Source organism: Trichosurus vulpecula, chromosome 4 (assembly GCF_011100635.1).
Source record: "Trichosurus vulpecula isolate mTriVul1 chromosome 4, mTriVul1.pri, whole genome shotgun sequence".
Lineage (NCBI taxonomy): Eukaryota > Metazoa > Chordata > Mammalia > Diprotodontia > Phalangeridae > Trichosurus > Trichosurus vulpecula.
Genome location: NC_050576.1, coordinates 62,432,098 through 62,917,123, shown reverse-complemented (window position 1 = coordinate 62,917,123; position 485,026 = coordinate 62,432,098). Strand labels below are relative to the sequence as shown.

General features: G+C 39.2%; 5 protein-coding genes and 1 pseudogene across 9 annotated transcripts; 4 read left to right on the top strand and 2 right to left on the bottom strand.

Annotated features, from left to right (window-relative positions):
• Nucleotides 1-34,642: 34,642 nt before the first annotated feature.
• SLC19A2 (solute carrier family 19 member 2) lies at nucleotides 34,643-66,966 on the top strand. 2 transcript variants are annotated; one of them, XM_036756996.1, is made up of 7 exons: nucleotides 34,652-35,082; nucleotides 43,218-43,817; nucleotides 53,178-53,219; nucleotides 60,718-60,940; nucleotides 62,533-62,725; nucleotides 63,705-63,846; nucleotides 64,838-66,966. In XM_036756996.1, the coding sequence occupies exons 1-7, from the start codon at nucleotides 34,870-34,872 to the stop codon at nucleotides 64,964-64,966; spliced, it is 1,542 nt and encodes a 513-aa protein (XP_036612891.1). In that variant the 5' UTR covers nucleotides 34,652-34,869; the 3' UTR covers nucleotides 64,967-66,966. The 2 variants fall into 2 exon arrangements, with proteins under 2 accessions (XP_036612893.1, XP_036612891.1); XM_036756998.1 differs by lacking the exon at nucleotides 53,178-53,219 and having other exon boundaries at nucleotides 34,643-35,082; nucleotides 64,838-66,113.
• Nucleotides 66,967-93,879: 26,913 nt separating this feature from the next.
• CCDC181 (coiled-coil domain containing 181) lies at nucleotides 93,880-129,115 on the top strand. Its single transcript, XM_036756301.1, has 5 exons — nucleotides 93,880-94,037; nucleotides 100,229-101,179; nucleotides 117,440-117,586; nucleotides 124,291-124,445; nucleotides 128,683-129,115. The coding sequence occupies exons 1-5, from the start codon at nucleotides 93,921-93,923 to the stop codon at nucleotides 128,843-128,845; spliced, it is 1,533 nt and encodes a 510-aa protein (XP_036612196.1). The 5' UTR covers nucleotides 93,880-93,920; the 3' UTR covers nucleotides 128,846-129,115.
• Nucleotides 129,116-136,390: 7,275 nt separating this feature from the next.
• BLZF1 (basic leucine zipper nuclear factor 1) lies at nucleotides 136,391-156,092 on the bottom strand. The gene is made up of 7 exons (XM_036758102.1): nucleotides 155,864-156,092; nucleotides 153,699-153,775; nucleotides 147,754-148,196; nucleotides 142,969-143,168; nucleotides 140,954-141,082; nucleotides 138,486-138,705; nucleotides 136,391-137,629 (listed from the first exon to the last, which is right to left on the bottom strand). Exons 2-7 carry the CDS (start codon nucleotides 153,727-153,729, stop codon nucleotides 137,447-137,449), a joined length of 1,206 nt encoding a protein of 401 aa, XP_036613997.1. The 5' UTR covers nucleotides 153,730-153,775; nucleotides 155,864-156,092; the 3' UTR covers nucleotides 136,391-137,446.
• A 201-nt stretch (nucleotides 156,093-156,293) lies between these two features.
• On the top strand, nucleotides 156,294-368,439 carry NME7 (NME/NM23 family member 7). 4 transcript variants are annotated; one of them, XM_036753523.1, is made up of 12 exons: nucleotides 156,294-156,460; nucleotides 200,965-201,072; nucleotides 202,113-202,279; nucleotides 207,715-207,825; nucleotides 210,389-210,439; nucleotides 212,446-212,653; nucleotides 213,645-213,750; nucleotides 247,306-247,370; nucleotides 249,889-249,957; nucleotides 256,885-256,986; nucleotides 276,568-276,675; nucleotides 340,146-340,291. In XM_036753523.1, exons 1-12 carry the CDS (start codon nucleotides 156,458-156,460, stop codon nucleotides 340,176-340,178), a joined length of 1,131 nt encoding a protein of 376 aa, XP_036609418.1. In that variant the 5' UTR covers nucleotides 156,294-156,457; the 3' UTR covers nucleotides 340,179-340,291. The 4 variants fall into 4 exon arrangements, with proteins under 4 accessions (XP_036609418.1, XP_036609419.1, XP_036609421.1 ...); XM_036753524.1 differs by lacking the exon at nucleotides 340,146-340,291 and adding an exon at nucleotides 367,885-368,439 and having other exon boundaries at nucleotides 156,383-156,460; XM_036753526.1 differs by having other exon boundaries at nucleotides 156,383-156,460; nucleotides 202,218-202,279.
• LOC118845558 lies at nucleotides 332,876-333,621 on the top strand (annotated as a pseudogene).
• On the bottom strand, nucleotides 340,243-366,187 carry ATP1B1 (ATPase Na+/K+ transporting subunit beta 1). Its single transcript, XM_036753527.1, has 6 exons — nucleotides 365,478-366,187; nucleotides 360,474-360,602; nucleotides 349,073-349,228; nucleotides 346,976-347,160; nucleotides 343,775-343,855; nucleotides 340,243-341,677 (listed from the first exon to the last, which is right to left on the bottom strand). The coding sequence occupies exons 1-6, from the start codon at nucleotides 365,572-365,574 to the stop codon at nucleotides 341,411-341,413; spliced, it is 915 nt and encodes a 304-aa protein (XP_036609422.1). The 5' UTR covers nucleotides 365,575-366,187; the 3' UTR covers nucleotides 340,243-341,410.
• Nucleotides 368,440-485,026: the final 116,587 nt, after the last annotated feature.

Here is a 485,026-nt window from a genome sequence, read left to right as displayed (position 1 = left end):
AGGAAGGAAAGAAGGAAGGGGAGAAGGGAGGGTGGAAGGGAGAAAAAGGTACTTACTAAGCATTTACTATGTGTCAAGCACTGTGCTAAATGATAGTCATATAAATATAAGAGCAAAGGTTGTCTGTGCTCCCAAGGAGCTTAACACTCTAATAGTGGGAGCCAGTCAGTGTTATGCTGGTAAAAGTTTAATAGCCAGCTCTTTTTTTAAAAAAAAAGTACATATCTTTAAATGTAATCTGTAATAGTAACATTTCTCCATTACTTTCTTTAGTTTAGATTCAGTGACAATCAACAAAACAAGAAATCAAGTTCTGATTTATAACAGCTGCCAATTTTTAATGTGTAAATGCTCACACAGAAAATTTAACAATCAGTCTGAGCTGGCTACAGCACAGCCCTGGAACATACATAAGGAAGTGGTGGCCAATGAAGGGTATTTTGTTTTGGAAAGTGACAGGGATGGCAAGTGGACAACCCCTAAGGACAACCCCTAAAATGACACAGCCTTTCTAGGAGCAATGACAGAATTGATTTGATTGATTACTGATGAACTGGGAGGAGGTGCAGAGCAGGAGAGATAAGGTAGTGGCAAGGCAATCAGTAGGAAGATGACCAAGGCTGAAGTGAAGTATGGTTGGAGCCAGGCCTTGGTATAGTGGGTAGCATGAGGCAACCCCCAATCAGGACAACTGGCCCCATGGTATCCATCAGTGAGCCCTGATCAAGCACCCACTCTGTCAAGCACTGGCCTAGGTGCTGGGGGTTGAAAGACAAAATGAAACAAGCCCTATCCTGGAACTTAGCAAAGAAGGAGATGAGTGGTGTAGATAAATACTGTAACAGGGCTGTCCAACCTTAGGTTATCTTAGGGCCACATTAAAATAAAATAATTATTCGAGGGCCACACCCAGAATAAAAAATACGGTACGCTAATAGAAAGTGGGGAGGGGCAGCTAGGTGGCGCAGTGAGTAGAGCACCGGCCCTGGAGTCGGGAGGACTTGAGTTCAAATCCAGCCTTAGACACTTGACGCACAACACACTTACTAGCTGTGTGACCTTGGGCAAGTTACTTAACCCCAATTGCCCTGCCTTCCCCCCTCAAAAAAATAGAAAGTGAGGGAACATATGTCATCAAGACGAAAGGCGAAGGTGTAAAGCATGAAAGCAAACACAAACCGGCAAAGCGATAACACAACAGTATAAAGTAGGTGCATACTGATTAGTCTGCATCTTATAGACAGAACACATCCCACAGAGAGACTACAAATTCCATGTGATATGTTCCATCTGTAATACTGCTTAAAAACACCAGAGAAAATTAACACCAACAAGATTATTTATTAGTAATGGAATTAAAAAATCTAATACGCATTCCATGCAAATTGTTATTTTATTTTTTCGCTCGTGAAAATTAAAACCCACAGGCGGGCTGCATAAAATTGCACTGCAAGCCATGTTCAGCCTGCAGGTCGTATTTTGGACAGCCCTGCACTATAACATGAGTTGGGGTTAATAGTAACATTTCCCATTTCAGAAAGAGTGAAGTTCCTACTTCAGGCCTAAAATTAGGGTTCACTAAAATGGAAGAAAGTTAAGTCTCTACCTTGTGCCCCGAAATAATTGAGTGAGGGAAGAAGTAATAATGAGTCATGAAAAGGACACCATAATTTCATAGAGAGAACCCCGGATTTAGAGCCAGAGGACCCAGGTTCAAATACTGTTATCTGTAAGACCTTGGGTAAATCACTAACCTCTCTAGGTCTCTGTATATTTGTAAAATGAGGGGGTCTGAACTAGATGTCTTCTAAAGTACCTTCTTCCTCTGAATACATTACCTTATGATCTTGACTCAGCCTCTTAGAACTAGTTTCTTTCAAAGCTCAGTTTAAACATAAGCCTCAAGCATGAGGCCCTTTCTGACCCTCCCCCAGCTGCTAGTGCCTTCCTACTCTTCCCTCCCTTCCCTCACTAACATGGATTTATTTTATATGTATTTGTATCTATAACATGCACATATGCATCTCCCCGATGGAATGTAAGCTTCTTGAGGGCACAGACTGTTTCGTTTTGTGTCTCTGTAACCCAGTGCCTAGCAAAGTGGCTGGAACACAGAAACTTCTTAATAAACATTTGGCGATTGCCAGCAGATCTTTGGAAGGATGAACAGAATCCAGTTCCACTGACTGACCTGTCATTCCCTCTCCAATTAATGATGCCCCTTCTCGACCTCTATCTCCAATTCCAAAATTGCCCAGTATAGTTTAGACCCTTCTCTTAGTCCTAAACTACAAATTTCATTTCCTCTTTGGTAAAAAAAAATAATAGGAATTAGTACTTGCAAAAAAAGTCCAAGAAAATGCTTGAATTAGGTGACATAGCAATAGTAATTAATAGTAATAATGATATAACAATAATAATGGCTAAAATTTATGTAGTGCTTTAAGGTTTGCAAAGTAACTTACATGTGTTAAATCAGTGTGTGTGATTCAAAATGCAGAGAGAGAAAAAGGCTTTTACAGTCATTTGGTGATTCATGTCCAGAGACTACAGATGTAGTGTTTGTAGGCAGCTGGTCTCCTCATCAGCTGTCTCTACCTATTCAAACCCTTAAGAAAGAGATGGCTTGGAATGGACCAAAGCTACTGAACTATTGCTCCAGGAGATCTGTGAAAATCAGTGAAGAGTTTTTAACTACCCTCTCCCTCTGCCTATAGAAGGCAAGCATTTGCTTCAAGATGTCTCTGTTCTTGAAGTGGTTCCTAATTTCCGAACTAGAATTTTACCTTAAAATTTGTTTTACTTGTCAGTGCTTTGTGACTTGTGAAGAAAATATCACAGATTGATAGAAATGAGGGGAGAGAGCACCCAGTTAAAGGAATAACATATACTCTGATCAATATCATGATCCAAGATAATTCCATCACTTTCCCAAGTCTAGAAAATCAACAGCAAAAAGAAATAAATAAATAAACCAGGCCCTGATTTGTAACTTTTGCTAATTTCTGAGATGTAAATGCTCACACTGAGAGTTTAACAATCAGCTCTCGGGAGCCGATTAGAGCTGGCTCCAGCACAACACTGACTACGCAAAATGCTAAATCAGCAGTCCCTTGGTGGATATGTTGTAGATAGAATTCTTGTTGCAGTCCAGGATGGAAGAGACAGTCCTAAAATCCCCTCTCACTCTGAGATTTGGTGAAAGTTCCTTATAAAAGACTGCATTACACAGATTATGTTCTCAGGTTCCATGTCCAAAGTCAGGATTAGTAAATTTGAATTGATGGTAGGAGGGAGATGGTTTCAAATCAATGAAACTTGAAGTTCATAGGAACCTGAAAGGTCATCTATTCCAGACCCCATTCACAATTTACTCCCTAAACCATGCAGGGGATGGAAGTAAACATTTGGGGAATTTGAAAGGTCTTTGAGCAGAGAGGGTGGACGGCTACTTGGAATGTTGAACAGCAGAGACTTGTCCAAGAAATGGGTTGGACTAGACTAGATTAGAACTTCTGAAGTGCCTGCTAGCTCTGCAGTTCTATTATCCTAGCCCCTAAGTGACAGGGATCTCACTATCTTATAGGCAGCTTGTTTCACTTTAAGAAAGCTCTAATTATTAGAGAATTCTTCATTATGTAAAGGCAGGGCTCCATCCCTATCCCAATTAAAATCAGAAGGTGCAACACCTTAATTGAATCAATAAAAATCATCAGTTAAGTATTTAAGGAATTTTCCTATAACCATTTCTCAATATGTGGACAGATCTAAAAAACTGGAAAAAATGTTAATTGTTCATGGGTAGGCTGAGCCAATATAATAAAAATGACAATTCTACCCAAATTAACATACTTATTCAGTGCCATACCAATCAAACTACCAAAAATTATTTCATAGAGCTAGGAAAAATGGTAACAAAATTCATCTGGAAATGAGGAAAATGTGAATGAGGAAAAAATGTGAAGGTGGCCTAGATATACCAGATCTCAAACTACATTACAAAACAGTAATCATCAAAACAATCTGGTGCTGACTAAGAAAAAGAGTGGTAGATCAGTAGAATAGATTTGGTACACAATACACAGCAGGGAATGGCCGTAATCTCATGTTTGATAAATACAAAGACCCAGACTTTGGCGACAAGAATGCACCGTGTGGCAAAAACTTCTGGAGAAACTGGAAAGCAGTTTGGCAGAAACTAGGATAGACCAAGACCTAAAACCATATACCAAGATAAGGTCAAAATGGGTATGTGATTTAGATATAAAAAGTGGTATCAGCAAATTAAGGGAGTGTGGAATAGTTTACTCGTCAGATCTATGGATAAGGGAAGAATTTGTTACCAAACAAGAGAGAACATTGCAGGATGTAAAATGAATAATTTTAATTACATTAAATTGAAAAGGTTTTGCACAAACAAAAGCCAGTACAGCCAAGATTAGAAGGAAAGTAGAAAACCAGGGAAAACATTTTTACAGCAAGTTTCTCTGATAAAAGCCTCATCTCTCAAATAGATAATTGAGTCAAATTTATAAGAATAAAAGTCATTCCCCAATTGATATATGGTCAAAGTATATGAACGGGCAGTTTTCAGTTGAAGAAATCAAAGCTATCTATAGTCATATGAAAAAATACTAAACCATTATTGTTTAGAGAAATGCAAAGTAAAGTAATTCTGAGGTGCCACCTCACACATATCAGAAGGAAAATTATAAATGTTGGAAGGGATGTGGGAAAATTGGGATACTAATATACTGTTGGTAGAATTGTGAATCCAACCATTTAGATCCAACTATTCTGGAGAGCAATTTGGAACTATGCCTGAAGGGCTATAAAACTGCATAACATTTGACCCAACAATACCACTACTGAGGTTGTATCCCAAAGAGATATTTTTTTCAAAAAGGAAAAAGGCTTATATGTACAAAAATATTTATAGCAGCTCTTTTTGTGGTAGCAAAGAATTGGAAATTGAAGGAATGGCTGAACAAGTTGTGGTATTTACTTGTAATGGAATACTATTGTGCTATAAGAAACAATGAGCAGGATTCTCTCAAAAACTCCAGAAAGTCTTACACGAACTGATACAAAGTGAAAGGAGCAGAACCAGAAGAACATTGTGTATGGTAACAGCTATATTGTACAGTGATCAACTATGAATGACTTAGCTATTCTCAGAAAGACAAAGACCCAAGGTGATTCTGAAGTACTTTTGATGAAAACGGCTATCCACTTCCAGAGAGAGAATTGATGGAATCTGAATTCAAATCAAAGTACATTGTTTGTTTGGTGGGGTTTTTTTACTTTCTTTACTTGAGATTTTTTTTGTCTGTTTTTTTTCACAACATAAATAATATGGAAATATGTTTTCCATGACTGTACATGTATACCCTTTATCAAATTGGTTGCCTTCTTAATGAGGGGGGGAGAAAGAAAATGAAAGAGAATTTGGAACTCAAAATTGTAAAATATGAAGGTTAAAAATTGTTTTAATGTATAATTAAAAAGCATTTTTTAAAGTGAGGGAAAGAAGGAAAGGGGGAAGAGAATAAGAATTTATATATTGCCTGCTATGTGCCAGGTATTTTGCTAAGTGCATGTACAAATTTTTAAAAATATCCTATTTAAAAAATCAAATTTTATATACACATATGTACACACACATACAGATATACAGATATGCACATATACATATAATACATATAAAGATATATACATATAATATGTGCATATGTAAACACATATACATATGCATATAAATACACATACATATATACAAGATACACACACATGTGTATATATGTATAATGCTTTGCAAACCTTAAAGTGCTATATTAATGCTAGTTGTTATTAATACTTACCTCTTCATCTCTATAACAACGGTATGAGATACTTTATCACAAACTTTTCTAAAACCTAGGAAAACTATATCCATAACATTTTTCTCATCTATGAATACATTTATCTTACCCAAGATGGAAATGAGAATTTTTTTAATGAAATAAGATTATTCTGACAGGATCTGTTCTCAATGAGCCCACGTTGGCTTTTTGTAATCACTGCTTGCCTTTCTAGATGTTTACCAACCATATCTTTAATGATCCATCCAGGAACCTTCCCAGGAATCAAAGTCAAGCTCTTGAGCCTATAGTTTGAAGGTTCTATTCTCTTTCTTTCTTTTTCGGAAATTTTTTTTAAAAAGTACTCCATTTGCTCTTCTCCAATTTGTGAGACCCCTCCTATTTGGCATGATCTCTTACATCTCACTGATGGTGGATCAACAATTACATCTGCCATTTCTTCAGGACCCGAAGATCTAGTTCATCTGGGCCAAGTTACTTGAATTCATCCGGGATAACTACGTGTGCTCTCTTCATTTACTTATCTTGGGCATCAGTGAGTCATTATGATTCTGTCAGTTCCAGTATATAGGTCATCCTTCTTTTCAGAGAAAACAAAGGAAACAAGAATTGAGATGCTCTGTTGTTGGTTAATATTATCCCATCCATCCCAAGGAAAGATCCTATATTTTCTTTGCTCCTCCTTATCTCCCAACATAACTTTTTAAAAACATTTTTGTTGTCCTCGGATTCCTTCACCAGCCTCAACTTGTAACACACATAAGCTTTCCTCGCACTATTAATACAGGATCTTGCCATGCCCTTACACTTATCTTCTGTTACCTAGACTTGCTTTCATCTTCTAAACTTGCTTCTAAATCTAAGTTGTTTGCTGACTTTTCTATACTTCCATATTGGTCTCTTCAGACAAAGTCCATTTTTCCTTCTCACTGGAAGTGTTCACTTTGAGTCTTCAAAATTTTGTTCTTGCGCATCTCCCATACCTAAAGGAATAACTTCACCTGGAGCATTTTAGTCTATGTGAGCCTACCTGTATTTCCTCTTAACTCTTTGAAATCTGCTTTCCTCAATTCTAGGGTACATATTAGACAATTCCCAGATTTCCTCTCTTTATCCCAAACTCTAGAATGAAATTTTCACTTCCCCCCAAAAATTCTTATTATTTCCACTTCAATATTCAATGCCTTCCTCCCTGACACTAAGAAACAGATCAAGAAGAGAATTTCCCTCCCTTTTTTCTGCTTCCTTTTGAAGGATGAAATTGTCACTAAGGCAAGTCAAGAAGTTGTTCACTGCTCTGCTTTTGTCCGAGAGAGAGCTCTAGAAGACGTCTGGATGACTTTAGTCCCCCATCACTACTATATCATGTCTCATGTCAAGAGTATGACCTATATCCCAAATTCCTCATCCATTTCCTCTTTATGTTCAGGTGGTCTGTAGTATTCCAATGACAACCAAAGAACAACAAAAGACAAACAAAAGGCTGTTTCTGAACACCCACAGCCTAGAAGGAGTTGTTATACCCTGTCCTCCCCACCCCACCTCACTACCTACCACCTATCACAGTATAAGAAAGACTGGACCAGTAGGAGATAATGTATCCAGCTAGGAGCACAGAGAGACATATTGAGGACAAACAAAAACAGGGATAGATACAGAAAGATAGTCACCAAAGGAAGGATGCACCTTGAAGAAGCCAACCCACAGGTGTCAGCTATGAACCATACAAAGTCACTAACTCTTAAAGCCCAGCAGAGAGCTGCAGCTCAAGGTAACCTGCTGAGGATTATACAAAGGGAGAAAAGGACCTCCACTCATCAGGAGCTCTGAGGTACCTCTTTGCCACGTGTTCCCTACTTATCTATCTTACTGCTGCTTTACTGCAAGTTTGAGCCACTCTCCCCTAAAGAAGACAGTGCACTCCTGGTTTGGGGATAATGTTTTGTATCAACTCTTCTTACTATATTTGCTTAGTAAATGTTCTTTGCTAAAAGTTGACTGAGGTTATTGGCTAATTATCAATGGAGAGTACACCAATAGAGGCTTAGGAATGACTAGAAACTCAGTCACTCATCATGTTGGGATATATATTAATCTTTTATTGGCTTACATAAAGTATTTTCAGGACAGCCCTAGTGGCAAACAGTATGAAGGGGATGATATGTACCTCACTCTATGTCCATATGGTTTTGATTTTTTACTAACTCTCTGTACATTTAACACTTTTCATTCTACATAATTTGGAGATAACAAGTATTTGGTACGGTGACATCTACTTAGACCATTCTTAAATTTTTATGGATCAATTGTTGCATCCAGGTAACTGTAGACAACAATTTTTATCTGTGATAATACTCTGGTGCCAATACAGTTTCTTTGCTGACCTCTCAGAAATTGGTTGTGTTCTATATTTATTGTACAGAGATTTGCCATGTTTTAGTTTATGAAGGATAATCAGCTATTGGTGTATAATTCTGTCCAGCCAACCGTGCCTTTCTAGTTATGTGCCAGGTGCTAAATTTCTGCAACTTGAACTGATAAGTTGCATACCTTCTACCAATTCCTCATACCATCTATGGTGATTAACGAGTCTGTTCTCTCAAATGATAAAACTTTCTGTAATATCTGGTACCAATGACCTCATCCTGAATTTCCATCATAAACCTCTCTGTTTCTATAAACAAATAAACTCAGCCACAAGTGTTCAAGCCTCCTCTGTTCATGAATTGTTGGGTAGATTGATATAGTTGATAATCACAGAGGGCTATTTGATTTCACACTTGGATTTTAGCCATACCATTGACCTAATCAGGAACAAAATTACATGTGGTTCCATTTGATAAATCAAGCGGCATATACCTATTGTCAGCCTTTATTATTGCTCAGCAAAGTAATGACTGTTTCCCAAGTATTTCCATAAACATTTTAACTATTTTATCCTATGATCTGAGAATCTTATCAGTCCTCTTCCTCCTTTTTGATGAAACAGTGTTCATCATGGGCCCTGTATTTCATTCAAATTGTATAAATCTTTGTTAGGATGTTATCATCCGTTTTACTGTTCCCAAACTGTATGTTAAGACTACTATTAGTTGTCAGATGTTAATTGTTTTACACCTGTTCTATGCTTTGAGCTTTGATTTCAGGGCACCCAATTTTCTGACCATACAGAGCCACCATTCTCTCTTTAAACGCTTTAAGATCTTTATCTGGTTCTTCTCTTCTGATTTAACACAATTTGGAAACAAAAAGGCCTGGAACAAATCAATATCTTGATGTTATTTGTTTATATTTGATGTTCAGAGGACTGTTCTACAGATAGGTAAAATCACTCTTTCTTTGTAATTAAATGAAAGTATTAAGATATAAGCTCACCATCTATAGATTTCAATAAGTTTCTATAGACTCACTGAAAACATACTCTGGACAAGCCCGATAGTAGACGGAGTGATCTGTTCCCACAAAATTAGAATTATTTTTGGTGAGGTCTCTATATTTTTGGAAGCATTTGCTTGATCGTAGCTTGAGGGTTATAATATTTGGTATGTGCAGAGGGACAGCTCTGAGAAAGTCCATTCTGGGATAAGATACAGGCCAGAGGCCTGTTCTTGCCCTTGCGCTGATAACTCAGCACGTGGGCTCTCCATTCTTCCCCCGGCATACACATGCTGCTCAGGATAATGAAGGCTCTTCAAGCCTTCTAGGTATACACATGCTCTCTCCAAAAACCCCATAGCACACACATGCTAAATGCCACCTGTGGGCTATTAACACAATATTGTTTATGGCAAAAGGGGAACAAAGGCACGAGGAAGTCATGCATTGCGCAAATGCCTTGCACATGGATTTGTTGATTCTGCTTGCCTAAAAGGGTATATAAGCCCTGTTCCTCTGCATAATAAATGGAGCTGTTTTTTACTCTTCTGCCTGGCCTGTTTCTTTTTACTCTGCATGGCATTAGGCCATCTCCCGCCATTTCACAGCCGCTGGCAGCAACTAGTGCCTGAACTAGGGAGGCAACTGGTGCCCGGCAGGTATGGTAACATCAATTTAAAATGTTCTTAAGTTCTTGTAAATCAATGTTCTCTTTAGAACACTGTGAGCAACTGTTGAATCTGTGATAATCTCATATCAATAAACTAAAGTTTATTACTCAAATTCTCAAAGATATTTTGAAGTCTGTATTTGTAATATGGGAATTTCTAATGCTAGACATCAAGTGTTCAATTTCTACAGACTGCCTTGATGCACTGCACAGTTTCAACCAGCTCATCCCATAATCTGTCTTTTATCACTAAGTTGAGGCTTCTCAAGGATAACCTTTCAGTGTTGTTAATAACAATAATACATAAGATTAATAATAATAAATATATTTCATGAAAAGAATAAAATTGACCTATTACCAGCTCATCAATTTAGAAGTTCTTGGTGCATATGTGAGTCTCTTTTCCAAATATGGTTGGACCAGATGGTCACCAAGGTTCCTTCCAAACCTAAAATTCTATGATTCAGTATACATCCAATGGAAGGAGAACTGCCTGTGTTATAGGATGTTTTGAAAAGAAAGAGAAAAGTGATATAGTTTATTATACTACTTATTCTTCTTTTTAAAATTCTGCAATCCTTCTTGCAAGTCTTCCCATATGCCTTTGTATTTTTCAGTTTGTGCTTTCATATAGAACAATAATTATCTATTATGTTTATATATCGCTACTCATTTGTTCTCAAATTGTTGAATATGTGGGTTGTTTCCAGGATTTTGTTTTTATTTTTTTTTTCTGATTACAGATAGTGCTGTTGTTTTCATATTTATTGGCCTTTGTATCTCTGTAAATAATGTTCTTCAGGTGTAGTACTACCAGTGGGATCACTGAGTCAAAGGGTATGAACACCTTTATTGCTCTTACTGTAACATCACATTATTATCCCAAAATGTTGCAACAATTCAATGTTTTACCAGAAGTGTAATATTATATTGGTTTTTCCATATTCCACCCTCCATTAATTTTTATCTTTTGTAATTTAATGGGTTTAAGTATTTCATTGTTCTTTTAATTGAATTGGCTTTTTATGGCTGCCATTTTCTCCTGTTTTAAAAGCATGTTTGATGGAAGCTCTCTGTTTCAATGCAACTATCCTGTCCCTAAAACCCCCACTCAACATTGTATGCTTACCAGAAGTTAAAACCAAACCAGTGGAGTAGAAAAGCATCCCAAACAGTAATTGAGTCTGACAGAGCGTTCAACATACCAGTCCTGTGGTATGCCATTTCTTAACAGACAGGATGCATGATTTAATAGCAGTCATCTGGAACTAACACTGCTATTGTTGCTTAGTATCATTTTCAAGTACGTTATTGTAGTCCTTATGCATAGTCTTCCGTTTCTTCTTTCTTTACTCTTGGTCAGTTCATACAAGTCTCCTCATGCTTCTCTGAATTCCTTATAGTTACCATTCCTTATGATACTATAAAATCCCATAACTCTAATATCCATAATCTACTTATCTATTACTCAATTTATGGGCATGTAGTTTCTTTACAAATTTTTTTCTACCACAAAAAAGTATTGCTATGAATATTTTGCTATTTATGGACCTTAATTTTTATCATTAAATCTCCTTGGTATATACACCAGTAGTAAGACCACTGTGTCTTTTTTTGCCTCAGTTTCCTCATCTATAAAATGGGGTTAATAGCACCTTACAGGACAGTCTTAAAGATCAAATATAAAGTACTTTGTAAACCTTAAAGCACTACATAAACGCTCGCTAAGATTTTATATATATATATATATATATATATTTGCTGAAATGTAGATAATTTGTACTTAGTAAAAAGTATTGCTATGAATATTTTTGTATTAATGGGACCTTAATTGTTGTTATTCATGTCTTTGGAGTATATACCTTAGTAGTAAGGAAACTATTTGGAATTACGTGAGAAAAAGCATTTAACTATTCATATAATTTAGCGGCTTTTCTTGCATAATTCCAAATGGTGTTCCAGAATGGCTGAACCAAATCACAGTTCCATTAACTGTATCAAAGTGTTCCTGTCTCACCGTAGCTCCTTCAACATTGAATATTTCCATCCTTTGCCACCTTTGCCAATTTGATGGGTGTGAGGTGATGGGTAAGAAATTTTCATTTGCATTTTTCTTGTTAGTGATTCAGAGCACTGATGATACCTTGCTTTTCTTCTTTGGAAAAGTTTTTGTCCATATCCTTTGACCTGGACTCTGGAGAGGAAACTGTGACCCTAGCACATGTGGCAAAACTAACATTAGTCCTTATACAACTTTCCATTTTCTTCCCAATAGCCTTTTAGAAAATACCTCTAAAAGTTCATTCAGAGCCCATACTAAGATAGCATCATCACCAACTGTACTATATCTCCAACCAGAAGCCTAATCTTTGCCTCCAGCCAGAGCAAGCAAGACTTCAATGGCACCTTATAGTCATGTAAAGACCTCAGAAAATACCCCTTTCTACTAATTCATGACAGCAATAAAATGCTATGTGATGTTATGTGGGGGGCGGGGCGGGAAGACGCTCATCATCAATTAGAAGAATCAGGAGGATTTCGTGGAGGAGGTGGTATTTGAGTTGGCTTTTGAAGGGTGAGTAGAAATTTAACAGATGAAGAGGGGAAGGGAAGGCATTCCAGGTATAGAAAACAGCATGAAGAAAAGCACGAACACAGGAAAGTGCAGAGTGTGTTCAGGTGACAACAAATAGTCCAATCTGATAAAAATATAGAGAACGTGAAGAACAACAACATAAGATAAGGTTGGAAAGATACGGAGGCACAAGACTGTGGAGGAATCTGGATGTCAGGCAAATGAATCTGAGTTTTCCTCAGTAGGTAACAGGTGGCCACTGGGAAATGATACGACAAGTTCTACGCATGAGGAAGAGCAGCGTGGTGGTTACAGTGACAGATAACTTGGAAAGGAGACAGAATTTGAAGAACCTTATACCTCCTCAAAGATAATTGCCAAAAATTAAATAATTACTTCTTTGGTATCTCTTATTATATAACTAGTACAGGATAAGTTATATGAATTCACTGAGGGCAGCTCAAGCTATTTTACTAATTTCTACTTATCTTGGCTTTCCATTCTCTGTTAATCATTTCTGTTCTACCTTCTCCAACTGGAAGATCATTCTCATTGATAGAGAAAACAAGTAACAAAGTCATTTCCAACCTTATTTTACACTGCTCTCTCATGAACATTATGTTTCAGCCAAACTAGCCAACTAGTAACTGCCTGAACTTGACTGGCCATCTCCTACCTCCATGCATTGCCATGTACTCCTTGACTTATCTCTGCTTCTCAATGATAATCTTTCTTAATGACTTGGCTCAGTTGCCACATCCACTGTGAAACCTTCCCTGATCCCTCTAGTTTTTAATGCTCTCTCCCTCTTTGTATTTCATAAGTGTACATATTCTTATCATTTCCCCCCTCCAATTAATTTTCAGTAAGTGTTGCAAGGTCTTGTGTGATCTTGACTGTAATTCTTTGTTGCTTGAATTTGTTCTTTCTGGATGTTTGTAGGGGATTTTAGCTATGACATTTCAGGGACTTTTGCTTTTGGTATTCCCTTAAAAAGATGATCAGTGGGTTCTTCCTGTCTTTACCTTCTGGTTCTAAGAGATATGGCCAGTTTTTATTTATGATTTCTTGAAATATAGTATCCAGACTTTTTTTAATCATGGTTTTCATGGAGTCCATTGATTCCTAAATTTATCTCCCCTTCACTGGTTTCTCAAGTCATTTGTATTTTATAGCTGATATCTTACATTTTCTTTTATTTTTTCAATCTTTTGAAGTTGTCCTACTATTTCTTGCTACTCATGGAATCACTTTTTGTTTGATCTATTCTAGTTTTCAGAGATTCCATTTCTTGGCTAAGTTTTATAAATTTCTCTTCAGAGTTATTTATTCTCCTTCCAATTTTTCTTTCTTGTACAACTTTTATTTTATGTTTTATCTCTTGTTTACTTTCTTCTACATATTTATAGAGTCCTTGTGGAAATTTTTTTCCCCTTTCAGTCCCTGCTCTGTTATGGAATTAAATTTACAGTATTTCTTTCAACCAACAAACATTTAAGTGTTTATCACACACCAAGAACTGTGCCAAAGGCTGCAGATACAAAGAAAGGCAAAAACCAAATTATGATAAGAAAGCTCACTTGGTATAGAATCAGAGAATAGGATTATTTGAAGCAAGATTTTCATCTGTTACATTAAATACAATAAACAATTCTCCTGCCAGGAATTTTATGCTGAAAGGCAAGGTATAGACTCATAGCTATCACCTCTCTGGGTCTAAGTACTCCTTCTCAGGCCAATGAATTGCAGTAACTTTTCACACTAGATGGAGTTTTCTTTGATTTATTCATCTCAGAGCCAGCTGTCCTCTGGCACCTAAGAACAGTGTTAGAAATCTCAGAGCCCTTGAGCCTGGGCCCTCTGAGTCTGAGACAGGCCCTCTGGTTCATTGGTTACTGCCTACCTTTAGCTTCCAAAGACCTTCGAGCATTCTGACCACCACGGTATTCTCAGGGGAGCCGTTTATTCTTATTGCCTCCAGACATAGAGTACTGCAGGCTACATATGTCCCTAGCTGTCTCTGATTATTTTAGGAGATCACCTTTCACTGGTGCTGATTTTGCTGGGTGAAGCTGTTGGGGCACTGTGCAGTTCTAGTGTAGAAGTCAATTACTATAGTTTCTCATTGATTATTATTTGATCGGTACAAACTTTAGGGTTTTGCTGTGGGATCTGGGCAGCCTGCCTCCAGTTCAGACAACTATCTTGGCCGTGTTACAGTCCTTTTAAAAATATGAGTTCATCCTTGAGCTCCTTGTATAGCCAAGTTTATCTCTTTGGACATTTCCCTCTTTTGTGGAAAAGGCACTGCCTTTGGTGTCAGAGGACTTGGAATTCTAACAATGACTTTGCTGTTTATTGCTCAGGTTACTTCACCTCTCTGTTCCTCAGTTTCCTCATTTGTAAAATAAGGGGTTGGACTTCCCACATGAACTAGAGAGAGAGAACGTGGGGAAAGTTGGAGTAGTTGCCACGTATGGGCTACATATATGAAACAATACAAAGTAAGCTCAAGAGGGATAGAGCATTAACAGCAGCTGGTACGTTGATGGAATCAGGAAAGACTCTTTTAGGAGGTGGTACCCAAATTGTTTTGAATAAAGCTGGGGGTTCTTCGAGGTAGGGTTCTTCTTTTGAATTTCTTTGAAATTAAAGTGTGAAAGAAATAGTCAAAAGGAAGGAATTCCTGCTCCTCTTCCAAGGTAGCAGAGAATGCTGGGATATGCCACATTTGGATATAAAGAAAGCCTTCAAGGGAAGAGGTAAAGCAAAATAGAAATTCCTCACTTTAGAAGTTTTTAGTAGAGTATGGATTTTTTTAAAGGCTGAAGAAGTTGGAGTAAAACTAGGGAAAATCAAAGACAAGTCAGTCTAGACAGAGTCAAGGTGATCAAGGAAGAAAAGCAGGTTAGGCAAGAATGAAAGTATTTCCTACAGACCTCCTAGAGTGTATAAGAAAAGGGATAATGTTAGACTTAAGAGAAAAATATTGCAACACTGTTGAAAGAGAAGCTGAGAATAATGGGAGTGCTTTATACAACTATTTCAAGGGCAAGAAAAAGTATAAGGAAAAAAGAAAGGATGTGAGTTTATGCAAAAGTACCAAAGGATTTTTTTTTTAAGTGAATCAGCAGCTAGCATCATAGGTCAGGAAGCAAGCATTACAATCAAGCTGGTGAAGAAGGAAAGTGTCCTTGGGTTTGATGGCCTCCTTGCTGAGTTCAAGACTTTCGGGAACATCCTAAGATCTTTAGCTACTATTTTCAATGTCACTATTTTCAATGTCACGAAGGAGGAAGAAGAAAAGGTTGGACCACTGAAGAACTTAATTTTTTTTTAAATTAAGATTTTTTATTTTTAGTTTACAACACTCAGTTCTGCATGGTTTTGAGTTGCAGATTTTCTTCTCCTCCCTCCCCTCCCCCCCCAAGATGGCAAGGAATCTGATATATCTTCTACACATACCTTTGCATTAAACTTATTTACACAATAGTCAAGTTGTAAATAAGAATTATGACCAATGGAAGGAATCATGAGGAAGCAAAGCAAAAAAAAGAGGAAAAAAAGGGAGCAAATAGTTTCTCTCAATCTGCATTCACACTCCATAGTTCTTTCTCTGGATGTAGATAGCTCTTTCCATCAGGAGTCCTTTGGAATTGTCTTTGAACCTTGTATTGCTAAGAAGAGCCAAGTCTATCAAAGTTAGTCATCATAGAATCAATATATCTGTGGTTGTGTACAATGTTCTCCTGGTTCTCCTCCTCTCACTCAGCATCTTATGATGGAGGCCTTTCCAGTTTATTATGAAGTCTGTATTTTCCCCATTTCTTATAGCACAATAGTATTCCATTACATTCATATACCACAACTTGTTTAGCCATTCCCCAATTGATGGGCATCCCCTTGATAGCCAATTCTTTGCTACCACGAAAAGAGCTTCTATAAATATTTTTGTACATATGGGTCCCTTTCCCACTTGTAGGATCTCTTTGGGATACAGCCCTAGAAGTGGTATTGCTGGGTCAAAGGGTATGCACATTTTTATAGCCCTTTGGCCATAGTTCCAAATTGCTCTCCAGAATGGCTGGATCAGTTCACAACTCTACCAACAATATAACAGTGTTCCAATTTTCCCACATCCTCTACAGGATTTATCATTTTCCTCTTTTCTCATTTTAGTCAATCTGACAGGAGAGATGTACTACCTAAGAGTTGTTTTGATTTTCATTTCTCTAATCAATAGTGATTTAGAGCATTTTTTCATATGCCTATAGATATCTTTAATTTCTTCCTCTGAAAACTGCCTATTCATATCCTTTGACCATTTCTCAATTGGGGAATGACTTGTATTCCTATAAATTGGCTCAATTGCCTGTATATTTTAGAGACGAGGCCTTTATCAGAGATACTGGTTGTAAAGATTTTCTCCCAGTTTTCTGCTTCCCTTCTAATCTTTGTCGCATTGGCTTTTTTATATAAAAGCTTTTCAACTTAACATAATCAAAATTATCCATTTTGCATTTTGTAATGCTCTCTCTTATAGTGTCATGAATTTTTTCCTTTCCCATAAATATGATAGGTAAACCATTCCTTGCTTTCCCAAATTGCTTGTAGTATCAGCCTTTATTCCAAAATCAGAAACCCATTTTGAATTTATTTTGGAATACAGTGTAAAATATTGTTCTATGCCCTGTTTCTGTCGTACCATTTTCCAATTTTCCCAGAAATTTTTGTGAAATAGTGAATTTTGAGCTCAGAAGCTGGATTCTTTGGGTTTATCAAAGAGTAGATTGCCTTTATCTGCCTTTATCAAAGAGTCATTGACTACTGTGTCTTGTGTACCTAACCTATTCCACTGATCTGCCATTCTGAACTTAGTATTTTTAAGGGTGGAAGGAGACCAGCTATTAGAAATCACAGACCACTAACATCACTAAACATGAACTGCATGAGTTTTGTAGGAATTCCTAGAATGATAAAAGAAAGGTACAATTCACAAAATGTAGTCACAAAGGTGTGGAAAAGCTGCTTGGTGTTGGGTAAACTTAAGAGAAACCAGTGGATATGTCAAAGGGAAGAGATGAGGTTAATTATGATGTTTGGAACACAAAAACAAACAAACAAACAAAAACACTTTACTAGAAGAACCATGATTTCTTCCTTAAAGCAGAAATATATTAGTCCACATAAGCTGCTGAAATATATGACATTCTAAACAGTATAGTAGAGAAAACTCCTCACTTGGAAGTTCCCTGTATCAATGAATATATCAGCATTATCAGGATTCCCCACATTTGGGTAAAGAAAGAAATTAAAGTGATAAGGGGAGTGACAGACAGTTGCCCATGCAGTCCCGTAAATGAAATGTGATCTTTTATGAATATCTGTATCCAATTTGTGAGAAACAGAGTATAAAACTGAAACAGGGATGGTAATCAGCTTTAGAAAAGTGACATCTCTGGGGCAGCTAGGTGGCGCAGTGAGTAGAGCACCGGCCCTGGAGTCAGGAGGACCTGAGTTCAAATACGGCCTCAGACACCTGACACATTTACTAGCTGTGTGACCTTGGGCAAGTCACTTAACCCTAATTGCCCTGCCTTCCCCCTTAATAATAAAAATAAAAAGATAGAGACTATTAAAAAAAAAGAAAAGTGATATCTCACTGACAACAGCAAAAGAAATGTCATGAGTGTTTAAACCACATAAAAAACACATCAAAGAAGGCAAAGCAAAAAGTCAATAACATTGCGTAAAGACATAGATAGGGAAAATGAGGGGAAATGCCAAAAGTATGAAGGTGGCTAGTGGACCACTGGGAATTCTTCACCTTTATAGCACCCTTTGGAAATCGTTATCCAGCCTTTCCTTACAGACCTCCAGTTGGGGGGACCCAATTACCTGTCAAGGCAGGCCATTCCGCCTTTGTATATGTAGTCCTAATTGTTTGGAATTCTTGCTTTACATTGAGCTAAAATGTACCTCCCTGAAACTTCCACCCATTTTTCCTGGTTCTTCTCTCTAAGGCCAAACAGCACAAGTCAAATCCCACTTCTATATGTAACTCCACTGTGTCCTTTCTTCTTCACACTAAATATCCATGGTTCCTTCAGCTGATCCTTAAACTGAGATTTAACTATCATTTCAACTCAAACAACTCCCAGATCTATATATGAGCCCCAGAGCTCTCCTGAGCTTCATTTCCACATCACCAATTGTCTGATTGGACGTGTTTGTCTCAGCAACAACTTAAAGCCAATATGTCCCAAACTAGATTCATTATCTATCCCTTTCCCAAACTCTCTCTTCTTCCAAACACCTCTATTTCTGTCAGAGATACCACCATCCTTTCAGTCTCCCAGATTCATAAACTCAGTATTGTCCTGGATTCTTCACTCTCCCTCACTCCACATACCCAATTAGTTGACAAATCTTGCCATTTCTACTTCCAACATAAATCCCTTCTCTCTACTCTAAAGAGGAGGATGAGGAGGAGGAGGAGGATCCTAACTTGGTCTTCCAGAGCATTACTTATCTCTTCTAGCTTTGTGTCATCTACAAATCTGTGCATGTCGATCAGATTTGCAAATTACAAAAAGCTCTTAATAGGCTAAGTAGCAGGAGGCCAAACTCAGATCCCTAGAAGAAGTACTGCACTAGAAACCTCCTTCCAGGTTGACCCAGAACCATTAACAACTACTCTTTGAGTCTAGTCATTTAATCAGTCCCAAATCCATCTAATAGTACTGTTGTTCTAGTCCAGGTGAACGAGAACAATCAAAGATAAAACTATAGCAAAAATCCTGGGAGACCAAATGAGTAATGGTGGCACACGCAGGAATAGTATAGTTGGAAGGATATCTGTAGGGGGATGATTGGGTAAAGGAGAATGAGCCCAGTTTGGGATAGGCTGTTTTTGATACTAGAGGGACATTTAGTCTGTGATGTATTGAAGGAAGTTAGATGCAGGTCTAAAGTCCGGAACAAAATTTGGACTGTGAATGGAGATTTGGGAATTCTCTGCCTAGGAGTGGTCATGGAAGCCCTGAAGGTACCTGAGATTACCAAGGGAGAGAGTATAAAGAAAGAGAAGTGAGTTAAGAATAGCCACAATATAGAGTGGAGAAAAGGATGAGGAATCAGTTCAAATCACACGAGGAATGAGACAAAGAAGTTATTAAAGAGACAGAAAAAGAAGAGAGAGAGAATGAAAATAAATATTAATGAGGTCTCTGGATCCCTGAGAAAGAGATGTAGAAAAACTACAGGGAGAGGGAGAGAAAGCCAAAGAAAAGCTGAGGCTGGGACTTCATTAACTTGACAATGCGTTCTCAGTTTGCCATTGGGATGGGGTTCTGGGTATATTCATGCTCACCTTCCTTTCCTCACTGAATTTTCCCCATCCTTTAAAAACCTCAATTTGCTCCTGCCATCCCCTCAAGTTATCATCCTATAACTTTCTTACTTTTCACACCCAAATTCCTAGAGAAGAAAATATCTATTTTTTCTGCCATGGTTCCTCATTCAGCTCCTTGCAATCTGCATTATGACCCTGTGACTTGACTGAAACTGTTCTCTTCAAGATTAATAATCACCTCATAATTGCTAGATCCAAAGGCCTTCTCTCGGTCCTCATCTTCCTTTATGTCTCTTACACTATTGACTATCCTCTCCTGCATAGGCTCTCCTCCTTTGGCTTCCTTGACAATGCTCTCCAAGGGTTCTCTATCTACCCATTGTTTCAACAATCCAGCTAGCAGCTGCTGTGGGGGTATAAAACCAACAACAACCAGCTTACAGAATGGTGCAAGCCCAGGTTGTTTTTCTTTTTTAATTCATTATTTATTTATTTAATTGATTTTAATATTTTTAGTTTTCAGCATTGATTTTCACAAGTTTGAATTACAAATTTTCTCCCCATTTCTACCCTCCCCCCTTATTCCAAGATGGCATATATTCTGATTGCCCCATTCCCCAGTCAGCCCTCCCTTCTGTCACCCCACTCCCCCCCCATCCCCTTTTCCCTTACTTTCTTGTAGGGCAAGATAGATTTCTATGCCCCATTGCCTGTATATCTTATTTCCTAGTTGCATGCAAAAACTTTTTTTTGAACATCTGCTTTAAAACCTTTGAGGAGAATTTTCCAAATTCTCTCCCCTGTTCCTTCCCCACCCACCCTCCCTAAGAAGGCAAGCAATTCAACATAGGCCACATGTGTATCATTATGCAAAGCCCTTCCACAATATTCATGTCGTGAAAGACTAACTATATTTTGTTCCTCCCTAGCCTATCCCCCTTTATTCAATTTTCTCCCTTGACCCTGTCCCTTTTCAAAAGTGTTTGCTTTTGATTACCTCCTCCCCCATCTGCCCTCCCTTCTATCGTCCCCCTGTTTTTTAATCTCCTTCCACCTTCTTTCCTGTGGGGTAAGATACCCAATTGAGTGTGTATGGTATTCCCTCCTCAGGACAAATCCAATGAGAGCAAGATTCACTCATTCCCCCTTACCTGCCCCCTCTTCCCTTCCTACAGAACTGCTTTTCTTGCCACTTTTATGTGAGATAGTTTACCCCATTCTATCTCTCCCTTTCTCCCTCTCTCAATATATTCTTCTCTCATCCCTTAATTTGATTTTATTTTTTTAGATATCATCCCTTCATATTCAACTCACCCTGTGCCCTCTGTCTATGTGTGTGTGTGTGTGTGTGTGTGTGTGTGTGTGTGTATTCCCTTCAGCTACCCTAATAATGAGGTCTCATGAATTATACACATCATCTTTCCATGTAGGAATGTAAACAAAGCAGTTCAACTTTAGTAAGTCCCTTATGATTTCTCTTTCTTGTTTACCTTTTCATGCTTTTCTTGATTCTTGTGTTTGAAAGTCAAATTTTCTATTCAGTTCTGGTCTTTTCACTGAGAAAGCTTGAAAGTCCTCTATTTTGTTGAAAATCCATATTTTGCCTTGAAGCATGGTACTCAGTTTTGCTGGGTAGGTGGTTCTTCATTTTAATCCTAGCTCCATTGACCTCCAGAATATCATATTCCAAGCCCTTCGATCCCTTAATGTAGAAGCTGCTACATCTTGTGTTATCTTGATTGTGTTTCCACAATACTCAAATTGTTTCTTTCTGGCTGCTTGCTGTATTTTCTCCTTGATCTGGGAGCTCTGGAATTTGGTGCCAATATTCCTAGGAGCTTTCTTTTTGGGGTCTTTTTCAGGAGGCAATGTGTGGATTCTTTCAATTTCTATTTTACCCTCTGGCTCTAGAATATCAGGGCAGTTCTCCTTGATAATTTCTTGAAAGATGATATCTAGGCTCTTTTTTTGATCATGGCTTTCAGGTAGTCCAATAATTTTTAAATGATCTCTCCTGGATCTATTTTCCAAGTCAGTGGTTTTTCCAACGAGATATTTCACATTGTCTTCCACTTTTTCATTCCTTTGGTTCTGTTTTATAATATTTTGATTTCTCATAAAGTCACTAGCTTCCACTTGCTCTAATCTAATTTTTAAGGTAATATTTTCTTCAGTGGTCTTTTGGACCTCCTTTTCCATTTAGCTAATTCTGCCTTTCAAGGCATTCTTCTCCTCATTGGCTTTTTGGAGCTCTTTTGCCATTTGAGTTAGTCTATTTTTTAAGGTGTTATTTTCTTCAGTATTTTTTGGGGTCTCCTTTAGCAAGTCATTGACTTGTTTTTCATGGTTTTCTGGGATCACTCTCATTTCTCTTCCCAAATTTCCCTCTACTTCTCTAACTTCCTTTTCCAAATCCTTTTTGAGCTCTTCCATGGCCTGGGACCAGTTCATGTTTTTCTTGGAGGCTTTTGACGTAGGCTCTTTGGCTTTGTTGACTTCTTTAGGCTGTATCTTTTGGTCTTCTTTGTCACAAAAGAAAGATTCCAAAGTCTGAGACTGAATCTGAGTGCGTTTTCGCTGCCTGGCCATGTTCCCAGTCAACTTACTTGACCCTTGAGTTTTTCGTCAGAGTATGACTGCTTGTAGAGTAGCCAGTACTTTGTTCCAAGCTTGAGTGGCTGAGCTGTTGTTTTCAGAGCTATTTCTACATGGCCAGCTCTGCCACGCCAGTGCTCCTCCTCCCCCAAGAACAGCCAACCATGGCCGACTCAGATCTTAAGCAGGCTCTGCCCTCCTGCTCTGATCCACCACTTAATTCCTTCCACCAGGTGGGCCTGGGGCCAGAAGCAACTGCAGCTGTAGTCCTCAGAGCTGCACCACCAGTTCAGCAGTGGCTAAACCACGAAGTCCTTTCATCCTGTCCCCACAGTTTTTCCCACTAACCTTCTCTGTTTTCTTTGATGTTTGTGGGTTGAGGAGTCTGGTAATTGCCACAGCTCACTGATTCAGTGCACTAGGGCCTGTTCTGCCTGGCTCCTGGTCTGGTTGGTCCGGGCATGGCCCACGCTGGGCTCCGCTCCACTCCACTCCCAGCTCCATGTGATAGACCTTACCCAGTGACCATCCAGGCTGTCCTGGGCTGGAGCCCTGCTTCCCTCTGCTATTTCATGGGTTCAAGCCCAGGTTCTTTTGATCTGCTTTACTAAGGAAAGCAATGGTAAGGGGTTAACAATCTTACTTTAATCCAGTATACAAAAATCATTCACTCAGCTCAGGGGAAAAGTCAGCCCCCTGAGCTTCAGAGAAAATACAAACAAATTACAAACATCAACAGACAGACCTTGTCTGATTCAAATTTCAATTCATAGTTACCAGAGTTTAACAAAGTCTGAACAGCCAGGTTCACAAGCTAGAGGGCTCTTAACTACAGCTACCCAGAATCTCCACAACAGCACACTGCCAAGAGTGAGAGTCCTAAGCAAATAGCTCTGTCTTCTCTTTTTACGCACTCTTTAGCTGTCATCAAATGTCATCTGAGTGACCAGAACTTAAGATCTTACTATTGGCTCTGGAGTTAGCAACTCCTTTTAGGACCCACATGACCTAAAATCATCACAAAAATGCAACTTAAGCCCATGTGGTCTAAAAGCCTCTGATGTCACAAACATGTCACTCAAACCCACATAAACTAGGCTTTCACTTGAGGCAAGGAGGTCATCCAGGACTCCTAATATAATCAAGTAAACAAAGGCCAAACTGTTCAAGGGCACTTGGTTGAATAAGTGCTAAGAGCCCATCTTGATTCCCAAAACACCCATATAAATGTTCCTTTCAGGTAACCTTGGCTGGATCCATATCTCACTTCCTGAGGACAAGTACTATCCAATTCTCCATCCTCAGTCTTATTTTTTTCCTCCCCCTCTTTACAGTCTTTCTCTTGATGATTGCATCAGTGCCTATCGATTCAGTTATCATCTTTATGCATCTGACTCCCAAATCTATACATTCCCCTCTAATATTTCTCTCAAACTCTAGCCCTGCATTGCAAACTATCTGATGGCTATCTCCACTTGGATGGCCTGTAAGCATCTTAAACTTAACAGGTCCAAAACAGAGATCACCATCTTCCCCCATCTTTGTAACTTCTGCTAACTTCCCTTTCTCTGCAGAGGGCACTACCAACCATATTTAATCACCCAGATTTACAAAGTTTGAGTCATCTTGACTTCTCTATGTACTTCACCTTCCACATCTAATCAGTTGTCAAGTCTTCCTTCAACAACATCTCTCACATATACATCCTTCTCCCTACTCATGTGGTTACCACCTTGGTTCAGATCTGCATCACCTCTTACCTGCACTTTTGCAAACCTCCACATTTTCAGTATCTCTATTGTCTAACTCATGCTTCGCACAGCTGTCAGAATAATTGTCTTAAAACAAATCAGACCAAGTCACTCCTCTGCTCAGAAAATTTTTAGTGGCTTCCTATTACCTCTAGGATAAAATATAAACTCCTCAGTCTGGTATTTAAGGGTCTCCACAATTTAACCCTAACCTACCTTTCTAGCCTCATTCCTTTTCATGCTTTCTGCATTCTGACCCAATTGGCCTACTAGCTGCTCCCTGAATTTCGTATTCTATCTCCCACCCCTTTGCATTTGCATAAGCCATCTTATTCCAAGAATGCATTCCCTCCTTATTTGTGACTCTCTCAGAATGCTCTTTTCCCTTCAGATTTCAGCTCAGGTACTACCTGAGCCATGAAGCTTTCTTGCTCTCTCTTCCTTCAAATCACCTTTTACCTGTGTAATGGTATCTCTCCCCAGCACAACATAAACCCCTTAAGGAAAAAACTCTGTCTCTCTGTCTCTTTCTGTCTCTCTGTCTCTGTCTCCCTTTGTCTCTCTCTCTCTCTCTCCTTTTTGTCATTACTAGTAGCTACTCAATGAATGTTTATTGTATTGAACTGTATCACATTTCAAATGTGGAAATGTCTCCTTCCTCCCCCTCCTTCCCAGTAGAAGGAAAGTGGAGAATAAGTCAGTAATGTATATTGCTATAGGTTCTAGAGGAATATATGAATGGGGATGCCCCCCTCCACCATGGATTTCCAATGTCTGACACTGAAGGAAAAGCCTGGATCTTTCTTTGGCAATGGCTATGACAGAATAGAGCAAACTGTAAAGCTTGGGGCTTCTCCCCTCCAGCTAATGATAATAACCAACCAATCAATCAATCATTTGATAAAAATTTATTAAGTTCCTACTATGTGTCAAGCACAGTGCTTAGCAATGGGGATACAAAAAGAGGCAAAAACCTTTGAGGAGCTCACAATCTAATGGGGAGACAACATGCAAACAAATATATACAAAGCAAGCTATATGCGGTATAAATAAGAAATAATTAACAGAGCAAAGGCATTGGAATTAAGGGGGGTTGAAAGAGACTTCCTGTAGAAGGTGGGATTTTAGACTGGGACTTAAAGGACTTTGGGGAGGTTAGTAATTCTAGCAGAGGAGGGAAGAACATTCTAGGCATGAGACACAGACACAGAAAATGACCAGAACCAAGAGACAGTGTATCTTGTTCATGGAACAGGCAGGAGACCAGAATCAGTGGATCAAAGAATATATGTCAAGAAGTAAGGTATAAGAAAACTGGAAATGTGGGAATGGGCTAGATGATGAATGGCTTTGAATACCAATTTGATCCTAGAGGCAATAGGAAGCCATTGGAGTTCACTGAGTGGGAGGTTGGAGGGGATTGACATAATTAGCCTGTGCTTTAGTAAAATCACTTTAGCATTGCTACTTGGGTGATTTTAAGAGATAAACAAAGGATTAATTAAGGGTTGGCAAGTTTTCCAAATATTCTTTTTTTTTCTTCTTAAAGTTACATGTGAATTCTTTCAAATGGTATTTCATTTTATGTGTTTAGAAGTTCTGGGCAGTTCTTTCGTATTATTTCCTGCATTATGATGTTAAGGTTTTTTGTCTTGTCTTCTGGGAGCACTTTTGATCCTTAGGTTGTTTTTAATGCATCCTATCTTTGAAATCAGGATTTTGCTTGCATCTTTTCTTCTATTATTATTGTTTTTTGCTTCTCCTCTTTTAAATTATCCTTTACTTCTATATATTTGCATTCCAGTCTATTGTTTTCTCCTTTCTTTGGTGAGACTTGTCATCACATATTCTAGTTTTCTATTGTGCCTATTATTTTTGCCGTGCAGTCCACAACGTCTACTCTTACAATTGTCATTTCTCTTTTGAACATCTCAGGAATAACATGTTGGTAACGTTCTCAAATTCCATAGTCCTCTGATCATTTTCCTTTGTTTTACAGTACTGATTCATAGATGACTAAACTTGTTTATTAGATCTGGAGGTCATATTTCTTTTTGTTTTTAATAGTTTCTCTTTTGATTTATTTGCCTATGTTCAAGGTCTTTGAGTTCTCTTCTTCCTGAGAACTTTGGTAATTTTTGTCTTTTTCCCCCTAATTTTCAACTATTAACTTTCTGACTCTGTCTCCTCTGATGGTGGTTTCCTTGGAGGCTGGATCTCAAGGAGAAGGTCTCAGCCTCCTCTCACACTGAGCAAGTCACAGTTCACCAACCTAGGTCCTTGCCCACAAGTAACTTTTGAGTGGTCAGCACTGGCCCCAGCTGGATACTGTGCTCCTTCCCTCGAGCTTAGTGTAGTACAGCACCCCCACATACACATACATACATATGCACACATGGTGTTATGTCCTGGTATTCTGTTCTACTCTCTTTGTTCTTTAGTTCACTGCCACAGTGGTGCTGTGGACCACAGTTCAGGGCTGCAGCTCTGGTGCTATAGGGTTGTGACCTGGGCAGGCTTTTGCTCTTGAAGAGCTGCAGCCACATTGGTTGTCTGTCTTGAGAAGGCAGACTTCCTGCAAACTTCTGCATCCTGGAGCCAGGGCACTATAGAGAGGGAGTGGGGGATCAAGGTATAGGGGTAGGTTTTGTTGTAAGCCTGTGTTGGGTCCTTGGATCTGCTGGTATAGGCTCGCTGCCAGTAGTAGGAGATGTAGGAGAAGGGTGCTGAGTGAGCTCGGGGTCAGAAAGCATCAGTTTGTGGGTTTTTTGTTTTTGTTTTTACCTTCTTTTGGATTCTGAGTGTCCTAGACCATGGAAACAGTTAAAGTTGCTTTATCTTTGACGTACAATTTCTGTTTTGGAGAGGTCTGAGAGATCATGGAGATCAGAGAAATGTCTAGTCCTTTATCTTATTGCTCATGTATTTTTTGCCACATAATCTTTCTTGGAAACTTCCAAAAAAGTACTTTTGTATTAAAAATCTTACAGGTAATAGGGGAAATGGGACATACACTGTGTGGACATATTACTCAATACTTGCATACCGGACCACGACTCCCAGGAGCTAGAGGGAGCCTCAGTGAGATACATTAAACAGTGAAGCCTCTTTGGGATAATGGTGAATCTGATTAAGACTCCCCAAGGGGGAAGTGCTGTAGAAGGAAAAAGAGTGGGATAGCCTTAGATGTCTACACAGAGATCAAAGCTATGGGGCCTTGATCAGTCCTGGTGATTTAGGGATAAGGGTGGATTTTTTCCCCCATAACTCTTATTAGGGACTAGGAAATTTTATTTAGACTGTCTGAAAGGATATTTTTTCTCTGAGCCCTCAATTACGTACACCATGCCCCACCTAGGCAAGAAAGGGATTGTTATATTAGTTCATGGGAAAAGTAGAGCTAGGGAGTAGGGAGCTTGTTGAATAAATGCATTAGATAAGTAGGACATGATCAGAGAAGAGTGCCATGGATTAGGATCATAAATATTTAATCTCAGCTTGGCTTTTTCTCAATGTTCGTGAGAATGTTAGAACCACAATTAAGACTTATCATCAAGGTCATTCATGTTACCACAAATGAGCATTTGATGAGAGAAATCAACACACCCTTAACTCAATTTCTTTATGGTTTCTAAACATGTGACTCACTCGTACATGAGCCTACATGGCTTGTTTGGACTTTGTCATCAGCAACTGTATTGAGCTATCACAAGGACATAAAAATATTTTAGGAAAAGCAACGAGGCATTAACATATGCTTTTATTATGGGTATATTTTGCCCATACATATGGGTATATGTGCTTTTATTGGGGGTGTATTTTACCCACAAAAGATTTTTATTTCCATTATATCATGAAGATACATATACCTATGAACAGGGACTTAGTACAGTGCCTGGCACATAATAGCCTTAATAAATGTTTATTGATAGATTGACTTGTGATTTCATTGGTATAGGGAAATGCTTCTACCACTGCAGACTGGCACCTTCAGTGTACCTCATAGTCTTACAGAGTTGCTTTGACTTTGTTGTGAATTCAAATAGAAACTATCCATGCTGGCTAGCTATTGATGTAAAATGTCACAAACTAACATTGTCTATGCTGTATTATGGAGTCAGGAAGATATGAATTCAAATAGGGCCTCAGACATTTACTAGCTGTGTGACCCTGGGCAAGTCATTTAACCTCTATTTACCTCAGTTCCTCATCTGTAAAATGGGGGCACAGTGGTAAATGAAATGGCAAACCACTCTAGTATCTCTGCCAAGAAACCCCCATGGACAAAGTCCATGTGGAGTCTGACATCACTGTACAATAACAATATGATGTACTGTATTTTTATTAATTTTGTTAAACATTTCTCAATTGCATTTTAATCTGGTTCAGGCAGCTCTCCCAGCAATTTTGCTAGTCATGAGTTTTACACCTCTGGGGTAGAGAAATGAGATGTTCAGGGGCTTGTCCAGAGTTATGGTCCCATACAGGGACACAATAATGTTAGACTACACCCAGAAGGTGAAAATATAGCTTCTACTGAGTCATAGGTAGGCCTGACTAACTAGCTGGGTGACTAGGCCGAAGTATCATGGTTGCCTGTCTGCTTTCTACATGCTCCAGATATCCTGGGAACCCTTGTGGGCAGGCCTTTCACTCAAAGCCACATTAATCCACAACAAAATCTTTTTTTTTACCTGAACAAGAGGGTTTTATTTATTTCTTTTTATTCTTTTCTTCAGTTACATGTAAACAAAAGTTTTTAACATTTGTTTTTTAAATTCTTTAGTTCCATATTCTCTCCCTCTCTCCCCTCCTTGAGAAGGCAACTAATTATGTATGACAAAATCTGATAGTACCTGCACCCCTGGAAAATTATATTCACATTACGAAGCCTTTCTCATGCAACACTCACTGCCTTCCCAGCACAACCAAGTCACATCACTTTTCATGGACCCTCCCCACCCCATTTCTGTCAAAGTGACACAGCTGTTTGTCCTAACCTGCTGGGATTACAGGAGGCAGATAGCACTGAGAGCACCAGATAGATGAGGTTGAGGCTCAGGCGGCACAGGGTAATGATTGCACTGTTCCTCCATCCACACCCACACAAGCACACACGTTCCTTTTTATTGACTGTCCCATGTGCCACACCCTGATGGCAGGAGTCAATGACCAAGGCCATTGGTGTTGGGAAAGGCCCAGCCATTTGACCACAACATTGAAATTTCCCCTTTCCAGTTTGCCTGGCGCTGTTTACTACTTTGGACAAACTCACTTAACTTTAACCTGTCTTAATTTCCTCATGTGTAATAAAAGTACATTGGACTCAATTCTAACATTTTGTTCTATCCTTCAGCCTGTTTTTACTAGTCGCCTGTAGTCTCTCAAATGAATCAAGTTAGAATCACATAATTTTACATCACTCCCAGTCGATCTATAGCATATAATCAGATATTACCCATTCAGTATATTCTCCAAGGTAAAAGCCATATATTTGATAGGTTGTACCTGACCATAGCTGGAGTCTCATTTGGCCCCTCTGCCTCCTTCGCCAGATTTGAGTTCAAACAACAACTGAATTTGGGGCCGGCATAGATTTGTTTTCCAAAGTTGAATTTATTTGCCCCACCAGACCCAAGCGATACGAATGTTTTGAGAAATCGGTGAGTAATACCTTTTCTCCCTGTCTTGCTAGAAGGAGAAGTAGGTTAGAGGAACGCCCTCTCCTATGTAGTATCAGGCACCTCCTCAGGGCACTTTCACAAAGGGTTATGTTGGTATGGCAACAACCTGACTGTTCAGTTGGGAATTCCCAAACTCCATCAGCTTAGAAGGCCAATGGAGGTGATGCCATGATGACTGCATGCTCTTTCAGGTCACATATTTGAGAAACAGGATGGAAAGTCACTTGTGGGCTGAGTTGGCCTTTTCAGAAATAATTTGAAATTCATATGGTAATTTTCCGATTGTAGGAACACAACTGGCTTATGTTTGAGAAATAGGTCATCTATTCAGAGCATTTTAGTGGTCACAGCTTGAATCAGAATCAATAGATTTGACTCCACCACTGACCAACCAAGAGGGTTGCATGAGAAAGTTTACATCAAATACAAGGATCGTGTCTATCTTCTCCCCCACAGCATCTATCACAGTGCCTTGCGCACTGAAAGATATTTGTCAGCCTGGTGAATGAATGTGACCTTGTGGGAGTAATATCTCCCTGTGTCTTTATTTTTTCAATCTGTAAACTGGCAAAATTTAATATGTGTCCTCAACCTACCTTATAAGGGGTGTTGTGAAGACTGGTGATATAATGGAAATTTCTAATTACATAAATGTGAAAGGTAGTGACCCGATTTGTAGAACTGTACATAGTGATAACGAAGATGACTAACAATAATGATGGCTAACATTTCCACAGCTCTTTAAGGTTCATAAAGTAGTTTACATGCATTATCTCATTTGATCCTTACAATAACTCTCGTGGAATAGGTGCTATTATCACCTCCATTTACAGACGAGGAGACTGGGACTGAGGGAGCTTACATGACTTGCCCAGGGTCACACAGCTAGAATCAAAGCAGGCTTCCCACTCCTATCTTCCTGAATCCACAGCTACCACTCTATTCCCTATGTAACAAGTCAATCTGATAAAATGCTCTAACTGCTTTTTATTCAGTCCTGTCATTTCCATATTTTATTCAACCTTGTCATGGACCAAAGTTCAAACTGGGCTGATGAAACACGATTCTAATTTCATCATGATAATCTGTAGGTGTCACTTAACCTTTCTGAAGAATCATTAACTTTGAATCCGTGTGTGTGTGTGTGTGTGTGTGTGTGTGTGTGTGTGTGAGAGAGAGAGAGAGAGAGAGAGAGAGAGAGAGAGAGACAAAGAGAGAGAAAAAGAGACAGAAGAGAGAGGAAAGAGGGAGACAGATGAAAGAGAAGAGAGGAAAAAAGAGAGAGGAGAGAGATGAGAAAGAGAGAAGAGAGAGATATGAAAGAGAGAGAGAGAGAGAGATTGATTTCGGGTTTTTTGGGAGGGAAGAGTGAAACTGTGGTCCAGAGGACAGTTTTCCTTGCTGAGCCTTTATTTCCTCACCTCAGAAACAGGTTATTGGAGGAGATGATCTGCTCTAAAATGACATGATTCTATGAAATTAGCAGCCTTTTTTTTCTAGTCATACAGTGTGAATTAGTATATGCAGTGGGCAAGTGAATGATCGTTATCTAGACTGATAGAAAATATTAAGATGAAAAACAGCTCCTGTTACAGAGAATATTCAGGAGTGCCATGCTACTCACTGCCATCTCTATCCATCATGCTTAGAAAAATGAAATCTATTCCTTGGTAGCCAGCTGGCTGAGATTCTTACAGTTTTCTTATTTATTTTTGCTGTAATTCTTTCGAGCAGAGAATACAAGTTTCTGGTGTGTTTGTTTGTTAATTACAAAAAAGGCATTCATGGTTGCCAACAATGACTTATCCAAGAAGTCGCAGAAAAAAAGATCATTTAGGAAATATATGATTAGATAAGGAGTTTGATGGGTTATGTAGTGAGAATAAGAGGACACATCGTGAATGGCCTAATACCTATGTCAGTACCCACAAAGGATAGTTTCTAGCATTTGAGGTAGATCCTCTATGGAGAACTTAAAGGAAGACTGGCACAGGATGAGAAGGCATGAATGGATTGCAACTAACGCCTTCAGAGCAAATCCCACAATAATATTGACATCTTGATGTATAATTACCTTCTATTATCCGATGGTTTGTCATGTGGAAGAGAGTTTTTAACACTAGACCTAGAATCAGTACACACATGTAAGGAAACAGATTTTAGTTCAACATAATGAGTTTTCTAATAATTATAACTGTCCAATGACAAATTGGTATCAACTTCCTACCACAAGACAAGAAAGAATTTCCTGCCTTCCCTATGATATATATTAGTTTATTATTATGTTTATTAATAATTTTTATTATATTTATTATTATATTATCTATCATTACTTTTATTAATTTGATATAATTACTATATGTTATAACGTTACATGATTGTATTATATAGTATTATCTTATTAATGTTATATATTATGACTATATGTTGTATATTATATTACACAATTTTATTATATATTACCTTATTAATGTTATATATTATTACTCTATGTTTTATATAGTACATAATTGTATTATAGCTTATTAATGTTATATATTGTTACTATATGTTATTACTATATGTCACTAACGTTACATGTTGGACAATCTGCTACATGTTTTTATTATTGCTGTTGATATTCTTCTTTGATGATGTCTACGTAAAATTTTGCTGGCTGCCAGAGATTGGAAATCGGACTATATGGATGACCTGAATGTTGTACTTCTCTCTGGCTGGCACATAACCTAACAGCCGATCCTGCAGCGCATATCTGCCTGAGATACTACTGCTGTTCAGCAGGCTCATCTTGGCAGCATTTCAGCCAGAGGCCTCAGTCGTGGTTCTGGGATTCTCAGCTTTCTCTTGCCTCATTTCTTGCCACTCCCTTCTGTGTGGACTACAACTGAACTAAATTAGTCATTCCCCTCTCCTCCAGACCCTTTTTCCAGTGATTTCCTGTCTCCTTGTCTTTACTCACATCGTTCTCTTTGCCAGAAATGCCCTCTCCTTTGAAATCTAACTGTAATTTATGACCCTGTTTAAATGAAAATTCAAGTGATTTCGCTGCCCCTACACACACACACACACACACACACACACACACACACACAGGTCCTAGTCACTAATAATATCAGAGTTCATAGCATTTAGAGCTGGAGGGGATCTTAGACATTATTTAGTACAACCCCCTCTTATACTGATGAGGAAACTGAGTCCCAAGGTCATACAGACAGTGGCAGAGCAGAGACTTGAACCCTGATTTCCTTCCTCCCAGTCACACCTGTTACGGTTCCTACGACCCTCTTCTCAGGAACCCTGTGTGATTTATCTTTATACCAGAGCACCCAGTCCAGTGCTCTGCACACTCAATAAAGGCTCATCAAAGTTTATTTGATGGATAGATGGTGGAAAGGTAGATGAGGCCCTCCCTAAGGTGAAGACTTAGTCATTCTGTCATTCACAAAAGCCACACTGAACTCAAGAGTGACTGAGGCCCAAGCTACTCTGGCACAGCCTGGTCTTTCCCATAAAGGTGACTGTGGCATAATGGAAGCAGCCCTACTCTGAAGGCAGAACTGCAGAATCCAGGCTCTGCCATTGCCCAGCTGCCTCATAGGGATGGCCCTGGACACAGATTTATTGAACACCTATTCTGTACCAGGCACTGTGCCAAGCACAACTGCTTCTACTAGGAGGTATCTGAGAGGTTAACTGCCTTCTCCAGGGGGCCCCAAAAAGGTGGAAGGGCAGGGGTGTTGGGGGGAAATCCACCACTCCAGGCTGCTTCTGCTCTGCCGGAAGACCTTCAGCAAATGTTGGACCTTTCTAAGCCTCCATTTCTTCATGTATGTGATGAGCTTAATCACAGCTGGACTATCTTACCGGACAGGTGGGCTGCTATCTCTAAAGAGACGATGGAGTATAAAGTGATCTATGTATACATCCATATAATGTACATGTCCACCTGTATTAAGTAATGTGTGTTTACAGGTCGCTAGGCGGCACAGTGGATAGAGTGCCCAGCCTGGGGTCAGAAAGACTTATCTGCCTGAGTTTAAATCTTGCCTCAGACACTAACTAGTTGTATGACCCTGGGCAAGTCACTTAATCCTGTTTGCCTTAGTTTCCTCAACTGTCAAATGAGTTGGAAGAGGAAATGGCAAACCACTCCAGCATCTCTGCAAGAAAACCCCAAATAGGGTCATGAAGAGTCAGACAGGACAGAAACGACTAAACCACCAAAATGTGTTTATATATCTGTACATATGCGTACACACATTTCTGTATTATACACATTAGGTGACATATGTGTGTCTACATACACGGGTGTGACCACAACATACACAGTGTACAAATACATTTGTATGTGCATACACAATATGTGTATATATACATTTGCATGCGCACAACCTATGTCGTCCATGTATACCTGTATATGTTGCCTATTCCGCAGCAATGTCCTCCAGGGAGTAGTAGCAAGAGGCAGCCCAGGACGCTAAGCCCAGTAATGGGAGACCTTATGCACTAGCCCCGGCAGGGTGCTGGGGAGCGGGTGCCCTGGCTCGGCTTCCTCTCTCACTCCCTCATCCCCCTGCCCCAGTATACAAAGTTCCAATAGATCTTCACTCTGGAGGGAAGACGTTATCCAGCCGCGCGGCATTCTCCCGCCTCTGATTGGCTGCTCGAAAAGTGGGCGTGCAGGCACAGACCAATAGGAAGACGAGTCGGAAGCCTTCGCCCGCACATGATTGGCTCCGAGGCGGCGGGGGGATGACTCCCTCCAGTCCGGTAGCCTGTGACACGTGGGGGCCTCGGCAAAGCGAGCCGAACGGAGCCAGGTGCTCTGGCCAGCTGGCTGAGGTCGAAGTTGTGGTGACCCCCGGGCGGCGGGGCCTGGGAGGAGGTGCGACCTTGGGTCCATGAGCCGCGGCTGAGCCTCCGTGGGACCGGAGGAGGAGCGGGAGCAGAAGCGGGAGGAGCAGGAAGGGGTCGGGCCCGAGTCCCCGCCCCGCTGCTCTGCGGATGGATGTGCCGGGGCCGGGGGCCCCCAGAGCAGCGGCGGCCACGGCCACGGCGGCCACTATGCTGCTGCGCACGGCCCGCGTGCCGCGCGAGTGCTGGTTCCTGCCCACCGCCCTGCTCTGCGCGTACGGCTTCTTTGCCAGCCTGCGGCCGTCCGAGCCCTTCCTGACCCCCTACCTGCTGGGAAGCGACAAGAATCTCACCGAGAAAGAGGTAGCGGCCCCGGGCGGGGCGGGGGCTGGGGAGCCGGGGGCGCTGCGTGGACGCCCCCCGCCGGGCTCAGGGAGCTGGAGCCGGCCGCCTGGTCCGGGGCCGGGGGTCCGTGTGCTCGGCCGCAGGGGCTTGCCGGGGGTGCGCCCCGCACTGGGGACACAAGGAAAGGCAAAAGCGGGGTCCTTGCCCTCGGGGGCTCACAGCCCAGCTGGGCCGGGGGCGCGGGGACGTGCGGACAGGATGGATGCAGCCTTGACCCGTCGAGTACAGAAGCATATTTTGATGAAAAGGTCAAAAGAACGGACTTTATTTCAAAACTTGTAGGGCTCACCCCAGTACCTCTGAAAGTAGTTTCCAACCGCCCCTACCATCTCTCTCCTTCCCAAGAGGAAAAAAAATGCTGACGCCCCTTTAGGCTTGCCCTGCCAGCAGCGATGGAGAAAGCCTAGATGTGGCCCGTGAAATGAGGACAAGCCTGAACTTGATTGAACTGCCTTATTAAGTGGGTTCCCAGGGACATCAAGATTTTTCCCTTTGAGGCCCAACCTCAAATCAAATATTTTCAATTATGCAATTAACTTGTCATTTAATTACATTTAATCTTTCTGTCCTTTAAGTTGTTTCAAGTGAATTAGTTTGGTCTCCCCAGTTAGCTTATTTATAAGCCCGTATGAAGTGTCGTGTTTTCTGCTCATGTGCCTCACCCCCAGCCCCTGTCTGAACACATGGTAGGCTTTGAAATAAGTGCCTTTCCATGAAGTTCTTTGATAGCTGTAGTCTGTGACCCAAAGTGCATTATCCTGAGACTGTTGCTTTGGTGTGGAGGAAAGACATTATAAATAGGGGCTGGGGAACCTGTGCTAGGTCTAGGTCCTCAAGTGCGACCCTTTGAACCCAAACTTCACAGAACAAGTCCCATTAATAAAAGGATTCGTCCTGTAAAATTTGGACTCAGTCAAAAGGCCTAGCCCAAGGACCCAGAAGGCCACATGTGGCCCTTGAGATCCCAGATTTCCTACCTCTGCTCTAAATTAACCCAACAATTAAATCCAAAGTGCTGTGGGAAGTCTAAAAGGTTAGAAGCAATGTACACAAAACTTGTAGTCAAGGCTGTGGATTCAAATTTTACCCAAGTGACCTTGAACTAGTCTACAACTCTTTGCCTCAGCTTCCTGCTCTGTAAAATGAAGGAGCTGGAATAGGATAGAAAGCCTCTGAAATCCCCTATAGTTCTAAGTCTATGATCAATTTAAAATTATTTATTATGGTACTGTTTTACTGGGGCACAGTTAATGGTGATGATGGTCTTGGAGGCTTTTCTCCTTCCCATCACCACCGGGTGAATAGTAGGGACTTAAGATCCCCCTCTCCCCTTTCCCTCATTCTGCTCTTCGCCCCCCCCCCCATCCTGGAATGCTATGTGATAATCCTCCCATTTAATCCTGCCTTTTCACCCATGGCTGGTCACCTCTTAACTAGAGATTCAGTCACCCAGCACAACAGGTCAGGTTAGGAGTGGCACAACTAGGGTAATTTATAAATCGACTGGGTGTAATTACTCCCGTTTGTCAGTGGCTGTAATTTTTTATCCATCACCGGAGTGGGTGTTTTGCTGTTTGGTTTTTGCTTTTTTCTTTCAGGTATGTTTGAGGAGAGGAACTTGAGAAGTTGAATACAACATTTTAGATAAGACTCAGTCGCTGCCTCTCACAGCCTGTTATTCCCCTGAAAAGAATCTGTAAAAGTCATTGCTTGTCTTAATGTTTAGAAAAAAAAAAATTACTGAGATGAAAGGTGCCCATAATGAGCTCGATAATGTATGTAAAACATTTTCAAACTTTAAGGCACTGTATAAATGTATTATTATTATTATTGAGATACTATGTAAGACAGTTGCAAATTTAAGGCACTATATAAATTTTATTATATCAATTGAGGATTCAGAATTTTTTGCCCAATATACTCATAACAACAGGAGTCCCAAGGCATAAGAAGCCTGTTTTGAGTCTTGTCCCAGTTGATGTAGAGGACATGGGATCGTAGATCTCCCTGGGACTCATTTCCTAGAGCCAGATAAAGTTTTAGGGTAGAAGGATCTTGGAGATCATTTAACCCAGTCTTCTAATTTTACAGGTGAGGAAACTGAGACCTTTGGAGGCAAAGTGAGCCTCTGAGGGAGCATTTGAACTGGTTCCATTGACTGTATTACAGGTTTTCTTTTCACTTTCCCTCATGTTGCTGGTCATTTCATAGAGCCACATTGCCATTTTAGGGTGGGAGGGGCCATGGAAATCACCTGCCCTCCCTTCATGTTTCTTTCAGGTGAAATGACTTAAGACTCAGAGAACAGTATTATTGGAGAGCAGCCATGGAATCAGCACCGTCCAGTGCACCTTCCATGACAGAGATACTCGGTGGGTTTGGGGAGGGGAAGTGTACAGCCCTTCAGTGTTGATGTTTGACAACTGATCTGTCGGAACACGTGTCCTGGACACGGGTTGTTCTTTGGTATGCCATCATGTGCCCAGTGTTGTCTCAGAGCTTCCTGGGGTGAGCAAGGCATGTTTGGAGTTGAGCCTTCAAAATAGACCTGGAGTGCTGAGCACGGTCAGTGTTTGCTTAATGTGTAATGAGAGCACACCACTCCTAGTGCAGTATGGATAAGGAAAGGAGGTGCTGGGTTTTAGGGCCAGATGTAGCTGGGGGAGGGACAAAGTGCCTGCCTAGTGAGGAAGATTTCTTGGATCATTGCATTGAGTCCCTTCTGTAATGACTGACACTGTGCTGCTCTGTGAGACTTTTCCCACCTGGGATTTTTGAATAGCTGTTAACTGAAATGAATATAGCAGTGCATCCTTCTTCCCTCCTTCTCCCCCCTCTCCCTGATATAATCGTTGGATATGGGCAACTAAACAAAAAAAAGTTACAGAATTCCTAAGTAAAAGCATTTGTCATCATTTGTAAAATCTTGGCAGTATCACCTTAAGAATTGAACCTTTTGTTTCTCCCAATTGATCACTCGAATGCCAAGGTGGATATTTTAAAATGGAACTATTGTTACTTTTGTCCCAAGGGGATAAAAAGATAGGATTTACCTGTCATTTCATTAACCTCCAAAAAGTGGCTTTTGGATGGTCAGACACCACCTGATCAGAACTGGTTCAAATCCAACATTCCAAATGAAATGGTGCTTATCAGCTGAAGGGGAGAGAGGACCCAGGTTCCGAAGTAGATTCGTAGTTTACTACCCACGTGATCACTTAATCCCGATGTGCCACTAGTTTCTCATGTGAAGAACAAGGAGGTTAAACTAGATGGCCTCAGGTCTCTTTCAGTTCTAAATCTGTGAACCTCTAGAGCAGGGTGAGGAACCTCGAGGCCACATGTGGTTCTCCATCTCTGCTCTAGAATATAAAGGATTAGTCACCTTTTAGAAAATGTTCAGTTTCAGATACTACTTTTAAAAAATAGACCTATAATTTCACTGGTGTAGGTGAGAAACTTTACCAAGGCAAACCAACAGTCTTAGCCAGCTGTCCAAGCCCAGAGAGTATAAGTTGTTTGCCCGGGATCACACAGCTAGAACATGTCTTCTTTCCAGGCGGACTCTATTCTCTAGGCCAGAATAACCTTTACTATCACACTTTTCTCATTTGGGCATTGGTTCCTAGTTTTGAGAGTTGGTTTGTTTTATTTTTCCTTTCCAAAAAGGCAGAACAGTATCCAAAAATGGACCCTAAAATGAAACAAAGATCCTAAAACTAATCATCAAGTTTGCCTTGTTGTGTCTAGCACCGGAGGGAGAAGGCAAGCTTAGATCCACAGGCTTGGTGCAGAGAAAGATAATTTCACTCGGCCTGGTAGATTTTACCAGAGATACTCAGGTAAGGGAAGTGGCCCATTAAAGAAGGAGCTAATACAATTTGTGCATTTTGCCTGGGGGGAAATTTCCCTCCCACACTTTTCCTGAGATTCTGGGTCATCTTCCAAAAGCAGTTCCTGGTGTGAAGTAATTTCTTCCTGGACCCTGAAGGGGAGGAACTTCTCTCGGCACTGAGCTGTAGCAAAGCAGTCATCATGGGCTCCAGAAGCCTTTTCCCCATCATTCTATGAATGTTCCCAGAATATTGCCTTACTTTTGAATTACAGAAAGAACTAAGTCAGGGAAATCCCTCTTGCCAAGAATGCCTTGGCAATTAATTAGTTTACTAGTGGTGGTCAGGGTAATTTAAGAGAGGCCAGTCTGATCATCCTTTGAGTGAGTTCTATTAAGCTTAGTGGTTGGTTACACAGATGGTTGATCTGTTGGTTTTAATCTGCCTTTGCTTTATTGCCAATCTATGGTTATGTATATGAGGATTAGGATAAGAAGCTGGTAAGTACAGAATTCAAAATGATAATGAGGACTCATTTATTCAGTCCACAATTGACCAGTTAAATCTTTGGGGATAGGTATTACTGTACATGATATCTAGGTCCTGAAGATAGTGTTGGGAGGGGAGGACATGAGAGGTTTGAGGTGAAGCAGAAGATCTTGAAAGGGAACAAACAAATACTAAAGGATATTTTCGAAAAGAACCCAACAGTGATCTGTGATGAAGAGAAAATCAAGTCCTTGAAGGTAAAGAAACAGTCAGATGAGAGGGGTTATAAACATGATACAATGTGAATTAAGTTCCAAGTCCAAAAACCTTCTTAACAGGAAAGGCTGGTGAAGCCACAGATCTAAACACCCACAAAAACTCGAGGGGCAGCTTTCATCTTCAGTGCTTTTACCTTCTTGGAGTGGTCCTGAGGTGACCCCTCCCTCTTTTATTTGATTCTTTGCATATTCTGGGGTGAGCAGCCTCCCAGTGTGGCATGATGAGATATTTGGTTCCCATCTGCTAACATTTCCCTGCTTTGGCCTGCAAATTGCAGAGGACTTGATAATTTTCTCATTTATTCTTCAGCAAGTTGTAAATCTGTGATTGACAAAACAGAGACAGGTTCAGTAGACTAAGGGTGGTTAACCTGCCCAACCTTTGCTGTTAAGCTCAGTTGCCAACGAAGTTTGGAATATAATATTTTTACAACTATATAGGATAATTATGCTTTTTTTTATACAGGCCATTTTTACAATCATTGGTTTTATTGTGCCTTGATCTGAGATATGGTTTAGTTCTGTTTTATAAGAGAACTGAGGCCCAGGATGGTTTAAATAAGAGAAATGATTAGACTGTTCAAAATTTCACTTCTCAAAAAGAGCCAAGATTCTTCTCATTGTCAGCACTATGTAGTGGAAGGGCTACTGGATCTGGTCCAAGAACCTGGGCTCTCATCTTGGCTTTGCCACCTCCTACTGCCACCTGTGTAATCTTGGGTGGGGCACCACTTCCTCTTCTGTAAAATGACGAGGTTGGACTGAATGGCCTCTGATGACCTTTTCGTTTTTTCACAGCTTTGACTAGGGGATTAATTCTTAACCAAGTAAGAGAGAGAGGTGATTACAAAGGATGAAATAAATAATTTGAGTTATTTTAAATTGAAAATTGAAAAGCTTGGCATGAACAAAATCAGTGCACCTAGGATGAGAAGGGAAGTGATTGACTGGGAAAAACATCTTTGAATCAGATACCATTGAATTTTATTGATGAGGGTCTGATATCCAAGTTACATATAGATAACTGACGTATATAAGACCAAAAGCCATTCCCTATTAGGTAACTACTAAAAGGATATGAACAGGAAAATGCTCAAAAGGAGAATTGTAAATTATTCACAAAAGCATGCTCCAAATCACTCATTGTAAGAAAAATTAAAATTAAAACAGCTCTAAGGTTTCACCTCTTACCCAGCAAGTTGGCCAAGTGACAAAAGAGGAAAATGTCACTGTTGGAAGAGTTGGGAAAAGATGGGCACCCTAATGTACTATTGGAACTATGAATCAGTCCACCCATTTTGGAAAGCAATTTGAAGTTTTGAGAATAACTAAAATTTCCAAACCCTTTGACCCAGAGACTTCACTGCTAAGTAAAAGCCATGGAGCAATGATTTTAAAAAGACACTACCCCTGTATACAAAAATATTTATAGGAGCCCTTTTTCTGGTAGCAAAGAACTAGATGTAAAGTTGATGCCCATCAATTGGGGAACGTCTTAATAAAATGATACATGAATGTAACAGATTATTACTGTGTTGTAAGAAACAATGAACATGATGAATGCAGAAAAGTATGGAAGGACTTACTTATGAAAAATGAAGTATGCAGAACCAGGAAAACATTATGCACAGTGATTATGACAATGGGAATGGAAAGAGCAGTGACAGGAAAACCAAACTACATGGAATGAAGTGATCATGACCGAGGTGGTTGGCCCCAGGGAAGAGGTGAAAAGTCACATGCTGTCCTTTGCAGAAGTGGCCTGGGAGGCTTGGAGCATTATGATAATAGACTTTTTCCTAGTGTAATATGTTGGTTAATTTTGCTGGGGGGTTATTCTCTTTTATATTCCTTGTTATAAGGGATATCTTTTTAAATAAATATCAATATCATTTTGTTGCCCCCCCCCCAAAAAAAACAGGTAACACCTATTTACCTATGCCCTGCTGGCTCCTACATAGCCTAGACCCCTGCCAGAAGTTGGTATGAGTACAAAGAAGCAAAAATAATACGGTGAAAATACAGTTGCTGGTTTGCATTTTGGGAAGCTGGGGACCATCCATTTGTAGTTAACTAAGAGCTAATTCATGTTTCACAGGTGGTCTACCTCTTACTGTCTTGTTCTCCCCCATTTTTAATCACTTGTAAGTGAAAGAAGTAGCCTGTCAGCAATGTAGGGCTGCTTAAGTGTACCAAGCCTTAACCCCTTTCTGCTTCTAAACCTCTTCCAGTCCTTCCCCACTACTTCCCTCCAGCAGCGCTAGGGCCAGAACAAAAAATTGCATTTAGGCGTTAACAGGGATGCGAGATTTTAGATCTTTTTAATTGATCAGGATTAACACAGCTTGTGTTATATTTACAGTATCCTGATAGGTTGCTTTAGGAATGAATGGATAATAACAGAATTATATTTAGTGTTAAAAGACCTTGAAACTCATCTAGTCCTACTGCCTTGTTTTACAGATGAGAAAACTGAAGCCTAGAGAAGTTAAGTCACTTGGCCAAGATCCTATAGTAGTACCAGGGGCAGGATTTGAACCCAAGTCCTCTGACTCCAAAGCTCTTTTTATCATATCACACTGACAGTGTAGTCTTCCTCTGATGCCTTATCCTTTCCTGAAGGTGACCCTGGGGTTCTCAAAGACTGTGCCAGTGGAACACAAGCTCTGCCACGTTCTCCCAAGCTAGAAAGTCTTGGTGGTGGGCAGTTATGTCTGCCCTTCATGAACCAGCCCATCACCAGTTTGAAGAAGCTCATCACTTTAGGGGGAGATCTTTTTTAAAGCATTTATTAAGCACCTACTATGTGCCAGGCACAGCGCCAAGTGCTTCTACAAATATCTCATTTGATTCTCATGACAACCTTGTGAGGCAGGTGTTATTGTTAAAGCTGAAGAAACTGAGGTCAAAGAGAATTTAAGTGACTCTTCCAGGGTCACACAGCTAGTAAGAATCTGAGGCCAGATTTGCACTTGATTTTTCCTGACTCCAGGCCCAGCACTCTGTCTACTGCCCCATCTAGCTGCCTCTGAATTCTTTTGTTATGGCAGCCCTTAAAAGTTACCTCTGCCATATTGTAGGAGACTGTAATATATGTTGGGGAGGGGAGAAGACCTACACTACAAATCATGGACCCCTAAGCTTAACCCCAAGAAGAGAGTTCTCCAAAAAAAAATGCTCTTTCCTTCATTTTTTGCAGAGGTGGGGGACTGTGATTATGGAATATTGCATATTCTAGCAGACCCAGTTAATATGTTGGTTAGTTTTACAAGCTACCTTTTGGGGGTCTTTTTCTCTTCTAATCTTTTTTTCAGGGAATGGCCCCAGGTAGAGAAAGAGTAGAAGGATACATCTGGAAATTAAGGTGATGTAAAAACATAAGATATTAAGGATTAAAAATAAGAGAGCATAATGGATTCCCGGGCGTATTGAAGTAATGATGAATAACCAAGGTCCTAGGATGATAACTGATTTCTTGCTGTTCTCCTATCAGGTCTTCAATGAAATTTACCCAGTCTGGACCTACTCCTATTTGGTGCTGCTGTTTCCCGTATTCCTTGCCACAGACTACCTCCGATACAAACCTGTTATCCTGCTGCAGGGATTCAGCCTTATTGTCACGTGGTTCATGCTCCTTTATGCCCAGGGACTGCTAGCCATTCAGTTTCTGGAATTCTTCTATGGCATCGCCACCGCCACGGAAATTGCCTATTACTCTTACATCTATAGTGTGGTAGACCTGGGAATGTACCAGAAAGTCACTAGCTACTGCAGAAGTGCCACCCTGGTGGGTTTCACTGTGGGCTCTGTCTTGGGCCAGATCCTGGTCTCTGTGGCGGGCTGGTCTCTATTCAGCTTAAATGTTATCTCTTTGACCTGTGTGTCAGTGGCTTTTGCGCTAGCCTGGTTTCTGCCCATGCCACAGAAAAGCCTCTTCTTCCATCATGTTGATTCAACCTGCCAAGGAGTGAATGGCATCAGAGTCCCTAATGGTAGCATCAGGAACACCCCAGCTTCCAGTCATCTTCCTGGTTGGGAGGACATGGAATCAAAGATCCCTTTAAACATGGAAGAGCCTTCTTCAGAAGAGCCGGTAGGTGGAGCCTGTATTTTCAGGGTGAATATGTGGGAGATATATCTGAGAAAAGCAAAGCTGGAAGTATTGTTTTGAGCATTTTTTCTTCTAGTTTTGTAAAATAATCACACACACCTTTGCCCACCTTCCCCTCCTTACTTCCTCTTACTTCAAACACTTTGAGTAAGGTTGATGTTTCTATGTCTGGGACAGGAGGTTGGGAGAAGATTTAGGAAGCCCCTTTAACCAGGCCTAATAAATTCCTTCTTGTGTAGCCCTTAAACACTTTCCCATGAGCCCCTCTGGGTATCCTAAATCTCTCCCCTCCTTCACTGCTAAACTTTCAGAAAAGTGGTAGGTGCTTCCTTCCTCCACCTGTTCATCAACCACTCTCCTTAATCTCTTGCCGCCTGGTTCCCACCATTCTGTCAATAACTGCCTTCTCCCAGGTCACCAGTGACCTCTTAATGGCTAAACCCCTATTTCGAGTCATCTTTTAAGGCTTCTCATGAGGCAATATTTGTCAAGTGTTTAGCACAGTGCCTGGTACATAGTAGGTGCTTACTAAATGCTTGTCTCCCCATCTCCTTTCCCATCTCTCTCTGTCCCTCTCTCCCTCTTCCTTCCCCTATCTGCCACCTGCACATTCATCCATTTGCCAGATGCTTTCGAGTCTGCTTCCATCATCTGTCATATTCTTCCTCTGTTCTTCCCCCATAGCTGCCAAAGGAATCATTCTACTTTGAAAGCCTACTCCCCAGAAAAGGAAAGGTATATGACCTGTAGGGAGGCCTGCTGTTGATGTCAGAATTGACATAAATGATCTAATTATAAGGGGCAGATTGAGTGAACAAAGAAAATAGCTTGGGTTTGTTTACTGCGCATGAGGCCTGGAGGAAAAGGGAAATGTTTCTCCCCTCTCCTATGGTACACCATGACTGTCTTTGCAGATGTGGAGTATTTAATAAAATGACAGAGCTGCATAACCAGTGTCGTGACGAGGAAGGTTGGGCCTGAGTCAGTCCCAGCTTTCTTTGTACAGAGCTGGGAAATAAGCCCATTTACATTGCATTTATTTAATTGGACTGTATTTACCTGCCAGAAAACACCTCCTGTCATGTCTCTGGGCTGCAGAGGAGCGGGGCTCCTGCTCTGGGTGCTCATCACAACAAGGTAGCCCAGGACTGTGAGCTGGAATTTGATTCGTTGCTTTATCCAGACCCTCCCCTTGCCCACTGCTGGTTCAGACTCCAACTGCAGTTGTCTGACACCTGCCCAACAGCCTGGGCCACATGAGATGGGTGAGTCTTAGTGACTCACACCCTGTGAGAATATTAGCACTAGGAGGGCACTTCAGGCTGAGGCCAGGTGAAGTGTTTTGTCCCGGTCATCATCTCATGATGCTTATGGTGAAACGCTACTGATGACTGGGCTGTGAACAGCTGCAGTCAGATTGACAGGGGTTTGAGTGACCAATGAAATTGAGACCTTCCTCATGTTTGGTGTAGAATTAAAGGTTGGGGCCAAAGGTGGAGAAGATAGTGGCTGGAAATAAATCCCACATTGTACTGGGGACAAAGACTTCCAGCTTGAGCTGTTTTTGGAATGTAGATGATAATTTGTAGGTACAAGGAGTTAAGCAAAATGTGAGTCTCATAGAAAGGGTACATTTTACATAGTGGGGCATTACTTGGGTATGTTGGGAAGGAAGTCTTTGTTTAAGTCTGAGTTGTACTGATCATGTCTGAGATCCCTGCCAACTTCCTGAGATTCTATGATTTGAAGTGTTGAGGGAAGCTAATAAGTAATTAGCAAAGGATGATTATAAATTTCTGTTGTTTGAATAAACATTACCTTATTTACCTATTAGGTGTGCTTTAAAAAAACCATACAAATGAATAAATAAATAGTGGGGCATTGGGCCCTGTCACAGGGGTTTGGAATGTATGGTTATAAAGGCACAGAATTACAATATAGTACCTGGTTAAGAATCATAGAATTAAGGTAGGAAAGACTTTAAAGGACCAAGAAAGGAAAAAACACTTGGGCTAGAGGCCAGAAACCTGAGTTCTGGTTTGAGTCTGCTGTTAAGTAGCTTATGACCTTGGGAAGGTCAGCTGATCTCTAGACTTCAAATTCCTCATCTGTAAAACATCAGGGGATGAATGAATGAAGTTTTCATTAAGCACCTACTATGTGCAAAGCTCTACGCTAAATGCTGGGGTTATAGTTAGATAAATAGGATAGCCCCTGCTCTCAAGGAACTCCCCTTCTGATGGAGGATGGACAGACCATATTGCAATGTTTCAGCATCAGAGAATGAGCAAGTGACTTTACCCAAAGTCTCACGGCTTGTAGGCTAAAAAAGTGAAAGGGAGTTCATCCAGTCCAATCCTCTCATTTTATAGAAGAAGAAACAGAGATTTAGAGAAATGAAGGGATTTGCCCAAGGTAGGATTTGAACCCAAGTCCTCTGACCCCCAAATTGAGCATTATTTCCACTTCTAGATAGGAGTCTTCCTCCTAAATAGACTACATTGATTACATGTGTACGCATATACACATGTGTTATATCATGTGTGCATACATACTTATATGTGCATATACACATGTAGCAGGTGTGTGTACATGCATATGCACACACACATACACACACACACACACACTTTAATAGCTTAAAACTGCTATGGCTTTTCCAACATCCCTTCTATAGTTTTCCAAAGCTGATGGCCAAGGAGTCATTTGAAGAAACATACATGACATATGTGCTTTTCTCCTTAGATCTGCTCCTTGACCTTTAGTTGTGGGGAGAAATGCTCAGCTGGCCCCTTCTGGCGTCAGGAGTGTACTGAACACAGTGCGATCTGCCCTTCAGCTCTGCTGTCTAGCCCAAGGCTTCAGACCAGGGCTGCAGTGAGTGTGAGGGACAGATGAGTCCTCAAGTATTGCTGGTCTTCTCTCAGGGTGTAAAGGGGATAATGCCATTTTAAGAAGACAAAGCCTAGGAATTGACATGGTTCCTTTTCATAACTCAAGTAGTGAATTTATCTCTGCTGAATAATTTGTAGTTGTTGTTCATCCATTTCAGTCATATCTGACTTTCCATGACCCGTATTTTAGGGTTTTCTTAGCAGAGTGGTTTGACATTTCCTTCTCCAGCTCATTTTACAGATGGGGAAACTGAGGCAAACAAGATTAAGTGACTTGTCCAGGGTCACACAGCTAGTAAGTGTCTGAGACTAATTTTGAACTCAGCTCCTCCTGAAAGTGAAGAGAAAAAGGAGATGGGTGGGTGGGGCAGGTATTATGATCAAGGGGCAAAGTCTCCCCCTCCTTTCCCCTCTCCCCTCATTGTGGGCGGAAGAAATTAAGACTCTAACTAGAGACTTAGTACTTGTGGGTTCTTTTCAGAAGGGACCTATTGCTTAGGGTCCATAAGTTTGCATTAAGGAGGTGGTTGTATGGAAGAGGGTCCCTCTGTTCACAGAGTATCCAACTTAGGCACTTTGTAGAACTGTGTCTGCTTCTTTTCAGTTGAATCCGAGAGTCATAGGATTTTAGGGTTGGAAGGTACTTTGGCAGATCTTCTAGAAATAACCTACAGTATTCCTATTTAGTAGTTTCTGTCTTAACACTTTTTAAAATGGAGAGCTCATTACCTTTCAAGGCAGCCCATCCCTTTTTTAGAAAGCTCTTGACAGTTGATAATTGTCTATATTGAGCTGAAATCTGTCCATGGACTTCTGCCCCTGGCCCTAGTTCCTCCCTCTGGAGCTACTCAGAATTAGGTTGATTTTTCTTTGGAGCAGGGGGTTTCTAATATTTGACGGGGGTGGTGGCAACCAATTTTTTTTCTCCCCTCATCCCTCATCTGTTCCTGTCAAGTCTTTTTTTGAGTCTAAACATCCTCAGTCCCGATCATTCCTCTTGTGAACAGATTTCAAGACCCCTCCCCATCCTGGTTGCTCTCCTTCCATTTTGTCAGTGTGCTCGTGACTGACCCCACCCCCGACAGGATTTGACCGATGTAGAGTATGTAGGACGCTGGCCGCTGCTTTCAGCTGCTTGCATTCTATTGATGCCGCCCAAGAATATATTACCTTTTTTCTTTTGATTGTGCTATCTCATTGTTGGATCACATTAGGCTTATAGGCAGCTTCAACACTGAAGTACTTTTCGTATGAATTAATGTTAAATCATTACTCTAATTCCGTATTTGTGTGGCTGACTTTTTTCTTAACTTTACTGTGGAGCTTGATTCCCAACTTTTACTTGTGTTTTCTCATCTTTAAAATGAGGTGGTTTGGACTAGATGGCCTGTAAGATGCCTTCCAGCTCTAGATTTTAGATCGTTATAAGGCAGTGATATTAGATTCCCCCCTCCCCAATTCCATTTTATTAGAACTGGTCCATTGCCTCAGGCTTATAAGACCTTTTTAGATCCCAAATGTATTATCCACTGTGTTAGCCATCCCTCTGTCATGTACAGATTTGAAAAGCACACCATTAAAGTCCTCATTGAAGTGATTAATAAAAATGGTAAACAGGGCCAAGGGCAGAGCCATATAGCAATGTCACTTAGAGATCTCCCTCCAGATTAACCTCAAGCTATTAAACAACATTTTAACATTTCATTTATTACTCCTGTTCTAAATTTACCTTGGGTGAAATATTCCTGCTCAATTATGGTAGGACAGGGCATGTTTGTGAATGTGTTCACTGTTGTTATACATAATGACAGCAATAAAATGTAGTTTGGAGGATTTCCCCCTGGGGAGAGGGGCCTAAGCAGGACTAGCCACTTATGACTTTGAGGTAAGGAAATGATTGGATCGCTGGCTAAGAACTAGTTTTAAAAAATAGTGTCCAGTCTCTGTTGGCTCATGAATATGACTGTTGGCTTAGCACAGCCATTTGAGTACTAGGGGCTGACCCACCTGGGAATATGGGGCTAAGAAAGCAAGTTTGCCTTTGAAGGTAATTAAGGCATAAATAAGAAACACCTCATAAGGGCCTGAAGCCTCTAAAGGACAGTTCTGGCCAGCCAGCTCCAGAGCCATGTGATTAGAACTGAGTTAGCACCAAGGCTTAGGCCAAGAATACATTTAGGCAGGAGAGACTCCAGAAAGGGGGAAGGAAGGCGGTAAGCATTTGTTCAGCACCTGCCATGTACTTTAGAAATATTATCTTGTTTGACCCCTGCAAGGACTAAGGAGGTAGGTGCTATTATTGTCCCATTTTACATTTGAAGAGCCCAAGGCAAACAGAGGTTAAGTGACTTGTCCAGGGTCACATAGCTACTAAGTGTCTGAGTCCAATTTGAATTCAGGTCTTCCTGATTGTAGGCTCAGCTTTCTCTCCATTATACCATCCGGCTACCTAGGTGGCAAATATGACTGGAAGATCAGAATTTTAAAATATCAAAACCTGATAGCATCTGAGAGTTGGAAGGAACCATGGTGAATATTCCTTACTGTTGTATGTTCTCCTGTGGTACTTCCTATTAAACACCTGAGAGGTAGATGTGCTGCTTGTCACATAGGCAGGGGAAGGAAGCTCAATGGCAAATGATAAATGAGTAATTCTTAAAGAACCTGAACATCAGCACTCACACAGTGTGCCACCAGGAGAGATGCAGTGATGTAGTGGAGAAAGCTCTTGCCTCGGAACCTTCAAGGCCTTGGGCTCAGGTTTCTCCTCTGTTCTGTATTGACTGGTGGCCCTGCTTAAGACCCTTGCCCTCCAGGTGCCCTGGACCCCTCTCTTAGGACTAAGTTGCAAAGAAGGTGTTCCTGTGTATTGGTAGAAGTTTTCTCACTTGGCAGTCCCCTGCCTGTACTAATGAAATCACAGGTCCATCCACTATTCCTACCAATATCTATTATGAATAAAGTTAGAGAGGCAAGAAAAATGAAAATGTTACTAAGTAAAAGTCAATGAAGTCAACCCAACTTAATCTAGTCAGAGCACCAGATCCCTAATATAGAAGAAGGCAGGGATGGCGTTCATCTCTCCAGTTTGGGTTTATCTCTAGTCGTGTTGTGTTATCAGAATTTTGAAAAATAGTTTAATGGGCCCAAAGGCATTTCTAAACCAAACAGTGATTTTAAAAAAAAAAGGTCTCAAATTTTAAAATTGAAAATGCAGTGAACCTAAACACTTCTCCAAAGTACCAATAAAATGAACCAAGTAAGGAAAAAGGGAAAGTCATTGCTGAGCATCTTCAGTGATGAACTTCCCTAGCCAACACTTTTCCTGGGTCTGAAACATGGAATTGATGCCAGGTGGTCATTTCCTTTCCACTGTCATTTCACAATGTTGATAGGCTTGGTTTTTCCTCCTGTTGGCTTCACCTGTTTGGCCACCATTGGCAGTATGCTTTTTTTTACATCCCTTTAAGAGCTCTAGCTTCAGATGGTTAAGGTGAAGGGTTCCCCATTGCTAAGGGTGTCAGAGCTGACTCTATAAGGGTGAGCCACATGGCTACTTTGGACATGAAGAAAGAGCTTCCGTCTTATTATTGATGCCTGGAGTCCCTTCTCCTGGGATTCAGCTTTGCCCCCCTCTGGTTCTTATTTTAGTGATACTGTTACTGAGTATGTTCTGTTAAAAACAGATTTAGAACACATTTTTATGTGCCTCTCTGTATCCCACAGAGGAAGTTAAAACATTCAAAAAAGTAGCACAGTCCAGACTCAAATAATTAAGTTAAATAGGGCATATTTAGGAAATGAAATGAGACTTTAGGGAGCTTGAGCCAGTCTTCTAATTGTGCCCAGTTTTGATAAGCATTTAAATAGATATAATTTTGGCACCATCTTATTCCCCGCCCCCCCCCACCCCCACCCCGGCCGTGAGTCATTAGAATGCTCCTGCTTTGGCCTTCCTTTTCAAAGGGAGATAGGATTAGGGAGAATGAAGGTGTGCTGTGTGATGAGAATTCCTTGTATCATTTGGAGGGAGTGGGAATGGGGGATTTTTGCCTAATGGAGACTTAAGGTGGATACAACTGCTCTTTTCAAGTACATTGAAGGACTTCTATGGAAAAGGCAAGCAAGGCCTCCTTGGTCCCAGAGGACATAACTTGGAGCAGTGAGTTTGCAATAGCAGGTTTCCAGAAAGATTTTCCTCATAATTAGAGCTCTTGAAAAGGGGCCTGGCCTTCTGTGGGTTAGGTAGTCTATTAGAGTGGAAGCTGCTTGGGAGTAGGGCTTGTTTCATTGTCTTTGTGTGTGTGCCTGGCATGTAGGAGAGACTTCAAAAATGCTTGTTGATAATGTGTTTTCCCTCGTTGGAGGTCCAGGTTAGAGGGAGGAAAGGCCTAGGTCTGGACAGCTTCACATGGTCACAGAATGAAAATATTCTGGAGACCTTGGAGATCATCTAATCTGAGCACCCATTTTACAGATGAAGAAACTTGAGCCCCCAACCGATAAATAAAGTGACTTGTTCCAGGTTATGTCATTATACTAATCTACTAATCTAGTACTGCTGTATCTCTTCACCATCCCATGCCTGTCTTCCTTTACTTGCTGTTCTCTGTTCCCCTCCCACTAGGAAGCCTTTCATCTCCCACCCAACTCATGCTGATTACTCCTGGTCCTGAGCTTTCTCATTACAAATGAACCCACCCAGTCATTTAAGGCACTGAAGTCCAGCCGCACGAGGCTTTCTCTGCCCTCATCTCTCTCCCCACCCCCACCATCATGATCAAGAAGGCTCATAAGATGGCTCTGGCCTCCTGTCTTCTGTCTCCATGTGGGGGAAAGGCGATTAGAATGGAGTTGCTAGATCCCTGGGCTGTGTGATCTCTGACTCTGAGATCTGTCGTCTGAGAGAGTTCAGGAGGCCAGATGACACGTTATTTAAAGCAGTCTGTAGTTTTGCATGAATTTAAAATATCTGCCCAAAAAGAGAAGAATGGGATTAATCTGAGCACTGAGAATTCTAATTTTACAGTAATTAAAATGCCTTATTATAGGGCCTTTGCACGGGAATTCCTCCTCTGGTGCTTCTGAAATTCAGTGGACTTTGACTGTTGGGTTAAGGACCTTGTCATTCAAAGTTGGAATTACTTGCTTTCCTGGTGAAAACCTTATTTCCCAATTCAGTCTCCCTATTGGGTACCCCTTGCTTCTTTCCTTCTCCTGCCATCTCCATTCTTACTGCATCTCCTCCAGGGATAAGGTGCTCAGACACCCTGAAAAAGTTCTTTATACCATTTAAAAGTTTTCTGTACACAGCCTTGAGCTCTCAGAAAATGGAGGGAATGAACATTGTACAGATATGCAGCAGATACCTTCTGGATTTTTTTTGAAGAAAGGGGAAAGGCCACGCATACCTAAGATCCCTAGAACTGAGACTAGCACCAATTAATTTGTTGTTGATTAATTAGCACCTTCTGTGGCAGACACTAGCACTTTAAAATCAGACCATGGTTCCTCAGTGACACAGTTTTTGTCTGTGATAAGCTTTCATTTTTTAGTTTTAAAAAGCTATTTTAAAGTTAGTGGGAAATCCTTCCATTCTGTATTTCAGCATGTGGTTTTCACATAAAAGACTGCTGCATTTTTATCAAACTTCTTTTCTCCCTCCGTTTTTATAATCTTCCTGTGATTTGATTTGTTACACTCATTATTTTACTAATATTGAACCGGACTTGTATTCTTGATATAAATATTACTTGGTCATATTCAGTTCAGTAAGAATGTATTCAACAAGCATTTGTTAAGAACTTCTTCTGTGCCAGGCACTGGGAAATATGCAAAGATAAAAACAAAATATCTACAGAGATAAATATGAAGTGAATGCCAAGTGATTTGTGGGTAGAACACTAACTAGTGGGAGTAATAATAAGGAGAGGTCTATCAAAGGAGGCAGCAACTGTAAGATGGAGAGCTGGTGAGGGAAGGTATGCCAGACATGGGCTGTAACCTGTGCAAAAGCTCTCAGGTGGGAGATGGAATTTTGTGTACTCAAGTGGGTCAGTGAGACAAAAACGTGGGATCCATGAGGAGGAGTAATGGGAAATCAGTCTTGAAAGATAGGAACCAGGTTGCTGAACAGGAGTTTGGGTTTTATCCTCCAGACAGTTGGGAGCCACCAGAGCTTCTTGTGGAGGAAATTGACATTGCAAGACCTGTGCCAAGAAAGGTCAGTATTGGTTATCTTATAAGAGGCTCTTCATTCTATTGTTTATCTTAAGAGGCGCTTCATTCCATTGTTCAACAAACTAAATTCAACTTAGCAAATTTATTATTAAGCAGTTACCTTGGTCCTCTATCTTCTTTTGCCGACATTTTATTCAATACTTTTTACAGTGTTATTCACTAATAATATTTACCTATATTTCTCTTTCTTTTTTTCTGTTCTTGCCAGGTTTGGGGATCAGAACGACGTTTGACTTCTAGAAAGAATGAGGTAGAATATTATCCCTCACCCTTTTTGAAATCAGTTTGTGTGGAATGGGGCTAACTCTTAGAATGTTAGAAGGAATTCATTTGTGCCGCAGTCTGGCCTTAGTTCCTTTTTACAGGGCTGTTCATTAATGAGCCATCTCATTTCTTTTTCTGAGAAGGACATATTTAGATTGTCTAAATCTTCTTTCAAAGCCTATGTTGACATTTTCTAGTTTTGTAAATATTTGTTGATTTCTTTTAGATCCTCAGTTTTGTTTTCCTATAAGTAGGACAATAGCACATAGGCTAACTAGGACTTAGGACACAGTCATGTGGTGCATAAGTTGGCATGGTGGAAAGAGCACTGAGCAGGAATTGCAGGACTCAAGATTGAATTCCAGCTTCTCATTGACTGTCTCAGTCCTTTCATCTCTCTGAGCCTCAGTTTCCTTATCTGTGAAGTCGGGGGTTATGTTATTATGGATGCTTAATGTTCCTGCCAGCTCCAGGTCTATGATCCTGTGGCCCCTTGATAGTTTTTATTTCTTTTGAATTTGTTGTGAACATCCACTCGTTTGTTTCTGTTTTGGGTAATTTGATTTGTTTCCATCTACTTTTGATGAAATAACTTTTAAAGTTTTCTGTTTTATTGACTTTTCAACCTACTTTTTAACCATTTCCTGCTTTGTGCTTGCTTTTGGTGTATTCAATTTGCTGATTTTTCTACTTTCTTTGAACTCAACTGACTGATTTTCACTTTATTTTTTTAATGTGTTCAAGGGTATGAATTTGCCTTATAAACATTGTTTTGACTGTATCCCATCCATTTTGGCAGGGAGATTTGAGAAAAGGAAACCACTGAGGAGAGAAATGAGAGGGTACAAGTAGTATTCATTAAGCATCTAAATGCTGTGTACCAGGCACTGGCTAAGCACTTTACAAATGTTATCTCATTTGATTCTCACAACACCCAGGGAGGTAGGCGTGATTATTGCCTTCATTTTACAGATGAGAAAACTGGCAGACAGAGATCAAATGACTTGCCCAGAGTCACGCAGCAAGTGTCTGAAGCTGAAAGTGCTCCCCCTGCCTTTGTTATATACGTATTATATACATGCTCAAAGATGTGCATGGTTCTCTCCATGATTGAGTGGAAGCTCCTCAAGGACAGATACTGCTTCATTATTTTTCTTAATCTTCAGTGCCTGGTATGGAGTCCGGAAGGAACTCAGTCAGGCCTTAATAAATGCTTGGTGATTGATTTATCTAGTCTAACCCATACGTGAAGAAGAATCCCCATCACACTGCCCTCAGCTAGCTGCCACCAAGCCTGTGCTTGGAGACATCTGGGGAAGAGAAATCCGCCCCTCCAAGGTCGCCCATGCCACTTTTGTACTGCCCTAGTTGTTAAAAAGCTTTCCTTGCATCGAGCCCAAATCATGGAAAATTACATTTTTTCTTTCTTAACCTCTAACTGAAATTTAGGATTTCTTTCAATTAGGAACATAGATAACAAGCCACAGTGGTATTCTTCTCCAGAGTGTCAGAGGGGTCCAAAGGAGGTTAAGAGATTTCGGTCTAAGTGATCCCTGAGCTTCCTTTTGCTTTTGACATTCTGTGACTTTAGGGAAAGATGCTCTCACCAGTCACTGGCTTATCTGAGCTTACTAGGAAACAGTTCAGTGAACCTTTTCTCCATTACTTTTGCCTTTAGACATGCCCTGATCCACAGCTGAGTCCCAATTAATATGAATGACAAATTCCCCAGAAGCGTCGCATGTATTTGAATTTGCACTATTTGAAGTCATAATTATATAAAATATGGTAACTGATGACAGTGCAGTGGAAATATGCAGTGAGAATTTGATTAGTGTAACCATTTCAAGACATTCGTTTCCATTAATTGGGACCTAGCTGCATAAAAATCTGAATCTACAAAATAGATAATTAATGGTGGAGGTGGTATTCACATTACAAAAGGATTTACCATAGGGTTTCTTCAAATACTGTTTTCCTAACAATTTTTTCAAAAAATGAATCTATCTCATAACATTGTAGAAATCTGTGTATGTGCTCCTCTCTTTTATGGGAGACAGTCTTCAGACTGAATGTGCCTTAAGGACCAGAAAAATTTTGTCTTTACTTGGGATTGGTTTAACTCTGATGCAGTAGGGGTGTTTTCAAGGTTCATCTGTCTAGCTAGGAACTGTTAAGGAAGGCCAAACAAATTCTTCGTGCTTGTGTGAGATTGTCTCTTGGAAAGGGGGTGGTAGATGGGTGGACATGATTGGGCACCTGTCATTTTGGATCAGTTAGTGTTTCATTCACGACCAGGAAATCTCTACTGTTTTTGTGACCCTTTCCTGCTTCTTACTTCCTAGATTGCTTTTGCTTGGAATACCTCTTAGTACATAAGTTTCATAGACTTTTTAGGTTTTTTTTTTTACTTCTTAAAGTTTCACTTAAATCCAGTGTCTTCAGGAAGTGTTTATGTTGTCTGCTTCCCAGATTGCACACAGGCCTGGAGTCATAACTTCTAAAAAATTAATGAAGTCAGCTTTGCAGTCCCCAAGAATGACACTGAAATAAACATCAGGAAGTTCACAAATGTGCTTTTTATGATGGTCTGGTTTTTTTCCATATGACTGTGGTTTGCACACACACTAAATTGGAAGCTGTGACCACGTATGTGGCTAGTTTGCCTATTGCTCTTATCAGAACTTTTAGAATAAACATTTTATTGATACTCTTTTTAAAACAGTGCCATTACTCCCCAGTGACCACAGAACCCTCTTTTGTAACAAAGAAGTACAGTTAAGTGAAACAAATCAACATGGCTTTCTGGTATTATAGATCTCATTCCACATTGATGGCCCCCTACCTCTTTTACAGTCTGTCCTATGAAGTCTTGACTGGATGGATCAGAACTCTTGTATCATTCAGTACTTCCTGTACATTTTTGTGCTTATTATGTAAATTATTCTGGTTTTGTAACTTTGTTTTACATCAGCTTGTACAAGTTTTCCCAAGTTCCCTTGAGTTCTTCATGTTTATTATTTCTTATAGTGCAACAATAGGGTACATTCATGTACCAGTACGTTCAGCCAGTTCACCATTTGATGGGCTTCTGCTTTGTTTCTACATAGACAAAAAATCCTGCTATAAATATTTTTGTACATATGGGACCTTTCCGCTCATTTGTCCTTTTGGCGTATGCTCAGTAGTGATCCCTGGGTCAAGGAGGTAGATACAGTTTTGTGACTTTCCTAGTATAATGCCAAATTGTTTTTCCAGACTTGTTGACCACCATTGCATTAATTGACCTTCTTCCTATAGCCTCTTTTAACACTTTTTTTTCCATCATGGCCAATCTGATCCATGTGAGGTGAAACCTTTAAGAGTCCGTTTGATTTTCACACATCTTACCATTTGGAAGATTCTTTCAAATGGTTGTTGATGATTTATTTGCATTTCTTCCTTTTGGAAACCGTCTATTCATATCTTTGACATTCTGTGATTTTAGTAATGGCTACAAATCTTATACTTGTAGGGTTCAAAAAGTCAGCTACAAAGTACTCTGAATGAGATGTACTCAGAAAGCAGTTTATACCAAAAGGGCCCCGCATTTTAGTGGACTACAATATATTACAGGACAGAATGTGACATTGGAGCTGACTGACCTTAGCTAAGGCAGCGAAGTAGTGTGACTATTACAATAAATGCAGGATTGGATATCTTCCAATCCTAGCATCACTTTGCTTTCTGATTCAACAACAGAAGGATCTTTTTGCCTTGTCTGCTTAGTTCCTGAGCTGTGAACAGGATGTAGGAAAATTTTGGTTTGTGGATAAGTGGAACAGCAAGATGAGTAAGTAGATGGCTTTTGTTCTTCTGTATTTGCATCAATTTCCTATACATCTTGGATATTAGACATTTATTAAATAAGTTTGCAAGATTTCTTTCTTAATTGATAGTTTCCTTTCTTATACTAGTTACATTCATTTTTGTGTAATTTAAAAAAAAAGTTTGTCTAATTAAAATGGTTTTATTTTGTTTTTGTAATAATCTCTGTCCTTGATTAAGAATTTTCCCATGCCATAGTTATACAAGATATGTTTTTCCCATCTCTTTCAATTTTTTTTTAGGATTTGACTTTTTTATGCTTGGGTCGCATACCATTTTCAATTTATTAGAATATTTGGTAAAAGATATTGACTTAAACCTTACGTTTTCTACCAAACTGCTTTCCTTTTCCTCCCTTAGTTTTGGGTAATAGAGGATTTTTACCCTAGTAGTTTGTATTCTTGGGTCCAATGACCATTGTTTTTTTCTACACCTATGCTCACATTTAATATGATTCATAATTATACAGCCATTCTCTGAGGGCCTACCTTATAGTATGTTCTGTAGGTAAAGAGAAGGAGCTGAGATAAAGTCAAGTTTGTATTTCTATCCAGTTCTACAGTAAAATGCCTTTATAAAAAACTAAATACTTATAAAAATAATGTAGGATTTAGAGCTGTAAAGGATGTTAAGTAGCTTAGACATCTAAGGATATCTTATGGACTGGATGTCATTTAGTCCAAAGGTGTCAAACATGTGGCTCTTTAATGGAGCTGGAGCCAGATTAAAATGTAATTGGCAAATATTTCATGAAATAAGTAAAAGTACGGTAAAACATAGTTAACATTACATTTTAAAACTAAGCCAGTATATACCTGCAGGGAACATTATGTGGTGATCCCTATTCCCAAAGCCCTTAAGAGCTGTTGCAAAATCCACTGGAAATTTCCTTAATAGTCCATTAGTTTGATTTGTTGATACTGTGGCAGATGGTAGTTAACCATTTTAAGAGAACAAATATTTATTGGGTGCCAGTTATATGCGAAGCATTGTGTTAGACACTGTGGCTACAAAGGACAAACAAAAACCATAAACTGCCTTGTCCTAGGGGAGCTTACATTCTGCTTGTAGGGATACATTTACACAGATATTTGAGGAGGCAGAGACCACTAGCAAGTAGAAGGATTTGAAAAGACTCTTATGGGGGAGGACACCTCACGTGGGGGAAGCCAGGGGTTCCAACAGGCAGAGGGGTTGTGTAGGAAGAGCCTATGCAAAATGGAATCCAGAGTTTGTGCCAAGCATAGAATGTGGGAAAGTGAGTTATGTTCAGTGAGAGTGCAAGGGTGGTCTGGAGCCAGACTGTGAGCAGCAATGTGGTGCCCTTATGCCTAGGGCACTGGAGTCAGGAAAGACCGGAGTTCAAATTCAACCTCTGACACTAGCTGCATGACCCTGGGGAAGTCACTGAGCACTTGTCTGCCTCAGTTTCCTCATCTGCAAAATGGAGACAATAATAACACCTACCTTCCAGGGTGGCTGTGAGAATAAAATGAGATTATATTTGTAAAGCACTTTGCCAACCTATTATTAAATAGGCACACACACAAGCAGGGTTTATCTGAAGCAGGCAGGACTGGCAATATGAAGGAAGCATTAAATCTGCTATGTACAAGGTACCAGGCTAGGTGCTGAAGGGCATATATGCAAAAAACAAACCAAAATATAGCTCCTGCCATCAAGGAACTTATCAGTTACTAGAACAGTTTCTACTACATACAGTAATAAGTATAGTCCAAGATATTGTATGATCAGGGCCTGGAACATATCGCTTTCAGTGAGGAGGAGGGGAGTAAAAAAGGCTTCAGGAAGGAGGTGGTGCCTGAGCAGGATTTCATCAGATAGAAATGAGGAGGAAGTTCATTCCAAGAATGTAGGGCAGCCTGCACAAATGCCCAAATACCTGGAGATGAGAAATGCAGGACCAGAGGAGGGAACAGCTGGAGTCCAGCTTGCCCTGAATGTAGCATGTGAACTGGGAGTAGAGTGAAATGAGTCAGAAAGTGGTGCCTTCACTTGCCAAATGTGGGCTGCTGCCCTTAAGCCCTTTTCTTTCTTAAGCTGATATCACCCACTCCCTCGGGTTCCTTTAAAGTCTGGTTCCACATCTCTATATAGATTATTCTGTGATTTAGAACTTTCAAGTTAGAAGGAACCTTCTAAATCTTCTTGTCTTAAAGGTTAAGAAATGGACTCAGGAAGGTTAAATAATTTGTCCAAGGTCACACAAGTAGTAAGTAGGAGAGCCAAGTTCCAAACTCGGGTACTCTAAGTCCAAATGCCTTATTCTTGATACGCACACTGTTGGGGCTCATGGGATCCACTCACCCTGCTGTTCCACTTAGCCACCAACCACCACTTTCCTACATCCTGTTCAAAGCTCAGGAACTAAGCAGACTAGGCAGGCCAGAGGGTCCTTCTGTCTTTGAATCAGAAAGCAAAGTGATGCTGGGAGTGGAAGACAGTCAATCCTGCAAATGTTACAATGTTGGCTCTGCCTCTCTGCCTTGGCTCGGGTCAGTTTGCTCCATCGGATCCATTAATAACGTCACAGAATGCAAGAAGTGGAAAGGACCTTATTAGAGACCATCTGATACTGAGGTTTTTAACCTTTTGTGTGTGTGTCATGGACCCCTTTGACTGTCTAGTGAAGACTAATACTACTGTGGTATGTTGCCTACATTCACATCTGAAGGAAATATGGAATTTTAGCCAGATGCTGACAGAAATAGGGTGATTATTGTCTCATGTGTGTTCACGATTTCCCTAAATAATATACCCCAGAGGTCCACAGACCCCAAGTTAAGGACTCCTGATCTAGCAGATGAGAAAATAGAGACAGATTGATTAAGTGTCTGGATTACAATAGCTTGATGCCGTAGACCTGATACTAGGACCCTCCTTGTGACTTGCAGCGCGATGCTTTCCCCACTGTGCTGCATTGCATCCCTGCTTTTACTGCACCTGCTGTTTTCTCACTTCTAAACAAACAGTTGTTCCCCTTCCCCCAGTAGAGGATATATAACAGGAAGAGCCTATTCTTGGAACTCTTTTTAACAATGAACCGATGATACTTTCCTAGTTAACGGGTGTGCTCCTCGTAAAGGACAGTGGGGACCATTACAGTCTCATTTAGGAGACAGGAATCACATGTGAAATGACTGCTATTTTAACGTTGTGGTTTTATGAATCAAAATGTCAAGATGTGCAGCCTTTGTTGACTAACATTGATGATGGTTAAATTGTAGGGAGTAGTACTTACGTTCTGACAAGATGATAGGGAGAACTTGTGTGTGTGTGTGTGTATGTATGTATGCATAGTATTTTATATATGTGCATTATATATGCATACACACATATGGCATGCTATATTTATTATCATAATTGAACTAATAGAATTAATCATATTATGGTGCTTCCAAGCACAGACTATTAGAAGGACGGGAGAGTGCAAAATGTTTATCAGTATAATTGTTAGCAAGTGCTTGTTTCAAAGAAATGGACACTTGGATTTTTCAAACCAACAAAAAGTTCAAGGGTATTAGAAAACTGGAAACTTTCACCGTCTGCTGCTGTGCCAGGCTCATCATGTTTATTCTTGTTTTCCTGTTCTCTAGAAATTGAAGCCAGACCGCCTTCTTGTGCTCAAGGTCTTGTGGAAAGATTTCCTGGTGTGCTATTCCTCCCATCCTCTGCTCTGTTGGTCGGTGTGGTGGGCCCTCTCTACCTGTGGCTATTTCCAAGTGGTGAACTACACACAGGGTCTGTGGGAGAAAGTGATGCCTTCTCGCAATGCTGCCATCTATAATGGTGGAGTGGAGGCAGTTTCAACACTGCTGGGTAAGTAAGTTCATCCAGTCCCACCTGGATTCTGCTACACCCTTATTTCCCATTCAGTTCCTACTGGTCTCTACTCTTTCTTTACAGATGCCATCTTAATTCCCATATTGAGGCTTTTGTTCATATTCCCTCTTCCTTCCCAACCAAACCTTGCCTGTCCTTCAGGGCTAAACCCAACTCCTTCCTCTTTGAAGCTCTCTCTCCTTGGCTGTTGTAGCTCGGGCTATTATTCCTTGGCCCCACCACAAAATTTCATGCTGAAGATAGCCTTGTGTTATTCATTAATGATTCATGTATGGATAATTTGTCTTTTCAATTAAAAACTTGAGGTCAAGAACTATCTTGTACAGACAGCAAGATGCTACAGTAGATAGAGCTAAACCTGGAGTCAGGAAAGTTTGAGTTCAAATCTTACCTTAGATACTTATTAGCTCTGTGACCATGGCCAAGTCACTTAAGTCCTATCTGCCTCAGTTTATTTATCTGTAAAATGGGGATAATAATAATATCTCTTAGGGTTGTTATGAGGATCAAATGAGATAATATTTGTTAAGTGCTTTGCAGATCTTAAAGCACTGTAGAAATGCTAGCTATTGTCGTACTTGCTTTGTACTCTCCACACCATAGTACCACATAGTTGGTGCTCATCGATCCATCTCTACAGTCTCTTCCACCTCTAAAATGTCATGGCGATAATGATATAATCATAACTTGCACTTACATGGCGCTTCCAGGTTTGTGGAGTTCTTTATAAGGGTTCTCTCTTTCTGTCCCCACATTGATCCAGGGAGATAAGTGCCATCAGAGTCCTTGTGCCATTTGTGTAGATGAGTAAAGAAAATGAACTCCCTGAGGTTGTTAACTTGCCCATGATTACACAGCTGGTTAAGTGTCAGAGATCTGAACCCAGGTCCCTCCTGACTCCAATCCAGCACTGTTTCCCCTATCTACTGCTGTACTTTGATAAGAGACAAATAGAATTTCTATATTTCATGAGTGACTATGATGTACTGAGATTTGCTGTAGTTCAGAAGGTTTCTTCCTGAGCAAAGTTTTGCATTAAATTCCTCTCCATGCTACTAGTCTAGTACATCTTCTACTAGAACCCATTTCCTTTAGTTAAATATTTTTCAAATATAAATTTATTTTTAAAAAATAATTATTGCATCTGACTAGGTGTGAATTGAAGTTTATGAAATGGTTTATGTATTTAGTAGGTTGCTGAAGGAGTTGGTAGTGTCTGTTTTTGTTTTGTTTTTACCAAACCTGTGGTTTGTTAGTCTGCAGATAAGGGTATAGATGTGCCTAGAAAGGGGTGCTGACGCTGGTCTCCACTTTATCCTCTGAGGAAGTCAGACCAGAGCTGGTACCATAGTGTGTGTCTACACCCCTTCCTAGATGTACCCATGGATGTAAGTAATATGTTTTTTTCTATTGATCACTAAGGCCCAAGATTATCCCAATTCATCCAAAACTATCATATGCCTCCTTTATCGATTTTACTCATTTGTGTTTTTAGATGAATTTCTAGGAATTGTAATTTTGTTTACTTAGGAAGGTGATCCAACTTGCTTTCCTGCCTTTGTTTTTAGGGGCTGTGGCAGTGTTTGCAGTTGGTTACATAAAAATATCCTGGTCTACGTGGGGCGAGATGACGCTGTCCCTCTTCTCCCTCCTGATCGCAGCGGCCGTGTATGTAATGGACAAAGTGAATAACATCTGGGTGTGCTACTCGTCCTATGTTGTCTTCAGAATCATCTACATGCTGCTTATCACCATAGCAACGTATGTATTCAGGTTCCCAGAAACCTGAAAAAAGGGCAGTGAGGCTTTGTGGGAGACAGGTTATAGAGAAAAAGCGCTTTTTGTTTTCTCCCAGTCAGTTTCTACCTATCAGTTTCTTCAAAAACTGGAAGGTAAATTTAATGTTCTACTTTCAAGACAAAAGAACAGTAACTTTTACATTATATGCAATATACATAGGCATCTTTATGTAAATATGCACACAACACACAAAATGTATGTTTGTGTGTATATATCCTCTCTAGATAGAACACACACTCTCTAGTGGAAGGAGCCCTGGACTTTGAGCCAGAATGCCTGGATCTGAGTCCTTGCTCTGCCCCTTTCGGACTACATGTGACCTTGGGCAAATAATTTAACCTTTTTTGAATCTGGTTCCTTGTCTACAAAATTTTCTCCCCTCCCAGGTTGTGAGAATAAAAAGACAAAATTTTAAAACAATTTTTAAAAGCTTAAAGAGATTTAGGTAGGGTAAACTTACACACACCCTTGTGATTTCGTCTGTGTGGGATATACCTTTCTTTTCCTGGTACAAATTGTTGACTTTTTTGTAAGCTAGTCTTGAGAGTCGGGAAGGGCACTGAGGTTAGGGCTTGTGGCCCTGACACAGAGCTATTATGGGGTAAAGGTAGGATTTAAGCCCAGTCTTCCTGAGGCCTTCCAAGGCTAACACTCTAGCCACTGTGCCAACACCACAGAGTGTCATGAGGAATGATTATATTATTACTATTATGGACACAAATGGAAAAGCATTGATGATGTACTTACTCAAGAATCCTTTATGAAGCTTTCATATGTACATTTGTATGTAAACCCACTTGTTTTTAGGTCTGTTCCTCTATGGCCACAAATGTTTTTAATTTGTTTGAGAGGAAAATTAAAGTGATAGTTAAAGTAAAAATTGTAACCAGCCAAGGAAATAGTCCTTGTGATTAAGAGTTTTTGTGCCCTGTTTCCTAAGGTTCCAGATTGCTACTAACCTCAGCATGGAGCGCTATGCCCTGGTGTTTGGTGTGAACACTTTCATTGCCTTGGCACTACAGACTCTGCTCACTCTGATTGTGGTGGACGCCAGTGGTCTTGGCTTGGAAATCACCACTCAGGTAAGACCTGTAGCTTCATTCGCGGCAGTGATGCTCCCATCTGGACAAATAGGGCTGCCAAAATGTCATACTGACACGTGGTTCTATCTGGAGCCCATTTTCTCTCAGATACTTATTTGATGTTAAGGCTCCACGATTCTATGTTGAGGTCCCAAGTCAGTGTTGTCTACGATGGGCCTTGGTGAAGAGGTTCGATGGTAGGGGCTGCCCTTCATTGATTGTTTCCAGTCCCAGTTTTGGTTTCTCCATATACTGCACCTCACACCCAGGAGGCTTTCTTACTTTGTCTGCTATTCCTGATCTCTCAGCCACTTCCTTTTAAAGTCCACTTGAAATCCTGTCTTCTTCAGGATGCCCTTTCTGACTTCTAGAAGACAAATGTGCAAACTATTCACTCCTCCATTTTGACTATATGAATCTCTTGAAAGGAGGAAAAAAGATCTGTGCAAATGCCTCTGGATAATAGAAACACTTTAATCCATTTGATGGTTGTCCTGCATACATAGCCCTCTGACTCCAAATCTATGGGTCTAATTATTACTCCACCAGCCTCCCCTGATTCGTTCAGGTCTGGAAGGGAACTCGGAGGACTGTTAGTCCAGTCCCCTCATTTTACAGATGAGGAAACTGAGGTCACACAGGTAGTCGGTTTCAGAACCACGATTTGGACCTCACAGTCCTCACTCCTTGTTTCCAGCGGAGCACATGGGGTGGATAAACGTTCCAGGGCCCGTGAGGGTTGTATGAACGCTGTAGTCCACAGAGTCCTCCCCCAGCCCCTTTGTGCATATGCAGGTACTCTGTTAACCTGACCAGATCCTGGTGATAATGTCCTTTTAGCATAGAGGTTGGCTTACACTTTACTGCCCTCTGTTGGAGAGACCTAGCCAGCTCCGATTCCATCTCTCATGGCACCTTCCTTGCTTTGAAATGAAGTCTGTTCACATGCTGTGTCTTCTTTTGTCACTGGGCTCTTTTGTTTCCCTCCTAGTTCCTGATCTATGCTGGTTACTTTGCACTCATAGCGATGATTTTCCTAATCAATGGTGCAGTCAGTGTTATAAAGAAGTACAGAAGGAGGCAAGATCCAGAAGCAAGCTCTCCAGTGACCACTGCATGATCCACAACTAAGGGGAGACTGACGCCTTAGAACCTGAGCGCTGCTTCCCACAACAACAGTGCCTGGACATAAAAGTTCATTGTGTTTTCCCTAAGTTATAAGCATATATTTATGACAGTGTTTGAATGTGCATTTTTCTGCTTCAGAGCAACCAGGTGTAATCTGTTTTCTTGGTGTTCCATAATTGATCCAAGAAGAAATGTTGATTTTTATAGATTATTTATGTGAGATAATTTAAGGATGACTTTTTTAGCCCTGCTTTAAACATCCACTTGCTAAAGTGAAAGCATGGGATCCAGGGAAAGGGGGACCAGAAGGGGAAGTTCTGCGTTTAATTTGAAAACAAAGTTAAGGTTTTTACAGGTCATTCCCATCCTGATGCCCTAGGATAGCATCATGGGCCCCATGGGCCATCGCTCCTCAGACAGGATGGAGGTGCCCGGCTGCAGTACTCACCTCTGTACCACTCATTACCACAGTTTCATGTGTCTTTGTCTACACATTCACTTATTTGTGTTAGTGTAAATGGTTGTTTCTATCACAAGTGAGCAATATTTGCTGTGGTTCTATTCCCTAAGGAATATACGTTGTGTGTTTATTTTAAATTATTGTTTTCACCTCAGTGTAAGTGTTCTCTCAGATGTGTGTGTACTTTGACCAGTACGTTGTACATTACTCATTATGCTTCCCAGAGAAGCTCATATAGGTACAAAGAATGGCGAACTTGAGGCCTGCTAATCTGCTAAACTGTTCATTGCTAAATGAATGGACCTTATCAGAAAATTTAAGGGATACTTAATTCTTTAGTATGAAGGACTCTGACTTTACGATGAAACCTAGAATGAATTATGGGCCGTGGCTACAACCAACCCATCTAGTGTTTGTTGTCCCTTTAAGCCCTAAATAAGAGGAAGATTTAAAAACACCTTCACTTCCTGATTTTTTGTTGTCTTTCTCTTATTCAAGATAAGATGGGCACCCAAGACTATTCCAAGGTGTTTTTTTTTTTTTTTGTTTTGCGCAAATGGGACCACGTAATTTGTAAGACAGGACTGGGATTGACTGTTGGGTTCTTTACCAGAAATCTGCCTTTAAGTTCAGAAGTGTATCATCTTAAAGATTTGATTAAAATTAGAAGTTGGTGGTGTTTTCTGTTTCCAAGTTACATGAAGGAAAACAAAATAGTTTCCACTTGATTTTGAAATGTCTCCGATGTGGCTGCCAGTGTGTGTGAAAAATATCTGTATTTATGTCACATTTTGAGAAACCAGTGAAGCTGAGATGGTGTTGCCTTATTCTCGCTACCTCTGAGTAGCTGCTTTTACCTGAGTTATGGTTTATTTTTGTTTTTTTTTTTCTAATTTGAGAAGGATATAACTAAGCCACATTAGCGATATGTAGGAGTGGGGGTGGAAGGGATAAGTGGCAGCTTTCCATCTGCTTTATTTAATGAGGATCATAGGTCATTCCTTATGCCTTCCTTTAAGATGAAGAGGATGGGCAGGAACAAGCTAGGAGAGAAGGGGGAAATGATTCCTTTGAAGTCAGAGCTTCTGGCTACTGGATTGGGGATTTTTTACATTATTTTCTCTTGGGATTGTTCATTCTAAAACAAGCCAGTTTGTTGTCACAAAGTGTTTTAGGTTATTTTTTTAATGATGAAATAGACTGACATAATCAAAATGTCTGGCTACCAAAGCATTAATTTCCCTATTCTCTGAATGTCAGGTAGACCACATAAACCTTTAGTTATATAAGAAAAGGAGGTCTTACCTGTGCAGTGAGTTTTTAGAAGAATCTAATTTGCACAGATGAACTTACTGTACATGGTTTTGCAAACAAGTGGAAAGAAATTTTCTGTTGTATGTTTTATTCAATTCTGTATAGATTATAAAATTATTTTTATCAAATAAATATTTTATAGTATGTTTTCCTTTTTTGATTTAAAAATATTTTAAAATCTAGTATATGGAAAATAACTTTGTAATCACTTCCTTAAATCTGTCGTCTCCAGTTTCTATTCAATACTACCCCTATTCTCTCCCGATTTTACTTTTAATTTTTTCTACCAGTTTCTAACTTAGGATCTTTACCTTTCACTGTGTCTCTCTAACTTAAATGTTTTTTCTCATTTTATCTAGCATTCCATTACACTATTTAGTATTATCCAGCTGTGTGTTGGTCTACTACTTCCACCTATACATTTTTTAAAATAACTAGTATTATTAATCTCATTATTAAGAATTCTCGGAGCCATAATCCTAAACCTGGTCTAGTCTTCTCTTCCCTGTGCTCATTAATACTTATCCCTTTCTAAAACCTAATTGATTAAATGCTTTTGTTGATTTATCATCACCAAAATTTGGTTAAAATTTGATCTGAACGATTATTCTTTGTTTTCTAGACCTGTGGTTTTTGTGTCCTTGTTCCCCTGCCCCATACACCCCCATTCTTTAATTATACAGCTCATAATAATGCCAATTATGAGTGCTAAAATTTAGATAAATGGTTTGTGTGTGGGATGAGTTCCATCTACTCCCCTTCCAGGACTACAACAAAAATGCCCATCATTTTTAGGAAGGGTCTTTGAGATACAAATTAAAATAATATACTAATGAACTCTATTCCAGTGGATGATTTATTCCAATAGAACCCCAAAACAGTGTGGTTTGTTGATTGGACTTTGGTGACAGCTCTTTATTACCTATTTTGGGGGACACAGTTTCAATGATGCAGCTTCATATTATTAACTCCCTAAGCCAGAATATCTGTGAGATTTTTTTCTTCAGACAAATACCCCAAATTTCTATTATATAAGCATTAAGTACCATTGTAAGGGTTTATGATGGGGTGATGAAGGGAATTGAAACATTTTCTTTTATTGGTTCGATAAAATAAGATGAAGACCAACAGGTTAAATTTTGTTCCTGACTGCATGCACAATGGGAAATCAGTGGGGTTGGAGAAAAAAAAATCCCTTTGTCTTTTAAGTTTGAGATGTTTCCTATCTCATAAAGTCTGAAGCTTGGTATATATGTAAAGAATCTGGATGTCCCAAGAGAAACATGATCCAAAGTCACTGAAAATAGCCAATGAAAATCTGAACAAACACCCGTAGGAGCCACTAACACTGTTATTCCAAATTCTAAGTCTTTTTTTACTTAAGTTTAAAGGATTCAGGTCTTCATCTTAATGGTCACACCTTCCACCATGGCAGATCTTCACTCTTCTTCACTGCAGTGGACAGCCTTAATTAAGTTCCCAAAAAAATCAAGTTGTGGCCAACCTGCTTGCCTTTCACTGATTGGACAGCTGATGTGCTGGCTCCCTATAACTGACTTGATACTTTCCAGCTTGGTAAGACCACTGCTGCCATAGTGAGAAACCAGGGTCACCTCCATGTCACCATGAGATACTGGCTTAAGACTAGAACGACAGTGAAGACAACAGCTACAAAATAATTCTTTAACCTGTTATAATTGTGGACACCTCTCTCCGTTGATACTGCATATAATTTTTTCCTGTACACATTAGAGGAGCAACATAGATAATTAGTGGATAGGGCGCTAGGGTTTGACTTGTCTGTGGGGTTACCTGTGTGACCCTGGGCAAGACATCTAGCCTTTCTGTATGCATGTTTCTTCGTCTGTAAAATGAAGGGGTTGGACTCCCTGGCCTCTGAGGTCTTTTCTAGATCTCAGTCTATTATCCTACAGCCTAATTGTTTTCACAAGTCTACATATTTGGAGGAGGTGTTTGTCTTTTTACTTGAATGTATTTCATTTCCAGGCTAAACAAATGTGAGAGGTTTAGTAGAACCTTTCTAATGGAGTGCTATTTTAATTAAAATAGGTAGAAATTATGAGCCATTTTCCATATGATAACCTCGTTAGACCTATACTCCAAAAATTTCAGAGGAGAAAAAGGACCCATGTGTACAAAGATATAGCAGCTCTTTTTGTAGTAGCAAAGAACCAGAAACGGGGGGGGGGGGGGGGGGGAGTGCCCATCAATTGGAGATTGGCCGAACAAATTGTGATATATGAATATAAAGGAAAGAAAGAAACAAGTATTTATTAAGTACTTACTCTATGTCAGGCACTTTGCTAAATTCTTTACAAATACATCATTGGATGCTAATAGCAATCCTGTGAGGTAGGTGCTATTATCTCCATTTTACAGCTTGGGAAACTGAGGCAGGCAGAGGTTGTGGCTTGCCTAGGACCACATAGCTGGGACATGTCTGAGGCTTGTTTTGAACATGTCTTCCTGACTGAGGCCCAGTGATCTACTATGCCACCTAGTAGAAGAAATGATTTAGTGAAATCTGAGAATACTTGCATGAACTGACAAAGAGTGGAGTGAACAGAACCAAGAGAACATTTGATATAATAACAACACTATGGAATAAAACAACTTTGAAAGACTAGAATGCTGATTAATGCAATTACCAAGGATGCTTCCTACCCACCTCTTGACTGAGAGTTGATGGACTCGGTGAAGGATGAGGCTTATATTTTTTGGATACCATCAATGTGGGAATTTGTTTTGCTTAACTATGCATATTTGTTAGAAGGATTTCCACACCACCTCCCTGGCCCCCAACAATTAGGGGTTGGGGTATGAGAGAGAAAATTGATTTTTGTTTGTTGAAAAAAATTAAATCAGGGATTTAAGAAACCAAAAAAAGGTGGATAGAAATTGCAAAGAGGCAAGCTTAGAGTTGATGTATGGAAAATCTTAGCAAAGACTAGAACTGTCCAAAGTGGGCTGCGTGGATAGGTAGTAGATTCCCTCTCACTGAAGGCTTTCAAGCCAAGGCTGGTTGAATTGTTGGCCATATTATAGAAGTGATTCTTGGTCAAGTATGGGTTGAATTCAGATTCTGTGACTGGAGTTGTAGGTGACATTCTCTGGAGGTGAATGAGAGGCAAATAGTGTTTTGGAGGTCACCAGTCATTTTGTTCACATTGCACAGAACTATATAACCTAAGCACAGACAGACAGTATCTACTATTTCTGAAGTTCGATGAAAAAAAGGCATTTCTCTGTGTATTCTTTACTAAAAAGGATATATACTTATCAGGGAAGAGACTTTCAAATTGAATTTCCTAAGAAGGTGTCCAGCCTAACGTGAATGAAGAGTTACACAGCTAGTCCTTAACTTCACAGGCTGGGGGAATCTGAACCTGAACACTTTAGCCAGGATATACTAGTTAAAATGGGCAGCTAGGTGGTGCAGTGGATAGAGTGTTGGGCCTGGAATTAGGAAGACATCTTCCTGAGTTCAAATCTGGCCTCAGATACTAGCTGTGTGACCCTGATGTTTGCCTCAGTTTCCTCATCTGTAAAGTGAGCTAGAGAAGGAAATGCCAAACCACTCCAGTACCTTAGCCAAGAAAATCCCAAATGGGGTCACAAGGAGTTGGACATGACTGAAAAACAAGAATAATAAAGTAGATGTAGGCTCTCACCAACCAGAGCAGGAGGTACACTAGAGTGCAGTCTTTTAATCCCATTGGGAGTGATGTCACTGGACTTAGACTATATTTTCTTAGGTTAGCATGAGAACTGTCACTGTCCATGGATTGATACACTTTTAGGAATGAGAAGTTGAAGGTAATGACACCACCTATAATATGTGAATAGACCGAGAAGTATGGCCAGTATCTGGAAAGTCAGTGGGAGAAATCTCAAATGAGGCTGGACCACCTCAGTTCATAACATCCAAAGCACTTACAAAAATTAGGACCTAGATAAAATGTGGGATAATGAAATTTAAAATTAATTTTAATTTAGCCATAAGTATGATATTTTCATGAAACCAATATGGAAATATATCAACAGACAGACCTGGTTAGATCACACAAAGGTACACTATAATGAATTGAATTATACTTGGGCTGGAGAAATCATACCAAAGATAACTTCTTTGATTCCAGTGCTTAGCACAGCGCCTGGTATGTAGTGGGTGCTTGATTAATGCTTGCTGAGTTCCCAACAGAAGAACTGCAAACTATTAAGAGCTATCATGAGATATGAATTTAAATCACTAATTATAAAAGAAATGCAAATCAAAATAATTCTGAAGTTTCCCTTCACACCTAGCAAATTTTCAAAGAAGTCAAAAGTTGAGAATAGTCAGTATTGGAGAGATTGTGGAAAGAGGCAAACTAATAACACATTGTTGGTGAAGAAATGAATTGGTCCAACCATTATGAAAAGCAATTTGCAGTGATGCTAAGGAAATGATAAAGATGCCCATACCCATTCAACAGAAAGATCTCACTGGTAGGCAAACACCCTGAGGAGGTCAAAGACAAAAAAATAAAAGTTCCCATATACATGTAGGCTCATAGATTTAGAACTGGAAGGAACTTCACTCATCATCAAATCCAATCCCTTCACTCAACAAATGAGGAAAGTCAGGCCCACAGAAACAAAGGGGTTTGCCCAAGCCCAAATGGCATTTCTTGACAGATGTGAGATTCAAACCCAGGTCCTCTTCTCTAAAGCCTATGTCCTTACCACTGTACATGGAACCTTTCACATATACATATATATATATATATATATATATATATATATATGTATATATTTATAGCAACACTTTTTGTAGCAACAAAGTAATAAATAATCAATACCCATTGGTTGGTGCCCACTGATTAGAGAATGGCTAAACAAATTATAGTGCATGAACGTAATGAAATATAGTAATATTGCCTTTGATCTTCTTGGGGTGTATGTCTACGCTGTAAGAAACGATGGATATGAAGCCTGCAGAGAAGCACAGGAAGATATATGTACTGATGCAAAGTAAAGTACGCAAAACCAGGAAAACAATATACATAATGACTACAATTATGTGAATGGAAAGAATAATCAAAAAATTGAAACTGAATGCTATGAAATTATAATGACCAAACTTGACCCTAAAGAAGAGATGAGAATGCAACTCTCTCCATTAATTGCAAAATTTGGGGGAGGAGAAGCAAGAGAGGGACTAAGGATGTAGAAGCTGCATATATGAGATTGGTTAGTTATGCTAATTTTTTCTCTTTTTTAACATTCCCATGGGTTAAAAAAAAGGTCCTGGAATAAGCCCTCACCCAAAGTGATTAAAGAAAGAGGAAAAAGAGTCATATATGCAAAAATATTTATAATAGCTCTCTTCATAGGAGTTAAAACTAGAAAATAAGAGGGTGCTCACCTATTGTGGAATAGCTAAACAAACTATGGCATACGAATACAATGAAATGTTATTGTGCCATAAAAAGAAGGAAATCTACATGTTTCAGAGGAAACTAGGAAGACCTCTATGAAATGATGCAGAGTGAAGTGAGTAGAACTAGGACAATTAATACAATGAAAACAATATTAGAAAGAAAAAAGACTGAAATACTTTAGAATTCTCATCAATGCAATGATAAACTGTGAGCCCAGAAGACAGAAGATGTGACACCTACCTCCTACCAGAAAGGTTAAGGAGAATGAGACATATGTTTTTGGAGATTGGCAATATAGAATTTATTTTGCTGGACTAAATATATTTCTTATAATGGTTTTTTTTTATTGTTCAATTGAGAAGCAGTGAAATGGAAAGATAAATACTTGTAAAAATTAATGAATTAAAGGAATCTATCACTCTAGATAAAGTGTTGGAATTCCAAAGGTTTCCATGCTGGAGTTTGATCAGAAGGCCATGGAACTATCTGATGTCATAGGGGTACTGGGGTTCCCTGGTTCTTCAGGATGTTACATCAGTTAACTTAGGTTGGTGAGTAATGGAAGATATGGCAGATCTTGTCTGGAGAAGCCTTCTTGGATCAGATTTGATTGCTGTGAAATGGATTCATTACTATTATTTAAGTTACTTGAAAAACTCAGCAAGACCTCAGCCAAACTTCACCTTCTATGATCCTTGAAGTAATTATTTTTTGAATAATGGAGATTTTGAAGCACTACAGAGTTTCCAGCATTTCAAGAGATTGAGATTATGACCCAATATGCTGCTAAGGACACATCAGTGAGTATTAAAGATATGCTCAAATACAACAGGAAAGTGTTGCCCCAAAGGTAGTGAGGGACCAGTAGGCTGATTCTTCAGTGTTTATAGAGAGGAGGCAACTTGAGATTCATACACCTTGGGAGATATATTGGTCAGCACTTGGGATCAAAAGGTTAAGAGTACAATTTTCTGAAGAGAAAATATCTAAGCCTGTTAGTTATTTGTGGGGAAAGAATGTAGATCTGGAGGATGAGTGAAGGAAAGGGAAGTCTAAATTGAGGCAAATGGGAAAAGAGGATCCATAGAATGTTGTTATACTAAATAGAGTGCTTCCTTTGTATTACACAAATCAATCAATTGATAGGCATTAATTAAGCACCTACTATTGTGCTAAGCAGTGGGGATACAAAAAGAGGCAAAAGATAGTTCCTGCCTTCAAGGAGCTTATTATCTAATGGAATTACCAAGACTGATAATTCCTTACGGGGTAATTAAATTTTTATGATAATTTTATCAAAAATGTTATAGAATTCAGAGAGGATGTAGCCAAGACTTACCATCTTATGGCTAAAAAAATTAAAGAGACTCTAACCTATCAAATTCTATAACTAGCCTAACATATGACAGTATCTATGCTGAATCTCAAGTCCTACTTTAAATTACCTTTTATTTTAAATTAAATGCCTGTTAAAAGACATTTTAAATTCCTTGAATTCTGTTGTCCAAAGCTGTTGGGGGCCAGAAATAGTTGGAGGATGAGAAGTGGTTTTAATCATTGCTAGCAGTAGAAGAATCTTTGGAAACTTGCTAAGTGTGTTCAAGGAAGAATCTTGGGTTTGAGTTAAATCTTTTCTAATCAGTTTGCAACTAAAGAGAATAATGGAATCTGATTATTTTTTCCTTAAAAGCCAAAAAATATTTGGTTTAGCAGAAAGGAACTGTGGATTAGGCTCTTCTCTCTTGGCATTTGAAAAAAATGTTTTTTTTTTTGTTTAATGTTGACTATTCCCATCCTAGCTATTTTAAAAAGCACGAATGAATGTCTCGAAATAATTCAAGTAAGATGAAGGGAGTGCTGACCATCTAATCTGTTTTTGCTACAGTATCTGAAGAACTGTCCAAATATTTGTAATTTTTCTTGCTCATTGTGGTCATGCTATATCTCTTAGGGACTGCAGGCTACACCTGCAGTTTCAATAAAACTCCCAAATGAGGAAACTTCCCGTACCAACGCAGGTTGGTATTTTCTCTTTAACTGATAGTGAGAGAGTGGCCTACATCACAGAGCAATTTAGTGACTTGGCCAGGGTCACACAGCTAATATGTTTCACAGGTCTATCCTGACTTTCCACCTCTCTATCCACTCTGCCACAGTTTCTCTTAACAGTTTTAATATATCACAGGAGTTAAGAGAACAGCCTTTAAGATATGTGAATAAAACTAGGACACATTCCCATAAAGTGTTATAACAGTCAGACGTTACACAATGGAGAACACATTTGCTTGAATTATCTGGCCCTAAAAAATTATAAGAGCACGAAGATTTTTTTGAAAGGTCAGGGTAACAAACTCTCTTCAGGAAATCCCAACTCCTAGTTCCATTGGGTGTGGAGATTTCAACAAATCTCATTTCCTATTGAGCTGGAGAACCACAGAAGTACCTGGTGTTACAGAGATTGATGAGGTCACCTCCTCCCCCGCAAGCTCTAGAACATTTCCTATAATGGCAAGAAATCCGGACTGTTCCATATTCTCAACAAGTTGCTCTCTTAAGGGGAGCTGGGTTTCATCATGATCCTTCATTCAGCTTTCCTGGTTATGAAAATTCAGAGGCCATTATGTAACTTATTTGTTCTATCATGCTGCTATTGATGAACTGTTAAGTAAGTGGTGGTATTTATGTCAAAGGGATGTACAGTATTCGTTAAAGTTGTATAGGGGTACAGTAGAAACATTTAAAAGGATGGGACAGATGACTAGAAATTGAGTAACATGCCAAGAACATGAAAAATGAAGATGGTTAAGGACTTTTTTTGCACCATTATAAACAGTCAGTGACCAAAAGTATAACTTATGAAGCTGAAAAGATCATCAGCAAAAGACTAGGAAGAGTTCCTCCTCCATCCCCCTACCCCTCCACCTCAAGAGAACATACACCACTAGCACTCACCAGTCACCAGGCCACGGTGACTCCACTGTCAATGCTGATTCTCCTGAAATTGTCACTAATAGGAGGTTGGCCATTCAAAGGTAAATCAATGAAGCAGGTATTGAGTATGCCAAATAGTAACATAAGCCAATATGGTATAGGGGAAAGAAGGTTTCACTGGCTCTGGAGTCAAAGGACCTGGATTCAAATCTTGCTTCTGATGTTTACAACTAGCGTGACTTTAGACAAGTCACTTAACCTGCAATTTTCTCATCTGGAACATGAGGGGTTAGATGAGATGGCTTCTGAGGTCTCTTCCAGCCCTAAATTTATGGCTCTATGATCCTTTGTTAAGAAACATTTCAATGACTCCTGGCCCAGTTGAAATCCATGATGGAAAATGGCCCTGGGCATTTCAGACACAGTTCACCCGGAGTGATGTCATTAGGTAATTATCTTCTCAACATTTTCCTGAGGTTTTGGATGAGTAACAAACAACTGGAGAGAAGATATAGAAGATTAAAAGTGGGAGGAGGGGAGAGAAAGCAGAAAGCCCAGGGACCAGTGAAATAAGAAATGTGCTAGACTGGTTCGTGGAGCCTGGGCCTAGAGTCGGGGAAGACCTAGGTTCAAACCCGACCTCAGACATTGATGTACTAGCTGTGACTTTGGGCAAGTAACTTAGCCTTTGTTTTTATGATTTCCTCAACTCAAAAGTGAGGGTAACAACAGCATCTCCATCTACCTCACAGGGTTGTGGTGAGGATCAAATGAGATCCTATAAAGCACTTAGCACAAAGTGGGGGCCATGCAAATGCTAACTATGTTTATCATTACTACTATTAGTCAAAAGGATTAATCTGTGGAAAGGTACACTTTACCTTTGGCCCAGTTAGGGGTTGACATGACCAACAGCTGGAGGAAGGAAAAAAGCTTTCACTAAGTGCTTACCATGTGCAAGAGATTGTATTGAGAGCTTTACAAAGATTACCACAACAACCTTGGGCGGCAGGTATTATCATCATCTCCGCTTTAGCGTTCAGGGAACTCAGGAAGCTAATTCTGGGTCTCACCTTCTTATCTGTAGAATATATAGGTTGTACTAAATAATATCTAAGGTCCCTTCCAGTCCTAAAAAACCTTTTTTTTCTAGGTGTTTCTGCACTTTGCTAGAATTTAGAGCCTGATAGGGCTGTGGCTTCATGAATTATATTAGGTAAAGAAAATATATGTAAAAATCAGCTGACAGCATGACATTAAATTAGAAGAATGAATTGGATGTGGCAGATGTGGTAGATTCCAAGACAGGAATTAACAAAATAGCCGCAGTGTAGCTCAATAAAAGCTTGCTGATTAATTTACTGCTTTTGAGAATTTGTAATTTTCTGGAAGTGTTTATTCCCTTCACCAATGCATATCACAGGCTTCCAATGACTTAGGAGGTGGTCTTTGAGGCAATTTTTTGGGATGCCACTTATCACTTATATAACCTTGAACCAGTCTGACAACATCCATGGACTCAGGTTCCTCATCTGCAAAATGAAAAGATTGGCTTTGATGACCTCTGAGGTCCCTTTCATAGCTAAAGCTATAGTGTGATATCACCTTCGGTGAGTACTCTGGGTGTTGAAAAACATTCATTATCCTGTAGCCAAGCTGGTGATGAGACTCTGAACTCAGCCTGATCCTCAGATAACATACTTTTACCTCAATACCGTGGCCCTGCAAGCCTTTCCAGCTTGGAAAGACATAGCAGGGCTTGTGCTCCATTAAGTAAAGCCAGGATAACTTCCATATCCTCATGCTACATTGAAGAGATCGCTTTCGTTAGCCTTTTCTTTTCTCCTTTGCCACTGGGCTATAGGATCCCCTCTTATGCTGCAAACAGAAGCAATGTTACTGATTCTTCAGACTCCTAACAATGGTACTGTTTACAACAGAAGAGAGGATCCTTTAGCTTGGTGTCAAAGAAGAGGGAGCTAATGAAAGTGGTATCTCTGACAAAGACTTTAAGAGACCAGAAGTGTGTCCCAAAGATGGGGAAGGAAAAGAGCAAAGGGAATCCAACATTACAAGGAGAACAAGTTATTCCACAGTTAAGAAGATGGGAGCCAGTGACTGTACAACTTTTTAGTATTCTTGATGATTTCATGGGAACATAATAATAACGTTGTTGTTGTTGAGTCATTTCAGTCATGTCTGACTCTTTGTGACCCATTTGGGGTTTTCTTGGCAAAGATATTGGAGTGGTTTGCCATTTCCTTCTCCAGCTCATTTTACAGTTGAGGAAACTAAGGCAAACAGAGATAAGTGACTTGCCCAGGGTAACACAGCTAGTAGGTGTCTGAGGCCCTATTTGAACTCAGGAAGATGAATCTTTCTGACTCCAGGTCTGGTACTCTATGCATGGTGCCATCTAGCTGCACTTTACTAATATTAGTGGGTGACAATGTTCTTGGCTAATGCTCATTTCATAGGATGAATCATCATCTTCATAGTATAACAGAGATAAGGACAGGTCTTGTGATTTCATGGGTGTAGGGAGCTCCTGGTGAAGCCAATTCCTCTACCAATGCCAGGTGGCACCTTCTTTGCCACTGAGAGTCATAGAATGTTGCACAGAGCACTAAGAGATTAAATAATGTGTTGCATCACATAGTATGTGTCAGAGACAGATGTTTAACTCACCCAGGTCTATCCTGGCTTTGAGGCCAGTACTCACACTCTCTCTCTCTCTCTCTCTCTCTCTCTCTCTCTCTCTCTCTCTCTCTCTCTCTCTTCCCCCCCCACCATGGAAACACTGTGGAAATTTTAATATTTATGTCCTTTAAGAACATTGCATAACATCGGCCTATGGATAATAGCTAGAGAGAAAGAAGAGAGTAAAAGAGGTGGAGAAACTACCAGGAAAATGGAGAGGAAACTTATTTGCAGATTTAGAAGTTAGTCTAGTAGAAGCTAAGCAGTTATCTTGATCACTTGGGACCTCTGCAGAAAATAGGAAAAGAGCAGTACAAGATACAAGTATACAAGATACAATAAAAACCTATAAACGTGTAAAAATGATTCTGTCCCCCTTCGACATAAAAATGGGTTTCACGGACATTATTTCACATTAACAAATATCGTCAAACTGTAGCTCTTACCCAGAGTTATAGCTCATAGAAAAATACTGACGCTTGAGGGCTCAAACAAATATAACCAAATGGTGTGCAACAGTGGTGTCATTAAAGTCTGAAGTCATAATTCTTTTGGGAACAATACCTATTTAATGTTTCTTTAATAATCTCTTTATAAAAGAGATTGGGTTTTTAAATAAAGTGGGAACCCCAAAAGAAAAAAAAATAACTCCTCAAAGTTGTTTTGCCTTGATTAGCATTCCTTATCATTGTATCACTTGATTTCGGTGGCCCCTCACCTTTCGCTTATTCCCTTTATCCAGCCTATTAATACTCTGTAACTACTATACTGGGGCTGGTAGATGGTAAAGTGGATTGAGTGCCAGGTTTGGAGTCAGAAAGACTCAATCTGGCCTCAGACACTTACTAGTCGTGTGACCCTGGGCAAGTCACTTAATCCTGTTTGCCTTAGTTTCCTCATCTGTAAAATGAGCTGGAGGAGGAAATGGCAAACTGTTCCAATATCTTTGCCCCTCAGAAAACCCAAATGGGGTCACAGAGAGTCAGAGATGTCTGAAAAGACTGAACACCTATATTGCTTCAAAACATGAATACCGAAAACATTAGCATTTATGACCAAGAAATAACTTGGAATACAGAAATAGAATACAGTAACTACAGGAAACCTGAATAAAACTTTTGATTATTATTATTATTTTGATCATTCCCTTCTTGCATTCTTTTAGTGCATATAAATTGCTCCATTTCATCTATTTCATCCTTTCCAACTCCCTCTTAACAGTTATGGAAGGTGGGGCACAGAAAGATTAAGTGATTTGTCAAAGGTCATACTGGGAGTAAATGGCAGAGCCTAGATTTGAACCTATGATTGACTTCTGACTGCAGACTCAGCACCGTTTCCATTATGTGTCCATATTACCAGCCAGACCTTCCCTGTCTCCAAACTTCCCTCTTTCTATTGAAGACACCATCATACCTTGGAATCTCCCTTGTAGAATCTCCCTTGACTTGACTCTTCCCCCTACCTCATCACCCTTCCCCAACCATATCACCCCTCATCTCCATATCCAATTGGTTGGCAAGAGCAGGGCAGAGTGGAAGGAACACTAAATTTGGAGTCAGAGGACTTGAATTCAAATCTCAGTCTGGCCACTGGCTTGTACATCTTTAGATAAGTCACAACTTCCCTTGACCTCAATTTCATGATCTTTAAAAGGAGGGTATTGTACTAGATGACCTCTAAGGTTTCTTCTAGTGCTAAAATTGTCATCCTATGATCCTATTATTACAAATATGTCCCCCTTCCATGTCTCTTAAAATATAATGATTTCACCTCCATAGCAGAAAGTTTCCACCTGTCCCCTTCTCTTTATTCACCTGGCCTTTACTGTTATACCCTCTCTAATTCACCCTCCACATGGCTGCCAACGGAATATTACCCTAAGTGTTAATCCGACCCTGCCATTCCCTTGCTTAATAAACTCCAACAGCTCCTGCCTCTGGGATAAAATATAAATTCCTCTATTTGACATTTAAAATTCTTCCAGCCTTTCCTTAGTGCTACTGTCCAGCCAAATTAATTTGTTCCTCCTTACACATAACACTCCCTTCTTGTCTTCCCCATGTCTTTATCCTGACCGTTGCCCCATGCTGCAGCTCATTCCCTCCTCCTCTTTGCTTTTTAAAACCTCTCATTTCCTTGAAGACTACTCAGGTACCAACTTCTACTTGAAGGCTTTCCTGATGGCCCAGGTCCTAGTGTTCTCCATTCAAAAACTGCCCTATATTCCTTTTTTCACTCAGGACTCACATGGAATGACTTCAGCCCTGAGAAATCCTGGTTCTCAAGAGATAGGATCAAGCTTGTTCTCATAATCTCTGATTTATTTCCACTGAGTGGGCTTCTTTTCTCTTCAGTTATCAACCATCTTTGACATGGCCCCAAGTGACAAGGACCATGGGGACCAATCAGGATGCTCTGATTGCAGGTATCCTTTATAGCAAGGGGCCCATTGGAAGAGACCAGTGGGTAGGACCAACCCCAATGCATGTTTCATGGCATGACCCTCACAGATGGCTGACCACCAAATGACAAGATTTTGTTCACTCATGGCAAATGATCAAAGTCTACTAAGATATGGAGGAATTATTATCTGCATTGGTGGGACACAGATCCACATAATTGAAATCTTAGAACCTTTATTGAAATAGAGCTAGTTCTAATTCATGGCCTTAGTACAGTATGTGTATCCATTTATTCTGTACAGATTATATATTCTTTGACCATAAAAGACATGCATGGTCATGTTTTTTTTTCTATTTTTCCATTCTTGAAACTTAACTGTTTATCTCATCTCTATGCTTAAGTGGTTTAAGTATTTACTTAACTTGAAATACCAATTAGCTATATATTTCATACTCTTCAAATCAAAGTATTCTTTTCTAATGTCTTTATACAACAGAAAAGACCTTATTTAATTTTGTGCAAATATTTTTCATTGTTCATATGTTTGCTTTTTCCTCTATACTTTAGTTACTGGACAATGGCAGTAATTGGAAGGAAATGTCTAACATCACACCTCTGAGGTGTCATTTGAGACCATATCAATTATTCAACAGTAATAGGGCTTGTGTGTGTATGTATGTGTGTGTATGTGTAAAAATGTATACAAAGAAAGATACAAACAGAAAAGAAGGTAGACTAGCTATGTGGTAAGATCAAGAGATTACCAATAAACAACCCACATATTTTAACTGGTATTCTTGCAATGTTGAATGTGAGAAAGGCCCCTGGCACACTGAGTGGACCTTCTTATGATCAACTTATGGGAGTTTATGGACACCCAGGATCTGCTTTGCTGTAGCTGAAACCTTCACAGATAACATCATAGATTATAATAGCATAGATCTAGGGTTGGAAGGGACCTTGTAGTCCATCTATTTCAATCCAGTCATTTTATAGATGAGGAAACTAAGGTTTCAGTGGATTGAGAGACCCACCCAAAGTCATAGAGGTAATAAGCATCAAAGGGAGGATCTAGTCCCAGACCCTCTTCCTCCAGAGCCAGTGATCATCCTTTGCATTGATCCAAAATCCGTTTGAGTAGGTAGATTTTTAAATCCAACTGAAATTCTGCCTGGGAATCAAGGAATCCCCTAAATCAAGGAGCAACAGGGGGAAACTATTCCCAGAAGAAACTAGTGATAACTAGTAAGCCTGAGCATAAAACAATCACAATCCTAGTTTCCAGCTAGGTGGAACAGTGGATGGAGTGCTGGGCCTGGAGTCAGGAAGATGAGTCTTCCTGAGTTCAGATCTGGCCTCAGATACTTAATAGTTGGGCAAGTCAATTAAACCTATTTGCCTCAGTTCCTCATCTGTAAAATGAGAAGGAAAGAGCAAACCATTCCAGTATCTTTGTCAAAAAAACAACACAACACCTAAATAGGTTCATGAGTTGGACATGACTGAAATAACTCAACAAAAACAATTATTAGTAATTTGGAGCATTTTTTTCATATGGCTAAGATTTCTTCTTCTGAAAAAGGCCTATTCTTATCCTTTGACTATTTGTCACCTGGCAAATGGCTTTTATTCCTAAAAATTTGAATCAGTTCCTATATATCTTGGAAATGAGACCTTTATCAGAGAAACTTGGAGCAAAGAATTAATACTTGTCCCTTCTAATTTGCTTACATATGGTATGTAAGTACATATATAATATACATATTTTTTTAAAGTTGATTTTTTTAAACATTAAGAAATGTAGCATAAAAGCATTATTATTACAAGAATATGTATTACCAGAAAAAGGAGTAAGACTGATTATATAGTAAGAGTGATAGTGGATATTTCATAAATGCCCACAAAATATTAAAAGAACTGAACCATAGGAAGTCCTTCAACTTACTAGGTGAGTCTTCTGTGGATGATTTAAGGAAAGACCTTAACAAAAATTACAGAGGATGAGAAGGTCTGGAGGAGTTGGAATCTGCTCTGGAGAGAAGGAACCCCCGTACTGATTAGATCTCTGATCATTGAAGTGTTCACGGACAAAAAGCAGAGGTAAAAAGTAAATAGATTGTACTTTTAAAAATATAATTTTCTGCTATAATTTATAATATGCATCATTTATGATGAATTGCTGAATGTTTCACAATTTTGACACAACATAGAAAAGAATGCTACTGATGCCCTTTGGTGTGAAATAATACCTTTTTATTCTGTCATAAACTGGCTGTATACATTTCTGTAGCTGGTTGTTATGCAACTATGGAAACTAGAGTTGCTTAATCAGAGATAGCCTGTATGATAGTTTCTATATGATAGTTTATTTTGTTTTTTGTCGACTATTTAATTGATTCAAAAGCATACATAATGCCTACCATTAGTTGGCATCATTGTAATAATGCAGAGAAATAAAATTTCAATGCGATAAAACTCATCTTTTTAAACCTTGACCTGTTCTTTTATCAACTTTTATGTGATAGAAATACACAATTCTCCAACTTTCTAGTCAAGATTATATAGACTTATTATTATTGATCCTTCTTCAGAGTCTATAATGATTATGAACATTAAACCACCAACAAACATTTACTTCCTATGATGTGCATAACTTCTCTCTAGGTACTATACAGAATATTGGTAACTGTCCTCGAGGCGCCTTTAGTCTAGTACTTTGCTTTCTGAGAGGTGCTTCTCCAAGAGCGATGTTCTCAGAGGTTACTGAGTGTTACATAGGATCGCTTGTTCTCAGACTAAACAGTCTAGGACTTTGGTGGGTCATGATTACTGTTTTATCCGTGGGAAGGCTGGCTTTGAACTCTGGTTCTCCTGACTCTCTAGGCCAGGGGTGGGGAACCTACCGACCTGGAAGCCCCACGTTGCCTTCTTTTTTGGGTCCCTGGGTACAAGCTTTTGATTGAGTCAAATTTCAAACATCATTTTCATTATTACACATTACTGAGCAATAAACTACGCTTCCCCAAAGGAAAAAAAGTCACACCAACGTGATAAATACAGGTATTTAGTTAATCTTAGGGTAAAGTACTATTTTTAAAATTTCTGACATTAAGACACTGACCAAAATAAAGACGCCCATAAAAATTTGCACCCCTCTTTGATAGATATTTTAATTAATTTTAGGGCAACGTATTCTATTTTTTTTTTAATTCTGACATTAACAGACAACCACTAAAACAAGAACTCCCATATAACACAGCAGAAGAAAGACGACTGCCGAGGAAATGAGAATCACTATTATGGGGGGCCAAACTGAGTAATTCTAATTATTATTTTTTAATCCTCTTAAGTTTTCACCCCTCCTATATTATATCCTAGCATCTGGAGAATATTTAATTTAAAAATTCTTAAACTCCCTAGAGGAAAAGTAATTATCTTAATAATTATTTTTAATAATAGGAGTGGTTTCCAAGCATCTCTTTGGGTGATGGGGGAGGGAAGATGGAAGGAGTTATTTCTTAACACATCTATGCGAGGCAGAAGTAAATTACGTGCATGTCACTCCTCGGCTCCAAAGGAAGGCACAATTTTGTGGAGGAAGTCATCACGTCCGACCCGATTTGAGCCCCTTTGGAGTTCTGATTAGGAAAAAAAAAATGGACTAAACCACGCCAAAAAACAGCCCCTCACTGGCATTCCCTTAGGTAAAAGACGGACCAACGTGTTCCTTCGACGGGTTGAGAACTTGAGGAGCGGCTTCCTGTGAGATCAATAACAAGAGCGAAAGCAGTCTGCCACGCCCCCAAGATGGCCGGCGACTAAATCCCGCCCCCACTGCGAATTAGAACTCGCTGTGGTGTTTCTCCGGCAGTCTCCATGGAAACAGTGTCTCAAAAGTTCCTTCCCGGTCTGAGGAACGAGTCGCTACAGCCGAGAGGAGGACGCGGCGGTGTGCGCCTGCGCTGTGCTGAGGGTGGGCGTCCCGGTCTGTGCAGGGGAAAAGCCCCGGATGGAAGAGGCGGGGTCCGGCCGTTGCCATGGCAGCCCGGTCCCAGCCACCGCCGCCTCAGCCCTCTCTGCCATCGCCTCCTCCCTTCGCCTCCGCCACTGCTGCGGGTGCAGTCTTGCCGTCTTTGCCTCACAGTCAGACCTCAGCCAAGAGGAAGAGAGGAGGATTTGTCACGCCCTCCGTCCATCCAGTTCCTTTTCAACTCAGTGACCCCAGCCGCTGCCGCCGTCCTCGACCTCCACAGGCAGGAGGGCACTCACGGGGAGGGGAAGGGGAGGTGGGCTGGACAGAAACAAGGGAACCTCCGAAGGGCAGCGCAGGGACGCGGCGGGGCGGACGGACTGGGGAGCCTTCCGCGGGACAGGTGTCCTGGACGCCGGGGCAGGGGACTGCTCAGAGTTGAGAATAGTCATCCTCGGCCCTGGCTATCAGTCATTTAGGACAATTTGAGTTTACATTAAAAAAACATGTCGTTTATGCGAACTTTGTGTGTTCAGCCCCTGCCTGAAAAGCAAGGATTCTCACGCCAAAGGGAGTGTTTGTAAAAATCATTAGTTGTCGTGGCACTGGCACAATTATGAGGGTTTTGCATAGTACAGTACGCCCAAGTGGAATGAGCCAAGTCTTGGACACCTTGCCTTCCTTCCTTCCTTCGTCTTTCTCTTTTTCTCTTCCTTCTCTCCCTCCTTTCCCCTTCCTTCCTTCCTTCCTTCCTTCCTTCCTTCCTTCCTTCCTTCCTTCCTTTCTTTCTTTCTTTCTCTCTTTCTCTCTTTCTTTCTTTCTTTCTTTCTTTCTTTCTTTCTTTCTTTCTTTCTTTCTTTCCTCTCATCCTCTCCTTCCTCCTTCCCTCACTCCCTTTCAAGTCTTCTCTCCCTCCCTTCCTTCCTTCCATTTATTTTACCCTACAACTTGATAATGATGGTCTTACTTAAAGAACTCCAGAGTTTCCCGTTAGAATTCTTGTGAGTTTCAGCTAGGGCATATGCTAGTGGCTGGATTCAGATTTTTATGAAAAATCAGAATCTTCAAAATAAAACCTTGTGAACACAGGTGTATATGTGATAATTCAGGCTCAAACTGGAAGATGTGTAGTTTCCTATCCACTAGGAGACTAGGGGATTTAGCAGACATCCATAGGGAGGGAATTAATTTTCTGTTCTAATTAAGAACTGTGTTGAAAAGGTTGGCTTGTCCAAGAAACTCACGTCTTTGTTTGCCAATTATAAACTCCATGAGATTGAGATGTGTTAAACTCACAGTAGACAAGTAAGACAGGAACATCATTATTAATGAATTTGGTCAAGGTGTTTCCTCTCTATCATGATGATTGTGTGCCATATGGATCTTACACTCTGGATGAAGATTAAGAGAGCTGAAGGGGGTTAAGTGTCCTGTGACGCATCTGTATAAGACATAAGGGATGTGCGTTCTGATCTGTTCTCAGTTTTTACTGAAGGGGCTAGAAGATGCTTTTTAAATTTGCTTGAAAATAATTGGGGCTAGAAGATACCTTTAAAATTTTCTTGAAAATAATTGTGCTTTTATAAATCTTTATGTTGGGATGGAATTTTTATTTGTTTCAATTGAGTTCAGTTCAGCTTTGTGTTTTAAAATTTATTATATTGCAATAGTATTAAAACATAAGTACTTGTGATGCAGAGTAGAGATTTTAGCTTGGTAATCTAGTTTTCACATTGGAAGGACCCTGTAAATAATAAAGAATATTTGGTATAACTTTCTGAACGACTTTATTTGCATATTCAGGATTAAGTTTATAATGCTTACATTTAGACATCAGTATTACCTACATTATTAGTCAACATCAGATGAGAGGTACCTAAATATTAATTTCTTAAACATTAATTGGATCATATATTTAGAGCTGGGAAGGACTTGAGGGACTAAGTGGTCCAACTTCTTCATTTTGCAGATGATGAGGTCCCCAGGGCAAATGACTTGCATTAAATCATATCACTAATAATAAATAGTATTCCAGATTTGAACCTAGATTCTCTAACCCCAGATGCTAAAGCCTTTCTATTACATGACACTTTTGTGTTTAGTTAGAAAGAACTAAAAATTTAACCTGGACTGCAAGCTCTTGAGGATAAGGATAGGTTTTATTTGGGTCTTTGTATCCTGGGTGCCTTGAATATTGCAGGTGCTTAATGAAGGTTTGTTGAATCGAATTTGTTGAGCTGAATGAATTTATTTAGTTTATCTCTTTGAAGAAAAACAGTGTCTAAATGAATACTAACTGTTTCTTTAGGTAGCCTCAAAGAAACCAACACTGATCTCAAAATAATACTGTCATGTATTTTTCAAATTACAAAGTTATTTAAACCCAACTTTGTCTCCTTGAATTTTGTGGTTCTTTTTCAAAAGAAAAGAAGACGTCAAAGATGATGATATAAAAAAGAAAATGACGACTAATTAATTCAGTAAAAATAAGAATATTTGTGGGAAAATACACTGATATGGGAGAAGAGTAATAAATAATGGGGGGGGGGTGACTAAACAGACAGTTTTGAAGTAGAGCAGGAAGATTTCTAAAGGAGATCATCAGAACTTACCATCTTCATTCAACTGTTCAATTGAGGAATTGATCATTAGCTTGTAGTTTGTCTTCCTTCCTTCCTTCCATCCTTCCTTTTTTTCTTCCTTCCTTCTTTTCTTTCTATCTTTCTTTCTTTTTTCCTTCCTTCCTTCCTTCCTTCCTTCCTTCCTTCCTTCCTTCCTTCCTTCCTTCCTTCCTTCCTTCCTTTACTTCTGTCTTCCTCGGTCTCTCTCCCTCTGTCTCCCTCGGTCTCTCTCTTTTGTTTTTTCCCTCTCTGCTGATGAAACTTTGGTATTTTACTTTTAATTAGCAGTTAGCTAGCTAATGTGGGGGAAAAACAGATGAAGAATGATAATGAATTTGCTTGATTAATAGGCCTGGTTAAAGAAAAAAAAAGATTTGGTGGGAAAGGAGTTTGAAACTAATAGCTAAAATTGTTTTTGTGTAACCAAAACACCATCAATTTCTTCTAGTGGTTTTGTAATTGTTAAATTCCACTACTCTGAAAGTGTACTTTTGTTTTTATATTTTTGGTATGGGTGAGAATATACTGGGTGTAAGAATATGGATAAATGATTATGAGTAAATGATATAATAATCCCACTAAAACACTGATAGCTCTGCTAGCCTGAAAGTCTACTGTTCTGATTTCTGTGACCATTTTTGGAATTAGGCTTTCAGGTTTGACAAACAGTGATCTATATTCCTTTGAGTAATGAAGAGGTGGAGATATTTTGAAGCTGAATAATAACAAAATATAACTGAAGAATTTTTATGAACTGGAAATACTCAAAACAGGAAATAACATTTTCAAAACTCATAAAATGAGCTGCAGTGCTGAACTAATTTTGTGTAGGAGGCACCAAATAAAGAACACAAATATTTGAAAAATACTACATAGAATTTATTGCTATATTTTCTAGCCTGGAATGTTCTTGACATTTAAGCCTACCTGAAAAGCCCTGTTAACCCCAGATTCTTGATTAATTATTGCATTAATTCAGTTCCATTACATTATCATTTCATTATTTCAGCCAGCAAATATTTTTGGGTGCCCACAGTGTGCAAAGTACTATGGTAGGCACTCGGAGATACAAAAAGAAGAAGATGTGGCCCTTCAAGGAACTTAGAATCTAACTTGAGAGCAAGTGGAAAAAACATTAGCCTAAAAAGTACAAAGCAGTTTATTTTAAAATTATACCCTACCACCAGTAAAAATTGTGTGTATTCCCAGTACATGTGTGTATATTATATATATATATGTGTGTGTATATTATATATATATATATATATTATATATGAGTACACATATACACACATTTTATATATATACATATACATAATATGAATGATATGAATGTACACACATATACACACATTTTATATACAAAGACACACACATACACATACATATCTCTCCTATCAATCTATTTGTCTATCTGTCTATCTGTCTATCTGTCTATCTATCTATCTATCTATCTCATGCCCCACAACCAATAAAAACTAGAGTGGTAATTATGTGTAGAGAGAAGGGAACAGATGGGAGAGATGTGGGAGTAGAAATAAGATTAGCAACTGATTAGCCCTGTGGGGTGAGGGATAGTTAAGAGTCTAGGATGGCACTATGTGAATCTGTGTGACTGAAGAATGGTGGTGGTGGTGCCCTTGATAGTAATAGGGAAGTTTGAAAAGAGGGGTGGGTTTGGAGGTGAAAGATAAAAGTAATGAGATTGGTAATCTCTGACAGCCCATTCGTTGTTGCTTGTCCCATGAAATTCCCTACCACCTAAAACAAAAAGAGAGAAGGTAGCATTCTTATTTCCTCTTCACTCCATTATATAGGGTCAGTATAAGGAAAAACTTCCTGGCAGTTAGAATTGTCTCAAAGTGGAATGAATTGTCTTCACTCAAAGTCTTCAAGCAAAGATCTACTGACTATTTTGTGGAAATGATGCATAGTGAAGGTGTCAAATTCATGGCCAAGGAGTCATGCAACCCCAAAAAACTCTTTAAGTGCAATCCAAGCCAGATTAAAATTAATTGCGAAATGTTTAACAAAAATAAAAAATAAAACAAAATATAATGTTAATTTGTGCTTTTCTAAGTCAATATGCAGCCCACAGGAATCTGTTTCTAATTGAATTTGATACAACTTATGTAGGGGGAATTCCTGTAAAGGTTAGTCTGAGGTCCCTTCTAACTTTGAGAGATTTTTTGATAAAATCTGATTCAACAGTTACAGACAGCTATGTGGTTATAAAATTAGGAGGGACTTCCTGGTAGTTTAGCAGTGTATCTCCTTTTTAGTTCTGTTACTGAGATGAGAGGCAGAGTCTTTCACACTAGTCTTGTGAATGTTGGCCAGCTGGTTGAATGGCTGTAACAAAAGAATAGTTATCAGTGATTCAGTTTCAACTTGGGAGGCCGTCTCCCTGTCTTTTCGGATTAGTGACTTGGGTAAAGACATAGGCAACATGTTTGTTCAGTGTGCAGATGACACAAAAGCTGATAGATGATAGATTACAGATTACAGGAGAGTCAGGATACAAGAAATAGTAATTGAAATAATAACTATAGGAAGAAAAGAATTCTGTTTATATAATCAGATATTCAGACATATTTGAACTGATGTCCTGTGGATAAGGAGAAGGGTTCAAATCTTAACAGGGAATCCTGGGAATTGTAGTTTTGTATAGACAGAAACTTTTTCCAACCTTCTTGCTAGGTTGTTGCTCTTTGGGAGAAAGTAGCTTCTGACTTTTTGTTTTGAAGAAGAGACAGCAGCAGTAGTGGTTGTGGTGGCATCCCCCAGAGCAAGAGATTGTTGCCCAGAGGGAAATGGGTTAAACAGCACTGGTGATTGCAAAAAAACTGGACATATCACAGCAGGCATGGTTTCTGTGACTTAGCCTCAGATCTTAAAGAAACTAGAGCTGTGTGGATAAATTATTTCTGTCCAGGAGATTGCAGGTCCCTGTACAATGTTTCAGCTTCCCCCTTTCTCTCCGGCTCCTCAGTTTCTCTTTATCTTTTTATAAATTTTGATTCCTTGACATACAAACTACTTGACATGACTTTTTGGTGATGTATCAGTATGTTAATTCTATGTCAGAGAAGGCAAAACTGAGCATGCCAGTGAAAAATTGGGGCAAATAGAATTTAAAAAAGGTCAGAGTGATGATTAGACTTTTGTTCTGGTGATCAAGATTTTCTCCCTTGACCTGTAGGGATTCCGTGAGTTGTATATATGAAAAGATCTTATGGTTATGATTTTATTAATAATTAACAATCTTTATGTGCTCCTAAAATAGAGAAAGGAAAGATGACTATATCATCTGGGACATAGAAATCTTTGCTATAACAATATGCAGGAGTGGATGCATCAACTGTGAAATGCCTCAGGCAAACTTCCCATTTCTGAGCAAAGAGATGGGGTGTGTGGACTAAGGGGAGACTTTGCTCTGGAGCTATCCAGTGGGATGAGAAAGAGTGGTTTGGTAAGAATCTCTCCTTTCCCTTTTCTATTAGGAGGAGAGTAAAAAAAGTGCCCTATTAAACCTTGCTCCACAGCAACACCTGCTGGTTATATTTATGTAGTGCTTTACAATTTACACAGAGGACTTTCCATAACACAGAGGACTTCAGAAAAGTCTTGCATAGGAGATACTGTAATTATCCCCATTTTTCAGATCAGGAAAATGAGGCTCAGATTGCTCAGAGTCATATAGTTCTTAAGTGTCTGGGGTAATTTTTAAAAATCCAGGCCAAATTCAGGGTTCTTTCCATTACCCCATGCTGCCTCTCCAAAAAGATTTCTGATGTAATAGAACATTGGGTCAAATCTAACAAGAAGAAATTTAATATAAATAAATGCAAAGTCTTAATGCTTGGATTTTTTAAGAAGTCAAGTACCTTACTTGAGAGACATAGTTAGCCATTTGTCTAAAAAATATTTTGGGATTTTAATGGACTGCAAGCTTAACAAGTCAGCAGTATGATTGATGTGGCAATTGAAAAAGAGAATGAGATCCTTAGCTTGCTGTGAGAGGGATAGGGTACAGAACTATACTCTAATGATTCGATCATATCTTGAGTATTGGGTTCCGATCAGGATACTGTGTTTTAGGAAAGTCACTGAAAAACTATAGAGCAGCTAGAAAGAACAACAGTGCTGTTCAAGGACCTTGAGGTCGTGCCATATGAAAATTTGTTGACGGAACTTGGAGTGCCTAGCCTGGAAAACAGAAGATTTTAGGGGGACATGGTAACTGACCTCAAGAATTTGAAAGGTTACTATGTGGAAGAGGATGTAATAGAACTACTGTTCTTGGCTCCAGAGGTCGGAACTAGGAACAACGGATGGAAGGTACAAAGAGGCAAAGTAAGATTTGAGGTATTGCAATTGAAATTAAGGTAAACTGAAGTACAAGTTTCCAAGCATGTTCAGTTTATTGGTAAAGCTAGCAGTTACCAATAAAATGCTTCTCTCAGCTCCTCATAAGGCTCTAAACGACTACTAGGTAGGGCTTACGAGCCTTCATCTATTTTGGGGAGGTACTAGGGAACAAAGAACAGGAAGCATCATAGACGGAAAACAGAATGATTGGTTACAAAGTCTGGAGCATCATAGAGGATGGAAAACAATATGATTGGATGGAAGTGTGGAATGCAGGGCTAGCAACAGCCCCTCCTTCTGTCTTGTTGCTAGGGAAAGCTCGTCGGTGGGGTCCACCTGCATGGCTAGTTAGTGTCACAGCAATACCAGATCAGACTTTCTTGAAACATAGCCAGTACTGCAGAGATAATAAACTAGACTTCCCTAGAATCCACCTGCACCTCTCAAGAATAATAGATTTTTTTTCTAATTGTACAAGGGCAGCTAATGGTACAGAGATAACAGCTTTCTTTCCATTAAAGCGATTTATAATATAAATATAACTTTTAAACTTAGAGCAGAAAACTGAACTTCTAGACTCACAAACTTCTGAACTGAACTCAGAGACAAAGAAACATGGCTCAGGCAGTTACAGAATAGAATCAATTACATAAAGGAATCAAATATAAAATATAAAATCAACATTTGATTTTCTCAGAGGTAAAGAAAAATTTCCTCTTATTAAAGCTGTCCAGAAGCAGAAATGGTTGTCTGGGGATGGAGTGGATTCTATTTATTAGATGTCTTCACATGAAAGATGCATGTATACTTGTTGGATACATTATATAGAGGACAGTTTTATATGTCTGGGTTGGCAGAGGTGGACTTTCTGAACTCTTTCACAATTCTAAGATTCTTCAATTCTTTTTCCATTCTATAGTCAATTGTCTTTGTTGAGAGGAAAGAATGAATCAGTTGTGTGTTTGAGGAAACCTAGAGTTAGAAGCCCTAGCCAGCACCCCTAGCAACTGGCTGTGTTTGACAGGGAAACACCTTGCCGAAGCAGTTCCGTTGCCATGATTGCAGTATCCAGGATCTCGTTCTTTGCTATAAGAGCCCCTTCACAACAGGAAGGGATCCTTAGGACTCTTGAGTGGGGATTTCCCCATTGTTGGTTTCTCGACAACCCTTTATCCTCCTATCAGTGAATGGAACTCCAAAAGGAAATTGCCCCTGCCTAACTCCACGAATTCCAAAATTAGAGGAGGGATAGGGAAGAGGGACTGAGAATTCACCTCCAAAATCTCAGGGCTTTTTCCTGAAACAGAAATACCTTGGAGATACTGCGGGTTCAGTTCCAGACCGTTGCAACAAAGCAATATTTTTGTCACACAAACTTTTTGGTTTCCCAGTGCATATACAAGTTATGCTACACTATACTGTAGCCTTTTAAGTGTGCAACAATGTCTAAAAAACAATGTAGACACCTTAGTTAAAAATACTTTATTGATAAAAAATGCTGTCATCTGAGCCATCAGTAAGTCATAATCTTTTTCCTGGTGGAGGGTTTTGCCTCAGCGTCGATGGCTGCAGATTGATCAGGGTGATAGCTGTTGAAGGTTGAGATGGCCGTGGCAATAAGACGACAATGAAGTTTGCCACACGGATTGACTCTTTCATTTGATTTCATTTCACGGAGACCATTGTAAATTTATTATTTGGCCTAATTTCAATATTGTTGTGTCTCAGGAAATAGGCTTGAGGAGAGGGAGAGAGATGGGAACGGCTTGCTGGTGGAGCGGTCCAAACACACACACTTATCGATTACATTTGCCATCATGCTGGCTGGCTGTTACATAAAGTGTACAAGGGATTCTCGTCCCAGTGTGGACTAATTCAGATGACCTTCCAATTCTCAGATTCTCTAATAATGTGAGGTTATTATTTAAAAGTAGTCTATCCAGGCGTCAATTCAGGGAATCGTATTAGAATCATGGCAGTAGGCAGTAGATCTGAAAGATATTAGAGCATCCAGTAATTTGCCAGATGCTCGCAAGTCAGACAAGAAGTTCTTACTATGTACCAGGACCTTTGTGAAGCGCTGGAGATAGAGAAACATTTAAGTAGTCCTTGATTTTAAGAACCTCGCAGTCCAGCAAGGGAGACAACATGTGAATGACAACGGCAGCAGCAGAAGTTGCCATCATATGTGGATATGGTTTATTATATGGTTAATATGGTGTAACAATTACAGTGATAGCATCAAAGGTCACTGATCGCAGATCACCATAACATCCATAATAGTGAAAAAGTCTGAAATATTGAAATATCATTTGAAATAATGACACATCACCAAAATGTGACAGAGACACACAGTGTGAGCGTGTGATATTAGAAAATGGCACAAACCTTCCATTTGTAAAAAGTGCAATATGTGTGAAGCACAATAAATCAAGATATGCTTGTATTCACTTTCTCATCTCTTGGCATGATAATTATAGGTCCATGTATCTGTGTGTTTATCAGAAGGAATTCTGACTAGGGTTCAGGAAGTTCTTTTGTCAGTTCAATATCCTTTGATTTACAAACCTTAACTAGTTTTTTTTTCTTTTACCCAAATCAATATATATTATATTCAGTATTACCTCCTTTGGAAATTGTAGATTTTTTCAGGATTCCTTTTCCTATGAGGGCATATGATCATGTCTTTTCATTTTGATCTTATAGAAATATTCTTCAACAAAGAAAAAATGAATGAAAAGATAGATGCTGATTTGATGGAAAGTGGAGAATATGAAGACGACTTTGAAAAGGACCTCGAGTGGTTAATTAATGAAGAAGAAAAAAATCATGTCGGCATGATTGAGGTATTTACTGTAGACAACAACCTTTTACAAATATGCCACTATATCAGTACTATTTCTTAATTTTCTTTCTCTCTCTCAGCACCTAGCACAATGTTTTGCACACAAGAAATGGTTTTTTAATGAGTCGTTGAGTTGAAATGTAGCTAAGCCCGTCAAAAAGAAAAGTGTAATACAGTGGATCTTGTATACAACATGGATTTCGATGTAACTTAGGTCAGATCATGAAATGATGTCCTCTTAAAAAATGAAACCACATGAGAAGACTGCATGGCCAAGGCCTGGCAGATAGTAGGTGCTTAATAAATGCTTGTTGACTTGACTTGGTATAATGGCATAAGCATTGCACTTGGAGCCAGAATATCGGCATGTGATTCCAAGCTCTTATTGCTGGCAAGAAAATTAGCTTCTCTTGAGTATCAGTTATTTCATCTGTAAAATGGGGATGATAATACTTGGACTACCTATCTCACAGGGTTGTTGTGGGGAAAATTCTTCGTAAAACTTAAAATGAATTGCCATTATAAAGGTGAGTGGTTGAGTTATTACATGCAGTAAAAAACCTGGTATTAACCTGGTATTATTAATGTATAATTTATAAACAAAGAAAGATGTTTTAGAGAGAAAGTGTGAGCTGAGAAAAATCCACGGATTGAATAGAAGGAGTTAATTGGGAACCTTGGATGACAGTTGTAAGGGACTGGTGATAACAAACCTGATTTGGGTGAGGGGGTGGGAAGGGTTAAGGAGAAGCTGGGAATGAAGAATAGAAGTTGGCAGGTATCAAGTGCCTGCCAATTAGTCAGGAACATTTGTTAAGTACTATGTGCCAGGCACTGTGCTGAGTGTTTGGGATAAAAAGAAACAAAAAACACAGTCCCATAGTGAAGAAGTTCACATTCTAATGGGGAATGCAACATATGAATAACAAAGTAAATAGAAGAAATACATAGTGTATGCAAAAATTGTACATTCAAGATACATACAGTGTAATGGTAAGTAATCTCAGTTGGGGGAGAGGGAATGGATAAGAGGGACTGGCAAAGGCCTTCTGTGGAAGATCAAGAAAGGCCAGGTAAGCCAGGAGTTTGAGTAAAAAGGGAGAGCATTCTCGGCTTAGGGGGATAGCTAGCTAGTAAAAGGTATTGAATCTGGAGATGGGAGTATCATGTGCAAAGAAGAGCAAGGAGACTCCCTGCAGTTTTTACAACTTGACACTGTAATATTCTTAAAATATTTTGTGCTCTGGGAAAAAAAAATAATCTGTGTAGCCAGATCTTAGAGTATATGGAGAGGAGTAAAGTGTAAGAAGACTGGAAAGGTAGGAATGGGCCAGGTTGTAAACGGTCTTTAAGAACCAACACCAGGATATTATATTTGATTCTGGAAGTAATAGGGAGCTTCTGGGATTTAATGAGGAAGGAGGTGATGTGAACAGACACTTGGAAGATCACTTGGCAGCTAAGTGGAGGATGGGCTGGAGTGAGGAGAGGGTGAAGACTGCTCCAGCAGTTTAGGGGTTATGTGGGGAGGGCCTGCGCTAGGCTGAGGGACTCTCTATGTGAGAAAAGAAAAGGAGATTTGGAGGAGGAGCCATTGTGAACGTAGCTGTGAAGGTGTAACCTGACAGCTCCTTGTCTTCGGGATGTGGCCATGAGAGGAAGAGCATTAATAGAATGGTGGTGAGAGAAGGCAGCAGGATCAGGTGAGATTTTGAGAAGGAATGACGGTGATAGCCGATATGTTTCATTTACGTATATGCTCTCATCCCCACAACATCCCGCCGTAAGATGACCATTATGAGCCTTATTAACTCCATTTTACAGATGAGGAAACTAATGTTTAAAGAGGTTAATTTCATATAGCCATGGCCACATCACTAATAAGCAGGGAACATAGTACAAGATTCCCACCCAGGTTGCTGTGGAATCCAGGGCCATCCTTCTTCCTGCTATACCACCCTCCTCAAAACGAGAGACTTCTGTGGCTTATGACAGTCAGTCAGTCAACAAGCACTTATTTACTGAGTGCCTAGACATGTGCCAGGTGTGGAGATGCAAAGACAAATGTAGGAACTGACATTCTGTCTGGGGCAACAATATGATCCTATGTTCATATGATATGATCACAAAATATGTATAGAATAAAAACAAAGCAATTTTCTGAGGAAAGATGGTACAGGTGGGGATCAGGACAGGCTTCTTACAGGAGGCAGTACTTGGGCTGAGCAAATTAGGCAGAAGGGAGGTTGGGAATGTATTCTAGGCTAGGAGACAACCAAGCAAAGGCAGAGAGCTGGGGGAAGGTGTCATGTGTGAGGAACAGCAAGAACACCAGTATAGCTGGACTGCAGAGTATAGGAAAAGGGAATATGTCTAACCATATTGAAAAGGTAGGTTGGGGTCCGGCTGTAAAGAGCTTTGGATGCCAAACAGGACTTTGTATGTGATTCTAGAGAGACTAGGGAGCCATTGAAGTTAAATGAACAAGGGAGAAAGGAACGTGGTCACACCTGTACTTTTTGAAACTCACACCATGGTGTGATGAAGGGAACACTTGAGTCAGGGAGACCAGTTCTCCAAGTTTTCCGTGTAGCTCAGGCAAGAGTGATGAGAGCCTGAATGAGGAGCATGTGGACAGACATAGAGAGAAAGGTGCAGATACTTGAGAGGTTGTGGAGGTAGACTTAAGTCTTAACAACTGATAGGTGGAGTGTGTGTGAGGAGTTAAAGGTGACTCCTAGGTTGCGAACCTGAGTGACTTCAAGGATGATGGTACCCATAACAAAAATGTGGACTGTACAAGAGAGGTATTTTTGAGGGGAAGATTATGAATTGTTTTGGACATGTTGAAATTGAGATGCCAATGGGACATCCAGTTCAAAAAATACAGTAGGCAGTTGGTTATGCAGTATTGGAATTCAGGAGAGAGCTTGGGGCTAGATAGTGTGGATTTGGGAGCCATATTCTTAGAGATGATTATTAAACCCATAGGAATAGATGATGTCATGAAAAGAGAGAGAGAGATGTAGGAAAGAGATAAGGGCCCCCAAAGAGCCTATACCAGTCAAACTATTAAGGAGTTACTTTGTCCCACCAGACAAAATAATAACAAAAATCATTTGGAGGAAAAAAGTCTACAATGTTAAAGGAAATAATGAAAAAATAGGGATAAGGAAGGGATAGCATTTCCAGATATGAAACTGTATGATAAAGCAGTAATCATACAAGAAACCCCAACAACATCTGGTTCAAACAGAGAAAAGTAGATCAGTGCAACAGTTTGGATAAGTAAGAATCCGAAACAGTAGCTTTAGTGTTCAGTTAAACCAACAATAATCTGTTGGGAGATGTACTCTCTATTTGACGGGAACTACTCAGAAAACTGGAAAGCCATTTAGCAGAAAGTAGATTTGAATCACAGATTCTACAATATGCTAAAATAAAGTTCCAGAAGAACAGGTGACCTATCTATAAAAGGTCACCTCTTTAAAAATTTAGACTAGAATGGTGGAGGAGGTACCTTTTACAACTATGGCCAGGAAGAGAAGTCTTAGCCAAATAAAGGACAGATGTGATCATAAAGGAGAAAACAGATATCTCAGCAACATAAAATTTTAAAGCTTTTACATGAACAAAATTGACATAGCTATGATAAGAAGGGAGATTTTTAATTAGGGGAAAAATCTTTACATCAGATATCTCAAATACAAGTCTGACCTCCGATGTATAATAAGGAAACATATAAGACCATAATCCTTCCCTAATAGTTGTCAAAAAAGGTGGTTTTCAAAAGAATTTCATGAAAAAGTATAAAAGATTTACATATGAAAGATTATTCCAAATCACTAGTAATAAGAGAAATGCAAATTAAAACGACTCCAGTTTCTCATCTTACATGCAGCAAATTTGCAAAGATGACAAAAATTGGAAATAAAAGTTGTCAAAGCTTTGTAAAGACAGATACATTAATACACCATAGGTGGGACTGTGAATTGGTCCAAATCTAGGAAATAATGTAGAACCATCTGAGGATGTCACTAAGCTGTTCATATCTGTTGACTCAAACAATCTCATTACTGGGAATATACTCCTGAGGGAGCAGGGAGAGTTAAAGACAGAAGTAAAGGCTATAGATACAGATATATATATGTGTATGTATGTATGTATTTATATACATATACACACATATATATATATTTAAATAAGAACATTATGGTAGCAAAAAACTGGCCACAAATTTGGTACCCATTGATTGAGAATGGCTGAATAAATTCTGCCATATGAATGCAATGAAATATTACTGTGATATAAGAAATTATATTAGTTCAGAGAAAAATGGGAAGACTTGTGTGAACTAATAATGATGCAGAGTGAAAAGCAGAGACAGGATAACAGTCTATACAGTGATTACAAAAGGAAGAGCTAGTGGAAAGAAAGACTGAAGATGTTAGCAAACCAGAGCATCAGGATTGAAGCAAGATTTTTTGGAATGTGAAGAGGGATGATATCCAAGTAGAGGTGAAGGGGGTTAGCTTCAGAGAACACTATTTCCTGTGAGAGCAGTGGGGAAAAAGCATGGAGGGATATATTGAGATGAAGAGGGGAGTGGACTTCATGCCAAATGCTCTTGATCTCAGTGAAATAAGGTGAGGTCATCAGATTTAATTGATGGGAATAGGGGCTTTAGGAGGTCTGAAGTAGCCTTCGGACAAATAAGGATTATAAAGCTAGGGACCAGATACTAATGGGATGCTTATAAACTGTAGTGTTCCAGGTTTATTTAATTATGATTTTTCCTTTGGAAGATCTGTGTAGCCAAGTTGCAGGAGTTAAGAAAGCAGATTGTAGGGGAAGTCTAGTGTTGGAGACAAGCAAGGATGACAGTTTGGAAAATAAGGGAAGTCTAGAGTGAAGGCAATTTGAAGTAGTTGAATGTGTTGTCTAGTATGCTAAATGTGTGTAAGTGAAATATATATGTATCTCTCTCTCTCTCTCTCTCTCTCTCTATATATATATATATATATATATATATACACATATACATACACATGAAGGAGAGAGAGGGAAGACTTAAATACTGAAATGTCCCATTAAGGACAGAGTGTACATTTGGTGAGTATTGGGGTGGTGGTGGAAAAAATGACATATAAGGAGATTTGGATGGAGACAAGAAGTACTCTGCTATTATGAGATTAAGTCAATGGTTCATATATAATGTGGATTTTAGATAGAGTCTAGAAGAGAAGAGAACTCTTGAGACTAAGGAGCCTGATGGCTAATCAACATGAAAAAGTGGAGAAGAAAGATAAGAGCCAGGTGTGGAAGTTGTCTAGAAGGGGAATCGATTCAGGGGGAGGGGGACAATAGAGAACAACATTGATTATTTGAAGATGATGGAATAGGGAACATGTAGTCAATGTGAACTTCAAACACTCAGAGAGAAGATGTCAGTAGAACTCATCAAATTCTTGATGACTCAGTTGTCTTGAAATGCACTGGTGAGCACAGTTCACTTAGCATTTGCTCTTCCTCCATAAGTTTAAATTAAAATCAACTCACATTAAGCACCTACTATATGCCCTATACTGTCTTAGGTTTGGGGACAAAAAGGAAAAAATTAAAAAGTTTTGTTTTCATGAGGTTACATTTTAATTATTTTTTAAGATTTCTTTTTTATTTTGAAGGGGAGAATCATGTGGAGGAAATATTTTTAAAAATCTCTTTTTAACCTGTAAATGGAGAGAAATATACAAATAAGAAATTCTCATTTAAAAATGACAACTGTGTAGTTAACCCCTGTATGTAGCAGAACAAATATATACATATATATATGTATACACATATATATATATATATATACATGTATACACATATACATGAAAGCATACTAATGCAGCCTTTAAGTGAAACCTTTTATAATACCAAGGTAAAATTCAGTAAAAATTTTCAAAGGGTTTTTCATATGTACATATATAAGTATTATTTATTGCAAGATATTTTATTATATAATTATACACTATAGAGTGTCACATCTGAATTGTCAATAAATAATACTTCCTCCCATAGAAAGTAAGTTGTATAAACTAAAAATTTCTCGCTGAGTTGAATTGTACAAATGAATACATTTGCATTCGATTTGGGGAACCTCAATTCTGAATCGTCTGACTGAAAGAGAACCTGGTTTCTTTTTAGATACCTAGTGAAAAGGAAGAAGTTTCTAACCAAGAACTGAATGAGGACGATGGAGGAGAGGATACAAAACAGCTTCCTGACCATGACAAAGTATCAAAGGATGAGATGTCACTGAGGCGAAATAACTTCATCTCTGTACCTAGCATTCAACCTTTGGATCCTGTATCTGATTCAGATAGTGAAAACTCATTCCAGGAGAGCAAGATGGAAAGCCAAAAGGATCTCGATGAGGAAGAGGATGAGGAAGTAAAGCGATACATTATGGAAAAGATTGTAATGGCTAACAAGATTCTGGAGACTCAAGAGCCTGTCAATGAAAAGAGAGAAAGAAAACTGAAATTCAAGGACAACTTAATAGATCTGGAAGTGCCCCCACTGGAAGATACGGAGAGTTACAGAAATGATTATGAAAATGAGAGAGATGTGTCTGGAAAACTGTCACAGCTACGTATTTCTGGTGACCTTAGACCAGAGAGTGTGCTCCTTTCACTGACTAATGGCAGTAGTGAGGACTATAAGGATGGAAAGATACTGGTGGAGAGAGATGGGAAGTTTGAGCTTCTGAGTTTACAAGACATTGAGAGCCAGGGCTTTTTGCCCCCCATTAATGTTAACATTACTGAGATTGAAAATCAGCAGTTATCACCTCGATCTTCTAACTCAGCTACCAATGGGATGATTGGGATTAAAAAGGAAGACATTCTAGTAAAGTCACACGTTATCCACACATCCACAGGTGAACCGCTGGTTTATTTTCCCCAACCTCCACCCAATCCCAAATACCGTCCAAGCTCAGCAGTTAACACACGAAGAAGCAAAGGGAGTGGAAAATCGAGCCGCAGAGTACAATCTGCAAATATATCACCAATAAACTCAACCTACTGTCTTTCACCTCGACAGAAAGAGCGACAAAAACAGATAGAACTGAGGAAAGAAAAACTAAAGAGAGAGGTGAGAACACGAATAAGAAAGACATTGGGTAGAGCAAGGTCTCATTTTGTCAATGTAACAAATTGAGATTGTTGCCCAAAGTGATTTTAAAATATTATTTTAGTGTCAGAATGACATTTAGAACTTATAATTATATGATAATCGTTATTTATGGTTTTCACTTAGTATTTGTAAAATACAGTAAATATGTAAGCTAAATTGTATAACTCTTTGAAGCTATTGAAATTCAGATGGCAGATGGCTCTGTCTAAAGGATGAACAACTAAGATCAAATTTATATTTCCTTTATCCTTTTCTGTAAATATCTTTAATATATAGAGTTCTCTAATGTTTGACATTTTGACAAGGTTGATGATTTGGTTTCAGGACCAAGGGAATTGTGTAGTTACTATTTTTATGTTACACATTTTCAATATGGTATATTCTTTTTTTTTTTTTTTTAACTGTTTTTTTTTCCTTTATTTATTTTTAGTTTACCACACACGGTTCTACATAGTTTTGAGTTCCAGTTTTTCTCCCCTCCCTCCCCCCTCCCTCCCCAAGACGGCATGAAGTCTCATATAACTGTCATGTATAACTTCGCATTGAATTAATTTATGCTCTAGTCAAGTCGTGGAGAAGAATTTTGACCAATGGAATGAATCATGAGAAAGAAGAAACAGAACCAAAAAAAAAAAACAAAAAAAAAACCCCAAAACCAAAAACAAAAGAGAAGCAGAAAAGGCGAGCATGTAGTGTGCCTCAGTCTGTATTCAAACTTCGCAGTTCTTTCTCTGAATGAAGATAGCATTCTCCATCGTGAGTCCCCTGGAGTTGTCCTTGCCCCTTTAGGTTGCTGAGAGAAGCGCAGTATGTCAGGGTTGGTCCTCACGGAATCCACATATCTGTGGCTGTGCACAACGTTCTCCTGGCTCTGCTCCGCTCACTCAGCATTATGTCGTGTAGGTTTTTCCAGGTTGTTATGAAGTCTGCATCATCCCCATTTCTTATGGCACAATAGTATTCCATCACCTTCATATACCACAGCTTGTTCAGCCATTCCCCAATTGATGGGCATCCCTTTGCTTTCCAATTCTTGGCTACCACAAAGAGAGCTGCTATAAATATTCTTGTACATATGGGTCCTTTTCCCGCTTGCGTGATTTCTTTGGGATACAACCCTAGAAGTGGTATTACTGGGTCAAAGGGTATGAACATTTCTATAGCCCTTTGGGCATAGTTCCACACTGCCCTCCAAAATGGCTGGATCAGCTCGCAACTCCACCAGCAATGCAACAATGTTCCAATTTCCCCACATCCTTTCCAGCATTTATCATTCTCCTGATTTGTTATTTTAGCCAATCTGACAGGAGAGATGTGGTATCTAAGAGTTGTTTTGATTTGCATTTCTCTAATCAGCAGCGATAATATGGTATATTCTAAGTTGATTTTTCAAGGGCTTGGATTATACTTTTAAATATTTTCCCCAGTATATTTTATGTTTTGAATATCTACAAGTACTGCAAGTGAAGCACTCAGATGGACTGAAAAGCCCTCTCTCCAGTTCTTGGTCCCATATGGATGCTAGTCTTGTTACAGCTGCAGCATAGGGCTGCTTAACTGCATATGGAAAAAGTCGATCCAAAGAGAGTTCCTCGGGCTAACAATAACATGAGCCTGGCTATCACCTCATGTCAATCACCTGGAGCAGGAATTGCTGGTTCGCTTCAGCAAAGAGAAGAGGGTAGTGGAAATAACTTTTATTAATAAACTTTTAGTATGCAGCCTACAATCAGAAAAGAATTCTGCAGATATTATCTTTTGTGTCCTTGTATTTGAGTAGGATTTTCTCCATTTACTTTTTATTTCCTTCACAGGAAGTTTTTCTACTTTATTATACTAGAATACTTTGAGCTCAGCTATTAATGGAAAATTAGGATATGAGCTTATATAATTCAAATCACAGAATCATGAAATTTTGGAGTTGGAATGGATGTTGTAGAGGGAACTTCATGCAACTAATTTTAGTAAATAGTTGAGACTTAGAGAGGTGAGATGATTTGCTCAGTCATTTAGCTGCCTGAAAGGTTAAGGACTAAAGCTTGATTCTCTCTCCTATTCTTACATTCTTTCTATCACATCACACTGTTTCTCTTCATTTCTATATCTTACAACTATAGTTAGGTTATTCAAGCACAAATAATCAACTTTTGTCTGATACTCAGCTCCTTCAGCGGATCTGTGATTTCATCGTTATGGTTGCATTCCAGCAATGCTGATCACAGCCCACTCATGCCTACTTAATTGTGTGTGACTCTTGTTTGTATCCTCCCATAAGGTCCCTATAGAGAGTACAACCAGTATTCTGGTAGCTCTCCTTGATTTCTCATGATATTTCAGGGCTATTAGTGGAGCACCTGGGCTGTCCAGTGCTTATCTCTTGCTCTTGCTATGGCGAGCCTATGTTTTTCAGTCGTGCATTTCTCTGGTGACATCCTTATTTGTCATTGATGACACCCCCTATAACATTGTAGTTCTGTGTTTGTTATGTAGCCTACTCATACCCTCCATTGTCCTCTTAAGTGATACTCATTTTTAATTGTTCAGAGACTTTAGTATTCCATGACTTGCCTCTATACTACAACATTGGTACAATTCTTTTATTGCTATTAAAATATGACCTTTTATTCTAGGTGGAGTTTGGGATCATTAAAGGAGTTTTGTAATTTCCCAAAGCAGTCCAACACACTCTCCTCCTCTTCCTGTTTCGGGCGTAACTTATTGTCCACGTGTTCTATCTACATATACATTCTACATGTGTGTATACACATGTTGAATATGCACATATATGTACATATACACATATGTGATTTATAGCCTTACAGTATTGCTTTCTGACTTCATCTCTCAACTCAAACTATTCCCCCGCCAATCTCCACTTATTTCTGAATTGCCTGCCACATAGGATAGTCATTTCTCAGTCCTTAGCCTTTTTAACCTCTCTTTAACACTTATAACTGTTGGCCATCCTCCTGCCTATCTGATTGTTCTTTTTTGGTTTCCTTTACTGGTTCATGATCCTTATCATACTCTGTAACTGTGGGTATACTCCAAATGATATGTTTTAGCCTTTTCTTTTTCTACTTTCTACCCTTTTTCTCGGTGACTGTATCAGCTCCCATGAGTTCAGTTCTCTTTATACTCCATATCTATCTATCTGTCTTTCTGTGTGTTTCTCTATCTATCTAGTGTGTAAACGTACATACCTCTCTTTCTGTGTATATAGGTCTATATACATATATGTATGTATGTATGTATGTTTCCCTCCTGTCTTTCATCTGAACTTCAGGCAGGCATCTTCAGCTGTTTGGTAAACATATAGAACTGGATATTTCACTGGCATTTCAAACAACACATCTGAAATAGAACTAATTATCTTTCACTTTAATCTGCTTTCATACTTCCTTATTTATGTCTAGAGTCCCACTATCCTTCCAGTCTATTTGCAGATTGTTTGTAACTCCAGCACTGGCCTTGACTCCTTACTCTCCTCTTACATATCCAGTCAGTTGCCAGGTCTTATAATTTCTATTTCCATTACATTTCTCACATCTTTCCCCTTCTCTTTACCCATAGGACTGCTATCGTTGTCTGGAAAATTGCAGTAGCCTCTTAATTAGCCTTTGCCTCAGGTCTCTCCATTTTCCAATTCATCTTATGTAATCCATAGAGCTACTAAAATAATTTTCTTAAAAGTACAAGTTTGACCATATCAGTTTTTCCCTTCAGTTAACTCCAGTGGCTTCCTGTTGCCTTTAGAATCACGTGTTAAATCTTCTTCTTACTCTTTAAAGTCCTCTACCCACATTCTTTGGTCAAGCCAAACCTATAATTTTGCTGTTCCTCACACACACAATACTTCATCTTCAGTCTCTGTGACTTTGCACTGGTTGTCCTTCATGCTAGGAATGACTCCCTTCTGTACTCCACCTTTTTAGGAATCCATTGTTTCCTTCAAAACTCAGCTTGAGTGCAGTTTTGTACATTAAGCGTTTCAAGATCCCCCAGTAACTAGTGTCCTCTCCTCAAAAATTATCGTGTATTTATTTTGTATGTATTTTGTTCCCCTGATAGAATGTAAGCTCTTTGAGGGCAAGGTTTGTTTCATTTTTATTTTCGTATACCATTGTCGCAAAGATTCTGATGCATCTGGCAACAATTGGACACCACACACCATTGCCTAGTACATAGTAAATATTTGCTGGCTGATTGATGAATTCCACAGTTAATACATCTATACAGAAGCACTTCTCATTCGTTGTGTTTTTCCTGTTGGGATGATTAGGCCAAACTCTCTTGAGTGGTTATAGATCTCTTCTAGGAGGCTCTGCAGTGTTCCAGAACTTAATGTAAGCCGCACAATGTCATTCCCAAACAAGAACATATGGAGGACCTAACTGTTCATAGAGAATCACTCCTCATGTTGGACTTGACTCTAGACCTCTTTTCTAGAACAGAGGTGAACACCTTTGGCAAGCATAAATCTCCATGGTTTATGCCTCATTTGGTATTAGCAGTCGTTAATCAAGGTTATCTCTGTTGTTATGCCTTTTGAGGTATGGGATAGGGATTAGATCTGTGATTTCATTGACATTACCAGTCAGTGTTAAAAGTGGAAATTGAACCCAGATCTTCCTGGCCTCGAGCCCAGCTCTCTATTGATTATGCCACATCTGTGGCTTTGTTGGTGAAGAGCCTGTAAAGTGGTGTTTTGCCTTCCTGCATAAAAATTGTGGTGTTGTTTTGTTGTAAATAATCAACAGTAAGCACAGTGAGCTCTTGTGCTTTCCAAATCTTTCAGTCAGTCGTGTAGAGGTAGAGATATCATCCACTGGGGAGTATCCTGCCTGTTTCTCACTAATATTCTTCCTGAGGATGCCATTGATGGTGCGTATAGAGTATGGTCATCACCTTTTTATATAGAGTTTGATGCTTTGGATATGATCATAGTTACCTTTTTTTGTCTTACATCAAGTCCTTTTTATACCCTTACAATTGTGTTGTATCCAGCATAGGTCTCTGCTGTGCATTCTTGGTCTAACTTGACTGTTTTGACAATGTTCACTCTTTAGTACCATTTCTACCTGTTCTATAAATGTACCCATGATGTTAAGGGTTTAAAGCACAGGAGCTCTGCTGTCCTTGATGATGAAAAACCTTGCTTATAAAAATCTTCACAAATATGTCCATTTCTTCTATTTGTTGCCCTCCCTCCACTTTCATCCTTAATGCCTGCAGGATGATTTTGCTTAATTGAATCTCTTGTCAGGGTTTCTTTGAACTGGTTTTGCCACTGCTTCATTCAGTATAGCGAGATGATACAGCTCTTAATCTTCTGTCATCCTTCTCACTGTTCTTTATTACTCCTTGTGTTTATTCTTATTGGCTGCTGTATTTCTCTACTTGGCAATTGCTGAAAAAAGTGCTTTTTAGTTTCTTTTGGTGGTACTAGTAATAGTGATAATAATGATAGCTAGCATTTGTCTAGTGCTTCAGGATTTGCAAAATGCCTTACGTATGTTAAAGCGTTTGATTCTCACAAAGGCACCATGAGGTAGGTGCTGTTATTATCCCTGTTTTTACAGGTGAGGAAACTGAAGCACAGATAGGTTAAGTGACTTGCCCGGGGTCATACAGCCAATAAGTGTCTGAGTCAGGATTAGAACTCAGGTCTTCCTGACCCAAAGTCCAATATTCTATCTACTGTGTTCTATACCTTGTTATGGTCATTGATTCATATCAGTAAAACTGAAGAGTGAAATTACATGTTATTCATTTCACCTCCGTCCTATTTTCATCACCAATAAGTTGCCCATTTAGTAATGCAGTTGTTTTAACTGCACATCATACATTTATTTTCCTGCTTCTAGTTCTGTACCATTTTGATTTTTTTGAAGTAGGTGGCCTGATGATACCTAGACAGCTGAATCAAGAATAACTATGACATCAGTAATGAGTCATTTCTTGTCTGTTTAAAATGTATGTTCAGTTTCATTTTTTGGGATGTTTTGTGCTCATCATGTCTTGCACCCTCCGTTTATTTTCTTGAAGTTATTCATGATGTAGAAACACAAGTCTTTTTTCTATTCTAAAGAGCCTTTGGCACTTCTCAGTCCTTATTCCTGATCTGTATTTTCCAATGCATTTCTCATTGTCTTCATCTATTCACACCTTTTGCATTGAGATTACTGAGTATTGATTGAAATCAATTGAAATATTGATTTATTTTGGAGAATTTTATTGAGTCCTCCACATGCTTTTTCTATGTCATCCTCTGCCGCAGATTTTTGGACACAAGCTGCAATTATTTTCATTTCATCTTTGCAAGTACTTATTCTGAGCACTACAATATGAAATGATCAAATGTCCCTTGAAACAATGCTTCCTGTGGGCTTTGGTTGCATAAGAAAACAAATTCCATTCACTCCTCTGCTTGTTAAAGGACAATTGTGAGCCACTCTTTTCTCCTTTGTATGGTTTCGTTTATAGTGAGAATGTCAAGAATGATGCTATTTAGTTTCTCCAGTAGAATGTACACACTCATTGGTTATTTGACAAGGGTCTCACATTTAGAGCACCAGCAGTTTAGTGGAGGTTCATAAGTGATCAAACTGTGTGATTTCTTTTTTTTAATGTTTTTTTATTTTTAGTTTTCAACGTTCACTTCCATAAGTTTTAAATATTCTCCCCTTCTTTCTCCTCCCCTCCCTGTGAGGGCATGCAATCTGATATAGGCTTTACATGTACATTTCTATTAAACGTATTTTCACATTCATCATGTTGCATAGAAGAATTAGAACGAAGGGGAAAAAAACAAAAAAAGAATATAATCTGCCTCACTCTGCATTCAGACTCCATAGTACTTTCTCTGGATGTGGATGGAATTTTCCATCATGGGTCTTTTGGAATTGTTTTAGCTCCTTGCAATGCTGAGAAGAGCTAAGTCTATGAAAGTCAGCCATCGCACACTGTGGCGGTTACTGTGTACAGTGTTCTCTTGGTTCTGCTCACTTCACTCAGCATCAGTTCATAGAAGTCTTTCAGAAAACCTGTGATTTCTTAATATCCTCCCTTTCCTTTACTGTCACTGTCACTGAAGAAGAGGAAGAGGGCCACACATGGGGAACCATTTCACACTTTCTTTGTTTCCTAGGTTGCTATAGCCAAAGGAGTCATCACCAAGAGATTGCCCTGCTAATGAGGATCCTCTCTATAGTTGGGTAGATTCTGGTCTTTGGAGAGCAAACTCTTTCCATTACTAGGATTCAGCATGGTCAAGTCCATCAGACCTTGCATTTTGCTGCCTTGGTCCACAAAAGTCTAGGATCACCCTTGTACCACAAATGAGGAATCAGAATAGGATTTTGTGGTTTTGTTTGAGCTAATCTGGATAATTCAGTTAAGGAACTCAGTTTAATCCAATAGTGAGCTAAAATAATTAAAGTATCTTCTGAGCCTAAAAGTCTATGAAACATTAGTGGACAATGGTAGGAATATTAAAGGACTATAAATGATACCCTAGAAAGTAAATGTTCTGTCTTTGCCTACAGCCAAAATAAGAGAAAGGCAGTACATTTAGGAAAGCTTGGAGGAGACATATCATGGAGGTTTAATATTTCAGTATCCCTTCTGCAATGCCCCCCATCAGATTTCTCCACTCCTGCTTCAAGGCTGCTGAGTGTCCCGGGAGGAAGAAATGAAACAATGTTAATTTCACCTGGTACAGATTCATTGCACATGACTTCAAGTGGACCGTTGCTCCTGATCAACAACCTTTCTATCTCTGTCCTTGCTGAGTTCTTATTCTTTTAAAGCACTTATTTTGGAATGTTTCTTCTCTCTTCCTAGGAATGCTGCCCTCACCATCCAACACTATTAATGAATGACCTAGCCTCCTACTTCATTGCGAAGGATAAGATCATGAAACATGAACTCACTCAGCTCACTTTAATTCTTTAAAACTTCTCATCTCCCCCTCTTTCGGTCACAAAGGAAATATTGGTACTCTTCTTCACAGGTTAATCCTGCTACTCCAATCCTTGATGCCACTTAATCCTATCTCTTCCAGCTCTTTCAGATCAATCCTACCTCTCTTAGCCAGCCTCCTTATTATGTATCTTAGTCTTTTCCTTGCCAGTTATCTGCTTACAAACACATCCAGGTTCCTGAAATCCTTTATTTAAAATAAAAAAAAAAATTAATGGTCTTTCTATCTCAGCCAGCTTCTATCTCATCTTCCTTCTATCTTTCACATTAAACTTTTAGGGAGAAATTCATATCAAATGCTTCCACCTTCTCACTACTCCCTTCTCAACCCAAGCAATATGGCATCTGTCAGATCACTCTTCAGAAATGGCCCCACCATATGGTTAGTTTTTATAATTAAAGCTAATGGCCTTTTATTTTCTCTTCTCATACTCTTGACCCCCCCAGCTTTTCTTCCTCCTCCTTTGGCCTTAGAAATATCACAGTCTCTTAATTTTTTTCCTACCTTTCTAGCTCTTCAATATTTCCTTCATGGGTTCCTTATTCTCCTTCTTACTCATAAATATAGGTATTCTGGCAGGGTGGTCTGTCCTTGATCAGAGGTACCTAGGTGGCATTGTGAATGGACTGCTGGTCCTAGAGTCAGGAAGACCTGAGTTCAAATGTGGCCTCAAGCACTTACTAGCTGTGTGACCCCAGGCAAGTCACTTAATCCTGTTTGCCTCAGTTTCCTCATCTATGAAATGAGGTGGAGAAGGAAATGGCAAACCACTGCAGGATCTTTGCCAAGAAAACCCCCAAAAGGGGTCAAGAAGAGTTGGGCATGACTGAAAACAAGTAAACAAGAACAATAGGGATCCAAAAACAAAAACGAAAACTATTCTCTGCTTTCAAGGACGCATACGTATTCAGCAGGTACAGCATGAACACAAATATTGTCATGGACAAGATGAAACAAATACCAGGTGATTTTGGATGGGTCAGGGGGTGGAGGGGAGAGAACCAACAACCGGGGGATCAAAAATGGCCTGTTGTATAGAAGATGGGACTTGAGCCTCAAAGGGAGACCTAATGCAGCCAAGAGGGAAAGATGAAGGGGGATCCATACGAGGCACAGACCGTGACAAAAGACCTCAGAGTTTCCAGGACATGGCTTGTTATATAGATACACTATGACAAAAGGCCGCCGAGTTCTGAGGAAATGGCACATCATAGAGAGGAAACAGAAAGTAGGCCAGTTTGATTGAAACATAGAGTTCACAATTAAGAACATGTGCAAAGAAGCTGGAAAAATAGGAACCAGATTATCAAAGGATTTCAAGTGATAGAGGAATCACTAGGGAGTCATTGATGCTTCTTGAACAAGGTTAGTGACATGATCAATCTTCATTTTGGATCAGTCTGTCAGCTATGTAGAAAGTGTTCTGGTGAAGGGAAATAACGGGAGGCTGGGAGATAATTAGGAAGTTACTGCAGCGGCCTAGGTGAGAGACAACGAAGGCCTGAGCTGGGGTAGATGCGGTGTGAGAGGTGAGAAGGGAGGAATGCAAAAGAGGATTGTGGAGGTAGAATTGACAGTGCCATCCACCTGGTTGCATATGGGGAAGAAGTGAGTGAGAATGAAGAGTTAAGGATGACTTCTAAGTTTGCTAACTTGGATAACTTGAAGGATAGCGATGCCTTCTTAACTTCTCTGCAGCCTTTGATACTGTTGATTTCCTTCTTGATACTCTCTGCTCTCTGGGTTTTTGTGACTTTGTTCTCTCCTATTTCTCTTCCAAACTGTCTGATGACTCCTTCTCAGTCTCCTTTGTTTGTGCCCTTTAACTGTGAGTGTTCCACCAGGCTCCGTCCTGGGCTGCCCTCTCTTCTATACTGTTTCATTTGGTGATGTCATCAGCTCCCTCGAGTTCACCTATCACCTCTATGCTGATGATTCTCAGACTTATTTGTCTGGCTCTGACTTTTCTGCCTCTGGTCTGTCATCTCCAGTTGCTTGCTGGGTATCTAGAACAGGATGTCTTGTAGACGTCTTAAACTCAACATGCCCCAAACTGAACTCATCATCTTTTACCTCAAATCTTTCCCTCTTCTTAACTTCCCTGTTACTGTGGAAGGCACTACAATCCTTCCATTCACCCAGGCTTAAAACTAGGTGTCATTCTCGCCTCCTCGATGTCTCTTAGTCCTCACCCCTCATCCAATCTGTTGCCAAGGCCTGTTGATTTTTACTTCCGTAACATCTCTGGTGTATACCCTTTTCTGTCCCTAGACATTGCCATCACCCTGGCGTGGATCTTTGTCACCTTATTCCTGGACTATTTCAGTAGCCTTTGGTTGACCTCTGTGCCTCAATTTTCCCCACCCCAGTCTATCCTCCACTCAGCCATCAATCTTCCTAAAGCATAAATCTGACCATGTCACCCTCTCCCCCCCCTCAAATCAACTCCAGGGGGTCCATGTTATTTTCAAGACCAAATATAAAGTCCTCTGCTTGGTGTTAAAGCCCTTCATAACCTTTTCCACTTTTCCATTCTTTTTACACCTTACTTCTTTCCATGTACGCTACATTCCATTGATACCAGTCTCCTTACACATGGCACTATGTCTCCTAACTCTCAGCATTTTCACTGGCTGCCCCTCATACCTGGAACTCACCCTCCTCCTCTCTCCCTTCTCACTTCCCTGTCTTCCTTCAAGCCTCAGCTAAAGCCCTACCTTCCCCAAGAAACCTTTTCCTGTCCTTAGGCTCAGTGCCTTCCTTTTGAGATTATTTTTTTCTTTTAAATTTATTTATTTAATATATTTAGTTTTCAGCATTGATTTTCACAAGAGTTTGAATTACAAATTTTCTCTCCATTTCTACCCTCCCCCCCACTCCAAGATGGCATATATTCTGGTTGCCCTTTTCCCCAGTCTGCCCTCCCTTCTGGCACCCCACTCCCCTCCCATCCCCTTTTCCCTTCCTTTCTTGTAGGGCTAGATAAATTTCTACACCCCATTGCCTGTGTATCTTATTTTCTAGTTGCATGCAAAAACTTTTTTTTTGTTTTTGAACATCTGTTTTTAAAACTTTGAGTTCCAAATTCTCTCCCCTCTTCCCTTCCCACCCACCCCCAAGTCAAGCAATTCAACATAGGCCACATGCATATCATTATGTATAACCCTTCCACAATACTCATGTTGTGAAAGACTAACTATATTTTGCCCCTTCCCAACCCATCCCCCTTTATTGAATTTTCTCCCTTGACCCTGTCCCCTTTCAAAAGTGATTGCTTTTGATTACCTCCACCCCCATCTGTCCTCCCCTCCACCATCCCCCCCTTTTTTATCTTCTTCCCTCTTCTTTCCTGTGGGGTAAGATACCCAATTGAATATGTATGGTATTCCCTCCTCAGGCCAAATCTGATGAGAATAAGATTCACTCATTCCCCCCTCACCTGCCCTCTCCCCTCCTCCCACAGAACTGCTTCCTCTTGCCACCTTTATGCGAGATAATCCACCCCATTCTATCTCTCCCTATCTCCCTCTCTCAATATATTCCTCTCTCATCCTTTAATTTGATTTTATTTCTTTTAGATATCTTCCCTTCATCTTCAACTCACCCTGTGTCCGCTCTCTCTCTCTCTCTCTCTCTCTCTCTCTCTCTCTCTATATATATATATATATATACACACACATACATATATACATACATACACATTCACTTATATATGTATACATAAACATATATATATATATATATATATATATATATATATATATATATATATATATATATATATATATATATGCATATTCCCTTCAGCTACCCTAATACTGAGGTCTCATGAATCATACACATCATCTTTCCATGTAGGAATGTAAACAAAACAGTTCAACTTTAGCAACTCCCTTATGATTTCTCTTTCTTGTTTACCTTTTCATGCTTCTCTTGATTCTTGTGTTTGAAAGTCAAATTTTCTATTCAGCTCTGGTCTTTTCACTGAGAAAGCTTGAAAGTCCTCTATTTTATTGAAACTCCATATTTTGCCTTGGAGCATGATACTCAGTTTTGCTGGGTAGGTGATTCTTCGTTTTAATCCTAGCTCCATTGACCTCCAGAATATTGTATTCCAAGCCCTTCGATCTCTTAATGTAGAAGCTGCCAGATCTTGGATAATTCTGATTTTGTTTCCACAATACTCAAATTGTTTCTTTCTGGCTGCTTGCAGTATTTTCTCCTTGACCTGGGAGCTCTGGAATTTGGCAACAGTATTCCTAGGAGATTTCTTTTTGGGATCTATTTGAGGAGGCGATTGATGGATTCTTTCAATTTCTATTTTGCCCTCTGGCTCTAGAATATCAGGGCAGTTCTCCTTGATAATTTCTTGAAAGATGATATCTAGGCTCTTTTTTTGATCATGGCTTTCAGGTAGTCCAATCATTTTTAAATTATCTCTCCTGGATCTATTTTCTAGGTCAGTGGTTTTTCCAATGAGATATTTCACATTGTCTTCCATTTTTTCATTCCTTTGGTTCTATTTTAGAATATCTTGATTTCTCATCAAGTCACTAGCTTCCACTTGCTCCAATCTAATTTTTAAGGTAGTATTTTCTTCAGTGGTCTTTTGGACCTCCTTTTCCATTTGGCTAATTCTGCCTTTCAAGGCATTCTTATCCTCATTGGCTTTTTGGAGCTCTTTGGCATTTGAGTTAGTCTATTTTTAAGGTGTTGTTCTCTTCAGTGTATTTTTCAGTATTTTTTTTGGGTCTCCTTTAGCAAGCCATTGACTTGTTTTTCACGGTTTTCTCTCATCCTTCTCATTTCTCTTCACAATTTTTTTCTCTACTTCTCTAACTTGCTTTTCCAAATCCTTTTTGAGCTCTTCCATGGCCTGGGACCAGTTCATGTTTTTCTTGGAGGCTTTTGTTGTAGGCGCTTTGACTTTGTTAACTTCTTATGTCTGCATGTTTTGGTCTTCTTTGTCACCAAAGAAAGAATCCAAAATCTGAGACTGAATCTGGGTGCATTTTCGCCGCCTGGCCATATTCCCAGCCAACTAACTTGACCCTTGAGTTTTTCAACGGGGTATGACTGCTTGTGGAGTTAAGAGAACTATGTTCCACGCTTGGGGGGATGCGCCAGCTCTGCCACACCAACACTCCTCCTTTCCCAAGAACCCCCAACCCGGACTGGGCTTAGATCTTCAGCAGGCTCTTCACTCCTGCTCTGATCCGCCACTTAATTCCTCCCACCAGGTGTGCCTGGGGCCAGAAGCAACTGCAGCTGTACTTCTGTAGCTGCCCCACCTCCGCTGCCCTTGGGGTGGTAGCTGAACCACGAACTCCTTCCACTCCCGCAGCTTTTCCCACTAACTTTCTCTGTTGTCTTTGGTGTTTGTGGGTTGAGAAGTCTGGTAACTGCCACAGCTCACTGATTCAGGGCGCTAGGGCATACTCCGCCTGGCTCCTGGTCTGGTTGGTCCGCGCCGCTCACAATGGGCTCTGCTCTGCTCACCTCCGCTCTGCTCCCAGCTCTGTGTGGGATAGACCTCACCCAGAGACCATCTGGGCTGTCCTGGGCTGGAGCCCTGCTTCCCTCTGCTGTTTTGTGGGTTCTGCAGTTCTAGAATTGGTTCAGAGCCATTTTTTATAGGTTTTTGGAGGGACTCGGCGGGGAGCTCACGCTAGTCCCTGCTTTCCAGCCGCCATCTTGGCTCTGCCCCCCAGCCTTCCCTTTTGAGATTATTACCATTTATCTTGTGCATATCCTTTTTGAGATGTTTGCATGTTGTCTCCTTGCATAGACTGAGTTCCTTGACAGCATGGACAGTGCTTGACGCAGCACCTGACACTTAGTAATAAATACTACTTGACTAACAGAAATAGGGGAGCTAAGAGAAGTGGTAAATTTAGGAGGAATGGGAATGAGTATTGCTTTGGACATATTGAGTTGAGCTGCCTTTGGATCATTCAGGTGGAGATGGTCAGGCATGCACTTGGAGGTGTGCACTTTCAGGTGAAAGATGAGGATTGACTATATAGATTTGAGTCTATACTGCATCTGTGTAGAGAAAATAGCTGAATCTGTAGAAGATAATGAGCTGACCAAGAGAGAGTGCAGAGAATAGAGAAAAGAGAAGAGAATGGAAGGGAAGAAGAGAGGAGAGAGACCTTGACAGAGCCCTAGAATGGGGCAGAGATGACGAGTTTGCAGAAGAGACCAAGAAAAACCAGTTTACCAGGTAAGAAGAAAAGCATGGCAGAACAGTATCACAAAAATCTAGGGATAAGAGGCTTTACAAGAGGAGAGAATACTCAACAGGATGAAATGCTACAGAGTGGACTAGAGGGATGTGGTCTGAGGAAAGACTATAGATCTAACAGTAAAGAGATCATTGGTGACATGGGAGAGAGCAGTTTCTAGCAAGTTGTGGGGTCAGAAGGACCGTAAGGTGTGGGGAAGTGAGAGGTGAGAAAGTAAATGTAATGAAAATAGACAGCTTCACAACAGCTCATTACCTTGCGCTGTAAATTTGCTCTTCCTTTTGATGTCATTATCCACCCAGTCACTCACCCACATTCATAATCTTGGGGTTATTTTTTTGTTTCTTCTTCCTCCTCAATTCTTTCATATTCGGTCAATTAATTACCAGGTCTTACTGAGTTCATCTCTTTAACATTCTTAAGTCTGCCTCCTCTATTCAAATTGCAAATTCCCTGGGAGAGGTCCTCATTGCCACATACCTGAACTATTGCAGTAGGCTCCTAACAGTATTTCCTGTGTCCACTTTCTCTCCTTTCCACTCTTTCCCACCTCTGCAAGAATGTTTCCTATGTTTAAGTCTGTTTACAATATTGACCTCTTTGCTCAAAAGATCTTCTGTGGCTCTCTGGTGCCTACTGAATAAAATCCTTGGCATTCTAGGTTTTCTACAACATGGTCCCATGTTAACATTCTAACCTTGCTACATGATTTCCCTCCTTACTTTTTTTTTTTTGCTGAAGACAATCAGGCTGACTCTTTCATTATACCCCTCCCCCTCCAACATGCTGTACTTATACATCTCTCTGCCTTTATGCATTCTTTATTCTGTATCTGGAATGTGCCCTCCTTCTCCATCTTCTGTTGAGTTCCTATTTGTCCTTTTAGTGCCTAATCTGGATGCTACCTCCTTGTGGTACCAAGAAGTGTTCTCTAATTTCCCTCAGTCATTAATGATCTTTTTTTTCTCAGACTTCACATAACACATTATGTTAAAACTCGCTAATGAGCTTATATAACATTATGTATCTATCTAGCCATATCTACACATATCTATTGATCTATGTATTTATGTATGTGTCTATACATATTTATATCTACACATAACTATCATCCATATGTATGTTGATCTGTCTATATACGTATATGTGTGCATACATCTTCCTGTCATCCATCCATCTATCCACCTAATAATATTTCTGTATATGTATATATCTGTATATATTTGTCATCTTTGGAGCTAGTTGTGTTGGGCTCCTATTCGCTACTGGGTCTGTAAGCCTGGATTTTGCATGTCCCCTTGGGGTATTATGCTTTGTACAAAACAGGTACTTAATAAACATTTGGGAAGAGATAATATGGTAGGATGGATTGATAGAGTGCATGGCTTGGGGTTAGGAAGATCTGAATGTCAATCTGTGATCATTTAACCTCTCTGAGCTTCAGTTTCTTATCTCTAAGGTGGATATAATAATAACTAGATTTCCTCTGTCCAAGAGTTGTTGTAAGGTTCAAATGATATTATGTATGTATAGCACTTTGAAAACTTTAAAGCGCTATATACATGCCAGTTATTTTTTCTTTGTATTGTTTCAAAAGGAAGTCCAAAGAGTTGGGAAAGGGTCAGGGTATGCTCCTAAGACCCTGTGACTTCTGACTAGTATGCATTTACTGTGGATGAAATTGTACTCTCTCAAAATTCTCTGCACAGCTAAATTTAGCTTTGCAGAGCTGGAAAATTCAAATGGAAGTTTTACTATTGCCTGAAGTAGCTAGCATCATCTTCAATATAATTTAGGACTCTCTAACCAAAGGAATCTCCCACGTTTGGTTGGCACTCCAGGTCTCTTGATGTCATGGGCCCCTTATTTGCAGGTCCTCCCCAAGAAAGTCTGGCTTTGAAAACATGGCACTTTGCTCTGAAAACACATACTTTTTATTCCCTCCCAAACAAAATTTACTCATTTCTTTATAATTGTTCTTACCAGGAAGAACAACGGAAAAGAGAAGAGGAGAAAGAAAAGAAACGAGAGAATGAGATGGTCTTTAAAGCTTGGTTGCAGAAGAAAAAGGAACACTTCATGGAAATGCGAAGAATTCAGAGGGCAAAGGAAATGGAAGACATGAATAGCAGAGTAAGTAAAACTTTTCTTATTGATAGGGAATGAACATGCATTGCCCAAAACTTGCCCACGTTTTCACCTGGAAATTAATGGAAAATGATTAAAATAATGTAGGTAAGTTAAACAAAGATATGGGTCTGCAAAAATGATATGATGACAAAAAGAGTAACTTGAATCTATGGGAAAGAGCTGAGTCACTTTCATTTTTTGTTAAAATTCATTAAGTTTCTCTTGGGTCTTATTTATCTTATTCAGGCCCATGGTCTTTTGGCTCCTAGGACCAAAGCATCATAGATCTAGAGTAGGAAGGAACCTCAAAAGCCATCTTGTCCAACCCCTTCATTTTACTAAAGAAGAAACTGAGACCTAGAGAGGTTAAGTGACTTGCTGAAGGTCATGTGGGTAGTAAGCGTCAAATTTAGGCTTTGAGCCCAAGTGCTCTCACTTCAGAGGCAGAGTATTCTCGCAGCTGTGCTGAATTGACACTTATTAATAGGTTCACATCACTGGAAGTTTCATTGATACTTTGATAGACAGAGATTTATATTTAGCCTTTGGTATTTCCATACTGCATCGTTAAAAAGTCAGTCTTGTCTCCTTTCATGTTAAGCTTTCAAAATCTTTAGTACTGAGTGAGGCTGGTAGGGAACAGAGTGTGTTTGGCTGATAGCAACTCTGAAATAGTTAAGAGACCCCTCCCAGTAGCCTGGGACTGGCAGCAAAGAGAAGAGTCCTTAGGTCAGTGAAGCTGTGGGATTAGTTTAGAGATAGTGAGGCGGTGACTTATGAGTAGTAGAGGATAACATCTGACATATGAGGAAGATGACATTACATCTTGTCTAATGTTAGCCCTCTTATTACAAAGACTCAACCACAATGTAGTTGCAATGTTGTGTATAATTCTTTTAAACTTTTTGGATGCATCATCTGATAACAACCCATCGTCATAGGTAGCTGAAGCAAGCGCTAGTTGAAGTTAATCTTTGCATCCATAAAAATGTTCCTCTGGCTACAGTATTTTGCATTGGCTCTGATCTATCTTTACATCACTACTAGCTTATTCTCATATCAATTGTCCCTTCTTGTTGTTCCCCACAGTACTAATGCAAAAGAACAGGAATGTTTGGCTAAAGTATATGTGATAAACAAATTTAATGGAATACTCCTAAAAAGATGAACAGAAGGGAGAGTCATATCTCATTAAATTTCTTTGGGACCTGTTGCTTTATTGCTAGTACTAAAGAAATATCTAAGGATGTTCATTTACCATTGCTATGAAATTTGCCCATTTCCTCTGGTTCCATGATGTAGATGTTTTTAGTTAAAAAAAAACTAAAGGTTGTATAGCTATGTATGCTTTGGCATTTTCAGAACAAATTGTGAAGGGGAAAAAGAAGAAAGACTGATAGCAAATATAATTTAGTTTCCTCTAAAGAAAATGAGGATTTCCTTTGTCTCTTTAAAGTGGCCCTTCTATACCAGGCATGGTGTCAAATGCCTATAATCCCTGCTGCTGGGATGCTTTAGGTTAATGGGTTGCTGAAGTTTGAGAGTTCTGAGCTTCAGTGTGCTAAGCTAATCAAGTGTCTGCACTTAGTCTAGCATCACCAATATGGTGAGCCTCCAGTAGTGGGGAACCACTAGGCTGCCTAAGGAGAGGTAAACTGGCCCAGGTTAGAAAGGGAACAGGTCAAACCTTCTGAGATGATCTGCAGTGGTATCAGGCCTTTGAGAGGCCACAGTACTTCAGCCTAAGTGAGATGGGGAGACCCAATTTAAAAAAATTTCTTTCTGAGTAGTTAGTAGCCTTTGTTAATGAACGTTCAATATAGCTCTAATAGCTACAATTAGCTATTACTTTGGTGATCTGTCTTATGCGCTTATGACCTTTCAGATTTTTTTGTGTCTCTGTTGGAGTTGATAATCTTTCCAAAGTCCAGTCATCAAGTGAATATAAATTGTACCTTATTAAAGAGTCACAAGGCCTGCACTGGGAGAAAGACTTCATTTAATCTCTCTCCTTGACTAATGAGTCACTCACTGCTGATAAGTGTAATGAGTATGCAAGTTTAATAATGGGGACATGGCTACAATCTCATCTTAGAATTCCTTTAGCTATACTATATTTTTGAGAATATCAATTATTCTTTATATCAAACTATTCAGGAAACACTAGAAACTCATTTTCTTCTATTTGCTTTTATTAAATTTTAGGCACAAACAGCTCAGATTCATTGTAGTTCTATTTTTAACTTTTTACTACCCATCTTTATTTGGCTTGTTATAAAGGAAAAGGGGGAAAAATTATTTTCTCCTCCAAGTAGTCTTATATCTATGCCTAATCAGGTTTTTCCCTACTCCCAAACTGAGTGGAAAAGTGAGGGCACTGATCTCAGTAATTCAAACAGAAGATGGTTAGACTATTACCCGAATGTGTATTGATATATTTAATACTATTTTAAATTTGCACTTTAAGTCTTTTATATTTTTCAATCTAACCTCATATGACACTGTTGGGATATTACTGTCCTCAGACAGAAGAGGAAGCTGGAGCTTAGACGGGTAAAATGATTTGCCTCAGGTTATCACAGTTGGTAGAATTAATTGGGGCCAGCCTCTCTCCTGATACACATTTCAGTACTGTATCCACCATATCACTTTGCCCACACAGACTGAATGGTTCTAATGTCTGTAGCAGAAGGAAATATAGTTGCATATACGTCTCTTGGGAAGCATAATCATTTGTTAGATGTGTTAGCTTAAATCGTGCTTTATGCCTTGCCTTCAGATGACCACACATTCAATTGTATATATGAGCCTTGAATATGAACTAATAAAAACCTCTTAAAGCTTTTAATAAAAAAAGTGTATAAAAACAAATATTTGGATTTCACAAGAGAGGTCTAAATATTACCCCAAAGAGTGTTATTTTCCCAATTATCTGGAATTGGTCTTTAGCCTTCACACACACACACACACACACACACACACACACACAAATACAAATTAGTTGATGTTTTATTAGGTGTGAGTTAAATATTTTATTCTCATGTGAATGAAGACACGTGTTTTATCTTTTAAGCCGAGGACACCAGGCAGTTCAGAAACTTCAAGAACAGATGATAAGCTAGTGACAGAATTAGTTTAAATCTCTATATGTTCCTAAAGCATCTTTTTTCTTAGTATTCTGACAGTTAGAGCTTAGGTTTCTTTTGCCAAAGTAAAGAACAAATGTTTGGATAAGGCTCCAAACATATTTATGCTTTGATCATTCCTTAAGAAGTATTTATTAAGCAGCTAATGTTTTCAAAGGCAGGTAGGTGGTGCAGTGGATAGAACACAGGCCTGGAGTCAGGAAGACCTGAGTTTAAATCTGACCTCAGACACTTACTAGCTGTGTGACCCTGGCAAGTCACTTAACCCTATTTGCCTCAGTTTCCTTATCTGTAAAATGAGCTAGAGAGGGAAATGGTAAGCCAGTATCTTTGCCAAGAAAACTCCAAAAGGAGTCACGAAGAGTTGGACCTGAAAATGACCAAGCAAATACGTCCAAGGACTTCATATGAACATAAGCCCTAAACTACTGCTAACTAGGAAGAATCTTTATAAAAAATGTAAGAGCAGAAGCTAAGGTCATAATACAAACTGAAGAAATGAAGAATTTTGCCATTATTTTTGGAAGGGACTTTTCCTGGCATTTAATATTAATTGGTGGTTAATTGTGGGTTAAGATGAAATGAATATTTTCCTGTCTTGAGAAGGAACTGTGGTAGAGCCATGATATTGATCTTTCTTATCAGTTCCAATGTCAGAGCCTGGCCACAAGTGATTTTTAAGAACAAGAGAGGGCAGAACCAAAAGAGCGCATATCACCTTTGGAATACAGTTACACTCACGGAGACACTAAGAGGGTCATAAGTTTCTCGGGGTTCCTCTGTGAGCATTCTTCCCCCTCCCCCTTGCTTCTGGCATCTAAGCAGCTGACATTCGTCCTCAGATTTTGTGGCCTGACCTGGGCTACTTGGTAGCCAGCCACCTGCAGAATGTAGCCTCAGCTTGTAGACCTCAGTCTTCAAGATGGCCTTCATCCTCAGGCTTTGTACTGCCCCTAACTGCTTAGCTTGCTAGTGTTAATTCCCACAAGCCCAATAAACCCTTTAAGTGTTAGACTTTTTTTCGTTGTGGCATTTCTAGGCTTATTTGATTGAAAAACTAACTCAGAAGCTAGAAATATGTGGATAGAGGGGCCGGTCAAATCAAAAGTGAGCAGTAAGAATAGGTGGGCTTCAATCGAGTACTAGGGCAAAGGTATCAGAGTGGGGAGTTCCTTATATACGTTCTGCCAGGGCAGGAACTAGTGACAAAGCATAGATGAGTGAGCCTGACACGGAAGAAAGGATGGAAGGAAGAAGAGAAGGATACAAAGGAGGAAAGAAAGCATTTATTTTATTTTTTGGCTGTAAATGTGTCTTTTAAAAAATCAATAGCTTTTGTTTTCAGATCACCTTGGTTTCCCAGAATATTCGCCACCTTCCACTGTCCCTTCACTTCCCAGCCAAACATTTAAAAAGAGGAAAAATAAGGCGATTCAGTGTAACATTTGCTACCCCCCCCCATTGCCTAGGAGGCCAAGTATATTATGTTCATATAGTCCCTGCTACGTGCCAGACACTGCGCCGAGCAGGTCACAGTCATTGTCTCTTTGGATCCTCACAACAGCCCTAGGCGGCAGGAAACTGAGGCAGAGTCTGCTTTCAGATCTGTCCTGCTTGTCTGTTTTATCTCCTGAGCTTCCTCCAGTTATTTTGTACTTTGACAGAAGCGCCTCCGTGATGCTCCTGCCTTCATTTCTGGCAGTCCTATTGCTAGCTCCTCGCTCTACTCCGGTTCCCCTAAACAAAAGAATCTCAAATAATCAAAGAAGCAAAACAAGTGTAGACATTACCGTGTCCAGAGATGTATGTCTAAGTCTGCCCGTTGAGTCCAGTCACCCCTTTGTCAGATCCTGGCCCGCTGCCTTGTCATCAGTCTTCCAGAAGTGTGACTGGTCACTGCATCGTTCAGTTTTTAAGTCTTTTGTAGGTGATTTTCTTCACAGGGCTGCTTTTACCTTCGTTCCCATGGGGTTAGTTCTCATCTCCATGCGGATGATTCCCAGGCCTATATATGCCACCTCGGTCTCTTTCCTGAGCTCTATTCGCACATCACTGACTCCCTTTAACATCTGCTGTAGATGCCTCAAGTTCACCACACCCGATGCGGAACTGCTGGGCTTTCCCCAAGCCCTCCTCTCTCTTCATTTTCCCTCTTACTGTTGATAGCGCTGCCATTGTCCCAGTCATCCAGGCTCACAATTTCAATGTCATCCTTGACTTCTTACTTGCACTTATTCCTTTGCGCATACAGCCACCATCTTGGTGCGGGTCATCCTTGCTGCACACCTGGACTGTTGCAATAGCATGCAGGTATGTCTCCCGGCCCCAAGTCTCTCCCCACTCTAGTCCATCCTCCACTCAGCTGCTGAAATAAATAAGCTTCCTAAAGTGCCAGCCTGACATGTCACCGTCCTGTTCAGTGAGTTTTCTGTTACCTTTGGGATCAAATATGAAACACTCTGTTTGGCGACACAGCTGCTTCCTACCTCTCCAGTCTTCTGATGCTTTACTTCCTCTCAATGTGCTCTGTGATCCAGGACTCTTAGCTACTCCAGTCCTTGGTAACGCTATCTCTTATTCTGTGCCTTTTCACCGGCTGTCCCACATTTCTGGAATGTCCCCCCTCTTCACTTCCGAGTTTTGCCTTCTCTGACCTCCTTCAAGACTCAGCTCAATTCCTCCCTTCTACAGAAGTCTTTTCCCAATTCTTTCCTACCTTCCCCTCTCCCCTCACTATTACTGTCTTCTTTCTGAGATTACCTTCCATTTATACCATATCTATCTTGTATGTACATAATTATTTGTATATTGTCTCCCTCAATAGGAATATAAGCTTTTGCCTTTCTTTGTATCCCCAATGTTTAGCCCAGTGCCTGGAAACTAGTAAGGGCTTTAAAACATTTCCTGACTGAGTGAGTGACTCTTGGTTTTGCTCACTTCACTTTTCATAAGTTTATACAAGTCTTCCCAGGTGTCTCTGAATCCATCCCTTTCATCATTTCTTATGGCTCAGAAATACTCCATTACATTCATATACCGTAATTTGTTTAGCTATCTCCCGACTGGTGGGTACTAACCTTCTTTGTTTTAAGTTCTTTGCTGCAACAAAAAAGCTGTCATAAATATTTTGTGCTTGTGAATTTTTTTCATCTTTCTTTGATCTCTTTGGGAAATGGGCCTACTATCACTGAGTATTCAGTGGGTATGAACAGTTTAGTGACTTTTGGGGCATAGTTCCAAAATGCCTGGACCAATTCACAGCTCTTTCCACAGTGCAACAATGTGCCTGTCTAATCATCATTTTCCTTTTTAATTATCTTTGTCAATATGACAGGTGTGAGTTAGAACATGAGAGTTGTTTTAATTTGTATTTCTCAAACTATTAGTGATTTCAGACACTTTTTCATATGACTGTTGGTATCTTAGGTTCTGTCTTTTGAGAACTGCCTGTTGACATCCTTTTAGTATCTGTCAGTTGGAAATGGCTGTCATTCTTATAGATGTGAATCAGATAAACATTTTCATTTGATAGACTTATTGAAATTTTTTTTCCCCAAACAGCAAGAAAACAGAGATCCCCAGCAAGCTTTCCGATTGTGGCTTAAAAAAAAGCATGAAGAACAGATTAAAGAAAGACAGATTGAAGAACTGAGGCGGCAGGAGGAGTGTTTGTTCTTTCTTCGAGGGGCAGAAGGCCGTGACAGGGCGTTTAAACAGTAAGTGGAAGGCAAGCTGTCTGTGTTGGCATCCTTATTGCTTTTGGTAAATTACTTCAGCAGTTTAAAGAATCTCTGATTTAATTAGTGTGGAAGCTCCTTGTTGTTGCATCTTATGTCTTTGACTTTAGCTAGGTAGGCCCTTTACATCTGACAGAGTCTTTGGGTCCTATAGTTGAAGACTTTCCAACTTGGTGTCTATTTCCAGAATTTAGTTTCTTACAGCATAGATTGAAGGACCTAGCATAATCTCCATGCCGTAAAGAATAAAGCTTCAGTGGGTTAAATAATATATAAAGTCTAAAAAATAGATTCATTTTGCCCCTTGCATTGTACATTTGAGTTTTCAGCCTAGTCTTATTTACATAAAGGATCATCTTAGATTGCTAGGTACTATATTAAAGTGAAGATCTACCGGATGCTAACCCTGGGGTTAACCAAAATGTGCCAAAAGTAACAGTCTTGTTTGGAAGGACCATGAGGTCATCTTCCTGTGATACTCTGGTTAGACCATCACCAGAGGACTGTTGGATTCTGACTTCCAAAACTAGAAGAAAAAGAGAAGATCTTGAAAAAGGTTCAAAGAGTCAGAAAGACAATTAGAGGGTTATGGGATGAGTCCTCCTTGGAGAGATTAAAGTACTTGGAATTCCTTAACCTGGAGAGAAGGCTGAAGGGAGAGTAATGGTTTAGAGCTGGGTGTTGCAGACTAATTTGACCATGGAATATTTGAGGCCTTGAAATACATTGATGAAACTCATATAAATACTGGTTCAAGAGACATTGAACTATAGAATAATTTCAGGATAAAGAGGTATGAAGGGGTAGTTTTATGCAAAGGAGGGGAAATGAAAGCATTTTTTTCATAATGAAAAGTTGTTAGACTGTAATTACTATCATTGTTATATTTGGTATTTTTGAAGGCAAATAGCATAAAAATTGTCTCACATAATCATTTTTCAGTAATGTGGAATGCAAGGGTTCCATGGTGCACCATTTAGAAAATGTTAGTGTTGATAAATGTGAATTTACTATATGTAATTTTGACTGAAGTCTAGCGTATCTCCTAAAATCTAGGTACACATTTTATATACCATAGTATTTGAGTTGAAGTGAGCCTAAGAGATCATTTAACTCTGCTCTCCATTTTACCTGTGAAGAAATTGAGACCCAGAGAGAAATAAATGACTGGCCTAGAATAATGAGTTTCTTTAATACTTTGGCAAAATAATAAGGCTTGGATTTAGGGTAGTAGAGCACAAAGCTGTAGGTAGTGTGGGCTTTTGGAGGTTAGGACAAATAGAAGTGGTGAAAATGTTCAATATTAAAATAGCTTAAAATTCAATTCAACGAGCATTTGTTAAGCACCTGATACATACCAGGAATTATGCTGCATGCTGGAGCCCTGCAAGCCTAGAGTAGTTTCTTCTCTCGAGGAGCTTCCACCCTCCTGGAGGGAAAGAACACATTCCCGGGTAAGTCAATACAAAATACATACAGAATGATTTCGGGGAGGGGAAAGAGCACTGACAGTGAGAGGGATCATGAAGGAACTTTTGTAGTCAGGCAGTGGCACCAAAACTGAGCCTTGGAGGAAGCTTGGGGCTTGAAGACGGGGAATGTAGGAGGGTAAACCTTCCAGGCAGGGAGGACAGGCTGTGTGAAGGCAGAGGAAGAGGAAAAAAACTGTTTGGAGCTCCATTGTGAAAGCCTCTAATTAATGAACCCAAAAGCATTTATGAAGTGTCTACCATAGGCTACATACTGTGCAGGGCATTAAAGATTCAAAGAATGCAACAATCCCTCCTCTCAAAGATCTTAGAGTTCTTCAGGGGTGACAGGTACATCGGTGGGTATATAAAAAATAGAGGAGTTAGGGAGGGAAGGAGGAAGCATTTAGGTGGGGGACGTCTAGAAAAACTTGAAAGGCTTCACATAGAAGGTGGTGCTTGAAGGATGATGGGTGTTCAGTGGAGTGGATGCAAGGGAGTAGGCGTGGGGGGGCATCTGCATTCCAGGCATAGAGGACAGCTGGTGCAGAGGCAGATGAAGGTAGGAGATGATGGAGTGCTGTGTATGGGGAACAGAGAGAAGACCAACTTTGCTGGACAGAGAATAATATATATTGAGGCTGGAAAAACAGGCTGGGGCCAGGTTATGAAGGGCTATAAAAGTCAAACGAGGAGTTTATAGTTTAGCCTGGAAGTAGTAGGCAGCAGCTGGAGTTTATTGAGAAGGGGAGTAACATGGTCAGACCTGAGCATAAGGAAACTCATTTTGACTCCTAAGTGGAGGATGGATAGGAGAAAGGAGAGGCTTGAGGCCAAGGGACCAGTTGGGACCCTATTACAGTAATGTTTCAGGTAGGAGATGAAGAATGCCTGAACTAGGGTGGGTGGTCATCAGTGGAGATGAAAGATTGAATGCAGGAGTTATTGTAAAGGAAGAATCGATAAGTCTTATTAACTAATTAGATATGGGATTGAATGCGTGGGAAAAGTCAAGTAAAATTCTAAAGTTGTAACTCCAAATGACTTGGAAGGATGGTGTGGATTTAACAGAAGTAGGGAATTTCTGAGGAGGAGGAGGAGGGGGAGGGGTAGGCTGAGGAGGAAAGATAATGAGTTTGAACCTGTTGTATAAGAGATGCCTATAGAAGTCAAAATAGATCTATAAACAGACAGTTTGTATTGCAAGACTGGAGTTCAACAGAGAGATAAGGAAGAGCGGGATGTGTAGACTTGATGGTCATCTGTGTAGAGATGGAAATTGAATCTATGGGAGCTGAAGAGATCACCAGGTGAGAGCATATGGAGAGTGAAAGAAATGGAGGCCCAGGACCGGACTTGGGGATTGTCCACACAGTGGGTGTGGGTGGGAGGAGAATATAAAAAAGACTGAGGAGTAATCACAAGAATAGGGGTAGCAGTGTTTGGGAGCAAAGGGAGAAGAAGTATGTCCAGAAGGAGAAGGTTGGATCCAAGAGATATTGTAAAGGAAGAATTGCCAAGACTTGTTAACAGATTAGATATGAGATTGAATGAGTGGGAAAAGTCGAGGAAACCTCCTTGGCTCTCCACTGTGAGGAGCTGCAGAGGAGATGAGCAGACTGAAGACTAAGAAAAGGCCTTGAGGTTTTATAGTTAAGAGACTAGCCTAGGATATAGCAGTTCTAGCCCAGGAGTGGGTTTGGAATCCACATTTCCAAAAGTGATGAAGAGAGGAGGTGAGGTTATAGAGGTATTGAGTATATGAAGGAATTTGGCTTTGAAAGGGAAAAAAAATAAGAAATGATCTGAGGCCTGAGGCACCTGCAGGGTCCAGTCAGAATTTAAAGGTGGCATTCAGAGAAGAGGCAGAGATTGGAAAGGACAATTTGCACAGTAAATGCAGATTTTGCCCTTCACTTCCCAGAGGTAGCATGATATAGTGGAGAGAACCCTGGATGTAGAGTCCAGAGACAGAGATTCTAACTTCAGCCCTACTTATAGTACCGCTGACTTTGGTTAAGTCACCTTCTGGCTTCAGTTTTCTTATTTGTAAATGAGTAGGTTGGATTGGATGATGTCTTAGGAGCATTTTAATTTAGCACATATCAGTATTTTAGTTTTTTTAGGCATTTAATATTTGAAAAAATGTCCAGTTTTTATTCACCTTCTTTGCTGATTTCCTAACTTGGCTACTTGAGTCTAAAGAATAGTTAGTTGCAAAAAACTAGTTATTTGATTATATAAGCTTAAACTTTTGGAGTCACTTCCACTCCCCCCCCCCCCACACCACACACACACACACACACACACACACACACACACACACCTGTGTGTGTGTATGCATATATGCATGTATATCATTGTATATACACACATGTGTATATATATATATATGTGTGTGTGTGTGTGTGTGTGTATAATAATGTGTGTGTCTATGTCTGTGTCTGTGTGTAGTTTCCCTACAGAAAGAAATCTATAAAGTCCTTTGCCCCTGTATAAAAACATTCCCTGGATTGACAGGGATAAACTATTTCTGAATGCTTGAATCCGGTGTAGACTATGGCAACAGTTGGTTTCCTTTCTGAGTAGATATTTGAGAAAATTAGAGCCTGTCACCTTCATACCTTCTCCTGGGACTATAGTTCTTGTTTGTTTTAGGTGAATGGCAGGTTCCTTCCATTTTGGGAGGGCTGGTGCATTTAACGTAGTCTTTTAGACACTCAGAGAATGTTTTTGTGTCTTTCCAGATGGCTAAAAAGAAAACGAATAGAAAAGCTGGTGGAGCAGCAGGCCGCCAAGGAGAGAGCCAGGCAGCTGCGTGTTGAAGCCCGGCGAGCCAAACAGCTACAGAACCTCCTTTACAACATTTCAGAAACCAAACCCTTTCGTTTCACCGACCATTACAGTTGAAGGTGTCTGTCTGCACCGGATCCTTACATCGGTAGCCAGTGTCCCCTCACAGCGGCAGATGTCATTCCTTGTTCTGGTCTGTGTGCTATGGTCATGTCCTAAATGATGGGAAAATATATTCACCCTTCAGTGACAGTGAATTTATCTATTTTTTTAAAATCCTAGAACTGAATAAATGCCTTTTATTTCACTGTTGTAAAGTATTCCACATGCATTGTTTCAAACAAATTAAATGGAACAAGATGAATAAAATCTGTTTTCACTAGTTTTAACTTACTGGACTAACATAGTGATTGGAAAAAAAACTCAAAATAATTTATTGCTTTGAAAATACTATAATGCCGTCTTAAGGCAACCTGGCTTAGTGGATAGAGAGCCGGCCTTGGAGTCAGGATGACCTGGATTCTAGTATTGCCTCTGGTGCAAACTGATTCATTGGTCCTGGGCAAGTCACTTAACCTCTCAATGCCCCAGGCAACTCTTTTAAGAATACAAGTTGCTGCTCTGCCTTGGTAGAAGGAGTTTTCTCACTGGGAGTGCCTTATATCAGTGAAATCATAGGTCTTCCCCCCAATTGCTACTTTATGACTTGTGTAGTAAAACATTTCATGAAGCAGATTGAGGGCTGTTTCATTATGCCACACCTATTAACAGTAGGTATTTCCCAATTCTCTGTCTTGGTCCCTCTTCTCTTTTCCCTCTGTTCAAGCTCACTTGGTTATTGTAGTTTCTTTGAGTTCGATGATCGTATCTGTGCAAATAATCCCCAAGTGTATCCAACACTAGTCATCTTACTGAGCTCTAGTTCTAAATCATCAACCTGTTTTTTGGCTATCTCAGTCTAGGTCATGTGACCAACATGATAGAGGACTAGACACTTTTCTTCAATCCTCCCAACCTCTCAAACCTCTCCAAAATAGGAATTATGTGCAAGAGATAAAGCATTTTTCACTTGCCTCCACTGTCTGAGACACGAAGAATCCTAGCAAGGTAACAATTGGATGAACTAACAGCAGAGAAACCTAATCCCTAATTCAGTCACTCAATATCCCCCGCCCCTAGTGACTATGACAGAACTGCACAGGCTGGTCCAGGCTTGCTATAGAACTCTGCCTCACCTCTACTCCTCTGTTGTGGAAAGCCATAAGCCAGAATATTGGTCTGGCATGAACTATACTGTAGCATGGTAGCATTCTGTGCTACACCAGAGCTCAGCTAGAGAGCTCGGGAGAGAGAGAAGTGAAGCAGGATGTCAACATGTGTGATATTCCACAACTCCTGAAGAACACTGGCATCCGCCTGCAATCATTCTGTCCCCTTGTAAGTCACCGAGAGGCAGAAAGTGAAGCTAATGACATATGAATTCTTCAATATGGAAGGAAGCTGAGAAATCTTTGAGATTCACGCCCCCTGGACAAACTGTCATCAGAGGGGACGGAGTCAGGAAGGGAGTAGTAAACAAAAGGAAAAAGCAGTAAAACAAAAGGAAAAGACACTGAAATCGCCAAATATCTTGAATAAGAAAACTCAATTAAAGACCTTGTGCATAAGTAGATGAGCCAACAAAAAAGATATCAATAACAGACGGGGATGACATCTATCAATAATTATTGCAAGATAAATGAAAATTAGCCAATGATGAGGTCAAGGACCCTGTGGATTCCCAAGAGAATGTGAAACGACAGAAGAATGTTCTTGAATAAAGTACAAATAAGAATTATTGGAACAGAACTCACAGCCTGCATAGCAGAATTAATTTACAGAAGAGAAATACTTGAGTCCATGGTGGCAAACCTCATCAAAGAGAGGACCTATTAGGAATGCAAATACATAGAAGAGAAGGCAGTCAGAAGAAGAGAAGCAAAAATATGATCTCTAGACAAGCAAAACATTGCATGCATAGAGACAATATAAGGATGATAGATCTCCTAGAATAACATAAGTCTTTAGACATGAACCCCATAATAGAAGAAATAATAAAAGGAAACTGCCCAGAACTTCTAAACACACAAAGTGCCAATGAAAAGGATCCACAGTTTTCTTTCAGGAAAACACACACTCACACCCACACACCCAAACCTATGCTTCGAACTCCAAGACACATATTGACTAATTCTAACGACGAGCAGAGATTCTGCAGGTGACTAGGAGAGAGACATTCAAATATAAAAGAAAGGGAAACTGAATGATAGGACTATTCTGCCCCTGACAGAAACTTCAGAAGGGAATGCAGTAGAATTACAAGGAGGAAAGGAACCCAAGATGCAACCCAAGTTGATATATCCTGCAAACTTGAGCTGACCATTAATGAAAAAAGATGGACATTCTTTTAAAAAGAGGCATTTGTAACTTTCCTATAAAGAAAACTAGACATGAGGAGATTATTTGCTTTGCAAACATCTCAGACAACAGAAATACTAGAAAGGTAAACAAACATAGAAACCAAGGGAGGAACAGATAACAAATTATCTGGAAAATGAGGGGAAAAAAACCTAGAAAGGAAAAGTCCCCTATGAGGTTAAACACAATAACAAAAACAAACAACAGGGGGACCATTAAGAGGTTGCTCTATTAAGGCACAGCAAGGAGAGAAGAGTGGAACTTAGATGAAGGAAGAGGCCTGAAATTCCATGGATTAAAACTCCTAACCCCTCACCTACAAGCAAATCTTTTTTTTTTCTTTTTAATGGGACTAACCTGCAGAGTGGGAGGGTGAATAAAAGGGGAAAGGGGAGGCAGAAGACAGAGGGAAATTTGTGATGGGCTTTGATCAAGTCTAAGGTTAACAGTGAAGAGAAGATAACTCCTGTAGTCTTTCAGAAAGAAGGCTACAAAAGAAAGGGTTGAGGAGGCAGAGGGAGAAAGCTTGTTTCAGTCATGAAAGGGTGTCCCACTGAGGAATGCTTATATAGTGGGGGAGAGAGAGATTGTATAATGGGAGATGAGGAAATTACAGTGGATATAATCTAAGGGATTTGGTGCTTAGATCACTCATCTTTGTCTCAGGAGAAGGGGAATCAGAAGTCCTATGGGCAACTAAACCCCCAAAGAGTGGGGGTGCATGGATCCTAGGTGGAGATTTCATGGCAAATGGGGGGAAAATTCATGGGGAGAGCTAAAGGTAATAATGAACTGCACAGTCAGGGATATGGGAAAACTCCTAGCAGAGGGTGATACTTCTGTCTTCTGTCTCACCTACAGCAAATGGTATTTCTGAGAGTGAGATGCAGTAGATAAAGGGGGTTAGGGAATAAGATCTTCAAGGCAACAAGAGAATGTTTAGAAGTGGGAACTCAAAATAGGTACTTCACACGGTTTAATTCCACAAGGAATATGGAGACTAAAGAAGGAACAAATAAGCATAAAAGCCATCGATAAAAGAATAAAAGTCAAGGATAGGAAACGAATATAAATAATGAATGAGGGAAACAAATATTTTTAGAAAAAGGTACAGAAAATGAGATTTCAAATTAGATAACTAGATAAATTTTTAATAATTTGATAAATTTAATTTTGATTAATCAAATTTGATAAATTTAATAATTTTATAAATGTTAAGAGTTAGATAAATAGATTAAAGGGAAAAAGAAATTAATAAGCAAAACTCTAAACTAAGGAAAGGGGTAACAAATTGGCAGGGAGGAGGGGTGGTTGAGAGTGAGGGGAAGAGGGGAATGGGATTGCCTTAAATTAAGAAAAAATGACTGAAGAGACAAAGTTCCATCTTTATAGAGAAAGAGGAACAAACCAATCCTAATTAAAAAAAAACTAATATCAAAGGCAAATGGAGGAAAATAGAGACCTGGCATAACTTTAAATGTGAACAGATTAAGCAATCCAATAAAATGAAAAAGTGGGAGATTGAATTAAAAAACACCGCAATTTGTTGCTTACAAGAAACTTTAAAAACAGACACAATAAAAATGAGATGCTGTAACAAAATTTACTATGCATCTGGTGAATCCAGAAAAGAGTAGGTTGTAAATCACAGTTAGACAAAACCAAACCAAAAATTCACAACATGCAAAAGATGAAGTACATTATGCTGAAAGGAATTGTAGATCCCATTATCAGTATTAATTGTACATTCCAAATACTTTAGCATCTAAATTAATGAAGGAAAATTAATTGAATTACAGTTAAAGACAGTTATACTATTGTCACAGATTTCAGTGTCCCTCACTTTTGGACTAATCTAACAAAGATAAGCAAAAAGGAAAATATAGATTTTGACAAATTTCTAGAGAAAGGAGAGCTAAACGACATATGACATCTTATGGGGCTGTAAAGAATATATACTTTTCTCAGGACCCTATAGAACTGTAACAAAAATTGCCCTTATAGGAGGGCACAGAAATATTGCAAATAAATAAAGACCATAGCATAATATGAATAGTAATCAATTTAAGGAATAAAAACAAAGGACATAGACTCAAATGAAGATGTAGCAATGAATCTTAAATAATGAGTGGGTCAAAGACGAATCATAGAAACAATAATTATTTCAAAGAAAATGATGATGAATTATCATATCAGAATTTCTGGGATGAAGCTAAACCAGTCCTAAAGGGGAAAATTATATCCCCAGAAACATAATAAATGAGAGGAGAATTAAGTAAGTGAACATACATTTAAAAATTTAGGAAGCGAAGAAATAAACCTAAAATAAAGCAAAGTAGATATAAAAATCAAAAAGGAAATAAATGAAAAACAAAAAACTATAGAAATGATAAACATAAAAGCTGGTTCTTTTATACTCAGAATTTCCATTTTTGTGGTCTCGTCTAAACAACTTGACCACTCTCTGGTCCTACCAAGTTTTTAGCTTTTATTCAGCTCTTTGTGGCCCTAAGGATTTAGTTTTTCAGATGGTTCACCTCTTAGCAGTCTTCTTGCTACCCAGTCTTCCTTGCCACCCACTAATGTCTCTACCAAATCTTTATATGGAGATCTTTAATCAAAAGATCTAGGTTTGAGTCTTTGGACATGTCATATCACATCTCTGACATTTATTTATTTGTAAAATTGAGAAAATCATATTAGTTACATCACAGGGTTGTTATGAGGAAGGTGCATTGTAAACCACAATGGTATGTCAATATGATTATTGATAATTTATCATGTGACCCTGTAGATTCTGCCTGGTCCTTCTGTTCATATTCTGTAGTTGCAAACTTGAGAGACAACATAGGGTAACGGATAATATCGTGCACTTGGGCATCAGGAAGACTTGGGTTCAAATTCTGCCTCAGACACTACCTGTTATTTTGGGCAAGTCACTTACCTGCTCATGGCTGCTGTTCCTCACCTGTACAATGAGGGGATTGGAGTAGATGGTTTCTAATGTTCCTTATGACTTTACATGTTTGGTCTTAGGATTCTCTTCTTCACTCTTCGTTGTGAATCCACCATTTTGATGTGATTATCGAAACTAGCAACGTGCAGTCGAACATTTCTGCCCTAATCTTCCGTGTACACCTGCCTCCTTGTTGGATTGTTGGTCAATGGTATGTGGCAATTTGACTCTTCTGGACAATTCTCTGGCCAAACCGTGGTCATATTCTGATACCTTCTTGATCACCAACCTGCAGGCGATATACGCATTTGCTTTGTGCGCAGTCTTTACCACACATTTGCATTTTATTAAAGTTCATGTCAAAGCCTATCACCTTAATTTCTGTAGCTGTTGCAGCTTTTCTTGGAGTTCCTGAATGACATTTTTAAAGAAAAAAAATCATCCTAAAATACATATCTTGATTGTTTTTCACCTTTTTTCCCAGGCTAATTTTTTAAAAAATTTTATTTACTTTTAGTTTTCAACATTCACTTCCATAAGATTTTGAGGTCCAAATTTTCTCCCCCTCCATCGCCTCTCCTACCCCAAGACAGCGTGCAATCTGGTATAGACTCTACGTATACATTTGTATTAAACATATTTTCACATTAGTCATGTTGTGAAGAAGAATTAGAACCAATGAGAAAAACTATAATAAAAAAATAAAAGAGAAAGCAAATAATATGCTTTGATCTGCATTTAGACTCCATAGTTGTTTTTCTGTATGTTGATAGCATTTTCCATCATGAGTCTTTTGGAGTTGTCTTAGATCTTTGCATTGCTAAGAGATAAGTCTATCAAAGTTAGTCTTTGCACAATGTTGCTGTTAACAGTGTACAATGTTCTCCTGGTTCTGCTCACTTCACTCAGCATCAGTTCATCTAAGTCTTTCTAGGTTTTTCTGAAATCCACCTGCTTATTATTTCTTATGGAACAATAACATGTCATTACAATCATATGCCATATGTTCAGCCCAATTGATGGGCATCCCCTCAGCTTCTGATTCTTGGCCACCACAAAAATAGCAATTACGTTTTCTTAATGGAGCTTCCAGAATGTCTCCAAAGCAGCCATAGTCAGGGGAAGCTATTTGTTCAGTCGTTTCAGTCATGTCTGTCTCTTCATGACTCTGTTTGGGGTTTTCTTGACAAAAATTCTAGAGTGGTTTGCCATTCCTTTTTCAGCTCATTTGACAGATGAGGAACTGAGGCAAAAAGGGCCAAGTGACTTGCCCAGGGTCACATAACTAACAAGTGTTTGAAACCAGATTTGAACTCAGGAAGATGAGTCTTCCTGACTCCAGGCCTAGCACTCTATCCGTTGTGCCACCTAGTTGCCTGGGGCTATCCACCCATATAAAATACTTCCATGGATGCTGCTTTGGCATGATTCCGTTAACTTGGAGGGTATAATCTCACCTAGTTTTCTAAAGATGACAACATATAATTGTATTTTGGCTTCAGAAATGATGGGAAAAATCTAGGCTTTTCACAAGATTTGGGAACCCGGATAAGCAGGCAGTTAGAAATCATCTAATTCTAATAAAATGGTAAATGAGTAATTTACAAAAGTGAAGATTATGTCTACAGCACTAATATAAAAGCCTCTAGTACTGAAGTGGTGAAATTAATGATAAACTGAAGCTTGAGTTAATTCATGAAAGATGCTCACTGCATACATTAAAAGTCATATTCAAAATTTTTAAAATGTTGGCATGAATTGGTCATACTATTTCTGGGACAGTACTACATATTTCAAAGTGACAGTCTTTACATATTTGCACCTAAGAAATAGATTACTTCTTGTATCTTGTACTTCGAGATACTTCTGGTTCTAAGAACGCTGTTATATAATCAAACTGATGTTTTAATCTAAGTTGAAAGTACCAAAAAAGGAGACCATGATTATGCAAACAGATGTTTACATAATCATGAAAAATAATTTTGCCTGTCAAAAATGACTAGTTTCTATCAGTTTTGTCATCTCTTGAATTATTTCTCTTATCCCACCTGTGGTGCGATTAGCTACACAGTTTAAACAACTATGAGTATATAAAGAGATGTTAAAAAATCACAGCTAAAAGGCTCTGAAGAGGATATAGCCAATTGGGGAGGTACCAGTCCTCATTCTGAGCTAGCTCAAACTTTGACTTAGAGCACCAACATCCATGGTAAACATTACATTAAAAATAAAGCAGCTTTACCACTGCAGAAGGTAAATACATTTATTGCCATCTGAAACAATAAATTAATCCAAACACTGTAGCCAGAAACAATTATTCAGTTGACAAGAACATACATATTCAATACATCATAATTATACCTGACCATTGAAGATTTCTCTTCTAAGAGGCACTTCTGTAACTCATCTGCATGATCTAGTATAATTACATAGGAGAATAATTTAATGAGTCCTGTCCTCTGGTATAAATGAGAACTGTTTTTAAGGGGTCAACCATTTGATACATAATAATAATACAATGTTGAAAACAAAGTTTCAACTGATGGGTTGATTTTCTTCTTTGGGTTTATAAAGATATCAATGGTCTGTTAAGTTACAATTTTTAAAAAAATACATGCTGCACAAAATCTTTTAAATTGAAAAGGTCTCTTAAAGTCCTATTACTCAGATCTGTACAAATCAAGACCAGAATATTTCTTTTAAAAAATAAGTAAAATATATGTTCAATATCACCACTATTGTGCATCGCATTTGCTACAATTCAGTTTAATGGTTAAAACTGTCTCTTCTTTCTCTTTACACAATAATCTGAAAAACTCCTAATATCATACGCACACTTCATGCTGAACGTTTTTTTACCAATTATTTATTCAGAACCACAGAGCTTATTACACTTTATTTTCTTCCCCCTTCCAGTAAGGTAAACACTTTTCAAGGCTGCCTACGGCATACTTTTTTGGGAACCTATAAATTGGTAAAAATCAATGTAGCCATTTTGGAGAGACTTTAAAATCCCAACTATGAAGAGAATTCCAAGATTGCAAACTTTAAAGAAAGCACGGTATGAAGCTTTGGAAAGCTTGTATTATTGGTGATTAATACTTTTAGAGTTTTGTGCTTTTTATACCCTGAGTAGATAACTATGAAAAAGATCTAAAGTTCAATACATGGAAGTTCTTTGGAGAAATCCAGTATATAAGTAGAGGGCTGTTACATGGTAGCCTAAGAAGATCCTGGCCTCAAAATAGATAACTCTAGTATGACAGAGATTCTAGGCCATTTTGAAGACATTGATTTGCCTGCTTTTAAAGGGCAATAAGTTCTCCCTGGCAGTGATTGCAGCAGTTGAAAGTTATATTTTCATATCTTGTATATGGATGGAATCGTCCAATATTTTTTTTTGTAGAAAGCAAAGTGGCTGGTGAAGACTCTGAAAACATTTCAGACGAGCTTTCTGTATAGGTGGCTGGATCTAAAATTCGCAGAATCTAAGGGAAATAAAAGCTATGATCAGATGCAAGCAAAAATGACACATTGCAAAGGAAGTGCTCTAAAAGTTCCTAGCCTCGTTACCATTATTATATAAATACTATTAACAATTTAGTGAACAAGATGAGTATATAGTGTTAGGTAAGAAGATTAAAAAGTTAAAAAAATTAACGATGCCTAGTTACAGTACTATGCACCTAGAGAATGTCTAATAAATAATGGTGAAATTAATGGATCCCCCCATCTTAAAACGAACACTCATATTTCATTGGGCACTGTGTTTGGGGGAGTGAGGAGGAATTTGAACAACAATAATAATAATTTTAAAAGTCATTTCTGAAGGGTTTTTTTTTACCCTATCTATAAAATCATTTTAAGTACAGTAGTTATTTTTTTTCACCCAACACTCAAAAAATGTTAGGCAAAAACTGGAGTGATTCACAGGTAAGCACAAAGACCTCAGAGATGAACATCCTCGCTCAGAGCATTCTTTCCCAGAAAAGAAATGGTATGTTCAGAGGCGTTAGTGAAGAACAGCAAAAAATTCTAGATGACCACACGCTATACATTTAGTTTCCATGTTATAACCAGAGAAGTTAAATGAGACATTTACATTCTCTCCAGGAATCCCTTTTCTTGGAGATTAGTGATAATTAATTCTACCCCTGCATATTTTATAGATGAGGAAAAAGTAGCCCAAAGAGTGCCTTGACTAAGTGCCTTGCCACTTGGTGGCACAGCCAGGTCTAGAACCCAGGGCTCTTGATTTCAAGTCTGGTATTTTCTCTTAACAACTACTGGCTCTCATAGGACCCCCTTCTCAAAGCTCAAAAGTTGATAGTTCTGAAAACTTACTGTTTCAGCCATTTTCTCTGCTGGAGTACTACAGAATTCAAATGGAGGGGAAGCCTTTTTTGGATTCTTGGTGCCAACATTTCCAAGGAGATGGGAATTCAGTGCTGTGGCCAGTCTGTGATTTGTTGATGCTAGCTCTGCAGTGCTGTGGGGCTGTTCACTAGGGTAGTAAGTCTGCTCTCTACCCCACTGCAAAGAAACCAAAAGCTCCTCTAATAATCTGCAACAGAAACATACACAGAACATTAATATGACAGCTAATTACAAGCCAGGTATATGATATAAATGGGAAACATTTATTTGGATTTGTATAATGCTGCCCCACTATAAAATTCAAATAAAGCATAAGAAAAATCCAGACAAAGCAGATAAATGGTGCCTGGTATTTATATGTAGGACCTCAAAGTTTTCAAGATGTATATACATTACTATGGAGTTATGTTATATGCACATTTAACTTATGCAAATTCAACCACATGACATTTTGGGGGAAAAGGCACAAAACAATTTGAATAGTGTGAGTAATTCTACCCATCTCATGGCATCCTCATGCCCAATGACTGTAAACTGGGCGAGCCTCTCACTATGTGAGCCCCTTGCTATGCTGAAGGTGATTTGGAACCTCTTCCTCCTCTCTGTAGACAGCCTCCCTGTTTTACTGAGATTGGTAGATCTGAGGAGAGGGTCGGCCTTACTTGGCTTTCCTGGACAGCTAGAACGCCCTTGCTATGAATGCTATCTTTGATTGAAGTCCACTCATACCTCATGGTGAAACAGGAAAAAATGGTTATGTGCTAGTGTGATCATCCTCTGTTAACACCATCTTTATGTGAGAAGCCTTTTCCCCTCTAAATACATGGCTTGGCTTGGTTTTCCCTTTGAGTAGATGTCTTGACTACATCTTTCCTGATCAAAAGCTCAAGTGGGTGTAGTGAAAAAATAAAACTGATATTCAGCTACTTCCACAGCAACTATCTCAGATCCATTTGAACTTTCTTTTAAAGAGACCATACCTCTTTCTAGCTATCACTGTTTAATGGCACATTATTATACTTGATGAGAAATCAAAAGGATGTTCAAGAATGATTTCAATTTAGGACTTTTACTATACACAGTTTCTCTAGACCCTAAAACACTTCCAACACCCCTGTGATGGATCATTTTCATTTTACACACAGATACACTGAAGCTCAGAGAGGTTTAATAACTTGACCATGGCCATACAGTTGTGTGGTTTGTCTTTCATTCTCAAAGAGGACCGTGACATCAGGGAGATGATGACATGACTTGCAATTGACTTTGATTTAAGTGAGGGAAGGCTGTGCAAAGTCACCGGCCTCACTTTCTCCTCCAGAGCCATTTGGGTCCAATGGTCAGATTTTGATCAGGACAACTGGGGCCCTATAGTAGGTAACTGGAAAAGGAAGAGTTTGAAACTAGGTCTTCCTGGCTCTATCACAACATGCTGTTTTCCCCATTACAATAGGTGGGACCTTCTGAATAATATATGTGCCTTCCATTAAAACTACCTAGTTGACATTTGGGGATCTAACCTGCAATAGATGGTATTTTCATAAAGTCACGGTATAAAATGGAACAGCATTATAAGATCTGGAATAAATCTTAGAAGTTTTCAATAACTGGTAGTGTCTCTATCCAACATATCCATCTCCTATCCTCTACCCACATGATCACAACCCTAGTTAAGGTTCTCATGCCTAAGGTTCTTGCCTCAACTATTACAATAGCCTAATTGGTCTATCTAGTCTCCTCTTTCCAACCTAACCTCCACACAGCTGCCAAACTTCAATTCATAAGTCTGATCGTATTCCTTAGAAGCTCCAGTGACTCTCTACTGAGTCTAGGGTAAACGACAAACTTAACTGTTCAGCATTTAAAGCCCTACACAATCAGGCTTTAGTCTATCTTTACGGACTGATTACATATTGTTCCCCCTAAATGAAAGTGAGTGAATTAAAACAGAAAACTGCTTGAGGTCTGAGACTTACTATTTTTGACTTTGTATCCCAAATATAATTATTAAACACACAGCAAGTACTTAATAAATGCTTGTTGAGCTGAATTAAATCTATAAAATCACACCAGACCTGTAACAATGTAAATTGGTAACTGGTAACAAAGTGCCCTGATGCCTGAAATTCTATATTTAGAAGCATGTAGGGAAGATTCCTTGTGATAGTCCTCTACATCATCTCAAAAGAGCTTTCTGGAGGAGGCAGGCCATCTTCCTCTCAAAGCACATTCCACATTTTTCCTCAAAGATTCCTCCCAACACAGATGGAGTCTTAAAATGCAACCTCCTGGGGGATGGAGAAGGCTTTTGATTTCTTAAGGAACCTTCAGCATAGTACAGCACAATACAAGTGAACAAATGTAGACAGAAGTCAAAAGAGAAGCCTGGATTTTGAGAGAAAACCCACTGATTACACAACACAATTATGGCTTACTTGTGAGTAGCAATCATTTCCTGCCGGAATTGTTCCCGTTCACTGAGGAGATCTTGAATAGCACTCTGGGCATCCCGGCTTTGACGCTGTAAAGATGCTCTGGCATTAGTTAACTCATCAGCCATAACCCTGCAAAAGATTATGTATCCCACAAATGAAATCTTTAAAAAAGCACAAAAAACCAAAATGACACTAACTTACTTTACAACTGACATAAAGAAATTTTAATATAGATGGAAATATCTTTAAAAATTTTGATTAAAAATGAAAGGCATCCAATTAAAGTTAGGAAAAAGACTACAAGGTAAGTATAATGACTCCTGCATGTAATGATTCCTGTACATATCTGTCATCCTTATTCTGAAATTATCAAGTCTCCTTCAGTTTGTGTCTGTGTACTACTTGAATTAAGGCCTCAGACTGGGCTTTTTCACTGAGACCAATGAATACTATAAAGTGAAAACTATATTGAAATTAAAGTCTTGTGCGGACTCAAAAATTTAAATATAAATGTTAACAAGGATTTGACAAGAGACAGCAATTCTTTTCAAATGCTATTAGAAGGTAAATAAAAAAAAAAACAAAAAATAAACCCCAAGTGTCATTATTCTTACAGCAACAAGTGTTTCAAGGGCTATAAATTAAGCATGAACAGGATTTTAAACTGCTCAATGAAAATCAATGAATGGTTAGTATTTTTATAAAATCAACTATATATATATATATATATATATATATATATATATATATATATATATATATATATATATATATATATATATATAAAACAACTACAAACAGCTTTTTTAAAAAAGTCATTCTGTTAGGACAATTAGAATATTACCCATTTTAAAGTCTTTGGTGAATGATCTTTCACAGACATGAAACACAGGATACTGTTTTTAAGCATTCATTCCATACTGTGTAGTGCTCAGTTATTTTTTTTTGGGGGGGAGGGAGGGGTACAAACTGGATCTATAATTTCATTGTATAGGGGACTTTGTAATGAAACTCCCCTTACTAATGCAGCTCAGCACCTGCTCTGCCCAGGGTCACACAGCCATTTGTGTCAGAGGCAGGACTTAAACCTGGGGATTCCTGATGATTAGGCCAGTTCTCCAGCCACAATTCCACATTCCTCCTCCTAGAGTTCTGCTTCAAGTGTTATCCAGGTTTCTCCAGATGACCCACAAGCCTAGTTTCTTGTGGAATTCTTTATAATGAGGAAGCCTCTATTTGTATTCTTAACATCATTATATTTTATTTGCAATATAAAAAAAATCTTAACATCTCATTAGTGTTCTCAAAAGCAGCAGCAACCAACGGCTCTACTAGTTTTCCTATTAAGTCTGCTAAGAGTCGTCCTCCCCCTGCAAGCCAAAGTCTAAGAGTAGGGGGTACAATGTTGTCTGTACACAAGTCATTCAGGATTCTTGATTCTGGTACAAGTCTATAGTTCACATTACTTCTCAACTGGATTTACTGACAGTTTAGCCACCTACAGAGGAAGTACTGGAAAGTCTTAAAGGACCTGCTTATTATTCCATCATCACATACACAGTGAGGCTCATTTCCCTTATCTGGGAATCTGTTCCCATCCTCATTTTTACAATGAAGATAATAAAACTTTCATTGCTAAACTCAGAAAATAAAACGAAAATGATAAATGGCTTGCAAGTGAATTGGATTTTTAAGTGAGGTAGGGCTGTGCAAAGTCACAAGCTTCACTTTCTCCTTCAGAGCCATCTGGGTCCAGTGGCAAGATAGATTAGGAGGCCTGGAGATGGCTCCCAGTCTGTAACTAGCAAAGTGATAAATAAATGTATATTATTAATGTAGGCGAAAGTACAACATGTAGCAGCTATAATGTGTTCCAACATCCCTACATTAAAGGTTTTAAGATAACATTCTTAAAAATCTTTAAATTCAAAGTTTCAATATTTCTTAATAATGAATTCTGCTTGAAATATGCACAGAACTAGTAAAATGACTGATTGTATGAAATAACATAATACCTGCTTGCTAGAAATTTACTTCGCCACACATCACACTGTATCGACATGCGTTCTAACTGTTCAGAAAGCTGAGCTGTGTTCCGGCCCAGGGCCTCATTTTCTAAAATAAGCTGATTTTTCTCACGAGCCAAACGTTCAAAGTGATACTGCAGATCATCTCCAACAGAAGCCACTAGCAACTTCTTTAATTCACGATTCACCTAGAAAAGAACATCAACTATAGTTCAGAGTAAAGACTAAATAGTGAAATAATTAAGAGAATTAACTTTAATGATGTAACATGGAATAGGGTACTAAGATGAAAGGTTCAGTTTGGAAATGTTACATAATATAGGTTTATGATCACAGGAACATCTTAGAATATCTTAATGTCTCTGAACTTCAAATCCAAGCCACATGACACTTCTATCTGTTCATCTAAGTTTTGGTAGAAATGTAAATTCAAGTAAAATGGCACAAATCATGAATTTTTGGAGGTCAGAGATGATGCCTTATTTTTCCCAGTGCCTAGTAAAGTACACACAGGGAGGTTTATTAAATGAAGAAAATCACTGCAACCACCCCACAAAGCTCTGGAGATGGTCTTGAAGAATTGCTCTGGCTGAAAAATCTGTTATCTCTTAGCCACCCTGGCAATGAATCTCCCTAAATTTAGTTACTCCCCTCTAAATAAGAACTACTGACTTTACATAATGGTTTACACAGTCTATTTTCTAGCCAGAAGGCTCATACTCTACTATCAACACAAGGGAAAGAATATATCTTTATTCAGTCACAAAGATTAAAACCATGCATGCACAACAGATGGCTCCTTCAACTTTCTTCTCTCCTAACTTCCTTACATCACAGGTATCACTATCTTTTGATCACAAGAGTTCATAGTCTGAGTCTTCTTTAGCTCCTCAGTCTTTCTCCCCAGGCCACAGTGAATCAGTCTCCCAGTCTGGCTGAGTCTTCCTTCACAACACCTCTTGCCTGCATCCATCCCCTTCTCTCTGCTTATATTGCCACCATCTTAAGTCAGGCCCTCATCACTTCTTACCTACTGCAACAGCCTCCTAATTGGTCTCCCTGTCTCTAATCTCTTTTCCTCTCCATGCTCCACACAGCTGCCAAAGTGATATTCCTAAAGCATAAGTCATCCCTCTCATCCAAAAGTTCCATGGCTCCCTGCTGCCTGGATGCCAATTCCAGATTGTCATTTGAAGCTCTTCACAATTTGCCTTTAATGTACTTTCCCAGGCTTCTTACACATTTCTGCCCCCTAGGAAGCCTGTGCTTCAGCAAGCCTGGCCTCCCTTTCCCTTGAGTGCAGCCTAGGCTTTTTCACACAGGCTCTTGGCTCCCACACCTGAAGTGTACCTTCCTCACCTCCTCAGCCCCCTGTCAAACTTTGGCTCCCATGCCTCCTGCCTCACTGGGTCTTTCCTGATGCCACTGGCTGTCACTATGTATAGACCTGGTATGTATTTCATATTTACTTGTATGTATGTGTTTGAGTAAACTGACTTCTATGTGCTATTCCTCAGATTAAAATCAACCTCCTCCAGGGCAGGGCCCATTCATTAGTCTTTGTGTATTCCACTGAGTAGTCATATGGTAGCATTTAATAAATGTCTGTTGCTTGATGGAAGGGACCTATAGCTTCCAACTGCTTCTGTCACTCCTGGCCGTTTTGTTAATTGCATTCTGATCTTGTTGATAGCCCCAGGCAGGGTTCTCCATCAGATGGATGTTGGAAATCTAACTAGGTTAACCAAAGTCTGGCAGCAGACCTGGAAACTGACACCAAACCCTGCATCTTTCAACAACTACAACAACATCTCACATTTTTAAAACACTTTTAAGTTTTGCCAAGTATTTCACATACATTATCTTATTTGATCTGCACAATTTTGTAAGGTAGGTACTTATTATCATCCCTACTTTTTGAGTAGCCATCAACTCAACCCCCCAAGAAACTGAATTTTCTGTCCTTAAATACGTGGGAAAAATGAAAGCTACACCAAATACTTCCAAAAGGCTGAGGTTCGTCGTCCTAAAGCATTCCTTTATTATTCATATTAGATGTCCAATATAGGAAGGCACTGATATGCTTTTGACATCATTGGCTAAAATGTCCTTCGACATCTTACTTAGTCTACAAAATAAACAAGTATTAATTACTGATGTGGCCGGTACTCTGGGTGGCCTGTTTTTTCCAGCCATCACCTTGAGATGCTATTGGTATGTGAATTTCTACGTGCACAGGGGCATTGATGTGATCAATCAATGGTTGTTGGTACGGTTATTGGTATTATTACTGTCTACTGTAACTACAACTGCAACACCCAATTTTTGGAGATTTCTTTCCTAAGCAGAAGACAGTTTTCCATTAAGTAGAGTCTGCTGTACTCTTTGGTTTTTTGCTTGCATGCTGAGTAAGTAATTTTCTTTGAAGCACTGCTGCTTGTAAATTTGCTTGTCAAAAGTACAAGCTTTTTTCCCCTTTCTAAAAAAGATTTTGCAAACAAATACTGTTGTTCTTCTCCTTTCTCCCCCCATCAAGATTGTATTTAGGATGTTTATTAGTATCCGAACAGTCAACTGACCACCCCAGATAACCACCACCTCCCAAACTCACTGGCCATATATCATCCTTAGGCTAATTAGGGTAATCAATCCATCATGGGTTTCCCTCAACAACAGAGGTCTACGCCTGAGGCCACTAAGGGTCAGAGACATATCAGAAGTACAGAAATCCATCAACTAGTGTCTAATGCTATGGCCAGTCAATACTCAGAAGAGCCTGTCTATGAGTTCAGACAAACACCATCTGACCAGTTAACACTCATAATTCTTTGAGAACACTTAAAGAGCAAAAGAAATTAAAAAAAAAATCTCCAAAAAGCAGAGCAGTTTTTGGTAAATGTGCAGGCGCAATCAATCCAGCCTTATATCACGCTGCTGCTGAAGACATCTTACCATCCTCACATGGACATGGGTACTTATATGTGTGTACAGAAGGCAGGTACAGGACCTGAAGAAACCTGGCAGGCCTGGAGGAGGGTGACTTTTTATCTGGAAGTATCCAAGGCTGCCAAGAGAAGTAGCTGCACTTTCTTCACTTGTTAGTCACCTGAGATCTGGCAGTCACACCAACCCTCCCTGCAAGCTGGGGATTGGCTTTGTTTTCCCCTTTTAGTGGTGTGGGAAGGTACTGAGAACCACATGACTACTCTTCAATCTGATCACCTCTTGAACTCTCATAATTAGCCTGATAAGCCTATAACACTGAACCACTACTTCAATTTAAATGAATAGTTAAAAATTATCTACTTCATACGAAGCACATATGAGACAGCACAGTGCAGTGGAGAGAGTGCTAGGCTTACTGTCAGGAGAATCTGAGTTAAAATCCTACCTTTACTACTTTATATGTGTTACCAAGGCCACATTCCTTAAGCTCTCTCAGCTTTGATCTATGTTCTAACATTTTAAGTTATAGAGAGGCTGCATCTTGGCAATGTGATATGAGGGGAGTCCTCATGCCAGCTAAATCACAGGTTCCTGAAGTAGATGTGTTTCACACGAGGCACTGGAGTTTTGGCACTCCAGCCTCCAACACACAGGGAACACCAACTATGTCAGTGGTTAGACAGAAGAACACACAGGAGGGCTGCTAGCAGGTGTTCTAGCACTAGCACAGGTTCAATCTTGATCTGGGCAGACAGGAAGACAGGAACTGAGTCATAATAAGGGGTTAAATAATAGATTACTTTATTCTAGTCTAGTCTTTTCAAGAGGGTTGCTCATAATGGGAACATCAATTCCTGCAGCTTCCCTAATCACCCTTCTCACAGGGGCGGGCAAGAAGAGGGACAGCTATCTGAAAGTCGATGGAGTCAGTCGAGACAGGCACAGTATTCCAGCTTGTGCACTTCCCTAAATACCCTCAAGCCTTGATGGGGGCAGATCAAGGCACGCACAGCATTACACTGTCATATTCCCCTATGGGTTCTCCACTTACCGACCAGTGCCCACTTGCTTTACAGGGCAGAAGACAAAGAAGGGACCTTGCCAACATTAAGCTCACAGGTTAACTTTAGCAATATCATCATTCAGCGCAAGGGCAGTAAAAAATCACATTATCTCACTGCACAAGAGTGGTGGAGATGTTTACAAGTCATGAGCCTGGGAAATATTATCTAACACCTGGAAATTAGAGATTGTTGTGGCCATGGATCCTTGAAAATACAATCTAAAAAGAATAACAAAATCCTCCTTACTTACAAGATGCATGTGCAAAGACTCTGCAAGGCACCAGATTTTACAAAGAAAGCCCTTGCCCTCAAGGACCTTAAAACTGAATGGGGAAAGAAGACCCATATAGAACTAGTATAACATAAAAGAGAATGCAATAAGTACAAAGAACAGTTCCAAAGTGCGGAGTAATTTGAGAGACATCATTTCTAGCTGGAGGGAATCAAGAAAACCCAAATTCTTGTCCCATTACCAGAAACTCGGAGCAGGTGTCAGATGCAGGAGATAATCTTTTAGGGCTCAGTAAGAAAGAGAGACAGAGAGAGAGAGAGAAAGAGAGAGAGAGAAAGAGAGAGAGAGAGAGAGGGAGAGAGAGAGAGAGAGAGAGGGAGAGAGAGATTGATTGTGTGTGTGTTTTGGAAATGGCAGAGGGCATTTCCAAATGTGCAGAAAGGAAACAATGTCCTGGAAACACACTTCGTGCAATGTCCAGACTTTGGAAGCTCCAGTGTAAAGAGTGCTATTACTTGAGGCTGTTCTCACCTCTGTCTGCACGCGGAGCTGGTTGGAAAGCCCTTCTTTGTCCTGCAGCAATCTCCTTTCAGAGTTCGTGAGGTTTTCCACTTTATTTTTTAGCTCTGCTATCTCTTTTCTGGGATCTACGACTCCATCTGATTGACCAACAAGTTCTCCTTTGTGATGTCCCAGAGATTTAACCAGTTTGGCATTTTTGGCAGGGATATCGTGGCTTATAGCAGCTTTGGGAACTAGTATTCGAACAGCTTCGACTTCTACTGCTTTGTCGGTGACAATCTTGCCCAGCTGGAGCACTCCTGGGCTCAGTGATGGAACAGGCTTCTTCCTCGGGCTTCGCAGGCTGTGGCAGCTCTGGGGATGGGCTCCAGAGGGAACTTCCACGGACTTAGGTGGCTGCTCAGTTTCCATTCCATCTCCGGCCCCACGGACTGGTACTGAATGAGGACTTACTATCATGTGGAAAACAAAGGACAAACATTTACTAATGAAATCGTTCTGCTTTGCTTTATAATTTAGAATTCAGTTAGCATTTGTACAGTGTTTTGAGGTTTTCAAAGTGCCTTACAAATATTACCTCATTTTGTCCTTAAAACAACCCTGGGAGGTAGGAGCTATTATTGCCCCCGTTTTACTGATGAGGAAACTGAGGCACAGAGAGATTAAGGGACCCAACTAGGAAGTGTCTGAGGCAGGAGTTGAAGTCTACCCGACTTCAAGTTAAGGGCTGTATCTACTGCTCCACCTAAAGGCAGTTGTCACATACATATATTTTGTCAAAGGACTGACAACTCACTTCATTAGATTTTTCACAAGTGAATAGTTTCCCCTCCTTTACCCATACCTGTAAATATTACACTAGCCATAGAAATACAAAGCAAAGTGTTAGCCTGCTTATCCCCAAATAGGATCACTTTATCTTTGGCAACTCCTGGCAGTTTTTGTTATTTTTTATTTTGGAGTATGTGAAGAATTCCGTGTAGGAGTAAACTCTATATGCCCAAATAATCATTTGCTGCATTATACAACTATGCTTAACTGTCACCACATCCTTAGACATTACTTTTATCACCTCAGTCCTCTATTCAAAACTTTAATGGTTTTCCCATTAGAAGAAGAAAAAGATATGAATCCCCAGAATGGTGGTCAAAGCTATCCTTCATCTGGCCCCATTCCATAATCTTGAAACAAAAACCTTCTCCATGAGTCGGTGACTTAAGGAAATATAAGATTCCTAATGTCTCCAAATGACTCAGACTGATGCCATTAAATTATGCAGCACTTAGTTACATGTAAATAAGACTGTAAGCATTTACTCAGTTTTCTTCTATTAAATAGGAAAAAAAGCTCAAGGTAATGACTGTTCTCCTTACTTTCAAAAACACCCCATGCTCACTTCTACCTGTATTAGTCATACCCTACTCTTCCTGGAATGGCCTCCCCTAGTTAATTCCTACTTGTACTTCTGGACTGAGTCCCATCTCCTCTATGCTAACACTTGACTGTTCCCGCCCATAGTGATCTCTGTCTTCTGAACTCCTAAAGGACAATGCTGGCTACACTGTTTTATTCCGGCACGTAAACTTAGGTTTTACCACCTTATAATTGTTTCATGTCTTTCCTTGAGTCTAAGCTCTCAAGGACAATAGGACTGTATCTTATGCTTCTTTAATATCCTGTATGATGCCTAATAGTTCTAAATTCATATTGTCTTTGGTAAGTACCAGTTGACTGAAACTGGCTTTCTCCTTATGTGTTAAAATTAGCACACAAAATAAAAACCATTCATAGTTCCTATTATTTCCTTCCACCTTGTCTTGAAGTGAATAAACTAGGAAAAGTTTGGCATTGTTATTCTCCTGAGGAAGAAATAGCATTGATTTACTGAATGCAGGCCTACCCTTGATTCTGGAGCTTAGCAAAATGGGATAAAATAGACTTAGAAATGCCTGGGCATTTTGAGTATGTAGTTCACATGTACATATTCAATAACATCCCACTTATCTACAGGTCAGATTTCTGGTAATGTCAGTCATTGTAAGCACAGCCAAAAAACTCCTCAAAACAAAAACAAAAACAAAAACCACAGAAGCAAAAACAGGAATCTGAAATAGCTGTCACAAGGACCCCACACTGAAACTAATAATGCATTTTGTTTTTTAGAAGATGACCTTTTACATCATCATTCAGAGTATTTTTTTTAAATTTTAAGTATACCTCTTAACAACTTAACTTATTTCCCAGGCCACTAAAGATTAGAAAAAAACATTACGAAGAAAAAAACTGCTGGAAGTACACATACTCGTGACCAGGAAGAGAGAGAAAAACTAACATATCACAGCACAATACAACAAATGATGTTCATAATGACCCTGATTCTTCATCATCACCATCACAACCAACTAGCATTTTTAAAGTACAAGATAAAACACCAGGGACACGAAGATGTATTAAGAAATAGACCTCGCGTTCAAGGTGTTTAAAATCTAGTTGGGAATACACAAGATATATATATGAACAATAATACAAAGTAGACCACAGATAACCAGGTGAATTGTACATACAGCAGTAGTTCCACAATGTACTACTGCCTACTCAATGTGTCTCTGGTGACTCTACCAGTCACTAAATGAATCTACTTATGTGAGTCAACCCAAAGTAAGTAACTCTCCATGGAACTTGAAGCAGAACTTCTTCTAAGCATAAAAAATACTTTGCAAAATGAGAGGCAGAATCACTGTCAAATACCAGCAAGTGCCCAAGAAACTCCAAACATGCAAACTATGGTAATGAGGTTTCACTGTAACTCCCATTTAATTTAGAGAATTCAATGGTGCTGTAGCAAAGTCCTTCCTAATCCCTACCCAATCTCAATGGAAGAGCCCTTGAACGGTTTTTGAAATGGAAAGCCATAATAATATAAGGCACTACTTAATCTTTAAAGATTCTAACATCTTTCCAAATGGAAAAAAAAGATTGTAATGCTGCCCTGCTTCCTGTATATCAAGTCCTAAAACTGGAATTTTTGAAATAGGCCAAAGAGAAGTTTTGAGCACTAGTTTAGGAAGGATGTTGGTACGCTGGGAGGGTGAAGCAGAGTGAAGAGTTTAGGAACAGCCTGAAGTTGCATATGTGGGAGACTGGTGATATGCTCAAATGAAAAAGGGAAGCTTGGAAGAGTGGTGAATTTAGGGGGAAGAGGGAAGATAAGTTCTGTTTTGAAAGTTGTGCAGTCTGAGAAGCCTTTGGGATATCTAGGCATAGAGATGTTTTTGAAGCAGATGGTGATGCCACATTGATGTCAGTTCAGAAGAAAGCTTAGGGAAGGACTTATAGATTTGGGAGTTATTTGCATTGGTTAGGTCATTGAAAGAGCGTAAAGAGGATTGACAGAGCCTTGGAGGATGTCTATAGTTAGGAAGTGAGAGAATAACGTAGCTGTTCAGTGTGTCTGACTCTTCGTGACCCTATAGGCCATAGCATGCCATGTCCTTTTCTATTCTTTACCATCTCACGAAGTCTGCCCAAGTTCATTTTGTTGCTTCCATGAAAACAATCCATCTCATCCTCTGCCATCTCCTTTTCCTTTTGCCTTCCATCCTTCCCAACATTAGAATCTTTTCCGATATGTCCTATTTTCTCATTATGTGGCCAAAGTATTTAAGCTTCAGTATTTGACCTTCCAGGGAATAGCCTGAATTAATTTTGTTAAGTATTGACTGATATGATCTCTGCTGTCCAGGGGACTCTCCAAAATCTTCTCCAGCTCCACAATTTGAAAAAGTTGATTATGTGGCACTCAGCTTTCCTTATAGTCCAACTCTCACAGAAATACTTTGCTAATGGAAAAACCATAGTTTGGACTATACAGAATATAGACCTTTGTCAGCAAGGTGATGCCTTTGCTTTTTAGTATGCCATCCAGATTTCTTAAAGCTTTGATTCCAAGGAGCAAGCATCTTTTACTTTCTTGGCTGCAGTCACTAGCTCCAGTGATCTTTGAGCCTAAGAAAGTAAAACCTGACAATGCTTCTATTTCTTCTCCCTTTATTTGCCAGTTGCCATGATCTTAGGATTTTTTTTTTAATATTAAGCTTCAAGCCAACTTTTACACTCTCCTCTTTCACCCTCATCAAGAGGTTTCTTAAATACTCTTCACTTTCTGCCATGAGTGTGGTGTTGTCTGCATATCTGAGATTGTTGATATTTTCCCTGGCAACCTTAATTCCAGCTTTGGAGTCACCCTGCCTGGCATTTCACATGCTGTTCTCTGCATATAAGTTAAATAAGGTAACAATATACAGCCTTGTCATACTCCTTTTCTGATCTTAAGCCAATCAGTTGTTCCATGTTCGGTTCTAATTGTTGCTTCTTGCCCCACATACAGGTTCCTTAGGAGACAAGTAAGACGATCTGGTCTCATCTCTTTGAGGACTTGCCACATTTTGTTGTGATCCACAGAGTGAAAGGCTTTAGTGTAGTCGATGAAGCAGGAGCAGATGTTTTTCTGGAACTCTCTTGCTTTCTCCATAATTTTGATCAAGCAAAAGAAACTGAAGGAACAGTCAGATAACTGGAGAAGAAGTAGAGAGCAGTATCAGGGGAAAAGAGAGTATCCTAAGATGATTGGTAAGATCAAGAGCTCAAGAAGAATGAGGACTGAGAAAATGCCAGTGGAATAGCAATAAAAAAGATTTTTGGTAATTTTGGAGAGAGCAGGTCTTGTAAAGTAGAGGATTCAGAAGTACGATTGCAAGGGAATGAGATGGGAGGAGGTAAAGGATGAGAGGACAGGAGATGCAGACAGCTCCTAGAAGTTTGGCTGTGAAACTGCTTGTAGGAGCAATATAGGGCAGATTACCTTTCCCTCCTAGTCTTTGAAACATCTTTCATTCCTTCCTTTAAGGACTGAGTAAAATTCTACCTTGTACTTGAGGTCTTGCCTGGATTGTTAAATATAAAGTACAAATGCACTGTGGGCATGATCTCTTCTGAACTAGGACCTGTTTTATCTAGTGTCCCTCAATTTTGAATATGTTTTGCTTTTTATTTTAATTCTGTGTGGAACTATCTTTAGATAGCTCCTTCCCTCTTCTTTTGTATCTCTGTCTATTGAAATCTAATTAATCTTTGAGGTTCAGTTTAAATATTTTTCCCTGAAGGAGCCTTCTTTGAGCTTTCCAATCGCCTTTCCTTTACCTGAACATCAAAAACACTTTGTGCCTTTCTTATGGAGATGAATACATTCAGCCTTGTAGTATATTTATTTGTGTACCTGCCTTAACTCCATGGTAGGCTATAAGCGCATTAAGGGCTGAAACTGTTACATTCCCCTCTTTATTTTCTTTAAAGCCTATCAAAGCACTTTTGAGAAGGTGTTCAAAAGATACCTGGTTGAATTTACATAATTAAGATGTTCCTAAAAAGTTACAGAGACATCTATATGCACATACATATAGAATTTCTGTAAATCAATTCACAATTTAAAGACATTAGGGAAGTATGCCACTCAAAGGGGAATCTTACTGCAAATCTTTCCATTGTCAAAAAGATCACCCCTTAACTTTTATTTAAAAGTAATTTTCATAGGTAGGATTTGCTTAAGTCAGGATATCTATATCTATCATGTACATATGTTACTTGTTATTTTTTTGCATACTTCATTTAGTCCACATCAATCTTCTAGGAGAGAAAAAGCACATCTGAAAAATGTGCTTTTATAGCACCTAACAAAACCATGATGATGCAGAAAAATACTACTTAATCATGGTAACATTTAATACTTTGTTGCCCAATCATCTAAATTACAAATGTTTTCTCATATGGACACACTGCTACAAGAAACTTAGTCCCTTACAGTTGTCTTCACACATGGAATGGAGCTGACTAGGTCTCAATCTTCTCCACACTGCTCTTAAATTCTACTTTTTTATTAAGCATTAAAACATACTTACCTTTGACTTCAGTGCTTTCAAGGGAAGTCATTTTTCTTTATCCAAAGGGCTTTACCTGAAGACTGCTGCTGAAAAATCTAGAAATGTTTAAATAAATGAACAAAATGTAAGTTAATTTGGCAACTGACTCCTCACCTGAAATATTCTCTCTCACCTGTTAATTGCTTCTGCAATGAGATTACATGTACTCCAGGTATCTCTGAAATTCACTACGTTATATGGTATAATCTCACGGATTATTTTGTAGCGCTGGTCGGACATCTGGGCTATTTTTTTCAATTCTGTACAGCACATTTAGGCAAAACATTAACAAACTGTTGGCTGGAGGCAACACGGTGTAATGAATAGCGAGCCAGAGTTGAAGCTAGGAAGACCTAGGTTCAAGTCTTACCTTTAACCGGTACCTGCTGTGTGACCCTGGGCAAGTCCCTTAACCTCTCAGTGCTCTAGCCAACTTCTGCAACTATGAGTTACAGAGAAGGGATAGGTTTGTGTTAGTAGAGGTAATTTCCTCCTTGGGGAGTTCCCTTTACCAATAAATAAAATAACAGTATCAGTTCTACCCGAATCTGGAGAAGAACTACTAGGTTAATAACAAATGCTTGAGAAAATTAAGGAGACAAAAGGCTTGGGAGAATATAATATTTATCCTCTAATATCTGAAGTATTGTCATTAAGAAGAAGGATAAAGTTTATTCTGCTTGGTTCTAGAGGACAGAATAAGGCCAAGCACTAAACATCACGGCATGGCAGATTTTTGTTCAGAATAAGTAAGAACCTCTTAACAATTAAGGCTGTCTGAAAACAGAATTAAGTTTCCACCACAGGGTATGGATTCTCTATCTTTGGGAAAACTGAAGTAGAGGCTTGAGCGCAACTCTTCTGGGATGCTCCAGAAAAGATTCATGCATCAGAAAGAGGGCTGGACCAGGGAACCACTATCTTTTTGAGATGGAAGGGACCTTAGAAAGCTCAATGCAGTCCTATAAAGCTGAGGATCAAAGAAGTTAAATTATTCATCCGAGGTGAATTACAGGTCAAGGAACTAAGACAAAATCTAGGTATTCTGACTCAATCCAATGTTTGTAAAACTATGCTAGTGGTTTTCAAATTCTTTCTAATACAAGAATTTCTCTTTTAATGTAAAAAAAAAAGATTTCACATACAGTAATTATAGTCTTACAAAATAATAAAAAGCACTAGAAATTAAATGCTACTTTCAGACATTTATATTTCTAAAAATCACAATCACGTTGATGTACATTTGAAATACAAAAAAATTGAGGAAACAGTGTTTACTTTACAGAAGGAGAGGTTATTTATGAATTATCTACATATAAGATTCGTTGGGGCTTACAGGTTGGGAATATACAATAGAATGGGCCTTTAAAGTATTTTCAACTCTGAAATTCTATGACCCAGAGAGATCATCAGCATGGAAAAAACAGTCTGATGCAACACTGTTACCATATTAATGTCAATGTAATGACTTCCAACAATGTCACCAATGTTGACACCAATTTGTCAGCGCTGCACCATTTCACAATTTATATCAGGATGGGGCTTCAATTGTGTCTTCTGCCGAGAATTAAAAAAAAAAATGGCTACTAATGATAACTGAATACTTAATTGTGACCATCTCTAATAGGATACATTGCAGAAGCACAGAAGTGAGTCAGTTATAATGAATGGCTCAGAACGGACGAGACATTGTCATCTAGTTTTGGGGTACGAGGGACACGACAAACATGTTCTCTTGTAAACGAAGGGTTCCCCACAAATCACAATCTCCCTTCAGTTCTAATCTATGGGGAAGGGTGTCTAAGATACACTTAGTTGTAATCTACGGGGAAGGGTGTCCAAGACCCTCCCTCCTCGGCAAAACACAGCTTGGAGCCCACTTGGCACCTTCTTTTCTAAACTTCCCGCGATAAAAGATGCCCACGACGACTACCAAAGAAACGAGGTGCGGAAAGCACGAAAAAGAACGAGGATCCTAATAGTCTTTCTTTGGCCCCGCAGATCAGGGAAACGGGATATCCGGGCTCAGCCCTGTCTACACTCCCCATTCAATCCTGATTGGTAACCCAGGACAATTTTCTCACTGCCCATCAACTTCTCCCATTCCCCGTATTGGAAGCCGTATCGGGGGCTGTTGACCTTACCGTGGATTCCACTGAGTTGTTTTCCCCACTTTTCCCAGCCTGGGATGCACAGCCGCCCGCGGCCGTACCCAGAAACCCAGCTTCTCTTTCTCCTCCGACTCCTTCCTGTTAGTAGGAGATTCGCTTCCGGGTTATCCCCGTCAGACCATCGTTCTGGGATGCTGTTCTAAGTGTATATTTAAACCAAATGACAATAGCATGGGGCATCAATCATGGAAACTAGAAGCAAATACCTCTCAAAAGTAATAGTGGCTCTAATATTTGTCTCTCCCGGCTCTTTAAGACCCTTCCCTTCCGGGTCAATCAGGTACAAGGAAGAAGCGAGGATGTTGGCGATTGGAGGTTGGTGTCACGTCGCCTAGAGCGACACCGTGGAAGGGGCGGGCAAATCAAAGGAAGGAGGCGGGACCTCGACCTGACTGACCGCTAAGAAGCCCCGCGAAGGGGCGGGGTGGAGGAAGGAGATGAAAGAGGATCTAGTAGAGGCTTGTGGGCGGGGCTTGGTTGCCACAGTAACTGGGAAACTTAGATTCCTAGAGAGCTTCCTGCGCGGTAACTGACAAGTAGGTTCCTGGTACTGGAGGCCTTGACGCCATGGTGAGTATGGGGAGAGCCAGCAGGCCTCGCCTTTTAGACTTCGGGCTGTTGCCACCCCCATCACTTCCAGGTTCCCCAAGGGCTTGGGACGGGTGGGAGGGAGCAGTCGCCCCGGTTCCACGCTCCTTCTGTCTTAGTCAGCTTCCTCTATGGCGCTTTCAGGCTCTCAAGGATCCCCCTTCTGCCGTGGAGGGGAGGAGGGAGTAGAAGAGAAGATGACGTCATGGGGAATTTCCTGGGGAACAGGCCTGTGCCCCCGGGACTTAGCCCTCATTTTCTGGGCTAACCTGCTTCTCCTGGGGTATGTTAAGTCATCTTTCCCCAGCCCGTGCCAGCATCAGGGATGCCATGCATGCCTCCTGTGGGTATCACCATCACTATTGCCATCCCTTGTTTAAGGCACATGATTCTAGGCACGTTACCTCCCCAGGAGTCTTCCTAATAGCTAACATTCATATAGTGCTCATCGGTAAAGCTCTTGGCAACCCTTATAAATAAATAAATAAATACTACCTATTATTAATTTTTAAAATTTTCAAAGCACTTTGCAAATATCCCATTTTATACTCACAACATCCCTGGGAGGTAGGTGTTGTTTTTTTTTTTATCATCCTCACTTTACACATGAGGAAACTGAGACACAGAGTTTTGGTGACTTGCAAGGGTCATAGGGCCAAAAAGTGTCCGAGGCTGGATTTGAACTTAGGTCTCCCTAACTACAACACTATCCACTGCACCACCTGGTTGCATGCAGTTCTATTCAGATGGGTAGCACCATGGTAGTCTTAACCATTCCAGACCCTGAGAGTATCTATATAATGAGATGAGAAACAGTATTTGTATCTGTGTAATGAGACATATGGTTGGGCCATATGATCTAATTGAAAGTCAGTGCTTATCTTAATTAAAAGGAAGAAGGTGGAAATTATTGTCATATCACTTTTTCTTGCATGTATTTTTAAATATCTGTTTTTCAACATTTTAAAGCCTGTTCTTTATAGATTAATGTAGTGGTTAATTACTGAATCCATGTCCTATTTCTTAATAGCTATACATTTATATATTGTTTTAAGGTTTGCAAAATGCTTTACATGTATCACATTTTATCCTCACAGTCCCTGGAGAGAGGTGCAATTACTACCCGTATTTTACAGATGAAGAAACTGAGGCCAGGATAGCTAACTAGCTGTAAAATTGTGGCCCATGCCACATGATTACTTTATGAGGTATGAACAAGTCCCTTGAGTGATTCAGAAAGGAAATAAGAGCATATGATGAAGAATGGTATCTTGCCCAGGGTCACACAGCTAATAGGTGTTTAAGCCTGGATTTGAATTTAGGTCTATTCTGGCTTCAGGACTGGCATTCTGTCCACTGTTTCAGCTGCCTTTTCTTACGTGTGTGTTTAGAAGCATAGCATCTCAGTCAAGCTTTGCAGTCAAGCCTTATGGAAAGGTAGTGAGGCTTTTAACAGAAAAGAAAACTGAAGGATATGCTTTATTGTAAAGATCGATGTTTGAGGTGTACATGGTGGTGAGGGTTGGAATTTTGTGCCTTGTTTTTTGATAATAACGAATAAACATTTTTCATCCACTTGGTTTTTAAAAGTTTATATAGCTAGGATAAACTCTTTTGAATGATAATGAAATTCATTCAGCAAGCTCTGAAATGGTCCAGACTTGATTTGGTTCATCGCAGTGTCATCTGAAAACGAGAGTCTTTGGAGGACTGTAGAAGGTGGTACAATGGAAGAGTGCTGAGTCAGGAAGACCCGAGTTCAATTGGAGCCTTAGATCTGTGACCCTGGGCAAGTCTTTTAACCTCTATTTGTCTCTATTTCCTCAACTGTAAGACGGGGATAATATGTATCACCTACCTCCCAGGGTTGTTGTGAGGAGGAAAAGATAATATTTGGAAAGTGCTTAGCATCGTGCTGGGCACAAAGTAGGTGCTTGATAAACATTAATTTCCTTCCTTCATATACCATCCTGGTGAAGGCCTTTCCCATTTGTTTTCTGCTCTGGACACTTCCCAAGACAGTGTGAAACACCTATTTTATAGCTCACTTAATATAATCGATTCTATTAAGTGTCAGGCACGTGCGAGGCTTGGTGTTTGGTCCTGGAGATATGACAAAACAAATAGACCCTTCTCTCAAGAAGCTTACATTTTGTTGGAGGAGGTAACACGTACACAGATAAGCAAACACAAAATATATTAAAAATCAATATATAAATACAACATAATCTGTTGAGATGAGACACTGACAGTTGGGGGCAGGTGGCGTCTGGGAAACAAAGCACGGTGGGAATTTAGCAAAGAGAGTACGCTATGTGGTTGTTACAAAGGAAGGACTTCATAATGGTTTCTAGGACTATGAAGTCACTACTGTGCTCAAACCTGAAATCCATGGCCTTTTGCAAACCTGGCTTCTGATGGTGGTATACTTTAAGACTTTTGCCTTTAAAATGTTTAAATGACATCGAAACTATTCAAACCTCTTTATCTTCTCTTACTTGCCTATAGTGTTTGTGTCCCTAGTGACCTTGACTGAATGCTTCCATTATGATCTCTCCTAACTCTTGCTCAGCCTTTTCTACATTCTTTATTTTAATGGATATTTTCATTGGCACTCAATGTTTAATGGCCCTAGTGTCCATTTATTCATATAATTTTAAAATGACAATTTGCTTATGGCATTAGTGATGCAGTGGAAAGGGCTCTGAATTTGGAATCAGAGGACCTGCCCCTATCACTTCCTAAATATGTGATATTTATTTTGTCTCCTGGGCTTTATTGTATTTGCTTGTGAAATGAGGGGATTGGACTAGATGCACTCTCACTTTTTGAGACAAGGTGCACCTCAATTTCGATTCATGGACATTTAAAACTGAATAGGATTCTAAACATACGCCATACTGCCCGGTAGGCACCTTCAATAAAGTGCTTTGAGTTCCCATAATCCCAGTCCTTGGTGGGGCGGCCTGACCTCAAGAGGCTCCCACCCTCCAGTTAGACTACAGGGACATTTTTAGAACAAAGTTTATGCATGTCATATCCAAGTTTTCTCCTGAACTGTATATAAGAGAGTCCCTTCTAGAAAAGGTGCTTAATATATAAGATACCAGGTATCAGACATCGGTTTATTCTTTCCCTGCAGAAACCGCACATGATGTAAGGGACTCGCAGGTCTGTATGAACAAATACAAGAAACCTAACATACTTACACATCTTCTTATGCTTTCCCTTGAAAGGGAAAACAATTTTGTAGACTGCCAAATTGATATTTTGAATTCATCTCAGACCTGTACTCTCCAAGAAACTCACAAAATCTGGCTCTCCTGGCCAGCCATGCATGGTTTATTTAGTTGCTCAGTTACACAATTGTCCTGGCATTGGTTTTCTTCTCCTCTGAGAAACAGCCTGTTAAGGAACTCTCCCATTAGGTTGGCACTGGACTTAGGAACTAGACAACTCTCAGACTCTCAAGGCTGGAAATGGCCATTTCTCAGGTTTGTGACCTGTCCTTAGAAAGGGGGGTGGAAAGGTAGAAAAAGACACTCGCAATTGGGAAATCTTGGTATTTGCAGTTGCAGGATGGGTACAAGCTAAAGGCATTTGTTTGCCTCACCATGTGCTTCTGCTGTAAGTAGCTATTTTCTTTTCAGCAGAAAATAAAAGTCCCCTTTTCCTCCTTATTGTGTTCTCTCTGGAAGAAAAAGGAAAAGGAAGCGTTTGAGCAGGATCCAAAAGAGACAGATGGATCCAATTCATCTCAGCTCCTCCTATAGACTCCAGATCGAGGAGATCCCTTTGATAAGTCTATCCCCCTTTATTTTCATTGGGCATTTATTTTGGGGATAGCTCCATTCACTGAGTACTAACCAGGAATGCCCTGGGAGGTAAGTAAGCCCTATAATCTCAGGAAAACACTTCTCTTAGAAAGGAACTAGAGCACATTTCTAATTCCATAAGATGGTCCATTAATTTGGGGGTTCTCCTGATCCTGTGCTATACGAATACTATTTTTATGTTTGATTTCTGTTCATGTACATGTATCTCTGTGTAAGGGAGTTTGTCTTTTTTAGACTTAATCAGAGAAAAAGGGACCCAATAAAAAGATGTTAAAGCTAACTATGAAGTTCTAGTTCTTCCAGGTGGTTGCCTTATGAGGTATTAGAAAGTCCCTTGAGTGATTCAGAAGAGAAACAGCATAATAGGATAAAGAATGATAGGCCATGCTTCTGGGTGATCTTCACAAGTCAATTCAGTGATTCTAGGAGAGAGACTCATCCTGACATGATACATATAGCTAAAGAAAGGGAAGCTATGAGAACTGGTGTGGAACATGCAGAGGCTACACCATCAAAATGGGCCATGTCCCTGGCAGCCAGGCTTCTTACACAGATTGGGCATAAGGAATATGGGAAGAAAAGTTGTGTTATTTCACTCATGATTTTACGGCAGTAATATTGTATTTCCTTTCTTTCCTTGGGCTTCATTGTAGTAGTCTCAAGGTTTTCCTCCAGGGCATAGGAAAGTCTGTATTTCTAAACAGTGTTGACCACAAGCTTTCACTAGATGGTCTATACTTTCTGGAGATAAGGGGGGAAAAGGAGCAAGGGGCCTCCTGAGAAAAGAGAAAGATTTAACACTAGGTTGTTTTTACCAGAGCTATCTTTCTGGTTGGGGGCTCGGAGCCACAACAGAAAGAATTGCTGATTCTTTGATCCAACTTACCAGAGCAGAAAAGAAGCATTTATGTTTGGACATTTAGATATGGGCAACAAGTCTGTAGCACAGTGTTAGAGACATAATTTTAGGTCCTGTACCCAATGTGAGCCTCCTTGAAGTGAGAGACTTTCACTTTTGTGTTTGTATTTACTTTGTTTAGCACAGTCTCTGCATTGTAAGTGTTTAAAAACAAGGTGCTTTTTCAAGCATTTATTCTCTTATTTCCTTCTCACAACAAAACTGTTACTCAAACTGAAAAAATAAAAAATGTCTTTCTATATTTATTTAGCTTGGATTTTTTTTGAAAATAAACAGTTATTTAGGGATTAATCACCTATCACTACTGTGTGGATTATTGAGACCTTTAATTTCTCTTGTCTATCCTTCATCTCCATTTTCTATCTGTTGCTTTCTGAATATTTTTCTGTCTCAGTTAGAATATGGGCAGGACAAATGAAAGAAATGAAATCCCAGTTAGAATTCTCATCTTTTTATTATTAAATTGGATTGCTCAATAAGAAGCTTTAACAATTATTGTGTTTTTGTTAGTATTGCACTTTTCGCTCTAGTTTCTAGTTCAATTAGACTCTGGTTGAACTTCCAGATACGACTATTAGAAGGAACTAACTCTGCACAACTGTCCATTTGCCTTTGCTCATACCTTGAAATTAAGGGAGGCCCTTTATTTGAACAGAAGGTATTGAGTTTATCAATTTTAATTCAATTTAAATTCCATACGTGGGTAAGCTATAAAAAACAAACATTGGCATTCATGTAGGTTTGCAAAACACTTTACAAATATGATCTAATTTGATCCACACAGTAACCCTGAGGGGTAAGTGCTATTATTATTGTCATTTTATAGATGAAGAAACTGAGGCCGACAGAGGTTAAATGACTTGCCTAGGGTCACATGGCTAATAAGTGTTTGAGGCTGGATTTGAACTCGGGTCTTTCTGTAATGGGAATTTGTATGCTGCTTCAGGATATAGTAGATTCCCCATCACTAGAGGTCTTTAAGCAAAGTCTGGATGACCAATTGTTGGACATGTTGAAGAAGGGATTCCTTTTCAAATACTGGTTGCATTGAATGGCTTCTGAGATTCTTGAGATTCTGTGCTTTGTTTTTGTTAGAGTTTTTTCTATCATTGGTATTTCTTGTTACCCCTACCAGTTCTGCTTCTTTGTACAAACTGATGCTGGGCAGTAGACATAGCTTCCTCTCAGTCGTTGCTGAATGCTTTCTAGCCCATTTTAATGTCACTGTAGTCACCCATTTACTCTAAGCCAGGAACTGTGCTAATCACTTAGGATACGAAGAAAAAGCAAAAACACTGTCTCTGTCCTCAAGCATCTCACATACTAATAGCATTTAAATAGTTGCTTACATATAAGATATATATATATATATATATGTATATATGCATATATATATGTATATGTATATAGGGTGGATGGAAAATAAACTGAAGAGGAAGACTATTAGCAGCTAAGCAGACCAGAGAAGGCCTCCTGCAGCAAGTGGGACTTGAACTGAGCCTTGAAAAGCCAGGGAACCTAAGATGCAGAGGTGAGAGGTGGAGCCAGTCCAAAGGTATGGAGTGAAGAGATGAGGAATGGTTGTGTGTGAAGAGCTGCAAGGAGCCTGAGGTTTCTGGAGAGTAGAATGCATGGAGGAGAGCAAAGTTCAGAAGAGGGAAAAGGTTAGGGGCCTTAAATGCCAACCAGAAGAACTTCCATTTGATCTTGGAAGTAATAGGTAGCTACTGAAACTCATAGACAATGGGAGGTGACATGGTGAGAGCTATGCTTTAGAAAAGTCCCCTTGGTGGTTGAGTGGAGGATGTATTAGAATAGGGAGAGACTTGAGGCAGGGAGCCTAGTTAGATGGCTGTTACAGCAGTCTAGGCAAGATGTAATGAGGCTTTGAACTAGGGCTGTGGTTATGTGGAATGAGGAGAACATCTCTCTCTCTCTCTGTCTCCCTCTCCTCTCTCTCCTTCTCTCTCTCATACATACATACATATATACATACATATATATGTATGAAAGATGTCAAAGTTGAAATGACAAGTTTATGCAATGGATTAGATCTGTGTGGCAAGTGAAAAGAGTTAAAATGACACTGAGGTTGTGAGTCTGGGTGATACACTTTAACAGGAAAGTCTAGGATGGGCTTTGGAAGGGGGAGGGGTGTGGGAGAGATAATGAGACCTGTTTTGGACATGTAGAATTTGAGATTCTATAAGATCCAGTTCAAGATGTCCTAGAGGTAGTTGGAGATATGTGACTTTAGTTCAGGAGAGATATTGAGGTGGGTAAATAGATGTGGGAATCATTAGCTTGGAGATTATAGTTGAACCTATGGGAGCTGATGAAATAGCAGGGAGTAAAGAGATGGAGGACGCCCAGGACAGAGCTTTGGAGACACCTATGGTTAGTAGCCATGGCATGGATGAAGAACCAGCAGAGGAGACTGAGAAGTGGTAGTTTGGCAGAATGAGGAGAACCAGGACAGTCCAGGGTCCAAAAAACTAGGGAGATGAGAGTATTAAGAAGATGATCAACAGCATCAAAGGCTGCAGAGAATTCAAGAATAAGCAAGATTGAGACAAAGCAATTTAATTTGGCAATTAAGAGATCACTGCATACTCTGGAGAGGGCAGTTTCAGTTGAATGATGGGGGTTAGAAGCAGTTGGAAGAAAGTTTAGAAGAAAGTGAGGGGAGAGGAAATGGAGGCGTTGATTGTAGATGCCATCTTAAGGAGTTTAGCTTAGAAGAGGAGGTGAGATATAGGACAGTGGCTAGTGAGGAATAGTCGAATCAAGTGAGAATTTTTAAAAGGATGAGTTAGAGAGTGATACAGGCATGTTTGTAGAAAGCAGGAAAGGAGCCAGTATTTTTGGAAAGATTGAAGATGAGAGACGGTGGGGGTGATATTGGAAACAATTTGCAGGAGTACTGGGAGGGATAGATCGGGTCCACATATAGAGGAGTTTGGCAAGGCACCTCTTCCTTCAAGACAGGAGTAAAAGAGGAGATAATTGGGAAAGATGCTTGAATGATATGAGATGAGTAAAAGGGGGAACAGGGATCTTTCTGATAATGGTCTTATTTTTTTTTGTAAAGTATGAAGCAAAGTCTTTGGCTGAGGCATGGGAATAAGGGATGCCATGGGAGGCTTCAGGAAACAAAGGAAAGCTTGAAATGATTGTATTAACATTTCTGGAAGTTGATTTTAGTCAACTCTGTGATTTGATTGCTTCTCTTTTGTGTAATTGTATTGCCGTTCAGAAGCGATGCTGATTTCTTTGGACTTATTTTATCTAGGATTTCCCTTGGCTGTGAAGTGCCTAAGTAGGGCCCAACATCATACCTATGCTCTAGGGAAAAGAGCGTGGCCTAGTAGAAAGGGCCAGTTAAGTGGGGATCAAGAAGCTTTGATTTTAGTTTCTGCTCTGCTCCTGACTGTGGGACTTTAAGAAAGCCAGGTAATGTTTCAGGGCCTTAGTTTCCTCATCTCTCAAATCAAAGGACCAAGATAAGTGATTGTTGTTGTTGGTTAGCCAGGTTTGACTCTTCACGACCCCATTTGGGGGGGGGGGGTTCTTTGCAAAGATGCTAGAGTGGTTTGCCATTTCCTTCTCCACTCGTTTTACAGATGATTTGCCTGGAGTCACACAGTTAGTAAGTGTCTGAGGCTGAATTTGAACTTAGGTCTTCCTCACTCCACGGCCTGGTGCTCAAGACACTGTGCCACCTGAAAATATGTTTAAAAGAAACACTTGAAACATAGAGATTCACATTGAGTTATAGTGAAGAGGTGGAGCAAATTCTAATATGTTTCAGCCAAACCAAAATAAATAAGAATAGCAATTTTGATTTCAGGTAAGGTGGTGGTAAATATGGGTAAGATAGAAAGATGTAAGTAGGGAAATTACATCATGTTTAAAGGCATCATAGGTAATGAATCTTTATTAAAATTAACATGTATGTAACTAATAGCATAGCCTCTAAATACTTAAAAGAAAATTTAATCAAATTAGAGGAAAAAATAGACAGTAAAACTATAATAGTCAGTGATTTTACTACCTTTCAAATCTACATAAATTAACCAAAAGATAAACAAGAAAGCTCATACTAGAGGATATTCCCAGAAACACCCTAACCTCTCAATTCCTCAACTTACTAATTTTCCACAGCCTACTCTTTTACCCTTACCTTACTACACGGAGATGGTAATACCTTTAATCTTGTCATCCTGTTCCCCAAATGTACCATCTCAATGTTCACCAATTCTGAAATTCTTTTATTTGATCACAAGTTGTCATTTCACTTCTGCCTTGCAATCCCAACCTATTGTCACCTCTAATCCCTTGACACCTTAGTTCTTTCCCAGGAAAGCCAGAGGGTGGGATGAGGAAGGAGAGCCTTTGAAGCATGGAAGATAACCAGTGAAAATGGTCAGTCAGGTGATGGAGTATCTTGTGCAAGAAATAAGCAAGGAGGCCAGCGTCACTCAGTTGCAATGTATATATTGGAAGTAAGGGAATGGGGTAGGATATGGTATAAGGTGTAAGAAATCTGAAAAGGAAGGGGGTTGTATATTATGAAAGGCTTTGAATGCCAAGTAGAAGATTTTATATTTGATCCTAGAGATGAAAAGGAGCCATCAGAAAGCAACATTGTCAGACCTGAGCTCTAGGAAGAACACGGACAGCTGAATGGAGGAAAGATGGATTGTAGTGGGGAGAGACTTGTGGCAGGGAGACCAACCAGCACGTTGTGGCACTAGTCCAGGAATGAAGCGATGAAGTGTGTACCAGGGTGGAGACAGTGTCAGAGGAAAGAAGGGAGTATAGGAGAGATTTTATGTAGGTAAAATTGACAAGCCTTGGCAACAGACTGGTTATGGGTATGTGGAGAGGGGCGGTTAGATAGAATGGGAAGTGAAAGATAACACGTAGGTTGGGAGCCTAGGTGAGTAGGAGGATGGTGGTACTCTCTACAATAAATAATGCAGTTGATGGGGGTAGAGTTTGGTGGAAGGATAATGAGTTCAATTTTGGATGTGTCAAGGTAAAGACGTCTATGGGACAAGCAGTTTGAGATTTCGGTCTTGTAGGCAGAGTTGTAAGACTGGAGGTCAGCAGAGGGTTTAGGGCTGTGTAAGTAGATTTGGGGCAGCTAGGTGGTACAGTGGACTTACGATCAGGAAGAGCTGAGTTCAAATCCAGCCTCAGACACTAATAGCTGTGTGACCCTGGGAGAGTCATTTAACCCCTGTTTGCCTCAGTTTCCTCATCTGTAAAATGAGCTGGAGAAGGAAATGGCAAACTGCTCCAATGCCTTTGCCAAGAAAACCCCAAATGGGGTCATGAAGAGTCAGACATGACTAAAGTGACTCAACAACAACAAAGGAGATTTGAAAATAATCAGCATAGAAAAGATGATTGAATCCATGGGGGCTGATGATATCACCAAGTGAATACTATAGAAGGAGAAGAAAAGAGAGCCCAGAACAGAGCTGTGGGACATTTGGACTTGTGCTGGAGGAAGGTCCGGCAATGAGAACTGAGAAGATCGGTAGAAGGACGAGGAGAGAGTAGGGTTATGAAAACCTCTCAGAGAAAAGAGAATCAAGAAAAAGGAGGAGTAAAAGGTTACAGACACGTCAGGAAGGATGAGGAAGAAGCAAAGGTCATTAGATTTGCAAATTAAGAGATTGTTATTAACATTGGAGGGAGCAGTTTCAATTGAATCTAGAAGCCAGATTGTAGAGAATTAGAAAGAGAATGAGAGGAAAGGAACTGTGGGCTTCTGTTGTAGATCTCCTTTTCAAGGAACTTAACCACAAAAGGGCAGAAAAAAGTGGGCCAGTGGCTAGCTGGGATGGATAGAGGGATAAATGAAGGCTTTTTGAGGATAGTGGAGACATGGGCATGTTTGTAGGTAATAGGGAGGCAGCTGATGAACAGAGAGAGATTGAGGACAAGTGAGAACCAGAGGAGAATGTAGAGGGGCCAGTTGGCAGGGACACAGAATGGGATGAGATCACTTGTGTATGCAGATGGCTTTGTCTTGGCTAGGAGAAGGGATGACTCTCCATGGGGGATGGAGGAAGGTGGATGTAGGAGTGGAAGGAAGTCTGGGGGACTTGTGTTGAAGAGGAGAGGAGAAGAGGAAGCTGTTGGCCATAGCTTCAAGGTTCTCAGGGAAAGAGGGAGCCATGGGAGGCTTGGGGAGAGATGGAGAAGTTCTAAACGCTGCCATGGTGGGGGAGATAGGGGTCAGTTAGGGGAGTGTAAAAGGATGCTTTGCTATGGTGAGGGCCCAGTTGAGGTTATATCACATAACTTTGTAGTGGATTCAACCAGCACCAGGTACTTACTGTTCCATGTATAAGACATCCTTTTCTGACTCCAGGCATATTCAGGCTTGAAACCTGCTTTCTCCTCATTCCACCCTCCTCAACTCCGGCTTTCCTGGCTCCAAAAGCTAGCTAAAAGCCCTTCTTCAGCAGGAAACTTTTCCTTTGTTGTTTGAGTCGTGTCTGCCTCTTCAGGACCCCGTTTGGGGTTTTCTTGGCAAAGATACAGGAGTGGTTTGCCATTTCCTTCTCTAGCTCATTTTATAGATGAGGAAATTGAGGCAAACAGAGATTAAATGACTTGCCCAGGGTCATGCAGTTATTGTGTCTGAGGCTGGATTTGAACTCAGGTCTTCCTGACTCTAGACCAAGTGCTCTATCCACTGTACCACCTAGCTGCCTTAGCATTTCCTCATCTCCTTTAATTCTGATGCCTTCCCTGTGTTGATTAGCTCTAATTCATCCTACATGTAGCTTGTTCATACCAAGTTGTTTGGGTGTCATCTCCGGCATTGTTTGTGAGCTCCTTGAGTTGCTTTTCTTTGTATCTCTGGTGCTTAGCTCAGTGCCTGGTACTGATGACTAACAAATGTTTATTAACTAGAAAAAAAGAGGTGCTAGACGTATGTTGATTACCGGATATGAATGGAAAATAATTTACATATCTGTCAGCTATAAATGGCATCTTTACAAAAAGCATTTTAGGAGGGAATAATGACATCACCAAAATATGGTTAAGCAGGAATCATAAACATATCATTTACTGATCACATTTTAACTGCGCCTCAATTTCATCATCTGTAAAATGCACATGTTGCACTGAATGGCTTCTAAGGCCCTTTCTACCTAGCAGCCGCAAGTTGGCACAGTGCAAATCTGGCCTCAAAGGCTTCCTAATTGTGGGACCCTTACCCTGGGTAAGTCAGTTTACCCCATACTGCCTCGGGTTTCTCATCTGTAAAATGAGGATAGCAATAGCACCCACCTCTCAGGGTTGTTGTGAAGTTTAAATGAGAGAATGTTTGTGACGCACTTAGCAAGTGTCCAGCACATAGTAGGTGCTTAATAAATGCTTGTTTCTTTCCTGATTCCCTTGTGCCATGTTATAAAATGCTCCATTAGCCTTTATAATTGACTCTTTGAACTTGATATTTTCTCCAGTAATGAAAATGATTCCAAGCTCATTGTAAATTGAGGTTGTTTAGAAGGTGATCCTAAATGGTCTTAGATCAGATAATTTTTAATACGTGTAAGTTTAAGGGCAGCTAGGTGGTACGGAGTCAGGAGGACCCGAGTTCAAATGCAGCCTCAGACACTTACTAGCTGTGTGACCCTAGCAAGTCACTTGATCCTGATTGCTTCCAAAAAAAGAAGAAAAAAGCATAAATTTAATGAGAAGGGGCCAGAGAATGCTGTCCGTGCACAAAAGGGTCTGTTAACTTTTTATTTTTTCTTAAGTCTTATAATCTTTATTCAGCACCAAGGGGAAATATTTGAAATCAAGAAATAAACTTGTGAATATTCCAAGAGGGACAATATAAAGACACTGTGAGGGGAAGCATTTTTAGCCAGAATCACTCCCCTTCTTTTCTGCCTTTTGTGTGTTTGTGCAAAGAACATGAAGACTGACATTTATGTTCCTGAGGTTCTCTTTGCTGTACTGAAGGACCTCCCTGAAAACAGTGGCAGTTATTTTTATAGTCTTCAGCTTCTAGCACATTTTGAGAAAGTTAGATTTCAGATTTTTGATATTGGGTATAGGCCTTTGCTGGTGAAATCTTTACCTATAACCTAGTTATGGAACTAAAATGAGCAGTAGCTGAATGCTGGTTATAAAAACGGAACAGCTTTTCAGCTGTCAAAATCCGTGTTGAACATTAGGTGGCACTCCTCGATTGTTGTTGATACAGAGGCTTCTCAAAAGATTTGCTTTAAATGCACTTAGGGCTTTTGTCAGTTGCTTAGTTTTGATAATAACAATTTTGAACTTCTATGATGCCAGTTATCCAGGGATCATGGAGTGTTTTGTAATAAAAATTAAATATTATTGACAAAGTTTTACCAAAAAAAGCAAGTAGAATTATCCTACTTTTAAGATGGAGAAACTGAAGCATAAAGAGAGAAGTCATTTAGATTTATGCTCTAATCAGAGCATTATATAGGAACCAATTTTTATCCAATCTGTCCTTCCCTTTGTTATATTGTCCTCTCTCAACATACATGTTAACTAGATTGGGCAAATAGATTTTTGGGAATTTAGTAGCCTGTGAAAATATTCATTAGTCTGTTAAAAATTAATTTGCTCTCATGAATGTCTAATCCTAAAACTCTTTAATTGTAGAGGATTATATGAGATAACATATATGAAAGCAGTTTAAAAAAATAAATATTACTGTAATAAAGAATAATCCTTGGGGCAGCTAGGTGGTGCAGTGAGTAGAGCACCGGCCCTGGAGTCAGGAGGACCTGAGTTCAAATCTTGTCTCAGATACTTGACACACTAGCTATGTGACCTTAGGCAAGTCACTTGACCCCAATTGCCCTGCCTTCCCCCATCAAAAAAAAAAAAGAATAATCCTTCTATTACCTGTTGTCTTATCACTACTCACATACCTTTTAATCCCTAATTAGGGATTAAGATTTCCTCTTCTAATCACTCTGGTTCATGGATGGATAGCAATATTTTCTAGACTCCCTCTCTTCCAAATGGCCCTCACCTAGGCAGCATGGCGCTCCAGAGCAAGACTTTTTCAGGATTTGCGGAGTAACTTGGAGGGGTTAGGTGTGTCTTTCTTATACTGTACCTCGTGAGCGCCTATCGAGTGTGTTCTCCCCAATATTGATCAACAGTGAATACTGTCCCAATACTTGGGTCTTTGCAATTGATCTCTCCTCAATATCAATGAACCATTTAATGTCAACTAGCTTTTACAAAGGATATTTACTGAGAAGATATAGCAAGAGCTGAAGTACCCAAGCCTCCTTCTCCTCTACTACCTCGGTCCCTGGGGATTGAACTCACACTCAAAGTGGTCCTTGCCATGATCAACATCCATTCAAATGAAACTGCTCTTTCCAAAGTTACCAGTCATCTCTTAATTGCCAAATGAAACAACCTTTTCTCAGTCTTCATCCTGTTGTAATTGTTAATCACTCTCTTCTCCTTGATACTCTCTTCTCTCTAAGGTTGTGTGACACTGCTCTTTCCTGCTGCTTCTAGTCTGCTTCTTGTCTGACTGTTCCTTCTCTGTGTCCTTTGCTAGACCATAGAGGTCACACTGGCTAACCATGGGTGTCCCAACGGACTCTGCCTTGGACTGTCTTCCCTTCTCTCTCTGTTCCGTTTCACTTGGTGATCTCATTAGCTGCCAAGAATTCATTTATTATCTCTCTGCTGACGATTCCCAGATCTACTTATCCAGTCCTAACCTTTCTCTTAACCTCAATTCTTGCCTCTCCAGCTACCTATTAGATATCTCAAACTGGATGTCCTATAGACATCTAAAACTCAACATACAAAAGCTGAACTCACTCTCTTTCCCTCCAAGGCCTCTGCTTGTCCTAACTTTCCTTTACTGCCAAGGGTGCTATAATCCTCCCCCTTCCTCAGGCTTACAACCTAGGTGTAATGATGATGATGATGATACCTATTTAGCATCTAAATGTGCCAAGCACTGTGCTAGGTGCTTTTAACAAATATTACCTTATTTTTATCCTTACAGCAATCCTGGGAGGTAGGTGCTATTATCACTCCCATTTTACAGTTGAGGAGACTGAGGCAGACAGTGGTAAAGTTACTTGTCCAGGGTCACACAGTAAGTGTCTGAGGTCAAATTTGAATTCAGGTCTTCTTGACTCCAGACCCAGCACTCTATCCGCTGCACCACCAGCTGCCTAGGTGCCAAGGTATTATCCTTGACTCTTTGTTCTCTCACTCCCCATATCCAAACAGTTTCCGAATCCTGTCAATTCTTCTTTCATAGTAGTTTTAGTACTCACCTTCTTCTCTCTTGACACTGCCACCCTTCTAGTGTAGGCCTTCATCACCTCATGCCTGAACTATTTCAATAGCCTGCTGGTGGGTCTGCCTGCCTCCAGTCTTCCCCCATTTCATTTCCTGTTCCGTTCAGGTGACAAATTGATCTTCCTAAAGCACACATCTGACCCTCCTCAGTAAACTCCAGTGGCTCCTTTTCATCTCTAGGATCAAATATAAAATTCTTAGGTATTCAAAGCCCTTCACAATCTGGGTACCTCCTACCATTCCAGTTTTCCTGCTCCTTATTTGGCTCCTTGTACTCTGCCATCCAGGAACACTAGTCTCCTTGCTGTTCCTTGCACAGGATGTTCCTTCTCCTGACTCCAGTCATTTTCATTGGCTGTCCTCCATACCTGGAGTATTCTCCCTCCTCATCTTGGTATCCTGGCTTCCTCTAAATCCCAGCTACAATTCCACTTCTACTGCAAGCCTTTCCTTATCCATCTTAATGCTGGTGCCTTGTCTCTGTGGATGATCTCCAGTTGATCCTGTTTGTATCTTGTTTGTGCATTGTTGTTTGCATATTGTCTCCCTCATTAGATTGTGGTTTCTTGAGAGCAGGGACTATTTTTTGTCTTGTTTTGTTTTTTTCTTTATGGCCTTTCTCTGTATCCCTGGTGCTTCTCATAGTGCCTGGTTCATGGTAGGTGCTTAATAAGATGCTTGTTAACTGACCGACTACCAACATTCAGTCATCTAGTTCACTTTGGAGTGTGATATAGCCAATAGATGATGCTTCCTTGCTTGCAGAACAGGGTGTCTAGGTTGTCAGGTGGGTCTGCTACTATGCTGAATTGATCAGGTCAGACTGCTCAGTCCTGGCTCCTCTTTGGGTGTGGCTGCTATGGCTATCCACAGACTTGGTGATGGACTCCAGTTCCTAGACCTTTGCTGGCTCTTCTGACTTTTTGAAGGTCACAAGGTCATAATCTGTTGTTTCATCTCAAATACTTATTCACCTAAGATCAGGAAAGATTAAATAGGATAGAGGCAGAAAACAGCAGCACCATGTGTTCATGGCCACATGGCAGCTGGGTGAGAGACGGAACTCAAGGTTCCTCTCCAGTCTGGAAGCCCACAGTAGTGCTTCTTCCTCTTGTCTCAAAACTTCTAGGAAAGCAAGTTTTTATTCCGAGTCTTTTGTAGGTATACTCAATTTGGGCTCATCAGCCAATTAAAAAGAGTTCTCATCACCATGAAGTAGGTGCTCTGAATCAAGGAGAGAAAAGGCCATGCATTTCAAGCTTCAGTATGGATATGCAGCAGGCAGAGAACACTAACAGGCTTCATAAACTGGGCCCTCATTGGTTACTCCCCCCATTAGATATGTATTAGAAAGGTAGACCTAATACCTTCCCTGGTTTCTTTGTGTGTTCTACAAGTACAGTAACCTTAGTCTCACATTTATCTACCTCACATTCATCTAATACTTTCACCTTGTCTTCTCCCCATCCCTGCACAAGGAGTAGGGATAAAGAGAGCTAATATTAAACAGCACCTGCAAAAAGTAGCTAAAATTGGACAGAATGCTAATGATCTTTGGCAACTTTATCACAGGACTTAAAAGTGGAAACAATATAAAATCAGGATTGTTTGTAAAAGAACCATCTTATTCCATAGAACTCTATAAATCCTTGGATATTGTTCCTTCTTCAAAACCCCAGCACTGAAGCTGATCGTCACTGACTCCTTCCCATCCCTACACTGCTCCAATTCTAGGAGAAGAAATGAGGCTGAATTTAAAATACCATTCCAATACTCTTCTGCACTAAGCAATAAGATAGATTTAAGTCTTTTAAACATCTAGCAGTATAGGATTATACTTCCTTCTCTGCATATTGAGTCTCTATCATCATTCAGTTTTTTAATCACCAAGGTTAATTTTTTTATTTGATTTTGACAGTTGAGCAAATGTTTATTCTCCTGTTTGTATTTGATCACTACAGTGCTTCCAAAGATCTGGGATTTTATTCATGTGAATACTGTCTCCATTGGTCCTGCCCACAACTTCTCCAAGCCTTAGTAGATAGCTTAGTATGAATTTTGTTTACAAGAATCTTCATTATGAGGAAACCAAACCTTTAACCCTTTTATGATGAGCGTCTTTGAAGTTACTTCAGCTAATACTCAGATGACAGACATTTAGTACATTGCCAGCCCATACTCAAAAGAGTTTTGCCAGTTTGGTATAGGACCTGCCAGAGCTTGTACTTCACTTGCATATACTTTCAGAACACACAGTCCTTCTAGAACACAGGAAGGCATCAGAGTAGGGTTTAGGTGGAGACTGTGTACGATCTGTCACACCCCAAGCCCTGGGTTTATGTGGGCCAGGTTCCATCTTGGGGTTAACATCCCAATCACTGTCTTTGAATCATGTTTCACCCATCACCCCCTCCTCAAAAGAGTAGCCTCTAGGGGCAGCTAGGTGGCGCAGTGAGTAGGGCACCGGGCCCTGGAGTCAGGAGGACCTGAGTTCAAATGTCGTCTTAGACACTTGACATGCTTACTAGCTGTGTGACCTTGGGCAAGTCACTTAACCCCAATTGCCCTGCCTTCCCCCCTGCAAAAAAAAGAGTAGCCTCTGGGAAATTTTAGAATATTTCTTGAATATATAGCTCATGTCAAGACCTCCACAGATGTGGATTAAATGGGTCCATAATTTTTGTAAAGAGTATTCAGCTAACAATACCTATGTTAGGTACAAGGTATTCTTTGTTTCATTCCACAGATTATTTGTAAACAACATGAAGAACTAACAATAACCCCTAAAAGGTATATACAGTTTTAATTCTTTGAATCCCACCTTTCTCCTTTGGCCTGTGCAGTACTTCCTCAGATTCCTAGCAGCACCATGAGGATTTCACCTTTTCTCAGAAAGGAAACAAACTTGGGGTTGCAAGCAGGGAAGGCTCTCCCCATCCCCGGCTTTCTGGTGTGTTTTACTTCCTCCCAGGGACCCATATCATCATTTAGTCTTTTCATACCACTCTGAAGGTTTTGTATTCTCCCAGAAGGGAAATGTAGTTGGGGCTGCTAGACAGGCAATCAGTCCCTTTCCTCTTGGACTTACACTATCTTAATTATACACAGTAATATCAGAGAGCAAAAGCCATGTCTTTTGCTTACCCATATCAAAGATTCATTGTCCTGCTGCTCCTTAGGCTACCATTTGAGGGGTGAAGGAGGAGAAGGGATAAGCACAATACTCTTTTTCCTCCAAGAGGCCAGAACCATCCAGGAATTCTCCTAATCCCTCCAGAAGGGTAAATCTCTGAACTCTCAAACTTGGGGTTCCTATAAAGAAAATCTCTAAGTCTCGGGAATTCTGCCTTATTTTGCTAAAAAGCTAGAAGGTACTGTCCAGGAAATTATTCCTTCCTCTCTATCATAAGGCTAAGTTTTAGGAGTTCTGTATTCCTCTCTAAATATGGCATTTAAGAATCTATCCAGTTCATCCACTGTAACCTTTGAAATGCTTGTTTCATGATGAACAGTCTTTCATCTTAAACCTCTTCCTTTCTCACTTCTCCCATCTTCTAGCCCTCACTGAGATTTGAATCCCCCTGACGACACCGTTTCTATTGTATTTCCTAACACTCTTTCTCTCATACCTTGACTCACTCGTCATGGGGGGAGCGTCAGAATGCCCCTTAATCCCCATTGCTACTGCCACTCTATATTTACCCCCTTCACTAAGTAGGCTTCCCTACCTGAAAGTTCTCACCATCTGAAATTATCACCAGTCCAGGTCCTTGTGGCATTATCTATTGACTTCCAGGACATGTTCCTTCCTTCTTCGATGAGTTCGGTGTGTGGCTTATAGTCATTCTCTCTTCCCCATCTCTCGCCTTGTACTGGGGAATTTACGCATATATACTGATGCTCCTTCAAATGCCCTAATTTTCCATTTTCTTAATTTATTCACCTCCTGTGACCCATTCCTCCACTCCAATTCAGCTACCCAGAGATGATCATATTCTTTATGTTGCCATCACCTACAAATGTCCCATTTCCTTGCTCATAAACTTCAATATTATCTGATAGTGATATCTTAACTTTCCATTTTCCCCTATACCTTCAGACCTGAAACCTGTCCTTCATCTTCACTACGACCTTCGTTCCCTCTATGTCTCTCCTCTTTCCCAGGACATCATCATTGAATTGGCTGCACACTCTTCCCTGCCCTGACCCTTTGGTGAACCAGCTCACCTTTACACTGTCCTCTACTCTGGAATCCCTTGCCCCCTGTCATATTGCCAAACACCAACCCCTAATTACTCTCGCCATCTTGCTGACACTCCACTGGTCCCTACGCCTGGAATAGTCTTTCTCATCTCCTCCTCCTGACTTCCCTGGAGTCCATCAAGCCTCAGTTAAAACCCTTCCTTCTTTCTCTCCTGATCCCCCTTAATGCTAGTGCCTTCCCTGTGAGATCAACTCCAGTTCATCCTGCATGTAGCTTGTTTACATATAGTTGTTTGCTCATTATCTCCTCATTATACTGTGAGCTCCTTGAAAGCAAGGCCTGGTTTTTTCTGTTTCTTTGTTTTTGTTTTGCTTTTCTTTCTGTTTTAGTATTTAATCCAGTGCCTGGCACATAGTGGAGTTAAGAAAACCACACCGATGGGGTCCACTACAATTTTATATTATCTGATCTCAGTTGCTCCTTTACTACAACAAGGCAAGCATTCTATTCTTCCCTAATTGATTCACTTTCCCATTTCCTACAGTGGTTATTCCAAACCTTCTCACCTCCTCTTATGCCCACCACAGCAGTTCTTTCCCACTTAGTCAAGGACCTTGCTTTTTTCATCACTAAAAATTGTTGAGGCCTTTGCTAAAAGTTCCCCCTTTTCCTTTCCTCATCTTTTGTCATTCTAACATCTTTTTCCACTATCTTCTTTATTCTAATGAAAATTCCTTTCTTCTCTTTGGCAAAGCTATTTTTTTTCTTTTATCCCATCTCCTCTGGACTTTTCCAGCAAATTAACCTTATTATCCTCCTTACTCTTTTCTTATCTTGAATTTCTTCTTATTTATGGGCTCATTCCCTGATCTCTACAAAATGCCTATATTATTTCTCCATCCTATAGGACCCTCCTTGACCATTCATATAACTAGACATTTTCCTAGTTAGCTCCCTTTCTTGGCTAAATTTCGTGAGAAATTTGCCTACACTAGGCGCTTCCACTCTTCCCGTCTCCTTGTCTCTGGCTTATGACTCCATCATTCAATTGAAACAACTCTCTCTGAGGTTAACCATTGATTTTTTTAAGTTGTCCAATCTAAAGCTCATTTCTCCATCCTGATCTCCCTGTAGCATTTGACATCTGTTCGCCCTCTCCTTCGGGAAACTTTTCTTTCTAAAATTTTGTGACCCTGCCCTCACCTGATTTTCTTCCTGTCTGTCCACCTGTTCCTTCTCAGTCTCTTTTGATGGTTCTTCATTAATGTTGAGCTCTGTGGAATCACAAGGAGTTGACTGAAATGCCCTTCTCAGTGGCAATATCAGTGTTGATTTAATTTTGGTACTCAGAGCAAGAGGTAGAAAGGGGCCGGAGATGTGCACCAGGAGCGAAATGGGAAGCATGCCCACTAGCTGTAATGGGCCAGAGTTTGTGTGTTAGAGTTCCAAAGCTATGTAGATTAAGGTTCCCAGTGCACGTTCCGAGTAGGTCTGGCGGACTGGAGGGTTCCACAGGCAGGCAGAGGCAAGAGCATGGCCAGAGTAGAATAGGAACCATTGACAGAGTGGGCCATCTTTCAGATGTGCACTCTCGAACTTCCCAGTCAGGATAGGGCCCCAGAATGGGTGTTCTCATGGTCCAGAATGACAATGTCCTCCCTATATCTGACTCTGAGCTGAGCTGCCCTGAAAACGCAGCTGAGGCGCCACCTCCCACCGTCTCTTTGCCGATCCCCCCCTCTCCCCAACCCCTGTTTAGTGCTTTTGCTTTCTTGATGTTACTTTGTATAGTTTCGTATGCACTTTGAGTTTACTTTTCTGTAGACATGTTCTTTCCCAGCAAAATGTAGGCTCCTTGACGTTAGGGCCACCTTAGTTTTTGCCTTTTGTATCCCTAATATCTTGTACCTTGGGTACTTAATGAATGCTTGTGAAATTGAATTGCCATTCAATTTCATATGCCCCAGCTTATTTGCCAAGGTAGGTAGTACCTTCTCTTTGTTCCTCACATGCAGTAGCCTGACTCCCATCTCATTGCCTTTGCACTGGCATCCCCACAGCTGGAATGCTGTCCCTCCTTACCTTCACCATAAAGAGTTCCCATCTTCCTTCATGACATAGCTCAAGTGCCATCTTCTGCACGAAGCCTTTCCTGATCCCTCAGCTGCTGGTGCCCTCCCTCCCAAACCAGCTATAGTCAGTGCCCTTGTCTTTGGTTGTATTTATTCACTTGACATTGATGCTGGATCTTTTTACAGATTCTGGCCTAGCTGCTCACACAGGAAAGCTGAAGCAGTTGAATAAAAGCACATACCACTACTGCTAGGTGACATTTCTATAGTTCTTTGTAGCACATTAGCTCATTTGATATAACAGCCCCGTGAGGCAGGTACTACAGATGTTGCTATCCACATTTGACAGATGAGGAAACTGAGACTCAGCAAGTTTAAGTGATTTTCCCCATGATCTCACAGCCAAGTCCCTCCTGATTCCAGGTCTAGACTGTTTTCATTACACTATAATGCTATGTAGATGATCTCTGTCATGTAAATTATAAGATAGTCTATCATGTGTTTTGCTCTTATAGGTAATTTACTTCTTATAAAATGTTAAAAATTTTCATTGTATCTTTTGTTTTTATATCACATTCATTCTTGAATATGTCCCTACCTCCCATCTGATGAGGGTTGGAGAGATACAGGAACCCCAAGACTGGAGTTCCCAGGCAGAGTTGTCTGGAATGAATTCATGGACTCAAGCATTCTTTAAGTCAAGGTGGCAGAGATTTATTGTTATGCTTTACAGTGAATAAGAATTCTTAGGGAGCCTATAACCTTAGAGGGGTACAGCTAAAGTTTATATAGGTTAAACTATAGTAAAACATGTGCCAAATATGCTAACTAGGCAATTCATGGTGGGATTAGGAAGTGGTTAAGGAGTGGTCAGTCCTTAAAGGAATATGCAATTTTTGTATCTTCTGTGCAAGTATTTTACCCAGAGTTCACTGGGAAATAGCCCAAAGAGGGGCTACAGAGAGGTGTGGTTTTAGGCCTGAAATGCTATTAACTAACGGTCAGGGCTGCTTGAGAAATACCCAGGCTACCCCCATCAATGTCTTGTTAGACAAGATAAATGTAAGGGAATATACATATATCTAAGTCTAGTATACACATAATGAGAAGTCTAGGATACATATGATAGTTCAGTGAGTAGTAAATGTCTCTATGAGCCAGTACACATCCAGTTCAAACTAATAAATTCTGTAGGTGCAGCTGGTTACTGTATCAGGAAGAGAGATAAATGTTTTGCTAGAGCATGCAGTCCTGTTTAGCTAGAGCATACTGTCCTTGGGCTGGAGAGAAACTGCCAGGGACAGTGTTTTGAGGCCAGGGAGAAATGTGATTTTGGAACTGGGGTCCAAGCACAGGCACCCAAGCACCCTATCACATCCTGTGGTCATTCCTCCTTATAACAAAGAATAAAAAGAAAGGGGAAAAGGAGCAGTTCAATAAAACTAATACATCAGTTGGGTCTGATGTTTATGCAATGTTCCACAGCTCCGCAAGGAAAGTAGTGCATCTTCTCTTCTCTTTTGGGCTTGGCCAGACTCTGTCATTACCAATTAATTAATTTTCCTCCAGAGAAATAAGAGAAAATTACTTCTTCCAGACTTTTATGGAAGAAAAATATATTTATTAACTGAATTTTTTTCAACAGCAACAAATTTTTTGGCACTTTCATTAAATCAAGCAATTATTAAATCACTTCATTTTGGAAGCATTTATTAAATGTTTCCTCTGAGGGTTCACCTCTGAGCTCTGGGTCCTCAGAGTATTGGACAAGCATCAGGAATGCCTCAATTCCAGGACTAATTCAGCCACTAAGTAACTAGCTCTGCTACTATTTTCTTGTCAACAAACCTATTCCATACCTACTCTCTTTTCAAGGTAGCCAGGGTGGGCCTGGGAGATTTAAAAACAAAAGTGAGATGGATCCTGTTCTTCTTGGCTACTGGTAGTGCTTGGGGTACATTATTTAAGGCTGCTCTGTTGTTACCTTCTTCTGGTTCTGAAAGGCAACATTATAAATTCTTTAGGAATTAAGTGTAAGGGAAATATCGTAGAGTAGGGTTAGGCCAGGAAAGTTTCATAGTTTTTAAAAATTAGTTTTTAGTTTATATTTTATTAAGTAACTGTTACTAAATTTTGTATTTTTAAGTTAGTATTTTAAAAAGAATGACAAGTGAGAAAATGCCAGCTTTACTTTTCAGAGAGAAGCTCGTTCCTGTTGGTAAGCATTTGTGGGGCCCTCCCCCTCAATGGCTCCATGAGGACCTAGGTTGATGGCAGTGCTTCTTGGACATAAACAAATTGTGCTTCCAGGGTAGGATAGAGCTGTGAAAAAATAAGTTTATGTAAATGTTAACCATATTGCAGTTGAGTAAATTTATGAGGCCTTGGTGAGGAACAGATTTGCTGTACAAGGCAAAGGCCAACAAGAATCCTGTCCCAGGTGGTGAGATTTCCAAAGTGTGAAGGGGAACAAACAAGTTTCCAGTGCTAGGCCTGAAGGAGGTCTCCATGCTGAGAAAGTATAAAGAGAGTCCCCAAAAAACTGAACTTTCACTTTGAGGGAGTCCCTTTTCCCTTAGACCTCACCTCTGCTCTAAAAACAGTCCTTTTTTTCAGTTTTTACTTTCCCCTTCAAGTTGCCCAGGGAGGTTGGTGCGGTGGATAAAGCCCTGGCCCTAGAGTTAGGAAGAATGGAGGTCAGATTCAGCCAGCTGTGTGACCCTGGTTACACCTCTGTTTGCCTCAGTTTACTCATCTGTAAAATGGGGCTAATGATAGCACCTACCTCTCAGGGTTGTTGTGAGGATCAAATGAGATAATATTTAAGGCCCTTAGCCCACTGCCCGGCACATAGTAAGCTCTATGTAAATGTCAAATGTTATTGTTATGAATTGAGTCAGATAGAGGTATGGAGGTATGTTCCTGAGCTGAAGCGTTAAGGACGAGGGGTAGAAGAAAAGGTGAGGAACCTCTTTCCTTCTTGGATCATGTCCTATGTTCTGCCACAGAGCATTTGTTCCATGCAGTATAAATGACACGTGTATCTCACTTTAGCATAGTCTCACAGGAGAACTTTAAAGAAAATCATACAAATAGAAATCATGGAATATGCAGTATACTTGGGAATTTTTCTTAGCCTCGTCCTTAGGTAAATTACATGCCATATTTTTTCAAAAGGAAAAGTACTCAGTTTTAAGGTGTAAGGGGAAAGCTATTTTTATTATGTCAGCTTAATTTAGGTCTTAGGGAATAGATGAACTTGATTAAGATTATTGACAGAATTAATTTTTTTCTTTTTTTTCTTCTTGATGTAATTTCCATATCTAAACTATGTCAGTGTAATAATGTGGAGATGGCATTTGTTGATCTTACTCTCCAGATGAAGACAAGGTTAGCTTTAACTACTTTCCAGCTGTTTTTATAGGGGATTTATGATAGAGCAATAGCCCTCTGAGGACAGTCTGTGCAGGTTAGAAACTGGTTTTGGCTGAGCCATAGCAAAGTTAATATTTGACACAATTCAAGTTAAGAGGATATTTGGTTTTGAAAAAACAACAGCAACGCATTGTACGGACAACTGTTTGGTTCATTGTCAGTACAAAAATAAATGGTTATTCACAATCCCACCTGTGAGAAAGAAGACAACATAGACCTTTGGGTAGCTTACTTTCAGTTTTGATCATTCCGTTCACCACAGCATCTTAGCAGTGCTAGAGGCATTTCAGTAGTTATTTGCTTACTATATTGGATAATAAATCTTTAATAGCCCATTACAGTCTCAGAATGTTCAATGTCATGTGAAGTGGATCCTTTGGAACTTTTTTACGAACTCCTTCTGTTACTGCTCCTTACCGGTAGCTGCTGGTTTAGGAGTGCAGTTATGCAGGATTAATGTTTCAAGATACTTTTGGTTTCTTTTAGAGTAGCATTTGAAGGGAGTTGTTGTTGTTCAGTCATTTAAGTTGTGTCCGACTCTTTGTGACCCCATTTGGGGTTTTCTTGGCAAGTGGTTTTGCTGTATCCTTCTTCCAGATGAGGAAACTGAGGCAAACAGGGTCACAAGGAAGTAAGCATGTGAGGCTGGATTTGTACTTTGGTCTTCCTAACTCTAGCCCTGGTGCTCTATCCACTGTACCACCTATCTGCTTGGAGGAGAGTATGGAACAGTATTACTAAAGGGAATATGGAACAGTATAGCTTACATTTTACCTCAGTATTCAAGGAAGACTGTATTTTAGAGCTCTGCGACAGTGTACATTTTGTTATTTAAATGTTATGCTCTTGGTTTTTAACTTATACTTTATTAAATAACACAAGAGGCAGAGAGTCACCCCAAGCCATGGAAGACATAGAATTCTAGAGTTGAAAGGAACCTTAGAAATCTAATCCATTTTCTCTCTTTTTCTATATAAGGAAGTTGAGGACCAGAGAGGTGAAGGGATTGCCCAAAGTCACAGTGCTTAGTGATAGAGCAAGCCTAGGTCTTCTGACTCTCAGGCCACATGACTTTCTGCCCACTTTTCTTAGCTGAAACGGTGTGGCCATTCTTTCCATCAGTGCAGCTGGCACTATTCCTCATCCCATGGGATTTTTACACACATCTTCCTGTAAATCTCTCCGCATTATTTGTTTCCTTTGTCTGTTGTCTGGGGGATCCCAGAATGATAAGATGTTGGGGCCTCAGAGCACCATAGGCAGTAATAGAGGGCCTGCTATAGAGGAGACTCCCATCTGCCGCAGGTCCTGGGGCTCAGGGTGCTGAAGGTGGCAGAGGACTTCTCTTTTTGTGCTTCCAGGACCTCAGATGGGGAGCCACGTGTGTGTTCCACATGGAGCTTGTCTCCTACATGTGTTTCATACCCTGTCATCTTGGGATGCTGCAGCTAGGTTGGCATCCAGAATTAGTTCATCCTTCCTTGGAGACTTTCGGAATACCAGGTATTTACCAACCCCTGTGTCTAGACAAAATCCCCTTTGCCTATACCTCTAGCTCCCCTGTGTCTAGAGGGCTGATGTGCTGCGGCCTGCCACTGTACATCTTTCATTGTCCTTTGGGCTCCTCTCAGTTTTTATTCTTCAGAGATCATGGTATCTCATGACTCTGCAACCATACAGCATCACCAGAAGAATATGGGCACTGAAAAGATGGGATTTTGTAGTAAGGAGCAGTGCTTTCCACACAGTCTTAACACGGAAAGTTCTATAATTTGTCCCATTGATTGCTCTCTGTGATGTATCCACGAAGAGTTGACAATTGAAGCAATGGAGTTTTCACAATTTGTTTTTGTTGCTTTGGAGTATAATGTCCTATAGATTACTCAACCCTAGTGGTGAAATTTTTATCGCTATAAGAACAGTATAGTTCACAGTTTACTTTAACATCAATTCTCATTAGATTTTTACCTCCTCCTCTCCACCCTTTTGTGAATTGCATTTTGTACAGGTATGGCACCTGTGTGTGGGTGTGTGAGTGGGTACACATGCTTGTGTATGTCCACGCACGTTTTTAGAAAGACTGAAATTTTTAAAAAGCAGACAGATTGAGAGGACTAATGATTTGTCACTTCAGATGTTGAGTTGGAGTCCCAGCTCCTCCAGGAACTTTGTGACCTCAGGCCCAAGTTATTTAACCTTATTATCTAGGCCTCAGCTACTTCAGACCTCAAGATGCTAGTCTTCTAAAGCCCTATGCAGGTCTTGTGTTCTATGATTCAAGATGTCCTTACCTTTCTTGAAATATCCTTTCCTACTTAAATTGGGTCAGGCATCTTCCCTCCCACCAGTAGAATAAAGTATACCACATCCATAGTTCTTAGCTGTGTCCCTCTCTTATCCATCAAGCCTCCATAGGTGATCTCCCCAACACATTGGGCCCTCCTTTGGCCTCCCTCAGCAGAGCACACTAATTATCCACCTCTTATCTCATACTTTGGCAACGTGACTTGTACTCCTCCTCTTCAAGGCATATATGTCGTGCATGACAATGGTTACCCTGCTTTTTATGCACAAGCCATCTTCAGTAATAATGCATCAGGCATCTCTCCATTGATTTTGAGTGAATCATTTAATTTTGAATCTTTAGAGATTATGGTATGAAATAATATCTAGCCATGTAGTAACATTGGAAATTATGTTCCAAAGTGAATTGCTATAAACTGTATTGCATTTTTTCATAGGTACACTACTATGATTGGAAAATTCATTTCCAACCAAGGATTTAGTATCAAAAAAAGATGCCTGTAACCAAAGATGTCATAAAAGAGGTCATAATTATAATCCGCTAACATTGGAAATAATTATTATGCCCAATGTCTTATGAAATGAGTATAGATGTGCTATATCATTTATTGTACAAGGCAAACTTCAACCCACTCTAAAGTGTATATAAAGTATATTAAGACAAAAGAGTGGAAACAGAAAAGTTTTCATCAAAAATACTGATATGCATCATGGTAATTAACAACTTCTTCCTCGGTTTGCTTAAGTTTTTATTTTAAAGAAAACTTGAAGATGTATATCTTATCTTGCATGGAGCAAGACTAATTTACACTGGTTGAAGTGCTTTTAATGAATCTATAGAGGGCAGTAAATATGTAATGATGACACTTTTGTTTATGTGCAAGTTGTACTTACACTCAACTTCATGATTAATCAAGAGTATTTTCTGCCCCTTAATGTTTAAATATATCTTATTGTGAGCGAAAGATTTGGGGTTGTTTGTCTTCTATAGAATGGAATTTGTTGTATTAGATGAAAACAATCATTCTTTCTTATTACAGTAACCATAGATGTTGGGACAATATAATGTTGATGACACTTTTCAATGCTGTTTAGATATTTATTGATATTAAAACAGACTTTCAGAGGTAAGCATATTTCAAACGAAAAATTACCTAACTTTTTCTCATTTAAAATAGTTGTTGACAATGACAGTAAGTAGTTGAACCTTTGAATTGCATAGTAAACTTTTGCATTATCTGAGATTTTTCATTATCTTAATGTCCTATGCTAACTTTACCCTTGCTGGCATGTTATTGTTTTCTAGTTGTAGAAACTGAAGAAAATTGTACAAGATCCCAATCTTTATTTGTTCCTAGGAAATTACAGTGATCAAAGAGAATGCTATTAGTTCACAGAGGATGCTTCAAGGAAGAAATTGCATTGTATTTTTTCCATGATTTTCCATTCCATTTTTGCCATGGGTAAATTTTATTATAGAATTGTTTCTAAAGTTCTCTGCCTAGGGCTCATCCATTCTAAGGGCTTCATCTCTAACCTCTAAGGTCATGATCTCTAGCCCTTTCTTCCCACCCAAACTATAATCTATGTATCCAAATCTCTAGCCCTTTCTTCCCACCCAAACTATAATCTATGTATCCAGCTGCCTATGGCACATGTCCACTTGCCTAACACCCTTCCCCAAATTCCCTGTCAGTGGCACCACCATTTTCCCAGTCACTTAGTATCAAGTCTTTGGAATGATCAAGAATCAGTATGGAGTTATGGGAAGAACACTGAACTAGGAATCAGGGGCACCTGAATTCTAGTCCTGGTTCTTCTTTTAACTGTGATCTAGGTAAGTTGCATAACCTCTTTTGGGGGCCGGTGTCTACTAATGTGTGCTTAACGCTTTATTGATGTGATCCCATTTGATGCTCACAACAGCCCTGTGAGGCAGGGGCTATTATTATCTCCATTCATTTTACACTTGAGGTTAAGTGACTTCCCTAGCTGGTAAGTGCCTGAGGCTGGATTGGAACTCATATCTTCTTGACTCTAGGTCCAGTGCTTTATCCATTGTGCCACCTAGCTACCCCATGTTTCTTTGAACGTTGATTTCCTTGTGCAAAAGGATGAGTTTGAATTAAGCGATGTCTAAGGTGTCTTTCATGTCTAAAATCTTGTGATTCTTGAAGGTGAGGTAATTAACTAATTCCTCCCCTTCATTATCTCTAACCAGCCCATCACCAAGATTTGTCGATTCTGCCTTGCAAATACTTTTATTTTCCACTTCCCCTCCCTTCTTGCTACCATAACCATAGTTCTAACTTTTATTACCTCCTGCTTGGATTATACCAACTATCTAGGTGATTTTTTAATCTCTCTTCACTCAGATCTTCTGTTCTATTCCTCCGTCTTAGACCCTACCTTCATGATGTCTCTCCTCAAGAATCAAAGAGATCTTGGCAGGTTTGAACACTGGGATGAATTTAATAAGATGAAATTTTAGATTCCTTATCTGTGAAATGAGGGAATTGGGTTCAGTGATGTCTTGGGTCCCATTGAGCTCTAAATCCATAATCTTGTGAAATTTAATAGTGGTGAATGTAAAGTTCTATACTTGGATTAACAAAAATTTGTAAATGCTTAATGGGAGAGGCAGGGCTATCATATGATACAATTTATAGTTCTTCATTACTTATGATCAATGTGATCAGTCTTTGTTGGTTGACTTAATTAGTTGACTGGGTTAATTGCACTTAAATATATTTGAAGGTGAAGGAGCACCACATTAAAGTACAGGGAATTTCAGTTGGTAATCTCTCTATGGAAACTTTTAATACTGAAAACTAATAGGCAGGATATGTCAATTCCATTTTTATGTATATTCATGTATCTGTATTTTGTTGTATTACTGTGTTTTTGTATTATTAAATTCTTTGATATTTCCTAACATAAAAGAACAAGTTATGACTTTAGATCTAAATTGAGTGCAAAGTACTTAATGATAGATAAAAAATGACGTAAAAGTTCATATGATTTATTACATGATTTCACTTGGAGCTAGCTAGCTAGCTAGATGAAGCATTTATTAAGCATTTACCATGTGCCAGAAATAACAGATATGGTCACTGTTTTCAGAGGAGGATCTTTCTTAGGTGAACTTGAGACAGAGCCTCTGAATGCTTCTCTTCCACTTATTTCCCTGAACATAAGTTACCAGTGTTGGGGGCCAACCTAGTGAGTTGGTTGTAGTCTAGGCATGAGCTGATGTGGGCCTGCACCAGGCTGGTAGCAGTGTCAGCAGAGGGAAGGTGGTGTATAAAATGAGAGTTACTAAGACAGAAATGACTGAGCTTCGTAACTGATTGGATGATGGAAGCAGGAAAAGATACTGAGTAGCTGAGCACAACACTTAGGGAATTTTCACTTTGTATCCTCAGAGCCTGTCACAGTAGGTGATTGATGAGTGCCCTCATACACGGCATTGTCTCTGTAGCAACAATTTTGGCTAGCAGCTGCTGTTGGGGTATAAGGCCCAACAAGACTAGCAACCAGAGCTGCCAGCGCAGGTTCTTTGATCTGCTTTACTAAGGAAAGTAACTTTAAGGGGTTAACAATCTCAGTTTAATCAAATATATATATATATATATATATACATATACACACACACATATACATGTATACACACATATATATACAAACTCACTTAGTTCAGGAGGAAAAGCCGGCAACCTGAACTTCAGAGCAAATACAAATAAATTACAAATATACACAGTATAAACAGACCAAATCACAATTCATAGTTACCAAAGAACCAATGGGTCTCGGTTAGCAAAACCTGGGGGCAGTTACAACAGCTTGCCCAGAGTCTCCACATCAACACTCTTCCATGAGTGAGCCCCAGACAAAATGCTAACCTTTGAGTTTTTATACTCTGTTCAGCACTGGAAGGATTTACACCTAATCAGCAAAAGGGTGTGAGCCTGGGGCTTAGAACCTAGTCAGCAAAAGGGTGTGGGCCTGGGGCTTTGCACCTAGTAAGACTTAATCAAAGGCATATGATTACTTTAGCATTCTAAAAGAGAAAATAGTAAAGAAGTCCCACCATAATTACCAATACAGCCTCCTCTGGCACTGCTATTTTCCCTGACTATGCTTCTTGAGCAACTCACCTGTGTGACCTCTGCTGCCCTCTGGGCTCCAGCTCAGCCCCAGAGTGCCTCTGCTCCCCAGGCTGCTCGCTTGGCCTCTCTTGCCTCTGTCTGCTTTCCCAAAGCATGGGCTCAGCCTGTCTGTCCCTTTTGCTGCTACTGCAGGGCAGCCCTGGAAAAGAGGTGGAGAGGGAGAGAGGGAAAGCAGCTTCTGCTAGCTCTCTGTGTCCCTGCAGGGATGCCTTGGGAGTTTATTTTCTTCTTGCATTCCCTCCAATTGTCTTCCACCCTGGAAGCCACAGTTCCCTCTTTGGAAACCACTGGTGTATCTGTACTCTCTGCCCTCTGTCTCCAGAGCTCTATTGTTACCTCTCTATTCCATATGGACAAAGTATTAGATCTAGATTTTTGCATGTATGAAAAAATTAAGAAAGAGTAGTGTTCTCATCATATCCTAGGTGCGGCAAAACAAACACAAAAAGATACAAAACAAATCAAGATTAATTTTTTTCCATTTTTATCCCAATTTTTTCACATTCTTTTCTTTAATGAATAGAAGGCAAAGTACTAAGCTGTGCTGAGCTTTGACCTTGTGGATTCAAGTCATGTAGGTATTTAAATCTTGTTGCTTAATTATTAAACAAATACTCCAGAAGTACTAATTTGTGTTGGCCAGCTGGAATGTAATTGCTTCTTCACAGTAAAAGGCAATGTTGCCTTCTTTGTCAGTTGTTCATTTGTTTCCTTCGAGGCCAACCCATCATGACCCCACTTGGGGTTTACTTGGCAAAGACACTGGAGTGGTTTGCTGTTTCCTTCTTCGGCTTATTTTACAGATGAGGAAACTGAGGTAAACAACATTAAGAGATTTGCCCAGGGCACAAAGCTGGTAAGTGTCTAAGGCCAGATTTGAATTCAGAAAGGTGAGTCTTTCTGACTCCAGGCCCAGCGCTCTATGAACTGTGGCGCCACCTAGCGGTCCAGCCGTTCGTTTGACCCCTACCATTCCTACAATCTATCACCCCTTTCACAGTCAGACTCCTAGAAAAAGCTCTCTATACCTAATGCCTCCATTCCCCCTCCTTTTACTGACTTCTTAAACCTTTGCAATCTGCCTTTCAGCTTAATCACTCAATGGAAACTGTTCTTTCTGAAGTACAGTTCTTATCTTTTGTTTTTGTGTTTTTTTTTTTGGCTGGGCAATTGGGGTTGTGACTTGTCCAAGGTCACACAGCTAGTACATGTGTCAAGTGTCTGAGGCCGGATTTGAACTCGGGTGCTCCCGACTCCAGGGCTGGTGCTCTATTCACTGCGCCATCTAGCTGCCCCTTATTCCTATCTCTTAATGACAAATCTGAGGGTCTTTTTCCAAACCTCATCCTTTATGGCCTCTCAGAAGTAATTATACCATTGATCACCCTCTTCTGCTCTCTCTCCTCCAGGTTTTCATGGCACATCTCCCCTGGTTCTCCTGTCTGTCCGACTGCTTCTTCTCAGATTTCTTTTCTGGCTCGTCCTGTATCTCAAGCCTACTACCTCTGAGTGTGACCCAAGGCTCGTCCTGAGCCTTCTTCCCTCTATGCAGTGTCTCTGAGGGATTTCCTTAGTTATTATCTCTATGAAGAAAACTCTCAGATCCACCTATCCAGGCCCAGCCTCTCTCCTGAGTCTTGGTTCTGTATCACCATCTGTCTATTGGACATTTCCAAATAGATGTCCCATAGCCTTCTCAAACCCAGCATGCGCAAAACAGAACTCATCTTCTGTTCTCACCCTCCCGTCTGAAATTCCTCCTTCTGTCAAGGGTACCAGCATCCTTTCCATCTCCCAGGTTTATTTCTCTCTCCCTCATTCCAGCCATCCTGCCAATAGCCTAAGCTTACTGTTTGTACCTCCTAGAATATCTCATACCTCTCCCCTTCTCCTTACTCACAAAGCATCGAGTTAGTGCAGTCCCTCACCACATCTGACCTGCATTGAATTCACCTCTTTGCCTGACTCCAGACCATCTTCCATACAGCTGCCAAGGCCATTTTCTTTCAGTGCTGGCCAGTGTCACTCCACTGCTTAAATACCAGTGGCTCCCTCCTGTCTCCAGGATCCAAGACCTGTTTTAGATTTGAATTCTATTCATATCCTGGTCCCAGCCACCTTTCTCATCTCATCTTCCTGCGTTCTCTATGTAGCAGCCCCTTGTAGAGTCTCATGCTAAGAGAGAAAGCCTTCTGAACTTTTAAAAAGCTGCTCTCCCAAATGCAGCATTTACCCAGCATTTTCTGGAGGTTTCTTTATCTGTAGAATGGGGGGGAGGACTAGATAATTTAAAATGCCTTCTAATTTCAAATCCAGTGAACTGTGTAGGAACCACTATTGAAGGTGGAAGATAAAAATCTGTCAGAAAAGGGGAAATACCTAACTTGGCTAATTTAAATGGATATGATTTGTAGGTGAGGAAGCTGTGGGTATCATTTAAAACAGCACAACTTCAAATAAAGAGAGATAAGATTTAAACTTATCAAAGCAAAAAGCAGTCAATAAGCAAAGAGGAACCCTGCTTTTAAAATCGTTTGTCTTATATAGGACAGCAAGGTGAAGCAGTGGATAGAGTGCCCAACCTAAAGTTGGGAAGAACTGAGTTCAAATCGCAGACACTTGCTAGCAGTATGACCCTGGGCAAGTCACTTAACCCTGTTTCTCTCAGGAGGAAATGGCAAACCACTCAAGTATTTTTGCCAAGAAAACCCCAATATGGGGTCATGAAGAGTTGGATGGAAATGACTGAGCAACAACAAAGGATCAAGTGAAGGGTTTTTTTTTGTTTTTAAGGATAGGGTAGATCTGGGAGTATTTTAAGGCAACCAGTAGAGAATGAAAGACTGAAGATTCCAAAGAGAAGGTATGATAGTGGAGGTAGACTTCTGGAGCAGAGTGGAAGGGTTGGAATCAAGTGTACATGTAGAGGGGTTGGCCTTGGCAAGGTGTATTCCCATTTCTTCTCAGAGAGTGGAGTTAAGGAAGAGATAATGGGAGATGGTGGCTGGAGGTTGTGAAATGAGAAGGGGAAAAGAAGGAAGTTGAAGTGAATGGCCCACAATCAGGGGTGGGGAGCCTGTGGCCTTGAGGCCACATGTGGCCCTCTAGGTCCTCAAGTACAGCCCTTTGACTGAATCCAAACGTCACAGAACAAATCCCCTGGGATGTTGTTTAAAAGCATGAATTAAGGTTTGCGGCTGAGAGGATGGGGAGAGGAGGTGTTATGGGAGTCTTGAAGAAAGAAGAGAAGGTATGGAGCAGCCACTGTGGTCAGTAGAATAGAGCAGCCCGAACCAGGTTAAAATGTAATTGGGAAATATTTAACAAAATAAAAGCATAATAAAAGATAGATAACATTTCATTTTAAAACCAAGTCAATATGTGGGTCACAAGGATCTTTATGTGTGGATTAGTGGATTGTTTCTGTTTGAGTCTGATACCACTGGGGTAGAGAATCAGTTAGGGAAGAGTAAAAGGATTACTATTCTGTGGTGAGTACTCAGTTGAGTTTAGATAACATACCTTGGTAATGGATCCAGTCAGCACTGTTTTGTGACTTTTTCCAAGGAGGAAGTAGGTGTTAGTAACCCAGGTTTTTGGGTTGGTAAGAGGATAACATAAAGCTGAAGCCATCAACCAAGGGGTGGAGATTAGGAAGGGAGGAAAGCTAAACCCAAATAGGTGTGATGGCCTGGGAAAGGACTGAGGGTAGAAGGGTTGGAGATTACAGTTTTCCCACATTGTCATTTTTATTTTGAAAGATCCATCAATTATATTCAGAAATCCTCTTGATATGCGACATTACCATTAATAGGTGTGCAAAATTTTAAATCCTCCATAACAGTTTTTGCAATGTATGTAGTCACAAGAGCAGTTTTAGCTGTGTCTCTTGTTTCATCTACTTGCAACACAGAATAGGAAAGTTCTAATTCTAGTGCCTCCTGGTTGTTATGTGAAGAAGGCACTCGATCTGTAGGCTCTGGGCATCTTCTCTGTCTATCCTGAATGCCTGGAACAGGCTGCTTCCTCTTTCCTCCACTCTGACTGCTGAGCTCCCTGGCTTCCTTCAAGTCACAACTAAAATCCCATCTTCTCTAGGAAGCCTTCCCCAATTCTTAATTCTAGTGCCTCCTTTCTGTTAATTATTTACTGTTTATCCTGTATATAGGTTGCTTTGTATATTTTTGTTGACATGTTGCCTCCCCTGTTAGATTGTTAGCTCTTTGAGGACAGGGACTATCTGTTGCCACTTTTTGTATCCCCAGCACTTAGGACAGTGCCTAGCACATAGTTGGTGCTTAATAAGTATTTATTGATTGATTGATTCTGGAGGTGTAGGAAGTCACTAGAGTTTATTGAGTAGGGGGATGGCATGGTTGGACTTGTGCTTTAGGAAAATCATTTTGGTGGTTGAATGGAATGGGAGAGACTTGAGGCAGAGAGAACTACCAACTGGCTATCACAGTAGTCCAGGTATGAGGTGATGAGGACCTGCATCAGAATGGTGGCAGTGTCAAAGGCCACTGAAATGGGAAGGGTGTTTTTTATAGCAAAGAGTAGTCCAGATATGGATGGAAACATTATTTATTGATTAAAATATTTAAATATTTAACATATATGTAGTACTTTGAAATATGTTCCAATTATTTTGAGTTGATTGTGCAGCTTTAACTGCAAAATATTAGGAAGTATATGTCATGGCCAATATTTCATGTCCAGAGATTTTCTTTTACAGTCAGCATCACACTTAAATCAATTTACTCATGACATTTCAGCTTCATGTAATAGGAAATAGAAGAATATCACATTAATTTCCTTAGACTGTGTTTGAAGAAGATGGTGAAAATGTTTTTCAAAATGAATGGAAAACTCTATATAAGCTGTGTCTTTCTCAAATTTAATCACATTGCACATACTATACACACACATACACATACATATATACACACACACATATAAATATATTATATATACATATATATAAATTTATGCTATTGAGAAGTGACTCATTGTTGAGGTTGTCTGACTAGATGGCCCTTTTAATATACTAAACTTTAAAAGGGACTTTTTTCTATTGTTGCCATGATTTTTATACAGATCTGGTGTTTAGGATGAAGCAAATTTAGGGTTAAGATGTGCACTTTGGAAACTTTGTGATCAATTGAAGAACTGTTCTCTGAAATCCTTAAGATATGTTATAAAAATACTTCATTGCAAAATTAGAGCAACCTTTTGATGAATAAAAAGTATAAAATAATTGCAGTTTTCGTTGTGACATCTGCTTTGTAAGCCCCTGTGACAAATTTTTGTCACTGAAATAGGTTGGATGTGTAAGGCATACCACCTGCCTAGAGCCTGGTTATTTCCCACTGAGACTCTGTCTGCAATGTGTTTCTTATTAAGTGTGTCGTGTGTGTGTGTGTGTGTGTGTGTGTGTGTGTGTGTGTGTGTGTGTGTGTGGTGGGGGGGGGGTGCCTCGACAAATCAGCCTCTGTAATAGTCTGTGGTTATCATCAGGCAGGTAAGATTAAGAACTCTTAAATAAAACAGCTATATGAATGTCAATTCAGCACTGCCTCTGTAAAATGAGAATGATAACATTTGTACCAACCACCTCCTAGGATTATTGTAGGGAAAGTGCTCTGACACCCTGTGTAAGTGGGAATTATCATTGCCCACCGTTAGTGTGAAATGGGAATAACTGAGTCAAGACAGAAAGTTTAAAATTCCCTAGGCATGATTGGTTTAACCACACTTTCGAATTACTCTTATCGAGTCACAATTCAAGTTGAGAGTCAGTGAGAGTGATATAATGGAAAGATGCCTGGATTAGGAGGTGGCAGACTTGGGTTTTGTCTCGGCTTTGCCAGTCAGTAGCCCAGTGAGTCAGGTGAGGTCACTTCCTTTCTTAGCTTCTTCATCTGTAAAATGAAGAGAATGTGTTAATATTGATCAAGGATTCCCAACTCCATGACGAGTGAAATATAATTTTGCCCTGCAGATCTACTTTGAATCCTTCCGAAACACATTTCTCCCCAGGCTACGTTTGCTTAAGATTCTGATTTGAGGGTCTACAGAGCAGCTGGACTTTGTACAATTTGTGTTTAAAGCCCCCTGCAGACATTTTCATCTAGCTTCTAGTCACGTCAGAGTGAGTCATCATGCTCACCTCCCAGATATGCCAGTGTGCCCTCCTAGAACTAGCTTCCAGTAGCAGCCGTCTGATCTTTTCACTGACAGGGTAGCCAAACCCCAACGCCTGCCTCTCTCTTCTTCTCTTGGAATCTTTCTTCTTCGCCTGTCTCTCTTTTATGCTTCAAAATTGCCCTAATGAAAAAATATGGCACACCCCTACTGAGTATCACACCTGTGACTCACTTTCTAATCTGAAGCCAAATTGGTCATACTTAAAAGCTGGGCAACAACATGGTCAGGATCTGTTTACTTCCCTTTAAAACGGACTCTTTGTGTGAAAGTTCTCTTACCATTTAATGAAGATGACTCATCTTACCTTTGTGGCTTTTGTGGTGTTTTTAAGACCTTACAGTTTGGCTTTGCTCCTAGAAGCTTTCTTATGCTGATTGTTCTTTGAAAGATCTTGGTGGTTGAGTTGTGTAATTCCACCAGGTTTGATGCTTGTTGAATATACCTTTCCTTTTTAGGCCTAGCACATTGTTGATGCTTAATGCATGTCCCTTGATGAAAATGAGATAATAAAAGCTACAAACCTTTTTTTCTAATGAACATTTTATTTTTTGAAATTTATTTAATATATTTAGTTTTCAGCATTGATTTTCACAAAAGTTTGAATTACAAATTTTTCCCCCATTTCTACCCTCCCCCCAGCTCCAAGATGGCATATATTCTGGTTGCCCCATTCCCCAGTCAGCTCTCTCATCTGTCACCCCACTCCCCTCCCATCCCCCTTTCCCTTCTTCTCTTGTAGGGCAAGATAAATTTCTATGCCCCATTGCCTGTGAATCTTATTTCCTAGTTGCATGAAAAAACTTTTTTTTTGTTGTTGTTGTTTTTGAACGTCTGTTTTTAAAACTTTGAGTTCCAAATTCTCTCCCCTCTTCCCTCCCTACCCACCCTCCCTAAGAAGGCAAGCAATTCAACATAGGCCACATGGGTATCATATGTAAAACCCTTCCACAATACTCATGTTGTGAAAGATTAACTATGTTTTGCTCCTTCCTAACCTATCCTCCTTTATTGAATTTTCTCCCTTGACCCTGACCCTTTTAGAAAGTGTTTGTTTTTGATTACCTCCTCCCCCCGTCTGCCCTCCCTTCTATCATCCCCCCTTTTTTATCCTCTTCCTCCTTCTTTCCTGTGAGTACCCAATTGAGTGTGTATGGTATTCCCTCCTCAGGTCAAATCCAATGAGAGCAAGATTTACTTATTCCCCCTCACCTGCCCCCTCTTCCCTTCCTACAGAACCACTTTTTCTTGCCACTTTTATGTGAGATAATTTACCCCATTCTATCTCTCCCTTTCTCCCTCTCTCAATATATTCCTCCCTTATCCCTTAAATTGATTTTATCTTTTTAGATATCATCCCTTCATATTCAACTCACCCTGTGCCCTTTGTGTGTGTGTGTGTGTGTATATATATATACACACCTACATATATACATACATAGACACACACATATATATATATGTACACACACACACACACACCCATATATATACACACATATATGCATATTCCTTTCAGCTACTATGATATTGAGGTCTCATGAATCATACACATCATCTTTCTATGTAGGAATGTAAACAAAACAGTTCAATTTTAGTAAGTCCCTTATGATTTCTCTTTCTTGTTTACCTTTTCATGCTTCTCTTGATTGTTGTGTTTGAAAGTCAGATTTTCTATTCAGCTCTGGTCTTTTCACTGAGAAAGCTTGAAAGTCCTCTATTTTATTGAAAGTCCATATTTTGCCTTGGAGCATGATACTCAGTTTTGCTCGGTAGGTGATTCTTCGTTTTAATCCTAGCTCATTGACCTCCGGAATATTGTATTCCAAGCCCTTCGGTCCCTTAATGTGGAAGCTGCCAGATCCTGTGTTATCCTGATTGTTTTTTCCACAATATTCAAATTGTTTCTTTCTGGCTGCTTGCAGTATTTTCTCCTTAACCTGGGAGCTCTGGAATTTGGCGACAATGTTCCTAGGAGTTTTCTTTTTGGGGTCTGTTTGAGGAGGTGATCTGTGGATTCTTTCAATTTCTATTTTACCCTCTGGCTCTAGAATATCAGGGCAATTCTCCTTGATAATTTCTTGAAAGATGATATCTAGGCTCTTTTTTTGATCATGGATTTCAGGTAGTCCAATAATTTTTAAATTATCTCTCCTGGATCTGTTTTCTAGGTCAGTGGTTTTTCCAGTGAGATATTTGACATTGTCTTCCATTTTTTCATTCCTTTGGTTCTGCTTTATAATATCTTGATTTTTCATCAAGTCACTAGCTTTCATTTGCTCCAGTCTAATTTTTAAGGTAGTGTTTTCTTCACTGGTCTTTTGGACCTCCTTTTCCATTTGGCTAATTCTGCCTTTCAAGGCATTCTTCTCCTCATTGGCTTTTTGGAGCTCTTTTGCCATTTGAGGTAGTCTATTTTTTAAAGTGTTGTTTTCTTCAATATTTTTTTCAGTATGTTTTTGGGTCTCCTTTAGCAAGTCATTGACTTGTTTTTCATGGTTTTCTTGCATCATTCTCATTTCTTGTCCCAATTTTTCCTCTACTTCTCTAACTTGCTTTTCCAACTCCTTTTTGAGCTCTTCCATGGCCTGAGACCAGTTCATGTTTTTCTTGGAGGCTTTTGGTGTAGGCTCTTTGACTTTGTTGACTTCTTCAGGCCGTATGTTTTGGTCTTCTTTGTCACCAAAGAAAGATTCCAAAGTCTGAGACTGAATCTGGGTGCGTTTTCGCTGCCTGGCCATGTTCCCAGCCAACTTACTTGACCCTTGAGTTTTTCGTCGGGATATGACTGCTTGTAGAGCAAAGGGTACTTTGTTCCAAGCTTGAGGGGATGGCTGTTGATTTCAGAGCTATTTCTATACAGCCAGCTCTGCCACCCCAGCACTCCTCCTTCCTCAAGAACCACCAACCCGGACCTGATGCAAATCTTCAGCAGGCTCTTCACTCCTGCTCTGATCCGCCACTTAATTCCTCCCACAGCGTGGGCCTGGGGCCGGAAGTAACTGCAGCTGTAGTTCTGTAGCTGTACCTCCCCTGCTGCCTCTGGGGCGGTGGCCGAACAGCAAACTCTGTCCCCGCAGCTTTTCCCACTAACCTCTGTTGTCTTTGGTGTTTGTGGGTTGAGAAGTCTGGTAACTGCCACAGCTCACTGATTCAGGGTGCTAGGGCCTGTTCTGCCCGGCTCCTGGTCTGGCTGGTCCTGCTGCCTCCCACTCTGAGCTCCTCTCCCCTCCACTCCATGTGCGATAGACCTCATCCAGCCACGATCCAGGCTGTCCTGGGCTGGATCCCTGCTTCCCTCTGCTATTTTGTGGGTTCTGCAGTTCTAGAATTTGTTCAGAGCCATTTTTTTATAGGTTTTTGGAGGGATGTGGTGGGGAGCTCACGCAAGTCCCTGCTTTCCAGCCGCCATCTTGGCTCCACCCCTGGAAGTCCCCTAATGAACATTTTAAAACTAATCTTGAACATGACTCTCTTTACCCCCAAAGACAGGGTTTAAATGTTCTGTCTTCTGTCCCTTGGTACCTTTGTGTGAGTTGTCCTCCATGTCTGGTATATAGTCCTTCCTCTTCACTTGCAGATACGCATATATACTTTTGTGTATGTATTCCCGTGCAGACACACACACACACACACACACACACACATCTCACAAACCTATGTGTGTATATGTCTATACACACACGTACATACATTTGTATTTATATGCATAAAATACAAAGGTGTATATATATATCAAAAGTGAGTATGTGTGTATATATACAAATGTGTACATGTATGATGTATGAAAAGTTTGAGAGACATAATTTCTGGGTAATTAATCATTTTATTAATTATGACTAGCAAATAATTAATAAAAGGATGGTCATTTGCTGTCTCTTGTAAACCAGAAATGGATCGTGGTGGCCTATTGAAGCTTATGTGCCCTTGGAAGAGTGAATGTGCCCTCTCCCCCCAGATAGCAACCAACTCTGATTGGTTAACAATTAAATGAAAAGAATGAAAATTATAATGAGAGGTGGACCTATTCTAATGAGGGTCTGAGAGATGGGACATTGATTCTGTCACTCTTACTCCCAGACCACCCCAAGACCAGGCAATCTAGACAAAGGATATACCCCCACCCAAGCCTGAGTAGAGCATAATGGGCTTTCCCAGTTGGGTGGAGTTGAACAAGATTGAGGAGAATGTTAAATTCAATCTCATTATCACCCCTATTCTTCAGGGACTGATTTGACCTAGTAGAGAATGAGGAAAGAGGAAATAAAAAAATCTTGTATCTCTCTAATAGTAATTGGTTATTAATATAAGAGAGAGATAATCATTTTTCTCATGTGTATATCCTACAAGTGATTTTAAATACATACATACATACATATATATATATATATACACATGTATATATATATATATATATAGGTATATAAATACAAATGTGTGCGTGTTTACATATGCATGGCCATGCATATACGTACATTTATTTATTTATACTTATCTTGTAGAATTTCTGGCTTCCTTCAGAAAATTACTTAGTGGCTATTTCCTATGGGAAACCTTTTCCAATTCCTTAGGATTATAAAGTCTAATAATATAATTGTGACCAACTGAGAGATACCAGATTGACAAGCAACACATGCAGTTGGCATCAACTCATGAAAAGGAAAATCCTTAGAGCTGTTGGAGCTTCTCAAAAAGGGGCCAAGAACAATTTAGGTTATGTTAAATGTATTAGAAGAAAACCAAAGGTATGGCAGCTTAGTGGACAAGTATACTATAATTTGCAGCCATGTAATGGACCTTTCAGATCTTGTCTTAATACTTTAAAAATATTACATAGGTCATTGTTAATTACTTAGAGTACAAATTCCAATCAACTGCAAATCATCTTTTTAGATTGTGTTTAGAGTAGAGAAAGGAAGAAGAAGAGAAAGATCCTGAAACGGATTCAAAAGAAGAGATTCATATGAATGTTTTGAAAGTCATCAGAGGAATGAGTATTGGATATTCTTTCTTCTTCCCAAAGAAATGGAAAACCTTGGAAATGAAATGGGAGCCTGAAAACATGCATTTCTTTCCATCTTAGCTGAGCATTCCCAGACCAAATCTTGAGCATGAACGATGATTCATTTGAGCCTCTCTGATACTTTTTTGGTCCCTGTACATATGAGTCAGATCTTTTCCCCTGCCTCTTTGATGATGGCTAGGAGTTCTGCATATTTACTTTGGGGCTACCTGGGTGTTCCCTGTACCTTGTGTGTAGCCTGGAGATGAAGGTACACAGCCATTGATCTGCGCTGCTACTGGGTGGAGAGGAAGAATGGATGTTCCCAGATGGCGTCAGGGAAGAGCATGAGGCTATTCAAGTTGGACTTGTAAGATATGCCCATGGATTCAAGTGGTTCCATGAACTTCTGTGGCTGTGAAACTCCTCCAGGAGTGAGACTATACTTCCATGTGGCCAAGTTCTTTCTCTGTGTCTTGTCTCCTTAGCAACTTTTTCCCTTATATTAAAACAAAATCTCTTTTCTTTTTATGACTTTGCCCACTGGTCCTAGTTCTGACTTTTAGGACCAGGTATAATAATCTCTCTTACCCATGATCTTTTAATACTCCAGTTCCAGTATGATCTCCTAGATGCGAGCATTCTCTTCAGCAACGCGTATTGCAACCCATCTGTAATGGTCAATCCTGTGACCTCCCATAACTGTTAAAAGAGATCCACTCAGCATATAGGGGGTGAGGGTGGTATAAGGCTTAGGGTGGCTTCCTGTTGTTGTATTCTTGGCATTTCATGGTTACCACGTGGACATGCAAACTGGTCATCATTTATTTTTCACTTGGTAAATCTGTGTGACTGGCTGGTCAACATGGTAACTTTTTAAATATATGAAGACAGGAATCATGTTTCTAATAATAGTTATAATAAAAGCTGGCATTTATATAGTACTTTAAGATTTGCAATGCACTTTTATTAATATTATTTCATTTTATCCTCACAACAACCCTGGGATATAAATGGTATTATTTATCCCTATTTTATAGTTGAGGAAACTGAGATGGAGAGAGGTTAAGTGATTTGTTCAGGGTCACACAGCTGGTGAGTGTCAGAGGCATTCAAACTAGGTTTTCCTGACCTTTGGGCCAGCCTCCCTCTCTTCACTGCAACACCTCGCTCTTAAATCTTCTCTTCTCTATGTATGCAGCTAGAATTCATATTGACATGTGGTAAGACAATAACATAAGGGAAAATAATAGTGCACATATTCATTAATTTTTTTGAGGGGGGAAGGCAGGGCAATTGGGGTTAAGTGACTTGCCCAAGGTCACACAGCTAGTAAGTGTGTCAGGTGTCTGAGGCCATATTTGAACTCAGGTCCTCCTGACTCCGGGGCTGGAATCTACTCACTGTGCCACCTAGCTGCCCCTGCACATATTCTTAATATTAATTTTTGTTTTTAAATAATTCAGTATAATTTTTTTAGTTCCAAATTCTCTCCCTTTCCTTTCTAGTAATTTTCTATAAAATCCATAATATCTGAATAATTTTACTAAACACACACATATACTCACACATGTGTCACCCATCATATCCTACCTACCATGACTGTTGTCTTTTCATATGTATGTGCACATATATATACGTACTGGCAAATGTATATGTACAGGCACATATATGTGCATATAAAACACATATACATACATATACATCTATAGCTATATCTCTCTATCTATACACACACAGACCAGCAAGGGCAGTTTGAACCTTTGGCTTTGAGCCCACCTGTAGGTGAAGTGCCATAATTACACACACACACACACACGATGCTTTGTTCCAAGGAGAAAAAGATCATCTCCAACTAGACTGATCAGTGGGCTTTTTAACTTGTGTTTTGAAAACATTTTCCACTTGATTGTGTTCCATGTGATGTAGTAAGCAATAGCACCTTTTAAAGTGAATATTAAAATTCGTAAATCATTCTTTTTCAGAATCTTGATGAGCGATATGTTTTTGTGGCAGAATGGTATGACCCGAATGCTTCCCTTCTGCGACGTTATGACCTTTTATATTACCCTGTAGATGGATCTGTTGAAATGGTAAATGTATCTTTTCTTTGTTTATAGTATAATGGAACGATTTTTATTTTATACATTAATCTATTTAATTTTCTCTCAGAAAAAAACTACATGTAAAAAACTCACTTTACAATGTAAACGAAGTCTAGTTTAATAAAAGTAAGCATACAAGAAGTTAATGTTGCCCCAACATCATAGTCCCTCCATAATATCCTCAATTTATATAATGATAAAAGCTAGCAAAGTGCCATATATAAAGGATCTCATTGGGTCCTCAAAAAGCCCTACGGCAGGTATTTTTTATTATTATACCTATATTTATATGTGAAGCAAATGAGGCTGACAAAGGTCAGGTCTAGTCAGCAAGTCAAGAAGCCTTTACTAAACGTCTGTCAGGCACTGTGCCAAACTCTGAGGACACAAAGAAAAGGAAAAGCCATGACTTGCCCAGAGTCACACAGCCAGAGTACATATTTGAGGCAGGATTTGAATTTAGGTCTTCTTGACTTTGAATCCAGCTACTTTGTGGTTTCTAACCAAATCCTTGTAACATCAAAACATGTCAGAATTCCTACGTACCAAACTCTTGAAGTTTCGTTTGGCTGATTTTCCAAGGGAACTAATTGCCCCCATGGTGGGTTTTTTTTTTTTCACTTAAAGTCATGTTTTCGAAGAACTAGTTAATGACATAAAGTGTGTGTGTGTGTGTGTGTGTGTGTGTGTGTGTGTGTGTGTAGGGAGCATATACCTGTAGAAAACAACAACAAAAAGAGTTTTATTTCATTAGAAAATGGTATGATTAAAAGGTTGAATTCACCACAAATAATTATTTCTACAAGAAACATTTCAATATTGTTGAAAAGTTTTATGCCTTTAGGAAAGTAAACAGAAGAACACTTCAGCTAAGAGAAATAACTTTGAGAAGCGACAGTAACATATTCTAACTGGATTTTATAATTTAAGCAAAAACATATAGCCTTTCTCAGAGAAAACAGAATTAATAATTTAATTGCCCTGTTATATGACATTTACTATTTGCTAACTAATTTTTTTTATCACAGTATGATGTAAAGAATCATCGCACCTTTCTGAAACGAACTGTGTATGATAGTGTGCGTCTACAGGATTTGTTTATTGGCAACAAAGTGACTATCTTTTCCCGACAGCTGCATCTTATCGACTATGGAGATCAATACACAGCCCGGCAGTTGTGCAGTAGAAAAGAAAAGTAAGAAAATAACTATGTATTTCTTTGTAATTCTTAAAAGCCCCTTAAGAACTCAGAAATTTATTTCTAGTTTCTCCTACTTCTCTTTGGTGTTTCTGAATTATATTGATTAATACCTTCCAGGGGCAATTTTGTGGACTTTTTCAGAAATTCGTGGAGCAGATTTTGTGATTCTACCTTTCCAGTCAGGTTAAGAAAGTGATTTTAGGCAATGCTTTTTTTTTAAATTTTAAGGGAAAAGGGAACAACTTTAAAGGAATTTAGGATTTAAAGCTGAAAAGTTACCTTAGAGATAACTCATCCAATTTCATTTTTAAGATGGGAATACTGAAGGCCAGAATGATGAGATGACTTTCTGTTACTTTATGTCACCCTACCCTCCTGATTGTAGCCAGGCTCGAATAATGCTTAGGAAGAAAAGTTCTTGTCTTTTATATTATCATGTCCCATAAAGAAAATGAAAAAAACACAACAGATTTAGGGTATTTCCTTTTCAGAACACTGCAAGTTTTAATGGTTTTTGCTGATTATTTATGGGTACCATTGTTTCAATGTTTGTACTAAAGGATTTTCAGGTTTTTCCAAATTCTCAACTCTGTTCTCCTCCTTGTTCTGATTCTTCAGTGCTTCAACACATTAACTTTGGGAGTAATGTTGTTGACAATAAACCTTTTGTCCAGGTTGATTAACTTATATTTCCTATCCAAGTTCTCTATACCTTATATATTCAACAGATGTTATTGGCTAATAATGAAAAATAATTTTAAAAATTAAAAAGATAAGATTATATGAAGAAATCAAAAGGCATGATTATCAATAAAAATACAAGTAACTGAATAGTTGGAGAAAGGTTTCCTAAGGTGGCAGACATCTTTGCCTGCCCTGTGTTACACAGAGCTCATCTGGTGTGATCGTAGAACAATTGCAAAGGCACTCCAACCTTGTGTGTCTTCTCTTTCACCTTCTCTGCCATACACTGTTCTACACCAATGCTATATCATGATGGATTTTGTCTTTTCTTTTCTTTTTAATAATTTCAGAGAGCCAGATTCGAAGATTAGATATACAGATAGTAGGGAAGTTTGACTTTGCCTTTTACCACAGCTATTGAAGGAGGGTCCAAGGACTTTTGATAGCTATAAATTCCATAGCATTTCAAGGTTTAAAGGATTTTGGCACTTAACTAGTTAAGACATAACCAAAAAGGAATTCTTACTACAGCCTAATTCATAATTGTTGTACCACCTTTGTGTGAAGACATGTGGTTATTAGGAAATTTTTCCTTATAGCAAGCCTAAATTTTTCTCTTTGCAACTTTGCACACAATAAGTCTTTATATGTTGGAAAATAGCTATTTACAAGTAGCTGTCTTCTATTTTCCAGGCTAAACATCTTTATTTCTTTCATTCGATCCTCATGTGGCATGGACTTGAGACCTTTCGCCATCCTGGCTGTGCTTCTCTGGCATCTTGCCACCTAATCAATACCTTTCCTAAGCTCTGGTGCCTTGTCTTAAACACAATATACCAAATGTGATCTTACCAGGGCAGAGTATACTTGGAAGTTGTGTATCTCTTAATATAGCCCCACATTACACTTTTTGGATGCCATATGACACTATTAACTCATATTGAGTTTGTAGCCAGCTAGGTACCTAGCTCTTTTTCAGGCAAATCATCCATCTATTGAAGCATCTCCTAAATTTTATTTATACGATTGATTTTTTAGTCCAAATATAAAACTTTACATTTATCTCTATCAAATTTCATAGTACATTTAGACAAGTGGTTTTAGCCTATGGAGATTTAGATCCTGACTTAGCCATCCTTCCCTGCTTTGGGTCTTTGGCAATTTTGATTGGGGTGGCATTTATGTCTTCATCTAAGGCATTAATACAAATTTTAAGTAGCACAGAGCCAAGTGCAGATCCCAGTGGAGCTTCATTGCAGACCTCCTTGTAACTTGTCAGGAACCATAAATGACTACTCTTAGAATTCCTCAACCCATTCAAAAGTTATTGTCCTCTGATGAAAAAGAGAGTCCTTCAGACTCCGTAGAGATTATAGACTACTACGATGGTTAAAAAGAATTATGAAGTTTTTAATAGGAGAAATAAGGAATAACTTTAGTTAGAAATCAGAGCTCTCAATTCAGAGTTAAAAAATAAAACAAAAGAAAACAGACCAGGAAAAATTAAACTCATGATGGAGAATCTCTACAAAGAAGTAGAAATTCTTTGAGATAGACTAACACTTCTGGAACATAAAAGATACTGAAGGGAAAGAAAATTTGCCAGAAGACAAATAAAAGGTAACAATGTTAAAAGATTACATACAAAAATTCTCTAAAAGCAAAAACACGACTCCATTCTGCACCTACTGCTCTGCTTGGTTTCAACTGCATGGAACAAGATACTCTTGCCAGGTCACCGCTAATGTACTTCCTGGCCCCTGTGCTTTCCTGCCTGCTTTTGTGTGTTGTTTCCCCCATTAGATTGTAAGCTCCTTAAGAGCAGAGACTGTCTTTCTTTTAAAATTTGTATCTCCCTGCTTAGCACAGTGCCTGGTACATAGTAGGTACTTAATAAATGGATTGAATTGGAAAAGCAACTGACATTGAAGTTAGGATGAGCAGATATAACTTAAGTATGAGAAATCTCTCTTAAAAGCATTGTCAGTTTAAAAAATGTTTCAATACCGTGCTGCAGGAGAATAATACTAAAAGTTAAACAAATTTTGAATATAGAATTAAAAATATTTGATAAGCCAAATCCACACTTTGTTGCCAGAAACACACACACACACACAAACACACACACGCACACGCGCACACACACACACACACACCCCACACCTCTCACTTCAAACTTTAAGGTGTGTAATGGTGAAATTTCACAACTTCAATCACAATTTTTTGTAAATATCAAGGATAATGATGTTCAAATGTGAAAGAAAAATAATAGTAATAAACTAGGATTATTCCAAAGTCGTAAGAAATTTAGAAGAGACAGAATAATAATATTCTAAAAAGTAAAGGCTTGCAAGTGTAAACCTGGGCCTAATCATCAGTGAAAGAGTATGTATTTTCAACAAAAGAGAAGCTTTTGAGGCATTCTCACAACAAACAAAGAAAGAAAACAAAGGGAACAGATTATTTTATTTAGGAACTTTTTAATATTTTAATTGATAACTGTTGTTTTAATATTAATTAACTTTCCAAAATAACACTCCTTTTCTATCCAGAGAGCTGTCCTTATAACAAAGAATAAAAAAGAAAAGAAATTCAACAAAACTAACCAACAGGTGATCAAGTCCAACAATATATTTCTATTCCATATTCGTAGTCCCCCACATTTGTAATGAAGAAGGCAGATTCTTTCTCATCTCTCTTCTTTGGGGTCAAGCTTGGTCATTTGAATATACAATATTTAGTTTCAACTTTTGTTGTTCTTTAATTTACATTATTATAGTAATTGTGTATATTGTTTTCCTGGTTCTGCTTAATTCATTTTGTATAATTAGTTTCTTACTTTCCTGTGTTCTCAATGTTAGTTGTTTCTTTAAACATATAATAATCTTTTGTATTCTTATAACAGTTTGTTTAGTCATTCCTCAATTTATGGGGATCAAAAAAAATCCTAGCTCTTTACTACTACCAAAACATTTTCTTTCTTTCTTTTTTTTTTTTTTTTTTTTACAAAAACACATTTTCTGTGAACGTTGGACCTTCCTTTAAATACATTTTTATTGATAGCTTTAAAAAAACCTACTACTCCTCTTTCTCTTTGGCTCCCAGAAACCTATCTAGTAATAAGAAAAAAAAACAAGAAAAAAGTTCATAAACTGTAGAACTTCATAGACCAACTTTGTCCATATATCCTGATCTAACTAAAATATTTTCAAGGCATGATGTTCCTTGTAGTGTCACATGATAATGTATTGAAAAGCTTAAATGAGTATATTTTGTTCTTTTTTGCCTTCCTATTTAGTCAGTAAGGAAACTTACATTTTGTACCAGCCATGGAAATAGTTTTCTGGGGAAAAAAACTTTTAAGGAATCATGCAGTAGGCATAATGAGATTTACATTATACTTCTTGTTTCTCCTTTATTGCTGTTTGGTTTCATTGAGAATTTTCTGTTTTTAAAGAGTGGAAAAACAATCTCCAAGGGTGCTTCCTCCTGAAGATAGCATGAACTTTTTCAAAAGACAATTTTGCTTTGAAGCTTATAGTGTTAGGCCCACTTCTGAGTTTTCTTTCCCCGTTTTCATTAAATGGTGGAGTGGAAAGGACACTACAATGGAGATCAAGATACCTGAGTTCTTGGTTTGGTTCTAACTAGAGATACAAATCACCTGACCTTTCAGAGCCTCTTTTCTTGTCTGTTCTCTATACGTGGTTTCTAGTGTTCAGCTCTGTGTTTCTAGAATTTCAGAGGAAGTGTCATAGTTTAATTAGGCTGGATAGCATGAAATATTGGTAGGTTATTCTCTGCCCACAAATGAAGAGTGCTGCATGTAAGCTCATATGTCTTCCATTGAAATAGCTGTATTTGTTAATGCAGAGTTAATGAAGCCGTTTAGCAATCCAATTTATAATGAAAATTTCCTTAGTTACAGTGAATTGGCTACATAGTTGTTGTTCATCCTTTGTGTTTGGCGAGGGCCAATGACGTCACATTGTATGATGGCTGATGTTTTGACTTGCTCATCAATTGATTGAAGTGAGGCAGTTGCATGAAGTCATCTTTTTCTGAGGTCATTGAAGTCTAGGGGCAAGACAGATAGAACTCGAGATGACTGGCTGGCAGTAGCCTGGGATGCAGTGGAGGACCTTGGTGTTTTCAACGTCTGACCAAGCTCTAGGCACTCTTTAGCCCTTGCTCCAGCCACCTTCATGGACGTTAGAACAGATCGCTCTCATCTGCCCCTTCTGCCAGGGGAAGTCCTCAGATGCTTCATGTAGACACTCCCCTAACTCACTGATGGGTTTGAGGCCTGTCAGTTACCCTCAGCCTGGTTTTACTGGGGTGTGGCTTCAGCACCAAGCATGTAAAAGCTACGTACTATGTATATACATTAAAACAAACAAGCCATACTCATGATGCAGTTAATAAGTTTTCTGTTCTACAATATATAATCCATGTTAAGCAGTGAGGACACGCTTCATGGACTAATGTTTTATAGTTTTGACTTTAGTACTTTTAAACATATGAATATTTCCTCAATATCTCCTCTTTTCATTTGTATGCAAAAAACCCCCGGCAACTTTGCCTATGGAGAACTTTTTTTTAATATACTTTAAAAATGTTGCTGAGTGAAATTCATTTTGTCGTTCAAATTGTAATAATCTAGAATTGTAGCCAAGATTATAAAGTATTTTTACATATGATTTGTAAATTTCCTTTTTGAGAATTGTCCTCTATTTCTTTTATAGAACCCTGGCATTACTTAAACCAGATGCTGTACGACATGCTGGAGAGATAATCAATATGATAAATGAAGCAGGATTTAAAATAAGCAAACTCAAGATGATGATGCTTTCAAGGTAATTTATTGGTTTTAAGGTTCAGGCTTCTTTTAAAAATGCACAGGTGGCTAAACTAACCCTATCCTGTTGAAGTGACTGAGGAGTCTAAGTTTATAGGAGAGAAATCACAAGGGAGACATGGGAGTTATTTTCAAATCCTGAAGGCTGGTTTCTGTTTTGCTTGGCCTGGCCCCAGAGGCCACAAAGAGGAGCAGTGGTTAGTGAAACCTGCAGCAGGCAGGTTGAGGATTGATGTAAGGAGGAAGAGCTTCCTGATCATTAGTGTTATCTAACAGCAGGCTGCCTGAGGAGGCTGTGGAGTCTTTTTCATTAGAAGTCTTCAAGGGAGTGCTGGATGACCCTTTACTAGATAAGGGCCAGACTAGTTGGTCTTGAGCTCTCCTCCAGTTCTGGGCGTTGCAAATCTGTGTTCATGCTCTATCCAGTTCAGACAGTAAGCTCCATCAAGGCAGAAATCATTTATTTGCACTTTATACCTCTACTAACCATCTCCAGGGGAGGGGAACCTGTGGCCCTCTAGGTCCTCAGGTGCAGCCCTTTGACTGAATCCTGTGAATTTTGGATTCAGTCAAAGGGCTGCACTTGAGGACCTAGAGGGCCACATGTGGCCTCGAGGCAGCAGGTTCTGTACCCTGAGCCCAGTGCCCTGCTCACAGTAGAGTCTTAAGTGTTCACTGGACTGAAGTCGCTCTAATTTTAATAATATTCTATCTTACATTGAGACAAAAGTTGCTTTCTTGTATCTTCTAACTTTTGGTCCTACTTTTTGGTCTGTGTTGATGGCCAGAGTAAGTCTGATCCCTGTTCCCCATGATGGCCCTTTAAATATTTAAGCAGCTGTTATGTTCTCTCTAGTTTTCTCCTTTTCAGTTCCATTCTTTGTGTCCTCAAATGACCTGGTTTCTCGTTTGCTCAAGATCTTGGTCACCTTCATCCGGATGTGCTCTGATTTGTTAGTGCTGCCAACAATAGGGAATGGGGCACCCAGAGCTAACTGGAACACCCCACATGTGCTCTAATCAGTGCTTCTGCAGTGGGGATAGAGCTGGGCCTGAGGTCAGGAAGAGCAGAGTTCAAATCTGGCCTCTAATACTTAGTAGCTGTATGAACCTGGGCAGGTCATTCAACCTCCACTTGCCTCAGTTTCCTCATCTGAAAAATGGGGATAATAATAGCACCTACCTCCCAGGGTTGTTGGGAGGATCAAAGGAAATGATAATTGTAAAGCATTTAGTGCAGTGCCTGGCACAGAGTAAGCACTATATAAATTTTATCAGCTATTATTATTATTTCCTGACTGTTAACCTTGTCTTAATATAGAGTAAGATTGCATTAGCTTTTTAAGCATTCACATCATACCATTGACTCATTGTCACAACTACTTTGTGGTTTAGGCAACAAATTTCCTTATAACAATTGTGTGAGGTAGATAGAGCAAATACTATTTTTATTTTGCAGATAAGGAACAGAGGTTTAGAGAAAGCAAGAAGCACACCCATACTCCTAGCCTTCGGGAGTCATGGAGCCAAGACTGCTACTGAGCTCTTCAGAGTCCAAATCCACTGAGCTTTCCATTACACCCAAGTAGTCGCCTAGGAAAGGCAGGTCTTTTTCGTGTGAACCACTGCCTCATCACATCTTCCCCAGTCTGTACTTGTCCAGTTGACTTTTCAAACCTTTCCTGCTCTTCTCAAGCTAATTTGTCTTTTCTTTCTCTTCTCTAAAAGCCACTGGGCATGGCCATCCATCATGCTTATTGGGGGCCCCTCCTCACCTCTGCCTTGTAGAATCTCTGTCTTCAAATTTGATCTCAGGCCATAACTCCTGCATGAGGCCTTTTCTGGTCCCACCTCCCCAACTCCCTCCAGCTGTTTGTGTCTCTGCGCTTGCCCTGAATTTGACTTTTATTCACTTTGTCCCCATTTTGTATATGCCTATATGTGTACAGATGGTCTCTTCTCATAGAAGGTGAGCTCCTTGCGGGCAGGGAATCAATTTTTGTCATTGTATCCCCAGAATCCAGTACATTGTCTGGCACGTAGTGCTTGCTTACTAAATGCTGGTTGGTTGATTTTAGAAGAGCACCACACAGATAGAGCTGTCAAAAGAGATTAGTATAATCTGTAGCTTTCAAAGAAGGCTTTGATAAAGAAGGTGACTTTGTCTTCCCCTGAAGTCATTTCTCTCTCCAATTCAGTGGCTCAGGTGAGCTCTTGAGAACAGATTATTATTGGTAAACAAACGTGAGACTTTTGTTTATGTGATGGTTTCTTTGATGATTTGAATCTTAAAGAGGAGGACTGAGGTTAACAGTGTCTAGAGATAAAAATAGCTCAGTACCATCAAGTTAATTTGTAATAGTGCTCACATATGGCTCAGAGGTTTGTGTTTGTTTATTGATGTGGAGAATTTTGAGAAAAGTCTCAAAGGTAGAGTATTATTAGATTGGATAAACATGAATGGAGAATGGTTGTCTAAATTTAATTGATAAAATGTAAAAAAATGACAAAATGCCACTTAACTGTTTGTTGTAATAACCATTATCTTTATTATATTACAGGAAAGAAGCAACAGATTTTTATGTCGATCATCTCTCAAAGCCATTCTATAAGTAGGTATAAAATAGGGAGCTGGCTGTGTATAAAGGGAGTTCTTTCTGTAGAGTTGTTTTATTTTAAAATTTTTGCATATTGCTTGTCTTTCATTTGTGTCATTTGAATAACTTGAAGAGAGTGCAGTTGCACTAACATAAAACTATTTTCTGAGATCATTTTTGTGTCCTTGAGTTAGATGAAAAAATGCAAGTCATTACACCCTACCTTTATTGTATATTCAGAAAAATGAGCTTTTTTTTGGAATGTATAGTCTTCATACCTATTGAGAATTCTTTGCTTCCAGAAGAATGAGATTTTATTTTGTATGTTTTCTTTTCATCTTAATCGACACTGTGTTTCTGGTCCCACCTCCCCAACTCCCTCCAGCTGCTTGTGTCTCTGCACTTGCCCTGAATTTGACTTTTATTCACTTTGTCCCCATTTTGTATATGCCTATATGTGTACAGATGGTCTCTTCTCATAGAAGGTGAGCTCCTTGTGGGCAGGGAATCAATACAAAGCAATACTTTTAAAGGATTTTTATATCCATTTAGTAGACAGCATCTGTTTTGGTGTTTTCACCCTCTCTGTTTAGATTCTGAATGTTTGACATGTAATTCAAACAAGACTCAGAACTAAGTGCTAATCAAAGGTCACCCAAATTCAGGATCTCATTACTTTTTGCCTGGATTATTCCCTTTGCTTTGACAATACCTCTTCTCTCCAATGGATCTTCCATTCACTTACCAAAAAAATCTTCTGATTATTTTGTTCTGATCTGATCATGCTGGCCTTGAAGCTAGGAAGACCTGATCAGGTTCAGTCTTGCCTACGGCTATGAGGCAGCAGGTGTGTCACTTAACCTTTTAGTGCTCGGAGCAAGCCTCTGAGATGATAAATGGCAAAGAATATGGGAGTTTCCTTGTCCTGGTATCCTGATACCAATGAAAACATAGTTCTAGTTCTCATCCCTATCCTAACCATATCATTTCCCTGATCAAAAGATTTCGGTGGTTTGCTGTTGCTTCTAACATAAAATACCCACTACTTAATCTGGGGGAGCAACCTACTGGTGGCCTACCAAATTTCTGATTTTACCCTAATTATCATTAGCTCTCTACAGTGTGTCCATGTCATTGGGGAATATAAGAGAACTTGGATCTTCGAATGGAAATGTGATCTACTTGGCTTCCTAGTTATAGCTGCCACTGTCTAGGACCAGGAGACAGTACTTTATGACGCCAGAACTCAGGATGGATCACTGAGCTCTTCAGGGTTGGGCTTTCTCAGTGTTCTAAATACTTAGCCAAAAAACCCGTAACCCCAAGGCTCTGAGGAAACAAGGGGAAGCTGAGAATAACCTGCTCTCAGTGGGATTCTTTGATGGACCTTATAGACAGATATCTAAGTGCCTGTTCTGCTGGCTGTGTCAGCATCATGGCTGACGGATTGGTCCAGACTGTGGTGGTAATCATGGCTGCTGGTAGGAGTGTTGGAGTGATAACTAGCGGTTTATGGAATCAGTATCATGGTAGGTATTTATATTTGTTTACATATATGCCATATCTCTGTGTAATCTCCCCGAGAGCAGAGACTGGGTAATTTTTTTATCTTTGTTTCTAACACTGCCATAGTTCTTTACGCATAGCAGTTTGGAATGAATAAATATTAGTTGAATTGAATTGATTAATATCTTAGGTTATTAGAGTCATTAAAGCCAAATCAGTTTATTGCCTTTTACAGCAAGGGAGACATCCGATGGTGACTTTTTACACAAATATATTATTATTATGGTGATTTTACTTCTGCCATTTAAATGGTCTGCCAATGCCAATAATATATGGTGAGCTAGGCTACCACACAATTACAGAATTATAAAATGCTACCATGGCCATGGTGAAATGATATTCAGTTCCTTTTTTATAGGTAATTTATCTTGCAGTATGCCTATAATCTAAAAGATTTTTCATGTTAAGATACATACACTGCTTAACATATATCCCCTCCCCAATTTATTTTGCAGTGAGCTTCTCCACTTTATTACAATTAGTCCTGTTATTGCCATGGAGATTTTAGGAGATGATGCTATCAATGAATGGAAGAAATTAATGGGGCCTGCAAACCCTGGTATGGCTCGTACAGATTTTCCTACGTCCATTAGAGCCAGATTTGGAACGGATAACATAAGAAATACAGTCCATGGTCCTGATTCTTTTGCTACGGCTGCCAAGGTAAGGCTGTTTAAAAAATATCTTTCAACATAACTATGCCTTTGATTATGGTGCTTATGCATTGTTAAAGAAAGCTTTTTATTTTTAAGACATATTAATAAACATGCTTATAAAAACCAAATTTTATAGGTAAGAAAGTCTATTTCTTAAAATATTGGCATATTTAGAGAAACTATTGAATTTTGCCCATTGGTCCTCTATAAATATTTCAGTACAGCAATGCGGAGGAAGTGAATGCGAGTTTTTTCCTTAGTAAATTTTTAAAAAAAAATAAAAAACAAGTAACTGCTATGAAAGGATTTCTGAAGATTAATTTCTTTTCTTCCACAGAATACCTAGATTTGCTTTAATTTTTTCAATGGATTCTGTTGATAGTCACACAGAAATTCCTACCTTCACACACATGTATTCTCCAAGGAGACTAGGAGCTTATGTTGATTTTTTTCTAAAATGCATTCTTTTCTTTAGTTTTGGGAGTTCCCCAGTGAAGAGACTCCATTACTATTTCAGATTAGTAACTGTTCATTTTTGAGTCTTAGAGAGTTGTTTGGGAACTAAAAGCTTAAATAATGTGGCTCAAAAGGCGTTGCTGCCCCCACGGCCAGGTCTCTATTCATGGTGACCTGCCACCTGTCCTTAAATGTATTATTTATAAAACATATCAGGTAAGATTCGCTACCCCTAAGTCACATTTTAGTCATATACCAAGTTAATTCAAATTCTTGTTAATTGATATTAACTTATAGACTCTGCTACATTTATTACTTTTTATAGACCCTGCTGCATTTATTACTTTTTATAGACTCTGCTGCATTTATTACTTGTAATTTGTTCAATTAATCTTTTTTAGTATCGTTGCTTATTTACTAGAATCCTTGAAGCGAATGCAATATTTTTAAAGGAATAAATTCATATTTATATCAAAAGATTATTGTGGATATTAGAGTTCATAGAGCACCTGTGACATCAGGAATCTTATTTTTATTTTTAGCAATTGGAATTGTTCTTTCCCTCAAGCGGAAGTGGTGGGCCAGTAAATACTGCCAAATTTACTAACTGTACTTGCTGCATTGTTAAACCTCATGCTATTAGTGAAGGTAAGTGTTGTGTTGAATTGACTAATAGACATAATTTCATCTTTAGAGGCATACTGGTTTGTTAAGTTTGTATTTGTTTTCCAAATAGAAATAATTTAGTATATGAGAAAGTTTCACTTTGGAAATTATATTTTCTTTCATATGCAAAAAGCACTTTATGTGACTACTACTTCTCATAATACTTATACTCATAAATTAAGACAGGTGAGGGGGCGGAGCCAAGATGGCAGCTGCAAAGCAGGGACTTGCGTGAGCTTCCCGCCAGGTCCCTCCAAAAACCTATAAAAATGGCTCTGAACAAATTCTAGAACTGCAGAACCCACAAAATAGCAGAGGGAAGTAGGGCTCCAGCCCAGGACAGCCTGGATGGTCGCTGGATGAGGTCTATCGCTCACGGAGCAGAGGGGAGCGGAGCCCAGCATGGGCTGCGCAGACCAGCCAGACCAGGAGCCAGGCGGAATGGGCCCTAGCACCCTGAATCAGTGAGCTGTGGCAGTTACCAGACTTCTCAACCCACGAACACCAAAGACAACAGAGAAGGTTAGTGGGAAAAGCTGTGGGGGACAGAGTGAAAAGAGTTCGTTTTAAGGTACTATTTTCTTCAGTGGTCTTTTGGACCTCCTTTTCCATTTGGGTAATTCTGCCTTTCAAGGCATTCTTCTCCTCATTGGCCACTGACCCAGGGGCAGCGGGGTGGGGGGGGGTGCAGCTACAGAACTACAGCTGCAGTTACTTCCAGCCCCTGGCCCACCTGGTGGGAGGAATTAAGTGGCGGATCAGAACAAGAGGGCAGAGCCTGCTTAAGATTTGCATCAGGTCCAGGTTGGTGGTTCTTGGGGCAGGAGGAGTGCTGGTGTGGCAGAGCTGGCTGTATAGAAATACCTCTGAAATCAATGGTGCATCCCCTCAAGCTTGGAACACAGTACTCTTTGCTCTACAAGCAGTCATACCCTGACGAAAAACTGAAGGGTCAAGTAAGTTGGCTGGGAACATGGCCAGGCAGCGAAAACGCACCCAGATTCAGTCTCAGACTTTGGAATCTTTCTTTGGTGACAAAGAAGACCAAAACATACAGCCAGAAGAAGTCAACAAAGTCAAAGAGCCTACATCAAAAGCCTCCAAGAAAAACATGAACTGGTCTCAGGCCATGGAAGAGCTCAAAAAGGATTTGGAAAAGCAAGTTAGAAAAGTAGAGGAAAAATTGGGAAGAGAAATGAGAATGATGCAAGAAAACCATGAAAAACAAGTCAATGACTTGCTAAAGGAGACCCCAAAAAATACTGAAAAAAAATATTGAAGAAAACAACACCTTAAAAAATAGACTACCTCAAATGGCAAAAGAGCTCCAGAAAGCCAATGAGGAGAAGAATGCCTTGAAAGGCAGAATTAGCCAAATGGAAAAGGAGGTCCAAAAGACCAGTGAAGAAAATACTACCTTAAAAATTGGATTGGAGCAAGTGGAAGCTAGTGACTTGATGAGAAATCAACATATTATAAAACAGAACCAAAAGAATGAAAAAGTTGAAGACAATGTGAAATATCCCATTGGAAAAACCATTGACCTGGAAAATAGATCCAGGAGAGATAATTTAAAAATTATTGGACTTCCTGAAAGCCATGATCAAAAAAAGAGCCTAGACATCACCTTTCAAGAAATTATCAAGGAGAACTTCCCTGATATTCTAGAGCCAGAGGGTAAAATAGAAATTGAAAGAATCCACAGATCACCTCCTCAAAAAGATCCCAAAAAGAAAACTCCTAGGAATATTGTGGCCAAATTCCAGAGCTCCCAGGTTAAGGAGAAAATACTGCAAGCAGCCAGAAAGAAACAATTTGAGTATTGTGGAAAAGCAATCAGGATAACACAGGATCTGGCAGCTTCCACATTAAGGGACCGAAGGGCTTGGAATATGATATTCCAGAGGTCAGTGGAGCTAGGATTAAAACCAAGATTCACCTACCCAGCAAAACTGAGTATCGTGCTCCAAGGCAAAATATGGATTTTGAATAAAATAGAGGACTTTCAAGCTTTCTCAATGAAAAGACCAGAGCTGAATAGAAAATTTGACTTTTAAACACAAGAATCAAGAGAAGCATGCAAAGGTAAACAAGAAAGAGAAATCATAAGGGACTTACTAAAGTTGAACTGTTTTGTTTACATTTCTACTTGGAAAGATGATGTGTATAATTCATGAGACCTCAATATCATAGTAGCTGAAAGGAATATGCATATATATGTGTGTATGTATATATATACATATGTGTGTGTCTATGTATTTGTGTATATATATATATGTGTGTGTATATATATAGACAGAGGGCACAGGGTGAGTTGAATATGAAGGGGTGATATCTAAAAAAAATAAAAATTAAGGGATAAGAGAGGAATATATTGAGAGAAGGAGAAAGGGAGAGATAGAATGGGGTAAAGTATCTCACATAAAAGTGGCAAGAAAAAGCGGTTCTGTAGGAAGGGAAGAGGGGGCAGGTGAGGAGGAATGAGTAAATCTTGCTCTCATCGGATTTGACCTGAGGAGCGAATACTATACACACTCAATTGGGTATCTTATCCCACAGGAAAGAAGGAGGAAGAAGATAAAAAAGGGGGGACGATAGAAGGGAGGGCAGACGGGGTGGAGGTAATCAAAAACAAACACTTTCAAAAGGGACGGGGTCGAGGGAGAAAATTCAATAAAGGGGGATAGGTTAGGAAGGAACAAAACATAGTTAACCTTTCGCAACATGAGTGTTATGGAAGGGTTTTACATAATGATACGCATGTGGCCTATATTGAATTGCTTGCCTTCTTAGGGAGGGTGGGTGGGGAGGGAAGAGGGTAGAGAATTTGGAACTCAAAGTTTTAAAACAGATGTTCAAAAACAAAAAAAAAGTTTTTTCATGCAACTAGGAAATAAGATACACAGGCAATGGGGCGTAGAAATTTATCTTGCCCTACAAGAGAAGAAGGGAAAGGGGCATGGGAGGGCTGACTGGGGAACGGGGCAACCAGCCATCTTGGAGTGGGTGGGAGGGTAGAAATGGGGAGAAAATTCATAATTCAAACTCTTGTGAAAATAAATTAAATAAAGTTTGCAGAAAAAGTAAAAAAAAAATAAAGACAGGTGATGAAAGCAGAGAGAAAAAAATCCACCTGTGAATTTTTGTATGTGTTTAATAGATGAATTCCTCCCCCTTGTGATCCTTCCTGTTGAGTGCCTTAATGGTTATAAGTGATAAAACCTAATACATTTTTGTCCCCAAGGAAGTTTTTAAAAAAAACTTTTGTTTGTTTTTTGGACTTGAGTGTGTTAATCAGGGTAAGAACACACAGCCCAATAAAACAATTTGAAATAACAAGTCAGTTAACGTTTATTCAGAGACACATAGCAGAAGAAAAGGGAGGACATCCTAGGATTGTCCCCTAGGAGACAAATAGCTTTGGGGAGGAATTTTCAGAAGAGTCCCCCTCAAACTAGAGCAGAGAGCAGACTTTAATACCCTAAGGGGAAAATGTTATTTTGAAATTGTCTATAATTCTTGTAGATAGGACAAAGCTATTTGTTTTTCCTAAGGTTAGCCTTATAAGGAGGGCAGAGTAGTTTGTTTCAGGTATGGTTATCTGGGACAAATTATCTTTCTTCATGCCTAGCCTTGGAAAGCAAACTGGAATAGGGGGAAACTCAAATGTTGGAGCTTATGCAATCTACACCGAGGTGGAAGCTTTCTCTAAAATGAAGTCACTCACATCAAGAGGGAGAAAATGCAGAGCTTCTATTTATTTGCCTCCACACTCTTCACTTTTGTGTTTTCAAGTGCAATAAAATGTGGATTAAAGAAATAGGGGAAACCTCCTTGAGTGAGTTTAGAGGTGAAAGCCAAAGAAAAGCAATTGAAGCTCCACTGGTATATAGTTACCAATTAATATGGACTGGAGTTTTCCTAGGAAGTTCTGGCTTTAAATTGATTCTGACTCTCTTTAATTAGTCTTTAGATGTAGGTGCAGCAAACAGGTTGACATTTACTTTCATTCATTATTTCTCACACTGAGATGTCTTATGTCCTTGGAATGGGCCATGGCCACTTGTATGTTCTAAGGGTGCTACTACTACCACCACCACCACCAGCACCACCACCACAATTACCACCACTACCACCACCACCACCACCACCACTACTACTACTACTACTACTACTACTACTGCTGCTGCTGCTGCTGCTGCTACCGCTACTACTACCACCACCACTACCACTACCATTACCACTCCTACTGTTTATATAGTGCTTTGAGGTTTGCAGAGTGTTTCACATATATGTGTGAGTGTGTATGCCTATAAATGAAGGACAAAACAACAACATGATAGACGTTCTTAGAATTTCAGTACAAGGCCTTGGTGTCTTCAGACTTGGTTCACGGACTATGGATCACCTGTGGTTTCTGTTTAATGACCTCTGAACACTACATCAGCATCTTTAAACATAAGAGATCACTATTGCATAAAACAATTAGGTAGAGGATTGATTCTTACAAAGGAATCTTCCATTCCTATATCCCCATCATTGTGGGTTTAAGGGATATGTTGAAACCCTGAAACTGACTACAAGGCATACATTAGTCAGAGGGATTTTCCAAGAGTGGGAAGAAGGGCTTTCCTGTAACACGTTAAATTTAGGTTAGGTCCAGGTCTCAGAGTTACAGGATGACCTGTCACAAGGCTGGTTGAAACAGATTTTTCTCAGTTCTTTTCAATCTCAGAGAATGGTCAGAAATTTTGGAATAGTTAATTCTCAGAACTTTACATTATTCAAAGGATATACTGGCTGGGTCCTTGCTCTAACTGAAGAGGCCTTCCCATTCAGAAGAACAGGAAAACAGTGGGACAGATAAATCAGCATGGGCTGCCATTCCCATGTCTCCAGCAATGTGTAATCCCCTAGAGCTGCTTTCGTGCTCTCTTGCTTGCCCAACTAATGTTTCTCCTTACATGATGGGTTGCTGATTCTTCACCCTCAACACACTGATCAAAGTGAGATCAAAGAAAATAGATCAAATGTGAAGTCCCAAAAGCTTCCAACTCATGTAGAAAATTTCATAGCTTACAATCAAAGCAAGGCACAGCCACATGCTTGCACAAAACGTCAGTGCCAGCAAGTTTACTGTTGTAACATAACACGTGATGATTATGAAAACATAGCCACCTTTTTTACTCATCAAATCTTCACGGAGTCTTTCTGAAACATGCAGCTCCTGTTCCTCTTTATCTTCCTTATCTGTGGGACCTCTCCTTCATGAGATATGCCGCATCCATTTCACAGAATGTTCCAAAGCAAACACCAGCTGTTAAAATTAACAGCCATACAAAGGAGACAATGAGATTGCGTTTATGTACCTAACAAGGTGTAAGGAGGGTGACCGCTGGAACACTCAGGCTCCTTGAGTGATGGGCGTGCCTCCTGTCAGGTGGTACAGTGAGCAGAGCACTGGATCTGGAGTCGGGAACACCTGAGTTCACATTTTGCCCTAAACACAAGATTATTGTGGATACTGGAGTTCTTGAAGTACCTGTGATGCCAGGAATCTTATTTTTGTTTTTTTAGGAATTGTTCTTTCTCTCCAGTGGAAGTGGTGCGCCAATCAATGTTGCAAAATTTGCTAACTGTCCTTGTACTATTGAGCAAGTCACTTAACTTCTGTTTGACTCAGTTTCCTCAACTGTGAGTTAAATAATAGGGGTAGGGATAGTAAAATAGAGATAACAATAGCACCTACCTCATAGGGTTGTTATGAGCATGAAGTGAGGTGATATTTGTAAAGTGCTTAGGGAGAACAAGGAATGGAATATCTTAGACATTATTCTTTCTGCCTAGACCTTGGGCCTAAGGGACTGACTAGGCTGCATGGCATTAATGATTGAAAGTGCCTGTGCCCACCTTAGTTACAGAGAGCAGGAAGGGGGATGGGCTTTATGCACAGAGCCCCAGGGTTTGGTGAATGCTCTAGAAACTAGTATTGAGAAGCACGCAGAGCTCTTTGGACCGGGTAGGTTCTGTTTCTCAGTGTGAGGTGCTGTTACTGGTGTGGGTGAGTGCTCTTGGATAGGGACTCAAGAATTTCAGCTGTTGGCATGTCATTATATAGATTTTACAAGTATTTGTTTTTTAGCATATGTGCATATGTGTATATACATATATCCATAACCATTTGCCTTAAATAACTCGCATATGTATACACATATATTTAAGATATATGTACACATATACATGCATACATATATATATATACATATAATCTATATATGTAGATATATGCATCCATATCTATATATGCATCTATATCTATATTATTGATTCAGTCTTTCCAAATCCTGACTTTGATCTCTCCCTTGGCCTCATTCCTCCTAAACTTATACTTTGCTATTTGACTCCATTATTTTCAGGTAATTTTCCTATATGATCTTTTGAAGGTATGCTATTTAAGTTTTCTTTATATTCTTTTCCTCTGGCAGACTTATCCTTTATCTTTTTACAACTTGGCTTCAGATTGAGGGTTTTTAATTTGTGTATCTCTCAGGTTGTTCTTTTTATCTTGCCTTTTGATTTTAATTTTAACGTTTAAATTTAATTGTCTTTATGCCTCCTCATTTTTGCTTTCCAGTTCTTTGTCTCTTACTCTAGGACTCTCTCTGTCTCTATCTCTGCTTCTGTCTCTGTCTGTTTCTCTGTCTTTTTGTCTCTCTGTCTCAGTCTATGTAGGCTTTTATAATTCTTCCTTAAGGGTTCTGATTTCTGTCCATATTTCTTTGATATTTTCACTTAATTCTCCAGAGGCTCTTGGAGTAATTCCATTGGCATTTCACAAGATCTTGCAAAATTTGTTCTAATACTTTACCTTTGTCAAGAGATTTTAAACTGAGTTTCCTTTTTTGTGAGAAGACTTTTCTTTGAATGTTCATTTTTCCTTCATCATTCAGCTTTTGTCTTTATGTTTCTCTAATGATTTTTTGGTGATGTCCTTGCTGCATATTCACTTCTTGCTATCAATTCTTTTCTGTCTTTAGGTCCCATGCAATTTTGCCTTTTTTCCAGTCCTTGCCACCTCTAATTTGTTTTCTCAGTCCCCCAGGTTGGCTAAGATGCATTGGTGTTAAGGGGGTGAAGGTGGTCTTTCAGGATTCAGCTCCAGGAGTGCATTGAGAATTAATCGGACCTATTCTTCAGTTTCTCTGTCCTCATTCTTCTTGGCTCCAGTACTCTCTGAAACTGAATTGGCTGTGTTGCTGGGCTGACAGAGATGGGAGTCAATTTAAGATAATTGAATATTATTGTGGTTGAAATAGCATGTTACCTGGGGTAAATCACTTATGTTCCCTGAACTTCACTATTCTCACCTGTGGGGGGCAGCATAGTACAGCATAAGAAGCCCTTGTCTTTGAGTCAGCTGACTGGGTTTCAGTCTGGCCCTGTCTGCCAATCACCATTTGTTATCACCAGTTTTTTTTTTTTGAGACTCAGTTTCCTTATCTATAAAATGAAGATAGTAACAACTACACCATATACTTTGCAGGGTTATTGTAAGGAAACCACTTTATAAATCTCAAAACATTATGTAAACATGAACAATAGTTATTGTTGTCATGGCCATTTAAATTGGGTTTTCCTTAACATACATTGTGAGTTGGAAATTATAACTAAGTTAGTGACTAGATAATTTTGGAACTCAGGATGTATAAAACCAGTCTTAATTTTACTATCCAACCAGCCCATCCAGTTTTTGGCACAGCCCTTACTGATCTCCTAGGACCAAAATAATCCATATGCAACTGCTTTGCATTTAGAACACTGATAACCTGGAGGGCCTCCGGAGGAGGTCAGTCAGCTTGATGAAGGGGCTGGGGATTACTCCACAGAATATAAATATGTTTTTCAAAGCTGTCTCAACACCTTTGCTAATGTTATTGGTTATTCCTGTACATATTTTGAATCACAGAATTAATCATTTGCAGATGTGTGTGTGGAACAAGAGAAAGGGGTTGGGTGACAATGTAAAATGTCTTACACCCAATCAGATATCTGTAAGATTTATTTCATAAAATATTTAGGATCATTTTTAGAGTTTAAATCTTTGTTTTATTTTATTTTATTTTCTTCTTTTTAAAAAAATTTTGGACCTTTCTGGTATCTTTCAAAATTCTTAAATTCTTTTCTTTCCTTTTCCACCTATTTATAATGGACCAATTATTGGTCTTTTCCTTATTTAAACATTTATTTTGTCATTCATCTCTGAGAGATTGCCTATAAAATAAAGTAGCAAAATTCCAATTAAGCTGTAAGGGTGGCATTTATTCATTGTACTGTTTTCTAACTTTGTTCACTATTTTTAAAACAATCATATCTGTCAGGACCAATGATACTTAGAAAACCCCCAACTTCCCTATCAGCTCAATGATAAAATGAATACTTTGTTCTTGTTGAACCAGGAACTTCTCCGGCAAACAAAACAACAATACGAATGACCCTGAATTCTGTCTTCTGGTTCTGGCCATTGGTGGTAGTGATGTCATGCTTCAAAACGTTGAATATTTTGAGTGAATGAATGGGGTAGCCTTGATCCTTTGTGTCAGGCTGCTAGGTTCAGATAACCGCCCATCGCCTAGCTATTAATCAAACTAAATGACCTGCTAACATGCTCGTTTTTATGTAGCTCCTCAATTTAAGTAAATTGTATTGACTAAGACAAACCTATCATAACTTCTTCGCGTCAGTTATGTGTTAAAGGTAACAGGGTTTGGGACTCTAGCCCATTTGTTTTGTTTCATGATGTCACAGAATGGAAACAAGATGATGGAAAGTGGATGTGTTGAGCACTTGTATAGAATCCCAGCATTTCATTCAGACTCAGAAGGAAGTTCCAGCCCCTCTGATAAGAAGGTGGCTCACCCACGTTTGCAAGCCTCCCCTCTTTCCTTCCTACGCCTTCCCCCACCTACTTCTACTTGGAGGTAAAACTGATTGTTGCTGAGTTCTTCCCTAGGTCAAACCTAGATCTGCCTCTGTACTTCCCACATTGTTTTGAGTTGGTTATGTCTTCTGACCAAAAGCAGACCAAGTCTAATCATCTCTTTAGCTTTAACTTTGGATCTAGATCTAGACAGGACCACCAGTCAAATACTTGGACACAATTGTCGTGTCCCTCCGAGTTGGCTTCTCTGAAGGCAAAACTTGCCTGAATTTGTGAACTGATGGGCTGACCCCTTGAACTTGAGGCCCTTGGCCTTTCTTGTCACTGTCCTCAGAGGTTCTTCACTTTTCCTGCCACAGATCCTTTGGACAGTCTGGTGAAGTCCCTGGATTCTTCAGAACAATGTTTTTAAATGTGTAAAATAAAGGGCAGAGGAAAGAAATAAGCATTTATAGAGCCTGCTATGAGTCAAGACTGCCTTAAGGACTTTACAAATATTATCTCATTTGATCCTTACAACCATCCTGGGAGGTAGTTCTTGTTGTTCAGTCTTTTTTCGGTTGTTTCCAACTCTTCGTGACGCCATTTGGGGTTTGCTTGGCAAAGATACTGGAATGGTTTGCCAATTCTTTTTCCAGCTCATTTTACATATGAGGAAACTGAGGCAAGCAGCATTAAGGGACGTGTCCAGGGTCACACAGCTAGGAAGTGTCTGAGGTCACATTTGAACTCAGGTCTTCCTGACTCTAGGCCCAGCACTATCCACTGTGCAATCTACCTGTCTAATGAAATATAATACATAAAATACAAAACAAAATTAAGCACATAAAATTATCAAAATGCAGTTATCAAAACCTTTTTTTGAAGTTCATGGACCCCAGGATTCTAGACTCTCTAGTTTGTCAACATCTTTCATAAAATGTGACTCCCAGAACTAAACATAATACTTACTAATTCTTTCAACAAAAATTCATTAAATACCACATTGTGTTAGATGTTGAACATACAGACCCCAAAATGAGATTACTCTTGCCATCAAGGAACTTTCAATCTTTTGTGTGTGGGGGTCGATGGAGAACAACACATGTATTTATAAGTAAATACTTTTCATTTCCTTTGTACATATTTTATTATTGCTGGGGAGGGAGCAATAGTAGCTGGAAAGATCCACAAAGGTCTTTGAAGGAGGTGGATCTTGGGCTGAGCCTGGCAAGCCTCAGGACTCTTAAGAGGCAGAGGTGAAGAGGGTGGGAAAAGGCCTGGGAAAAGGCACAAGGTTGGATAGTGGGATGTGGGGCCCAAGGAACAGCCAGAAACAGCAGAGCCAGTTTGGCTGTGATAATGTCTGATAAGCTTTGAAAAGTCAGCAGGAGCCAGATTGGAAAAGACCTTCAGCACCAGCCAGAGAAGTGTATCCTTGAGATGAGGAGGAGCCACTGGAGCTTTTTGAGCGAGTATATCGACTCCCAGAAGTTACGTTAGGGCGATTGCTTCCATTGCCCTGGAGAGTATGTAACTATTAACATAGCCCACTTTCCCATTAAGGTTTTTGTCTTTTGTGCTGTTAGATCCTGTCCAGCTAGAAGTTTGCTGATCCCTCAGATATGATCCCATCACATTGCCTTCCATCCATCCACAACTTCCCCCATCCTATACTTGGCAAGTTTTTTTTTTTTGAGCTCCTATGTAAGACTTTATATTTATCCCCATTATGATTTTTTAAAAATAAATTTACTTCTTTGTTTTAGCCTATTGATGTTTTTTGATCCTGACCATACCTTTTAGCATTCTCTCTGTTTCTCTTTGCCTCACATCATCAGCAAACCTGATAAATTTTGCCATTTCTTCCTTGATCCAAGTCATTGATAACAATGTTAAATCATACAAGACCTAGCACATGTCCCAGAAGCATTTCATTTAATTTAGTGGTCGAGTCTTTTTGTTGAAAAAATTAGAGTCATTTTGGAGATCCATAGGAAATAATTGAAAATGGCAGTTGATCAGTTTCCTCTATCTATATTGTTTCCTGTATTTGGTGGTATTTGTTTTCTCAATTAGTGATTTTGTGATAAACTAACTGAAGCACCTTGGTAAGAAAGAGACCATCAATACAGGATTTATATATCCTAATGATATGTTTATTGAGGGATGATCTTTATGGCCATCAGAGGCATCTGGAATGCTAGAAATGAGACAGGATGGCCTTAAGGTCTGTTTCTCAAATTATATATACCTCCACTACCGTCTGGTTACTTCAGGAGCCTATGGAAAGTATCTGCTCCTCACATGCCTGTTAGAGGATTGCAATATCATAAGTTGGGTGGCAGTATTAAAACTGTTTCTCCACTAACTATATTGAGGGATCAGGAACCTATGATGCCATTTTTCAAATGCTTCATGGAAAGGTAGGTGGTATCAAAGGTAGGGTGGCAGCACTCTGAATGGAGTGCCAGTTGTGCAGTAGAAAGAAAGCTAGATTTGTGGTCAGAGAAGCTGTGAATCCTGGCTCTGCTTGCACTTCGCACCTGTCTGGTGAGTAAGCTCTGGGCTCACTTTCCCAGAGTCATGCTGTTACATTTACGTGACATTCATCGGGTATCCTGAGGGGTTGAGGTACCTCTTTTCTCCTGCCCAACAGGTGTGTTTCCACCACCAGTCACTAATGACTAGCACCCCAGTTCCAGTTAACCATACCATTTAGCTTTCACAAAGGGATGTTTACTTTGAAGATAGGACAGGACCCAAAATGCACATGTTTCCCCCAAACATTTCAGAAGCATACTTACCTCTATAGCACCTTGGGCTCTGGGGACAGCGGGATCACTCTTAACATAGTTTCTACATAGCATTGGTCTCGCCAAGTTCGTGTTCCAGGTTGGATCCAGAGAGTTACTCGATGCATTGATGCTGACCTGGCTGCACTTCACAAATATTATTTTATTTGATTTTCACAAAAATCCTAGGCGGTAGGTATTGTTATTTCAGTTTTACAAGGAGAAAGCCAGGGCACAGGGAGGTTAAGTGATTAGCACAAGACAGCTGTTAAGTGTCTGAGACTGGATTTGAACTCTCTGACTCCTGGACTCCCAGGCTCATCGAGTCCTGGAAGTCTGCTCTCCTGAACTTCTAGAACCCACAAAATTGGAGCCCCTTCACATAAAATGAAAGAACAAATGGAGAGACAGTGGACCAATGCCTATTTTGATAGGCCACTTGTCAGCCTGAGAGGGAAAAAGGCCCAAGGCTAACCCTTCTAGCATTGTCTTGCTTTGGATGCCATCAGAGAAGCCAAATCAAGAGCAGAGATCCATCATGAGAGAAGAACCAAAGTGAACCAAAGCCCTGATCCGCTAGAGTTTCTTGAAGGAACTGCCATCTCTGGCTATGTAGCCAATCAAAGAGTTTTCTCCCAATCAGGGTATCCTAAGGAATTTTCTTTATCTTCTAGGTAGCTTTAGCCTTTGCCATGGAAAATGGCCTTGAGGCACGTTCCACGGTGAGGAAAAAATACCACTGTTGCTCAAAAGGGTTTATGTCTTCCTCTTCACATTCTGCATATAAATGTTAACCTTGATAGGACAGAGGAACTTCAAAAGGGTCCACATATATAAAAATGGGGCTTCAGCTTGCCAACATAGCTCTATAGACTTGTGAATATGCATGTATACATTGACCAGAATGCAGTAACAATTCATTTAATTAAGAGAACAACGATGGCACTAATTGTCACAAAATCCCTGATAGAAAACCTATTCCTATATACATTGTAAACAGTCATGTAGGGAATACAAAGCAGGTATTATGGAATGTATTGCAGCAGTCATAGTTTTGTTGGCACCAGAGTAACACTAGAGACTTCCTTACAAGTTGACATTAAGCTGTTAATCACTACTCTTTGGATCTGGGTTGATTCAACCAATTACAAATCAATTTAACTGTAATATGGGCTACCTCATATCTCTTCATCTCATGTACAAGAAGAGCATGAAAAACTTTGCCAAATGCTTTGCTAAAATCTAGATAAACAATATCTATAGAAATCTTCTGATCTAATAAGCCTGTCCAAAAAGGAAATTAGGTTAGTCTGGCATGATTGTTTGTGTTGAAACGATGCTGGCTCTTTGACTACTTCCTTTTCTAGATATCTACTAACCATCCCTTTAAAAAGCATATTCTAGTATTTCACCAGGAATCAAAGTCAAACTCACTGCCCTGTAATTTTCAAACTGTACACTGTTCCCCTTTTTGATAGTCAAGAAAACATCTGTTCTTTTGTACTCTTGTAGTGCATGGAGTGCATATTAGTGGAAATATCAGCAATGGTCCTTAGAGCAGTGGTCTTCACAGCAGCAGCAGCTTCAGGAACTCTCAGCCCAGAGATAGTAAAGGGATTGGACAACTGGTTAGAAAGAGATTACAGGGGACCTTGAGCTGACTCTGGGCACAAGACTGGGAGCTGTTTGACAACGGCATTGCCCATATGCAGTTCTGCCTAAAGTACCAAGGCTGACTGCAAGGGAGCTGGGGACCTGGTCATAGTTTCAGGGCCAAGAGAACTGCAAGTATTTATGGTTACAGAGGAACAGGGGCATTTCCTGGGTAAAAACCATAGCCCACACCAGGAGAGCAATGACTCCCTGAGATTAGTTATTGTTATAATTCTCCTAAGATAACACCACCTTGAAAGCACCAAAAACTTGCAGACCCCAGAACTAGCTCCAAAAATAGCGACACAAAAAAGCCTAAAGCTTGGCCCAGTGCCTCCCCACCCCCAGATGAGGAGATCCCAACTTTCATATAAAATTCAAAGTCAAGAAATAGGCTGTAAAAATGCACAAACAACAAAAAAGAACCTAATCACAAAAAGCTACTGTAGTAGTAGGGAAGATCAAGACCTATACTGAGAAGAAGACAACAAAAGGAAAACAGCTACAAGCAAAGTTCCTAAAGAAAAATGCAAATTGGACACACATTCAACAAGAATTCTAGGAAGGTTTCAAGAAAGAGATGAGTGGTAAAGGAGAAATTAGGAAAAGAAATGAGAGTAATGGGAAGACAATTAACAGCTTGGTAAAAGAGGAACAAAAATACTGAATAAAATAACACCTTAAACAGAATTGATCAAATGGTAGAAAGAGGCACAAAAATTCACTAAAAAACAGAATTGGCTGAATGGAAAGAGAGATACAAAAGCTCACTGAAGAAAATAATTCCTTAAATATTAGAACTAGGTAAGTGAAGCTAATGACTCCATAAGACATCAAGAAACAATAAAACAAAGTCAAAAGAATGAAAAAATAGAAGAAAATGTGAAATAGCTCATTGGAAAAACAACTAACCTGGAAAATAGATTGAGGAGAGATAATTTAAGAATTATTGGATTACCTGAAAGGCATATCCAAAAAAAGAGCCTAGGCATCATATTTCAAGACATTATAAAGGAAAAGTATCCTGATATTTTAGACCCAGAGTGTAAATAAAAACTGGAAGAATTCACTGATCACCTCCTGAAAGAGATCCCAAAATGAAAGCTCCTAGGAATATTATGGCCAAATTCCAGAGCTCCCAAGTCAAGGGGAAAATATTGCAAGGAGCCAGAAAGAAACCATTTCAAATATTGTGGAACCACAGTCAAGATCACACAAGATTTAGTGGCTTCCAAGTTAAAGGAGTGAAGGGCTTGGGATATGATATTCCAGAGGGCAAAGGAGCTAGGATTACAGCCAAGAATAACTTAACGAACAAACTGATTGTGATCTTTCAGGGGAAAAATGGACATTTAATGTAACTTTCAAGCATTCTTAATGAAAAGACCAGAGTTGAATACAAATTTTGACATTCAAACACAAGACTCAAGAGAAGCATATAAAGGTAAACATGAAAGAGAAATAGTAAGGGACTTAATAAGATTAAACTGCTTACATTTCTGTGTGAGAAGACATGTAACTCCTAAGAAAGTTGTCCTTATTAGGGTGGTTAGAAAGAGTCTATGTAGACACAGCATGAATGTGAGTTAGTTCTGTTGGAAAAATATAGAAAAATGAAGGGGTGAGGAGGGAAGAACTGGGAGAAGGGGGAAGGAGGAAGGTTTGTTGTTCAGTAATTTTCAGTCATGTCCAACTCTTTATGACTCTATTTGAGGTTTTCTTGGCAAAGATACTGGAGAGGTTTGCCATTTCCTTCATGAGTTCATTTTACAGATGAGGAAACTGAGGCAACAGGGTGAAGTGACTTGCCCAGGATCATACAGCTAGTAAGTGTGAGGTGATTATGTTGGGATGATCTAAAAAAAATGAAGGGGTGAGAAAGAGGGATGCACTGGAAGAAAGTGGGAAGGAAAAGAAGAACGGGGAAAATTATCTCACATAAAAGAGGCATGCAAGCAAATGTTTTTATAATGGAGGGGGAAATGCGGTGGTGGTGGTGGCACACATTGTTTAAACCTCACTCTCGTTGGAATTGGTTCAAAGAGGGAAGAATATATATTATATATATGTGTGTGCATATATATATGTGTGTGTGTGTGTGTGTGTATATGTATAGATGTGTGTATGTGTGTATATATACATATATATTTATGTAGCTGAGTATAGAAATTTATCTTAGCCAACAGGGAAGTAGAAGGCAAAGGAGATAAGAGAAAAGGGGGGGGGAATGTGATAAGGGGAGGGCAGATTAAGGGAGGCAGTGGTCAGAAGGAAAACATTTTTGAGGAGGGGCAGGGTAAAAGAGAGAAAAATAAACAGAAGAAAATAAGATGCAGGGAAATACATAGTAATCATAACTGAATGTGAATGGGATGATCTAATTTGTAAAAAGTAAATGGATTACGTAATGGATTACAAATAGAATGCAACAATATGTTGTTTACAAGAAATACACCTGAGACAGAAAGACACAAAAAGAGCTAAATTAAGAGACTGGAGCAGAATTTATTATGTTTCTGCTGAGGTAAAAAAGGCAGGTGTAGCAATCACTATCTCAGACAAAGCAAAAACAAAAGTAGACCTAATTAAAAGACATAATCTGGGAAACTACATGTTGCTAAAAGATATCATAGACAATAAAGTAATATTAAAAATTTTTACATCAAGTTTCTCTGATAAAAGCTTCTTCTCAAATACAAACTGAGCCAAATTTATAAAAATGAGAGCCGTTCTCCAGTTGACAAATGGTCAGAGGAAAGGAACAGATGTTTTTCAGAAGCAATCAAAGCTATCTATTTCACATGAAAAAAATGCTCTACATCGCTGTTGATTAGAGAAATGCAAATTTAAAAACAACTATGAGGTACCACATCACACCTATCAGATTGACTAACATGAATGAAAAAGGAAAATGACAAATGTTGGAAAGAATGTGGAAAAATAGACACACTAATGCACTGTTGGTGGAACTGTAAACTGGTCTAACCATTCTGCAGAACAATTTGGAATTATGCCAAAGGACTATAAATAACTGTGTGTACCTGTATTGGGAATCAAGATGGGCTCTTAGCACTTATTCAACCAAGTGCCCTTGAAGAGTTTGGCCTCTGTTTCCTTGATTAAATTAGAAGTCCTGGATGACCTCCTTGCCTCCAGGGAAAGCCTAGTTTACATGGGTTTGAGTGACATGTTTGTGACATCAGAGGCTTTTAGACCACGTGGGTATAAATCTCATTTTTGTGACGATTTTAGGTCACGTGGGTCCTAAGGGGAATTGCTAACTCCAGAGCCAATAGTAAGAGCTTAAGTTCTGGTCCCTCAGATGACATTTGATGATGGCTAAAGAGTGCATAAAAAGGGAAGACAGAGCTATTTGCTTAGGGCTCTCATTCTTGGTGGCGCATTGATGTGGAGACTCTGGACAGCTGTAAAGCCCTCCAGCTTGTAAACCCGGATGTCGGACTTTGTTAAACTCTGGTAACTATGCATTGAGATTTCAATCAGACAAGGTCTGTCTGTTGATGTTTGTAATTTGTATTTGCTCTGCAGTTCAGGGTGCTGGCTTTTTCCCCTGAATTAAGTGAATAATATTTGTATATTGGATTAAAGTAAGATTGTTAACCTCTTAATGTTGCTTTCCTTAGTAAAGTAGATCAAAAGAACTTGGGCTTGCAGCATTCTGTGAGCTGGTTGTTGTTGGTTTTTCATCCCCAAATCAGCTGCTAGCCGAATTATTACAACAATACCCTTTGACCAAGCACTACTAGTACTAGGTTTGAATCCCAAAGATATTGAAGAAAAAGGCAAAGGATCTATACATAGAAAAATATTTATAGCTTTTTCCTGTGGTGGCTAAGAGTTGGAAATTGAGAAATGCCCATCAGTTAGGGAATGGCTGAAGAAGTTGTGATATATGATTATTAGAATACTGTTGTGCTATAAAAATTGATGAGCATGATGGATTTAGAAAAATCTGGGAAGATTTATATGAATTGAAGCAAAGAGAAGTAAGCAGAACCAGGAGAACATCATATACAGTAACAGCAATATTGTAAGGATGATCAACTGTGAAAGACGTAGGTACTCTGATCAAGACTATGATCCAGGGCAGTTCCTGGGACTCATGATGAAAAGTGCTATCTACTTTGTGAGAGAGAACTGATGAACTCTAGTGCAAATTGAAGTACAAATTTTTCACTTTATTTTTCTTGCTTTTTTGAAATATGGCTAATATAGAAATATTTTGCATGATTTCACATATGCAATTGATAGTATATTGCTTGCCTTCTCAGTGGGTTGGGGAGGGCTTGAGGGAGAGAGAATTTGGACCTCAAAATTTTTTAAAAGAATGTTAAAAAATAATTTAAAAATAGAAAGTGTTGCAGTGTTTTGGGCAAAAGGTGGTGGCATTGTGAGTGGAGAAAAAGGGGCAGACATACTGGATGTGGGAAGGGATATGGAAGAGCCATGGATGACTAAGTTTGTGAACCTGGGTGGTAGAGAAAATGGTGGTGAATACAACCAAAAGTGGGAGATTTGGAGAAGGGACAGCTACTAGATTTTTATTTTTGGACATGGTAATCATGAGATACTCAAGGATATCCAGCTGGAGACAGGGATGTGGGATTACAGTTCTGCAAAGGGGGTGAAGCTCTACATAGGAGACGCTACATTGGAGCAATCTGCATATTCATGTTATTTGAATCCATTAGTGTGATCGAGATCTCTGAAGAATGGAGTGGAGAGAGAAAAGAACTGAGCAGAGAGGTAGGGGATAGATACTGTGGAAGAGCATTAGATTTGAAATCATAAGTCCCAGTACTGAAACTGACTGCTTCTGTCACTATGGGCAAGTCACTTCAACGTCCTGGGCCTCAGTTTTGTGTTGTATAAAAAAGATGTGGTTTGACTAGATAACTTCTGTCCTCCTTTCTAGCTCTAGAGCTACAATCCGATGTGTGACCTCGGTTGAAGTCCTGCCTCTGTTGTGCATATGCTTCCTCATATATAAAATGAGAGGATTGGACAAGATTGTCTCTACTATCCCTTGCAGCTCTAAAACAGTGATCTTTGTAAGCTACTGTGCCTTGGTGGTAGGAGATATAGAATGATCCCAGTGAAGGGAGTCATCCAGGAGAAGCTGGCAGTTGACTTTATTAAGAGCATCAGAGCGGCTGAGGAGTATAAGGTTGTAACTTGCACTAGGATTTATAACCTTAGAGAGCTTCCTGGAGTATGAGAAATTAAATCACTTGCCCATGCCTCTAGATTTGAACAGGTTTTCCTGACTCTGATAGCAGCTTTTTACATAGTGCTCCATGCTCCCTTTCTAAACATGAAATCCCTCTTCAAATAATTACAGGGTTCTCATATCAAAAGAAGACTAGGTTTGATCTGCTTATCCCTAAATACAGAAGAGGGTAAATTTAGTGGTAACTGCAATAAGACATTTTGGCTTAGCATGAGGAAAAAAATCCCAACAAAGTTGTCCAAAAATATAGTGGGAAGCTTTGGAATATAGAAGGCTTGGAATATTCATAGTACCCATAGAGTTGGATGTAAGACAAATTCCCTTGGTAATGCATTCCTGTAATAATTAGGAAGTTCTTGATAAAGCAAAGTTCCTATTGCTGTAATTCTCTTTTCGAAAACCTCCCTTCTCCTCCCTTCCTCTTCAGTCCTCAGGGGAAATATGGAACAACTCTGAGCTCTCACTCGCACTTATATTCATCCTTTCATATATCTGAAGACTTCGTTAAATTTCTACACAGCCATCCCTTCTGTAGATTGTACAGACCACATTTCATGAGTATTTCATTCATTCATTGACTCAACCATCATTTATTGATTCTTGTTTTGTGCTTTCATGCTGCTAAAAGAGTGTGAAGAAATAGAGAAGTGAGATATGGGCCCTCAATCAGTGCATGAATTAACAAATGAAAATGCATTTATTAAGTGCTTACTGTGTGTCTCAGACACAATGGTAAGCCAGTGTGGAGATACAAATACAAAAAAAGAAACAATCACTATTCTCCGAGAACTTATATTCTTACACTGGAATATAGTACACACAGGGGAATGGTGGATGAGAACTGCCAGTCAGCTGTTATGGAGGAGAAAGTAAGCTTGAGAACCCCAGCAACAGCAGGGCTCTTCCTGCCACATGCCACTCCTAGCCCACTCCAACAGCCATCACTCAAGGAAGTAACCCTTGTTGGGGATTCCACCTTGTACCTGTCTCTGCAAATGTCTCAGGTCCCATGACCTCAGCAGTCACATATAATAAAGACTTTCGAATAAAAGTTCTTGATGCTGAAGTCCTTGGCTGCATCGACAGATTTGGTTTTTATCTTTTTTATGAGTCCCTTAATCTCTATTGTATATCGCTTACCTTTCCTTCTAAATAGAGAATGAATTCAACATGTAACTTTGAAGCTGGTCTGTTTATCTAGGATTCCCTCTGTCCTTCCCTAAGTTCAATTCTATACATTTTTATTGATATCTTTTGTTTTTATGTTGCCTAAAATTTTCCCTCTATCCTTTCCTATAGGGCCATCTTTTTAATAAAATATTTTTTAAGAAGGAAGAGAAAAAATCAACAAAGGAGTAGGGGAAGGTATCTTCTTATATTTCTTTGTTAGGGGCCAAGCTTGTTCTTTATAATTTCACTCTAACCTTCAGTTTCAGTTGTTTTGTGCCTATCTTATATTCATTATTTCTTACACCAGAGTAATATCACATTATATTTATGACTGCAGTTTGATTAGCCATTCCTCAGCTGGTGAACATCTACATTGTATCCAGTTCTTTTTTTTTAATCACAAAAGTGCAGTTTACAAGTATTTTGGCATATTTGAGCCTGCCTTTTTGTTAACAACCTCTTTGGGATATATACCTAGCAATTCAATATCTAAATTGGAGGATATGTATATTTTAGCTACCTCCTCTGCGTAATTCCAAAATTGCTTTTCAGAATGGTTATACCAGTTTACACCTCCACCATATTTGTGTGTGTGTGTGTGTGTGTGTGTTTCCACATTCCTCTCAGACATTGACTATTCCCACATTTTGTCATCTTTGCCAGTTTTCTTGGTATGAAGTTGTTTTGGAAGCCTTTTGATTTACATTTCTGTGAATTATGCATTATTTAGGGGCATTCTTTTATATAGTTGTTAAGTTTGCAGTTCTTGTGAGTACTGTTTGCTCATATCCTTTGACTGCTATTGGAGAGTGTAGATTTTGGTCTAATATATTTCTGTAAAATGTTTATGTCTTAGATATCAAACATTTATCAAAGATATTTGATACAAATATTTTTCTTAACTGTTTCCCTTATGCAATATGTATTAAATTTAGCTTTGGCGCCCCCTGCCCCCCCAGTAACAAATGTTTTTTGAGTTAATTAATTGCTGGATTACTGAGTTAGATTATTTGTTATTTTTTTCTTATTCAGGTAGACAGGGCCTCAGGTGCACCTATCCTATGTCCCCTATCTTAAGGACTCTGGACTCAGAGGCCCTGCTTCAGGGATATGGGGAAAAATTGAAGAGGTGGGGGTGGAGAGGAGGAGCATGAGAAAGATTTCCAAATATAAGTGTGGGAGATACAAGGGAAATCTGAAGGATCTAAAGATCAAGAGAGAACTTGACAAAATAAAAAAACTCATTTCACAAGCAGATAAACCAGTTAAGAGGATCATAAAAACCAAAGGAAAAAAATTAACAATACCACAAAAAGAAATCAAATGATTATTTTTTGTCCAATTCTATCTAAATATTCTCTCCCTTCAGAGGGAGAAAGCGGACACAGGGTGAGTTGAAGATGAAGGGAAGATATCTAAAAGAAATAAAATCAAATTAAGGGATGAGAGAGTAACATACTGAGAGAGGGAGATAAGGAGAGATAGAATGGGATGGATTATCTCCCATAAAGGTGGCAAGAGGAAGCAGTTCTGTGGGAGGAGGGGAGAGGGCGGATGAGGGGGGAATGAGTGAACCTTGCTCTCATCAGATTTGGCCTAAGAAGGGAATACCATACATACCCAATTGGGAATCTTACCCCACAGCAAAGAAGATAAAAAAAATGGGGGGGATGATGGAGGGGCGGGCAGATGGGGGTGGAGGTAGTCAAAAACAAACACTTTCGAAAGGGGACAGGGACAAGGGGGAAAATTCAGTAAAGGGGGATGGGTTGGGAAGGAGCAAAATATAGTTAGTCTTTCACAACATGAGTATTGTGGAAGGGTTATACATAATGATACACATGTGGCCTAGGTTGAATTGCTTGACTTCTTAGGGAGGGTGGGTGGGAAGGGAAGAGGGGAGAGAATTTGGAACTCAAAGTTTTAAAAACAGATGTTCAAAAATAAACAAAAATGTTTTTGCATGCAACAAGAAAATAAGATACACATGCAATGGGGCGTAAAAATTTATCTTGCCCTACAAGAAAGGAAGGGAAAAGGGGATGGGAGGGGAGTGGGGTGACAGAAGGGAGCGCTGACTGGGGAACAGGGCAACCAGAATATACGCCATCTTGGAGTGGGGGGGAGGGTAGAAATGGGGAGAAAATTTGTAATCCAAACTCTTGTGAAAATCAATGCTGAAAACTAAATATGTTAAATAAATTTAAAAAAATTATGTCCAAAAAAATATTCTCTCCCTTCAATGATTTGATTAGACTTTCTAACCATTTTCTGAAGTTTGGGACTTATTACATAGCCATTACATTTGCCATTCCATGGGATGAGTTGGTTAGTTCTTCATTGCATTAGCAGGTTTTTGTTGCTTACTCATTTCTTCAGTCTTTGTGAGGACCTATGAAGATCTCTCATTCCTTTCCCCACTCTAATTTGTTCTCTTAGCCCTCAGCTAGTTGTTGTGATGTAATGAGTGGGAGCTGGACGTGGATGCACCCTCCCACACAGCCATCCTACCAAAAGGTCCTGTTTGGCTGGTATCCTTAAACTTTTTCATGTTCATTTCTAGAGCCCATATCTCACAGATGAGGGCTTTCAGGAGCAATTGGAAATCCTTTTTTAACCGGAAAAGTAGCATTCTCTCTCTCTCTCTCTCTCTCTCTCTCTCTCTCTCTCTCTCTCTCTCTCTCTCTCTCTTTCTGTCCCTCTCTCTCTCCTCTCTCTTTGTCTCTGTGTTTCTGTCTCTGTCTCTCTCTGTGTCTCCCTGTCTCTGCCTCTGTGTATCTCTCTCTGTCTGTCTCTGTCTCTCCCTGTTTCTCTGTTTGTTTCTGTATCTCTCTTTGTATCTCTGTCTCCCTTTCTGTGTGTCTCTGTCTGTCTCTGTGTATCTCTCTCTCGCTGCCATCTCTGTGTCTCTCTTTGTCTCTCTGTCTCTCTCACCGTAGTTTATTACAGGTTGCATTTCTTCTCATCAAGCAGTTGGTCAGTAGGTACCCTGCTCATGTCAGGACTTCTAATTGAATCTAGGAGCTTGCAAGGGAAGAAATGAGCCAATGTTATTCAGTAAAAGAAAGAATCTTGGGGATTCTGCAGTGAACATGGAAAATAGAAAGAAATTCTAAAATGGCTCAAAAAGGGAAATGAATCTCTTAAAAGAAGAAATTACAAATGAATTTAGGACAGAAATTAGAGCAATATAGAACCAATATAGAATTAGTAGGACAAGCAGCTGTGTAGCGTGAATTGAAGGCATGATGAAGAGTCACTCAAAATAAGAGGAAGCACAATAACCAAATATAATAATCAAGAAATGACTAAGTAATGAAATAAATTCTCTCATGTTTATAGGTTAATAGGGTTAGGGTTGTTGTAAGGCTTAGGGAATTATGTATTAATAAAAGATTATGGTTTTGATACTATTATTCTGCTTACCTTGTTGTGTGGCTGTGAATCATGGAACACAATAGTCTACAAAGAAATGAATAGGTACATTTTCAACAGAGGGCAATTTTCATAACATACTCAGATTTTTAAGACTCAGAGCCATTCTGCAATTGGTAAATGGTCTATAAATATGAAAGGTGGGTCTCAAGGGAAGAAGCTCAGTCTGTCTAAGCCAAATGAAAAAAAAATGCTACAAGAAAAATGCAAATTAAAGCATTTCTGAGGTGCCATCTCATACCCACCAGATTGGCAAGGATGACCCCTCCCCCTAAAAAAGAGAAAATGAAAACTGTTGGAGGGGGTAAGGGAAAACAGGCACATTGATGCGTTGTTGGTAGAGCTGTTAATGGGTCCAACGATTCTTGAAAACAATTTGGCGCAATACACAGAGTTACTAAACGGTTCGTGCTCTTTGACTCAACTGTAGTGTACTCCTACATCTGTATTCCAAAGAGATCAAGTAAAGAGAATAAGGTCCTATATGGTAAAAAGATCGTAACAGTTTTTTTCATAGTGGCAAAAAACTGGAAACTAGGGGGATATGTATCAGTTGGGGAAATGGATGAAGGAATTGTGGTATATGAATGTAACGAAATGCTATTGTGCTATTAAGAAATTAGGAAAAAGGTGATTTCAGAGAGACATGGAAAGACTTGTATGAGCTGATACAGGGTGAAATGAGCAGAACCAGAAGAAAAACTTGTATAGTAACATCAAAATTATAAAAGCAATTTTGTATGAACTGATGAAGAATGATATAAGTAGGACCAGAGCAATTTATAGAATAACAGGAACATACTAAAAACAAACAATTATGAAAACCCTAAGAATGTTGATCAATTCCATGTTTCTCTCATGCTCAAAAATCTCTCACTTGATCCCTGCTAATTATTGTCCTATCTTCTCTCCTCTCTTTAGTTGCTAAACACCTTGAAAAGGCCATCTACAATAGATATTTCCACTTCCCTTTATCTTACTGTCTTCTTACCTATTTGGATCTGGCGTCCAGCTTCATCATTCAACTGAAACTGTGCTCTGGAAAGTCACTAATGAGCTCTTAATGACAAAATGTTATGACCTTTTCTCATTCTTCATCCTTCTTGACCTCTCTGCAGTTCACTCTTCTTTATACTTTACTCTTTCTGTATTTTCTTGGTAGTACTTTCTCCTGGTTCTATATGACTGCTTCTGTTTCTTCTTTGCTGGATCTTTGTCCATGTCATATCTGTTAGCCACGGGTGTACAGCAGATCTCTTTTCCTGCTGTAATATTTCATTTGTTGAGCTCATCAGCCCCCATGCTTTCAGTTATTATCTCTAGGCTGACTACTCTCAGATCTACTTGTCCAGCCTTAAACTTTCCCCTTACTTCTAATCTCAGATCTCCAGTTGTCTATTAGATATCGTGAACTGGATGTTCCATAAGCATCTTAAACGTGACATGCCTGCTGTTGTATTTATTTTTTTCTTCAAGGCTTCCCCTCTCCCTGACTTTTTATTACTGTCCAATGCTCCCAGTTACTCAGGCCCACAATCTAGATGCCATCTTTATTAACTCCCCATTCTCTTCCTCCCCTTTTTCCTCCCCCCTCCCTATCTACTCATTTGTTAAGTCCTATCTTATATGTGCCCCTATACCCTTATCACCTCATGCCTGGACTATTGCAATAGCCTGCTTGTGGGTCTCGCTGCCTCCAGCCCATCCTCCACTTAGTTAACAAATTGATCTTCCTAAAGTGGAAGTCTGGCCATGTCGTCTCTAGCAGTTTCCTATCATCTCCAGCATCAAATATGAAATCCTCTGTTCGGCTTTTAAAGTCCTTTGGCATAATAACTTGGCCCCTTCCTACCTTTTCAGTCTTTTTATACATTGTTCCCTTTCAGGTATTCTTCAATTCAGAGATCATGACCTCCTTGCTGTTCCTCCCGTTAGACCCTCCGTCACCCAGCTTCAAGCATTTTCATAGGTCTTCCCTCATCCCTGGAATGCTCTTTTCCTTATCTCTGCCTCCTTGCTTCTCTGACCTTCTTCAAGTCCCAGTCCTTCTTAGAATGTCTCTGAGACTACACCTAATTTATCCTGTGTATGTCTTGTTTGTACATAATTATTTATGTGTTTGTCTTCTCTATTAAACTGTGAACTCCTTGAGATCAGGTACTGATCTTTGCCTTTCTTTATATCCCCAGCATGTAACACAAGTGCCTGACACATAATAGTTGTTTAATAAATGGCTTTCAATTGACTGACTGATTGATACAGTAGTAGCCTTTCATGATTTTAGGAGACCACTGTGAAACATGCTGTCCACTTCCTGACATAGAGATGATGGATTCAGGGTGCAGAATATGACATGTATTTTTTCGACATGTTCGATGAGGAATTCGGTTTCCCTTTACTTTTCATATTTGTTACAAGGAATTTTTCCCCCAATGGGGTGGAGTAGGATTAGAGGGATAAAAATAGATTTATGTTAAAAAATACAAAATTAATTTCAAATAGAAGGAAAAAAGGAGTGTCTCACAGATGTGAGAAAGCTGAATTATATAACAAATAAGTAACTTTCAAGAAAAGCTGGAGTTAGGACATTTTTGCTGAACTATGTAATGGAATATGCAGATTTGCTGGTCATATGGTGAGGGTGAAAGATAAGAGACAAGCAGCCTGAGTGCTCCTCTAGTATCGTTGCAGTGTCAGCAGAAAGCAATGGAGAACATGAGCAGGATGGGCAGGCAAGTGTGGTCCCCCATCTTCGTCGCTGGGAGCGTCCTGATTTATAAGATCATGGTTCTATTTGAGTATTTGTATAATAGTATTTATGTAGCAAAACTCTCTGTTTTTATAGGAGAATAATGAAAAAAGGGGTACATGTGTTGTTTGAGAACTGACACAAGTTGAGGAATGGAACTAATGCTCGATGTATTTATCTGTCCAGTGTAGTAAGCCTGTTGTTCATTTGTTTCATTCATGTCCAACTCTTTGTGACCCCATTTGGAGTGTCCTTAGCAGATACTGGAGTGGTTTGCCATTTCCTTCACTAGCTCATTCTACAGATGAGGAAACTGAGGCAAGCAGGGTTAAGTGATTTGTCCAGGGTCACATAGCTACCAAGTATTTGAGGCCTGAGTTGAACTCAGGTCTGTCTGACTTTAGGCCCCATGCTCTATCTGATATGCTACCTAGCTGCCCCTGTAGTGAGCCTGCTCACTGCTTTAGTAGTAGTAGCATAATAGATGGATTGGATGATAAGCACATAGGTTGATTTGTGCTCCACAGTTTAGCAACAGTTTTCAGAAGGCACTGTTTGGTCTCCACTTCATTTAATGTGATTTAGACTTGTTCTTATTTACAGAATGCAGTAAACCATAAGGGGAAAATGTAGCTGATAAGATGTAAGAGTCCATCCTTTCATCTGATTAAAAAATACTGAAAGATTATTAGTCAAGTAGCTTTGCCTAGCCCTAGTAACATAGTGCTGTCTAGGAGACAGAAAGCTTTTCCATCTAGTTCTTTTGCCTAAGATTATTTGTTATGCATATTTGGTAGGATTAGTATTAAATTCCTCCTGTTGAATTTACTAATGCTTGTGCTTTCTTTTGTACTTTGTTGTTGAAAATTAATCCTAACTTTCTCATAATCTCTGGTTTTGATTTGACTTACTTTACAGTAATCTCATTTGAAAGATTCATTGGCCCTTTTCTGAGAGTCATTAATGAAGCCCTTTCTTCTTTTCATTTATATTTTGAAATAAATCAACCTCCTTTAATTTGATTTAAATTGGTTATTAACATTATCAACTTTATCCATTTGTAATTTTGTCACTGTACTTATTCTCAGACATATTAGAGTTTTCTTATTTTTCTTGCATTGAATTCAATTTAATAGAAATGTAGATTTTGATGTAGAATCTGTATACTTTGTAATTCTAAACATAGCATTCATTTCTTTACCATTGACTTATTTAGATTTTGAAAATATAAATGCTTTAGATATCAAGAAAATCACTTAACTTTAATAAATATCCTAAGGTTTGTTTGTTTGTTTTGGCTGAATAACAGGCAAACCTACTAAAAATATCCTGTACATAGTCTTTTATAACAATTTTCACTGTTAATATGACTTCTCAAAAATTGTTTTCTGCCTGAATTTCCTCTGTTTTTTCTCTTGATTCCTCTAGATTATTTTTTGCTACCATCTATACCAAAACACGTTTTCTTGTAATGATTATTTTAAAGTTGCAAGGGATGGTTTTAGTGTTTGTTAATGTCAACAGTTAAGTTCAGTATTACCAGGTTGTATATTCCTGGTGGTTCTGAGGTCTAATGGGGAAACACTGAGGGTTTTGAGATATCAAGGAGAAATATCATGCTTTCGATGACAGAAAAAATTTAAATCAGAATGGGATATTGGGGGTAGGGAGAGAGGAGTTCACTTTTTGCCTTTATTTGAAGAAACCTGAGCAATATGTGATAAGATATCATTTTTCCACTTTGATAAATATTTATGTTCCCTCTTCATAAAATTATTTATTGGAGTTACTGTTTTGGGGGGAGGGTAGGGGGGAGAACTGAGGACCTGATTTTATCGGTGTGGTGAACTTCCTGCTTAGAATATCCTTCTGCCAATGCTGACCAATAGTTTTTATGCAATTTCGATAGTTACTTAGAGGACAGGTTAAGTGATTTGCTTCTGGTCCTACAGAAAGTATTGTCAGAGTCAGGACTTGACCATAGGTATTTCTGACTCCAAGAATGACTCTCTAATCATCACATACAGGTACTCATCAAAATTAATAACAAATAGTAAAATTGGCAGAGGTATTTATTTTCTTCTTCCTCTATTCTCCCATATTACTTTCGGCAGAGATGTATTAAGAGGGTTAAGTTCTGGCAGGGAGTCAGAAAATCTGAATTTAATGATCAGCTCTTCCACTAAATATCTATATAATTTTGGACAAGTTAGATGACTTTTCTGGGCCTCAGCTTCTTCATCTATAAAATAAGGAGGTTGGCCTAGATCAGTGGTGTCAAACTCAAATAGAAACCAGATCTTTGTGGGTCATATATTGACTTAGAAAGCCACAAATGAACATGACCTATATTGTATTGTATTTTGTTAAACATTTCCTAATTACATTTTATTCTGGTTCACCAGGTGGTCATAAGCTTGATACCTCTGGCCTAGTTAGTCTCTAACTTACCCTTTGTGTGTTGGGTATATACTATGATAAACATAAAAACTCCACAAGGAAAGTAGTAAAAGCAAGAAGGAATCAGGTATTTGAGTCATCAGCAAACTGAATAGGTTCTAAAGAGTTTGATGTTGACCATGCTGCTTCAAGTTCAATATAAAACAATCAGGAGATATAATGAGATTTGTTTTGTAGATATGAAACTTCCCTACTATGGGTACAGGAACCACCATCTTTCTAGTCATCCAGATTTACAGCCTCGGTGTACTCCTCATCCTCAGGTCCTCATACTTACCCACAGCATATATTCTGCTGCTGCTGTTCAGTCATCTCAGTCATGTCCTACTCTTTGTGACCCCATTTGGTCTTTTCGTGGCAAAGGTATTGGAGTGGTTTGCTGATCCAATCCCTTTCAAATCTTGTCCTTTCTATTTCCATGACATCTCTCATAGTCTTCTTCTTCTCTGCACTCACATAGGAAAGAGTGAAGGGGAGCATTTCTCTTTTCTTTCTTTTTTATTTTTTTTGGAGGGGGGAAGGCAGAGCAGTTGGGGTTAAGTGACTTACCCAAGGTCACGTAGCTAGTAAGTGTGTCATGTGTCTGAGGCAGGATTTGAACTCAGGTCCTCCTGACCCCAGGCCGGTGCTCTACTCCCTGTGCCACCTAGCTGCCCCAGAGCATTTATATGGGTCAGGCATTGTGAAAATGATTTATAGATATCAACTCATTTGATAATAATCACCACTCTACTTCATCCCCTCATGTCCTCTACCTAAATTATTGGGATAGGCTTCCACTTGATCTCTCTACCTCAAGTGTCTCCCCACTGCATCTCATCTTCCATTTAGCTGCCAGAATATTTTTTCTAAAGCTTGGGTCTGACTATGTCACCCCTTCCTTCTTAATAAGCTTCACTAGTTCTTTATTACTTCTAGGTTAAATATCACTCCTTTGTTTGGCAATACCCTGGCCCTTTCCAGTCTTACACTTGACTCTTCTCCATATATTCTACTTTTCAACTGGCCTGCTTGTTCTGGTACATGGCTTCATTTCCTCCCTCCACACCTTTGCATTGGTTGTTCCCCATGCTTGGAATTCCCTGCTTCTTACCTCTACCTCTTACTTTTCATGGCTTCCTTTAAAAGAATCAACTCAGATTTTACCTCCTGACAAGTCCTTTCCAGGTTCCTTAGCTTCTAGTGTCCTACCCTCTCAGATTACTTCCCACTGGTTTTATGTGTGTGTGTGTGCGTGTGTATATATCTATATCTGTATATCTATATATATATATGTATATACGTATACATACACATATATATGTGTATGTATATGTGTGTGTGTGTGTGTGTGTGTGTGTATATATATATATATATATATTTGCATAAATCATTTTTTCTGTGTTGTCTCCCTGTTAGAATGATTGCTAGTTGAGGGCAGGGACTTTTTGCTATTCTTTGTATCCCCAGCTCTTAGCATAGTGCCTGCACTTAATAAACACTTATTGACTGATTAACTATTTTCCAAAATCAGAAAAATAGCCTTGTTTTGTTAGTTCATTCAAACCCACATAGCTCAAAGTCTTCCCCAAAGACTAATGTGTCTCATTTAAGTTTGAATCTCTTCCTAGAAACTCACATGTGACTTCTTCATTAAAAGTAGTTATGGTAATGTACTAAAATCTTGTAAGCTTGCCTAGTTGCTTTCAAATTCATTTGTTAACTCAGTTTAATCACATATAATTTTCACAATGACCATCAAATGGTGATTTGATTATAGCACACAAAGTTTACATGAATTTTATTGTTTCATTAAAAATCTCATAATCTCATGAATAATTTTCTAAAGAAAAAAAAACTTTGTATTTTAAATTTGTGTGTGTGTGTGTGTGTGTGTGTGTGTGTGTGTGTAATAACAACTGAGGAACAGTAATATTCCTAGTTAGGAATTGGTAGCTATTGGTTGTACATTTCAGAGAGACATTTTAAGTCCTTTCTCCTGGTGAAAAAAGCGCCACTTCCTTTAAAAGGACTTTGCTGGGTCTTTTTCTGCTGCTCTTCCCTTCCCCTCAAAAGTTACCTTGCATCCAATGTGTGTTTATATTTTTTTATTTTTTATTTAATATATTTTATTTTCCCCCAATTGCATGTCAAAATAATTTTTAACATTTTAAGTTTTGAATTCCAAATTTGTCCCTGTGTATTTATATTTTTAAGATTTATTTTTGCAAGCATTTATTGTGTCTCTCATTCCTGCTATTCATTGAACGATTAAAAAATAAAAGCAAATCCCTCAAAACAAACATGCATAGTCCAGCAAAATTCTCTCATTGGCCATGTCCACAAATGTATGTCTCATTCTTCATTTTATGCCCAATATCCCTCTGGCAGAAGATGGATGGCATGTTTATCCTCAGTCCTCTGGAATTATGGTTGATCATTGCATGGATTGCAGTTCGTAAGTCTTTCAAAGTTGTTTTTTTTTTTGTTTTTTTTCAAAGTTGTTTTGTTTCTTTCAAAATTGTTTTATAATGTTGTCGTTGCATAAATTGTTTCCTAGGTCTGCTTGTTTTATTCTGCATCAGTTCATAAAGGTCTTCTTAGTTTCCTCTGAAAATGTCCATTTAATCATTTAATATTCCATAATATTTAACAATAAGATTCCATTATATTCATTGTTTTGGCTATTTCCTAATGAGCAGAGAAGGAAATGGTAAACCACTTTAATATCTCTGCCAAGATAACCCCAAATGGGGTCATGGAGAGTTGGACACAACTGAAAAACAACTTAACAATAAGTGGATACTCCCTCACTTTGCCATTTTTGGGTACTACAAAAAAAGGGCTAGAAATATTTTTGTATATATATAGGTCCTTTTTCTTTGATCACTCTGGGTTACAAATCTAGTAATGGTATAATTGTGTCAAAGGACACTGCATAGTTTAGCACTTTTGGGGCATAGTTACAAATCGTTTTCACAATGGCTAGACCAATTCAGAATTCTATTAAAATTGCCTCAATTTCCTTGTTTTCCAGAATCTTTTCCAACATTTGTCATTTCCCTCTTTTGTCATCTTGCCAATCTGATGGGTTTGAGGTTGAACCTCAGTTACTTTATTCACGAGGGATTTGGAGCATTTTTCCCTCATATGACTGCTGAGAACTTGAATTTCTTCTTTTTAAACTATTTATTCATATCCTTTGACCATTTATCTATTGGGGCCTGGATCTTAGTCTTATGAATTTGATTCAGTTCATCATATATCTTGAATTTGGGAACTTTATCAAAGAAATGTGCCCATTAGCTATTTCCTCTGATATTGTACAAAACCTTTACAATTTTATATAATCAAAATTATACATTATATCTTCTGTGATCCTCTCTGTTACTTGTTTGGTAATACACTCTTTCCCATCCATAAATCTGAAAGGTAATTTCTTTGTTTCTCTAATTTGTTTGTAGTGTCACCTTTTATGCCTAAGTCATGTATACATTTGGAATTTATCTTGGCAGATGTTTTTAGTTCTTGATCTGTACCTCATTTCTGCTGTACTGTTTTCAGTTTTTCCCAGCAGTCTTTTGTCACATAGTGAGTTCTTTCCCCAACAGGTTTATCAAATCCTGTGTTCATTTGTTTTTGTTTATCGTGTGCCTAAACTATTCCATTGAACAATTACTCTAATTCTTATCTAGTACCAAATTATTTTGATGATACAGCTATAGTTTCATGATACAGTATGGTTTGAGATCTGGTACTGCTAGGCCCCCTTCCTTCACATTTCTTAAATAAAATCTTTCAATAAAGATTCCCTTGATATTCTTGACCTTTTGTTCATCCAGATGAATTGTGTTACTATTTTTTCTAGGTTTATAAAGTAATCATTTGGTACATATTTTCTTCTAATTAATTAGGTGTATTTTTATTTATGCAAAAGGTGTTCTGTAGTTGGGTTCTTGTAGTTCCTGTGTGTGTTTTGGTAAATAGACTTCCAAATATTTTATACCTTCTATAGTTATTTTGAGTGGAATTTCCATTCTTTCCTGACTGGTTTTATTGTTAATACACAGGAATGCTTGTCGTTTATATGTATTATTTTGTCCTGATACTTTGATGAATTTATTGTTTCAATTAATTGTTGATTCTTTAGGAGTTTTTAAAGTAACTTATAATATTTTCTTTGTAGCCCCAGTATCTGGAACAGTGCCCTGTGTACAGATAGGCTCTTAGTAAATATTTATTGACTGATGGGATATTGAAGTGAATGGGATGTAAAAAAGGCATTAGTAAGATACATAATACAAATACATATTTGTATTGAACAAATTATGGGAAACTACTCTCATTTCATTTTTGGAAGGATTAATAGTACGTCACAGGAATGTCTGATGTATATGTATATAGATATAGATATGGATATGTAATATACATTACCTAGATTTTTAACCTAACATTTAAAAAGGTTCTCATCCTCTTCTTTTGGACAGGAAAGAAAGATATGGATTTGATATTAATATGGATTGATATCTTTGTTGTTGATTGAATAGCCAGACCCAAAGAATAGTTAGTAATGGTCTGATATCACCTTAGAAGAGCAAGGACCATTGTTAAATAATGCTGCCCACCACCTGACAGAGAGGTGGCAAGACTAAAGATACAGAATGAGACACACATTTTTGGGTATGACTCTATGGTAATTTGTTTTTTTGACTGTGCATATTTGTTACAAAAGTTTTTTTTTCTTTTTTCATTTCATTGGGAGGGGAAGGAAAAATATATGCTTGATAATTGGAAAGTTAATTAAAAAAAGAACCATACTGCTTTGTTATTTTGAATTTTCTTTGTATATATCTTGTTTCCACAACCAAATTATAATGAGGCTAAGGGCAGAAACCTCATGGTACACTTCTTTTGTGTCCCCTAAACTAACTAGCTTAGATCTATATACATGGCAGTCTATAAATACTTTATTGAAGACCTATGATGGGAATTGGGTAAATATATGCTGTAAAAGTATATGCTTTCAGAAGTATTGTGCAAGTTATTTGCTTTGATGTGGGAAAAAAATTCATCCTAAAATTCATCATTAATTTTATAATTTTGTGCCTGTTTTATTTTACATTTTCAGGGCTATTGGGAAAGATCCTAATTGCCATCCGAGATGCAGGCTTTGAAATTTCAGCTATGCAGATGGTAGGTATTTTGCAATGAACGATGACTTATTTAAAAATTATTTCCTTTCTTATTTTATTGAATTTTTGCATGGAACATTATTCATGTGGACAAGCACATTCGCTTCATTGAAAACAAATTGCATTACATGTAAAACGGGTTTTAGTTAGATATGTATGTTTCCTCATATGTCCTTTCACTGTCAGCAGCAAGTGTTACCTCAGACTTAAACAGTTGTTCTGCTTACAAAGTGTAGGTTCCATCCTAGGGGTGTTCCTCAGAAATCTCAGCTTAGCTTTTGCCCCTTGCCGGGAAAAATCCCCTGGAACCATCAGAGTTTTGATCACTTTTTCCCCCACCCAGGGTCTTCCCTGCGAATTTAGCTCATGTGTAGATCTTTACAGAAGGAGTCAAAGAATCTGTAACTCCCATGAAGAACTCAGGCTTGGTCCTGGAATTCCTATATTTGTCTAGTTTGTCAGTCTGCTATTGTTATTCCATTATAGATGGCTCATGCCCTGCTCCCTCCTCCCCAATCTCCCCTTTTACCCCGTGTCTCTCATTAAGAGGTGGTCCTTCTCCTTGTCAAGGTAAACTCCTTTACATGTGCAAGCTGATGACCACCTCTGTCATCTGTACTCTCTCACTGATCTTCAATCTCTCTCTGTCTACCAGCCCCTTCTCTCTGGTGCCTACAAACATATCCATGCTTTAAAAAGTTCTCATTTGATCCATCCATTTCCACTAGTTATGATCCTACCTCTCCCCTCCCTTTCATGGCTAAACTCCTTGAGAAAGCCATTTACAATTGCTGCTTCCTCTTCATCTTCTCCCAAAAATCTGGCTTCCAATCTCATCTTTTAATTGAAACTACTCTCTCCGAAATTATAAATGACCTCTTAATCACCAGATCGAGTGGCCTCTTCTCAACCTCTGTCCTTCTTGACCTTTCTGCTGCCTTTGACACAGGCAATCACTCTTCTCCTTGACAGACTCCTCTCTAGGTTTTACCAATACTGCTCTCTCCTGGTTCTCCGCCTACCTGCCTGGCTACTACTCCTTATTTTTTTTGCTTGATCTTCATCTAGGTTGCACCTGCTAAAAGATCTCTTCTCTTTGCCCTCTAAACTCTTTCATGTATTGATTTTATCATCTCCCAGGGATTCAATTTTTATTTCTGTGCAGCTGATTCTCAGCTCTGTTTATCCAGTGCTGATGTTTTTCCTGACCTTTAGTCTCACATCTCCAAATGTTCATTGGACATCTTGAACTAGATATTTTGTTGAAAACTTAAACTCAGAATGTACAGAGCTAAGCTCATTATATTCCTTACCCCCTCCCCCAACTCTCCCCTTTCCTGAACTTCCCTATTACTACTGAAGGCACCATCATCTTTCCAGTCATCTAGGCCGGCAGCCCTGGTGTCATACTCTGCTCCTTTCTCTCACTCACTTCATGCATCCAATCTGTTGCATGGTCTTTTTTTCTATCTTTGCAGTATCTGTAATATATGTCCCTCTCTCTCTTTTCACATAGCTACCGCCTTGGCGCACACCCCCATTACCTCATACATGGACCATTGCATGTAGCCTCCTTCTAAGTTCCCCTGCCTTCATTCTCTCTGCACTGAAGTCCGTCTTCTGCTTCACTGCCAAAGTGATTCACCTAAAGTGCAGGTCTGATTACATCCCCCTCAATAAACTCCAGTGGCTCCCTGTCACTTCCAGGATCCTTCTAAAACCTTTCATAACCAAATCCCTTCAATAAAATAGAGGACTAGATACTTTCTTCTATCCTCCTGAACTCTTAACCCTCTCCAAAATTATATGGAAGAGATAAAGTAATTTCAGCTGTTTCTACCAAGATACCAAGAACCCTAATGTGGTTAACAACCTGAGAAAGTACCAGCTGAGAAGGCTGATTCCTAACTCAATCATTCAGCACTGCCCCGCCCCCCCCCCCCCCCCCCCCCCCGCCCCCAGCACCACCATACCCTGGCTAAACTCCTCCCAAAGACAGGCCAACCACTGCCTGATTTCCGCTATTCTTCTGAGTTGAGATTTTCAGTCTTTTTTTTTTTAAAGCAAAACAATTTACACATGATTTGCTTAAAGTCATTTGTCCCAAACCACACAATGAGACAATGGCAGAGATAGGCTTATAACCTAGCCATCAAACTTCTAACCCAGTGCACTTCCTCTGACTCAAAAAGGTTAGGGTAGCTAGGGACTCTTCTTAAGGCTTAGGGTTCAAATAATGTTCTATCAGCCTCATGTATACCATTTTAGGAGTCAGTGTATTCACTCATTTGTACTTCTACCATTGTTGTTAATTTGGCAAATGAATGCTCCCCATGAAGTATATTTCTATCAGATATTACTTCCAAAGAGTATTTATTTTATTTAATTTTGAATTATGATTCAATTTGGTTTTAATATAAATAATATCTTAAAGGAAAATATTCCATCTTTCATAAAGTCAGAGTTTTAAGTTTGATATTTATTTTTAATTGGGTTTTCATTCTTAATTTTTTTCCTAGTACAATCTGGACCGAGTTAATGTTGAAGAGTTTTATGAAGTTTATAAAGGAGTAGTAGCTGAATTTAATGTAAGTATTAGAGCAAATATGAAATATTTGCCATAAACACACTGAAAATTTTGTGCATCTGTAGCCTGAGGGGGATTTCGTTGTGCTTTCAAAATAATAGTAACAGAATCCTATTGTTCCATAAGAAATGATGAGCAGGCAGACTTCAAAAAAACCTAGAAAGACTTCTGAGTGAGGGGAACAGAACCAGGAGAATATTCTACATAGTAACAGCAGCATTGTATGATAACTAACTTTGATAGATTTAGCTCTTCTCAGCAATGATCTAAAACAACTCCAAAAGACTCATGTGGAGTCTGGATGCAGATCAAAGCATACTATTTGTTCTTTTTTTGTTTCTTCTTTCTTGTGGTTCCTCCCATTGGTTCTAATTCTTCTTTACAACATGACTAATGTGAAAAAAATGTGCTTAATATGAAGGTATATCTAGAGCCTATATCAGATTGCATGGGATGGAGGGGAAGAAAATTTGGAACTCAAAATCTTATGGAAGTGAATGTTGAAAACTAGAAATAAATAAAAAATTAACATTTTAAAAAATAAAGGTCAAACAAGCTGGAAAAGGAAATGGTAAACCGCTCCAGTATCTCTGCCAAGAAAACCCCTATATTTTCTCCGTGTCATGAAGAGTTGGACTGATCTGAAATGGTCATATCCAACTCTTTCACGACCCCATGAACCCCTGTCCATGGGGTGCTATTTCCTTCTTCAGTGTCAAACAGAGTTTAAGTGACTTGCCCAGAGTCACACAGTTAGGAAGTGTCTGAGCCCAGATTTGAATTCAGGTCTATATACACAGAAACACCTAACTGCCTCTTAACAACAACAACAAACCATACCAAGTATGCATGATATTCAAGTTACATGAAAACAAGGAGCTTTCAAAATATAGAAACTTAGAGGAGAATAGAATCATATGGGACCAAGATGATGTACAAATCATCCCACTTGTCTCGTCTGCTATAGAAGTTGCAGTGAGGGTGCTTTCAGTGAGCCTACAGAGGTTGAGTTCATATCCTAATTTTTTCAATTATAAAAACAGTTATTTTATTCACTTGTAACATAGTTTGTGTATATACATGTCTGTCCGATGACCTTTTTTATCTGAATTCCATGGAAAAAGATGCGAAGAAATATGATGATGATGATAGATAGATAGATAACATCAAGTTTAATAGTCCATTGAAAAGCATATTGAATAGCTACTTCATCTCTTGGCAACTTTCCCCAATGATATCAAAATATCATTTTGACTCATGTGTAAAATTCTTTATGACCATGAAGGAAGAATAGACGATTTGAGCTTGAATCCAGAGATCCACATTGAATCAGTGAATGCAGTTAATACTTATCAGTAAACAGTCTCCTGGCAAGACTCAGCAAGGAGAAATCTAAGGCTATGTATGTGGAGATTAACTGGTATACATACTCAGATCTTGATAAAAAGAACAAATTTAAAGTGATTGACATCTACTCAATACCAATCTTAAATTATGTTTTTAACATTGAAGAAGTGGATGACAGTGGGTCTACAATGTGTGCAAACAAAACCTCAAAATAGCTTTAGAAAGATTTGTCAAAAGGAGGAAGAAAATCAATAAATGTTCTCAGAGAACATGACAAATATGTAAAAAAAAATTGTATAAAGACATTTGGAACAAATAGACTTCACTTCACAAAGCGATAGTAAAGGGAGACAGCAGGTATGTGCCACTGACTTATCGGCTGTAACCAAAAGTGATTTCTTTCCAGGCAGAGCCTATGAAATGGCGAAGATGCATGAATGGAATCAAAGGACAACATCCATATGAACAGAAGTAACCATACTTGAGTAAATGACAATCAAATGACTGGGCCATGTAGATTATTAGTAGAAATTAAGAGATTTATGGTAGCAATTCAGGATCAGTTCATCAGCACTTGAAATCACAGAATGTTAATCCTTATGAAGTTCGAACTTATTTATTGATGCAGATTATTTCATGAAATGATGGAAATTGTGTGACATATCACTGCAGGTTGAAATGTTTATCATCTGCCAGGTATTCTGAAAAACATGATCAGATGACTAGGGTTATACACCAGAAGATTGTTGTTCTTTTAAAAAAAACTGATAGAACTCCTCATACTAAAATTGCATCAACCGAACATGTAATTAAAAAAACAAATAGAAAACTAAAAAACAAGCAAACTCAAAATATATATAAAAGGATTTTTTGAGAATTAGATAAAATAGAAACACAGAAGTCCTTGAAACCAATAAAACTAAAAGCTAGTTCTTTGAAAAGATTAGTAGGATTGATAAATGTTTAACTAACCTAATTCAAAGGGGTAACATTAAATTTTTAAAAATGAACTAGGGGAACTTCAAACAAATAGAAATGCCTGCAAAGCTTAGAACTTAAAAGAAAAAAAGGATTATCTACAAAAATATAAAATATCCAAGTCAATTTATAACCGGAGATCTTAATGAATCTAATTTCAGAAAATGAAATTGAACTAGCAATAGACAAACTACCAAAGGGGATAAAAACTTACCCAGACAAGTTTGTTGTTGAATTCTATCAAATGTTTAAAGAATATATAATACCTGTCCTACACAAACAATTCTCAAAAATTTAGGAGGAAAATACTCTACCATACTCCTTTTATGAGCCACAATCTTAACATCTAAATTAGGAAAGGATAAAGTAACAAAAAGAGAACTCTAGGCTAATATCATAAATGTATATTGATTCAAAAAAATTTTTACATGACTACAAAATAACTACAGTAATTTATCACCCAAATCATTCATTAAGACCAAGTTAAATTTAAAATATGGCTGCAAGAATAGTTCATCATTATGAAAAATTAATATAACTAATTACATTAAAATGATCTAAAACCACAAGTGGATACAGGAAAAAAACCTGCTTTTGACAAAGTATAGTAATCATTAACATTCTATACCTTCAAAGCATAACCATACAAGAATTTTAATATGATCTAAAAAACAAAGTTAACATTTTATTCAATGGAAAACACTAGGAGATAGCCCAACAAATTCATCAGTAAGGCAAGGATATCTCTTTTCTTGCTTTTACTTAACATAGTTCTAGAAATGCCAACAAAATCGGTGAGATGGCGAAAAAAATTAAAGACATAATCATGGGGAAAGCAGAGATAAAATTACTCCCATGTGCTAATGACATCATGGTTTACTTAGAAAATCCTAGGGAATCAACGAAGAAAGTAATTGAGACAATTAACAGTTTTGTTAAAGTGACAGATTACAAAACAAAATCACAAAAATCAGCAGCATTTCTATATATTTCAGTAGTTGGTGAACTATGGTACATGAGTCAAACTTTGCTAGCTGCCTCTTAAAATCTATCTAAAATCACTTTTAGCTTGTGGACCATACAAAAACAGGAATTGGGACAGATTTGGGCAGTAGGCTGTATTTTACTGACTCATACCATATTTCAACAAAAATAAATCCAGGAAAGAGTAATAGAAAAGGAATTCCTATGGAAATAAATGGCAACTTAAATCACGAGAGATAATCAGTACTCATGATTAGACTATTTAAATAAAATAACAATACTACTGAAATTAATTTGTAGACTGTTGGGTTTATATCAACCAATACCAAGGAAATGCTTTCCAGAGATAGACTGAATGACAACAAAATTCATTTGAAATAAAAACAAATCTAGAATATTGAGAAAAAGAATGGAAAAAGTAGGCCAGAAATGGAAGAACACATCTATATTTCAAAGCATATTATAAAATAGTAACCATTAAAATGGATGCTAGTTTTAAAAATATTTAAAAAGGAAACTAATGGAACAGACTCAACAATGTAGAATCAGAAATAATTGAACTCTATAAACCAGAAACTCTATAAACAGAAAGCTCGAAGGTCAAAGTAGTTGGCTGGGAACATGAACAGGCAGTGAAAAAGGATGCAGACTCAGACTCTAGAATCTTTTTTTGGTGACAAAGAAGATCAAAACATACATCCAGAAGAAGTCAACAAAGTCAGAGAGCCTACATCAAAAGCCTCCAAGAAAAATATGAATTGACCTCAGGCCATGGAAGACCTCAAAAAAGGATTTGGAAAAGCAAGTAAGAGAAGTAGAGGAAAAATTGGGAAGAGAAATGAGAGTGATGCAAGAAAACCGTGAAAAACAAGTCAACGACTTACTAAAGGAGATCCCAAAAAAATACTAAAGAAAATAACACCTTAAGAATACACTAACTCAAATGGCAAAAGAGCTCCAAAAAGCTAATGAGGAGAAGAATGCCTTGAAAGACAGAATTAGCCAAATGGAAAAGGAGGTCCAAAAGACCACTGAAGAAAATACTACCTTAAAAATTAGATTAGAGCAAGTGGAAGCTAGTGACTTTATGAGAAATGAAGATATTATAAATCAGAACCAAAGGAATGAAAAATTGGAAGGCAATGTGAAATATCTCATTGGAAAAACCACTGACCTGGAAAATACATGCAGGAGAGATAATTTAAAAGCTCTTAGACTACCTGAATGCCACAATCAAAAAAAATTGCCTAGATATCATCTTTCAAGAAATGATCAAGGAAACCTGCCCTGATATTCTAGAACCAGAGGATAAAATAGAAATTGAAAGAATCCACCCATTGCCTTCTGAAAAAGATCCCAAAAAGAAAAATCCTAGGAATATTGTCACCAAATTCCAGAGCTCCCAGATCAAGGAGAAAATACTGCAGAGAAACAATTTGAATATTGTGGAAACACAATCAGAATAACACAGCATCTAGCAGCTTCTACATTAAGGGATCAAAGGCCTTGGAATATCATATTCCGGTGGTCAAAGGAGCTAGGACTAAAACCAAGAATCACCTGCCCAGCAAAACTGAGTATAATGCTCTAAAGCAAAATGTGGATTTTCAATAAAATAGAAGACTTTCAATCTTTCTTAGTGAAAAGACCAGAGCTGAATAGAAAATTTGACTTTCAAACACAAGAATCAAGAGAAGCATGAAAAGGTAAACAAGAAAGAGAAATAATAAGGGACTTACTAAAGCTGAACTGTTTTGTTTACATTCCCACATGGAAAGATGATGTGTGTAATTCATGAGACCTTTCTCAGTATTAGGGTAGTTGAAGGGATATATAAATATATATGTATGTATGTATATATATATATATATATACACACACACATATATATATATACACATACATATATATGTGTGTGTATACACACATATATATTATATATACATATATATTATATATACATATATGTATATGTGTGTGTATGTATATATATATATTTAGACAGAGGGCACAGGGTGAGTTGAATATTAAGGGATAATATCTAAAAAAATAAAACTAAATTAAGGGATGAGAGAGGAATAGAGAGAGGAAGAAAGGGAGAGATAGAATGGGGTAAATTATCTCACATAAAAGTGGCAAGAAAAAGCAGTTCTGTTGGAAGGGAAGAGGGGGCAGGTTAGGGGGAATGAATGAATCTTGCTCTCATCGGATTTGACCTGAGGAGGAAATAACATACACACTCAATTGAGTATCTTACCCCACAGGAAAGTAGTGGGAAGGGGATAAAAAAGGGGGGATGATAGAAGGGAGGGCAGATGGGGGAGGAAGCAATTAAAAGGAAACACTTTTGAAGAGGGACAGGATTAAGGGAGAAAATTGAATAAAGGGGGATGTGATAGGATGGAGGGAAATATAGTTAGTCTTTCACAACATGAGTATTGTGAAAGTGTTTTACATAATGATACATGTGTGGCCCATGTTGAATTGCTTGCCTTGTTAGGAAGGGTGGGTGGGAAGGGAAGAGGGGAGAGAATTTGAAACTCAAAGTTTTAAAATCAGATGCTCAAAAGAAAAAGTTGTTTTTCATGCAACTGAGAAATAAGATATATAGGGAATGGGGCATAGAAATCTATCCTGCCCTACAAGAAAGTAAGGGGAAAGTGGATTGGGCTGGGAGTGGGATTACAGAAGGGAGGGCTGACTGGGGAATGGGACAATCCGAATATATGCCATCTTGGAGTGGGGGGGAGGGTAGAAATGGGGAGAAAATTTGTAACTCAAAATGTTGTGGAAATCAATGTTGAAAACTAAACTGTTAAATAATAAAATAATTAAAATCTTATGTTTGTGAAAGAAAACATTGAACAACGAAACAATTGAAACCGAACACTGAGAAATTATGACCAGGGATGGCCTCAAAGTAAAAAAAAAAGAGAGAGAGAGAGAACATGTGTCTTCACTATTTTTTGGAGGTTTAGGGATGTGAGTGTGGTACACTGAATGTAATGTCAGGGCTTTTGATATGTTCATTAATTTTACTGAAGTTTTTTTTAACGTTTTTCTTCGTTGTAATGGCTGGCTTGAAGTGGGGATAAAGTATACATACATAACACAAATGTAGATGATGGCAAAAGTTTGATTAAAAAAATTGAAACACATTCCAAAATATCCTCGATTCTGATAGTCAAATGTGTGGAGGTAAGGCATTCCCGACATGCAGTATCACTCCTATAAAGGCACGTTTAAGGATATGCATAAATAGCACATTAGATTCTAGAAATAACTATTAGGTCTGTTTGCCTAGAATGTGGAATTTACCAATGGTAGTGATATGAAATAGGTCTAGAAAAGTAGTCTGATGCTAGATCATGGGGATTTAAAAGCAAAATATTTATATTTTATCATGGAATCAATAGGGATCCCCTGATTGTTTTTGAGTAAGGAATCAACAGTTGTGTCTTAGGAATATTAGTTTCCAAGACAGGATATGAAGAGCCAAGAACAGGGGGCATTAAATCATCTTTAGGTGACTACAAATGTTCAAGTCTAGGAGAATGGTGGTGCCATCAACAGAAGAAAAGTAATTTATGAAATTGACAATGATCCTTTTCTCTTTTAGGAGATGGTGACAGAACTGTATTCTGGTCCTTGTGTAGCATTAGAGATTCAACAGAATGATGCTACAAAGACATTCCGTGAATTCTGTGGGCCTGCTGATCCTGTAAGTTATTGTCTTAAGAAAAATTTGAAAAATTAAAAGTGAACATTCTTACTATTAAAATTATCATTGCAAATACAAAATCTTTTTGCCCTACTTTTTGGTATCTTGATGGAGCCATGTTTTGATTAGTGATACAGATTACAAACTCCTTTTCTTTTCATCTTGACCCATTCAGGTTCCTACCTTTAAGTGGATTCACTCAACACCTTGGAAGTCTTCCTGTTTTTCTTTTAATATCTTAGGGTTGCCATTTGGGATGTCCATTTAGTGTCTCTCATTCTGGCCACAAGGCTGATCTACCGACTTTTACAGTCATAAATATGTTCTTGGTAATATTTTTGAATAGTTCTTGTGTATGAGCTATCAGTGGTGACATGCTACAAACTATTAACACCCAGTATCCAGCTTACAAAATGGTGAGGCATGTGCTTACCCAACATGTTAACCAATACCATGGAATCGATGGTGAAGTTCTCCAAATGCTTCTATTCATATATCACGATGGGATAATTTCATCAAACCTCAGAAAGCTGAGAAATATCAAGATAAAAACTCTTAACAAAATCCACAACAAACTATCCAAATCAGAAAAAAATAGAGTAAGTGAACTCATTGACTAGACTAGAACATGAAGTTAAATAAGAAGCTTGTCAGTCCCTCAACATATAGCTTCTTTATAGAAGATGCAGATCAGTCGTGAGTCTGTTCATGAGCACTCAAATGGGCAGTAGCAAGAAACTGGCCTTGATTGAATTTGTCCAAATTCTGAATTGCTTTCATTGATCACAGATTGCTCACAAGTTCCCTTTATCAAAAATATTTTCTCACTGTCGCTGTTTGTCTGCTACAAGTAACCCAAAGGTCAATGGGTAAACTCATGGAAGATATTGGCAACAGTCTGCAAGAAAAAAAAGGAATCTTTTTTACATCTTATTACATAAATAAAAACAACATGTGAGAATGTTATTCAAAATGCAATGTTATTTTTACTTGTTTTCTTTCACAACCTGAGAATTATAGGTTTTTCATACTTTGATAGCACACAAATTGAAATTTGAAAAAAGATTTTTTTTCTTAAAGCATGAAGTTAGCAATTATCATATCTCTTTGCTAGCTCACCTACGTGAGTAAATTATACTAGCCTTGGAATCCAAAGTGATATGAATGCTTTCCTTTGTCATGGTACTGTCATAGAGGCAGCGTTTTTTAGACTGCAAAAAAGCAACAGCAAACAGATCCGGGACTAAAGCAAAATGATGTATTACTCCATTTTAAATCAAGAAAAAGGCCTCAGGTGAAATTTAATAATTTAACATTCTCTCTGATCTTTTTTTGTTAACTTCCTTTGGGTTTACTTTTCACAGTATTTTTTTTCTATAACTCTATGCTATGGGGAGATGCTTTTCTTCTCTTCGGATACAAAGGACAATAGAAAGAGGTAAAAATATTTAGGGATAAAGAATATACCATTAGCAAGTGAAAGTGTGGCCAATGAAAATTTGATGGGCTTGACTGAATGATAATCATGCAGCTCACATTCCTAGAGTGCTTTGACCTTTACAAAAAGCTCTCTAGAGGACAGGGGCAAGTCCCAGAGGTGGGACAGTGATCTCCATTTTAAAAATGAAAAGCTAAGGCTCAGAGAGCTTGAGATCATAAAGCTAGTAATTATCAAAGCTATGATTCAAACCCAGGTCTTCTGACTCTAAGACTAGTATTTTTGAATTTGGGGAGTGATACCAATTTCAGAAATGATGAAAGACTGATATAGTTTCCCTTTAGTTTTAGGTTTACTTGGTTTTCTTTGTTTTGATCTTACTTCAGAATAATCGCACTGTCTCTGTAGTTAGTCAATAATATTTGTTGGATACCATGGTGTACTATGTACCAAATGGATACCTTGTTTGGAGGTATGACTCTGTGTGTGTGTGGGGGGGGGGGTGTGTGCGCAACAATGAAAGAGTAATAACTAAGTAAATGAACAACACATCTCCAGTCCTCAGTACACTCTCAGTCTAGTTGGGAACTCACAATTTGTGAATATGAAAAATATTTTGAAATGCTGCCAAAATACCACTATGTCTAAGCTCATACGGTTCTCTCAGAATGTGTCAACGCTGAAAAGTAGTACTGAAAAGTACAGAGAACAGAGAACTCAAAATAGACTAAACGCAGCAAGATGATGGTACTGGAGATGCTGAGGGAATGGTGTGAACTTCTGGCCACTGTACAGTTTGCAATACTATTTATATTATGTTTTAGAAAAATGTAGAATTTCATTTTACTTTTTTAAAAGCTTATGTTGTTGATAGCCAGGGATTAGTCAGTTTGATATCCTCAAGGAAGTACCATTTGAGCTGAGGTGTGATGTAACACATAGAAGATAAGGAAGGACTTTGAGGTAAGAAAATAACATGAATAAAGGCAAAGATTAAAGATTATGCAAGTGGTATATAATAGACAGCAAACAGACTTACTTAGCTACAGGGGCAGAAAATAGTGGAAAGGGTGGTAAGGTAGATAATTTGAGGGGAACAAGCTGGGAGATGTTATTAGAAATAAGTTATGGAGATCTTTTAAGATCAGGAAAAATAATTTGGAATCTATATAGTAAGAAATAGGAAACTCTACTGTAGGTCTTTGAGCAAGAGCAGTATGACTAGAAAATCTATTAAGTTCTTTTTGGGACTTTGTATAGGATAAATTGGACTAAAAATGCTGGGGATGGTGGATTTTGCAGTATTGAAGCAGTGAGGGTCTAGATTAGAGTAGTCACTAGGGCAGTATAGCACCACCTCTGGGACCTCTTTCCCAACCTCTCCTAGAAGTAACAAACTGGATCTCTGGAGCTGGGCTACTGTGTCTCCTCAGGAACCTGGAAGGTTTTAGGGGTTGGTGGTGTTTTTCTAATGTTATGGCTCTCAAGCCCCTACCTGATAATCATCTCCTATGATTATCAGTTGATATCAATTAGTCAGTCATATCTAACTATGGTGGTATCATTGGTACAAAATACCATTGTGCACCAAAGTCTGACATACTGTCCCATGAGTTCATACAGAGAAAGTGAGCTCAAACTTAGCACATGTGGCAAAGAGATAACACAGTTCCTAAAAGTCTTTTTGCTGGAGTCCATAAGATGTTTCCATTAGGTTTGATATAGTTTTTTTTTGCCATGTAGAGCCATGATTATTTTGATAAACATTACTCTATGAAAGAATTATGTAATTATATATAATATGTAATAATATAAAATTATATAATTGTATTGTTACTTTTCTCCTGTCTTCTTGTAAATATGGTTTTTCACTGCTAATATCAGCGTGAATATCCTTTTAAAAAAAAGTTTTGTAAGGTAGTTCTTACAGTATGATTTAAGAGCTCATGTTTCTTTTATCCACATCTATCATAAATTTGTACATTTAATCTGATTGTCTCATATCAGGAAATTCAGGTGCTAAGAATGTTGATTGGGGAGGTCTAGTAGGTGTTGTGGTTTTCAGTCCAGGGGAGAGAGAGGGAGGGAGAGAGAGAGAGAGAGAAAGAGAGAGAGAGGTGAGGGAGAAGGAGAGGGAGAGGGAGAGGGAGAGGAAGAGCAAGTGAGAGCTCATTGCTGTGGGAACAACTGGGAAGAGGAAAAATTATTTATAATTACATGGGAAACTTAGGGATCCTGGAAGTAGGTAGACTGATGATATATAAAATGGATGGTAGAAGTGTTGAGCAACTTAATGTGGAAATAAGAATGGTATTAGTATACTGCTTTCCTAATTAGGAACTCTGATTTTATCCTACCTGATCACAACCTCCTATAATTCCTCTCTTCACTAGACTCTACCATCCTCTTAAGCTATCTTCCTATATATCTCCCCTTTTTCTTAGCCAAACTTCTTGGAAAAAGCTGTCTACATGTGCTGCCTCCAATTCCTCTCCTCTCACTGACTCCTCGGCCCTTTTCATTGTGGCTTCTGACCTCATCATTCAACTGAAACTTCTCTTTTCATGGTTGTCCCCAAGGTTCTGCCCTAGGCCCTCTTCTCTTCTTCTATATACTCTCTTGATAACCTCATTAGTTCTCATTAATTATCATCTTTATACAAATGACTTTCTGATATAGCTGTATATACATATGTATGTGTATACTTATGTTTATATTCCCAAGTCTCCCTGCCTAGGTTCATTCCTACAGCATCAGTTGCCTATTAAGCATTTGAAAGGGGATGTGATAGGGACATCTTAAACAAAACATATCAAAAGCTGAATATGTTACCTTTCTCCCCAAACATTCTCATCTAAGCTTCCTGATTTTTATTGAAGACACTGCTCTTCTTCCAGTCTCCCAGTTTCATAACCTTGGCATTAACCTCATCCCCTTAGTTTCTCTCAGCTCCTTGTCCAGTCATCTGTCCAAGCTTGCTGATTCTACCTTCACAACACCTTTCGCCCCCAGTCCCTTCTCTCTGCTGTCACAGCTCCCTGCTCAGTTCAAGCCCTCTTCACTTGTCACCGAGGTTACTATAACAGCCTCCTGTTTGGCCAGTCCCTGCTTGAGGCCATCCTAGACACTGCTACCACATTAATTTTCCCTATGTGTACATCTGACCAGGTGATTCCCCTATTTAATCAACCCCAGTGGTTTCTGATTGCCTCTAGCATCAGATATCAGCTCCTCTGTGTAGCTTTTAAAGCTGTGCACAGCCTTGCCCTAACCTACCTTTCTAGCCTCATTGGAGATTAATGTCCCACCTGCCCTCTGTGAATTAGCCAAATTGGCCTTTCTGTGTTCTTACACATGATTCTCTCCCTTTCCCTCTCCCTCTCCCTCTCCCTCTCCCTCTCCCTCCCTCCCTCCCTCCCTCCCTCCCTCCTCCTCCTCTCTCTCCTCTCCCTCTCTCTCTCTCTCTCTCTCTCTCTCTCTCTCTCTCTCTCTCTCTTCTTTCTCTTTCTTTCTCTTTCTCTCTCTCCCTCCCTCCCTCCCTCCCCCCCCCCCCCCTCTCTCTCTCTCTCTCTCTTTCTCTCTCTCTCTCTCTCTCATCTCCATGTCTTTATGCTGGCATTTCCATATACTTAGAATGCAATTCCTCCTTACTGTTCCAGAAAGTCCCTAATATAGCAACATCTCCATGAAGCCTTTCCTGATCCTCCAACTACTAATGCCTTTCCTCTTTATATTTAACTACTCTGTATATATTTGTATTGATTAATTTTATATTTATTTTGTATATACTTATGTACTTGCCTCCCCATTAGAATAAACTTCTTCTTGGGGTGAGTGGATATTGTTTCATTCGTGATATTTGTACCTTCAGTGCCTAGAACAGAACTTGGCATATGGTAGGTACTTAATTAATACTTGTTGATAGACTGATTAGACTGTGGTAGGAAAGTCCGCAGTTCTGATGAGCTTTTTATCACTTGGCCTGAGAAGAGTGAATGTTAGGAAGGACCATGAAAGTCTAGCGGACAGGGCCATGTTTGCACTGGGTCTCCTCTCCTGTCACCATTGTGAGGTGTGTGTTTTGGGGGTGTTAACAGGCATTTGTCCTAAACTTGGTCTGTGGCTTGATTGCTATAGGATCATCACACCGTATATATTAGTGCAAAAACAAGTAATTCCGATAGGTCTGAAGTAAAATTGGAATAACATATACTGAGCTCACTTTTATATCTTGTCTCTGAAGGAAAAAGAGTAGCCATTCAGACTCTCACCTCAGATTTTGGACCATTTTAGTTATCATTCTCTTAACTGTCTCGGATTTCATTATGTTTTTTTAATGTGGCAACCAGATTGCATATATTTCAGCCTCTTCTAACATCAGTATTCTTCTGGTTATACTGATGTTCTGCTAGTCATGGGATTCCACAGTGTTTGGCTTGAACTTGGCTTGGCAGTACTTGGAAAAGTCACACAATAGATCATCATCTGTACCATTAGAGAAAGTGTTGCTATTAATGAAATCCACTTGAAATATTAAATATGCATATGCACACAGGTGCACACATATACATGTACATATATAGAGAGATATGGGTGTGTTAATACATACATGTATATATACCTACATATGAGTATGCATATAGATAGAGAGATAGATACACACATATACATTTCTATCTAATCTTTCTGCCCCCATTTTGCTATGTGAATTTCCCTGTTTCCTCATAGGATTGAGGTGTATTGAGATAGTCATCCCTATAAATCAAATCAAAAAGGGATAGATGTGGAGTGAGGGAGGTGAGAGGAAGCTGACAGAAGAGCAACTACTGGCAAACAGTTGATTGATCATCCGTCTTCTGTGGAAAAGACAAAGTTCTCCTTTGAAAAGCTTCTCCAGGTACAAAGCAGAAAATATGTGTGGGTGTATTGGAGAAAATATTTTTCTTGGTTTGTTTTTTTTTCACCCTCAGCATGTACCCTGGTGGGAGATAGATGAAGTAAGAAAACGCATGAGAAAAACTTGTATGTTTCTTCTGTAGCATATTTTGCATCCATTAATCTCATATACCTTCTGGGAGCCAATGCTTCTTTTTAGGTAAGAGAACAATAAAGCATGCTTACTTGTTCAGTGAGAGGAAATCAAGAATATTTTTGCAAAATCCCAGTATGTTAATACTTTTATAAATGAACTAGTGCCAAGATTGATGGAAAACTTGGTAGGCCTTGCCAGAGCTCTTCCCTTAGGACTTTCTTGGTTTCAGCCTAGAAGGGGTCCACAGCCCCAGACTGTGCTAGAGTCTAGCTGGAGGGCCCAGGTGCATTGGCATCCTAAATATGGAGGACAACTAAAGTCTTTCAGTTACTTGTGGCTTCCGGGGGGAACTAATTGTCTTCCCAGTGCTTAGCATAGTGCTGGCACATAGTGGGCCCTAAATAAATGTTGATAGATTGATTTCATGAAACTCAGTATGCCTAAATGGAAGAATCAGTAGCATTGAACAATAGTGTTACATTTCCCCAACCTCTGTCTCTCTTTCAAGTTTCCTTGACTGTATAGGTTCTCAAGGTTCTCAGGCCTGGATTTCTGACCTAACATTTGTGTGTGTACTCCACTTCTCAACCTTTTCAACCTTTGTCAGTTCTCTTCCATAAGCCATCCCTGGGAAAGCTATCTAAATACATTGGAGGTCTACACCTGTTTTACTATTTTGTGCTTTCCAATGTGATATTCATACTATCTATCTGTTACTCTTTTCCCTTACTATATGACTCGTGCAGTTAATTTTCTGGACTGAGCTCCTGATATTTTCTTAGTGATATCCCCGAAAGTATTGTCATTGTGTTCAGATAATTTAAGGACTATTATATGGAGGAAAAAGTCTTATTTTACTTGTCTTCAAAGAAAAGAACTAGAACCAAAGAGAAGAAATCACGGGATGACAAATTTTAGCTCTGTGTGAGAAGTGTCCAATTATAGAATGTGCTTCCTTTAGAAACACTGATTTTCCCATCCTTGGAGGTGCTCAGGAAGAGCCCAGATGACCAACTTTTGAGTCATTTAGTCAGCAAACATTTATTGAGCACCTACTCAGTGCCAAGCACTGTGCTAAGCACTGGGCATACAAATAAGAAAATGAAAGATAGTTCATGTCCTCAAGGAGCTTACAATCTAACAAGGGAAGACAGCACATAAAAGGAACCTGAAAGGGCAGGGTGAGGGAGAGGCTGGAGAAGAAAGTGCCCAACTCAGAGGCCTGGTGGAGTCCAGTCCAAGATGTCTGGCTGGTGAGAAATGAAGAGTTAGCCGGCTAGGAACCCTCTTTAAATGGAGGCTTTGGGAGGAGTTCTATGCTCTACCTATCAGCCCTCCAATCAGAGGAGCAGAGGGTACCGATGACAATGTGGATGTGATTCCCAAGGCTGATTCAGCCTCTCAGGGTGATGAGTTTCCTGGTGGTGAGGTGTCCAGGGAGCATGCTTATGGTGGAGTCCAGTGCAAGTAGTGCATTTGGTGGGAAAAGGGGAAGATGTTGAAACAATTCCTCCTTGGGGCAGACTGTTAGCCTGGATCACTTCTAAGTTCCCACTCAACTCTTGAGAATTTCTTTTATAAGCCAGGAGAACAACTTATGCAGTGACAACATTATAAAGAAAAAAACTTTGAAAGATAAGATTTCTATTGGTTGATTTTTTGAAGGATTTACTCTTTCACAGTGAGGCTACCTGTAGCTAACTTTCAAGATTCCAGGAGTCTTCCTGAAGGACTGTGTGTCTTTTCTCTAATGCTATTAGCTTGAATTCTCAGTTCAGTGTTTTCCCCCCTCCACTATTAGCCATCAGGGATTTGAAGATATGATAACAGAAGTACCAGCATTCACACACACACACACACACACACACGGGGAGCACTCTCTCTCATACCACCTCTGACCATAGGGATTATGGGATCAGACCTAATGCAATTTCTACAAAGCATTGATCTTCGCCAAGTTCATGTCCAAATGTGACTTTGCTTTCGGACAAGTCCTAGTTTCAAAGTAATGATCCTAATGTACTCTCCTCTGCAGCATTATGTTTAGCTTATAGATGCCATAGCCACAAGAATGAACAGAATTCAATGGACTGCGCATTGCAGTCCAAATAATATTAAATGTCTATCACATGATAGGCCTTACAGAGTTACCAGTGGCCCCTGTGTATCCCCTTGAACCAAACTGACAAGCTGGACAGTGTCCAGAGGAGGGCATTTAGGCTAGTGAGGGAGTGTCAAGACTATGCTGTATCAAGATCCTTTGAAGAAAGCAGGCTCATTTAACTAGAGTAGGAAGGACATGATGAATGTTTTCAATTATTTGAAGATCTGCCAGATTCATATTCCTATAGCACAGGTATGTCATATCTTTACTCAAGTTGCTTCAGTGACTTCCTCTTTGCTTCTGGGATTAAGTGCCAACTCCTCTGTTTGGAATTTAAGGGCCTTCACAGTCCAGCTCCTGCTTGCCTTTCCAAGCTGATTACATAATTACTCTCTTTCTCATACATTATATTTCAGCCACACTGGTCTGTTTACTGCTCTCCCTATATGGCATATACCCTCCTCCTTTCCTGCTTCTGCACAGTCTGTCTGGTCCCCTCTCCCCTCTGAGTCCTGGCTCCCCAACTCCCTCTCCCTCCAATACTCTCCCTTCTTGATTCCCTGGTTGTTAGTTTCCCTCCCTCCACCCCATTGTTGACTCTGTTTATATCTTGTTTTTTATTAAGTTGTTTCATCATGTCTGACTCTACAAGATCCCTTTTAGGGTTTTCTTGGTAAAAATACTAGAGTGGTTTCCCATTTCCTTCTCCAGCTCATTTTACAGATGAAAAAACTGAGGCAAACAGGGTTAAGTGACTTGCTCAGGGTCACACAGCTAGTAAGTATCTGAGGCTAGATTTGAATTCCTGATGATGAGTCTTTCTGACTCCAAGCCCAGTGCTCTATCAACTGCCACCTATCTTCCTCCATTACTTTGCATTTGTTTTGTATTTACTTATCTGTGTACATACTGTATCCCTTCTGCCCATTCAAATATAATCTTCTTGAGGACTGGAACGTTCTCATTTTTGCCTTTGTATCTCCAAACACTTAGCACAATGGCTGGCTCGTAGGTCAGTACTTAATAAGTTCTTGTTGAATCAAAAAGGAATTAGACTTGTTCTTATTTCCAGTGGGCATGACAAGGTTAGAAGGGGCAGAGATACAGATTTAGGTTGGTTGTGAAGAAAATATACTAAAAATTGAAATCTTGTCTAAAAGTAGATTGAGTAGCACACTGCCCCTCTATAGAGGTCATCTGCAGAGGACTAGATTGCCACTTCTTGGGAACATGGTGGAGAGGATTCTTGTGGAAATAAAGGCTGGAGTCAGTGGGAACTTAGGTACAAGGAAGGGTACCAAGACTACTAATTGGTGAACCAAGTCCTAGAACAATAGTCCTATGGCTAAAGTCTAGACAAAGGCTAAAGTTACATCTTAATATGCCTTGGGGATTGAATTACCAGTCCTTTCATTATGTTTTTCTGAATATTGGAATAATTACTCAATGAAAATAATTTGTGATGGCTACTATTTAATGTTGATGCTGATGTGAGTTTCTAAATAATTACTATATAATTCATTGAGAATATCTTACCTCTCAACTTCCTGTGTACTGAAGACTGAAAACACTTCAAAGATAAACACATTTATTATTCATTTTCAGATTTGGTTTTCATAAATAAGATGGCATGATATAGTAGAAATCACACCAGACTGGGAGTCTGAAGACATGGGTTTTAGTCCCAGCTGTGCCTTTAAATCGCCAGGGCAAATCGCTGAATGTATATCAGTTTTTCATCTATAAAATTCAAAGGGTTTTGATCTAAGGGTCCCTAAATTTTCCTCCTGGGAGGGCAACCCATTTGTATAATGTAAAAATACCACAAGGCAACCCAGAAGAAAAAGATATAAGCATCATTAGTCCTATCAATTACAGGCTTTGAAAATTGTGTAAATAATGAGTTTATCCAATTTATAGATGATAGATCTGGGAGAAATAGCTACTAATATGCTGGTCAAGAGAGGATATAGAACTAGAATTTATCTAAGATGAAATGTAATGGGCATAAATGTGAAGTCCTACACTTGGATTAAAGAAAAGTCAACTTTTTAAGTATATAGTTGGGGAATCATGACAAGACAAACCCAGGGAACACTGTTCATCCCAGTTACGCAAGTTGACAATATTTAGGTGGATTGTGCGAAAAACATCCTGCAAATTGAGAGTTGTCTGAAATACATTGAGGAGCACAATCTCCCTCCGTAGAGGTCTTGCTGAGATCTTAGGTTGGCCTGATTGAGGTACACATGGAAGCATGGCAGAGCGGATAGAGAACTAGCTTCAAATTCAGGAAGACGTGGGTTCAAGATTCACTTCTGTGATTGTATGACCATGAGCAAATTACTTAACCTCTCGGTGCCCCGAATAATTCTCTATAATAAATCTCTATAAATTTCAAAACAATTGCAGATCTTTGTTGGTAGCTCTGCAATCTACCAGCCAATGGAAGTTACTGGTGAAGAACTTCCTATACCTGATGAAGTCTCAGGTCTAGTCATGGAAAAAAAGTTAAGATTGAGAGTCTAGAATGAGAGAGGGGTTACTGTGGCATACGTCTGCCTTGGTTAGACCATATCTAGCACATTATGAGTTTAATTGTGAGTGTCATATTACAGGAAGAATATTAATCAGCTAGAGGGAGATTGGTGAGAAGACTGAAGACTGATATATAAGGATCAGTTGAAGAAATTAAGGATATTTAGCCAGGAGAAGAGAATATGAGAAGGAATAGTCTCATTATCTTTAATTTTTTGAAGGACTGTCATTTCCAGATTCAGTTTACATTATGCAAATAGGGTATGCTGGGGTGTTGATGGTGGTAGGAGAACAAGGTGAATAGGTAGTAGTAGGTAAAGAAATAAATCTCTTCTTACTGCACCATAGCTGGTTGTGCTATTTGGAATTGGAGCAAAATTCCGTTTTTTCCTATTTCTGGTTTCAGGCTACATCATTTTATCATGGACCATGCCCTAAGTTCTGATGTCCTCAGCTAGTTGCTTGTGTTATATGTGGAAATGAGCCAGTCACAAATCAGTCTTCAACTCTATTACACATTACAAACTATGCAGATTCAAAAGATTCATTTGTTGAGTATTTACTATATATTGCCACTAACAGGCAGTGTTAATAATGCCCTGCTTTCCCATCAATAGCAGAAAAGACAGGACTGTATTGTTGAGATGTTTAATCTGAAACAGCATTTAATTATATCCTTCAGCTTTTATAAATGTACATTACAGCTAATTCTGACTTAATGGAAAATGAGATAGCAAACTTGTCAGAGTTTATAAGCCATGTTTCAATGATTCCTAATGAGATGTGTGTACTTCCTGTTAATTCTCCTATGTTTCATTCACTAGTGACCCTTTCAACTAACAAATGGTTGGTTGTTTATTTGTTTGTTTGGAGGGGGGCATTATTATTTAATCCTTTGAAGAGCTTCTGCAAGGATTCCTACACAGATTCCTCTAGAGCAGGGATTCTTAACTTTTTTTGTGTCATGGATCCCTTTGGTAGCCTGGTGAAGCATAGGAACCCCTTTTAAGAATAATCTTTGTTGCCTATATTAATAATTGAAGAAAATTTTAAACTTTGGCTAGACACAGGGGTAGGGAACCTAAGGCCTTGAGGCCACATGTGGCCCTCTAGGTCCTCAAGTGCAGCCCTTTGACTGAATCCAAACTTCGCCACCCCTGGGTTAGAAGATACTAAAAATGAAGATACTTTTCCACATCCAAAGTCATGGATCTTCTGAAATCTGTCCATGGATTCTTGGGGTCCATGGACCCAAGGTTGAGAATCTTTGCTTTAGGAGTACATCCTTCAGTATCTACTTCTTATTTTTTTATAATTAAGATTTTTTATTTTTAGTTTATAACACTCAGTTCCACATAATTTTGAGTTCCAGATTTTCTCTCCCCCTTCCCCCCCTTCCCCCCCTTCCCAAGACGGCTTGGAATCCAATATATCTTCTACATATAACTTCACATTGAACTTATTTACACAATAGTCAAGTTGTAAAGAAGAATTATGACCAATGGAATGAATCATGAGAAAGAATAAACAAAACCAAAAAAAAAAAACAAAAACAAAAAAGGAAAAAAAATACAAAGGGGGAAAAAAAGGAGAGCAAACAGTATGCCTCAATCAGCATTCAGACTCCATAGTTCTCTCTCTGAATGTAGATAGCTCTCTCCATCATGAGTCCCCTGCAGTTGTGTTTGCACCTTGCTGAGAAGAGCGAAGTCTTATCAGGGTTAGTCATCACAGAATCCATATATCTGTGGTTGTGTATAATGTTCTCTTTGTTCTGCTCCACTCGCTCAGCATTATATCGTGTGGGTTTTTCCAGGTTATTGTAAAGTCCGCTTCCCTATTTTTTATAGCACAATAGTATTCCATTACCTTCACATACCACAACATGTTCAGCCATTCCCCAATTGATGGGCATCCCCTTGATTTCCAATTCTTTGCTACTACAAAAAGAGCCGCTATAAATATTTTTGTATGTACGGGTCCTTTTCCCACTTGTGTGATCTCTTTGGGATACAACCCTAGAAGTGGTATTGCTGGGTCAAAGGAACATTTTTGTAGCCCTTTGGGCATAGTTCCAAATTGCTCTCCAGAATAGCTGGATCAGTTCACAACTCCACCAGCAGTGTAACATTATTCCAGTTTTCCCACATCCTCTCCAGCATTTATCATTTTCCTGTTTTGTCATTTTAGCCAATCTGACAGGAAAAATGTGGTACCTAAGAGTTGTTTTGATTTGCATTTCTCTAATCAGTAGTGATTTCAAGCATTTTTTCATATGCCTATAGATATCTTTAATTTCTTCCTCTGAAAACTGCCTGTTCATATCCTTTGACCATTTCTCAATTGGGGAATGACTTGTATTCCTGTAAATTTGTGTCAGTTCCCTGTATATTTTAGAAATGAGGACTTTATCAGAGACACTAGTTGTAAAGATTTTCTCCCAATTTTCTGCTTCCCTCCTAATCTTTGTTGCATTGGCTTTTTTATACAAAAATTTCAATTTAACATAATCGAAATTATCCATTTGCATTTTGTAATGCTCTCTATCTCTTGTTGCGTCATGAATTCTTTGCTTTACCGTAAATCTGATAGGTAAACTATTCCTTTCTTTCCCAAATTGCTTATAGTATCAGCCTTTATACCTAAATCATGAACCTATTTTGACTTTATTTTGGTATACAGTGTAAGATATTGGTCTATGCCCAGTTTTTGCCCTACCATTTTCCAGTTTTCCCAGCATTTTTTGTGAAACAGTGAATTCTTAGCCCAGAAGATGGATTCTTTGGGTTTATCAAAGAGTAGGTTGCTATAGTCATTGACCACTGCATCTTATGTACCTATCCTATTCCACTGACCCACATGTTTCTTAGACAGTACCAGGTAGTTTTGATGGCTGCTGCTTTGTAGTACTGTACTTCTTATTAATAGAATTAATTCATAAAGGAAGCCTGATAAACAAATGCTTATGTGTTGTGTGGATCATGATGTGGTTTCATCAATGAAGTGATTTAATGTTTAACAATTCACAGGTGTCTGAACGAGTAAACCTTTATAAGGGTAGTGGGTTTATTTTGGTGAAGTATTGGTAGAGTCAATGAGAACATTTAGCACTGTTCTTTTAGAATTAAGTGCTAAAATTTGGAGTTATTTTAAGAAAGTGACTAACGTGTCCACACTCTTTGACCAAGAAGAGATCCTGGCATATGCCCCAAGGAGGTCAATGATAAAAAGAAAAGTCCTAGATCCTCTTATAAAAGCAAGGAATTAGAAACAAAGTAGATGCCCCTCAATTGGGGAATAGCTAAAAATTGTGTTGTATGAGTGTAATGGAATGGTATTGCACTATAAGAAAAGAATATAATAAAGATCAAGAAGCACGGGATGCCACATGGACTGATATATAATTAAGAAAGCAGTCGGTCAGTAAGCATTTATTAAGTGCCTACTATACGCCAGGTTCTGTGCTAAGCCCTGGGAATTCAAAAAGAGGCCAAAGACTGGCCCTGCCCTCAAGAGTTCAAAAAATACATGATGACTACAATATTGTAAAAGAAAAAGAAGAGTGATAAAATAATCAAGGTTGAATGCTGCACAATTATACTAAGCTCTCCCTAAAGAAGAATTAAAAGCACTCACTTCTTTCCCTTCTTTGTAGAGGTGGAGAAGTGTGAATATGAAATACTGTAGGTAATATCTTGACTGATGGGTAAGTTAGTTTTACTGAAATGGTTTTTTTCTCTTCTTTTAAAAAATTCTTTGTTATAAAGGATAGTTGTCTGGGAAAGAATAGAGAGTGATATATTGGTAAATGAAGGTGATATAAAAAAGCTATCAATAAGAAAACGAAAAATAACTGTTAAGGTGTATGAAATATATAACTCCTGAGAGAGCACTATAGATATTTTCCTAAGCATATATTGTTTTTGTTGTAGGGTTTCACTCCTTGTGTGTTTGTTTAGTTCTCTTTGCTAGGCTCTGTATGGAAGTGTCAGTGATTATAAGCATAATTTCCTACTTGTTGCACATCGGCCCCAGGGACTGCTCATCCCAGACCACAAGAGTCACCTCTGGATCTCTTTTACTCAGAGGCAGAAGTTAATTCCTTCTGTCCAACGGGCAAATGTTGGACTATGACGTGGCCAGTTTGATCACTAAAAACTTTTTTTTTTAAAACTGGGAATTCTGTCTCAAGCCAAACTATTGGTTTCTTTTGTCTAGTTATATTCTACTCAGCATATGGCTGCAATTAATCAATTTGCCAAATGACTTACATATTTTTAATAGAATCAATAACCTTCCTAAATTTGGAAGCCTCTTGAGTGTATCCACTTTAAATGGGAAACACCTCTAAAACAGGGGCTGACTAGCAAATTCTGCTCACCTTCCTTTTTCTCCAGTGACCCTGGACAAGTTCCTCCTTTCTCTGGCCCTCAGTTCCCTCATCCAGTAAATTAAGAAGTTTTACTAAATATTCCCTAGGGTCCTTTCCAGCTCTAATGTTTTCTATATATCTTCTGTAAATGAAGGTTATCTGCATTCTCATTCTAATGTCCTCTGTTGTGGGTGAAAGATGAAATGACTGAGGAAAATAAAGTTTTGATCTTCTGATCATATCCATTTATTAAGCAACACATGGTAATTGCCCAACAAATCAGGACCAGACCTCCTCAGCTTAGGCCTAGACCTGGAATACAGGGGGAGACATACTTTTTTATACATTAAAAATAATTAATCAAGTAAGGCCAATTATTTAAAAGGAACCAATACAACATTAGGTAATCCAATTTCTAATTGGATGAAAGATTAGGGATTTTCCAAGTTGGGAGGGGCACAATGAACAGGTACAATTCCCTGAATTCAGAAAAGGAGGTGTCCCACTTCCTAAGTGTGTGTAAATAATCAAAGGAACATGGAAACAATAACTGACTGATTAGTAGCGGGCCAGTTTTCAGATAAGACATATGGATTGCTTGAGATGTATAATTGTAAGAAAACTCCTTGCATCAATCTTTGGATCTGACTTTCTAGTTAGTAACCTAGGTCCTTGGTTAAGGGTCTCTAAACAGCAGGGGGAGGTGGTCTAGTTTCCCAGCCACCCAGTGCTAGTTTTAAACAATGTAATAAGGTTTTCTTCCAATTCCCACAATTGAAAAAAGTTTTCTCACGGGACAGAAATTGGACTAGACCCATAATTGAATAGAAACTAAGCTTGCTCCAGAATTGAGTCACAAGACAAGATGGAGTCAGTGTGGTTCACTTGATTCCCACAATCAACCACTTGCTGTCCTAATCCCCTCAATTCCCTTTCTGTTGAGAACAGAGAAAAGTAACCATGATAGAAGTGGCTTTTCACATTCCAAACATGATGGGGCCTTAATTATCTACTGCTTTATTTTTGAAAATTACTGCTCTTGCTCCACTCATGTTAACGTAAGAAATTCCTAGTGCCATGGATAAAGAATCCATTGTTTTTATTATCAATAATACTTAGCCCTACACTCAAAGAAATAGAAATATAGGTTTAAATGTAGACCAGACTCTCATGAGCGTGAACAGGTAGTAAAGATGCAAGAAATTTTGCTGCAGTTGAGAGCAGCTACAGTAGGAGCTTTAATCTAGCAAATTTTCATTCTGATAACCCAATAACCAGGAAATAGTGCTAGTCTCTGTGATGTATTCAGCATGGGAATAATTAAGTAGGCTTTGCTGTGATCAGGTTGTTCACAGTGTCTTTGTAATCCTCATTCTATTTTATTTTCCCAGTTTGGATTTTGGAGGTCATTTTGGGTGCTGGCATTTGCCCTTCTACTGCAGGATTACCTGAGCAGAAGTTTTAGTGGTTTCTGTACTTATGGCAAGCTGCACAGTAACCAAACCTTTGTCTCAATTGGGGTTTGGGAGGAATGCGTCAGGAATTTGGGAGAGACTAAAAGGCTCTGCAGAGCCTCTGAAGGCAACAAGTCAACATTATGTGCCACCAGTTTCATTTTTCACATGACCTGGCTTTCTGAATTCTGCACTCATTACAACATTCGTGCAAGCACACATTCAGCATTCATGCAAAATTACACATACATTCACACCCACCTTTCTAACTGCTGGGACCTTAAGTGTTCTGATTGTCTTGTAATTATTATTATTTTCTTAAAGGGAATTATAAAACCTCGTTCCTCTGAATATCATAAAGATCATAATAGATATACATCATCTGAAAAAATTTATATCCAATCTGGCAGTAGGTGGGGAGAGACACTAAATGGAGCCTGAAGGTTTCTTATAGAGCTATATTTTTAGGATGCTAGGAATTCTGAATTTAACGAGTATACCTGATGCTTTAGAGATGAGAAAACATGAAGTCATTTTATCAATATATTTATAGAAGGAAATGATTGAACTAAAGTGAAAACTTTAATTTCTAAAGGAGATAAGAGGCATCTACTTAATATTTTATGGTTTTATAATTGATGATTCATCTTTGGAATAATAGAAGAATAAAAGTACTTCATCATATTTTAGCAGTAGATTATTTCTTCATGAATGATTTATGTATTCCAAAATTTCTGTTACTTGATTATTCTTTATCATTTTAATATAAAAATTTGAGAAAATTCTCTTAATATACATGTTTTAAAAACTGTTTTAAGGCAGAGGAGTTGTTTTAACCTTATTTAAATAAATCTTTCACGATTAATTTCAAGTGGTGAAATTTTATCTTGTTTTTGGAACTCCATGAATCCATTGCATTTTAAAAATGACTGCTGTGAATCTGCTGAGGGCTGGGAGATAGCAAGAATAAAATGGTTGCTGTCTTACTTTTGTGTGTGTGTGTGTGTGTGTGTGTGTGTGTGTGTGTGTGTGTGTGTGTTAGAGGAGGTAGAGAGATTATTGCTCAACTATAATGGAAAGATTCCTAGTCTTAGAAAAGAAAAACCTGTCTTTGAGGTCTTGCCCTGGTGCTTCTTAGCCATGTGACAGACATTGGGTAAGTCACTTAACTATTCTGAGCCTCACTATCTTCAGCAATAAAATGGAGTAATGTATATTCAATCAATAAACAAGCATTTCTTAAGCACTCTGGTGCCTTGCACTGTGCTAGGCGCCTAGGGATATATTTAGGAAGAATGAAACAACCCCTACTCTCGAGAAACTTCCATTCAAATAGGGGCGAAGACAAGTACATGGAATACACATAAATTCCAGATAGTTCAATACAAAATGACGAGGGAGAATGGACGGTAGTAGAATAGGGGATCAGGATGGGCTTAACGTAGAAGGTGGCATTTGAGCTATCTTGAAGGAAGAGTTTCTGTGAGGCCGTGGTGAGGAGAGAGGGCATTCCAGGCATGGGCAGTAGTCAGTGCAGTGGCAGAGTTGGGAGGTGGAGTGCAGAGTGTGAGGGACAGAGAGAAAGCTAGCTTGGCTAGATACCTATACTACCTATCTCTTAGAGTCTCTGAGGGACTAAAATAAGTAAATGATGTCTGTGAAAGTGCCAGCAACAAGAGCTAGTAGTGTCTCTGAGATAGTGTTCAAACATAAATCTTCCTGGCCCTGTGGCCAGCAGACTAAACACTGTACCTCTTAGATGTGGCAGGGAGATCAGGAAAGGATTCTCATAGAAGATGGCATTGGAACAGAGCTTTGAATAGAATAAGAGATTCTAAGAGGTAAAATGCAAGGGGCCACACAAATAGCAGCAAGGTTAGCTTGGTTGGATTGCAGAGTGGAGGGAGTGGAATATGTATAATAAGGTGAGCAAAGTAGATTGAGTCTAGGGTGGTGAAGAGCTTTAGGAGTCTAAAGGGGTCTTCAGAACAAAAAAGTTGGAGAACCCTGATTTAGCACCATGCTTTGAATACAATGGACATTTAATAAATGTTTCAGTTAAGTTGAGAATAATGTACAAATAGCTTTGCTATAAATGTGAGCTAATAAAATCATACAATTTATACTTTCTTATTAACCTGTTATTGGATGCCATTAAATCTGTTCTTTTTAATGAGTTGAGAGTTCCATTATTGATATAAAATATAGGATTATAATCATTATTGAACTAGGCATATAGTTTTATCTTAATAATCTTAACAGTAAAAAATTCCATTTTTTTTCCTCTCTGACAGTAGTTTAAACGTATGTTTGCAAAATTGGACAGCGAAAAAGCTTTACAAAAGTCTTAAAATATGGTTCCTTCTTTTCCTTTGGCACTAATTTATCAGAAATTATTATAAATAGATTTTCCATACAACATATATATATATATATGAATATACCTATACCTTTATTCACCTGTATATATGTCCTATGAAAAAAATCTGTATATTAAAGTCATGTATTAGGTTACATATATGTTAGGTTATATCAATATTGAGTTATTTAATAATATATTAGGTTATTTAAGAACTTCATGTCTTTGATAATTTTCTTCCTAATACCATACTGACTTTATTTTTATGTAAATATATTTCACAGGAAATAGCTCGTCATCTCCGCCCTGGAACCCTCCGAGCTCTCTTTGGGAAGAGCAAAATTCAGAATGCTGTTCATTGTACTGATCTGCCTGAGGATGGTCTTTTAGAGGTAAGATGCGCAAGGACCAAAGTCCTGTAAATTTTTTAATCATTGTATTTTTCCTAAGTAAGAAAACTTAAAAAAAAATTGGTCTGTGAGATTACATGCTTGTTTTACAAATAGAGTGTGAGTCTGTGAAAGACCCTGTTGGTAGAGCGGCCCCTGACATGCTGGGTAGAATGCTCCCTTTGGAGTCCAAATTACCTGGACTCACCTCCTGCCTCTTATACTATCTGTGTGACCTGGGAAAGTAATATACCCTCTTGGAGCCTTACTTTCCTCGTCTGTAAAATAGGGATAAATGGGGATAATACTGCCTATAGTATCAGCTGTTGTTATGAAGATGAAATGAGATGATGTATACTTTTTGTGTTGTAGACTTTGAAACCTTATTTAAAGGTCACATATTGGTTATCAGCCTTATAGGTTCCTAATTAGGTTTAATAGACATTGTAATAATCCATGATTTCAAATGCTTTACTGTTAAGTGGTATATTTTGGGGCTTAGTAAGGTTACTAAAGATTTAACAAAAATTTAATCAAATAAAGACTTTTGGTAAATATATTAACTATCACTCCAAATTGTAATATGTGAAAGCGTCTCAAGTTAGGGTAATAAAAGCAAAGCACTCTAAAGTTCCATCTATGCAACCATTTGCCAAAATAGCCAAAGCTCTTGGTTTGCTTGAACAGTCACATTTTCCATACATGTAAAGAACAATGGAATGGGAATCTGGTGGCAAGGGTTCCATTCCATTTGTTCTGATAACTAGCTATATAGCTTAGGGTAAATAATTTTCTTTCCCTGAGCTTCAGTTTCCTTCTCTGTCAAAGGACTGGGTTGGACTAAATGATAATTAGGAACCTTTTATCTCTAAAATCTTATAATTCATCTTCAATCAAGTTTTACTTTGTAGAAGGCCTCCATTAGTCTATAGCCTTCCCTATTCCAGGGAGACAAACATCTATGTCTTTAACTGGTAAGCTGAAAAGGGCATCCAAATTAAAAAAAAAAAACTGATTTCTTTTACTATTAAATACCAGCTTCAAGGAATGGGCTATCTTAGGATGAGTCATATTCATAATAATAATAAGATAGCTGACATCTGTAGAGTGCTGTAAGATCTCTACTAGGCACTGTACAAATGTCATATCGGATCCAAGGACAACAAAAACTTACCAGACCCTAAATACCCATTTGTTTTCTTTGATGTAAGATTTATATAAGAGCTTTGAGTAACTAAGCTTTTATCTTCTGCACAGTGATGGAAACTTGATGATCTTTTCTACTATTCTAAATGGCCTTATAATAAAACATATCTTGCACTTAAGAAGCCGACAGGCGATAATCTAGGTTTACAAAAAAGATAAATGAAAGAGCCATTATTCACTCTCCTGAAGGATACTTTACTTTAAAAAATGATTTGTCATAAGATTCATTTAAGTATAGAGTTCCTCTAGTGAATTTAAAATATGGTGAAATGATATAATTTACAGAAATTAACTTTACATACTTTTCAAAAACATGAAAGTTCTTTATAATATATACTTTTAAAAGGAATTTTGTGCTTTGTGATTATATTTCAAGAGACTTCTGAGTACTTAAAGGGAATCTCACTCTAGTGTATAGTACAACAGGATGCAAACACATATACAATAGTTCTGATTGTATGCTGGTTGTACATTGGTAATTGAAAATACTACATACTATAGACCAGACAAAGGTTTTTGAATTGAGCTATGTGAACTTGTTTTTTTAAAAAATATTTTAATAATTACTGTAAATATAATTAGGTTCCTTTGTAATTCTATACATTTTATGCCTTTAAAAACATTACTCTAAGAAAGAATCCATTGGTTTCACCAGACTACCAAAGAGGGCATGACAGAAAAAAAGACAAGAATTTCTGACCTAGAGAAAATGAGGACTAAGATAATTTTGGAGATTAGACAACAAGCTTGGCCTAGAGATGTAATGTAGAAAAGATGAAGGGCTTCAGTTATCTAGACAACTACTGGAATTATCTCTCTTTATTCCCAGAAGAGTTTCTTGATTTGCCTTGATTATTATCTAAATTTTCAAAGGGTAGAGGGCCCAGTTAAGAGAATTTCTATTCTGGATCTGATTCTCACCACCAACGATAAACTGGTTCCTAGGGAGAATATCATGGCAAAGTTGGAAACCATTCGAAGTTGTAAATGGTGGTACAGATGGAAAGGAAAACTAGGAATGAAATGTCATGAACCCTAGATTTTCGGGAGGAAAAATTTCAAGGGTTCACTGAGAGGATGAGTATGATCCTATGGCTTAAAAATCTCCTGGCCGAATGGGCCCAGGAGACCTGGGGAGTCTCAAGAATAAAATTCTGAAGACCCAGAGAAGAACAACTCCAAGAAGGAGGAAAAGGAAGGGCTATGTAAAGTGACTACTGTGAATACACAGAAAGCTCTTCAGCAAACTTAAAAACATAGAAAATAGAAACAAAAGCAAGTAGTAGAGAATAAATGCTAAACCCCTTGTCCTGTGAGGATAATGTAAGAAGCACAATATGCACAGTGAAGGAAGCAAAGGACAACCAAAAGGCCTTGGTTTTATTACTAACTTCATTGAGGAAGGAGGAGAATGAAAGAAAGGACTGAAGGATGGAAGGGAGCGTGATAAGTTATGGAAAGAAAAAATGAACTCATTGACTCTGATTCTGCATCTCTTTTTCTTTTTCTTGACAAGGAGAATGATTTGGGGGCTGTACAGTATAGCACAAGTGGCTGGTAGGGAGTTGTTATCTAAGACAAGGAGAGAGAGAGAGAGAGAGAGCTTAGCTGTTCTTGATGAATTTGAGTTACCTGACCCAGATAAACTCCATCCTTAGTGGCAGTGTTATTGTAGAGTCAGTCAGTGATCTCTCAAAGATTTTTGAGAATGGGAAAGTTGATGCAAGACTAGACAGATATATGTTTATTTTCCTAATTTTCAGAAAAGAAAAAAGTAATTGGAGTCGTAAAACTGTGGCCAGGGAATAGGCAGCTAGGTAATGCAATGGAGAGAGCATTGGGCTTGGAGCCAAGCAGACCTGAGTTCATATGTATCCTCCAGTGTTTACTGGTTTGTGTGACTCAGGGCAAGCCACTCCACTTTGTTTCAGTTTTCCCAGCTATGAAATGGGACTAATAATAGCCTGTATCTTGCAGGGGGTGTTGTGAGGATCAAATGGAACTGATTGATGACCAAGGCCAGAGTCTTCATTGATGTCTTGGTGTCAGCTTGGAATCAGATCTCTAAGGGAATGGGCCAGGGACCTGTGCTTTGTAAACGGAGACTCGGTGACTACAATAAAGACCTCAACGAGGTGTTTATGAAATTTTCAGATGACACACACCTGAGAGGGGATGGCTGACGTGTGTCATGGCAGAGTCAGGATGCAAAGAGATGTTTGAAAAGTTACTATTTGGGGATGAATTTAAAATATAAAACTTCATAGGGATAAATGTACATTCTTACTCTTGCTTTCACATGGTCCGCTTCACGTTCACAAGATATGCAGCACTAGAGGTGATGAAGTGGTGCAGTGAATAGGGCGCTGGGCCCGGAGTCAAGAATACCTGAGTCCAACTTTGACTAAGATATTTACCATCTGTGTGACCTTGGATGAGTCACTTAACCCCTGTTTGCCTCAGTTTCCTCATCTGAAAAATGGGGATAATAACAGGACCTACCTCACAGGGTTGTTGTGAGGCTCAGATTAAATCATTTTTGTAAAGTGCTTAGCACAGTGCCTGGCACATGGTAGGTGCAATATAAATGTTAATGACAATGATGAATGATGAAATTAATAGACTGGTTTTTCTAAAAAAGATCAGGGGGGTTTTAGTGACCTGAAAGCTGAGCATGAGTTACTCATGAAAGGAGGCAGGAAGATGGAGGTCATGATCCTGCTGTTCTCAGCCCTGGCTGCACCATTTCTAGAGCAATGTGCTCTGTGCATCACATTTTAGGAAGGATGTGGATGAGCTCAGGAGTATCCATCAGGACAACTAAAAAGGCAAGGTCCTCTTCATTAACCAGCATGGACTTGGTTGAAAGAGGTGAGGACATTTAGCCTAGAAAAGAGAAGATTTAGGGGTAACATGATAATTGTCTTCAGGCATTTGAGCTGTCAGACAGAAGAGACAGTAGATATATTTTGCTTAGCCCAGAAGGGCTAATTTGGGGCAATAGGTGGAAATTGCAAAGAGGCAAATTTAATTTTGATATGAAGGAAAAAACCTCCTACAGCAAGAACTGCTCAAATGTGTAATGGGGGCCATGACGGGCAATGGACTTAACACTCTATGTGTTGAAGCAAATTCTGGGTAAACTTTTTTCAGTTATGTTATTCAGAAGACTCTTTTTTAGATTACTTTTGGCTAGTTGTCCTCTGAGCTCCTATCCAATTCCGAGGTTTTTTTGATTCTTTGCATTATTTCTAAATAAGTATTGCAGATTGTCATTTATACTTGGTGGGAGGTCCGTATCTTAAGTCTGCTTCTACATACTGATACTTTGAATGCTGCGCTATATTCAGACATTTTCTTATAGATGGTCACAGGGCAATAATTCTGCATAGGTAAATTTTAATCATATTCTTGATCGTACTGTTTCACATTTTAGAATGATTTTTACCCACAAAAGGAAAGAAAAATTAGCAAATATATTACTATAATTTTTATAACTTTTCCAAGGTAGTCATTTGTGTATTAAGTTATCCAACCTTGATTAAATAAAAGCATTTACATTATTAGCTAATAGTGTAAAACTTTTAAAAATATGAGAATAATCAAATTTACTGTTCATTTGATTTTAAAACCCTGTTTTGTTAACTTTAAAGTTTTCAAAATAATTCAGTTTATTAAATTTTTATTATATTTTAATTCAGAATGAGTGACTAGTTAATTTCATTCTTTTGGATTCCTAGTTTATCAATTCTTTTTTTATGAAACATGAAAGACTTTTAAAAAAATTAAAGCAAGAAGTTAGGCTATATATCTTACCCACTCGTTACTAAAGAACAAAAATCATTCACTGGGGGCACAGTTGTTTGCAGTGTCCAGCTAGGGAGGGACAGTCTTTCTGTTTTCCCTCTAGCTGGGGAGGAAGGACAGCAGAAAAAACTGGTACATGATGACATTGAAATTCTACATTGGTCTTCAGTGGCTGATTCTGTTTTTAAGAGCAGAGGTCAGAGGTGTGAGCAGTACAATGCAGAAGAACAATACAAACTTATAAGTATGTGTTAGCACAGCTGAAAGCATCAGGAGAATATCATTCAGATGCTGGATGGCAGCCACCCACAGCTTCAAAATGAAGCATCAGAGGAATTGTCTTTGTGAGAAGAAGCACAGACTCTCCAGTCACAGTTATAATTAAGCATAATTGGCATCCCCGTATTGGTCAGCTCAGAATCAAATACCTGAAAGTTCTTGTCAGCGTGTGCTGGGATGACCAACACAGGGAGCCCAGCCACCTTTCTTCATATATGGAACCTGATTAGAACCTGCATTGTGGTTTTGTTGGGCTTTGGTGCAATGTCCTGAATCTCAGGGTCAGCCAGGAGAGAACGGTTCCTCAGGCTCGGCTGAACTGCTGATCCAGACTACTGCACCCAGAGGGTTACACCAGAGCAAAGAATACCATTCGACCTCACTCATCGTTTGCTCCAACTCCCTTATTTTACAGGGGAGGAAAATGAGACTCAGGGAAGTGCTTTGATTTGCTCAGGGTCACCCTGGTAGTAAATGACAGAGTCAAGATTTAAACTCAGTTCCTTTGCCTCCAAATCCAAACCTCCAAGAGGTGGGGGGGCAGAGCCAAGATGGCAGCTGGAAAGCAGGGACTAGCGTGAGCTCCCTGCCAAGTCCCTCCAGAAACCTATAAAAATGGCTCTGAGGCAATTCTAGAACCGCAGAACCCACAAAACAGCAGAGGGAACAGGGCTCCGGCCCAGGACAGCCTGGATGGTCTCTGGGTGAGGTCTATCCTGCAGGGAGCTGGGAGCAGAGCAGAGCGGAGCAGAGCCCAGCGTGAACAGCACGGACCAACCAGACCAGGAGCTGGGTGGAGTGTGCCCTAGCACCCTGAATCAGTGAGCTGCAGCAGTTACCAGACTTCTCAACCCACAAACACCAAAGACAGCTGAGAAGGTTAGTGGGAAAAGCTGCAGGAGTAGAAGGAGTTCCCCATTTGGCCACCGCCCCCAGGGCAGTGGAGGTGGGGCAGCTAAAGAAGTACAGCTGCAGTTGCTTCAGGCCCCAGGCCCACCTGGTTGGAGGAATTAAGTGGCAGATCAGAGAAAGAGTGAAGAGCCTGCTGAAGATCTAAGTGCAGTCCGGGTTGGGGGTTCTTGAGAAAGGAGGAGAGCTGGTGTGGCAGAGCTGGTGCATCCCCCCAGGCGTGGAACATAGTTCTCTAAACTCTACAAGGAGTCATACCCCACTGAAAAACTCAAGGGTCAAGTTAGTTGGCTGGGAATATGGCCAGGCAGCAAAAACGCACCCAGATTAAGTCTCAGACTTTCGATTCTTTCTTTGGTGACAAAGAAGACCAAAACATACAGACAGAAGAAGTCAGCAAAGTCAAAGAGCCTACAACAAAAGCCTCCAAGAAAAACATGAACTGGTCCCAGGCGATGGAAGAGCTCAAAAAGGATTTGGAAAAGCAAGTCAGAGAAGTAGAGGGAAAAATTGGGAAGAGAAATGAGAAGGATGCGAGAAAACCATGAAAAACAAGTCAATGACTTGCTAAAGGAGACCCCCCCAAAATACTGAAAAATATACTGAAGAAAACAACACCTTAAAAAATAGACTAACTCAAATGGCAAAAGAGCTCCAAAAAGCCAATGAGGAGAAGAATGCCTTGAAAGGCAGAATTAGCCAAATGGAAAAGGAGGTCCAAAAGACCAGTGAAGAAAATACTACCTTAAAAATTAGATTGGAGCAAGTGGAAGCTAGTGACTTGATGAGAAATCAAGATATTATAAAACAGAACCAAAGGAATGAAAAAATGGAAGACAATGTGAAATATCTCACTGGACAAACCACTGACCTGGAAAATAGATCCAGGAGAGATAATTTAAAAATGATTGGACTACCTGAAAGCCATGATCAAAAAAAGAGCCTAGATATCATCTTTCAAGAAATTATCAAGGAGAACTGCCCTGCTATTCTAGAGCCACAGGGCAAAATAGAAATTGAAAGAATCCATCGATCGCCTCCTTAAATAGATCCCAAAAAGAAATCTCCTCGGAATATTGTCACCAAGTTCCAGAGCTCCCAGATCAAGGAGAAAATATTGCAAGCAGCCAGAAAGAAACAATTTGAGTATTGTGGAAACACGATCAGAATAATCCAAGATCTGGCAGCTTCTACATTAAGAGATCGAAGGGCTTGGAATATGATATTCTGGAGGTCAATGGAGCTAGGATTAAAACCAATAATCACCTACCCAGCAAAACTGAGTATCATGCTCCAAGGCAAAATAGGGATTTTCAATAAAATAGAGGACTTTCAAGCTTTCTCAGTGAAAAGACCAGAGCTGAATAGAAAATTTGACTTTCAAGCACAAGATTCAAGATAAGCATGAAAAGGTAAACAAGAAAGAGAAATCACAAGGGACTTACTAAAGTTGAACTGTTTTGTTTACATTCCTACATGGAAAGATGACATGTATGATTCATGAGACCTCAGTATTAGGGTAGCTGAAGGGAATATGCATATATATATATGTTTATGTATGTGTATATATATATGTGTGAATGTGTATGTATGTATATATGTATGTGTATATATATATATATATATATATATATATATATATATAGAGAGAGAGAGAGAGAGAGAGAGAGAGAGAGAGAGCAGACACAGGGTGAGCTGAAGATGAAGGGAAGATATCTAAAAGAAATAAAATCAAATTAAGGGATGAGAGAGGAATATATTGAGAGAGGGAGATAGGGAGAGATAGAATGGGGTGGATTATCTCCCATAAAGGTGGCAAGAGGAAGCAGTTCTGTGGGAGGAGGGGAGAGGGCAGGTGAGGGGGGAATGAGTGAATCTTGCTCTCATCAGATTTGGCCTGAGGAGGGAATACCATACATACTCAATTGGGTATCTTACCCCACAGGAAAGAAGAGGGAAGAAGATAAAAAAGGGGGGATGATGGAGGGGAGGGCAGATGGGGGTGGAGGTAATCAAAAACAAACACTTTCGAAAGGGGACAGGGTCAAGGGAGAAAATTCAATAAAGGGGGATAGGTTGGGAAGGAGCAAAATATAGTTAGTCTTTCACAACATGAGTATTGTGGAAGGGTTATACATAATGATACACATATGGCCTATGTTGAATTGCTTGACTTCTTAGGGAGGGTGGGTGGGAAGGGAAGAGGGGAGAGAATTTGGAACTCAAAGTTTTAAAAACAGATGTTCAAAAACAAAAAAAAAAGTTTTTGCATGCAACTAGAAAATAAGATACACAGGCAATGGGGCATAGAAATTTATCTTGCCCTACAAGAAAGGAAGGGAAAAGAGGATGGGAGGGGAGTGGGGTGACAGAAGGGAGGGCTGACTGGGGAATATACACCATCTTGGAGTGGGCGGGAGGTTAGAAATGGGGAGAAAATTTGTAATTCAAACTCTTGTGAAAATCAATGCTGAAAACTAAATATATCAAATAAATAAACAAATAAACCAAATCCAAACCTCCTTCAGCTAGATCACATAGAATAACTGGCCTCTCCTGCATTCATGCAAACAACAGCATAGGGCTGGGCATCCTAGTAAGGTCCTTGGGGATGGGTACTAGGCTCCTCATAATTCAGTTCAAAAAGTATTGACCAAGGGTCAAGTACAAATCCACTGTCCTTTGTACTATGCCATGCTGCCTCACGGAGTATCTGGGAAGGTTTTATTAGGTTATCAAGTTGTAGTCCCTAATGGCCCAAGACTGCTTCCTGGGCACTGATCCCTGGACCAAGGACAGCCTGTCACAAGAAACCCTCATGTTCTTGTTGTGGCCTGAATGTCTTCATTAGCCCAGTTATTCTCATGGAGTCACAACCTCATATCTAATTTGCCGACTTTAAAATGTTCTCCGATTTATACATATATATGTGTGTGTATATATATATATATATATATATATATATATATATATATATATATATATACACACACATACACACACACACGTATATTTGTATAAGTGTGTATCTATCTACATAGATAAACATGTATGTATTTATATGCATACATATATACATCTTTTTGAAATTCACTCATTTGGCATTTCAGGAACTCTCTTCTTCCTACTAGATTATCACAAAATATGGAACAAATTTGTCCAGTTTATCTACATCATTTTTTCACTCCATGGAAATTTTCATTTTCCATAGAGGTATATAACATCATGTCGTTGGAATAGTTGTTGTACATATTTAACCTGTACTCCAAAGATAAGTCCAGAGGTCACTGATAAAAGCCATCTTGCAGTTTTCTTACCACACCCTAAGCACAAGCTTTCTTTGTTTTGCCACCTTTCCAATCTACCAAACCACAAACCGTAATGTCTTAAGGACATGTAGATCCTGGAATTGGCATTTTTGTAAGGTCATTTACTTTGGACTATGGAAATATATGCAGGTAGGTTTTTTTTAAAGATTGGTTACTTAATAACTGAGGCAAAAATGAAATATGCTGCTCTACACGCAATAAAGAAGCGTGGACTCAGTTGACAATCATCTCTTGGTAAAGGTAGGTGTCACGGTAGATAGAGTACCTGTAGTCAGGAGGACCTAAGTACAAATCTGGCCTCAGATACTTACTAGCTGTGTGAACCTGGGCAAGTCACTTAACCCTCTTTGCCTCAGTTTCCTCATCTGTAAAATGAGCTGGAGAAGGAAATGGCAAACCGCTCCACTATCTCTGCCAGGAAATCCCCAAATAGAGTTACAAAGAATTGGACATGGCTGAACAACATCCTCAGAAACATTTCTTAATGACATCATTGAGCCTTCAAGACAACTTCCCCAAAATACTACGAACAGAAGAATATCTATAGATAGTGTTTTCAAAAAAATCCATCAGGAATTTTTACAATCTATGTCAGCTTTCCATTTTAGTGTACAACAATGCTGTCAGGCCAGAAAATCTTGGTATTGATTGTCAAATCTTTCATGATGAAACTTGAATTGTCTCATTCTTTGTTTTGTGAACATGGAGTAGAGGGTGCTAGTGTCCTCTCTATCATAGTATCTGACTTGTGCGTATACCCTTGAAGTATGTCACAGTGAAATTTTGCCCCGTGCTGGACATTGAACACAGTAATGATGAATCTCCTGCTAGGACTTTGATTTTAGCTTGACCGTTCAATAAATTCCCCAAGTAAGGTACCTTATTCTATATGATTTATGTTATTTCCGTCCTTTATATGTTGTGGAGTCTGGAGTTCAATGGATGTTCATGCTTTATGTGGAGCTAAGGTATTATTTTGGGAGGTCAAGGGAAAGCATGCTTTATGCATTTTCATTCATCCTCCTCTAAGAGTTTATGACTGTGATCACATTAATGGAAGTCTTGGGAGGAAGGCCCTCATCTTTCTAATTCTGCTTAGGTATCCAACAATTGGAAGATCATGTCAAAATTTGGTTGCCTGCAGAAGTTCATCAGTATTGTATGCCAGTTCCATGATAGCATTCTTGTAAGGGTTCTGGATAACAGATGATGCTCTCACATCTTCCCTGTCACCAGTGGAGTGAAGAAGGGCTGTGTGCTTGCTCCAAAGCATGATGTTTTCATCAATGTTGTTAGATGGTTTTCCTGAGGACAACATCAAAGTCAGCTACCGCACTAATGGTAAATTATTTAACTTGAAAAGGCCACCAATCAAGACTAAAGTGTAGGGAGAGTTGGTGCACTACTTTCTGTTTGCAGATGATTGTGCACTCAATGCAGCCTCTGAGGCTTAAGATGAAACAGAATATGAATTGATTTTCTGTCACTTGTGCTAGTTTTGGCCTGACGATTAATATCAAGGAAACAGAGGTTCTCCACCAGCTAGCACCTCACCATCCATATGTGGAACTGTCAGTTAAAGCAAATGGAGAAGTTTTGAATGCTGTGGTTAAGTTTTCTTACTTTGGCAGTCTGCTTTCCAGGGATGTCCACGTAGATGATGAAGTTGATGTACACATTGCCAGAGCTAGCTCAGTGTTTGGAAGGTTCCGAAGAAAAGTGTGGGAGAGAAGAGGTTTTAGGCTGCCTACCAAACTGAAGGTCTATAGAACCCTGTGCTGACCTCATTGTTGTATGCCTGTGAAACCTAGACAGTCTACCAGCGCTATGACAGGAAACTGGATCGCTCTCATTTGAATTGTCGTAGGGAGCTTTTGAAGATCACCTGGCAAGATGAGTTACTGTATACTGAGGTCTTTTCTCCAGCTGAAGTGCCAGGCATTCAAACTCTACTGCAGAGTGCAAGTGTGATGGTCTGGCCACATTATTCAAATACCAAATGCACATTTGTCTAAATGACTATTTTCAGAGAACTCACACAGACAATTGCTCACACAGAGGTCAGAAGACATGATACAAAGACATTCTCTAGGTCTCTCTGAAGAACTTTAGAATTGATTATGAGACACTGGCACGAGACCATGCAGCATGGTGTGCCCGCATCAAAGAAAACACTGTGCTGTATGAGCAAAGCAGAATTGCAGTAGTTCAAAAGAAATGTGAAATGTGCAAATTTAGAGATGTCTCCACTCCAAATATTTATATGTACTATTTTGTGCCTGACCTGTGGTAGAGCCTTCTGAGCTCATATTGGTTTAATCAGCTATGGTCAGATACATTGCACCTTGATCCTGACATAGTAAGGTCAACAACCAACCAGATATTCAACACTTTCTTAGAAAGGTCACATTCCTTACACTTTTACTTTAAATTACAGTTATTAAAATGTAAGCTATGTTTAGTTTTTTGGAATAATTTATTTACATGTGGCCACTTGCCATTTAAGTATAATTAAAAGCCTTCCAGTTTAAGGCAGATTGTTAATGTATACGTAGGTGGTCACTAAGTCATGTACATAACTAGGTCCCTCAGAGTAAGGGAGGAAGAGTCACAAATTATTTTCATAATCCTCTTGTAAAATTGCCAAACTACAGTGTGCTGTATTTCATGTAGAATTCTATTCATTCAGCTAGTTAATATTTAAATTATAGCATCTAGTAAAAAAATGAACTCATAAGTTCTTACGTAGAACACAGGCTCTTTGGATTGCCTTATCTAAACTTTGTCTTCCATAGGTCTAGCATAATGCTCTGCACACAGTAGGCATTTAGTAATTTCCCCCGCCTAGACCACATGCTCTTGCGGTGATCGATTACCTAGTATTTACAAGGACCTTCACTAAATTCTGTGGGGGATTCAAGTAAATTTACTGCTCAGTTTCTTCTCTAAAGAACCTTCCCATTTTAGCTGGTCATAAATCACAGATACATAAGAGGATGTATATGATTTGGGTTTTCAGAGAAAAGGGAAGGTGACATGAGCAAAAACAGGCTGGTTTGTTTGGAAGATGGTAGATTGATCTGGTAGAGAGGGATCAGGTAAAGAAATATTGTGAGATGATATAGCAAAGGTCAGAATATGGGTCCAGATTATGGAGGGCTTTTAAAGCCAGACCCAAAGGTATATAATTTACACTATGGGTAATGATTTCAGGAAATAATGTGATGAAATGGTATTTTAGAAAGATCAATCTGGCTGATTGCATGCAGAGTGGATTGGAAGAGATAGAGGCAGGAGGAAGATAGTGTGATACTCCAGGCAAAAAGTAATTATGACCTAGACTGTGATGTTGGCGTTTAGGAATGCTCTTGTACCTCAAGAATATATTTGTGCAATTTATTTCCACCATATTGCAAAAGTAGAAAATGACATTACAGGGCCAATAAAACAGTTCCTCTTAGGGTTAAACTGGATAAATGAGTGAATTTTATCTGTTTTTCACTAAATCTAAAACACAGGTAGACCTGGAATAAAATAGTTTTAGAAAAGTGGAGCTGGTTATTCTTTGTGTGCTATAACCAATCTTAAATGTTTGTACTTTTCCACTTGAGAAACAAAATATGTCCCTTTAGAAGGAGCTCCAAGGTCAGCATGCAGATTGCTAGAATCAATGAAATAACAAGCCTAAATTTAGTTCTCTTTGTTTTTCTGTTTTTTTTTTGACCCCTCCTCTCTTCTCATCCTCTCTTTTGATCCTAGCAATTAAACGAGACATGTGCATATCTTTTTTTGCAGTGAAAATTAGGGGTAAAAGTGAGAAAGCCTATAAACAAATGTTTTATGTAGGAGAGCTCTTCCCTGTTTTTATTATTTATAAAGAAGTTGCAGAAATATAGAACCTGACACCTCTACCGATTTCATGTTCCTCTTGATCAAATGATGATTTAATAATCCTAATGTTTTAAATGAATAATAATGATGATGATAACTAACATCTAGCATTTACTATGTGCCAGGCACTGTGCTAAGTGCTTTATAATTATTATCTCATTTGATCCTCACAACAATCCTGTAAGTTGGTGCTACTATGATTCTCATTTTACAGATGAAGAAACTGAGGCAAACAGAATGTGAGTGGCCCAGGGTCTCACAGCTGGTGTCAGAAGTTGAATTTGAACTCAAGTCTTCCTGACCCTGGGCCCAGGACTCCGTGCCAGCCACCTCGCCGCCTAAAAATATGATCAATTCATTATTTTACCCAGTGACAGGGTGGATTCAGAAAGGCTGGCATAGCTACTTGAAGTCTAGAAAGAATGCAGTAATCATAATTTGCCCATTAATGCACACAGCCAGTTCCTTTTCTCTTAAAGTATATTCACTAGGATTCTGATAAAAGAACACTGAATAAATATTTTAAAATAACTGGACAGTTTCCAGTGTTTAAGAAACCCCAAAACATAAATTACTGGAAAGCAGTCATAGGTGAAGCTAGGTTTAGACCAACATCTTATATCATATATGCAACAGTAAACACAAAATGATTATGTGGCCTAAATATTAAAGGTCGTACTAGAAAAATTAACAGAAAACCCAGATCAGGTAATCTAAGGCTCAGGGGCTGAAGTCTTAACCAAACAAGAGATATAGACAACAACAAAAGAGAAAATAGATAGTTTCAGTCACATGAAATTGAAAAGCTTTTGCACAAACAAACATAATGCAGCTAATATAATTGACATAGTCAATGGTGATTTTGTGTATTTTGTGTGTTTTAAAAAAATACATAAGACCAAAAGCTATCCCCTATAGCAACAATCTGCTAGCAGCTACTGTGGCTGCATAAAACCACCAACAACAAGCACACTGAAGGCCGCTAACAGAGGTTCTTTTAATCTGCTTTACTAAGGAAAGCAACGTTAAGGGGTTAACAATCTTACTTTAATCCAACATACAAATATCATTCACTTAGTTCAGGAGAAAGAGCCAGCAACCTGAGCTTCGGAGCAAATACAAACAAATTGCAAACATACACAATATAAACAGACCAAATTACAATTCAGGAAAGCATCAACATCTGGCTTTACAAGCTGGGGGGCTCTTAAAACAGCCACCCAAAGGCCCATGTCACTCTTCTAGTGACTGAGAGCCCCAAGGGAAAACACCAACCTCTGGGTATATGTATATATATGTATACACACACACACACACATACACATATATACACATATATATACACACATATACATATACATATACACCATTTGTTTCAACAATCTGGCTAGCAGCTTCTGTGGGGGTGTAAGATCCACCCACAGCCAGCACCCAGAAAGCTGCCAACAGCACAGGTTCTTTTGATCTGCTTAACTAAGGAAAGCAAGGTGAAGGGGTTGACAAGCTTACTTTAATTCAGCATACAAATATCATTCACTTAGTTCAGGGGAAAAAGCCAACACCCTGAACTTCAGAGAAAATTACAAACAAATTACAGACATCAACAGACAGACCCAATACAATTAATTCATAGTTACCAACATCTAGGTTCAGCCCGGGAGCTCAGAACAAGGGAGCTCAGAACAAGAACATATATATATATATATATATATATATTTAAACCCATGTGGCCTAAAAGCCTCTGGCGTCAAAAACCTGTGACTCAAAATCCATGCAAACCAGGCTTTCCCTTGAGGCAAGGAGGTCATCAAAGACTCCTGATCCAATCAAACAAACACAGGCCAGACTCTTCAAGGGTACTTGATTAAATAAGTGCTAAAAGAGAAAACAGTAAAATAAAATCCCACCTTAATTACTGATACATCCCCCAATAGCTAGGTGACCAAAAAGGATATGAATGAATAGTAATCAAAAGAAGGATTACCAACTATCACCCATTTGAAAAACTATTCCAAGGCATTAATGATAAAAGAAATACGAGTTAAAATGAGGCTGAGGTTTCACCTAGCAAATTGACAAAGATGACGGAAGATGAAAATAGTTAATGTTAGAAGGGTTGTAGAAAAACGGCTACACTAATGCATTTCTGGTGGAGCTGTGATTTGGTATAACCATTCTGCAAAGACATTTAGAATTAGGCAAAGAAACCAGTCATTCATTCAGGAAGTAATGCCATGTAACAGGCCGTGTGCCAGTGCTGGAAGTACAAAGGGTAAAAACAGTCTCTGTCTCAAGGGGTTTACATTCTAATGGAGGAGACAGCCTATACATAAGTATGTAATATATACAAGATACATGCAGAGTAGATGGAAGATAACTTCAGAGAAGGAGGTACTAGAGACCAGGAAAGGCCTCCTGTAGAAGTCAGCTTGAGTTCTAAAGGAAGCCAGGGAAACTAGGAGAGAGATAGGGATTATGAGGGACTGCATTCCAGGCACAGGGGTCAGCCTATGCAAAGCACAGAGAGAGGACATGGAGTGTTGTGTGTGTTGGATGGCCAAGTGTGTGAAAAACAGGTGATCATTAAATTCAGAATTCAGTTTACCTAAGACTTGTAATGTGTAAGAAGACTGGAATGATAGAAAGTGGCCAGTTTGTGATGGAGAGTTTGTATTTTATCATAAAGGTAACAGGGAACCACTGGAATTTCTTAATTAGTGAATGAAAAATCCCTAGATTCATGCCTTCCAATCCATTTAGATGCTGGCTGCCCCCAGAAACTCTGCTTTCTCTTCTGATTCAGGATGTTATCCATGGAGACACAGCACTCTCTCAGAGGAAGTGGTCTCACTGAGCACAAAATCCCTGCAGATATTGTAAGGTCCCCATGTCTCACCACCGAATATATCTCTCCCCTTTTGGGGAATGTTCTTCAGTGGGATCCCTTCCCCCCACCCCCACCACTAAGTTAAGATCTTCCCCTTCCTCTGTTCATTCCTGCTTTTTGGCACCTCATCCATTGTCCTGCAGTCCCCTCTTCTTGCTAAGAGACTTCAGGAGATCTCCTGTTGTTTTTGCAGTAATGTTTCAAAGTCTTCTCCTTTATTGTACATCCATCTTTTTTGTTGATAATTAGGCTCAAGTATGTAGGGTATATCCCTCTGTTATGGCTTATTTCAGAGGAGTCTCTTTCTGTGGCCCTGTGTCCATCTGTTGTGGCCTATTTCAGAGGAACCTCTGGCAGTGGCCCTCATTCTTCCACTTGAAGTAAAGGAAGTCTCTAAGGCCTGACATCCCTCTGGCTCCATCAGTCATGAGTAGGGGGGTGTGGAGAGGCTAGGAAAAGCAATCCAGAGTCTCACTAAGCTATATTCTGTACCCTTCTCATTCTTCTTGACCCAGACAGGAAGCCTTCGGCCTAAAGGGAGGAGGCCTTTGAATAAAAAATGGAAACACTAGTCCCCTCCTCCCCCTCCTAATATTGGGGATTATATCCCAAAATACTTTTGCTTTTTGAAATGTTATTCTGTTCCCTTCTCTGGCTTCTGGTGGGTGCAGAATAGTCTTGTGTTATTTCAGTTTCCTTTCTTTTATATTTGAAGAACTTTCTTCTCATTGCTTGTAGAATTTGTTGTTTGTCAACCAAAGTGTTATATTTAACCACTATGTGGTCTTAGAGTTTGATGCTGGTTTTTGTTGTTATTGTTATTGGTTTTTTCCCCCAGAAGCAATCTGGGGCTACTTAGATTGTTTCCTGTGCTCAGAAGTTCTGGGCAGTTTTTTTTTTATTTCTTTTGTGATGACTTTTAGGTTTTTTGACTTGTCAAATTGTTCTGGGAGGTGTCTGATTCTTAAGTTGTCTCCATACATCCTGTCTTTGAATCAATGTGTTTCCTTCCCTCCTACCCCCATAGAGATTGTATGTCCTTTTCATATTACTTCAACTTTGATTTCTTCATTGGCACCTTCTCTTTCACCTTGTACACAGCTCCCACCCCTTTCTGTAACCCTGACAAGCCCCAGCTGGATGTTGTCCGTTATTTTGGTAGCAGGCCTCCTGCAAGACTCCAGGGATTTTGCAGCCCAGGTGCTTCCCAGATCCTTTCTTCTACTCTACCTTTTGTGACTGGAGTGGGCTGCCTAGGGGCTTGGCTGCCTCCTCACAGACCTGATTCTCTCTCTTACTGTGACTTAGGTGTGGGCTGCCTGAGTGTTATGCTGCCTGGGGGCTGGTCTGACCCTTGGAATAATTTTATAAGAAAGTCTGGGGAAGAATATGTCACCTGAACTTACTGAGATTCTTATTCCTCTTCTCCTGCTGCATTTTAGCTTCAGAGTCAAAATAGAATAAACATACTTGCAGATGTGTGTCTTTTAACAAGATTCCTAGTGTGCACTAATTATGTGTCCTACTATGTGCCAGGCACTCTTCTAAGCATTATAGAGAAAAATAAACAAAACAAAATTCCTATAGTTTCTGCTCTCAAGCTGGTCACAGTCTAATGGAGGAGACAACATGTAAGCAGACAACTACAGAAAAGATAAATAGGACATCATCAACAGAGGGAAGGCACTAGGATTGTTAGGACTCCCCAGTCCATAGGTGTACGACCATTCACTGGCTGGAAAAGTACTGATTTTAAGAACCAACCTTCCTGAATAATGTTTTACCATGCTAACACATAGAAAGAATGACTAATATGAGCTTCAGTTCCATGCACCAAAAAGTTAAAGGTCTGCATAACCCATAAACAAGAATACATACATTTCCCTGTACATCAACAAAATGATTAAACTCCACCTATCTAGAAAGAAATGTGGCTTTTGTTGAGTAATTAGAAGGAAAACCAAAAGGAACATGGAGAAGAACCTTATTAATATTCTTTAAAATATTTTGTTAACAATAACAAACAACTAAATTAATATTATTAGTAAATATATAATTTTTTTCCATTTGTTACATTTTTATTGATATCTTCTGTTTTTTTACATCACCTTAATTTCTCTCTGTACCTCTCCCTCTCCTGCCATTGCTTATAACAAAGGATTTTTAATACATAATTTTATAAATAAAGAGTTTCCATGGATTAGTGAATAGAAGGCCATCTTTGTAAGCAGGAAGACCTGGGTTCAAGTTCTGCTTTTGACATATTCTATCCGTACTACAGTGGGCAAGTCACAACTAATTAGGACCCCAAACAACTCTCAGAGACCTTAAATACAGATATGTTCATAATCTGCATTGAGAGGAAAGGGTTTTTATGTCATGAGTTCTGTTCCCTACACCAATGAAATCACAGATTCCCCAGCCCCCCAGCCCCTCAAATCCATGGATCAAAGGATTTCCAATCTCACCTTTGTATAGCACCAACTATGTATAGAATATTGCCATGAACACTGAGAAACACAGCAACTGATTTAAGGAGATACTTTTAAAATAGAGATAATGGTTCAATATAGAAGAGCAAATAATTCACATTGTCATAAAAGCCACCGATAGATGATTTGAATCCAGTACCAGTGAGGGGAAGTCTTCTATATATTGTTCAAATTAAGATACTTGTGTCTCCTCTGGGAGAAATTTTGAATTATTGTTGACTGTGCTTTTTGGTCTTCTATTGCCTATGAACTTAAAAAATGAGCAAGAAGGGAGAATTAAAAATTCCCATTCACTGTATTTTGCTCCCTGTAGTTTGACCCTGAACTTTTGCCTTTGCTCTGCAAAGTGCTTCATGACTAAGCCCAGTCTAAGTTAATAAGTAACTCTCAGGTGACTGATTGGGAGCCAGGAGGAAGGAGATGGAATGGAGCGTAAAATATCATTGACAATCAGAATTATCCCACTTTTCATTCATAAAACATTACTTCTATCCTGTTTTAACTTAAACATGAAAACTGATAAGCTTACTGCATTTTGTTGGCAAGAGTAGCCTGTGGGTATGCCTATTTAGGCAAGGGAGAAAGCAGAATAATAAGATAGAGAAGAAGAAATACCGGTTAGTAGGGTTTTTAAAGAACAAATATAGTGAAAATATATATGCTGCTGCTTTTGTAAGGCTTTGGAGTTCTTTATCCAGGTTGCGTACAGTCTCCAGAAGGCAGATGTTCCTGTACTACCACATGGATGGTGAAAGATCTCATGAGCAGCTTTCCTTTGAGAGATTGTGAGACTATAAGTGCCCTCACTGATAAATAAATTCATCGAACCAGAAGACCAATTATGAGGACATCTTGAAGGGAACTATTCCATATTAAACCTCACTAAACTAAACTAAACTTCACATTGTTTTCCATTAGAAAAGTATAGATAAAATTCAAACTATACTAGCTGCTATTTTAAAACTTGTTGCCGAAAGGCAGCCTGAAAGTGCACTGAGCTTGACTTTGGAAGAGTTAGGTTCCTATCCAGACCGTGGATTTTCATTTATTGAGAATTCTGAGTGTGGCAGGTGAGTGATCAAATATGCCCTGATAATCCTGCTGCAAAATTGACACATACTAATCCCCAAGGGATTTAAGTGATTTGAAAATTGTATCTCGTTTGTTCTTATTATATGCCTAGGGGATGAATCGAGGATAGATATTATTTTCATTTTAAATGACAGTTAGCTACTACCAAAAGAGGTGAGGTAACTGTTTTGGTTACCTAGCAATCTGGGACTAGATCATCTAACCTCCAGAAGATGGGTTCTGACCATTTGACCACTCTCAAGTGAACATGAGTTAAATTATCTTTTTCCGGATTAGATTTCTTAGGATCTGGTTCTGTATATACTACCATTTTACTATCAGGAAGAGGTGATTGGATCATAGCATTAGAAACTTTTAAGATTTATTTTTATATAGATTATTGAAATTTGACATTATTTTATTATTTGATTCCTGGGAAGAGGTAATGAAAGATAGAAATTTATGCTTACTGTGTCATATTCCCCAGAGTTCTGTGTTTGTCCCATAGTGGGCACTCAATAAAATGTTTGAATGAATGAAAGGTTGACTCTATACTTCCATGGCTTTTCCCTCAGCTTTAGCTATTTTACCTTTCTGACCATCGTAATGGCAAACAAAGTGGGACTCTTTGCTGTTTTTTCTTTTGGAGTGCTTCTCAGCGCAAAGGCAATCAAGTGCCATTGATTGAGTCTTGCCTTTGTTTGAATCAAGAGTCTTTGATTGAATCAAGAGTCATTGATTGGAAACAGTATATATATATATATATATATATATATATATATATATATATATACTCTGAGGTTAGCATTTTGCTTTGGGGGTTCACTCACTGGAAGAATGTTCCTGTGATTTGACCAGATGAGACTCTGGGTAGCCATTAAGGAGCCCCCTGGCCTTGAAAACCCAGATGTAGTGCTTCTCTTTCTGGTAACTATGTATGTATTGCTGTGGACAAACAGTTAGAAGCCCTGTCTACTGACTTGTGTTATTTGCTCTTAGATAATTTCTGCTTGTAATTTCTGTTTGTGTTTTCTCTGAAGTTCAGGGTGCTGACTTTTTCCCGTGAACTAAGTGAATGATATATGTATGTTTCATTACAGTGAGATTGTAAACTCCTTAAAGTTGCTTTCCTTAGAAAAGCAGATCAAAGAACCTTGCTAGCAGGCCTCCTCTGTGCTGGTGTTATTGGCCTTACACCTCTACAGCAGCTGCAAGCAGCATTGTTGTTACGACCATCCACAGAGTATATCCACTTTTGTCAAATTTATTTGAATTGTCTTTGCAGGCAGTCACAAAATTCACTATAAGTTTATTTTATCAAACCTATATTTGATTGTGAATACACAGGCATTCTGGGACTAGAAAGGTTTCATTTCAAAAATATTGTTGGCCTTTGAAAATAAGAAATATCAATGATTGTTAAAGAGACAAATATGCAACCCAGTTATAAAGATGATTACATGACTATTTAACTCCTATTTTTCCTCCCCAAGCTCCCAAATAAACTTAAATGCTTTACTCCTCTCTATCAGGTCCCTTCTCTCCAACAAGTTGTTTCCCTCAACCTATTAATTCCATTCTCTTCAAGAAGCAGACTGTCTTGTCACAAGAGCAGAGATGGACTCTCCACACATGTTTTAGACTTACCCTGGTCCAAGGGTGGAGAACATGCTGTCTTGAGGCCACGTGTGGCCCTCTGTGGCCTCAAGTGCGGCCCTCTGACTGAATCCAAACTTTGGTGAAGTGGCCTGGAGGTCGCAGGTTTCCCACCCCTGACCTGGTCTATTACTCTTATTTAAGCTCTTCATTTCTCAGGATCTGGTTTAAGATAGGGGAATGGCAGCTTGTGGGATAGGTGTGTTTCAAACCCGCTACCCTCTAGATTTTAGGATAGGCAATATACAATTTCAGGGACATTGTTCTGATGTTATATTAGAATTGAAAGACAACCTTAATTTTTTTATTTTTGCGACAAATTTTAAATTGCAAGGAGTTTAATCTAGTTTGTAAATGAATAACAGCCAAAGGCATAAAAGAACTGAAATAATTTTTTTTGCTTGGAAATTTCATGTAGGTAGCTTTCTGTACAAAGTTCTTCAGCAGTTCTTGTTACACATTAACTTTTAGTTACTGTACAATCACCCCCTAGGAGCTAAGTACTCATGCTTACTATTCATAGGGCAAAAGAGACTCATAAAACATTACACAGCAGCAGTCCAGAATGTGGCATTGAACTTTTCCATAAGGGTGTTGCTCATGGACATTTTTCTGTCAATGGCCCATGAGCTATTAATTTTTTAAAAATTATTTTTTCTACTAAACAGCAATTTTGCACTTGAGTCCTATAATTGAAATCAGTACTAACATTCATAATTCAGGGTAAAATACTTTTAATTATCTTAGAATGAATTAAAATATTATACTATTCACTCTACTGTATTAAGTAGCTATCCCTGATGACCTTAAGTGTTCTATTTACTAATATATTCCACTGTTTCAACTTACTAAGGCATCTGAATCTGATTTTTAGGCTTGCTTTAAATTCTCTATTCTCACTGAACTTTGGTTCTTAGAGCCATTCTGGCTGTTAATCAGAAAAAAATGTGAATTTTTATCACATCAGCATGATGGAAGTGTTTGCATTACAATGAATACCTAATTCATTAGAAATTTGATACTGTGCTGGTGAAAGAGAGAATTTTAAAATGTTAGAAAGAATTTTTTTTAGAAAGCCCACTTATATATAAATGGACTTGATGCTGATTTAAAAAAAAAAGATAGCTTTTAAAGTTTACTTTTCCTATAAAATCTCAGTAGTTTATCTTATTTCTAAGTTATAAAATAAAAAATTAAAATTCTAAGATGTTATAAAATAACATAAATTGTATTTAGAATTGTTTAGGAAAATTGATAAAATAACACATATTTGATAAAATAAAAACTGTGCATTTTTTTTATTCTTCTTACAATTATTTGAGGCTGATGATTCAGACAATCATTATCTTTTAAAGCCAAAAGGTTCTTCTTTGTGTCGCAGTTTCCTCATCTATAAAATGAGGATTTTGGACTAAGTGATGTCCACTTTTCCTGCCAGCTATCAAATGCTGTGACTCTTTCACCTTAAGGAACCCATAGTCCAACACTGTATATTTGAGCTTCTATGATTTTAACCAGAACATCCAGTAGGAACTCCAACTACTATTAACATCTTTTCCAAGGTGAGGACGCTGAATCAGAGAGGCAATATCTGAGTTTGCCTAAAACTAGACCCTGGGTTCCCAGATTTCCATCTGGTCCATGCTCCTCCTCCATGTTTTCTCTGTTGTTTTCTTCCCAAAGAATATTGAACTTCTCCAGTTTTCAATGACTAATTTTCCTCCTTCCCTTTGTTCATGGAGAGAGAAAGGAAATACATTGGATTCTTTTTTCTTGTATTGTTCTAAGTTAAATGCCTTATCAGTCCGAAGCACTTGTTGGCTGTACCTCAAAGCCGTGAAATGAATGCTCAGGAGAACAAGATTCCTTATCTGAGAATACCAGGCATGCTGAATATACTGCAAGAGCAGCGCTTTTGCTTCTAAGTCTGTCCAAAGTCTGTAAGCACATTGGAATGAAGTTTAAAAGTTCGTTTACCTTTTCACAGAGTCATAGATTTCAGAGTTGAAAGGAACCTAAGCAGCTCTTAAGTACAACTCCTTCCCTCTCCTTGTGCCCCCCCATCTCTATTTTACAACACTCCACTTATGCATGATCATGGAATAATAGCATCAATAAAATGTTTCTAAAAGAAAATTAAGGTCATGCCAAATTACAGATGGCCTTAAATTCCAGGAAGAAAGAATTTGAGTTTCTGTTGGAATATAATGGAGGCCATCCAGAAATGTAAAGCACAAGAGTGACGTGTGTTCTATTCACAAGACAGATTATCCGGGGTAGACTGAATGGATGCATGTTAACACATTGAATGGTACAGCCAGCATCTGGAAAGATCCCAGCAGTCCAGAAAAATACTATGAATCTGAGATTAAACGTAACAGAAATAGGTGTAAATTCTTGCACTTGGGTTCAGAAAACCAACTGGAAAAGTACAAGATGGGGGAGGAGTGGTTGAACAGAAGTTTTTGTGGAAAAGACCTCAGGGTTTTAGGGATCTGAAAGCTCAATGTGAGTCAACAGGGAAATTTGGCAGATAGAAGAAAACAGTTCTGAATGAGGGAGGTGAGAGTCATTCTGCACTCAGTCCTTGTTAGAGTTTATCTGGAGCATGATGTTCAGTTCTGGGTACTACATTTTAGGGGGAAAAAAGTTGATAAGGTGGAATACTTCCAGTAGGTAGATCCTCAGCTAGAATAGTAAAGACCTTCAAGATCTTGTTACATGGGTGTCACTTGGAGGAACTGGGGATGTTTAACTTGGGAAGTGATGACTTAGTGGGGACAAAATAGCCATCTCTGAAGTATTTGAAAGGTTTCTGATGTCGTACTTGGCTTCACAAGAACCAGAAGCATCAAGTAGAATTTGCAGGCATAGATTTAAATTTGACATAAGGGAAACATTGTAGCAATTAGACCTGTTGTTATGAATGGAATGACCTGCCTCAAAAGGGATAGTAGGTTTTTCATTACTGGTGGTCTTTAAACAAAGGCTTCATGACAACTTGTTAGAGACATGAAGATGGGATTTCTGTTCAAATATGGAATGGCATAGATCTATTCAAATTCAGATTCTGCTGTTCTTTTTAGGAGGTGGGAAACTATTTCAAGCGAGAATAAGGTCTGGTAGCAGTGAAAATAGAGAGAATAGAATAGATGTAAGAAATATTCCTGGGGTGGAATCAATGGAACTTCATAACAAATTAGATGAGAGACCTGAGGGAGATCTAAAAGCAAATATAACACCAAGGTAAAAGACTGGGTAAATGGTAAAGAGTCAGATAAATGTAGTGAGGTAAGAAAGAGGATCAAGTTTAAGGGAAGGATGGTGATTATGGTTTTAGATGTAAATCATCAGCATTTCTATATATTACCAACAAAGACAAACAGCAAGAGATAGAAATAGAAATTCCACTTAAAATAACTGCAGATAATATAAAATACTTGGGAGTCTGCCTACCAAGACAAAGCCAGGAACTATATGAACACAATTACAAAATGCTTTTCACACATCTAAACAAATGGAAAAATATTAATTGCTCATGGGTATGCCAAACCAATATAATAAAAATGACCATTCTGCCTGACTTATTTATTCAGTGCCATACCAATTAAACTACCAAAACTATATTCTAGAGAACCAGAAAAAAGAAAAACAAAATTCATCTAGAAGAATAAATGGTCAAGAATGTCAAGGAAACCAATGGGGAAAAAAAGTGTGAAGGAAGTTAACTTAGGCATACCAGAATTCAAACGGTGTTACAAAGTGATAATCATTAAAATAATCTGGTACTGGCTAAGAAGTAGAGCGGTGGATTGGTGGAATACATTAGGTACACAACACACAGTAGTAAATGATCATAGCAATCCAGCGTTTGATAAACTCAAAGATCTAAGCTTTTGGAATAAGAACTCACTATTTGACAAAAACTGCTGGGAAAACTAGAAAGCAGTTTGGCAGAAACTAGGTATAGACATTTACACATATATATTTCACACTATATACCAAGATAAGGTCAAAATGAGTAGATGACTTAGACAGAAAAGGTGATACCATGAGCAAATTAGTAGAGCATGGAATAGTTTACCTGTCAGATCTGTGGATAAAGGAAGAATTTATAACCATACAAGAGATAGAGAACATTGTGGAATTTAAATGGATACTTTTAACTACATTAAATTAAAAAAGGTTTTGAACAAACAAAACCAATGCAGCTAAGATTAGAAGGGAATCAGAAAGCTGGGGGAAAAATTATAGTTAGTTTCTGTGACAAAGGCTTCATTTCTCAAATATATAGAGAGCTAAGTCAGATCTGTAAGAATACAAGTCATTCTCCAGTTGATAAAAGGTCAAAGAATATGAACGCACATTTTTGAGATGAAGAAATCAAAGCTATTTATAAGTCATATAAAAATGCTCTAAAGCACTATTGATTAGAGAAATGCAAATTAAAACCACTCTGAGGTACCACCTCATATTTCTTGTATGGGCAATATGACAGAAAAAGAAAATGACAAATGGTGGAAGGGAAAATTGGGACATTAATGCATTATTTGTGGAGTTATGAACTGACCAACCATCCTGGAAAAGAAGTTCTAACTATGCCCCCAAACTGAGCATACCCTTTGACCCAGCAATGTCACTACTAGGTCTGTATCCCAAAGAGATTTAAAAAAAGGAAAACGACCTATATGTACAAAAATATTTATAGCAGATCTTTTTGTGGTGGCAAAGAATTAAAAATTGAAGGGATGCCCATCAATTGGGGAATGGCTGAACAAGTTGTGGTATATGATTGTGAAGGAATATTATTGTGCTGTAAGAAATGATGAGCAGGATGCTTTCAGAAAACTTTGGAAAGACTTACATAAACTGATGCAAAGCGAAGCAAGCAGAACCAGAAGAACATTGTACACGGTAACAGCAATATTATACAATAGTGTGAATGACTTAGCTATTCTCAGTAACACAGTGATCTAAGACAATTCCAAAAAACTCATAATGAAAAATGTTTTCTACCTCCAGAAAAAGAACTGATGGAGTCTGAATGCAGATTGAAGCGTACTTTAAATTTTTTTCTTTATTTTTCTTTTTTTTTTGTTTTGTTTTATTTATTTTTTTGGTCTGTGTTTTCTTTTACAACATGACTAATATGGAAAATAAGTTTTGCATGACTGTACGTACATGACCTACATCAATTTGCTTGCCTTCTCAGTAAAGACGGAGGAAGCAGGAAGAGAGAGAGAATTTGGAACTCAAAATTTTAAAAAAAAAAAGTTAATATTTTTTACGTGTAATTGGAAAAAAACAAAATAACTGAAAAAATTTTAAAAGAGTAAATGATATTGCCAAAGAAACAACAATACGGAGATAAGAGGGCCAAGGACAGTCTCTTAGGGAAAATTGATATTGGTGGATTGGTAAGAAGATAAGAAGCTAGAAAAACATATGAAAAGGAGTGATTAGAGAAGAGGTTAACCAGGATAATGTGAAGTCACTGAAAGTGAAGGAGAGATTATCTAGTAGCAAAGAGTGATCAATAGTATCAGAAGCTACAGAGAGGTCAAGGAGAATAGGGATTGAACAAGGCCATAGGATTTGACAGTTAGATGATTAGTGAAATAGATCAATGTCAGTAGAGTATTGGGATTGAAACCCAGATTGCAAGTAGTTGAAGAGGGAGGATATAATGAGGAAATGGAAGCATCATACATACATTGATAAAATTTTCAAGGAGGTTAGTAATCAAATGGGGGTTAAAAATGGGATGGTACCCGTTTGGGGCAGAAGGGTCAAGGAAAAGCTTTTGTAGGATTGGGGAGAGCTAAGCATGTTTGTATGTATCTGGTAAGGAGCCACTAACTAACAAGGACAAAACAAAGTGAGAGCATATCTATTACAAAGGTATGACATATGAAAATAAATACAACAGTAACAAATGTTATATAACAAGTAATGGTTACAAATAATGGTTGTGAAAGTTTGGAAATCATGGAAATGGGATTTATGCCACATCTTAAAGGAAGAGCAAAAAACCCTACAATTTGAAGAAGGTCATTTGTAGCTTGGGGAAGAGCATAGCATAAGCGAGGCAATAATAATGCTTATTTGGAGTTCAGGAAAAATGAATAGGCCAGATTGCCACCAATGGAGGGTTTGTGTGTATAAAAATTACTATAAGGACGGGTAAGTAAAGGTCAGATTAGAGACGGCTGGAACTGCCAAAACTAGTGGACACTGGTTAGTGTCCACTTATGCAAATGGCATTTTTGTGGCGCAAACAGAAGAAAATCCCTTGAATTATTGGTTCACATATTATGTTCCACATATAATAAGTTTTCATTACTTAAATACGTAAAATATCTTTGAGAATGTAGTTTGTAGAATACATATGTAGAAGTACTTTAGGTATTTTGCCTTATAAAGTGGTACAGTATGCACTAATTCAATAATCTCTAAATGACAGGGATTCTATTTTTAAAAATTAGCTCTCTCTTCCTCCCCCATTCATTGAGAAGACAAGAAAAACAAAACCTGTTACAAATATGCATAGTCATGCAAAATAAATTCCCACACTAACCATCTTGGAGGGAGAGAGAGAGAGAAGAAAACATGCATCAGTTTGCAATCTGAGTCCATCAGATCTCTATGTGGAGGTGGACAGCATGTTTCATCATGAATCCTTTGGAATTGTGGTTAGTCATTGTGTTGATCAGAGTTACTAAGTCTTTCGAAGTTGATTATCTTTACTATATTGCTGTTATTGTAGAAATTGTTCTCACAGTTCTATTCACTTCACTTTGCATAAGTTATAAAGTCTTCCCAAGTTTTTTATGAAATCATCTCCTTCTTCATTTCTTACAACACATCAGTATTCCATAATATTCATATATCAGAACCTATTTAGCCATATCCCAATTGATGGGCACCACCTCAGTTTCCAGTTCTTTGCTACTACAAAAAGAACTGCTCTGTGTGGTTCCTTTCTCTCTTTAATCTTTGTGGAGTTTGTGCCTAGTATCAGAATTGTTCAGTCAAATAGTATGTACTGTGCTTTTTGGGCATATCTCCAAATTGCTTTCTAGAATGGTTAGATTAGTTCACAGCTCTACCAATAGTGAATTAGTGTGCTAGTTTTCTCATAGCTCCTCCAGCATTTGTCATTTTCCTTTTTTGTCATCTTAGCCAATCTGCTGAGTGTCAAATGGTACCTCAGAATTATTTTAATTTTCGTTTCTCTAGTTTTTAGTGATTTTAAGAAGTCTTTCATGTGGCTTTTGATGTCTTTGATTTCTTCATCGGAAAGCTGCCTATTCATATCCTTCGACTATCAACTGGAAAATTTTCTTTTTCTTTTTTTGTCATTTGGACTCGGTACCCTATATATTTTAGAACTCATCAGAGCAACTTCCTATAAAGATTTTCCCCCCAATTTCCTGTTTTTCTTCTAATTTTGGCTGCATTTGGTTTCATTTCTGCAAAAATTTTAATTTATATATATGTATATGTGCATTATATATATGTATATATGTGTATATATGCATATATATACACACATATACATATATACATTTTACCTTCTGTGAACCTTTCTCTTATTTGGTTATGAACTCTTCCCTTATTCATAGATCTGACAGGTAACTTCTTCCAAGCTCTACTAGTTTGTTTATGCTATTACTCTTCTTCTCTAAGTCATGTAGTCATTTAGAGCTTATCTTCATATATTATGTGAAATATTGGTCTATATATACTTTCTGCTAGACTACTTTCCAGGTTTTCCAAATTTTCGATTTTGCTTTTTGTTTTTGAATAGTGAGTTCTTGCTCCAACACCTGGGATCTTTGGGTTTGTCAAACAGTGGGTTGCTGTGCTCCTTTGCTTCTGTATATTTTGTACCTAATCTGTTACACTGATCAATCTATTTCTTGCCCAGTACAAAATTGTTTAGATGGTTATTGTTTTGTAGGATAGTTTGAGAAATGGTTCTACTAGGCTAACTTCCTCCCTCTCCCCCCTGCCCTTTTTTCATTGATTCCCTTGATCCTCTTGACATTTTGTTCCTCTAGATTAATTCTGTTATTATTTTGTCTAGATCTATAAAGTAATTATTTGGTAGTTTAATTGATTTGGCACTGAATAAGTAAACTAATTTAGTTAATATCGTCAGTTTTATTATATTGGCTTGGCCTACCCACAAGCAATTAGTATTTCTTCAGCTATTTAGATTTGTCTTTATTTGTGTGAAGAGTGTTTTGTAATAGTGTTCATATAGTTCTGGGTTTTTCTTGACAGGTAGACTCCCAAGTAATGTCTATCATTGTTATAAATGGAATTCTCTTTCTGATGGATTTTGTTGGTAATATATAGAAATGCTGATGATTTGTGTGGGCTTAGTTTATGTCCTACAACTTTGCTGAAATTATTCATTGTTTCTTTTAGTTTTTTTGGTAGACTGTCTAAGTTACTCTAAGTAAACCATCATATCATCTGCAAAAAGTTACAGTTTTGTTTCTTCTTTGCCTATGCTTATTCCTTTAATTTCTTTTTCTTGTCATATAGCTATAGCCAGTATATCAAGTACAATGTTTAATAGTAGTGGTGATATTAGACATCTTTGCTTCACTCCTGATCTCTTTGAAAAGGCTTCTAACTTATTCTGATTACAAAGAATGCTTGCTCTTAGTTTTAGCTAGTTACTACTACTCTTTAATGGAAAGCTCCATTTATTCTTATGCTTTCTAGTGTTTTTTCTTTTTTTAAACAGGAACGGGTGTTGTATTTTGTGAAAAATTTTTTCTGCATCTATTGAAATAGTCATATTTGTTGGTTTTATTACTAATATGATCAATTTGCTTATAATTTTCCTGATGTAAATCATCATTCCTGATGTAAATCTAGCCTGGTCATAGTATGAAATCTTTGTGATATATTTCTGTAATCTTTTTGCTAATATTTAAGTTTTTGGATGAATATTCATTAAAGAAATAGGTCTATATTTTTCTTTGTTTTGACTTCTCTCTGGTTTAGGCATCAAGACTATATTTGTGTAAAAGAAGGAATTTATTAGAACCCTTTCCTTACCTAATATTTTTAAACATTTGTGTAGTTTTGAAACCAATTGTTGTTTAAATGTTTGATAGAAATTCACCTGTAAATCCCTGGTTTATTTTTGTTTGTTTTTCCCCTTGGGGAGCTCATTTATGGCTTGTTTGTTTTTTTTCTAAGATAAGATTATTTAAATATTCTATTTCCTGTTCTGCTAATTTGGGCAATTTATATTTTGTAAATATTCATCCATTTAATTTGGATTGTCAGTTTTATTGGCATATAGTTGAATGAAATAGCTCCTAGTAATTGCTTTTATTTCTTCTTTGTTGTTTGTGAATTCATCTTTTTCATTTTTTATACAGGTAGTTTGGTTTTCTTTGTATTTTTAAAATTAAATTAAGTAATCACTCATCTATTTTTAAAACCAGTTCCTAGTTTTATTTATTCATTTTTTTTAACTATTAATTTTGTTTGATCAAATTTCTTCTTTGATTTTTCAGGATTTCGATTTCAGTGTATAATTGGAGGATTTTAATTTGTTGGTTTTTAGATAGTTTTAGTTGCATGCACAACATGTTGATCTGATCTTTTTCTCTTTTATTGATGAGTTTACTGACATAAATTTTCCAGAGCATTAGAAATACTTAGTCAAGGACAGAAACTAATTTCAAGGTGTGCAAATTTAAATCTGCCTAAATCTTCCTAATATTAGTTCATACTCAACTGTAAGAAGTGTTATTCTTGGTGGAAAATAAGAATACTTAGTTTTTTATAATTTGATTCATTGAAAGAAAGAAGGAAAGGAAAGAAACGAACATGTCCTTCTCCCCTTCCTATAATCACGGTGAATTGACATTTAAAGCCCTTTGCAATCTGACTCCAGCCTCTCTTTCCAGGCTTTTGCATATTCTTCTCCTTCACACCTTTTCTGTTCCAGAAGGGCTTCCTTGCCATTTCTCACATATGATGTTTCATCCCCTTGCCTTTTACAGGTCATTCAGAACATATTCCATTCCTAACACTTTGCCTGATAGAATTCCTAGCTACCTTCAAAGCTCAACTCAGATACCTATGGGAATTCTATCCTGATCCTCCCTGTGCCCCACCTCCACTTACTAGTGCCCTTCCCCTAGAAATTACTTGATATCTCCTCTGTAAATATTTTGTATATAATTTCTTTTGTATATGTTAGTTTCCTCAGAAATAATGTAGGACTCATGCAGGCAGGGAAATTTTAGTTTTTCACTTTTTATGCCCCACACCAAGCAAAGTATCTATCTGTTGATTGGTTGATTGATTTTTATATCTGCTGCTCTGTCTACTCTCCAAAAATGTTGTAGATTAGAAATCCCTAGATTAGGGCTTCTGTTAATTCTTACACAATTTACACCTTCAATTAATTCAATTCAATAAGCATTTATTAAACAAGGCACGATTCATTAGTTCATGAGGCACTTAGCTTTAATTTTCTTATAATTTCACATAAGCCTCATTTTTGTGTGAGTAACCCTCCTTGTATGTGAATTTTCAAGGCACCTTAGGCAGCAATTCAGTTAAAGCAGTGTACTGAGGGAGCTCCCAATGTGTAAAGAACACTGTACTGGTCACTTGAAATATATAAAAGGGATATATAGACATAGTTCCTTCTGTTAGTGACTGACAGTCTAACAGGGAACGTAGAGGTAATTCAATAAGCTTTTTTGTCTTAAAAAGGAAAGTATTATCGGTAAACCACTTATTCAGAGTATTTTAGTCACCCTGACTCACCGTGGAATCAGGCCATTTATGAATAGCTATTATCAAGGTCTGACTCTCCCCTTGAGAAGACTGGAAAATTTTCCATGATGTCAGACCAAAAGGTTCAAGAGAGTAGGACGTGGCTTTTGCATACCATTGACATTTATCTCTTTTCTCCCTTATAACCTTTTGCTCCTAGATGATACCATGTTGTCCAATGTACTGTTATACAGTGTTTTCATTTTGTTTTAAATATATCTCTGATACTGTCATTAGTCAATGGGACTCAGATTCCTACATGAGATGGAGATTCTAGGTTGTAGCCCTTTTTAAAAAACATATTTCTCTCCTTTGATGTTAACAACAAAAATGCTATTAGTAAAAGCGTGGCAATGGCCTCAAATAACAAAATGACATACCTTCTTTCTGGCAATATGGTCTTGTTCAGGACTTTGCAAAAAAATTTTTTTAAGTGTCTTAGGTAATTTAGTACTCTGCTTGTTGTTTGTTGTTGTCGTTTTTTTAATACGCATCTTATTGACTGGCTGACCATCAGGCCTTAGGGTAGCTTCTCAGCTCTTCACTTTAACCCCAGCTTCCTAAGTGCTAAGGGCCATCTGGATTCCTGACTTTTTTCATTCTCTTTCCTGTTTTTTCTATTCTGCTTTCTGTTCCACTTGCTATTCATTAGTTTGCCCTCAGCCTGCTTTATATTAAGGAGAAGCAGAATGCCAGACTTAATATTCCTGTGAATCTCTTCCCAAGGTCTCTGTGAATTTATGTAACTATACTTCAGTGGCGCAGCCTTTAGCATTACAGTTTGCTTACCTTTAGATATGTCATCACACAGTTCCAGGGCCTTTAATCACTTTGATTGACAGATTGAGTGAAGATTAACTAAAATCAGTCACTTGCCTATCATGTGAGCTACTCATGGTATCAAGAATTGTTTGCTCTCTAGGATATACTCAAAGGCAAGCCGGTGGCCCAATTTTAGATTTGTTATGACTTTTTTTTAACTTATTCCAATAACAGAAGACATCCTCCTCTCCTGTGGCAAACTGATGCCTTCTCTGTTGTACTAAGGCTATTTACCAAGCATTTAATATCCTTAAAACACAGATTCCTGATAGGAAAAAAATAAGGAAAGAAAACAAGTGCTATAAGAAGCTATTCCATGTCATTCTACCAGCACAGATTTTCCCTCAGTGCTTTTGTTGACCTGGCAGAAGTCCAGTTCTTATGCTGTCTTCAGAGAATACATTTTTCTTTTGGCTACCACCAGATGGAACTCTGTTCAGTTTACTCTGTGCTGGCCCTACACTAGAAAACCATAGTCTAGGAAAAAAGAATTTTAATTCTTTAGCTTGCTATCAGTGCAAAGCATACTAAGAAAATGGATAAATTGGCCCAAGTTAATTCTGCGTTTTGAGGAACTGATCTCCACATAACTGAATAAGGATGGATTCTATAGCTTGTTATTATTGCTTTTACATAAAACATCATTTTAGGAATCCCTCGGTTGAAAAGAGTTTACAAATGCAATCTCAAAGTTTATGGACTCATATCAAATGTGTAAAAGTAAGACTCGTGTTCTTAGGTTAGTGCCATAATGATGAATAGCCAAAGCTAGGTGTCATTTAAGACATCATTATCCCTGGTCACTTGTTCCAAAGATGACAATTCATACACACATATACATGTAAATGTGTGTATGTATATGTGTGTACATGTATGTATATGTGTATATATGCTGATTTAACATGGTGAAAAGTCAAAATAAGCATTCCAGCAGTTATCATAATCTTAATGTTCAATGAACATAATGTATTTGTAGGATATAAATTATGATTAATCTTATGTAATCTAAGTCCAACATGCTTGGTGCTTGGGTGACTACTATTTCTATGATGAAGATTAAAGCCTTCCATGCTATCTAATCCTATTAGTGTTATCCAAGTTTTCCCATAAAGTCTCCAGAGGGGTAGACAATGTACAGGAGGGCATCCTCTTTCTCTTTTTCTCTTGGGATTACCAATGTACCTCTCAGGCTTTCTCCTGATTGCTCTCATTCTCACTATGTAATGAACCTGCTTATTTTTCCAGTGACATATATCTGATGATGTCTTTCATTGCATGAAAATCACCATTGATAGCCTGTTATTGGCCACTTATGCCTTTCTGTTGACCTTGTTTACTTATCATTCTCATCATTCTGAGATCATGGCACTCCCATGATCCACAATCAGAGAGATCAAAGGAGTATGATGCTGTAAAAGAAGGAAGCTTTTGCATCTGCCATTGAAAATACAGTGTAATTTCTGAATGTGACTGAGCCTGTTCTCTTCTCCTGAATCAGTCTTATACCTGGTATATTGTCTCTCTGTAGTACCTGTTCAGGATATGCATAAGGACTGATTAATTCAAAGGGTTGCCAATTTAACTGCAGGTTAATCTAGTCAATATGTATTTTTCATGTGCGAAGAATCCCCCTGGTCTAATATAATAAGAATAGTTTCAAAGTACATTTAGCAATCTAAAAAATTACTATTTGTGGTTGAAAGATCGCTTTAATCTGCCATGACATTTTGTCTTTCATGATAACCTCTTATATCATATTGAACCAGATGTTGGTTATGGAAAGAGCCTTTGGATTCTGTTCCTTAGCATGCAGGATTTTTAAAGCAATAGAAGCAAAGTAATAAATTCCTTAGTTAAAATATTGAATAGAATAGAACCCAAAGTAGAGTCCTGGATACTCTACTCCATACCTTCCATGTAGATATTAGCCCATAAATCACCAATTCAGGGGGTTTGTCAGTCAGTTGGTTCTAAATCCACCTAACTACTAGACTGACATTTTCTCTGTGTCTCTCTATGTCATGAGGGAATTTTGTGAGAGACTTTGTCAAAAGCTTCAATGAAAACCAGGTATACTGTGTCTACAGGATTCCCCTGTTCTACCAGCTTAATAACCCTATCAAAGAAGGAAATGAGGTCAGTCTGGCACATCCTATTCTTACGTAATCTGTTCTGTCTCATAATGCTTGAATTCAGTTTAATTCGATTACTTATAAAGCATGTGCTGTATTCAGAACATTATGCCACCCACTGTATCAGTGCTTCCCTTTCTGAGTGCTTACAAACCGCCCTTTTATAGTTTACCCCAGAATTTATTCTTTCCCCAGAAATCAACACTGGGCTCAACTATGACCTGACTGGCCCACCTCCTTTTCTTATCCTTCATTCACTAGATGATATGCCACTTTTTGTGTAAGTTATTGGCAACCTAGTGATAATTACCACACACCATTCTGTTGTCACTAGATTCACTTATGTTTCTGACTCTGAAGTTTGTTAGTGGAACGTATTGGAGTTTCTTTACCTATTATCCCTGAGACATAGGCAGGAAAATGACTGTTTTAGGGAGAAAAGAAATGTTGCTGCAGCTGAGGATACTAATGGAGTAATTGTAGTTAGGTAGATAGAGTGCTGGTCCTGCAATCAGGAAGATCCGAGTTCAAACGTGGCCTCAGATACTTACTAGCTGTGTGACCCTGGGTAAATCATTTAACACTGTTTGCCTCTCTTTCCTCATCTGTAAAATAAGGTGGAGAAGGAAGTGGCAAACGATTCCAGGATCTTTGCCAAGAAAATCCCAAATTGGGTCACAAAGAATTGGGTGTGACTGAACAACAACAACAAAGTGTAGTTACCTGACTGGGAAGCTTCTTTTTCACTGCAAGCCAAATGACCACCACCCCTAGAGTTCCCCAAACTTTGTAATCTCCATCAAATCCTTGAGTTATGAGAGGATGAGAGGTTAGAATCCATGGTATTATTTCTGGATCTCAGGGAAGAGCCCAGAAAGTATTTTGTAGGCAATGCTGCTGTCATTTAACTTGTGGCAGAGTCATCATCGTCATCTTCCAGTCATTGGGTCGAGTTAATGAGCTCACCCAGCACTGGAGATACAAAGAAATGCAGAAGACAAGGAGCTCATAGTCTAATGGGGGAGACAACATGAAAACAACTAAAGTGAGAAATAGGCAGGTTAAGCTGGAGACAATCAGCAGAGGGAAGGTGCTAACATTAAGGTGGATCAGGAAAGGCTTTTTTCAGGATGTGGGATTTTAGCTGAGACTTGAAGGAAGCCACAAAAACTAGGAGGCAGAGGTGAGGAGGGAGAGGATTCCAAACAGGAGATGCAGCAAGTGAAAATGCAGTCAGGAGATGGAATTTCTTGTTTAAGGAATGGCAAGGAGGTCATTGTCACTGGATTATAAAGTAATGGAGGACGGGAGGCATAAGAAGACCGTAGAGGTTTTAGAGGGTTTTACAAGCTAAGCAGAGGATTTTGTATTTGATCCTGGAGGTAATATGGAGCCACTGGAATTTATTGAATAGGATTATATGGTCAGACTTCGCTTTATGAAAATCATTTTGATAGCTGGGTAAGAGGAAGGACTGGAATGGGGAAAGACTTGTCATCAGGAGCCCAACCAGCATGCTGCTACAGTGATCTAGCTGTGCGGTGGTGAGGGCCTGTGCTGGAGTGGAGGCTGAAGAGAGAAGGGGACAGAGATGAGAGAACGTGTGAAAGTAAAAGTAGACAGACCTTGGTAACTGATTGGCCATGGAGAGTGAGAGAGACAGTGAGAAGGCAAGGATGATGCCTGGAGTTTTAGCCTGGTTGACTGGGAGAGTAACGGTGCCTTTGACAATAATAAGAGTGGCAACACTCGAAGGCCACAGGCCTTGGAATGCTACGCATGGAAGAACAAAAGAACTGGGGTTGCAGCTGAGAATGCCATGCCCAGCAGAGTTTAGCATAATCTTGACTGGAAAAAGGACATTTAATGAACTGTCAGACTTTCAGGATTTTGTTGCAAAAAGCCCCCCAAAACCCCAAAACTTGAACTTAATAGAAAATTCAACGTACAAGATCCAAGAGAAATGTAAGGTGCACATCAGAGACTAACTACAAGGGACTCAATAAGGGCAGACTGTTTACTGTTTAGATGAGGAAATGTAAAACATATGTCTAAGATTTTTATTAGTTATTGGGTAGTTCGAAAGAAAGATTGGGGTAGACCCAAGTATGATGTGATTCTAAAAACTGTTTAGGAAAAGGTAAAAAGAGTAATTATCTTATACAAATGAGGTGCAAGAGAAAGAATTGATACAGAGGAATTAGAGCGAGGAGGAGGGCTGGTAATTCTGGAAGCCTACTCTCATTGGGAATGGGTTAAATAGGGAACAATACATACATATTTAGAAGGGTATAAAAGTCTTCTAAATTGAGAAAGAAATAAAAGGCTAAGGGAATAGGGAGAGGGGAGAGGATAAGGGAGGGATTTTTAGAGGAAACCCTACTCACATCAGATCTGGATTAAAGAGAGAACAATATATACATTTAGAAGGGAATAAAAGTCTTCTAAATTTATAAAGAAATAAAAGGGTGAGGGAGTAGGATGGGGAATATAGTAGGATGTCTAGATTAATGGGAATGGGATAAAGAAGGAATAGCATATATATCTGAAAAGCTATAAAAGTCTTCTAAATTCAGATAGAAATAAGTATAAGTGGAAAGGGTGGGGGAGGAGAAGATGAGAGAGGGCTCTTTAAGGGGACAGGTTAAGTAATAGGAGGGCAAAGTAGCAGGTAGAAGTAAAGTAGAGGAGTCAAGAGGGATGGGAAATAAGAGATCTACACAAACAAAATAAAGATCTGGAGTAGAATTTATTAGAAAAAATAGGAGTAGTAATTACGATCTCAGACAAAGTTAAAGCTAAAATAGATTTAATCAAAAGAGAAAAATAAGGGAAGATATGTCAGCCATATTAATCAATATTGTTTTAGGCTATTTAAAATAACTAGACAGTATAAAGTTGGAATATTGCTGTGGTGTAGGAAATGATGAGTTGGTAGACTTAGAAAATTATGGAGACACTTGGACTTATGAAGGAAGAGTTTATCCACTCTCAGAGAAAAAGAGGACAAATAAGTATAGTATGGTCTTACATAGAGGCATATGAATGTATATGTCTATATATGAGTATGATTATAGATATCTAAGTATATGTATGTATATGTAAGTGTTTGTATGTATGTGTGTGTGTGTGTATCTCTGCACTTGCTTGTAGTCTTCTTGGGGGAGAGAAAGGGGGAAAAAGAACAAAGTAAAAAGTGCACAACAGAGTACAAAAGAAAACTTAGAAGGAAGCAAAGAAAAGATGGACAGCTCTGAACGCAATCTGTAGTATTTATTATATAGGCTTTCTTGAAACGGAAATTTATTGCTGTATATTTTGGATCCTCTCTTATGTTCTGCCATGCACATGGCATGCTTTTTTTTCTTTTCTTATTTTGTATTTAAGTTTTAGTATTTAAGTTTATAATATGTTTCTTTTTCTTTTCTTGTGCATTTAAGTTTGAAATAAATTAATAAAAAATTAGAGAAATTAGGAAGAGAAGAGGGTTTGGAGAGAAAGAGAATGAGTTCAGTTTTAATTATGTTGAGTTTGAGATGTCTACAGAACATACAGTTTGAGTTATCCAATAGGAGGCTGAAGATGCAAGACTGGAGGTCAGGAAGGAGATTAGGGCTGGAAAAAATCGATGTGAGAATCATCTGCATGGAGATGGTCACTGAGTCCCTGGAAGCTGATAAAGTAACAACAAAATAGCATAGAGGGCGAAGAGTGCCCAGTCCAGAGCTTTGGACACAACTAGCCCCAGTCCATGGGCCTAGTCTGGGTGAGGGTCAGCCAAAGATACTGAAAAGGCTTCAGAGAGGCTGAGGCAGATGAGAAAAAGCTGTTAGATCCACCTAGGATGAGACCACTGCTCACTTTGGAGAGAGCACTTTTAGTTGAATGATGAAGACAGAAGCCTGACTGCAGAGACTTAAGAAGAGGGGAGTGGGAGTACTGATTATAAATTATCTTCTTCAGAAGGTGAGCCAGAAAAAAGGGGGTGGGGATAAGATATAGGATAAAAGCTAGCAGGAATGGACGAATCAAGAGAGGGGCTTTTGAAGATGTGGGATGCATAGGCATGTCTGTAGGCAGTAGGGAAACAACCACTGACTGGGAGAAATTGAAGAGTAGTAAGAGTGTGGATGATAGAGGGAGGCAATCTAGAGAATAGGGGTGGAATGAGATTGCTTGTGGGAATGCACTCTTGTACTCAAGATCTCAAGGAGTTTATTTAGGTGATAATGCAACATATAAAACTTTTCTCCTAGACACTGAGGTAGCTAGACTCCCCAGAAATGTATCATTCTGCCATGAATGAGTAAAAGTTCTTTCCTGGCTTTCTTATTGTTCTTCATATCAACCCACATTCAGCTTCAAAATCACCCTATAATATGTAGATGTGGGGTATTCACAGAATCACAGTTGGTAGAGGACTCTGATAATAGCTCATCTGCCCCACAGCTGAACAATACTCTCCTCTACACCATTACGACTACAACTGCACCTCTACACCATACACCAAGTGGTCATATACCTTGACTTGAAGACCTCTAGTAAGGAGGTACCCGTTACCTCCTTAGGCATCCCATTTCACTTTTGAACAACTACAATTATTAGAAAGTATTTTGTTCAAGCTCAAACTTGCCTCTCTACAATTTCTACTAATCGTTTGTACGTTTGCCCTTTGGAACTGAATAGATCAAATATAACCCCCTTTCCATGTTACAACCCTTCACTTGAGGATGGCTGTCATGTCACAGAAAAAAACATATAATTTTACTACAGAGGGCATCTAATTTAACCCAAAGGTATACAGTAATTCTTTCTACAAACACCTGACAAAGTGATCATTCCCTTTCCAGTGAGGGAATTTATTACGCCTCAAGAGGGTTTGTTTCCACATTTGAATACTCTATTTGTTAAGAAATTGTTCCCTGTATCAAACCTAAATTTGCCTTTTTGAACCTTTTGTCTCTTGCTCTAATTTTGTCCTTTGGAGTAAAGCAAAATTAAACTAAAACTTCTTCCATATGAGAGCCCTTCAAATACTTTGAAGATACCTACCATCTTTCCCTTCCTTTCTCCCTTCCCCTCCCCCAAATCTTTTTTTCTCCAGGCTAAACATCACCATTTGCTTCAGTTATTCCTCCAATTACATAATCTAGAGGCCCTGAACTTTTCTGTTTACCCTCTTCTGCACAGTCTTCAACTTATCAATGTCCTCCCTAAAATGTAATGCCCAGCACTCAACATAATACTTGAGGTTTAATCCAACTGGGATATAATCCAACAGTTCTATCATTCCCGTTATTCTTTTACACTTCCTCATTTAATGCAGTCTAAAATTACCATTAGCTTTCTTGGTTGTTACATCATTCTGTTGATTCATCTTGAGTTTTCAGTCCACCAAAACCCCTGGTCTTCTTCAAAGGGGCTACCGTCCATCCATATTTCTTCTATCTTGTACTTGTGGTCCTAACTTACTGAACCTATTATATTACATTTCATTTTATTAGATGTGATTCATTGTTATAGCCTGCCCAGATATTTTGACTCCTGAAGTCTTTCATCTAACATGTTAGCTGTCCCTTCCAACATGGTTTCATCTGCAGATTTCATAAGTGTTCAATGATTGTCTTTATCTGAATGATTTATAGTAATGTTCAAGAGCATAGGGCCAAACACAGCTCTTGTATTACTCCAACAGGGACTTTTTTCTAAGGTGACAGAACCACTAATGACTATTCTTTCAGCCTGACTGTTCAGCCAAGTATCTGTGCCATTATCTAGCCCACATCTGTCCATCTTTTCCACATGAAAAACTTTATTAATTCTTTGCTAATTCCTGTGTGGACCATATTGACAAAATGCTCCCATCCAGTCTCATAACCCTATCAAAAAAGGAATGGGAGGGACTTGTTCTTGACGAATAAAACTATACTGGCCCTTTGTGATCCCTACTTCCTTTTCTGTATGCTCATTCCTTTTAATAATATATGATATAACTTCTACATGACTTCTGATGATAGAAGTCAAATAGCAGCTCACTGACCAATTTTGCAGCCTTTGCTCTCCTCCCTTTTTTGAATATTGCTACATTATTTGCCCTTCTATAATAATGAGGCATCTCACATCTTCTCCTCAGTCTTTCAAAGATCATTGATGTTGACTGAGTAATCATTTTGCCAGCTTTTAATATCCTGGGGCATAGTGCATATAGAGCTGGGGATGTAAACTTACCAAAGAAGGCTAGATGGTGTCTTAATCTCTGCCTGTTTATCTTGGCTTAACTATTTTCTTCTCCCCTATTAAGTTCAAAAATTGTTCTCCTATTCAGAAAGAAAAGGTAACAAAATAGAATTGAGTTGTTCTGTTTTCTCATTGTCCTTAACTTTCTTCACTAGCCTGTGTTCATTCTTCAGTGGGCATTACACTGTTCTTACAATACTATGGTTGGTTTCTGAAGTTAATCTGTTTTCCACTCTCACTTCTACTTCCTGTATTTATCCTTTAAAAAATCTGAATTGGTTGATGAGTTTCTTGTACATTCGCACAGATCTTTTAAAAATTACCCATTTTCATGCCACACACATTCATGTACATTGGTAGAACTATGACTGAGTTAGCATTCTGGAAAGCCATTTGGAATTTTTCCCCAAATGCTACTAGACCATTGTATATGCATTAACTCAGAGATAACACCCCTAGGCCTGTATGTCAAAGAAACTTTTTAAAAAGAGGAAAAGACCCTACATGTGCAAAAATATTTATAGCAAATATTTTTCGTTGTAGAGAAAAAAATGCAAACTAAGGGAATGCTCAGCAATTGGGGAATGGCTAAACAAATGATGATATATGAATGTAATGAGATACTATTGCTATGTAAAAAAAATGATGAAAGCTTGTTTCAGAGAAACATGGGAAGACGTGTATGAACTGATGCAGAGTGAAGTGAGCAGAACCAAGAGAATAATTTTTACTGTACCAACATTGTAAAAAATTTTTTAAAGTAAGAACTCTTAACAAAACAATGATCAACCATGATTCAAGAGGTCTGATGTTGATGAATGCTACCTACCTCCTGATAGAGAGGTGATAGACTGATGTACAGATTGAGTCGTGCATTTTTGGACAAGGCTAAGGTGGGAATTAATTTTATTGACTACATGTGTTTGTTTCAAGCATTTTGTTTTCTTTGGAGTGGGGGGAGGTGGGAGGAAGAAAAAAATAAAGACTTGATAAGTTTCCTCCTTATTAGAATTGTTTCTGGTTGCACATTTAGAAAGTCATTTTCTTGAAAACTTCTCATCCCACTTGTACTAATTTTCCTTATTAAGTCCTAATCCTTTGAAATCTGTTTTCCCAAAGTTTAAAGTGCATCTTGGATTATTTACATCTTTCCCTTTCTCTCTGTCACAACTCCTAAGATGTAGTCAGGACTTCCTCCTTAGGTTCCTATCACCTTGACCCCAGCAATCAGTTATTTCTCATTAGCTGTGATTTGATCCAGAATAGAATCTCACCTTGTTGGCTTCTCTACTTTTTGAGGGATGAAATTATCAGTAAGGCAAACCATTAGATTATTAGCTGCTTTGCTTTTGGTAGAGACCAAACTGTAGTAAAAGTATTGTATAATGGAAGTCTATCATCACTACTATGCCATGTCTCCATGCCAGGGTTAGAATCTATTTCACAAATTCCATATTTATCTGCACTTTTTTGAAGTCCAGGTGGTCTATAGTATGATAATAATGATAATAGCAGCAAAAAACACTGACTTTTATTTCTGACTTTAATGTTTGCAAAATGTTTTTAAATATATATAATGTACATATCCAATCATGAGCCCCTTTCCACTAAGTCTTAGCATTACCTATAAGGTCAGATTTTCCTCCCATTTTTGAGATCTCTGGGTGGCATAGTGGATAGAGCTCTGGACTTGGAATCTGGAAGACTCATCTTCATGAGTTCAAATCTAGCTTCAGACACTAGCTGTGTGACCATGGGCAAGTCACTTTACCTTATTGGCCTCAGTTTCTTCGTTTGTAAAATGAGCTGGAGAAGGAAATGACAAACCATTCCTACATCCTTGCCAAGAAAACCCCTAATGGGATCACAAAGAGTTGGACATGACTGGAATGACAGAACAACAAAAGTTTTTATGAGGCAGCTGGGTGGTGTCATAGTGCATGGACTGCTGGGCCTGGAGTCAGAAAATCTTGACTTCAAATTTGAGCTGAGATATTTACTAGCTTTGTGATCCTGAGCAATTCTCTTAACCTCTATTTGCCTCAGTTTCCTCAACTATAAAATGGGGATAATAGCACCTACTTCACAGGCTTGTTGTGAGGATTGAGTGAGCTAACATTTGTAATATTAAGCACAGTAGGTGCTTAATAAATGCTTATTTCATTCCTTTTCCCTATATTTATTTGCATCTGTGTGGAAAGCTGAAGCCGTAAGTTTTATTGCTCTCTCCTTTCTTGGATTTTATCTTCTGTGAATTGATCTGTGAAAAAATTGCTCTTTTTCTTCCTCTATTGTAGCTTTCAGTTACTATCAATGATGTTTAGCTTGGTGAATATACATGAGTAATACTCACCCTCCCCATTACCTTTCAGTTTAAAATAATTATATGTGCAGCACATGTAACCACAGCATAGGAAAAAGGCCAGTGGACTAATTAGGGATATTGCTAGTAATTGCCACCTTCCTGCTCCCACAGCTCAGCCGCCCTGAATCCCCAGTTCTGGTGGCATCTGTCTTCCGTCCCCAGTCATCTACTGGCAACCTCCCAAATGCCAAATCCAAATGCCTTCTTCCTAGTCCTCCTCCTGCTTGTCCTCTCTGTAGCATTTATTGACTGTTCCTCCTACATACCCTGTCCACTTCAAGACATTTAACATTCTTGGTTCTCCTCCTACACCTGTGTGCTTCTTCATAACTCCTTTCACTGAATTTAATTGGAGGGTCTTTGTCCTTTTTTCTTGTCTCTCTTCACTTTCCTTAGAAATGTCATCAGATCTCATGGCTGTAGTTCTTACCTCCAAGTGAATGGCTCCCTCAGCTATTGAGGGAGTTCTAACCCCCTGAGGGTCTTCTTCTCCCAGATTGATTTTATTTTATTTTTAATTAGGTAAAAGAGGCCATTCTCTGCCTCGTTTCTTACCTAACCTTAATCACTGAATGGGCATTGCCTCAGACAAACTGAGACCTGGGAAAGACCTTGGCTTAAAAAGGCCAAGGTCTCCCACTGCATCTGGGCCATCTCCAATCTTCCTGATCTATCTTGCCACTGGACCCACATGGCTCCAGAGAAGAAAGTGAGGCTGGTAACCTTAAACAGCCCTCCCTCACTTAAATCCAATTCACTTGCAAGTCATAGCTTCACGTCCCTGATGTCGTGGTCTTCTTTGAGAACAAAGGACAAGCAGTGACAACAGTCCTGACCTTTCTTCTGTGCTCCAGATCAGCACTTCTGGCTACCTCTGTGCTGTCTCTCTCTCTGCATGTCCCACTGGCACCTCAATATGAACAAAAATGGAGTTTATTTTCTTTTTCTGAAACAAATCACTCCATTTCTCTGTGACCCAAGCAACTATCTCAGACTCTTTAAGTTTCAGCATAATTACTGACCTGCATTTTTATAGAGTTTCCTCACCAGGGCATCACGAAATGTGGACAAAATAAAATTATCATAGAAATTACACTTTTCCACAGAATGAACTGGCACAAACTCTGGGCACCTGGGGAAGAGTGTCAGCCTGTAAAGGCTTTTCTTTGTCTCTGTTCATTAGGCCATTCAAGTTATGGTGTGGGAGTGAAAAAAGTCCTATACTTAGAGGCAGGAGAGACTTAGGCTCATATCTCGTCTCTGTCATTTCCTGACTATGTAGCCATGGGCAATTCACATCACCTCTTTGATTCTCAGCTTCCTCATCTATAAAATTTGGATAATATCTGTATACTATAGTGTATACCTTACAGGGTTTTTGAGAGCATCACATTTATATATGTTTATATGTGCATGTATGCATGTGTGTATATGCATGTATAGTGTGTATACATATACTATGTCTACATATATGTACACTCATGTATTTGTATATGTATACATGTGTATATATATATATACACGATACATACACATATATAAAATGCACCATGCAAACCTTAATATGATATGTAAATGTCAGGTACTAGCAGTAGCAGCAGTAGTAGTAGTCATGGTGGTAGTGGTCCGATAGTATGGCCTATTTTTTGGACAAGAGTGGCCAGTGAGAGTTGAATGATTCTGCTTGTCATTCCCATCTTAGTCAAATGACTGCCCTACCCTAACCTCATACTTCCTCAGTATCCCATGACCCTAAGGTCCTTCTCTCCCTCCCTCTCATTGCAGGGTGGACAGTAAAGAACTCATCCCAGACCCTCCATTTAAGGAGAGTGCCCAGGGCACCCATCCCTTCATTTCTCACCCTGCCATGCTCCTCTGGACTCCATCATTCCATTTATACCCTGCCCCCCTTTCAGCTTCTTCTTATGTGTTGTGTCCCCCATTAGATTCTAAGTTCCTTGAAGATAGGAACTGTCTTTTGCCTTTCTTTGTGTCCTCAGTGCTAAGCACAGGCCTGGTATGTAGTAAGTTTTTAATAAATGTTTATTGACTGACAGTTCCAAACATTACCTATTCCACGGCCTGGAAGAACGTATTAGCATTTAGTCACTGATTCTCTATGGGAGTCTAGATTTGAGCCAGGTAGAAAGCAAAAAGTATATTGTCTCTGGTGTTTGCCCAAGGGCACATTATAGTGCCTGGTGAATATGAAATAGGAGAACACTCACATTATTAACAATTTGTAACAAAGTTGGAACTGAGTAAAAATAGTGACAGTACTGTACTTGGCATCAAGAGAGACCTGCGTGTAAATTCTTCCCCTTACACTATTTGTGTGATTCTGGGCAAGCACTTAGCTTGATCCTGTCTGTGTTCCTCATGTATAGCTTAGGGATAGTGCTTTCTGTATTACTCAGTGTGGTGATGCTCCGGTGACCCTGGGCCCTGCTTGGTGACCACGCTCCTTGTTTTGCCCCACATTAGGCCCCTCATGCAACTTCTCAGACATCTTTGTATTGTGTCACGATGTTCTGTCTACCCCATCCCTTTTCCATCTCTGGCTCCTCTGTGTGTTGTCTTCCTGTGACAAGTAAACTCCTAAAGGGCAGGAACTGTCTTGCTTGCCTGTGTCAGTGTCCCTAGAGCTATGTAACCACGTAAATGCTTCATTAATTCATTCATTCAATGGGTCATTCATTCACAGGATTGTTTATGAGGAGCAGCTAGGTAGAGCAGTGGTTGCAGTGCTGGACCTGGATTCAGGAGGAGCTGAGTTCAGCCTCAGTAGCTGTGTGGCCCTAGGCAAGTCACTTAACCTCTGTCTGCCTCAGTTTCCTCTCATTAAATAGAGATGACAATAACATCTCCCTCCCAGGGTTGTTGGCAGTCAGTCAGTCAATAAGAATTTATTAAGTATCTAACCCTTGCCAGACATTTACTGTGTGACCCTGGGCAAGTCACTTACCCCTGTTTGCTTCCGTTCCTCATCGTAAAATGAGCTGGAGAAGGAAATGAAATGGCAACCCAATCCAGTCTCTTTGCCAGGAAAACCAAATGGGGTCTCTAAGAATCAGACATCACTGACAGGACTGAACAACCACAAAGTAGACTGGAAAAGCTGCATTGCCTTATGACCCCTCATTCATACAAAGGTTTACAGTGCTTTTGAACTATTATCATTTGGGTTAAGACATAGAGCTAAGTCATTGTGCACCTACTGAAATTTTTCCAATAACTCAATACTTATCAGTATAATTTTATAAAATTCTATCTACCAAACATGAGATTTAATGCTGGGACAGTTCCATTGTATATGAATGCAAATCAGATCTAAATATTCCTTTTTAATTTGCATAAGGATGCAGATTATCCAGACACTTGGTGAACCAAAAGATTTAATTCTGTTAAATTTCAAGAAAAATTTATTCTGAGCCCACTGCATTATTCAGTGTGAGGCATACAGACTCTAGATCAGCCCTGGTTCCTGCTCTTGGAGGTTTGAAGTCCAGTGAACAGCATCCCTTGGAATGCACAGACCGGGTGCCTGGCCCTACCTTCCACTCTACTCTCAGTTTGCATCCTGATGCAAATCCTTTTCAGAAGGGATTTCATTTGGATGCAGACACTTTGCAAAACAAATAAATAAATAATCTGCCAAGTCTGTCTGCAAAAGTTAATTTCTCTCCTGGCTATTTTGCTAACAGTGTTTCAGTTTGTAATGTTCACAGAAATTAGAGATTTCCTATTTGTCCCCATGAAAAATACTAAAGCTCTCAAGGTATTTCACTTTTCTGTCATGTGAACATGTGCATAATATTCCTTTACCCCAGACAGTTTTTCTTTTCTTTGTCAGTAAGTAGTCGTCTGTTCACCAGTTTCAGGATGAATGGTTATAAAGATCTTTTTTGGCAGAAAGTTGCATTTGATTGCTATCAAATGTAGTGAGCCCAATTTGTAGAGCTCCTGAGATGCAGGATGTTTGTTTGTGACTGGTTAAAACACAAATGTTCTTTGTGGATATATGAATTAAAGCCCACAGGCAGAAGACTATCCAGATAAAACAACCATTTAGCACCATTCAAAACCATTAGAACAGTGGCTTGAAATAAGCACAGTAAATCACACCTAATTCAACAGAACAGTAGCTCAAACTGTTTTGATCTTGTCCCTCAATTTGTAAAACATTTTTGAGCCTATACACCCCCTAATATGTATATATTTACTTATTTATAAATTGCTGCTATATTATTACATGTTATGTATCCTATCCTACCACATTATATCATAATTTATAAATTATATTTAATAAAATCATATTATAAATTATGTGTACATATTAATATATTATTAATTATGTAAAATACAAAACTTAAACACAGAAATTTTAAAAGGATGAGGTAAATATGAAACAATATTTGATGCTAGAATCAGTTAGGAACCACTGGTTTTTTGAATAGGCATACCTTCACACTTGAGGAAAATCGCTTTAGCAGCTATGTAGATAATGGATTGGGGAGGGGAGAGACTTAAGGCAATGAGGCCACTTAGGAAGCTTGCACTGGTCAAGGAGAGAGGTGGTGAAGTCCTGAACTATGGTGGTGGCCCTTTGAGGAGAGAGAAGCTGACAGAAAGGACAGCTAGATGGCACAGTGGATAGAGCACTAGGCCTGGAGTCAGAAAATTCATCTTCCCAAGTTCAAATCGGGCCTCAGACTCTCAGTAGCTGTATGACCCTGGGTAAGTCACTTAACCCTGTTTGCCTCAGTTTCCTCATCTGTAAAATAAACTGGAGAAGGAAATGGCAATTCACTCCAGTGTCTTTGTCAGGAAAATCCCAAATGGGGTCACAAAGAGTCAGATACAACAAACAGATGCAGATTGTGTGGTGGGAGAAATGACTAGATGTGATTGGATACGCAGGTGGAGGGAAGATAAGAAATAGAAGATAACACTAACATGGCAAACCTGGGTGAGTAGAAGGACATTGTGGGTGACTTCCACAATAATAGAGAAGTATAAAGGGGAGGTGGATTTTAGGGAAAAGAGAAGATAAAGCATTCACCTCTGCTGCAGATCACAGCTCATCCATGCCTGATCAGCCTTGTGTGAATCACTCTGTTCCACTCAAAATGAAAAAAGTATTGGGCTGTTACAGTCACTGACCCAGGGAGCAGAGCCCTCCTTCCCATGGGCTGATTCCCACTGTAGCCATGAAGTTATTAGCAGAGCAGGATGTTAGTATGTTAGGTCAGGGAGAGAAACCTTTCTCAATCTCACCTGCACAGCTGTACTTATTGCTGTGGGTGTCCCATTGGTTCAGTACTTGCTCCCAAGGAGGGAGGTTGGAATGTTGGCTGGGTTTGGTTGTGTTGGGTACAAGCCTCAAGATGATTGTCTCAGGAAGGGTGGGATACAGCCCATTGCTCACATCTCTCCTGGGATCATGCAACAGGCCACACTTTGGAGCCAGATACACTGTTTCCCTTTCTGTGTTTAGTTTTCAAAATCTGAATGGCTCAAAACTTATATATCTTAATGGATTTACCTTTTGGTTTATTATATTCAAAATAAGTGAGAAGTGATTGAACATTACTTCTTATGAAGTATATTTTATTAACTCTTCAGTTGATTTTGAATAGCTCCCAAATGGTTCTCTCAGCTGGACAGAGTTCATAATACCCATTCCACAACTAGGTTTGGCCTTTCTATAAATGATCACATTTCTACATATGGACAGTCATACGTTTACTTTTCCCTCAATTCATAATATTTATTTCATAAACACTGAGGCAATAGGAAGAGGGTTCAAGTCCTCCCTGTGATGCACGCTAGCTAGATATCTGTGAGAAAGTCTGTTAACCTCCCAGTGATAAGACAGTAAGTAGCAGCTGAGTTGCCAGGCTGCATCAGAGAAGGGAGTTTCCACATGGGAGTTCCCTCCACTGATAAAATCATTGATCCATAAAATCACAGCACCACTCCAAATCTCCCCACTCCCCCCACAAACCCCTCAATATACATGGACTACTAACCTTTATATTGCCTACCACAACTCATTCCTAGCATGTGGAGAATAGGAAAAAGTGAGAGGAATTTAATGTTTAAAATTGTCTTAACACCATAGCTGAAACTATTTGATTCAATTTTAGCGGAAATCATTAAATATGTCCTTTTACCTGCAACATTATTGGTAGAATGGAAAGAATTGCTGGACTTGTCTAAGACCACAGTTGATTTATTGAACTGAAAGTGAGAGAATAGTTTGCTAAATGTATAAAGAACATATATATTCCCTGACATTCCTTGGTAGGCAACTTTGGAGTGACTGGTTGATGTTTACTCCTTGCCCATCAGACTGGAAGGTCATTTTGGTCTCTGTTAAATGAAGTGTTAGTCCCACAAGGATGGCAAGGTGTCAATATGAAAGAAAACACCATTGCAGTTAGCTTTAATTGGGTCCCTCGATAATGATCTCAGCTGAAAAGGAAAGGATTGATTGAGCCGGATGATGAAAAGAGAACTCTTCCCTAACTCCCAAAATGTGAGCTGAAGACGAGAGCTGAAATGGTGCACTCAATTTTCTTCCTTCTCCTTAATCCAGGTACACTATGGGGCAGCTGATAGCACAAAGTCTAAAAGGCCCTTCGTTTGAATTTACTGCAGATTTTCTCTCTGGAGATGTTGGATCTGATGACATTTTCTGTCTGGTTTGCAACTTACAAACCACAGTACAAGTTTGGATGCTGATTTGGAAGTTGCCTAGTGACCCTAGAGCACAGGTTGATTTGCTCACTGATTCTGTTTTACTTAATAAGGCTAAGGGAGACATATCCATAACTAAGACATTAGTATCATTTCCATTCACCTCTGTACTATGTCCTGGTCTTTGTGTTCAGGTCTAGGTACCACATTTTAGGAAGGGCATTAATATCTGTAATGAGTCCAGTGGGTGGTCACCAGGATGGTGGGAGGATTAGATATCTTTCCTTGATAGTTCATGTCTGTGAAGACTGGTTGAAGGATATGTGCATATTAACCTTAAGGTTTCTGAAGAGCTTTACAATCATTATTTCATTTGAGCTTCAGAATAATCCTGTGTGATACCCAGCCTCCTTATTGAACTGGCAAAGCCACTTCTGTTTAGGTTCTTTTCCTATAGAAGCTAATCCATCTTTTAGAAATTTTAGTTGCTCAGTACTCTGAGAGGCAGATACGAGGATGGAGGGCATCCCAGGTTGGGGGGCGGGGCAGCCAGCCCATGGAAAAGCACCCATGCGAGAGGTGGAACTTCAGGGACAGGCTGTTTGCCTGGATTGACGAGTGCACTGAAGGAAAGTAATAAGACACAACAGTGGGAGAAGTGGGTGGAAGCCAGACTGTGGACAGCTTTCTGTGCTAGACTAAGAACTTTGCATTTTCTCTTAGAGATAAGAGGGACCTGCCAAGGACAAAACAGAGGGGTCTTTTCTAATAATCCAGGCAGGTTGTGATGAGGAGTCAGATGAGGGTAGAGGCTGTGTTACTGGAGAGAAGGGAACCAAAGCTGAGAGATGCTGAAGAGGTAGAATTGATGATAATTAGGAAAGTAATCTTAGGTGTGCTGAGGTAGAAAGGAGTGAAAGCAGGAACGCCTGTTTCTGAAAAAAAAATTGCATTTGAGCTAAAGCCTGAAAACAGCCAACAATGTCGAGGCAGAAATGAGGAAGGAGAGAGGATCCCAGGCCTGGGGGACGACCAGGGCAAAGGCACAAAGATGCAAGGCAGAGCATCAAGTTCAAATGCAGCGAGAAGGCTGGCATTGCTGGACCACAGATAATGTGCGGGGGAGCAGGAGGAAGGGGACAGGTTGTGAAGAGCTTTAAATGCCAAAGAGAAGATTTAAAATTTGGTGCTAGAGGTGGAAGGAAGCAGGGAGCCAGGAAGGAGGTGACATGGTCAGACTTAGGCTTTGCTTAGGAAACCAATTCTGGCGGCTATGGATGATGGGACTGTATTTCTGTTTTGTTCTGGGGCTCTTCTGTGCTCTTGGTTATTTTACATATTTGAATCCTTATCTGGATTCAAAGCACTTTATAATGTAGTTTCTGATTAAAACCTGAAATAGGGAAAACTAAGAATACAAAAGAGTAGACATATAATCCAAGCTAATTAAATTTCATTCTGTTGAAGCCCAATCAGGGTACTTTCTGGGATCTGTAACAACTGGGTCAGTCAGGGACAACCTTTATCTTACATCTCCCTGTCAGAAAAAGCCCATTATCATTTCTAAGCCCTCTCATGTGGATTACTCTAGACTTGGTGTAAGTAATAACTCTTTCTCCAGGGCTTTTGAATCCTTATGTCTGGGTACCCTTGGCTTCTTAACATTCCTTTAACCTATATAATTGTATGATTCATAGGGAATGAAAAGAAGGGCACCATGTGACTGGCATAGGGCCTATCCCTTTGAGACTGTTTTGTCTCACTCAGGAATCCCTCCCCATGGCAATTTGCTATTATACCTAGCCACAAGAGCTATCAAAAGAATAATAGAGGATCAAAGATCTCACTTCCAGCAAATTATAGAGGAAAAGAGGAATGACCTGAAAATTAGCTACTGGTCTGTAATTTAGGGTCCTTTTCAATTGCCTGGGGCACTTATTCATGGTCTTGTTGGTGGTATCAGCAGTAGAACTTGAACCCAGGTCTTCCAGACTCCAAAGTCGGCCGTCTTTCACCTTGCTGCACTGCCTCTCCTGTGGATTCCTAGGCTTACATATTTGTCTTGACTGGATCTCTTTAAAGAGGGTCTTTAGTATCTTCTGGCTTGATGCCCTTAGGAAAATGTTGTCCACAATCAAGAATCCCTGCAAGACCTCATTATCTGTAGGGAATTCCTTCTCCATTTGAACCTTGTACCTGATTTACTCTAGTAGCAAACAACTGTGTCTCCCTGTTTATTTTATATTAAATTATTTATTTATAACTACCCTGTTGATGAGCAGGGTAGTGTTGAACAAAGTAATTTCTGTGGTTTCTTCTATCTAGTATTCTTAGTTTATGCTTGGGAGACACCTTACTGGAAGGGAACTTTTAAGGCTATATTCTTCAGGAAGTCAAACACTTTGTTGTTGTTGCTGTTCTGTAATCAAACAATAAATACAGTGGAATCTTGTGTTTCTATACCTGTCATCCATTTGTGTGACTGCAAATGTGATCTGTAGTAGAAAGTCGTTTACAAAGAAATCTGCCTGTTCCTTTCTTATATTTTCATCAAGCACACTTATTTATCATATTGATTAGTGTGGCTGCCTTTTTTTAAAAAAGAAATAATCCTGTATATGACTTTTTTTTACAATAATTTCATACCTTCCACTTTGGATATTTTTAAAAATGATTCTTCAGGGCTTTCAAAATTAGGTTTTTTTTCTAGCATGGATTTCATCTATGTGTAGTTGGTCTAGTCCAGTTGTTCTTTCCTGACTTCATCTTCTTAACTGTCATTTCCATTTCCTCCTATGGGGTAATGAGATGTTAGAGTCCAAATGTGGTAGTTCTATTGTTAATCCTTATGAAAATAGACTAATCATTTCAGAAACCCTGAAAAGACTGATCCATTTCCTGCCAATTTGCTTTCTTTGTTCAAGTTTCATTTATAAATGCTATAGGGATGGTTTCTCTTAGGTCTCACACTAAACTTTTCATACACTTATAACCTTTCATTGTTTTTTCTTTTTTTTGAGACAGTACTGCTTGTAGTGTTCCACAATTACCTTGTGTAATCTTTTGCAGATAAATTTGTATTGTAATTTCATGTTACCCTTTGACTATCACATCTTTCTACTTGACAAGTTGATCAGAGTTGTTGCTGGAAAAGGCAGTTTCTAGGTTCTTTGGGCCTCCTCATTGTGTTAACTACATTGGTTAATCTTCTGGATGAAATGATGACAGAGTCAATGAGCTTCAGACATTTCCCTTTTTTGGTCTCAGCATCTGATTTGAATAGGTCAAATTTGAGTTGTAATTGCTGCTGCTGCTGTTTGTCCTTTCTTGAAGAGGACCATGACACCAGGGAGGTGATGCCATGACATGCAAGTGAACTGGATTTGAGTGAGGGAGAGCTCTGCACAAAGTCACCAGCCTCACTTTTGAGTTCTAATTGCATATAATCTATATCTTTACCCATTCTTCTTACTCATTCATTATTTTTCTGTTTGTTCTGAGTCTTTATATATTTGATTCAGAAATGACTCCCACATCAATAACCAGTTGTTTCCATCTGTTAAGATACTGTCAGTTTCATTTTTTTGAGATTTTTTTTGGTGTGTCTGCCATGTCTAAGCCTTGTGCTTCCTTTCTTGAGGTATTTATTACTTATATCAGGCTTAAGGCTTCTAAATAGTCTAGGAAACTTTGACTTCTTTCATTTCTTAACTGTGAGCTATATTTTCCCAGTGCACTTTACTCCACTATCCCCATTTGCACCATTGCATTGAAGTCACCAGGTATCAAGATATACATTGACTTGGTTTAGAGCATCTTGCTGAATTCTTTTTGGATTTCTTTTTTCCTCATCATCTCTGACAAATATTAGTATACAATGTGGCCTATAGGTATAGCTCTGTAATATGCTCCAATGGGCCAGAAGCTCCTGGAATTTGGAGTCTTCCAGGTTTGGAGGAAGCTCTTTCCTGATCTATGGGGAACCCTGGTTGTTGTAAAAACCACCACCACAGATCCTCTTCTAGCCTCCATTTCCTCCTCACTTCTCTTCTGCTGCTTCCACAAGGCTCAAGTGTAGAGGAAGGAGAAAAAGATGAATCAAGTGACTTGGTCACACCACAGCCTGGGGCCTTTCTACCATTTTCTTCCAGAGTCTCTCCACAGCTCTTCTTTGCCTACTCTGGTGGCCCTTTCCCTTGGAGGAGTCCAGCTCTTTTCGGGATTAGATGGGCTTTCCATCCTTCTCATTATAACCCCCAGAAGATCCCCACTCCTTCCTCTTTGACTCCATTGCCCATTTTGTTTTCTGTGGGACAGCCCATACACATGGCTCTACTAGTCTGACTGGTACAGGTATGGAAAGAAAAAAAAAATCCCCAAACCATTAAATGTTCGAAAGGATCTGCTTCTACTGGTCACCAGTCCTCAAATTCTACTGTTGGCCCTTCTCAAAGTATGCTGTTAGGGGATCAGATTTCCATGGGAAATATGCCTTTCCAGCCAAGAAGCTAAGGTTGAAAAGGTTGTTCTGCCTTTTAGGGTGAGGGGAAAGGTTTGATTAAATGGACCCCTTTGCAAAGTTTGTATTTTTTTTAGGTAAAATTGAATTGTTAATTAAAAAAATAAGTTCAATTAAGTTTTGTTTCTTTGGCGACTAAATATAATGTTTATAACTGGATATTCAATAAATATTTGCCTTAAAAATAAATTATAATTAATTCCCTGAGTGCAGATCCAAATATAACATGCTACATATGCCTATGTTTTGGATACAGTTCGACAGGCTTTGTCTACTAGCTCGAGATAAGCCTGACTAAATGCAGATTGACCACAGGGTGATGAATTATTTGACCAAGGTAATCCAGGAACAAAGCTTCACATTGTGACAGGCTTGAAGTAATTGTCAGGGCTCTTGCTCATCACATTCACCTCAACAAATATTTTTGAGTACTTACTATATATAAGGCTAAAGGGGATTCAGAGATGGATTGGATGCACAATTGGATGCAACCACAGTCTGGCTTGAGATGATAAACCTTGTGCACTGATAACTTTGATATAAATTATAATGCAAAAGCTCTTAAGATATAAACAAAATATTATAAGAATTCAAAGGTTGGAGGGACTACTTTTGATTGCAGTGGGTGGAGCAACAAGGAAGTCTATGTGGGGGACAGTGGCATTTGAGATGAACCTACAGACTTCGGTAGGATAGCCACTATGGGTATTTTGGAGCCACTCCAAGAGCAGGGAACATCCTGAGCAGAGGCAAAGAGCTGGGAAAATGAAGGATATATTTGTGGAGCAGTAGGTAGTACCTTAGGCATCAGTTGTGAGGGTGCTGCATGCAAATGAATTCATATTATAATCATTATGGCAATAGTTCCAATAGCAGTGACAGTAGAAGATGTGGTGGTGGTGGTGGTGGTGGTGGTGGTAGTAGTAGTGGTAGTAGTAGTAATGTTGAGGCATCTGAGTGGCACAATAGACAGAGTGCTAGGCCTGGAGTCAAGAATACCAAGTTCTACAAGCGGCGGAGGGAGGAACGGAATGGGACCAGATCGGAGAGGGCTCGGGCGCGACCACCTCGAGGGGCCATGGGGGAGGGCGTGCCGGCGGCTAAAGCAGCGGAGCGCGGCCCGCTGCGCGCGGTGACAGTGGTGACGCTGCTGGAGAAGCTGTCCACTATGCTGGAGGCGGTGCGGGAGCGCCGGGGCGGCCTGGCCCGGCGGCGGGCACCGTGCGCCGCATCCAGAGCGGCCCGGGCACGCTCGGCCGCAGCCGCGGAGACACCAGCAACACGCTGGCCCGGCTGCTGGACAAGGCCGAGCGCCTCAGCACGCACGCCCACGCGCTCCAGCTGCAGCGGCTCGGGGCCAAACACGCGCTGCTTGTCGCCCGCGGCCAGCTGCACGTCCACCTCTTCAAGGACGAGGCAGAAATCCCAGCCAGAGCATTTCAGAAGGAGCCAGAATCCACAGAGCTAGAAGAGAAGCAGCTAGGACCAGAGGCCTTAGAAGAGCTGGAAGAAAGGGAGAGCTCAGAGGAAGAGCCAGTGGAACCTCGGGCCGAGCGGCTTTGGCGTATTGGCCTAGAGAAGGTGCAGAGCCTTCGAAGGGTACTGTCCACCCGAAAGAGAAAGGGCCCTGCCCCACCTCTACCCACTCCTACCAAGCCTCCCCGATGGGGCCCTAGCCAGGGCATTGAAAATCAGCATGAGGCAGGGGTGGTTGTTGAAGCAGAACCAGGGTTGGAGTTAGCGTCACCAAGGAGCCCTGTGGAAGATCCAGAGAGTCCTGAGGCCAGCAAAACTCCGATGCTCCAGGAAGAGGGTGCTGCCTAGGGCTCCATCATGCCTGCCCACTTCTCTGTGCCTGTATCTTTAATGGCACCATCAGTTGCCAAGCAACAGAGCCTGGTTACCTATAGATCACCTTTACCCAAGCAAAGAAAGTACCCTACCTTTACAGCTCACCTCACTCCCTCTCTTACTCCCAAACTCAGGCCTCCACTCCAAAGCCCTCCAAAACACCTCGTTCTAAACCTCGGAGACCAACACTATCACCTTCCCAAGTGTGCTTAAGATTAATAAACTAATTTCACTAGCAGCAAAAATAAAAAAGAATACCAAGTTCTAAACCTGCTTCATACATTCCCTAGCTGTGTGAACCCTGAACATGTCATTTAGCCTCTGCCTCAGTTTCCTTATCTATATAATGGGGATGATACTCATAATACCTACCTCCCAGGGTTGTAGTGAGGATTAAATGAGATAATACTTGTATAATTAAGTGTTTAATAAATGCTTATTTCCATAGTAGTAGTAGTAGTGGTAGTGGTGGTGGTAGTGGTAGCTATTGTTGAAGACTGATTGTGGAAGGCCTTGAATATTCTTGAAAATTGGCCTTTTCTGAGGTGTTTGTGATTCAGCCATGGCTGAATTAAAGATCTAGAGTTTCTAGAAAATCAGGACAAGTGGCTTTCAGGAAAAGACATTGTTCACAGCTTGGATCCTGGTGAACAAGAGATAACATCTTTCTGAATGTGGCTAGCTCACTCTTGGAAAGGTTTATATTATAAATAGAGATTTATCCTGAAACAAGGATCAGTTTACTCATTTTATTAAAACCATTCTTGAGTGCTCCTTGGATGGTTTCCCTCTATATTCACAGAGCATTTATTCCTGAATTTTCAAGATAATCACACTTGGTTCCGCTTCACAGGGTAAATATACATAGAGACCAAAAGTTTCATAATCCTTTAAGAATCCAGGACCATGAGATATCATTTGGACTTTAGTGGATGAAAGCCCAGCTATCAGAATCTTTCAATCACTGATAATACCTTTAATTAGGGAGTTGGGACAGTTCCCTACGGTTTGAACAAAGCATTCTATTGTTTTGAAATAGCTAGGGCTCAAATTAGATTTTATTCAAACATGTATGGAACAGAAAGCTGCGGCTTTCTGGTCCTCTTGCTCCATGTATATGTACTTGCTTCCTTACTAGGAATCCATCATTCCAACAGACTTTTGAAAGTCTGTTTCTCTAGTTTGATCCTTGAAATGATCTATAATTTCATCATATGGTCACTGCCCCGTTGAAGCAGACTGCATCTTACCCTTGCCTTTTTATCCCATGTGGCCTTTGTTCATATTTTATGACAAATTCCCGCTATGCTAAGGACCTACTTCTTTATGCATCAAAAAGATACTAGCACATATTCTTGGTTTATCCATGTATTATTACCCAGCATTCATAAATCATAGATTGAGAGTTAAAAGAGATGATAGATTTTAGAACTGGAAGGTGTCTTACAGGCTCTTAACTCCAAATCCCTTATTTTAAAGATAAGGAAATGGGCAAAGAGAGTTGATGTAATTTGCTGAGGGTAACCCAACTGGTAGGTGGCTGAGGCAGGATTCTAACCCAGGTCTTCCCGGCTCCAAGTTCAGCACTCTAACAACTACACCTTGTTCTCTCATTTTTTCCTATCTAATCAGGCCACCTCCTTTCTTAATCATACTCAGCACTCAAATGGATCTATGAAAGTACTCATTTGGAAGACCACATCTCATCACTGCCTGTCCATTTTACAACTCTTGTCCATGCTCTCCCCCGACATGCTAAAGAACCTTCCTTGCTTCCTTCAGATGTTATAGGGAAATCAACAGAGGATTCTTGCTGTCTACCCCATCAGCTGTTGACCTCTCCATATGACCAGCCCATGTTTTCTTCCTACCACACAATTCCTTGATGACATCTTTTACTGCTGGTCATCTTTGAAGTTCTCCATGCTTGCTCACATGCTCTTCTCTATTGCCTTCTTTGGGACATTCATTTTTAATTCTTTAGAGACTGTTGTAGTTCATGTTTTGCTACCATACAAAGTCACTGGTAAAAATGGTATCAAAAAAGTGGGCCTTTGTTTTTATAGGAAGCTTGAGTTCATTGAAGGAGCTTTGCAATTTTCTGAAGGCAATCCAGCTTTCTTTTCTTCTCTTGTATAGCTCTGAGCCCATCTCATCAAGCTGTACTATATGTCATATACATATACATGTGTATGTCTGTATACATATGTGTACACACACACACATGATCGCACACACACACTGATGGACTGGTTATTTATTGAAATGCATGTATCTTAGTGTGATAGGATCACCATGTATCAGAGTCCGTGCCCCTCCCCTACATCCTGTATATAAGTTAAGCTAGTTCTTTCCCAGGCGAGGGAAGGCAAGGAAGCTGTTCTTGAAATTTGATTGAACCAGGTGGTAAAGGCTTAAGCCGCTGATGCAGCTTCTGGCAGCCTCTAGCCATATGGCTTCCTGGTTGCCTAATAGCATAGAAAAGGACCACCCATGTAGTTCTCGGGGCCTCCAGCCTTGGCAGATGTCCCGGGGCCCCATGCGTCACCATACCTGCCCTGCTAACAAAACATGTTTTCATTTAACGTCAGGGGGTGTTAACATAAGGGGTGCTACGTTATCCATGTTGAATATCATTTCTCTATTATGTCTTAAGTAAACCTTCTTTCCTTAACTGTTGAATGAATGTAAGTATTTCATTTCATTCCAACTCTGACCCTGCACTAACAGGCAATCGGCCCATCTATTGAACTGGACACGTTCTTCATCCATTTGGTTTTTCCCTTGTGGATGATCAGGCTAAAATCCTGTGATTCTTGACCTCTCTCTTTTAATTTTACTTTCAATTTATGGAACAAACATTTCTATAACATATTATAATAAAAAGATGATTATACATGAAACTGCAAATCTACTATGCACAACAATGCTTTGTACCTTAAGAAAAAACCAGTACAATATCATTTGCAAACAGGTGATTCTAGAGGACTTCATCATGCCAGGAACTCCCTCTTCCATTTGGATCTCTTCTATCACAGTGGTGAACATATTTCTCTAGTAGACATATCTTTGTTTTATGCCTCACCTGCAGTTTATGAGCAGAAGGTCATTGGAATGGTTGTTTCTGTTACTTCTTTTGAGGAATCTTGAATAAATTTTATATGCACATTTACATAATACACACATGCATACACTTATATGTGTGTGCATTGAATATGTATATATTTATTTATACATCTATTAATATATACACATACACACAACATTGTACTGCCTCCCCATCTATACCCCTTTGAATACCAAACTTCCTTTACATCTGAGCCAGGATGCCGCGTCCTATGAAGAACTTTCACTGATCCCTCTAGACATAAGTGCTCTTTCCTTCCTCAAATTACTTTTTATTGCTTTATCTGCATACCTGTTATATGCCTCACCCCCTAGCAAGAGGCAGTTTTCTTTAAAGGCAGAGATTTTTACTTTTGGCTAGCCAGTGCCTACTAGGTACTTGAAATATTAACCAAATTGAATTTCTTTTCTTCTCTAGAATCTAACTTAATTTAAAGCTATAAATTTTTATATTGGCACAGAATTATAGAATTAGAAACAAACTTTTTACTTAACTATATATAGATCTAGCTACATAATTGCATATACATGTATATACGAGTGTAAATGTGCATTCCTTCTGGGCTACTTTCCCAAACTTGCACTTTTACTTAAATTTTAGGTCCCTGGAGATACAACTGTTCTCAGGTTTGAAGGGTAACCTTGTGAATGGATATTTCTAACAGTGTAGCTCATGAGCCCCCATTGGTGTATTTCACACGCACAGATAGTAGACTTTGCTTTAAGCAAAGGCATTTATTGGTAAGATGGGATAGCAGAAAAAGTTGGTATAAAATATTCCTCTCAAAAGCTTGCACTCTCCCACAAATATACATAGGTTCATGGAAAGAGTGGGTTCAAATACATATGGCAAAGGGGTGATTCACAACTCTTGATGCTGGAAGTAATTTCTCCCTTTGTAGGGACCTTAAGAAGTTCCCTTGGGTTACAGTTCTATGCTGGGTACACCACTCCTCCAGGCTTTAAAGATCTGTTCCTTCTTTGAGCCCATCTCTGACATTTCTTTGGGAGAGATCACAGTCCCAGAAGTTACCTTTGTCCTGGAGTAATTGTCTTTTTAGCATCTGCACCTCTCTTCAGTGTGCCTTTCCACTCTGAGCTTGATCTATCATTTTTCCATTAGAGCAATCTCCTCTATGACGTGGTCAGTTGGGGAGGGGGAGGGGGGAAGAGGGAGGAGATTTCTCCTCCCCACTCAAATGTGAATTCCTATCAAAAGACCATTATTTTTTTCTCTCCACTTCTGGCTCAAATTGTAGGATTATTGAAATGCCTTCAGCTATTTAAAGTCCTCAGACACATTGCCAGCTCACTCATCCAGCCAGTCGCACAATTCCCCTTTTGACTCAGTCAGAGTTTCACACCTCATAGAAAGATTACATTAAAACCTACTTTACACTTTGTGATTACATTCAGTGATACCTTCTGTGATTATATTGAGATGAGATGTGAAACACCCTTTCTTACATACATACATAAGCACACATATATTCCACCATATTTTGGATTTTTAAAAAGCACATATATGTAGAGATATACAGATATGTATATTTATATCTCTCGCTCTGTATATAGGTATGTATGTACTTGTGTATATATATATATATGTATATATATACATATATATATATATATGTCTATATGGGATAAGTGGGGGGCGATTCTTGGATTTTACGTAAAACAGACATTTTTTCATCAGAAATAGCTTCTATACCAATATTTACATATATAATTGGTACTATTTAAATACCAACTCCTCACCAAGTTAAATAAATGTTTTTTTCCTACGACTCTTTGAGTATTTCAGAAGATTTATTATGTCATCTATTTGCTCCACCAATGTAGAGCTCTATTGTTCTATTATTTAGTAGGCAATTTGTTTATTTACAGCAGTCAGACTACATATATGTTTTATGTATGTATGTATGTATATATGTATGTACATATATATAGTTCTTGATGACCAGTCTTCTTGTAATAAGCCTTTCTAAATTTACTGAAGCTAGTTCTTAGGTAACAGCCACATAGTCTATCACTGACTCAATACTAAAAGTTTGTCTAGCTTGCTAAGGTCTGCCATACTTTGCGTCCTTCTAGCTGAGACTTTGTGAATTTAGGGTCTCCTCCATGCCATGAAACATTGCAGTAGGACTTGGGTAGGGGGCTGTGTTCCTTCAGCAAAGGCAGCTCCCTCCACCATTGTGGATCTCCACATGTCTGTGACAGTAGGTGGGTTTGAGAGTTGCCAGAGGTACACATAGGTGAAAAAAGTGACTTGCCCAGCATCATACAACTGAAGGCAGAGGCCATATTTGAATCCTAAGATGTCATCCCCTCAAGCAGCTCATGCTCACACTCATTTTCCCCTCTCAGTCTAAATCTCACACCAAGCCTGTTCTGCTTATTGCTCTGATTCATTGCACATCCAGGCTTCATTTACTCAAGACATTTTGTAATAGTTCAGCAATGATTCACTTGGAATTAGCGTAAAATTACTTTCTAATTAATAATTATTTTTAGAGCCCTAATCTTCTAAATTCAAGATGTTCACTTATATTTTTACTGATGTTTTGACTTAACAGTTTGCTTTATTTTCTGAAATATTAAGATCTCTTTGCAGTTAAATGGTAGCTATTTTCCATTATTTCTCTTTGTTATTTAAGGACTTTTCCATGGAGCAATGTTTTTCTTCCTCTGCTACTAATTTGGGCTCACAATTTGCTGCTGTGGAGATACATGAAGTCTCAGGTGATATTTTTACAAAATAAACAGCAGGAACTGATCAGAGCTCAACATAAGCAAGACTACAAAGTGAAAATTACATATGTATTTTAGCTACTATGTCACAAAAATGGCTGCAGCAATTGTATGTCACTATTGATTAAAATCCATGTAGTATTGTCTCCAAGAAAAAGATGAGAAATGTTGGTGCGTGTCAGTGGGTCTTCTCTTAACAAACCCCATTCCTTCAGGCCTGTCACAGATGCAATGAGGATCCATAGAAGAGGTGACTGTGAAGGCTCTGTAGAAGGAGGTTTCTGTTTTCAGAAATGTAACGTTGTCCTTAGGCGTTTCCCAAGTTGGGTAAGCGAGACTGAAATTCCAGCTCAATTGTGTGAGTCTAGTGAACCTGGAAAATGACTTTCAGCTGACTTTGCCTCATTTAAAAATAAAGCTAACAATTTTTCAGAAAGGCAAGGTAGATGCTTGCACTGACCTATGAACCTAAAGGTAGAATGAACTGTACTAATTTGCCAAACCTCAACCTGATCCCAGTTTCTAAAAACAAAACTACAACCTAGATTTTTCACTATATTTGTTTTAAACCAAGTAGCTATAGGAATCACTGAAAACTTGTGTTTGCCTTTCAGGTCCAATATTTTTTCAAGATCTTGGAAAATTAGCAATATTAGAGATGGAGCAGTAGCAAAGTGGAGCCTGGAGACAAGAACGAAGCACACAAATGAGTAATGTGTTCATTCATTTATTGTCCATTGTTTTAACCTGACTGAATACAAGATCAACAAGAGCACTGTACTCCTGGCATTTATTACATGTTAGAACATAGATTTTGCACTTTAGACAACATTTAACACCAGTCTATGGGGTACTGCATTGCTTTTTATAAAGTTCAAAATAAAGATTTATTTTCAAACAAGTGACTTTGGTTTATTTCATACATTACACTTTTTCTTGCAGAAAAAAATAAAATTGTACAACTGCATAAATATAAAATTCTTCCACCATGAAAATGGTTAAAACATTCATAAAGACACAGCACCAGCGTGTGATGCCTCCAGAGAAAGGAAAAAAAAAGATAGAAAGAAAATATACAAAGCAAAATAATTAGCCCTATCACCAGCCAAAGTGATAGTCGAACCCAGGTCTCATACACAGCTTGAGAACATACTGGAGGACAAGGGAAGAAATGTAGAGACAGCATTCAATACAAAGCACAATACAACCCATCACCTTTTTTTTTTCTTTAGCTTCACTTAAAATTCAAGGGCAGTTTCCCCTCCCCCCCTCCCTGGACCGTCCTCCCCCCTCCCTGGAAAAAAAATTAAAATTAAATAAAGCTAACATCACAGGAAAAGGCTCTATGGAGTGTTGTTAAATATGCTCATAGATGGGCCTTTATCTCTAAAAGAGCAAAGCAAAAATAAGTACCATGCCAGTTTTATCCCCATTGAGTATTTACACCTTGGACAGCAAACCTTGCTCACATAAAGTAGAAAACAGATACAATAAAACATGGCTTGAAAAATGACCAGAGTATGCACCTATAGTACTGTACACTAAATAAAATACACAAGGCAGCAATACTTAGGGGCCAGAAACACTGCTTACTACAAGTCAGTTATGGAATCATAATTTACAGTAAAAATGGGCACGTCCCAAGGCTCAATTTTTGTTTTTTTTTTATTTTGTCATTTACAGTAGAATAAATATTTTGTTGCTATTGCTACACTTTAAATTTACATTCTAACCTAGTAAATGCAGAAAGCTAGTGTAAAGCATATAGATTAAGTGTAGGTCCCATACGTATGACAGTTTGTTCAAGACTAGTAGGTTTTTGTTTTTATAATTTTTTTAAACTTTTTTAAATGGCTAGGGGGGAAGATTGTGCTTGTGATCAGCTGCTCTTTATTTCAAATTTTACATCAAAGCGTCCCTGAAAACGGTCTTTTTCACTGTAGCCGATGTTTTCACCATATGCCTTACACTCCACGCGGATTTCTGTGTCAGTGGTAAGGTTGGTGAACTGCACTGCCAGGAGGGGCTGGAGGTACTTGGGCTGCAGGAGTTTACCGTAGTATGGGTAATATTGCAGTGGAAAACCAGAATAGCCACCCAAGCCAAAGTATTCCACGTTTCCAACTTTATCCTTATCATCGTCTCTCTAAAAAAAAAAAAAAAAAAAAGGACAGAAATTATTTTAATCGTTGGCATGATAAACAACTCCTGCCACCAATGCCATTGCCACTGATACCTCCATTTTAACATCCTTCTGAAAATCTTGGCTCACCTAAACAACCACCCAAAGGTAATATCATTCTCATTTTGCAAATGTGGAAACTGAGCCCGAGGCAGATTTCCGTCTTGCCCAAGCCCACATAAACTTGTCAGGCCAAAGTCCAGCACACTTTTAAATCCCATTCAAGATTCTGTGCCACATTTCCACCTAATTTTTTTTTTAACAATAGCTATTCTCCAAAGTTTAGATAGTATATGAGTGTATGTGATGAATACTAAGAAGGAAAACACTGTATTCTAAAGTGTTCTTTGTGTTCCATGCGCTTGGAATCTTCCCATACATAACTAATCTGTGCTCTTGTGTCTTCCCATAATCCATTTATGAATATGGCAGAACTGAAGCAATGTTTTTCTTCCTCTGCCATTAATTTGAGCTGCTCTAGAGATATGGAAAGTCTCAGGTGGTAATTCATGGAAGTGTCTTTGTTAAATTCAGTATGCTTCTGCTTAATTTGATAGCTCCCCTAATTCATAAAGGCAGTTTAGGCTTTAGTGGGAGTCAACACTGGAAGACACTGAATTGACACACGTAGGTAGCTGCCTCCAGGTCTTCCCCACTGCTGTGCAAAATATATGAACCAGTAATTCTTAAATAACCTCTATGAATCACCCCTCCCTCAAGTGTTAGAAAGGTTCATTGACATCACAGAATATGCCTTCAACGGTACTAATAGTTGACAGCCTTTTGGCTGTCTCTGAGGGCAGTTAAATTGAATATTATCAGCTGCTTTGCCTCTCCTTAGACAGTCATCACCAGTCAAGGCAGAGGGAATCTCATCCTCTTGTCATCTGTGCTTTCCCTATCAAAGCATCACCATTTGAGAAGCAGTATATCAGGAAAATGACAGCTCCCCTACGTCATAGGTCAGGCAAATGATGATACAGAATGACTGAAGGAAATTGGGGGAACCATTAAGGTTTATTTTAGAGTTCTGCTTTTGGAAACCAGAAGGAATATGAGTTCACCACATTGAGCTTTAAACAAATGAAATATTAACAGAATCACTATACCCTTTGAAGGCAATAAGATAAGACTCATCTACCCAGCATCGTCTCCAGCACTTTACAAATGTACCATTGGCGGATTTGGCTGGATACAAAGCTGGAAATCAAGAATTTGGAGCATGCTCCGTCATTCAATCCTTGTTTCTTGCAATTGGTATGAACTAGTTTCTGATCAGAACATAGGAAAATGTGGTCTCAAAGGGAGGAGATGATGACTTGTCCAAAGGGAAATTCAAGAAGTGCTACTTCTGGGAATGCTTGGCAGCGATGGGAATCATCTATAACCTAAACCTCTGACAAAAGTTGTAAGTAGAAGCCATCTAAATCAAACCAGAGATGATGAATGATAGCTGGAGTAAGTTGTAAGCTTGTGCCATGATTCCACTTCTCCCATATGACCTTGGTTTTTCCCTTTAATGAGTGCTCCTGACCTAAAGGCTGCTGGGATACAAATGAATGTTTGGCACTGAAAATTCATTGAAATATCACCTAAAGACTAAAATAAACCAACATGTTTATTTGCTTAGGTTCTGAAGCAAGATATCCTTGTTCCAACTTGGGTTTCTTTAAAAGCAAACACTTGAGATTTTTAAAGAGTAAACCCTGACATCTAAAACTTAGAAAATGAGTTGGACAGGACCTTAGAAGTTATCTGGTTCAAATTCCTTCCTGATTATTGATCTCATTTCATTTTCTCCACCCTGTGACCTATGGAAAAGGCAGTGGCTTGCCCTACGTCACAAAGACAGGCCTAGCCGTGTGATTTTTCTGGTTATATCTGCAGAGGTCTGCATGTCATAAATGCAATTCAACTAGAAACTGTGGTGTAGTGGAAATCAATATTCTATCGATAGAAAGAAGTATATTAGACATTAATTTTAATATAAGACTCTAGTTATTTTATAAATTATCATTCCTATCCCTACTGTTTCCCCAACAATTCTCCCCTTCTTCTTACCTTGCCAGTACAGTGAACAGGAAGGACATATGGATTATATCGTATCAGCAGATCCTTGTCCAGGGAATCATTTTTGGGAGGCTGAAAGTAAAATCCACATAGGCAGTAGATTTATAAACATTCTGAATATCCTCACTTTAGTACCAACAAAAAAATCTTGTCAGGTTGTGTCATCTAAGATTACAGTTGACATGTTGAGGTAGCTGAGGAAAATGGTTTTGTTTTGCCTTCAAATACTTGAAATAGTTCTGACTGTGATTTGCTTAACATGAAATGAGAAGCATTTCACAACACTGAAAAATGCTGTAGGAAACCTAGACCCTTTATCTTGTGTCACTTTCAAACCTAAGATGCGATCATTGGATCATGGATTAGAGCTTGGCAGGACCTTAGAGGTCATCCCCCTCATTTTACACATTGGGAACTGATACCCAATGAGTTCAGGTGACTTGCCCAGAAGCTACACAAATAATAAGTAGAAGAAGTAAGGGGTCAAGCACCAGGATTATAGTTTAGAAGACTCAGAGCTGTAAGGGACCTTTAAGAGCTTCTGGTCATTTTACAGATTTAAAAAAAAAACAAAACAAAACAATACAACTCTGAGTTCCAGGAAAGTACAATGACTTGTCCAAGGTGGGTGGTAGAGCTGGGGTTAAATCCAGGTTCTCTGACTCCAAATCCAGCACTTTACCATCTCACTTCAGACTCTATTCTTGCCAAAAGATGCAGCAGAATCCAGCTGAACCAAAGTCAAAACCCATGAGGCAAAACTTCAATGAGTAGGGCGTCAGTATGAGAAAATCACATTATTAATGCCTTTTGTTGTAAAAGAAAACTCGAGCATTTGTACAGTTGTCTCCAGAACCTTTTACCAGCACTGCATTTAATTGTAAAATGTCAAGAACTATGAAGTTACCAGTCTATTTTCCAAAGGAGCAGTAGACATGCCATGTGACGGTGAGGAAATTACAATATTTTGTTTTCTCTTTCCATCGCAAGGCCAGAAGCAATTAACCAAAAAAATGGACAGATTTATATTTAAGTGGCAGAAGGAACAAGAAAATGGCAGCAAGAAATGAAGTAGAGATAAAAAGTAAAAGCCACTGTATTTTCCTACTGGGGAAAAAAATATATCTATATATCTATATCTATATCTCTATATCTATATCTATATATATGCAATTATCTCAGCAAAGCACGCTACATTGATCTAGCTGTATGTGGGTCAATAGGGAATTCCAGATCATGGAATCAGGTGATAACTCTCACTAAAGTATTTAAATTTCTGGCATATCATCCATCCACTATCAAACAGTATTAGCATAATTTATTAAAATACTTAATGTTCAAGAAGTGATATAGGATTGTAGATTCTGAGGAGCGAGTGGAGTTAGCTATCCCATTCTCATCCCTTCTCCTATTTATCTTTCATTACCACCTGGAGCCTTTATTCAATATTCAGTTCTTTAACTGATTTACATTTGTTAAGTATATTCTGATCATTACTGTCTTCCGCTTGTATTCTGCCATGTTCTAAGCAGAATATCCTTTGGAGAGGAATAAAAAGGGTGATGCAAGGTCTAGCCAACATGAGTTTTGAATTAAATTTCTATAGCTCTTTTTCTTTTTGTTTCTTTAAATTATTCATATATCATATGCTTTATAAAAACCAGTGGCAATCAGTAGAAGGCCCAACATTAGAGCCAGATCTCCGAAATGAAGTGGATTTAATGATATAACAGTGTGTGGGACCAATAACTGGCTTTTAATGGTATTCCTTTATCAGGGATATTCCCTTATCAGAATTCCCTTCCCTTATCAGAATTAGAGTCATCCTCCAATATCATGCTGATGGATACAAATTCAGAAAGGGGAAAAAGCCTCTTAAAGATCTGCTTGAGAAAAATGAATGTTTTTTATTTACGTTCCAAGACTGTTACATTCTCACGGAGATGGAAAAGTACTTAGCATATTTATGCTGCCCTGTGAAATGAAAAGTTACTGTAATTCTACCAAAGAGTCCAAAGTATTAAAGTTCATTTCTCATTTCTTATGCTATTCAATGAGATAATATTTTTTAAGTGCTTACTTAGTGCAGCACCAGGCACACAGTAAACATTTAATAAATGCTTGCTCCATCCTTCCCTTTCTTCTTCCCCCTTTCTAGGAAGGCTAACCCATTATATGTTGCTATGGTTAGTGCCAATAGCACATATCCTTCCTTGTGTGAGCATCAAGGGCTTACCATATATTAGTATTTAGTCTTCATTTTGCTGTGACATTGCCACTCCAGATAAGTCCTTGGATTTAGAGTCATGAGGAAAACAATGTGATAGAATATGAATGGCTTTGACAGGACCAAAAGAAATGATGACAACTCTAGAGATTGTTTGCATTCTATGGGGGTAAACAATATTGCTATGGATCTGTAATAATGTCATTGATATGTTTCTTCCATCAATGCAGGGCCTCATTTTTCCCATCCTGTGTGATTTGTCCACGTTCTCCCTAAGATTACCCTTGGATGATATAGCCAAGGTCCTAGAGACCTTCCTATAGGTCTTTTAAAAAAAAATATTTCATGGTACCAGTAGACCAAGTTATCCCAAGGAAAACAACCATTATCTAAACATGAATACACACTGAGATTTTAACATTAGTGTTTCACATAATTTTTTAAGAGCATAATGTCTCATAAGACTAATGTTGTAAGGGATATTACTGATCATCCAGTTCAACCTCCTCTTTTTTAAAGGTAAGCTGAGGTCCAGAAAACTGTAGTGATTTACCGAAGGTCACACAGCTAGTTGGTGTCAAAGATGGTCCCAGAACTCTAGTTTGCCAATTGTCAGTCAAATGCTGATTCTACCATACCACAATATTTGACAGTCTGAAATTCTATTTAGGGGAAAAACAGGAGGACAAGGCTTAGTTTAAAATCATTTCACTATTGGAAAACTGACAACTTTGGAAAGCAACAGTAATGGCTCTTCCTTAGAGATTACCAGGAAGACAGGGATGTTCTCAGTCATACTAGAGCAAGTGGGCCATACACAAGCTTCAAATGTGACTTCTTCTGGTGGCATAGACAGTCCTTCACATGCATCTGATTTTCATCCTTCCTGTTGGATAGGTTATCTACATCAATAGGCTCCCCTTGGTATCTACATTTGCTTCAGCCTTTAGAGGAAAGTTACTTGCCTTAGGTTTGAAGGCCAGAACTCGGTTGAGTTTTATGATGATGCAAGGTTTGCCACTTGAATAGCCAAAGGTTTCATCCAGTATTCCAGAGCAGTTGCCCAGCCATTCCCTCCTGAACCTGCAGACTTTCTTCTTCCCTTGTTCATTGTTATATTCTCCTCGTTCTCTGTAATCACTTGGCACTTCTAAAACACAAATGTAAACAGAGCCAATAATCTCCCCCAGCAGCACCAGAAGAAAGGGGAAAGAAAAAAGACCTTTACCTACAGCCGGTTCTACTATGATAGGAATATTTCAGATTTATCTTACCAGAGTATCACGTCTTAAACCTAGCATATCATCAATTCATAGCTGAATCATGAATCTCTTCTCTAATGTGCATTAATTTAAATGCAGCTGGATCATTCACTGTCCTGCAAGACAATCCATTTTTTTTTTTTGGATAGCTCTAATTATTTGGGAGTACTTCCTCAAAATGAGCCAAAAATCTGTTTCACTGTAACTTCCACCCATTGCTTCCTAGGTCTGACTTCTGGCGCCAATCAAAACAAACCCAATCCCTCTTCTACATAATGACCCATCAAAGATTTGAAGAGAGGAACCACATCCTGGATACATCTTCATTTCTCCATATTAAATATCTCCAATTCCCTTAACCGATCATCCTGATTTTGAGTCACCTCACTAACATCTTGCTGGACTCACTCCAGCTTGTTGATGTGCCTTCTACAACATGAACCCGAGAACTGAGTATAATATTCCAGAAATGGTTTGCCTTGGTCAGACTATAATGGACCTATCATTTAGACGCTACTTAAATTGTGTCTATATCAACCCACTCAAAACTTTCCCTTCCTGTGTAACAAAAGGATTTTGCCAAGCTATGGTGCAGCATATATTTCAAGCCATCAGCTTGATGTTGTCTGACTGATTCAGCGAATGGTTCATCTTGTTTTTTCTGTTGATGGTTTTTCTCTTGTTTTAACTAATGGACTATTCAACTATTTATACATAAAGCTGAACATGAGATGCGTGGTTTGTCCAGGCCATTAATTGTCTGTCTTAAAAACAGGATCATTATAACTAGTTAGGATTGAAATCAGGTGGCTGAACCAAATATCTCAGACTAAGAGCATGTTGGTAAATGGAACAGAATCCCTTGAACCTGTGCCCTTCATTGACATTGTAAAAGAGAGTCATTTGGTTGTACCTTTTCACCAAACGCTCTCTGTGCCACTACTTTTTTTGGGAGCCACTATAGCTGTGCAAACAATCCTCACTTAAGAAATGACAATTTGCTATTTTTAGGTCATAGTTAGTGCCCCACAAGGGAACATCAAAGCTACAGGAAAGACAATTGAACATAGAATTTGAAGCTCAACGAAAAATGATTCTGTAAGTTAAGGCAAATGTTTATTTAGAAATAAAGCAAATGTTTGCCAAACATGAGCTCTCACTGTTGTCTTAAATGCCAAACTGTATTATCATAGACTGTTAGGAACTGTAAGGAAATTTAAAGGCCATTTAAGCTAAACACTTCAATTTGCAAGAGGGGAAACATAAACAGTCAAGTTAACTTGTCCAAGGTCACAGCATCATTGAATGGATGAGCTGGGACCACAATTCCCAGTCAATTGGTCATTTCACTATACAATACCACTTTCATTTTATCCACTAAGAAATGACTTTAGACTTTAAAAATTCTTTCAACTATGACAATTTAACAGGAGATCTGATTGATGGCCTATTTATAGAAGTTTAAGAAATTCCTTTTATGTAATCACACTATATTTCTCATCTAATAAATCCTATAAATCAAAATTAGTTCTCACTGATGTGACTAGAAAGGTGTTCAATTTTTTTAACAGAATTAGAAGAACTGGCATCAGGTAGATCTTTGAGAGTGAAAGTTTCTTGGGTGGGTCTGAGAAATGGCAGATTAGAAAATGTATACTCAAAATGGCTCAACATTTTTCACAAATAGTTCAAATAGTTTATCCCAGTGGTCATAAGGATCTCTATGTCAATCATTAAGCCAACAAACAGAAGGGAGAAAATGAATCATCAACCAACATCGAAAATGTAAAAGTTACTTACCACCACAGTCCTCAAATTCTAGTTCATCCTTCTGGGCTACTTCTGTATACTTCTCCAGGAATCGATTAAGGCTCACCACATATGCACTAAAGCTTGGGGCATCACTTGGACGAAAGGAAATTTCAGTCTTTTGGATCTGAGGGACCTGTGTCAATCCTAGGCCGGTGAAGGAAGGTTAAAAAAACACACAATAAAAGCCATGAGTAGAGAGGCAACTATGAACTTAATTAAAAAATATACTCTCTGTACCAGAAGATTTTACTTTGTATAAATCCTTCCTAGGCTGTAATTCCATCTTTTCTATGAGACCTGTCAAACTAGCCCCAAATGTGCTCCCTCCTGCCTCTGAATGTCTATGATGTATTACTATGTGATCTTGTCCTTGGGGCTTTAGCTTAGCTGGCATTGAATCATTAGGGGTGTGTGTGTGTGATATCTTTTGTTCCACAGTCCCAAGAACACAGTAGATGTTCAATGTTTGTGGACCAATACTTAATGAAGTTAAAACAACCTCCTTTTAGGTTGTAAGCAGGAGTATTGATCACATATTTACACTAATGCCTTCCAACCAAGGTATAGCATGAATTGTCTCAGAGAACAAAAATGACATTTATTCTTAATTTATTAGGCCCCATTGAGCATAGAATTCAGCCCCCAGGCTTATACTCTCAAGAACTTTGTAATGGCATAGTTATAAGAGATTAAGTTATCTTATCCATAAGTGTTGTGGAACTGGACATTTGGAGGGAGAACAGAATATGCTTCATACTTTTTGGAAGGAAACATGGGTCAATAATTCTGGAAATCAGAAACAACTAAGTTCTAACTGTACTTTTCATATTGTCACCATTTTTTGCCTGTTGTCCTGTATAAAGTTCATCATCACCAAATATTTACTAAGGCTCTTGCCATCCAGAGATGTAGAATCTAAGGCTAAAAATACTGCCATAGCCATAAAGGTAAGAAAGCAGTTGAAAAGGCTATTTCTTCTGAATATAGATAATGGATAAATCCATCTTGCTATATGAATATCAGCTATGGATAGAGACTAGGTTAAGGTTTTAAAAAGGAATTAAATATTAAAAACAATTAGGATTATGGGAGGAATAGATTAGAGGACAAGGAATGGGAGTACATTGAATTTCCACTCAGAAGAAAGGGGACAAGTTAGATAATGAAAAAGTCTACTTGAGAAGAGAAGGGATGGACAGAATGAATGGGTGAAGTGTAGATCAAAGTAAGGCAAGTGAGATATTCTAGGGCTTTTTGTAGGGTTGCCAAAGATAGCAATTGGCAGTAATGTTGGGATAGGCCAGAAGACTGTGCTGGACATAGGGAATCCAGTGACAATGAACTTACAATAGTTCATGCAAAAGACATATAAAAGTGGACATAGGAATAGATGATGATGATGATACTGACTTAAGATCTTTTGGATAATATCCTCCCTGGGATGGGGAAATCTAAGCACACCACAGTAAGCCAATGCCTCAGAAGGAACAGAAGCCAGAATGGTCTAGGTGAAGACTATTCAGTCAATAAAATCTGAGAAGTGCACATCAGAAAGCTAGCATCTTTTCAAGAAGTATTCTTCTTTCTGAAACTTGGTGATGAAGGGCTGGAGAAAAATTAATTGTGTGTTAAGTAGAAGATGCAAACAGATCCATATCAGAGTGGGGTGACTGGCCTAGCCTGGGATTTAGGAAGCTATGGAAAGCAGCAAAGAATCTATCTCATTTACTAGAGTGGATATCAATGAAACTAGAGAAATAGAGTTCAAATGAGCTGCAGTGAGTATGAAATTATCATGCGGGGAGTCACTTCAAAGTAGTGTTCCTCCACAGTTTTTCAGCAGTATAGGCAAGCCCCAAACATGATAAAATTTATAAATAAGATAGTTTGGAAGTCCAGAAAGTCTCACTACCAAATAAAGAGGAACCAGTGTTAAAAAGCCTCAGGGACAGTTGTATTAAACATTAATGATGAAGTCACTATGGTTGGAAAACAGGCTTTCTGTTTTCTGATTTTTTTTTAAGGATACTAATTCCAAATTCACAGAGAAAGACAAAATAGGTAACCTAGAAAAGGCAGGTTAAAATAGTCTTCTGCTAACCAAGATAAGGAGGTTAATGCATTAAGGAATAAGCATGTGAGTCCCAATCACATACGTTCCCAACCTCTTCCCAAGGCTTATTAGTGGTCACATGCCTGGTCTACATCCTATGACTCGGCTCTCAAATGTGACTTTTCCCACATAATCATTTGAAAACAAAGGAAAACAGAACAAAAATTACTTACCTAGGAAAAATTTTAGAGATGTTCTGCATTATGTTTCAAGAACTTAAGATGCATAATAAGCTCATTAATTAGCTCATTAGCTCCCAAATAGTACATTCTGCTAGGTGACCCAAATCAGAACTCACTGCTGCCAGCCACTCTCATTCCAAGTTCTGGCCTTTTACCTACCACGGTATCTAAGCTAGTGACAAGTGTCTGTGACTGCTAAGTATCATAGACCTCAGGGAACACAGTCAGGAGTAACTGGACACACAACTAGGTAAATGTCACATCAGCATGGCATACCAAGACCCATCACTGCTAGATCTCCAGAACCTTTGATGAGATGAGAGATCTTACTAGTGAAAATGCAGGGAGGTATGAATACAAGGCACTGCTGTGCTACAGACAAGTTCCACAAAATAGCTCTCATGACTGCCACAGGGGCTATACCAGAGGACTTGAAGGGCCCTCCCAGTTCTAGTTCTGTGATCCCACGGCTGAATTGGGTATGCTACTATATGAACAAGACTACTGTGAATGTTAAGCTTGGACTACAAACTTCTAACCCCAAAAGCCTGTTTCTAGCAATGAAAACTATTTATGAGACCGTAGTTCTGATTTCTATCATGGCATGCAGAAGGAAGGGGGAAAAAGCTACGGAATCTACTAATAAGCTGCCAAATGGCCAAAGCCTCCTTAGAACCCACTCGGTGTCTGTTCTTTTCCTTATTTCCTTGCCTCACATTTCTGGATTGTCTCCTTTTCTACTTCTACTACTACCTATGATCATTCAACAGTCTTCTCCCCGCCCTGTTCTCCCTTACTCATTCAGCACTTAAGCAGGGTGTCTTAGCTAGGAGATAAGCGTTTTATATAGTCATTCTAAACAAAGAAGAAAATTCCAAGTCTCAAAGGTAATTTCTCAAAAGTATCAAATATCTGTGATTAGATAAGCTAGATGTTTGTGTGAGGGACACTTGAGAATTGGGGGGTGGCAGGTGTTGCTTTGAGAGAAGGGATTAATATGCATGATACCCACATATCAAAGTTCTTTTAGTATTCATGAAAGACATTTGGATTCCATAATTGGCCTTCCCTGGAGGTTCAGATAAAATCATGATTGCTTTATTGCAAAACAAATTTTCCATGTAAATAAGAAAAGCAGAATTATATTTTCTCCCAAAGTTGGCCCTACTCCATCAGAGATCCTCTGACCATTTTCAACTATTCACTTCTCATTCACTAAACCAAAGAAGAGAAGTGTGTGTGTATGTATGTACGTATGTGTATGTACACACACACACACACATGCACACACACACACACACACACACCTTGAACTGCCACACCTTCCAAGAGCCACACAATTGTTGACTTCCTTCTGGAAGGTGTGTGCAATATTGTGGTTCTCATTAATAATTCTTTTCAAACTCAATTGGATACTTCTGGTTTGTCTCCCTTTACTGCTTGCCCCTTTAAGTTGTTACTTGTAACCTGGGACAAGGATGAGCTTTGTTTCCAACAGTCCCTCCCAGCAGCCAAAGATAGCGGAACATCCGTTCTGAGGTTTGTGGCTTCAAGTCATATTCCAGGAAGTGGCTTAACCTTTTCTGTCTTGAAATCCCTTTGAACCTGAATTCAAATTGATCATAGTAGGCTATATACCACTTAACTATGTTAACAGTTTTGTCTTCAAACACTTTGAAGAGTGAGAGAATCCGCAACTTCTCAACCCTGCTTCTTGGAAGCCCTTGGTTTCTTTCAAAACTTAGTTCAAGAACCAGCCATCTTCTGTATGAAGCCTTTCCTGGTCTCCTCAGCCTTCTCTCCCCCATAAAGTTATCTTGTATCTATTTTGCAAATACTAATATATGCCTGTTGTCTCCTTGAGTAAAATGTAAGCTCTTTGGGGGAAGGATCTTGAGGATCATTTCACTATTATCTTTACTTAATAAATGTTTGTTGATTGAGACAAACTGAGACATTTGGAATTGTAAATACAATACTGAGTTTTCAATGAATAAATTAAATGTCCACAATACATTAAATACTTAATAAAATATCTTGGTTGGTAGAAAAACTAGCAATTCCCTTCAGGAGAGGGAGAGCATGTGATAAGAAGAGAAAGTTGTATCAGAAGAAATAAAAAGAACAAAGAACAAAAGGTTAAAAAGAAGAAAAGAAAAAACATACCACATTGTCACCCATGCTTTGGTTTGTGAGGGCTAGGAAGTTATAAAGAAAAAATGGAGGGAGAAGGAAGGTTTCTTAGGTTAGAAAAAATATCTTTTGTTTCTAGTAGCCTTCCTCATACAGTAGCAAGTTGGCAATTCTTGGGATTATTGTATGTATCATTCTGTATTGTTGTCCTTTTACAATTTCATTCCTGAACACAGCTACCCGTGCACTTAACTTATCACCAAATACCTTAGTGGACACTAGTTTCTATACAGCCTTCTAGAAGTATACTAATATAAATAAAAATAGTACAGAAGGCAACCAACTTCTGATAAAGTAAAAACCATAAGTATATAAGAACAACACTGCAATGTTATCTGACCACATATATGCTTATATACGTGCAATGTCTTTGCTAACCATTTTAATCATTTCCTGTTAGACTTTTGCTTCCAGTTATATTAATTGTCAACAAAGTTTTAGAACTTTGGTCATTTGGCATGAAATCTTACTGAAATTTCAGGGTCTGGATTTGTTTATCCCAGTTTATGTAGGGAACATACATGCAATAAAGCAACCAAAGTGCCTGCCTAGGATTTTATGGAAGCTATTTGAAGAATTTAAGAAAAATCCTACCCACCCTTTCTGGAGCCTTTCCTGGGGTTTGACTATCCTAAGTGGAAGTTCTTCCTCATAGCTCTCCTAAGTCACTCATGCTATAGGCTGAAGTTCTTTCTTCCTCAGGCAGTTATGCTGACCATTTGTTACTGGATGTTTTTCCTTCCAGGTGATTTTGTGACAAGTACTTTGATTTTCTGACACAAATTACCTGGCTACTTTATATAATTTATCAGGAAAATGGTCTGAGGGATTTTGCATAGTGCCATGAATATTATCTGGGTGCTACAAATGGCAAGCTTTAAGATCCTGTATTCTTGATTTAACAAAGAGTGCAATTTTATGAAAAAAAGATATAAAGCAGCAGTAGCCTAATAGTTTTAGCAATAGATTTTGCTCAATACCAGATTGAAGAACAAAACCTACAAGAAAGAAAACAAAGAGAAAACAATTTTTTCAATACAGAATGGATTCATTTACTAAGCAAATAATACCTTGAAATGAGACTCCATATTGATAAAAAAGAAATGTGATGTGGTTTGTTCAAGCATTTAGGTAGGTAAATGGATACTTCTCCAGATGGAAGAGCCAGGATGACTCTTGTCTCTCCCTCTTTTTCCCTCCCACCTCCCTTTATCTCAGCTAATCTATAGTCAGGCAGAAGCTTATATCTGGCAAAAGTATTTTTTGATGGACAGTCTCAGGGACGAAGACGTATTGGTGGGGAGGGGGTGTCTTCATTACTGTCAAGTACTGTTTGGCTTTCCTATTTGCTCATATGACATGATCTTGGAAAGCAAGTTTTGTCTTTGGATCCCAAAACATTTTAGATTCTTAACTAATGGCCCAGAATTCTTGAGAAAGAGAGGCCAGTATTGTATCCCTATTTTTAGAAACCAAGGTAGCTTTTTCTGCTGCTCACTCCAGCAGCAAAAGTGACGGTTCAAGGCCAGAGAGGACAGTGGTTGAGCCCATTATGAACTCAGACTTCCTCATTCCAAGATCATCACTCAGGGAACTTCCTAAAAGAGTACTAGCAGCCCCTTGTTCTTCCTCAGACATAAAATGTGTGAACAGGATAATGTTCACACCCCTCCAGGATTCAGGGTGTGAAGGGAAGAGGCAGCTCACATACTCTGGCTGAAGATAATTGAACTGCCCAAATCCAAATCAATAGATTCTAATTGGAGTAGACATGTAGTTCAGTGAGATTTCAAGACTAAAAAGGAAGCAAAAATTGTAAGAAAACTGTTGGTCATTTTTAACTTCCCTTTTGAAACCTACGAGGAGAAGAGAAGACAAAATGAGGGTCCTCTTTGTCATCAGTGGTTTGGCAATCCAAAATGTTAATGGAAAGGACTCTTAAATTGCTGTCCTGGGAATTTTGTGGGCTGAAGTTTAGCAGTATATTGACATTTAAACCATAATATGACATGAGTATTCACTAAGCCCTGTGTAGAGGGGTTTGAATTGTGAAAACTGTCAAATTAATATATTTAAAGAGAAGAAATATTTCATAATCGAAAGGGAAGAATTTAAATAAATTTAGAATGCTGATGCCATTACAATCTACTAATTTCCAGGCACCCCAAGGTTCCCCTCCCTCCCTAACTCTGGTTACAAGCACAGAGCATGGTAGAATTTAGTGTGTTTTATCAGGCATTCTAGACTCAACAGAGAAGACACACAGAGACACAGACAGACAGACAGACAGACAGACACACACACACACACACACACACACACACACACTGTGCAAAGAAAAGAAGAATGTACTCATTTGTTACCTGCTTAGCAGGAAGCATGTAAGCTTGGAATCTCCCCTGCATCTAGTGATTGACATACAGTGACCTGTCCTTTCATTCCACTGTGGTTACATGAGCTTAGTGAGCCAATGAGTATCTGTGAGAAAGCTATTTCACTGGCAGATGAGTGAGCAGAAAACCATTTAAAGACACAGGGACTGCTTTTAATCACCACTCTAATAATGCTAGCCCATCTGATATAACTGTCTCTTTCAAATTCAATTTTCTAGTAAGATGAGTCAATGCAAGGCGACTTCCTTTTTAACTACATTTAGTGATATCAAAAGTGAAATCAAACACACCCAATAACTTGATTGACAATATTCAAGTGATGAATGCCCAGGAAATCTGTGAGAGAGAATTTTTGAAAATGTAAAGGAAGAGTGTCAGGAAAATCAGAAGATCTTAAACTTAAAAAGGACTTAGACCATCTTAAAAGTTGGATTCATTTTTACAAAAACAATCTGGCTGAATGACCATTACCCCAGTAGTCTTAAAGAACAGGGCACTTAACAGGAATACAGACAATACCCAAAGGTGAAATGCTGTGTCAGTAGCTAAGGCTGGATGCAGCCTGCTTTGGGGGATGTCTTACTACGGAACTAGAAGTACCCTTGGCATTGCAATCTGGTCCTTTACCTCTTATTAAAACCTAAGAAAATCAGCTCTGCTGAAGGCTCCACAGTAATTAAACTAGGAAAGATCACATATACAGCACTCCACATTTTAAAATCCTTCTCTTTCTTTGACTATGTTACCACCTCCTTCAAGACCCTTTCCCTGATGCTCTTTCCTCCCCACCTATTATTGAAAGTGATGCCTCCCTCTCCAGATTTTCTCAAGAGTATTTCATGTGGACCCCCTTTCTTTATTATTATATTTATTAGATTTATTGGGGCTTGCCATATCCCCTCCCACATCCCCTGCCAAATAGAGCATAAGCTCCTTGAGGGCAAAACCAGGTTTTTTTTCTTTTCATTTTTGTACTTCTAGTGCCTGACAGAGCCTTGCAAACAGTAGGCACTTAATAAGTGTTCAGTTTGTTGAATGTATTATTTCATACTCCTGCGCTACAATTTTTCTCATAAAGAGCATTATTTCAAGTCATTTTTGTCCCCCTTTCCAGTTTTATTTCATCATCCAATCCATCCCCAGAGGTGCGTAGTAGTAGCATTTCAGCTAGGCAAACACTATAGAGTCATTGACCCATATAAGCCAGAAATGCACCAAACAATTGCTGTTATTTAATTAGGATTTTACTTAAATAAATAAATCTATAAAATGTTCCAGGGTATAAAATGCAGATAACAACATATCAAATAAGGGTAAGGCTAAACTGTTATTAATTCCCCCCAACTCATTTTTATTTCAGAATAGCTAAAATTTGCATAGCACTTTATAATTTTAAGATGGCTTTTTCTTACAAGTCATTGCAACTGATCATCACAACAACCTTGTGATGTAATATGTGGCAGGTATTTTATCCAAGGCTTAGGGCAAGATAGATAGCTAGCAAGTGTTGCCTTAGAACTAAAACTTAGATAACTCTTTGTAGCTCTTAGCATCCAGGGTTCTTTCCAATATATCATAGTGACTCTCTTCTAATAATACTGTAACTACAAATAAGAATAATTAGCTTTGTCTCGCTCACGCCAATTTATACCATATATAAGGAACAGCCAATGCCATTGGGAAACCAAAGCTCCCTCAAAGAGGGTATAGTGTTGAATGGTATAGTGGAACTTGAATGGACTTGCAGTCAGAAAATCTGGGTTCAAGCCCCAGCTCTGCTATGTGTGACCCTGGGAAAGTTACTTTATTCTACTTTGGGCCTCAGTTTTCACACCTGTAAAAGTAGGGGCTTTATTCATCTCTAAGGTCCTTTTAGCTCTAATATTTTTTGGTTTGACCTGAAAGCTGCCAGAAGAAGGCAGTGTCTAGTGTGGGAAGGCATCATACCACTGAATGATGACCTCTTCTGGTTGATCAAGCAGTACCATTTCTTGATAGTAAGAAATTTTGTCCAGCTTGGTCTCCCTTAGCAGAAATCCATCAACATTTAAAAATGTTTATTGTGGTTCTTAGAAGCATGATATTATATTATTGTATTGTAAAGAACTGCATAGGTATCCCTTAAAAAAGTAGGGGGCCAAGGGTGAAGAGGAAGGAAAGGAGGAGCTAAAATAAATGAAGAAGCTGGTGGACAGAGTGGAGAAAGGGCAGGGTTTCTGAGAAGCCCTTTTCCTGTGACTCAACCCAAAGGACAGGAATGCATATTTCCATGATGAGCCATTATCATTCCTTTAGAGAAGTGAGGCTTTGTCAGGTCAATCCATCTGCTTCAGGGACACTAAATTTAGGTGTTAAGAACTTGTCTTTTGGAAAGGGGCCGGGGGAGCTAGTTTGGAAGAGAGACAGAAAGCTTGGTGTGTAAGTTATGGCCAAGGTCATTGGTCCACAGAAACACTGCACATTGTTAAAGTACCTAAACCCGTGACGTCTCATGTTTAAATTAGATTTCTGCCAAAAGGAATATCGAGGTAAATTTATACACTTTGGAAGAAATTCTAAAAAGCTTATGTATCCAAGAGTCATTTTTTAAAAAATCAAAGTAATAAAGAAAAAAAAGTTTGACTTGGTGGTGAATTTTGGCTCAATTAGCAGCAAAGAATTAAATAGTAGCACCATTAAGCTAAAATTCCTGACCAAGTTTAGCTTCATGTATAAGAATCGTTACATGGTTTCATTACTGAATAATGGTTTATTGAATGATGGTGGGGAGGGAAATAAAAGGGTCATGCAAAATGAAATATGTTATTATTAACACCACAAATCGTCATCATCATTACCACAACCTGAAATTGCTAAGAGTGAAAGCAACAAAATATATGGCATACTTTATTTGTCATGGAGTTCATCTTGTGTAAATCAGCTATTTTATGATACACTGCAGAATATCAAAATGTTTGTCTCGTATTTGATATACACTTCTTTTTTGCATGTATCAGAAAGTTATTGCATAAGCCAGTGTGTATCTCATCCACAGTATTTTCTTCTCCCTGTCTGTCTCAACGTCTTGATTCAAAGTTAGCCCCATTGGTAAAGGGCTTTGGTTTTTTATTTTTTAATCTTATCAATCTTACAAATCACTGGAATCAAATCATCTGGGAAGTCTGCTCTGAGCAGGGCAATAGAATTTTCCATCTGCAAAAATATTAAACTGGTTTCTCAAAGGGATTGTAAGATTTTTATTTCTCTCCATTTCTCACAAGGAAGAGGACTCTGATTTTGCCAATTTTCTTCTGTGAGCTCTTTTGAATTGGATAGAACCTTAAAGATCAACTTCTTCTTTTGACAGATGAGGAAACTGAGGCATAGAGCTATTAAATACCAGGACTGAGGCCACACATCGAATGTCTGAGCAGGCACTTGAACCCAGGTCTCCTGATTAGCAATCCAGACTTCTTTCCACTATACCAAGCTGTTTTCACATCCAAGAGCCAGCTGATATGACAGGACTGGGGCATGCAGTATGGCATTTGATCTAAGCTACTCAGTGCCATGCAGACACCCTCAAGATTGTCACCTAAATACCACTGTTATTAAAAGTGCCTGAACCATGTTCCAGAAAAAGGAGAGAGGGGACAACTCATTACTGTGTCACTGTAAGGCAGCTTCAAGGTCATTTGTAATGTGGGAAAGCAGCAGTTATAAGACTCCTCCTCCCCTTTTTCCAGAGTCCTTCCCAGAAGGCTTTTAGCAAGAGCTGGGTAAAATTAAAGCCTGCTGCTCTAATGCTAATTAATTGATCACCTCTACTCCAATACCAAAGGCAGTGAGGTCTATACATATAGCTTAGTTTATAGCCAAAGGCATTTAACAACTACTCTGGATATATGCTGTGGGTATGGCATTATCAAAACGGTGGGGAGTTGGGGAGTGGGGGAGAATAGCAGTTATGAGTGGAGAAAGGCCAGAAACTGCTTGGCACTTTATAGGATACTCATCCTTTCCACCCAGGATGTTCAAGTGTCAAAGGAGAATAGATAAGTAAATCACAGCCCACTAAGTGATGGAGAATATCAACATTCAATAAATAGCTTAGATAGACCAAAGCCTGAAGAGAGAGGTTGAAGTCAAAGGTTCAAGGTCAAAAAGTAAATCAGAAACAAAAAGGAGATCTGAAGCCAGAAACCCCAGCTCCCAGCCATTGTGGTAACTAATTTTTAAGTGGTTTACTTACTTTTTTAGTTTTCAATATTTGTTTCCAGGTTTGAAAGTGAAATATTAAAATTATTAAATTATAATGAAAGAAGCCAGAGGTGTTTCCTCCATCCGTGTACTACAGTGGTTAGATTTCTCTATCCTGGGAAGTTAGACACTGCAGTACAAGCTGATCACTTTCTAGCAATGAAGCTTTTCTCTTTCCCCTTTCCAGAGGTCATTAAAAAATTACAGGACTTAAGAAAATAGTTAACTCTGCTGTACTAGAAAACCGAGCTTGGTTGTGTTTGTTTTACCTGGTGGTGCTACTCGATCCTGATATTTAGGTTGGAATTCACTGATGGTGAGCAGCATCACTTGGATGGTCCCAATGAATATGCCAGCTAGGCATCCATAGAATATTAGATAGAAGAGGAGGATCTTAACTGCAAAAGAACAGACAGAAACACAAACGCTTTGATGCAGTCACATGTCTCAGAATGCAAGTCTGATCACCAGCTGATGAATGGACTTCCTCATCGCCCTTCCACCCCTCTCCCACTGAGGTGACTGTGCCAAGAGAGCAAAGAAAAGAACCAACGTTCTCAACTCATTCTAACGTGGGGGTGGAGGGCAACATGTTAAGGGGGTGGGACCATTGTGACTGGGTGAGCCAGGCAGTTGATTGTAATACCATGTCTATATGAGGATTTGTAGGAGACGCTCAGACGGGACTGGACTCATCTTTGTTCTTCGGCAATTCAATCATTTAATACCTTAAATAAGAAATGCCTATCTTTAAAAGTGGCTATAATAAAAACCCAGAACTAGTTTTCAATGCCAGAGCAATATCCTTCAAGTGTGATGACAAATCTCCCAGAACACACTTCAGTTTTCTCATGAGAGTGGTTGGACTAAATAAATAATCTCCAAGATCTCTTTCTCATCTACATCTTCAATCCTATGTCTTAACTCTCCTTGTTTATTAAATATGTATCTAATATTCCTTCATGCTACAAGACTATATTTGAGAATCCATGTTTCCATAAAATTAAACACTGCTTCAGCTTTTAGGACAAGGGTTCTTAGCCTTTTTCTTGTATATCATGGACCCAAAGACACAGAAAAATCTTTTTAAATAGATAAAATACGTAGAAATACAAAAGAAACACAAAAGAATCTATTATGTAGAAATATATGTGTATGTACACACATAGTATAAATATACATGTGTATTTATATATAAATATATAATCATACATTTTGTATATTTATGTTATATATGCATAAATGAATATGTATAGATGCATATACATATACCTATACATAAAACAAGTTCATAGGTTACCAGGGAGTTATAAAAGCAAGAATATAGAAAGATCCAAGAAAGCCCAATTCTAGCTTCTTCAAATATTACCCCCCCACCATTAATCTGTGTTACCCACTATATGTAATGTCCTTGTGCTTCAAAGGGCCACGGTAAAGGGGAGAGGAACATCCATGGTGAAAGGAGCCATTATATTTTATATAACTGTCCAGTTAATAATAATAATATTGTTTTTAAAAGAGCAAGAAATGGCTTCAGCATTTTTCACCTTTCTTTTTCCCAGCAATTAAACAGTATGGAGGTCAAAATAGCTTCAGAGGCAAAATTGAAGTACATTGACTGGAATGAGGCTATCAGTTACTGGTTTACAAGGATTATCTCCACTGATTAACTGCATAGTAACATGCTGTACTAGGCATCGCCAGGCAGTCTGCAGTAAGGCAAAGAAAGCCCATGCCAAAAGACTCCATGCTAACAGGGAAGTAGTAATAAGTGAGAAAAGAAGGGGAGATGCTAAAGATGAAGGAAAGAATCAGCAATAGAGTGTCAGCAGAGGGTCTACAGGACTTCCATTAGTTGTGAGCGTTCCATTAGTTCTTTCCGAGGACAAAAATCTCAGCTTCATCTCAGGAAACAAAAATATGATTAGAAGGCAAGAGCGAATGCTTGCTTCTGTGTTGTTTTTTTTTTTAAGCTGGCTTTCTGTAGACAAGAAACAACACAAAAAGTAATTTTAAATTGCTTCTGAATCCAAAAGGGGGTAATGAAGAAGAGAGAGACAAATTCCACTCTAGCACTCTAAGGGTTAAGCCCAGTATTCTGTATCCAAGCAGCAGTAGGCAAATGGTAGTAACATGACGTCAAGAGAGATTTGGAAAATTTTTCCAGGGAATGCTCCTAGGAGGTACAAGGAGAGTTGGTGTAGCCAATCCTAACAAGATGTCTCTCTCTGCCTTTTATTTTTTTCCCCTCTCCCTACCTACCCCATTTAGCTCACCTCAACATAGAATTCTTAGGGAGGTCCCACTTACCTTTCCCTAATATTCAGGGCACAATATTATTCATTTAGTGGGATACAGATACCTAATGGTAATAATCTGCCAACTAGGCACATAAGCCTTCTAGACTGAACACCTCATCCAGTCACGTTATAAGTAAAGCAATTTACCTCAAGAACAAACAGGCCTTTCACATAAAGTTGACTGGATACCCACAGAGGAATAAGGAATTCTTGTCTTTTAAGGACATATTCTTCGGCAGACTCTCCTGCCTGCCATAAGGGTACTAGATTATAGTCCAGCATGTAGTCCTGATACCTTGAAAGGAATGTCTTCAGTGAATTACTCAGGAGGGGGCTGATTCAATGTGGGTGGGGTGGGGTCGGGGGAATCAGACCAGCTGTGGTTTGTAGCAGGAAAAATAACCAACAGAAGCTTTTGAGGAGGAAGGCAGAGTGCCCTTCATGGGCCTTAGGCCATTGGTGATGATAAACTAGCATCTGGCCTCGGCTTAAAAAGAAAAAAAAAACAACTATCCGCCGTGTGTTTATTGTTATATTAATAGAAATAACAAAAGCATATGATGATTTAAGGGGTCCTTTCCTTTTGGTTTGTGTGATTCAAGCACATGAAAGCCACCTCTATCCATCTTGGTGAAAAGCTAGCTACAGGTAAAAATGAGCCAAGGGCATCTTGTCCTCTTCCCAAGGGCATCCATGTTTATTTAACCAACAGCTTGAAAAGATAGTTTCATCTGTTTAAAGCAAATGCCTCTTTTTCTCACCTATCAAGGAGGAGAGGGTTAAATTGTCATTTCTTCTTCCTCCCCCTCCAAAGGGAATAGAAAAGATTGCCTATATATATATACATACACACATATATATACACATACATATGTATGTATACACACACACATTTTTTCCAGCCCACCCCCCCATCTAAAACATGGCTTCAACTAATGCCATCGATAGGTATATGTTTATATCTATATCAAAGTGTATCTTCTAAGATGATTTATTAAAAGCATAGGATTATATAGACATATACATATGGTGTTGTTTTCTCACTAGGTTGGTTTAAAGGATTAGCAATTATAAACCATATTACCTTCTAAATCAAAATTATTCCAAGCAGAATCAGAGAAATGGAATGAGGAAAAATAATATATCAGTGGGAGGGTAAGGACAACCACAAACTTGTATCTTGAAAATTCACAGATGTGCCTAGAGAATCTGCTGCATTTTGTGCCTGTTTTGATATTCCTCAATGGGCAGGTATATGTGCCTGTCTTCCTAGGAAGACATGAAAACCAGGGAAGGGAGTCGCCAGCAAGCAATGGGGAGAAGGGCTGGGTTAATCTGTTGTGTACCTTAGCAGCCTCACTCAAGTTACATCTAGTTGCTAGGCAATGGCCCTTTCAAGGAGCTGTTCACCATAGGCTTTCTTGATTCTTTTCAACCTTACCCTCAGTTTTCTCTGCCAGTTATTTGGGCTTTTCCTTACAAACTGAGTAAAGAAAAAGCACAGCATTATTCTCATTCAGGTAATCTACCTTTTAGTTCTCACCAAAAGAAGAAAAGAAAAAGCCAATGCCTCAGGTCCTACATTTTCTTTTATCTAGGGTTACCCATGTTTCATTGTGGCACCTTGGGACCAGGTTTCACCTTGACTAACCTTGGAGTGTGATGCATTATTAACCCTTTGCTTTCAAACTAAACTTAAGGGAGACCTACTACTGGCTGCATTCCTTTTTTAAATGGTCTCTTCTCTTTTCTTCCATTTCAAAATGTCAGCCAAGCATCTTGTTTTCCTGACTCATTCTGCTGCTTCATCCCACAGATCCTCCCATCTAAAGACACTGCATCAGCTCCTATCAAGGGTTTGGTGGTGGCAGTGATGCTGATGATGTTGGAGAAGGAGGGGGCAGTGATGCAGGAGGGGGGAGTTCCCTCCTTTGCGCCCTCCCTCCTATCTGGGCCGCAGTCACGACTCATAGATTTGACTACAACATGCCCTTCAAAATGACCTTTTTCAAAAAAACATGTCACCCTTTCCCATAGCAGAAGGAGAAAGGTATCTTATTTTCATAGAAAACTGCCTATTAGACTTAAGCAACAGGCTAGCCATACATTTACCTGTATTAGACTTAAGGAGATAACTGACATACATATATAATAAAAATATGATCCTCTACTGTCTTTATGGTTATTCCCTAAACAAGCTTTTCTCTAAAATCTACCCAAGATGCTAATTCTGTTCGCATCTATTTAACCTTTAGAAAGAAAAAAAATCCTCCATAATCCCATTTCAGAGTCAAGGTTCAAATCAGCGTCCTGACATTAAGAAACCCCTGGGCTGTAAAAGACAAGGGCAAGTCATTGGGGGGAAGCCTGTAAAACCACTATGATGAAAGACTGCAGTATGGGCTCTCCATACCGTCTCCCCTACACCTCCTTCCCTCTTTCTAGAAGCACATTTCGAGACTGAAGGAAGAAAGATGTTACAATATACTCTCATACCTTAAAACAGACACTGCATTGGCTCTAATTCTCTATAGATGCTCTGTCTAATCTCAGTCTTTTTGGGGAGTGTGGGTGGGGGGAAGGGAAGCTGGAGGGAACATTCAGCGCTCTTGGGTGCTGGGTTATATACATTAGGAGAGCATGCAAGGGCTCCTCGCTACCATAGTTTGCCGGTTATGATGATGGCCACCAACTCCCCTTGGCTCGCATGCTCTTCCTCTCCGCCCCCCCCCCCCCGCCCCAGCTTTCCTTTGCCATTTACAAGCGATGACAAGTCGGGGACTGGCAGAATGGCCGTGGCTCGCAGCAGCTAGCTCTTCGCCTCACGCTCACCCAGTTCCAACCTCTCCCCCCGCTTCCCCTGAAAGATGCAGTGCGGGGTTCGCAAGTACTAGCAGGGAGCCGGGGTCCTGAGAGCCGCAAAGCCTGCGAGGGGTGGAGGAAGGGACGCGGGGGGGGGGGGGGTGTACTTACACCAACTGCCGCCGGTCCTGCCCAAAAACTCCTTTTTCTCCGAGTTCCAGATGAATTTCTTCCAGCTCCCCTCTTCCTTGGCTTTCCCGCGGGCCATGGTGGCGGGTTGTCAGCAAGCTTCCTTCGCAGGGAGACTGGGGCGTCCCCCCAAGCAGTCCTTTCCTGATGCCTATCGGACCTCAGAAGCTGAAGGTGCCGCCGGGTGGTGGCGATCCCTGCCCGCCTGGTTCCGTCCTCCTCCACTAGGCTCTCTCTTCAGCCTGGACGGACGGACTGACCGACAGACTGCGCCGCTGCCGATGCGGCTCAGACTGCGAACGAGGAGGTGGAGGTGCTCAGCAGTGCAGAAGCCGAGGCAGAAAGAGGGGAGGAGGGAGAGAGAAAGAGAGGGAGGGAGGGAAAGAGGGAGGGAGGAGAGGAGGGAGGGAGGGCTGGACTCCGGTGCCCGGCACTTATTGGTGGGCGGATGATAGCTCTCGGTCTCTCTTTGGTTATACACGCGCTCTCGCCCTCTGGGGGTTTGCTACTTAGCAAACAGCCGCTATTGAGGGTGCCCCCACCGCTGTTGGAAACGTGCTCTTTCCCCCACCTCCTCGGACCCCTGCAGAAGTTGGGGCGGGGGGACGATGGGAGAAAGAAGTGCGGTCGGGCTGACAGACCGACAGGTTGGCCAGAAGACTCACGCTCGCCTAATGGAGAGAGATAGGCTCGGGGAGCACCCCCCAACCTTTACTATATACCGCGACGCGGTGTCTGAAGGCCCCGCCCACCTTGGGCCGGGCTGGCCAATTGTCAGTCCAAGGTAGGCGGAGTCTCTTGCCCGAAGGGGCGGGCACGGGGCTGGCACAATGGAGTGGATGAAAACCGGAATGTTTAGGGGCTAGAGAGCTGGGAGGAGGGAAAAGGGACAGCCGAGAGAGCTCTTCCTCTATTCCCCACTCCCCCCCCCCGCCCACCTCCCGGAGCTTAGATCCTCCCCCTAGCTAGGGGCCTGGGAAGGGGAGCGGGAGGTGAACGAGGAGGGGGAGAAGGAGAAGGAGAAGGAAAGACACCTGAGTGGAGGATTTTGGACTTCCTTGGCCGAAGCTGCGGTTGCCGCAGTAAGAGCTGCCACCTTGCAAACTCACCCTGGCCCTGGTCTGCCTGCCTGCTGAGGGAGATAGGAGTGGGCCTCTTGGATGCAAACCCCTCCCTCCCTCCGTCTCCAGCTCCCCTCCTCCTCTTCCTCTACCCTCCACCTCCCAGGCCCTTGGAGGAGAAGGTCACCCCAGGACGCTACTCCACTGCGGGGACTCTGCCCTGGGGGCTCCACCCCCCATCTGCTTCCTCCCTCCCTTCTTCCCTTTCTCCCTCCCCTCCAAGTCCTCTCTGTCTGCTCCCTGCACCTGCTGCCCTCTGTAACCTCTGTGTTACCCACCCCTGGGATTGCGGCCGTGGCCATTCCCAAGTCACCCAGGCCCAGGCCTGGCCCCAACCCTTCTGGATATTCTTCCTGCGCGCTGCGGAAAATGCCACCCGGGAAGGGAGTGGAAGGGTGGCCAAGGAGCCACAGAACAACCCCTATCCCTTCCCTCCAATCACCACTCATACCACCACCAGGAAGCTCCCAAATGGATCAAATGGCGCTGTCCTCTTTCCTGCCGTACAGGCCAGTGACAACACGGGCAGATCAGATGGTGTCGGAGTGACCGACACACAGTACTGACAGGCCCGGCAGGGACCTAGGGCCCTCCTAGGAGGCAAGATTCACTTATATTTTTTGTTGTTGTTTTGCTTGTGTTGCTGAGGTCAATTACGGGGCCCCCGGGGTGGGGGAAGCTTGCTTTCTCCTGGGACAGAAATGCTTTCCTGGGTAGGAGGGTGAGAACCATCCCTAAGTCACACAGGAAGCCAAGGGGCCCTGGGCTTGGGCTCTCCCTTCCCAATCATCTCTTTTCCCTCCTCAGCTGAGAGGCCCAACAGGTTCACAGACAGCTTCCCCTTCTTTCCCGTACCCTGGGTAGTAAGTGGCAGTTTAACATATTTTCCCCAGGACAGTGACACAGCAGAAACTTGCTTGGTTGATGGATAGAGGAGACCCATCCCCAGGGGCCAGCTACATGATAACTGGGGGACAGAATGCCCTTGCCTAGGAAGTGGGGAAAGGGCACCAGTGCCAATGATGAATTGTTGGTCACAGAGAGAATCACTGTGACACCCTAGCCAAAGTCACCTTGCTGCAGTTTTGGTCCAACCTTGAGCGACTATGAAACAGCCTTCTTGAAAGGCCTCACAGGAATCCAACTGTGAGACCTTGGGACCAGGACAAACCTGAAAATTCCTGAAACTTTAGGGGCAGGAAGCTGCTTGATTTGCCCCTTGGCAGAGAGCTTTGCTTGCTGATTTGTGCACTCTGGCTCCTTTGCAGGTAACCACTAGAACAAGACATTGAATACAAATGAAGCCACCACCCCCAGCTCTGCCCCTGCAGTGTTTATGTTGGAAACTCCCCAAGCTGATGGTGGGAACATGGCAGGAAGAGGCTACACCTGCAGAGACCATTCCCTCCTCCACCCAGTTTTTCTGGGTTCACTTAGAAGTTGCCTCATGGGGGAGTTCCCAGCAGGAGAGGTACCAGGGAAGCAGAGAACTTGGGGGCAGAAGGGCAAAGTCAGCAGGGAAAGATCGGAGATGGACGAGGTGGCAGAATGGATGATAAGGAAGGTACAGAGTAAGGCTTGGCATCTTGCCTACTGTCTTTTTGCCCTCCTTATCCCCTCCCATTTCCCTTCCCCCTCCATTTTTTCTTCAAGGTCAAGTGCACCAATTCCTTTCTCTTCTTCAATGACAGGGAAAGCATATGGTAAAACAAACTGTGGAGAGAGGCACACAACTAAAGAATTTAATTTTTTTTAGAGGAAAAGGAAAAGCGGAGGAAAAAAAAGGTAAAATGTCAGCTCTCTAGGCCTTAGCAAATAACAGAGACAAGGGGAGCAATCCAGAATGAATGAATGATTGAATAAATGAATGAAATATTTATTTTTAGCCCTTACTATGTGCAAAGCAGTGTGCCAAGTGCTGGAAATGTCATAATAATTATAACTGACATTTACATATGTCCTTAATGTTTGCAACTCCTTTACTTATGATATAGGTATTATACTTATTCTTATCCGTATCTTACAAGTGAGGAAACCAAGGTATAGCTAGGTTAAGTGACCTGTCCATAGTTACATAGTTAATGTCAACTTAAACCCAGGTTTTTCAAATTTTGTGCTCTTGCCACCTCTATGCATGATACTACTTGAGTTATTTTTATTTAGACAATATACTTACTACCTCCGCTATTGCTTTTGAACCTCAAAACAACTCTATGAGGTAGGTACTCCAGGTACTTGGGGGATGGGTTGGGTCGGGTGCCATCTAGACTTATGATTTCCTTTGTATTAGGAACTCATTGTGAGAAACTCTACCACCAAGGCAGATCAACATTCATCCTGTAATTTATGGTCTTAGAGAATTAGCTGCCTTGAGGTTGTTTCCCAGGGTCACCCAACCAGTGTGTGTAAGAATTAAAACATGAAGCTTGTAGAAGCCAGCTCTGTATCCACTAGGCCAAGCTCTTTTCTCATTTCCATTTTATGGACGAGGAGACTGAGTTAAGAACGACTGTGACTTGTTCCTGGTCACACAGCTAGGAAGTATCCTAGGTGAGATTTGAACATAGATCTTCCTAATACCAAGATACCACCATTCTAATCAATGGAAGGTCATTCATTTACCTGGCAGAAATGATAAGTGATAAAGAACTGCCTAGTTCTACCAACTACCTGGGTGAAATTATTATTAATAGTTACAATTGGGGAAACACAGGATTTATCTCTTTCTGAAACCTTCTCTACTGGGCCAACCCAGCATCCGGATCTTGCTGATAAAGAAATTGAATTAACTTTCTCTTCAATCTTGTTCAGACCCTACCCAGGAGCGGGCCCCCTTTTGTCTTTTGTGTTCCACTCAGGTTTGGATGAGGATAAATTCTTTATTTAGATTGCCCAAGACTGGAAGTGATTTAGGAGGAAACGAAGGGATCAAAGTCACATGCCCCAGCCCAACATTAGAATAGGTCCACCTCTCTTTGTAATATTCATTCTCTCTCATTACCTCTTAGCCCATAAAAGTTGATTGCCACTCACGGAAAAACCCTTCCAAGGCCATATACAAATTGAGTGGGTTCTATGAGGGATGTTTGGCATCGGAGGGTGTCACTGACTCCTTTTATTAATTATATGCTAGAAGGATTAATAAAATGATTAAATCCCTAGAAATTATGTCTCTTGAACTTTTAATACTGAGGGCATCTATCTGTCCCTCCGATTTTAAATACCTCGCAGCCTTGAGCTTGCTCTGTCTTCCCCCTCCTGAACATTTCAACTATTTTCACCTTTGTGAAGAAATTTAGAGCCTATCTCTTTTCTCTTCCTCCCTGAGCAACCAATTAACAATCAGTAGATGAATAAGCATTTAATAAGCACTAGGGTGGCTAGGATAGAGTACTGGGCCTGGAGTCAGAAAGACCTGAGTTCAGATGTGGCCTCAGACACTAGCTATATGACCCTGGGCAAGTCACTTAACCCTGTTTGCCTCAATTTCCTCATCTGTTCCATGATTTGGAGAAATTTAAAGCCCCTTTGTAATCTGGCCCCTTCCTCCTTTAATATATAAGTAAAAATGTATTTTACTATATCCTGTACTTTATCATACTAGATAATATACTTTACTGTAATCTTTGGTGGTACTCCAAACCTCTCCATATCTTTGCCAAGAAAACCCCAAATGGGGTCACAAAACACAACTCAACAACAACAAACTATGTGTCGGGCACTGAGCTGAGTGCTGGAGATATATAGGGAAAAGCAATGTTTCTGTCTTGAAGGAGACGATATTGGAATGAGAGGAGATAATAACACACAAACAATTATGTACATATAGAGTATAAAAGGAAAGGTAATCTCCTAGGGAAGGCACTAGAAGCTGAGGAAGACCTGAGGAAAGTGGGATTTGAGCTGAATCTTGAAGGAAGCCAGAGATCCTAGGAGACAGGTGGGGAGGGAGGGTATTCCAGGCATGGATAACGGTCATTGGAAAGGTGAGGAGATGGGAGGTAAAGTATAAAGTATGAGGAGGCCAGCATGGCTGAACAGTAGTGTTTAGAGGAGCCTGGAAGATAGGAAGGGGCTAGGTTACCAAGGGCTTTCAGTGTGGAACAGAAGAGTTTACATTTGATCCTGGAAGTGATAGGGAGCTGAAGTTTATTGAGGAGGCTGGGATGCCATGTTTAAACCTAGGCTTTAAGAAAATCACCTGAGCAGCTTTGTGGAAAATGGAGTAGAGTGAGGAGAGATTTGAGGCAGGGACACCAATTAGCCATTATAGCAGTACAGGTAAGGGATTACTTTATCCCTCAACTAGCCTAATCTAATCCTAAAGCACCTACTCTCCCATTAACTTCTGCAGGCCCATGCAATCTTAGTATTCGTTGGTGGTGCATATGAGCCCTTGGAGATCATCTTTCAACCCTACCTTTCCAGACTCTGAAGATCATTTTTTTGTTATCCCCCATATCATTCCTGCTTTCCTTTTTTACTTTGTACTCAGTTTTACCTATGGCTACTCCACTATCTCTTCTCCACCACCACCTTTGTGCCCACCATGAGTCAGATCTCCTGAGTTCAGCTTTGTCCCTGAAAGGGAACCTTGGATTGCTCTTGGGCAACAGGTCTCCTGTCTCCCCACCCTCTGAGCTTCCTGTACTTAGCTTTTCTCTTAGTTTATTATACTCTCGCCCCCTGCCCTTCCCTGACCAAAGTAATGAATAACTAAGTCACATGGCACCTTTTCTGGATGGTATGGATTTTCTTATTTCAAGGTAACAAGCTTCTTTTATGAAGAGGTGACAGGAAATGCCTTTCTCCAGAAGTGAAGAGGCACTGAAGGAGGTGGGGTGTGCCCTAGGAAGACAGGCGAAATCTAGGAAATAAGATATTTAGGCAGAAGAAAGGGATTCTTCTACTTGGAAGTACAGGGAAGAGAGGAAGGTTTTTTTTCAATTGTATTTTTTGAAATGGGGAAGAGAAGAGGGCTTTGGAGAACAGTGAATGGTTCTGCCTGAAGTTGGCATATGTGTGTGGAGAGGCAGCCATAGGCATGGGGAGATAGAGATCAGACAGCTCAGCAAGGAACTGAGGACATTTCTATCCAAATGTGGAATCCGATTCCTACCCAGGAAGTAGTCAGACATTGCTACTTTGGGGGAGGGTCTTGTCATTTTACAGAAAATGATTGGTTAAAAGAGGGCTTGGTAGAAAAAAAAGACAAATGAAATCAACCACCAGTATCCTGCCCTTTCACTCAAAATCAGGGGCCTGGACAGGGAATCCACCTGCTGGGTGGTAGGGAGCACAAGGAGCTGGTCTGATCTAACTGATGAGAAACCAACAGGACACAGAGATTCATTTCATAGTTGAACCTTTAAGCAAGGTACAATGTTCTCTGTGCTTTGCAGAGAAGTCCGAGTTCCCTACATGCACTGCTCACAGTGGTATTTTAAACAAGAAGTGGAGGGGGTGAGGAGATGGAGGGAGAAGGTGGTTGCAGAGTGACTCATCCTGGCAGAAATACAGTGTTTGCATTGCTAAGAAAAATAAATCTATGGTAGGCCATGTTTGCAATGCAAAATAGTCCTAATGTACATCTCTGGAAAGAACTGTGGTTAGAGGAATGGGAGGAACAGATCATCAGGGGAAGCTCTGCCTGATATTCTAACATCAACAAGGATGGTTAAACGGCTTTGGTTCTAGGTTGAACTAAATGAGCATCGGTACTGGAACCCTAGCTCCTCTGTACTTTTATTGCTGCACAATAAACATTGCTTATGTGATAGGAGAATAAATCAGTCCCGAATGCTGTTATTTTCTTAAAGAAACAAAAATATTAAATGGTGAAGTTGACATTCCTATTTAAAAGTTTGGGTGATATCTTATTTAACTCATTCTTAAACGAAGTCCCTGTCCCTTCTAATGAACCCATTGGTTTGAATGGACCTTTGACATTTCCTGTGGACAGAAGGTAAAATTGACTGGAATGGCAGAAGAGTGACATTTTGTACTTGTACCTGTTGCTTGTTGCCAGTGCCACACTGTGGCTGAGGAAGACCATAGATCTGCTCAGTTACAAGCTGTATGTTCTATATTTTTTCAATTACCAGCTTTTAGCTTGGCCTAGGGAAGTAGGTATTCAGGATGCACTGTTTCCCATTAAACTTTGGTGGGTCAACAAGACTCCTTTGTTGTGTTATGACATCCTGGGTTTCTACCGAGCATGTCACACCTTTGCTAATTTTTAACGAGTTGAGGGAAGGGAAGAAAAAAAGTAGGAAAGGATGGAGAGAGGAGGAAGTAACATTTATATAGAGAGCTTTGGACTACCCCTCAACTCACATTTGCAAGTTGGATCTGAGGGGTGGAGGGTGAATGATTCTCCAAGGTTAAAGTCACTTGTGGATATGCAGTCCTAAAACTATAGTTCACAAGCCCTTACTAGTGTGTTTACTTTTAATAGTCAGCCAGATGACACAGTTATTTCAAAACAAAGGCATTTACTGAGATGGCATTGTTAAAAACAGTCATTAGAAAACATTCCTCCTGCCTCAAATATCTGGTACATTTTCCCAGATACATGCACAGCATTAGTGGTAATTGTGGGTACACATAGGAAGTATCTAGTAGAGAGAACATATGTGGCCATACTATCTCATACTACCAATGCTGTAAAAACTAGGTGGCTTATCATTTTTCTTTCTGAGTGCTGTCAAGCTTATCCTCCTTGGCCACAGCATCTCTGATGGGCAAATTGTTCTTCTGGACCCCCTTCAATGGCTTCCTTCTATGTGCTATGACTGCTACTGAGTATGTAGTTCTACTCTAAGATGCCATGGCTGCATGGGAGGGGAGCAGTAGAGATAAATCTTTACTTCAGTGATTTACTTTGAAGAACTGGATTATTTTTTCAAAGTTGGCCTCTTCTCAAGTACCAGAGGTCACATTTTGCTGAGCTATCCGCTGATTTGACTGACTCTAGAGCAGGAGTTCTTAACTTTTTGTGTGTAAAGGACCCTCTTGGAAGTCTGGTGAAACCTATGAACCCATTTTCAGAATAATGTTTGTAAATACATAAAATGTGTAGAATTACAAAGGAACTCAATTATATTCAAATACAAAATATATGAAAATAGATATTTAAAATACAGATTCCTAGATCTCGGTAAAGAACTCAAACTTTAGAGAAGATGCCTTGTTTTTTAAAGGCCCAAGGGAGAACAATTTGAAACTATGTCTCAAAAGCTATAAAATTGTGCATACCCTCTGACCCACCAATAGCATTACTAAGTCTGTATTCCAAAGAGATTAAAAAAGGAAAAAGACCTATATGTACAAAAACATTTATAGCAGCTCTTTTCGTGGTGGTAAAGAATTGGCTGAACAAATTGTGGTACATGATTGTGATGGAATACTGTTGTGATATAAGAAGTGACAAGCAGGATGGTTTCAGAAAAATCTGGAAGGACTTACATAAACTGATGCAAAGTGAAGTGAACAGAACCAGGAGAACATTGTACACAGTAAGAGCAATATTTTATATTGATCAGTTGTGAATGATTTAGCTATTCTCAGCAATACAATGACCTAAGACAATTCTGAAGGACTCATGATAAAAAAAAGTGCCATCCACCTCCAGAGAAAGAACTGAATGCAAACTGAAGCATACTTTAAAAAACTTTTATTACTATTATTATTCTTGGTCTGTGATTTCTTTTACAACATGACTAATATGGAAATAAGTTTTGCATGACTGTACATATATAACATGTAAAATTATTTGCCTTCTCGATGAAGGGGAAGGGGAGAGAGAAAGAGAGTTTGGAACTCAAAAATTTTAAAAAGTGAATGTTAAAAATTTTTTACATGTAATTGGAACAAAATATTTTTTAAAAGGCCCACAGGGTGTGGACCACTACTCTATGAGTCTATTAAATTTACAAACTTTTTTATACCTCATATACCTCAAAGAATAATTATTTCCTTAACTTTGAGAGTTTAAAGCTCCATTATATCTTTCATTTGTGGTTATAATCTGTAATTTCATTAATATTTAATTCTCTGTTAATTGCCTCCCTGCATTAACTAATGTCATCAGATAGACTTGGCAGATATCAGTTGCTCAGAAGACTCCTCCTCAATACCTCCCATTATACTCTCCCCTCCCCAGAAAATCAACTAGGGGCACTCTTGATCAATACCTCCCACTATACTCTCCTCTCCCCAGAAAATCAACTGGGGCACTCCAGACACATTTTCCCAAATACTCAATTATGGGCAATTCCCTAGTGAATTGGGAAGACTCAAACATTCACTGTCTTTTCAAACATCTTTCCCCAATTCTTTGTTCTTGGACAATTGGAAAATTAAAAGTTTTTCATGAATTCTGCCACAAGTGGTGAGAGATTACATTTACCTCACAAGATGTGGTTATATGCCATTTTACAAAATTCTCATAAGCTAATGCCTGACTTGGTGCTTTTAAAGGCCTGTTCCAACCCAAAGCCAATATAGAAAAAGGGAGAAAAAGAAATTTCAGCATCTTCTCCTCAGAGAGAGAGCCTAATCCCAACAGAACTCCCAACAGGAATAGGGGAACTTGGGTTGACTAAAAGCTACCCTTTTTCCTTTACGAGAGAAGCGAAACTGTACCGGATAAAAATTCCTCTTTAGTCTCTGTAACATCTTGTGCACCCCCAATTTTTCTAATTGATCCTGGAAACATAGTGAACTCCAAATGGAATTCTGAACTCACCCCTCCCTAGAACAGTCTTAACAGGGATTTAAACAAACTCATAAAGCCTCAAAGAAATGTTACTATGTCTTGACTTTTTAAAGGACGTGGAGCTGTTGCCAACTATCCAATAATTCTATCAAGTTTGATAAAATTTCTTCAAACTTCATGAAAGGATAAGAAGGAATGAAAACTTCTTTACAATCTGTTTAAGACCTTCACAACTTGTCTGTCATCTGCCTCTTACATTCTGAAATTTCATTTTGTGTGTGTGATACATCGATCCAGATCACTGGATTATCTCTCTGCCACTTCCTACACTATATATACATGTTATATGAGGAATTAGGATGGACAGATAGATGAACTGATCCATAGGTAGAGGGAGGAGTGTTCCAAACTGTTGTTGGAGGCAAAGAAAGTGGCTAATAATTTCTTGTACAAAAGGGGTGTGTGTATAAATCAAGACATTTGTCACTAATGTAACAGGCCTCTTTGCCACACTCATTGCAGATAATCATTCCTGAGATTTGGTAGGAGGTACTTGTTGATAGAGTGGGCAGCTTATCCCCTACAAGCTTTGGAGAAAAGGCTTGTGGGTCGAAGATGCAAGAAACTTAAAAATGAGGAAAATTGGACAATCAGGGAGAAGTAGAAAATTTGGAATCCAGAGAATTAGAGGCGATTGCAGGTGGGAGGTAGGCAAAGAGAGGCACCTCTACAAGAAGTTGCTGAAGTCTTGCTAGCACCTATGACATTGATGGGACTGGCCTCAAAGCAAGAGACCTGAAGAGAAAGGAAGATGAATGTTCCTTTGGGATGTCTGATCACTTTAATTTTATTGTTTTCCATCTGGGCTAGGGAAGATTAGCCTTAATACACAGTTTGATTTCTAAGCTTTTAACTGTGGTAAACAAAGATATTAACCAATATACCCAAATGATTATACTTGTAGATAATATGTGCGGAGGAACAGGTGTGAAAAAATGTTCCCTGTTTGGGGATAGAAGAGATTTTGATCAGTGGAAGACAATTTAGGGGCTTGGAGCTAATTTAGTCCAATCGGCTAAAGGGGAAAGAGAATGGGTTAAAAGAGCCTGGCGATTAATCCAGATACTTCTAGAAATAAAGTCACATCATGGGGTGGTCAGAACAGACTCCAAAGGAAGAAAGGCAGGTATGTTTCTTCCTTCCCCTCCCTTCTCTTCCCCTCCCCTCCCCTCTCCTCACTCTCCCCTTCCCTTTCTCTCTCCACTTGGCTATTTGCACCCCCAGACTTTGATAAGCAAGCCATTCTCCTTAATTAAGGGGGAGGGAGAAGCTTTGAAAGCATGTTACATATTGAAAGGAGTCTGCTTCCAGAAAAGCTCCACCTACATTAAGGGATGGGAGGCTAATTGTATAAGCATCCTCTATAGGTCTGTTGGCTAAATGACTGATATGGCAGCTTATATAGTTCTCTATTGCCAACTGCTACTTATAATGAGACCACTGAGAGAATTTAGAGACAAGAGAAGTGGAACAAAACCCTTGTGTCCATCCATACCTGGGGAACTAGACATGGATGATGATTCAGAAAAGAAGACTTAAAAGTGGAAGTCAAATTAGGTCAGAGGAAAATCAGGGCAGAAAAGTGTCTTGAAAACCAAAGGAGGTAGGAATATTGAGGAGGAGCTGGTGGTAACAGTGCCATTTCCTTCAGAGAGGCCAAGCTAGATGAGGAATGAGGACAGGTTGCTGGATGTACTAATGAAGAGGTCAATGGTAAGCTTGGGGAGAATAATTTCAGCACAGTGACGAGGTTGGAAACCTGATTGCAAGCAATTAAGAAGTGAGTGGGAGGTGAAAAAATAGGGGCAATGACAGCTTTTTCTATTGGAAAGGGAGGAGAGATGTAGGACGATAGTATGAGGGGATGATAAGGTCAAGGTTAAGTTGTTTTTTTTTTTTCATCCTGAAATGGATAAGGAAATCTAGCCAGTTTGTAGGCAGCAGGGAATTAACCTGTGGATAAAAAATAGATTAAAGATTAACAGGTTAATTATGAGTAAAGAGGCAAGCCATGGGAAAAGATGGGAAAGGATGGGATCAAAAGGACAGTTTTGTGAAGATAATGCTAAATTTTATATATATAATATATATGTACACACACATATATGTATATATATATAATATGTATATCTATAGGTATTAAGAGAAATGATTATTAAATAACTAATTGTTAATATTGGGAAGACAGGATTGATTTATCCCTTTCTGAAACTTTCTTCTCTACTAGGCCAAACCAGCATCTGAAAGACATTGCTGATAATGAGATTGAATTAACTTTCTCCTCAGTCTTGTTTAGCTGGTTGTGTTCTACTCAGGTTTGGGTAAGGATAAATTCTTTGATATGATTGTCCAAAGGCGGAGGGGGTGTGTGGTTTGAAAGTTAATAACTAAAATCACGTTTTCTGCTCTGCCCCCCAGCCCCTCATTAGAAAAGGTCCGCCTCTCATTGTAATATTCATTCTCTCTCATTACTTGTTAACCCATCAGAGTTGATTGCCACCCTCAGAAATACCCACTCTTCCAAGGGCATATAAGCATCAAGTGGGTACCATGAGGGGGTCTTTGGCACCTGAAAGTGTCACTGACCCCTTTTATTAATTGTATGCTAGCATGATTAACAAAATGATTAATTACCCAGAAATTATGGCTCTCGAACTTTTTATGTCACATTAATGTTGAGGGGATTAAGGAGGTAGAATGGGCAGAAGGAACTCATGGTATATGGCCTCAGTTTTCTTGGCAAAGGTGAGCTTCTCTGCTGAGATTGAGGAAAACATAAGAGGAGATGGCAGAGGCTTAAAGAGAGAAAAGGTTTGAAACAGATTATAGAGGGAGTGAATGTGATAGGGAGTCAATTGGGGAAGAGTGGAAGGATTGCCCTCTAGGACTAAAAACTCAGTTGAAATTAGATAAATTTGTAGTGGACTCAGTGGTCGTTTAAAAGGTGACAAATTAACCACTCTTCCAGTGATGAAAGCCCTTTCTTTACTAAGCAAAATAGACACAAGATTTGGTTTTATCACCATAAAAATGAGGAATCATAGACCCGATCTGTTAGTGCATCCATCTTGGATAGGCCCTGTAGATAGGTAACCAAGTAGACCCAGAATTGTTGGCAAAGAGAAGAGGGAGCTGGATTGCCTTTGGAAAATTCCTTGGTACTCTTAACTATACGGTCATCCCAGAAACAAAGGCTTATTGATTGATTCATTCATTCATTTATATTTTCCGTTAATGGCATTTATCTTTTTATCCCAGTCATTTCAACCCTACCCTCTCCAGACAGAACCCTCTCTTATAATAAACACAATTACACAAAAACATCCAATCCATTGAAGGTATCAGCACGATATGCAATGTTCCACTTTATCAGTTGGACGATACCTTTATTTCTTCCATTGATTTCCCTGGTGCATATGACAGTGAGTTCACTGAGTTACAGAATCATTGTCTACCAGCATTCATTAAGTGCCTATCGTGTGTTAGGGACTGTATTAAGACTGCAAAGACAAAACGAAAACAGTTTCTCTGCCCTGAAGGAGCTTACATTCTGGGGAAGATAACATGTATGTATAAAACTATAGAAAGAATGAATATAATATACTTTTGAGAGAGAGAATACTAGCCACTGAGGGAATCAGGAAGAGATGTTGCTTAAGTTGAAACAGAGTCAGACCATTTAGTTCACTTATGTCCAAAATGAAACTCTACTATGACATGCAGTTATATAGGTCTATATAATAGAATCTCTATTAATGATTGATATGTATTTATCCAGCTTCTGCTTGAAGGGAGAGCCCTCTTGAGACAGCTCATTTCACTTTTGGATAGATCTAATTATTATGACTTTTTTTTCTGACATCAAGTCTAGATTTTTATCTAGAGTTTTCAGGTACCACTTTCTACTTCTCATTCTGTCATCTGGGGCTAAGAAGAACAACTAAAATTCTTCCTTGACATGGTAGCCATTCAGAAACTTGAACGTGACAATCATGTCCCCAAAGGAACCTCTCTTCTTCAGGCAAATCATCTCCAATTCCTTCACCCTCTTCTCATATGACAGTTTAGCTATATTGGTTACCATCCTCTGGACACGCCATCTTAACAAAGTCTTTCAAAAGAAGTACACAGAATTGAGTGAACACTCTGGATGGGAGGGGATTAGGAAAGAAAACTGAGGCACAATCATCTCCTTACTCCAAGAATCTATAGTCCTCTTAATGCAGCTCAAAAATGCATCATCTATTCCTGCTTCCTCATCACACTCCTGACTCATATTGCACTTGGGTCCACTAACACCCCTAGATATTTTGGGGGTATGTGTGGCAAACTGCTCTCTAATTATTCCTCCCCCATCCTTTGATTGTGAAGCTGATATTTTGAACCTAGATATAATAGTTTATATTTATGCCCATCAAATTTCATCTGATTAGGTTATCTTAGTACTCTGGTTTGTCAAGATGCTTTCTTTTTTGAATCTTTACTCTTTTATGTCAGTGTCTTAGCTGTCTCTCCCAGCTTTGTGTCATTGGCAAATTTGATTAAGTTTACGATTGTCGCCTTTATACAATCATTAATAAAAATGTTAAGAAGCACAAGGCTAAGCCCTGAGGCATGGGCACTGCAATGACGACCTCCTTCAGGTGTGACCTTTGAGTCACTTGTGTTCCTCTGTCTAGCTCCTCTGTATTTTTATTGCTGGACAATGAATACTTTTTTATTTATTTAATTTATTTAGTATTTTTAGTTTTCAACACGGATTTTCACAAGAGTTTGACTCACAAATTTTCTCCCCATTTCTACCGTCCCCCCCACTCCAAAATGGCACATATTCTGGTTGCCCCATTTCCCAGTCAGCCCTCCCTTCTCTCACCCCCCACCCCCCCACCCCGTCCCCTTTTCCCTTACTTTATTGTAGGGCAAGATAAATTTCTATGCCCCATTGCCTGTATATCTTATTTCCTGGTTGCATGCAAAAACTTTTTTTTGAACATCTGTTTTTAAAACTTTGAGTTCCAAATTCTCTTTCCTCTTCCCTCCCCACCCACCCTCCCTAAGAAGGCAAGCAATTCAACATAGGCCACATGCGTATCATTATGTGAAAGACTAACTATATTTTGCTCCTTCCTATCCTATCCCACTTTATTCAATTTTCTCCCTTGACCCTGTCCCTTTTCAAAAGTGTTTATTTTTTCTTACCTCCTCCCCCATCTGCCCTCCCTTCTATTGTCTCTCCTTTTTTATCTCCTTCCTCCTCCTTTCCTGTGGGGTAAGATACCCAATTGAGTGTGTACGTTATGCCCTCCTCAGGTCAAATCTGATGAGAGCAAGATTCACTCATTCTCCCTCACCTGCCCCCTCTTCCCTTCCTACAGAACTGCTTTTTCTTGCCACTTTTATGTGAGATAATTTACCCCATTCAATCTCTCCTTTTATCTCTCTCTCAATATATTCCTCTCTCATCCCTTAATTTGATTTGATTTTTTTAGATATCATCCCTTCATATTCAACTCACCCTGTGCCCTCTGTCTATATGTATATATGTATATATATATATGTATATATATATATATATATATATATATATATATAGATAGATAGATAGATAGATATAAAACACATCATCTTTCCATGTAGGAATGTAAATAAAACAGTTCAACTTTAGTAAGCCCCTTATGATTTCTCTTTCTTGTTTACCTTTTCAAGCTTCTCTTGATTCTTGTGTTTCAAAGTCAAATTTTCTATTCAGCTCTCGTCTTTTCACTGAGAAAGCTTGAAAGTCCTCTATTTTATTCAAAATCCATATTTTGCCTTGGAGCATGATACTCAGTTTTGCTGGGTAGGTGATTCTTGGTTTTACACCTAGCTCCATTGACCACTGGAATATCATATTCCAAGCCCTTCAATCCCTTAATGTGGAAGCTGCTAGATCTTGTATTATCCTGATTGTGTTTCCACACTACTCAAATTGTTTATTTCTGGCTGCTTGCAGAATTTTCTCCTTGATCTGGGAGCTCTGGAATTTGGCAACAATATTCCTAGGAGTTTTCTTTTTGGGATCTTTTTCAGGAGGCAATCAGTGGATTATTTCAATTTCTATTTTACCCTCTGGCTCTAGAATATCAGGGAAGTTCTCCTTGATAATTTCTTGAAAGATGATATCTAGGCTCTTTTTTTGATCATGGCTTTCAGGTAGTCCAATAGTTTTTAAATGATCTCTCCTGGATCTATTTTCCAGGTCAGTGGTTTTTCCAATGAGATATTTCACATTGTCTTCCATTTTTTCATTCTTTTGGTTCTGTTTTATAATATCTTGATTTCTCATCAAGTCACTAGCTTCCTTCACTTGCTCCAATCTAATTTTTAAGGTAGTATTTTCTTCATTGGTCTTTTGGACCTCCTTTTCCATTTGGCTAATTCTGCCTTTCAAGGAATTCTTCTCCTCATTGGCTTTTTGGGGCTCTTTTGCCATTTAAGTTAGTCTATTTTTTAAGGTGTTATTTTCTTCAGTATTTTTTTGGTTCTCCTTTATCAAGTCATTGACTTGTTTTTCATGGTTTTCTTGCATCATTCTCATTTCTTTTCCCAATTTTTCCTCTACTTCTCTAACTTGCTTTTCCAAATCCTTTTTGAGCTCTTCCATGGCCTGAGACCAGTTCATGTTTTTCTTGGATGCTTTTGATGTAGGCTCTTTGACTTTGTTGACTTCTTCTGGTTGTATGTTTTGGTCTTCTTTGTCACCAAAGAAAGATTCTAAAGTCTGAGTCTGAATCTGAGTCCATTTTCGCTGCCTGGCCATGTTCCCAGCCTACTTATTTGACCCTTGAGTTTTTCGTCAGGGTATGACTGCTTTTAGAGTAGAGAGTACTTTGTCCCAAGCTTGAGGGGCTGTGCTGTTGTTTTCAGAGCTATTTCTACACAGCAAACTCTGCCACACCAGTGATCCTCCTTCCCCAAGAACTGCCAACCAGGAGTGGACTCAGATCTAAGCTGGCTCTGCACTCCCACTTAGATTTGCCACTTAATTCCTCCCACTAGGTGGGCCTGGGGCCAGAAGCAACTGCAGCTGTAGCTCTGTAAGCAGCCTCAGAGCTGCATCACCTCTGCTGCCCCCAGGGCTGTGGCCAAACCACGAACTCCTTTCACTCTGTCCCAGCAGCTTTTCCCACTAACCTTCTCTGTTGTCTTTTGTGTTTGTGGGTTGAAAAGTCTGGTAACTGCCACAGCTCACTGATTCAGGGCACTAGGACCTGTTCCGCTTGGCTCCCATCTGGTTGGTCCAGGCATGGCTCATGCTGGGCTCTGCTCCACTCTGCTCCCAGTTCTGTGCGCTAGACCTTACCCTGGGACCATCCAAGCTGTCCTGGGCTGGAGCCCTGCTTCTCTCTGCTATTTCATGGGTTCTGTAGTTCTAGAATTTGTTCAGAGCCATTTTTATAGGTGTTTGGAGGAACCTGGGGGGAGCTCATGCAAGTCCCTGCTTTCCAGTCACTGTCTTGGCTCTGTCCTGCAGTGAACACTTCTTATGTGATGGGAGAATAAATGTCTTGAATGCTATTAACTTCCTAAAGCAAAATAAATATTAAATGCATCAGAGACAGGAGAACTGATGTACATGTGGACATTCTACACTGGCCTACCACATGGTTAGGAGCAGCCATTTTCCACTGTCTGCATAGTTAGAAGTGTGTCTGCAGCTTTAAAACTACCTGATTAAGCGCTATCTGCCTTTTCCTTGCCTTTGTGCCTAAAGGTGAAGAACTCCTTCACTGAGTCCATGATATTATTATCCACCTTCAAGTTCAGTTCAGTTGCATATTCCATTCTCTTTCATTTTTCTTGTTTTGGAAATCAGTACCTCTTCCATTTTCCACCGTCTTTGAAATATCACTCATAATGACTCAGCAGTCAAACCTGCCAGTTTACTACCTCTAGGCCAAACTATTTGAATTCATCAAGGACAACTAGGTGCTTTTTTCTGTCATATTACTTGTCCTGAACATCAGCTTCCCATTAGCCACTTTTTTCCCTGTCATTTCCAGTACAAAAATAATTCTCTTGGGCAGAGCAAATAGAGGCAAAATAGAATTCAGTAGCTAACTACCTTCCTTCTATTGTTAGTCCTAATCATCCCATATGCCCCAAGAAGTGGTCCTATCTGTTCTTTGATTTTCCCTTTTCTCTTAGTTTGGAAAGAGTGTAGATAGGTTCATCACAATGTTCCTAATTGATTTCCAGAAACTGGCCTACTTCAGGGCTCCACCAGAAGTCACTAGTGGACCCATCTTCCTACATTCTTCCAACATTGACTGTCCCTATTTTTTGTCACCTTTGCCAATTTGTAGGGTATGAGTTGAAACCTCAGAGTTTAAAAAATTGCATTTATTATGGTTTCCAAATGGTCATTTATAATTTGTAGTTCTTCCATGGAAAACTATTTATTCCCATTTTTCAATCAACTGGCTGTTGAGATTGGTATTTTGTGTTACGTGTTTGTGTCAGTTACTTATATATTTTAGATATCAGCTTTTATCAGTGATAACTACCACTGATAACACAATATATTAAACAAATATGCTTTCCCATTCTGCATTTTTAATTGTGTCTTTATTGACTTTATTAATATAAAAGCTTTTCAACTTTATGTAATCAAATTTTTCTTTTTTTGTGGAATTATGGAGGAAGCCCAAAACTTTGTACTTTTGTCCTTTTTCATAAACTATGCTTTGTTATGTATGAGTTCCTGCTTGTCCAAGGAGGTAGTGTGTACAGTAGAATCAGTGATGACCTTGGAGCACACAACTTGGTTCCTTAAGACTCAAGTTCAGTTCTGCTACTCAATATCAGTGTGACCTTGGGCAAGTCACGTAATTTCTCTATGTGTCATTTACTTATCTATAAAATGAGGGTATTGGACTAGATAACTTCTAAGATTCCTTCCCATTCTAGATCGGTGAGCCAATGATTATGAACTAAGTAACCAATTGAAAATACAAGGGATTGGATGTTATCTTCTCACAATGGCTATTAACTTTACCACAGTCTCCTTGGAAAATTTGGTTCAACCCATCTTCTTTATGCATCCATTCTCTGACAAATTTTTGCTGCAGGGCTGCAGAAGATAAGTAATGATAACATCCAAGAACTCTGATAATATAGCAAGTTAAGTGAAGAATTATTAGCCCCCAATGATGGCTACTACATGACTTATGTTCCAAAAGCTTACTTGTAAACTAGTTGTTTGGATCTCAAAAATCATTTTCCCTTAGGGGAAAAAGTCATTGTTTTCATTCTTTCTGCATTTGTGGTGTACTTAATGCATGCAAGTTAGAAGGTCAGTCCACAAAAAGCCATCATAAATGCCTGATAGACCTTAAGTATACTTAGAATCAGGAAGGCAGGGTTCATATCCTGACTCTTATACTTGCCAGGCCTTTGACTTTGGGCAATTTGCTTAACCTCTCTAAGACTTAGTTTCCTTATCTGCAAAACAAAGGTAATCATACCTGTAGTACCTACCTTACCAAGGCATTGTGAGATTCAAAAGAGGTAATATAAGTAAGGTGTTATAAGTCTTAAAGTACAAATGTCAGCTATCCTCATTATTATTATGAACATACCATGTGTGATAGTAAAAAGAACCTAACTCTACCCCGCCCCCCCCCCCCCCCATGCAAGTTAGGCTCATTTTGCCTTAAAAAGTACTGAGACTTTTCTGGAAACTTGGTTGGTTTGGGGACCTAAAGGTTTGGATTGTTGATGGAACTTCCTCATTGATGAAATACAATGGAGCTCCAAGGACACTGCTATTTGCCTTGAGGGTCAGGGTGGATGACTCAAGCTGAATCAGCTTGAGGCATCCGCAAAATTTCTTCTTGTTGACTATCCTCCTGTGGTGGCCAAATAAATCTCTTCTTGTTAACTGTTGAATGACTTATGAGTGTCTCGTTTTGTTCCAATATCAAACTACCAAGGGACTGACCTGGGTCAGGACTAGCCCAGAACACCCCAAATAACAATATTTCCATGGGAAAATGCATTTAGCACTCCAAATTAAAGTATCGGGAACACATACCCCTCTACTGAAGACCTGGCAGCAGGAGTGGAGATTCAACTTTTTTTTTCCTACCTCCCAGGGTTATTTTGAGGATCAAATGAGGTAACACTTATACAGCATTTAGCACAGTGCCTGGCACATACCAGGCGCTTAATAAATATTAGTTATTATTGTTGTTGTTGTCCTCACCAAGGCAAACCCCACTACACATACCCTTGATGCCATCCACTCCTGTCTTTTCCAATCAACTGCCACTGTTATCACTACTCTCTTTCTAATCTTTAGTCTTTCCCTATCTACTGGTTCCTTACCTGCTGTCTATAAACATACTCTTGTCTATCCTGTCCTTAAAAAACTCTCATTTGAAAAACAAAACAAAAAATACTCATTTGACCCAACCATCCCCCTAACTATCATCTTCCATCTCTCCTCTCCTCATTTAAGTGTCCTGAGAAAGTCATCTACATTAGGAATCTCCTTTCTCCCCTTTCGTTGACTTTTAAACCTTCTGAAATTTGACTTCTGAGATCATCATTCAATTGAAAACATTCTCTTCAAGATTATCAATGATCCAGTCACCAAATCTAATGACTTTTTTTCTCTCTCCTCTCCTTTCTGCACCCCTCTGTAACCACTGACATCATCAATCACCTTCTTCTCCTGGATACTCTTTCCTCTCTAGGCTTTCATGATACTGCCCACTCCTAGTTCTCTCCCTCACTATCTGACCACTCTTCAGTCTCTGCTGAATCTTTTAACTTATACCCGCTAACCATGAGTATCCTCTAAGACTCTCTTCTCTTTTCCCTCCATTTGGTGATCTCATCAACTAGAGTGGGTTCAATAAACATCTCTAACCAGATGATTCTCAGAAGTATTTATGCCACCTTACCTTCTTTCCTGAGTTCCAACCCCATATCACTGTCACTCACACCACATCCTTTCAGCCTGTGTCCTCATCCGTAAAAGGATAATAGCACCTACTTTACAGGATAGTTGTTAGGATCAAATGAGATTCCCTGTCCCATAGGCGTCTCAGACTCTGCCATGTTCAAAACAGAGCTCTTATAGAATAACAGAATTAGGTTTTCCCTACAAACCCTTCCCTCTGCCTACCTTTTCTATTACTATTGAGGGTGCTATCATTCCCCAGTGAACAGGATGAAAACTTCAGGGTCATACTCTACTTCTAAATCTCGCACACTCACCCCACATGGCCGAACTGTTGCTAAGTCTTTTTGTTTTTCTCTTAATAGCATTTCTCCTACATTTTCTCTCTACTCACAGGGCCACTACCCTTGAATGGGGCCTCATCACCTCTCTCCTGGATTATTTTAATAGTCTTCTAATTGGGCTCCCTCCTTCAAGTCTCTCCCTATTCAAACCTGTCCTCCCCATCCACTGCCAAAATGATTTCCCTAAAGTACAGGCCTGACCATGCCATCCCCTTACTCAGTGGCTTCCTATTACTCCCAGGATCCAATGTAAGCTCCTGTTAGTCTTTTAAAGCCCTTCACAGCCTAGCCCCTTCCTACCTTTCTAGTCTTAATATACTTTACTCTATGATCCAGTTACACTGGACTTCTTGTTTTTCCTTCCATGTGACAATCCATTTCCCCCCCATATGCCTTTACAGGAGCTGTGCCCTGTGCCTGGAATGTTCTCCTTCCTCACCTGTTTCTTGCTTCTCTGGCTTTCTTTAAGACTCAGCTCAAATCCTTCTTTATAATCATTCTCTCAAATCCCTCTCCCTCCCAGTCTCCAACCCCCCACCCCCTAGTTCCTTCCCTCTAGATTGTATTTCTTTTACACTGTATTTATATTATATGTCACTCCTATATCACTGTGTAACACTGTATCTAGCTATTTGTATGTGGTCTTCCTCATTTGTTGTTGTTCAGTTGTGTCTGACTCTTCATGACCCCCATGAATCATAGCATGCCAGGCTCTTCTATCTCTCACTATCTCTGACCAAGTTCATGTTCATTGTTTCCATGGCGCTATCCATCTCATCCTCTGCCATCCCTTTTTCCTTGAACCTTTTCCAACATTGAGGTCTTTTCCAATGAGTCCCATCTTGTCATTATGTGGCCAAAGTATTTAAACTTCAGCTTCAGTATTTGACCTTCCAGTGAATAGCCTGAATTAATTTTCTGTAAGTACTGACTGATTTGATGTCTTTGCTGCCCAACAGACTCTCGAAAGTCTTCTCCAGCACCACTATTTGAAAACATCAATTCTGCAGCACTCAGCTTTCCTTATAGTCCGGCTCTCACAGTCAGATGCTGCTATTGGAAAAACCATAGCTTTGACTATATGGACCTTTGTCAGCAAGGTGATGTTTCTGCTTTTTAGTACGCTGTCCAGATTTGCCATAGCTTCCCTTCCAAGGAGCAGGTATCTTAATTTCATGGCTGCCCACTGTCTGCAGTGATCTTCAAGCCCAAAAATATAAAATCTGACACTGCTTCTATTTTTCTTCTCCCTCTATTTGCCAGGAAGTGATGGAACCGGTTGCCAAGATCTTAGTTTTTTTTGATGTTAACCTTCAAGCCAGCTTTTACACTCTCCTCCTCTTTCACCCTCATCGAGAGGCTTCTTAATTCCTCTTTACTTTCTGCCATCTGAGTGGTATCATCTGCATACCTGAGATTGTTGGTATTTCTGCTGGCAACCTTAATTCTGGCTTTTAATTCATCCAGCCTGGACTTTTGTATGATGTACTCTGCATATCAGTTAAATAAATATACAACTTTGTTGTACTCCTTTTCCAATCTTAAACCAATCGGTTGTTTCATGTTTGGTTCTAACTGTTGCTATCCATGGAGTTTTCTTGGCAAAGATACAGGAGTGGTTTGCTATTTCATTTTCCAGTGGATCACCTTAGTCAGAATCCTTTGCTATGCCCTGTCCATCTTGGGTAACCCTGTATGACATAGCTCATAGTTTCAGTGAGCTATACAAACCCCTCTGCCATGACAAGACAGTGATGAGGGGGAGAGGGAGGTCTTCCCCATTAGAATAGAGAATTAGTTCCTTGAGAGCAGGGACGATGTCTTTACTGCTTTGTATCCTAAGCATTTATTAAAGTTTAGTCATTTTCAGTCATGTTCTTTTCCAGCCCATTTCACAGATGAGGAAACCGAGGTAAACAAGGTTAAGTGACTTGCCCAGGGTCACACAGCTAGGAAGTGTCCGAGGACAGATTTGAACTCAGGAAGATGAGGTCTTCCTGATTCCAGGTCTGGCCCTCTATGCACTAAGGTGCCACTTAGCTGCCTAGTGCCTGACACGTAGTAAATGCTTAATAAATGCTTGTTGATTGACTTATGAAATGTCCAGAATAGATTTCCTTTCTTTGTCTAATACATTTTAATAAGCATTTATTAGCTTGTCTATTGTCAAACTTCCCGCCTTTAGACTGTGAGCTCCTTGAGGGCAGGGACTGTCTTCTGCCTTTTTTGGTATCCCTACCACTTAGCACAGTGTCTGACACATAGCAGGCACTTAATAAATACTGACTGGCCTCCATGAGCAGCTGGGGGAAATAAAGTAGAATGCCAATGACTGCTCTCATAGCATTAACAATCCAGTTGGAAGACATAATGTAATTGGACGCATATGGGAGTCCTCATGGTATGACATGGGAAGAGAGATACGTCTATATACAGGGTGGGTCACACAGAAATGACATTTCAGAGGCTGGGTTTGAAGCCAGGTCTTACTTGGACTCCAGCTGTACCATGCACCTTAACATGCTTCTTCATTGGGAAGAAAACTACAAGTTGGTAGCTCCCAAGACCTTAGGGAGGGGTTGGAGCAGAATTGGAGCTAGTGCTCGTGGACTCCAGAGGGTCACCCCTCCACTCCCCTAAGGTCATTTTGGGGCCTGGCTAGCTTCACAGGATGGGACCCCTTTTTTAATTCTAAGAGCTCCATGAATTTGTTTCTCCCTGTCCCCCTTTTTCTTCCCCCTGCCATCACTTGTTGCTTGCAACCCAGGTTTTTATCTTTCCAGGCGGACTGTGGAACAAAGCTCAGTCTTGCAGCTTCTACCTTTATCTGCCTCTGTCTGAAAAAAGCAAAAAGCTTTTTGCTATTTTCTAAGGGTTTTACCATGTATTACCCCTGGGAAAATGGGTGGGAGAGTGGAGGTGGAGGGAGTGGGGGATATGTCTAAATAACAAAGGAAAGGACAGTTAAAAAAATTCCACCAATTTTAAAACCTTACGCTAAAAAGGGCTAATTTCATATCCATAATTTCAAGGGTGCCATTGGTATATATTCTCCTCTGCATAAAGTAATACCCCCCTTTTCAAATCTTCTTTTAAAATGCAGGGGCAGCTAGGCAATGCAGTGAATAGAGGACTGGCCCTGAAGTCAGGAGGACCTGAGTTCAAATGTGGCCTCAGACACTTGACACTTACTAGCTGTATGACCTTGGACAAGTCACTTAACCCCAATTGCCTTGCCTCCCCTTTCCAAAAATAAAGTAAAATGCAGAAAATCCTGGGAGAGAGAGCATGATCTTGCATCTTAGTGTGAATGAAGGTCCATTGTTTTTTTTTTAAACTGTATTAGGAGAGATATTAGGAGAGACAACACGAACAGCAGTACTGCTGCCTAGAGTGATGGGAGGGAATACCAAAAGACAGGGAGGGGAAGGTATGTGGAAAAGGGATGTGAAGATTATAGAAACACACACTTTACAACTTTGGCAAGGGCTGTTCCTGCTGGCATGAGTCCATGTCCCTACGTCTCCCATTACTACCAATGATCCAACCTAACCCAGCCTTGTTGCCTCACTCCCAGGGTTTAGACAGCTGTCAGCCTTTTTTATGAGGGATTGGGGCATGTGATTTATCCCGTTCCAGCATGCCAGTTGACACGCCAGTCTCAGCATGCCAGTTGACATGATGGTCTTGTGCTTGCTACACAGGCCTTTCCGGAGCTCACATTTCCTCCAAATGAAGTCTCCTCTGATCAAAAACAGAGGAGCGTGAGGTTCGTTCCAGCTAGAGAGTGGAATGTTTGGAAGGGCCTTGGGAAATCTATCTTCAGTTGGCTGGGCACCAGGGGGCACACACCAAAGTATGTGGAGTGACTCACCCTTTGTCCATTTCTCTGGTACTCTGACGCAGTAGAGGCTTCTAAGAGGCCAGTGAGATAGGACACCAGAGATAAGCATGGATGGGAGGCTCCCACAGTAGCTCAATCTGACTGCTGGGATTGTTGAATCATTGGGTGCAGGCAGCACCTAACTACTCACTGATTTCCAGTAACACCTGGGTAAATCTGTGAAAACGTACCCCCTCACCCCTACCCCTTTGAGGTAAGAAGCAACCGCAGAAGAAAGTTGAAACAGCTGATAACTGAGCTCGGGACTTTCAGAGGCCACAGAATTGTGAAACAGTGTATTGACACAGGCAGCTCCTTTGATTAGGGGGTTCTTAGGAACTCCACAAACAGGGTGCTGTTTGTTGGGGATTACCCACTGCCTTTTAAAAATTTTTCTAGTTGGGAACCAGAGATATCTTACTCTTGTTGTTGACAGTCCTCTTGAATCCATAGCAGAGCCCCAAAAAGAAGAAAAGATTTTCAGCTCAGATCTGATTCCATGACCCCATACCAAAGAATATATAGACTTGGTTACTGGTGAGACCTCTTCAACCTTGTCAGCTAGGAAGTAGTGCCTGTTTCTTTTCTTTTCTTCTTAAAATGTAATTAATTTCTTTATTTTTAGTTTTCAACATTCACTTCCATAAGACTTTGAGTTTTAAATTTTCTCCCCCTCCCTCCCCTCTCCCCTCCCCAAGATGCAATCTGATATAGGCTCTCCTTATACATTGATATTAAATATATTATCACATTAGTCATGAAGTAAAGAAGAAACATGAGAAAGAACAAACACAAGAAAGAAGAAACAAAACAAAACAACAAAGGAAAAGAAAGCAAATAGCATACTTTCATCTGTATTTGGACTCCAAAGTGTATGCACAATTTTATAGCTCTTTGAGCATGGTTCCAAATTGCACTCCAGAATGACTGGATCCATTCACAACTCCACCAACAGTGTATTAGTGTTCCAATTTTTCCACATCTTTGCCAACATTTATCATTTCCCTGTTTTGTCATGTTAGCCAATCTGATAGGTGTGATGTGGTACCTCAGTGTCATTTTGATTTGCATTTCTCTAATCCAATAGTGATTTAGAGCATTTTTTTCATATGACGATAGATAGCTTTAATTTCTTCCTTTGTAAACTGCCTGTTCATATCCTTTGACCATTTATCAATAGGAGAATGACTTGTACTATTATAAATTCAACTCAGTTCTCTGTGTATTTTAGAAATGAGACCTTTGTTAGAGACTGTAAGGTTAATGGGGAATAAGATATTTCCCTGCCCATCAATAGGCCTCATGTGGAGTCCATTAAGGGAAGTTTACTTGTTTATAGGAAGGCTTACACACCTTTTGCTAATTAGGCACTGAGTCAGGAGGGTTGGGATGCCTTCTGGCTCTGAGACTATTAGCTGAAAGAGTATATATTCTGAGAGGTGAACTTTTGCTTTGGGGGCTAGCTTATGAGAAGGATCTTGTGATTCTCTGGTTGAGATTCTGAGTAGCTATGTGCTCAGAGCTCTCCAGCTACTCAGAGGTAAGGGCTCTGTTGATCCAGTGGTGAATGTAAAGTATGTATAGCAGTATTGTTTTGATTCAGGCAGTAAAGCCCTGTCTGTTGGTCTTTATTTCTCTTCTCTGTATTTTCTCTGTTTGTATTTTATGTAATTAAAGAAGATCATTCACCCCTTTAAAGTTGCTTTCCTTCATAAAGTGGATAAAAGAAAGTGCGCTAGCAGCCATCCTGGGTATGCCAGTGTAGTTGCCGTTACAGAGATAGTGGCTGTAAAAATTGTTTCTCATCTTTCTGCTTTCCTTCTCATCTTGGTTACTTTGGCTTTGTTTGTGAAAAAACTTTTCAATTTAATGTAATCAGAATCATTCATTTTGCATTTTATAATGTTTTCTATTACTTGTTCAGTCATAAATTCTTCTTTTCTCTATAGATTTGACAGGTAAACTATTCCTTGCTCTCCTAGTTTGCTTATAGTATCAATCTTTATATTTAAATGATGTACCCATTTTGACTTTATCTTGGTATAGGGTGGAAGATGTTAGTCTATAGGGGCAGCTAGGTGGTACAGTGAGTTCAGATCCAGCCTCAGACATTTGACACACTTACTAGCTGTGTGACCTTGGGCAAGTCACTTAACCCCAATTGCCCTGCCTCCCCCCTCAAAAAAAAAAGATGTTGGTCTATACCTAGTTTCTGCTCTACTGTTTTCCAGTTTCCCCATCAGTTTTTGTTAAATAGTGAGTTCTCATCCCAGAAGCTGGAGTCTTTGGATTTATCCAACAGTAGATTACTATAGGCATTGACTACCATGTCTTGCATACCTACCCTATTCCACTGATCCACCACTCTATTTCTTAGCCAGTACCAAGTAGTTTTGATGATTGCTGCTTTATAATACAATATAATACAATACAATATAATACAATGTAATACAAGATCTGGTACAGCTAGGTCACCTTCCCTTACATTTCTTTTCATTAATTCTCTTGATATTCTGGACATTTTGTTCTTCCAGATGAATTTGGTTATGGTTTTTTTCTAGCTCTATAAAATAATTTTTGGTAGTTTGATTGGTATGGCATTGAATAAGTCAATTAATTTAGGTAGAATTGTCATTTTTGTTATATTAGCTTGGTTTACACATGAGCAACTGATATTTTCCCAGTTATCTAGATCTGACTTTATTTGTGTTCATATAGTTCCTGGGTTTATTTTGGCAGGTAGACTCTGAAATGTTTTATAACGTCTACAGTAACTTTAAATAGAATTTCTCTTTCTGTCTCTTGCTGTTGGGTTTTGTTAGTAATTTATAGAAATGCCAATGATTTATGTGGGTTTATTTTATATCCTGCAACTTTGCTAAATTTGTTTATTATTTCAAATAGTTTTTTACTTGATTCTTTAAGTATGCCATCATACGATCTGCAAAGAGTGATAGCTTTGTTTCTTCTTTGCCTATTCTAATTCCTTCAATTTCTTTTTCTTCTCTTATTGTTAAAGCTAATATTTCTATTACAGTACTGAATAACAATGTACATCATTGTTTCACCCCCAATCTTATTGAAAATGCTTCTAGCTTAACCCCATTACATATAATGTTCAACGGATGGGTTTTAGATAGATGCTACCTGTCATTTTAAGGGAGACTCCATTTATTCCTGTGCTCTCTAGTGTTTTTAATAGGAATGGGTGGTGGAGCCAAGATGGCAGCTGGAAAGCTGGGACTGGTCTAAAGTTCTCCCCCAGGATCCTCCAAGCACCTATAAAAATGGCTCTGAACAAATTCTAGAACTGCAGAACCAATGAAATAGCAGAGGGAAGCAGGGATCTAGCCCGGGGCAGCCTGGATGGCTGCTGGGTAAGGACTATCACACGGAGCTGGGAGCAGAGTGGAGCAGAGCCCAGCATAGGCTGCACCCGAACCAACCAGACCAGGAGCCGGGCAGAACAGGCTCTAGCATCCTGAATCAGTGAGCTGTGGCAGTCACAAGACTTCTCAACCCACAAACACCAAAGACAACAGAGAAAGTTAGTGGAGAAAAAACTGTGGGGACAGAGTGAAAGGAGTTCATGGTTTGGCCACCACTCCAGGGGCAGCTAAGGTGGTGCAGCTACAGAACTACAGCTGCAGTTGCTTCTGGCCCCAGGCCCACCTGGTGGGAAGAATTAAGTGACGGATCAGAGTGGGACCGCAGAGCCTGCTCAGATCTGAGTCGCAGTCTGGGCTGGCGGTTCTTGAGGGAGGAGGAGCGCTGGTGTGGCAGAGCTTGCTGTTTAGAAAAAGCTCTGAAAACAACAGCACAGCCCCTAAAGCTTGGGACAAAATACTGTCTACTCTATAAGCAGTCATACCCTGATGAAAAACTCAAGGGTCAAGTAGTTGGCTGGGAACATGGCCAGGCAGGGAAAACGGACTCAGATTCAGACTCAGACTTCAGAATCTTTCTTTGGTGACAAAGAAGACCAAAACATACAGCCAGAAGAAGTCAACAAAGTCATAGAACCTACATCAAAAGCATCCAAGAAAAACATGAACTAGTCTCAGGCCATGGAAAAGCTCAAAAAGGATTTGGAAAACCAAGTTAGAGAAGTAGAGGAAGAATTGGGAAGAGAAATGAGAATGATGCAAGAAAACCATGAAAAACAAGTCAATGACTTGATAAAGGAGACCCCAAAAATACTGAAGAAAATGACACCTTAAAAAATAGACTAACTTAAATGGCAAAAGAGCTCCAAAAAGCCAATGAGGAGAAGAATTCCTTGAAAGGCAGAATTAGCCAAATGGAAAAGGAGGTCCAAAAGACCAGTGAAGAAAATACCACCTTAAAAATTAGATTGGAGCAAATGGAAGCTAATGACTTGATGAGAAATCAAGATATTATAAAACAGAACCAAAGAAATGAAAAAATGGAAGACAATATGAAATATCTCATTAGAAAAACCACTGACCTGGAAAATAGATCCAGGAGAGATAATTTAAAAATTATTGGACTACCTGAAAGCCATGATCAAAAAAAGAGCCTAGATATCATCTTTCAAGAAATTATCAAGGAGAACTGCCCTGATATTCTAGAGCCAGAGGGTAAAATAGAAATTGAAAGAATCCACTGATCGCCTCCTGAAAAGGGTCCCAAAAAGAAGACTATTGGAACATTGTTGCCAAATTCCAGAGCTCCCAGATCAAGGAGAAAATTCTGCAAGCAGCCAGAGAGAAACAATTTGAGTATTGTGGAAACGCAATCAGGATAACACAAGATCTAGCAGCTTCTACGTTAAGGGATTGAAGGGCTTGGAATATGATATTCCAGTGGTCGATGGAGCTATGATTAAAACCAAGAATCACCTACCCAGCAAAACTGAGTATCATGCTCCAAGGCAAAATATGGATTTTGAATAAAATAGAGGACTTTCAAGCTTTCTCAATGAAAAGACGAGAGCTGAAGAGAAAATTTGACTTTGAAACACAAGAATGAAGAGAAGCATGAAAACGTAAACAAGAAAGAGAAATCATAAAGGATTTACTAAAGTTGAACTGTTTTGTTTACATTCCTACATGGAAAGATGATGTGTGTAATTCATGAGACCTCAGTATTAGGGTAGCTGAAGGGAATATACATATGTGTGTGTGTGTGTGTGTACACACACATATATATACATATATACATATACACATCACACACACATATAAATATACATGCATGTGTGTACACACATGTACGCATGCACACACATGCACATACACACACATAGACAGAGGGCACAGGGTGAGTTGAATATGAAGGGATGATATCTAAAAAAATAAAATCAAATTAAGGGATAAGATAGGAATATATTGAGAGAGGGAGAAAGGGAGAGATAGAATGGAGTAAATTATCTCACATAAAAGTGGTAAGAAAAAGCAGTTCTGTAGGATGGGAAGAGGGGGCGGGTGAGGGGGAATGAGTGAATCTTGTTCTCGTAGAATTTTACCTGAGGAGTGAATACCATACCCACTCAATTGGGTATATTACCCCACAGGAAAGGAGGAGGAAGGAGATAAAAAAAGGGGGGGGCAATAGAAGGGAGGGCAGATAGGGGGAGGAGGTAATCAAAAGTAAACACTTTTGAAAAGGAACAGGGTCAAGGGAGAAAATTGAACAAAGGGGGATAGGATAGGAAGGAGCAAAATATAGTTAGTCTTCCACAACATGAGTATTGTGGAAGGGTTTTAAATAATGATATGCATGTGGCCTATGTTGAATTGCTTGCCTTCTTAGGGAGGGTGGGTAGGGAGGGAAAAGGGGAGAAAATTTGGAATTCAAAGTTTTAAAAGCAGATGTTCAAAAAAAAATGTTTTTTCATGCAACTGGGAAATAAGATATACAGGCAATGGGGCATAAACATCTATCGTTCCCTACAAGAAAGTAAGGGAAAATGGGATGAGGGGGGGAGTGGGGTGACAGAAGGGAGGGCTGACCGGGGAATGGGGCAATCAGAATATATGCCATCTTGGAGTGGGGGGGACGGTAGAAATGGGGAGAAAATTTGTAAATCAAACTCTTGTGGAAATCAATGCTGAAAACTAAAAATATTAAATAAAAAAAATAGGAATGGGTGTTGTATTTTGTCAGATGCTTTTTCTGCATCTATTGAGATAATCATCTAATTTGTTAGTTTTCTTATTGATGTGGTCAATTATGCTGATAGTTTTCCTAATATTGAACCAGCCCTGCATTCCTGGTATAAATCCTACCTGGTCATAGTGTATTATCCTCAGGATAAGTTGCTGTAATCTCTTTGCTAATATTTTATTTAAAAATTTTTGAATCTATATTCATCAGGGAAATTGGTCTATAATTTCCTTTCTCTGTTTTGGCTCTTCTTCATTTAGGCATCAGCACCATATCTGTATGGTAAAAAGAATTGGGTAGGACTCCTTTGCCTATATTCCCAAATAGTTTATATAGTACTGGAATTAATTGTTTTTTAAATGCTTGATAGAATTCACTTGTAAATTCATCTGGCCCTGGAGATTTTTTTCTTAGGGAGTTCATTGAAGCCTTGTTCAATTTCTTTTTCTGAAATGGGGTTATTTAAGTATTATATTTCCTCTTCTGAATCTGGGAAATTTATATTTTTATAAATATTCATCCATTTCACTAAAATTGTCAAATTTATTGGCATACAGTTGGGCAAAATAGCTCCTAATTATTGTTTGATTTCTTCTTCAGTAGTGCTTGTTTCAAAGAAAGACATTCAATGGTCAGTGTTACAGAAGTGAAAATATGCTTTATGCTGACCAGTGTCTGCATGGTGAGGTCCAACACCATTCAATAGCTGGCATATGGCTGATATTTCACAAAAGCCAAGCAGAAGCTGGGGAGACTCAGGTCTCTTAAGGGAATAGACTAGAGGCAGAGGGTTTTGTCTTTGTTCCCTTATGTACTCTGCTCTCTCTCTCTACAATTCCTTCTTCTTTTCCTGTCTTTTCACTTTCTCTCTCCACCCACTGCCCCAGGGCTACATTCCCTTTTCTCCATTTCCATGTATTCCTACCTGTGGTCTTTTTCTGAAATCATGTAGACTTACCGAACATCAGAACCTTAAAGATGGTTCAATGCCTTTAACTCTACGGCAGAAACCCCATTAAGTCATCTCTTCCCCTAGATACTCAATTCCTGTAAAACCTTCCCCCACAAAAAAAAAGACAGAAGAAAGAGATCAAGAGAAAGGAAAAGAAATGAAAAGAAAAAAGAAAGGAGGAAGGAGGAAAAAAAAAAACAACCAAACATTTCTACCTCAAGGCTGCCAAATGGAGTTATGTGGACTGGGACTGAATCAGGAAAGACATAAGAAAACCATGCATCTAAGTTAAAACCAAAGTAAAAGTGTTTCTATGTGGAAGAATACAAACAATGGCTAGAAGGAAAATGGAAGCTAATTAATCTTGTCTTCACACTCATAAAGCAAAGGTGGCATTCAAATTATAGTATAGAATACAGAATTTTTCCACGCAGGCAGGCATTAAAGTAGTGTATGTGGCCCTAGGTCTTGAGATTCATAAATATTTACAGAAGGAAGAAAGGAAAACGTGGCAACCTTATACCCTCCCCACAGAGTCAAGGCATCATCCCTCTGCTCCCAACTCTGTTTTTTTTTTTTTCCAATTCAAGGAAATAAAGTTTGGGCCCCTCCTTCCAGAAGGTTAACCATTGTGTTAGTCAAATATCTTTCAGGCTTCATTGACTCACATATAAACCCTCAAGACAGAAAGAAATCACATCCTTTTGAATAGATATGGATGGTAATGACAATGTTGATAATAGCATTTGTATAGCATTTCATAATAACAATAGCATATATATATATATATATATATATCACTTTAAAATTTGCAGAGCACTTTACAAATATGTCACTTAATCCTCACAGCAACCCTGGAAGGTAGGTGCTATTATCTCTATTTTGCAAATGAGGAAGCTGAGGAAGATAAAGGTCAAGCTACTTGAACAAGGTTTCACAGCCAGTGTGTGTCTAGGTTGGATTTGAATCCAGATTTTCTTGACTCCAGGTCTGGCACTCTGTCCATTACACTAGCTGATAATGCAAAGAGGTGAGGCCAACTTTGAACACTCACTAATTAAGCTTAGTGGATAGAAAGCCAGCTTGGGATTCAAGAAGACCTGGGTTCTATCCCTACTTCTGGCCCATACTGACTGTATTACTATTGCCAAAGTCATTTAACTTCCCAATAAAGTTGCACATTAGTTGCCCATATTCATCGGTGGAGGTTTCCAGTGCCCAACGCTCTAGACCCCCTCCCTCCCCACCCCCAAATGACGACTATATTCGTGACCTGACATGTGAGATTTTGTAAACAAGCAGTATATAGTGACTCTTCTACCCAGTAATCAGGTAGGATCTAAGCATTTAATATGTTTAGCTAGCATTTATGTAGTACTTTAGGGTTTTTGTTTTTTAAACAATTTACATGTTATCTTATTTGATCCTCATAGCAACCCAGTAAAGTAGGTGTTATAATTATCCCCATTTTGTTTCTGATGGCAAAATCAAATCTGAAAGAAGTTATGTGACTTACCCAGGGTCACACAGGTAATAAGAGTCTGAGGCAGCATTTGTATTTAGGACTTCCTGACTCCCATTCCAATACTTTTACCCACTTCACCACCTAGATGCAACAGGATGAGTATCAGACAAACATAATCTGTGGGGTGGGCATGCTGACACCCACCTGTAATCTGCACTGCTGGGAAGCCTGAGGCATGGTAGATCACTTGAATGTAGGAGTTCTGAGCTGCTACAATACAGATAGATCCAATTGGGTGTTAAGTCCAACACCAATATGGAAAGCCTGTGAGAAAGGGAGGCTAATAGACTGCCTAAAGAGGGGTGAACTGGCCCAAGTTAGACTGGGAGGAGATGAGAGTTGTACTGATCAGTAGTGAGACCAGAGAATGAATGGTTATTGTACTTTCTGTCTGGGCAAGGTGGGAAAACACCTGTTTCAAAGACCAAAACTCCATGATCCATTGGCAATTTTAGAACGTGGTGCCTAGAGAGTACATATGCTGAATAGACACAGAGTTTCTTATTCAGAAACACAAATACAGGCCGGAGGACATGGGATTTTCATAGTCATAGATCTCTTATAAGTTAAAACAGGAAAGGATTTTGTAGGTTATCTGGTCCCAAACCCTCATTTTAGAGATGGAAAAATTCAAAGAAATGACATAACTTGTCAACGGGCCACACAGTTGTTCTCAAACCAGGAGGTAGCGTGAGGTAATGGAAAAGGCACAAGATTTGGAGTTGATAGTCCTGGGTTCAAATCCTATGGTTTGTGATTTTGGGCAGTTAATTTTCTGTGTCTTGGTTTCCTCAATTCTAAAATGGTGAGACTGGAACATAATTAGGTGATCTATAAGATTACCCAAGTTATTTCCTCCTTTGTCTTCCCTTTCCACTGTACCTGCTAGAACCCTGTATTATTAACAAAAGCCTTTTCTCCTAAATCTCTTCCTTTAACATCATTGTACCATCCGGTGCTCTCTGAAACCTAGCTTTCTCCTAAAGAGAGAACCTCCTCAAGGTTGCTTCTCTCACACTCCTTACAGCAGACTAAATTTTGTTAACATTGTCTATAAGCTCCAGGTCACTTTCTGTCCCTGCTACATTCAATAAGTTTACTGCATAACTCACAGTCTTCTTTTCTACTCTAATACCTTTCCCCTTTTCAAAATTCTTCATTTCCCTGTCAAGTCTCCAATCTTCCATCAACTATACACAGGTGGTCTTACTTTGGAACTATTCCACTCAACTGAATTTGTCCCAAATGCCGAAATTCCCAAGTATGAGTCTGCTGACTAGGGTCCCCCTGAAGCCTCTCTTCCCAAGCAATATTTAAGTTCTGGACTCTCCCACCTTCCACCAGTCAGTCATTCAGTAAGCATTTATTAAGCAACTACTGTGTGTCAAGCACTGTGTCAGGGTCCTATTTATAAAGTTTCCCATCTGACAAATTTCTGCTAAGGTATCATTGGCTGATAATGGATTGGTCTATTATTAGTCCTACGGGAGTTCGTATTTTAGTAGGAGACTCCTAGGTAAAGAGCGTCAACTCAAAGTAATGGTGCAACTAGTGGGAATTCAGCCAAGTGATAGACGTATGTTTGGGAGCTTCTGCTTATAATGAGTCTAACATAGTCAATGGCTGGGGAAGGACTTTTTCCTATTTTCAATGAAATTGCTCCAAGTATCCATCGGGTCCTATATGAAACAAGACAGCAATGTTTGTATAGATGCTATGGTTTCTGTCCCTAGAGATAGTAAGTTTTCTAATTGGTCAATCTGATTACTCTCCCCTCACCTGATCCCTTAGATGTTTACTATGAGCTATAAAATACTTGACATAGTGTCAGTATTTTAGGCTTTGTTTGGGTATGGAAGAAAAACCCACATTAAAAAAAAACCCAGATTGATAACTTATTTTCACCTCTGAATGTGCATAAAGGTATCTGCTCATCTTAACACCTTGGAATTTTTGTTCCACCAATACTCTTCTGAGCTTTGCTCTATGCCTGGGTGGTTTCTCCTGAATTTCTTCAGTGATATAGCTTGCCTTTTCTATTTTTGCAAGGAAACAGTTGGACCATTTAGAATCACAGAGAACAGATCTTTAGAGATGAACAATGCTATTCTCTAGTGATATTGATCCTTGAAGAAATAAGGCCAAGAAGGGTCTTTGAGTTTGAGATTTAGAGCCAGAAGGGAACCTAGCCATTGCTGTCGAACCCTCTTATTTTATAGGCCAGAGAAGAGAAAAGACTTGATCACAATCACCTAGACAGTAAGTGGAAGAGGAGGGACTGGCACTCAACTTCTCTGAGCCTAGGTCCGGTGATCTTTCCTCTAGATTACACTGTCTTATCTCATTCCCATTCAAAGTGAGCCTTACCTGAGCTAAACTCTGGTGCCTGATGCATATCCTTTGGTTGTACTTTATTTACTTACAACAGTGCTTCTTCCAACAAAGGGGAACTATGCAGGTCTATTTTTAATTGGCCACATTAATAGATAAGTGAAGGGACATCATCTCCCTCAGTTATTATACTGAGTAGCAATTCCAGGAAGGTCATTCCTTCTTACTGTACTTTGGTTTTCCTGCCTGATAAAGGAGGCTAATGATGGTTCCTCCTTATCACACCAAATTGGAAGTGCATTAGGGAAGAAAAAAATTGAATGAAAGGCATAATACAAAGTTTTACTAGGGAGAAAAAATCTCCCCATCCTCCTACCTCCAAGGTGTCTAAGCACATCTTACAAGGTGAAAGGAACAGCTTGAACCTGAAAACTCATTTGTATAAATCTCTCCAATAGGAGCCTGACTGTTTTGATGAGTTCCTTCCTTTGCTGAAATGACCTTTATTGATGTCTCTGTTTAAAATATAAATCCTGCATAAATCAGTCACTTTCTATATTCTATCCTTCTGCCTTCTCTAATTAGATCCAGAATGACAGTGCTTAGCATTTGTGTAATGCCAGAATCCTTAGTTAATTAGGTACTGAGTTCTTAGAGTGTTCTGTTGTAAACAGAACTTTGCATTGTACCAATAGCCACTTAATAGCTGGTGAATGAATGAATGAATGAACTTCTGGGTTCTAATCCCAACCACTTCTGACTCTGTATAATCTGAGGTTTGACCTCTTACTGTGTTTGTCCTTCGTTTTCAAAGAGGACCATGACATCAGGGAAATGATGACATGACTTGCAGTTGACTTTGATTTGAGGGAGGGAGGGCTGCGCAAGGTCACCAGCCTCACTTTTTCCTCTAGAACCATCTGGGTCCAGTGACCAGATATTCACCAGGACGACTGGAGATGGCCCAGGATGCCTCCTTCAGTGGTAGTTCCCAATGGGTATAGTGTCATGTTCCTTGCCCTAATAGAGCCACTGAATGTCTGAGTCGAAAGATTTTTCAGAGGTCAACTAGTCCAACACACACCTGAAGAGTAATATTCTCTCCAATATTCCCGACAGATCAACATCTAGCCTTTGACAGAAGACCTCCAAGGAAAATCATGAGGAAGACTATTTTATTTTCCAACAACTCTTAATTCCTTTATATGTAATATACATTTGTCTAATTCACCTTGTTCTGCCTTCTGAGGCCAAGCAGAATAAACCTAACATTTCCATCCGACAGCCTTTACCCAATTTAATGATTGCAGGCAAAGCGCCTTAATTTTCTTCATTTCTAGGGTAAACAGCTTCAACCAATCCATGCACGCTGTGGTTTCAAGTTCATTTATATCACGAGGAAAATTACTTTTATAACTCTGCATACAGGCAAATCAAAGGCTTGTTACCTTGCCCCCAAAGTCAAAGTACAATTGAAAGCCCTAAATTTGAACTGTGTTTTTGTATTTTCTTTCCCCTGCCTTTCAAATGGGATTATTTATGGACCAACAAACCAAGTTGGGATGCTCTAATATGCATCTCCACTTAGGTCAGGTTTTGGGATTCTAAAAGACTTTCCCAAGGTAATATGGTAAACATGGAGGATGCAGTAGAATAGATCTCTGTCACTGCATCTTCATCTTCATGGTTGAGATAGGAAGAACTTTTAAAAATGTAACTTTTCAGGAGTCCCAAAGTTTTATAGCCTTAGGCCCAAACTACAAACTTTTTCCAGGTTACTTCTTCTGGACTGATCCTATAGACACCACTCAATCAAAAGCCTGGGGATGCCTTTATAGGAGATGTTGATGAATTTAATAGGAGTCTTAGGGGCCATTTGGTCCAACTCTGACATTGTATAGTTGAGAAAACTAACACCTGGAAAGGAGAAATGACCCATCCCAATGTTGCACAGTTACTTAGTGGTAGAATTGGGACTAGAACTCGGATCTCATGGCTCCTAGTCCACTGCTCACTCATTTCAAAGTCTAGGTTGATGTAATATTTCAGATGATGATCAAACTCTGTCATCATTTCCACCAGCCCCTCTCATATCCCAGCAACATCACAACCTGGATGGCAGTGAATACCAGGAGACAAAAGATATTTAGGATGTGCGTGTGTGTGTGTGTGTGTGTGTGTGTGTGTGTGTGTGTGTGTGTGATTTTCAAACTCATTGAAATTCTTTCAAGCCTGAATCTTTACCTGGGATCTGGTCCCTAGGTTTAGGTCCAAGTGTGTGCTTTTACTAATTCACACCACTGCAGTCATGACTGATACATGAAGTGGCAGGATGGAGTGGTGGATAGAGGTCTATCCTTGGCATCAGGAAGACCTGAATTCAAATGTAACATCTAATCCATACTAGATAGATGACCATGGGCAAATCATTTAACCTTTATATACCCCAGGCAACTCTTGAAGACTAAAGGTTTTAGACTGGCTGCTGCCCTGAATTGGTAGGAATTTCAATGCCGAGAGTCCCTCACCCTGATAAAATTATTGGTCAGGACAAACTCCCCTTCCTCCCAAAACAAAATAGTGGCTGATGCTTTCTCAGTCTAATCTCATCTTCTGTCAACAAAATAATAATGATAATTATGAAGTAAAAAAATGAATTACAGTTCCTGGAGCCCAGAATGGGGAAGAGTTCATGAAGCAGGTAAGCTATACCCCACACCCCCTTCCTTTGACTTCAAAGCTATGTGACACCAGTGATTGTGTAAGAGCCTCAAGAAGCAGACAGGACTAGAGTCTAGAATTAAATTCAGCAATGCCAGAGTCGAACACTGTTCTCAGTAAATGTTACCATGGAAACAGAGATAACAGCTTATATTTATAGACTCTCTATCTCCAAGGAGCTCAAAGCACTTTACAGACACATTATCTCCTCCATTCCCCACACAACCTGGGATAGTGTTGAGTGTGTGTGCCTGTGTGTGCCTGTGTGTGCCTGTGTGTGCCTGTGTGTGCCTGTGTGTGTGTGTGTGTGCACGTGTGTGTGCCTGTGTGTGTTTTCTTTTTCAGAGGAGAAGGTGGTAAAAGGAAGGGCAGAGAGCACTATTACCTGAATTTTACAGAGGGTTCAAAGATGGCAAGTTGTTAATCAAAGACGGTGCAGAGAAGAATGATGGGATAGGGATTTGTTGGACTCATTGCCTTGGGTATCTTCTAGAACAGTTACTACTGGACCTATTTCAGGTGTTGCAAGTTGAGTGTCTGTGATCTGGTCATTTATTTCTATTTGTTCACTTGTAGGTGTAGAGATGCCTCTGATATTTTCAAAGAAAGCTTGGCTCAGTTACTGTTCAGATGTAATTCATGATTTAGCTTTTCTGTGCAGATTAGGGAGGATCATATCCTCCAACCTTAGAACCAGACAGTTTGGAGCAGCGCATCATGGCAGCTGAGAAGTTTGTCATTGGTCAGGCCCTTTGACAGCCATAGAAAAAAGCTTCTGAAGAAATATAAAGGATTAAATTGCTTGTATGAACAAGGTCTTGACTAATGCAATGATGCATTAGAGAGATGTATAGTGTAGGGAAGAGAGCTTTGTATTAGGCATAGGAAGACCTGGCTTTGAGAGCAGGCTCTTTCACTTACTGGATTTGGGGTTTTGCACAAGTCACTTAACCTGTCTAGGCCTCAGTTTCCTCATCTAAAATCAGGGAATTGGTCAAGATGATACCTGATGTACCTTGTAGTGCTAATATGATTCATCTGTGAAAATAAAGATCTGTCATTATCTTTTAGGAAATAATGTGGAGGAGTAAAAATCAATTATCCTCTGGAATAATATTGGGGTCTAGAGGCTGGAGAAAGGATTAGATGAACTCTCAATTCACCTAGGGCAACTAAGTGGGACAGTGGATAGAGCGCTGGGCCTGGGGTCAGGAAGACTCATCTTCCTGAGTTCAAATCCCACCTCAGACACTTATTAGCTGTGTGACCCTGGACAAATCACCTAACCCTTTTTGCCTCAGTGTCTCATCTGTAAAATGAGCTGGAAAAGGAAATGGCCAAATCACTCCAATATCTCTGCCAAGAAAACCCAAAATGGGGTCATGAAGAGTCAGATATGACTGAAAACAACAAGTTCTCTTACATTTCATGATTCTCTGGACATTTTCTGATCTGTAAAATGGGGATAATAATAGCAGCTATCTTATAGGGTTACTGTATGGATCAAAAGAGATGATATATGTAAAATACTTTGCAAACCTTGAAGTGTTATATAAATGAGATTACCATCATCACTATTAATATTATTAGTCACACAATATTTGCTACTCTAGCTCCTCATGATTTGGTCTTAGTTTGAGAGTAGATCCCAGCTTTATCTGCCTTATCTGAACTTAACTAGTTTAAAGCAGGATCCATTCTCTATTTAAAGAACAGCATTCCAAAAACCCTCCACTCACTCTGAAGAGATGACCTTAGGTTTACAAAGGGGATGCCAGTGGAATACAAACTTTGATAGGCCCTACCAACATATAAGAATTCAAGGGGCAATCTCTACATCTGTTATCCATGGACCACTCTTGCTAAGTCTTCGTTACCAGAAGTCTGGTCATCAGATGATGAATTTTTTCTCAGCTAGAACAACTCAACAAATCATATACTGAGACACAAAGTTGTTGCTGCCGATGTTGAAGCAAGCCCTGATGTTGCTGAAATCACAAATCTCTGATATATGGAAGGTAGTTACAAGAAAGCTTTTAAACTGTTCTGGCCCCAATTTACCTTTCCAACTGTAACTTCAACTCTTCCCCTGACAGTTCAGCCAAACTGCTCTAATCATCATCCCTTAAATGCTTACTGTGCTTTCTCATTCTGTTCCCCCTGCCATAAATAATTGTATAACTTGGGATTGAAACCATTCCTTTCTCTGAAGACCTGGATCAATCACTAACTCCTCTATGGAGCATACCCCAATTTCCTAGCACCTCCTTCTATTTATTAGTGATCTCTTACTCTTCAAATTGATCATATCACTTGGCATTTCACCCATGCACTTGTATTTTAATCTGAATTATTTGTTCCTGTCTCATTCCCTTACCGTTAACTTCTTAAGGGATTAAGCCTTCTTACATTTTTGTATCACCAGTAAAGAATACAGTACGTTACTTGTTCATTGATAATATTTGCTGAATAAAATTGAGTTGATGCTTTGTCTAAATGTTACTGTCAAGGTATTGTTTAAATATTTCCTTTTGTATGAAGCTTTCCCTAGTCCCCGACTCTTATAACACTTTCCTAGTGCTTCTTATGCATACCTATCTGCCAGATATTATAAAGTTATTCCCCTTATTTTACGTAAGCATCTTTTCTATCTTTTTGTGAGCCAAAACTTTGTGGAACATATACTGTTGCTTAGATTCTCAGGAAAGCTTCTCCTAACTAACTGTGGTATTGCTCTCTATTATGAAAATTTTAGGTTCCCGTGGCCTGAAATGCAACTGAGGAAATGAGTTCAAGAGAAATGGGAAGTTCTCAAGAATGCAATTCTACTTATGAAAACATAAATAGCTTTGAGGCAGAACAGAAGGGGATGTTGTTCAAAGAAATCGGTGTGTCTGCATAGGAAATTCATTGACTAACATATTTAAAAAGACATGTATAAGACAGAGGAAAGGTCAGATAATAGAGGAGAAATACAAAAGAGAGGCACAATCAAATAGGAAATACTCAATCTCAGAATGAGCTGAGGCTGGCAACGAATGTTAAAGAAAACAAACAAAACAAGCTTAATTTCATTATCTTGAAGCCAGTTCAAGGAAAACATTGTGGAAAGTACTGTTCATGGAGGATGGGACAAGAGGCGATAGAGAGAAATCAGAACTGCTCCTTTTTCATTTTACTCCTATTGTATCAGTCAGGGTGTATAATCTTCAGATTGAGAAAAATAGACAACAAAGATGGCTAATAGGGAGATTAAGTCCAAGAAAAATGGAGAGGTGATCCAAGAGCGTCTAGCTATCCTCAGGGAGTTTCAGTTCCCAGGCCAAGTGAACTATATTCTAGGGTACTGAAAGAATTGGAAGATATCATTGTAGAGTTAGTTTTGTTATTTTTGTAAGATTGTGGAAAATGAGAGGCACATTAGGATTAGAGATGGACAAATGAACTGAATTTGAACAATTGGGAAGAGGATAGAGTCAGCATATCCTTGGCTAATAAAGAACTTTGATTCCTGGCAAAATTCTACATGTTATTAAAGGGATGGTTTGTGAGCATTCCCAAAGCAGTGACCAGTCATTAAGAATAAGCCATGCTAGATTAACCTGATTCTGTTTATTTTTCTTTTTGATAGGAGACTACATTTTCTCTCTTGATAGGATTACTAGAGTAATCAGTAACTTGAGATCATCTGAATGCTATAGATGTAATATATTTAAATTCAGAAAAGCGTTTGCTAAAGTTTCTTATGCTTATGCTCTCTTTGTGGCCAAGATGGAGGCAGTGCAGTATAGTAGAGTGGACATGGGATTTGAGGTCAGGAGAGACCTGAATCCCAAACTATTTAGCTAGGTGACCATGGCCTTAAATTTTTTTTTAATTAAGATTTTTTATTTTTAGTTTACAACACTCAGTTCTGCATGTTTTTGAGTTCCCAGATTTTCTTCCCCTCCCTCCCCTTCCCCTTCCCCCTCAAGACGACAAGGAATCTGATATATCTTCTACATATACCTTTGCATTAAACTTATTAACACATTAGTCAAGTTGTAAAGAAGAATTATGACCAATGGAATGAATCATGAGAAAGAAGAAACAAAACCAAAAAAATGAGAGGAAAAAAAAAAGAGAGCAAATAGTTTGCCTCAGTCTGCATTCAAACTGGATGTAGGTAGCTTTTCCATCATGAGTCCTTTGGAACTGCCTTGAACCTTGTATTGCTGAGAAGAGCCAAGTCTATCAAAGTTAGTCATCATAGAATCAATATGTCTGTGGTTGTGCACAATGTTCTCCTGGTTCTGCTCCTCTCACTCAGCATCAGATCATGTAGGTCTTTCCAGGTTATTATGAAGTCTGTATCCTCCCCATTTCTTATAGCACAATAGTATTCCATTACATTCATATACCACAACTTGTTCAGCCATTCCCCAGTTGATGGGCATCCCCTTGATTTCCAATTCTTGGCTCACTCATCTATGAAATGGGGACGATAATGGCTGCATTAGTCAGTCAGTTGATGAACATTTATTAAGTGCCTATTGTCAGGCACTATGCTGAGCACCCAGGGTACAAAGGAAGGCAAAATGAGGGGAGGAAGCAATCATTTATTAGGTGCCTACTTTACAAATATTATTTCATTTGATCTTTACAACATCCCTGGGAGGTTGGTGCTATTATGATCCCCATTTTACAGGTGAGGACACTAAGGCAGATAATTTAAATGACTTGACCAAAGTTACTCAGATAAGAAGTGTCCCAGTCTGGATTTGAACTCAGGAATCCAGGCCCAGTGCTCTCTCCACTGTGCTGCCTAGCTGCTCTCAAGGAACTCATAATCCATTATTTACCTCCAGGGTGTGTCTTGAACTTTATAAACTCTGTATAAATGTCAGCCATTATTACAGTGGTGAGAGAAAGACCAATGATCATATAATTAATTAGGTTGGTTTGGAATTAGTTAAAAGACCTGACCCAAAGAGTCAACATTAATTTAGACAGAGGCCTTGAGTGGAGTTCTCTAGTAAGCCATCATAGGTCCTCTGCTTTCTAATTTTTTTAATCAATGAATGGGATAAAGGCAAATATGATATGCTTGTAAAATTTGCAGATGACATAAATTTTGGAGAAATGAAGAATAAATTATACATTACATGTTGGAATTAGGATACGAGGATATTCACACAGATTAGGAGCAATGGGAAGAAGTTACAGAGAGGCAGTTTGGGTTCAGTGTAAGGGAAAAACCCACTAACACCTAGAGCAGAGTAGCCTGCTTCAAGAGGTAATGGCTTCCCCTTCCCTGGAGGTCTATAAGCAGAGGCCAGATGGACCACTTGTCAGGCCCATCACAAGGATTCCCATTCAGGTATGTGTTGGACTATATTACCTTTAAGGTCTCTGATGAGATTCTATGGTTTTGTGATTCTCTGTGAATGAGGGAATCTCATGTATGACTACTTTCTGCTAACTACAGGAATGATATTAGTTTACCTAATACTTGCAATTCAATCATTAAGAATGCTGCTTTTTTTTTCTTTCTATCAGTCATAGAAAGGGCTTTTTGAATTATCTCTGGCTCCGGTCCAAGATTCTGAGGTGCTGTACTGGCTGACTATTTGTAGCACGAGACCTCAATGACCGATCTTCCCAACGACACTCTTGGAGGATAAGGAGGCCTCTTTGTGCATGGCTCCCATCAGGCCCAGAAGCCATCATCCTACCTTTCCTTGTAGAGACTTTTGGGAACGTTAGGTTGATTCCTTCATTTTACTAGATCTAAGGCTGCCATAAAAGGAAGAACCAAATAAAGAATGAATTAGGATTCTGAGATTGATAGTGAACATTGTTAATGTAGCTTCTCTCCGAGGGAATTCTCCTGGTTAAATGACTACAGTTGTTTGAAGCTATCTGACTCAATGGACCAAAGATGGATATTCTACCTTTGCTTACCTTGAACCTTGCCCTTTGGTCCTATGGTGCTGAGTTTATGTAGCATAAATTCCTGGGACAGTTTTTTTTTAACCAAAAGGGAGTCATTTCCATTCTTGATAAGAGTCTAGCTGTTTAGCTAGATGTGACTTTTAATTTAAACATAATACCAAAGTTCATACTTTTTATACAACATTTCAGCTGCTTTTTAACTTGAAAAAGGAGAGAGAGAGGGAGAAAATAGCTAAATCTAGCTATAAAGTCAGCAGGTACGATCAGCAGGTAAGATATGGAAAGAATAGCAGTAGAGGTGCCCAGTGATCTACAGGAGACAATGGTGCAAAATGCTTTGGAAATCTTAAAATGCTATACAAATGTCAGTGGTTATTACTACCACTATTATTATTAAGAATACATTCATCTATGCACAAAATATTTGTGTTATAGGAATGCAACAGAATATTATAATTTTGTAAGAAATGATGAACATGAAAAATACAGCAAAGCACACAAAGATTTGCTTGGAATAGTACAAAGGGAAGTAAGCAAAGACCTAAAAATAATATATACGACAATGTAAATGGACAGAGCAACAAAATAATAATAATAATAATAATAAATGCATGTTGCAAAACCACAAAGAACAAGTGCAGACCCCCAAAAAAGATATGAAAAGATGACTCCTCTCCCTCTTTTGCAGAGGTGTGCTGGAGGTCCACACATATCTACATGTAGTCCATTTAGTGTCATATTTCTGGAATCTTTCTCTTTTTCCTTCACAAGAATTCTTTGTTCTAATGAATTACAGAGGGAAGGGGAGAGGAGATAGTATAATTAGGTTGGTTTGGTCAGGGATCAATCTAAGCTATGCAAAAATAAGAAACATGAATAAAAATCTATTTGAAAGAATGTATTTACTGGGTAGAAGTCTACACAACTGGAAGGAAAGGAAGCTATAGTGGAGAGTGTTTACTGGACGATCGAAATAGAGTAACTACAAGGCATAAGTTAAGAATATACTACAGGCCCCTAGATCAGCTGAAGGAATTAGACGTTGAGTTTCTGAAGCAAATAACAAAGAACACATCGAGGCAGAAGATAGGCATAATTCTCTTAGTATTTTCAAGTTTTCTCTTCTGCTATTAAAAGGAGAACTTATAAATCCTTGCCTCATTGATGATTTCATTTTCCAGGAAGGGAACAAAAGGCCATAGAAATAGTGCTATTGTGGGCCCCTTTCTTCTGGCCAGTAAGGAGGAAATAACTGATGAAATGGACACGATAAGAGTCGTGTGAGGAAATAACCATATCACTTTGGAGTTTGCCATAGGCATGGCAAACGTGCTGGCCATGGTCCTGTTCCTCCCCCGGACTTAAGGAGAGCAGACTTCAAAGAGTTCTGATAAAATAGCTTGGGTCTCATGACCTGAGGACTCAGTAAAAGGAAAGTTGGTTTAAGAGAGGTAGCAAATGCTCAAGAACAAAATTTTGGGGATATATAGTCTCAAGTTGTTTCAACAAAATGGAAAAGAACACATTTTAGAAAACCCACTGTGGCTGAACAAGGAACTTATTGGGTAATTCATATTTTAAAAAGAGATAGAAATGAGGGCAGATAACCAAAGGCAAAAAATGTTGAGTGGCCAGTCACTGAATGAAGAGTCAGGCCAGAGGCAGTCAGTATAAGCTAAGGCCTTTGATAAATGCTAATCACAATAAATAATCCTTTTCAGCTATGCTTGTGCAAAGAAGATTGAGAAAGGGATCGGATATGGAGTTGTACAGGTCCTTGGAGATTTTCTGTTCTAGCCCTTCTTCTTATAAAGGAGGCCCAGAGAAATAAGGTGATTTGCCCAAGATCACATGCCTACTAAGCAAAAGGATCAGGCTTCAAATCCAGGTTCCTTTTCCACAGGGAGAAGGTGCAACCACTAACTTTCTAGTTTGCGTTTCCAGTCACAGCTGGAAAGGATAGGAACTGAAGACCAAGATAAGTGAGAGAAAAGCTTCCCTAAGTGAGTTCAAGTCACCTAGCCTAGACAAACTCCATCCAAGGGTGCTGAAGAAATCTCTGGGTGTAATTGTTGAGCCACAGTCAGTGATTTAAAAAATATGGAGTATGGGGGTGATGCCTCAGGATCAGTCAGGCACATGTCCTGATTTTTAAAAAGTAGAACAAGATAGATAACCATATTGAGCCTGTGTCAACCAATCCACTTAGCCCACTGGCTGGCCCTAAATTCAAATCCCATCCAGGGAGCCACAAAGGCCCGCTTACTCCTCTTCACCTAGACTAGCATCCTTCATGCTGGAACTGAGACCTGTGCCATCGCATTGAACCTCCCAGAATTCAGGCCCTAGTCTTGGGAAAATGGATGCTCTCACTTTTGGAGTTCTTGGTCTAGGGCCCATCCCATTTCATTGGTGCCTGAGTATGTGTAAACTACCCCACTGAGTGCACTGTGTTTCCTGGCTGGCCCTAGAAGCTGATGACTCTTCACTTTTACATTCTATCCAGCCATCTAGCCAGGACATACTAACCCTGCCCAACACATGCTCTTTCCATCTTCAGAACAAAAATCTCTCCCTAGTCACCATTCCTGTATTGGTGTTTTCTCGTTCTTAGAAGAGTGTGAACTCCTTGAGGGAAGGGACTATATTTGAGAGAGACAGAGACAGAGACCCCAGTGCTTATTATAGCACCTGGCACTTCTTGATAAATTCTGTTAAATGAATTAATTCAAACTAAAGGCTACCAAATTTGATATTGATTCTTGGAAAAATCAGTCAGGCAACAAGTATTTTTTAGGCATTTACTATGTGCCAGATACCGTGCTGAATGCTGGGTGAACAAAGAAAGGCAAAAACACAGTTCCTGCTCTTTAGGAACATACATTCTAATGGGGAAAGGGGGGGAAGGGAACAATAAACATTTGTATAGTACCTACCATGAGTCAAATGCTTGACACCAAGCTGAACACTGTATAAATATTATTTCATTTGATCCTTATCACAACCCTGCAAGATAGGTTTTGTTATTGCCGTTTGACAGCTGAGGAAATGGAGGCAGAGGTTAAGTGATTTGTCCAGGGTCACGCAGCTAGTAAGTGTCTGAGGATGGATTTGAACCCAGGTATTCTTGACTCTTTGCCCAATACTTTATCCACTGCCCTATCTAGCTGGAGGTAGCATGTGAATAATTGTGTACATGTAAGATATAGACAGTGATGGAAGAGTCAAAACAGGAGCATTAAGAACAGCGTCTAAAGGAGGGAGGCAGGAAATAATCCTGCTTCATTCTATCCTGCTCAGAACTTGTCTGGAGAGGCCCAGCTGTGGGTAACACAGTTTAAATGTGACATTGGCAAGCTGGAACCCGTGTAGAGGAGAGCCGTCGGGATGCTGAGGAGCCTAATGCCTTTTCATTGGTGCCCCATCATAGATTTGCTCTAATGGATTACAAAGGGAAGGGGAGAGGAGATAGTATAATTAGTTGGTTTGGTCAGGGATCAATCTAAGCTATGTAAAAATAAGAAACATTAATAAAAATCTATTTAAAAGAATATGTTTACTGGGTGGAAATCTACACAACTGGAAGGAAAGGAAGCTATGGTGTAGGGTATTTACTGGAGACCATCTGTACAACTCTCTCGTTTACATTGAGTCCCAGAGAGAGAATGTGACTTGTCCAAGGTCACACAGCTAGAAAGTCACCGAGCCAGAATCGGAACCCATATTTTCTGACAGAATCCAGGGCTCTTTCTACAATACAGTGCTGAACACGAGAAGACTTAGGGAAGGCATATTCAACATCTTCAGGGGGGAGAAAAGCTCTACTTTTTTCTGGTTTATCCCAGAGATCAGAACTAGGGCTAAATAGGTGGGAGTCAGTTATGAGGAGACAGATTTCAGTTCAAACTAAGAAAAACCTTCCTAATAGTGGTTGTTGTTCAGTTGTTTCAATCACATGAGTCCAATTCTTTGTGACCCCATTTGGGGTTTTCATGGCAAAGACCCTGAAGTGGTTTGCCATTTCCTTCTCCAGCTCATTTTACAGATGAGGAAACTGAGGCAAACAGGGTTAAGTGACTTGCCCAGGGTCATACAGCAAATAAGTATCTGAGGCTGGATTTGAGCTCAAGTCTTCCTGGGTCCAGGCCCTCATTCTATTCACTACACCCCCTAGATGTCTCCAAATCGTAGGGGACTCTCCAAAAATGAGGTAGTAGGGAAAGCTTCTGGGAAATGTGACTCAGGGTATTTAGGTAGAAACTGAATGGTCATTTCTCATGGCCATTCCAGGATTTATATGCGTTTATGATTTGTGTAAGGATTGGACTTCATGCCTTCTGCAGTCCCAATGCTGAATCCCTGATTCTCTCAGTCCTCTAGTGATGGCTCTCATGTTTCCCGCCAGCCTTAAGTCCTGACTCCAGTGTTTTCCCCTCCCAGGTCACCTCATACTGCTTCATGTGTTTCCTAAATCTCCATATATGTATTTTTTGTATACATGTTTAATCCTCCTAGAAGAACACAAGCTCCTTGGGAACAGAAATTGCTTCACTTTTGTCTTTGCAATCCCCAGATCCTAGCACAGTCCTGGCTCAGTGCACAGAGCACCAGGCCTGGAATCAGAATGACTCATCTTCCTGAGTTCAAATCCAACCTCACACACTTACTGACTGTGTGACCTTATGTAAGTCACTTCACCCTGTTTTCCTCAGTTTCCTCATCTGTAAGGTGAGCTAGAGAAGGAAATGGCAAAACACTCCAATATCTCTGCCAAGTAAACCCCAAATGGGGTCACAAAGAGTCAGACATGATTGAAAATGATTGAACAATGAATGTTTAATTGATGGATAGTAAAATGATTCCTAATAGAATTTATGTCTTTTTTAATAACCCACATTTTTTGGAAAAATCAAACATATTTTGGAAAAAAATTTAGAAAAACTAAGATTTTAAAATAAAGATCTAAACTAGTTTTGTGTCTGGGCCTTTACTGATGATTTTGCTCCAGGCCCCAAATTTAAGTTTATGCCATTGTGTGGTAGGGATGGTATTATAGAATTTGCCAGCCAAAGGCAAGAGGTAGAAAACAGAAAACATAGAGAAGACCAAGTGTCCTCCCATTTCCACTCAACCTTCCCTTAGGCACACGTACCTAACATATTGACTTTGGCTTTGTACGTATCTTGTAAGAGGTTGAAAAATGAATTGAAAACATTGCCTCCTAATTTCTCCACTTGCTTGAATTGCTGATTTGTTCTGGCCCCATGTACTGTATCTTCTTCTCTGCCCTTGAAAAACTCCTAATCTGTCTGGGCCAGAGGGCTAGATAACCCTTTGGCACTTGAAGAGCTGGACTGCATGGAAAGATCTGGACTGAGAAAAAATATTATCTTCCCTGGGCTTTCAGAATAGCTCAGCCTGTCTTGGCTGCTTTCCAAAAGAGCCTGACTTTTGTTTAAGAAAAATTAAGCTTTTATTAACTCTTCAAAGAGCATTCAACAGTGCTCTGTACATAGACACGTGTGCCCAGGCAATCCAGTTGTGTAGAAAAGGAAATGGTCAAATATGAAACCCCTAGAACCCTTACCATACCCAAGTATGTCTATTGTGCCCTCCCAGAGTCTTCTCATGTTCAGCATGTAATGGTGAAAAGAATACTGGATTCAGAGTCAGAAAATATGGGTTCAAATTCTGCCTCTGTGAATTTCTAGCTGCATGACCTTGGGCAAGTTGTGTTGATTTTTCTGGGCCTCAGTTTCTTCATGTGTAAATGAGGGGGTTGGACTAGGTGATCTCTAATCTATGATCTGTGATTCTGTCATGTATCAATGATGGCAACAAGAAAATATTACAATAACCTGCATGGGAGGCACATAGAAAATACATGGTATTTTGGCACAATTACTTTGCCCACAAGACAGAGCAGGTGCCCAGGGGTGACCATTAGAGAGAGGCACACAGTTCAAAGCAGCAGGTCTCAAAGAGCCCCCAGATCTTGGGTCCTAGGGCATGGGACCAACTTGTACCCGTTAATCTCTGAAAGGAAGAATAAGCTACTCAGAGTCAGAATTTCTGAGCCAGAAGGAACCTTACAGTTGTCCTAGTATGGGCCAAACCATTCATTTCACTGATGGGGAAAATGCAGTCCAAAGAGAATGACAACTTTTATATAACTCTTTTGGGTTTGCAAAGCTCTTTACATATATTATCTCATCTGATCTCCCAACAACCTGGTGAAGTAGTTAATTCCATTTTACCAGTGAGGAAAAAGCGGCCCCAAGAGGATGATAAATTTGTCCAAGGTGACCTAGTGAATTTATGGCAGAGCTGGAATCAATAACAGACATTTACTAAGTGCCTACCATAAGCCAGGTATGGGTGGGGATACAGAAACAAAAGCAGCATATTCCCTACTGTTAGGGAGCTTACATTCTAAAATGGGAGACAGAATGTCCATATATCTGTATACATGGGATATATTCTTGTAATTCTAGACCAAAAAAGGCCTGATATAGAAGGCGGCACTTGAACTAGGTCTGGACGTAAACCATGAATTAGCGCAGGGCCCGACACACATTCAGTGCTTAATAAGTGTTTGTAGATTAATGAATAAGCGGCAGAAATGAAGAAGTAGAACATTCCATGTATGGGAGAAACAGCCACTGTGAAGTTATGGAAATGGTAAATTGAGCATCATGTAAGTAATAGCAAGTTAAGCCAATGTGGCTGGAACGTAGAGAGTGTAGAGGAGAGTAATATGCCAGAAGACTAGAAAGGTAGGAGGCATAATTGTGAAGAAATTTAAATACAAAATAAAGAACTTTATAAAGTATATAAATGTATAAAATATATAAAGTATAAAATACAAAGTATTGAATGATACTAGGTGTAATAGGAAGTCATTGGAGTTTATACAGTAAGAGACTGACTTGGTCAGATCTCTTAAAAAATTGCTTCGGTAGCAATGTGGAGGATAGATTGAAATGGGGAGAGACTCAAGGCAGGGAGATTGATCAGAAGGCTATTGCAATGGCCCAGCTGAGAGGGAATGATGGCGTTCATGATCTAGAGTGGTGGCTATGTGTGTGGAGAGAAGGAAGTATATGTGAGAGATGGGGAGATAGAAATGGCCAGATCTAGCAATGAATTGGATATGTGGGGCAAATAAATTAAAGCTAGCTCTCCCAGAATTCTTTCCCCTACATCATATTGCCTTCCCTGTGTGGGAGAGCTCTTTGGTGAATTTTTGAGCCGTAGTTTCTAGGTGTGATCAAGCTCGTGACTTGTCAAGCTGTGTTGCCTTGGGTAAACTACCCTGACTGTGGTTCACTCTCATGAATTATTAGCACTAGCTTATTGTTGAAAAGACTTGCTTTAAATGGTTTTGAACTTAGCTTGGAGTAGGGTAGCACTGTCTCTTGCGTCAAAATGTCAGCTCAGGGAGGAAAGGTTACTTATAGACAATAGCTACCCGTGAATTAGATTCCATTTTTTTGCTCAGTGGTTTGACTCAACTCAGAATATCGTTCATTCTGGAATGCTTGTTCACATCCCCACACGAAGCGATAGAACAACTGGATTGTGAAAATAGTAAAATCCAAGGCATGTGATCTTATATTCATCATTGCCCATCTTTTTCTAGTATTCCTCACTGTTACTCTGTTAAGTATTTACATATAACAAACAGACCCACCTAAAAATATTGATTTAAATAGAAAGGAGGAATGGAAAATACGGAACTTGTTTTATAATTGCTAGCAAGATTTCAGAGATAATCTGGAAAGCATGAGCCTGGCCTTATTTTCTTGGTTAATCTATATGATATAAAAAGCATTTGCTTTAACGTATGCAAAGCACTTTTCTCCTAAGTACCCTGTGATGTAGGTAGCAGAGGCATTATTAAACCAATCTGACAGATGAAGGAATTGAGCTTTTGATAGGTTAAATGACTTGGCCCCTACTGTGCAGCTGTGGAGAGTCTGAGGTGTGGTTCTAAACCAGATCTCCTGACTTCAAGCCCAATACTCTTTCTTTTATGCTGTGTATCTTTGTTGTAGCATCAATCACTGCTTTTTATTAGGAATTTGTGTTGATTTATATGACAAATCATTTGTTTTGTGTCATATGTTATGTAGAATTATTTGTTATATATGTGTAGATGTAAGTGTATATGTATACATATTTCTCTATATAGATGTATGTCTATATGTGTGTATATGTGTATATAAAATTTATGGAGAGACAGAGAGAGAGAGAGAGACAGAGAGACAGAGACAGAGAGAATGATCAAGTACACTGTATACAGAGTGCTGGACTTGGTGTCAGGAAGACCTGAGTTTGAATCCTGCCTCAAATATTTATTAGCTGTGTGATCCTGGACAAGTCACTTAACCTCTAGCTGCCTCAATTTCTTTATTTATAAAGTGGAGATAATAAAAGCACCTACCTCCCAGGGTTGTGAAGAGGACAAAATAAGAATATATTTAAAGTGTAAAGTAATATATGTGTATGTATACATATGTATATATATGTGTGTGTGTGTGTGTGTATATATATATATGTATATATATATGTATGTATATATATATATATATATCAGGCTTTGCAAACTTCCGAGTGCTATAGAAATCATGGGTATTAAAGGAGTTAGGGGTGGACAAAAAGCAGGGAGGCCAGTTAGGAGGCTCTTATAATGGACCGGGTAACAGGCAGTGAGGGCCAGAAAGAGGCTTGTGGCTGTGTGAATGGAGAGAAGGGGACAGATGTTATGGAGACAGGTCATCAATTTCTCTGGGAAACTTTGCCAAGTCTGCCCAGACATATAATGTGAAGCATTATATGTTTTTCTTCCTATACAGTAATAATAATGCCGTATCCATTCATTAGTCAGCCCTCTTTACAGGCTTGTCTCACTCCAAGAAAAAGCCAAGTGCAATAACAAGATGCAAGCTAAAAAAGACTCTAAGCTTGTTCTCTTTACTAAAGAAACTCTTATTTTTTTTCAAAAGGATTCATTTCAAAGGATCATAGGTTTAGATTTAAAAGGCTAGAAAGGTACTTGGGATCACATTAATGCCAATGTAAGGATTTTAGACTTTATTTGGAAGGCGATTGGGAGCCAGAAAAGGTGTTTGAGCAGAAGAGGAACATGATTCCAGTTATGCATTAGGAAGGTTTCTTCAATATCTGTGTGTGGGATGGATCAGAATTGGGGACTCACCAGAGGCAAAGAGAATAGTCGGGAGGCTATTATGGTAATGTGAGGAGAAGCATAGTTAAGAGGGGTGGCAATGCTGGGGGAGAAGAAATGGCAGATGAGAAATGGCAAAGATACAATGGAAGGACTTGGTTACTGACTGCTCATGGGGAAAAAAACAGGGGGAGAAAGAGTCAAGGATGGATGGAAGAATCGTAAGGCTGTCAACAGAACCCAGCTTAAAACTTAATAAAGAACCCAACAAAAAACATTTTCAGTGATGAAGATGAAGCAACTCCAGAATTGTAAGAACAGTTAATGAAATCCTATCCATTTTTAAGGCCCATCTCTGGTGTTACTTTAATAAATTTTTGTCTGTTGCTCGTAGCTGGAAGCCATCTCGCTTTCCATAGACTTATTCTGGTTCTGTTGATAAATCCTTTTTTATCGTACACTATTTGATGGACAAAGTTTGATTACATATGGCATTTCAGAAACAGAACCATTCAGGACAAGGAGATCTACAGGGCTTGCTTCAATCTTGCTGATTATACAAGGCTGGTATCAAATAGTCTGTTCCTCACATGTTACTAATTCTATCACTAAGCCTGAAGAAATTCCCTTTGGTCCTATTCCCTGGGACATTCATGGGTGCCCTTGGTGGGAGTCTGGGAGAGGTTTGGCCTTCTGCCATCCTGATCTCCATTGAGTAAAGAGGGCTCATACTCTCATCCATCAGTCGATTCTCAAGAGATAGCTGTTGCTTAGCTCAGCCAGTTTTTGGTGTTTTTTGTCCCCTTCTCTTTGCCAATTAATTAGTGTCAATAAAAGATCATCTGGTTGTGAAAGGAACACGAGTAAAACTGCAAAAGGAAAGTTTCCTCACTAATAATAATCTGTACTTGGCACATTTCATTGGAAAAAAAAATCTCTAAACACGCTGGGAACTTTAGATAACTGAACTAAACTCCCCCTTCTCTAAATAGGTTTTCAACATTCCTGTTGAACATAATGAAAGGGAGATGAAGGGAGGTCAACAGACTTGTCAAGGTTACATAGCAAAGCTAACCAGAGAGTCTTTGCTCACTAAAGCCTAATCAAAGCCATTCAAACATTTACTGAAAATGTACACATGGAGAACTTTCAAACCTATTTTTGAGGGATCCATGACTTCTTTCAGTGTGAGAGTGCTCCTTCCACATATGCAGACTGTGACCCTTCTTACAGATGTGCATTGAATGGTTTCATCCCATACATGAGAGAGGAGAAAGAGCACTGGGTTTGGTTCTACTTGCATAACCTTGGGTGAATCATCTTCCCCCTTTCAGGGCCTCACCTTTCTCAGATGCAAATTGAGGCAGTTGGACTAGGGTGATCATTAAGGTCTGTTCTGGTTCTAAATTACCTGGGGTAAACAATTTCACCTCTCTCAGCCTCAGTTTCCTCATCTGTAAGATGGCAGAGTTGAACCCTAGTATGCTCTTTTCCATTGCCCCTTTCATTTCCATGATTCTACAAACTTCCATAAACCTTCCTTTGTCCTTTTACTATGTCAGGGGTAGCTATGCCATTTGTCCTGTCTATTGTCTCTCATTCTCAATTTGTGACCAGTCCATATCTTCCTTAGGTCTTTATAATTTAGTTTATATCCCTTCTTATAAGTAAGTCACTGTGGGGAATATCCTGCAGCTTACTTATATCCATGCAGTATTTCTCTGTTGCTCATAATTTTTATTCTTCAAAGACCCTAGCTTCTCATGATTCACAGATGTAGAGCATGTCTATGATGTCACAGAAGTGGGCTCTTGTGGAAATGAGCCATAGAGGATTAATGAAAGTGCTGCAGTTTCCCAAATTCAATTGAGCTTTAATTAATGTTGTTGGATTGGATTATATTCTCTTAGTTGTGGGCCCAGCTCATTGTCCTTAGTCAGATGTATGGATGGATAGACAGGTACATAGATGCATATGTCTATTATCACTGTCTACTTTGATCTCTACCTCTATTTCTATCTTGATATCAACTCCTCTTTATGTCTCCACTTCTGTTCATGTCTCTCTGTCTCTGTCTCTGTCTCTGTCTCTGTCTTTGTCACTCTCTCTCAAACTGCCGGAGGGGATGACTAGAATCAGGAAGTAGTGTCAGGGTCACCTTTGGGCCTAGAATCAGGAAGTTAGCGTCAGGGTCACCTTTGGGAATAAGGAAGGGAAAGGGAATAAGCATTTATTAAGTATCTACTATGTGCTAGGCGCTGTGTAAAGTGTTTTACTAGTATTATCTCATTGGATAATATATGGTATAGCGAGGATAGCTACCTTAGGGATGGAGAAGAACTGGTAGGTAGTTGCTGAGATCAAACAATATAAAACGCCAGGACAAGATATGAGAAAAGGAGGAAGTGATAAAAATAGATGATATAGTGTGGTAGTAAGAGCATTAGAATGCTGTTTTAGGAGATCTGGGTGAAAATCACACAACCCAGGGTTAATAATTAGAAAGCACTCAGCACAGTGTGTAACACTTAATACATGCTATATAAAAGTTATTGTTATTATTCTTGCTATTGTAATCTGAGAATAAACTCCAATTTTCATATCTGGGCCAAGTCACTTAGCCTAGAATTGGTATCTTATCAGGGGTTGTCTATATCGAGACCTGCTCACATTCATGGGGACACTGGCCATGGGTCAGCCTATCAGCTCCCTCCTCCCTCCTTGCACTCCTTCCACTAGGGCTGGGAACTGTGCTATCTGGGCAGACCATATGTCACGGCTCATCGTTATGGTTCCCAGATTGTGAAATTGCTCTATGTGGAGCCCCTAGGCACATTGTGCACTTGATCTTATCCGTCTGGGGGATTCTCGCCTCTGGGCTACCTTAAATCTCATTCTTCCCATGTTACCAAGTTAAAGCTTGTCCAAGGTTGATCCCAACCTCTAGGACTTTGAACATAGAGTCAGCCGCAAGGGTCAGGCAACCGGCTCCTGACACAACCCTTAAGAGTCCATCCAACTAGTCACAGGGTCTGTTTAAAACTGGAATGACCCTCCCTTGGAGATCATCCAACTGAACCACCTCACTTTATAGATGAGGAAAGTGAGACCCTGAGTAGTTAAGTGGAGATAGTAAAATATTATGTGCTTTCACAGATCATAAGTGCTAAAGATGAGATTAACTTATACCTGAAGAGAAATACCCTCAACAGCATTGTAATGTTGTCCCCTTGTTGTCTACTTGTCCTCTGACAAGTGGCATCCCACCTCTTACTTCCCTTACTTAGCACAGGTCTTGGCACATAGTAGATGCTTAATAAATGCTTATTGCTGACTGACCTGCTGAAATGACTAATAGATAAATTCATTGACTGTTAGAACTGAAAAAGGACTTTAGATATAACATAATCCAACCCTATCCCTATCCTACAAATGAAGAAACTTCCCAAAGAGATTAAATGAGTCATCCGAGGTAACACAGAAAGGTAACAGGAGTGTTAGAACTAGAATACAGGTCTCCTGAGTCCCAGCTTAGTGTATGTGCTTTTACATGGTGCTGCCACTAGATTTCTAATGGTGGGGACCTCACTGCCTCTGGAGGCTGCTTATTCCACATTGAATCTGTGACCCTTCCTCTCTTTTCTTCTCCCTTTCCTCCCTTTTTTTAATTTCAAAGACCTTTTTGTCAGCAGTCTGATGCAACCTATGGGCCCCTTCCCAGCATACTATTTTTAAATAGATGAAAGAAAAAAAAAACCATGGGATTACAAAGAAAACCAATTATCCTGAAACTATATTTATCAAAATATGAAAAAAATAAATCCACAGATCCCAGTTTAAGAAACCCAGCTATATCTTTTGAACCCCAATACAGAAGTTTACCTCTCTGAATCTCAGTTTCCTCATTTGTGAAATTGAAAGGGTTGGGCTGGATGGTTTCTAAGGTCTCCTCTAGATTTAATTTTCTGTAATTCTCACAGTTGTACACCAACAACTTTTCCCTGTACCCTTGGGCTTCTCAACAAAACTAAGTGGGATTGACCCTCAGGTACAGATAAAGAGGAAGCCACATGCAGGGTATGACTTCTCTCTGACCTAGGTATCTCTGTCTCCACAACCTGCCAGAGGTCCTCAAATTCTACGATTTAAGAGCCTTTCCTTCTCTACCCTCAAGTGTCCTCTTTAAAACTTGGGAGGGTCATACCTATTAATAAGCTGTTTTCAGTTGACTGATATCTACAGCTCAGGATGAATTTGCTGGACAGATTTATTTCCTTCAGGACAAGTAGCTAAAAGTGTGGACCTGAGAGTTTTGGCTAAAGGTGGGTTAGGAAGAGTGAGGTAGAGTAATTTTGGAGACCTTGGGTGGTAGGCTTGAGTTAAGGGACACTAAGGTATGTCTAGAGAGGTAGTACCCCATGTATAAGGGTAAAGAGGACACAAAGGTCAAAAAGACCCCCTTCATTTATATCCTGGACACTATTACATGTATGTTATCTATTCTCCCTCAAAGTGGTATGATTGAGCGGAAAGAGTGGTGAACTAGGAAGTCATAAGCTCTCAGTCTGACTCTAGCTCTTCTACTTCCTCCCTGGGTTACCTTGGACAAATCACTCAAACTCTATGGATATTTTTTCTCCATCAGAAAGATGAAGGGGCTGGACTAGAAAACATCTAAGAACTCTGCTAGCTCTGAACCTAAGTTCATATGATCCTAAGATGTTTAAAGAGTGGAGGCCTTTAGCTAATGTTGGAGGATAAGACCCGTGTCATGGGTTAACAATGTTCTTTCTATTAGACTTCTACAATGTGAAGGTTTCTGTTGTTGTTTGTTTTGGAGGAAGACAGACAGCCTGACCTTCAAAGTATCTGAATCTGTGGAATAAAGAGTTGTGTGTTCACAGGGCTACTCCGTTCATTGACTTCTGCAGTCTCTAGGTAATCTAGGTCAAACCCACAAATGGTTAGTAAGTGCCAAATGTGTGCCCAGAACTATGCTAGCACTGTGTGATAGACAGAGAAGGCATAGCTCTGTCCTTATGGAACTTATAGTGCAACTGGGAACTCAACACCTACATACAACAAACAGTCAAAGAATATACAGAAAATATGCAAAGAATGTATATATGTATATATATATATGTGTGTATGTATATATACATATGTATGTATGAATGTATGTATGTATATAGCTATCAGCAGGTGCCAGAAGGTATGGGGGGTTTAGATGGTCTATACTATGGGAATTACAGGTAAGGGCAGAGTAAGTATGGGCCAGACTAGTCAGTGTAAGCTTTGTGGAAGGGCAGGAACTATAACCACTGCATGCTGTCTTTGGGACTGCGTCTCGGGACCTGTGGGCTTCTGAGGGATTCAGGCTGAAACAATTTGACCCTCTTGGGACTTTGGCCTCAACCCTGTGCCTTCCAATAGTCTCCACCCGTTTCCACACCCCTTTCCTGGCCCTCTAGGGGAAAGCTGTCAAAGACTGGGGGCTGTGTCCTTGATCTCATTTCTCTGCCTTCTAAGCATGGATAGTGAGGGAGTATGACATCCAATCTCAAACAGCCTTATTGTAATGCATAGATCTGGAACCTAGGATAACTTTTCCTGAGACAAAGTTCCAGATGGAGATCACATTCCTCCACTTTGAGAAATGCCAATGAGTGGAAAAGACCAGCCCTACAATGCTAAGTGGTATCTATTTCATCAATGCCCATGGTAGCAGGCCTTTTAACCAGACTCATGAGATCATTTCCCTTCTGAGTTCAGTTACATCCCCTTTTGTGCTAGGTGCTCAATGACCTGGATCTTTGCCAATGTTCAGGAGTGTGCCTTTTTTTTAATGAAAGGAAGAAAAGAAACCACCATGTTTTGTTTTTGTCTCTGCCACCCCCCTCCCCCACCATCTTGCTTATCTCCAGGATGAGACAAGGACTGGGCCCTCCTGGGTAAATTCAGCTTCCTATTGTGAAAAGCAGGCAGCAATACCACTGAGCATCATCTAAGCTGGCCCACACACATCTGTATCAGTTTGCTTTCTAAACAGTCTGTCTCTGCTGGAGAGTTTCTGTCCAACTAGGGCTTGCTCTTTTTATAACTCAGAGTAGAGATGAATTTATCTTTTTTCATTATCAACTTATCTACGGTAACAGGCCTTTCTTTTTCTATATAAATAGGCATTCCTAGATTCCTATCTTTAGGGTAAGTTTGGGGTATTTTTTTTTAAAGCATGACTCCTAGATTGAGGCAACTTTAAAATTATTCTAGCCATTTACACATCCTCTACCTCACTTTCTCTTATCATATTAAGGCACGTATAAGCCACTGGTAACAAACCTACGAAGGAAGACAGCCTCTTGCTGAGATTCATGCTTCACCACAATTTTTAGGGCAGGGAGATCTGTCCTAAGACCTGACCATTCAATTTCTGTTGCCCACTTGTCTTCCGATCCATCCCTTGCTTACCTTACTCTTCTTAGGAATCTTAATTCTTTACAGGAAGCAAAGAATAGTGTTTTAATAACTGGCCTCCGCCTAAAATATTCCAGGATTTGTTTTCACTGGCTCTTTGTTCTGTGTTGCTTAACTCTTTAACCCTCATGATAAATTGGGAATGGAAAAAAAAAAGAGAAACAAAGAAGTCCCAGAAGCTCAATGTGAATTCTGGCTCCCCTTCCTCTAGAATATATTCCCTGATCTGACCTAAGCCTGGTGTTGAAGAGCACCTCCATATTCTCCTGGGAGGGGCAGTTTCAAGTAAGGAATAAATTTCCCACAAGTGAACATTTATACTGAGGTCATCACTAGAGAATCCTAGTACCAAAATGTATTGGCCATGGGTGGAGGACCCTGATATGGAAATGGGAGGGTCAACCCTGTGGGAGTAGAATGGGAGGGGCAACAGCTGGAGGAAGGAGTAAGGCAAGAATGCCTTGTGAATAAAATGAACTTGATCAGAAATACTTGCCAAGGGTGTGTTGCTCTGACCTCTTCTGGGAACATCAATATGGTGACTTCAGCTTTGGTACCAAAGATTCTGCTGGTTCCTGAATTTCTATGAATGGAAATGATCCACCAACTTAAAGAGTGTGACTGTAATGAATAAGTGAATGAAGCAACAACTTGGTCACTGTCTCCCCTTTGTTTTACATATATATGTACACATATATGTACATATATACATATATATAATGTACACACACATACACACATACATATGTGGGTGTATAAATGTGTTATATATAATACAAAAGATGGTCATATATATGTATAAAATATAATAGATGGTTGGTCACAAATACATATATTGAATGTGTATATAAATATATGGTTGGTTATGTATGTATGCAAATATATTTTTATGAACATTATATATGACTAGGCATATATTTCCACATATATACACATATTTACTGGTATATATGTACCTATATACACACATACATATATGTGTGTATGTGTGTATACCCAGACACACATACACACACATCAAATGGTAGATACCCATTGAGGGGAAATGGCTAAACAAATTGTGGTACTTGATGTATTTCTGCACTTTAAGAAATGATGAATGTGATGAATACAGAGAAGCATGGATGAACCAATAGAGTGAAGTAAGCAAAGCAAAAAACTGACAAACACAAAACCATATATGATGACTACAACAATGTAAATGGAAAGAACAATAGCCATAAAGAAATTGAATGTCACAAGATTACAAAGAATAGACATGACTCCAAAGAAGAGATAGAAGACTTGCCCCACTCCTTTGCAGAACTGGAAGGATGTGGAACATTGTATGTATCTTCAGATTTTTTTAATGTATTGACCAGATATGCTGATTCTTTTTCACCTTGTTCTTTCTTTCCAAAATATTCTTTGTTAAAAGAGATGTTTCTTTGAAAGGGAAGAGGAGGGGAGAAGGGGGAAATATAGGTGATATAAAAACAAAGATACCAGTAAGTTATTTTAAAATTATATGATAAACTGTATACCTTACTTTCAAAATTGTCCTCTTTGTGTTTTCTTTGTATGTGTATGTGTGTGTATGTGTGTATATATATATATATATATAATTGCCCTCTTTTTAAAATCACTACTGCTAACCCCCTTCTGTTATCCTCCTTCTCCCCAGGTAAAAACCAAGGGAAAACAAACAAAACCCTCATGCTCTTCAGATGTGGTGGTACATGCCTGTAATTCCTGCTAATGGGGAGGCTAAGACTGGAGGATCTCTTGAACTTGGGAATTCTGAGCTGCAGTACCAAAATGGTGAGCTCTCAAAATGGATCGACAGACTACCTAAAGAGGAAGCGAAGTGGTTTAGGCTGGAGATGGAACAAGTCAAAACTCACAAGCTGATCAGCATGGGGATCAGGCTAGTGAGTGGCTGCTATATTCCTAGCCTGGGGGAGATAGAGAAACCAGCCTCAAACAAACAAAAAACCCAAATAAGCATAGTTAAGCAAAACTAATCTAATGTTCTTGACCAAAAATGTGGCCATCTGACATCACCTCTCTGTCTGGATAGCATCATCATAGATCCTCTGGAGACATAGTTGGTCATTTTTTTGGTCAGAGTCCTTAAGCAATTCAGAGAGGGGAAGATACTGATTCCTACTGCCTACCCCTATAATAAATCTATTAGCCCCCTTATTGAAAGTTTTTTTAAAAATTAATCAATGCCTTTTTCATAAGAATAAATTGGAAATTTCCAAACTTTCCTAAAGGATTAAATTTGTACCACTTTTATGGGTATGTCTATGATTTTCACAAACAACCTGACATAATCCCTAAGGAATGCAATGAGGAATTAGCCATATTTTTTGTTCACTAATGCAAGATTAAGACTGAGGGACACAGGAGTCCCTGTGGAGGGTGGAGATGCACCAGCCATAAACAAATAGCTCTTAAGTCAGATCCCTTAGTATGAACGTGATGATTGTGGACATAAAAGCCCCAATTTTAGTCATCACCAAGTGAGCTAATGAAAATTTAAGCACTGTGATAAGTTCTGGGAATACAAATATAATCAGAAAGAAAGACAGCTCTTTCTTTACATCCTAATACACACAAAAATAAGCTGAAAGGGAGGGGAATCGGCGATACGCTCATGTTGGCATGGTTGAGAAAGTTTGGAGATTCAGTAGTGCAGCTGGAGAAGAATGAAGACATGACCAGCCTGGGCATCTTCCTTAACACAGAGGTTCTGGAAGCAACCAGCCAATCAGAGGAAAAAGTTGTGAACCTAGAGGGTAATTCCAGTATGAGAAGTCCGGGAGTGAAGTGAACTCCAGAGTGAAGGTGTTCCTGTGGAGTGGTAGAGAAAGTCCAGAGAGGTGGATTTCATCATCCTGCTAGTAAGTATTCAAGCTGCCCTCTGCCCTAGTCTGTTATTGTATTTTAAATCTCAGAATTAGAAGAGGTCTTGTAGGTTATCTAGAGCAATTCCTTCCCAAATATAGGAATTAATAGTTATCATTATAGCTAGTTAGTATTCATAAGGCACTTTAAGGTTTGCAAAGTTCTTTACGAATATTATCTCAGTTTTTTCTTACAATGACCACGTAGGTGCTATTGTTATCCCCATCTTACAGATGAGGACACAGAGTACAAAAATGTTAAGTGTCTTGCCTAGGGTCTTCAACGGTCTGAAGCTGGATTTGAACTCAGGACTTCTTGACTCCAAGTCCAATGCTGTCCATTACCCTTCCTAGCTGCCTCTAACAACATTCTTGACAGGTAGGAATTCACCTTCTATTTGACAATTTCCAGTGATGAAGAACCTACCACCTCAGGCAGCCCATTCCATTCCTGCCCAGCTCCAATCTGGGGGAGATTTTTCTTTATTTCAACTAGGTGGGCAGTGGATAGATCTGGGGGCCTGAAATCAGGAAGACCTGATTTCAAATCTAGGGCTAGACACTTGCTGGCTGGCCCAGGTCACTTACACAATCACTTAACCTCTGTTTACCTCAGTTCTTTGAACTATAAAACAGTGACAATAACAGATAATAACCATACATGGCAGGGTTGCTGTGAGGCTCAAATCGAGTAATACTTGTAAAACACTTAGTATAGTGCCTGGCAGTAGTTGGTGCTACATAGGCGCTTTCCCCTTGCTCTTGATGGATGTCATTCCCCTCCCTCCCACCTGGATCCATGCAGAATAACAAATCGTGGGTGCAAGCAGGTTTGGTAAGAAGGGCAGAAGATGTGGAGAGTGTCTCTTCCAAAGCCTTGCTCTCTTCTAGCAGGTTTGATAACATACATTGAGACGATTTTGCTTCTCATATTTGTGGCACCATAATTGTGCCTTCCATCTCCAGTCTTGAAAAACCAAGGGCCTCTTATATGCCTCCCTTCTCTTGTATGGCATAGTCTTTTGGGGGTGTATGTTGTATTCTACATACCCACAGCCACTAATATCCAACAGCACCACACCCAGTTTTCCTTGCTATTAGGAATAGGAAAACCTATTCAGCATTGCACAAGTTAGAATTCTTTTGGAAGTGGAGGGACTATTGGTGTGGGATTCCAGTCCCACCGTGCTTTCTGTTTAGCTTTTAATGCTCTTCATAACCTGGTGCCTTCCTACTTTTCCAGTCTCCTTAAACCTTACTCCCCTCCACGTACTGAGGCCGGTGACTGTGTCCTCTTTACTGTTTACAAGATACTTCATGTTCCAACCTTGTGTTTTCACGCCCTGTACTGACGCCTGGAATGCTCCATTCCCCCACCCCTGATTTCTGTCTCCTGGCTCCTCTAGCTTCCTAGTCCTAGCTAAAACCTCACCTTTTACAAGAAGTCTTTTCCTGATCCCCTTTAATGCTCAATGCTAATGCCTCAGATATTATCTCTATTTATCTTGCATACATCTTGTTTGTACATAGTTCTTTGCACATTGTCTCCCTCCTTAGATTGTGGATTTCCTGAGAGCAGGGACCATCTTTTACATGGTGCCAGGCACATACTAGGTACTTAACAAATATTTATGGACTTGGCTCCTAAAAAGCTGGAGGTATATGGTAAGTGGCAAGAGTTGCCTTTGTATTTCCCAAGGAGATTCTTTGCTTATAAGATATGCCTGTCATTGAGAAGTACTGTTAAGGGGCACTTGGTCTAGGGTTCTTCCTGAAAAAAGTATGATATTTGAATCCAGCCTTGGGGCAGAGGACATGTTTAGACATGATTAATAATATATATAATATTATATATATAATATAATAAGAACATGATTAGACATGTTAATGTTGAGAACACCAGCTCATGTCAATTAAAACTTGGTTTGACTGATTTGCATACTCTACCGCCCTCAGCCACCCAGAGAAACTATTCAGAGGGACTGGGGAAAACCGGAGGAAGCTGCTTCTTGCTCAGACTGTGTTCTCCAGTTAACTGACATGTTAACACACTTCTGTTGGGCAAATTCAAAGTAACCTTTTGAAAATGACTCATCCTATTACCAGTTTTACCTTGGGGAGGCATAGCACATGACACACTTTTAAACATTTTCCTCATCTTTCATAACCAGCTAGGCCAAGGTAACCTTTTGTAATTGTCAGTTTTGCCAGTGAATTCCCAAGATGCCTCTAGCATGGCTGCTTTGCTCCCCCATGAACAAGGGTCCCTAAATACAACAACCCCTTTTTTGAGATATCTGCTTCCTCTTCTAAATTCTTCATGTACCCTCTCTCCGTTTTTAACATTTGCAGAAATTAAAGGGACCTCTATGGCCATTTAATGTGACCTGGACCTGATTGCCCCTGGACCCTCTCTCGTGTCAGTGCCTTCTTTCTCTACTCGGTGCCCCCTTTACTCTCATGCTCCTTTGCATCTCATCCTTCCCGCTTGTATCTCTGTCCTATTGATCCTGAAGTCTTCTCTACATCTCACTGTGTAGTTAGCACATGCTTATTAGGACAAAAGTTTTTCAGGATTTAAAGAGAGCCATGTGTGGGAAGAGAAACTAAGGTTAGTGGCTTCAAAAGGTGGGGGTGAGCCTGTGGTCCATGCTTTATTTTTCACTTGATAGCTTATTAGGGATCTATCAAATGTGGATTTAGCTAAAAGCTAAGAGAACATTGTATACTAACTTCTATTTCACTTTCCTAAAACTAAACAGGATCCTCAATCATTTTTAAGAGTACAAAGAGGTCCTAAGACCAAAAAGTTTGAGAATCTCTGGTCTGGATTACTTCTAAATTATCTTCCAACTTTAACATTCTGTGGATCTGTGAAGGTCACCTTCAAGATCCCTTCTAATCAGAGCATTGGATTTGGAAGAAGGAAGACCCTTAAGCATTTCAAATCCTAACTGTACACTTATTAGTTGAGCTTCATCTTCCTCATTTGCAAAATGTGGATAACAATATCTGTAACAGGGTTGGTGTCTGACTCAAGTGAAATAATGTAATATAATGTAAAACTTACAGTAAAATGCCAACTATTATCATTATTACTGTTCTAAAATTTTATTATTTCTCACTTGAAACTTACTGACCCAACTTCTACAAATAGGATGCCTTATAGTCACCTGGTGGCTAACAATAGTGGGGATTCATGCTTCAGGCAGAGGTTGGTCAGATGAAACCTCTGAGGTACCTTCTTACTCTATGATTCCACAGGTGATCACTTGGAAGTCCCAACAATCCCGTTCATAGGCTTCTGAAGAATCTACTAAGCCAGATTGTTTTTTGTGAGGCATGAAATAGTACATAGATTGTTTTTTGTGAGGCATGAAATAGTACATAGAAATAGACATAGTACATAGTAGTCTAATAGTCCATAGACACAGAAAGGTGTTTTTTGTTTGTTTTCTTTTTAGAATTTCATTTTTAGATTAAAACCATATGGGACCAGACTGGGTTTGAAGCCAGTCCCAATGAGTATTTCCCCAATATCACTGATGACCAACTAACATCAATTAGCTTTTGTAAAGGGATATTTTCTGAGATGATATAATAAGAACATAAATACAAAAATACATTGCCTCCCTCTGGGAAAAAACTCTGCCCTCAACTCAGTAGGTCTTTGGGGAGAATGGGTTCAAGCTTAAAGTAGTTAATACAAAGCATTCACCCCACCATATTCACTTCTGAATGTGGTCTAGCAAATGGACAGAGTTCCTTCCTTGCTTACAGGGCATTTTCTTGTTTATTAGCTACATTCACTACTGGACTGGATCAAGTAAGTCACTCCATAAGGCTCGTTCCTTCCAGACTCAACTGTTGAACATCTGGTGGCTCTTCCAACCTTTTGTGACCCCACAAACCCTCTGTACTAAAGGAAAGAAGACATAATTGGGAGATATCCTAATCCCTGACACAGGTTTTCCTGAGAAGTGTTATGATTAAGAGCCAGACTAATGCGGGGAAGGATTCTTCCTCTCTTCCTCTCCCCCCACTAAGCCCTCTGGAACTCAGAGAGTCATCTATACAGTGTGTAGGCAGCAGGAAAGAAAATGATTAAGTATATTGGTGTCTTTTGTATGAACATCTAGTTCTAGCTTCTAATTGGCGGCTGAGTTAGAAGTAGGTCTGCATACAAAGTGTAAAGATCACTCTCCATTGGGCACAGCTGTTTTTTTTTTTCTATTTCTTAAGTTATCTTAGTTTTTGCTCCATAAGAACTATTTTTTGTTGTTATTGTTGTCTGTTCTTCCCAATCAAAACATTATTTGCTTTGGAAGAGACTAAAGAAACATGAGCAGAGTATCTCTCCTTTGTCTATGCCACCCGTTATCATCAGGCAATCCATTCAAATCCAAGGCAAACTATTCAACATCACAGTAATACAGATCTACTCTCCAAATGCTGATGCCAAAGAGACCAAAGCTGGTCAGTTCTATCAAGACCTACAACATCTTCTAGAAATAACATCAAAAAGTGTCACATTCATCATAGGGGATTGGAATGCTAAAGTAGGAAAACAAAAGATAATTAGAATAACACACAAGTGTGGCCTTGGGGTTTGAAATAAAGAAGCCAGATACTTAATGGAGTTTTGTCAAGATAACATGCTGGTCATAGTAAACACTTTTTTCAATTAAAAAGGTAACTCTATACATGGACGTCATTCTATATATTCAGTTAAAATAAGACACAGCTGATAGTGGCTCATGAGCTGCTTATTGCAAAATTCAGACTTAAATTGAAGAAAGTAGGGAAAACCATCAGACCACATAGGTATGACCTAAATAACATCCCTTATGGGTATGAAGGGGCAGTAATGAATAGATTTAAGGGATTAGATCTGTTAGACAGAGTTCCTAAAGAACTATGTTGTACAGGAGACAGCAACAAAAAGACATTCCACAGAAAACAAAGAGCAAGAAAGCTAAATGACTGTTGGTAAAGCTTTACCGAAACCTGAAGAAAGAAGGAAAGGGAAAGGAAAAAGGGAACGCTATACCCAATTGAATGAAGAATTCCAGAAAATAGCAAGGAGTGATAAGAAGGTTGTAAGAGTATAAAAACTGACTTCAAGCTTAACCTCAAAAAAACCTAGATCTCGGCAAGTTGTCCTATCACTTCCTGGCAAATGAAGGGGAAAAAATGGAAGCAGTGTTAGATTTTATATTCTTGGGCTCAAAGATCACTGCAGACGGGGACTGTAGCCATGAAATCAAAAGATGCTTGCTCCTTGAAAGGAAAGCTATGGCAAATCTGGACAGCATGAAAAAACAAAGACATCACCTTATTGACAAAGGTCCATATGATCAAAGCTATGGTTTTTCCAGGAGCAATGCATGACTGGGGGTGTTGGATTATAATGAAAGCTGAGCACTACAGAATCCATGCTTTCAAATTGTGGTGGAGAGGATTTTTGAGAGTCCCTTGGACAGCAAAGAGATCAAATCAGTAATACTTAAAGAATTCAGACTATGCATTGGAAGGACAAATACTGAAGCTGAAGCTTAAATACTTTGGCCACATTATGAGAAGATGGTTGCAAAAGACCCTATTGTTGGGAAGGATTGAAGGCAAAAGAAAAAGAGGACAGCGGAGGATGAGATGATATACAGTGTCATGGAAACATCAAACAAAAGCTTGGATAGACTTCAGGGGGTAGTGGAGGATAGAAGGGTCTGGTGTGCTGTAGTCCATGGATTGACGAAGAGCTGGACAGGACTGAATGGCTGAGCAACAACAGTCCTTTCTTTGATCTTCGTCTTTGCCCCCAGTGTAACTACAAACACGTTTTTGTTGTCTTCAGTGTTAATTGCCAGTTCCAGATCCTTTGGAGCTTTAGCATTCCTGGCACATTTCTTCTATAACCATACCATTCATTGGTAGTCACCATCTGTTACCTTGTATCCATCTCTTTCTATAAATGCCATTTAAATATATAGGTTGATTGATAATTTTCTTGGGCATTACCTATTCACTCAGTCTTTTTTGGATAGCTTCCCTTTTCTTCCTCATTGGAATCATCTTTTCTTGTGACTTCAGAATTCTGTTCTTGAGAGCTTTCCATTCATCTTGGATCAACAACCCTTGTAGAATTTTAGGCCGTGGGATCATCCTATCTATTCTTTCTCTTAACCCTTTGGATTTTACTCTCCCTAAATCTGGAGTGAAAGTTAGATATTTCTGCATTTTCTTTCTTTCTCAAGCTGAGATAGACACTGCTCTCCCCCGCCACTCCCAACCATGGTTCTCATCATTTGTACTTTCACAAATGGTTCCTTTTGATTGATCATTGGTCAGAATCAGGTTTAGAATGGTAGTTCCCCTTCGTTAATACCTCCACCTTTTGAAAAACTTGAACCCAGGCCTTCTGTCTCTCCTAATTCCTCAGGAGGTCTGCATTGCCCTCCAAGTCAAGGTGGCTATTCAGGATTTCTGATTAGGTGCAATAACCCTGGCCCCCTTTTCCCCACCCGAGGAAGAAGTGGGGGTGGGGAACTATCTGGCCTCTGAAGCAGAATTTCTGCTGTGCCCAGCCATCAGGAATAATTCATAATACACTAAGGTCAGAGGAGTTCACTCCTCTATTAGACATCTGTTTAGTTCCTTTCTGGATCCATGCATAGAGGGAGCCAAGAACAAAGAATCCTACTCTTTTTATAACCTAACCCTGCACTATTATAATATTCATTAATTCCATTAGAGCCCTACAGTGACACAACCCAAAAGCTCACCTCCCATCTCTCCTTCCTCCTTCTGATAGCCTTGCCACTTACCAAAGTCAAACTTGCTAAATGTTCCTGCTATGTTATAGAGACTCACATCAGATGTATACATAATGAGCTAATCTGGAAGCCAGTTTGTATTTCACACAGTTTAACTATGGCTTATTTCACCAAATAGTCTGTTAGGGCTTTATCAGCCTTGGATATCACCTCCTCCCATCTCCCCTTGGGATGTACTCCTCACTCTTCTCTAATTGCTTAGAGAAAGCTTCTGGTATCTACAGGATTCTGATAATCTGTAGGGTTTTGCAAGTTTATGGGACAGCTGTTTATTACAGGAGCCAGGGAGGAAGATAAGGGAAGTTGAGGCCTGGGAGGGGTCCTTGGAAGACCTGAGCCTGACCTTAGGGCACTGTGGGCTTTGGGCAGTTATCCACTGACTCTCTCACCAGAAATTATACCACAGCTATTTTGCATAAATTTTACATATGCTTATTTGTATTCACATTGTTTCTCTCCATAGAATGTAAGCTTTTTAAAGTCAGGGACTTTTTTTTTTCTTTTTTCTCTCTTTCTTTCTTTTTCTTCTCTCCTTCTCTCTTCTCCTTCTCTCCTCTCCTTCTTTCCCTCTTTCTCTCTCTCTCTTTCTCTTTCTCCCTTCCTCCCTTCCTTCCTTTTTTCTTTTTTGTATCTCTAATGCCTAGCACAGTGCTTGGCACATAGTAAGAATTTAAGGAATGCTTGGCTTAACTGATTCAAATCACTTAACATGTTTTTGTCTCTTATTTCTTCATTAGTAGAAAATTCAGAGCTTGGGCCCAATGATTGTTAAGATCCTTTCCTGCTTGAACATTCTATGATTTTATTTGCTTCCACTAACAAGGAAGACTGGGGTTCATTACTACACTATAGGGCTCAAAATAATGATCCCCATTGAGATTGAGTTTAAGCTGGTTTGGACATGTTTTCTTCCTAGTTGATTCAGTTCCTGTTTAAACATTTGGAAAGTGTCCAGATGGCTTGGTATGCCTGATGGAAGGTTATATAAATTAGGTGAGAGGGTTTGGTTTATTTATTTATCTTTGGACATTAAAAAAAGCACACAAAAAACTCTAAAACTCTTTTATTTGAACAACATATGTCCACTCCACTCAGTTTCCTCATTAGCCTTTATCATATTCTCATGAGAATATGAATAGAAATGTCATTTTCTGTTTTAAGGAGGGGAGGAAATAAGCCAGAAGTAAAGGTGTTACATGGGACAAAATATGCCAATTATGCCTGCCTCGAGAGCATTTGGGGAGCAGGTGAATAGATCTCTAGCAGGCTCTTCTCTCCTCCAGGGCCTGAGCCTTACCCCTAAGCCAAGTTTCGACTTGGTGATGACAATAACTGACATTTATAGGGCGTTTTAGGGTTCACAGACAGTGCAATGATATCATCTTGTTTGATTTTCACCAGGAATTCTTGTGAACTACCTTCTCCAATATTCTGGGCATAGCCTTGGAGCAACTTGCATACCAATGAAACCTTGAAGTAGGACTTTGGATAGGTGGGGCAAATATGAAGATCCTTTTGTTTCCACTTTACAGACCAGATACTTTAAGCAACTTGTCTGTAGCCACATAACTAGTGAATGTCAGAAGCAGAATTTGAACACAGACCTGACTTCTAATCTACCACTATTTTATCTCATGCTATTTTTAATAATGATAATAATAATATTTATATAGTACTTACTATGAGCCAAGTGCTTTATAAACGTTATCTCAATTGATCCTCACATCAATCCTGAGAGTTAGATGCTATCAATTTCCCCATTTTACAGGAGAGGAAACTGAGGACAATAGAGGCTAAATGAGTTGCCCATATTCACACAGCTCTTACGCATCTGAGGCTGGATTTGAACTCAGACCTTCTTGACCATAGGCCTTGCAGTCTGTTCACTGCACCACCTAGCTGCCCCAGCAACATACACATAATTTCATTTGAATTAGAAGAAACTTATAGGTTGCGGTTGTTAGAGAACAATCAGATGATTTTCTTCCTCCCCCCTCCATGTTGTCATTTTAAAGATGAAGAGACAAAGGTCCAGAATGGTTATGGTCACGGGGATATCAGAGGCAGCTCCCACAGGCTATTGGGAACCGATGGTTAAATTTTCAATGGGAGAATTTACATCTTGGAGACTGGCAAATGCGACAAGTTAGGGCTTAGCTTGTTGTGGTATTGCTTGTCTAGAGTTGAGAAAATGATGGAGGAAATGTTCATAATGCAGATTAAAAGTAAAGGTGCATCCTGTTTTCAGACAACTGATTGTTAAGCATTTACTATCATACCCTGGTTAAAGAGTTTGGTATTGGGGTCTGAAAAGGCTGAGCCCCTTGCTATTGGCAAAAAGCAATACATAACAGAAGCTGACTCAGTTGAGAGACTGGGCATCTAGGTGACGCCATAGTTCTGGGCCTGGAGTCAGGAAGATCCATCTTTCTGAGTTCGAATCTGGCCTCAGACACTTACTAGCTGTGTGACCCTGGGCAAGTCACTTCACCCCGTTTGCCTCAGTTCCTTATCTGTAAAATGAGCTGGAAAAAGAAATGGCAAACCACTCCAGTATCTCTGCTAAGAACACTCCAAATAGGGTCATGAAGAGTAGGACATGAGTGAACAACAGTGGAGAGACTACTGCCATTTTAATAAAAATAGTAATAATGATAGCTAGCATTTATACAGAGCTTCATGGTTTGCTAAATGCTTTATAGACATTGACTTATTCGATCCTCACAATTCTGTGAGGTAGATCCTAGTATTATCCCCGTTTTACAGATGAGGAAACCAAGACACAATCAATCAACACTTATGAGGGCCTACTATATTCCAGACACTGTGCTAGGCTAGGATAGGGTTGGAAATTAAGAGCTTCTCTACATCTTTTCCCCTTTCCTGAGTTCACTTCTTGGTGTCACATTTTAGGAAGGACATTCATAGGCTACAGCAAGTTCAGAGGAAGTGTCAGAGAGAGAGGGAACAAAAAATTGGTTGAATTGCCTGGAGATGTGCAGCCTGGAGGAGGGAAGATGTCTGTCTTCAAGTATTTGTAGGACTGTGAGGCAGAAGAGGGATTCCAGTTAGGCTGACATGATCTTGGAGCTGGAATGGACCCCTGATCATTCCAAGAGTCCCTCATTTTAATAATGAGGAAACCGAGTCCCCCAAAAGTTTAATAACTTGGCCAAGATGGTGCAGATAGTAAATGGCTGAACCAACGATTCAAACCCAGGTTTTCTGATATACTCTTGTCTTGCCCAGAGGGTAAGGAGGGGAAAAGGAGGAACATTGGAGCTCAGGCTATTAAGCCAAGTTTCTCATTAGAAATTTGCTCAAGTTTCTGTGGTCCAAGCCGGTCCAAGCTGTTGAAACAATATGTTAAAATGTTAATTCCATTATCTGTGAATTTCATTAATGAAAGTCACTGTTCCTGTAAAATAAGCAACAGAAAATTAATTGTAGATTGCTTTTATTTGGATGTTCATTGATAAAGTGACTTCACATCCATTATCTGATTTGACCTTCACAATAACTCTACAGGATAAATAGAGCTGCTACTATTATCATACTCACAGTGACTTCATCTGGGACATAGAGGTGAGAGAAGGTAGGTGACTTACCCAAGGTCACACGGTCAGTCAGCCAACAACCATTATTAAGCAGCTACTATGTGACTGTGCTAAGCTTTGGGGATACAAAGAAGGGCAAAAGACAGACTCTGCCCTCAAGAAGATTACAGTCTAAGGAGAGATACCAGATAACAACTATGTTCAGATAAGCTATATACAGAATAAATTGGGAATAATCCACAAAGAGAAGGTGCTAAAAATTAAGGTGGGTTGGGAAAGGCTTCCTGTAGAAGGTAGGATTTTAGCTGGGACTAGCCAGGAAGCTGGGGTGCAGATGAGGAGGGAAAGAATTCCAGGCATGAGAGACAAGGCCTATGAAAATGCCCGGGATGCAGAGATGGTGTGTCCAGCCAAGAAACGGCACAGAAACCAGTGTCATTGGATTTTGGAGTATCCTGGGGCAAAGAAAATGATACCCAGGTTGTTCAACTCCAGTCTTGTGGTATGTTCACCACACCACACTGTCCTCCATTTTTTTCATACAAGGCAAATGCATTTGTTGAAAGAAACCAACAACATCTCTTGAATTTTTGCATCCAATAAAGAAACTTAGCTTGATATTCAAATCCATGAAATATCCAATTGCTGTAAAGGTTTCTTGTACAAAGTTCTCTGTTCGCATCACAGAATCTTAGAGTTGAAAAGTCTCCAGAGGTCATCCTGTTCAGTAATTCCAAATAAATTATTAGTTAAATCTGTAAGAGGTATGAAGTAAGAAGCCCAAAGATTCCAGGTATTCATTTAGAAGAGTGGTCACAGTGGTAGTGGTGGTGGTGGTAGTGTTTGTGTGGGGTGATGGGAAAGGTGTAAAAAACGCTGGTCTCAGGGCTGGCTGGAAGGAACCCTGTGACCTGTGGTAGAGAAGAGAGGAGGAATAGAGAGAAAAAAATGAAAAAAAAAACCCAAGTAACAGGAGCAGAAAAGCTGAGGAGGACATACTAAATGGCAAAATGTAACAAGGTACAAAGAGCAGAGAAAATGTTTGTGGAAGAGGGTAATGATCCACAGAAAGAAACAACAAGATGGCGCACCCTTGGAGCTAAGGAGGTGTCCAAGTTGGCCAGTTTGACATCAGCCAAAAAGAATCTAACCCCAAAGCACATTTTAGATTCATTCTCTATGAGACCAGGGTACTATGTTTTTAATAATGGATAGGCTTCTGCAGAAAGCATGCAGCTAGGGCTGTGTGCTAGGGGGAGCATGGGCAGATGACTTCCGAGAGGCTTGCCCTTTGTATCAGAAGAGGACATAACTGACCCACAGCACTGTAGGTTGTTTTTCTGGTTTCGGTGGTGAGTTTGTGCTGACCACACACTCTCTTACCCAAGTCCCTTTGTGGTCAAGGACACCTGTTTGTGATATGGATGGTTGGGCTCATGAGTACGGGTGGGTAATTGTGGCAGGAAGTAGAAAAGACTGGCCAGCAATGGCTCTAGCTCACAATGGTGGCCTCTTCAGCAAAGGACTTGAACCAGTTGCTCTATGCATAGGACTCACCTTATATTTGATTACAGGATTCTTGAGCTAGAGCTCAGAGGCCACCTAATCCAACCCCTTCATTTTAAAGAAGAGGAAAAAGAGGCCCAGGGAAGCTAAAGAATTTGCCCAAGTCACAGGGTGGTATAAGAGGCAGGCTTTGAAGTCAGGTCTTTTAACTCCAGGGCTAATTATCTATTTTCTATATCATACTGTACTACCATATGTGACAGATTTGAGTGGTGCTCCCCACTCAGGCCATGCTTGTAAAAAAAAAAATCCCCCAAGCCTGGCTATGGCTATGTCTGAATTCTACCATTAGAAGTTCATTCCCTTGGGTTTAAGGTTTGTGGTTGTTGTTCAATTGTTTCAGTGTCCAACCCTTTGTGAACCATTTGGGGTTTTCTTGACAGAGATACTGGAGTGGTTTGCCATTTTCTTCTCCAGCTCATTTTACAGATGAGGAAACTGAAGGAAATAGGGTGAAGTGACTTGCCCAGGGTCACACAGCTATTAAGTGTCTGAAGCCAAATTTGAACTCAGGAAGATGAGTTTTCCTGACTTCAGGCCTGGCACTCTGCCCACTGTATCACCTAGCTGTCTCTCGGGGTTCAAGGTATAGGCCCTCAAAGTATCTTCTTTAAAATGTAGGTACCTTTAATAAGGCAAGATTAAGTTGTTATTGGTTACTTATGTATTGGTGTGAATAGTTCTATCAGAACATTTTCCTCCCTCTCAATTAAGGTCAAGGGTACAGGGAGTTTTGATTGGTGAGGGAGGGATAATTTGGGAACACGCAGTCCTGGGGGAGGAAAGAAGAAAAAGGAAGGACAGCAAGGTGAAGGTGATTACCATGAGGGATAGTGTGAGGACACCAAGTGCCTGCGAGGGGAAAAGAGACAATGCAGGAAGGAGCAGGAGACAAGAGGAAATGAACTTGGCTTCCTACCTAATGATTTTGCCTGGGTTCAGTCATGTATGCACAATAGCGGAAGGAAAATAAGGGACTTTGCAGGAAGGGTTTATGTACAAACAAAGCACCCCACTGCTTAGAGTGACTTTGGATTCCTGGTGTACGAAACACTTGAGGATGGGCTAATCTCATAAATACCTTCTGAGCTCATTCATACCTGGAGTTTAAGTAGAAGAGGAAGTGAATATAGGATGAAGTGGATTTTGCTTGGTTTCGGAGCCCAAAGTGTGATGAAAGATCTCCCACCAGGCTAGGCTGTTCTTAACAAGCAGCTGCCTCTTGGGTGTGATTTGAGAGAAGTTCCCAGGAAAATTTCCCCACCCTGAAAATTTTATCCATCAACTTGTTGCTAATGGCTGCTGGATGACTGAAATGTCTCCAGAGTTAATTCTTCTGCTACTAAGTCTTAGGGCAAAATGCAGATTCTCACCAAACAATAGCAGCTTTTCATACCTTGAGAGGTTAGAAATGGAACATCAGCGGCCTGTGTATTTCCCCCACTGGCATAAATCACAACCCATGCCTGCTTGCTTTTTTTTTTTACAGATAGATAGGCATACATACACACACACATACTTAGATACATAAATACACTTAGATACATACTTGAAATACATAGATGATAGAAAAGATAAAAGATAGAAAATATGATAGAAAGATAAAGAGATAGATAGATAGATAGATAGATAGATAGACTCAAGTTTATTAAGTGCTCTCATTTTCCTGAATTCAAATCTGGCCTCAGACACTTACTGGCTGTGTGACCCTGGGCAAGTCACTTAACCCTGTTTGCCCCAGTTTTCTCAACTGTAAAATGAGCTGGGGAAGGAAATAGCAAACCGTTCCAGTAACTTTGCCAAGCAAACCCTAAATGGGGTCACGAAGAGTCTGACATGACTGAATAACAACAAAATCCCAAAGTTTTCCTATCCAGTTCTGGGCCCATCTCAGTATACGTTTGATGTACCTTATCTGCTAATTCAGTGGGTTGCTAATCTGACTGCATATCACAGCCTGGTAACACATTCCTTTTCCACCTGATTTTTCCTGAGTAGATCTCTTTGAGTGACCATGGATCTCATTAAGGAGACCCTGCAATGTCTTGATGCTGGGCCTGTTGGAGGTGGTTAATACACGTTAGTTGGTTGATTGATTGGGTAAGAATATGATAAGCACAATATTGTCTGTGAACGATACTATCTCTAAAGCTACCCTCCAGGAGCTTATACTGTGGTGAGGATAAATGTGCTTAAGTAAATCCATGTCATACCTATGTTAATTATATATATTAGAGTAATGTGAAATAATTAAAAGTGGGGAAAAATGCTTAGCAACTGAATCAGGCAGGGCTTTGTGTAGGATGTTTGTTTTTGTTGTCATGGTTGGTGTCCTGAGGAAGAAGAAATAAAATTTGCATAATATCAGTTAACCTCCATTAAGAAAGTCAAGCTTTTGTTCCTATAAGGTATTGAGAAATGTTCATCTTAAGGTACCTGGACCAGCTGCTTTGGATATAAATATTGAATTATGCAAGAAATATGACTAAAAATGTCCATACCCTTTGACCCAGCACCCTATTAGTTATACATATGCTCCATGAAATTTAAAGACAGTAAAAAGTCCTAATATATATATGAAAATGCCCATAGTAACACTTTACTATTCTTTGTGACAGAAAAAAAACTAGGAACAAATCAGGTATCCGTTTATTGGGGAATGGCTGAAAGAAGTCATTATGGTATCCAAAGGTATTGGAACATTATTGTGCAGTAAGAAATTATGGATGGGGACTTCAAAGAAACCTGGAAAAATTCATATGACCTAATGCAGAATGAATTAAACAGAGCCAAAGAACCATATACACAATTATTACTAAAACATTCATGAAAAGTTCACTAAAAGAAAGTCGAATTCACTTGGGTTTTCCTGTGTGAATTAGTAGGCCTCTCTTTTGACTGACTATGGCTCCCTTTGAGGAGATCCCATAATGTTGGGGAGGAAGAGGATTGAAATAAGCATTTATTAAGTGCCTGCTGTAGGCCAGGCACTTATCTTGACTCACAACTTCCAGAGCAGATGCTATTATTATCCCCACTTTACAGCTGAGGAAGTTGAGGCAGCAAGGTGAAGTAAATTTCCCAAGATTATATAGCTAGTGAATGTCTGAGGTCAGATTTGAACTCAGGTCTTCCTAACTCAAGGACTAGTGTCCTATCCACTGCACCACCTAGTTGGCTCTAGGAGCTCCAGCTATACCGGGGTTTAGTGTATTCAGCACAAAGTCATCTCTGAACAGGAACATATGGTGAACCTCCCATATAAGCTATGGCTCTTCCATTTGAAATCTATGTACTACATCTTCCATGACAGTGGTAAACACCATTCTGGAGAATCTATTCCCTTCTCCCCCACCCCCAATTGATGCCTCAATTGATATTGACAATCAGAAGATAGCCAAACAAAATTATTTCTATAAAATCTATAAAATACACACACATACACACATGAAACACAACAACAAAAATAATTGTAATGTATGCAGGACCCAGTACAAGGTATAGACAGGGGAAAAAGAAGCTAAAAGGAAAGAGGAAAACCAGTGGGAATAGAACAATAGAGGAAGATAGTGGCAAAGGAGAGAAAGCATAATAATAATAATTACATTATTACAATTATAATAATTATTATTGTTGCATTTTGTCATCTAGATGTGAAATTTTACTGGTTTGGGGAATCACCAGTGTGGAAAAGTCCCTTTGAAGATACATCTCGGAAACTTATCTGCAATTTATAGTCTTAAAGAGTTTTCTGCAGCACTGACTCATCGAACGATGACACGAGGCTGCCTCTCCAGCGACAATAACTCAAATGAATAGCAGCTTTAAAGTTGATAAAGAACTCTGCGTACGTTTTCTTGTTGGATCTTTATAATGGCCCTGTGAAGAAGGTGTGATGGATGGTTAGGCACATTTTAACAGATGAGGAAAGGAATGTTCAGAGAGGCTAAGCAGTTTTCCCAATGTCACCTAGCTAGTATCTGAGGTGGAATTCTTCTAATACCAATTCCATCCTTCTAGCTAATATATCATGCTGCCTTCTTGTAAGTGAAAGAAATCTATATTTTATTTAGGTGGCTATATGACACTGTGGATAAGGCACTCAGGAAAACCTGAATTCAAATCTAGCCTCAGATACTCACTAGCCATGTGACCATGGAGAAGTCACTTAAACTTGTTTGCCTCAGTTTCCTCAACTGTAAGCTGGAGATAATAATAAGTAACGCTTACCTTTAAGCTAAGTGAGGATCAAGTCAAATAATATTTGTAAAGCACTTAGCACAGATCCTGCAACATCATAGGATAGGCACTTATTTATTATTACCCCCATTTTACAGTTGTGGAAGCTGAGGCAGAGAGAGGTTAAGTGACTTTCCTATGGTTATAGAACTAGTAAAGTGTCCTTAATAAATGCTTGTTCCCTTCAGTTCCTTTGATCATGGTAGAGTCTCACCAGATCTCCTCTGCTTGTCTTTCAATGTTCTCCGTGATTTGTCCCTGCTCCAGAGCATTCAGGACCTGCTGTAGCCAGGACCATCTCTTCATTGCAGGTTCTCTTTCCCTCTCTCATCTCCCTCACACTGTGCTTCTTTCCTCTCTGTAGTGCACCAGCAATGCTCTTCCTTTCCCCTTCCACCTATTCTGTTTAATTCTATTTTACTCAGCAAAAATTAAGTTCCAATTATGGGCAAAAGCACTTTTGCAAAGCAAAGTCTAGAGACAGAGAGATGAAAATGATATGGTCCCTGCTTACATTTACCTGGAGTGGGGGTAGGGGTTGAGGGCATATCACAGGATCATAGATTGAGTGCTAAAAGGGACCTCAGACATTATTTACTTCAACTCCTGAATTTCAGAGATGAAGAAACTGAGCACAGGAAAAAAGAGGATTGAGATCTTTGAAGGGAGCTTAGGTCCTGTATGAGTCTTGGTGACCTTCCCAAGGTAACATAGAGAGTAAATGGCAGAACCAGGAAGTGAAATTAGATCCTTCTTAAAGCAAACTTTCTTTCTGTTGTGTGACATTGCCTGCCATGAAGCTTTCCCTGGTTATTCCAACCCACCTTATCTGAACTTATAATTGCTTGTAATATAAACTTATAATTATAAGTGCTTATTAGTGCTTAATTATGTTATGAGTATTAGCTTTGATTTCTTGACTAAGTTATAAATTTTTCAGAGAGAGGATCATGTTTCATACTCTTTCTATCACCCTACTCCAAACCCCAGCACCCAGTACAGTGCTGGATTCAGAATAGATACTCAGTAAATATTCATTGATTAATTGAAAATTAACTCAAGTGGCTCACGCTAGTGATTGACCTTGGATATTTGAACCTTTAAAATTTTTTTTATTATTTATTTGTTTTAAGCATTCTTTTCTTTTTTAAATTTTGAGTCCTAAATTCTCTACCCCCTTCCTACCCCTTCCCAACTCACTGAAAAGGCAAGCAATATATTAATTATACATATGAAATCATGCAAAATGTGTTTCCACATTAGCCATATTAAAAAAGATAAGAAATAAAGAAAATGAGAAAATTATACTTCACTTTGCACCTAGAATTCCTTATTTCTCTATGTGGATGTGGATAGCATCTCTACATCACGAGTCTTTTGGCATGCTGTTGGATCATTTTATTGATCAGGGTAGCCAAATCTTTCATAGTTGATCATCATTACCACATTTCTGTCACTATACACAATGATCTCCTGGTTCTTCTCACTTCACTTTGCTACAGTTCATATGGATCTTGCCATGTTTTTCTGAAACTACCCCCTTCATCATTTCTTATAGTACAATTGTACTCCATCACAACCATATGCCACAACTGGTTCAGCCATTTCTCAATTGATGAGCATCCCTTCAATTTCCAATTCTTTCCCCATTTTTGTAGTTACATCCTTTTCCTTTTATTTCTTTGAGGTACAGATCTAGTAGTGGCATTGTTTTATAACACTTTGGGCATAGTTCCGGATTGTTCTCCAGGAAGATTTGACCAGTTTACAACTATACTAACAGTGCATTAATGTATCTATTTCCCCTTGTAGCATTTGTCATTTTTGATAGGTGTGAGGTGGCACCCTAGATTTGTTTTATTTAGAATGTCTGTAGTCTCCATAGTGATTTAGAACATTTTTCATAAGACTATAGATAGTTCTGATTTCTTCTGAAAACTGCCTCTTTATATCCTTTGACCATTTATCAATTGGGAAATGGCTCTAGTTTTTTGTTAATTTGACCCAGCTCCCTATGTATTTGAGAAATGAGGTCTTTATTAGAGAAACTTGCTGTAAAATGTTTTGATAATTCTTTATTGTCTATGGCAACTTTTAGGAAAATGTGGTTTCCTTGATTATCTCTTTTAATTAAATCTACCTTTGCTTTTGTTTTGTCTGAGATCATAATTGCTACCCTGACTTTTTTTCAGTTCAGCTAAAGCACATTAGATTCGCTTCAATCCTTTATTTTTAACTCCATGTATGTCTTTCTCTTTCAAGTATGTTTCTTGCAAACAACAAATGGCTAGATTTTAGTTTCTAATACATTCTCTATCGGCTTCCATTTTATGGGTAAGCTCATCCCATTCATATTCACAGTTATATATACTGTGTGTTCCCCTCTATCCTATTTTAAAAATTCTCTTTTTATCTTATCCCTCTTCAGAAGTCTGTTTTTCTTCTGACCATTGCCTCCCTTGATCTACCCTACCTTTTATTCTTCTTCCTTCTCTTTCTCTTATCTCTTTCCTCTCTTGTTTTCTTATTGGGTAAGATAGATTTCTATACTCAATTGAGCCAATTCCAATGAGAGTAAGGTTCAAGTGTTGCCTGTTGCCCTCTACCCTATCTTCCCCCCCCCCCCCACTGCAGAAGTTCTTCCTTTTGTGCCTCTTTTATGTGAGATAATTTACCTCATTCTACCTCTCCCTTCTCCCTTCTTCCAGTGCATCCTTTTTTTGTTTACCCTATCATTTTATTTTTTAAAAATAATCCCATCATAGTCAACTCACACCCATGCTCTCTGTATACTCCTTCCAAGTGCCCTAATAAAAAGTATCACCTTCCCACATAGGAATGTAAACCGTTTAACTTTATTGAGTCCCTCATGATTATTCTTTCATGTTTATCTTTTTATGCTTCTCTTGAGTCTCGTGTTTGAGTGTCAAATTTTCTATTCTGCTCTGGTCTTTACATCAGGGATGCTCAAGAATCCTCTATTTTATTAAATACCCTATCCATTTTTCTGCCTAAAGGATTATACTTAGTTTTCCTGGGTAGGCTATTCTTGGTAGTAATCCTAGCTCCTTTGCCTTCAGGAATATCATATTCTAAGCCCTCTGCTTCTTTAAAGTGGAAGCTGCTAAATCTTGTATGATTCTGGCTGTAGCTCCATGATATTTGAATTATTTATTTCTGGCTGTTTGCAGTATTTTCTCCTTGGCATGGGAGCTCTATAATTTGGCTATAATTTTCCTAGGAGTTTTCATTTTCAGATTTCTTTCAGGAAGTCATTGGTAGATTCTTTCAATTTGTATTTTACTCTCTGGATCTCAGATATCAAGGCAATTTCCTTGGATAATTTCTTGAAATATGATTTTTTTGGCTCTTTTAAAAATTATGTCTTTCAGGCAGTCCAATAATTTTTAAATTCGTTCTCCTCAATCTATTTTCCAGGTCAACTGATTTTCCAATGAACTATTTCACATTTTCTTCTATTTTCTCATTCTTTTGACTTTATTTTATTGTTTCTTGATTCTCATGGAGTCATTAGCATTCACTTGCCCAATTCTAATTTTTAAGGAATTATTTTCTTCTTTCTTTTTTCATTTGACCAAATCTGCTTTGTAAGGAATTATTTTCTTCAATGAATTTCTGTACCTCCTTTTCTATTTGGCCTATTCTGCTTTTTTAAGGCATTTTTAAAATGAATTTTTGTGCCTCTTTTACCATTAGGCAATTCTTTTTTTTAATGCCATTTCTTCAGTATTTTTGATGCTTCTTTTACCAAGCTGTTAATTCTCTTTTCATGGTTGTGTTCTTTCTCTTTTTTTGTGCTCATTTTCCCAACCTATATCTTGACTTTGAACTTTATATTGAAATTGGGCTCTACTCACTTAGGGGTGGGGAAGCCTTGTCCCGAATTGCAAACCAGTTGATGATCTGCATTGATTGAGCGAGATCCCTCGCCAGGGGGTTCCCAATGCTGTGGTAATTGCAGGCAATGACCAAAAACAAATTAAAACAAAACCAGCCCCTTTCGCCTTGCAAAACAAATAACATTGTTATTTAAAGGCGATATGGTCCAGTGTGGAGAACTCTATAACTGCGTGTCTTGAGACTTCGAGTTCTGTCTGAAGTATTTACTAGATGTATCACTTAGGTCCTCAGTTTCCTTATCTGTAAAATGAGAAGTTTGGACATGAAGGCCTTTAAACTCCCTTCAGCTCTAAATCCTATGCTCTAATTGACTTGAGGCTGACCCAGTCAATATACTAGCACTCAGAAAGCAGGAGCAGCCTTGGGAATTGGCAGAGAACATTGGAAGGAGGCAGGGAGTTGAGCCTGACAGCGTGAGAGAACCATGATAAGGGAATCTTCTGTACTTGAAGGCTGGCTATGCTGGAGCAAACCGTGGGAGAGAGAGAAAAAGATGTAAGGAAAAGGCATGGGAATCGTTATTGCTGTGTTCAGAGGAGAGGCATTGGAAAGGGAGGTCGGAGATATTCTCTCAGTACCTGACAAGACAGCTCTAATGACCAGAACTGATGACATCACATTCACTCACTAGCTAGCTGGTATCCCTATCTGGGAAGCTTTGCATATGTTAGAGTCCAGTTAATTAGAAATTAAAGGTGAATATGAACACATACATTTATCTATTAGTGCAAATAGCTATTTGAATGTTACCATGGATCCAGATGATTGCGAAAGCTTAATTAAGGCTCAGGGGGTAACCCTGGTTAGGCTGGCTACATTCTCTGGGGGCTGGGAGATGAGGACAAGGTGATGAGTGATAGGAACAAATACTATTATTCTACGTGCCATGGTTTTGTAGGGATAGCTCCATATGGCTCTGGATAAGGAACTGTTTGGGAAGAGAAGAGAATTTATACCAACTAAGCAAGAGAGATTTCTTGTAAGGCTATGGGGGATACCTGTTCTGTTGTGCTTTTGGGGTTGTATCACTCAGGGTTGGTGGGGGGTTCCCTGGGTGCAAAGATAGCACCCGCTAAGAAGTCTGTTTGACTGGGGAGCAAACCCCCAACTTCTGTTAGCTCTTGAGTATGCTGAACTGCCAAATCTATCAGAGTACCAAGACCCAAGGAATCTTTTTACTTCAGCTTTGGGCTGTCTGAACCACATACAATATAATTTTGTTTTAGAAAGAGAAATATTTAATGGAAGCTATCAGAAGATAGGGGAAATTCTTATGTAATAGAGTACTCACCAATGAAAGCCCAGTCCTTTTGGACTCATGCTTGGCCTGATGCAATCTGCAATGTATACTGCAGAGCACACACAGGTATTCTGTGATTCTGGTTCACTTATCACATGCTGTTTTTACTTGCTTTTGAGCTTGAACTGGGTCCACATTTAAAAGATTCCCAGGAGGACAATTCAGCCTCTTTTCTCTGTGGCTGCATTTAGGTGAATAGATAATAACTGTTGTAAGCCTCCAGGAGGGAAGAACACCAGGGGCCTATCTTCCCCACTCAGATCAACATGAAGCCATGAGCATATGGCTAAGCTGTAGCTTTTTTTTCCTGTTGTATCTGTTCTTTCTTGCCTTAGGTGAAAGATGGAGACAGAATGGAGTTATCTATGACCTTGTGAGCTTTAAAAGGTCAGGGGAGTACCAGACTTCTTTACACTTAGAGATTAAAGCAGTCATTGCCTCATTGTTCCAATGCAGGCAGGCAGGAAGGAAAGAAGCTGGTTTCCCCCTGTGGGATCTTTTTCAGGGCACACTCGGTTCCAGCTCAGTAGCCAATTAAATATATGCGTCGTAAGTGGACCAGAAATAGACGTAGAATACATTTTCATGCTCCAAAGTCCATGTGGGGGATTGCATTAGGCTGAACATGCAGTGTGTGCTCATAAGGACTGGGCTTTCATTGGTCAGTACCTCATTATACTTAGTTTACTAATGAACATGCCAATATTGTAAAAGTGAACCACGATGTACATGGTACATAGACCATCACTGGAATTCTTAGCTCAACAGTATTCAAATCTCTCAATAGTGACATCTTCATAATAAAAGCACAATCCTTAACAATAGCCTTAAGCATGTGATACTCATAATTATTATCCTCTATTCTGTTGACAGGATTTTATTTTTAAAAACTTCAACTCATTTTCCTCATGATATTGGTCTATAATTCTCCTTTTGTGCTTTATCCTTCTCTGGTTTGGGTGTTAGAACTATATTTGTCTCATACAAGGTGTCAGAACCAGGACTTTTATTTCCTTTGGTAGTTCCTTTCCAAGTAGTTTATTTCTTTTTTTCTGAGGCGGGTTATTTAAGATATATATTTGGTCACCTAATAGTTTGTATATTTTATGTTTCTGATGGTATTCCTCTATTTCCTTTGTATTCTCAGTTTTGGTAGTTTCAAACTGTGAATAGTACATTTTGATAGAGAAAAATTCTTCTAGTTTTGTTGTGATTACATCTTGGACATTTGCTATTTTGTTGATTTAATTTTCTGTCTTTTTAATCAAATTGGCCAAAGGTTGATCAGTTTCATTAGTCTTCACAAAGAATAAACCTCTAGTTTCATTCATAATTTCTATACTATTTTTTTGCTTCCAGTTAACTATTTCTCCTCTAATTTTTAAAATATTTCCTCTTTTTAAATTCTTCCTCTTTATCTTCTTCCTCTTCCTCAACCTGGCTAATATTTGTATAATTCAGATTTGCAAAGTGCTTTGCAGATATTATCCAATTTGATCCTTACAACAGGCCTGAGAAGTAATTGCTATTATTATTATTCCCATTTTACATACGAGGAACCCAAAACAGACAGTGGTCAAGTGATTTGTCCAGGGTCACACAGATTATTTGAGTCTAGATTTGAACTCAAGTCTTTCCCCAGATTAATGATCCATGTTGTACCACTTAGCTGCCACTAGATACTTATTAGAGATTATTTCAAGTTTGTCTTTATGTTGGCATTCCAATTTTTAAAAAAAATAAAATACATAAACAGTCCATTTACCTTCTTTTTTATTTTGTTAATGCGTTGTTTTAGGGATATGAGTTTTACTTTGAGAATTGCTGTAGCTGAATTCCAGAAATTTTGGCATGCTGTTTCATTATTATCATTTTCTTTCACATAAATATTATTTATATCATCTGTTCTTTAACTCAGTCAATAAGTAAGATGTCTTTGTTAAGTCTCCATTTGGGTATATATCTTTCAGATTACTATTTTTATTGTTTTATGCTCTGAAAAAATGTCCTAGTTCTGCTCTTTTACCTTTGTTGCCAATGTTCCTGTGTTCTAATATGTGATCAATTAAAAAAAAGTTCCATGTGATATTGAGGAATAGTTATATCTTATAGCAATCCCATTTAGAAGATGTCATAAATAATTTAGTTTTAGTTTCTTCAGCAATTTGCTCAATTCTATATTTTCCTTTATGTTTACCATTCTGTTATATTTATCCAAAACTGAGAGAGGTACATTAAAATCTCCTGCTAATATTGAGTTACTATTTATGTCTCCTTATAAGTCAATTAAACTTTCCCTTATCAATTTAGATGCTAAGGAATTTGGAGCATGTAAACATAATATTGATATTGCTTTGTTGACTTAGGTTCTCTTCAGCATAATTAGTTTTCTTGTTCATCTCTTTTTTGTGTGGTGAATGACTTTTTCTTTGATAGCATGATACTATTCATAGTAAATTTTGTTCTAGCACTTCATTTTTATTTTTTATATTTTCTTTTTATGTGTGTTCTTTGTAAGCAATTAATTGTGGGGTTTTGTTTTCCTACCCAATCTGTCACTCTTTTTTATTTTATCAGATTATTTAATCCATTCATATTTAAGTTCTGAGAGTTAGATTAATATTTTCTTCCATTTGTCTCTAATATTGCTTTTCTGAATTATGATACTTTTTGTTCCTCTTTCTCATTAAAGAGAGTTCTTTGTCTCCAGTTATTTTTTCTTAATCACTTTTGAGGTGGTCCTAATCCCATTGGCCCTCTTTCAATTACCCTCAAATTCCCCTCCCATTTGTTACCCCTTCCCTAGGGTTGGAATTTTTCTTATTTTAGTAATTTCTTTTTCTTTTTTTCCTTTAATCTTGTTTAATCTAGTTAGGACAGTCATCAGGACACCTGGTGTGCTGATATTTGGGCCACAACAAAAGGAATAGTAATAGTCAATGAAGGTTTATCTGAGAGACTGTCCTTGGATTCAGTATATCCAGTTCCAGTAAACTCCTATCTCTCCTTGTTGTTATGAAATGCCTGGATCGTAATCACCTTCATATCATGGCATATCACTGGGCAGCTGAAAGTTTTATAGGAAAGAGATAGGTTCTTTCTCAAGATAGTTTCAGTGGTTTTCTATCTCTTATGTCGTGGGCAAGGAGGTGCTGGGTATTAATGCCAAAAATCTGGGCTGAAACAAACCGGGAGTAGAAGTATAAAGCAGGAAAAAGATTAAGTACACTGGAAAGGGATATATACTCTGTGTCCAAAGCAGAGATAGCTTAATGCAAATGAGTCTTAAGGATCTCAGAGAGACCCACAGGGCCAGAAATTGTGCCTCCAACACACTCATCACAGAGTTCTAAGAGACTGGATTATTTGGTTGTGATAAATTTTTTGGTATCAGATAATGCTTACAAAAAAATCAACATTGTTAGAGTACTAAAAATCTCTATTTTCTGCAGATATTTTTGTTGTAGCTTCTCAGGGCTCAACTAGTCAGTACAATCAAAGGAAAGTACATGGTGATGAACTCTATAATATTGAGGATACAGAGTCCAGTTTGTGTGCATAGCTGGGAACTTTCTCTCTCTCTCTCTCTCTCTCTCTCTCTCTCTCTCTCTCTCTCTCTCTCTCTCTCTCTCTCTCTCTCTCTCTCCCTCTCTCTCTCTCTCTCTCTCTCTCTCTCTCTCTCTCTCTTCTCTTGTGCTCACTCTCTCACTCGCTTGCTCTCCCTCCTATAACCACTACTTGTTGACCTAATGAACACACTGTTTCCTTACTGTCATGACTTTGTGTTTAGTTTGTTAAGGAGCTGTATATGCTGCTTAATTTTAGTGAGCTACAGTTTCTTGGTTGTGGATTATCAGGCTTCAGCTGAAAGGATGCATAAATGAGAAAGAGACTATCCCATTTTCCTTTTCAATCATCCATATTTTTTAAAAATGATCATTATAGCTAAGGACAATGATATTGAAGAATAGCATATTTTAAAATATCCATGAAGAGCAAGATTAAAAGAAATAAAACCTAGGTATATTAATTATCTTTCATACTAATTCTTAATTGTTATCATTTCCCTCCATCTTTTCTTTTTATATACTGCTTGAATGGAGGACGTAGGACTGGTAGAACAGAGCTAGCTTACGTTTGAGACTCAGATGCAGGGAAACAATAATCAAAGCCAGGTGTGTCTCCCATGGGATGCCGTGGTTGATTGATGGGCAATCTTTATCTATCATAAATAGCCCTATTTGCCTCTTGAGTCAGGTGAATAGGATACATTTAGAAATGAGACATCCAAAGTTATTTGTGACTGACTATCTCAGCTCCTGAGCCCCTTCTTTTAAAGGCTGCGTCTGAGAGGATGCTCCAGGTGGATTAATTAGCCTTGGACCAATGAAGCTTTTAAATGTGGTATTAAAGGGGTAAAGGAAGTCTCAAGGCTGAGAGATTTTAACTTATCAAAGAGCTAACTTTGCCAAGGAATAAATAGCTGTTAAGGAAGCACAGAAGAGTCTTCAGGAGCTCCTCCTGGCCACACCTTCTACATCCAATGCCTTCTCTCTATTCCCCTCCTCTCCCCCATAGCCAGTTAAAAAAATTTCAGTCCCTGTAAATTCTGTCAGGGTACTGCAGTATATAGGCACCCTCAAATGCCTTTCTTCATTCATTTTGTCAAGTTCAAGGCTGAAATGGCTTAAAACAGACCATCTCAAATGAATATAAAGTGTTCTCCCTTTATGACATCTTGATCAAGGCTAGCAGCCCATTCTAGTCTCTGTTTTGCAATTGAATCATGATGTCCTTGCTATCATTTACTACAGCAGCCCAATGAATCCTGCTTGCTGACCAAGGTCAAGTTTGTAGAAAGTTTGGAAGGTGCTAACTCACTGGTAATAAAGGGAAGTATAAGATATAGCTCATCTTTCTTAAACTAGCTCTTTGCCCATGGGCAAAAAAACTTAACATCTCTATTCCTAGGCTTCCATAAGCCACTGTTATTCATTCATAATGGTTCCTAAATTGCATCTTGATTTAAAGGAACTAGGCCATAATTCATGATGTGTTGTCCTAGAGTCCCCTGCATTGGGTCTTACCATTTCAACACAGTGAAGAAGATGTTATCCTTGGGGCAAGACAAGTTGTAGTGAGTTGGGGCATGAGAATTGGAAGACTTAATTTTCTAGATCAGTGGTGTTAAACTCAGAAAAAAGTGCCACTAAGCCATACATAAGTTTCCTTGCCTTTTGACTGCATATCAACTTAGAAAACATATTAACATTATCTTTGTTATATTGTATTTTTATTTATTTTGATAAAGATTTCCCAATTACAGTTGTTTCTGCACTTGGGAGTACTTCAGGCTGCATGCAGGACTGTATGTTTAACACTTTCATCAAATGTTTGATCATTCTCATTAACTAATGGTGTATGAGAAGAAACTAATCACTTATCTCACTCCTAGGTTCTTCACCTTGCCCCTGTGCCACAGACAGATATTGATATAGACCACTTATTCATTAGTTTTATAGGGAAATGTGAATCAAACAAGGCAAGGGAGAAAGAGCCTTGGATGTCACGCTTCCTTATGGGTTTGAGACGTGGCTCAGACCCTTAAAGTTGTGAGACCTTGAGTGCATCCTGTCACCTTTCTCTGATTTTCAGTTTCTTCATCTATAAAATGGGGATAATAATTTTTATGCTACCTATCTTATTGTCCACAGGAAAGTGCTTTGTAAACCTTAAAGTATTATGGGAATTCTGTTTTTCAAAAGCATTAATGGTAATCGAACGACACATTCTCAGAGCTAGAAGGAACCTTGGTAACCATCTAGTCTAACCTGTAGCTGAAAATAAAAGAATCCACTCTGCAATGAACCCAACAAGTGGCTATCCAGCTTTTACTTGAAAACCTCTAATGGGAGGAATCCAATATCTCCCAAGGCAGCACATTCAACTTTTGGATTATTGTAATGATTAGGAATGTTATTCCCCTAACATTAAGCTAACATCGGCCCCTTTGCAACCTCTATCGATTGTTCCTAATTAAAATACTTCCGTCAATGTGCCCAAAGAGATAGTATAGAACAAAAGGGATCCCCAAGAAGAGTGTGTCTTATTGCTGAAAGTGACCTTGGTGATCATTTGGTTCTACTCCCTCATTTCACAGGATGGGTGAATTGAAGCCCACGGAGGTAAACTGACTTCCCCCAAGTCATATTGCAAGTTAGTGACAGAACCAGGACTAAATATGTGAGCCATGACTAGAACTGAAATCTTTTCACTCCCATCCCAAACTCCATACATTACAACATACTGCCTCTGAGCTGGGGATACAAATAAAAAACTGCTGTGCTTAAATGTGAATTATTAAATTGCATATAGAATTGATGAATCATGGTCCTTCCTCCTTTTCTCCTCTACTGAAAGAATCTTGGGCTTTAATACAACAGTGTCTTGCATCTATGGAAAAGATCATCCATTCCACTCATGCTGCTGTCCTCCCCCCAGAGATTCCAAATAGAAGACATTTCCGAAGGTGGATGTGGGAAAGCTTTATCATTTTTAGGGACTCTAGAAATATGAAGGCAAGAGTACTCAAGACAAGGCAGAGTACCAGTGATTTTGTCTAATGAAAAAAAATTGAAAATTAGTACTAATAGGATAGTCCAAACTGGTTCTAATTCAACCTTGACCAATCACATATTCAATACATGTGCTTGTTGGGTGCTTAGGACCAAACTAGGCACTAGGGTGTGTGGAGAGGAGGAGAGAACAGAACATACATAAGGTAGAATCAGTGCCTTTGAGCATCTTATAATGTAGAAGCTGTAGTACATAGTTGGAACTGCACAGCATTTGAAGTGAGAAGACCTGGGTTTGTCCCTCTGCCACCCATTTGCTATGTGACTTTGGATACTTATAATACTAATTAATATTCAATATTAATACTAATATTACCACCATGACTGGCAGCAAAAACGTCAAAAACAACTGACACATATCATGCTCTAAAGTATAGATTATTTAGCTTCTCTGGGACTCATTTTCCTCATACTATAAAACTAAGGGTTTGGGCTAGAATAGAAGTTCCCATTTAAGGCTCTGCTAACCCCTTAGGGGTTTGTGATGATAGTCCAAAAGATTTGTGTTAAAAATTGTTTAATGGCTACTCAAGTAGGAAACGATCAACAAATCATGTTCCAGGTTTACTTTTTCCTCTATCACAACAAGCATGTACACATTCAAAGCATTATAGGTTTGTTTCTGTAGCAACTTGAAATTGTCATGATTATGCCCAGAATGATTTTAGTGTTTGTGTAGTAATTACATCAAACTGACAAACTGACTTCTGACTAAGCCCAATGTATTCTTGCAGTTTCTCAATTTGGCGTCAAATTGTTCCCAAACCACCACAAGGATTCAACATCTAAACATAAGCCAGCTCCCAGAGGATGGTCAGATGCATGTATATACTCTCATTTGCATTCTTTACCTGGCACCAGAGTAGCTCCTTGGCAGTATAATCATGTGATCAAATGTTAGTATACTAAAATTTACATTCTTGCAGTGTAAATATCAGGCTGTTTGAAAACCACAATCTCTGGCCATGCATGTCACTGAAATAAATTTCATATTGCCTCTCACTGCAGTATTAGGACTGTTTTCTCATTTAAATGTATCCTCCACTTATGTTACTATTCTTTTATCTGTTGGATTTTCATTTAACTGGTTGGCAGCACTGATCAGTTCAGTAGAGTTTCTGTTAGATTGTAGATGGTGTGCCATTTTTAGAAAAAAAGGAAACCACATTTGAAGAGATTCTTTCCTTCCAAAGGTTAGTTTATATATAATCTTTATAAAATGAAATAATATGTGCAATTGAACTTGATATACGGTGGTCATTTAATAGATTGCTTCTCATTAGCCAATAGAAAAGTAAACATATTATACAGTAACTTGGTATTTGTTTTGGTTAGGTAGTCACATCTTCTGGAATCTGTGCATGCCAGTTTTGGCAATGTTTAGCAGTGGGGCTATGCCCAATGTCTGTCTTTTGTTACACAGCAAAGACAAGTAAAGGTATACACATTTATATCATTGTACTAATATAGCATAATTGTGTATATCTAAAGAATACTGAATGTAATAATGAAATTTTTTTCATTTAATTAATTAATTTCATTAAATTAAATTAAAATTATGCAACTTTAATGGATCACTGGATAAAAACTGGTAGTGTAAGAAAAAAGAATACTGAAAAATGTGTTAATGAAGACTCAAAATATTTATTCAGATTCATCACATTAAGATCAGGAAATTAGTAAAAGTCATTCAATAGTTTACAATTCTGAAATGATACACAAAGATATTTGAGATATTTGTATAACTTTTTCGTAGTTAGATATTTATAATTTTATATTTATAATTTTCATAATTATAGGTAGAATAATATTTTATATTTTAAATTATAATTATAGAATCTAAATCTAAATTTGGAGCTTTGGGGGGACAAAAGTTATTGTGGTTACTGTGAATACTCAATGAATAAATTTAAAAGAATATTAACAGCATATTAAATTTAGCCTGGGGATTCACAATACATTTTCATTGTAGTTGTTGTAGAAAGGATTTTGTAGAACAAAAAATGTTAGGAATCACAAGACTAAAGAAGATTCTTTCTAGTTCTGAAACTATGATCCTCTGAATTCCAGAGTGAGATTAATAGACCTGAAAAAACAGGATATAATTAATAATAAAAATTGTGAGGTATAGTCTAAAAAGACTGCATCAGTTTAGAGAAGAAAGAAGTCAATGAGGACTGAAGTAGTCAGGAAGAACTTCATGAAAAATTTGAGACTTGATATGGACCACAGACATACAGAGAGGATGGACCACAGTACTGATCAACCTGGTGGGGGCGGGGAAGGAATATTCCCATTGGCTTTTCCCCTTCTCCTTGAGTTCTCTCTGTTTTCTCTGTCCTTATCTTTTAAAGGTTGTGTCTAAGGGCGAACTAGCCCCAAATCCATTTAATGATGTAGTGTTAAAGGTGTAAGGGGAGTGTCCAGAGCCGGCAGAGTCTGTATCCAGTCTTATCAAAGTATTAATACCTTTGAAGGCAATCCAAGAGAGGCCTTTTAAGGTTCTGTGGGCACTCCTTCTAAACCCCACTTCTACACCTCCAGTTAATTTTTTTAAGTGGTTTTCAGGGAAGGGCTAGTGAGAAAGCTCCCCCAGGGTGTGGCAGTATACCCAGCCCACTCTCTATTCTGACCCATTGCTGTATCTTTTACAATGGGTATGTTTTAGACAGACTTCTGGGTTGGGAAACAACAGGAGCCAAAGGAAAGGGAGTGGGAATTATCATGGTGCATTGGTGAAGAAATAGCTTCTGTTTAGGAGCTATGAGGTAGTGAGGAAACTGGATTAGAGGGAGGTTATAAGGGATTAGTTAGAAATGAGGATGAGTAGAAGAGGTTGGAACAGTTTAAGAAGGGTGTCTAAAATCAGGTTGATGACTTAATACCTCTGAATATTCTTATTCCCTAAGCCATCCAGCCATCCATGCATTAATTTATTGTTCATTCATTGAATTGGCAGTTATTGAATACCTAATAAATAGTACATAAATGATTGGGCTTTGTGCTATGGGGCATATAAACATTAAGTATGACCTTATTCTAAAGAACTTATAATGAGGTAAAGGAAATAAAACCAGTATACAAATACTTAAAATAGCTAAATATTACACCATATGTTATACTTTATAATTTTATAATATCACAATCCCTCCTAATCCTTTGAAATAGCGGCACTTACTTGTTATTTTTAGAATGCTTAACCCCCAGGGGACTGGATCTTGAATGGATAAGAAAGAAGTGATAGGGTTTTCAAAATAATCGTGAAAAAAGAAGTAAGGAATAGGTTAATGGTCACACTGAATTAGGTGTTTTCTGCTGCTTAGGACTATCCAATCATGACAATGAACTTGAGGGGGAATTCAAATTCCCCCTTGGGGAGAGCAATAACATTTGATTCCTGATCTCTCTTAGTATCCATAAGGGAACAGCTCCGTGGCCTAGACGTTGGCATGTGATCACCTTGCATACATCTTTTACAATGTCTTATAGTCTTGTCTGGGCAGGAAGTTGGGATTGGGGTTGGGGATGAGGGAGAATGGTGTTTTGGGATAATAATACAATTTTAAGTTATCTGTGTTTGATGCATTGTGTGCTGCTGATGTCTGCTGTTGCTGCTTAATATTACTATACTTGTCCTAATCTAATTAAATTCTTTTACCTTACCATCATGAAGTCTAAGTGATTTGATAAAGTAGCTAAATTTAAGAGGAAGGAGCTGCTTTGCTCACAGGCAAAATGTGTCTGTGTTGTTTGTTTCTAGACCCTAAATAGATTCTTGGGACTTAAAGGAAGAGCTGATTGGGGGGAGTGAAGTTTTGTGGGAACTAGTATGGAAGCAGGGCCAGGGATGTGGAGAGGTGCTGCTACTGTGCCTGGGGCTCCTGACTTACCTGCCTATTGTTGGTAATTTATCAGCAGCTGGTGATTATAGTGGTGGTGGAGATGTTGGACCCTTTCTCTGTAAGGGCTACTCCCTTCGATCATGGTAGTAGGATTCAGCTTAGAAGTGGGTCAGTGGTTTGGAGGCTTTGTGGGCTCTTGGGCATAGAGTCTGAGAAGCAGTAAAGGTGGTGGTGGTTGTTTGATATTCCTGTCACATACTGGCCCCTGTCTCTCCCTTCCTTAGTACTCCTTGCTACTCCACCCAGACTGTTGGTGTTGGAGGTGGCAGGGATGGCAATCTCTTTTTAATGAGGATTGCTTCCCTGGATGATGGCTTTAGGGTCTGGGGTATGCTGCTTTTCCCCAGGGTCCTTAGGCTTAGCTGCTAATTGTTAGCAGCTTTGACTTCCGAATGGAATTTCATTTACTTTCTTGGATCTCAGCTTGGACCCTAACCGTTCTACCATCAATAATTAACCATTTAATTAACAATCATTTATTAGTCAACAACAAACAGTCAACAAACATTTATTAAGTGCCTACTATGTGTCAGGCACTGTGCTAAACATGGAGAATTCAAATATGAAAAAAGAAAGATAGCCTGCTCTCAAGAAGATTGCAGTCTAACAGGGCAAGACAACACCTAAAAGGAAGCTGAAAAGCTGGGGGTGGGGGGAGTTTGAGGAGAAGGTCTTTGATGTGGGGGCATGGTAAAGAAATCAGTTAAAGAAGTTCTGAAGTAGTGCCGTCAGGTGGGTGAGCTGAGCTCTCTCCTTGAATGGTGATTTGGAGTTCATGGCCCTAACCTCCAATCAGAAAAGCAGAGGGTAGTGATGAGACAGAGTGAAATCTCACAGGATGATGAGGTTATCCCACTAATGAGCTTCCAGGGGCATAGTGGAGAAGTAAATTATTAGGTGCCCTCTATATGCCAGGCATTGTTCTGGGAGTAGAAGATAAAAAGACAAAAATGAAACTGTTCCTACTCTCAAGGAGCTTATATTCTATTTGGGGAGACAATCTGTACATAATTAAAATATATAAAACATGTAAAAATAAATTCAAGGTAGTAGGGGAAGGCTCTAACAACTGGGGAGAACAGGAAAAGCTTTAGCTGAGCTCTGAAGGAAACTGGGCATTCTAAGAGATAGGAAGTAATATTCTAAGTAGGAAGGAATTGCTTTTGAGCCATGGGGGACAGGCAGTAGAGGGCATGGAGAGAGGAGAGCATCATCTGTTAAAAGAAGCAAGAAAATGACTGTTATTTTGGCTGGATTGTAGAGTCCATGAAAGAGAGTAACGTGTAATGTTGGAAAGGTAGTGTAGCAACTTCTGGGGTTGACTACACTTATTTTTAGGTCATCCCTCATCCTGTTACTTGACTCATTGCCATATTTAATCTTATCATACTGAGCTCTAGGCTAATCCAGGATTGTTTAGATATTTCAAAATAATAAAATGACCATCCCTTTCTCCTTAATTAGCTAGTTAGCTTAATCCTTGATTGCAGTTCACCAAGTATTTACTTAATAAGCCGCTTTACTCAATAGAAGTAACTCATTTCTTTCTATATCAAATCCTTTAATCTCCTAAAAAGAGCAGCCATGAAGTTTACAGAACATACTTTATATTAAAATAAAATTAATAAAAGATATAGATACTTATTTGCAATATTTTAGGTGCAAGAAAGATCAGAGGTAGAGTTACCTCAAAACCCTTGCTATAGTGTGAACTGAATTTTCTTTCCTTCTGGGAATATAATTCCACCATTCAGTTCACTCATGAAGAAGAAAAAAGACAGAGGATATTTGTCTGCATCATACCTGTTGTTTTGAGTAGAAAAGAAGAATCCTCCCAAGGGAGCTGGGTTAAACAGGCTTTTGCCTCTCTATCTAGAGATGCTGCCCTTTTTCCTTTTAAGATTTTAATTCATTATTTATTTTTAACATTCTTTTCTTTTTAAATTTTGAGTTCCAATTTATCTCTCTCCCATCCTGCCCCATACCCACTGAGAAGACAAGCAATATAATATCAATTATATATGTGAAATCATATTTTTCAAAAAGCAAGAAAGATAAAGAAAATGAGAAAATTATATTTTGGTTGCACCTAGAGTTCCTCATTTGTTGCTGTGGAGATGGATTACATTTTTTCATCATGAGTCCTTTGGAATTGTCTCGGATCATTGCATTGATCAGAGTAGCCAAATCTTTTGCAGTTGATCGTCATTGCAACATTTCTGTTACTGTACATAATGCTCTTCTGATCTTCCTCACTTCACTTTCCATCTGTTCATATAGGTCTTGCCATATTTTTTTGATACCACCCCTCTTCTCTTTTCCCACAGTACAATTGTACTACATCACAGCCATATGCCACAACTTGTTCAGCTATCCCCCAACTGATGAGCATCCCCTCAGCTTCTAGTGCTTCACCACCACAAAAAAGTTGCTATAAATAATATTTTTGTCATTTATGATTGATGTGAAATAGTATCTTAGAGTTGTTTTAATTTGCCTTCTCTAAATAATACTAATTTGCAGCATTTTTTCATATGACTATGAATAGCTTGGATTTCTTCTTCTGAAAACTGCCTTTCATATCCTTTGGCCACTTATCAATTGGGGAATGGCTCTTATTTTTATAAATTGGTCTCAGTTCTATACTCAGTATATGTTTGAGAAATGAGACCTCTATCAGAGAAACTTACGATAAAATTTTTTATGACGTTATTGTCCATGGTATCTTTTAGCATAATGTAGTTTCCTTGATTATCTCTTTTGATTAGGTCTATTTTTTATTTTACTTTATATGAGATCATGATTGCTCTCCCATCCTTTTCTTTTTAGTTCAGCTGAAGCACATTAGATTCTGTTTCAGCCCTTTATTTTAACTCTGTACATATCTTTCAGTTTCAAGTGTGTCCCTTGTAAACAACATATTGTTGGATTCTGGTTTCTAATCCATTCTGCTATCTGCTTTCATTTTATAGGTGAGCTCATCCAATTCACATTCACAGTTATGAATACTATGTATTTCCCTCCATCCCACTTTTTGTTTTTTTCTTATTCTCTTCTCCTCCTCCTCCTCTTTTTCCTCCTTTTCTCCTTCTCCTCTTCTTCTTCTTCCTCCCCCTCTTCTCTTTTATCTTATTTCTCCTCAAAAGTCTATTTTCCTTCTTACTACTGTCTCCTTTAATCTACTCTCCCTTTTATTCTCCCCACTTATCTCCTTCCCCTCCTATTTCCCTATTCTATTCACAACTGAATGTGTATATATTTTTTCCCTCTTTGAACCAGTTCCAATGAGAGTGAGATTCAAACATTGCCCACCACTCCCTGCCCTCCATTCTATTTTTCCCTTCCCCCTTCTTCCAGGGCATCCCTCTTTCCCACCCCTTCATGTTTTTTGGAGATCTTTTCAACATAATCAACTCACCCTCATGCCCTGTATCTACATAAATGTTCTTAGGAGTCACATGTATCATCTTCTCATATAGGAATGTAAACAGTTTAACTTTATTGAGTCCCTTATGATTATTCTTTCATATTTACCTTTTTATGCTTCTCTTGAGGTTTCTATTCAAATGTCAGACTTTCTATTCTGCTCTGGTCTTTTCATCAGGAATTACTGAAAGTCCCCTATTTCATTAAAGTTTTAAGTTTTCTTTCTGTGATGTATTTTAGGTCAGTTTTTTCTTACGAAATATTTCATGTTTTCTTCTATTTTCTTCATTCTTTTGACTTTGTTTTATTGTTTCTTGAAGTCTCATGGAGTCATTATTTGTACCTCTTTTTCCATTTGGTCAATTCTGCTCTTTAAGGAGTTCTCTTTAGGGAATTTTTGTGCCGCTTTTAGCATTAGGCCAATTCTGTTTTTTAAGGTGTTATTTCCTTCAGTATTTTTTGTGCCTCTTATCAAGCTGTTAATCATTTTTCATACTTTTCTTGCATCTCTGTCATTTGTTTTTCCAACTTTTCCTCTACCAATCTTGTTTTCTTCCTTAACTAATCCAGGAATTCTTATTGGATTTGTGTCCAATTAGCTTTTTTCTTTGAGTCTTTTCTTAAAGCTATTTTCATATTGTTGTCTTCTTCTGATTTTGTCTTGGTCTTCCCTTGCACCATAGTAGCTTTTTAATGGACAGAGTTTTTGTGGTCATTTTCTCATTTTTCCAGCCTATTTCTTGACTTTGAACTTTATTTTAAATTTGGGCTTAGCTCATCTAGGGGTAGGAAGGCACTGTCCCAAACTTCAGGCTTTATCATGCTGTTGTTTTCAGTGCTAGTTCTGGGAGTCTACAGGTTTTTGGTGCTTCTAATAGGGTGGTGTTATCCTGATTGAAGTGTGGTCACTGTTCTCCTACTCTGTACTCTGGTCCTTACCCAGGAAGGGCCTTTGGTCCCCTGCTAGTGCTCCTTTCTGGCTTGGAACTGTGACAAGGGCCTCTGCTCCCTTGTGATCAACCATAAATGCTTTTCTCTGCTCTGAATCTGTGACTCAGAACCGCTTACGGGCAATAGAGTAACCAATCATTGTCAACTGTACCCAGTGCCAGCAAAGCCTGTCACCCTGGTGTGACAGACTTTTCCCACCAACCTCTTCAGTTTTCTTAGGGTGGAAAAATGTCTCTCCCCAACATTTTGTTGGCTCTGCTGCCCCAAAAAATTATTTGAGGCATTATTTTAAAGTTGTTTGAAGGCAAATGTTGGGAGAATTCAGCTTGGTTACTGCCTCTAATCTACCTTCTTGGCTTCCTGCCTTTTCTCTAAAAGAATATAGCAAAATTGAAAGCATCAGTAAGACTGATACTTGCAGTGATGAATGCTGTAGCTGGTGTTCAGAAGCAAGCCTAGCTGAATGGAGGAATAACTTAGAGAAATGGAATATCAGAGAAGCAGCCCAGCAGATTGACTCATCCAACTGAGATGCCATATCTAGTGAGGTATTAGGCCAGCACATTATGGATCAGCTTCATGTAGCAGTGAAAAGATTTGTTAACATAAAAACCACACTCATCAAATAATTTTTCCTGAGACAGAAAGGGGATGTCAAAATTAACAATTCCAGAATTATGAATTGTTCTGGTTACATACATTCCTTATACATTGCCTTTAAGTATATACCTTCTCTCCCAACAGACACTGCATACTTTGGTGGGACTGTATGATTCAGGTTTATAAGGAGAATGTTATATAAATAGTCTATGTTACTTTGTAATTTCTGTAAACAAATTGGTTAATGTTAATTAAGTACTAACACCTAAATTATTAAAAAAACGCAGTGGTGGCTCATGAGCTTTGATGTTAATATGAATAGTCATCCATGAGGGTTACCCATAGGATGCTAAGAGCATTGAGTATAACAGTCACCCTTCCTCTGGGGTCAACCCAACTTGCCAACATGAAGGTTGGTTGAAAGGAACTGACTGTTCCTAATGCAAGGATAGAGGGGAACTTTGTTGTGGGTTGGCCTACACCAAGCTTTTACTATATGCCAGGCACTGTGCTAAGTGCCTTATAAATATTATCTCTTTTGATCTTCAAGCTATGGACTCAAGCTCTAGAGAGCCATTTGTTGGTGGGAAGGGCCTGTATCTATGTGGAAGTAGCTGTGAGGAAGGAAGCATTGTTAGTGTGCCACTGCTACAAAAGGGGATCATTTTATGAGACATGTCAGTCACTTAAGTCTTATACTGTTCCCTCTATGGTATTTCCTTCTGCGTGCACTCTTCCTCTCTTCCCTTTACTTGTAGAATCATGAAATTGAAAGGGAATCATAGAGATTATTTTGTCCATTTCTCTCATTTTATAGGTGAGGACACTGATTTTGAGGAGATAGGTGACCTTGGACCTCCTTATTCTACACTTAGCTCTTTCTCTGTCTATCTTTCTGCATTGATTGTCTCTGTGATTTCTTGGCTTTGACATTCTCATAGCACTTTGCTTATTCTCTTGGATCTCAAGTGGGACCATTCCCTTTCCTCCTCATTTGATTTCTCTCCCTCCAGCTCCATTCCTTCATTTTAGCTCGTCTGCAATACCCTTCTTCTTTTAAGGGAGGTGAACAACCGGTAAGAGATAGATTACAGAGGACTTTGACTCCCAAGCTAAGGAAATTTGACTTTATTTGGGAGGCAACGGGGAAACATGGAGGATTTTTGAGCAGCAGAATGACATAATCAGGAATCATGTAAAGGATTTCCTAGAAGGAGAGAAACCAGAAGCAGAAAACCATTTAGCAAGCCAATGCAATAGCCCTGGTTAGAGACCATAAATATCTGAATTAGGTTACTGGGAAGTAAAAATAGAAAGAGAATGTAGTAATTTTCATGTTTTAATGAGTCTAGGAAAAACCAAGAAAGGCATTGTCTGTAACAAGTATTATTTGTTTTTTTTTAAAGCTTCAGGGTGATATGGGAATTATTACAATTACTACATTACAAGCAAGAAAAAAGCCATTAAAATGGGCTTCTAACTGCGAGAAGAAAAAAAATTATTGGTTCTTTTTGATTTTCAGACCACTCTCATTTCCCAATAATTCTCTTTCACTCAACCCCTGCTTTGAACCTTGCTTTGTAACAAAGCAAAATGACCGAGTGAAACCAACCAAGCAAGAATATTTAACAGGTTGTACTGGGTTCTACACCCAGAGTCCCTTATCTCTCTGCTGAGAGAAGAGAGGTATGTTTTATCATCTGTCCTCTGTCACCAAGATTTGTCATTGCAATTAGCTTGAGTATGATTGCCCTTTGTGTTCATAGTTTGAATTTAAATTATGTAGTCATTGTGTATATTTTAATCCTGGTCCTGATTTCTTTGCTCTGTATCATGTCCAGATCTTCCCATGTTTCTCTGAATTCCTCAGACTTGCTCTGTCTCAAAGCTAGAAGTATTCCATTATGTTCATGTGTCCCAATTTGTTCAATCATTTCTCAGCTGGCAGGCATCCCTTTTCTTACTGGATGGTTTTTTTGCTACCCCCTAAAGTGCTGCTAAAACCTGTTTATTTTTCATCTCCTAGGAAATATATATCCAATTGTGAGGTCACTGAGTCAAAGGGTGTGATAACTTTAATGACTTTTCTCACCAAGTTTCAAATTGTTTTCCAGGACCAACAGTTCATCTTTTGATAATGTCCTGTTGATACTTTTAAAGGGAGTCCAATAGAATGTAAACTCCTTGAGGGCAGAGAAGGCTTCATTTTTTTTTGTCTCTGTCTCTGGAACTTAATACAGTCTCACACGTAGTATAGTCATGTGCAAGCTAACTAGGACAAAGTAATATGAAACAATATATTGATATTTTTACATCTTTCAATGGCTATTATCATTCAATATGTTTTCCTTTTGTATCAACCACATTTTACATGATTTAGCATTGAATTCATGATATTTTGGCACATGTTTTTTGATCCTTTATCAAGAAATCATACCACAATATATATTAAATAAACCTTTGATGAACAAGTCAAATCAGTAAGCATTTATTAAATGCCCATTAGGTGTGAAGGCACTGTGCTAAACACGGGATAAAAAGCAAAGCAAATCAACAATTCTTCTTCTCAAGAAGCTCACACGCTAATGGGAGACATGTAAACAAGGTATAAACAAATTATATACAAGATACATTGAGGATCTCAGAGAGAAGGCACCAGCATTAAGGAGGATCAGGAAAGGCTTCCTGTACAGGTGGGGTTTTAGCTGGGATGTGAAGGAGGTTGGGGAAGCGAGGAGGAGGAGATGAGGAGAGAAAGAGTTCCAGATATAGGGGATAGTCAATGAAAATGTAGAGTTTGGAGATGGAATGTCTTGTGTGAGGAACAAGTAGCCCAGTGTCGCTGGGTCACAGATGGGGGTGGGGCGGTAAGGTGAAAAAAAGACTAAAAAGACAGGCAGGGGTCAGGTTATAAAGGATTTTAAAAGCAAAAAGAGGATTTTATTTTTGATACTGGAAGTCATAGAGAGTTAATGTTGATGCACAGTGTGATAGTCCCTGCTTTCCTACCCTGAATGAGATGGAGAGACCAAGAAAGAGAAAGAAGAGGAGGAGAATTCTTGTCTCAACAATTTACATATGACTGTAGGTGATTAATAAGTGCTTATTGATTGGTTGATAGAATCTAGCCTTTCTACCCCATTTCCAAGGCAAATGACTTTGACTGAATAGAACTTTTTATTTCTAGTGTGGGCATTGCTGTTATCTTTTTCTTTCTCTTTGGTCTGTGTATGTGATTTTATCTGGGTTGGGAATGACCTACGTGGAAACTCCCTCCACTTACTCAGTTTGACTATTTATAGTCTTAAAGAGCTGCTTAGGGGAAGTGAGAGTTTAAATGACTTGACCATGGTCATGCAACCAAGATGTTTCAGAAGCTAGAGCTGATCTAGGTTTTCCTGACTCTAACCACTATATTACGTTGCCTCTCCTTAACTTCATATAGTGTTTCATGTGTGGCAACATACATTTCTAGCAACTGAGGGCAGGGAAAGATTTATATAGTAATTTACAACCATGAAAATGGCCTTTGTTCTTATTTTCCCCCTTCATCTGTTCCTGTTAGTTGTATCCCTTTTTTCTTTCCTTTTCCCCTGTCTCCCCATTCCTTCCTCTACTTTACCCTAGCTTTGGGTGCCATGTATCTTGTTCTTCCCTCTTCTCCTCCATCTTTGTACTTTTTAGCCCATTGCCCCTTGGATATCTTACTAGCTCTTTAAATTCAACCTCCCCAGAAAGCATTAGACCGAGGCTCAGGAGAAACCTTGGGTTCAAATCTTGTCTTTGATATTTACTTACTGTGTGACCCTGGGGAAGTCACAAATTCAGAGCATCTGACATATTTCTAACCATGCTCGCTTTTCTTATTTTACTATTTCTGACTGTGGCACTATCATTCATTCTCTGCCTCATGTTAAATTGTTCCATCTTGTAGATTGCTCCTCTACAACATTTCTTATACCTCAGTTTCACTCTTTTCACTGATCTACCATTTTAGTTAAGCCTACACTATTGTACTAGGCCCCTAATTCATCCCCCTCTCTGGGTCTCTCTTTTTCTCCAGCTCATTTTCCATAAAACTACCAAAGTAATTTTCCTAAAGCTCACCACCACTCACAAAATTCCAGTAGCCCCAGTGTTTCTTCTAGAACCAAAGGGAAATTCTCCTTTGTGATATTTTTACCCATATTTTCAGTTTTATTAATGTGTTTTGTTTTCACATGCTATACATTTACAGATTACTCCCATTTTGTAAGAAGTCTCTTGTCATGGTAAAACCACTAAGTAAAACTAATAATACAATGGCCCTATCTGGAAGTACAAGTCACATTTCACCACCCCATATCTATTTTTAAAATGATCAGAAATCTATTTTCTCTCCCTTCCACCTCTGACCCCATTGAAAAAAAAAGAAGAAATAAATTTCTTATAGAAAATACGGATACTCAAGCAAAACAAATCTCCCTAATGGGTGTATACAAATATGTACACACACACACACACACATATATACACACATACAAATATAATCTCATTTCATTACCTCTCGGTAATGAATAGCATGCTTAATCATCAGTCCTCTGGAATTATGATTAGTCATTGTATGGATCATAGTTGTTATTCTATAGCTTTCAAAATTGTTTATTTTTTACAATGTTGTCATTGTGTAGATTGTTCTCTTACTCCTGTTCATTTCATTCTTCATCAATTTATAAAAAGTTCTCAAAATTGTTCGTTTTTATAATATAAATTGTTCTCTAGTTCTTCTTGCTTCACTGTGCATTAGTTCATATAATTTTTTGGAAAACCTATATTTCATCATTTCTTGTAGCAAATTCTATCATATTAACATATTACAGCTTATTCAGCCTTTCCTCAATTTCCTCAACTTCCATAGTGCCTCCTCCTCACACCTCATTTTTAACCTTTTAACCTTGTATTATATATATATATATATATATATATATATATACACATATATACACACACATACATATACACACATATACATATAGATATGTATAGCTGTATCTGCTATCAATATCTACATATATATTACATATAGATATATTCGTAGACAGCTATAGATATTTCACATATAGATGATGTTGATCTAGATAATAGATATAAACAGACATATATGTAGCTATAGACACATGATATAAAGATAGATATGGATGATACAAATATAGATAGACAAGGATATAGATATAGACATCGATATAGATGATACAGATACAGACAGAGAAAGACATAGATATAGGCCAGACATATAGACGTAGACATGGACACAGATACCAATATAGATGTAGACGTAGATACTGATCAGATACAGATATAGACAGAGATACAGATACAAATATAGATATAGTTATAGATACAGATGTAGATATACATACAGACATAGTTACAGATAGATATATAGGTATAGATATGGATATAGATCTAGATGTAGTCTTTCCAAATAGAAACACTTTGAGGACTGTTTCATTTATGTCTTTGTATCCCTATCATATAGCCCAATGCCTGATACATAGTAAGTACTTAATAAATGCTTGCTAATTGATTTTGTCTGATTTTTTCATAGGTAAGATTTTCAGAGCTCGAAGGAACCTCAGAAATTATTCATTTTCTGTAGATGAGGAAATTGAAACTTGGAGAGATTGTGACTTGTTTAATGTCACATAGTTTGTCAGTGACAGAACTGGGATCAGAACAGAGTTCTCTCAATTCCCCTTCTTTTGAACATGCTAGGATGCCTCTTGTTTACTTTGTTGAGTCTTTTTCTTCCTCCCTGCTCTTCTATATTCTCTTTTTGATTTCTGATTTTCCTCCTTTGAGTTTGTATGGTTTTTAATTGCACCTCCATTCCCCCCCGCCTTTGCTTCCCTCTACATTGGCGGCAGGACTTTGGTCCCTGTAGATAGCTTGGAGAGTGAGTTGATAAACTTCAGTATCAGGCAGTAGAGATTATTCCATAAAGGGATTTTAAGGGTCTCAGGTCAGTGAATGATGGAGTAAGGTTCTGGGGGAAACTGGGGACATGATACAGAATGTTGAGTGAGGAAGTAGCCAAGAGAAACTGGGCAGGGAGGGGGGAACCCCAGCAAGGACACAGTGAACACCTGTTCACTTCCTTATTGGGCAATCAATGAATGGGTGTGGACTCTGGTGCGCAAACTGGTTCCTCTTTGAGCAACAGAAATCAGGTGTCAGGTGTGTACTTGTGAGCAGACATTGAGCCAAATGTACACCCAAGTGCTTCTACTTTCCACTGCGTAGGTGGGGCAGTAACATTTCTGTTGCTTCTGGCATTTGTAAAACCACAGTATTTTTCAATTGTAATTAGTTTCATTATCCCCATTTTGCAGACAAGGAAACCCAGGCGCAGATGGATTAAAAAGGTTCATGTAAGACTGCACAACATGGTATTGAAGTATTTAGGATTAGAATTAGACTAGGCTGGTCCTGGACAAGTCTGCTTTTGGTGTCCTTGTAAAAATGTTTCCCCTTTCCAGGCACCTCATGACTGTCCTTTCTTCCCTGTCATCCAGACACACCTACCTTGGGTCCATTCCTGCATGGTCTTATTTTTAGCCCTTTGCGAATGAGGCTCATAGACACATAGATGATTTAGAGCTGGAGATGGCCTTCGGGGAATGCTCCACTATTCATCTAGTTCATCTTCTATATTTTGAAGGAAACTGAGATTCCCCAAGAGGTCAAGGGACTTGTCCAACCTCATACAGCTAGAAAATGGCAGAAGGGGAGTTCAAATCCAGGTTGTGCCTAACTTCAAATTTGGTGTTATTTCCATTGAGCCATGATGCTTCCCATCCCTAAAATGGTAGATGATCTACTGCTTAGCAGTAGAAATGACTCTGCTCTTTAATTCAGTCATCAGTCGACTTCTGTTCTAATTCCAGCTTGGCCACTAAACCACTGTGTGACTGACAGTATTTCATTTCATATTTTTGAGTCTCAGATTTTCCATCTTTAAAGTGGGAAGATTTAATCACAAGATTAAATCAAAGTCCATTTACTACTTCGATACTCAATGATTCTGTGACTACTTCTTGTATGTAACTGGTGATTTACATGTTCTGTCCCCCAATAGAATGTGAGTTCCTTAAAGACAGGGTTTATTATGACTTATTAAAATTTTTCCTTAGGCAGCTGGTGGTCAGTGAATAGAGCACTGGACCTCAAGTCAGGAAATTTAAACCCGAGTTCAAATCCTGCCTCTGACACTAGCTGTGTGACTTCTGTCTACCTTAATTTCCTCAACTGTGAAATGGGGATAATAATAGCACCTAGCTCCCAGGATTGTTGTGAGGATGAAGAATGAGATAATATTTGTAAAGCATTTATCACAGTGTCTAGTACATAACAGATGCTTAATAAATGCTTGTTTCCTTCTTTCTTATTTCTAGCGCTCAGATAGTGTCTTCTGTTGTTCAGTCATTTCAGTTGTGTCTGACTCGTTATGTTTGGGTTTTTCTTGGCAAAGATACTGGAGTGGTTTGCCATTTCCTTCTCCAGCGCATTTTACAGATGAGGAAACTGAAGCAGAGTTAAATGACTTGCCCAGGGTCATACAGCCAGTCATTGTCTGAGGCCAGATTTGACCTCAGGAAGATGGGTCTTTCTCACTCCAGTCCCAGCACTCTATCCACTACCCCACCTGGCTGCCTAGCACAGTGCCTGGCACCCAGTAATTCCTTAATAAGTGCTTTTTTGCTTGAGTAGTTGGTTTTTTGAAGATGGTATGTGACTGTCAAAGAGGTATTTGTCTTTTAGTAAAGAACTCTGAGGAAAGTCTGCATAGTACGTTGCAGTGGCGCCAAACTCAAATAGAAATGGTGGTCCCAGTCATATAAAAAAATAAAAAGGGAAGTCCTTCCAAAAATTTATATTCTTGGTCTTATCAAAAACTGAACTTCTATTTTGATTGCTTTAAAAAAAAACTTGTTTATCTAGTATTTGCCTCATCTACTTTTTGGTTTTGTAACTAGTAGTAAAATGTTTTGATGGCCACTGCTTGATGATATACTTTGAGGTCTATGATTAGCATAGGAATAGCTAGGTGGCATAGTAGATAGAGTCCTGGGCTTGGAGGCAGGAACAACTGAGTTCAAATTTGACCTCAGACACTTACTAGCTGTGTGACCCTGGGCAAGTCGCTTAACCAAAGAAGGGATCAGCTAAAGTTAGAGTATTCGTGAGAAGACAAACATGCTGATTCACTCTCTGATTCATGATGTTCTTCAATCATTTTGCATCTCAATTTGTAACTATGCAGGAAAAATTAGTAAACCTTCCACCTTTTTTGAACCAGTAAAGGTCCAAAATATTCCTAGCAACATTCTTTGTGGGGTCAATGAACTGGAAATGATGGTTATCTATTTTTGGGGGACTTTAATGGAATATTAATGTGCAATAATAAATGACAAATTGAGGAATTTGGGGAAATATGGGATGTATCTGAGCTGGTGCAGAGCATAATAAACAGAAGGGAGAGGAAGATGTACATAGTGAATACAATACAATAAAATGAAAAGATTACTAAAAGGAAGTCAAAATCTATATAATGGAAAACTCAGTGAAAGTTCTAGAGAAAAGATAATGAAATATGTCTCATCTCTAGGCAGAAGTGGGGAGTTACTAGGATAGAATACATTGGGATATAAGCTTTCTATATTGTTTATTCTATATATGTCTATATATGTTTTTTCCTTTATTATCTTTGTCATAAAAGCAAGAGAGAAAGGGCACCAGTAAAACATTCAAAATTATAAGCTAGATAGAATTGTTGCTCTGTAGTAATAGTGGTGCTCACTGAAATAGTCCACATCTGAAGAAGGGCACATAGAGTAAGTTTCCAACTAGACCCTGGTATCCTCAAAGGGCACAATCACCCCAAATGCCCCGATGTGTTTTGGATACTTCTCAGTTATTAAGTCCCTTTCTGGAGAAAAGTTTTCCATCTTCTATAGGCAGTATAGACTTGTGATTAATAAAGGTTCCTCCTACCCCTGTCCTCTGCCACTCATCTACAGAGAGAGACTAGGACAGGGGGAGAGACTAAAAGCAGGGGACCCAATTGGGAGCCCATTTCAATAGTTCAGGAGAGAAGTAATGAGGGTCTGAGTAACCAATTGATCAGGTATTTATGAATGCCCTACTAGGGCTAGTAATTCACAAGGGTAGTGGCTTTGTAAATGGAGGGAACAAGACAGATATGAGAGATGCTTTAGAGACAGAATTTAAAAGACTTAGAAGCTGATTGGATATGGGGTGGAGGGTAGGAAAGAGTAAAGAGTTGAAAATGATTATAAAGCTGTGAACTTGAGTGATTAGAAGGATGACAGGGCCTTTCACCAAAACAGGAAGTTAGTGTAGGATGGAGAAAAGGACTCCCAGAAACCAGGAACTATGAGTTGCCCCTTTGCCCCTTGTGTTCTCTCTACCTGTGCTTCATTACCCTTTAACTGAAGTTTGGTCCACTCCCACACTCCCTCTCTCCCTCCCACCATTTGTACAAGGCAAAAGTTCACCCCTACGTCCCTGGTTTGGGTGAGGCTGCTTTTTTCCTCCCTGCTCTACCTGCTGAATAAATTTCTTAATTATAGATTGGCTGATTGTCAATGGCAAGGTCATAGTACTAGAATCCCCAGCCCTTCAGGGTTACTCTTAGAACTGAGAGAGTGATAAGTAGCAGGTGGCCTTTGGGGGCCCAGCCTTCCAATGACAGTGGCGGTTGAGGAAGTGAACTCAGAGGGGTTGTGGAAGAGGGGTGGATTTAGGGTGAAAACTAAAGAATTCCATTTTAGATATTTTGAATTTGAGATGCCTGTGAGATATTTCAGATGGAGAAGTAGAACTAGAGACCATGTAGATTTGGGAGTCATCTGCATGGAGATGATAATTGTATGGGGTTGGGCAGGGAGAGCTGACAGGATCTTCAAGGGAGTATGTAAAGAGAAGAAGGCCCAGGATGGAGTGTTGGAGTACACCTGTGCACAGGAGGGTGGTATGGATGATGGTCTAGCAAAGAAGACTGAGCAGCAATCAGAACACTAGGAGAACCAGGTTAGAGGAATGTCAAAAAAATCCCAGGTTATCCAGGAGGAGGGGGTGAATGATAGCATCAATAGCCACAGAGGTCAAGAAGTATAAGGACTGAGAAAAAAACCCTTTTAGATTTAGCAATTATATTAATTATGCTTCCTACTGCACAAGGTTGTTCAGAGAAAAGTGATGTATAGGCCATAAAGTACTATGTAAATGAGTTATAACTATTATTCATGTGCCTTAGAGAGCCTCTTTATAAGTCCAAGTGTATCCCATTCAGCTCTGGAGCCTCGTCAATATTTGGGTTCATTGTGAAGCGTTAACATTCAGCTCATGCCCAAGTCATATGCATTGTCTGCCACCAGACCATGAAGGAACCATAAATCAAATATTCAATTTGTACAGGAAAATAAGGTAAAAGTAGAAAATCAAGGGACAGACTAATTCTCATCGTATGCATATATACATACATATGTATGTATACATACATATACACATGCACATATATACAATAGATGTGTATACATATATAAATTTATACACATGTATCGATATAGATATACATACACATTCATCCCCTGCTCCTGGATAAGCTTCTTATCACCCTGGATTTTTTTTTTTATCATTCCTTTCACCTGGTTCTCCTAGGGTTCTGATCCCTGTTCAGTCTTCTTTGCTAGACCACCATCCATGCCACCCTCCTGTGCATGGGTGTATTTCAACACTCCATCCTGGGCCTTCTTCTCTCTCTCTCTCTCTCTCTCTCTCTCTGTATGTATGTGCATATATACATATACACACATACAATACATACCTAGATACACATATACACTTATATGCACACACATACAATATACACGTATGCACACATGTATATTTGTGTGTATATGTATATGTGCATGTGCATGTATATGGACAATCTCCCATACACAGGTTTCTGTACTAGGGGAGAAAAGGCACACATAGCTGGGATCCTGTTCTGGGCTGAGGGAGGCCTCTAGGGGCAGCCTGGCTGGCACATCCCTCCCCCGGACCTGTGCCCAGCAGCTCAGCCTCCCACAGTTCTCTGGCAGGGCTTCTGGGCTCCTCCTGGGTCTGCTCCTGGTGAGGCTGGGCAGTTCAGGCTCCCCTGCCCCGTCTTCTTGTTCTGAAGCTCCGCCCTCTTCCTGCTGCTTTCCTGCTGCCCTAGTGTTCTCTCTTGGAAAGGGGTTATTGCTCATTAGCAGTTGTCCACAAGCCTCCATCTTCAGCCTTTTTGTTATTCAGGCCTACAAGACCCACCTTGAGATGTACCTACCAAAGGGAAGCTCAGAAAGCTCTCCAGGCCCAGCTTACTTCTCTGTCCTCTCCTGATTTTCCTCCTCCACACTCTCCTCCTTACCCCTGTTACAGAAAAGACCCTAGCTAGTCTTTATCTATAGCTGGATTAATGCAGGTACATTACTTTCCTCTTCAGGCACTTAAATGATTCAGTAGATAAAGCAAATAGGCCTGCAGTCTGGCAGATCTGAGTTCAAATCTTGTCTGAGACAGTTGGATGACTATTAGCACAGTACCTGCCACATAGTAGGTACTTAATAAATGTTGATTGGTTCAGCGAGTCACTTAACTTTTCCACACAGAAATTTTTTCATCTATGAAAGAGGGATATCAATGACACCTAACTCACAGGGTTGTGGTAAAGATCAAATGAGGTAAAATACAAGGGAAAAGTATTTTGCACTTTTCTCATTCTTCTATTTGATTCTTCATGACCCAATTTGGTGTTTTCTTGGCAAAGACACTACAGTGGTTTGCCATTTCCTTACAGTTTATTTTGCAGATGAGGAAACTGAGGCACATGGTTAAGTGGCTTTTCCAGGCTCTCACAGCTAGTGAACATCTGAGGTCACATTTGAACTCAGGTATTCCTAACTCCAGGCCCCGTACTCTACCCACTATGCCACCCAGCCACCCCCCAAAGCGCTATGTAGATACTTGCTACTATCACTGTCATCTTCCCTGCTATGAGATTCTGTGGCCTCCATGAAGTCCCTGTCTCTTTTTGTGGATAAGGACGAACATACATATCCATGTGGTACAAGGGAAATAGCACTGGCTTGAGAGTCAAAGGACCTGGGTTTGAATCCCTGTTCTACTGTTTGCTACTCCTAGGACCTTGGTCAAGTTATTTTATTTCTCTTAGTCTCAGTTTCTTTGCCTGTAAAGTGAAGGAGCTGGAGTAGGTAACTCCCAAGGTCCTTCCTGTGCTAGATCTATGATACTCTGATCCCTTCTCAGTTGCCCCTTCAGCTCAAGTCTCTAATAATTAGCCCCTGAGTCATGCAAATGGTTTTCATGAGGCCCAAGGACACACTTAATAACGAGGGAGTAGAGCTGACATTTGCTCTGAAATTCTGCTGTGACCTCAAAGGTCCCTGTCCGCTTTCCATTGTTGTTCAGTCACGTCCAACTCTCAGTGACTCCATTTGGGGATTTCATGGCAAAGATGTTGGAGTGGTCTGCCGTTTCCCTCTCCAGCTCATTTTACAGATGAGGAAACTGAGGCAAACAGGGTTAAGTGACTTGCTCAGGATCACACAGCTAGTAGGTGTCTGAGGCCAGACTTGAACTCATGAAGATGTCTTCCTGACTCCAAGCCCAGGGCTCTATCCACAGCATCACTTAGCTAACTTGTTTCCATAGTTTTCTCATTTTTTCACGGTTACCTTTACCTTGAAATCTCTAGCCCAAAGCTGGCCAGAGGCAAAGTTTTTATATAAACTGAAGGTTGTTTTTGGTGTTGGCCCTCTTCTGTTTCTGGGTTCACTTTCATCATCCTGGCTCCCCAGCACATTATCTCCTCAGAGTTGGAGGGGACTCAGGGGGGCATTTAGTCCCATCTGTGACTCACCAAGAATCTTCAATATAACATCCCCAACAACTAGTCATCCACACTAGCTTTCACCCAAAGCCTCCTTTCACCTGAAGCCTTGAAGAGAGATCTTAGACTTGCAAAGGCAGCCCCTTCTACTATGTGGGTAGGCATGTTTTGAGACATTGAAACTAAACCTACCTCTGTGTAACTTTTACCCATTGCTTGTTCTGCCCTCTGGGGTCAAGCAGAATAAACCTAATCCTCCCTTTCCCAGCTAGACCTTCCAACATTTCACAATAGGTATCCTGTCTCACCTAGGCCCCCTCTTCTCCAGGCTAAACATTCTGGCTTGGTCCTTTGCAACATGCCTCAAGAGAGGTTTCACTGTCGCGGTGCCTCGATAAAGGACTGTGAAGCTGATGTTTACCTGGAGATTACAGCCTGATAATGCTGTGATGGCCAAGGATGAAGTGTCCTTACCTAGCTCTCTTCCTTCCTATGCCATCCTCGCTAAGATACTGCTGTGCCCTGTGGCAGGCATCTAGGACATGCTGGGAGTGACTTGTTGATATATCCATTTTGACCGTCATTCCACACCTATTGCTGGTGAGGACGGGAGACAGAGACGTGAATCAGAATTGAGACATACTGGAACTATCTCATTGGTCCAGGGAGCAACCCAAACCCAGAGGAAGAAGGAAATTATATTCCACATTTAAGAAATTTCCTTTCGCCTGTTCTTAGCATAGTGAGTAGCTCAACAATGATATTATTAGAAAAGGGCATCCAGGTGGTGCAGTGGATAGAGTGTCCACCATGACACTCTGGTATCTGACCTCAGACACTAGCTGTGTGACCCTGGGTAAGTCACTTAACCCTGTTTGCCTCAGTTTCCTCTCCTGCCAAATGAGCTGGAGACAGAAATGGCAAACCATTCCAGTGTCTTTGCCAAGAAAGCCCCAGATGGGGTCACAAAAACTGAACAACAGTGACAGAGAAGGCTGCTATAGTAACAGCCGTAGAAAAGGCAGTGTAGAAAGGAGCATGGGATTTGGAGTCAGGGAACCAAGGTTCAACTTTTGCTTCAGATACTTGATAGCTCTGTGACTCTAAGCAAGCCAATACTGCTCTGTGCCTCAGTTTCCTCATCTGTAAAATGAATGGTCTCTAAGATGCCTTCTGGATCTAAAGGGACATTCCTATGAGATAATGAGCTGCTGCTGGAGAGTTTACATTATCTCCTTTCAACAATCTCTTAAGATAGGTTGTACAAGTGAGATCATGCCTGTTTTACAGATGACCACCCTCTCTTGAGACCATACTTGCCCAGGGTAATGGGATCATTTCTCTAGAGCCGGAAGAGATCTCTGAGGCCATGAAAGTCTAATATTTTTCATTGTACAAATGGAGAAATTGAGGCCCAGGGAAGTTTAGTGACCTGCCTAAGGTCACACAGATAGTAAGCATCAGAGTTGGGATTAAAATCCAGGTCCTCCTGATTTCAGAGCCAAGGCTCTCTTAACTGTACCACAATTCAGAGCTAGCAAGCGGCAGAGCTGAGATTTGCACCTTGGTCCTCTAATTACAATAATAACAAAACATATTTCTTAGGATATTAAGGTTTGAAAAAACTTGCCTGACAACCCAGTGAGGTAGAAATCATGAATATTAGTTGAGCCTTATAACAACTCAGTTAGCTAAATGCTGCAAGTATATTTTCTGCTCATGTTCTGGAGGAGGAAACATTTTCCAGGAGGTTAAGTGATTTTATTCATTCAATTAAAAACATTTATTAAGTGCCTATTATGCGCTAGGCCTACTATGTGCTAAGTGTAAGCAGCTTACAATGTAATGGAGGAGACAAAAGGCAAACACATTTTTACAAAGCAAGCTATATACAAGATAAATAAGAAATAATTAGTTGCCAGAAAGTAGTCGAATTAAGAGAGTTTGGGGAAGGTCATACAACCAGCAAGTGGCTGGGGCAGGTTTAGAACCCACGTCTCCTTACTCCAAGGCCAGGATTCTGGCCTACATACCACGTGATCTCATTTCCAGCCACTGACTTCCTAGGTGTGGTACAGTTGAATTATTTCTGCCTCTAGAGTCATATACTCCTTGGTTCAGATCTCAGTCCTGCCACCTAATCTCCATGTATTCGTTTTTTGGGGGGAGAGGGAAGGTTCAGTTTCCTCACCTGGAAAATAATGGAACTGAAACAGACAACCCCTGAGGTCCCTTCCAGCTCTACATCTGTGAATGTGTGATCATGGCCAATGTTGTGTTTGTTGCTGTGTTTGTCTTTTGTTCTTGAAAAGGACCATGGCGTCAGGGAGATGATGACGTGACTGCAGTTGACTTTGATTTGAGTGAGGGAAGGCTGCGCGAGGTCACCAGCCTTACTCTCTCCTCCAATAGCCAATGTAAAGAAATTAGGAGAAGGCAATTCTATTTTGGGACTCATTTGGATTTGTGGGTTTCCTCTTCTTTTGGTCATGGGTTAAACAAATTCAATTGAATAAACATTTATTAGTTCATGGGGGTGGGGAGGGAAAGGTGAAGTTTAACCCTCTGTCTCCCTTACTGATGCCTCTGCTACTGTATCAGTTTTTAAATCTGACCTTTCCTCCTTCTAGTTGGAGTCTCTCACCTTCTCCAAGAAGTCACATAGGCCTTTCCCATGGACTTCACCACAGAGTCAGCCTGATTCCCCAAGGGGTCCAAGATTGTCACAGGTTCTGTCCAGACTAAATTGCCATCCCTCTGCCTCTCAATACTTCTCTCTCTCTCCCTCACTCTCTGTGGCATCTTTCAGAAAAGGACTTACCTTATCAGTTAAAACCAGAGAGATGGAAGCTATAGCCCCCATCAGTATTTGCAGCCAACCGGTGGGACTGGATAAAAAGAGAACACAGAGACAGGAAACCATGTGGCTCCTTTTGAAAGGATTAGAGACATACCCAATCCAGTCCTTTACCTGACTCCATCGTTCATTGACTCCCAAGTAAAAGGACAGGGGGAGGGAGGGAGGGAGGGAGGGAGAGAGAGAGAGAGAGAAAGAGAGAGAGAGAGAGAGAGAGAGAAAAGAGAAGAGATGAGATGAGATGAGATGAGATGTGGTTCTAGCATGATTAATTTATCACCGTCACCCTAGTCACTTGGTTAGGTCTAGGACCCCTACTAGTCAACTGGGGTCCTTTGGAGAAGGAGACCCCATGGGAACCTAGTTTTCTGAGCCCCATCCACACTGACATCCTCTCCTTGTCAGACAAACCAATTTGAAATCTGCTACCTTTCTTTAAGACAGGGAATATATGCATCTGTGTGTGCTTTTAGGAAGAGTAGGAGGCAGCCCTTGGGATAGAAAGTATTGTGTAGAGGCCTGGCAAGCACCCCCAGTACCATCAGCTGCAAGCCCATTGGGCCTCTGTTGCTGTTGGCTCTGCACCTCACCTTCTCCTCTAAACCATTCAGGAGAGGAAGAGAATAGCTTTGATTTGCTGTGCCACTGGTTCCATAGCCAAGTTGGCTTCCCGGTATCCTCAGAGCACTTTAGGCCATCATTAGCAATTCTCTTCTAGCAGGAGGAGATTCACATCACAGATTCTGGAAAGAAGCCATTTCTGGGGAGAGCCAGAGCTGTAGTTTAAAGAGGCATGATATGCCAGCAGCATCAGAGAAAGGGAGGACAAGGAGTCAGGCTCCAACTCCCATCAGAAGAGCAAATGATGAGTTACACCGAGACTGCTCGTTTCCCAAGGCTCTCGTGTAAACTAGAACCCAGGTCACTTGTGGGTCTTATTACAAAGGATGTCCCAAAAGTCTTAGTGCAATTTTAAGTTTTAAGAGCTTGATAATTTTAAGCCTTAATAGCTTTAAAACTATTGATGCCAGGTTGAGAGGATAAGCAGCAGAGGATTGATGGGAAGGTTGTTATTATTATTATTATTATTATTATTAGCATGGGACCAAGGTGGCACAAAAGGAAATAAGATAGAAAATTGGAAGTCAGGACCGGTTTTCCAGTCCTGGTTCTGCTGTGATCTATCTTTGTGACACAGAGCAAGATATCTATTCTTTCTTGTTGTAAGTTTCCATATCTGTAAAAGAGGTGTTTGGCTTCAGTGATGTCTAAAGTTCCTTCCAACTCTACAAGCCTATGATTCCATAACAGCTATACCCACTAGGCCCATGAGGCATTTTGAGCTGATATTTGGAGTGTACCAGCCTCCATCCCTGAGTAGAAGCAGCCTCATTCCATATTGGGCATTAGGAGGTTTTTCCTTTCATTGAGATGAAAACTGGCTCTCTGAATCTCTGAATCCTTGCTTCTAGCTCTGTTCTTTAGATCCAAGTAGAACAATCCTTCTTCCTCATGGCAGACCTTCAAATACATGGAGACAGCCTCTGGTGTCTGTTAAGCTTTTTTGTTTCCTAGAGAACCCTAGTTCCTTCAACTGGTCCTTGAATGGAATAATTTTCCATCCCTTATCACTGTGTTCACTCTCCTCCGTACTTTGTCCATCTTATCAAAGTCCTTCCTAAAATATAGTGACCAGAGTTAAATTCAGTACTCCACATAAGATCTAAGTAGGTCAGGATGCAAAGAAACTCTTGACTCCCTCATTCTGCACTCTGTACCTCTCTTAAAGAATTGCATTAACTTTTGAAGCAGTTCTGTTGTGTTGCTGGCACACCTTGATCATGTAGTTAGCTGATCTCATAGACTTCGACCTGGAATCACCCTTTTCCAGCTCATCCATCCTAGGGAGTTGGCTCTACCTAGATTTGGAATTCGACTTTTTTCTGTTTTAGGAACTAGTCAATTCCATGGTACCTGCTTTCATCTATAAAGACCATTTTTTTAAAGGAAAGAACTTCCCTTAATGGACTATGTCATCCCTTTTATGGGACCTCAGAAAGATGTAGCCTTGCTTTGTAGGCATGAAAATTCCAAGAATTCTTAATTCTTAGTGTTTTGGGGAGAAAAAACTTAAGGAATCTATGTTTGTATGTGTAGGTGACTAGAACCTTCTTTTCAGAACTCTCTGCAAACTAATCCCAGTAACATGCAGACGCACGCGCGCGCACGCACGCACACACACACACACACACACACTCCCTCCCAATGGTTTTTCTCCAAAATATCCAGTTCAATGAATTCTGGGAGTTCTTGTGCCTGCAAAGCAGGGCTACAGATGATGGAGACCTAGAGAAAGTATATTAGCATATAGCTTGCATACCATATCCAGGATCTCTTTGGGACAAAATTCAGGTCTTACTTAGTTTTTATCATTCCAAAGTGAACTTTCCTCCTTTATTTCTGTTTCTTCTTCATTTGACATCTTACCCAATGAAATTACTTATTAGAAAGCCCTTAGGCATCAATCACATGGCTAGCTGAGTCCATAAAGGTTCACTGAGAAGCAAAGCCCATCTCAGGATCTGTAGGTGTCCACTTTCAGGTACTAGAAGCCGTGTGCTAGAGTAGAAATATCCAGGTGTCTCAATCCAGCTTTTCACTTTGCTTATGGGGATGTTAAAAGTGTAGCGTTTTGTAGAGTGTTGTTTAAAATCCAAATTAGAGAGTCTACAGAGGTTTTACCCTTTCTGCAATAAAGGAAGTGGATAGAAGAAAATGTTCTGGACCAGTTCATCAGTGATTCATTTTGATTCCCCAGACAGCATGGGTTTCTCAATTAAGCCAAAAGGAGAGCAATTTTTCACAGATACTTCTCCAAGGAAGATCAAGATTGTGGATTTGTCATCCGGTATTCGGTTTTTATTTGGAGAGCCCTTTCCGTGGGGTGATGTGATTTCCCTGGGCTGTCACCATTGACTGATTGAGAAATCATACTCACATGACTGATGTGATCATTCAGATTGCTGTAGTATGGGGAAGGAAGCAGCTCAGAAGTGAGCTTCCTCATCAGAAAAGTAGCTCAAAGGCAACCAGCAGCTTGAGTGCCAATATTGGCATTTCCAACAAAAGGCCCTCACCCTAGCTGGCTGGTGGAGATAGTGCGGACCCATATGGTAGCTTGAAGAGGGCCATCACCTCTTTAGTTTGCTGCATTGTGGACAGCAGACCAGACTTGGGGTCAGGAAAACCAGTTTGACTCTCACCTGTGACATTCACTTACTGTATGACCACCCTTTACCTCACCGAACTTCAGTTTCCTCATCTGTAAAATGGGGAATAATAACTTTGATATCGACCTCATGGGGTTGTTTTGAATAAACTGTAAATCAATGCTTTCAAACCTTAAAACACAGATAAATATATTTCAAGCATGTATAAATGTCCGTCATTGCTGTTGCTTTGGGGGATTGCTCAGATAGGCTCCTTGGACAAAGGTACCTTTCCTCAATTCTTCAAGGGAAAGAGAATTTGCTTTTCTCTCAACTGTTGCCAGATAAGCAAGTCTCCTCCTTGCCGTGATACAGG

Coding starts and splice junctions, on each gene's coding strand:
- BLZF1 (XM_036758102.1), bottom strand. CDS start 153,729: ATGACTTCCCTTGAAAGCACTGAAGTCAAAG. Junction 148,197..153,698: donor TGAAAGCACTGAAGTCAAAG/GTAAGTATGTTT, acceptor TCCACATGATAG/TAAGTCCTCATTCAGTACCA. Junction 143,169..147,753: donor AGCTCCGCGTGCAGACAGAG/GTGAGAACAGCC, acceptor GTTCTTTTCTAG/GTGAATCGTGAATTAAAGAA.
- ATP1B1 (XM_036753527.1), bottom strand. CDS start 365,574: ATGGCCCGCGGGAAAGCCAAGGAAGAGGGGAGCTGGAAGAAATTCATC. Junction 360,603..365,477: donor CAGGACCGGCGGCAGTTGGT/GTAAGTACACCC, acceptor GTTCTTTTGCAG/TTAAGATCCTCCTCTTCTAT. Junction 343,856..346,975: donor TTCTGGCCTTCAAACCTAAG/GCAAGTAACTTT, acceptor TTTTACTTTCAG/CCTCCCAAAAATGATTCCCT.
- NME7 (XM_036753523.1), top strand. Junction 202,280..207,714: donor TTGTGCAGTAGAAAAGAAAA/GTAAGAAAATAA, acceptor TTTCTTTTATAG/AACCCTGGCATTACTTAAAC. Junction 256,987..276,567: donor TCTGTGGGCCTGCTGATCCT/GTAAGTTATTGT, acceptor TATATTTCACAG/GAAATAGCTCGTCATCTCCG.
- SLC19A2 (XM_036756996.1), top strand. CDS start 34,870: ATGGATGTGCCGGGGCCGGGGGCCCCCAGAGCAGCGGCGGCCACGGCC. Junction 53,220..60,717: donor TGACTTCTAGAAAGAATGAG/GTAGAATATTAT, acceptor CCTGTTCTCTAG/AAATTGAAGCCAGACCGCCT. Junction 60,941..62,532: donor GGCAGTTTCAACACTGCTGG/GTAAGTAAGTTC, acceptor CTTTGTTTTTAG/GGGCTGTGGCAGTGTTTGCA.
- CCDC181 (XM_036756301.1), top strand. CDS start 93,921: ATGAATGAAAAGATAGATGCTGATTTGATGGAAAGTGGAGAATATGAA. Junction 94,038..100,228: donor ATCATGTCGGCATGATTGAG/GTATTTACTGTA, acceptor GTTTCTTTTTAG/ATACCTAGTGAAAAGGAAGA. Junction 124,446..128,682: donor CGTGACAGGGCGTTTAAACA/GTAAGTGGAAGG, acceptor GTGTCTTTCCAG/ATGGCTAAAAAGAAAACGAA.